Raw genomic sequence first — 527985 nt, 5'->3', positions numbered from 1 at the left:
TATGTGTAGTGTGTGTGTGTGTGTGTGCGCGCGCGCGCGTGTGTGCGCACATGCGTGCGTGCACAGATGTGTATTGGTGTGAATGTGGGATGGTGGTGTTAAAAGGGGATGAAGCCATCAGAAGACACCTAACTATAGGGTCTGGGGCCCTTATGGGGGAGGGGTATGGGACCTAACTTCCTGGAGTCCTGCCACTTAACAGTCCCAGTGCTTTGTGTTACTAGGAGCTGAACTGCCAGGGCCTACCAGTAGGGCCTGTGTCAGCCACCTTCAACAAATGGTGTCTGTAGCAAGGTTGGCTTTCTTTTGAATTTCTGACCTTGGGAAAGAAGTAGGCAAGTGGTAAATTTAGTGGGAACCCTGGGGACCAGCTCTAGCAGTCATCCAGGGCAACAGGGGTGTTGGGTTATGTGGAAAGAGAGTAACAGTCCTATTTACCAAGGAGAGGAGCCAGTGCCCTGCATGTCATTGAGGAAGAAGGTGTTGGAGGTGAAGCCCAGGCTGGTGTGAAGGTTTTGCAATGTGGCAGCTTCAGCTTGACGTGAAGAACTTCAGAGCTAGGTGAGTGAGGTTGGTGAGGATTCATGAAGAGTCATTAGACCAGTGGCCTTTGGCTTTTTTTTTCCCCAACCATCTGAAGTGTTTTTTTTTTTTTTGTAGAGTTGTTGGAAGTGGGGTAGTTGAGAGAGAAGAATTCTGGTGTGTGGACATCTGGGGGCTATAGATCTTTTAGCCTGACAGTGTCAGAGTTTAAGGATGCTCACATGAGGTATGCAGAGTGAGTTGGGCCTGGAAGTTAGAGATAGTGGGACATTAAAAATCCATGTTTGAGGGAGTGAGCCGAATGAAGTGGGAAATAGTAGGTCCTGGTACTGAAGGAACAGGAAAGATTTCTAAGTAGAACTCCGCTATTTGAACCTGGGAATGTAGTTAAGCTCTGTGGCATAATGACATGGCCGTGCAATGCAGGCTTCAGGGGCTCGATGAGGTTTTGTTGATCCCGCTCTTGATACTCTGTGGACCTGATGGATTTCAATCATTTTTTAAAAAATGGCTTTAACAAAGAATATTGTATTTTTACTTGAGAAATGTAGGGTGTAGAACAATATACACACGGTTTTTCATGTTTGGAAGGAACATGAAATATGTTTGCATAAAACCTAAAATGAGATGGGTGTTTCAGAATGAAGTGGTTTCCTTCTAAGATAGATTTGGGGGTGATTGCTGTTTGTCCATGTTAGCTTGTTGATGTTTTCTAAGATTTTTGTTATAAGCATTTTGGAATTTTGTAATGTTGAAAAAATTCTTTGAAGGAATGGCTCCCAGCTTTTGAACCTAGAGTAGCAGACGTGATCAAGAAGCAGAACTTCAAGACTGTAGGAATCCATGGACAAGCTGGTGTGAGTGTGGCTGCGAAGGATTAGGAAGTCTTGTAAGATGGAGTTGAGAGATCCCAAAGCTGTACTGGGTGTGGAAGGAAGCTTTGGGGGTTGGGGTGCATTCCTGGTTTAGGGAATGAAGGCTTGAATTGGGATATATCAGGAAGAACAAGTGGAAGCTATGGAGGAAAAAAGCTGCCAGAGAGGAGCAACCCTGTATGAGGCAGGTTAGGGTCAAGAGGGTGACAAGTGAGAGGTGGCAGTGGCCAGCTGGGTTAGGTGCTGTGTGGGCACATTCAGAATGGCAGCTGGGCTCCAGGGGTGTGTGGTGAAGCTGCAGGTGGAGAGTACTTGGTCAAGAAGCGTGGCCTCAGGGCACCTGGGTGGCTCAGTAGTTGAGCATCTGCCTTAGGCTCAGATCACGGTTTGCGGGTCCTGGGATCCAATCCCGCATTGGGCTCACTGCGGGGAGTCTGCTTCTCTGTCTCTGCCTCTCTCTCTCATGAATAAATAAATAAAACCTTAAGAAAAAAAGTGGCTGGTTGGGATGACAGATCAGCTGGGGGAGAAAGGAGATTGGGCAGCATCCTGAGTCTATTGTGCAAATGAAGCTTCTTCCCATCACTTACCTGGGGACCGTGGCTATTTTGGAGGTGACAGTGCATTCCTTTCCTGGGGGCTTCTCCCTTGTTTCTGGCTGGAACAGTCTGGAACATGACCTTCAGTGCCCCTGACTTCTGTGAGTTGGATACTGCTATTCGGAGTAGCTGTCACAGGTGGAGAAATGAATGAGGTGACTTCTTCAGGCTAGGAGATAAAATGGAAATCAGGCCATGCTGTGGTAGGAACACTTCAGGAGAGGAGAAGATAGAGTAAATTACTGAGGGATCAGGGAAAAGAAGCCCTCAGATGACTGGGAAAGGTGTAGACTGCTTTCTACGTTTGTCCAACAGCCACAGGCAAGTGCCAAGCTAATCCTGACCCTGTCACTCCACCTTTGGCACCTGCTCTCAGGACAGAGGGAGAATGGGAGGGTAACATACTTTTAACTCCTCAGTGGGATTTCCCAGAATCAAGTACAACAAGCAGAAAAAAATAAGAATTATGCAGAGTTGTGTTTGGGCCTTTTCCCTGGTTGTGTCTGGATTTTCTATCCTTTGAAGGCCAGGTATACTGTTAGATTTGGAGCCCTGTATCCGTGGGGAGGGAGAGAACACTTACAATAACTTTTCTTACCACAAGTTACTGTTACCACAAGTTATTGTTGCGCTTAAAACCTTCAAGTATACTGGTCTACTATTCAGTTACGACGTGGCTAATGCCCAGGGAAGAGAAAACTGGCAACACTTGGAAAACCGTCTCAATGGCTCAGCTTCCAAGATAGAAATCCCAGAGAAGCATTTGAGGGAGACCTGCTAGGACTCAGGGGAGACGGCTGAGCGGCCCGGAGAGCTGTGTGGGAGTTAGACTCAGCTGGGTGCCCGCAAGCCCGCAGCAGCTCCCACTCCTGTCCTCGGCTGCTCTGCTTCCCACAGCTGAGGGGCGGGCTGTGCCCTGTCAGCCCGAAGCACGCATGCAGGAGGGGCTCTGGGAATGCTTGAGTACACAGTGGCATTATTTTCAATGAGTGACAACCCCAAAACATTAGAACTCTACTTCAAGTGGCGGCATCTCCTTAGCCTAAGCCTCCACTTTGTGGACGAGGAGGGGGCCTAAGCACGTCCATGCAGGTGAAGCTCACAGAACAGGTGGATAGCAGGGCTGGGAGTCCCATCTCCAGCTGTCACGATGAACGTTAATCTTAGGAACTTTGTTCCACTAGAATATGGGGTTTCTGCCCGCCCCCCCCAAGAATGAGTTGCTAAGAATAGCGCACCATTTGGAGGGGCACCGGCTGGGTGATCATCCACCGCCTCCTGCCGCTAGCTGGGCCGCGGCCTTGGATGAGCTGCTGCCTGGAGGCTGCCACAGGAGGGCGGCATCGCTCTTCCTCTGCCTTGGGTCCCACTCCTTGAAGCCCTCAGCCCGGAAGTGGTCCCAGACTTTGGAGAATACAGCTGACCCTCTCCTCTCCTCCAGGAAAGCAAAAAGCAGAATAGTTTTGGCTCAGTAGAGGCCCCCAGCTGGAAAACAGGGGCTCTTTTATAAGTATGTGCTAGTAACCCCCTAGGTTCTTACCCCACCCCGGGGTGGTCTTACTAGTTCCAAGAGAATGTGGGGCCGGCCGGAATCACCCAGCCCGCTGCTCCTCGCGCTCAGCGGGGGCTCTGGCTCCGGGCTTACTGTGATTCGGTAGGCGGGGGTGGGACTCCTAACAGGCTCCCAGGTGATGCTCATCTTGCACCGCAGTCTCCAAAAGACTAAAACTCTAGGAGCCTCAGTTTCTTCACCTGTAAAATTGGGATCACGCCAGTCCTGTCCATCACAGAGAAGACAGACATGGAAGCCGTTCACAACAAACAAGACGGATAAAAGTACTGTGAACACCAGGCATGTAACTTGCTTTTTTAAAAAAGATTTTATTTATTTATTCATGAGAGACACAGAGAGAGAGAGAGGCAGGCTCCATGTGGGGAGCCCGACGTGGGATCGATCCAGGTCTCCAGGATCACGCCCTGGGCTGACCGCAGATGCTCAACTGCTGAGTCACCCAGGTGGCCCACAGGTTAGCTTTTGACTCAGTTGATTTGCATTCCTAACAGTTCCCAGGTGACGCTGCTGCTTTGTTCTGAGGCAGAGGAACTTGGGTGATGCATAAAGGGGAAATAAATGTAGCTGTTGATTGACATAATAAACGGCTGGGGGAGAAGCTGTGTGGGCAGGAGGGGGAATCAGGTATAGTTGCAGAGAGAAAAACGCAGCATTCCTTAAATAAATGCTAAGTCAGATTTGAAATTACTCTGAAACTACTCCAGATGGCAGGACTTGGTGTCTCTTTAACTATTACACCCGGTGGACACTGGCCATGGGGGTGATCTGGGCTAAATGATCTGCCCTGACTTTCTATCACTCACGTTCGGCACCTCCCTCCTCTGGGGGACTGGTCTTTGGCTCGTCTCCTTGGTGCACCCCAGGGCCTTGGCTCGTGGAGTGCATAGGCTGTGATTCCTTTCCTGGCACGTGTCTCTGTCCTGGCTGGGCTGACAGCTTCTCCAAGGTGGAGGAGCAGTTGCTGAGTTGAGTTCCCTTCTCTAGCTGGGTCTTCTGGCTCCAACGCCCAGCTTCAAGTAGGCACACCCCTGTCCACCCTCTTTTCAAACCGGAAGGGGGCCTGTGACTTGGAGGGTGTCCTCACAGTTTGTGGAAAAGGCTCCCAGGTGAGTCACGCAATTTCCATTCTCTCAGGCTCAGCTCTTTAACTTGCTCTGCACAGCTTTTAAGGACATTTAAAAAATAAGCCCTGAATTGGAATGAACTCATCAAGCAGCACTATCTGTTAATGAAATTGCTTCCTGTTAATTTGAGTTTACAAAATAAATGGCTCCTGACAATCTGGCATCAGACTATGATTGTGCCCATGTCTCAGGAATGGCCGGTAGTGGCCACTGGCGGGTTTTACCTGGGAGCCCTGGCAATCAGCTGAGGGGACTCGGTGCTCGCAGGACTTCGGGCAGGGGTGTGTGTGTGTCAGAACTTCATTTGTTGGCTTCTTTCCCCCATCGTGCTCTCTAGGCCTCTGTGGGACCTCTGTCCTGGCCTGGGCATGCAAACATCAGCAGAGCCCATGGCTGTCTCTATGTAGCTCTCAGTCTAGCAGGGCCTGCAAATAAGCAGATGATTCACAATGGACGCTGGGTTGGACTGAGTGGTGGTGCGGTCTCAGGGGGTGGGCCAGAAACTAAGAAGCAAAGGATGAGTGGGTGCTGCTTGCATAAGCAGTAAAGAGAGAGGGTCAGTTTGCACAAAGGTGTGCAAGGATTGACACACAGCTCAGGATGGAAGGCTCAGGGAATCCTCAGAGGTAAGGGCCAAGGGCCAGTGGGCAGTCACATAAAATGCTCCCCGACCCCCTTTGCAGCCTTCATTTTTTTTTTTTAAGATTTTATTTATTCATGAGAGACACACAGAGGCAGAGACACAGGCAGAGGGAGAAGCAGGCTCCATGCAGGGAGCCTGATACGGGACTCGATCCTAGGACTCCAGGATCACACCCTGAACCAGAGGCAGATGCTCAACCACTCAGCCACCGAGGTGCCTCCTTCATTTTGTTTTTGAAAGAGAGAAAGAAAGAAAAAGAAAGAGGAAAGAAGAAAGAAAAGAGAGAAAAGAGGAAAGAAAGAAAAGAAAAGAAAGAAAGAAAAGAAAAGAAAAGAGAGAAAAGAAAAGAACAGAACGTTAAGCAGGCTCTATGCCCTGGGTAGAGCCTGATGCAGGACTGGATCTCACAATCCTGAGATTCTGACCTGAGCTGAAATCAAAAGTTGGATGCTTAACCACCTGAGCCACACAGGTGCCCCTATTTTATTTATTTATTTTTTAAATTTATTTATTTATGATAGTCACAGAGAGAGAGAGGGGCAGAGACACAGGCAGAGGAAGAAGCAGGCTCCATGCACCGGGAGCCTGACGTGGGATTCGATCCCGGGTCTCCAGGATCGCGCCCTGGGCCAAAGGCAGGCGCCAAACCGCTGCGCCACCCGGGGATCCCCCTATTTTATTTTTTAAAGTAGGTTCCATGCTGGGGCTTGGAGGCTAGGGGCTTGAACTTAGGACCTTGAGATCAAGGCCTGAGTGGAGGTCCAGAGTCAGATGCTTAACTGACTGAGCCACCCAGGCACTCCTTGCACCCTTAATTTTACAGAGGGGTTTGGAGCCCTTTGAATTTGAATATGATAAACAGCATCGGAGATAGCGTTGTGGTGAGCAAGGTCACATTATAGGAAAGGCCACGGGGACCCCTGAGAGAATTTATAAACCATGCTGGACTCCAGCTTAGTGATACAGGAGGATGGAGGGATTCATCCTCACCTAGCCCCCTCTACTAGGTGTGTGTTTGTGGAGGTGGCTGGTCCTCAAATCTGCAGGGTCTTGGTTCACCTTTGCCGGGGCTTGCTGCTGCCTGAGTGTAGCACACTTGAACGGGTGCAACAAGGGCCAGGTAGTACAGTAGGTGGCTCACCCCTGGCCACCCCCCCCCCCCCCACACCTCTGTGAGAATTCAAGCCTGGGCTCAAGGCCTGTAGGGACGGCTGGCACCCCCCCTACAGGACACAGCAGATAAATAGGGGAGATAATTTCTGGGGTTCCGAACCTTGTGTCTTTTTTTAAATAATAAATTTATTTTTTATTGGTGTTCAATTTGCCAACATGCAGAATAACACCCAGTGTTCATCCCGTCAAGTGCCCCCCTCAGTTCCCGTCACCCAGTCACCCCCACCCCCCGCCCTCCTCCCCTTCCACCACCCCTAGTTCGTTTCCCAGAGTTAGGAGTCTTTCATGTTCTGTCTCCCTTTCTGATATTGCCCAACATTTCTTCTCCCTTCCCTTCTATTCCCTTTCACTATTATTTATATTCCCCAAATGAATGAGAACATACAATGTTTGTCCTTCTCCGATTGACTTATTTCACTCAGCATAATACCCTCCAGTTCCATCCACGTGGAAGCAAATGGTGGGTATTTGTCGTTTCTAATGGCTGAGTAATATTCCATTGTATACATAAACCACATCTTTATCCGTTCATCTTTCGATGGACACCTTGTGTCTTTCATAGAGGAAAGAAAAGGACTTTTGCTTTTCTCCCAAGGGGGTGTTGATAAACCCTGGTAAAATTTTAAGCTGAGACATGGCTGGGTCTGATTTTCGTTGTAGAGAGATCCTGCCGTTTGTGTGGAGGGGAGAGGAGGGCAGGCTGGTGGCAGAGAGGCTGGGGTGAAGCTGTGGTGACTGGGCTGGACTGCCTGTGGGTCCTGAGCAGAGGCCTGCAGCCAGGGGGAGACAGGAATCCTGGGAAGGGGGTGGGCTATGAGGGCGGGTGAGCAGAGATTATGTCCAGGTTTCTGTGGTTAAGTGGGGAGTCACCTGTGTTGAGTAGAATCAGAGGGAATCTGCTTTTAGGAAAAACTTGTATGAAGTATGGCAGGGCACCTGGCTGGCTCCATTGGTAAAGCATGAGAGTCTTGACCTCAGGGTTGTGAGTTTGAGTCCTATGTTTTATGTAGAGATTACTTTAAAAAAGTAAAATCTTAAAAAAAGAAAAAGGATTGGCACATATTCAGAGTGGGAACCCTGTAAGCCACAAGCAGAGCAATCCGCATGGGAAGTGTCTTTTCTCCACAGCCCGTATCTCCTCCAACCCGTGGCCCTTAGGATGGGGGGATTCGAGAGTAGTGGGATAGTATGGGGTCAGGGGGTGGTTTGCAGGAGCGACTTTTGTCAGGATGCAGGTGATTTGGCATGACCGTGGAGCTGCGTGGGGCTCAGTACTTGGAGACACGTTGGCCCATATTGTCCTTGTTCAGCCCTTGTTCAGCCTAATGTCTAGCATCCAGCTATAAAAGGGGTTTCGTGGAAATGTTGGTCCCCACTCACAATTGCAGGGACCAAGCTTATTGCTTAGCTTGCTGAGAAATGAGTGACCTCATCTTTTTCTCTTAAGGTGGTTGGAAAGAGGAAAGAGGAATATACCTGTTCTGGATTGCCCAGGAAGCAGTCGACAGTGGTGGTGCCAGAGATCGCACGGGTGCCGTTCTTAGGGCGAGCATGCATGGAAGGGCTTCTTCAGCCACCGGTTTGTGCCTCCTCTGCTTGGCCCTCTGTTTGCTGTTAGTGGCAGCTTTCTCCTCCTGGTGGAAATGCAGACGGATGTCCTGACTTCTCACACCGGGCTCTCAGGGAACAGGCAGGCAGTATTTTAACATGCTTTCGTGAAGACTCTGGTGATGCACCTTTTATGCTGTTTGGGGGCTTTTCCTTCTTAATTCACAGACCAATTTGGCGGTGATTAAATGTTCTTTTCTTTTCAGCCCTATTTGTGGTAAAAGAGCCCAGTTCCCAACTTCACCAAAAACATGGGACTACGTGAACTCTTGCTGGTGCCCTGCCTGGGCCTGGAAGAGGCTTAGATTAGGGTGGCTGGCCTCTGCCCTGGACACTGGATGGACCGAGGACAAAGCTGTGCCCCCTAAGAATGATGAGTGGCCCATTTCCAGCTGTGTTATTGTCAAACATGGCGTCCCAGGGCAGTGGGTGGATCTGGTTTCTGGAGCTGCTGTAAGGAAGTACCGCACAGCAGGGGACTGAAACCACTGAATTTATCACTGGACAGTTCTGGAGACCTGCCATCTGACGTCAAGGCATTGGTAGGGTTGGTTCCTTCTGAGGGCTGTGAGGGAGAGTGGCCCTCTCCTGGCTTCTGGGAGCCATAGGTATTAACTGAACTTGTGGATGGGTTGCTCCCTGTTTCTTCACATCACCTTCCCTTTGTGTGTGTCCGTCTCTGTGTCCAAATGTCCCCCGCCCCGCACCTTTTTAAAAGATTTTATTTATTTATTCATGAGAGACGGACAGAGACAGAGACACAGGCAGAGGGAGAAGCAGGTTCCTTGCAGGGAGTCTGATGTGGGACTCATCCCAGGGTCCTGGGACCATGACTGGAGCCAAAGGCAGACACTCAACCACTGAGCCACCCAGGTGTCCCCAAATTTCCCTGTTTTATAAGGACATCATTTATATTGGATTAGGGCCTATTCTAATGATCTCATTTTACCTTTGTGAACACTGTAAAGGCCCTTTTGGCCAATAAGGTCTCATTCTGAGGTATTGGGGGTTAGGACTTGAACATACCTTTTTTTTTTTTTTTTTAAAGATTTATTTATTTTATTTATTTTAGAGAGAGGGATAGTGTGTGCACGAGTGGGAGGGGCAGAGAGAATCTCAAGCAGACTCTGTACTGATCATGGAGCCCAATGAAGGGCTCGATCTCACAACCCTGAGATCAGGACCTGAGCCGAAACCAAGAGTTGGACTCTCAACCGACTGCACCATGCAGGTGCCCCTGCACATACCTTTCTTGAGGGTATCACTACTCAACCAATAAGAGGCCTCTTTTTATTGTGGGTTTCTCAGGGACTTCCAGGGCACACCTGCTCGGAGATGGGGCAGGGCTGGCTGAAGTTTTCTGAGGTTTTGTGAGCAGGCCCAGGTTTGTTGAGAAGGGCTTCTGGGTTTAAACAAAGAGGGTGAAGTATTTGGTTGTTGAGAAGTCTGAGCGGAGGAGTTCCACCTTCCCAGACTTCGTTTTGTGCATCTCTCCTACCTCTGTACCTCCCACTGCCACTAATAGCACACATAGGTCCATGAAGGAACAAAGACAGCAGGCAGTTGTGTGAGGAGGCCTGTGAGCAGAGCTGGTTGCACGGCTGGCTTCCTGGCACCTGTGCTGTGGGTGGCCCAGCAAGATGCCAGAGAACCAGCCTTAACCCAAAAATGACACCCAAATGTGCAATAGCCCAATCTTTCTCCTTGGCCAGTGTTCAGTGTGCCAAGAGTCAGGCTGATTTGGGTTCTGGAAGTCTGGGAGGAGCCCAATCTGCTAGTCTGGGTTTGAGTCAACAAAAGTATAAGCTCCAGAGGGCAGGAGCTGGCGACCCTTTTCACCTGTTCTCCAGGACAGAGGTGGTAAGTGGTGAGCCCTGGGTGGTGTGTCCTCTGCTACTTGGTACCAGTTCTCTTCTGCATGTTTTTCTTGGAGCTGCAGAGTTATTACTAGGACGCCAACTCCAAATGGAGCCTTGGCTTCACAAACATGGGACAAAATGGCAACAACTGATTTTCTAGTGTGGATCTCCCTGCATCGAACATTTATGAGTGGCAATAAAAGGAAGGTTGGAATTGTATCTGTGATTCCCAACCACAAGCCATAATTTTACGCATGCAAACATCTGTTTTAAGATCCTAACAGAGAGTGTCGGGTAATTGGCTCCCTTTTGTCCTGGTCCCATCAGTTAGGCCCCATCAACTTTATTATAAATTCTCAGGGATTTATTAGTGAACAACATTTGGGGAGGCTGACACTGCCATGCTGCAGCCAGGGGGCTTGAAGTTTCTGAGCTTTGGCCTGGCAGTGCTGCCTGGGCAGCCACAGTGTTGAGAGTCCCAGGATGCTCTGCAAGGAGGCCCTGGGGACAGGAGGTAGAGGAAACCTGCTGGGAGCTACAGCTCCCTGAGAAGTAGGCACTGGGGGCTTCCTGCTGCCTCATGGACCCTGGGCTCTGGTGTTCCGGAGATGGGGTGCAGAGATGTTGGTGCAGCCAGAGGCTGAGGGAGAATGTGGAAGGCTTTGGAGCTGGATGGGCCTGGCTCATTCCTGGCTACACCAGCATGAACTGTGAGTGACTATGAGCAAGGCCCTGAAGTTTTCTGTGCCTCAGGTTCTTCATCTGTTCTGTGGAGATGATAATAATTAATCCTATCTGCTGGGGTGAGTAGGAGGATTAACCAGAATTCATGTGAGGGCCTGGCACCATCCTGCACCCTCAGAGAGGTCCCACAGTTGTCTGTTACTACCAGGGGTGGGCAGGGAGAGAGCAGGACCAAACCTCTGGGGACCAGCTGGCTGACGACAGGGGACTCGAGGGCTGTGGCAGTGTTGTGAAGAGAGAGCTGCTTTGGCCATGGTTCCGCATGGCTTTCTTCCCTGTGGCAGGTGGTGTGGTCCTGTACAGGAGAGGGGGAGTTGCTGATGGCACCCTGCCCTCGGGGCTGGCTGGCAGGGTGGGCAGTGTCCCTCTACTGCACAGCTCACCACATAGCTGTCATGTTGCACCCCAGTCCTTGCCACTACATGCCCTGCCTCAATGGCTGTAGGAGCAAAGACGCTGAGCAAGACCTACTGTGGCTTCTGGTTTGGTGAAGAGGACCCATGAGGTCTTTGATGTCCTTTTTTTTCATGGGTGAGGCTTCAGCTGAGCTTCCTCTCTGTTTCTGTGGTGGGGCATTCTCAGGACACAGGGATAATGGGGACCCAGTGGGTCTGCAGCCTGTGCTCCAGGTTTTGATGAGGTCTGGGGAAGAGGAACTCCCTGGTTTGGGGCCTCTCTGTTGGGTCCATTGGCCTTGCTCGACACAGCTCATCTGGCTGACTTACCTGGAAGAGCTGAAATTAGAGCGGTTCCTTTAGGGAGCACCTCCCCCCAAGTTAGCTGCTTTTAGTATGGTCCAGAGATAGGCTCTGCTTTCCTCACCTTCACTGAAAATTCCAATCTGGTCTTCCTGTGGGGTTGGTGAGGAATCCCTGACTCCCGTCTGCCCCAGAGCATACCAGCTTCCAGCAACAAACACATGACTGGTCATGCAGCTCAGCCAACCCTGAGTCCAAAGGCCAGTTCCTCTGTGACCCAGCCCTTGGAGCCTGTAATTCGCTTCTCTGAACTCAGCTTCCCAATTTGTGAAATCAGGGTAACTAAAGAATCTCCCTTTGAAGTTGAAACAGGGTGGTGTGTGTTGAGGGCTTAGCACTGCGCCTGGCACCCAGCAAGCCCTCAGTACATGTTAGCTATTCTTATGCATCAGGTTAAGCAAGGCATGTTGGCATTCAGTGTGAGATAGACCCAGCCCAGCTTTCTACTGTAAAAAGATCCTTTTGGTGAAGTATAAATAATACAGTCTGTGCAGTCAGATGGGGATGGGTTAAAATCCTGACTCTATCACCTGTGTGACTTTGGAAGTGTTACTTACCCTCTCTGGGGCTCCTCTCTTGTCCACAGAATAGGCATAAGAACCATGGCCTACCTGCTAGGATTATTGTGCAGATTGAGTGTAAATGTCTGGCTCAGTGAATGGAAATTTTATGGTTATTAATATAATCATGCACACCCCAGGGAACAAGTTTTTTTCTGAGTCCTGCTCTTCTACCCTTACATCCTCCGGGTCCAGTGCCACAGTGTACGTGGCAGGGCAAGTGAGGAGAAAAATCCTGGCAGTGAGGATAAGCTGAGGCCAAAACTTTGCCACTTATTTCTCGGTGATAAACCTATATCTATCTTTCTCATCCTAACTCTAAATTTCGCTCTTAGGGAATAGAACTGTGATAGGTCTGGAAAGGAAAGCACTTTTTTTTTTTTTTTTTTTTTTTTTTGTGCCTGAAGTGGGACATGGGTTGCTGGAGAGGCCAGTCTGGTAGGGACCTTGGGCCATATTGTCAACTGGATTCAGAGGTGTCCTCCCTGGAGGCTGAGTCTCTGACTTCACATCCCTTACCCTGGGGCAGGTTCGTTGCCCATGACCCTCCAGATGTGTGGCACCCTCTGGGGAATGCATGAAAACTTTGTTTCCCATCAGCAGTAAGGTTTTCTCTTATGCCATCTCCCCAAAGGCCCTTCAGTGTGCCAAGACCCTGCTTGTGGATGTGATAATGGAGATTCAGTGTCTGAGGTCCCACGCCTGCCCACCTTTCAGCAGAATCAATCTGAGTATCTCCTTTCCTTGGCTCAGGGCTTCCTCAGGGTTTTTTGTGTACTTTGAATCAAACACTTGCGCTCTCTCTTTTTCTTTTTTTACATTCCAGTCTGTACTTGTCTTATTCAATGGTGTCCTAAGCCCTTAGACTCTAAACTCCACGAGGGCAGGGATCCTGTCTCACCTGATCATGCCTGTATTCCAGTGTTGGTGACACATCCAGGTTGTCATGGGTGGTCAGTAAATGTTTGTTGAATAAACCAGTGGTACCAAGACCATCACAGTGGATAGCAAAGCTGTGCCTTCAGGTGAGAGAGAGCCGTTCCAGGGCCTGAACTTTGTTCACATTGACATTCCTAGGTAAAAATTATTCAAGTTTTTTTAAGATAATTTTTTTAATATTTCTTATATTCCATGTATGAGTGAAACTCAAAGTAAATGGTGGGTATTCATCTATTTGGATGGCTGAGTAATATTCCACTGCGTATGTGTGTGTGTGTGTGTGTGTGTATGTATATAACCTGAGCCAAGGGCAGATGAGCCACCCACGTACCTCTATTTAAGTTATTTTAACTTACCCATTCTGTTTCCATTTTTTGCCTTCCCTCAGTGAAGTAGTTGATAAAGTAAAATAAAAGGGCATCTTTCCTTGCCAGCTCAAGCTTAGCATCAGCTGTGTTGTAGCAGCTGTGTTAGGCACCAGTGGTGGAAATAGAATGAAGGCAGTGGGCAGAAGCCAGGTTTGTCCACGAGCAGTCTTCTGGTCACCCTGCTTTGCTCTTGACCCTCTGGTGCTCAGGTCCTGCAGGGGAGGGGGGCTCTTGGGCAGGAGGGAGAGGACTTTGGGGGGTGGTCTCATGTGCAGATTCCCTCTGGGAAGTGCCCTCAGGGTGTGTACAGTCCATGTGGGGGAATGTTGGCAGATGTTGGCACCTGCTCCCTGAGTAGAAGGTGAGACAATTTGCTGAGCCTACCCGGCAGCCTCATCTCAGATGGTTGACGTACCCTCTGAGAACATCAGTCTTGTGTGTAAAATGGATATAGGAATTCTGTGTCTTTTCAGAACTGAGTGCCTCCAACTGTACTTTTAAGCTTGCAATGGTACCCCAGGTCCTGTGATACCACAGTTCAGGAAAAGTCTGGGGGAGTGAGCTGGAGTCTCCCTCCTGGAAGCACCTCTGCCCCTCATCAGGGGCACCCCCAAAGCTCCCACACAGATTTGGGAACAGAGAACCATCTCTCTTCATCTGGGAAAGGACACTCTATAGTCATTGACCCCTTGTGAGCATTCCCTCTTTGTAACATCCCTGACCTCCCTTCTCTGGGCAGGAGGGGTGTCTGGATGCACAGGTGAAAGGCCTGCTTGGCCAGAGCTGTTCTGTTTGGGGTCAGCCCAAACTCCCAAACAGATGAACTCCATCTCCCAACATTTACTCCACTTCCCCAGGAGATAGGCTTGCTCCTCTGGGGGCTTGATCCTCTTTGTCCCTGGCCCTGCTGGGGTGTGTTTTTCAGAGAGTGCAACCATGAAAATGGCCTTTAGTAGCACATCCTCCACCCTATAGCATTTATGTGGCACCTGCTATGGACCAGATTGTGTTTCTACCCTCCTGAGCTCAAGCCCAGTGGCAGTGTTGGCACTGGCTCTGGGTGGGGTTGTGTGAAGCTCAGGCTTTTACCCTTGCCCATCCCCTGCTCGCTTAGAACCAAGTACCTGTGAGACTCAGATGCTGCTAACCCATGTCCAAGTCTCCCCATTACTAATGGGGCCACAGCCTCATTTGTCTGATTGATGTCCAGTATTCTCCTGGTTTATATCTTTGCTCAGCAGTTTAATAATGATCTATAAACCTGTCTCCCTGGACTTAGATTTGGAAGGTCTGAGTCTCTGGGGACCATTTTTGATTTACAAATTCCACACATTTCCTGGGGGAGTTGAACTCTGCCCTGGCTGGCATGTAGTCACATGTGTTCCTTTGGCTCTTGGCTCATCAGGAGCTGATGCCCAGCATGATTTCTCCAAATATTTTATGGCTGCTCTGCATGTCCTTGAACAGGTTGAGTCCGGGACCGTGGTGCTGTCTGGGATCCTGCTCTTTGCTTTTTGCTCCAGGTCCATCTTTGGGGCCGTGGTGTGGCCTTGGGCCTGGCTGATGCTGACTAGGCCCTCCTTCTGCTTCTGAAAGTGCCCTCTCATCTCTCCCTGAAGCTGCCTTCTTGAGTACATCTGGTTTGTGTGTGTGGCCTTGAGCTCAATCAGAAGTGAAGGCACCAGTTCCTTTTTCATGTTTTCTTCAGCTGGAGGCCACACAGTCTGACTGCTGAGGTCTCACAGCACAGCAAAATTGGTAGGAGATCAAACTCCTTGACTTTGATTCATAGCTTTGCCCTCAGGTTAAATACCTGGGAACAGGACTTCGTCTCTGGGTCAAGGTCATCCTACTTGGCCTTTTTCCTCTCAGGGCAAGTACTCTCCTGGGAGGTACCTCCGTGTCTGAGCAGATGGACACCTGGGGGGCCCATCCTACCATGTTGTTAAGCTTTGCTGGAGATGTGCTCAGCATGGCACATCTCCCTGTATATATTATTTTTCTTGGGGCTTATTAAGGATGATGTTTCTCTCTCAAGGATGTTGAGGATGGGTCGCTTGGGTGGCTCAGTTGGTTATTTGGCTCAGGTCATGATCCTGGAGTCCAGGGATCAAGTCCCACATCAGGCTCCCTGCTCAGTGGGGAGTCTGCTTCTCCTTCTGCCCCCAACCTGCAACACTTGTGTGCACTCGTTCTCAAATAAATGAATATAATCTTTTTTAAAAAAAAGATGTTGAGCATATTGCAGAATGGGAGCTGTTTGTGGGGTGGGGGCAGACAGGGGCATATGGAATTGCACATGGGTGAGAAGGTAGCTTGAGTTGCAATGACCCTACATTTCTGAGAGAGGAGCCTGTTGCTTCTTTTTTTTTTTTATAATAAATTTATTTTTTATTGGTGTTCAATTTACCAACATACAGAATAACACCCAATGCTCATCCTGTCAAGTGCCCCCCTCAGTGCCCGTCACCCATTCACCCCCACCCCCTGCCCTCCTGAGCCTGTTGCTTCTTGTTCTGTGGTATCACTGGTGCCCCTCAGGGCCTCAAGGGGCTACCTGGGAAAACACTGCACTGTCTCTTTCCAAGTATGTAGATAAGTGGCCCTGAGCTATCATATTGTCTCACTCAAGGGAGCAGTTAATGAAGGGCTGGTGTCAAGAGTCAGTTTGCAGTTGGGGGTCAATGGTCAGTACGGCCACAGGGGGCTGACATTTAGGCTGTCATGTGAAGAGTATATGCTTCCTTTGAGAAAAAATGCTGGGCCCATGGCATTGGAACCCTGATCTTGTCCTTACTCATTGTTCATTTATACAAAATGACTCCCTGGAGATATGCTGATGAGCAGAATAGACTCTGTGGCTCCTGCCCTCAGGAACTTAGGTTCCACCAGGGCTAGACATTTAATAACCACACCTGTGAAAGCATTGTTCTAAACTGTGATGAGTGCTGTGAGGAAAATGTGCGCAGTAGGGAAGTCTGTCCCCCCTGGGGAGGCATGCTTGAGCTGAGACCTGAAGGAAAACCATCAAGACAGTGATGCAAGCATGGAGGACACAGACCCTGCAATAGGAGGTATCTAGGAGAGTTCAAGGGACCAAATGAAGGCTGGTGACTGGAGAGCAGAGAGCAGGGGCCCATAGTGGGAGATAGAAGGAGGGGTGGGCAGGCTGCAGTCAGACCACACACAGCCTTCATGGGGGAGGAAATGTGGCCTTTATCATTGGAGCAATAGGTAGTGTTGAAGATTGGCTTTTTTTTTTTTTTAAATCAAAGCTTTATATATGTATCCGAGAGAGAGCACATGTGCACAGGGGTAGGGGTGGAGGGAAAGAATGTCAAGCAGACTCCCTGCTGAGCAGAGAGCCCCACTCGGGGCTCCATCCCATGACCCTTGAGATCAGGGCCTGAGCCGATTCCAAGAGTTGGATGCTTAACCAACTGAGCCACCCAGGTGCCCCTGTGTAGAAGGTTTTAAGCAGACGAACTTACTTGGCTCCTGATTGAGAATGGAGTGCCCAGGAGCCAGAATGGAAGGACATAAGCCAACTGGGAGAGGACTGTGGGTGTCTTAGCTAGAGAGATGGGTGGAGGTGGATGTGCAGAGAAGTGCGCTTAATTGAGAGACATTTAGGAAGTGGAATTGCTGGATTCAGTGAGGAGGCTGGGCATGTGCTACTAGGAATAGGGAGGTGTGGTGGCATCCGGGGGTCTGGCTTGCCCAGTGGGATGGTAGGATGGATATGGGTGGCTCTGCCTTATGTAGGGAACATCAGGTTTACTGGGATGGTTGAATTGTAAATGTCTGACTTAGTGATGTTGCTGAAATGCCTGAGAGGTACTTGTCATGGTGGAGGTTGGTTATTTTAGTCTGGCTCTCAGAGTAGAGAGTGGGCAGGACACAGATACTTGAGGGTCACTTGGTAATAGAATCCACAGGGGTGAGGGAGGTGGCCCAAGAGGAGTGTCTAAGTGAGGAGAGATCCACCGGCTAAGTGGGGTGCCTAGTGTTCCGCCTTCTTCCTGTCTGTCCATCCCAGACCGTGCAAGGTTGCTCACCTTGGGGTTATGGAATCTAGACATGTAGCTACTGGCCTCTAGACATGTAGGGGTTTTCTGGGCACCAGGAGATAGATCTTTCAATATGGCCAGTGGTCTTACCTCCCTCCCTCAGCAATTGTGGTCATCATAGTGTAGACACTCTACACTCTACAGCATAGTGTAGAGAGCCCATCTGTACCTCGGGGCTTGCTCCCTACTCCTTCTAGGAGCCTTCTAGCATAAACACTCCCGGAGTCTGAAGGCCAAAGATGATGCCCGGCAGGATCTGGGGTCCTCTGTGCTGCCATGCTGACTCATCTGGGCTTTTCGGGTGAGGGCCATCCAGGCCATCCCACCAGCAAGGAGAGTTGGTGGCTTTCTTGGGGGAAGAGGGAGGATGAAGCAGTTTGCTCATGCAGTGTGACCGTGGTAACTCCCATTCATCATTTTAGGTGGGCTATGGCTCCTCTGGCAATGATGCCCCATGTTTTTGCTTATGGGGAAAATCGTTAGTGTTTAGAAGAATAAATTTCTTGGCTGGCCTAAAGATACCCTTTTTCCTTTTCTTTATTCATTGTTATGAATTGCAATCAAAGACAGTTTAATGGTGAAATTGCTATAAAACGGTGGAGAAAACATTTCTTTGGGTATTAGTTTTGTTTTAGTAAATTACAAAGTAGTGATTTAACTCTCTACCTTCAAGATTATTTCTGCCTCTCAGGGGGGTCATATAATCAGCAAGATCTACCACGGCTTTCATTTTCTAGAGAACACAGATAAATAATCTCCCATTATGCTCTTGAGCAAACTAAATCACCTGTGACTTTTGATATCTCCCGTCCAGAGCCAAGGCGATGTCACTTTGAGGGTGTGGATGGGGAGGGGGAGATGCTATGTCTGCAGCATTGTAGCAAAGGGGGTGGAGAGTTGGAGACAGAAGCTGGGACCCCAGAGCGTCACTCCAGGAGGGGCTTCCCAGGGGTCCTGCTGCACTGGGCCTGGGTGTTCCATAGGCATTTGGGGGTCCAGAGAAGCAGAAGGGGGCTGAGATTCCATGGGGGCCTGCCAGCACAGTGGGGACATGGGCTCTCAGTGTACCATATGCATTACACTTACTTCTTCAATAAACGTTTTCTGAGTCCCTTGCTTATCAGGCGGTGTTGCGGTTACTGGTTCCATATTTCCTCTTTGGGGAGCCTGGAGTGTGGAGGGGCACTGGACCATGAGTACCAATGAGAGTATTGTTCAAGGGCACCTGGGGGGCTCAGTCAGTTAAGCGTCTACCTTCAGCTCAGGTCATGATCCCAGGGTCCTGGGATCGAGGCACGGGTTGGCTCTCTGCTCAGCTGGGAGACTGCTGCTCCCTGTCCCTCTGCCTGCTGCTCCCCCTGCTTGTGCTCTGTCCTTCTCTGTCAAATAAATAAAATATTTTAAAAAAGAGAGTATTGTTCATAGGATAAAATGCACGTGAAGCAGTCATCCTGCCTGAGGGTGTCAGAGACGGCTTCCTTGGGCCGAGGCTTGGCTGAGCTTTGAAGGGACCTTGTAAGTAAGGACTTTGTCCAGCATAGAAGGGAAGAGAAGGAAGGACACAGTGGGTAGAAGGGGCAGCGGAGGCAGAGGCCAGAGGTGTGAAGTCCTGCAGCTTGTTGAAGGTAGCTTACGGTGTGGGCTTTCCAGGGGTGCTCTTTCTGGGAGACAGGCTGGGAAGAAGGTGGGACCAGACAGTGGGGCTCTTCTTCGTGGGCCTGGTTTGGAGGTGGACTGGCTCCAGGACCTGAGAGATAACCTTTCAAGACCATCTCCTTAGCCTCGTCTCTATGTCAAGAGGGGCTGCCTGTGAGTAAGGGGGGCAGGGAGGGGACAACAGAGTGGGCAGGGGCACTTGGGGGAGCCAGGCTGTTGCATCACTTTTACTGATGCCTTCGGTGACTTTGGAAAATCACTCAGCCTCTTCCAACCAGTTTCTTCATGTCTAGAATGAGACAGTGTTCCCTTCCCATAGATGGCAGGGCTGTTTTGGTGAAGTCACGGGAGCCCACGTATGCAGCAACTAGGAAGTCTGTGTCCTGTAGATCAGTATCTCTGTGTTTTCCTAGCCTTATCTGTTGGTTCTGGGGAAGAAAGAAGAGTCCATTCTGACCTGTGATAAAGCTGGTGAAGAGGGAGGTTGGTTGCACAGCATCCTGGAGCCCGGTCTCTGAGAGGAGCTTACGTAGTCCTGAACATGCTGGAAGACAGAGAAAACCCCATGTCACAATAACCCGTTCTGCATATAGTTGGGAAGAATTACTTTGAGGGGCTTTTAAGAAGTGGGGACAGCCTTCCAAGGGGCACAGTTAAGTAACCACCAAGAGTACCTAGCCTTTTTGGGGAGGAGGCCAGTCTGGCAACTGCAGGTCCTGGACGCTGTGCAGGTTTAGGGCCAGACCTTACTTGTTTGGGACAGAACAGGGGGTATGAGTATTGGGCAGAGCCTTTGTTATCCTGTCCTTCCTGTCCCAGTTGTCAGTGGGTTCTCTTAAGGCCTTAAAGTGGTAGTGGTAGGATCTAGAAGCTCTTCAGTATGGTAGATGCTTGCATCTGTGGCTATTGCACACTTGAAAAGGCTAGTCTGAATTGAGAAGTCCTGTAAATATAAAATACGTAGTTGATTTTGAAGACTTTATACAAGTATAAAGTATCTTAGTAATAATTTTTATACATGTTAACACATTAACATGAGTACATGTTAAAATAACAACATTTTAGATATATTTGGGTTAAGTAAAATATGCTAAAATTAATTTCACCCTTTTTTAAAAAGAAGATTTTATTCATTTTTAAGTAATCTCTACACCCAACATGGAGTTCGAACTTACAACCCCAAGATCAAGAGTCACATATTCCATTGACTGAACCAGTCTGGTGCCCCTAATTTCACCTTAAAAAAATTTTTTTTAAAAGTGGCCACTAGAAAATTATAAGTATATGACTTGTGCTATATTTCTATTGGACAGTGCTGGTCTAGAGGCTGAGAGAAGGAAGCCATGTAGATGAGGAGCACTTTGCAACTTTGAAGAGTCCTCCCTCCTGCCTGATCTGGGCACTTAAGAGGCACTGCTCTGGGAGGCAGACACTCATGTCTCAGCAGCTGTGCATGGGATGTCACTCCCCTCTTCTGCCTTCTGGGCCTGTTAGGAGACAGTTCCTGCAGGTTGTGTAGGGCTGGCCAGGTGGTGCTGCTTGAGGATTCCAGACAGCAACACATTTAGTCCCTAGAGGAGCTTACTGTATGGGCTTTGTTCAAAAAGGCCCCTCTTCATGGGAGCCCACCAGGCCAAGAGGTCTTTTTGGATGGGGAATAGCTTCTACTCATATCTGTAGCCACAGAACTTGGCCATAGATCCTGCATGTAGCAGGCTGGTTGGATGGTTAGATAGATGGGTGAATAGATATGTGGCAGGAAGGCTTCTTGAGGACATAAGTAAATGAAGAGATTGAAAGCATGGCTGCTGGAGGAACAGATGATTTGATGGAGCTCAGAGAGATGGGTAAATGAATATTTGGGTAGAAAAAAATGGGTGATTGAGAGGGTGGATGAGAACAGTAGATGGTGAATCTCTGGACATTCGTGCAGGAGGCTACCTGGGTGGTTGGATGGATGCATAGATACCAGAGTGGGTAAAAGGGAAATGGGCGATGAGGTGGAGGGAAAATTAGTTGGTGGGTTGATGGAGGGTCAAGAAAGGATGATTGAAGGGGGCTCCTCCCACTACAAGCACTGGCCAAGGCCTATTGAGGACATTACCTCCTAGGGTCAGCACGTATCATGTTTCTCTTCCTTCATTCCCGTGCTTTGCCCAGACATGTTGAGCTTTTCCAGGCTTTCATCATCTTTCCCAGGGAGCTGTCATTGCTCTGGCTATGCTAATCAAGTCTTTCCCTCATTAGAACTGTCAGCTCCCTTGCAGGCCACCTTGGTCATTTTTAGGGGGCAGGTTAGGACATGTGTGTGTGGGGAATTTGTTAGGACAAGTCAATTGTCTTTCTATACAAACCTTGTAGGACTTTGCTAATAATGAAGGAACCAAGAGTGTGAGTGAGGGAGGGAAGAGAATGTGTCTTAAAGGATCTGAGTCAGTGGGAGAAGGGAGATAGGATAGAAAGAGATTTCTTGGAGTGCCTGGGTGGCTCAGTCAGTTAAGCAGCTGCCTTCAGCTCAGGTCATGATCCTGGGGTCCTGGAATTGAGCCCCTTATCAGGCTCCCTGCTCAGTGAGGAACCTGCTTCTCCTTATCCCTCTGCTACTCTTCCTGCTTGTACTCTCTTGCTTTCTCTGTGTCAAATAAATAAATACAATCTCAAAAAAAAATTTCTTCTTAGGACATGATACCTGACCCATATGGGCATGTGATAAGTGCCCTCATACCTGTAGACGTCGACCTGCCAGAGGGGGCTTTCTTGAGATGCCTGTTCTCCTTACTCAACCATCCTTGGACGTGGCATGGAAAGCCTGTCTCCTTTGGGGAAGATGAATCTCAGAAGAAAAGTTGGCATCAGACTTTTAGATTTGCATCTTCTCTCAGCAGAAGGCAGGGTTGGATCCTGGGTGGGAAGCTTTTTGTCTTTCTAGTAACAGGAGCCCAGAGGGGATGAAGGGAAGATGGAGTCCTCCATCCTGGTCATGCTGTGTTACTGCCCAGGACATTGGGGTGGGAGAAACATGGCAGGTCTGACCATTTGGAGGTTCTGGATTTTCTGTGTCAGCAAAGGCTTTCATCATGGTGATCAGCAGTCACCTCCTACCACTAAATTCAGTGACATGTCAAGCTGGATTCCTGGAGAGGGTTCATTGCAAATGGCACAGAAGGATGACTCGAGCATTTCTGCCCTTTGGAGCCCACCTGCTCTCTGGGCAGCTGTCAGAAGTACAGTCACCAGCAGTGCTTTCCAGAGAAAACGCAAAAATCTTTCCTCTGATTTTTAACGTTACAATATATCCCATCCTCCAAACTCTGAGTGGTGCATGGATTTTTTTTTCTCCCTGTGAAATGAGAAAAAAACCTGGACCTTCTTTCATTAAGGCAACCTCAGTACAATTAAACATCCGAAAGAAATGCATGAGGCTCCAAAAGCCTTGATGAGGGTAATGAACAGCTTTGCAGAAGGTTTGCTTAATGGGACCATCAACCAGAAGTTACACAGCAAACTTCTTAAGTGTTCTCTTGAACTCATTTGTGTCCTTGTGAGGACATAGCCACTGCTAAAATATATGCTTTCTTTTCAAAATGCCCAGTCTCTGGACTTTTCTTCCCCTACTGCTCCTTCTTGCTTTGGCCAAGACTTTGAAAACATCTCTCAGGTCCAAAATTTTTGTTTTCCTTCCAGTAAGGACAAGTCCATTCTTAGTAGATGGCTTTATATTTTCTTGGTCATTCTCCTTTTTCCCTGGTCCCCCACCTCAACCAGTCTAATGAGGGGAGCTAGGAACTTAGTCCCTCCAGGCTCCTTGGGTCAGGCTTGCTTGGGGTGACTTGAGCTTGGCTGTGCAGGCTGAGGGGCAAGCTGTAGCCTCTGGGAAGGTGAAGGTAGATAGAAGTCGAGGATGCTGAGGCTGAGATGTCCTCAGATTGCCCATGCTATCCTGAGGTTTCATCTTGAGAAATGGGCTGGTTAAATCATCCTTGGTTCTGAGGAACAGAAACCCTCTCAATCTAGTTATTGGAAATAAATTATTATAAGGACATAGGTGTTTCTTTCAGAATCCAAGGACAGGAAGGAAGCGGGGATGCAGAAATAGGCTGAGAGGAGAACCTAGAAATCCCCCTGCTACCTCTTCTTGTCTCCCTCTCTTTCTCCTCCCTGTCTCCTTTCTCTCTCTGTCTTTCACTGTCTAGCCCTTTTACTCCTCTCTGTTTCCCCCTTTTGTCTTCCTCCCCCATTTTCCCCCATTGCCCCATCCCATTTTTCTTCCCTGACCCTCCCCCCACACTTTCCCAGCACCCCCCCTTCCTGTGCAGGCTAACGTTTCCTTTGTCTCTGGACATAAGGTAGAAGACGACCCCCCTGACCGCTTGAGCTTGTACTTGGCATGCCCTTCCAGTCACATGAAGAAATTAACATTCTGAGTCCAATACCTGGGGAAATTCTCATTGAGCCAGCTTGGGGCAGACAGTCTCCCCAGGTCCAATCAACTGTGATCGAGGAGGGGGGTCAGTCATGAGGCACAAGCATGGCTGTCTGCATCCACACTTGTGCTGTGGGAAGACAGATTCTCAGGGAGGTTGGGATGACTCTTAGGCCCCTGAGGTTTTTGCCATAGGACATGCGCATTGGACAAGTAAAAGGAATCTTTTACCCAAGTAGGAGAAATGATTATGGCACTCGCATTGCTGTTTACACGGCTCTGATCAACTATGCATGATTTTGTCCTATTTCATTGTCATCTTAGTTTTCTATGTATTACTAACATTTTATGGACTTTCAAGGGTTTCATTACAAATTACTTAATTTTCTCACTGTGGAACATTTAACTTGTTTGAAAATTGTTTTTCACCATTACAAATAGTACAGCAATAGTCATCTTTATGTATAAGGTTCTTTCTGGGTTTTGGAAATTTTTTGGGAATAGATTGCTAGAGGTGGAATTACAGGTTCAGGTCCTTGCTTGTAAATGAGAGACTATGCTGTTGATATTTAAGCAGAAAGGAATCTTTACACAAGGTATTAAATAGCTCTGGGGGTTGGGATGGTGATGCAGAGAAGTAGGCTTTGATATGACAGCCAGGAACAATGCTCCATCCTATTGTGAAACTTTCTAGTGAAACATTACTGCCATTTCCTAATGCTTTGTTCTAATGCGTCCAATTTCTGAACTCCAGAAGCTCTCCCACAGATGGTCTAGAAGTAACAGCTGCCATCAGTACCACACTAGTGAACAACTGAGCATCTTGCACATGGCTATCCATTTCCTTCTTTTTGGATCCAAGTCCAAATGAATGGTTCACATTTGTAGAACCTGGGATTCATATTCTCAGTCTAGTAGTAAGGAAGTCTGATAAGTGGGCTTTTGGATTCCTGCATAAGTAAGATTGATTTGAAACTACTGAAATATCATAGGACTATAAAAAAGATGTCAATCAGCCATGAATAATGGGTGCTCGCTGTGTATTCACAACAGGCAGTGACTCAGTGATATTATCAAGAGCCCAGCTGTTTTCTTTTTTTCAGTGACAGCATCTCCCCTCATGGCCCAAAGTGGCTGCCACGTCTCTAAGCATCACATCATTGTTTGATGGAATCCCAAAGAGGAAGGAAAAGGGTAGAAGTAAAAAAGGTTTTTCCTTAAGAACTCTCTCTTTTCCCAAGGATTGAAGTCTCCAGCACTTTCCTTTACATGGTCTACATCAAATGCCTCGTCCTACATCAATCAGTGGGAAAAGGTGACAGGACTACTGTGGTTGCCTCAAAACTGGCAACGTGAAGACATTGGTCCACAAAGTTTAGGTTCTCTTAGTAGGAAAGAAACAAAAATAGCTTTTCATTAAGCAACAGTATCTGCTGTAGGAGGTCTTAACTTTTGTTTGTTTTTCTATGAATAGTTTAAGATTTCTGGTACAGATTGCCAAATTGTTTCCAAAAGGGTTTTACCAACTTAAATTCTTATGAGCAGCATAGGAGTATGTTTGTTTCACTACACATTTGCCACCTCATGAGTTCTTGCATATTTATTAAAAACTGTGATTGGAAACTCTCTTCTTACTAGTTTTGATAGGTTTTTAGATTAAATTATCTTGACTTTTATAGGAATGCAGTCTTATCACGAATGATTGAATGAAAATAACAGTATAGTCTCATTTTTAATAGCTATGTTTTTAAATGCTGTTCCTTATTATATTGATTGGACCCTTCTGAACAGTCTTAGATTTCAGTGGTGATAATGAGCATCCCTGTCTTATTCCTGATTTTAATGTCAAAACTCAAGTGTCATGCTGGTAAGTATGATGTGAGTTGTTCATCTGAGATTTATTCCTTAAATTATGATATTGGTTCTAAGACACACCAACTTAATGATAGCTTGGTGGGAGAGGGGAGGAATTATTTAATAATAACTTTGTACATTGACTGAAAGACATTATTTCAACAATGTGAAAGAAACATGTTTCGTAATAACCAAGGAGAGCATGTATTTGTTTTCTTATTGACAGTGTCACGTAACGAAATACACAATCATTTGATAGAACCAGTATCTTTATGGAAGAAAAGTTCTTTACACAGTATATTACTTTATTATGTTCAGCAAGTATCATTCTATTCCCAAGTTTTAGGAATTTCAAGAGAAGAGGTTGAATTTAATAAGAGTCTAAGCATAAGGCTACTGCTAAAAAATTGGTGTCCTGATCCAAGAGATGATAGGACTGATTTGCTAACATGTAATCATTTTTTGCAATTCTGGGATAGACCCTACTTTATTGTTATATATTATCCTTTTAATATTCTGTTGAATTCTCTTGCCTGGCATTTTATTTAGGATTATTATATCTCTTGTCATAGGTGAGGATGATCCATAGTTTTTTATTGTTGTTTTTGTTGTCTATTTACTATTTCCGTCAGATCTTGGTATTAGAATTATAATAATTTCTTTTTTTTTTAATTTAAAGATTTTATTTATTTATTCATGAGAGACACATGGCAGGGGGGTGGGGCGCAGAGACACAGGCAGAGGGAGAAGCAGGTTGCATGCAGGGACCCTGATGTGGGACTCGATCCCAGGACCCCAGGATTATGCCCTGGGCTGAAGGCAGGCACCAAACCACTGAGCCACCCAGGGATCCCTGAATTATAATAGTTTCTTAAATTACATTGCTGTACAACTTTTTTTCATGTTGCTGAACAGTTCACGTGATGAGGATTAGCAGTGTCTGGAAAGTTAAATTCAACATGTGTAACTTGGAGCCTTTTGTGGAAGTAAATATTTGGTAAACTTTTTCTTGATTGTTGGTCTTAAAAAATTCTTATGGGATTCATTTTGATAATTTATATATTCCCTAGAAAATCTTCCATGTCGTTGAGATCTTCAAATTTATTAGCAAAAAATACCAGCTAACTTAAATTTATAATTCTTCCCTGTATCTGCCTTATCATTTAAATTTTACCTGTTTTTGTTTATTTGCCAGAAATTTGACCATTTGGATCTGATTTTCCCCAAAGAACAACCTTCGATGTATTTATTAATGTTCTCCTTGTATCATGTTTGGGTTATTTTGATTCCTCTCTGTTTTTCTTTTACTTTTTTTTTAAAATAATAAATATATTTTTAATTGGTGTTCAATTTGCCAACATACAGAATAACACCCAGGGCTCATCCCATCAAGTGCTCCCCTCAGTGCCTGTCACCCATTCACCCCCACCCCCCGCCCTCCTCCCCTTCCACCACCCCTAGTTCATTTCCCAGAGTTACGAGTCTTCATGTTCTGTCTCCCTTTCTGATATTTCCTACCCATTTCTTCTCCCTTCCCTTCTATTCCCTTTAACTATTATTTATATTCCCCAAATGAATGCGACCATATAATGTTTGTCCTTCTCCGATTGACTTATTTCACTCAGCATAATACCCTCCAGTTCCATCCACGTCGAAGCAAATGGTGGGTATTTGTCATTTCTAATGGCTGAGTAATATTCCATTGTATACATAGACCACATCTTCTTTATCCATTCATCTTTCGAGGGACACCGAGGCTCCTTCCACAGTTTGGCTATTGTGGACATTGCTGCTAGAAACATCGGGGTGCAGGTGTCCTGGTGTTTCATTGCATCTGTATCTTTGGGGTAAATCCCCAACAGTGCAATTGCTGGGTCGTAGGGCAGGTCTATTTTTAGCTCTTTGAGGAACCTCCACACAGTTTTCCAGAGTGGCTGCACCAGTTCACATTCCCACCAACAGTGTAAGAGGGTTCCCTTTTCTCCACATCCTCTCCAACATTTGTTGTTTCCTGCCTTGTTAATTTTCCCCATTCTCACTGGTGTGAGGTGGTATCTCATTGTGGTTTTGATTTGTATTTCCCTGATGGCAAGTGATGCAGAGCATTTTCTCATGTGCGTGTTGGCCATGTCTATGTCTTCCTCTGTGAGATTTCTGTTCACGTCTTTTGCCCATTTCATGATTGGATTGTTTGTTTCTTTGGTGTTGAGTTTATTTATTTTTTATAATAAATTTATTTTTTATTGGTGTTCAATTTGCCAACATACAGAATAACACCCAGTGCTCATCCCGTCAAGTGCCCCCTTCAGTGCCCATCACCCATTCACCCCCACCCTGGTGTTGAGTTTAATAAGTTCTTCATAGATCTTGGAAACTAGCCCTTTATCTGATATGTCATTTGCAAATATCCTCTCCCATTCTGTAGGTTGTCTTTTAGTTTTGTTGACGGTATCCTTTGCTGTGCAGAAGCTTCTTGTCTTGATGAAGTCCCAATAGTTCATTTTTACTTTTGTTTCTTTTGCCTTACGTGGATGTATCTTGCAAGAACTTACTGTGTCCAAGATCAAAAAGGGTGTTGCCTGTGTTCTCCTCTAGGATTTTGATGGAATCTTGTCTCACATTTAGATCTTTCATCCATTTTGAGTTTATCTTTGTGTCTGGTGTAAGAGAGTGGTTTAGTTTCATTCTTCTGCATGTGGATGTCCAATTTTCCCAGCACCATTTATTGAAGAAACTGTCTTTCTTCCAGTGGATAGTCTTTCCTCCTTTATCGAATATTAGTTGACCATAAAGTTCAGGGTCCACTTCTGGATTCTCTATTCTGTTCCACTGATCTATGTGTCTGTTTTTGTGCCAGTACCACACTGTTTTGATGACCACAACTTTGTAGTACAACCTGAAATCTGGCATTGTGATGCCCCCAGCTATGGTTTTCTTTTTAAAAATTCTCCTCTCTGTTTTTCTTGAAACAATCCTTGAGTTCAATCCAAGGCACTGTTACCTACTTTTAACGCAGGTGCTGCAAGTTTAGTATCCATTTTGATTTGTGACTGTTGTGTTCCTGAGTTTTGGAGTTTTTGGATTGCTCCCTGAGTAAATGATGTAAGGTAGGGATCTCTGTTCTTTTTCTTTCTGATGTATCCCAAGCATCTAGAGCACTTCCTGGGACATAGTAGGGGTGTAATATGTACGTGTTAGCCAAATGAAATGAGTCTGGTGGGGAAGTTGGCGGAAGCCTCCTCTCCTGGGGAGACTTCATAGAGGACAGGGAGCAAGAGGGGACAGGTCACAAGCCTGACTGTTGCCATGACCTTTCGCTACTGCTTCTCTTCCACCCACAACCAGCTCCCCACACAATACAAAGGAAGTTCTTTCTTGGAATGTGTGATAACCAGTTTTAGGGGCCATCCCCTTTGGAACTCTGTCCCCTTTGCCCTCGACCGTGACCTCAGGCAGTGAAGTCTCTTGTGGTCACAGCTAGAGATGCTGGCAGAACAGTGAGGTTTGGGAGAGAACCCTGTCTCTTGGAAGGGGAAGAAGGTGAATACTAGGCAGGAAACGAATCACCTAGACAGAGGGGCAAGGGCTAAGGCAGTATGACATAGTTATTTTGATGAAAAAGACCTGCAGTAAGGTTTCATTTCTGGCCCTGCAGAGCTCTGAGCTTCAGCTCAGAACACCTGACCTGTGGCTGCTGAGGAGAGGAATAGTTGTGCTGGCCTGAGCCTTAGGAATGAGGGAGACCGCCCCTCCCCACCCCTGGCTGGTTGTGCAGGTACTATGTAGGTGGACACCTGCTTCCATCTCCATCTTGAGTTGCCAGATAAAGTGCAAGATTCCCCTTGAAATTAGGATTTCAGATAGATAATGAATACTATTTTTTGTATAAGTTGCCTCCATACATTCGGGGCCTCTTGATTTACCCAGATCTGAGGGAGGAGGCTTCTAGAACCTGGGAGGGACAGCTCATTGGAAAAGCTATAAGGCTCACCTTCCCTTGATCACAAACACACCCTAAGATACTCTCTGCAAAACGTAAAGTCTTTGGACATGAAACAGGAAGGCCCCTCATTTCCCACCTAGTCCTGCTGCATAAATGCAAGCAGGAACTAAGGAAGCTCTCTGGACTTCCTTCTGCTGGGCTGTGTGGCCTTTTGGACAACACACATTCAGGCTCTGCTGGACACAGAGATGAGTGAGGTGAGCTCTTGCCTTCCAGCAGGTCCCAGTCAGTCAAAAGAAGTAGGACATGGGCTCAGGAAGTAGGAGTTGGGTCAGGCTGGTGGCTTAAACTGAATGTTAAGGGCTTGGTCAGGAGGATGGACTGGAGGGAGGAGGTGGGCACAGGGCCATCCGGGATATCACAGAAGCTGAGGCTGAGCAGCCTGATGACCACAGAAGCCAGTAAGATCAGGAGGACAGGCCTCCCTACCCCCCAGGCACTTTCTCAGTGCCCTTTGCTTCCAGGGACTCTGAGAAAGCTCAAGGAAGAAACCCAAGTGTATGGGCTACACAGTAAGCTTTGGGCAGGAAGTGTCACAGAGGAGATAACCTCTAGGTATTGTCACCAAGTTTGTGTTACCCTTAAACTAGCCTCATTTATTTCTGCCAGAAGGTTAAAAACTATACAAATAATTTTAATGGACATAATTATGTTCTCATCACAAAATAATGTGGCACAGTTCCATAATTACTCAAAAGTGATCATTGTGTGAACAGCTATTAATTAGTGAATAGCTTTGGAAAAAATTTCAATAGATTTGGGATGCATTGTTAATAACCCATTATGATATGTCTGGGGGTCAAATCACCATGTCGTGTCAAAGCATAGATTTATAGCTCCGTTTTTAATCATTTCAGAATAATTAAGAATGTGCTGTGCATCTGACTGGACAGATTTGAGGCACGAAAACCATATATCTGCATTAGGAAGGGAACGGGTCATTTCTGGCCAAGATGGAGATCAAAGCTCTTTTGACATCCATTTGGCAAGAGCATGCACATTTTAGAGCTTTTCAGAAAGTATTAGTGATTTTAGATAAATAGCATTCAGCTTTTCTTTCTCTTTCCCCATGTCCTTCTCTCAGGCAAGAGAAGAAAATCACAATTTGTCAGGAACTTCTGACCTTGACTTGGACTTTCGGGAATCCAACCATATGCTGCTGTTTAGAACAGTGGTGTTTCTACATGACTCTTTGCCTTTCCCCAGCATGGGTCAGAGTGAAGCAGCTCTGCCCTTAGCTCTGAGAGAGACCTTCTCCATTTTTGGTGTGTGTGTGTATGGTGCTGGAACCCCAAATAGCTCAGCAGCCTTCCTGTAACAGGGAATACTAGAGCATGTTTAGCCCAGACAATCCTGTTGGGGAGCTGGGAGTGCCTGTGTGTCCTAGATGCTTTGCTGACTGCTTACATACAGTATGTCAGCCTTCCAGTGGAGCGGGTGCTATCACCCCTGTCTTACTGGTTTAAGCTCAAAGAGGAGAGGTGACCCTGCAAGATGGTTTATCCTGAGAAGGAAGCCAATGGCTGGCAAGAATTTGTAGGTCCAGTATGCTGTCTGGTGTTTGGCTCTCTTTGAGGACTTACCTATGAAGAGGTCATCTGGCTAAGGGTTCTCGTTGTCCTGTGGAGGGGTGCTTACTGCCACATGATCTGTCCTGTTCAGCATGAGTGGTGAGTATGTATGCTCACTGTTGAAACCAAAAATGTGTAGAAAAGAGGATAGCTCCCCTGTGCCCCTTCTCATCCTACTTATCAGAGAAAGTCACTCTTAGTGAGCAGTTGGGTGTGTATCATTCCAAATACCTCCCTATGAATGTATAAATACAGAATTTCTTAGTGTAAGTAGGATTGTATGTACTGCCCTGTGATATGCTTCTTACTTAATAGTAAATTGTGGATGTGCTGTCACATATGCATGTGCACCTACTTTATCTTGTTGATCTACCACCTATCAGCTCTCCAGTTATCTCCTATCTGTTACTTATTTTTATTTATCTGTCTAGTTGTTTCTATCTTCAAAATAGATCTAACCACCTTTTTTAAGGTAGGGGGAAGGGCAGAGGGGAAAGGAGAGAATCTCAAGCAGGCTTCATACCCAGCGTGGAGCAGGATGTGGGTGGGGCCTGATCCCAGGACCCTGAGATCATTACCTGAGCCAAAATCAAGAGTTGGACATTAACCTGAACCACCCAGGCACCCAGATCTGACTGCTTTAGACCAATTCTTACATCTCTGTCCATCTCTTACTTGGATTATTGTCATAGTTTACCTAGAATCTCTATGTTCACCCTTGGCTGGCCCTGTAGTGTATTCCTAACCCAGCAGCTGGAGTGTGACCTTCAAAATGCAAGTTAGGTCATTGCCCTTATCCATATAAAACCCTTCCCTTCAGAGTAAAAGCCACAACCCTCATTTGGCCTTGGAAGCTCTCCATGGTCCACCTTGTCCCACCAGCCTATTCCATTTGCTTGACTTCATGTCCTACCACTCTCACCCTTGTTGGCTTTGCTGCTGCTCTGCTGGCCTTCTCACTCTTCTTTGGATTCACCAACATGCTACTGCCTCAAGACTTTGAATTTAGTGTTTGTATTGCTTAGAACCCTCTTCCATGTGGCTCCCTCTTTTCCTTCCTTCCAAATTTGTTCCTAAATGTAGCCAAGGCCTCCTCTGACCACTCTTTGATTGACTGGTGTAATTTTTTAAGATGATTTTTAAAAACCATGTACTCATATGCTCCAAGTCAAAGCAGCATCATGCTGACAAATGAAATAATAGAAGCTTTCAAACTTATATGAGGACAAAGACAAATCTGTTTAATCTAATGATCTCTTCAGTTGGTCTCTTTGTTTATGTACCTGCAATGCATGGATGGATTAGGCAGAAATAGAAGGGATGAAGGAATGGAGGTCCTGGAACCCTCAGAGAATGTTGTAAGGCAGCAGTCTAACAAGCAATCTGGGAAGAGGAGGAGGTGGTCAGAGGGTGATGTTTGACTTAATGATGTTGAGAGGGCTAGTGGTAGATGACAGGGTTCTGGGTGTGACTCTGGGTGGCTAAGAGGGCATGAAGGGATGAGGATACTGGAATGAGGTAGTTTAGGACACGGAGGCCAGCATGCAGCATGTGTCCTCCATGTGGACATTGGTATTTAGGAGCTGGGAAGGAGTGAGGGTGGTGGGGAAGATGGGGTGCCATGAGCCTAACTGTTAGGTGAATGAGTTGCTCATCACTGGGGGGAAGTTTTGATGTGACAGCATAGAGGAAGGGAGCTTCACCTCTCATCCCCGAGGATATAGGGAGGGAGTATCTCCATGGAAAGCTAGGTTTCCGATGAGGTGGGGAGGTTTTTGAGTAGAGGCTGATGATCTTGGAAAGCCCGGTGGAAAGCTTGGGCGTTAGGGGAGCTCTCTTTTAGAGAGCTACAAATATTAAAATTCCTAATGGAAGATTTCAGACATCCGCAATAGCGTAGTGTATTTCTAGCATTTTATACCCATTTCTGTTCACAGTTGCCAATTTAAGTATAATTAGCATGTGACAGAAGGCCAAAGAAATCGCTGCTTTCTTTCTATATACTTAATGATTGTGTCATTGTCTCAGCTGGTTCGTTATGTCCCAACTCTGAATGAAGAACACCTTTGGCTCTGTTGATACCTCCCTCTTTCTGTAAGTTTAGACCCAAGTCCATGAGCCCTGCTGGCTAGTTTCTAGCTGCATTAGCCCAGAATTTCATCCTCTGAACAGCAGAGCCTTGGCACAGACACCTGCACTGTTACAGAGGCAGCTGAGGCAGGGTTAGGGGCCACCTTCCATGGTTCCTTGGCTGTGGACATCAACGAGGCTGCCAGAGAGGGCTGTTGGCACTTGCGAGGTTGCCCCTGAAGCCCCATCTTTACTCCTGGCTCTGGGGAGCCCTCCTTACTCTAGGACTACATGAGAGAGAGAGCCTATAAAAATATCCAGCAGGTTTCTTGGTGCACAGTAGGTTGTTTTTCTGTTAGTTGCAAGGCATTCTGGTTGCCACCAGTGGGGTGTCCATGCAGCTCATTTAGCCCCCGTGTTTGGCTAGCTGGCTGAGGGCCCATCCATCAGGCCACTGCTGTCATGGAGGAAGATGCTGAGACGCAGCCATGAATCACAGTGTGAGAGCTGCTCATAATTGCCTTATATGTGTTTTCAGTTCTCAAATTTAAAACCATTTACTGCTGGGAACAGATGTTAAATTCAGGACGCTTGTCAACTGTTGGCGCTATACACAAAAAAGATGCTTAAAATTAGAAGCCTGATTGAATTTTAAGTACAGTGATCACAGTGGTTGGAACTAAAATAATTGCCACAGTAAACATCTTATTGTGGGTGATGGGAGTAAGCTGAACTTGAATGTGAAAGCCTCTGATGCAGATTATTATGGGGATTCTACAGTGATTGTTGAATTAATTAATATTTAATTGTGATAGAAACTCTCTGGCAGTACTTGAGGAACATTTATTCAGCCATAACTTAGGCAGCCTCAGGATGAACCAAGTGGCATTGATAATCATGGTGAGAATGGTAACTGTCATGTATCTGGTATCTACTATATGCCAGATATTGGACTTGAACCTTTCTCACTCTGATTCGTGTCTACATCGTTGGGCAAGGAAGGACTGGCAGTTTAGGTGACCCCTGCATTGGCTGATTAAAAAAATTACAGTAAAATCATGCAATATAAAATTTGCCAATTAAACCATTTTTATGTACTTGACTCGGTGACATTATATATATCCATAATGTTGTGCAACTGTTGCTATTCACCATTTGTAGCACTTTTTCATCCCACACAGAAACTCCACACCTATTACATAGTCACTCTCCATGCCTCCCCCCTTCTGCCCCTGGTATCCTCTATTCTAATTTATATCTCCCCGCATTTGTCTTGGCCACATTTGCTAAGGCTGATGTCACCTCTCTCTGACTCCCAACCCCAAAAGGAAGTCTTCCATTCTCATTGTAGGGACTCCTTATAGGAGAAACAGCAGGACAGGCTGGGCAGTGACCCCTTTGCCCCCCGCCCCCCCCACCGAGCATCACAAGGAGGGTGTGCTCAAAGGATACTGGGTGTTGGCCGCTGAGCTGTGGGAGACCTGCGACCCTTGCAAAGGCCCCATGCCAGCTCCCTGCTCTGCTCCTTGTCCTGTCCGGGCCTGTAATCCTTTCAGTCTCTGCTTAGAAATTCCTCCAGGAAGCTTTTCCTGATTCTGCCATGACTCACATCCTTTGTTGGGTCTGGTGACCTGTCGTCCTAGAAGATTCTGCACATCTTGTATCACGGTGCTGATGATGCTGGGCTGTGTCTACTTGCCCCTCTGCCCCAGCAGCTGCTGAGCTGTATGAGGGCGGGCCAGGGTCACTCAGCTGCAGCCCCAGTATTAGCCCTGGGCCTAGATACTTGGTGACTTTGTGTGGGATGAGTCCCCAACAGAACTTCCATCCTTGGAGAGAATCACAGTGCTCGGGGCCCCTTCTCTACCTGCTTGTACTGGCATCTGTCATGTGTTTCTCTGGTTCCTGTGCTCGCAGGGCTGCCCCTGCACTCAGACTATTGGGGGTGGGCATGCATGGAGGGCATGTGGAGATGGGATCTTAGGGCAGCCAGAAGCCTGGCCCAGACTCCACGGACAGTATCCCCCTCTTGAGGAACACACCCTGACCCATCGAGGGGGAGGTGTGTTGGTGGAAATGGGTGTCTGCTGGACTTCAAGTGAGTTCAGGTCAGGACTCAGTTTCCCTGTTGTGTTCTGGGGTTTGTTCCTCCACAGGAATGCCTGGCAGCCCTTGAGGGCTGTGTGTTTCACAGGCCTGCTTATTTTCTCTTGCCACTGTAGTGGGCTGTCAGCAAAGTAGATTTTTAATTTTCCAAAACCCATAAGTGTTGTTTCAGTTGGAGATGGAACAGAGATAACCTATTTCTGTCTCGTTGGGTACTTTGTGTCAAGATACTATCATTGGATAAATGCTGTGGTTTAGGCTTGGTTCCTGTGTGAGGATCTCTCTGCATGGCACAGAGAGAGTCCTGGTTATCCTGGGGAAGTCTCTGGGCATGTTGTGGAATCAGAGATCATATCTTAGGCATGCGGGCCTTGATGGGAAAGATGTGTGGCCAATTCTCTCCATTGGTGTTGCCAGACCAGTGACATGTAGCTTAGGAGGGTCACGGCCCTCATATCTATTTTCATTTGGTGTATCCTCTCTCTCATAGATGCACATCTTACAGGTTTGTGTATGAAATTTTTTAATTGCTAGAAGATATTTAGTGATTAAGACAGATTAAAATCTGGATTCCTTCTCATATTAGTTCTGTGACCTTAGACATGTCACTTTACTTTTTTGGGCCTCGGTTTTCTCATCTATGAAATGGGGTGACAGCCTCCTAGGGTGAGGGTGAGAATGAATGAGATAAAGCAAGTGCTCACCACTGGACCTGGCACATCACCATTGTTAAATACAGGGGTGGTACAGAGTTAGTTTAGTTACTATATAGAATCCCTAACTGATGCTGAATTTGGATTGTAGTGTGTCACATGCTATCACACACTTAGTTTCTACTGTCTCTCTTCTTCCAAAGTAGAGTCATCAGTGCTTCTGATTCTGAGAATAATCCCTTGCTTCTGTTTGGGGGCATCCCTGCCCAATGTGTGTGACACCATGGCCACAAAAGAGAGATATTGGGTGTGGTTAAGGGTTCTCTCGGTGGTTGGGGCAGCTGAGGGAGGAAGGACCATCTTGTGGCAAGTCTGGGTGACCCTGTATTATCGGCTGTGCACTCTTCAGCAGGGGAGGACCACTTCTGGTGTGTATGCATGGTGTGTGTGTGTGTGTATGTATGACCAAGGAAGGATCTCTGTGCTTGGTAGGGACCTGGGATTGGCCCAGCTGTCTAATGTTGACTAAAGCTGCTGCTATGACAGATGTTCTTTTGTTTAGAGATTCATTTCAGGGTATTTAGTGCAAAAACTTGAAGTAAACTGTTACTGCTCTAAGATTCATACTCTCCATTAAAAGCTCTTATTAGCAATCCGATTTAATGGGCAGATAACCCACAGTCCTGGAGATAGTCATCTGCTACCTATTGAACACACTCCATCAGGTAATGCTGTGAGAAATGGCTGGATGGCAGCCCTGCATGGTCTGAACTTGCTCTCTGAGCTTCAAGGATCCATTGCAAGCTGTTTGCTCAAGTGTTTACCAGGACCCCCATGCTCCTCCTGTCTCAGTCCTCCTGGCCTGATGGTACCTGGGCCAGATCCTGGTGAGGAGAGGTAGAGGATGATAGCCAGGCCTGCCAGTTAGGCTTGGCTATTTCCTTGTGGTGTGGCCACTTCTCCCTTTTCCTAGCCTCAAAGCCATGCTGCTCCCTGGAAGTGCCTATGTTGTCACAAGCTCTCTCACTGACCCTCTGGATGCAGAGCAGCTGTGGCTTCTTCAAAAGGAGAACAGGTGATCTCCACAGTTCTGAATTGCTCATGGTGGAAGTGCTTTAAGTTCCAGAAGTTCCCTCTTCTAAACACCCCGGATTAGATCCTGGGAGAAAGCTGCCTCACAGGTGTAGCTCCTGTGGGCTTAGGCAACGGTTAGTGGAGCTGAGATGCCGTGTTCTTCTCACCTCCCTTCTGTCCTCTGTTCTGGGGCCTCATTTTCTCACTGGTGGTGTGTCCTTAGAATGTTCTAGAGAAGTCTGAAGGATGGCTGGCCAATGCAGCTGGAATGCCCATCATTTTCACAAATACATTGGCTCCTCAGTATGATGGTAACTGGTTTTCGGGTAAGCCACAGGATTCTTTTTCCTTTTATCTTTTTCATTGTACATCTGAAATAGTGTCTCCCCTCAAAAGGCTTGATGGCTAGTTTTCTTAGAACAATTGAGAAAAAGAAAGATAATTAAAATGAGCCAAGGTAGAAAAAGTCTTGAAGGGTGAGATCCCCATTTAGTTTATCCAGCTCTGTAAAAGTATATTTATTTTGACTAATATTCCCATATTTCATCTCATTATTCTATATGTATTCATATGTCAAGTCAACATGGTGTGACTTGCTTAGTAAAGTGGAACTGAAGGTCAAGACATTCAATTGCCCAGTGGCCACAGGGACACTTTCTGTGTAACACCTGACTGCTTAACAAATGGTATTCTGGTTCTGAACCCCATCAGGACCCGCTGCGGTCTTCACAGTGACTCACAACAGAAGCATGGCTGCTCATCTGTAAAAGCCATGCCTGCCTTTGCTGGTTCCCTCAGGCATTCCCTGAGACCTGAGGAGGTGGTAGCAGATGTATGCATTTGGCTTTCTGTTCCCCTGTGCCAGAATCTTCTGGCTGGTGTGAGGAGCCAAGTCTGAGTCCCTAGTATGAGAATGGGGGTGTAGCCTGGCAGGGTGTAGGCTCCTTGTGGGTCATGTTGCCAAAACTCAGAGCATTATTGGCTTGGTAAGACTTGTACCCAGTCACTGGCTTTGCCTCTTTGCCTTAGCCCGAGGCTGTAGAGATGTTCAGCCTCTTGTGGTGTTTGAAAGAGCATCATGAAGGTCCTTGGTTGTCTAGAGACGTGAGTCCCACCAACTTGCATTCATGTTGAACTTCTTAGAGCTCTGCTCCCCACCCCTTTTTCTGCTGTAGTTTTTTGTTGTTAAGTCAACACCCTTTATCTGTAAAGCTTTGATTACCACACTGGAGGGCATTGATGGCTCCGGTCCTCCCTCTATCATAAGGTCTGGGACCTGAGGCCAGAAAGGCAGAGGCTCCAAAGCAATATGGAGCCTGGGAGCTTTGTTTGATGTCTTTCCCATTATCCTGTCTCAGAATGAGGCTGACATACTGGGCTTGTAAAGCAGGATTGGCCACCAGGGTAAAGGCATTTCGCGGGGCCCTGCACGGTGATCCACATGACTTGGGCCCTGTGATTGAGTTAATTCTGGATTTACAAGAGCTGAAGAGAAAAATGATAGAAATTTTCCTTTGAAAAATGGCTCTGAAAGCTTCTCTTGAGTTTCTGGATTCTCAGTGAAGTCTTTTTAGATTTGCTCTGGACTTAGTTAATTTTAGACACACACACACACACACACACACACACAGCCTCAAGTCTGGGAAAACCATCAGTCCAAGGCAAACCAGAATGGCTATTCACCCTACTTTGGGGTGACTGGAGAGAGCTGGTCCTCGCTCTCTCAGAGGCTGTGTCTGACCTTAGGTTAGCAGCTGTATGGGGACAGCAAGTCTCTGCATCTTGTCCCCATCCTGGGTTCACTGTGCCACCACCTTCCCCAGACTCCCTTAAGAAAATAACCATGCTGGCTTGGCTCTCCTTCTCTTCTGTGTCCCCTGTGTCCTTTCTTGCTCTGTACTGGTCTCTGTTGGCCTCTTTCCAGCTTCTCTGGTTCAAAAAAATTATCACAATCGCATCTATTTGCAGGCAGTAACACAGGGTCAATTTTCATTCTCTTGGTGTTTTCCAGTGGTATCTGGGGCCTCAGGTGTCACATTTGTGTGCAAAGGGGCCAACCTTTAGGCAGGAGATTGGCTCAGCTGGGAAGGCCCTGTATTCCTCAGAGTCCTTGTCCTGCTTTGGTAAGCAGAGAGGCACCACCAGTCCTGGGCTCATGAGCCCTGACACAAGCTGGAGCATCCAGAGCAGGGTTGCATATAGGGATTGATCTTCAACCCAAGCAGCAAGTGTGTGTGTGTGTGTGTGTGTGTGTGTGTGTGTGTGTGTTTGGGTGGGGGTGCCAGAACCCTTTCTCATGCTGGTTGTGTGGTGACCCCTGCCCTGAGTCCCCTCCAGCTTACACTTCTCCTGTGACTTACCCCTCTCCATGCTGAGCGTGTCCTGGCTGCTCAGTCTAAGCCTCCAATCTGGGGCCTATGTGCTGGTACCTGGGTGCTACCAGGAGTAAATGAAGGTGTCCATATGGGTGATTATTTGAGGACAAGGGAGTAGGAACTTTTTTTTTTTTTTAAGATAGTAAAACTTGAATGAGTAGAAAGATGGTCTCATAGCTCCAGAGCTAAAAACAAGGGGAGCATAAGTGATCAGGACATATTCCTTTGGGGCTCCTGTTGGAGGTAGGAAATGTGGATCTGATCATCACATCCCACCAATGTGTCACCTGCAGGCCAGCCAGGTCAGGCTCCCAAGCTCCAGAACCAGGACGCTGCTCCAGCCTGGAGCTAAACAAGGGAGCATGGAGATTCAGTGAATACCTGTTATGTCCAGAAAAATCAATTTGTGTCACAATCAGAGTGTGGAATTGGAGTAAAGTAAGTGCCCAAGGAGCTGATGAGAGTCTTCAAAGGGAACTGGGCTTTCAGGCATGGAGTTTTAAAAAAATGAGCAAAGGAGCCCAAGAAATCGGATGTCTCTGGCACTCCTTAAATGTTGCTTCCTGAATGGGTCCCTTGACCTGGCCTGAAGGCTTATCCTTGTGGTCAGGTTCCTGGCACCAGGCACCAGCTCAGTCAGCTCAGTCAGGGAAGAAGTCTGCTTCTCCATGTGAGCACTGAGCTATTCTGTTGGCTGCCTTCAGTTGGGGCAGAACTATTTTGGAGGGCTCTCTTGGCCTTTTTGCCCTTCTCAGGAAGGATTGGTACAAAGCAGTGATTGTCTTGCCTGAGGCCGGAGCCGTGAGAGTGGGCTGGGAGGCATGACAAGGAGAAGCAGGTGGGAATCCTGTGAGTTGGGTAGGAACTCATGGCCTGGGTGATTTCAGCAAAGACCACAGGAAACAGGCAAGACACTGCTAGTGTCAGTTCATCTTCAATATCTCACTAAGTTTATGTATTTGTGTTCTTGAATGGGTTCTTTTTTTTCTCTCGTTCTTTCCTTTTTTTTTTTCCTAGAGAGAATGTAGAGGGGCAGAAGAGAGAGAGAGAGAATCCGGAGCAGGCTCCACACCCAGTGCAGAGCCTGATGCAGGGCTCGATCTCACGACTCTGAGATTATGACCTGAGCCTAAGTCAAGAGTCAGACACTTAACGGACTGAGCCACCCAGGCACTCCAGGTTATTTTTCTTTTAATGTAGGGAGCTGGAGGGAAGAAAAAATAGGCTATAATCTTCCAATTTGGAAAAATCCTGGCAGTATCATTAACAAAAGCAAATGAAACATTTTTAAGGTTAGAAAACACAAGCTACAGAAAGGGGTGAAAAAAAAAACCCTGAACTTTCTTCCCCTATACTCTTGTTGTAGGTAACTGTTTGAGTTTCTCACGGATTCCCTTTCAGAAAAATTAGACATATCATTGTTTTTTTTTTAATTTATTTTTTATTGGAGTTCAATTTGCCAACATATAGCATAACACCCAGTGCTCATCCCATCAAGTACCCCCCTCAGTGCCCTTCACCCAGTCACCCCCACCCCCCACCCACCTCCCTTTCCACCACCCCTTGTTCGTTTCCCAGAGTTAGGAGTCTCTCATGTTCTGTCTCCCTCTCTGATATTTCCCACTCATTTTTTTTCTCCTTTCCCCTTTATTCCCTTTCACTATTTTTTATATTCCCCAAATGAATGAGACCATATAATGTTTGTCCTTCTCTGATTGACTTATTTCACTCAGTATAATACCCTCCAGTTCCATCCACGTCGAAGCAAATGGTGGGTATTTTAGACATATCATTGTATGTATGATTTCATAGTCTTTTCTTTTTAAACCCACAAAGAGGATTACATTTTTCTACATTTTGCTTTTTTTCCTCTTCAGATAATACTTTATCCTGGAGATTGTCTCTTGTCAGTATATATGGATCTCTTCCATCCTTGTTCACAGCTGTATAGTGGTTCTGGTCTGAATATACTACAATTTTCTCTAATTAATCTCCTTGATGGTCACTTTGGTTTGTTCTGTTTTTTTTTTTTCTTCTTTGCTCTTATTAACAATGCTGTAATGATTTTATGTATGTTTCTTGGGGAGCATTGGCGAATAAGTTCAGAGAGCACATCCTAGTGGTGTACCTAATAGGTCAAAGGGAATATAATTTTTATTTTGGTAGATATGATGTTGCTGAAACCAGCGCAGGCAAGGAAGTAGGCATGGAAATTGGCTTGTTGTAAGGTTTTTATTTTCTGTAAACTATTTATATCTATTGTTCTTTCTCTTCTTGCATTTTTCTCATTGGTTTTTGTGAGTCTTTTTAGTCTTTTGATGGATATGTTGCTGTGTGTACTTTCCAACTTTCTTTTTGGGGGGCATAGGTAAATTTTGATGCTTATGTAGTCAAAATGTTCACTTATTTTCTATTATAACATTTGGATTTTGTGTCATACTTTGAAAAATGTAGGGTCAGAATTCTAACTCAGCCTCTGACCAGCTCCATGACCGACAAACCTTTCTGTGCAGAGCTGTTTGTGAAAGAATTAGAGGAGAGCATGTGTCTAAGGTGTAGCGATTTAATACCTGGCATGGCTTAATGCTAGACCCCTACAGTGGCCTGTTAAAGTGTGCTTTCATGCTTCACTTTTCCTTAAGAGATTGAACAATCTCTTAAAGAAGGATTTTTGCTTCATTTGTAACTCCCTTGGTCTGGAAGGGTGTGAGGTTGCCCTTTTGATGGATGAGGCTGAGAACCAATGATCCAAATCAAGCTACTAGGTTGGAGAGGCTGAGAGACAGCAGGGCATTAGGGGTCTGGGATGGGAGGATGCAGCAAATGAGTACGTTACACTGTCACCGTTGGGATCTGGGGTCACTGCCTGTATCTGGTCCTGGGCATCCACTTGACCCTGGATCTACAGCAGCCTTGGTAGAGACCTGTGGTTATACTTAGGACCACAGTCTGGAATCGGTTTCTGTGGAATGAGTGATAAAGTGGCCTCTCTCCCTTCTCATGGGCATTAGAGACAGTGAGATTTACTGTGGGTCCAGGACCTGGGGAAAATGAAGCTTTTTCTTAACCCCTCTGTATATGTGTGTGTGTGTGGGTGTGTACGTGGACCTGTGGGTGCAGCAAGTCATCAGGTGCTCTTGAGCTCCTTTCTTAGCCTCCATATAGCCTTCTGTACCTCCATATTTCTCTCTGTGGAGGGTTACTGGGCTTTCCTTGGCTCACATCCACTTGGAGCTGTCAATAGGCCTAGGGGCACTCGTGTACTTCACTTTTCTGGGAGGGTGGCTTTGGGGCCAGACGGAGAACTGGAGGTGCTCTTGACACAGCTGTATTTGATCTTACTGGGGGCATAGCCTCGAAGATAACAGTTTTTCCCTTGGCAGAGGATAGCAGTGGACTTGCTTTCATGGCTAATCATTTAGGCCCACTCTTGAAGTGTTAGGACCACAGAAACCAAATACCTAGTTTTGGCTGACACCTGTCAGACAGGGGAGGGCAAATGTGTTTCTGGAGCTATTTTCCTGGGTTCTTTTTTTATACAAAATAAAATTTACAAAATCCTGATTCTCTTACTGTATTCTGCATTAAAGGGACAATTTATACTTGGCTCCTCAGAATAATTGAGTAGTTGTTAAAAACTTTTGTATTGGAAAAAAAAAACTTTTGTATTGGGGCACCTGGGTGGCTCAGTCCGTTAAACGTCTGCCTTCAGCTCAGGTCATGATCCCAAAGTCCTAGGAATGAGCCCTGCATCAGGTTCCCTGCTCAGTGGGAAGCCTGCCTCTCCTTCTCCCTCTGCCCCTCCCCTCTCCCTCCCACGCTCACTCTCTCTCCTCTTACTCTCTCCCTCAAATAAATAAAGTCTTAGAAAAACAAAGTTTTTTTTTTGAAAAACAAAAATTTTTTAAAAAAGATTTTATTTGTTTACTCGTGAGACACCCCCCCGCCCCCCCTCCCCCCCCCCCCCCCCACACACACACAGGCAGAGACATAGGCAGAGGGAGAAGCAGGCTCCTTGCAGGGAGCCCAATGTAGGTGGGACTCAATCCCAGGACCAGGATCACACCCTGAGCCAAAGGCAGGTGCTCAACCGCTGAGCCACTCAGGCATCCCAAAACAAGACTTTTGTATTACTTTACAAATTATAAGTGCTCCAATAAGATGTATATAAATATAGTCTCATTTTTGAAAAGGAAAACCATAGTGTATAAGGCTGTAGCCTCCTCTGACCAGCCCAATCTTGGTTCTGTTCCCATCTTCCTAGAAGTTGCTACAGTTCTCAGTCTAGTATATATCTAGTGTAGATCTGGTATAGATTTCCATGGGAAATCTGTACTATTTATTTGTGTTTATGTGTGTAGTATTGTGTGTCTATGTGTATTTATAAAAACACAAGAAATAGGGATCCCTGGGTGGCTCAGCGGTTTTGTGCCTGCCTTTGGCCCAGGGCATGATCCTGGAGTCCAGGGATCAAGTCCCACATCAGGCTTCATCGGCATGGAGTCTGCTTCTCCCTCTGCCTCTGTCTCTGACTCTCTCTCTCCATGTGTGTCTGTCATGAATAAATAAATAAAATCTTAAAAAAACCCACAAGAAATAATATACCATGTGTCATTCTAGGACTTACTTTACAAATATTCACTTAACAAAATGTCTCCGTGATCTAGCCATATCCACACTGACAGGTCCACCTCATTCTAGAGAGAGAGAGAGAGAGAGAGAGAGAGAGAGAGAGAGAATCTATTTTTAAAAATATTTTATTTATTTATTCATGAGAGACAGCCCGATGTGGGACTCGATCCTGGAATTCCAGGATCATGACCTGAGCCAAAGGCAGATGCCCAGCCACTCAGCCACCCAGGTGCCCCAGAGAGAGAATCTCTTAAGCAGACTCTGCACTGACCACAGAGCCCTACTTGGGGCTCAATCTCACAACTCTGAGGTCATGACCTGAGCCAAAATTGAGAGTCAAATGCCCAACCGACTGAGTCATCTAGGTGCCCCTGGGTCCACCTATTTTATTTTAATTAATTAATTTATTTATTTATAAATTAATTTAATATTAATTAATATATTAATTAATATATTTTTGGTCCACCTCATTTTAAAAACTGCTTCGTGTTTGTGGTAGGCAGAACAATGTGTGTCCCTCTGCAGGTTGTCCATACCCTAATCCCCACACCCATTTTTTTTTTCTCTCAAAGTACTTTATTGTACAATGTCATCTGTTTGGGGGAGGGGTGCCAAAGGACTAACGGGTACACAGCAAAGTAGATAAATATGCCAAACTTTTTCTTTTTTCTTTTTAACTCAGGCCTTTATCAACAAGAAAGCATACATTAATTATATACAAGTAGTTTTCTATAGTAGAGTAGGTCATCATGTTGTTGTTAGCAGCAGCAGAGGAGGGAAGAGGGATGCAGACACTCCTGACAGATATAAAGATAGGGTGTGTACGTTCCCTTACATGGCAAAGAGACTTTGCAGATGTGGTTAAGGGTAGGGACCTTGCCATGGGGAGATGATTTTGGATCAGCAGGGTGGGCCCCGTTGAATCACTAGTCCCTAGCAGTGGAGGAGAGAGGCATGACAGGTAAGAGAGACCTTATGTGTAAAGGGCCTCCTGCTGCTGGCTTTGAAGATGGAGGAAGGGGCGGGGGGCATGAACCAAGGGAGGCAGTGACCTCTACAAACTGGACATAGCCCTCAGTTTTGAACCAGCGAGGAAAGGAACCTCTGTGAAGCAGTGCAGGTGATGGAATTCTGTGGGTACCCTGAATGAACAGATGGTGGGTTCTCCCCTGGAGCCTCTAGAAGGGAACACAGCCTGCAGACACTTGGGTTCAGTCTGCTGAAATCTGGACTGGATTTCTGACTTGTGGAAAATACTGTAAAAGAATATATCTGTGTTGTTAAGTCCCTAAGTTTGTAGTAATTTGATAAGGCACTGTGAAAGGATTTTAATCTCGAACCAGTGAATAGAAATGGAGTATTTCACGCAGGCGCCCTCAGAATAGGACTTAAGAACCAAGGGACTGTTGCCTGTAAATGCTTGACTGAAGAACATCTGATGACAATCCCTCCCCATCCTCAAGCCAAAGAACCTACTGCTTGGGCTCTGGCTGCACATCCCCCTCTTTTGCATTCTTCTCCATAAACACAACCTGCCCCAGACACCCAGGGCTGCCCCGTTGCTTGCTACAGCCTGCATTTCCCAAATTGTAATTCCTCTGCTGTTCTCGAATAAACTCAATTTCTGGTAATTCAAGCCTGCCTCGGCTTACCTCTTTATTTAGGTTGCCAGCAGCAATAGAAGACAAATACAGTGCTGTTGCCTGGTGTGATCACAGTATTTCGCCATCCCCCTGTTGAAGATGGATGTTTAAGTTCCCAGGTTCCTCTCTTACCCATAGTCCAGCCAAGGATTCTTTGTATCCACTTATTTGTATCCTTGGGAAAGTGTTGTTCTGAGACAGGGTTTTCTGAAAGTATTTTTGGTAATCCCCAGTAAGAAATACATTTTATGTAGTGACCCAGTCAGTGGACACATTCAATAAAACTTAAATGAAAAATTTAAGAAATTATACCTGTCCCTACTACCTGTGTTGCATTCTGGTGTTTTCTAAGCTACTCTACTTAATTTTGTTCAAAACCAGTGCCCGTTGGGGCACCTGCGTGGCTCAGTTGGTTAAGCATCTCCCTTCGACTCAGGTTGTGATCTCAGGGTCTTGGGATCAAACCCCACATGGGGCAGGGGAGTCTGCTTCTCCCTCTGCCTCTTCCCTCCTGCTCATGCTCTGTCTCTGTCTGTCTCTCTCAAATAAATAAAATCTTTTAAAAAGATCAGTGCTGGTTGTTAGCCACGGTCATTGTCAGTTTGCAAGTAGATCTCAACCTATGGTTTGACAAACGCTGATCCAGAAGCTACCTGGCTGGGTTGTCGTGTAGTAAGCCTGAATGAACTTGTGCCCTGACTACTTTGCCCAGCAGGAACCCCCCAAAATGGCTAGTTCATTTCTGATGACATAGTCTCTAGTTCTGCAATCAGAAAATCTAGAAATAAGCTATTTTAATTTAAATTAAAATAATAATTTTATGATTTATAATATATAATTTTTATATAATTTTTATGTTATGGTTTGGTATTTCTAAAATTAGTTATTTTAAAGCTTTTTATTTTGAAATATGGATTCACAGGTAGATGTGAAGATACTCCAGAGAGGTCCTGTGTACCACTCCCCTGGCCTCCCTCAAGGTTACATCATACATAATTAGAGTACAGTGTTAAAATCAGGAAATTGACATTGATACATCGTGTCCACATAGTTCCTCATTTTATCACTTGTATAGATTTGTGGCAATATGGCTGCATTTGGGATACAGAACTTTTCTATTACTGAAAAATTTCCCTCTTGCTACTCCTTTGTAGTCAAACCCATCCCCATTTTCCTCAACCATCCCTAACTTTGGTAATTACTAATCTGTTTTTCATCTATAATTTTGTGAATGTTATATAAATACAATCTCATAGTAAGTGACGTTTTGAGACTGGCTTTTTTTCAGGTTGCATAATGCCCTGGAGATGGATCTAAGTTGTATGTATGGATAGTTGCTTTATTTTCATTGATGAATAGCATTCCATGCTATGGAAGTATCATAGCTTAGCCATTTACCTATTAAGGGAGGTTTTGGTTGATTCCAATTTTTGGTTTGTATAACGTGCTATTGAGCAATCATGCATAAGCGTTGTTTGGCTGTAAGTTTTTATTTATCTAGGATTTCTGGGTCAAATGTGTTGAGTCATAGGATATTTCTAATACATATATACTCATGATTATTGAAGTGTAGTTGACACATAATGTTCCATTGGTTATAGGGGTACAACATAGTGATTTGACAATTCTTTGATTCTTACCACAAATGTACTTCATATATTTATAGTTTTTTAAAAGATTTTATTTATTTGAGAAAGATAGAGACACACATACGCACACACAGAGCAAACAGAGGGAGAGGGAGAAGCAGACTTCCCATTGAGTGGAGAGCCTGATGTGGGACTCAATCCCAGGACCCTGAGTTCAGGACCTGTAGTGAAGGCAGATGTTTAACAGACTGAGCCATCCAAGTGCCCCTATGTATAGTTTTTAAAAATAAACTGCCAAATTGCTTTGGAGTGTCTGTACCATTTCATGCTCCCCACTGGCACTATATGAGAGCTAGAATTTCTCTACCTCCTGGTCAGCTTTTGGCAATGTTACTATTTATGTTACTGTTCTAGCAGGTGTAGCGAGCTCATTGTGATCTTGATATGTGTCTCCCTCGGGACTAATGTTGTTGAACATTTTTTCATGTGCTTATTTGCCATCTGTATATCCTTTCTGATGCAATGTCTTTTCATATCTATTTTTTTTTTTAATTTTGAGAGTTGCATATTAGTCTGTGGGGAGGTGTGGTAAGGAGGCACAATAGTTTTTGGTGCTTTTTGGTTCTAAATTGAAGCTAAAAGTTGAAATTTCTGATCTTAGAATTGTGGAGGCTGAGAAAATTAAGGCCATTCCACTTTAAGTTCAGCGTTATCACAAGTACAGCCATCCCAGGCCCCTGTGAATAAGAGCTGAACTTTACCTTACTTCAGTTACAGGAAGAAAACAGCTTACAGCTTAACGTCCTAGAAAGCCCCATATTAGAATAAAAACAGAGCCCAAGCCAAGGGCAGGAAGCCCCTATTAGAATAAGAACAGAACTCAATGCCCTTGAAGGTCCCATATCAAAATGTAAACAGAACTTGAGGAATTGCTCCACCCCTTCTGGAGGTCCCCTAGACCAGTCCTTAAAACTAAGCTGAAACACACCTCGGAGTCCAAGTCCCTGCTCTGCTGTGTCGGGTATACTTGGACCCAAGCTCGAGCTTGTAAATAAACCCTCGTGTGTTTGCATTGGTGTCAGCTCCTTGGTGGTTTCTCGGATTCGCAATCTTGGGCACAACACCTAAGATCATGACCTGAGCTGGAGGCAGATGCTTTACTCACTGAGCCACCAGGTGCCCCGTCATCTTTTTTTTTTTTTTTTTTTTAAAGGCAAATTACAAGTCTCAAGTTCTTTACCATTCTATTTTTTAACGTATCATCCCAAAACTTAGTAGTTTGCAGCAACCTGTTTATCCATGAGTCTATAGATGGCCTGGTAATTTGTGGGACTAGAACTAACCTGATGATCACCTGGCAGGATGGCTGCATAGCCTAGCATGGAACAACTTTGTTCTCCATTTATTCTTCCATGAGTATATTCTGGGCATGCTCTCAGTGTGGGAGATCAAGGAAGGATATGGGAACACTTAAGCCCTTTTAGAAGACTCTGCTTGTGTCCAGTTTGCTAGTGTCTCATTGGCTATGCCAAGTCCAGGGTCATTGTGAGAGGGCACCATTACAAGGCACAGATACTGGGTGATGTGAAGCACTGGGGCCGTTAATGCCACCATCAATCTCCCATAGTGCACACTTTGGCCATCATTAATCACACTCCTTCTCTGTACAAAAATAGTCTCTCCCCTGTTCCAGTGATGTAGGAGCGAGTTAGGGGCAGACAAGGGTAGGCAGGGAAAGATGAGCGAAACGCCCCGAGTCAGGCTCCTACCCATCTCAAGAAAACAGAGATAAGACAATAAAAACAAAAAATTTAAACCTGCTCCCTAGCTCCAAAATGTTAGAGAGGATCCCCTTTAATGGCTACTAAGTAATCACAGAAATCCCAGATGTAAAGAAATGTTAAGGGCGGGAGATATTAACCCCAGAGAAGGGAACCCCTTGTTTGGGCTCCTGATACTTATAGAAACATCTTATTTGTTATTATGATAGTTGCAAGTCCACCATGTTTGTTGTAAATATCCACCCTGATAGTGATTAGAAATTTACCAAGTTCCCTGGTCAGTTTTCTATAAAGGACAGGCCCTAAAACCTCTCAGTGGCAACCCTGTTGGGACCCCTCTCGCCTTTGAGAGCCTCCCCTGTATCTCTGCTTAATAAACCTCTATTGCTTTGCTCACTCTCGTCCATGAGATTCATTCTTTGACTCCATGAGATAAGAATCAAGCTCTCCTGTATCACCAGGATCCCTAAGAGATTTTCCAATTGTATCATTATGCTTGGAGTCTAGCATCCCATAATGTGCATCACATCTGGCCCTGGCTCCCTGAATGCAGCATCTCTGCATCTGGAGACATCTGAACCAAGACAAATAAATGACTGCTCCCCCATCACCACCCCCGAATACAATGGTTAAACAGGAACAGGAAGGCAGTGGACACCCCCACTTAGAAGGGGAGGAATGGTATTGCGTCCTTGTCCGTAGCACTTCTGAAATCAAGTTGGAAGAATGTTGGTAGATTTCTCTCTTTTTTTAAAGCAAGCTTCATGTCCGGTGTGGGGCTTGAACTCAAGACCCTGAGATCAAGACCTGAGCTGAGATCAAGAGTTGGATGCTTAACTGACTCAGCCACCTAGGCTCCCCAACTAGGTTTCTCTGTTTTTGTCAGGACTTTACATCTAGGTGCCTGCTACCCAGAGGTGGTGAATGTCCCTTGATGGGCGCCTAATTCTGCTCCCCTGGAGCGGCTTCCTAGTGCGTTATCTTCCAAGGCCTTGGCACCACCCTCTGAGGTGTTCTTCCTTTTTCACGGCCCTCTGTGGCCATGCCTGAAAATGAAATACGCCCTAGGAGTCTTTTCTCAGCCTTTTACTTGTCCTCAGGCCATTTTAGATTTTGAAGAATTTCATTCCACCCTGGGAGTACTTAGGACAAAACAACGCCTTCAAAAACTTTGTGGATTTCCAAATGCATCTGATGCCATTTAATTCCATTTTCCAAAAGGCACACCTATAATTTTTTTACAGAATTTCATCTTTTTGAGGCTTACCTACTTGTCAGACAGTGTTCTTGAGACGCCTAGATTCTCTTTTGTCTAGCTGGGAGGGTCTACAGGCAACGCCTGAAGCATTCATTCAAGCTTTTGCTTATGTCATGTTTCCTACTGCCCTATTGGCCTAACCAGACCGCGTAGGCAGGCACTGCCAAAGGGCACGGGTCCAGGGAAATAGGAAGGCTTGAGGTATTGATGTAATCCTACCACAAAAGGTAACTTAAAAAAACTTGGTGTGATTTTGTGTGCATCTGTGTGTCTGTGTGCGTACATGCGTGAATACAAATGTCATACTGTATGACTGTATGATATGATCCTGCATCTTGATATTTTTATTCAATAATTTCTTTTTGTGATCTGTTCCTTTTGGCTGTCTTAAGAATTTCACTGTATGAATGTATAGCGTGAATTTTGTTGGGCCATTTTGGAATGAATAAACATTAAGGTTATTTCCAATTTTTTCCCACTATTACACTTCATACAGTCTCAGACCTTTTTTCTCATTTTAACGTCTCTGAACTCCATGATGTCTTACAATTATTTCACAGTGTCATTCTTTTATTGATATGCAAAATAATGATGCGACTTTTAATAATGATGTTGTTTTAGATATGGTGAAATGGGGTATAAACACTGGTAAATACCCTGCTTGATCTCCAAATCAGCTATAATGGCCTCTGCATTACCCATGGCTCTCTGTCCTTTTTAGTAATTGCTACATTGTTAGACTTTGTTAGGTTTTTACTAACCTGACAGGAGGGAAATGGTATCTTGCTGCAGTTTTAAATGCATTTCCCTGATTACTAGTTAGGTTATAAATCACTTCATATTTATTGGCCATTTACATTTCCTTTTTATGAATTGCTTATTTATATCTGTTGCCTGTTTTTCATAGTGTTATCTTTTTCTTCTTGATTTATAGGGGTTCTTTATACCTCATAGGTTCTAATCTTTCATTAGTGGGTTGCAAACATCTTCTTCCAGTCTGAAGTTTATCTTTTCATTTTTATTTTTAGAGTTCTTTATCACTAGATAATCTAAATGTTAATGGAGTTGACTTTGTAAAATCATTCTTCTTCTTTTCTTTTTTTTTTTTTTAATATAGTTTGGGCTTTGTGTGTCTTGCTTTAAAAAGTCCTTCAGTATTACTAGTGCTACTACTAATAGTAGCATATACTATTTCTTGAGCTGGGCATTGTTCTAATTGCTTTACATGGATTAATTCATTCAGTTATCCAGAACCCCATTGGATAGTTTTGACTAACCCCACTCTACAGCAAGGCAACTGGGGTCAAGTGGCCTGTGGTAGGGTGAATTATGCCCCCCTCTGTGGGACCCAGGAAATATAACAAAAATCCCCTACCCCTGGACAAGCAGAGCAGGACTGATTCCATTTTGTGCTGCACCTGCCTCGTGCCGACCTGCTTAGGGCACTGCCCCACCCTAGTCAAGCCCAGGGCACACCCTAATCAGAAATCGGCTCAGTGATAGGCCAGTTCAAATGGATACTTTAGGGTAAAATGTAATTCAATTGGCCACCTGCGTGTGGACCGACAGGACTGTGCAACTTGCTGCGTATCCCATTGACCACTGGTCCCTATAAAGCTGCTACGCCTCTTAGTCTCGGGGTCCAAGTCCCTGCTCCGCTGTGTCGGGTACACTTGGACCCAAGCTGGAGCTTGTAATAAACCCTCGTGTGTTTGCATCGGTGTCGGCTCCTTGGTGGTTTCTCGGATTCGCAATCTTGGGCACAACACCCTCCTCCCACAAGGGTTATCATATTCTAATCCCTGGAGAGTGACTATTACAAGAGGATGAATATGATTTTAAATGGCAAACAATGTGATAAAAGTAAAGATCTCGAGGTGGGGAGAGTATCCTGGATTACCTGGGTGTGCCCCAAAGTGAAGTCACAAAGTGTATGAGAAGGAGACAAGAGGGAGATAATTGTTCACATGAGAGAAGGCAGCAGGACCTCAGAGGCAGAGATGCAGCCACAAGACTAGGAATGCCACTAGCCATTGTAAGTTGTAACAGGCAGGGGACACATAACATATTTTCATTGTTACTGTCTATGTGGTTTTTCTTTCAGTCAATTACCTGTCTATCCATTTTTGTCTATTGGATTATCTTTTTCCTACGAGATCTTTATGTAGGCTGGATACTTTGTTAGATAAGTGACAGATGTACTTTCTAGTATGCAGCATTATGCTTCATGGTCTTTTGTTGTTTTTGTTCATACTCCTACTTGTAATTTTTATTTAGTCAAATGTAAATGTATCATTTTAAGTTTGTGTATATATCTGTGATTTAAGAAGACTTTCTCTAACTTCACATCTTTTCCAAAGCTTTTTTTTTTTTTTTACTGTTTAGGTCTTTGATCAATCTGAAATTTATTTTTTTGAGAACAGTGCATGGGGACATAAATTTACTTTTTCCCCACATGGAGAATCAATAGTCTCAGTACCATTATTAAGGTCTAATTTTGTACCTCATTGATTTGAAATGCCCCATAGACACATAGACCCATTTCTGGACTTTCAGTTACATTCTTCTGCTCTATTTGCCTGTACTTACTCTGATACAAACAGGGGTCATTCCTATAGCATATATGTTTATGCTGTGATCATTGGCAGGGAAAGTTCCTCCTGTGTTGTTTTTTAAATTTGTTTTTATGCTATTGGTATACTTAAATTATGAAAAGTTTGAAAATGTATATTTATTGAGACAATTTTTAATAGCAGTTGTTTTCCTAGCAAAATTGAGGGGAACGCACAGAGATTTCCCATGTACTGCCTGTCCCCACACATGCACAGCCTCCCCCACTCTCAGCATCCGCCACGAGAGTATGTATGACGTTTGTTACGGTCCATAGTTTAGACTTGGGTTCACTTTTGGTGGTGTCCGTTCCGTGGGTTTGGACAAATGTGTAGTGATAGACTCCCATTATTACGGTAGCATGCTGAGTACTTTCACCTAAAAATCCCCTGTGTTCCTCATATTCACCCCACTCTCCCCCCTTAGCCCTGGCAGCCCTTCGTCATTTTATTGTCTCCACAGTTTTGCCTTTTCCCGAAGTCACATAGCTTGGAATTAGACACTAGATAACCATTTCATATTGGCTTCTTCCATTTAGTGATATGCATTTAAGGTTCCTATTTTTTTTTTTTTTTTGCATGGCTTGATAGCTAATTTATTTTTACCACTAGACAGTATTCCATTGTCTGGATATACTGCAGTGTATTTATCTATATCCCTGCTGAGGGACATCTTGGTTGCTTCCAAGTTTTGGCAATTTTGAATGAAGCTGCTGTAAATATCTGTGGGCAGGTTTACATGTAGAAATAAGTTTTCAACCCTGAAGGGTAAATACCAATAAACATAATTGCTAAATCATACAGTAAGAGCATGTTTAATTTTGTAAGAAACCCCTGAACTTTCTTCCAAAGTGGCTGTCCCATTTTTGTGTTTACATTTTCATGTGTATTTCAGAATCACCTTACGTAATTCCTTGAAAAATCTTGATAATCAGGATTATGACTGCATTGAATTTATAGTTTGAGAGGACTGATAATTAGAATAAACCTTTGCATTCTCAAAAATGGTTTCTCTCTCCATTTAGATCATTTTTTATCCTTCAGTTAAGTCTTAGGGTTTTAGTGTTTCTTGCACATTTCTTACTACATATATCTCAAGATACATTATGGCACTGATACTTCTCCCTCTATGTATTATAATTGATTACTGCTAGTTTACAGGAGCTATTTATTTTTTGTCCCATATAAGTTTGACTTTGTTGTAGTTAAAATTTTTCTTTAATTGCTTCTGGATTTTGAGTCAATAAGGAAACATTTTCCTACTTTGTTTCATATGCTGAATAGTCACCCGTGTTTTTTAATTTAAAAATTTTTAATTTTTATTAATGCTTGTATAGTTTCAATTTTTACTTTTAGATCTTTGGAACTGGCTTGGAATTTATTCTAGGCTTTGGTGTAAGGAACTGATCCAGTTTTATTATCTTCTCTCTGACTTTCTAGTATGCTAACAGCATTTTTCCTGAAAGCCTATCTTTTCCCCATTGATTTGGGGGCACTGCCTTGATGTAAGCTAAATTTTCATGTTTCTGATCGTTCTCTTTTCTTTAGCCATGCACAGTACCACACTGCTGTGATCATAGAGGCTTTATGATGTATTTTCATATTTGGTAGGGCTGGTGTGTACGTGAGATTTATTTATTTTAGCATTTAGATTTATTTTAGGTCTTTTCCTTCTGCAGACACATACTTATCTTCATATTGTGGCAGATGGTTAACGCTCCTTTGTTTTCTTCTCCTTTCCCTCATGACTTTCCCTGTGTTGTTTCTATCTTTCTATGCCTTGGTGCCCTGCTCTGGAAGAGTTTCTGGTGCCTGATTCACTCTTTAAATGTGTCTGCTCACCGATTTAGCTCTTTTGTGGGGTCTTTTTAAAATATCAATGTGTTTTTATTAAGACTGGTGCTTTTTCATAATCTGTTTATTTAATGGATATGCTATTCTCATATTTTTCTAAGTATATCGAATCTTTTCATGGTAAAAAAAGAAAAATCTTGTGCTTATTTGCTCTATGGACTCTTTTTCCTTTGAATTAGCTCTCCTGTTGACTAAGTTGGTTTCTCTTTCCTGGTCTTGACGTTTGTCAGTCCATGACAATGTTCCTATCTTCAGCTGTGCATTCCTTAGTGTCTGTTTGCCATCTGTGCAGTGCTTGCATTGGAGTGAGCGAGACCAACATTCCTGCTTGTACTGAGGGAGATGTTGGTGGCTGATCTTACAGGCATGGTAAGCCCTGTTCCTTGTCCACTAGCCATCTCCTGGGGTACCACCCTCCATCTCTGGTCTGAGCATCTATACTCACTGCTCCTCACTGGAGGCAGACACCTTCATGCTGATGGTTGGCCTACTGAGTGTGATGTGGGAACCTGCAGGGTGGCATCTGTATTCTTGGTGCAGTGTCCCTAGTCATCACCAGTGACTTGGGCTGCCTCTGGCTCTGGCTCTCCACTAAGAGCATGAAATATCTGTTATCATTTTCCTTTTTTTTAAAAAAAGATTTTATTTATTCATATGAGAGATACAGAGAGAGAGGCAGAGACATAGGCAGAGGGAGAAACAGGCTGCCTCTGGGGAGCCTGATACAGGACTCGATTCCAGACCTCTGGGATCATGCCTGAGCCGGAGGCAGACGCTCAACCACTGAGCCACCCAAGTGCCCCTCATTTTCCTTTTTTGGACCTGAATTGTTTTTTATCCTGGCCAGTGGAATCCTGCTGCAGTTGATAGCTCTTTTGTTCATCTTTTCTTTGTCTTTCAGGCATTTCTTATATTTTGTGGTCAACTAGTTTCCTTTCTTGTTTTGAACAGTGTGTATATGTGAGTGTGTGTTGTGTGTGTGTGTGTGTGTGTGTGTGTGTGTAGTTAAAGATTTTGCTGATATTTCTATGAATTTGTTGCCAGAAGAGAAGATGGTAGCCTTGATTTAGTTTATCATCTAGAAACTAAAGCTGCATTGCTTTTTCTCATTGCTTGCCTCTATGGAATTTTGAAATGAATTCTTGTTAATTGAAAACAGAAGAGTAGAAAATTATACCCACCTTCCAGAGCTCTATTTGTGTTAAAGAGTAGGCTATTAGAATTTAAGGTATGTACTTATTTGTACTTGAAATGACAAAAAACGTAGCAGTGAATTAATTTTTTTAAAATGGGAAATAGAAAAAAAAATGGGAAATAGAGTAAAGCATAAAGGAGGGAATTCTCTCAAGATTCTCAACTTGTCCAAAGAAGACATAGACATGGCCAACAAGTACATGAGAAAATGCTCTGCATCACTTGCCATCAGGGAAATACAAATCAAACCACAATGAGATACCACCTCACACGAGTGAGAATGGCGAAAATTAACAAGACAGGAAACAACAAATGTTGGAGAGGATGCGGAGAGAGGGGAAGCCTCTTGCACTGTTGGTGGGAATGTGAACTGGTGCAGCCACTTGGGAAAACTGTGTGGAGGTTCCCCAAAGAATTAGAAATAGAACTGCCCTACGACCCAGCAATTGCACTACTGGGGATTTACCCTAAAGATACAGATGCAATGAAACGCTGGGACACCTGCACCCCAGTGTTCATAGCAGCAATGTCCACAATAGCCAAACTGCAGAACGAGCCTCGGTGCCCATCGAAAGATGAATGGATAAAGAAGATGTGGTCTATGTATACAATGGAATATTACTCAGCCATCAGAAGAGACAAATACTCCTAACTCAGGGAAAACAAACAAAGGGTTGCAGAAGGGGAGGTGGGTGGGGATGGGGTAACTGGGTGACGGGCAATGAGGAGGGCACTTGATGGGACGAACACTGGGTGTTATACTATATGTTGGCAAATTGAATTTAAATTAAAAAATGTAAAAAGAGTGATTCTCAAGTTGTTTGTAGTCTGAGTGTAGCTTTAAAAATGTGTTTGTTATATGGAAAATTATGGACTAATATACAGCAAACATTGATATACTCTACTACCCACTGCCCTGCTCTATCATGTCCATATCTTGCTCATTTTCTTTAGATTAAAAAAAAATAGAATAGTACATATGCAGTTAAGGTCTTCTACAGGCCCTTCCCTCACCCATTCTCTTCTCCCACCTCTGATGTAACCACTGGTAGGGATTTTTGGATTGTCTTTATCATGTACTGGTACTATCATTATGTAAGACTGTATCAGCAGACAGCATATGGTATCTTATTATTTTCCACATTTTGAAAAGTTTATATGAATGACGTCATACTGTGCATATTTTTATGTGATTTGCTTTTAATTTTTTATTTTTACTTTTATTTACTTATTTACTTCTAAGTAGGCTCCACACCCAGTGTGGAGCTTATTTGTAGGGCTTGAACACCCCTGACCGTGAGATCAAGACCTGAGCTGAGATCGAGAGTCAGCTTGACTGACTGAGGCACCCAGGAGACCCATGACTTGCTTTTTAAAGTCAACCTTATGGGGGCCCCCTGGGTGGCTCAGTGGTTGAGCTTCTGCCTTCAGCTCAGGTCGTGATCCTGGAGTCCCAGGATCGAGTCCCACATCAGGCTCCCTGCAAGGAGCCTGCTTCTCCCTCTGCCTGTGTCTCTGCCTCTCTCTCTCTCTGTGTCTCTCATGAATAAATAAATAAAATCTTAAAAAAATCAACTTTATGTTTTTAAGATTCATTGGCATTAGTACTCACAGCTCTGACTCATTCATGTTCTATTGCGTTCTGTGATCATAACACAATTTATATGTTCTTTTTCTGATGGTCATTTAAGTTGTTGCTAGTTTTTTTTTTTTTTATTAACCAACAGTGGTTCTGAGAACATTCTTTAAATGTTTCTTTGTGCATATGTATTGGCGTCTTTCTAGAGGGTAGAGACTTGGACATGTAACTGCTGGATTACAGGATATACACATCTTTAACTTAATTAGATTTTGCCAAATTGCTCTCCAAAGTGGTGGTGCCAATTTGCACTTCCTCTTGAAGTGTCTGAGAGGCCCTGCTTTCCCTGGAGCTCATCTACACTGGGTGTTATTGGACTAGTTAATTACTGCCACTTTGATGAGGGTGAAACTGTATTGCAGTGTAAACTTAAATAGCATTTCCTATTAACAAAATGGAGTAAACTTTCCTTTTTTTATCAGCCTCCAGGTTTCAATTCTGTGATTTGTGTGTTTGTATATTTGCCTAATTTTTACTGGATTGTCTTTTTATTACTAGTGATTTCTTTATGTAGTCTGAATACTAATACTTATATATATTTATTTATTTTGAAAGATTTATTTTATTTTATTTTATTTATTTATTTTTTAAGATTTATTTATTTTAGAGAGAAAGAACATGCATGAGTGAGGGGAGGGGCAGAGGGAGATCCAAAGAGAGGATCTCAAGCAGACTCTGCACTGAGCACCTTGCGCAATGAGGCTCGTGACCTGAGCTGAACTCAAAAGCAGGATGCTCAGCCGACTGAGCCACCCAGGTGCCCCTGGATACTAATACTTTATTATTATATGACTATAAACATCTTGCTTATATTATAGCTTGTCTTTTCAGTTTGCTTCTGGTACCTTTTGGAGTTACAGACATTTAAAAAATCTTTTTTTAAAAAATAGGTAGTATAATCACCTAAACTTGGTTATAGGTATGGTCATGGTTAACAATACTGTAAGAATAAATAAAATGATTGCCTCTACTTTTGTCCCCAACCATCCAGCCCTTCAGTGCTGTTATTCATTTCTTATACATGCTTCCTAATTTCTTTGTGCACACGAAAGCAAGTACAAATATAAATCCCCTTGCGTTATAAAATGTAGTCAGATTTATCTTTCCCCTGGTGGTCTGCGTTGTGTACTTGTTTAAGCAATCTTTGTCCTAAGAGTTTTGAAGATATTTTATGTTAGCTTCTAAAGGTTTTATAGTTTTGCTCTAACTTTATCTTGTTTTAACAGGGATAGTTAACTGTGTTAGGACCACTGACTGAATCGCAGATACTTTCTCCCTGATTGTTAGTAATGCTGCCTATTTTGCCAAGTATCTGGCTCCCATGTACATGTCAGTTTGTTTCTGGGCTTTAGACTCAGTTCCACTGGTGTATTTATTCATCCTCAAAGCATATGACTGTTGTAATTACTATAGCTTTGTAAGAAATCTTATTTTAAGATCAACCCTGCCATTCCTCACTTTCCAGATTGTGTTGACTATGCTTGGCCTCACTGGAGTTGGATTAGATTTGATTAGAATTGCATGAAATTTAGGGGCGTGTGGGTGGCTCAGTTGTTTAAGTGTCTGACTCTTAATTTCGGCTCAGGTCATGATCTGTCATTCTGGGATCAAGCCCCACATCTGGCTCTGTGCTCATCTAGGAGTCTGCCCATTCCTCTCCCTATGCTCCTCTCCCTGCTAACACTCTGTCTCTGTAACAAATAAATCTTAAAAAAAGTTACATGAAACTTAAAGATTAATTTTGGGGAAATTTTAATTTTTAGAATATTGGGCCTTCCTAGTCATGAACATAGCATATATCATTTATGTTTTTTTTTAAAGATTTTATTTATTTATTCATGAGAGAGAGAAAGGCAGAGACACAAGCAGAGGGAGAAGCAGGCTCCCCGAGGGGAGCCAGATGTAGGACTTGATTCTATGACTCCGGGATCATGACCTGAACTGAAGGCAGATGTTCAACCACAGAACCACCCAAGTGTCCCTTTTAATTGTTTATTATGAATAAAAATTTTTTTTCTATAAAACATGTGCCTTTTGGTTAGACTTTTTCTTTGGTACCTTGTATTTTTGGTGCTACTATAAATGATACCTTCTTGAAAAATTACATTGTCCAACTCTTTGTTGCTATTATAGAAGATCTCCAGTGATTTTTCTATATCGATTGGTAAAGCTGCCAAACTCTTACTGTGTTTTTAGAAACTTGTGGATTTTCTGCATATTGAACATCTGTAAATAACGATATTTTTGTTTTTCCTTTTCTATCTTATGCCTGTTACCCATTCATCCACCTTCCCCCTCGTAGCTATCAGTCAGTCAGACTACTGTACTTGCTAGAGCCTCCAGAAAAGTAGTGGAGACCTTGCACATCCTTGGTTTGTTGCTGACTCTAAAGGGAGGGAGTTTAACATTTCACTTTAAGTGTGATGTAGGTTTTATTTACGTCTATTAGTTAAGATAGTGTGAGCGGCTATAACAGATTTCAAATCTCAGCATCTGTAGCAAAAAGTCAGTTGATTCCTTGCTCTCTTCCATTTCAAATCTCATGATTCTGATGGGTGGCCACTTCTCTAAACCATCACACAAGGGGCCCAACATGCCCCCAACAAGGATACCTGAAAGCAGGAGGAATATGGAGGGTCTCACGGAGGAGGGTTTTATGGGTCAGGCTTAGAAGTGGTGCCCATCACTTAGGCTTGCTTTCCACCAGCCATGATGTAGTCATCTGGCCACACATAACTGCAGAGGCAGGATTCTGTATACCTACGTGCCGGGAAGGAAGAAGAACTGAGTTCTGTGACCAGCCAGGCATTTTTTTTTTCGTTTTGCCATGGTCAGCCCCTAAGAGTGCCTTGTAACTGTTTTAGCCTTTCTCACAGGCATATAACCTAGTACCCTCTCACCATTGCAGGTGACTTATTGCAGGTCACACCTGTTCGCCATATGAGATTGAATTCCAGCAGATCACCAGGTGATGTGCAGGCTCTCCTTGAGATCCTGATATCTGATGATTTATGGACCCAAAGGACAGGCCCCAAGCCTCTTTGTCCCTAGCAGATGACTGGCGGTGAAGCCCAATTAGAATTTCTATTCAGAAAAGAGGAGGGGAGAGCAGGTACCCAGCTGCAATGATTAAATATGGCCAGGTGTGGGATCCCTGGGTGGCGCAGCGGTTTGGCGCCTGCCTTTCACCCGGGGCACCATCCTGGAGACCCGGGATCGAATCCCATGTCGGGCTCCTGGTGCATGGAGCCTGCTTCTCCCTCTGCCTGTGTCTGTGCCTCTCTCTCTATCTCTGTGACTATCATAAATAAATAAAAATTAAAAAAAAAAATACGGCCAGGTGGGAGGTCCCTCTGCCCACTCAGTTTCAAGTGCTAGAGATAGCACTCAAAGGGCATTACTGGAGATCATTCCCAAACCCGATTTTTCCCAAGGGAGCCTCTTTCTGTTCCTAAATGGCTAGGAGTTTTTGTTTCTTTCTTCTTTTTTTTTAAAAATTATGAACGAGTGTTGAATTTTATCAAGTGCTTTCTTTTGTATCTACTGAGATGATCAGAGATTTTTCTTCCTTAATATGTTAATGTAGTAAACTATAGGAATAAAAATTTATCTATGCCTGTGTTGCTGGGATATGTTCTTTTTGGTCTTGAGGTGTTATCTTCTAAAGTCACTAGCAAATCAGCTGGTGTTTTATTTAGAATTTTTCTGTCTGTTGTTCATAAGTAAAATTGACCCATAATTTCCCTTTCTTTTACTGTTCTCATCTGGCATTTGTTTTAAGAGTTTACTAGAATCATAAAGTGAATGGAAGAGCTTTCCCTTCTCTGTTTTCTAAAACATTTTGTATAAGATAGAATTGCCTCTTTAAACTGTCTGGGCCTTTGGTTTTGGTTTTGTTTCCGTGAGCAGATTAACTATTGATTTGCTTTCTTTTATAGGTTTATTCAGGGTTTCCATTTCTTTTTCAGTTTGTTTTGGCAAACCATTTTTCTAGGGAATGGTCCACTGCATTTCAGTCTTCATATGATTTTCTTAAAGTTGTTCCTACTAATCTATTATGTTTAAGAAAAAAAAAAATCTCTGCTAGATCTATGGTAACTCGGTTTCTTTTACATTCCTTATATTGTTTATATTCTTTCCTGATCAGTGTTGCTATAAGGTTGCTATTTTATTGATCTTTGCAAGAAACTACCTTTTGGTTTTATTAATCATTTCTTTTCTGTTTAAAAATCCTTTTTTTTTTTTTTTTGCCTATTCTTCATGTTTACTGTTCTTTTTGTGATTTTTTTGAGTCAAATCCTCCATTCTGTGGTATTTATCCTTTTTTAAAAAATATTTATCCTTTTGCTCTCTCTCTCTCTCTCTCTCTCTTTTTTTGAGATAGAGTTGTTGGGGGGAGGGGCAAAGGGAGAAGAAGAGAGAATCTCAGATAGACTCCCAGTTGAGCATGAAGCCTGATGTGGGGTTTGATTCCAGAACCCTAAGATCATGACCTGAGCTGAAATTGAGTCAAATGTTTAACTGACTGAGCTACCACGTGCCCCTGGCCTTTTGTTCTTTTCTAATACAGACTTTTTTTTTTTGAACATATATATTTTCCTCTATCTGTTGCTATATGGGCATCATACAAGTTCTAATTATATGTCTTTACTATACCTCAAGTAAACTGTATAGATATAGTTCTAATAATTCTTTTGAAATATTTTCTAATTTCCGTTATGACTTCTTTGACATAAGAATTATTTGCAGATTTACTTGTAAGTCTCCAAATGTGTAGAGGTTCTTAGATTATATTTTTCTTGTTACTGATCTTTTTAAAATATTTTATTTATTTATTCATGAAAGGGTGGTGGTGGTGGGCAGAGATGCAGGCAGAGGGAGAAGCAGGGAGCCCGATGTGGGACTCGATCCTGGGTCTCCAGGACTATGCTGTGGGCCGAAGGCGGCACTAAACCGCTGAGCCACCCGGGCTGCCCTGATTTCTGTTTTTATTACATTGTGTTTTGTGATTTTGGGCCTGTGGTATTAAGAAATTTTTTTTGTGGCATTGTATGTAGTACATTGTATGTAGCTTAAAAAGACTGTATTCTTTTCTAATTGCTAGGTTCTGTACATACCTATGAATCATGCTTATTTATGGCGTGGTTCAAATCTTCTGTATCTTTGGCAATTTTTATTTGCTGAAGACAGTTACTGAGAGAGCTATATACTAAAATCTCCTGAAATGATGGTAAATTTGTCAGTTCCTCCTTATAAAAGTATCAAATTTGCTTTATGTGTTTTGAAGCTATGTTTTTAAAATTTGTTTTATTTGCCTGGTGAATGGCCACTTTTATCATGCAGTAATTCTCTTTATCCTTGCTGTTTGCTTAAAGTCTGTTGTCAGGAATTAATAGGACCAGAAGAGTTTTTTTTTTTTTTAAATTGTATTTGACTTATATTCCGTCCCATCATTTTACCTTTTTTAATGTATGTCTTTTTTATTGAAATAGAATTCACAGACCATAAGATCCATCCTTTTAGAGTGTACAGTTAAGTGGCTTGTAGTATATCTACACAGTTGTACAATGATCATCACTATGTATTTCCAGAACATTTTCACCTTCTCTAAAAGACACTCTACTCATTGGCTGTCATTCTCCATTTCCTTCTCCCTTAGCCCCTGGCAACCACACATCTACTTTCTATTTTTATGGATTTGCTCTTTCTGGGCATTTCCTATAAATGGAATCATACAGTATGTGGCCTTTTTGGGTCTGGCTTCTTTCACTTAGCATCATGTTTTCAAGGTTTATGCAGGTTGTAGCATGAATCTGTACTCTGTTCCTTTTTCTGATTGAATAACATTCTTTTGATGGATATACTATATAGTGTTTACCCCTTCCTCATCTGATGGACATTTGAATTTTCCGATCCATTATTTTTATCTTTTTGTATGCTTGTGTCTTAAAAATTTCTCTTACAAATGACATAATACAAAATTGTATTTCTAAAATGTAACCTAGCAATCACATTTAACTGGCAAGGTTCTTCCATTGTGATTACAGCCATTGGGATTTATTTTTAGCATCTTACTTTGTCATTTCTATTTGCCATATTCTTTCTTTGCTACTTGTGTCTCCTTTTTTGCTTTCTACTGGATTGATGTAAAGATCTATCTATCTATCTATCTAGAGGGGGGATGAGGGGGGCAGAGAGACAGAGAATGAGAATCTCAAGCAGGCTCTACAAGCAACATGAAGCCTGATGCAGGGCTTGAACCCATGACTCTGAGATCATGACCTGAACTAAAACTAAGAATTGGATGCTCAACCAACTGAGCCACCCAGGAGCCCTAATATTTATTTTTTTGCATGTGATATTAATTCCCTTTCACTCCATCTATTGCTTTAGAAATCTTACATTCAATTTCAAAGCAAAAAAAAAAAAAAAAAAAAAAAAAGAAAAAAAATCTCTTTCCTTCTTCTGAACAATACAAGGACTTTAGGATGCTTAACTTTGATGACTGCCCTCCTGTCTTATGTGTAATTGTTGTTGAGCATTTTAATTTCACTTTGCTTTCCTGTTTCTCACATTTATTATTTTTTAAAAACAAGACTTTTCATGAAAGATTGAATCTAGAAAGACCCTTGGGGAAAAATGAGTTGCTACAGAATTTGGCACTAAATGAAAATCTAAACTTGCTCCAAGTCTGGGCAAAATAGAGAAATTATGATGTTTTGGATTATTTTTTAAAAAATTTCTCACCTTGATAATTCTTAATGTCTAACTTATTTAGATACATATCCTTATTAGTTTCTCAAATTTCCTTCTTGGCATAATTTCAGGCTTCTGGAAGTACATACTTGAGTAGTTTTTCTGGTGATAATGCTAGGTTAACCTTCCTTTTCTTGCAGGGCTCTAAGACCTCAGTGTGTTATTTTCTGTACTTTCTTATTGCTGTTAGATCTGCCCTTGTGATTGCTGTGCTCTCACAGGTAGGCTGTCTTCTGTCTTGGACTGCTTTGAAGATCTTCTCCTTGGTGATCTGCTATCTTTTTACAAGTATGGAATTACTCTTTAAAAATTAAAAAAGGGGGGACCCCTGGGTGGCTTAGCGGTTTCGTGCCTGCCTTTGGCCCAGGGCATGATCCTGGAGTTTCGGGATGGAGTCCCACGTCGGGCTCCCAGCATGGAGCCTGCTTCTCCCTCTGCCTGTGTTTCCGCCTTTCTTTCTCTCTCCCTCTCTCTCTCTCTCTCTCTCTCATAAATAAATAAATAAATCTTAAAAAAAAAAAAAAGAATTTAAGTTATTTATTTGTTTAAATTCCAGTGTAGTTAACCAACAATGTTAATTAGCTTCAGGTGTACACTACAGAGATGGAGCAGTTGGGGGATGGGAGCCATAGATGAAGGGATTAAGCGTACACTCGACTCGATGAGCACTGAGTGTGGATTTACCTTTACTTTTCCAGCTCAGCCCTCGTTTCCTGAGGCTGTCCGCTCACGGATTTCCTCCCTCCTCAGCTAGGATTGCTGCCTATGGCCTTTGTCCAAGCTCCTGGGTCTTCACTTTAACTGCCTCTTAGATGTATACTGCTATTTTCATCTGGTCTACTTTATTTTTAATCCCTGTCTCATACTTTCCACCTCTTTATCCTTTTGTGTTGCGTTGGGAGCACTTGTGCTGCCCTTGATTTCGGTGCTGACATGCTGTGGAGCGTATTTATTGAACTTGCTGTTTCTCTATTTCTCATTTATAGAAGTTCCCCTTGGCTCTTTTTCATCTCGGCCCCTTTTTTTGGCAGCCTTTTTTTTTTTTTTTTCTTTTGCGATTTTTGATTCCTTCTTTTGATTTTAATCATTTTACACATGTTTTTATCTCAAACTATTTTGGTATCTGAAGCTTTTTTGGGGGGGGGGGTTATCCTGCTGTTTCTGAGGTCTGCTGAACCTTGCTCATGGTGGGTTTTTCCTCGTGCATGCTTTATTGTGAGCTCATATTAAACAGGTTTATCTTTGAGAATCCTGCATGGCCTGGATGGAAGGCATGTCCCTTGAGAGGGGTTTTGTATTTGCTTCTGCTAGGGCCTCCCTGGGGACCCTGGCCCAGCACCAATTGTTAGGCCTCTTTCTCACTTTGGAGATTCCTGAGCCACAAGGGTAGTATGAATTTGAACTCCAAATCCATGTTTAGTGGGGCCATGATTGTGAATCTTCACAGGAAGTTTATACTCCCATCCAGATATGGAGTCAGGTGTTTTTCCTTGTTTCTCTGAGCCAGTGAATGAACTTTTTCACCTTCTTTCTTTGAGGTGTCCCTTGGAATATCTCCTATTTATTCCAGAGTCTCAGTTTATAGTTCCTTGCCTTGCTTGGCTGCATGGTTTTCTTTCTGTTCCTACTTACAGAACTCCAGCTCCAGGTGGCTTGTAATGAATATATCTTCCGATTTATCTTTCTTTTTGGTAGCTTTCAATTCTTTCAGCCCTGCATTCATGAGTATTGATTATATTTTCTCCAGGATCATAGGTGGGACAACATTGTTTCTTTTTGGTAGTACGGTTCCCTATATTGGTGGGAACAGAAGTCTTTTTTTAAAAAATATTTTATTTATTTATTTGAGAGAGGGAAAGAGAGAGAATGAGCAGGAGGAGGGGCAGAGGGAGAGGCAGATGCCCTGCTGAGCTGAGAGCCGACATGGAGCTTTGATCGCAGCACACTGAGATCATGACCTGAGCAGTAGGCAGTTGCTTAACTGACTGAGCTACCCAGGTGCCCCGAACAGGAGTCTTTTAATAAGTATTTTATTTTAAGATTTATTTATTTATTTGAGATGGGGTGGAAGGGGAGGGCAAGAGGAAGGAGAGAGAATCTCAAGGAAAATGCCCTGCTGAGTACAGAGCCCCACGCAGTCTCGATCTCATGACCCTAAGATCCTGACCAGAGCCGAAATCAAGGGTTGGATGCTTATAATCGACTGAGCCACCCAGGTGCCCCTTAATAAATATTTTAATGTAAGACACAACATGATACAGAGAAGTGCATATAATAAATGCACAGTTTTAAAAGAGATTTTATTTATTCATGAGATACAAAGAGAGAGAGGAAGATACATATAGGCAAAGGGAGAAGCAGGCTCCCCGCAGGGAGCTGATGTGGGACTCAATCCCAGGATCAGGATCATGGCCTGAGCCAAAGGTAGACGCTCAACCACTGAGCCACCCAGGCATCCCAAATGCACAGTTTTTTTTTTTTAAATAATAAATTTATTTTTTATTGGTGTTCAATTTGCCAACATACAGAATAACACCCAGTGCTCATCCCGTCAAGTGCCCCCCTCAGTGTCCGTCACCCAGTCACCCCCACCCCCCGCCCACCTCCCCTTCCACCACCCCTAGTTCGTTTCCCAGAGTTAGGAGTCTTTATGTTCTGTCTCCCTTTCTGATATTTCCTACCCATGTGTTCTCCCTTCCCTTCTATTCCCTTTCACTATTATTTATATTCCCCAAATGAATGAGACCATATAGTGTTTGTCCTTCTCTGATTGACTTATTTCACTCAGCATAATACCCTCCAGTTCCACCCAAATCGAAGCAAATGGTGGGTATTTGTCATTTCTAATGGCTGAGTAATATTCCATCGTATACATAAACCACATCTTCTCTATCCATTCATCTTTCAATGGGCACCGAGGCTCCTTCCACAGTTTGGCTATTGTGGACATTGCTGCTATAAACATCGGGTGCAGGTATCCCAGCGTTTCATTGCATCTGTATCTTTGGGGTAAATCCCAGCAGTGCAATTGCTGGGTCGTAGGGCAGGTCTATTTTTAGCTCTTTGAGGAACCTCCACACAGTTTTCCAGAGTGGCTGCACCAGTTCACATTCCCACCAACAGTGTAAGAGGGTTCCCTTTTCTCCGCATCCTCTCCAACATTTGTTGTTTCCTGCCTTGTTAATTTTCCCCATTCTCACTGGTGTGAGGTGGTATCTCATTGTGGTTTTGATTTGTATTTCCCTGATGGCAAGTGATGCAGAGCATTTTCTCATGTGCGTGTTGGCCATGTCTGTGTCTTCCTCTGTGAGATTTCTCTTCATGTCTTTTGCCCATTTCATGATTGGATTGTTTGTTTCTTTGCTGTTGAGTTTCCTAAGTTCTTTATAGATCTTGGAAACTAGCCCTTTATCTGATATGTCATTTGCAAATATCTTCTCCCATTCTGTAGGTTGTGTTTTAGTTTTGTTGACTGTATCCTTTGCTGCCAAATGCACAGTTTTTAATTAAAAATAATGATCATCACCTGGTCAAGGAATAGAACATTGACTTTGTGCTTTTTCTCAGTAGCAGTCTCTTTTCTCATGATTCTGACTTTTGTGACAATCTTTTTTTATTTGCCTCTCTTCATAGTTTTTTTTTACTTATCTGTGCCTCTGATAAAGGACAATTTAGTTTAGCTTTGATGGCTCTACTTTTGTTCAACATTATGTTTTTAAGACTTAGAATACTGTGTGTAATTGTACTTCAGTTTCATTGCTGTATTCTGTTACCCGAATGTATCATGATGCTGAAAGACATTACAGTTGTTTCTGGTATTTGCTATTATAGCAAATGCTGCATGACTCGAGGAACATATGTCCTGATGCATGTAGGTGTGGGTTTTTATGGCGCATCTACCTAGAAGTAGAATTGCTGGGGCATAGGTAGGACATGTTTTCAACTTTTTAAGATAATGCCTGTTTTCCTTTTTTTTTTTTTTTTAATGCCTGTTTTCCAAAGTGCATGTACCACTATATACTCTACCAGCCATGGGCAAGCAGTCCTGTTGCTCTACTTGGTCACTATCCTTTGTTTTTATTAGCAGTTTTAATTTTTCCCTGTTAGATTGGAATGTATTGGCATCTGAAAAACATGTACATTACTTGATTTTATTTCATTGACTTGACAGCTGATGTGAATGAACATCTTTTTATGTGTTGGTTGGCTATCTGGGTCTGCTTTTTGTTCTTGTTGGAAATGCAAGAATATATATGTACTCTTATAACTTAAAAAAATTTTTTTTTATCTTGGAGGTGCCTAAGTGGCTCAGTCAGTTAAGTGTCTAACTCTTGATTTTGGCTTAGGGCATGTTCTCATGGTTGTGGGATTGGGCTCCATGCTGGGCATGAAGCCTGCTTGAGATTCTCTCTCTCCCTTTCCCCAGGGCCCCTGCTCCTAAGCTCGCTTTCTCTCCAAACAAAAACTAACACCCCCCCCCTTTTTTTAAAGATTTTTATTTATTTGAGAGAGAGAGAGTGCTTGCGCACAATTGGGGAGGCAGGTCAGAGGGAGAGGGAGAAGTAGACTCCCACTGAGTACAGAGCCCAACATGGGGCTCCATCTCAGGACCCCAGGATCGTGACCTGAGCCAAAGGCAGACACTTGACTGAGACACCCAGGCACCCCCCATAAAACCCTTTTTATCTTAATCACCCAGTGCTCATCATGACAAATGCACCCCTTGATCTGCATCACCTGTTTCACCCCCCCCCCCCCCCGCACTTGTATATATGTACCACATCTTCTTTATCCATCCATCAGTTGGTGGATGCTTGGGATTTTTGCATAATTTGGCTATTGTAGATAATGCTGCTGCAAACAATCAAGGTGCATGTATCCCTTTGAATTATTATTTTGTATTCTTTGTGTAAATACCTAGTAGTGTGATTGCCAGATCTAGGGTACTTCTAGTTTCTCCTCCTCCTCCTCCTCCTCCTCTTCCTTCTTCTTCTCCTTCTCCTTCTTCTCCTCTTTCTACTCCTTCTCCTCTACTTCCTCCTTCCTCCTTCTCCTCTACTTCTTCCTCTTCTGATATTTTAAAGAATCTCCACATGGTTTCCTAGAGTGGATGCACTAATTTGCTTTCCCAACAGTGCAAGGGTGTTCTTAGTTCTCTAAATCCTTAACAACACCCATTGTTTCTTGTGTTGTTGATTTTAGCCATTTAGCCATTGTGGTTTGGATTTGTATTTTCCTGATGAGGAGTGATGTTGAGCATCTTTTCATGTGTCTGTTGGCTCTGGATGTCTTCCTTGGAGAAATGTCTGTTCATGTCTTCTGCCCATTTTGATTAGATTATTCACTTTAGGGTGTTGAGTTTTATAGGTTCTGTATACGTTTTGGATATTCTTTATGAGATACATTATTTGCAAATATCTTTTCCCATTCCCATATGCTGCCTCTTAGTTTCATTAATTGTTTCCTTTGCTGTGCAGAAGCTTTTCATTTTGATCAAATTCCAATAGACTATTTTTTATTTTGTTTCCCTGGGCTCAGGAGACATATCTAGAAGGGAGTTGCTATGGCTGATGTCAAAGAGGTTATTGTTTATGTCCTCTGCTAGGATTTTTATGGTTTCAGGTCTCACTTTTGGTCTTTAATCCATTTTGAATTTATTTTTGTATATTGTGTCAGGAAGTGGTCCAGTTTCATTCTTCTGCATGTTGCTGTCCCATTTTTCTAACACCATTTTGTTGAAGAGACTTTTTCCCATTGGATATTCTTTCCTGCTTTGTGAAAGATTATTTGACCATATAATTGTGGGTTCATTTCTGGGCTTTCTGTTCTGTTCTGTTGATCATTGTGTCTGTTTTGCTTCCAGTAACATGCTGTTTTTGATCACTACAGCTTTGTAATACAAGTTGAAGTCCAGAACTGTGATGCCTCCAACCTTTTCTTTTTCAAGGTTGCTTTGGTTATTTGGGGTCTTTCGTGGTTCCATACAAATTTTAGGATTGCTTGTTCTAGATCTGTGAAAAGTGCTTTTGGTATTTTGATATGGATTACATTAAATGCGTAGATTGCTTTGGGTAGTACACACATTTTAATAATATTTGTTCTTCCAATTCATGAGCATGGGATGTCTTTCCACTTCTTTGCGTCCTCCAGTTTCCTTCATCATTGTTTTATAGTTTTTAGAGTACAGGTCATTCACCTCATTGTTTAGGTTTATTGCTAGGTAGCTTACTGTTTTTGGTGCACTTATAAATGGGATTGATTCCATTTCTCTTTCTGCTGCTTCATTATTGGTGTATAGAAATACAACAGATTTCTGTACATTGATTTTGTATCCTGTGACTGCACTGAATTCATTTATCAGTTCTAGCAGTTTCTGGGTGAAGTCTTACGGGTTTTCTGTATATAGTATTATGTCATCTGCAAATAATGACAGTTTTATTTCTTCCTTACCTAATTGGATACCTTTTATTTCTTTTTGTTGTCTGATGGCTGTGGCTAGGACTTCTAGTACTATGTGGAATAAAAGTGGTGAGAGTGGATATCCTTGTCTTGTTCCTGACCTAAAGGGAAAGGCTCTTAGTTTTTAGAGGATGATGTTGGCTGTGGGTTTGTAATATATGGCCTTTATTATGTTGAGGTATGTTCACTCTAAACCTACTTTGTTGAGAGTTTTTATCACAAATGGATTTGTCAGATGCATTTTCTGTGTCTCTTGAAATGGTCATATGTTTTTTTAAAAAAGATTTTATTTATTTATTCATGAGAGACTCATGAGAGGCAGAGACACAGGCAGAGGGAGAAGCAGGCTCCCTGTGGGGAGCCCAATGTGAAACTCGATGCCAGGACTCTGGGGATCACACCTTGGGCCAAAGACAGATGCTCAACCACTGTACCACCTAGGTGCTACCGGTCATATGATTCTTATTGATGTGATGTATCACAATTGATTTGTAGTGTGTTTGCACTTTTTTGAAGTGCTTTATTCAAGTTTCCTCTCTCAATTTTCTATTGGATCTGTAAGTCTTTTTATTATTGATTTTTGGGAGTTCTTTATATATTTTGAATATTAGTCATTTGTTATATGAGTAAAAAATGTCTATGATTTCATGTAAAGAGCATAACTTTTAAATTTTAATGTCACTTTTCAAGTGTATTCATGTTTTTTTGGTATCTTTTAAAAGGAATTCTTTCAAAAGATGTTCTTTATTTTCTTCTAAATGTTACTTTTAAAATGTACCTGGGAATGATTTTTTTTTTTGTATAGGGCAAGGTTTTTTCTTCTTAAGGATATCCAGTTGCCCTCATTCCATTTATTGAAAAAAGTTTATCTTTCCCTCACCAATCTGCAATCTGCAATGCTATCTCTGCTACCCCCTAAAATTTCCATATATTTATATATTTGTTTCTGATTCCTTCATTCAGTTCCACTGATCTTTGGCTAATGTTGCTCAATTTCACATTGTCTTAGTGACCATACTTTTATATTAAGTCTTGTTATTTGATAGGGAAAATCCCTCCAACCCTTTTTTTTCTTCAAGAGTTTCTTAGCTATTTGTGGCCTTTCAGACTTCTATATAAATTTTAGAATTAGCTTGTTACAATCACCTCTTGAAATTATGATTGAGATTTTAGTTATTTTGTAAATCAGTTGGGGAAATTTGATATCATTCTATTATTCAGTGTTTCAGTTTATTGACATGGTCTCTCCCCTTACTGTCTTTACTGTCTTTCATTTAGAGTTCTCTCCAGAGAAACCTTGTGTATTTTATTGATTTTATTCTTGGGTACTTTGAAAGATGCACTTGTAGAAGTATCTGGGTGACTCAGTCCTTTAAGCATGGAGTCTTGTTTTGGCTTAGGTCATGATCTTAGGGTTGTGAGATAGAGCCCTGCATCCAGCTCCATGCTGGGTGTGGAGCCTGCTTAAGATTCTCTCTCTCCCTCTCCCTCTGTCCCTCCCTGCACCTGCCTACCCCATGTACACTCTTTCTCTCTCTCTCTAAAAAAAAGAACAAAATAAAAAATGCAATTGTAAGTGGTATCTTTAAAAAAATAACTATTTTTACTGTTTGTGCTGGTATGTAGAAATATAATTGATCTTGTATAATTTTTTAATCCAGTAACATTATTAAACCCTCATAAATTTTAATAATGTGTCTTACATATTCATTTAAATTTTCTCCCTAAATGATGGTATAATCTTCTTTATTTCTTTCAGATCCTTATACCATCTATTTAATTTCTTATCCTATTAATCTGGCTAGGACCACAGTGTACAGTACTGAATTGAAGTGGCAATAGTGGGATCTTTGTCTTATTTATTATATGGAAGGATATCCAGGATATCTTGTTGTTTCTCTTCTTTTCTCTTTTCTTTTCTTCTTTTCTTTTTTCCTGCTGCAGGTTTATTTGTACAAGTAGCACAGGAGAACACTAGCCTCATGCAGACAGAAGACCAGGGGTCATACCAGTCCTCATATTGGCATATAGAAGCTTCTATACTGGAGGCTTTGTGGGGGCCTGGGAAACTCTGGGAGCTTGAGCTGCACCAGGGAAGAGGCTGGAGCTAGAATTTGAGCCTTGGCCTTGGCTTTAGCCTTTAGCCCGCAGAGTCTGAGACCCTTGGCAATGCAGGCATGAGCACATTTCCTGACCTTGGCGTAATAAATGTAGGCAAGTTGATTGAGTTTGAGTTTGTGGCTGCAAGCCTTTGAGATCTTGGGCTTGACCTCCTTGAGCTTGATGAGGCTCTTGACAGCCTCAGCACATGCACTCATGGCCTTGCTGTTGTTGGCCTGCATCTTACCAGGCTCCTCTTTTTATCATGGTTCTTGGAAAAATGTATGTTCCTCAGAAATGTGGGGTCTACTTCCTTAAGAGATTCATATCTTTGTGACTGGGGTTTCTTGATGGCATTTCTGGGCCATTTTCATGAGCGGTTGTGCATGGTGTTGTTTCTGGACTTGGCCACATCAGCACCGAAGTCCACAGATCCTGAAACGCTTAGGAAATGGAAAGAGTTGAAGAGGAACATTTTCAATGTCTTACCATGAAGAATGTGTTCTGTAGGTTATCATGTCATTTGAGAAAGTTTCTACTTTGCAAAAAGGAAACCATGAATGTGAATGAATTTAGAATTTTTTTTCAATGCTCTTACTGCATCCCTTAAAATGCTCATGTTTTTCCTCCTTTAATCTGATAGTGTAGTAAATCACATCAATCATTTTTCCTAATGTTGAATCAGCTTTGCATTTCTAGGATTAATCCAATGGGGTCATAATGCATTATTCTTTTTCGAAGATGCTGGATTCAGTTTGCTGATATTTTGTTTAGGATTTTGGTATCTATATTGTCAGTCAACAAGGCTAATGATTTTCCCTCTCTTGACTTGATCGTGTTGAGTTTTGATCTGAAAAGAGTTATCCTAGCACCACAAAATGAGTTGAGAATTATTTTGCTTTCTTTCTCTTCTTTGGATGTGTTTGTGTAAATTGGTGTTCAGTCTCCCCTAAACGTTTGTTGGCTTTCATTAGTGACACCTTCTGGGCCTCAAAGTTTTGAAATTTTTAAGATGTTGAGGTAATGGTAGTTTCCCTCAGAGCTGTGAGAAATCCTACTGAGAGGTCCTGTGTACTCTTCTTGCCCTAGCTTGCTCCAAAGGGGATCCAAAGCAAAAACCACAGTATAATATCACAACCAGGGGACTGACATTGATACGATCAAGACACAGTATTTCCATCACCACAAGGATTGCACGTTGTCCTTTTAAAGCTACTTCCAGTTTCCTCCCACCTTTGTATGCTTTTTAAATCGCTGATGACTGTTCATATGTTCTCCATTTTTGTAATTTTGCCATTTCAAGAAGGTTACACGAACAGAATCATATAGACAGTTGACAACCTCTCGGTATTGACTTTTGTGCTCAGCATAATTCTCTGGAGACTTATTTAGAATTGTTGCATGTGCCGGTAGTGTTTTCATCTATACTGCTGAGTAGAGTTTGCCAATATGGATATCCCACAGTTTGTTGAATTGTTAACCTGTTGAGGAATATCTGAGCTACTTCCAATTTTGGGCTGTTTTGAATAAAGCTGTTACGAATGTTTGTAAGTGGGTTTTTGTGTGAAGATAAGTCTTCATTTCTGTGGGAGAAATGCCCAGGAGTATAATTATTGGGTCAAATGGTAGCATATGCTGATTTTAAAAAGTGAAACTGCTCAGTTGTATCTGTACCATTTTACATCCCCCCCTGCAGTGTATGAGTGAGCCAGTTTTTCTGCATCCCCACTAACATTTGGTTGTCACTAGCTTTTACTTTAGCAGAGTAGGACTTAAGCAATCTCGTAATGTATTGTGGTGTTTCATCGTGGTTTCCATTTTGAATTCCCTTTTGGCTAACGATGCCCATATTTTCATGTGCTTGTCTACTATCTGTATATCGTCTGTGGTGAAATGTGTTAGATTTTAGAATTCATTTTCTCTGCATTTTCCAATTGCATTTGCTTACCAGTTTATTTACTATGGATTTTGAGTGTTCTTTGTGTATTCTAGATTCTAGTGTTTTGTTGGAGGGGTGGTTTGCACATGTTCTCTCCCTGTCTATAGCTTGTCTTTTCATTCTTCTAATAGTATGTTTCACACAGTAAAAGTTTGTTATTCTGAAGAGTTCTAGTTTATCATGTTTCCCTTCGTGGATCATGTTTTTGGCATCAAAAAGTCCTGAAGGTACCCCTGATTCTGATGAGTGTCTATGTTTTTTTTTTTAAAGTTTTATAGTTTTATATTCAATATTTACATCCATCATCTGTTTCTAATTAATTTTTCTGTAAGATGTGAGGTGTAAGCTGAGGTAGTTCTTCTCCTCCTCCTCCTTCCTTCTCCTGCCTTCTTCTTCATCTCTTTTCTCTCCTTTTTCTTCCTCTCTTCCTCCTCTTCCTTCTTCCTCCTCTCCTTCTCCTTTTTTCTCCTCTTCTTCTTCTTCCTCCTCCTCCTTTAGAAGTCCAATTATTATAGAATCATTTGTTGAAAAAGGCTGTCTTTCCTCTGTTGAATGACTTTTGAACCTTTGTAAAAATTCAGTGATGAGAACATTCCCAGTTACGTAGCCTCATTCTCATATCATCCAGGGTCCAGTCAGGAGGCTGAATCTGTACCATTTGAACAGCAGAAATTTATATAAAGAATCCTTAATTAATGTCAAGTGGTTAGCTAAAGAGATTTACGAGGATTTTTATGGAATCCCAAAATACCATGTGCAGAGAAGTTGCTCATACCCTCATGCAGAAGAATGGACAGTGAAAGAACTGGGGCTTAGGAAGTCACACCCCATCTCTCCACGAAGGGTAACATTCAAATCATTTCAAGGAGGGTACGGAGACTCTAGGGACACATGGCCTCCCAGTGTTGAAGATGCTTACTAGAGGCAGTGAGCCACCATTGGTTTGCTAGTTGGGGAGACAATTGCCTGAAAGGGTGTGTGGAGCTGTAGCAGAAGGGGCTGCTAAGATGTAGGAGTGTGGGCTGAGGGTGCCCATGATCCAGGTGAGGATATGGCCTGGGGCATACCTGCCAGTGCAGCTGGGCTTGTGTATGAGGGCTGCTGACATGAGTCCAGCATGTCTTTCCCACACCAGTCCTCTGCTTAAGGGAAAAGAAGTGTAAATGGATTCCAAAAGGACAGTGCCTTCTTGCCACTACTGACTCCTATTGTCCCTCAGAACTCTCTGTACATAAAGCATAACCCTGAGGCAACCAGCACAGAAGAAGTGTTTCTAGAGTTCGCTCAAGTTTCACAATGCAGAGGAAAGAACAGTGGCAAACAATAAACTGGTCACTGGTATACCAGTTTTAAGGAAAGGTGTATTAGGGCTCTTCAGAGAAACAGAACCAAGAAAATATATGTACAAATGTGGGTAGGTGTCTGTCTCTGCTTTGTCTATCTAAAGGAATGGGCTCACATGGTTGTGGAGGCTGGCGAGTTGAAAACCTGCCAGGTATGATGGCAGGCTGGAGACCCAGGAAGAGTCTGTGCTGCAGTTTGAGTCCAAAGGCAATTTGCTTGTAGACTTCTCTCTCCTTCTAAGGAGGTCCCTCTTTTCTTTTCTGTTAAAGCTTTTAACTGATTAGATGAGGCCCACCCATACTATGAAGGGTAATCTGTTTTACTCAGTATTTAAATGTTAATTTACTAACAACACAGAAACATCTAAGATAATGTTTGACAAATACCTGGGTACTCTGGCCTAGACAAGTTAACAGTAAAATTAACAATTACAGAAGGCACTTAGCCTTTCACCATTAAATATGCTGCGAGCTCTAAGTTTTTTATAGGTTCCCTTTTTCAGGCTGAGGATGCTCCTTTCTGTTACTTGATTGCTAAGAGTTTTTTGTTTTGTTTTGTTTTGTTTTGTTTTAATCATGGTCAGGTGTGGAATTTTATCAAGTTCTTTTTCTGCTTCTACTGATATATTCACATGCTTTTTCTGTTTTTACTCTGTTGATATGGTAAATTACATCGATTTTCAAATGTTAATCCAATCTTACATTTTAGGATAAATCCAACTTGATCATGATGGATGTATTATTCTATTAATATATTATTGGATTAGAATTGTTAAAATGTTGCTAAGGAGATTTGTTCTTGTTCTTGAGAGATAATTGTCTCTCTCTCTCTCTCTCTCTCTCTCTCTCTCTGTGTGTGTTTTCTTGTCTAGTTTGATACCTATATATAATGTTTGCATCATAGAATCAGTTAGGAAATGTTCTTCCCTATTTTTGGAATAATTTTTGTAGAATTGGTACCATTTCTTAAATATTTGGCAGAATGTACCAATTGAAACCATCTGGCCTAGAGTTGTCTTTGTGGAAGTTTTCCCTTTGGGAATTAATTTTCTTCACTAGATTTAGAGCTATACAGGTAGCCTATTTCTTCTTGGGTGAACTTTGGTTGCTTGTCCTTTTTGACTAGAGTGAGAGTTTGAAGACCTAAATGTAAATTTATATCAATATTTCCAATATGTATTTGAGTTAATAGGGTTTTTCATGAATTTTTTTGAAATAACACTTTTATCTTTCTTCTTTTGTGTTAACATCAACCCTGTGCAAGTTTTTTTTTTCTTTTACAAGATTTGTTTATTTATTTTAGAAAGAAAGAGAGAGCACAAGTGGGAGGGGCAGAGGAAGAAGAAAAAGAGAGAATCTGAAGCAGACTCTGTCCTGAGTGGAGCCTGATGTGGGCTAGATCTCACAACCCTGAGATTATTACCTGAGCTGAAACCAAGAGTCGGATGCCCAAATGACTCTGCCACCAGGGGCCCCCCTGTGAAAGATTTTAATGTTGTTCACTGATGTTATGCTTTCAGCTGCATGTGGATACATGAGGGACTGAACTTCCTGACTTGTGGTTGGATATGTCCCCATGACATAGTTCAGACCAGTGACTTGTAAGGAGAAATAATGTATTTTTCACTTCTACACTAGATTACTTAATGGATGATTCTGGCATCAATTCCCTTTTTCCCAGCACCAGCAATTGTGGCAATGTATTGGGATAGAGTTTTTATCAGCCTTGGTTCTTGAGAAACTATAGTGAACAGAGCATTCTGACAACCTCACCTTGGATGTATGGCATGTGGAAGAAATAAATTTTGCTGTTTGAGGCCACCGAGGGTGTGAAGTTGATTGTTATTGCAGCAAAATCTCCTTTCTTGATGGATACTGTTTCTTATTAGCTTTATCCTGATAAATACATATACATGAGTTAGTTTCAGGATAACAGTACAAATAATAGTAATAATAATATATCATTATTATAATAGATACAGTACATATACCATTCTAATAATATTATTAGTACTAAAACTGAGGCTTAATATATATATATATATATATATATATATTTTTTTTTTTTTTTTTGCACTTCTTTTAGCTCTTAGTATGACACTCCTCCTTCTAGGGATGAGCAGTACACTGTGCCCAAGTACCTTGAAATGATGATTTTCTTTTTGGGGTGTCTCCTGTTTTGTATATTGCTGAGACTTTTTTTTTTTTTTAAGATTTTATTTATTTATTCATGAGAGACACACACAGAGAGAGGCAGAGACACAGGCAGAGAGAGAAGCAGGCTCCACACAGGGAAGTCCATGTGGGACTCGATCCGGAACTCCAGGACCACGCCCTGGGCCGAAGGCAGGCACTAAACCTCTGAGCCATCCAGGGATCCTCCTATAGCTGAAACTTTTCTTTTTCTTTTTTTGCTGAGACATTTTTAAACTGCATTTGAGGCTTAAGGTTTTCTTTAAAGATTTATTTATTTTTTGTTTGAGGGAGAGAGAGAGAGAGTAAGGAGGAGGGGCATAGGGAGAGAGAGAGAATCTCAGACTTCCTAGCTGGGTGCAGAGCCTGCCTTGGGACTTGATCCCACAACCCTGAGATCATGACCTGAGCAGAAATCCAGAGTTGGATGCTTAACCAACTGAGCTGCCCAGGCACCCAAGCCTTACGATTTTTGAGTCACATGGGTGGTTTGAGTGTGGTCTGTGGATGTGATTACCAGCTCTCAGGGTCCCCCCCCCTCCCTGTGCTAAGGCAGTTTTCCTCCCAGCTCCCTGGGGCTGGTGCAGAGACCAGCCAGTAGACCTCTAGGTCACCCTTGGCCCAGGATGTAGCCCTCTGAAGCCCCAGCCCCTGTGGGAGGTGGGCTCCCGTCAGGCTCCCCGCTGGAGTCGGTGCCCACGTGCCCACCAGGCTGTGGAAGGAAAGCTGGAGTTGGGCCGGAGAGATGCGTGCTCTGGGGAAGCTGGTGGCCTCGCGGCCCTGCTCCTCGTGGGTTCTCTCTCTCTTCTCACCTCCTCATTATCCAAGAAGGTGTTCTCTTTAAACACATTTTCTCTCCTGCATTATTTTATTTTATTTTTTTTCTCTCCTGCACTTTTAATGCTAGATTTGTTGGGGGTCATCGGATCTGCCATGTGCTGGGGGAGGGAAGCTGACCCTGGTTTCTGAGGAGGGAGACCATGAGGCGTTTCTCTGCGACGCCATCACCCTCCCACCCTCACCGCCTCTGCGATCTTCCTCCTGAGGCGTGGGACGGAGTGGGCACCCTCGGCCCTGTGTCAGCGGCCACTCCTGGCAGACAGGTCTCCATCCCGGGGGTCCCTAGTCCCCCAGGGTGCGGGTCCTCCTGGGTCTTGCCGGCCCCACGGGGCGAGAGGGCCTGGGAGGCTGCCCCTGCTCGCACCTGTGCACCTCCCAAGTGGGTGTCAGTGTTCCCTGTTCCTCCTAATCCAGAACGGACGCACTCAGCTTGCTGTCAAGATTTTAGAAAATAAAAACAATAAACAAATGTATAGAAACCCTCCCAACAACCCAGGTCTGCTTATGATCCCAGAATTCAGTGGGGACCGCCTGGGCCCGGGGGCTGCTGCCCCTCCCTAGCATCCTTTGACAGAAATGTGAGTGTACAGCGTGAGTGTCCTGATCCTGAAACAGGGTCAGTGTGGCCACCCAGCAAGGTGTGAGCAAGCCGAGGCCCCTGGGGCCTTCCGAAACGTGCTCAGTGTGAGCACAGGGCGGCGGCTCCTTCCAGGGTCGCCGGGCCTTTCTGGGAGTCCGGCTCTCTCTCCTGTGCCCTCGGGATGCCCAGAGGCTCCCTGTTACCCGGCCGTCTGGAGGGGCGCGGTCTGCCCACTGCCCGCGGTGTGGGTCCTGTTGGTCGTCCCTCCGCATCCCTCCCTGGCCACTCGCTGCCGCCCAGCACCTCTTGTCCACTGACTGCGTTTCACGGGGGCGTGAGGCTCTGGCCTGAGGAGAGGGCCAGTGGCCGTGGGAGAAGGGCGAGCGGAGGAAGCAAGCTCATTTTCTTTGGGTAGACAAGGTGATAACTTTGTACACGTAAGGTGCTAACCATCTGGACTTAATAATACAATGTGCTATTTATTGCATAAAATAACATTTAATTTTTCCAACTTTGATAATACTTTGAGATGCAGGCATAGCCAGGCCTGGCTAAGAACTACAGCTCCAGGGCCATCTGCTCGCTACCCTCCAGTTTTCTCTCATGACCCACTGGCCCCTGCCTATTGGGGTATTTGGACCCAAACCTGTCCCGATCTTTCCTCTCAGCCCCCCTGGGGCCTGCCTGTGCCTTATTTCTCAGATCCCTATTTCCTGTGTGGATATTCCCCTTTCTCCAGAAGCCCATTCTCTATCCTTGTCTGGGTATGTCCCCGTCTCACTACGTGCAGTCCTGGCTTATTTGGGCACCTCATTTCACTTGTCTCCTGCCCCTGAACCCCCTGATAGGAGCTCCTCTCTGGTCCTCACAGTCGCAGGGCTCCTAGGACAGGATCTGGACCATGTCAACCTCTGCCTGCCTCCTTTAGGGGGATCTGTTTTCTCTTTCTTTCCTCTGATAGCTCTTGGTGACGCCCTGTGGACACCTTCCTCTTGAGCAGAGTAGGGTGATCCCAGCTTCAGGAATCTGGGTCCTGGATGCACATTCACTGTATGGCAGCTTCTCTCTTCGCTTCTTCCATGTAGCATGGGCAGCCTGAGCATCCAGGGCTGTGGCTGCAGATGTCTCCAGAGCGCAAAGGATGCTGTCTCTCCCATAGCCACATGGTGCCGGCCATGCTGCCCCTTCACCAAGCCTCCCGTCATGTGGTTGTCCTGCTTGTGCTGCCAGAATTCTTGCTGTTCTCTCCTGGGTCAGCCCTTTATTTTTGTTGTTTCTGTTGGCAGGCAGGCCCTCACGCTGCTATTGCTCACTTGGGCCTTCCCAGTGACTCCCACTTCACGTCATCCAGAAATGGATGGACTTCATGCCAAGTCCACTTGCTTGCATGTCCCATCATGGATTCTGTGTGTCAGCGGTTCTTCTTGGGTCCATTTGGTTCTTGCAGACCGTGGGCTCCACGTGGGCAGGCCATGGGTTCAGAGATGGTGTTTGGAAAATGGTGGTTGAACAAGAGAGTGGCCACATGGTGAAGGCCGTCCGGTGTGCTGGTTGTGGGCAGAGCCAAGGAGTTGGTCCTCCCCCGAGGCCTCCCGAGGGCTGCGCGGGGTGGGTGCACATGTGTACAGAGATATGTATCTCTGAGCAGGCCTTTCTCCCAGCCTGCTCCGGAGGGAGTGGCTGGATCACAGTATAGGATGGAAAGTTCTGCTACCTGTCTGTGGTGGGTCCTGTTGGGGGCTGCACCTTGGCCACCCCCCGCCCCCACCCCCGGCTGGCCTGGGGCTAGAAAGCAGAAAGGACATAACCAGAGTGTGCGTGGTGATGAGCCTGGTCTCTGTGGGCAGCGAGAAGCTGACGACCGCTGTCTGCTCTCTACCCAGAGTTTTGGGCTTTTAATCATGGGCATTTCCTCTTGCTTGAACCCCAAATCTTGAGGGCTATTCTGGGCAGTTGGCTTTCCTGAGGAGGCAGTTAAAGCAGAGCAAGGTCCCTCCCACATGTGGGCTGTACCCCTAGGCGGTGTGTGGGGTAGTGAGGCTGGAGCTGCGCCTCTGACTTGTGTCGTGTGGGTACTGCAGGTGGCAGGTTTCATGGTTAAGAGCACGTGTCTTGGCCATGTAGACTTGAATTTGAATCTGGCTCTATTGCTCTGAGCTTTCATTTCCTCCTCTGAATTGGAGATCACACCAACAGCTACCTTGTTTGGATAATGGTAAGGTTTATTTATTTTTATTTTTTAAAGATTTTATTTATTTATTTGTGAGAGACACACACACAGAGAGAGAGAGAGAGAGAGAGAGAGGCAGAGACACAGGCAGAGGGAGAAGCAGGCTCCGCGCAGGGAGCCTGATGCAGGACTCGATCCTGGGACTCCAGGATCACGCACTGGGCAAAAGGCAGACATTCAACCACTGAGCCACCCAGGAGTCCCCAGGTTTATTTTTTTTAATTTAATTTTTATTTTTTTTAAAGATTTTATTTATTTATGAGAGACACAGAGAGAGAGGCAGAGACATAGGCAGAGGGAGAAGCAGGCTCCATGCAGGGAGCCTGATGTGGGACTTGATCCCAGGACCCCAGGATCATGCCCTGAGTCAAAGGCAGACGCTCAACTGCTAAGACACCCAGGCGTCCCAACAGTAAGGTTTCAAACTTGTTCTTATTAAGTGTTCATTGCAGCACCTGGCACATAACAGAGCATTCCTCCAAGAAAGAGGAGGAGCCGCATCTTGTTTATGTCATTGTGATGATTAATTTTAGTGCCAACTTGGCTGAATCATGGTGCCTAGAGAGATATTTGGTTAAATGCTCTTCTGGGTGCTTCTGTGAAAGGAGTTTTTGTCAGTGAGATTACCACTTAAATCAGTAGACTTGGAATAAAGCAGATACCCACCATGGTGTGGGTGGGCCTCATCTAATCAGTGGAAAGGCTTAAGAAAAAAAGACTGACCTCCTTGGAAGAATTTAGCTAACAAATTGCCTTTGGACTCAAACTACAAACCTTTCCTGGGTCTCCAGCTATCAGCCTACCCTGTAGACTTTGGACTTGCTGTCGTCCATAATTGCATGAACTAATTCCTTAAAATCTCCCTCTTCTCCCCACTTAACGCACATGCACATGCACACACACACACAGGCACACACTCTATTGGTTCCATTTCTCTGGAGAATCTGCACTAATAGTCATGGTGCCATGGACATGAAGCTCACCAAGGTCAAGGATTGTGTCTGCTTCATGCAGCCCTCTATCCCCCACACCTTGCACGGTGCTCACACATAGTAGGTGTGCCACACTGGTAACCTGGTGATTACTGAGCACTTTATACGTTCTGCAACTTAGCTGGATGGTCTGCCCTGACAAGAATAAAGAGTCACTGGAGTTATGCATCGGTTAGAGCTGGTGCTAGTTAGAGCGTGGTGAATTGTAAGCATCGACCAGGATAGGGGAAGAGAAGTTTTGAACCAGATGTTGGTTGTACATGTTGGGAGCTGAAACTTCAACATGAGGGAAGGGAGTTCTGGGGTCAGATGCTTACCTTTGTCCACAGCTCTTTGGAGCAGGCAAGAGGAGAGGCCACTTCCCTTTGCCCTTCGAGAACCTGCAGGATGATGGAGAATGAGAAGAAGCACCTGCGTGCTTAATCCTTTCTCACTTAATCCTTTCTCACTTTACCAACTGCACACAGACTGGCAGGAACCGAAGTTCACTTTTCTCAAATTTTATTGTAAAATCCTCAGAAAAAGAGCATTTACAATGACAATACGATAATTTGTGAATTGTCTTCATATCAAGTGGTACTGCAATTACACGGTGTGTTCAATACTGTGCAATACATCAAAGTAAACATAAACTTATTTCAAATGCCACATACAGTTACTGTGTTGGTACAAATTTCTACTAAAGTTGATGTATTAAAAATAATTTATATATATTTTATAAAGAAAAATTCACATGTATAGTAATTACAGGAGGCCTTTTGAGAAATACTGGTGATTACAGAAAATATATTTTGGTGTCTACACAACAGCTCAAAATAATGTATCTGCCTTGAAATAAGAAATCTGAAAGAATTCTGAGGCAGGAGAGGAGAATCTTAACAGGATGAAGGATGTGCCTGTGACTTTGTATCTTGAGGGCCATTCTGCTATCCTAGAGCATGAAACAGTGTGTGTGATCACTCCAGCCACATGCCACGCCCACTGCCATCTGATATCACTTTATGTGGCCTTCAGAAAGTGTGACACGCAGTAGGGAGAACAGTGGGTGTGATGGGGCCAGGCCAGGCATGGGGGCTGGCCAGCGAAAGGAGCCAGCCTGGGTGTGCCGTGGGGTGTGGGATGGCAGCTTATGGACCTGTTATCCCGCACCTCTTTGAAGCAGCTAGAGTAGCAAGGGACCCGCAATTCTTAAGCCTGTTGCAGATGTCACCCTGGGGAGTGGACAAAGGTTTAGATTTAGGGAAATTTTCTCATGCAAGAGCACTCGGGCCCCATGGTCAGCCAAGACTAGTTGCCCTTCCTCAGAAACGAAGCTTCAGTCTTGAAGAGTGTATCCTTAAGAACTGCGATCCTGTCATGGTAACATGTGGTGAGGTCACCATGCTTGGGGTACGTGCGAGGCAATAGTTATTGCTTTGTGGAGTGCAGGCTAACCCTTCTAGAGCCCTCTAGGATATGGCTCACATTCTCTAGAGCCACAGAAGAAAGAGATATTTCCACATTAGTCAAGACGAGCTTGGAAAGAGGGGTGTGTGAATTGTGGGTTTGTCCAAGAACAATAATAAAAAGTACACGGTCAACACTCGCTGCTGGCTAATGAAGCCTTGCTGTCAGTTTTGGAGGCCAATCCCTTCTCTCCCCATATTTCCATAATTTCACACATTGTGTTTGCTTAAATCCCTATTGCTGCCCACAGCTCCAAAGAAGGCGTGAGTCCATGTTTGTTGGGCTCCTGGTGTCAACAGTGTGGCTGGTGCCTAAAGCCTGCAGACTCCCAGTAGATGCTCACATTCTCAAGTGACCTGGCAGGTAATCTGGTGTAGACAAAAGCAGGAAGTGGCTTACACTCCACCAGGGTTTTGGGGTCTTGTAGTCACATCTTGACGACAGGCACCGTGTATTTTCTCCTTTGAATCTTCTAAGCCTCTCCCTGTTTTATAATCTCTACAATTTGGGAGAGAAACCACAGCAGCTTGTGACTTTATTGAACAAAACTGCTCTGCCTACATGCTAGTCTGGGAGCAAACTGAAGCCAAGAGCTATGAGTGACTTCTTATTTGGACTTCAAAGCAAGGTAGTGGCATAGGTCAAGGCCACTGGGAGGGCTGGTGCGACAGCAGGTCAGTTGCCCCTCACATCGTAGGAGCTGTGGCACGGTTCATGCGCAGGAGGCCTGAGGCATAGGAGGGGAGCCAGAAATGCAGACAGTAAACTGGGAATGAGAGAGGTATCGCTCGGGCCCCCTAAGGAAGGAGGCTTGGTGTGTGTGGGGGGACAGGTGGCGGTCGTCACTATCTATATTCCTGTCCAACGGTTTCTGTTGACAGCAATCCACTTCCCTGATGATTGTGAGTTGGCTCTGGTCTTGGTCACCTCTCTTGGAAGGGCTGTGAACTAGGGCATGGGGGGTCATGATTCTGGGTAGAAAAGGGCCATGTCCCTGTGGGTTCTGACTGTACTTGGAGAAAGATGTGGGGTTCTGGGTGGGGGCACCAAAAGACTTCATGTCAGCATTATCATCAGCCTCTGTCACCGCTGGGCTCCCTGGGTGGGGGTGGCTTTCAGAGGAGCGGGGTGCAGGGAGGAGAAGGTGAGGTAGATCGGTATGTGTGAGGGAGGGGGTGGGAGTGGCATCAGTAATCTGGAGGCTTCCTTCCAGAGGGGAGGACCTGAGACAGAGTTGTGGGATGTGGTGATGAAGATGGTTCAGCGTCTGCAGTATTTGAAGGAGGCACACAGTGAGAAATGAGTGGATGACATCGTAAGCCCCTGGTAGAAAAATATATCCAGAATGGATCTGTTTCATGTCTCCAATCTGGATTCTCCTTTAGTTCACAGGTTATTGGTCAACAGAAGAGAAGTTGTGGCCGCACAAAGCCAACTTCTTCGGGCTGCTCTCCTAAAGGAAGTCTCAGCAGTTAGGTTGGCCAGGGCAGCAGGCTGGTCTCTGCTTTATTTGGGGTTGAGAGCTGTCCTCCGGGCCCTACCTGGAGCTGGGAGCCCTTGTCTGCACAGAGGAGCAGAAGGGAAGGAGATGGCTGGGGTGCAGTGGGGTGGAGATTGTAAGGGCTGAGTTTCTGTCTTTGCTCATGATGCCTCTAGATCCAAGTTCCTGGAGCTTGGTATTAGTGGTTGGCTCCAGCCAGATTTCACTGGGCTCTTCCAGCTACTTCAGGGGCTCAGGGAAGGTAGTAGGATCCTCTAGTGACTGGGAGACTTTGGGAAGAAGCCTAGGCCAGCCCCAGGTGGGGTTTCTGGGGGGAGGATAGTGGGATTTAAAAGGTGTTTGCTCCACACCCAAGCCTCCCATGCAGAAAGTCCATGCAGTTGCCTGGAAACTGACCAATCCTTCTTACCACCATCAATCTGTAGAGGGCTGGGTGGGCTTTTTACACCCAGAGGCTCCATGTGGGGTTCTGCTCATGTGGGCAGAAGGAGCATGCACACTTCTGTTTCCAGTCTTTAATGTCAGCAAAGGTGTCGATTATTTGAGTTGTTACAGGAAAAAAATATACTATGTTAAATTTTTCTGAAATTAATTTTACTTCAAAATTTAGCAATTTTGAAATAGTTCATTATGAAAGTGGCTTTCTTATGTAAGATGAATGCTTCTGTAGTGTGACATATTATTAGTCGTTAGCTGATCTGTGTTCAGCAAAAGGATTCTTGGTGGGATCGGCTGCAAGGCTCACCTACTGTGGTAGTTTCTTACACCTGTGACTTTCACAAAGTGTTCCAGGGAGCCTCTTCTGGGGCTGGAAGGGGCAGGGGGCAACCTGGCCAGCCCTTCGCCTGCCTCCCACCCCAGCAGTTTTGTTGGTTGCCCTGCAGAAAAAGCATGTACTCTCTTGCCTTTGTGACTTTACAGATTTCACAGTTTTCAAGTCTGCATTTCCCTGCTCCGATTCAGTAGCGTGCAGAACCCCGGCCGTGGCCCTGAGCCAGCATCTCTGGTAAACCACACAGTGAGTTAGCGAGAGGCAGAGACATTTTTCAGACACTTAGAAACGCAAGGAATGGGGCAAAGCAATGGCTGCCACAGAGTCACTCCCAGTGCAAAAGGCCAGTGAGGATTGGATGGGTCTTTGATTTTTCAAACCCTGTGACCCAGAGGGGCTAATGCTTTGGCCTGGCAGTTGTTAGGCTCTTCCTCAGGTAGGCTCGGAGACTTTTTTTTCTGCCAGGGGCTGCCAACATGTGGATTTTTCCAAAGGGAGAAGTTGATGAAAGTTGGAGAATTTCTGTGATATAAGTGGGAGTTTGGAAGTGAATGTGTCAAAAACACTGAGAGAGGAATAAAAAGAAAGGGTGAGTGGTGTTGCCCGTCCATCCCAGCTCTTGTGAGACTGAGTATGTGGCTTTTGAAGTCCATTCCCCTCACCTGTAGCTCCATATTTTACCTGTACCCAAATCTGAAGTATGCCATGTGCACATCTGGACAGGCTCTTGGGAGCTGGAGGGGTTGAGTGTTTGGTGAACCAAGACACATGGGACATGCCAGGAGACTAGATGATTTCAGGAAATCGGGGCAGGTGGTGGGGAGGCCGGGTGGGGCTGGGCAGTCAGGTGAGTCTGAAAGGGAGCTGTGCATATATAGAGCAAGGCAGGCTCTCCGTCTTCCATCTTCTCCTCCACGGGGCTGGTGATCGGCGGCACAGGAAAAGCATGGCCATTTTGCCAGGTGAAGGGAGCTACGCTGGCTGAGGTGTCTGGGAAGGGACCACCTCTTCCACCTTCAGGGGGCTTGAAATATGATCATTTAAGCCAGAAAGCACGCAAGTGTGTTTTGGCTGCTGCAGTGAGGAGGAAGGAAAGGGGGTTTTGGGACCCAGAGAAGCCTCTTTGTGGCTGACATTCTCTAACACGGGCTGTCTTCCCTGGGCTGGCTGGGTTATAGTTCCTTGGTGCCTCCCTGCTAGCCCGGCAGAGTCTGAGACACTGGGGATCATGCAGCACTGCCAGCCTGTATCCTTCTCCCTACCCACCCCCGGCATCCTTCTGAGTGTGGGTTTTGCAGTGTGTTACTAGGGATAGAAGGGCCCACATATAAGAGAATCCTGAACTGTACTATCTGTGCCATGTTGATGGAAGGACTGGAGTCCTAGAGCTGAGTGTGAGGGCCACAGGCAGAAAAGAAAAGGATTTTTAAAACAGCCTACAGAACCCACCTGGACCCTACAGGTGTCTTTGGGGTGTCTGTTGCACCTGGAGGTCACTGTTCTGTAGGCCACCCCCACTCTGCTTGGCAAGCCCGGTCTGCCCTGAAGCTGGAGTCCTGGGCCTGGCTAATCAAACCTCCCCCTTCAGTGATAAAAAGCAGGCACGCGGGGTGTGTCCTGGTCTCTTTGCATCCCAACCTGGAACAAAGTCTTTGCCAAGGTGGTAGCCAGATCTGCGCTTGGGGCGTCCATGGTGTGGAGGGTCCACTATTCTTGGATGATCGTTGTTCTTTCTGGCTGTGGGATGTTGGGGTGGTAACCCTTAGAGACTTGGCCTAAGGCAGGGAGGAATAGAGCTGGACAGCGGAGAGCATCTTTCTGCTTACTAGCATTTCAGATTATAAAAAATTATCTTTTAATCAAAATTTCCAAAATAAAGTAAGTGATTTCCCCATCCCCCAAGATGCAAGAAGTCTTGTCGGCTCTCCCGCAGGCTGACACCAAGTCACATGGAAAGAAAAGCACGAAGCAGCTGTGCAGAGAAGAGAGGGTTCAGGACGCGGGCAGATGTGGCTCTCATGCCTGGAGCCGCAGCCCTGCTCCCGGGAGCCTGTTTCTGGGCCGGCCTTCGGGCCGCTTGTCAGGGCGAAGTCTGGCCGGACCCGGCGGTGAGGGGCAATGAGTGCATGAAGGCAACCGACAGAAGTGTCAGCCCGGAAAGCCGGAGCTCTGGTTCCACGGCGTCCCCAGGTGACATGGTGTGGAGCTGGGCACAGACATGATTCCTTTACACAGCAGCATGTGTTCTCACCGTAGCTCAAGGCATAAATCATACTTCCCAATGAAAATCCCCAATCTGGTTAGCAGCGCATACCTTATACTAGGAAACTTGCAGGGAGACCAGTGTTGAACCACAAAGCGAATACAGGTTTTGCTTTTGTCTGTAAAAATGTACAGGGCGCCTGCTTGGGGCTGCGGAGTGAGGACTAGGAGCTCGGGGCCTGGGCTCTGCGCCGGGCGCCTTCATACCTCGCCCACCCACACGGCCGTGGTCCCCCGCCTTACACCCGACACCTCGCAGTGCAGGGTGCTTTGCCTCCCGTTGATGAGAAACAGTGACTCCTGGGCGGGCGTGAGGAGGTACTGCCCGAAGAGCCCGCTGTCCCTCACGATCCTGCGGGGCCCCCACCAAGGCTGGGCCGGGCCCACGGGCGGCTCCTGTAAGTTCTTCAGGGCGCCCATCTGCCCCGTGGACAGCTCCAGGAACAGCAGGTCTGGCTCCATGTCCGCACTGGCATAGACATAATACTGATTGCCCTGCGTGAAGGAGGGCTGGAAGGCCACGTCCGAGATGCCCTGGCTCAGTGGCAGGCTGTAGAGGGTCTGGATGTGGCCCTGCAGCGTGATCTCCTGCACATGCAGCTGGGGGCTGCTGGGGGCGGCACTGACCACGAAGCGCCCATCGGGGGACACATGGGGGGTGCCAGTCACATCGCCGTTGGGGCCCACCACGGAGTCTGTGACGCTGTCGAGCAGCAGCTGGGCCGTGGTGGCTGCGGGGCTGTCCTCCCGGCACTGGATGAAGAAGTAGCCGCCCAGGTGGCTGTGGGCCATGGCTCGTGGCACGCAGCCATGGCTCTGGAGGCTGATGGTCTTGAGGAGCACCAGTGTTTCCAGATCAACTTTGTGCACCGCGGGGTCCGACTTGTTGAAGATGAAGCCGAACCTGCCGAGGGAAGGTCTGAGGTCAGAGGTGGGCAGGGCATCTGTCATTCGCCTACAGGATTGCATTTTTTCCCTTCCCTGGACTGTAATCCTTCAGTGATCTAATAGCTTCTTAATTACATGTACCATCCTGCGGGGCATGGCTTCTTCCCTGATTCATCTATGATGTCAAACCAAAAGCAGTTGAATTACAAATGCTCCTGGATTTATGCTTTCATCTCCAGCAGTGGTAAAGAAGGAGCATGGAAGTGCCCTCCACAGCTTCTCCCTCTGGGGTGTCTTCAGATCCGCCTCCCTGAGGAGGTGCCAGCTGGGAAGCAGGGGCCCAAGCCTGGTGGGAAATGCCAGGAGCCCTGATTGCCTGCTGGGAGGATCAGCAGAGGCGAGGGCTCTGCGGCTGTTCCCTGGACTAAATACAGAGTCAGAATGTGAGCAGCCAGTGGGAGCCAATGAGGACACACTTCCCAGGGGGAGCCCTGTGGAGGGGCAGCCTCTCTTGGGGCCCTGTTTACTAGGCATGTGGGCCGAATCGCCTGCTGCAGGGCGGGCAGCAGACAGCTTTTACCTCTGCAGTCAGACGGCCACAGGCCACGGCGTCACTGCACTGCCCTGCCAGCTGCAGAGCCGGGCTTGCGCTGGAGCCTCTGAGACACGAAAAGAGGGCCGTTCCTTCTGAGGGTTGTCAGGAGGACTGGATCAAACAGGGAGCTGGAGGGGAAGGGCTCAGTAGGTGGTAGCTGCTCACATCTGGACTCGGTGAAAGTCTGCTTTGGAGGCGAGTTGTGAGCTGCAGGGAGACCTGACTCCAGGCAGGATCTGGCTTTGATTTGAGAGCCTCTGCCTAAATCCCTGGCTCAGGGGTGCCTTTCGGTGCTTATGGATACCTAACTGAGCCCCAGAGTGGGGGAAATGCCCTCTTTAAAGCATTCTTAAAGAGCCAGAGCACTGGGGGGCACCTGGGTTTGAGGTCTGCCTTTGGCTCAGGTCATGATCCTGGGGTCCTGGGATCGAGTCCCACATTGGGCTCCCTGCATGAAGCCTGCTTCTCCCTCTGCCTGTGTCTCTGCCTCTCTCATGGATAAGTAAATAAATTCTTAAAAAAAAAAAAAAAAGCCAGAGCATGGAAAGAGCAGGAGAGAGGAGCCCACTCTTAAAAGCAGTTTGAATGTAGAAGGCCACACATAGGCAATGTGGAGCCCATAAGTTTGCTAGACTCCTGGCTGAATTCATGTTCTTTGGGGGGTTCACCCTTTAGAGCCATCTTAGAAGGTCTTCCCAGGTGTTGTCTATAGGGAGGGGCTCATTAAAGGGCATTTTCATCCTTGGGCCCATAAATGGATGGGCCTAGTTTTAGAAGTCCAGTTTCAGTGTACAAAAATGAGGTACTACTTGTTGGAGAAAGGGGTTTGATGGCAGACAAAAGAAAGGCATAAATAGTGCCCCCAAGACCTTTGGCGTCTCAGTGATTTTATGAGGGCAGGCTTTGTCTTCAGCAGTGGTGACTTTACAGTAAGTGCTGGGGGTTCTCTAAAATGAATAAGCAGGGGGAGTGGCCAGGCTGGGAGGAGGTTTGCAGTTGAGACCATGGCTGCCTTTATTAGGCTGTTCTTCTGGATGGTGATAAACAAGACAGCTAGGAGGGCCCGTTTCCCCGCCTCTGCATGGCTGCTCTGGGGCCTCCTGGCCAGGGTCTTAGCTTCTCTGAGTCTCTGTTTCCTCATCTGTAAGAAGGGGTCAACACCACTTTTACTAGTCTGTGTGTGTGTGTGTGTGTGTGTGTGTGTCTAGTAGGTAGAGTGTGCTCCATTAAGCACAGTTGATTCCTTTCTTCTATGGTCCTCATGTTGAGAGTGAGACTTCCTGTCCTCAATGGGCCTCTGAAGGTGGTAGGAGCCTGGGTGCCTTCCTTAACTATGACCATCAAGGACTAGGGATGGTCCATTTCTCTGTCCCCTCACGAGGGAGCCCAAGGCCCCCTCAGGAGGAGTGGGAGAGACAGAGATGAAGGTCTCACAGTGGGCAGATGTAGCCACATGTAGGGCTGAGCTGAGTTATGGGGGAGCTTTGGGACACGGCAGGCCCATCTCACCTGATATGGTTGATGATGAGGTTTGTTGGAGGAATAAAGAAATCATCCACTCCTGCAAAAGGTGTGCGGATAAGGTGCTGGCCCTGGCCAGTGCTGGCTTCTGTGATCACCTACAACACAGAGCAGAAGTCCTCATGAGGGTCCACCCAAGTAGGGGCGGGAAATCTGGAAACATTTGCATGTGCTAGTAGGGACCCTTAGCAGACAGGCTGCTTGAGACAGATGGGGGTGGTGGTGGGCAGGAGCAGAGTGGGAGCTACTTGGGAAGATCATACTCAGGGACTCATCCTTCTGGGGAGAGGAAGTGTTGGGACAGATGTGAATGCCTGAATCATGCCTCCTGCTCAGGCAGGCCTGACCCTAACCATAAGGTACATTGTCAGCCCCCTGATAGCATAGCGGGGACCATGTTGGGGCTTTCCAGAGAGGTCTCCAGAACAGAAAGATCAATCTGCTCAGAGACCATCTCCCTTAAAACTCAGAATCCCATCCAGGTCACCCTGGGAAAAGAGGGAGAGAGCTTTTAAATCACGAAAAAGTTAAATGGTGGAGTGATTTGCTGGGTGGAGTGATTTACTGGTTCCGTATTTTCCTTTGGTGCCAGGTGCCTGGGCCCGTTTGTTGGGAATCTCTATCCTGTACTGCTCACAGAGGCGTTTCTCTGGGAAATGTGACTCCAGAATTTACTGGAGAAAGCAGGAATCCTGCAGAAATGCCATTCAAAGATGCTGCTCTTGCCATTTAGGTGCCTTGCAATTAGAATGCTAGGGATCGGGTCCAGTTGCAGAAAGGACCTGCTGTGAGAAATCAAGAACCAGGCACTGGCTTTTGTACAGATTGGGAGTGACAACATCGTTGCCTCTGTTTCCCTGAAGGTAACACTTGATCCCCTGTGGCGTTGGCAGGAGGTGGCTGCAGCCGCTCTCTGGTGTGTAGAGGCCCTGCTGGGTCTGTGTCGGGGAGGAGCATGCCGGCAATGCAGCACAGAGCCCAGCGCGGTCAGGATGCGAGGTTTGGAGGTCCTGCCAGGAGGCCTCCTGCAGTCGGGCTGAGCATCTGCCCCTCGGCTACCACTGCCTTGGGCATAGGCCAGAGATGCGGTCCCCTTGCCTCCTGCAGGTGCTCATCAGTCCCCAGTTCTAGGCCAGGGTCCTGAAAGGAGGGTGACCTGCAGCCAGATGAGGAGCTCGGCCAGCTGGTGGGCCATTCTGGCTGAAAGGCCACAGGTGAAGCCCAGACTCTGAGCAGAAGAGGGGGAGCTAGCGCCTCAACACAGAGCTGAGACACTTTTCCTTATCTTGACGTTGTGGCCGATGAGGGGTCTAGCCTGAGGCGGAGGACGGTGTCTCTTGGGGCTCTGTGACTCAGGAGGCCTGGAGTTCTGGAGGTTCTTACCTTTTAAGAATAGGACTGCCTTCGGGCTCTTACTTTTATGGGAAAACAAACAACACGTGGCCTGCCTCCTGAGGTAGGGTTGAGGCCTCTCCCAATTGTGGTTCCCTTGCGGGCTGCTAAAGCGGGCAGGATGCTGGATCGGAATGATGGTGACTGTGATTGTTAGCCTCGGGGCAGCTCCACAGTTGTAACATCGCTTTAGGTTATTTTTCTGTGGTTTTTTAAAACGGCCAAATGACACTTCCAATGGCAAGTGCATGGGGAAAAAACTCCTAAGTTGGGCATTAATACCAGCCTGAGGAAACAGGGGAAAATGTTAGAGAATTCCAAGAAGCCATACGATCCCTGTTTGAGATCAGGCCTGTCATTTCAGCTTCTAATAGAGATGGAAAATTATAGGCTGTCAGCGGTCAGTGTCATTCACGCTTCACCACGCTGACACCCTATATTCAGAGGTTACTTCATCAAAACGCAGCACTGCGGGCCATTGAACTGATGTGCGCCACCGCCTCATTTCTCTGACAAGTCTTGACTTCCTTCTTAGCCTGACATCCTGGGACTAGTGGGCAAATGAATGATATGGAGGATTGAAGAGGACGCCAAAGTTTCCAAAACTGGCTGCTGAGGGAAATAGCTTTATTTCTAGAAACACCTTCAAGTGGTCCCAGCAAAGTTTTGTTTAACCAGCTCCTGAGTGTTGGATATTGAGAAACATCCAAGTGTTGGAAACATCCAAGAAATATCCAGTGTTGGATATTATTTTTGGCTTTGCCCGTAGAAACAGTGCAGAAACACATGATGTAGCTAAATTTTTGTCCATGTCCATGATCATGGCCTTTGGGTGGGTTGTGAAAAGTCAGGTTGCTGGATGCAGACTCACTGCTTTGAGGCTTTTGGTTCTCATTTCCAAGTTGGGTACCACAGGGCCGTGCCACTTGACATTCCCAGGAGTGTTTGCAAGTAGCAGTTGCTTTAGCCCTCACCCACAGTGATGAAGGCAGGTTCTTCAATCTGTTCACTTGTCAAGGCCTGGTTTCTAGACTTTGCCCTTGTGATGGTGGACATCGTGGTGTAATTCCCGATAGTAACCAACATGCTTTTTGTGTTTGGCCATTTAGGCAAAATTTGCTCTTGGTTTTGGGGCAAGAGTATTCATTAAGAAATTTCCTTTTTACGCATGTTTTTGGATATTTTTTCTTAAGAATGTCTGCTGTATTTAATTAAATGCTTTCTCAGCATTTATTGAAAATATCAGTTTTTTTTTCCTGTTTTCATTTTTTTTGTGTTAAGACAATATTGCCTGATTTCCTCAAAGTGAGCCATCATTGTATCCCGAGACTTTGTTTCTTGTATTCAGGTGCATTGTTGGACTCTATTTTTAATACCATATTGACCATTGTGCTTCTGTATTCATCAGTGAGCTGAGTCTATAGCTTTATTTTTTTATACAAATTTTAGTCAGCTTTTATAATTAAAATGAGGGTGGCAATTTAAGACAAAGAAGCTGTACATTTCCCTTCATGGGGTCTCAGACAGTTCAAATAATATTAAAATTATAGTTTGAAGGTTTGATAAAATTCAGCTGTACACTTTTTTGTGGCAGCTCTTTAATCTTTTCAAAAACCTGTAATTATTGTTCTATGTCAGGCTTCTGTTTCCTTAGGTTGGCTTTACTCCCAAGGGTGGGGGTTCGAACTCAAAACCCTGAGATCAAGAGCCTCGTGTTTTATTAGGTCAGCTTTTTTTCCCTACAATTTGCAAGCAATCATTCACTTCTAGGTTTTAAAACTTTCTGCCTCAGAGTTGTGATGTATTATTTTCCAATTTTTTCTATCCTCCTTATTTGCAGTGACACTCTCTTCCTACCTCCTCATTATGTCTCCCTTTCTCAAGCTTGTGAAGGATTTCTGTTTATCTCCTTGTCCTGTTTTGTTTTTATTCATTTCCCAGTCTTGTTCCTTCTTACCACTCTCTTCTTATTCTCATTTCTTAACACAAGTACTTCTTCTGTGGGCTTTTAAGACACAGGTACTCTGGGTGCCCACCCTTCTCCATCTTTCTAGATGTCTAAGAGTCACTTTATCATTGCCTTTGAGACAGTTTGTAATTTCCCTTGTAATTTCCTTTTTGATCCATAGTTATAAAGGAGTGTTTTCTTACTAGGTCATTTTAATTATTTCTAATTATCAGATACTGCTGCCTATAACGTCTACTTTTACAGGATTTTTTTCCCTTGTGGTTAATGATACACTTGTGTGGATGTGTGAAAAAACAGTTTTGCAGATGCAACATTTATATTATAAGCAAGTGGTGTCATTACTCAACTTTCCCATGTTATTCTTTCATTTTATTTGTACAATTTAAGTGCATTTTAAGTCAAGTTTTCCTTTATTTTTAATCACTCTTGTTTGAGGCATTTCATTGTTAATGGTGCCTGATATCTCCTGGTGGCTGTTAAGCACACAGTATCTCTCTCTGCTTGCTGTTTCTAGTGCTTTCAACCATAAACACTACCTTGCCTGATAACGAGGGGCATTGTGAATACACACTTGTTCATCGGTCCTCACTATTCCTGCCCCTTTAAATTCAACCTTTTATTCTCTTTATTGCATGTGTGTTTCTCATAGACACGTTCTAGTTTGCTTCCTTCCTAACCCAGTCTGATTATCTCTGTTCAGAGGAATCAGTTTGTCATATTTGGAATAATGAGACAGTCTCTTCCCAGCTGCTACTTTCCAACAGCATTCTCTGAACCTTCCCTTATCCCAATAAGGTATTTCTAAGTAGTTTTACTCCCTCTCCTTTCCTCCACTCCCTATGCTTACTTTGACTGAAATAATTTATCTTCCACTGCAGACTGGTATCAGGATTTCTCATTGAGTGTGTCTCTCTTAATCCAGACATCCTTATTTAGCACTTATTACCATTTCCAGAGAGTCTGTCCTCATCCGTCTTACTTCTCTGGGTTCATTCTTTGCAACTGTCTCCTCCTTCTCTTTCTTCATTTCAGTGTCTCTGATCTGGTTCATCTGGTGTTTGTCTGGGATCTTTCCTCATTCTGTTCCTCAAAGAGGGCAGGAGAATGATGCACTCTCTGAATTTCTTGCACATAGGGTTTCTTTGGTCCTGCCGGGGCTGGGAATAGGACTCTTGGATTTCAGCCCTGTAGATTCCATGGTCTGCCAGCTGCTGTGGCAGGTGAGAAACCCAGTGCCAATCCAATGTTTTTTCCTTTATAGATAACCTAGGAAGCCATGCATTTTTCAGCTCATCTGCAGTAAATTAGGAAATTTTTGTCATATTTGGTTTCAGAAAAAAAATTTTTTTGGTGGCTCCTCCCCTTGAATTACTACTGGAGAGGCTTTCCTGGAGCTGCCAGAAGTACCAATAAAAGTTATTTCCCTGGGCTCATGCTCTGCTGTGAATGACCTTTATTCAGGCTCGTAGACTTTCTAATGGGGATTTTTCATCAGCTCACTGGGGCCCAGGCTGATGGCATCCATCAAATGACAATAGTCTCAGCTTATAGGAGGTAAAGCAGTGTCTACCCCCTGGCCCACCAGTGGAGAGGCAGGCAGGCAGGCGGCCAGTCCCCTGGTAGAAGCTTCCGTAGACCCAGATGCCCCTTCCCTCTTCCTAGTCTTGAGAACAGAGTGAACTTGGCTCCCTCTGTAGTCCTTCTCAGCTGGGGTTCTGAGATAATGAAGCTCTAATGTCTGGAGGCATCCAGTGTATGAAACAGATTAGCTTCTCTCCTGTGCATCTAGAATGGTTCTATGTAGATCTCTGGGAGAAATCAGGCATTCAAATCACTTTTTAAAGGGCTTAATCCTCTAGCATTAGAGGCTGTCTCATCATCCCTGATGAGAAAGGCAGAGGCAGGCACACTCAGCACAGGAGTGTTGACCTTCTCTGGGTGGTGGACAGGGGAATCCCACAGTGCTCCTGAGCCCAAACTGTTTCCAAGAGGCAGTGCAGTTCAGTGGCTGAATATTGGGCTGCAGAGCTTTGCTGCTGGATTGGACCATGGGCACATTACTGAATGTTTCTGTGCCCTAACGTACTGTAAGCACTCAGTAAAGGTGCTTCCATTTATGGACATGATTGTGTTACTTTTCCTTCCTTATAGGCCCACATCTAGCATATGCTTTGACACTGTTCCTAGCCTGCCAAGCCTGAGGTGAGGAAAGCCTTGGTTCAGGAGACATAGAGCCTGGGAGCCACATTCTGGTTGTCCTGACATCAGAATCTTATCCATCATCAGTATTATTGTCCTTAAAGGTAGGCCTGGCTGAAGATACTCTGGTAATGGTCTGTGAGGGGCTTTGGCTCAAGGCTGTTTCCTACTCCCTCCTCAAGCCATGATGGATACATTTTGGATAAATGTGATTAGCTACCTAGGGAAGCAAGAGACATGTATTAGGGGCAGCGTCCTTTGTTTCCATGGGGGTGATGTTGGTCTCCGTGTGTTCAACATACCTGGAGGCTCGGGTGGGACTTGTGTATGTCCCCCCAGCTCAGGACCCACACTTGGTCATGAGACTTGTCATAGGACAGCTTAGCTGGCAGAGGGTCCACACCTATGGACTTGAAAAAAAAAATACAAGTGGGTCATCATTATGAGAAGCTGACACAGTGCTTGTTTCTGGGCTTAATATACACGACCATCATGCCTCGGGGAGGGGAAAGCCAAACTAGCTGCTGTGGCACTGAGCCTGCTTGGGAACCCAGGGCATAAGCCTCCCTTCTGGGTTTGTCTTTAGGGTCATAAAACTCTTGTAAGTAATTTAATCCCTTTTAAAAAACTTCTTGCATGTTTTACTTAACGGGACCCTGTCCATCTTGGCAAAAGCCCAAACCCAGAGGCTTTACGCTTTCCACTCAAGAATCAGCTGCAGTAAAAAAAAAAAAAAAAAAGAAAAAAAAAAGAAAAGAATCAGCTGCAGTGTACTCTGGTCACTGCTCCTGGAAGCATCTGGGGCCTCTAGAGCCCTCAATGTCCTTCTCCAGGCTGAGATTCTGGTGAGGTGGCCCTTCCTCCTGTGCCAGCTGAGTCTGACTCTGAGATCATCTCTTATCACCCATCTCTTAGTTTTGCTTCTACCTGTACATCCTTCCACTGGCGTCTTTGGGACCCACACTTTAGAATCAGGCAGACATTCTTTTTTTTTTTTTTTTTTTACTGCTATAACTGAAACTCTGCTACCCTTGGAGAAGACAGCATCCCTGTGGCCCTCTCCAATGTGATTGTTTTCTACTTTATAACGTAGCTTTATTAAGTTCCAAAAGTCTCGTCCATTAGGTTCATAGCACTGGACTAGGACCCCTGCTCATCCTGTCATTCTCCAGCCACTCCCTTTGTTAACCGATGTCAGCCTTCTGGGGGGTAAAACCCATCTGTACCCACTGGTCAAAACCTCTCTGAAGAATTGTCTGTGGAGTCTATGAATCTACTTTCTTTAATATTCCCATTGAGTTTCTGTCTTCATTATTCCACTGACCTGCTCCAGACCTTTGTGTCAGATTCAGAGATCACTTTGTGATCCTCCTTTCAGACATTTCAGCAAGATTCTACATGGTTAACTGTTCCCTTCCAGAAATGTCTTATTCTCTGAGCCTCTCATACCCCAAGCTTCTCTTCTCATTCTGACTGGTGAATGCTGGCATGTCTCAGGTCTTCATCTTTGACCTTATTCTGTCTACATCCTTTCTCTGGCTGAGTTCATCTAATTCCATGGCCTCAGATAACCTGCTGTACTCTGATGACTTCAGAACTCATTCCCCTGTTCATGACCTCCACAAATACAAAACTGAACTCTTGATCTTGCCCCTCTCTGCTCACATATATTTCTTCTCCATTGATTACCATCTTTGAATTTCCCTTTCACTTTCTTGCTCTAATTAAAAGCCCCTGAAGCCTCTTCCTACATTCATAAACTCTGATGTTCACTGCCTTCAGCTACTCCTCCTTGTTTCCAGCATTTCCTAGCTTCCTGGTTGCTTCCCTTCATTTGCTAGAGGCTTCAGGATCTGGCATGTTCTTCTTGTACCCAGGACTTCTTAACCCCACCAGCAGTAATACCATCTTGACAATGTCTCTAGTTTCTTGGTCTCTCTCTTTTAAAGACCTTCTTGATTACACATTATCTTCTAGCTACCCCATTTGCCTGCCCTCTTCACAGTAAAATTTCCCTAGTGTTTAGACTGTAGCCACCTCTCTCCTTTCTGTTTACACTCCTCCTATCATAATTCATATTCTTATTCTGAAGTTGGTGTAAAGTTAGGAGACTGAAGAGCTAAACCGGTAATCTCAAATTCAGAACAGAGTTCTACTGTCTTAATATACTGAGGAGCGAAGAAATATATGGAGGGGGAAAGATACTGAAGAACATACCAGGCTCTCAGTTGAAAACCTAGGCTAACCTCTAGGTCTAGGAATGAATCAAAGCAGAGTAAGCCTTAAAAAACTTCATGTCGTGGGCGGGGGGTGGGGGTGACGGGCACTGAGGTGGGCACTTGACGGGATGAGCACTGGGTGTTATTTTATATGTTGACAAATTGAACACCAATAAAAAATAAATTTATATAAAAAAAAAAACTTCATGTCAGGGCATCTGGGTGGCTCAGTAGTTGAGCTTCTGCCTTTGGCTTAGGTCATAGTCCTGGGATTGAGTCCCATATCAGGCTCCCTACAGGGAGCCTGCTTCTCCCTCTGCCTCTCTGTGTCTCTCATTAATAAATAAATAAAACCTTCAATTTGGCCTTGATTCAACTTAGTACTTGGTTAAAGCGATTCATTGTCTACTCTCTCTGGCTAGCAGAGGAAAGGGTAAAGTCTTTTTGGTGGTTGAGATCTCTCTCAAGTCTATCTTTTTATATATGGAATGCTAAGCATTTAAAAAATTACTAGGCAGTACAAGATATAGACTATATAACTAAAAACTATTAAAAATACAAAAGAAACAGACCCACAAATGATTCATAAAAAGATAATTCTACTTATGTATATAAATTTGTAATTAAGTAAAAATAAATGCAATACCTCAGATTAAGAACTCAATAGGTTCTGTTAAATCCATATTAGGCATATCAGAAGACAGGACTAGTGAACTGAAAGACAAGTTGATAGAACATACTAACACTGAAGCACGAAGAAACAAAAAAGGATGGAACAAAAGAGTAAAAGAGACATGTAGCACACAATGAAAATGTCTTTTTTTTTTTTTTAACAGTTTCCAAAGAAGAGAGAATTCCAATCTGATGAAAGGTATCAAGCTACACATTCAAGAACCACTAAAACTTTCAAATCAGAATAAATACAAAGAACATCCCCCTGGGCACATCATCGTAAAATTGCTAAAGATCAAAGAATCTGGAAAGTAGTCAGAAGAAAAACGATACATGACCTTCCAAAGGGTGACTGACAGTTGACCCACTAACAAAACAATGGAAGACAATGGAACTGCATCTTATAACGCTGAGCGAGGATAATTGCCACAGTAGAATTCTATATCAGTGAAAACAGTCTTTAAAAGTAAAGGGCAAATAAAGTTCTCTTCAAACAAACAAAAACTGTGAGAATGTATTACTAGCAGATGTGCAGTAAAAGAACTATTAAAAAAAAGTCCTTAGTCACAGTGAAAATGATCCCAGACGGAACTGTGTACTTTAGGAAGGAATAAGGAGCAGTGAAAAAAGTAAATATGTGGGTGAATATAAATGACTATCAACTGTACAAAGTAATACTAAGCTCATGTGGGATTCAATTATAAACAGACTTAAAATTCATTCCTACAATCATGCAAAAGGCAGGAAAGGAGTTACTGTTGTACTGTTGTTTGATCACTACTGGGGAAGTGAAGTCATAAATTATATGGGACTGTATGGAGGGAAGGAGGCAGGTTATAATCTGAGGTAGTAATAGTAATAATAGAATAAAAATATTGGACTAATCCAAAAGACAGTCAAAAGGAGAAAAAAGAACAAACAGGTAGGTCAAATAAAAAACCCAGTAAGATGATAGATTTATCTATTATCTACATCCTTAATTGCATTAAATATAAATGGAGCAAATGATCTAAGTAAAAGATCAAGATTATTATACTAGATAAAGGCCAAAACCTAAACACATGTAACTTTATAAATGGACATAGAAAAGTTGAAAGTGAAAGGATGGCAAAAATACAGCACGCTAACACTAATCCAAAGAAATCTGATCTGTCTAGACTAGTATTAGACAAACAGACTTTCAGGCAAGAAGCACTGCCAGAGATAGAGATATTTTATTTTATTTATTTATTTATTTATTTATTTATTTATTTATTTATTTATTTATTTTTTTGATAGAGATATTTTATAAGAATGAAGAAACCTTTGCCCTAGGAATTCACTACATTTTTAAAGCAAAAATGGATAGAATTTAGATAAACCTCTAATTGCAGGGTGAGACTTCAGCACACCTCTCAGCAGCTAATAGTGGACAAAGTGAAAAATCACTTAGAAGATCTGAACAATGCAGTGAACAAACTTGACATAACTGACATATATACAGAATACTGTACCTAACATTGGGACACACCTTCTTTTAAAGTGCAAATGAACATTTTTATCCACATTGATCCTAAGTTGGGTCATAAAGCAAGCTTCAATGAGTTTCAAAGGGTTGAAATTATTCAGAGTATGTTCTCTGGCCAGAAAAATCAATAACAGAAAGTCTTCTGCCCAACTGGCCTGGAGAAGCCACAGTCCTGCTTATGTCCCAATTTCCCCTACAATGAGTGTGCACCAGGGCATCACTGGGAGGAAAAACCACAACCCTGACAACTGGTCTCACTTTCTATTTATATCCACCATCCTTCAGCAGGCCTTTACGTTCACTCAGCAGTCCTATCACCGTGCCCTGCTCAGTTCAGTCTCAAATGCACCCTTTACCTCTCTCCTCAAACCTCCAGGGTTGGGGATAATTTCCCCTCTTATTTCACTGGGAAAATACAAGCAACCACAGGAGATGTTCATCCGTCTACCACCAATTGTAACTGTCACCTCTTTGTAAGTGTACCTGAATATTTTCCATTTCCTTCTGTTTTATGAAAGAATGTGCTTTTATCTAAAGTTAGCAGGTCTACTTCTCTGCCCTGGATTCCAATGACTCCTGCTTACTTCAATGATGCAGAAAAAAGGGAACGTGTGGAAGGGTTTTTTTTTTTAATTTTTAATTTTTTCTTTTAGCATTACACACATACCTATATACATATTAATGTTGTAATGTCACCTATTCTAAAAAAGCTTCTTCAGTACGCTCTTCTACTCACTGCCTCATTTGACACCCTTTATTTATATTTAGAGCAAACTCCCTCAAATTGGTTGTCTGTATTCACCATCTCTATGACCTCAAGCTTGTATTCCATGATCATTTTATCTACTCCTGCCAAGGTGATCCATGTGATACTAAATCCAGTGACTGACAGTTGACCCACTAACTGGTTGATTCTTAGTCTTCATGACACACAAACGCTCTCAGCTATATCTGACATCACTGACCACAACGTCTTCCTTAAAACACTTGTTTTTTTGGTTCCTGGAATCCTCAACCCCCTTCCCCTCCCCAATTTTCTTTCTACCTTTCAGACTGCTCTTGCTTGGTCTTTTTGTTGGCTGCTTCTCTCCTTCCAGATCTTTGTGTGTTGGAGTGCTTTAGGGCTCCGACCCTGACCTCTTCTCCATCTGTACTACCTTCAGTGATTTCACCCACTTCTCTGGATCTAAGTTTGTATGGTGATGATACTCACACTGACATCTCTGACCTAGATGTCCTGTTGGACTCCAGATCTGTTTATCCAATTGCTTATCTGACAGCTCTACTTACATTTTTGTTTTCATTTAAAAAAACCCATTTATTTAGAAAGAGAGAAAGAGAAACAGTGAGAGTGCAAGCAGAGAGGAAGGGCAGAGGGAGAGCAGCAGACCTCCTGCTGTGCGTGGAGCCTGATGCAGGGCTTGATCCCACAACCTTGATCATGACGTGAGCTGAAATCAAGAGTTGGATACCCAACTAAGTCACACATGTGGCCCAGCTAACATTTATTTTTATTTTTTTTTTTCCAGCTAACATTTATAATAGCAGTTTACACTTGGCAGGTCTAAACCCAAATTCCTAATTTTTCTGTCTTCCTGATCCATGGCCTGCATGCCTCTGCCTTGCCTGAAGTCTCTATATAGTACACTGGTTTCCTATTGCTATGATAACCTATTACCACAAACTTAGTGGCTTAAAACAACACAGATTTAATTCTCCTACAGTTCTGGAGGCTGAAAGTCCAAAATTAATTCCACTGGGCTGAACAAGGGTGTCTGCTGGGCAGTGCTCTTTCCAGAGGTTCTAGGGGAGGTGTTTACTTGACTTTTTCCAGTCCCTATAACTGCATTTTTTGGCTTGTGGTCCCTTCCCCATCCTAAAAGCCAGTAGTACCCCAGTGTGCTTCAGTCCTTACACTGCCTCCTGCTCCTACACAGCTACATTTCTCCCTGCCTCCCTCTGATAAGGGTACTTCCATGTTCATCGAGGTAGGGTTCACCCAGGTAATCCCAAGTAACAGTCCATTTAGACAACCTTAATTTAATCATATCTGCAGAGTCCTATTTGTCCAAGAAGGTACATTCATTGGTTCTGGGCATAAGGCAGTGGATATCTTGGGGGCCATTATTCAATCCACCACTTACAGTAAATGGCATCACCATTCTACAGTTCCTCAAATGAAAAAGCCCCTAAACGACCTGATGTCCCTCTCTCAAAACTTACATTCAACCCAGCAGAGAATCTTTCCACATTTAAAACCTGTCAGGAATCTGATCAGTTCTCACCACCTCCACGGCTGTCTGCATTTCTTGCGTGAATTATTTCAGTAGCCATGACTCTGCTCTGCTTTGCCATCGGTTCTTAACAGAGCCTGACTCTTTAGTAATATAAGTCAGATTAGATCACTCCCTGGATGAAAAGCTTTCAGTGGCTTGGGCTGTGATTTACCTCTACCCTCACCATACCCCGCTCTCCCCACTTCTCACTGTACTCCAGCCCCCACAGCCAGCCCTCTGCTCCCACACTGGGAGGCCCACTGGGCACTTAGATCTCAGAATCTGTTTACTTCCAGAGCAAGAGCCAATTAAAAATAGCCACCTGGGTGGCTCAGAGGTTGGGCATCTGCCTTTGACTCAGAGTGTGACTCTGGGGTCCCGGGACGGAGTCCCACATGCCTATGTCTCTGCCTCTTTCTCTCTCTTATGAATAAATAAATAAAATCTTAACAAAACAAAACAGTCTTCCAGTTCCTCTCTCACATTTGACCTGTAAATAGCTCTTAGAATTTACGGTTCTCTAACACTCTGATTTATGGCCTTTCACTCTAGAATCTAAATTCTGGGGCTTCACTGCTCATTCATGGCTGTTTTCCAAGACCCCAGAACAGCGCTTGGCACATAGTAGCTGGACATGAATCTTCTTTGCTCTCCCGGTCTTCAATCTGACTGCCTCGCAGAGGAGCTGGGCAGGGTGCAGAAAGCCAAGAGGAATGTAACAAGCTGTGCCCCAGAACCAGAAGCCCCCCACTGCCCCCTCCCTTAGAGAGATGTACCTGTAGAACTTTCTGAGCTTGCACGTCAACCACGAGGACTCTGTTCAGTGCTGGTTGGGCCACATAGATGTACCGGTGTCGGATGTTCACTGCCGAGGCCCACTGGCATGGCTGGGTGGCATTTCCTTCCCCTTGGGGACAGATTTCTTCCTATAAAGGAGATAGGCTGCCATATATCTTCTTAATCCCTTGCTCCCCAATGCCATGCGTGAGTTCCCTCTCTCTTCACCCTCCCCTGTCCCTCTGTTCCTTCTCCAGAATCCACAAACCTGACACACGAGCCCTCCAACATCACCTGCTTTTAACATTCACCTTTCACCTGCTCTCACTCGTGAGGCTGTAACTCCCTCTGTGTGATTTTTTACCGGCAGCCACAGGCCTGCTTTCTTCCCCTTTGTGTGCACACTTGCCCCTCTCTGAATCCCCATCAGATAGAAAACTGTTAATGGACAGACTTCCCCAGGAGTGACCTACCCTCTGCTTCCTCACCGCAGGGTCGGCACCGTTCCCACCAAGCTCAATACTCAGTACTTCTCAGTTATGAAATTAAACCTGTGCCACTTCTTTATTTGAACTTGGGGCATCATCTGACACTGTGCTAGTCCTTGCTTCCTTCCCCCTGCCACCCTACCCCAGTGGCTGCTCCTTCTCTGTTGCTTGATCCTGCTCAGTTTGCTGATTTCTGTATGTTGGAAAACACAGGGGCCACCAGATGACTTTTCCTCTCCAAAATCCACTCCCGTTGCTGAGCTCATCCAAACCTATCACATCAAATACCATCTATGTGCTTCCCACTCCCAAATTTGTACCTTTAGTTAGAGCCTCTTCTCTGAACTACAGACTTATGCAGGCAACCACCTAGCTCTACTTGGCTGTTTGATGTACAACTCCAACTTTAGAGTCCAAAATCATCTCCCAATTTACCTCCTAATCTGGCTCATCCCATTAACAAAATGGCAGCTCTGCTGTTTTACTTCTTTAGACCCAAACCCTTGCAGCCCATCTCTGAGTCCTTTTTTTTTTACTCCTATGCTCAGCCCTCATCCACTGCATCAAAATCCATTTCAGCTTTACCTTCAAAAAACATTCAGAATTTGACTTTGCCTCATTGCTCCCTACCTCCAACACCTTGGCTCAAGCCATACTCTCTGTTGCCTGAGTAACTGGTTTGGAGCATCCAGGATGTACTCCCTGATTCCACCCTGGCCACCCCCACCCCCACCTGTTCTCAACACAGAATCCATAGGCATCACTTTAAGTCTGCCCATGTCCCTCTTCTCAACATGGTCCACTCCATTAACATTCCTTCTCACTCAGAATAGGATCCAAGTCTTCCCTGAAGCCTACAAGGTCCTGTCCACTCTGGCTTTTGCTATTCCTCTGACCTTCAGCTTTTCTTGCCCTTACCCACCATGCTCCATGTACATGGCATGCTTGCTTTTCCTTCCTCATGCCCCCCTCCTGCCCTAGGCCTGGGTGTTCATTGACCTAGCACCACCGACCTACCTCACTCCTGTATCTTGCTGCATTTGTCATTTGCCACCTGACTTTATGCACTGATTTGTCTACCTCCGTTTAGGCTCTCTTCTGTCACTAGATTGCTCTGTGACAGCAGGCTCTGTGTCCATCTCCTTCACCGTTAGCTCCTTAGCACCTAGTAAAGTGCCTGGCACAAAATGAGGGCCTCAAGTGTATTTGTTGAATGAATAAATGAGCGAAAAGGGGGACCTTCTTTTCCCTTACCTTCCATGATACACAGTCTCATGTTTTTCATCATGACATTGGCCCCCTCTGTCTCAGTCTCCTCGTGGTCCCTCTTAGTCTGCCTGTCCCTTAATTACTGCCCCCTGCCCCTGCCCCACAGGGTTCTGTTCAAGTGTTCAACTCAAACCACTCACTCACACCCTTGGTGGTCTTGTCTACTGCCCTGGCTTTAGCCAACACCCATATGTAGATGGCTCCCAGATCTGTGTCTTTAGTTCAGAACCACCTTCTCCAGTTCCTGCCTGGTTCTCCCACAGCCTCCTCAAACGCAGCTCCTGAGCTGCTCCTCTCCTCCATACCTGCTCCTTCTGCTGGCTCTTCATTAGCAGCTGGCCAGCCAAGACCAAGTATGACCATCACCCTTGCTGCTTCCTTCTCCCCTACGGTCTGCCACGAGTGAGTCACCAAGGACTATGGAGCCTCCTAAATCCCTGAGTTTATCTACTTTCCAGTTCTTTCCTAAATGACTGTAATCACTTTGGGGCAGAGCTTTTACCTTCTACCCTAGCCACTGCCCGGTATCACATTAAATCCTCACCAACTACCTCAATTCATATGTGAGAAAACAGAGGCTTGGAGGGATTAGGTCACTTGTCTAAAGCCACTCAGCCTACTGAGCAACAGAGGTGGGCTATGAACCCAGGGGTGCCCTGCTCAGAAGCCTGTGCCCTTATCTACTACACGTGAGGCTTCCCACTGCACAGAGTGGATGCCTCATCCAGCAGAGATGCCCGAGAGAAGACGTACCAACTTCCTTCTTGCTCAGTGCTTTAACAAGAGGCTTGCTTCACGATAACCCTCTTGGGAGGTGTTTGGGCATTTTCTAGAGAAGAACACTTGTTTGGGGTTGTTCTATAGCTAACCGTGGTCCTGTGCTGCCTGAAAGTTCTGCAGGGCCTGTCTTTACTGTGTCTTGTTCTAGCTTCTTAGGAAATGTGAGTCGTGGTTAGGATTTTAGAGATTACCCTCGAGCTACAGATTAGGTTATTGCAAATCTATGAGAAATTAATGCCCATGTGACAGGGAACAATTATTTAAACCTAACTGCTAGAAATTAACTAGAACCACTCTTTCTTGATGGTTTCATGGCTACTGAGTGGAAGAAAAATTCATCAGGGGTAACACATCTAAAAAAATAATTCATATCAAACAGCCCAGAAAACAGCTGTTCCAGAGCTACAAATGTGAAGAATGCAACAGCCTGAGACATGCCAAAAGCCAGCATGGCAATGCAACAAGGTGGCTGCGGGAACTCACTGGGGCCCTACCCACTTCCACCATGAGCTCCAGCTCCATGCTCACCTGTTCATGCACTGTATGTCCCCAAGCAGAGGGCACGTGGGGGCTTGTAGGGGACTCTTCTGGGTTAATGCCATTGTTCTACCATAAAGTAGCTAAGGTTTTTACCTTATGCAAGTGACCACCAACACAAGGCCAAGTGAGAAACCAATGGGAGGGACAGAGCCCTGGGGTGTGGGAGGAAGCATAGTCTGGAGGACACCTCTGGACAGCTGGGTCTTGGGGGCTACAGGGGTGTTCCTGGAACTGCTGCCAGCCATCACCTCTTCGGCCTTTTGTTCATGGTGCATTGCCACTGTGCAGTGGGCTTCATACTTTGTAGCACCTGTGACACTCAGGGCAATCTCATGCTTCATGCTCTCTCCCCTGGTTCCTTAGGAGTCACTGAGAACCTCTTCTACCGACTGGTTGAGAACCCCTTCCTTTTGTAAACTCGGTGATCCTTAGGTTCTGTGACACATGTTCTCCAGGCTTCCTTAAAGCTACTTCTTTTGCCTGCCAGAGAGCTGAGGACTCTCCAGCTCACCACTGCCTTTTCCTTCCTGCTCCCCATCTTCTGGATGTTTCTATGCTTGTGTCCCATGGGCATCTCAAACTCAGGGCATCATAGGGCACCCTCAACTCCTTGAGGAGGAGACAATCTGCTCTGCTTTTGGGATCCCCAGCCCCAGACAGAGAAGGAGCTGTATCCCCCTAACCTGCCTCTCCTCCTCTTCCTGAGTGAAGGGCACTGTGCCCCTCCTAGCAAGACCCTGGATTACGCTTGTGGTGCCCGTTGATGTCACCTGTGAATAACACTAAGATACACTCAACTATCCCCTTTGCCACTGCCCCTGGCTTGGCTAGGTCACTACCCTCTCTCACGTGGATGATCACAACATCCTGTGCACCTGCTTCTTTGCTGGGGCCCTGCACGTGTTCTGAAGCAGCCCCACCATGGCCGTGCTTCACTTGAAGGCCTCCAGATGTCCCTAGAATTCTTAAGATAGAACATTAATACTCCTTGGCTTTGACCCCAGTCTATGGTCACCCTAATCTCAGGCACACAGAGTATGTGCAAGTCCCCAGATGTGACGTGACATTTTCTGCTTCTAGTGGCACCTGCTTCTAGCGGCACCTGTTTGGCTGTCTATTCACACTGCTGTCTCCATCCTTTCTCAGTGAACTTGTAGAGCAGAGAAACCCATCTGTAAGCCCTGGGTCTCACCTAGGGCTCTGTGCACGGAAGTCTGAAACAAGGAAGGACACCTTCAACTCTTAGCTTCATGGGTACTTTCTCTGGAGCCTTGGAACACATGTCGAACAACACCACACATAGAAAACAGAATTTCAGAAATCGAGGGGCACACATGATGTGAGACTGACTTTGAGGATGTTGTCTGTGTCCTGGCACAGACACTTACATAGCTCATGAAGATCTTCTCAGTGGGTTTGAGGTGCCTCTGGATCTCACAGTCCACGGGGTGCAGGATGATGATGCCATCATCGGAGAAGACATAGAACATGTTTCCCACACTAAGGCCTGGGAGGAGCAAACATGGCCATGGTTATGCATCGCCCTCTTAGCAGCTAGCCCTCACCCTCCTATCCAGATGCACTGCAGGGTCATAGGACATGCTGGGCACACAAGAAACCTGCGGTTTGGGTGCATGCGGTCCAGGCCCAACGTATAAGTGCAGGTCAAGGTGATGTGGGATGAGCAGGTGGTGTGTGGGCAGCATGAGGACAAAGTGCCGGAGGGCTCTGCAATCCCAGGCTATCCTTCCAGACACGCACCTCTGCCCTAGGGCATCTAGGACTGGCCACCAACACAAGTTTTCAAATATATGACAGTCTTGGCTCTCACATACATTTGATCTTTCCTATTCTGAAGTCAGAGTCTCCCTTGGTTGACTGTTGTCAACTAGTCCAGTCAGATGGCCCAGATCATGCCATAAAAGCAAAGGCTCTTATTTATTTTTTAAAACATGTTTGTCTATAGCACCATTCCCTGGAACATGGCCTAAGAATGCTGTGGCTGGTACTGCTTTGTGCCAGTTAAATCCTGGCCCGTCGGTGCCAGCAAAGCCCTCCTTAAGGACAGCTGGCTGCCACCTCCGCCTCAGCAGTTGCTCTGTGGCAGCCCCACGTCAGACAACAGGGTGGTGGCCTGGTCATGCCCCCCTGCCTGCTCCCACCCCTGCTCAGGTGTGGGCCTCGGGGGAGAAATCTCAGACTAGCAGAGAAGTGGCCTTGGGATGAGCCAGTTCTGCCTCCTTATTATAAAGACATAAAAACCCCCGAGGTCCAAGGAAGGGAAGGGGCTTGGTTGAGGCCACCTGCATTTGTGCCAGAGCAGGGGTCCGGCCCCTGGGCTCTGTGGCATCACCGTACACCTCTCTATGAGAGGTAAACATGGCAAAAAAAAAAAAAAAATAGGCAAGGTGTGAGTTCTTCCTTTCTCTCTCCCTCTCTTTATTTCTTGGGAAGGTAGAACATGCAACAGATTTCCATAAATGCTAAGAAAATTAAATATATGAAGAACACGCTCCTTCCTAGCATGCTGAGAAGCCTGGTGCATGGACTTGACTATCTGGCTAAGTTTTTAGTGTTAGAAACCAATACAAGAGGAAATAGGAGCCAGCATTCCAGCTGCTTCCAGTGGCTCTGCAGGCAGTTTTCTGGGCCCTGGGCCCCCAGGAAGTACCAGTGCCTGTGGTTCCCAGTGTGGCCCAAGGTCCCTGATTCCCTGACACAGGGATCTGGGCAGGAGGGGCTCTGGGCAGGAGGGGCTTGGCCACTGGGAACAACTTGACCCCAGCCTCGCAGAAGCTAGTAGGGCCTGGGAGCGCCCTGCCCAGGTTCCAGTGGGGAGTCCTAGGCGGCTGAGTGTTAGCTGAAGCGGCCGCCTAGGCAGCTTCTGCCTCGGCTCCCGGGGCATCCTAGCTCCTGGCACTACGTGCTCTGTCCCTGTCTATCCTGTCCCAGCGGGGCCTGCCTGTCGATGCTCACCTGGCAAACGTCTTTTGCTCAGACCTATGGGCTGAAGAGCCTGTCAAACTGGAGACGCCAGGGACGGCCTCCTGGGACGTGGATAGCCGAAAGCTAGCAAGGTAAGCTTGAGAGCTCAGGGACTCGATGTGGGCTTGCCACCGTGGCCCCTGGTCAGGCTAGGCACAGTGCCTTCCTCACAGCCGGCCACGGATGTGGGCCTCAACAAACGAGTGGCTTCCCAGGGGAGCCAGCCTCAGGATCCAGCCCCCCGGAAGCCTCTGTCCGAGCATGGCTTCTCCGAAGGTGGCACGAAGGAGCTTTCCTTGCTGCGGTGAGCCCCCCTCACCTCATTTCTCTTGTAGAGACCGGACAATTCCCTGCGGCCAGCCAGCCTGTCTGTTTGGGCTCCTATTGTTTCCCTGCCCCCAGCTTTGGGTTCTAGCTGTGAAGGGTTCAAGTGGCCGGCTATCCGGGCAGCATGGATTTGTTTGCCACTATGCTGTCCCATGAGCGCAGCACCCGCCAGCACCGAGCCCAAAAGCCGCTGGGGGTGGGGGGTGGGGGTGGCGCGGTTCTCAGGTTGGCCTCAAGGTGGGGCCTCTATGGCTGTATCTCATACACCCCAGGGCCTCCTGCATTCTTTGCTGGTCTCCACTTTTGAAACTTGAGCCTCTTTGTCCTGAACTCCCTTTAGGAAATTATCACTTCTTAAAGATACAGAGGGAAAGCTGTGTACCTCAGGGGCCTAGGAGCTGGATCAGGGGAAAATTGTCCATGATGAGTGGCAGTTGCTACAACTTGTCTTTCCAAGGAATCCTAAAGCCTACTGGCATCAGTTCCTCATTTTTCAGGCTCTGCTTCTGTTTTGCTCTCAGACTTACTGGAAGCAGCAGTGCCCGACGTTCAGGAAATTGTTCTGTGTCTGTGTATGCATTCATATGCGAGACTCTAGGCAACGCCAGGGGGAACATTCATGAGGGAAAATAAGATAGGAAGTAAGCTGGCTTTTAAAGAGGGAGATTTTGTGCTTCACCCTGAAATCACATGGTGCATTCTGCTACTTCTCATACTTCTCCCTGACCCCCCCCCTGCATCCATGAAACTGCAGAACAGGTTACCTCAAGGGAATCTGAACTCTACTCTGGGCAAATGCACATGCACCCCACATAGTGACTTGGGCTCTGTAACCCAGTTCCCACCTGGGCCTGCTATTTTTTGAACCGCATGAAATTGTCAGTACTAGACCATTTTTGATGTAAAAAAATGGCAGCTTTTTAAAAGGCCCAACCTAATACCTAAAGATGGTTTGATACATACAAATTTTAAAAGTCTATTCATTTAAAAATATACCTGTAAATATACATTTACAGAAACCATGGCGGCTGTTTCCTTTGCCATTTCCTCAAAGTAATCACTAAACCCCAATACTAGTATCAGCTCCTAGAAAAATGTTGAAGGCCCAGTCCGACCAGGAACCCCTGCCAAGTAGTCTGCTTCAGTGACCATTTCAAACAGCTTTAGATGGCAACTTCCTACTTTTAAGTTCTAATGGACTAGTGCCCATTAAAGGCACTAGCAGGGTTTATATCTGCTTCTCACTGTGTGCCACTTGAGTTTGACATTGACCTGCTCCCTCCCATCTGATCTTGTAGGCGCACCCCACTTGTGGGGACCATTTGCTATCTGGAAAAGCTGATAGCGGCACAAGGAAATATGGCCCATGATGGAAGCATGAACACAGGTGATCACAAGCACAACACAGAAGGAGCAGGCTTGGTACCTTCCTCTCGCCACAGAATGTTTGCAACTACAGCATCAGAGAATCAGAAAAGCAGGAACATGATTGAGAGAAGGAAAAAAGAACAATGCAATGTCAGCATCTTTATCTTAGTGATTCCATTCATGGATGTACTACTACCTAATCCATCATGTGTGGAGTCCCCATCACCCTCTGCCCCAGCAATAGCACTCTGATAGGATTCTGAATGTGGACCAATGTTTCCAGGTCTCAGGACACTTTTGATTTCTAATCAATCTTTGAAATCAGGATCATAGAAATGAATGGGATCTTCCACTTCTGTGGTTGACAAGGAGTAAGCACCATCTCTCCCAGAGCTCTTGGTTCACTTCTAGAAGCCATATTGATTTTCAGCTAGGATTCCCCTAGGAAGACCATCTGAAACACTTTTGACGGTCTCCTTTGATGATGAAGACTCAGAGTGGAGTCTTTGAACAAGGGCAAGAGATCATATCTATCACCTGCGTCCACGGAATCACACCTGCAGAGCAGTGGCTACAAGGGAGGGCACACTTGGCACACTAGGTAGGCTATGATCCCTGGAGCAAAGGTTATGTGTGCACGTGTGCCCAGGCCACTTCCTGGGCCCCAGTGGGACGGCAGCATGTGATACAATTATTGAACTGGCATCTAGTCTATCATATAGTGAATGTACATCATTGGCTGCTGGGTGATAGTATGGAGGACTGTGGTCTGTGGGTGAGGCCAGAGATTCTAGTCATAGGGCGAGTAGGAGGCAGACCTGGGGCTAGGGTATGCAAGCTTCCTTGTGGTCTTGGGCGCTCTCTGCTGTCCAGTGAGTTTCCCTGTCTCTGTGTTGTCTAGGTTGCCAGGGAAGATCTGCTCACCTCTGGGCCCCCTCTGCCCCCAGCTGTGAGCACGGAAGAATATAGGAGTTTACCCTTGTCTTCAGGGGCTCATAGATGGTGGCTGCGGCCCCAGTCAGTTGGTCCTCTTGCACCCAACACCCCCCAACCAGTGCAAGAAGCTCAAAGGCAAGAGTGGACTCACGGGTTTTTCTAGCCGAGTCTTCGATGAAAAGTGAGGAGATATCCTCGTCCACGCCCACTTCGTTTTTGGCAATGCAGGTATATGCCCCTGTGTCTTCATACCGGACACTGCCGATGTGGAGCTCGCTTCCGTTGGCTGTGGGAAGGACAGTGCTCCAGATGGTCTGCTCTCAGTTGGGACCTCCCACCTCCCTCCCATCTCCCTTCTATTCAGAGTGGTGAGGTTAAAAACACAACCCTTCAGCAGCCAATGCTTTTGTTGGGCTGGAACAGCTGAACTAAACTGTTGACCTGGGACCTGATTGACAGCTTATCATCACTGCATTCAGAAAGCCCACAAGACCTGTGTGAGTCCAGATAGCAGGAGAATTTCGGGAAACATTTGTTCACTCCCAACACATCTGACTTAGAAACACTTCCGCTGCTGGGGGAAGTGTCAGCTTGAACTTGATGAGGATAGCAGAAAGGCACTGAGGGCCGTTCTTACCTAATAGGGAGAGCTGTTTTGACATCTGGGTGGAGACATCCATTCCATTTTTCAGCCAAGTGATTCTGGGCATAGGAATGCCCTCTGCGTGGCATCTCAGACTGGCTGCCACCCCGGGCTCCTGTGCCTGGGTCTCTGGATACACGCGGATGACTGGTGGCACTGCGGATGAAGTTGGTGCTGGTCAGAGAGGGCCCACACCTGGCCTCAAGCCTGTGTCTGGCCCTGAGACCTGCTCCAGAGGGTGGACCCGGAGGCAACTCTGCAGTTCTCTCTGTAAATAGCTTACAATCATCCTGTTCAGCAACTCAAGCCCTAAAAGAGAGGGCTATAAAATGGATTGTAAGCAATAAATGTGTCAGGCTGTGTGCCCTGTAATTCATGACTTTCGCCATTATTCTAAATATGATCAGAAAGACATCTAGATATTGAATGCTGTTTAGCTGCTACACATAAAGGGCAATAGCCGCTGCACATTTATTTCTGAATGAATAAAATTCAGATATATTATTTCTGTTATCGGAAAGCCATTGGACAGGGGCTTAATTTTTTGCAGGAAGTGCTTCACAAAGCACTTATGATCACTTTCTGGCAGTGCTACTAATTATATCACCACTCTGGGGAAGTCCATTGATTTTCCAGGGGATCATAGTTATTTCTCTACTTCTCACCCCCAGCACCATGGGTGAAAGGCAAGTGTGCCCTCCTTGGCTCAGCCATGAGCCCTGCCAGTCAAGGTCAGCACTGAGGATGTAACCTGGTCCATTCATGGGAAGAACACAGGTGGGTAAGGTATTGGCATCCACCACAGATGGTGAGATGGGGAGGAATGTGGGAGATGCCTGGAGGAAGTGAAGATTGCTGGAGTATCTTCCCTCTCATCCCTAGCTCTGGGCCCAGGAAGTAAAATAATTATCATTTTCAATGGGATTGAGGGCTCTTACCTATCTATATATTTTACTTTACATACTTCCAAAATGGCTTCCAATTAGCTTATGTAAAGACCCCTGGATATTAAACTCAACACACCTATTCTGGAAAGGTGGAAGATGGATTCTTCCTTAAATATGCCGCTACATTTTCCCAAAGGTATCTGGAAGCTCCTATTGTCTGATAAAAGAAAGTGTCCCAGTACTTTAGGACAGAGATTTTTCATGGGACCAGAGGTAGAACACGTTGATGCTTATGTAGAAGGAGGTAACACTGTTAATCCTGGAACATGAGCAAGATTTCTAGTGATCTAGCTTGGGAAGGCTGAGGACAAAGAAAAAACTTCATTCCCTTGTTGTGAGAAATGGACTGTGCAACTCCTCTCAAAACTCCTTAGGAAGCTGCTAATCCAATTAACTCAGTCTGAGTTTCAAATCTTTCCTCTGGTTCACCTATGGGGTAAAACTGGGGGGCTGAGGAGAAAGCCAAATGGACAATCAGCAAAGGGCATGAACCCACCTTCAGAATAGCTCAGAGCTATTTCTGTAATATTGAACTTAGAGGCATCCTAGGACAAAGCACACAGAGACCCAACAACAACACAACCTAAATCATTTCCTAGGTTTTCTTTGTTGGCAGTTTTGGGGAAAAGTTCCAGGGTACGACAGAAGAGTCTTGTAGATCAGGTCACTGGGATGGAGGAGGTAAATGGGCTCTAGCTAAGACATATCTAGAGGGCTGCTTAGAACATGGAAGTGGATCTCCTTTCTCAGACTCCCTTTTGTTCAAAAAGAAAAGAAATAATAACTTATCTAGACAACTTCCCTACACTGTGAATTTGGAAGAGGGAGGAATGGGGTTCAAGTTGAATAGATAGTAGAGTTTTGATCAGGAAGGTGTAATTCAAGAGCACAGAGCTAGAACTGGGGGACCTAGGAGCATTGGACCAGTGGGGAATTGGAGAAGGTGGTAGAGCGCCCAGAGTTCTACAGTGTGGGTGGCCATGACCTAGGAGTTAATAAACTTCTGCTATATCACCATTTATTTATACAAGCCTGCCTAGCACACATAAAGTAGATCCAAAGAATGTGAGATAAGGATCAATAGAGAAGCAGAAATGACTGAATCAGTCAAAAAAGACTAGAACTGATAAATAAATAAAAGACTTGGTTTGTTATATATATATTAATAAGATAGCCAAATCTTTGACAAGTTTGATCAATGAAAAAAATAGAGAAAGAACATAGGGAATTAAAAAAATATGAAAGTATTATATTTAATGATAGGTAATAAATCGGAAAATTCCAATGAAATAGATCACTTAAAAGGGAACATTAATGAAAAAACTCTCAACAAAGTCGATATAGAAGGAATGTACACCAACATAATAAAGGCCACAGATGACAAACCCATGATGAACATCATACTCAATGGTGAAAAGCTGAGACCTTTTTCTCTAAGATCAGGAATAAGACAAGGTTGCCAACTCTTGCAACTTTTATGCAACATAGTACTGGAAGTTCTAGCCATAGCAATTAGGCAAGAAAAAAGAAATAAAATGCAGCAAAATTGGAAAGGAAGAAGTAAACGGTTACTATTTGCAGATGACATGATACTATATGTAGAAAATCCTAAAGACTCCACCAAAAAACTACAAGAACTGATAAATGCCTGTAGTAAACTCAAAGGGTACAAAATCAGTAAACAGAAATTGGTTTCATTTCCATACACTACTAACAGGCAATCAGAAAGAGAAATTAAGAAATTAATCCATTTGTGATTGCATCAAAAAGAGTAAAATACCTAGGAATAACCTTAACCAAGGAGGTAAAGGACTTGAACTTTGAAAACTCTAAGGCTTTGATGAAAGAAAGTGAAGACGACACGAACATGCAAAAAATATTCTGTGCTCATGGACTGGAAGAATTAATATTGCTAAAATGTCCATTGTACTCAAAGCAATCCACAGATTCAATGCAATCTCCATCCAGAATTAGAACAAAGAATTCTAAAATTTGTATGGACCACAGAAAACCCAAATAGACCAAGCAATCTTGAGAAAGAAGAAAACTGAAAGTTTCACTCTCCCTGATTTCAAACTATACTATAACACTATAGTAATCAAAGTAGTCTGGTACTGGCATGAATGCATGTGCGCAAGTGTGCACACACACACACACACACATACACCCCAACCCAAAACCCAAAAAACAAACCCATACAGATCAATGTAACAGCCCACAAAAAAAACTCCACATATATATTGATCCACATATCCATGACAAAGAAGACAAGAACATACAATGGGTAAAAGACAGCCTCTTCAATAAACAGTGTTGGGAAGACTGGGCAGCTACATGCAAAAAACCTAAATCGCACCACTCTCTTATACCATATACAAAAATAAATTAAAAATGGATTAAAGACTTGAATGTAAGACCTAAAACCAAAAAACTCCTAGAGGAAAATAGCTGGTAAGCTCTCTGACATCAGTCTTGGCAATCTTTTTTTTGGACATGTCTCTTCAGGCAAGGGCTACAAAAGCTAAAATAAACAAATGAGACTACATCAAGCTAGAAAGCTTTTGCACGGCAAAGGAAATGATCAACAAATGAAATGGCAACCTACTGAATGGAAGAAGATATTTGCAAATCCTACATCTGCTAAGGAGTTAGTATCCAAAATATGTTTAAAGCACCTACCCAACTTAATATTAAAAATCCACAATTAACCTAATTAAAAAATAGACAGGGGACTTGAATAGACATTTTTACAAAGACGACATATAGATCCAACAAGGATATGAAAAGATGGTCACCATCGCTCATAATCAGGGAAATGCAAATCAAAACCACAATGAGATCTCACTTCACACCTGTCAGGTTGGCTAGTATCAAAAAGACAGTAACAAGTGTTGGTGAGAAAGTGGAAGAAAGAGAACCCTGAGCACTGCTGGTATGAATATAAATTGATGCAACCACCGTGAAGAACAGTGTAGAGGTTCATCAAAAAGTTGAAAGTTACCCTATGATCCAGCCATTTCACTTCTGGGTATTTATCTGAAGAAAACAAAAACACCAACCCAAAGAAATATATGCCTACTGATGTTCACTACAGCATTATTTACAATAGCCAAGACATGGAAGCAATATAAAGTGTCCATCCATAGAGGACTGGATAAAGGAGATATGTATCTATACAGTAGAATATTACCCAGCCATAAAAAGAATGAAATATCATTTGTGACATCATCGAAGGACCTAGGGAGTATTATGCTAAGTAAAATCAGACAGTGTGGAATCAAACACAGAAAGACACATGCCATATTATTTCATTCATACCTGGAATCTAAAAAGCAAAACAAATGAGCAAACACAACAAAGCAGAAACAGATTCACAGACACAGGAAAAACACTGCTGGTGAACAGAGGGTGGAGGGCTTGTGGAGGGGGCAAAACAGGTGAGGGGATGAAGAGGTACACACTTCCAGTTATAAAATAAGTCAAGGGTACGTAATATATAGTGTAGGGGATAGAATCAATAATACTGTGTAACAATTGTGTCTGGTGACAGATGGTGACTAGATTTATCATGGGCATCATTTCATAACGAATACTGAATTACTATGATGCACACCTGAAACTAATAGAATACCGTATGTTGAATATACTTCTAGTAAAAAAATGGAAACTTAAAAGTATTGAGAACTAATCAAGAAGAGAATATTTAAAACATTTTCAAGTGCTACTTTTCAGTTACACAAGATGAATGAGTCCTAGAGATCTTCTGCATAGCATAAGGTCTATAGTCGACAACATTGTATTGTACATTTAAGAATCGATTAAGAGGGTAGATCTCATGTGACCGCTTTTTACCACAAACAAAAAGATAAGAAAAACGAAAACGAAGGGACACAAGGAAACTTTTGGAGGTGATAGAGACAAGTATTACTTAGATTGTGGTGATGTATCATGGGCATGTCCCATGTATACATGTCCTAGTATACAAATGGTATACATTAAGTATGTGTCTTTTTTTGGTAAATCAATTACACCTCAAAAAAGGTGTTTTTAAAAAAGTGCTACTAACCCCAAGATACCCTGAGTCGTTTCATAGGAAGTTTCTTTTGTACATTTAAGGAATGGATACTTCCTAGAGAATATGACAGAGAAGATGCAGATTGTATCGTGAAGCCTCTATAACCTAGGAACCAAAACATGCCAAAGGGAGCACAAAAAAGATGACTATGGACCTAACTCATGTAGGACTTGATATACCAAAATCCCAGGTGACATATTGGCAAATCAAGGCTAGCATGATCAAATATAATATGTTTCAATGGCTAACTATCAGGAAATCTGTAATTAATCACCTCCCAGATCAAAGCAGTCAAAAAGGAAAAATCATTTGGTTCTCTTGCTAGACAGTGAAAGGGCTTTTGAGAAAAATTCAAAATCAATTCCTTAGAGGAAAAAACCTCAATAAAATAGGAACAGAATGATATTTGTTTCCTACAATGAAGAATATCTCTATAAAAAGAAGAAATAGCACCATTCTTTTCAGAATGATGAAACATTAAGTTGGAAAAAAAAAAAGCAAAAAGGAAAGAAGGCAATATCAGACTCTCAACATGAAGCAGTGTGATTGTCAATTGAAGGCAAGAAATGAGAAGTATTAAAAGGATAGAAAAATGATATTTTACCTGTATATGCTCCAGATAACGAACCCCAAAGTAGTAAGGTTTAGTAAGTGACTGCAGAAAGGGAGCCAGTACCATAGCATATAAGACTAATAGCTTACTTACTTACTGACAGCAATCAGACAGAAAACACATTGGGCCTAAATGAAAAAACCGTAAAACCTCACTGAAGGCATAATAAAGACTTGAATAATTGGAGAGACATGTTCTGGGAGCTGAAGCTTTACTATGGTTAAGAAACAAGCTACCCCAAACTAAGTCATGCATTTAATCTAATTGCAATTAAAATCAATTGGTGGGGTCTTGACAAGACAGTTCTAAAACTTACATGGAAAAAAATGTGCAAGAACAGCTGAGAAATTTTTGAAAAATGAGAGTGATGATGGGCTTTTTCCCCTAACAGATATTACAAGTATGACAGCAGCAAATGCTGCAAAGCAGGGGGAGGTGAGGTGAGCAACAGGGGAGGGCTGAAGGAACCCCTACCTCTGAGTCAGGCGCCATACTAATGGTCTGGATTGGTTTTACAAAGCTCTGTCAATTCATTCCATGCAGCTAACATTTATTAAATACCACCCAAGGGGCAGGTGTTCCAGACAGCAGGGAGTAAGAGCGTAGTAGTTCTTATCCACATGGAGCTTGCTGTCTGGGGGAAGGAGAGTCATCAGTGGATTCCAAGTGTGATGGGCATTACCAGAAGGGAGCTCTGGGTGCTTGCGGACAGGGGTGTGGGAAGATTTGCCAGAATAGAGCAGGATCCACTCTCCAACTCACAAAGGAAATCCCGAGCTTCCTTACACCTGCGCTGCTTGTCCCTTTACTGATGGTAGCTTTGTCTGCAGGACTGGGGACTGTGAACTGGCCTCTTCAGTGAGAGGGCCAGTGGTCAGCACCTCCTTGAAGACTGTCCTTTGTCTCAGCCCCGACCTTTGATAGAATCTGTGGACCTACCCAGGAAGTTTTCAAACCATAGTGTATATCTGCATCCCCTGGGAGGGGGTATGGTTGTTAAAACACTGGCCCCACGCCGTGGCTCTGATCCCGGAGGTCTGGGATGGGGCTGGAGGATCTACTTCTACCGATCAGGTTCTGAGAGAAACCTGGAGTCAAGTCTCACTTGGAAGCTCTGGAAGACCAATTCAGGGCTAACTCTGAGCTGAAATGCATGGCCCTATTCTAGAACAAAATGAAACTGAAAGTCAAGGGTATGGAATAAGTCATTCACTTAAAAATATAGGACTGTCTACTGGGTAAAGACACCTCCCCTGGCAGGAGTTGAAACACTGCTCACAGGTGCTCACAGGGAGGGGTACGCTCTGTTGGCCATGAGGTCTCCATGAGCCATGCTGGGGGCCGAGACCATTCCTCCTTGGATCTCCATCCCTCCATCTGCAGGACTACAGAGAGGGCCTCAGGCCTCTGCATGCTCCATCTGCCCAAGCCCTCTCTTTCCAGTCTTGCCCTAACTCCACAAATAGGGATACATCAGGACACTTTTCTTTGTGCTCTCTATTCAGGGTCATGTTCATCTTCACAAGTCGCCTGGGGCTCTGGGCCATCCCTCATCCCACAAACCTTCGGTGTATCTTCTGGAACTTATGTTCAGCCATGAGCAAAATGTCCTATATCCTCAAACCCTTGTATGAATGTTCCTTCACCTTCTCAAAATGGAAACCTGGCGACATTGCTTCTACTGCAGCCTCTTAAGGGGACGTGGCTCTGAGCCTCACCTCCTCCTGGAGTGGGCTGGGAGGTGGGGCATGTGTCCTCCTCAGTTCTCACCTTCCCTCCTCTGGTTCTGCATTGTCTGCCATGCCCAGCTGCATTCCAGATCCCATCCTTTCCCGCCTGTTCCAGGACATTGCCCTGGCACGTTCCTCCTACTCTGGTCCCTTTCCCCCTTCCTAATGAGCATTCTCATCAGTCCATAAAAAGCTTTTAACTTCCATCTTGGAAAAAGCCCCCAGACCTCTCCTTCCCCCAACTTCTCTCCCCAGTGCTGCCCTATTTTTGTCCTTGGAAGCCTCCTAAAGAGTTGCCCATATCTGGGGGCTCTAATTTCTCTCTCCATTGCCTCCTGAGCCATTTCCAGGCAGACATTTCCCCACCAAACTGTGGAAATGGCTCTTTTCCAGCCACCCCCACATGCCAAACTTGACCCAATGGCCAACTCTCTGTCCTCATCTCCCCCTGAGCTGTCTTCAGCATTGGGCACAGCTGACCACTGCTCCTTGGTCCAACCTGTCCCTTCATCTTCAAACTTAGAAACCCAACTGGCTGCATAACACCCAGCATTTACCATGTCTGCATGAGCTTCTGAGCTTCCTTCCTGAAACCTGCTCCTCCCCCCTCCTCTTATTTAAGAATATAGCCAGTGTCCTCTGTCCAGATGTTCAGACCAAGATCCTTTGGAGGGACTGGTGACTTTCCCATTAAGTTGACAAAACATCAACTTTTCAGTAAGGCCTTCATTTGCCATCCCCTCTAGCATTTCTACCTTTTATCTGACTTTCCTTATCCCTTTGTGTTTTAATTTTTCTCCTTAGTCCTTGTTACCTGTAGACTTGCTCCACGAGGACAGATTTGGGTCTGCTCACGGTTTCCAATGAGTGGCCTGCAAGGGGCCTGCAGAACTCAGTACCTATCTGGATTATGCAGACACTTGACAGATGAAGTGGCAGCAAAGGGGTGGGGAGAGCATTCTCAACTGGGGGCAAATTCATGGGCTGGAGTATTTGGGGAGGGATGGGAGCCAAGAGATGAGGTTAGCAGGTGGTGGGAACCCAGATCACAGGGACCAGCCTGTATGTATGCATCTATGAACGTGGTCTATGGGCTTTTGTGGCCAGGAAGCTGCTGCCACCCTTCTGTGAATCAGTGACTAGGTCGCTTATCCTATTTGTCCTGATAGGCTCGCATGGAGGAGACTACGGGGGCATAGCCAGGCCAACAGCAACTGAAGGGACCCTGCATGCAGTCCTAGGCCCCCTGGCCTTCCTGGCTCAATGCCCTGCACAAAGGGGGCCTGTGATGTGGAATGTAACTGCAAGGCACCAAGGAGCTCCACTGAGAGGCTCCTGACTTGATCACTTGCCAACTGGCAAATTGGCAAAAGGATTTATTTTTATTTTTATTTTTTTAAAGATTTCATTTATTTACTCCTAGAGACAGAGAGAGAGAGGCAGAGACACAGGCAGAGGGAGAAGCAGGCTCCATGCAGAGAGCCTGATGTGGGACTCGATCCAGGGTCTCCAGGATCACACCCTGGGCTGCAGGCGGCACTAAACCACTGCGCCACTGGGGCTACCCCAAGGATTTTTTTTTTTAAAGTATCATCCCATCAGTAGTGGGGTGGGAGCTCACTCACTGCCCTGAAACCCAACTGTCCTCTTTATGCATGATGACAAGTCTAAGAATCCTGCAGCTGGTGTGGCATAGGCCCCCGGCTCTGACTGAACACCTGCTTGCCTTGAGCAGAAGCTGTGACTCCTGCCAGAGCTAGAGCTCTGGATCCACCTTCCTGCTAGGACAGGCAAGCTCAAGAGACATAGGGGGTGTCAGAGACACACCAGGAGCCCTGGTCCCCACCGGAATGGGGCCCAGTCAAAGTCCTGCATTCCCACTGTGAGAGACCAAGGGGTGGAGCTGGAGACACAGCTTCCTGCTGGCAACGGTGATCCACCTGTTTTCCTTTGGCCTTACAGCTGTATTAACTCACACACTAAAAATCATTTGAAATTAATATATTCTGGGTAAACACATTCATTTTCTTTTAAATTTGCAAAACCCTCCAGTGAAAACATTTGAATATGTAACACAAAGGCCCGTTTTCTTTGGGAAACATGGATCATTTCCAAGGTGAAAGGCAGCATAAATATGTCCTAAGTAAGAGGTGCCTTCACAAAAATACCAAGCTAGAGTAATAAACAGATTTGGGGGAGGATTATTGTGTTTTGGGAAGGAATCGTTACTTGTCTGAACTGTGGGGAGTTCGAGGGTGTTTTTATTTTAATGGGTTCATCATTTATGTCTGAAATTCTCGCTCCTTCCTTTGAGGGCAATGCAGGAGGTTTGTGTGAAGTTATAAATCATGTCAGTGTTTGGGCCTCCTCTCTGGGAGGCCAGGTCTATGAGGAAGTTACACTAATAATTGGAGAGAAGTAGTTGTCTAGAAGGGCTCCCTTTAGCCGAGCAGGTCAAGGCAGAGTTGTGGACGGAGAAGCCCTCCCAAGATGGTGGCCTGGCCTGTATATGGGGTCTGGCCCCTGCACCAGGAAGTGGGGCAGCTCCAGAAAGAAGCATTTTATTCCTGGTTTGGCCAGTTTCTCTGGGTCTTGATTTTTTCCATCTGTATAATGAGTTGCATGCTCCCTGAGAGGCCACCAGCTCAGGCCATTTGTGTCCACCAACTATAGCTAAATGTGGCTTGAGACAACTGAACATCTATCCCATATGTGTCCTGCTCTGGACTGTGAACTCACCTGTATCAGGCATTCTCCAAGCATTTTAGATCAGCTCTCATCAGGCCTAGAAGGCAGGAGGTACTAGTGCTATTTCCATTTTACAGGTGAGTCTATTTGCCTTCCTTGTGTATCAAGGACAGATCAGTACAAGCCCTTGAACTCAGGTGTGTCTGGCTCTGAGTTCATGTCTTGACTCTGGGACAGAGCTGTTGCCAGCTCAGGTCTGCACCGGGCCTAGAGCAGAGAAGCCCCCACCCGGCTCCTGCTCCCTGGAGTGCTAGCTCTGGGTCTTGGGCTCCCAGGTCGCACATGAGCTCCCCAGGACATCTGTCATTTGCTTGGAGCCTTCCAAGAAGCAGGTAACTGGGCAGTGCCCTCTCTCTTCCCTTCTGCATTCCCAGCCCCTTCTCTCTGGTTGAGGAGAAGCTATCTGGGGGAACAGACACGGAACATTGCTCACGGTGTGCCCCATATGCTGCCTCAGCTTAGTAGGCCACAGGCCACCTGCCAGGCCAAGTGGGGACCAAACCAGACCTCCAATAGCACCGCTGAGCACCACACCATATCTCACCCTGGCAGCTCAGGGACCTTTTCCATAGTTTTCAATCATGCTTGGGATGAATGGCAAAAGGGAACAAACGCCCCAGGTAACTTTGGCTGCTGATTTCTCTCCCCCTTCTTCAGGAGACTCCTCGGCTAGGCAGCATTCCTTTTGTCCTGAGCACCAACAGTGCCCTCTCAGCCTTCCCAGCAGCTCTGCCTGAAAGCCTTGGCACCAAACTGCAGCCTGCAGAGCCCCCTGCACCTACCGCCACTGTGAGCTTCCACGGTACGCCGGCCCTCCTGGGACCTGGAGCACCACTGGGATTCTGCACTGGGATGGGCTGAGCCCCACCGGAGCTGGACATCTGAGCCACATGGTTTGCCAACTTCAGTTCCACTGAGGCAGGGGTCACTGCTGTGGCCTGGTCATCATGTGCTCATGATGCCAGCTGTTTCCAGCCAGGCTTGAGTGCAGCACTAGGGGCAGAGGGGAATGAGGCAGGGTGCCCGTCCCCTGCCCTCCCTAGGGTGTAGTCCGCTGCAGCCCAATGCTGAGCTGCTGAATGACCACATCTGTATCCGACACCCAGATTCTCCAATAGCAGTAACACCGTGCCCTGGTAAGGATGGGTATGGTAGGGCAGGGCAGGTGTCAGGAGTCTGAGCTCTGGAGTGAAAGTATGCTTGGCAACTGCAGGGCTGGGTCCTGGGATCCTGAGATCACTGCATCTCTCTGAGTGCTAGTTACCTCAATCTTGAAACAGGGATGGCACACAGGGGGTGTTCAGTAGAAGCTATCATAATGGTCTCTTTCATACCATTCTATTTTCAACAACTTCCCATCTTCCTACATAGGACATTTCCCTTCTCTCTCCCCAACACAGCAACCTAACTTCGAAAATACTTGGAAAGCCTTGCATCTTATTCCCAGGTCAGCAGGCAGTGGACATCTGTCCTTGGGAGGCAACTCCAGGCATACTTTAGTATGGTGCGCCCTTGAGCGGGCTGGTTAGTGGTCCCCCACGTCACCCCCAAGTGCCTGGGGGTCAGCCCAGCCCAGGAACCTTGTGGGCTACTGGAGCTAGGGCCACCCAAGTGACCTTGTCTGGCCGTCATGGGAGCTAAGCTCAAGGGGCCAAATTAATGACATAGGACACTATCACAAAGTACAGAGGTCCCAGCATGTTCCTTCTGACTGCTGATAGTGCTTCCACTGGAAGAGAAGCCTTCAATCAGCAGTTAGGAAATGGATCTCAAGTGGCCTCTTTTGGTTCCCAATGGGAGGTTTTGATATGTGTGGACTCCCTTGGGTCAAAAGCATCCTCGTTGGAGACTGGATAATGGCAGAGCTCCAGGGTGGGGATGAGAGGTGGCTGGGGATGGTGTGAACAGGACTCTCCAATGCCAGCTGCACAGCCTGCTTCATACCTGGTGGGAGAGGCCCAGCAATCCCTCATGGTGCTTCTGGGTCTGGGCCTTGCTCTTAGATTCAGAGCTGGGAGTGACAAACTGGATCATCCACATCATGACCTCAGTCTCAGAATTCTGGGCAGCATGGGGCAGAAGGGCACCCCGAGCACCATGGACTTGCCACTTAGTGTATGAAGGCACCTAGGACCAGAGTATCTTCCTGAGGCGAGTATAGAGTCTTACCTGTGACATACTCAGGTCCCTCCCCCTCCACAGGTGGCTCCCCTCCCCTGAGAGTCATTTGGAGGAAATAAAGGGGACAAGGCTCAAGCCATCTCCCTGTGGCACCTGCCCCCCACTCCCCGCACCCCACCCCACCCCCACACCCGCCATTTTTGTGAAGTGAGGGCAGGATGCAAAGGGCAGAATTAAAAATCTGCGAATATTGATTCATTTCCCTTCTCCAGGCTTGTCTGAGGACCTGAGGGGCCTGGGACAAACCACATAGAGCTGTTTCCCAGCTCTGTTTCCCAGTGTTGTACACCAACACTGTACCATGCTGGGCACCACTTGCCAGTTTCAGATGGAAAAGCCCTCTTCCCACCGCAAAGCACGCGCTCTGCCACTGCTGGAGGAGAGCCCTGCGCACTGCCTGCTGGCCACACTTCACACTGGCCCTAAACTGAGGTGGGGTTAACTCCCTCAGGAGCTGTCATAACTAGAAACTCCTGGGTTATTTCTGCGTCAATCCAGTGACATTATCACAGGCCTGCATTCAAGCCTGTGAGCACAGCTACAAAACCCCAATTAAATACGTCCCAGGTCAAGGGAAATACGAAGATATGGGTTAGCTGTGTATGGCTATAAAAATCCCTCAAACATCCTGTAGGGTAAATGTAGACTCCAGCTGAGCTCACCCAGGTGTCCTTAATGGCTTGTTACCCTGGTTCCAGAGTTAAGTGAAATTGAGCCTCATTATGTAATTATTCTTAACACCTTGCTCACTTTATCTCAGAGCAGAAGCCCTGAGCACCAGCTGGCACAGATGCTCTAGGGCTGACTTGAAGTTTCCACACTGACACAAGAACACCCTGCTTAGTGCTAGGCGTGAGGCCCAGCCAGGCTTGGCTGGGCGAGTCTAACTTCTCTCAGGTGTTGATCTGCTTTGCATTGTGATGGCTTATTTGTTCTGAGGGCTGGAGAGGCCAGGATGGGCCAGTCAGCAGTATGATGCAGAGGTCAAAGCACAATCCCAGGTCTAGGAAGACACCCACCAGTGGTATGACTCCAGAACAATGGCCTTACCTAGAGATTTCTCCATAACCTGAGTTGAAACAACATACTGACTAGGAAAGTGCATGTGATGTGTTAGCACAGGGATTGGCTAGAGTAAGTGCTTAGAAAACATGATTTTAATCGTTGGTGTTGTCATCAGGAGTTGTCATCAGGAGGGGTTTATTATTCCCAGCCTCTAGGAGTCCTGGCAACGCAGGGGTCCCTAAGAAGCAACGAAAACCTCCTGAGCCTGTTCAGGTTCTGTCTTAGCGGGCCAAGTGGAGGCTTGGTGAGCCTTTTGGGGAGGGAGATGGGAACCAGCCCCTGCTGGAGGAAGTCCTGCCTCCCTGGCCAAGTGATATGGGTGCATAGCACCCAGAAGAGCAGTGGTGTGTTTTAGACAGCGTTTGCTACTCACAGGGTCCAAGAGCACAGCTGCTGGCTGTCACTGTGGCATGGGCAGGGCACATTCTACAGGGTTCTGCTAGAGCCTCAGCTGCTGAGCATGACTAGCTCAAATGACTCACCCCCCCGCACCACTATCACTTCATCAGAGGTGGCTTCTGGGTGAAGCCAGAGAAACTAGTTGGCTGGTTTTGCCCTTTCTCCACTGCTCCCTTTACTTCTGAGATAGATGGGTTTTATTGGGCTCAGACACATTTTTCAGATAGAATATAGAAGTGGGAAGGGTTGCTGTGAGCAGCATTTTGGGAACGCTTTGAGGGGATGACATGCATGGAGCCATTTACTAACCATTCACCTGCAGGACGTGGGTCTGGAAGAGCTCATCATGGCCGGAGGCGTGGCAGGTGTAGTTGCCCATGTGGACGGTGGTCACCTTGGTGATGTAGAGGGAGTTGTCCTCTCCGAAGTCCTGCACAGGGTGAGGAAGACAACGAGGTTGGCCTCTCTACTAAGTAGGCTGGGAAGGAGAGCCAGTTGTCCCGCTTTTGCAGGAAAACAAACCCTGCAGCTGAGCCCCCTTGCTCAGCCAGAGCTGCCTGCAGGGCTGTGCCGGCCTGGGCAACAGGAACTTCATTGGTCTTCCTTATTGTCTGCCTGGAACTTGTATATCCACTTAAGGCCTCATTCACCTCTGTGGCCAGGCTGGAACACCTTCCCTGCTCGCTGCTCTCACTTTTTAAGATTGGAGCTCACCTCTTCCTCCTACTAATCCTGAGCCTGCTTGGCAGGTTTCCTGGGGGTTCTTGTCCACCTGCTGAGGAGCTCTGCAGGATGGCCTTGTGTAGGGCTGGCAAGCTTTTTTAATAAAGCTCAACACCCCCAAACCAAATAATCTAATTAAAAAATGGGCAGAAGACATGAACAGACATTTCTCCAAAGAAGACATACAGATGGCTAACAGACACATGAAAAGATGCTCATCATCACTTATCAAGGAAATGCAAATCAAAGCCATAATGAGATATCACCTCACACCTGTCAGAATGGCTAAAAATCAACAACACAAACAACAGGTGTTGGCAAGGATGTGGAGAAAAAGAAATCCTCGTGCACTGTTGGTAGGAATGTAGACTGGTATAGCTACTTTGGAAAACAGTATGGAGATTCCTCAAAAACTTAAAACTAGGAACTACCTGCAGACCCAGCAGTTGCACTACTAGGTATTTACCCAAAGAATATAAAACTATGAAATGAAAGTAATACACACACCCCTATGTTTATAGCAGCAATGTCCACAATAGCCAAATTATGGAAAAAGCCCAAGTATCTGTCAACAAATGAGTGGATAAAGAAGATGTGGTATACAGACACAATGAGATATTATTCAGCCATCAAAGAAGAATGAAATTTGCCATTTTCAACAGTAAGGATGGATCTAGAGTAGAAGGCTGAGTGAGGTACATCAGAACAGGACTGATACCATATGATCTCACTCATGTGGAATTTAAGAAACAAACCAAATTAGCAAAGGGGAAAATAAAGAGAAAAAAGCAAACCAAGAAACAGACTCTTAACTCCACAGAACAAATTGATGGTTACTAGAGGGGAGGAGCCTGGGGGGATGAATGAAACAGGTGATGGGGATCCAGTAACCATACTACAGGGTATCTACCCAAAGAACACAGGAACACTAATTCAAAGGGATACATGCACTCCTGTGTGTACTGCAGCATTATTTACTATAGCTAAGTTCTGGAAGCAGCCTAAGTGTCCACTGACTGATGAATGGCTAAAGATGTGGTACATATACAAGGGAATATTATTCAGCAATAAAAAAAAGAATGAAATCTTGCCATTTGGAACAACATGGATGGAACTAGAGTAGAATGCTAGGTGAAATAAGTCAGAGAAAGACAAATACCATATGATTTCACTCGTGGAATTTAAGAAACTAAACAAAAAAGTGAAGGAAAAAAATAAGAAAAGAGGCAAACCAAGAAACAGACTCTTAACTACAGAAGACAAACTGATGGTTACCAAGGAGAGGGGAGTGGGTGGATGGGAGAAATAGGTGTTGGGGATGAAGGAGCACACGGTGATGAGCACCAGGTGATGTATGGAAGTACCAACTCACAATACCGTACACCTCAAACTAATACAACACTGTGTTAACTGGAATTAAAACAAGAATTTTTTTCCCTAAAGGGACAGATAGCAAATATTTTTGGCCTCATGGGCCATAGGGTTTTTGCTATTTAACTCTGCCTTGAACCACATAGATAACCATAATAATACATAAATTAATGAGCATCCATAAGCTCCAATGAGATTTATTCATTTTTAAGATTTATTTATTAGAGAGAGCGAGCTCATGACCAAATGGGGTGGGGGGGGTGGGGAGAGAGAGAGGGGGAGAGGGAGGGGGGGAGGGGGAGAGAGAGAGAGAGAGAGAGAGAGAGAGAGAGAGAGAGAGAGAGAGTCCAAGTAGACTTGGGGCTGAGCCAGAGCCAAAGGAGAGACTGGATCTCACTACCCTGATCACGACCTGAGCCAACACCAAGGGTCAGACGCTTAACTCACTGAGCCGCTCAGGCGCTCCCAGTGAAATTTATTTAAAAGAATAAGTGGTGGGACAGATTGGGCCTGCGGGGGTAGATGGCCTACCACTGGGTCAAATCTACCTTCATCCCAAAATAATTCTAGGTGGCTTGCAGAGACCTGGATAACCCACGAAGGGAAACAGAACTCTGAGGAAAATGAAGGCAAACAAAATAGCCAGAGAAGGGAAATAGTTGAGGGGGGCGGATGCTGGGGGTCAGAGTGCCCTGATAAGCGCCCCCCGCCCGCCCCCCCCCCCCCCCCCCCCCCCCGCTAAGAAGCACTGCCCCAGGGCTTTTCCGATCAGGTGCATGTGCTCTTGCAGATCTGCACATGGCGTGGGCCCTGGCCAGGTGCCCCCTGCAGACATGCTGGAGAGTGGCATTACCCTGTGTTTCCGGGAGGCTCCTCATCAGATTTGGGGTTAGCTAGCTCCTTGACATCTTTGAGGGGTGGTGCCCAGAGCTGACAGGGACAGAGGAGGTCCTGGCTTCCTGGTGAGAAACAGGGTGGTGCACTGCCAGCCGCGCTGGCTGAGGGTGAGGGGAAGCCTGGCGTGGGACTCCGGAGACTCAGATTTTAGTTGAACTCTGTCACTGACCAAATGTCCCTTGTCCCTCTGGGCTCTGGTTCCTCCACCAGCAAGTGGCGGACAGTCCATGAACCTGCCTGCCTCATGGGGTGCTGAGGAGATCTGGCAAGAGAACACACGTGAATACTCTCCCCAGCGTGGGCAGCATGACATACGTAGGGGTATCACTTGTTATTATTAACAGGACATGCAAAACTCCTCTTGACCCCCTGGAGCCAACACCAAACCACCCCTCTTGCCATTCCCTGTGCCCTTCTCCACAGAAGCCATCTGGTGGCGGGAGGGAGGGAAGGCCACCAGTCACCATGGCACAAGAGCTGTGCCAGAGCTGCCATGGAGCAGCTCCCTGACCCTCTGCCTTGCTCACATCCTGAAGGGCCTCACTGCCACCATCTTGAGTCCTTTGAAGGTGCTTTTTGGCTAATTAGCCCGGTGAGGGAGTGCGGGCCAGAGAGAAGCTTGGGGAGGGCGTGGGGGTGGTGGTGGTGGTGTTGCAGGGCAAGGTGGAGCGCAGATGCACGCAGCCCGCTTTCATTATCAGGAAAAAGCCACACGACAGCACTCCCACCAGAGTAAAATATTGCAGAGGGCTGCCAGAGCCCAGCGACTTTTCTCTGAAGCATTGCTCTGTTTAAAAAAGCCCCATTCCTATCACTCTGTGGAAGCTTCAATAATAAAAATAAAACACCAGATAGCTGATTTGTCCTGTGTCATAACAGAGTCATAAAGGGTTCATACCTGAGTTGCTTATGAAAAGTTAATGGTTAGTCAATTCTGGGCTGACATATTTCTGGTCTAAGCTGTTTGTGTGTCAAAACCTAAGTGTGGCCGAAAATATATTTGGCTTGGGGGCTCCGTGGGGAGGTGGCAGGTCGAAAATAGGGCAGGGAAGTTGGGTGCGGTTCCCACTTCGGGGACCCCTCTATACCTCACCTGGGTTGTTCCAGGGCCGACTCCATCCCCAGGAGCAATCCTAGAACCGCTAGCGGGGGGTGCCCTGGCACATTCCCTCGCCTGCCTCCCCGGGCGTCGCGCCCACAGCCCATCCTCGCCCGGGGCCCCCAAAGCCCGGCGAGGGTTCTGGCGGCCCCTCGCTCTGGTTGCCTCCTTGCCAAGGTCATGTGGTCACGGGGCCCGCACATTGCTCAGGCTGAGAGGTGCGCCAAGGCCGAGGTCCGCACCGATCAAGGGTCAGAACACCAGCTCCCAGGCTTCGAGAGCTAGCCATGAGCTAGGAAGCTTCATATGTATCTGCCTTGGATAATCCTCAGGAAAGAAAACAAAACCCAAGCCAGAAAACGAAACAAAAGCCCAGTCCCCATGGGGTGAGGAAGCAGAGCTCTCCCTCACAACGTATTTAGGATCTGATCTTGTCTGATGACCTCACTGTGACCGGTGGGCCAAGGCCCCATCTTCTCATCTAGGGGACGGTGGGGACCCCCTCCCCTGCCCCTTCACTCTGTCCTCCACGCAGCGGTCAGACCCTACCCCTGCACCCCGAGTCACAGCCCTAGAGAGTCTGTAGGGATGACCTGCCATCCCCACTCCTTCCACTCTCCTGGCTCATTTCCCTCCAGCGCTTTGGCTCTTTGCTGTTGCTCACGAGCCAGGCATCCTGCGCCCTCCTCCCCAAAGGCTGTCGGTCTGGTTTGCACCCAGGCTCAAATGTCATCTGCCTGCCCTATCTGTAACCCCTACCTCTCACGTCTCATTTTGGGGCACTTACTGCCACTTCGCATACCATTTGTAACTGCCCCCCCCCCCCCCCACTAGGACAGGAGCTCCCCAGGGAAGGCAGGGATTGTGGTGCTGCACAGTGCTCACTGCCATGTCCCCAGTGCCTGGGAGGGCCTACCTCCTCATGGGCCGTCAGCAGATATTCTGTGAATGGATCAGATCACACAAGATCCGATCTGCAGGGACTGTGTTCTGGTTCTTTGGGTTTGACAACAGAGGCACCTGCCTCCTGCCTTCTCATCCACCTGAACATTGCCAGCGATATGGGGTCAAAATGAGGTGGTTGGCAGGGAGAGAACTGATCCCAAGAACAGTGCCCCTGTTTCCCAACCCCGTCTCTTTTTCATGCTTCATTCCGCAGGCTGGTGCATGCTGGGATTGGCCAAAGAGAAGGCTCCACTCTGATCAGCAGGCAGAGATGGAAAAGCCCTTGCATGTGATCTCAGACTCAGCTGATGACTTTTGGGGAGCCCCTAGCAAAGTCATTTAACCTTTCTGTCTACTTTTCCTCATTGCTGCTGGCGGCAGAAGCATAGCTCCTGGGTGATCACTCAGGTGCTGAGGGGTGTGCGTCCATTCTTCAAGGGCACGAGGGGATGCTGGATGCATTATGGGTCTCCTTTGAGCACCTAACTTGTTACCAGCCTATGGCTTAGGCTCTGGGGAGAAGCTGACTGTGGGAATAAATAAAACAATGTCTCTGGGCTAAAACAATAGGCATCATATAATTATAGAACAAAGTGCATATTGTTTTCTGGAACATGAATACTGGCTACTGAAATCAAATTTCCCTCATTGGATATGAGGAAATTACTTTAAAATTGATTTATAAGAAGCTACATAAGACTAAACCTGTAATCCTTCCTCTCCTGAATGTTCTTTGAGATGTGTCTGAATACTGCTATCAATGCTTGATTGCATCTCTGTAATTGTCTTTTTATGGATGGCTTTTTTGTTGTTGTTCTGATGCTTAGAAATATATTAGCAAAATCAAAGTTCCTTCCAGAAATAAACAGATGCCATATTAGACCATTCTTCGTACTGATGCACATCTGTCTTTGGGAAAGAGACAATTTTACTAAAAGGCATAGTTTTTGTCTTTTAAAAAGCTCTTTTGTAAGGATCTGCCCTTAATAAAGCAAGTAATTAAATGAGATTTAAGTATTAAACAATATTTAAGCAGGGGCAAGATGGGGGATGTTGTCATAGTGATACATGTGACTCAAGTCTTAAGTAATATTAAAATGAGCCATCAATGCTGAATATTTAGTGACTAAATGTTCAATGCAAGGACTCCAGGGTGATTGTAGAGTTTAGGTTAATGATACTGCCAATGGTACAAGTTAACACTCAGCTTAGAATCATTTATTCTGAGCTTTTCTGACTCAGCCCTTCTCAGGAGCAATGCTTCTCAGGAGCCCTCTGCCCTGCTCTGTTTGGCGAGGATGGAGTCTAGGAGAGGGTCTTTTCCCCATGCTGGTTTGATTCCAGCCCCTAGAATTCACTAACCCTAGCATCCCTCCTGCATAAATATTTTGACAGGAAAGCCCAAACACTGAACAATATGCAGCCCCTGGATGATGGCTGGCCTCAGAAATGTCTGCACCTCACATGTCTGACATCCAGACCAAGCAAGGACGAGCTGCATCCCGGGTGGGCACACACAAACATCCACGTGAACACATATAGTACACGTAAGCATGCATGGTATGCACTCACAGCACCCCTAGCTTATGGCTCTATAGCTTAACCCCACATTGGGGTTCTCGTGCTCTGGCCACTTCCTTTCAGACCCTTAAAGGACATACTTGCCACTCTGCATGTACCTGCTCACAGTCCTTGTAAGAAGTCCCTGCAACTTGAGGTAATCCCTAAGGAGCTGCTGAACATCTGGGGTTCATTGGAACAACCTAAAGTTGGTCATTTCTCTTGCTCATTCCCAGGCCCAGGCCAGGGAGTCACAGGTGTGAGAGAAGTCACCATGGGGAGGGCTCCTGGCTTCCCCAGGACTGCAGGGAGTCTGGGGTCACTGGCTGACTCAGGTTAATATGATCATTCTCCCTCATGACTGTGGGTGCCAAAGAGGAGGCACCTCCTCTCTCTTGTCCCCAGCGTGCAGTTAAGTTGGTATTGCTGAACGAATGGAAGTGTGTCAGCCGACGGTGCTGGCTCTTGGGGAGCCCTAAAGGGAAGGGTAGTGAAGAAGTAACGTTATCCAGAGTGAGGCCTGGCCTTCGTTTGCCTGGAGGCTTTGGCCACCAGACTGTCAAATATATGATTTATGATGGGGGCTCTGCACCATGCAGTACCAGTTGTGTCTCCTCAGGCACCAGGGGCTAGAGGTCATCCATGTGAGTAGTACATAATCAAGCTCTAGTGGGAGCTCTGGACACCAGGTTTGGGTGAGCGTCCCTGGCTGGCAGTACCTCATGTGTGTGGTTATATATTGGTGCGGGGAAAGGACAAAGACTGCACCATGACGCACCAGGAGAGGACAACGGAAGCTCTGTGTCTGGACCCCCCTGGGTTCTGCCCCATGGGGCTTCTTCCCTTGGCTGATCTTTTTTTGTTTGTTTATAAACCACAGAAATTTACTTCTCATAGTTCTGGAGGCTACAAGTCCAAGACCAAGGTGTTGGCAGATTTGGAGTCTGGTGAGAGCCTGCTTCCTGGTTCTCAGAAGGCTGTCTTTTTGCTATAGCTACATGTGCTGGAAGAGGCCAGGATTCTCCCTTTCTTAAAGGCACTAATCCCATTTATGAGGCTTCTACTGTCATGACCTAATCACCTCCCCAAAGTCCCACCACCAGATAGATACCCTTACAATGGGGACTAGGCATAAACATATGAATTTTGCTGGGATACAAATATTCAGTCTATGGTACCAACAGATGCTTCCACATAAGCAGTAATGTACAAAGAATAAAGGAGCTCACATTCTGGGTAAAACAGAGAAACAGATTTCAGGCTTACACCCAGCCTAACTCTAAAAATAGAATAAATATAGGACACAACATTTTTAAGCACAGTCTCTGATCTCTGAGAAAAGGAAAACATGAGATGATGGCCACACTCACTCCAGCTCTCTGTTAGAACTGCACACAGAACCAGCACCCAGGGAACTACAACAAGGGGAAAAGAGGTAAGAATACAGGGCCTTTGAGATAGCTGGAATTTGAGAGCTGGGGTAGCAGAGAGGATGGGGCTTTGTAGGAAAGCAGTACCAGGAATTTCCTAGGGACACCCTCGAATCACTGGCTGGACACTAACATCCCGATGCTCAGGCTGAGATTCAAGGCCTCCCAGAGGACACGTCCTGGAGTTTGTGAGCTGAGCAGAGGTTCTAGAGATTGCACACTGTTGAGAGTGTCCAGGAGGGAGAGACCTGGGTGAATATCCTAGGCATTCCCTTGACTGATTGTAACCTACACTTATCCCCTGTAATAAACCGTAAATGTGAGTTGAGTCCTTCTGGCAAATTATTTAACCTGAAGGTAGTTTTGAGTACTTTCCACTCTTGTAATTGATGCTAGAGTGAGAGAGGTCTTGTGTGGACTGCTGTTTCTAACTTTGTACCGGGTTCTACAGTTCAATCAGGGGGATTCTGACCTGGCTGTGTGGATGCTGAGCATTAGGCCTGGGGGCAAATGTGAATGTCCAGGTGCACACAGGTGCCTAGGTACTTGCCCCAGAGAGTTCATGTCAGAGTCACCACTCTGAGCCCTCAGCTTATCCACCCTCAGAGGCCAGAGGGCAGACACCTCTTGACTCCGGGACCCCAGGGTATCATGTGGATGAGTGGTAGCTTGCGGGGCCCTCTAGGGAGTTGTAGGCCTTGGGTCCTTAGCTCATCAGCCTGGAGTGCTCAGCTGGGGAAGGGAGGGACTCAGGTGACACAAGGCAATTCAGAGATCACCTGAAGCTCCAGACCACCTCTAACCTGCCACCTTCACCTGGGCAACATGCAACCCTCCCAGGCGGATGCTCGATCAGGAATCTCTACTCTGAGAAGGCCCTATCAGCTCCTCTGACCTGAACCACACTCAGAGCCCTGATAGCCAACTGGCATTCTTGCTGTCCTTGAAACACTCCAGGGAACATTTGATTAAATTTCCTTTCATGGCTCATTTCAGAGACCAAGAAGACCTGCAAACAGGAATTTTCTCCTCATACATGTTTGAAATTCTTATACAGGCATACTTCGTTTTGTCACCCTTTATAGATACTCTTTCTTTATTTCTTTTTTTTCTTTTAACCAATTAAAGGTTTGTGGCAATGTGTATAGAACAAGTCAGCGCCACTTTCCTGACAGTATTTGCTCATTTCATGTCTCTGTATCACCTTTGGTAATTCTTGCAATATTTCAAACTCTTCCACTCTTATATTTGTTATGGTGATCTGTGATCAGTGATTGCCACTCATCGAAAGCTCAGATGATGGTCTTTTTTTCCAACAAGAAAGTATTTTTTAATTAAGTAGTTACTTTTTTTAGACATATGTTATGGCATACTTAAGAGACCATACGGCATAAACATAACTTTTATATGTACCAAAAATTCATTTGGCTCCCTTTATCACAATATTTGCTTTATTGGATAGTCACATTTTTGCAGTGGTTGGAACCAAACCCACAATATCTCCAAGGTATGCCTGGATACTGTTGGATGGAGTATAAACTGGGACAGCTTGTTTTGGAGGGAGATTTGGTGATTTCAATCAAACTGAAATCCTGTTCACCCTTGGATGTAGTCATTCTACTTCTAAGAACTTATAGACCCATTTACACAAGTGTGCAAGCAGGTGTGTATGAGGCTGCTTATTGCACTACCAGTTGCAGTTAATAAAGCCTGCCAATGGGCTGAATGTGAGCTCCCTTGAGTGGGGCTGGGGAGGAGAGCTGAGACAGGGCAGGCACTTGGGACTCTGCACCTAGGGTCTAGAAGCTAGATCAGAACTTCCCTGAGGGACCCTATGCCTTTGACATGGGGCCCAATGTGATCACTGAGCACAAGTGAAGCTTTGAAGTCAGGACTATGAGAGAAGAGAGGTGACCCCAAAGAGACCACTGAGAAAGCAAAGGCCCAGTAGAGGCACCTGATGGGAGAGAGGCCTCAGTGAGTTCTACGGTCTGTAGGATCCCGGCTCTGGGCCTGTCTCTTGTGGAGCTCTGGCCAATATTCCTAGTGGCTTGAGCTCACCCAAAGATCAAAAGAGCCAGATGTTCATCTGCAACCAGGGTTTCTGATGTAAGCTGGAAAGAATTGGCCAAAGCCTTTGAGTGCCTCAAATATAGTGTTTTCCAAGATTTTAAAACAAAATGTACCCAAGCATTTAATGAGATTATTTTAATGCAGAACCTACAACCTGTCTATCGTGTTGCAAACAGCTCTCCATGCTAATCAAACGCCTCTCATCTTTTTACAATGGATTCATGACTGGTTCATATAAAGACAATAAAAATTAAATGAGTCATGAGCTCCTAAATCATTCTCTTTTGGTCTTTTTAATAAACTCACTTCCAAAGTAGAGCTGGCTGAGAGCATATGCTTCATTAGAGTTATTTGTTCCTGGTTTTATACCATTTAGGCATGGGAAAAAAAGTGAACCTTTTAACACATCCTTCAAACACTACCACAAATACTTTGTTCTAATGGGTTTTGTTTTTCTGCTTTTATCACTGTACTCCGCCTACTGACATCTGAAAGCCCCAAATAGCAAGATTTGGTGAAGGAAAAAACCCAACAGAAAAGAGTAGCTCTTTCAAGTCATCGGAGATATACTGGGTTTGTTATAGACTCCCGTTTTAAAAAGACGAATACAATGGAAAAATGTTTCCTCTCCCTGAGACTGTCCTGGCCAGGCAGTTCCCTGTGCCATGCTCAGAGCCTCCTGCCTTCTGTTTTTGCTGGGACAGAGGCCAGAGGGCTAATGAAACCCTGCAGCGTGGTCCCTGTGGGGCCACCCCCAGAGTGGACACGTCCCGTGGGGGCCTGGGCACCATAGCGGGGGAGGAAGGGAGAGTTGGCCCCACAGTGAAGCCTTGGCAAGGCTGGGTGCTGGGGGTCATGTCCCCAGAGCAAGATTGACTGCAGCCCCAGCAAGTTCTGAGGCTCTCAGAATTACTTTATCCCCTTTGCTTCATGGAGATGTGCCTCCACATCCCTTAGCTTCTGAGGTGGGGCAGTGGGCCGCGGGCCCCTGCAGGTGAGGTGGGGGGCCCCACGGCCAGGTCTGAAGGCCCCGGGCCCACGACGGCTTTAGTAAAGAAACCAGCTTGGCCAGGAAGTAAATTACAGGTCATTTTTCGTTAGCTCTGGGGAATGTGTCCTTGGATAGAAACTATTGATTCCTCATCAAACAAACAGAAGGAGGAGCCATAATCCAGGGCTCCCTTGCCTAGAGGCTGCTGCCCATCTCTGAGGGCTCTGTGCTCTTGGTCCCAGTGCTGGTCTATCCTGGGGGTGGGGAGGGGGAGGAATTGTTTTCCCAGATGCAGCCAAGGGCCCATCTGTCCGTCCGTCCATCATCAAGCCCTGGGCTGTAGTGAGGCTCAGGCCTCCTGCAAAGGGTAGGCTGAGGCACACCAGGTGCTTGCTGGCAGCCTTAAGAAGTGGAGGGCACTGCGCTGAGCCCGGAGCCCTACACAGCGTGGGGTGCTGCTCCCGGTTCAAAGCCACTAGCCACTAGGGAACCCAGCAGGCTCCTTTCGTTTTGGGGCCTGACAGTATTTGGAGTTCTCCTCGGTTACACATGTAGTCTTAAACTAGAAGAGCCTCATGACTCTTACAGGATAAACTTCCGACCATGTCACTCCCCAGTTAAAAATCTATGGTTCCCATCATTCACAGGGAGTGGCCAAGATCCTGTAGGTTAACATTCAAAACCTGTCAGGTTCTGGCCCCACCTTGCCCCTTTAGACCTCTCTCTTGCTTGTCCCTGTTGCTGGAGGCCAGAACTTCTCCTCCCTCTGGCCCCCAGAGCTGGCTCCCTCTTTCTAACCTAGAATATGCCATACTGTATTATAATTCTGTGCTTGTGGATGCATCAGCCCCCTTGGGGCTGGGGAGGGTGTCTTTGCTCTACACTCTGGTTCACGGCTTGCGAGTCACCAGCATTTGGTGAATCCAGAGGATGACTCCCCTGTATGCCATCTGGACAGCCATGAACACATCGGGTGGCTCGTGAGTGCTCCTGACGGTGACACTGCTCAGTGGGGAATCCGAGAGGCTCCTTCACACTTGGCTCCAGGCTAGGGAGGTACATTTACTTTCTGATCAAATATTATTCTGATGCTTGAGGCATCCTTGATGTTTGCAAGTCAGAAAAGTTTAATTACATGTGTCATTAGGATGGCATTCTGTAATAGCTCTGTGACTGAATTCATTAACAGAATTCTTAACAGATAAGACAAGACAAATTAATATTTTGTTGCCCATGAAAGCTCCTCATTAAGAGAGCAGTGAAAAAGTGATTAATATTTTGTTGCCAATCAAGATGTCTTGTACAAATGACAAAGAAAGGAGGCTCACACCTCTTGGCGCTCTCTCATTTGCCTGTCTTGGGTTTTGTGGATGCAGCCCTTCTGTGCCAGGTGCTAATTACGGTGGGGTTGGGGGGTTCCAGCTGTGGCTGCGGTGGGCAGGGGTGGGTGTGCACACACCAAGGAGCTCTAGAACTCACCCATCCCCGGTCTTCGTTCCTTCGGGGCCACCTCTCTGTCCCCTACTCCCCACTGGGGCTGTTCTCCCCTGACCTATTCTTTTTTTTTTTTTGTATTTTTTTTTTATTGGAGTTTGATTTGCCAACATATAGTATAACACCCAGTGCTCATCCTGTCAAGTGCCCCCCTCAGTGCCTGTCACATGGAAAACTGTGTGGAGGTTCCTCAAAGAGTTAAAAATAGAACTACCCTATGACCCAGCAATTGCACTGCTGGGGATTTACCCCAAAGATACAGATGCAGTGAAATAGCAGGACACCTGCACCCCGATGTTCATAGCAGCAATGTCCACAATAGCCAAACTGTGGAAGGAGCCTCAGTATCCATCGAAAGATGAATGGATAAAGAAGATGTGGTATATATATATAATGGAATATAAATATATAATGGAATATATGTATAATGGAATATATATATATATATATATATAGGAATATTACTCAGCCATTAGAAACGACATACCCACCATTTGCCCCTGACCCATTCTTGCTTCAAAGATGGCCCAAGAACCTGCATGCCTTGGGCCTACTTGTCTCCGGCCTGACTTCCCCCTAGGGCAGCTGTCATCACTGACTCCAGAGTGGGGCCACCACTTAGGAACACCTGCTGGGTGCTGTGCACAGGGCTAGGCGCCTCACACAACACATTCACCTGAAAATGCCTACAGAAGGAGGACATTATCACCCTCACTCCCACACAGGCTCATGGAAGTTCACCAGCTTTCCCAGGGCTGCTCTGGCCTTGCTGGAGGCAGCCGGTCAGTGTGTCCCAGGCCGAATGTGAACACCCCAGGGTTGTATCTCCCTGCCTGGGAAGCTTCCTGGGGCTGCTGCTCATTCCTTATTAGGGACTCAGGCTGCAGGGGCCTGGGGATGTCGTTCGGCAGTAGTAGCAATAATAATACTGATGATAGTAATATAAGTAATAGTAGTGATGCTAAGGAGAGTGATAATAGCGTGAGACACCGTGTGCTAAGACCATCACATGTGTCTTCTTATTCAGTCCTCACACTGACTTCATGAGGCAGGCACTATTATTCATCCCTATGTCACACAGGAGGACCCGGAGACTTCGAGAAGTCAAGTGCCCTTTCCAAGCTCACTCACCTAAGAAGCCGCAGAGCCGAGGCTTCAACCCAGGTCCCTTTGCCCTCAGAGCCTGTGCTGTGCACCAGTAGGCTGTTCGGTCTCCCTCCTCGCCCACGGCAGAGGGAGGCAGGCGTGCGTGCGCTCGTGTGTATGTTGGGCAGGTGAGCATCCTGGGAGGCTGGCTCACGGGGCTTGTCTCTGGGCAGCACAGGGCTCTGCCTGTTTGCAGGCTGCTGACTTGACCACGAGCAGCAAGTGTTTGCCGGGAGGTAATAAGAGGCCATTAATCTCTAGTTGCACCCACAATTAACCCAAATTGCTAACCTCACTGTGAAAAGTAGAAATGCAATTGAGTTGATGCTGGAGGCATGTTCGAGGGAGGGGAAAAACACTCAAAGTAATTTAATTAAGCGGTGGCAAGTGCATTAAGAGGAGCTCCGCCTCCGCCTTTATTTAAGTAGAGCACCAAGTAATGCACATGGATGTTCAGACAGACATGGGCAGACCTGCCCTAGTTTTGAATTAATCACCACTGGCCAAATACAGTTTAAAGCTGATGCCTGACCCCAAGAGCTTTTGCATGCACAAAACTGTGCATCCCAACACACACACATACACACACACACACACACACACACACACACACCAGTCTTTGCAAACAGGATATTACCTCTCCTTGCTAAGATCTCACAGGCCTGAGGCATCTCAGGCTCAGAAGACAAAGGATTCTGACCACCCAGCATCTGTCCATCAAGCACCCACTACGGTGGTACCGGTATTGATACTGGGAGATGGGTAGGATTCAGGCTGTACTCAGCACCGGAAGCTGCAAGGAAATCAATCTGCCCCATGTGACAAGGGTGAGAGAAGGGGACTCCTTGCCTGGCTGTGTCCAAGATAAAATCCCCACAGCAGCCCGCCCCTTGCCATCTGCTTCCCACGTGATCTCCTGGGTGCAGCAAAGGGCCTACTGAGTAGCACAGTCCCAACTTGGTTTCTATAGAATTTTATGCTGGGCTTTCTCCTTACAAAGCAGTCTAAGAGTTGGAAGGAATCTTCAGGGTTAGGGGGTTCAGCTGTCCTCGTCTGGCTAGTGGCATTGCTGACCACCATCCCGCTTGAGCTTGTATGCCTCTAGGAATGGGGGGCTCACTGCTTATTATGATCGCTCACTCCATTTCAGGGCTGCTGTGATGGCTATCATGGTGTTCCATCTCAGCCGTCCAAATTGATTTCTTTTTGGGGAACACCCTGGCCCTCTGTGCTTATTGAACGTATGGCTCCTGCTGCCCTAGCACCTTCCTCACCATCTTAGGGATGTTAGTGGGAACTGATCACGCATCCCACAGGTCTTCCTTCCCTGGGCCAAGCATCCATTCTGGGCCAGTTTTCCTGTCCTGACCTAAGGAGACCAGGACTGCCCCCTCTTCTGCCCTGAAACTTATATGCCTGTTACTCTGGCTAAGACCTGTTAGCTGTCCTGGCAGTGTCCTACATCAGTGACATCACTCTTTCTTCTCAATGAACTTCTGGGAAGCCACCTCACTCCCTGGACCAAACCTGGGCCAAATAAATTATTCCCTTTTTTCTTCAAGTCCACTGGAAGGAGGGTACTGCCAATATTGGTTTTCTAATAGGATAGGTGGTTTAAGAAGTTGCTCAAGGTCATGAGGTTGGTTTGGGGTGACACTAGGAGCCCAGCCTAGGCTGCATGGACCGTCACAGAACAGAAGGATCCCTGTTGGTCACGTTAGGCTGCATGTGCTCAGCTGTTCTCTCTTCCACTCACCTCATCACCGCATTTCCACATCTAGCCAACAAGGCCCCCACGGCAGGCCACTCTGGCCTGATCCCTTTCCTTCCACCTCCTCTTCTGGTGCCTGTCCTCCTGCTGACCCAGCCTGGAGGTTCATCCCAGCCCTCCAGGGAATCCCTGTTCCCTCCTCATGCCTGCCTGCATCCTACCCAGCTGTGGCATCTGGAATCTCCCCTGGCTCTTCCAGCCAGATGTCCTCCCCGCTTCAGTGCCTCCTGCCTGGCCATGTTTCCTGTGGGCTCGTGGTCCTTCCTCGCGGTGGGCTCCCTCATGCAGCCTGAGCCTCTCACCTCCCACTCCCATGCGCACTGCCAGGACTTCGCTGCTACAGCCTGAGCCTACATGGGGGCCTCCTGCCCTGTCCGCTGTGTCTTCCCAGCAAGTGCGCCCTTGCCCTCTTGCGGGTCTGGCTGGCAAGCTTGCAGCTAACATCCAGTCTGTTCTCTGTCCTCAGGGGGACGTGGATTTTCTGGTACCTCCAGCTATCAGACAACAGACTTGAAAGGCATCAAACTAGGGTGTGAAAATCAAACCCTCTGGCCCTGCCACTGCCACAGGCAGTTTGCAGGCTACTTCCCTGGGGCAGGTGTGCGTTCAGGGTCAGAGCTGAGCGACTTACACTGATGTCTTCCAAGGCCATGAAGTTGAGGGCAAGCCCATTGCGCTTCCAGACGATGGGCGGCCGCAGGTCTCCACGGATAGCGCAGGTCAGCACGATGCTCAGTCCCACGGTCACTGTGGCCACACTGACCCTCTCCTCGGGGGCGAGGCGGAGCTGAACCACCTCTGCAGGGGGAAAAGGAGAAAGTCATCAGGGGCACATCCAGTGGGTGGAGTGGGGCCAATGGCCACAGGGGTTTCCTGCAGGCCAGGGGCCTGGAGGCTTTGAGGCTCCCTGAAAACTGTGTGTTGAACTCACTTAGTGTGCCATCTAAATGTACAGATGGACACTCCTTCGTGTCTTATGAGAAACGTTCCAAGGGCTCTGTGAGTCAGAGAAATTAGAGGCTGTAGCTAGTGTAGGGAAACCATCTGGGCTATGGATTTAGCAGTTGAGCTGAGAATGTGGGCTGCCACACGGGGACTGGGGAGCCAGATGTGCGGCGGACGCCCTGCTCTGTGCTCTTGGGCCTCATGAAGTCTGAGCCTTGCTTGGTGCAGTCAAGGTCTGCTGGCTGAGCTGACAGGTCTCTCATCCATCTGGGGGTAATTTAAAGGTTGCACTGTCTGAAGTCTGGGGAATGAACTGGCTGACCTTTGAAGGTTTGTTTCTGTCTGAGGATTCTTTGAACTCGGATTTGGATTTCTGTTCAGCAACCATGCAGTGTAGCCTTTAATTTTTTTTGAAGCGTACTTCGGGCTGCACAAATTTTTAATCCTTGCCATTTTATACTTGCTAACCAGCATTAGGACTGATCATTCTTGAGGCAAATGGGAAGGATCCTAAATATTTGCTTGCAGCCACAGGCTTTTAGAAATTTTCAGGATTTATGAGAAAATTAATGAGACTCAAGTTGTTCATATACCAACATGGGATCAGGCTTGGAGGGAGAGTTACCAGCCTACTGACAGGATTGCCTCTTCCTTACTCTTCCCTCAGATCTACAACTCAGAGCGCTTGGGGCAGTAGCCCAGAGGTGGCATGAGCTGAGGGAGGCAGGCTGGCTGGCTCTGAGGGTCTGTGATTATCCGGGATGCCAACAAAAATGCTGGGAGCCCTACTCACTCTTACTACTCTTTTGGGACCTGGGGACCCTGCCAGGTGTGGAGCAAAGCACAGAGTTGGGAACCAACCTTTTTGAACTGCGTGGCCAGGGAGCATGTCTGTGCTCACACCTTCTTGCACATGAGGAGAAGGTTGGGGGTGGAGGGGGGTGGGGAGGGAGGGGCAGGAATGAAAACAGTGGCAGCTGTGATGTACTGCAAAGTAGGTGAAGTGAGAGCAGGTGCAGTCAGGTCAGATCCTGAGTAGCAAAGCCCCTTCCCCACCACAAACACTCCACGGCCTGGCCCTGGGCTCACAGAGATGAGCAAGATATACACTAGGTGCTTAATCAGTGCTTGTTGGATGGATGGATGAAAAATGGAGAAAATGGAAATAAGGAAGGAAAGGAGCCAACAGGCCGGTAGAGAGGGGACACTCAAGCACAGGAAAAATGTGACTCCCCGTGAAGGAGCCGCACGGGGAAAGATAAGCACCAAGTGATTGATGCAGACGCAGCCGGCATAATATTTTACAAACATTAAAGTGATGCATTTCAGGTTCCCTCTTAAATCACGTCCTGCTTGCTGCCCTCCCACCTCTGAGTCATGAGGCTTATTGGTTAGGGCAGGAGAGAGAAGGCACGCATCCTCCCTAGCAGGCCCTAGGCTCTGGAGAGTCAGGGGGCAGAGAGACGGAGGGAGGAGGACGTGCCACGCTGGTCTGCCTCCTTCTGTGCTGTGCTGACCCTGAGGATTCGGAACCCAGAATTGTCCCCGAGTGAAGAAGAGTATGCCTTCCTCATCAGATGACCCATGAGGCTCTGTGGAAATAGGCAGCAGACCCCCTCCTCTTCCCAGGGTGTTGTGGGGATGAGGGAACCCGTGAGAAGGGTGTGCCTGTTGGCACATAGGTGAGGGGAGCCAACGGGGATTCTAGACGGGAGTTAAGCACCCCTCCCCCTCCCCCCTGGGGTGAGCACAGGAAGCGCGGCACAGAGCCAAGAGCCGGGATTATCTGCCAGAGGCCCCTGGGCTCCTGAGTGGCGTGGACAAGTCCAACGGTTCCCCATGCACACGAGCTGGGCCGTGAGGTGCTGTGTACCTCTGAGCCCGAGGCCCTAAGGGAACGGCCCTGGAGCCTCCGGGGCTGCGTCGTGCCAGCAGGGGCTGCGGAGGCCAAGCTGTTAGGGGACATCAGATGCTGAGACAGCCCACACCAAGAGCAGGATCTGAGAGGCAGGTCCCGGGGCAACTGGGAGTCTTTGCAGGGGGCACCGATGGTGGCAAAGGACACCTGCTTGCTTCTGTTCCACACTCAGAAGCTAGTGTGTGGGGCAGCTGGGGATGCTGGTGGGAACCAGAGGCATAGGGCACTTTTCTTAGATAGAGCATTACTTAATACGGACTTGTTAGAACGACCTGCTCAGACTAAGCTTTGCAGCGGATGGAACGTTCAGGCACGTTGTCCTCCCAGCGCAGGTGGCAGGGGCTGGCGGAGAAGGCATGCGTGTTACAGAAGGAAATCACGTTTTCGCTGCGTGGTGGAGCTCTGGTCCAACTACACGGGAAAGGACAACGAAGCACTCAGCCAGCAGCCCCTGGAAGAGGCAGGATGTCCCTGGGCCAGAGCTCCTGTTCTCAAGGTGTGGCCCCCTACTACTGGATCGCATCTCAGGGGCAATGGATAGAAACGCAGATTCCTGCCCCTCTGCCCCAGGCTGAAAGACTCAGGTGATGGAGCATCTCAGGGGCTTCCATGGTATGCTGAGGCCTGACAACCACTGCCTGAAAGACGGGTGGGGGGGGGGGTCTGGGTAGATGGAAGAGGAGAGTGCTGGGGGTCCAGGGATGGGGACATGAGGTATTCTGGTTGGTTGGGATCTCATTTGCAATGTAAGACCTATGTGCAATGCAGGATCCTCCCTGTGGCCCCAAGGTCATGTACTTCAATAAGTTTAGCACAGGGCTAAAAGCAAACAGGTAAAAACCCGAGTGGGAGGGCTGCTGGGACAGCTGGCTCCAGCATCCTTCCTGAGTGCTTTCCGGATCATTCGTATGTCTGGAGATGTGCACTTTGCGTAGGAAAGGCTCATGCAAAATTAGAATGCGTGAATACTGACAGAACCATCATAATGCTGCTCCTGTCAGCTACACAAATATTAACCAAACAGCAAATATTTGGATCACTTAAAGTTTAATTAAATGAATGTTTTATTGGATTTAATTCATGTCAATATTCCCCGACTGGCTTAAAAATTCTGAAGAGATTCATTGCAACCAAAGCTCTCCTTCCGTCCTTCCTCCCAGTTATTTACTGTTCAACACACCTTCCCCAGGCAGGCCCCACTTCCCTGCTAAATGACCTCCCACAGTCATTTCCCAGAGTGAAAAATAGCTTCATGGCCTGGGGCTGGAGTGGGCAAGGGCAGATTCTGGACTGTGGCTCTGGACATCCACCTCCAGGCCTGGCTCTGCTGGTGACATGCCAAGTGGCCTTTGGCAAGTCCCTTCCTGCTACTTGGCCTCAGTTCAGACATCAATAAAATTAGGGATCAGGTTAGGTGGGCTCTGGGGACCCATGTTGCTTTGGGCCCTGGGACTCTGAGTGCATGGTTCTAAGTGTACATGCCTGCAGGCCCTGTTTCACCCTGCCAGGCACTGGCTGGATGCACCTTCCCTTGCCCCCCAGCACTACCTGCCTTTGCTCTTTGCCCGTGTACCCACAGTGGCACCAGTGACACCTCAAGTGGTAGCACCGACAGTTGCCAAGTCCCATAGGGGCTTCCCTGGGGATTCCCCCGGAATCCTTACTCTCCACCCCAGATGCCAACAGCCCCCTGTGTGCTCACCCCTACAGATCGCCCCTGTTCCTGTGAGCACGTGATATGTTACCGCCCTGCTCAAAAGCCACCTACAGCTCCCATGACCCACAGAATTTAAAACAGTCCCTGACTGACCGGCCCCTGTCCTCTTCTCTTCCCATGTTACTTAAACGTGGTGCCGGCCAGTCCCCTCCTATTCATCTATTCTGAGACCCTAGAGATGACCTCAGGGAGGGTCTCTGGGATCTTGAAGTTTTAACACAAGGGGACACTTAGGTATTTGTGGAAGATTGAAAGACACTGTCCTTTTGAGTTTGGTAGGACCTTTTCAGACTTAAGAAACAGAAACTCTCAGAAATGCCGGACCACTTTAAGAAGAAAAAAGCAGGGTGGTCTTAGTTTTCACAACTGGGAAATCCAAGGGGGCGGGGTGGAGGAGGCTGTAGAGACATCGGGGACCCTCAACCAGGCATGCTCTACTCGGCTGCAAGATGCCCAGTGGCGGTCCCACACTCACACTGTCCCTGTGCAGAGATCCCACAGAAGGGGACCAAATGCTTCCCAAGAGTGCAGGCAACAAGCACAGGAGAGAACTCTGATCGCCAGACATGCCTCCTGTGTTCTTCCATGAAGCCATCCCTGGGGCTGGGTGGAATGGAGTACCATGCTGTCACAGGATTGTCCCACACTCTAGGCCTGGGTGCTGTGGCCACCACGGGGCCAGGTGCCAGGTGGTTGGAAGTGGGGACAGACGCCCTGACAGAAAGAGTACGTTGGGCCGATTGACATCCTATGACGCTCCAGAGGCGCAGAGAGGGTCTTCTCTTCCCTCTGTCCCCTTCCCAGTCCCACCTGGAAGGTTTGCCACCGTGCACAGTGAAAAGGGGAAGGTAAGTGGAGCCATGCTGTGAAGACAGGGAGGGCCAGCAGAACTGAAGGCTGGCTCAGGTGGCTGCAGGCTGCCTCCCCTTCTAGGGGAACTTTTGGGGACAGGTTGGTAGCAGTGCTGTGGCCTAGCACAGAGGACTCCATGGTCCTCTGGAGCCTCATGGTGTGCTGGGCACGAGAGGAGGGCCAGGGGGCCTGCTGTCTGTGGGGATGGCCCTAGCATGGGAGCAGTGACCACACACTTACTACCCCTGCCAGGCACACGTGTAGGCAGGGGACTCTGATCCCTGCACTCTGTTCCGGGGGAGAGGGAATTGAAGTAGCCGCCCCACAGCTTTCCAGGGCAGCGGCCTGCAGAGGGACCACTGAGGGATCCATCTGGCTGCTGGCTGTGGTTCTGGTGGTCTGTGGCTCCGTGGGTTGCTCTTTGGGAGGCTTGTCAAGGTTTCCAGGGGACCACGCCACAAGATCTGCCCTGTGCCCAGAGTGTGTGGGGCAGTGAGAGGGGCTGGACTGCACGGCCCAGGGGACCCAGTGGGAGCTTGTCTGGTACAGCTGCGCAAAGGCGCCCACAAGAGGAGTGATGCCCCTGCTGTAAGAATTGACACTGGAAGGCCGCCTGGTATGGAATCAGAGGAGAGCAAGGAAGTTGGGGCTTCCTCACAGCTTGGGACATCTGTCTCCCCATGAGCCAGGCCTTCTGGTATCCATGGATTTCCCCTGGATTCCTACCCCTCACCCTGAGATGAAGAGGCACAGGTCACATTGAATCTACTGTCAAGGTCAGCATGGTTGGGTTAGCATGAAAGAGATCCCTCGGGGTACGACCTAGGCCGCATGTCCAGCAGCAGAAACCTAGGGCTGTGCGGGGCTCCCGTGCCTAGCACAGTGCCTGCACACAGTAGGTGGGCTTGAGGCCAAGTCTGGCTGACGCAGTCTCCTGGGAGACACCTGCCTCCCTTCCTAGGCCCTTCCAACCAGAGCAGTAAAACACATTGGTTTTCCAGACACCAGACCTCAGCCTCCTCACTGCATACACGCTCTCCCTGTTCCTGGGAGCCCACAGAGATGAGGAGGCCGCAGGGGATTAATGTGCCTACTAGAAGCAGGCTAACACCCTTCCCGAAAAGCAGGTGGCCATAGCATTTCAGGCTCTGGAGAATTGAGTTTTAGATCCTATTACAGCTTTTCCTTAATCTCAGGCACTATTTCTCACACTGACTTGAACTCGATGAGACACTCATAAAACCATCAGCACCCTCTCAAGCAGGATTCTGGTGCTTCACAGCAATAGAAATTAAATTTCTCGAATTATTGTCAAGTTTGCGTTAGTTTTCTTATGTTAGAAATGCACTAATGGAACACATTCCTACCTGGACATTTGCCATTTTTCAAATGATGCTCTTGGTGGAAAGATTCTGTCAAAAGCTCAATCAACCTGCCTGCATGTCAATAGGTTGCACTGAGCCTCCAAGAGCAGAACCCAGGCTCAGGAAGCTGAGGATTAGGACAATCCGGAGAGACACCAGGCTGGGTGCTTAGACACATCTCTGTAGCTGTAGTCTGTTCTCACACTGTTCTCCTTGTAAAGTGAGGTGCTTCTGGTAAGACCTGGGAGCACCCCCACCAGGAGGTGTGGCACCTGTTTGACAAACGCTACCCATCGGGTTTCATTCCTGAGACCAGGATCATGCTATGAAGTTAGCGATCAGGACAGAAACAAGGGTAGAAGGTGTGTGCCTCATGTCTCCGGACCACGTAGGGGATAGGTGACATCTCAACGTTTCCTGGACCCGATAACTGAACCTGGCCCTTACAGGGTGTGGCAGCTTTGGCATGACTTGGGGGAAGGTGCTGGGGGGATGCTCTGTGTCCCCTGTGTCCCCTTCCACCACAGCCTGCTCCTCAGGGCTCTTTGCACATATCTGCTGACACTTGGTGGCCGCGGGGCCGGGAACAGATTGTCCTAGGGCCCATTCATCCTGACATGTACATTCTGAGCACCGGAGCATGTCTAGCTTGCACAGGTGTCTCTGGACCAGCCAGCATTGCATGTGTCCAAAATGTTCTGTTTCTTTAGGAATCATCTGATTCAATTTTCCTGTCATTGTCATCTTCCCTCTTGCTTACTTCATTTTGGGGATGGCAATAAACTTGTTAATTACCTGCAGATCTGTGGCTAATTTACTTTTTCAATTGAGTCACAGTGCTTGGGGTTGCTGCAACCATTTCTTTTCTTTCCTTTTTTTTTTTTTTTTTTTTTTACAGTTATTAAGTGCTGCTCTTCAGTGTAAATAAACACCTTTGTAAGCTGCAGACAGAGATCATGTCTATATGATGTCTTTGGTACTCTCAGCACCTAATATAATTCCTGACACAAAGAGGGGACTTGATAAGTAGTTTTAAGCAAGTGAACTATTAGGGTAGTGCACATTCAACAATTATTTATTGAGCACCTACTATGTGCCAGGATACAGCGGGAATATGCTGGCAAGCAGAGCAGGTCCAGTCCCTGCTAACCTGGAGCTAGCAGGGGGGCCAAGTGTTAGATGTAGGGTGGGGAGAGGAGGCATCAGAGCCTGACCACTCTCTCTGGGTAGAGTCCTTCCTGTGGTCCAGTACTGGGCCTTGTGGATGTGGATGCAGGAGACAGAGCCATGCCTCACTCCCACACAGCCCCTGTGTGATGAGGTTTGCAGGAGGGGCCCCTGCAGGGGCTGGGCTAGCTGGGCATGCTCTGACTTCCAGGGCTCTGTTTTGCATCCTCTGGCCAATAAACCCTTCTAGCTTCGGGGAAACTACATCACCAGGTGACTGTTGTAGAGGAGCAGGAAGTCAGAGCTGAGCTCAGTGCCCAAGGGTTGTGACATCATTGCCTCGGGGTGCCCTTGCGTGCTGTGTGCCCTTGCCACACAGTAGAGGCTGAAGTTGGAAGCAGAAGGTCAGTCAGCACTGGGGTGGAAAGCCCAGGGTCTCCTGGTCAGCAGGGTGCGTGGCTGCTGGCTTTCCCTCCCTGGCTGGTCTCTGTGCCTAGCAGGGGGCCTTGGTCAGGCTGACCGGTCTATGTACCTCCCCTGCCCTGCCAAGTCTACCCCCGAAGATAACAAACACCTCTGCTCAAGGTATTTGCAAAGTAAAGTATTTTAACTGCCTGGGTAGCTTTAGGGAAAAGAAAAGAATGTATTACATTATATAATTATCTGCTAGTTACTCAGAATTTGCCCTGTGTTCCCAGATGCTGGTTCATTTTCCAATTCCCAAGCACTCATCAAGATGTTTTCCCAGCCTCTCTGGGAGCCAGGGTGTGGTCATATGGCTGGTTCTGACTAGATGGATGTGACCATGCCTGACCATGCAAACCCCACATCACTGCAATGGTTAATTTTATCACATGACTGGCCCAAGGGATGCCCAGATGGTTGGTCAAACCTTCTTCTGGGTATGTCCATGAGAACGTTTCTGGATGAAATTAACATTGGAATCAGTGGACAGACTAAGGCAGATTGCCATTCCCAATGTCCATGGGCCTCCTTCAATCAATGGAAGATCTGAGTAGAACAAAAAGCCTGAGTATTCTTAGTATTTTTAGTATTACTGTACTATTATTAGTATTACTATTTAGTATTCTGAGTATTTGTAGTATTTTGAGGTCCTTCTCCCTGACTGCCTTCCGGATGGGACACAGGTCTTTTCCTGCCTTTGGACTTGAACTGAAACATCATCTCCTCCTGGTCTCAAACCTGCTGGCTTTCAGACTGGAACTTATAACGTTGGCTCGCTTGGGTTTCCAGCTTGCCAACTGCAGACTCTGGGATCTTAGCCTCCACAATCATGTGAGCCAATTCCTTATATTATTCTCTCCAACCATCCATGCATCCATCCATCCATTCATCCATCCATACATCTGTCCATCCATCCAGGTATCCTATTGGTTCTGGTACTCTGGGAGCTCTGACTCATGCAGTCATCATGCATGCTCTCTTTCTTCTCTCCCCTTAAGAGACTGTGTGGTCGTGCATTTTTTGGGAGCAAAGAACACAGCCTCCTTGTTGCTGCCTGAGCCCACAAATTAGTCTTTGCTGCATCATGCTACTGAGACTTTGGGTCTTTACAGCATTTGGTGTTATCTCATAAACCCCCTTAGAAGACAAAGAAATTCAAGTTAATGTATTTCCACAGATGAAAGTATAATAAGCTGTGGAATGGACCTTTGAGAGGTCAAGTCATTCAGGTCAGGAACCCTTAGAATCCTCTGATAAGAGGAGATCTGACTTCTGTTCCAAGCCTCCAAACACCTCCTGTCCAGTGAGCTCACTCTGTTATCCCACAGCCATTTCTACTGTTTTCATCATTAGATAGTATCCAAACTCCCTGCTCAAGGGAGAGAGGGGTCTCAGGGTAGGCTGGGAGAGAATGTGTAAATAAGTGACCCAGGGTAATACACACTGTGCATGGGAAGAACAAGAGAGAGAAGAGCAGTGAGACCTAATAAGATGCAAGTTGGGGTGGTGGTGGAAGCCTCTGAGCAGGAGATATTTCAGGAGAAATCTGTAAAGGGAGAAGAAAACACTGAGGCCAAGAATAGGATAAAGGACATTCTAGTCAGAGAAATAGCTCATGCAAAGGCCCTGAGGTAGGACGAGGGCTCACAGCACTCTGGGAACTGAAGAAGGCCAGTGTGGGTCTGCAGCATGAGGAACAACGCAGATGTGTGTGGTACACATGTAGGCAGAGAGGTGCCAGCTACACAGCCAGGTGGAACAGGCCAAGGCACTGTTTTTTAATGGAAGACTTGATGATTTTAATTGAAGGCAATGGAAAGTAATTGGAGGATTTTAAGTCAAGGAGGGATGTGATCTGATTTACCTGCTAGAAGGATGGCTCCAGCTGTTGTGTGAATAATGGGCCTCTGCGGGAGAGGAGAGGATGCAGGGACCCCATTTAGGAGGCTGAGGTTGTCCTTCAGGGAGAGTTAGGGTGTGACTATGGGGGAGGAGAAGAGAAAGGGGTGGGGCTTGGAAACAGTTTGCATGAGGAGCCCCATGAAAGGGGATGTCAGGGGTGACACCCTCCTGTGCTCCTTGCTTGACCTCTTGCATAATACGGTGAAGTTCTGGGTGTAGGTGGGCTGGGAGCCTTGCTGTGCCATCTCTGTCTTGACTGATAACCCTCTAAACCTTCCTTGGGCATTCGATCTGAAAAGTAGATTATCATCTTATTCTTGGACTCTTCAGTGAACAAGTCTCAAGAGGATTTCTAAACTATAGCATTCCTGTTACCAAAAAACCTCAGCCCAGGAAGAGGGGCAGATGCAAGTCTCCATCATCCAGGCTGCTCTCCCAGGTCCCTGGGGGTTGGGGAGTGTCTAGCAAGGCAGCCCGAGAGCCGAGAGCCGGGAGCAGCCAGACACGGGGGCTTGTCCCTGATGCGTGCTTCACCCCCACCCCCTGCAGTGCAGGCCTTGGCCTCTCAGAGTGGGGGACCCAGCTTCTCACATACAATGGGGAGGAGCCCCTGGGCCTTGCAAGAGCATAAATAAGTATAGCTTGTTTTCTGTTTAATTATCCTGTCTCCTGAGAATGCTAAGTCATGCCTGCATTTTGTAAACAAGCATCAGCAAACCATTTTGCAGAGCAGCTTGCATCAGTGTATTTGTTTTGTTTCAATTCCAATTTCCTGAGCATGCCACAGCTCTGATGAACTCCTGAGGAGGGGTCCCCAAGCCTGGCAGAGGGCTTTGCTGCTCCCAGGGCTCACAGAGATCCTGGCAGCTTCTGTATTTAGAGGAAACATTGCTCCATAGCCTCTGTCCCTGACAGCAGGCCTCCTGAGGACCTTGCTTGGCCCACCACTTCCTGGTCCAGGGTGAGCTATATTCAGACTCTGTCCTCTCCCCCAGGGAGCCCCAAAGGGTTCTGGTTTTAGGGTCCACCTAAAAGGCACCATAGCTTTGGTCACTGAATATTAACATGACAGGGAGCTCCGCTGAATCCATCTGTTGAAAGGAGAGGAGGTCAGTGGGGGTTGTTGGCCCCTGGTGGCCTGGTTTGGGCCTTGACAGAGGCGGTCCAAGGCTGGATTTTGGAAGAGCCCTGTCCCTCAGAGGCTAGTGAAGCTATGGGCATAGACAGCAGGGAGAGAGGCTTCTGGGGACAGTGGTCAGCGGTGAGGCTGAAGGTGCATGGTCAGGAGCCAGGCTGGCAGGGCCTTGCAGTGATGCTGAGGAGTTGGGGTTTTACTGCGTGAAAAGCTCTTAGAAAATTTTAAGCAGGAGACCAAACTGGTCTGATTTATGCTTTTAAAGACAATCTGTGCATCGGCTGAGATATCTTCAACTGTGCTAACCCTGCCTGGAAACGGCTGACTAATAAGGAAAAGCTGTCATCTCCCTAAGAGAGAGGCCCTGGTGGGAGTTTCCCGGATAGGTCCCTCTCATGGTGCCAGGATGTCATGGAACCCTCAGGCTCTCTTCCTTCTGCCCTGCCACCCTCAGTGTGTGGCCATACTGCTGGACAGTTGTGGGCATCACAGACTGGCACTACATTGTATGGCTTGGGAAGGGCCTCCTCCTGGTGTGTGAGCTGTAAGGACAAGGAAGTGGTCCCCCCCTGCCCCCCCGCAGTGAGTTCTCTCAGGTTTCATCAGTTAGATTTGAGTCCTGCGCTCACCCCTAGAGCAACTACTGGCAAGTACCACTGTGAATGGCTTGAGGAGGCATAGCTGGGGGGAAGTAGGCCTGCTGGGGCTCAGCGGGGGGCAGGGCGGGTGCAGAGGTGGTGGAGGGAAAGGGCAGCAGAAGAAGCTGGGAGATGTGTTAGGAGCCTGTGTACTGGGGGTTGGTGGCTTGGGCCACAGCAGGGACTGCGAAGGTGCTGGGAGGCAGATGAATTTGGGACACCTGTTGGGGGACAGGGCCAACAGATCTGGCGATCAACTGGAGTACAGGGGCAGGGATTGGGAGAAATGGACAGATCAGGGATGAATACTGGGATTCCTGCCTGGGAAACTGGGCAGGTGCTGCTGGTTCCATTTGCTGATAGGCTGAGGAGGAAAAAGTAGGCATTCCAGGTAAGATCCAGGAATTCTTTTACGGCAGTTGGTGGAAGGGGAGGCGGGTGGCTAAATGAGTGTGGGGCTCAAAGACTGGTCCAGCCCAGGGATGCGATGTTGGAATCCATCCATGTCTAAATGATATTTAAAACCATGGGACTGGGCAGCCGGGGTGGCTCAGTGGTTTAGCACCGCTTTCAGCCCAGGGTGTGATCCTGGAGACCCAGGATCGAGTCCCACGTCAGGCTCCCTACATGGAGCCTGCTTCTCCCTCTGCCTGTGTCTCTGCCTCTCCCTCTCTCTCTCTGTGTCTCATAAATAAATAAATTAAATCTTTAAAAAAAAATTAAAACCATGGGACCAAGTGAGATGTCTGGGGACTGTGTGAAGAGAGGGAAGGGGCTGGAGAACTGAGGCCTGGACCTCCCCCCCCTCCCCCCCGCCACCACCGCCCCAAGGTTTAGAGGAGGGTTGGAGGAGGAGGATGGGCAGACGTCACTTGGAGTCTGAGCAGGAGCCTGTGAGAGAGGCTGTGGGTTCCCTGTGTCCAGGGCTGCCAGGGGCTCTGGTCAGACCAGGACTGAGGCTTGATCATGGGCTTTGCTAATGGGGAGGGGGCTGGAGCTCTGGGACCTGGACATTTGGAATCTCTAACGTTTCATTAGAGCACTGGGGAATGAAGCCATATCTGGGTTGGACTGAGAGACAACAGGACAGGAGGTGGACAGGTGTTCTTTGCAAGAGTTTTGTCATGAAGGGGAGCAGAGAAGTGGATGGTGAGAGGAAGGTCAGGGAAAGATTTTTTTTCAGGTGTTGTGTTTGCGAGCCCAGGGGAATGAACAAGTGGAGAGGGAGAACTGCATGATGCAGAAGAGAGAAGGGGCGCTTTGTGAATAAGAGCCTCCGAGTGGGGGAGAGCAGGGAGCCCCCAGGGAATAAATGGAGGCCTGGCTTCTGACCAGGCAGAGACTTTGTGCTTCAGAACAGAAGTTGGATACAGATGGAGATGAGGGGAAGTGCCCCTCGTGGCAGAGAGATGAGAGATGGTCCATTCGGCTCAGGTTAGCAGTTTTCAACCTAGGGTGATTTTGCAAACATCCCTCCCCACACCTCAGGACACTGGGTGATGTCTGGAGACAATTTTGGTTTAACGACTGAGAAAGGGGGAATTTTCCTGCTGGCATCTGGTGGTTACAAGCTGGGGATGCTACTCAACATCCTACAACACGTAGAACAGTCCCCATAACGAAGAATTACCCGGCCCCAAGTGCCAATAGTGGCACCACTGTGAGCTGTGCTATACATTAAGAACCATGATTAGCAGTAATGAGGGGACTTTCATGGCCCCAAATACTTATCCTTTACCTGTTGACAGTGCCTGTCCTCCCACTGCCCTTTCCTTGAAGGGCAGGGCCTACAGGCATATGAGGAGGCAGCCCTGTCTAGACTAACCCACATCTGGGGGGGTCACACCATGGCATTAGGGGAAGCCCTTCATCTTTCACCCTGGCCTGACAAGGACAAGCCTTACACAGGACCTCAGCCATCATGCTCTCCTGCCAACACCAGCCTTGTGGACTGCCCCCTGCTGCTCCTGATGGTGGTGGGGTCTTGATGCAGGCATGTGACTGGGGAGGGGGACACCTCAAGAGAATGGCTGTTACGATCATCATAGTTGTGATATAGAAACCAACTCATTTGCCTTTGCTGGAACGTTCTCTGTGTCAGACAAGATGCATGGCACCAAAATATCGGGATGTGAGAAATCTCTTTTCCTTGTATGGGATATTTATCTCTCTCTTTGTCTTGGGTAGGTTCTTTAAATTATCTTTCAGAGAGAACCCTATAATATATGCTTTGTCCAAGGACAGATCTTGGCAAGAAAAATGCCTCTCGTTTCCCCTCCAAAGACTCCTCCGCCATCTGTCAGTTTGGAGATCTCCACATCTGACCCACGGCAAATTGCTTCTCGCTGCACCCGACATGGGGCTTGCCTTGCCAGGCACACGCGGGGGCTGCAGGCTGGCTGAGTGAATGGTCCATTTTAGGGATGAATGAGCCAAAATCTCATCCACCTCTCCTCATCTTTACAATCACAGCCAAATTGCCCCTGTACCCCCTCGGAACCCCCGGGTTCCTCTCTATCTCCTTCGAGACTGCTTCTGGGTAGGACCTCATTATTGGTGGAAGCAGGAACCTCTTCCCTGGGAAAGTCTCACTGGCCACCCCTGTGCAGGCCTCCTTCTCCTCCACCCGCCTGGCATCATGCCCCACTGGCACCTCACTTCCAGCCTCCTCTCCTATGGCTCCCACCAAAATGAACTCCCTGCCATTCTCCTCATGCTTTCCTTTTTTTTTTTTTTGGAATTATTTATTTATTTATGATAGACATAGAGTGAGAGAGAGAGAGAGAGAGGCAGAGTGTGTCACAGGCAGAGGGAGAAGCAGGCTCCATGCCGGGAGCCCAATGTGGGACTCGATCCGGGGACTCCAGGATCGCGCCCTGGGCCAAAGGCAGGCGCTAAACCCCTGAGCCACCCAGGGATCCCCTGTGTCCTGCTTTCCCATGCTCACTGGCCATGCTGGTATCCCATCACGAGGGAGCTTGGGCTTACGCAAATGTGCCCCCTCGCATCTCAACTCAAGCCGTTGGAAATCAGTGTGAATCATTCTAGTCTTTAATGACGTCTCAGGCCTCTGAGGGTCAAGTGGCTGTGGCCACTGCCCTGGACCCAGACGAGGCATCAGTCTGAGAGCCTCAGAGGCAGGGCTGGCCCAGCACATACACCCTCAGAAATAGAGAAGTTCCAACAAGGAATCACAAGGATAGCGAAGAAACACAAGGTTTAAAATCTTACCTTCTAATACTTGATAAAAGCATCATTTGGTGGGTTGATAATGGAGAATGGGCCAACAGTCTACATGCAGAGCACCATTCCCCTACTCACCGGGGACTCGAGGCTGGCAGCAGATGCCTGGCAGGCAAGCTACCTGGCATTTCTGCAGGGCTGGCAATCCTGGATCACATTCCACTGGCAGAGCTATCCCCATGTAGAGGACAGGAAAACTGAGGCCCGGAGAGTTATGGTGGCCTGACCAGCACCCTGAAGTTCAGCACACTGCCTTTTACTTCCTGCCACCCCGTTTTCAATGCTCTGGGTTTGGAGAGAGGGCAGCAATTATAAATCCAAGAAAAAAAGACCTAGATCTCATCCTCAAGCAGCTAACAAGTTTGCGACAGGTAACTTCAGAGTTAAACATGCTACCTCTGCGCCCTCCTACAGAGCCCTCCAGCCAGGCTGGGGGAGGTGGGCAGGAACAGCCACCGGGACTGGGCGCTCACACTATTGTTCCTAGCAGTGGTGGGGAGCCCCTGATCTCCATCTCACGTGTGTTTTGATTGTGGCAGCCACGCTGAAGGCCTTTACGGTTACAAATGAGCAGTTTCACACAGGCTGGAGCCGCCGCGGGGGTCCGTGCCCCCAGCTGCATCAGGGGACACGTATAGCAGAAGTCAGCATGCCGACAAATGGCTCCCACATCAGGAGGCCTGCAAGCCCAGTGTGGAGACATGTTCAAGGCTCACCTGGGACACAGCCCAGGCCAGTAACCTGCAGCCAAAGCTGTGCAAGCCTAGGCACCGCTTCTTTTTTTGTGCATTGTAAAAACAGGCTCAGGTTCAAGTTCAAAGGCGGCAGAAGTCTTTGGGATAAAATAATCATCTGCGTTCTAGGGAGTTGAGGCTGTATCTCTTACGCCACACACACACACAAACCACACAGATACCCCAGGGCCAGCACTGCCCTGTCCCCACTTCTCCATCCCCAGAAGCCCCAGTTTTACTGCCCAGGGATCCTGCTTTATACTGACCTCCAGCTGCCTGGAGCGTCCTATGAGGCGGTCCTTCCTGCCCACTGTAACCTCATCTGCATCAAGATGACCCTGCACGACCTCACCTCCTCCCTGCCCTTTGACCTATCAGGAAGCAGAGTCTGAAAAATGTAGTTCGTGCAGAGGAGGTGACCAGATGTCCTGGTCCTGGCTGTTTCTGGTCATACCCCACCTGTTTGCATCAGAGCCCTCATCTGCAGAGGTCTTGGGAAGGCTAGAGGTGAGGATGTGACCCTGGTACCAGGAGGCCTCCACCTGCTCTCAGCTCTGCACACACCGCTCACCATGGCCTCCCTGTAGACATGGGGACAGCATGGCAGTCCTTGGGAAGCGCTGCGAGTCATCGGTGGCCACTGACTCCTTCTGTTTGACCTATGGTGCTTCAGGAGAGTGGAATTCCTATCTTGGAACCCAGCTAAGCCCACCTTGGCTACACCCATATGGTGTGGTTGGAAAGCAATCATGAATATGAAAATCTATGCACCTTTTCTTACAGTGGTTCACACTCGGCTGAGTGCCTGTGGGGAGCCAGGCCCTGTGCAGCCCCAGGAGCAGACTGACCCTTGGCTTTCCCAGCTGGGGCTAGCCCGAGTTCTGGTGGCTCTGGCACGATGATGACCATGGGATTGCCTCCCTACATGGCCTGGCCCATCCCTCACCTCACCTTCCCTGGCTTGTCCACCGTCCTGGGCCCAACCTCACCATCCCTTCTCATTCCTTCAGCTGGGGACTCTTGTCTCAACACCTGGTCACCTCTTCCTTCTCAAGCTTTTCAGCTCAGCCGCCCTTCTGCTCCCATAGCCACTCTGGGAGCCTGCTCCAGGCCCACGTTGAGGGCACCCACCCTGACGCCTGGTGAAAGTGGGGAGCCCCCCGGGAGCTGGTGCAGAGAACCACTTCCCCTGGCAGCCCCTTGCCCTACCACCCGCTGTGCCAGCCTGAGGCTTCCCTGGCTGCCTGTGTAGCCACGGCCTCCCTCTTGAGGCTCATGGCAGAAACATAGCATTATCAGCAAGCTCTGGGCCATGTTCTGTGGAGACCAGGTGAATGACCCCCCAGAAAGCAATGTCAGCTGACAAAGAGCACTCATCAGGGCATGGTGGGGGAGGGGTGAGGCTAGGCAGGTCAAAAGTGGTAGGAACCCTATCTGCCTGGTGTTCACCTGCTCCTCAGCACCCCTGAAAAGACCCCCAGCCGATCCCAATAAACACCAGGTGAGTCAGGAACTCACAAACTTGTCCACTGACGCAGGTGCAAGGGGCAGCCTAGATGTAGGGGGACAGGAGAGGCCAGGGGGCAATGCGCAGCTGGGAGCTTACAGTGCCTGGGCCCCGCATGATGGCAGTGCTGCTTTTCCAAGCCCCCTACCATAGGAAGGCACCTGTCCTCGGCTACCCACCTTGTCAGGTGGGTGGCGGATCCCTGTGGCTCCATGAGTTGAAGGGAAGGCCTCAGGCACAGCGCTTGAGCTCTGGTTTGCCCACCGTGGGAGCATGCTGCCCTCGCAGGGAGGTTGGGACACACACCGAAGCTGAGGCTCCCTTCCGCCTCACACACACCCCTGCCATGGGGGATAGTTTAATGACTTCAAACAACTCTCCCCAGAGGCTGCCTGCAGCCCTGCCTATCCTGGGCATGTGGGCCTCTGACCCCAGGCCCACGATGGGGCATCTGAACTGTGGTTAAGGGTGCAGCTACCCCACATCGTGTGCGCAACCAGCACTGGCCAGAACCTTCTAAGCACGTGTCAGGTGTGGGGGCTTCTGCGTGCCAGCATGGACTTCACAGATCCCAGCACATGTCGTCAGTGGGCTGCTGAATGTGGTTTCCACGGCACTGAATGGTGGGCACTGAAAATGAGTTTCATTTGTCCTGGCACTTTGATAGTGGGAGCTGCGGGTTGGATGGCTTTGTGCGATCCTGAAACCACACTGGCCTGAAGAGCTCCTGCACAGGAGAGGCCATCGCCAGTGAAATGTGCCCATTAAATGTATGGGGTTCACAAGGACGCCTGGCCCTCTCCTGGCTGAAAGGTAGCTGTGGCATAGGGGCCTGTTTGCCTTGGACATGGTCCCCTTAGCCCCCTGGCCTCAGCCCCCTCCCCTGGAGGTGCCCTCCACACTGGCTCCCCTTGGAGAGCAGGTGAGGAGCCAGGAATGGTGTCAGTGGAGCCTGGGAAATTTGGGTCAGGGCTTCAGAACTCAGGGTCAGGCAGGCAGCCACCTGCCCCTGCCTAGCCTCTCACTGACTAAAAAGTTGGGGGGTCCCTGGCAATGCAAAGCAAAGGACACCATCTATCTCTGCCTCCTGCTTGCCTGGAAATCAGGGACACAGGTGTCCTGGGAGCTAGGCATGTCCCCATCTGGGGCAGGCCGAGGACCCTCTTATGGTCAGCCTGCCGCAGTTGAAGCAGTGCGTGTGGGGGGTCACTGGCCCAGAGTAGTGGCTAGAGGAGGCCCATGTCCTTGTTCACCCACACAGGAACCCAGAAATTGGTGGGCACACCACTTCCCCCTGGGCCCTTGGGGTGCCAGAAGAGGGTGCCAGAAGTCACAAAGGTAAAGGGTCTGACTAGGCATGATGAGTTCCTGTCTCTGTGTTGCCCTAGCCCTGGAGTCTCTGTGACCCCATTCCAGGACCACTCTCCTGGGAGGAGGGATAGTAGGAACAGGAAAAAGGCTGGTGATTCTGGTTCAGCAGGTCCTGCTAGGGAGGGCTCGGAAAAGACAAGAGGCTGGGTTGGTGGAGGAGGACAGCTTCAGGGACCCTGGAGCCTAACAGGATTGTGGGGATGGGGTGAGGAGGTGGCCTTAGAGCAAGCATCTGTCAAAGAGCTCTGTGGCTCCAGCTGGCCAACAGGGCCTCAACCTAGCCCAGGCTAAGGAGGGCCACAGGCGGGGTAAGAGGGTGTCCGGGGGGCTGTGCTTAACCAGATGGTGGCACAGGACAGCCCTGCATCACAAAGCATTTTCACATCCATGGCCACATCACCCCCATGGGGAGGCAGGGTGGAAGGCATGTGCCCCTCTCACAAATGAGGCCAAATGGGGCGAGCTGCTACTGGGTAGAGGTCTTGGAGTGGGCTGTCTCCCTGATGCCTTAGCCAGGCAGTGTGAGGGAGCCACCAGGACCACAGCAAGGCCTTGGACACCTGCACTTGGGAAGCTCTCCTGCCAGCGGCTGTCTGAGTCCCCCACTGAAGGCCCACTTGACAGCTGAAATGTGCTTGGGAAAGTAGACCCTACTGTGGTTATCAGTCATTACCACTCAGGAGGCTGCCAGACTGTGTCTAGCTGGTGAGGAGGCGGTTTGCTTAGGGCTGAGGAGGGTCTCTAGAGAACAGAACAGAAGCCTCCAGGAAAACGTCACTGGACACAGGAGCACTTTTCCCAACCTCCAAATTTCACTGGCTTGGTTGGAGTGGGAAGGGCTGGGGCTCCTTTTGGCAAAGAAATTGCATCCAACACTCCTGAGGGAGCATCAAACACCCCACGCTTCTGCCAAAGCACACCTCAAGTGTCTTGAGCCAGGGATTCCCAAGCGGTGGAACCCCAAATGGGGTTCCAAATAGTGTCAGGGATGACCAGCATTTGCCTTCCTAGATTAGGTCCCGGGCTCTGGAAGCTTTGCCTGTATTTCTAAAAGCTATGCTTGCTGTCATAAACCACCGGATGAAGTGCCGACATTAATCAAATGATGCTCTAACCCTCCAGAAAGCCCTTGCCTCTTGTTTGTCTCAGGAGCTCTCCTGACTGTTGTAAAGGTCACGTTGTACTGTCCTAACTCACTGGCCAGCCCACCCGCTGTCCCCGCAGATGCCTGCTGCCATGCCCTGCCCTGCTCGCTCAGCGAACTGATGAGGAGACGCTGAGAGGCCAGGCACTCGCAGCAGGGAGCCAGGCTGGCTGGGATGAGCCAGGCCTTCTTTCCTACTAACCAAACCAGGGGAGATGTCGGTGAGACGGCGGGGGCGTATGTGTGTGTCCGTGTGCACATGTGTGCTGGCACTGTGCAGTCTCAGTACCAGCACTTGCAAAGAGCTGAGATATCCACCCAGGCATCCAGATGTCTTCCTCCAGGTGTGGTACCCATATCAAACCCTGGTCTGAGGGCTAGTACAGCTCTGTGAAAGATGTTGTCTGCTGTACAGTGAGAGGTAGGTGTGTGTATGTGTTGGTCTTGCTGTTACTATAAGGTTGACAACAGTCCTTCCGTTAGTCTGAAATTATTTCCATTGTAACTGATGTCTTTTACATCTCAATGATAGTAAAAGCTACTAGTCCTTACTTGGCCAAATAAAAAATGGCAGCCCTAGATCAGGTCTCTATATTATCTTTCAATGCAAAAAAATTAAAAACCCATTTTTTTTTTTTAGATTAAAAAAGTTGGTTTGTGAAATGTGGACCACACTTTTTGGTGTGAGATGAGACACCAGCGTTCCCCTCTCTCCTCTTGGTCAGGCCACTGTGCACCAAATTGCATTTGTCATGTTGAGAAGGAGTCCGGACCACACCCAGGCCCAGCGCAAAAGAACAGTATCACTGATGTGCTTTGTCTGCCAGCAATGTGGGGAGGAACTTGCTTTTACTAGCGCCAGCCCTCTAGGTAAAAGTGAACACGTTTGCATTAAAAAAATAAAAAAAGAAAAGCCAAAATCAGTTCAGTGGATTCAAATCACATCTTAGCCAATACGCAGCAGTTTCTGGAAAATCCAGTTGGTCATAACTCAAGTTTTAAAGCGGTCTTTACTTTGGGAACAGATGTCAGAGATGGTGGACTTGATAATCAGGCAATCAGAACAGAAGGACAAGTCAGGAAAAATCCACGCAATGGACCTTAGAAGGAGCACGGCTCACCAAAAATGGAGGCTGGATTCATTGCTCCTTGGGAGCTTCCTCTACTGTGGCCTGGGCTCCGACAGCATCAGGGTACAGTGCAGAAAACTGGGCTTTAAGCACCGAGCCAGTCAAAACCGTGCCTTCCCGCACATGTGGGGGGGTATGGAATCAGCCTGATGCCCTGGTCCAAGCCGTCCCATCCCAAGAGGCCAGGCCTCTGTCCTGCTGGACCTATCAATGCTGTTTGGCTGTGAGCCGACTGTAGAGTCTCTAGAGTTCTTCAAGGCACGGTGGTGTGTCCTCTCCCGTCTTGCTGGGTTGCAGGCTGCAGAGCAGGAGTGCAGCCTGGACTTTCATAAATAATGGTTTGGTGAACACCATGCTTGTAAAGCTGATGGAGAAAGGAGGCTTGCCTTTGATGCCATCTGTCATTCACTAGCGATTTCGGCATGGAATCCTCACCGCCCCCCCACCTGTCTTCTCTCCTCTCTCTCTCTCTCTCTCTCTCTCTCTCTCTCCTTCCCTCTCCAAGTCTTTAAATCAGGTCAACCTTCTTTGGCAGCCCCCAACTCAACAGAGCGTGTGTGCCTAACATGGCTCTTCTTGCGGGGTTCCACTTCATTATCTCAGTGATCCCACACGGACGTGGGGGAGGGAGAACATGGGCACTCGATGAGTGATTTAACAGGATGCTTTAATGATGTATTGAAAATGAACATTGACCCCAGGTAAGAGGTGCTAAACGGATACTTTTAAAGCACACCATCCATTTCGCTCTGATGGACTCTCCTCCTTAAATCACCGTGTTGTCATTTTTACGATGCAGATCCAGCTATTGAGGCCACAGGACTGTGAAATGTCATATAAAAAGCCAATAAGAAAAAAATAAAATTAAGTTGCGGGGAGCGTGCATTAGCATTTCAAAAATGTTCTGTTGCATTATGCTATTATTCTCTCTCTGTCAAGGGGCACCAGGATCCTGTCCTCCCCATAAAAAGACGATGCCACAGAATGTATTAGCGCCTCATTCCTGAAACCGCATGGCAGCTGAAGGGCAGAGTTACGATAATGGCGAAATACATTCTGGACTAAATTTGATAGGACACTGGGGCTGTTTGCCTCCTCTGATGACAAAGTCTTGATTGTTCCTCTCCTTGTTGGCCCAGGCCGGTGGCTTTCAGAGTTTTGACAAATTAATGTTTTCAGTACTTCTGCCCCGAAGAAAAGTAAGGCATGAGATCTTGTTGAAGTGAGGGTCCGATTCTTGTACTTAAGGTGACAGTGAGGGTGGGGTTGGCATTCCGTGAGGCACAGGCCAACACCACTCCAAGCTCCCCTGCTTGGCAGCCTATACAACACCCTAGATTACCCAATGCCCAGACCACTTGAATGGCTGGAGCCAGGACTGAGTAGGTGTGGTCAGCTGTGCCATCTGGAAAGTACGAGTTCCATAATGCATAATGGGCCTGGGTCTTCAGGTAGCCCCTGGACAAATTTATTGCCTTCCTTGGAGTTCAAATCCTTAGCGCTCTGAGGGGCGTTTTGAATTCTAACTTGGAGTCCAGTAAGTGCTGCTTCATGAACTGGGCTTTCAGGCCTGAGCTAGGCCAGATGGAGGGACAGTGGCTGCAGAGGGAGGAAGCGCTGCCAACACGGCCGTGAAGAGCCTCCTGGTCTCCCGGGTAATTATGGGAATGCCGTTCCTTTCTATGGCTCTGGATTTGCCAAATTGGGGAAGATGAATCTAGCGCCTCTAATAGTCGATTACACTAAACCACTGAAACAATTGCAGCACTTTATCTGGAACTTTTCAGAAAGCTGACTTGTTCTTTAGGAGCCATCGACTTAATGGAATTCCACTGTATTATTTTCCAACGTGATGTGCTACAAAACGGGTTTGGTCAGCACTTCGGTTTGGGGAATATATTTTCATTTGAGAAGAGGCTTCCGCTGGGCTTCTTGAAACACTGTATTAGGAAGCACCAGATTCTCAGCCCTGCTGAGGGAAAGGGCCTGGGGTAGACCACCATGGCGGGGTGTGGGCAAGCAGAGTGTTGTGTTTTATTTATTTATTTTTAATACATTCAGCATCAAGTCCAGCAAATGAGAGCCTGCTCTGAATTGAATTTTACCTTTAATGAGATGCCATGTCCCTTCTGTTCCCTGAAACTGAGACCTTGAGAGTCTGTATTAGAGAGCAAAAACAAAACTTTTCACTGTTTTCATGTCTCCTAATAATAGCCTGAGTCGTAACCTGAATTTTTATGCAACTGATTATGAGTGCGACTCGGGCATGAAAGATTTATATGATCAGAAAAGAAATTACCTGCGTGATCTCCGGGCAGGCAGGGGATGAGCCGAGGAGGTAAGTTAATCAGTGTTCTAGGTCACGCAGAAGGCGCCTGCATAGTGCTGGCTGGCCGGCCTGTCGTGTCACAGAGCGAGGGAGGGATGGTCACAGAGTGAGAGACACCCTTCTGGGACACTCCCAGAGCTGCCTGCACCCCCTCCATGCCAGGGAGCACCCAGCTTTGGCCACGAGGCCCCTGGAATCAGCACTTTCTCCTAACGTGACATTTCTATCCTCTGCTTCCTAAGACCAACGTGTCCCACCAACAATCCCTGGGAAACCACATCGAAGCCCCAGAGATGACTGGGTCAACAGGGGATGAGAGACACCTCCCAACAGGTGGGAGGGTCAGGAAGGTTGAGGCCTATGATCAGAATGGAGGCCGGAATTCTATCAACTTTTTACCCCTCAAGTTAAGTTTCATTTTAGTTATAAACAGAGACTGAAAATTAATTACGGGGCCGCACCTTGAAGCATACGACTGAAGGAACGAGTGTTTGCCAAGAAGCAATAGCTCTCGCAACCATCACACTCACTAAATCACCTGCGTCCTGTTTATCTGCGGAAGGAGCGGCTGGTCCCTGAAGCCGGGCGTCTTTGGGGCTGTAATGCGCATTTAGTTACCCGTTTGCCGAGGCCCACAACTGATTAATATACACAGGCTTGTTCATTTACTCAGCATTACGTTTAATCATTTAATTTTCGCAGGAGTTTTCAGATCTTTTAATCATCCTAATATTCGTCTTATTGCAACATATTACTAAGCTGTTAGTTCAATTCAATTAAAAAGTGTCATCCCAAAGTAATTTATTCCATGTGCGTCGTTAAGCGGATACCCCAGATATGTCTGCATTTTAGAGGAATAATAACTCTGCCGATTTATTAGTCTGCAAACGACCGCGCTGCGTTGGCAGGGAAAGCGATGCCGTGAGTGGTAAACGTCTATGGGCAGTGGCGTGGCCGCAGATCCCTGGCCGTTTCTCCAGATTTTGTACTAAGACTCAGAAGAGAATGTGAAAACTTGGGCCATCTGTCAGTACTCAGGTGGCCCCCCAAAACCCGGTTTGACTCTCTGATTCTGGTAATACTTGTAACGGCACGGCCTCAGAGTTTCCCTTTGGGGGCGTCTTGGCAAGAGTTTCTATCCCCACTGCCTCTCACTTCGGGCAGGCGCTAGGGGCCTCCACGGGCCCATGTTCTGGGAAGCACCTGCTGTGGCGCTGCTGGCAGAGAATCTAGTCCCCTCTCCCCTTATCAGAATTCTGGGCCTTTCTGAGTGACTTTCTAGTTACTTCCTCTGTTCTCTGGAGCAGTGCTTTCCAGTTGCAATGCAATGCAATGTAATGTAATGCAAGTCACATATCTGATTTAAATTTTCTGACAGTCACATAAGTAAAAAGAAACAGGTGACACTAATTCTAATGATATGCTTTAACTCAATATGTCCAAAATATTATTTCAACATGTAATCAACATAATAGTTAGTGAATGAAATATTTTACCTTCTTTTTCCATATAAGGCTTCCAAAGCTAGTATGCACATCTCACTCCACACGACTCTCATTTCAGGAACTCAGCAGCCACAGGCAGCTGATGACTACTGCCTCAGACAGGGCAGCTCCAGACCCCTGAGGCCTGGGCCCCATGCAGCCAGGCTGTGGCTTGCCTGTACCTGTGGCTCCCCTGAAGGGCTTGGGTTCCATCAGGGTCACCTGAGGGTCTGTCTGTGGAAGTTGGTAATGCTCCTGTGGGGTTCAGATATAGTCACAGGGGACAATGGCTACGGATGACCTATGAGGCTCATCTTACCCTGAGGCTGTAGGAACCCAGCAGGCTCGGGAAGGGGTGGCTGGTGGGAAGAAACAGCTAGAAAGATGCCCCTGACCACATGTCCTCATCTCTGGGCCTTTGTGAGGCCAAAGGGAAACCCAGGCTTGTGGTGGAAGAAGGAAAGCCGCTCCAGGGAGCGCTGACAGAAGGATCCACATCTGCTTTTTAGCTCCTCTGCCCAGCCAAACATGAGCCTGGGTGCATACAAGGGGTGCCCACTGCTGGGGGAGCCCCCCTCCATCCCTGCCTCCCCATCAGGAGGCCAGCCCTGAGGGCTGATTGCCAAGCTCAGGGAGCAAGTTTTGTCCTCAGCCTGCTGTGTGTCCCACAGGGCAAGATTTACTTTCCTTGGGGAACAAAGTCCTCCATGATGATGACACTTAGGATATTAATGCCTGCACTTTGAGGCCTAAGTGTTCCTTTTTCTTTGGCAGACTCCTCACGGTCAGGGCAGTGAACAGGCGCTGATAGAGTGTTGTTTGCAGAGACGGGCTCTGGACAGGCAGGATGTTACTTGAGTCTGGTGACAGCGGCCAAGTGCCACTTCCACATGTTAGAACTTTGAGCAGTTAATTCCCCGGGTCTGTTCCCTATATGAGTTTGCTGAGGAGCCTTGAGAAGTCAGGGACAAATAGAGAGACCGTGCAAACTTTTAATGCCCTTTCCTGTTCTTGCAGAATGCTGTGATTATTAATATCTCATTCTCAGAAAAGGGCTATGTGTGCTGTTTTTTAGGAGAACAGCAATAAAAAAGGGAAATTAAATTAGCAACTCGGTGTGAGCTTCTAATCCATTAAAGTGTCTACAACTCCATAACCTGTTAACTTAAACTCTGGCCACCTACGTAAGTGGTTTCAAGACAATAGCAGTATGCCACCTGGCCCCATTCTGTACCAGTTACAATAAAAGTGATTGAATGTCAGTGAAGCCTGGGGCTCTGCTTCTGAGCGAGAGGGCTCTGCATGGGGTTGATGTGCTCAGCCTACCCGTGTGACCAAAGAGCCACCCCCACCCCTGCCGTCAACACACCTGTGTCCTCACCCCAGTGTGCATACGGGGTGCATACTCTAAGAGTTAGCCAAAGGCACACACACACCCTATCTCTAATCCCTACTAAATAATGTGAAGAGAAAACTGGCTTCAGAGGAAAACATCACAAAGCAGCTAAACCTAGTACCAAGGACTGGGGACCAGGAATAGCAGCTCACGCACGGTTCCCAAGGGCCAGCAGCATGCCCTGCTCTATGCTGAAGAGGACCCGCTACATAATTTGTGGGGCCCAGTGCAAAATGAAGAGACAGACCCTTGTTCACAAAAGCACTGAGGATTCCAAGATGGTGACAGCAGAGCATTTAACCAATGATGCCCTGCTGAGCACAGAGGCCGCCTAGGTGGCCTGCCCCATGCAGCTAGCCCTGGCCGTGTCCTGTCTGGGTATCGACTGGCTTACTCCTCCTAACAGACACTATTGCTGTCTCCACCCTATGGATGAGCAGACAGGGGCTCAAAGAGGTTTGGAGACTACCGGGTGGTCTGAATGGAGGGCTGACTCCTCCGCCTGCAGGCGTCAGAGCTGCAGAGGATACCTGAGAAGGGCAGCAGGCTTCCCCAGAATCATGCTGTGAACGCTGATGGGGTTTCAGGGAAACAATATCATTTGTCCCATTAAATTAATGTTGTTAATTTGAAGTTTATTGGTTTTGCAGTTTGTTTTTATTTCATTTATAAATTTGCTTTGGCTTTATGGCTGTAAAAGAGCCCTATGCGTAAGGAACATGTACCTAGTTTTATGTTTGTATGTATTTAACTAACATTATACTAAATGTAATTTAAGCCATCAGAGAGAAACCACATTTCCCCTTTACGTGGGGTCTGCACATTATGCAAGGAGGGAAATACATCTCCTGGCCCCCAAGATGGGAGGCACAGAAGGTACCCAGCCCAGCAAAGGAGACCAGCCCCTTTGCTACTGCCAACAAGGGCCATCCTGGCTGGATGCTGGACCTCAAGGGACAGAGAGGGGAGGGAAGGGGGTACAGAGGACGGGATGGCAGGTGGCTTCCACACACAGGTAGCCATCTAAAGGCTGGCAGTTGAAGGTCCCTGAAGCTCTGTGTGGGCCTGGCTCCCCTCCTGGCTGCTGCTCCACATCGCTTTGCCTTGACCTGGAGAAGTCTCAGCCTTATGATACAGGCTTCAGGACAGTAGCTCTGGCCCCAAGTCAGGGAGAGGCTGGTAGGTTCACCAAGGGGCTCAAGGTCATTGTGGGGGAGGGGGAATGGAAACAGTTATGATGCCTCCAAGCTGCCTTTTTACCAACCCTGAACAAGTGCCTTGAGCTAAAGCCACCCTCCCAATGTCTAAGTCCCTACTGTTACTACAGGGGCATATTTCAAACTCACATTTTCTTGTTACTCTATGTGTGCTCTCAATGAGCAACTGCATACCAGGATGTATTTCCAAAAGCGAGGCGCGTCAATGACTTACACGAGAATGTTCACAGAGGCCTTGTTCATAATTGCCCCAAACTGGAAACAACCCAGGTATGTCAACCATGGCATCTTCTTACAGCAGAATATTATACACCAATAAAAGGGTGCAAATCTCTGCTAGAGATGACATTACAATAGAGGAGTCTTACAAACATAGTTCTGAGGATGTAGACAGACACAAGAGGGTCCCACTATATGCTTCCATTGATATATGAAGATCAAGAACCAGAAAAATGACTCTATGGTATTAGAAAGGCAGGATAATAGTTACACTTGAAGGGGAGAAGGTTTCTGGGTGCTGTAATGTTCCATTTGTTCCTTGGAATAATAGTTAACAGAGGTGTCCACGGCTACTTCATTGAACTTATACACTTATGATTTGTGCACAGTCTATGTATAGTATGTCAATTACAATTAAAAAATCTGACAGAAACATTATATGAAACAGTAAATAAAATATATAATGAGAAAAATACACATTGTTATTGTCAGCTGTCCCCTAACTTCTCATGGGAAAGTCCCGAGAGGAACCTCCATGGAGGTCAGGGTCCTTTTCCAGGCCTGACTTGTCCCTTGGGGTGAACCCCGATGCTCTGGGTAAAGCAACCCATGAACACAGCTGACTCCCTTGAAGGTTCTAGGGTCCCCGGGTTCCCTGCGCCACCATGATCTGAGTGAAGTCTTGTTCTCAACTGTTTCCAGGGATTTGTGCCAAGGACACTTGGTGCTAATGCAAAGCAGAAGATGAGTAGCAAGCCTGGGGAAGGCAGGGCACCCTTTGTGAAGATGAGGATGTGACAAGAGATGTCATCGACCCCTTGCCCATCCCTGTGACCGAAGCTGTGCACCCCTCTGAGCTTGGTCCCTTGGCCTGAGAGCATGTGGTGCTCCACAACTCTTTCCAGGGACCTTAAAAGATTTGCTCCTTAGCAAAGGGCATCTCCAGAATATTGGTGGACACCTGGTCACACAACCTGTCCACAGTGCCGCTGGGCTGATGCCATTAGTGCAGTGATGTTCAGAAGCACTGAGAGGTCTCCATCTCCCACAGGAGGGCCAGGTGCCCACACCCTGTCCAAAGGTCTGTCTGCCCTAGAGCTCCTGGGTCTGACATGTCATGTGTGTTTGCAGAAAAAGGGATCTTGTAAGGCCCTGTGTAATTCTTGCGCTGGGCCCTGCCCACCCTGGCTCACCAGGACTTTTGCTCTGCTTTGGCTGCAGTCTTGGCTCTTGTTCCTAACCCCACCTTCCTGCCAGCCACATGGGCAGTCTTTCTGTTTTCAGATATTTGAGGAGAACTCTGCCTCTGCTGGAACTTTCTTCCCCACCTTCCATCCAGGCTGGCACAAGCTCATGCTCCCTGCTTTGTCACAACTCAGACGTGTTTTAATAATGACTTGCCTCCAATAGAATCTAAGGAAACCAGGACCTATGCTCTTACAGGCCCCAGGAGGCCATCCAGCAGAGGAGGCATCAGGACATAGGAAATATGAGGAAATTCTTTGTAAAAGACTGGGCCCCAGGTGCTGGGCTCAGAGGGCATGCTACAGGGGGACAGCCCTCCCTGGAGGGGCGGTTCTGATAGGTCTGGAGGTCACTCTCACCTTGAAAATTCCAGCCATTCCCTGATAGTGGGGCAAGGGCATTGCTATGCTTCAGACCTAGAATGTGAGGGAGGGAAGTGACCTTGAACACCACCTGGCCCCTGCTCTTCTTACAGATGAGTAAAGCAAGGGAGCCTCAGGTGTACAAAGCACCAACAGTCTTGCTGAGCTTGAGACTCAGGTCTCTGGGCTCTCAGACCAGAGTGGAGGTACTGGCCACTGTTTCTTGAAGATTCAGCTGCACAGGGTCCAGCCCCCATGCACTGTGGGGCCCAACCCTTCACCAGCCCTGGCTAACCTGCTCATACTGCATGGTGTAATTCAAGTGCTGCTATGTGCTGGGGGTCCATACAGAAAAATGCTAACTTGTATAGAAAAGTTCTTTAGAGCTATGTGTTCTCTGGACTTCTAGTATCCCAGACAGTAGCCAACACTTGGGTTCTAGGAGCCTGGTGAGGAGGTGCAGGTCGAACATGGGTAGGTGGCCGTGTCATACATCTTCTAGGAAGTACATATATCCCCTCAAATGGACCCAAGGGAATGTGAGAACATGGTGACAGAGTGGGAGCTACAGAGCATAGGAGCATAGGAGCAGTCAGTGGTGGGGCTGCCTCATGACTAGCAAGCATCTGTGAGGGCCAAGGTGGCACACAGCAGGCATCCACCACCAACTCTCTGCCAGGACCATCCTACTTGGGGCCAGAGTGGGATTAATAGTGTCCTCCCCAAATTCATGTCCACTGGAACCTCAGAAGATGACCTTATTTGAAAATTGGATCTCTGGAAATGTACTTTCTTAATGGTCTTGAGATGACATCATCTTGGATTTAGGGTACACTCTAAATCCAATGATTGCTGTCCTTACAAGAAGAGGAGACAGAGAAACTAGGAAAAAGGCTGTGTGACGATGAAGACACAGATGAGTTCTACTACTATGAGCCAAGGAGCACCAGAAGCTGGAAGAGGCAGGGGAGGGACCTCTCTCAGAGCCTTTACAGGGATCATGGCCCTGCCAACACCCGAATTCTGACTTTAGGCCTTTAGACTATTAAAGAACAAATTTGCATTGTCTCGAGCCACCTTGCAGGAGTCTGTTACAGTAATTCCATGAGACTTGTATAAGGCTTTTGTTGAGTTCAGAGGGCAAATCCAGCTGAGACCCATTCTAGGCCTATATGTAGTCACTAGGTCTGATCTCTGGCCAATCATTTCCTTGCCCTGGCCTCTAGCGGCCACATTACTTACAATGGCACAGTTGGAAAGTGGCAGGTGGGCACGGGGGAGAAGGCAGAAGAAGGAGACCTTGAACTCTCAAGCCACTGGCTCAGTCCAGTCCACTCAGCACAGGTGCAGTTAGCTCACAGGCCTCTGTGTTGGAGCTCAAGCATGAATATTCATGAGCTATGTTCCTGAGAGCACCCCAAACTCTCAGCCATGGCCCACACCTCTCAGAAGGTGGACTGGGCTAGGTGATGCAAACAAGGCATGAAAGTCATCTCCCATCTGCTCTGAAAACTCCAGAAATGTGGCTGCACCGAGACCCCCGCCCCAAAGGAGAGCTCTAAGATAGTCCCCACCATGTGGGAGGCTCCCCAGGGCAGGGACCTTGGCTGCCTGGTCTCATAGGGCCTGGCATCCTATGCTCCCCAATCAGGGCACCTGAGTAAGCAGCTGGGCCTGATGTAGAGTAAAATCTAACCCCCCTTGCTTCCGCACTGACAGCCTCCCACAGCATCACCTTCCAGCCCAGGGCCTGTCTGAGTTTCTGGGAGCACAGTAAGCTCCTTCAATCCTGCGTCTTTGCAGGTGCCCTGTCCTCTGCCAGGACTCACAGCTGGCTGCTTCTCCTCCTTTAGATCTCCTTCCTTACATTATCCCTCACAGGGTGCCCCTTCCCCAAAGCTGCCCTATCTAGAGTGGATCTCTAGTTTTTCTGTTTTTCTCCTCAAAGACTGTAAGTTCCTTGAGGTCAGGAATCACATGCGGTCTTGCTCACCACTGGATTCCAGCAGCCTGCCCTGTGCCTGGCACATGCAGCATGCTGGGTAAACGCTTGGTGGATGAGCAGTGAGGCCTGCACGCTGGTTCCCTGGGGCTAGGACACCTTGGGGATGCTCTGATGCAGGGAGGGGTGGTCATCACTTCAATCCTGCCTCTGCCACCAGGCACCATCCCCACTCCCCGCCCCATCTAGAGCCTCAAGCTGGCTAGTACTCCCATTTGCCTGGTGTAGGTGAACTGTGTTAATGGCCCTGAGAGCCACTAAAGACCACGAGTTTAGTGGCCCTAAAAGACCCCTATTGCCTGTTGGCTAGAATCCTCTTTACAGGAAAACACTCCCAAATAGGTTGGATTTAGGAGGCCAATATTAGTAGTAATAAAAGCTAATATCCCTGAACATCCTGTCTTGCACTAGGTTGAACCCTTCACACATACTTCCTTGAGTCTCCAGAACGACCCTACCAAGCATATGCTCTTATGACTCCCCAGGCTCCAAGCGGTGAGGGAGACCAGCTCTGCAGGACTCCCAATCTGAGCACCCCAAAAGCTGCTGCAGCCCTGGTCCAGCACCCTCCTGAAGTCTGAGCTGAATGACTGGAACAAGAGAATAAAGTTGGAGCAACATGGTGGCCCTGGATTCCGAGGGGTTTTCTTTTCTCATGAGAGACTCAGGCAGCGCAGAGATGCTGGCAGGGCATTGGCTCTGTGTACTCAATGCCACCTTGAGCAGGGGACAATTGAGTTGAGTCTTAAAGGAGTCTGAGCAGAGGATGGGTGAGTGTGGTGCCAGGGGAGGGTTTCCAAGCTGAGGAAACAGCATGTGCAAAGGTCCAGTGCTTTGCTGTGAGTGTAGACGAGCAGTGTCAGGAGCACCAAGCCATGTGCTGAGGGCAAGGTGGACAGTCCTTACATTTTGGGGGCCTATGAGGGGTTGTCTGGTGTCTCCTTGTGTATCCCGGGGCAGAGAACCTGTAGCCATTGGGAGGGAAGCTGCCATTTCTGATTTCTTGCCAGCTCACAGTAGCATGGTCAAGTTCCAATTAACATTCATGGAATAAATGAGATATGTAATTGGAAAACTCACAGTGCATTTTAACCCCATTAGCAGCAGGATTGTATTCTGCTCCTATGACTCCTCTTGTGAGAGAAGACTGGAGGCCCAGTAGTGATTCTGTGGGGGCTCAAGGAGGGCCTTCTCTTCCAGGTGACAACTCTTCATCCCGCCTCAGGGCTACAGCTGCCCTGGGGTCACCCAAGCAGACACCTGGGCTACCGGGTGCGTGGGTGCAGCCTGCTGATTCTCCCTGGACTGCGGATGAGCCCTGAACCCTCACTGGGGCTCAGCCTACTGGACCGGGCATCTGTCACACTCACTCATGTCCTCTGGGTCCCTGGATCCTGCTCTGGAACGGCCTGCACCAACCTAGTTACCGCACGGAACAAACAAGCCCCTTTGCCAGGAAGATAACTCTCTAAACAAACACCACAGTCTTGTAAGGCTTATTGGATCTGACATTTGCCTCTTCTCAGAGAGACAGCAGTTGATATTCACCAAGTTCTGAGAAGTAATTTGGGAGCAGAGGAGCATGGAACACCTGTCAGCGCAAGGTCGGAGCCCTGGGTAGGCAAGGAGCGCCCCACCAAAGCAAAGGTGTGTTTGCACCTGCTGCATGCCTCTGAGGACTGCTCACCATCGACAGATTTGGGAGGGGGGATTCCAAACCATGTGCCCCCTAAAGGTATGTTCCAGAAGTGCCTCCTCGGGGCTTTTGGGTCCTGAGCCCAGCTTGTGGGGTCATGTGTGTGTATGAGGGAGTCCTTCATGGCTCTAACAGGGCCATGCTTTGCCTTGAGGATCCAGCTCTGGGGTTGGCCCTGGGCTGTCCCAGTGGTGGACAGTGACTTGGGCTCTGTCTTGGAAAGCTATGTGCCCTGGGAAAGGAGAGATGGAACAGCCACATCACTGCAGCACAACTCGTGAGAATCCGACTGCAAACCCCAGACCCAGGTGGGTGGACTGCCCCCAACTTCCCTCCTTCCTTCCTGCTCAGTGCAAATCAGGGCAGATGTCTGGCACTTTTCTCTCCATATAGACCCTGGGGAGCAGGTTACCAGGCAAGTAAGTTTCTAGGTGCTGCTTGGGAGGGAAATGAGAGCAGGCCTCAGAGGTGTGTGGCCAAAGGATGCAGATGGAGCTGGTGGACACTCTCGGAGATGCTTGTGGGGACTGCGGACAGTGGGGTGTTGGCTCACAGCCCTGCAGGAGCAGTCTGTGGGGGTCGGATTGGCATGGCAGCAGCTGAGGCCACTAGGGCTGGCCAGCGTCCTGCCCTGATCCACTCACGCCCTGGGGCAGACCATTTGCACATGCTGAACTTCAAGCAGTCATAAGGAGCAAAGCTCCCAAGTCCATGCCCCCAGGTCAGACCGACTAATCAACGTGTTGTTTCCTCTAATGAGAACAGACTCAAGTAATTAAAAACACTATTCCTTGACTGTTGGGAGTGTGGCATTCTTTTTGATTCTAAGAAGTGTCCCTTGGGGTGGAAGCTGGGGGAAGGGTGTGGGCAGTGGTCGCTGTGAGCCGAGCAGACTTGGCTTTGGTGTCTCCAGCTGCGGTCCCCGCAGATTGGCACAGCTGCCCGCTGGTTCAGTCCCCCCCCCCCCCCCCCCCCCGCCGCCACTCCGCTGACCTGTGTAGACACAGCACCACACGCAGTTCTGCCCAGGGCGTACAGCTCTATAACTGCTCTGAGTCCTAACTCTGCTTTGGGCAGAAGATGTTCCTCTTAGGTCCTTGGCCAATGCTCTTGGAGAGGACTCCAGCATCTGACACCTGGATAAGCCCTCCACCTGCCAATCTCCTTCCTACTGCCTGCTTTGGCATGGTTAATCAACCAACACTTAAAATCTGAGAGGCTGTCTAGTGTCAGATGCTAGGGAGGTAGCTAAATCAGGCACAAGGCACAGTCCCTGTGCCCCTCTTGAACAAATTAGCTTTTTTTTGGTGGGTGCCAGAGGGGATGCAAATCAGCCCATGAGAAAAGACAGGCTGGGTAGAGTCAGGGCACCATGAGCAGGGCTGGCAGGGTCATGAGACTCCAGAAGAAGGTGGGGGTGTTCAGACTCAGTGAGACGGGAAATAGAGAGCCATGGAAGGCTCTGGAGTAGGTGAGAGCAAGGTGAGAGGTGATGCTTTGGGAGCCCTGCCAGGCTGCCCTGAGAGCGGTCAGGGCGTGGCAATGAGTCAGCAGCAGCACCTTGTTGCTGCCCCTACCATGCCAGCCAGTCACGGCTGCTGCTAGCGCCGAGGATTCCCTCTGACCTGGGCAGGAGAGACCTGCCCACTGCCCTGGCTGTGAAGCCTTATCCTTAGAATGACCATGGAGTGGGATCTGAACTCTCCCACTTTCCCCTCAGTGGTTCCAAAGGAATCACTTCCCCGTGTCCCCCAGGGTCCAAGGATGCATGTGCTGTCACCCTAGGGAGCTGCCCTGACCCTCCAACTCACCCGGTCTCCCTCCTCCAGACATGGCCGGTTGGATGGAGCTCAGCACTGCTGGACACAGCTTGGCGCTGGGATGCTCCAGGTGCAGCAGAAGCAGGAGCTGACATCAAGTGTTCCACAGAGCCTGGGCTGGGCCCATGAGCAGACTCTGTCAAGACGGGCCTTATGGGTTCTTAGCGCTTTCAAGGTTGACCACAAGTCCCATGCACAGGGTTGAGGGACTGCATCAGTGGTCCCATCACCCTGGGTACCAAGAACTCGGCTCTGTACCGAGCCCTCTCCTGAGGGCCAGAGCCCAGCAGAGCACACTGTGGCCCGCCTCCATGGAGCCTGCAGCCTGGGTGTGTGTGACAGGGTCATTAGTGAGGCCTACGGCTGCGCATCCCAGGGTGTGAGGTCAAGCAGTCCTTTAGAGCCTGGGTTCTAATCCCAGCTCTACCATGTACTGACTGTGCGACCTTGGGCAAATTCCTTTGCCCCTCTGGCCCTTGGCTTACTCTTCTCTGATATAGGAAGCACAGCAGGATCTGCTGCAGACTCTGAGAGGACCTACTATGTGAACATCAGTGAGCATTGTGCCAGGCTCACGATGCACACCTATTAGCTTGTGCGACTATCAGAGGGGGACAGCAGACCTGAGAACTCTGGGAGACATTCCCAGGTCTCCAAATTAATGTATAAAGACACTTGTACTGAGGTCTGGTTTTTTTCCAAAGGGATCTATGAAGCACATTCTAGACATACATCTACCCACTACACGTTAATCACCTCCTTAGTCTTGATAGAAAACTTCTTTCTCATCCATAGGCTATGATCCAAAAGGCTTTTAAATCTGTTTTCTATTTAAAAAACATCAACTCAGGCAGCCGGTCCCGCAGGCTCTGCGTGCTCGGGGGCTCTGCGTGGGGCCCCACGGGCAGGGCGGGCCAGCCGCCCTAAAAAGAAAAAACAAAACAAAACAAAACAACAAAAAAAACCCCATCAACTCAGAGAAGCCACCATGTGAGGAGAGAACAGCATAGCTTGGTGTGTTATGGAAGCAGGAGGTGGAGCTGGGGGCGGGAGGGCACGACATTGAACTGGCCCACAGTGACTGGGAGGACCCTCCCCGAACTGGGCCTTCCTGGCTGCTTTGGAGAAACAATTTTGGTTCTGTTTTTTTGCTCAAACTGTCTGCGCGCGTCTGGAAGTTATAAGACACACTAATCACCTCGATGCTGCCCTCAGACCACATTCCTCCTCTGGGCTTCAGTGGAGCATTTTTTAATCCGATAAAAGGAAAACCTAATTCAAGAAGTATTGATTTTAAATTTTTTTCCATCTCTTTCACTTAAAAACAACCCCTCTACTCTGGGCGGCCCCTGCTTTGCCGGGTTGTGTGGACTAGCAATCACATCTTCACAGATACGACAAGGCCAAGCACCAGGGCTGCTCAGCTATGAGTCCTCAGCTTCAGGGGTCTCGAGGCTTTACAGAGCGACTATTACACCAGGGAGGGAGGGAGCGCTGCTGCCGCCGCCGCTGGCCTAGGTGACTTCCAGCCCCAAGCACCTTCGTGAATCAGCACTGGTTTGGGAGCACTGCCCGGCTCCAGCCTGTGATGAGGGCAGCTGTGTGGCTCATTTCCTTTCCCTCCACAAGGCACGGGGTAGGGGGGCACCCCACTCATCTCTCACCCCGATCCTCTTCTGTCCAGAGGGTTGTCCCTGGCCTGGTATTCGAGACCTGTATGCTCTGGCTGACCTCACCACCACGGCTCCCACGGCCCCCGTGGCCTGTGCCCTTCGCTCCAGGTACAGCAGCAAACGCGTGCTGCGTGCTCCAGCCTCCGTGTCTTCGCTCACACTATTCAGCCTGCCATTTACGTCAATTGCACATATCTTCTGGAGCCATCCAAATGCCAAACACCACCCCCTCCAAGGAGCCTTCCCTGACTGCCACATCACAAGCACTGGGGTCTCTCCCTGCCCTACTCCCACTGGGAAGCAGAGTGGCATAGTGGAAAAGCCATGTATTTTGGAGTTGGACTTGTTTGGTTTTAATGCCGCCTCTGCTACTGCCTGACCACACTCGCCTCATCTGTAAAATGGGATTAAGAAAAGTACCTGTCTGAGGAATGAATAACGTAAAACATACGAAGTATTTAGTACAGTGCCTGGCACAGAATAATGGCTCAGTAAAGAATAGTTATTGCCCTTTTCAAAAATCACTGACTCATTTTTAGTATTCTAGCTCCATCTCTTATTGGCTTGGTAGCCCTGAGAACAAGTAGCTTAACCTCTCTGAGGCTGGAGCCTTGCAGAGTCTGTGGACCCTAAATGAGAGTCTTAGGGACAAGCACAGCCAGGTGAGGTGCTGCACGCTGCTCCCAGGGCCTGTCTGGATCTGCCCAGGTCCTGCTCTGGCTCACTCCCTATCAAGCTGTCCATGGCCAACATTGCTGCATGTCTGCAAATTGTCACCTTCAATATTCACAAGATCAAATGCAGAACCCGCCCAGCTATGAGTGGCTTGAAACCTGGCTCAGGGTCCTACCACAAGAAATTCAAAACAAAGTACCAGGCTTTTGACTAGCCCATACCTCGTGCCCTATGGCCCCGGGTGCTAGGACCAAACCATCTTGGAGGGCCATTACTACTCAAGAGCTGAGGTGCACCCAAGGTCTGGGGGTGTCTGTGGGAAGGACTGTGGCTGGGCTCTGCTGACTGACCCACACTCCAGCCGTGTTAGGACAGCTGGACAGCACTGAATGGGACTCAGAGGCGCTTTGGCTCTTTGGGTCTCATTGTCAACTTGCTAATTGTTCCCAGTTCATAGGAACAATTCCCTGCCCTCCCTCCAAAGACAAATGGGAGGGTCCTGCAGGGGCTGCTCTCCATACCTGAGAGGTGATGCTTTGCCCTCCCCTTCTGGGCTCTGGGAAGCATATTGAGGCCTGCAGGAGGTCCTTGGCTCCAGGGAGCTCCAGGTACTGCCTCTTTTTAAGGGAGCCCCTAACAGGAGCAGGAGCAGCTCAGTGGCGTTGGCCTCCCTGCTACTCTGCCAATGTTTCGGTGGTCCCAGAAATGCCAGTGCCACTAGGCAGTGGGACACCCAGGTACCTCCCTGTCCGTGGGGTGAGCACAGCTTCTATGACTCCGAGGGCTGGGATGACAGTAGGGACCTCGGAGGCTGCATCAGCCCAAGGGGAAAGCAGGACAGAGCTAGGGGTGCACGTATCAGCCTGGCCTTGGAGGCCCACCTCTGCTGTCCAATTTCAGTCCTGCATCACGCAGGTCGAGGACATGGGAAGCACTTAATTAACATCCAGTATCCACGCCTCAACCTAATGCCTCCGTGAACTCTTCTCTCACCTCAAGGTAGAGCCCTTTCCTTCTCTATTCGCATCTATCTCATCCCCATTTATCAAGCCCAGCTTAAGCCCCCCTCTTCCAGAAAGTCGGCTAAGACTCTCTACCAGAGGAAAACCCTTCTAAGACTGTGTTTTAGACTCCAGGACTTGAGCAAGACATGACAGGGTGTTGGGGCAGATGTCCTACAGTTGGGGATACCGATCTCCTGTCATTCCCCACTCCTGGGCCACCCAAAAGCCTGTCCTGGCACAACATAGTCTATTGTTCCATCTCCGGAGCCTCCCGAAGCCCAGCACCAGCCCTTGGCTGCTGAGGCAATGTGACTGCTCTGTGTCGCAGTAAGGGGTGGACGACTTATTCCACCTGGCCCAGCCAGGCACGGGCCTGTTTCTAGACTCTTTGGCCGTCAGTTCACTTGATGCAAAACAGAAACGGAACCATGGTTTCAGAAACAAAAAGAATTTCATCTCAATTGCATTTGTATTCAAGTGGGCAAAATAGGTTTCAGTGCTTTCCTGAGTGTGCCAGGAGTGGGGCCTGCATACCTGGGGGTGCTGATGGCACGTCGCCCTGAGAGTGGCCAGGATGAAAAACGAGGCTGCAGAGCAAACCCTCGCCGTCGGTCTGTTGGCAGTGGCACAGGCACGGCGCTGGGAGGGAAACATTGTCTGGGCCGCTGTGCCCCTTGCAAAGGCAGCTCAGTGATTAATTATCACACCCTGGGCCCGGGATTGTGAGGAGGAGGGCGAATGAATACGATAGAATTTTATCTCTGCATGCGCCGGGTGGGAAGCAGGTGAAACTCTCTGCTGCTCTAAATGAACTCAATGTTTAGAGCTGCATCAATCACAGGGCACACGGAACACCCACACCTGCCACTTAACCCCTCCCGCACCAGCATCAGGTCACCGAGCTGGAGGGCAGAGCTCCTGGGAACGCATCAGGAAGCCAGTTGGCTTCCTCCAGGTGGAAATAGAAAAAATCCTTGATCCCGAGAATCTCCCATCATCCAATATGATGCTTCCTGGTGGGGCAGCAGCCCCCAGAGAGGACGGCGCTCAAGGAGTTGTCTTTTTGGCAGAGTCTGCACATGGATGTCTGAAACCCCTGAATTTTAGCTGCAAAGACTATGGCTGGGCTTCGGTCACATTGGCTCACTGGGGCAAACCAGTGGCCTGTAGCTTCTGAAAGTCCTCCCCAGAGCACTCAGAACCAAGCCCATCCTCTGCTCAGTGACCATCAGAACACCCAGAGATGGGCAGGCCGTGAGAGGTGCCCATGATACCTGCCTTTCTTTCACCTTCTTGTTTGCATCTGGCAAATGCACCCACGGTGACTTCTTTTCCTTCACTATAGCTCTATGGGACCCCACTGAAATGCTAAGATCCTGGGCTGGTGGGGGGCCACATACAGCAGCCCCCCGGCAGCAGCCAGGCCCAGCAAATCCGCAATGGTGGCCTTCCCACTCCAGGGCCATGGGCCCCTGCCCTGCAATCCCTCCAGCAGGCCTTCAGTCCCCTCCTCGCCCCCAAGCCTTCTCCCGCTGACTGAAGCTGACCACCCTTCCCGTGGCACTTAGCAATCAGGTTTCAGAGGAAGTGGGTTTAAGGGAGGGAAGGTGGGCTCTGCAAGGGTGGGGTCGAGGGGTGGAGAGTTTGGGCACACTTGGTGTGTGGTGGCCATGAGGGCACCAGGGCGATTGCAACACTGTCTGGAGGCCTGCCTGGGGTGAGACCCTGCTGAGAGCCGTGTGAACAGGAGGGCAGCGCAGCTAAACATCTCAGGTGGGCCCTGTGCCTCTTCTTGTCAAGTGTGGCTGCTGCACAGCCACACTCATTTGTCTAATTGCTTTTATGCCACAGTGTCAGCACTCCATGGTTGGGACAGACACCGTATGTGCTTCATGGCCTAACAGACCTGCTGCCTGGCCCCCTGAAGAGCTGGAAGACGCTGGAGGAGGAGAGGTGCTCAGCAGGGAGAGGAGGAAGAGGAGGCTCAAGAAGTGAATGTGTCCGGGAGAGGTCAAATCTGCAGAAGACTGAAGCCCATCCATTGGCTATGGCAGCTGTAGGTCATGGCGACCTTTGCTGACCTCCGTTTGCTTGTTGGTACACACTTGAGGGGAGCAGAAAGGCTGCAGAGGGGGAGCCAGGAGGGAGGCTACAGTGTGGACGAGAAGGCCCCTTTAAGGTGCTTGGCTGCCTTAAAGCACCAGGAGGAGAGAGGGCCCGCAGGTAGGAGGGTGCATGGGGAAACCAGCCAGTCCTTCCACCTCAGACCCAACCTTTGAAAACTTCTCTGCGCAGATCTGAGTCCACTTGCCTACCTGGGCTATAGCTGCCCAGCCAGCTGCACGCAGCCTTGCCAGGCCTTTTGAGTCTCCTCCGCCCAGGCCTGTGGAGAAGGGAGGAGAGACACAGCCCCGGGGCCGAACGTCATAGGTTGTGTTGTCCTGGCTCTTGCCTGGGTCAGCTTGCCACTTCTTTTTTAAAATTTTATTTATTCACAAGAGACAGAGAGAGAGAGAGAGAGAGAGAGAGAGAGAGGCAGAGACACAGGCAGAGGGAGAAGCAGGCTCCATGCAGGGAGCCCGACGTGGTACTCGATCCTGGGTCTCTAGGATTAGGCCCTGGGCTGAAGGCGGCACTAAACCACTGAGCTACCCGGGCTGCCCATCATCTTTTTATTTTTTAAGATTTTATTTTATTCATGAGAGAGGCAAAGACATAGGCAGAAGGAGAAGCAAGCTCCCCACAGGGAGCCTGATGTGGGACTCGATCCCGGGTCTCCAGGATCAGGCCCTGGGCCAAAGGCAGTGCTAAACTGCTGGGCCACCTGGGCTGCCCTGCCGCTTCTTTCCCCACTGCTCACCCCTTTCTCATACCAGGGCCCAGAAAACAGGTCTACTGAGTTGAGGCTCTGTCATGTGGGCTTTTCTGATCTGTGGCTCCCACCCCTTCCTTCCGGGGCTGCACTGGCCCCTGGGTTCTCTGTAGGACCTGAGAGCTCAGCCTGCCGGGCCTGACCTCAGCTCTCCCCGTGTCTAGGTGCCCCCTCTGAAGACTGCACCTGCCTGCACCACGGCGGACATGGGCTCAGGGGTCTCAGGCCCCAGGAGGGGTTGAGCAGCCCAATGGGGGCCTAGAACATACCATCACGATTCATCACCATGGTGCCCTAGCCAGGCCTGGGGCCCAGCCTGTGAATCCAAAAAGAAAAAAAAAAAGAAAAAGAAAAAATCGAGTGTGAAGTTAAGTAGCAAACTCATCATTGAAACTCTCACGTTTGCTGAGATGAGATGATTCCCATTAACAAAACACCTTCATTTTCAGAGAATCCATGTTCGCAGCTTGCTCTGTAGAGCCTGCCCCCACAAGTTATGATTTATATTTTATTACAAGGTGAAAAGAGACAAAAAAAAATCCTCACAAGGGAAAAAAATAAAAAGCCCGCAGACTCTCTACAGCAACTCCCAGGGCATTTGATTTAAAGGGACATTGTCATCTTTAATGTTTTCATCCAGAGGAATTAGAGAGCGCCACCACGATAATTTAGAAGCTCCTGATTTAAGGGGCAGCCGCCGTGGTCTGGCTTCACTGTATTTGCCTTTTTATGGTTCCAGAGAGTATTTTCTGAGAGATAATAATGTTGGGTGATATTTCTCCTTTGTCATGTGGAGGCCCAAGAAGAAAATTAAAATAGGTCCTTTTGTCCCTCCTCTCGGCTGCCAGGCTGTGGATCGAGGAGGACTGTCACTGGCCACCTGCAGCCCCTTCATCTTCCCAAGGCCAGGACCTGCCTTCTGGTGCCCCCAGGGCAGCGGCGGAGAAGCCGTGGCCATGAAGGCCCCCAGTGAAACCCTTTTGTGGCTGCACCTCTGCCGCAGCCAGTGGTCACGGGAGCCTCTCAGCAGTGTCCCTTTGGGGGTCCCTGTCCTGCCTCCTTGTAGATCTCTTTTGCCTCCAGAGTTCCCCCATCCGTGGTCTTCCTTGTGGGCACCTCCAGCTCAGTCCTTCTCCTGCTGGCTTTGATCACAGCCTTCCCTGTTTCCTAATTCTCTGGACTTGTGTGACGAGCCCAAACCCCGTGGCCTGGACGTGGGGGCCGATGGCAGGAACTGCGATGTGTTCATGGAATCTGGTTCCTTTCCCTGCTGCTGCCATGGCCACGTGACATCCTCTAGGCGGCCCCTCGGTCAGGGGTGGGCATGTGACCGAGTCCTTGCCCGTAGAGTAAGCCAGAAGGAATGCACACAGATCCTTGCTGGGCTCCCTACCCACCCCCCACCTCCGCCCCACCATGGCTCTCCCCCAATTCCCACATGATTTGTACTCTACTCTCTCTGTCCCTCTATACTGGCCAGGTCCAGGGCAGCCAGGAAAGGAATTTGACGCCCTATGAGATGATGGACCACAAAACTGAAGATGCCTGGGTCCCTGTGTCACCGTACGGCTGCAGACTGAACCCCAGTGTCACACGTTCCATGGAGCGGAGTAAATCTGTATGGTGTCACGGCTCTGAGATTTGGGGCTGGTTTGGGACTGCATCTTGCCCCCTTGATGAATACAGGTCTCTGCTACTCTGTGCTAGCCTCCCTCCAGCGTCACCTTCCGCTTCTCCCTCACTTGACTGTGACACAGGGGAGAAACTGGCCATCCTAGGTGGGGGGGGTGTTGCCGGGGGTGTTGCCATCTGTGATGGGATGTCTTTCCCTCCTCCCATATCTCCCTGGGACAGCCCAGCCATTCTTCCCGGAAGACTTCTGGCATCTTTGTGATGAGAGCTGTTACACCCTTCTGTTTCCATGGCGTTCTTCTGGCAAACATCTTACAGCCTTTTGGCCTTGTCTTTGCCCATGTATTCCTTTCTCACTGGAGACTGAACCCCCTGGGGGCAGAGGCCACATCTTACTCAGATCCACCTTGCTGATGTTGCACATAATGGTATGGTGCACTTAACAGATTACAGTGTAGTGTGGACATAGCTTCTGTATATTCTGGGAAACCAAAAATTTCCTGTGATTGGCTTCATTGTGATAATCGCTTTCCTGCAGTAGTCTAGAACCAAGCCCCCAGTGTCTCCGAGGTATGTCTGCTGTCCAGTGAGCTCTTCTTTGTCCTCACCGAAACTGACCTCTCAGCTGCATTTGGCACAACCCACCACTTCCTGACTCACTCTTCTCTTGGCTTCCAGGACATCACACCTGTCTGGTTTCCCTCCCACCTCTCTGGCATCTTCTTCATACTCTTTTGCTGGCTCCCCTCGTCTCACCTCTCCCCACTGGAGACTCTTCAGGCCTCATCTTGGATATTTTTCTCTGCCTACCCTCACCCACTCAGTGACCTCATCCAACCTCATGGCCTTGACCACCACCAACAGGTTGAGGACTTCCACCTTTTCATCTCCAGCCTGAACCTCTCACCTGAGCTCAGTCTTGTGTGGCCAGTTCCCTATTCAATGCTGCCATTTGGCTGTCTGGTGGGCACCCCAACCTCTGTGTGCTCCCACATTAACAGCTGCTCTTCCCCACCTAACCCTACTTCACCCCCAGTTAATGGCAATCCCAGGCTTCCAGTCCTCATGCCAAAACCCCCTCTTTTCTCGTAACACATCCAGCCTGTCAGCAAATCTTTTTGGCACAGTCCTTCCATATGCACCTATAAACTGACCACTTTTCACCACTGTCCTGCCCATTGCCTGCGTGCTAACCATGTATGTCTTCTCTGGACTGTTGCAACAGCCTCCTTAACTTGGCTGCTTGCTTCTACCCTTGCCCTGTAAGTCTTTCCTCAGAATAGCAGCCAGAGTGATTCTTTTAAAATATTAAGTCAGATCACGTCATTCCTTAACTTGAAACCATCCCCCAAAGACTTTCTGTTTCACCCAATGTAAAAGACAACTCCTTATGCTGCTTCTAGGGTCCCCCGGGATCTCTGAGCTCACCACCTCCTTCCTGAGCCACCTTAGCCGCCATGCCTTTTTTAAAGATTTTATTTTTTCTTTTCTTTTTTAAAGATTTTATTTATTTATTTATTCATGAGACACACAGAGGCAGAGACACAGGCAGAGGGAGAGGCAGGCTCCCTGTGGGGACCCCAGTGCGGGCTCCATCCCAGGACCCTGGGATCACGACCTGAGCCAAAGGCAGATGCTCAACCACTGAGCCACCCAGGCGTCCCCACCATGCCTGTTCTTACCTGAGGGCCCAGGATGTGTCTTCCCGAGGTGACCTCATGGCTAGTGCACCTGCCTCCCACTACATCTGATGCAGCAGGCCCCTCTGAGGGGCCCTCCCTGAACTCCTGTATGCCCCTCACTTGCCCCTCATCTTCCTCTAGCTGTTATTCTCAAAATACTTCTCATGTTCTGTGTTCCTGTTGTGGCTTATCTGCGTCTCTTCCCTGGAATGAGAGTTTCAGAGAATGAGGATTTTTGACTATTTTGAAACTTGCTGAATCTACATGGCTTGGAACAGTGTCTGCCAGGGACTATTTGTTGTGTGAATGTGCTCTGCTTCCAGGGCTAAGCACTTTTCATCTGCAGACCCTCCTTGGGGGCTGGCGGTGGTGGGGATATCATGCAAAGCTAGGCTGTACATTCTACAGTGGCACCCCTGAGGCCACATGGTGGTGGGGAATGAGCCTGCCTGTCTGGACCATGGCAGACTGCCCTCTGCCCGAATCTGTAATTGCCTCCTTTGATGGAAAAATATTTTGGAAAAAAAAAGGCTCTATACAGGAGACAAGAGTACAAGTTTTCATGCCAAATAGCATCACCAAAAAAACTGTTTTGCACGAATGTGTCCTGTTCCACATGCCAGATCTCAAAAGCACTTTGCAAAACGTATTAATTGATTTTTTAAACATCTCTGCCAGACAGAGGAGGAATCAGTCCCCTGAGCAAAGAGAGAAAACTCAGTTTTTGTGATTAAATCGGGCACAAAGATGGAGCAGGGGAGCCTCAGGGTTCCAGGAGTGGCGTTGGGTGCTCAGATCTGTCCTCAACTTAAAGCTTAGACTCAGTTGCATGTGACTTTGTCAGAGATGTGCTGGTTGTGGGGAGGGGCTGTGGCCAGAGTGCCTGGTTTTGAATCCCCAGCCTACTGGCTCCCCATTGGGTGATTTAATCCTTTTGTGCCTCAGCTTTCCCAGGTCTAAAAGGGGGTTGAATGGTATTCTTTTCATTAGGAACACTGTAACTAGATACTGATAATTGGGTCAACACTCAATAAACGTTATTAGGAATAGCAGTGTCACAGCAGAGCCACTGACCACAGCCTCTTGCTGCCTGCCCGGTATGTGTGACTCCTGTGTGCCTGACTTGCTGCAGCTCCTTTGTCCACTCAGATCCACAGAAGCTCTGGGACTGGACACATGGAGCCTCAGAAAGTATTTGCCAAATTACTCCCGATTGCACTGGGACTAGGGCTCCTGGAGCCCCACAGCAGTCCTTCACAGACTCTAGAAGCAAGAGTGCTTCTCATGGGCTGGTCTTTGTGGGCTAGGAGGCTGGGGAGTGGGGGTGGGGTGGGGGGGCCCAGCAGTGTCCCCCTTTTCTGGATACACTCCCCCTCTCTAACCACTAAGACCAACATTTGCCTCATTTGAGGTGCCACCAGGTCCTGCTGGAATATGTACTGGGGTCAAGTGTCAAGAGTGACATGAGTGGCCATATAGCTTAGCTGGAGCTCTAAAGTCCAATTCTCAGGTCCAGATCCTGGCCTGTAGGTCTGCAGCTTAGAGATGCAGGCAAGTTACTCAGGTGCTTGGTGCCTTTGAGCCTTTTTTGCAGAAAGGGACTAATGATCGTTCGTCCCTCATAGACGGTTGTAAGGATTAATGAACTCACTTAGAGCAGTACTACGGCACACGGTGAGCACTTAGTAAGCATTGGCTATTAATGCTGTTATTACCCAAGATTAATTATATGGCTTTGGAAGCAAGCTCTACCACACATCATGGGCCCTGTAAGGCTCTGCTTCTGAGCCCTGGTGCCTCTGCAGCACGTGGTGGGTATCCTGCCCACACGTCATGGGAGGGCCTCCCTGTTGTGAGGCCTGAGCTGTTTCCTCAGTAAGCAGCTTAGAGACAAGGTAACAGGGCCAGGCCTGCCATGGTCACCGCTGTCCTCCCAGGGCCCGGCCCAGAAGATGCCTGGAGTGGGCACCGGGCAGGAATGAATACGTGAGAGCAAACATTTATCTGTTGCTTCAATCTGAGGTATTTCCTTAAACTTATACTTCCTGAGAGCTTCCTAACCTGTTGCTTTTGTGACTTCAAACACCATGGTTGCCACATCTGAAAGCTTCCTCCAGTAAACTAAGACCTGGTGCTGACACATCTGATAGCTGCTGGGGTGTCTTGGCTTGCTTTGGAATGTTGCTGGCCTCTATAGAGACTGCAGGGGCAGCTGCCTCCTGGCCACCCACCCTGGGCATGCCCATGCCTCTGAGCATCCCTGAGTGTTAGGGGCAGGGCCTGGCGTCCAGGAGGCCATCCCTATATATTTGGTGGGCCTGACGCCTGGCTGAGGCCCTGTGGCTATGCTATTGTAAGGACCACACTGTCCTCCTGTGATGAAGGCCACCTCCTGCCCCCTGGGTGACCTGGTAGACGGTCCGTTTACAGACATTACAGCGTCTCTGTTCTTCAAAGGGCTGGGCTTGGTGCAGCCAGTTTAATCCAACACAGGCCTTTCCAAGTTGAGCCACCCAGCCTCTGGGCTTGTGAATATTTCATGTGCCCAGCTGCCTAGCCACGGCTGCCCACAGAGGGGCTGGGGCCCGCCTTCTGGAGGCCAGGGATCATGGGCTGGATCTGGGTCTGTGCCCTCACCCCAAAGCCAAGATCAATGCCCTCTCCTTACTTCAAAGGGAAATGGGCACATGCGTGTGGAGGCTTAGGCAGGGCTCACATTGTTAGATGACCAACCCCCCCCCCCCCATCCCATATCCATTTAACCCTGGGTCCCTTCACCTCTCCAAAACCACCACTGCCCACAGCCATTCATCAGCAGCACATCCAGCTGCTGTGAGTTCTGCTTCCCCTTCTCAAGGGCTGCTTTTGAACTCCAACCAGGAGGTGCCTGGCAGATGGGGAGGCAGGGAGGCTGGGAGGCTACTGGGAGTCTGGGCATGAGTAATTCAAAGTGGACAGTCAGTCTGTGAATGATGGAGAGCTGACTCTGGGGGCCTGGGAGTCCTGCTCAGCCCACACCTTCATTGTGAACTCAGAACATGCAGGAAGCACACTGACATGGCCTTCCAACGAGGTGCCGCTGATCACCACCTCTCCATCCAGCAGAAGCTGCTGCCACCCTGAAGGCCACAGCTCCAGCACCTGGACAGTCTCCCCTTGTGGTTCCCTCCTGGCTGGGAACATGGTGTATGCACATCCTTGACTGGCAGCCAGGGGAGGAAGGGGCTCTTCCTCCCCCTGGTGGGGCTGGGAGGTTAAGGCCCCAGGAAACGTGAACAGAACTCTGAACCGTGTAGGGCAGTCTCAGAACGTCTATAGGGCAGACCTGTGCAGTTAGGTTAGGGCATACTGGGTGCCTCCAAGGCTCCTTTCAGGTGGGAACCCTGCGGCTCTCTTTCCCAGCCGCTACTTCCCTTACAGCCAACCTCCTTGCTGTGGAACATTCCTATTTCTTTCATCGGAGCTCCATCAGGAAGTGCTGGCACCAATGCTCACCGTCCTGTGGGACATTGATTCTGTACACACCCCACACCTGCAAGTCCTCCAGGGTCCCTGGACAGCCTCAGGCACCGTCACAACATGGCAGGAGGCTTGATCCAGCCCACATCTCGCATGCACCACATTCCCTCCAGGCGGGGTCGTGGCCCAGGAGACATGACGACCACTGTCTGCAGAGTCTAAGTGACACTGGTCCACTGGGTCAGCAACTCCAGGTATTAGGGGTCAGCTTGTGAACTTGGTCTTGTTTGACCTCTGGTTCATTTGGGTCCAGCTCTCAACTCACTGCCATTTGTCATGTCTGAGCTGGCTGCAGGTGGCCTCCACAGGCTGTTCCATCCCCCACCGTGCCCTGTGCCCTGTGCGCTGAGTGACAGCGACCCCCCCCCCCCCCCCCAGTGGCCCGATATGGCTGGTGCATGGAGGGTGCCTCCTGCCAGGGCTCCCTGGCTGTCAGCTGTTAGTGGTGGCACGTCAGCGAGGTTCCCCGATTGAGGGGTGCTCTGAGCACTCATGAAGGCGCCCCGTGACTCCTGCTTCCTACCTGTCCTCTCCCTGACTTTGAGCCTGCTGTCAGGCGCCGGCACACCTCTCGGCGCTGCTGCATGGAGGTGGACTTCGGAAGTTGGGACCAATGCAGGGGCTAGATGGGGCTGAATAGAGGAGTCTCTGCAAGTGCATTTATTTGTGACAGCTGGCAAGGGATGGGTGTTTGATGGGGTTTGTGTTGAAGAGGAAAGAAAACATCTCTCCATGGGGGACTTGATCACTCGGGAAGCAGGTGGATGCCCGTTCTATGTGATGGGGGGCTCCTTGGGGTTTCCGTCTCTCGGTAGAGCTGGAGCTTGCTGGTCCTGAGGCACTGTCTTTATGGTTGTCTGAAAGGGATGTAGGGAACTGTCTGAGACACCTGCAGCACATGAACTCGGACGTGGGGAACCAGACAGAGAATGCAGGTGCTGGGCTGGGCCCTTGGCAGCTGCACAAGGGGAAGGCCATCAGACAGGGTTCAGCCTCACTGATTCCACACCAGGCCCTACCCTCGGTCACAGACCACAGCAGTCTCTCTGGAACCGGGTCTCTCTAGGGGAAGAAATGGAGGGTCCTGGTTAGAGCAGGACATGTAGCCAGGGCCCTAGAGTCAACAGGACTCAGTTTCCCTGGGCCTCAGTTTCCTTACCTGCAGGACTTGGGGGGTGAGGAAGGAGACCTGGCAGGTGCCTGGTACAGCATCTGGCATGTGGCCAGCACTCAGGTCAGGAGTGGCTCTGCCTGCAGGGCTTGAGAGCTTTGGGAAGACAGGGGAGCCCAGAGTGGCTACTCGAAAGAGCCACCCACCAGCCTATACATCCCCCTCTGCCACCTGTGGAGAGGACAGAGTCCTCTGGGCCCAATTTCCACTCCCACCTGGATGTGATTTGCAATCCCGACAAGTGTACAAACAGTTGCTATGCCTGAAGCACCTGTCTGAAGATGGCCCGTGCCATCTGGAGGGGAATGGTTCTCCAAGGGCTCAGCTTACGGGCTGCCTGGGGTGGCTCCCACACCAGGCTCCTTCCCACGTTCCCTGGGCAGGTCACGAACACGCATGCAGCGGGACAAGGAATGGGATGGTGCTGGGGGTGCTGGCATCCAGGCCGAGGCCCGACATGGGAAACCACTGCCAAGGAGCCCCATGTTTTAGAGAGTGACGGTGGGCCACTGTGTAGGGGCGACCCCTGCTGGAGGTCCTCAGCTCAGCCTCCCCCTCAGCCCCCGGGTTCGTTGGAAAGTCTTTCACAGAGAGAGCAAAACTGATTTTCCTTCACGTGCCTCTGCTGAGTCCAGCCCTTGTTCAACAAACTAGTTTGGCCTGTTTGCTTGTCCCACTATCAACCTGGCGCCCTCGGGTCTGAGAACGGCAGGAGCTGTCCCAGGCAGAGGCCAACGTCTGAGGCCCCCAGCGATCTACCAAATCCTGGGGGAGCTGACATGGAACTCAGGGCTTGGAGCAGATGGTTGTCAGGAGGCTTGCCTCCTACCCAGAATCGGAACCTATGCTCCTCGTCAGTGGGCAGCACCTCCCGCCTTCCCAAATCACTGCAGCGAGTGCTTAGATCTCAGTCCTCCTGTTGGCCTTGGGCCTCCTTAACAGAGTCCAGCCTGGGAGCACTGGGGGGCAGGCTTGTCAGATGCCAGTGTCATAAGGGGATCTAAGGGTGGCTTTTAACTCTCGGGGGGGAAAGCTAGCTCTTGGGCAGAAACAAGTTCCACCAGGAGAGCGTGAGTGGAATGGAGCACGGGGTGGGGGTGTCCAGGCTGAGGGGGTGACTGCAGATTATGTGGCACCTTCCTGCCAACCTAGCGATCCAGCAAACCCAATACCTCTGTGGAGCTAACCGAGGGTGGGTAATAAGATGACCTCCACCACTGAAGGGAATCCACGGCTTGCTGTTCTTCATTCTCAACTGTCACAACCGCTCTACCTTTTCTCTTTGTTACCAGTAAAAAACATCCATCACGGCCCTTAATAAGCACCTACTATACACCAGGCTGAACATCTACCTTACGGAAAGCTCCAAGCTTCTCCCTCTCTGCCCCCTGCCCACTGGAACAAAATGCCCCAGGCAACAACCTTGCCCCTCAGAGGCAGCCTCCTTTGTGTCTCTTCCCTCTTTTCTGCCTCCTGGGTTTGTGGCTGCCCTGACCCGTCTGCTGCAATCTTCACGAAGCCACTCTTGGTGCTCTGACCTCTGCCCATATTTCAACTGTCTACCATCTTCCCTGCCCTCAGCCTGGGGGGGGGAGAGCCTGACGGGGGCTGGGCCCTGGGCCAGGGCAAGGCGCCCTCAGTCTTTGGGGCTGGAGGGTTGCCGAGGCACAGTCACGATAAGGCAAGGACCAGTGAGCCACCTCGGAACACTGAGGGCCCCCCAGTGCTAGTGAGGTAACACCTGCCACCCAGGCCACCCCCACACTGAGACTCCAGTGGGACTGACAGGCCCGGAAGGCAGCGGGCCTGTCAAGTTCAGCCTTGCCCTCTGGGCTCTTGCCTGGAGCCGGGGGAAGTGGCCTCGGCCTCAAGGGGTCCTTTTGAGATCTGGGCTCTGGGCTGCTCTGCCATTCACATCCCAAGGTTCCTCAGCACTCAGTGCCAGGGAGCAAGCTTGGAAATCCGTAATGTGACCTTCAGTGCTTAATTGCACGTTGAAGTCCTTTGAAGTCCTCACAAAAGCTTTGCAGAAACATTGAGATTTACGAGGACAATATGGTGCTATCCTGGTAAGAAGCTGACATTTAAATTGTTCTCATTTTATATCTTTGTAATGAAATTCTTTGTTTCCTCTGCAGCCATTTCTGAGTATTTGCTAACATTCAGAGAGCTCTCCATACCATGCAACATCTCAAGTTTCTCTGGAGCGCTTGATGTCAGGCTGGGCTGTGTGACAGGAGATCAGAGCCTGACCTGCAGACCTGCTGGGAATTCTTACCAGGGGAAAACCCAGGAACAAGGTATACAGCTATCGTGCCCCTGCCTCTCCCTCCAGGCAGAGGGTTTAAAAAAAAAAAAATCACCAAAGCATCATATTTTAATGAGTTTTCTTTGCAATTTGTGTATAATAGATTTTCAATAACAACCTGTAATTAGTTCATTTTCTACTATTCAATTGCTCTGCACTGAGGCCATTGACAGCTTCCAGCTGGGATCTTTAAAAATGGAAAGTGCTTGAAGACTCAGCTCTAGACAATGCTGGAAACTGCAGGCTGATAATGCAGCTGTAAGGAGCAAACCAGTGAGGATGGAGATGGGCAAGAGGCAGGAACTGGCGCCAGTACACAGCAGTGCTGGCTCAGAACCGACCCTTCTAGAGTGTGATGAGGGGCGGGATGGCCCCACCCCAGAGCCCTGGTGTATGCACGGGGGTCCCTGTTTGGCAGCCCAGCTCCCCAGTGATGCTCACCGAACATCACCCCCACTCCAGGGGCCGCCAATGGCTTTTCTGGCACAGCTGGGGCAGAGAGGTGTGAGCACGCCCTCAACTGCGTTTGTGCCCTCAGCAGAGGAGAGCAGCCTGGAAGGACAGAGCTCGGGCACTGGGGAGGCTCCACACACAGCAGCCTTGCTTGCTTTCCTGTCCATCATCAGTGGAGACTGGAAGCCTCTAGTGGTGAGAGCAGCTCCTGAGGCTAAGTGCAGCCCTCCAGTTGGACACCCAGGGCCCAGCCCGGGGACTTGCCTGGGCCTGTACATCTGCAGACCCCTGGAAGGCTGGTTGAGGGCTGGGAGAGGCCGGCGCGGATCCAAGCGAGGTGGGCTTGCTCCTGCCCCAGCCTCTCCCTCCCAGTGCCACCCCGGCAGCCATCGGCCCCGACAGCCTCCTCTGGCACCCCCGGCCCAGTGCCCCTTCAGGGCTACACGCGTTACCCACCTGTCTGGCCACCTCTCTCTTCGTCCTCTGCCTGGTTATCTCCAACGTGGCAGTCGGGCCTCAGCTCCCATGTCCCTTCCTAACCTCTCACTGGAAAGCAGGTCCTCCCAGCAAGCCCTGCACCCAGTTATTCTCTGCCCCAGTTCCCACTTTGTTTCCGTGGTTGTCTGTCTGCCATCGTGGTTGTCTGTAAGCTCCTGGTGGGCAGGGCCTGCCGGCTGGGCTCACAACTCTGGCCCCTGCCAGAGAGCTGCTCTGGGCCTCTTTCCTGATCTTCTTCCTTCCTACCACTCTCAGCCTCTGGTTCTGAACCTGTCCTCATGCGTGGTCTTGCTTCCCTGGCCTGGTGCCTCTGAACTGTACTGGTCAGCTGGCCTGCTCTGCTCTGGCACTAACCCAATGGGGGAGCGGGGCTCTCTGTGCTCAGTGGTTTTGGTCAAGAGGCCTGCCCTCCTACCCTGCCAGGGCCCAGCTTTGGAGGGGGTCCTTGAGGAGCCAGGCTATCAAGTTTTCCAGAGGGCATCCTGTGTCCTCCTCTGTGGGTGTCGCCTTTGCCATTGTGATGTGGCCTCAGGTGGGAGGGAGGGGGCCCTGGGAGCCCAGTAGGGATTGTGCTGGGTGGGTGTGTTTCAGGTTCTGGAAGCTCCACTCAGAGGAAGTACAACCTCATATTCAATGCTAAGGAATTTTCCTAAGGTGCACAGATTTGCACAGAGATGGCAAAGCCAGCCTCCTGGTGGGATGGCAGGAGCCCGAGGGCCTGTGCCTGGTCCTTTCACAGCCAGGGGTGGGGCGGGGCTGGGGCTAGGCTGTGGGCCACTGCGGAGCTGAGCTGCGGCACAGAGCAGGAGCCCTTATCTCCACACACAGTTGTCAGAGGTAGAGGCAATTAAGCAGCGGGCAGGTGGCCTAACAGCCTAACAGAACACTTATCCTGAGGAGGGCTGAATGGCCAATTAGTGGCCCTGGGAGCAGGATGTGAGCTTTATGCAGCAAGGAGCTTTTATCTTCATTAAGGAAGCATTAGGCCAATGTGGGCATCGGGGCTTACCTCGAACCCTAGTCACTCACCCAGGTGATCAGGGTTGTCTGGGCTGCTAAGGAAGCCACCAGGGTACCCTTGCTGGTCTCCTCCAACTTGGCTGGTGCTCCCCCACCAGGGGTCCTGCCTGTGGGACTCCAACAAGGTGCTTCCTCTGCTCCCCCTGGAGATGGGCAAAGACCCTCTGGGACCTCTGGGGGACAGTCACACTGTGTTTGGACCTCTCTGCTTGCCACATGTATTTCTCCTCATACTTCATCCCCTCACTGAATGCACATGTGCCAAGGGTCTCCTGGGTGCCAGACCCCACTCTAGGCATGAGCACATGGTAAGCAAACAGCCTTTGGGATCGTGGAGCGTCTGCACTAATTAGGGGCAGGATAACAATGACAGGGCACAGGGTGCTGGGCTGAGATCTGGGGGCTGTGGGAACACATGCAAAAATCTTCATGTCTGTCACTGACCTCCCCTGTTCATGATCACTTAGCACTTACCATATGCAAGGTATCACTCTAATTGTCTTACGTTATTATCTCATTTAATCCTGAGTATGCTTCTATTGTGGTTTTTATGCCACTTTACAGATGAGGAATTTGAAGTTCAGCTTTAGTGCTGGTAAAGAACTATCCAAGGTCACATAGCTAGTAAGTGGCAGAATGAGGATCTGGACCAGGTTTGATACTTAACCATCAGGTCACAGCCTTGTTATCGTGTAGAGGTGAACCTGAGGATGTGACCACGCAGAAGAAGATGTGTGGGGCTCTGTGGAAGGAAGAGAAATCAAGGATGACTTCCTAGAGGGGGAGACCACTGAGCTGGGACTTGAAATTTAGGGAAACCCATTGTAGGGACAGCGAGATTCTCCTTACTAGAGAATGCTGATGAGTTGCCAAGTGTGTTTAAATGCATGAGAAGTCTCTGGAATTAGGCATTTGGGGTTGAGCATGGTTCTGCTACCTGCTGGCTGTGTGACTGTGGGTTAGCTACTTAAATGTTCTGAATTCCTATCTATTCATCTGTAAAATTGGGTCATAATACTTAGTGCTGATGCATGATTAATGTTAGGTGTTGTTTTATAGGACTCGATATCAAGAGTCCACTATCAACTTAAGTCCTAGTAATAAGCAGAATGATTCAGATGGTACCCTGACTTCAGCTTCAGGTGCACATAGCGAGCTCATATGGAATCCTCTTTGGAAGCCCTCTCTCTGCGCCTGAGGTGAAGAGAAAGCACCATCCCCTCTGCCCTTGGAGTGGCGGGGAGACTCCCAGTACTGCCTGTGTCCTAATTTTCAATTCCTCCTTTGGCTGCTCCAATTTAACTGTTTTATACCCCGAGTAAATGAGGGACCAAAGACAGTGAATCAGATTTTTGAACACGTGATTTGCAAGTCTTCTGTGAGGAAACCAGTTTCTCCCTTGGGGGTTAAGGGTGTCATGATAGCTGGGGCGTCTGGATGGCTCATTTGGTAAAGTATCTGCCTTCAGCTCAGGTCATGGTCCCAGGGTCTTGGGATCGATCCCCTTGTTGGGCTCCCTGCTCAGCAGGAGTCTGCTTCTTTCTCTGCCGTTGCCCCCTCCCCCCGCTCATGCTCTCTTATGCTCTCTCTCTCTCTCTCTCTCCCCCAAATAAATAAACAAAATCTTAAAAAAAAAAAAAAAAAGGTGTCATGACAGCAATGGTCTGGGCCTCCACCAGCACTGGGACCGGAGCACAGGGATCAGTTGCTCTCCAAACTCAAGAATGGAAGCCATAAAGTTTTTGATAGACTCCATGCTCTATACATTTTGCTACTCACAAGAACTCAGGAACCAAACGGAAGAGGATAAAGCAGCATCCTCGCCATCTGAACTGAGTCTGAACTCATCTTATACAGATAAGGAGCCGGATAGGCTGGATGCTGTTTAGGTTTAGTGCTGTCTCAGCTCGGGGGTGAGGGGTGTGGGGCAAAGGCGGGTGAGGGGTGCTTGGGGGCCGCCTGAGATAGTGGGTCCGGCATGGTGTCTGGCCTGTGGCGGGCATTCCTCATTCCAGAGGATAAAGACATGGAAGGTTAGGTGCGCCTTCCTTCCATTTTGCAGCAGTGATGGCAGAAACACAGCTATAAATTTGCCAGGTGACTGTTCCATCTGTTTCACAGAGTTGCCCTGGATACAGACATATTGCTGTAATCAGATGAAATCACCGTTTCCTGCCTGTGTGCCTGGAGCCGAGGGAGGGTGTCCTGCTCCCACACAGGCGGCTCCCCACGGCTCTCTGGCCGCAGGTTCTCCTCCTGGACATGACGCATCTGTGGTCTCAGAACATGAACGCGTGAAGCCCTTCATCCCACACTGCTCGCTGCACAAACCCTTCCTTCCCGTCCAACACATCGCTCTCACAGGATTAATTAAAAGGACAAGTATCTTTCTAAAAAGCAGAAGAAACTTCTAATGAATTTAAAGTGAGAGAAAAATCCTCTTTCAGGAAACATGTTTTCCCCATGATCCCAACCCAAACATTCAGAAAAGTGCAAAAACATGCATTATTGAAAAGCTTTTTAAACGAGCAACTTTTAGATTAATTTATTGTGATGAATGGACAGGGCCGGTGCACATCTTGCTGGCCAAGGACCCTGGAGCCTGGGCCTCTGCCTCCCAGCAAGGAGCAGTGGTTCTGCTGCCCCTGTGTGTGCAGGTGGAGAGGAGGGTGGAGGACATGTACTCAGAGGGCCCTGTGTCCTTAGTTCTGAGATCCGGAATGCCAAAAGCCACTTGGAGAGAAAGTTTAGGTGATAGATGGAAGCCCTCCTCCTATGTCACTCCTGTCACTATACAGAGATGCAGGTGATGGGGAGACTTAGCTCCATGTCACAGTTGGACAGAAGTGACTCCCATGGCTGAGGGACCTGTCCTCTGCACCCCTGCCTGGAGAGGGGTCATCTGTTCTGCAGAGACAGGAGGAGGATGCAGCCCCACCACAAACCAACTCAGCTGAGTACAACAGCCACCAACCCGGGGTTTCCGGCAATGCCCTCAGCCAGCTGCAGACAATGGCAAACACTGGTCCAGCCTGAGCTAAGCCAGCTGCATGAGAAGACATGATTTAGGAGACCCTCTTCCCCTAATACCAAAAACTTAATACAACCCACTTCTCAGGGAAAAGTCCTCCAAACCCATCCTTCCATAGAGTGGCCAAGTCTTACCAGGAGTCACCCCAAAGACCCTGTCCTGCTTGGTACCCAAGGACATCAGCAAAAAAAAACAAAAAACAAAAAACAAAAAAAAACCAATTTCAAAGTCTCAGCCTTTGCCAGCCCATCAGCTCTGGTGTTTTAAAATTAAATCCAAAATGTTCTGCCGAAATGTTTGAGATATTACTTTCTGAGTTTTAGTGAGGTTTCCTTAATGTCCATTGATTTCTGGGTAATAAGTTGTACCTATATGTCTCATTTCAATTACCTATTTAACATTCACTGAACCATAAATCCATTCCCAGAGCTATGGGAATTCAGCATAGAGTTCCTATGACTTTGAAAAACCATTGATGCCACATGCTCTGAGTGGCCACATGTCAGGCCTTTATGGCTGGGTTAACTCATTTTGTGGCTTCCTTAATGGCTGTCAGTTTACATTTTATTGCATATCTATTTTTTTGGGTTGGGTTGTGATGAATGGTTTGGCTGCCTGGTTCAAAACAAGTCCAAGGCGACGGCAGAATTCAATTTGCTTTAAAAAATGATGATTATAAAGCTTTTCAAATAATAATCCAGGAAGGAAGGAACAGATACCACCTCACTCTGCATGGCCAGAGGCGAAGCAATGACTTCCCTCCTCTCCCACGGGTAGCTCACGTTTATAATGATCTTCATTAGGGAGGCCAGAGAGTCCTCTTTCGTCATGGGCAACTAGGACACTCCATTTCCTCGAGGATAAAGCCAGCAGTTTGCTGTTTGGCCTGGATTGATCCCCAGGAACAGAACTCATGGAGCAGAGGCTTCTGTGGTGCCCGGTACCAGGATTGAGCTAAGCAGTACCATGTTCTGCTTAGCGATGTCATCATGAGACATCTAAATAGTGATGCCTGGTGCAGCCTGCAAGTCCTCGAAGTCCAGCCTTGGCCCCTAGCTCCTAAAATGTGCTGACCTTTCCTTTCCTAGCATCTTTTGCAAAGAGGCCTGGAGCCAGAAAGCATCGCTGGGAATATCTTAGAGCTGTCCTCAGGACACTGGTTGCTGCTTTCCTGACGTGGAGAGCTGCTTTCCCTGTCATCTGCCCTGACATCTCCTCTTTTCTTGTTCACGTTCTATGGGATTAGAGTCCTCAGGGGGTCTCCATTTGGGAAAGTGGAGAGAATACTGCAGGAGGCAGTGGTGAGGACAGAAGGGAGGGTCTTGTCCAGGGATGTACAGATCAATGCCTAATGACTGGCTCTCCAGAGGAAAAAACATCCCTGCCCCTTGCAGCATTGGTGTGGTATACATTTCTGCAGTGGAAATATTCCTACCATGGCTGGTTTAAAGCTATCAGTTGTTTAACTATAAAATTCCTGAAAATCTAATAATTGGTTCTCGTGAGCTAGGTCTAGGGAACTGATACTGCCACACATTCTAAAACTTTGAGATTTATTTCAAGGCATAAATTATCCATAATGCAAATACCTCCCACAGCAGGTGAAGCCTACCAGTCATTTACACCTTATTATGAAATACTATACGTCGATACAAGTGTCAGGAGCAGGCAGGGAGGAGGAAGATGGGGAGCCTAGCTAGTCACAGGATATCAAGCAGAGCCCTGTAACTGGGGTTAGACTTTGAGCCTTGGCAACAGGGACGCTGTGAACCAGAAAGGCACCTGCCACCACCATCCCATGTCAAGCTCATGGACACTTCCCACAGGGAAGAGTCACATTCCTTTCTCTCCTCCTGTCATATGAGGACCTCTGCCTCCTACCACAAGAGCCCTTCCTGCCAATGAGTCAGGAGGCCTCCTTCCCAGGCCTGGTGAATGTTTGCAATAATAGCACCAAAGGGATGTCAATGCGGGGCAGGAATACTTTTCCAAAAAGCAGAACTCCTGGTAGAGGTTGGGGTTGGGGGAGAGGATGCCGCGATCTGTGGTTCAGAATCCTCACCACACCCTGTGGCTTTCATATTTACTCCCTACATTCCAGGGCCTGCTGTGGGGAGCAGTGAGCTTGCGGGTCCCGTCCAATGATGCCCCATGCAGGAACACCAATCACCTGCTTTAAGCCGAGGCCGAGTGTTATTTGACATAACAGGGCTTCCTCTCTTTGGGCCCAAGAGTGTCCCCCCTCTTGTCTCACGTTTGGGCCTGGCAGTGCCATCCCCTCTGCTCACTCCTGAACTATGTGAGCTCTCTGCTGAAGCTCCCTACTCCTGCCTGGCCAAGCCTCCAGAACCCTCCTGCAGGATTTGTCCCCAGTGTGGCCAGGCTGCAGTCCGGAGAAAACCCTAAGAGCCACTCCTTCCAGGCGCAGTCATAGACTCTCCCAGACACAGTTCACTATCCTGGGCTCCTCTAACCATACCAAGGAGAGCCTTTCTCCAAAAGGAACAGAGCAAATGCTCCCTCTTCCCACCCATGCTCCTTTTGCCCTTTTCTTAAAGCTCAGGCTTGTTGCAAAACAAATGCAAACTGCTTTCATGTATAAAAGAAACAACTCAGGGGTGACTGCAGAGCCCTGCCGCCCAGAGGCTGATTGCACATGGACCCTGCCCTGGGGCTGACTTACGGAAGGCTGTGTAGAGCTCGTGGAGGGCCAGGGAGCCGTCATTGTTGTAGTCATCAAATCGGAGGAGGTCGCTGGGCGAGCACCCCAGGAAGTCCTCCTCCAGGTCCTGCTCCTTCAGCACGTGCTGTGGGTGAGGAAAGGGATAAAGTCAGAGCAGGGAGTGAGCGCAGGGCTGTGGGTCTGGCTGGGAGATGGCTCAGGTCAAGAGTGGCTGCAGTTGCCGCCTGAGAGGGGGGTGAGGGCTCCTGTGATAGCTCCACGGGCCATGGGGAGCACCCCACACTCTGCTTTTTTCTTGCCTGTCTCTCTCTCATTCTAGAGATAAGGCTCATAGAGGGTAAGGAGTTTCCCAAGGTCACCCAGTGGTGGGGGTAGAGTCGGGGCGAGTGTTCAGGCGTTTTCCTCTCCATCTGGGTGGACAGACCCCCAGACAGTCTCAGGCCTGATACTTGGAGATCCTGGTCTACCCTTTTCTGCCACAGATGGGAAAACAGAGAAGAGAGGGGCTTGATCAGATCAACTCAGCAAAGAAAGAGCGGCTGAGTTCCCAGAGCATGGGAATCAAGGGCTCACGGCTCCCAGTTGTGTAGGGCGGCGAGGTCACTGGTGCATCAGTGATGCCTGGCTGCCTTCCCTTGAGCCTCCCCAAAACCATCCCTCCCAGATCTCAGGACAGCACCTCGGAGCCACAGCACCCTTCCCCCCAGAAAGGGGGCAGCTGTCATCCTATGACTTGGCCTGAGTCCCTGGCCTCTGGCTGCCCTTGGGATTCCGGCATGGTGCTGTGCATGTGTCCTTAGGAACTTTCTCTGCATGTGGCCTCCCCAGCACCATGGGCCACAGGCCAAAAGGTGATCCAGTGTGGAAATTCCAGGCACCCTGTCTCAGCTGGAGCCAGAGGCCGGGGTGTCTGGAACTCAAGCTGTGCAAGGAAAGCACTCAGGATGAAATCTCAGAAGAAAGGAAATGATTTCATTTTATTTTGGGGGGGGGCGGGGCAGGGGAGGCCGGAGACATTTTCTCTTTATTTAACAGTCTCAGCTTGGCCTGCTATATTAAAGGCAATTTAATGTGATAACGTTAAAAAAAAATGACCCTTCACCCAGCAAGTAAGTGTTCAATAAAAAGGAGATGAACCATAGCGCCGGAAATCAATCTTCCAAAGATGGAAATTTCCCCTTGTCTATTTCTGCATTGGATATTGATTGACTTTTCAGAGGACCGACAAGTTTTTCCCTGACGCCTTTGATTCAGTGTCAAGGAAAGACCCACTTTAGCTGGGCTCCGCTTGGCAGTTTTATGAAATGGACTTTAAATACATTAAATTTCAAAGAGGAAATCATAGCTCAATTACCACGCTTGTTAACGGCTTCAGGTGCCCCGGGGCACTTCCCCGCCAGGTTAGAGCGACATGCCCAGGAAGGTTCTGTTTACTTGTCAGCCACCTGGGAGCCACGCAGGGTTGGGGGTGGCGGGAGCCCATAGGTGCTTCTATCTGAGACAAGCCAAAGCTGCCTGTTCCTGCATAGCCTCTAGCATGGGGAACTGCTAGATGGTTCTTCTTTCAGGTAACTGTAACCGATGGAACCTGGGCTTTTTCCCTGAGTGGCTGGGGTCCTCTGTGGGTGGCTGGGTCTGTTCCTTGGGGTCGTAGCCACAGCTAGGAGCCGAGAACCCCTGCAGCTGGGGGCACGATAGCTGAGAGGGCTGGGGTGGTGTGAGCCTGGGAGGCTGTGGGCAGCAGGCAGGCTCGGGATGGACTGGCATGTGTTGCCCAGTGTGGATGAGCAGGGCAGGATCTGCAAGTGCCTTAGGATCTGCAGTTCTCAGCTCACACTGCTAAGCGGGCTCCGGGCTGGCTGTAGTAGAGGGCCTTGTGTGGCAAAGCCTCCAGGTGACTGCTCTGTACTCAGGTTTTGTGGGTACTTTCTGGCCTCACAGACCTTGAGAGGACAGGGTGGAGGCTTCTGGTGGGAGCCATGCTGCCCCAGGGAGACTCCTATGCTGTGAGGAGAACAGGTGCACACGCATCAGCCCACCTGTGTCTGGCCTGAGCACTGTCAGGTGCTTGGCAGTGAACACAATGCAGGAGAGGTGTCTCATTTCTCAGAGCTTGGGTTTCCTCATCTAAAAATATCTGTGAAGTGGAGATAATGGTAGTACTTCCTACGGCAGAGGATGGCTGTAAGGTTTGAAGGGGAAATAATAACAGAGATAATGATGGTGGCATTGACTCTGAGGCTATGCCACGTGCTGGGCACCATGTGGAACACCCCACATGCCTTGGCTCCTTAAGCCGGCCCACTGACCCTGTGAGGGTCACAGACAAGAAGTGGAGGCACAGTGAGGGGAGGTTGGCTCCCAGCACCCACTAGCTAGTAAATACCGGAGTGGGGGCTTGAGCTCAGGAAGCTTGGCCAGAAAGCCCTTGTGGCCTACCTGGCCTGTCTGCCATCAGCGTCCTACAGGCCCTCCCTGCAGCTGGCAGGGGCTGGTGCCCCAGGATTCCTCCTTCTTCACTTTCTGCTGTAGAAGATAACTGCTCCAGCACCCCACCCCCCACCCCCCAGGGCTGGAGTCAGGGACACGTGTGCCGTGCTTGGGGAGGAAGGCAAACCACAGGGTCCGGTCCAAGTCTGATCAAATGGAAGCACACAGCTTGGGAGTAGACACAGGGTTTCCTGCAAGCAGGCAGGCTGGGCGTTGGTTTGTTGATATCTAGACCCCAAAGAATGGCAAGATCTCTGGGGAGAAGACTTGGGGTTGCCCAGGTGATGGCCCCCGAGGTGCTCAGGGGAAGCCAGATCTATTGGCTTTCAACGTTCCTGCTAAGGAAAGTAGACGACTCAAGGAAGAGAAGATTAAATTCCTAACGAGAACATCAGAGACTTGCCCCTCTGAAGTGCGTCTCTTGCCAGCTAGCTGAGAGTGCTTCAAAGCTTGTTTGTAAATATTGGCTGAAGGTGGCTGGTGGGAAAAAGACGTTGACGTCCGTTTGTTTCTAAGATATTCCCAGAGGCTGTGAACACAAGCTCTGTGACTCCCCGGGGAAGGGCTGCTCTTGCAGGAGAGAGGCCCCCTTAGTGTCCCATTAACGAGACAGTTACAAATGATTCTGCTCACAGGGATCTCCCTGGTTCTCTCCATCTATAACGCCCAATGGAAAACCGGGCTCCTTCACGATTCAGTTTTCAGCGAATGCTGCACCCACCTGAGCCAGTTCTGAGCTGCTGAGTTGGCCGTCCCCATCTGCATCCAAGTCTGTAAACAGAGATTCCACCAGGAGGCGCTTCTGGGAGGCAGGGTCTTGTCTGCTGTCCCCATCTGGGAGTGGCCGCTGACGGGTCTGGAGGGCCAGAAGGACATTCTTCAGGCGGGCATAGTCAGCCACGGTGCATGGGTCATCTGGAAGAGACCATGAGGTTACTGCAGCAAGGCTCCTCCGTTGCTGTGGAGAGAATGTTACCCAACCCTCTCACAGAGAGTTCTTGGGCATTTACTGTGGGTCATGGGGGGAGCACGTGGGGTAGATGGGGCTGGTCTGTCCGTCTGCCTGCCAATCCATCCTCTCGATGTTTACTAAGCACTGAATACAGCTTCACAGGATACACATGCTGGAAGGAGCCACTTTGCTTATCCCACAAATATTTATTGAGCACCTACTACATGCCAGACATAAGAGCAGTTGCAGTGGGGAAGCTGGCCCAGGGGAATTCACAGTGGCAGCCCACAGCAGCTTTAGGAAAGCCGGCCCCAATTCCATTCTGTAATAGCTCGTCTTTGCCTTAATCCCACCTTAAAGGCTGCTTTTGAATACTTGGCCTCATAGATTAGGGAATTTGAGTTAACAGGACTAATAAGCCCTGCTTGAGTTAATTAAGTACATTCCCAGAGCTGGATTACTTCAAAACAAACATGTGTACACAAGTCTATGACCAAGAAACAAAAAGAAGCTTTAAGAAATTAAAACCGAAGCACACAGCCTGTGACTCCTTGGTCTTTTATCTCAGGCGCGCTTGCCCAACAGCATCAGAACCACTCAGCGTTTTGGCAAATGAGGCCCGTGATGCACAGTGACATGATGTAGTTTATCTCGCTGGTGACGGGCCAACTGGGGTGAACGCCACACAGGGCTCGGCTCAGAGCTGAGGCTGCGGGGCTATTGGCAGAGCAGGGTAGTCCCTCCAGGCCTGCTTTCCTACCTCCTAAGGGACAGAGGGAGCGTTTTGGCACTGGGCTTTGCTATGTCCGGGGCATGGGCGTGGGCTGGTCCATCCCATTGGAGGCCACTGTGCAGTGGTAGCTCTGCTGGGAAGGGACTGTCGGGTCCAGGGCTCTTCCCTTTAAGTCCAAGTCCAGTGTAGGGCACTAGGTAATAGCTCAGGGTTGGGGAGTCAAGATAAAGCAGTGCTGGAGAGCACTGGCTCTAGAGTCCACTGAGTTTGAGTCCTGGCTTTGCTGATACCCGAATGGGTACCTTGGATGTGGTGCCTCGGTGATTTCATCTGTGAGGTGGGGACGACAGTGTCCTCCCCCTGGGGCTCTTGGGAGAGTTAAATGAAACACCCACATAAAGGGCTCAGTGCTGCCTTGGCACTGAGTCAGGGCCTGTAAAATGATAGCTACTCTCCCCCTCCTTGTTACTGAAGCCACATTTGCTGAGGAGCAACATACAAGGAAGGTATTTGGTGTGGAAAGGCTGATGGGGCATCTGTCTGTCTGTCTCCCTCCCTTCCTCCCTTCCTTGACAAGCCTGGACAACCCAACCACTTTTTCGTGTGCTTGTTTGTGTTTCTAGATTTTCTTCTAATTTGGGGTCAATTGATTCTCGTCACAAACAGATGCCTGTTACCATTTTCTGCTGCATGTTTATTTAGAAAAAAATCAATTGTTGTGTTCAATATAATCAAATTTATTTGCTCCCTGGGAGTCTCCATGCTCTGACAAGAATGGCTCTCCCATCCCCCTAATGTGGCTGGTATCCCTCTTTGGTCTGGTAGGATGTCCATTCCTGAGAGCTCTTAGGGTCCCCAGTTGACGATTTGGATCCTCAAGCCCATAGAGGCTCACAGTGTGAACAGCAGTGGCCCTGTCCCACTACAAACTCACTCCTGCCCTGGGGGAGGTGTGATGGCCTGTGGGCCTTTTCTTCTTCCCGGTCTGGATAAAAGTCTGTTTGGGGCAAGGGAATTAGTTTTGTCCCAACCATACCCCCCACCCCCAGCCCCCAGCCCCCAGCAGGCTGAAACGTAGGCCTGGCAAATGGACCAGAAGTCAGGACCCGGTACACGAGCAGTGTGGATGGTGGAGGGAGGTTCCTGTGTAGAGCATGTGCAGGGACCAGGCACAGCCGGGCCCCTGGAGGGCTGCACGAGGCTAAGGAGGATGGGCCAATGCACCTCATTCCTCCTGGTCCCTCCCACCTTCCTCACAGACAGCAGTGGGGGTCAGATCTGCTGGGAGCTTCCTACTGCCCTGGGCAGGGCCCCCACACCGGCAGGCCAGTGAGGCCCAGGGGGTGGGTCCCACCATCTGGGTCCCATCAAGTGCAGCCACCGTTCCAGGCTCTGCTCCTGCTACATCTCGAGAGTTCCCTGTGAGTTCAGGCTTCTCCACCTCAGCACTGCCCAACGCACGCCTCCTGCTCAGGAAGGTATGCATGTGTCTATGAATCAACCTGGAGACAAGGTGTCAGGAAGGGTCCGTTCCCTGGACCCCCAGTCTTGCCCCCTGCTAGGGTCCTCCCTGGCCATGCAGCTCCCACCCTCTGCCACCATTCACTTCCAGGGTCTGTGCCAGATGCTCGTGGCATGCTGGGACCCAACGGAGCTTCCAGTCCTGGGCATCAGAGGTGTCCACGGAGGGGGAGCTCGGGAGGCTGGGGTGAAGGTAGCCTCCCTTGGGGAGCGCTGTCCAGTGTGGGCCCTGAGGGACGAAGGACAGGCAGGGTAGATGACACCAGGCATCAGGGAGGATACAGGGAGAAGCAGGCAGCACGGCGTCTGGAGAAAGCTGATGTGGAGGCCGAGTGAGTTGAGGAGGAAGGGAATCCTAAATTCTTCTTTGTCCTAGAAGCAGTTGCACTTTACATGAATCTCAGCCTCAAATAATGAAACCATTGGCTCAATGTTTCTGAGCCCCTCTCGTGTCCCTGTGGCTTTGGGGAATCACAAACACCAGGTGCCATATCTGCACCCACAGAGCTGGCCATTTTAGATGAGTCCCAACCCTCTTGCTGAGACACCCTTTGATGCTTCATTTCCAGCAAGGATGGTCCTCGGGCAATCCCCACCCTGGGCAGGCCTTGGTTTCCAGGATGCTGAGCCGCCTAGCAAGGCCCATAAAAGTTCCACTTGTATTTTTTTCCTTCCCGCCCCCTGATGTCATCATGGGAGCAGACGACTGTGGCTCACTGAGAGGAGCCGTGGGCGTTTGTGGATCTGCTAGACCTGGCCTTCAGCTAAAAGCTCTTCATGCTGCTGCCAGTTTTAAACAGTTGTCTTATTAGGAAAGAAATATGTGTCCATCAAAGAATGCTTGGAAAGTACAGATGAATATAAAGAAAGAAAAGACATCATTCAAATCCCTCTCCCAGTGGTGGGAAGGAAGTTAAGCAGGACGCTCCGTGCAGGAGATTCTAAGCCCAGGAGCCAAATGAGCTGAGCCCCTGGCTGGCCCTGGTTCACCTCACAGGGTTTTCCCTTACTCAGCTTGGATAAGAGAGGGTCAGTATCCCAAGGGTTGGGTTCTTATCTTTAGCTAGGTCATCCCTGACCCTCACCCAGCAAGCCCACACAGGGGACATGAAGAGGTGGGGGTGTGGAGGGACAGGCTGGCCACTAGATCATGCTCCTGCTTGTGGTTGTGGCCCCCCTCCACCATCTGGAGTGCCCTTCACCCAAATCACCAAGCTTCATTATCCCGGCCCCTGCTGAGACATCACTGCATCTAGGATCCCTGCCCCTATCTGGGGGCGGGTCTGGGGCCCAGGGGACAAGGGGGATCACTTGTCTCTGAAGCAGAGCAAGGCCCAGTCTTTAACTTTGGCCTCTGGACCCTCGGCCCTTTGGAGGGAAGGTCTCTGAAAGGGGTACAGCAGAAGCCTGGGGACCACAGTCCTCCTCCCTGGGTCCCTGTGGGTGCTGACCATGATGACAGTGAGAATGGCAATGGCCAGCCCTTCCTGGGAGCCCTGCACCAGGGCCGATTCCTGCTGCCTGTGCAGGTCAGTCTGGAGTAGAGTTGCATTTCCCCACTAACTGATTCACGGCTGCTGGGACTTCCAGAGAGAATTCTGGAGAGTCGGATGCTTGCAGGTGATGCTGAGGTCTGTGCCCAAGCCAGCTCAGCAGGGGCTGTTGAGCTGGGATATGGAGGGGGTCTGTTGTATGCACGAGTGGGATGGATGCAATCCACCCCGAAGACATTTCTCTCCACGTGCTAGGAAAGTCATTTAAAGGTTTCCTCTGAGTCTAGGTGGTTTCCATGTAAAGAGAGAGATTTGTGTCATAAGAGTTCCCTGGCTGGGCCAGAGCCTATGGTCAGGCTTGGAGAGTTCCAGGGAGGTCCCCTGCAGGCCCACAAGCTCACTGAGCTCTGACCACAGCCGATGCACACCTGTCTTGGGGCCTTCTCACAGGCTTTCTCCTCACCTCTTCTGTCTGCTTTCTTCAGGGCCCCAGCCCAGCCTTCTCTGCCAGGAAGCCTTGCTCCTCCTGCTTGCACACATAGACCTGCCTCCTTGTGTCTGGTTTCCTACTCTGCCCAGTGTGGATTGTTTTTTGTGAGGCCTGTGCTCTTAAGTTGGGCTCTGGGCTTATACAGAGCAGCCCATGATGCAAGGATCTAGGCTGAGTAGTATGTTTAGATGTGAATTCAAGAAATGTGCAGAAGGGAAGTGAGACTGGAGAGGGGGGCAGCCAATGAACCATCATGGGTTGCCACTCTGGGCAGCTGGAGCTCAGTCCCACGGAACCTTCTAGGGACTATGTCCAGCAGGCCTCAGAGCTGCTCCACTCAGATGAGAGGGTGCAAAGCACTCTTCCACCAACTTCTGTCCCTTGTTGGCCGAGGGTTGCTCCTGGGGCACTAATGACCGCTTCATCCAGCACTTCTGGACTCCCCACATGAAGCCCTGGAATACTCCTGAGGACTACAAGGGCCCTGAGGATGGAGATGCAGGTACCCAAGGTGGGAGGCTGTTGGCCAGTGTCATGGGCAGCTGTCCCCCAAAGCTACATACAATCTTGGGGGTTGATTGAGGGAATCTGGATGGGATGTTAGCATCTCGTATATCTCCTCCATGGAGGATACTGCAAGTTCCGGGCAGGTGGGACTGGAGTGGACAGCTGCTCATGCCCGCTCAGGTATGAAAGGTTTACCGAATGAGTTCATTAGGGAATATGGTTGAGAACCGAGTCTTGTGGCTCAGGGCAGACTGTCTCCTACAGAAGCCATGGTGAGGGGACCCCCTGTAACAACCTTCCTGGTGATTTCACCATAGGTTGTTACTGTCTGCTTGATACTAACGCCATTAATGACGGTCACCACAAGGCTGGACGGAGCACTGGACAGGGAGCCAGGAGACCATCTGGTACTGCCCTGACTGGCTCTGAGACCCTAGGAAGGGGGTTCATTCCCCTGCCCTTCGTGCCTCCACTTCCTCCCTCAGAATGGGGGCCACAGTAATCCCTTACCACCGTCCAGGGTCATGACTCAGAAGACAATGTAAAAGGCTTTGGCAAAGTCCAAGTGGTCGGCCAGGCCTGAGGGCTTCTTGGGATGAAGTAGGCTTGATGACCCAAGCAAGCTGGAGCATGGCTCATCTGTCACTGTCCCCTGCACCAATGCCCAGCACCTGGCACAGGTGGCTGCTGACTTGCTATTTGTGGATAAACAGAAGATTTCCTCCCTCCTCTTCCACTACCTGCAGACACTCCTCCCTCTGGGAGGGAGGCTTACGTCCCAGTCAGCCCGACAGAGACGAGCATCCCAACAGGCCCTTGGAAGAGCCCGCCACTTTCCCACCAGCCTGGGTGCCCTCTCTATGCAGCAGCCACCTGGGCAGCCCAAAGCCCTGGCCCAGGGCTGCCTGCCAGCCCATGTGTGGGGGGCTCCTCTTGCTCCCGGGCCGGGGCTGCTTTGGCAGATAAAATATTGATCAGCCTGCTGAGAAGCCCAGAGTGTGATCCTATTTTCATGTCAGAACTTGGTAATGAACTACATTTATCAAGCCCATTCTCCATGAGAAAGGTCAGCCACAGATCTAGCTAAGTTGTTATGACACCTCATTAATCTAGTTCCCTCAATAATTGTCCCTCTGTGAAGATTCTAATGTTCTCCCATTCCAGCCACACTCCCTCCATGCCGAGGGAGATTATTATAGCAGGAGCACGGGCACATCCGCATTTAATTTTTTGAGCAAAGAGAGATAGGAAGCAGGTAGCAGCCTCTGGAATTAAATGTCCATCAAAGAAACACTTTCTAGTGCACAACAAAGGGAAGCAAGGGAGGCATTGTGAATATTCCATTAGCCACACATGCCCCTGCCCGACAGGGCCTCACAGGGACTGTCTTCACTCTGAGGCAGGTGAAGCCTCCAGTCCCAGGTGTGGATGGGGCTGGAGGGCCCCCAAGAATCAAGGGGAGCCAGTCTGTACCATGCAGGCAGGTGGGGGAGGCACCATCCAGACAGCAGGACGCTCGGATTCTAGCTGAGAGGGAGAGATGGGTCATGTGGTTAAGGCCCCTGACGGAGGTCCAGGTTCTGTAACTGCTGAGCAGACAGGTCAGTATTGCCCACTCTCAAGCACCCTGGGGGGAGGGGGGTCCTCCCACTGTTACCTAAGCAACAGCTATGGGCTACTCCCCTACCTTCCTGAAGCAGGCCCACAGACTTTACTTCCAGGTGCTTCCTTCCTGAAAGGTCCTTTCTCATAATCTGACTTTTCTTCCAGGGTGGGCACCTGCCGGCAGGTGAGGGTGTGGGCTGGAGACACCTGACACTGGGGAGGGAGGGCGGGTGAGGAAGATGGAAGGGGCCATCCCTGGCTGCCCCTCTGCCTCCCTCACCCCCAGCTATTCCTTCCCCGAGTCCTTTGGCCTCTTTGCCCATCATGCCACTCCATGTAAAGAGGTCCCCGTGTGCTGCCCCCATGCTCTATCACTATACTTTGTCCAGCCTCCCTCTCTGCTCCTATTCACTCATTGCTGACTGTCAGACTGCCCTGTGAGAGTGGAAGCCCCCCAAGGCCAGGGTCTTGCCTTGTTGCAGTGCACACCTTGCACCTGGCCCTAGCACCTACACGGTGACTGTCTGTTGCCTGCACGACTGTAGAGTCCTTGGTGGAGATGGACAGCCGGTGGGTTCAGAAATGGCTGTAGCCCTGCCCAGAGGAGAGGACCATCTCAGCCGCCCTGCACCACAGTGACCGAGGTCTGGAACTCTGGAGGGCGCTGGAGCCTGGGTCATCTATCATGCCAGCTCCCATGGGAGGGCTGTGTGTGTGATGTGGGGTGGTGGGACAGCTCCGGCATGTGGTACATGAAGCCACGCTCACTGGAGTCTGAGCTGCCTTGCACTTGCCAGGGGGCATGGACTCTATCTCATCCACTGGGGCACCCCAAAGCCTTCAGTGGTGGCCCCATAGAATGAAGTCTGGCCTGACCAGCCTGGGGGTGGTGGTGGCATGGTGGTGAGCCACAGAGGGACTGTTGCCTCCCTGGACACTAGGTTACATAGAAGTGGCTCCTCTGAGTCCCCTCTTGGGGGTACACACGACTCCCTAGAAGCTGCCTCTGGAGAGGAGGCTAATGTACATTTCTGCCTTCCTGTTCTGCATTGCTGGTCATGGAAGGGCTGGCCAGCCCTGTGAAGAGGCCAGGTGGCTGGATGGACCTAGACTTGGAAGAGCAGTCCCGGCAAGGTGGGCTGTGGGTGAATCTGGCCACAGCACAGCTTTGGGAAAGATCCAATTCCATACTAGGGTTCTGATCAGTGAGCATAAAGCTGACACCAGGGATTCTCTGTGCTTTATGAACAGGTGGCTTGGGGGGGGTCATGGGGGTGGGGGGAACCCAAGGCCACTGTGAAGACCCCAACCCCTGATGGCTGGCCCTCACTGGGGCAGCCCTGCCCTTTAGGAGTTCCCTACAAAGCACAAATTTACTGGACAGGGGATGTCAGGCCAGATTACCAGACGTGAGGGAAATGCTCTGCCACTACCAGGAGAAATCCTTTGGGGGACGGGTGTGGGCTAAGGGACAGGGAGATGGGAAGGAAGAAGTGCTGAGGAGAGGGCTGGTGAATTGTGTTCAGAGTCACCAGCATGGGGGCTGTGGCATCTCCCTTCCCAAACCACACCGAGGACATTCCTTCAGAAACTGCATGGTTGTCAGCCATGCCCTCGAGCCACACCCACTGGATGCCAGTCCTTCTTGGACCTGACAGGTGGCCGGGCCCCTAGGCTTGGATCCTGAGACTCTAGCCTGGGAACCCCCAGAGGGGCCCAAGGGACAGACTGGACGTGCCCACAACGTTGGCTGCTGTTAGATCTGCTTCTGGGCAGACACAGTCCCCACCCCCACCCCCACCCCCACATCAGAAGCCCTAGCTCCCGCACTGTCCGTAGCCTGCCTGGTAGGCAATGCCACTGCTGCCCAACAAAGCTGTGATCCCTCCCACCAAGGCAAAAACTTGACTTAATCGTCTGGCACCAACATCACAGCTAAACGTGGTTGTGTTACATGGGCCTCAGTTGCAATGTGTCATTCTGAGGTCTATTTTGAAACCACTAAGCTGTGCAAAGAGCAAGAAGCATTTTACTCCCGGATCTAATTTATGAGCCGCCATAACTTTACTGGAGTTTAGCTTAAGAGGAACAGATGTTTAACTTGATGTAAATTCATGAACATTAACAATCTTTCTGCTGCCATTTCTGAGAAAATTCAATTAACAATAAATGCCAAAACCAATGGGTTTATCTTTGGGACAGTCTTTTGCCAACATGATGTAGTTTTGCTTATGGTGTTGACCAAGCCTCAAAATTCTGAAAATTCTATGAGATAGTGAAGCACACATGGTACCGTCTCCTCGCAATCCTCAACAAGAACAGGTGTACTCTAAGTCATGCCACCTGGTGACCTCCTGCTGGCTGTCGCCTGGGGCCCATAACTGCTGTGCAGACAGGTCACTATTGCCCACACTCAAGCACCCTGGGGGGGTCCTTCCACTATTACCTAAGCAACAGCTATGGGCTACTCCCCTATCTTCCTGAAGCAGGCCCACAGACTTTACTCTCAGGTGCTTCCTTCCTGAAAGGTCCTTTCTCATAATCTGACTTTCTGCCAAAGCCTACCTCTAAGGAGCTGCTTTTGTCTGCTCCAAGCCCCACATTCTCATCTTGTCCTTGTTCCCTGACTGTCCCCTCCTTAGATCATGTTCCAAAGCCTCTGTGTCTGCTGGGTGAAGATCTTCACTCTCTTAGAGAACTAGTCCACGGTGCCCCGTGGCAGGCATGGTCACTGGCTCCATGGGCACTGGTGGGCTGCTGTCTGCCCATGGTTCGGAGGTGCTCTGCTGGCCTCCTGACTCTTCCATCCTTCCAAGCTCCACCTTGGTCCCCTCCTCACCCACTAGTCCTACTGCTAGAATTGGTAACGGGCTCACCACACTCATTAGGAACACTTCATCCTTACAGGTCCCAAAGGCTGGCCAACTGTCCTCTGTCCGTGTCCTCTGTTCTTTTCCCTGGGTGCCCTATTAGTGATCTCAGCTGGCTCTGAATATTCTGGGTTGAGGGCACAGGGCCCACTTTGGGCAAACAGAATAAGACTAAGACTCCACATGGCCTTTCACCCTGCCAGGGTCCAACCTACATGCTGCATGGACCACATGGTTCTGACCTGCTGTGGCCCCCCTGCACAGCAAGCCTGCTCCAGCGCAGGGGGTTGTAACCACCTCTGTGTGCACCTGAATTGGTGGATGAAGCCTCCTCTAATTTTTGCCCCAGTATCGGGTAATTTAAATTAACAAAACCACCCAGACCTTTGTTAGATAAATGGTACATTTGCTCATGAATGCCTGGTTCAATTGACGTTGCTATACAATCTGCCGTTTGACATTTACAATCCTCTCTTCTACTCCTATTAGAGGAAGCAAAATTGGTTGGATTCCTGGGAGAGGGATCCACAGACACTTTTTATGGTCGACTGGCGCATCTATCAGGTGGCCCCGGAGTGAAAGAGTAATGTTTGAAAACTTGAATAAATGCTGAAGCCCTTCTGGCATGAAGAGCCTGAGTTTTCACTCTTGTGTAAGCAGGAAACCCACACGCAGCCAGGATCCTTAGCAAGTCCCCGATTCCTTCTGGAAGGAGGGCACCAATGCCCCAGAGCCCCCAGCTCTCCCACGGCCCCATCCAGAGCTGGGCGCCTACGTACTGCAGTCCCACCCCTCACACGCAGCGAGAGGAGAGGCAGCAGGTCCGGATAGGGGGACCGCCACCAGGCACGAAGCTGCAGTGGATGAGGGGGGAGAGTGTTGGGCACCACCCCTGCTCTTGATAATTGCATTCCTGAGACTCTGTCCCCCCAACCACCTGACCAAGGGGAAGGGTCGTGCTATTGAGAGGGCAAAAATGTCACTTCTCAGGAGTCAGTGATGTCCAGGAATGTCACTGCCTTGAGCCTTTGAGTAGTTATGGAGCTGAGGGGGACCTCAGCAGGGCCTGCGGCTGTCTCTGGCTCAGTGACCGGCCAGGACTAGGGCCGCAAACAACAGAGCAAGCACTTTGCTCTCATGTGGACTCACGTCACATGCAGGGCAGCTTCGTGTGAGAGCTCAGGAGGGGCAGTGCTGTTCCCAGGTGTACTGGAATCCTCTAGGGAGGATCTTCAATTCTCATGATGATCACGAGGCTTGGTGGCACTTAATGAGTGGGGCGAGGGACCCCAGGGATCCTAGAGTCTATAGCCCAGTCTTGTGCAACAAACTTCTGCTGGTCTGGCACCTCGTACAAGTTTTTGAATGTCTCAGTGGATAGTCACTGAAGTGAGGGCTCCTGCTACTATTCTATGAGCCCAGATTCTAACATGATGTTATAGACAAAGTATTTTGCTCTCTGAGTTTGGCAAGGATTTTCCAAGAAGGTACCTATGCTGTACACTATAAATTTTGTTTACAACTTTATCAAGAATTGTTCACCATTTTGGAGAATCACACCTCCAAAAGCAATGTCACTTCAGTGCTCAAACTGTCAACATAACATGCCCATCACAGGCGCTGTCTGCAGCTGTTGTGTTCATAGGATCCACATAATATGTGCTAACATCTGACCACTATGAATCAGTATATGCAGCTGGTGTCCAAACATTTACATACTGAAAGGCATATTTCATTCCTACTACTTTTCCTTCCATCTATCTATCTATCTATCTATCTATCTATCTATCTATCTATCTATCTCTTCTTTCTTTCTTTCTTTCTTTCTTTCTTTCTTTCTTTCTTTCTTTCTTTCTTTTTTAAATAGAGATTGAAACAGAGCAAGTGTGAGCAGGGTGGGAGGAGCAGAGGGAGAAGGAGATAGAGAGAGAGAATCTTAAGTAGAATCCACATGGACCAGACACAGGGTTCCAGACACAGGGCTCCACGACCCTGAGATCACAACCCTGAGATCACGACCTGAGCCAAAATCAAGAGTCTGATACTTAACTGACTGAGCCACCCAGGTGGCTCCCTAATACTTTTCTCATATTTCTCATTTATATCCCATTTGAATAAGACACATAATCATTTTAAGATGATATAGGGGCTCTACAAAATATCTGCTATGAAAAGGTGGCTATGGGTCTGACAGGGTTAAAGAAAACTGATTTATATGAACGACTAGAATCTGTGGTCTTCTTTTTAACCCAGTTTTTTTTTTTAAATTTCATGATGAAATACCCATAATGTAAAATGTACTATCTAAGCCATTTTTAAGCATACTATTCAGTGGCCTTAAATAAATTCATAATTTTGTGTGACCATCAACATCATCCTCCATAACTCTTTCCATCTTGTAAAATTGAAACTCTGAAACCCTTGAAACAATAGCCCCCATAATTCCCTCCTTCCCCCAGCTGCTGGCAACCACCATTCTACTTTCTGGCTCTATGATTTTGGCTTCTCTAAGTTATTTCATGCCAGCAGAATCATGCAGTATTTGTCTCTTAGTGAGTGGCTTATTTCACTTAGCATGATATCTTCAAGGTTCATTCATGTTGTAGCCTATCAGAATTCCCTTGTTCTGTAAGCCTGAATAATACCCACTGTGTGCAGAGACCACATTTTGCTTATCCATCCATCAGTCAGTAGACACTGAGTTGCTACCAGGTTTTAGTTACAGTGAGTAACACTGCTATAAACACGCATGTACAAATATCTCTTCAAGATCCTGCTTTCAATTCTTTTGCAAACATATCTAGAAGTAGAATTGCTGGGTCATATGGTATCTCTATTTTTAATTCTTTTCAAGGATTTTATTTATTTGTTTAAGATAGAGAAAACGAGAGAGAACATGAGTGGGGAGAGGGGCAGAGAGAGAGGGAGAAGGAGACTCCCCACTGAGCAGGGAGCCTGACGCAGGGCTCGATCCCAGAACTCTGGGATCATGACCTGAGCAGAAGGCAGATACTTAACTGACTGAGCCACCCAGGTGCCCCTATTTTTAATTATTTTAAAGATTTATTTATTTGAGAGAGAATCTCAAGTAGACTCCCTGCTGAGCGCAGAGCCCCTTTCAGGGGTCTATCTTACTACCCATGAGATCATGACCTGATGACCAAACTCATGAGTTAGATGCTTAACTGAATGAGCCATCCAGGCGCTCCTTTTTTTTTATTTTTATTTTTTGAGGAACCACCATACCATTTGCAAAATTGGCTGTGCCACTTTACATTTCCACCAACACAAAGGCTCAAAATTTTGCACATCCTTGTCAAGATTTTTCTTTCTTTCTTTCTTTCTTTCTTCTTTCTTTTCTTTTTTTTTTTTTTTTTTTGATAAGGGCCATCCTAGTGGGGGTAAGGTGGTGGTCTTACTTTTTTTTTTTTACATTATTTAGTCCTGAGATTTTTAAGATAATTGGAAGAGTGTGAGGGTGCACCTGGGAGTGTTTGTACCTGTGTTCAACCCCAGCCTATGAAGGCTGAGCACGGGAGGCAGAGAGCACAGAGCCACACCCTTGGCCATGGGGCCCACCTGCTCCTAGGGAGGCAGCTTGGTGCATGCCCCCCCCAAGGAAAGAGGCCTCACAGAGGCACCAGAGGGGCAAGAGCCAGGACCATCCTCCCCGCCTATCCTTTCAGCAGAACTGGGCTCTTCCCTGTCCCTGTTTTTCCAGGACACCCCCGGGAAGGGCATGAGTGCTCTGGGCCAGCAGGCGAGGAGTCTGGGGCAAGGGAGGATTCTGAACACCTGCCTCGTAGGCCTGGCACGGCCTGTGGTGTTTCTCACCCCGGTGTTGTCTCAGAGGTGTTTGCTCAGACACAGCAATCTTTAGCTTCTGAGCTGAGCCCAAGAGCCCCTTGGTTATGGAGGCAACAAGCACGGATATTCCCCTTCTGCGTGAGGGGTGTGCGGACTACAAATCAATGCCACTGGGCGGCGGTCTCCACGAAAGAACTGCTTGCATGTTAACATGCTCCCCATTTCCAGCTGGAGGAGCTTTGCTGGGCTCATGGGGACATTTACTTTGGAAGGAAAGGCATTCCAGGAAAACTGCCTGAGAAGGCTCTCCAAAAGCGGCGTCTGCTCTGAGCTGGGGATTTGGGCCTGTACGTGGGCTGGGCAGGAAACGGCATTGCAGAGAATTACCTGAGCAGAGATTTGGAGAGCTGACATACCTCAGGGAAGTTTCTGAGGTTTGGAGATTCATCTGAACCCCTTCGACTTGTATGATGGACAGTAAATCCCCGGTCAATGCAACACGAAACAAGACTCTGCAAGGACTCTGAGGGAAACCACACTCTTTGGGGGAGAGTTTTGGATAATTTCCTGTGCTTGAGCTGCTGGGAGGAGAAGGAGAAGGCTCTTCCTTGTGTGTCTGCAGCGCCCTTCTGGGGATCACCCTTTTGGGGATCAGCCACACTGGGAACCTCACAATTTGGCAGCCCCCCTGGAGGCAGTGGGCAGCTCTGTGAAAGCTGGTGCCAGGTGGGCCCGCCTGAGAGGGGGCCCTGCTTCTGGGTCCGGAGCCCTGAGCCTGGAGGGCTGGGCAGTGGGACGGTTGGGGGACCATCCGAAGGCTCCTCCTCCTGCAGCAAGGTGACTTGTTCTAGACCCACTCGGCCTCTGCTGCCATCTGGCCCACTCCCCTTGGGCTGCTGTGGACGGGTGCTCATCGGATGCACATGCTGGCAAATCGCTTTGCCCTCTGGGTCCTCCTTATTCTTCAATTGTCAGGTCCCAAGAATGGCCTTGGCATTGCCTCCTGCAGTATGAAAATGGATTCCAGAGCTTTAAGAGGGTTGGGGACCCACAGGACAGGGGGGTGCCGGCAACACTCCAGGGCTCCATCCAGGAGAACATGTGCCGCTTGGAGCATCCCTGGGGGTGGACAGGTAGGGCCAGTGGTCTGCAGCTGGAGGCTCTCGGCCCTGAGACTTGAGTCGGGCTGTCACCTGCCTGGCATTTTGCGCCCACACTCTTTGGGGGCCTTTCTTGCTCCTGTTCCAGCTCCCTTCTCTTCAAAGTCTAGCCTTCCACTCTTGCAAAGAGAGCCCACGAGCTGTAATCACGGAGAGAACAGGCTGTTCTATAACATGAGGAGGGAGGGAGAAACTGTGCCCAGCAGCCTTGGCTCAGAGACTCAGGGTTTGGTCTGAGCCTCTCACCTAGCGCTTGGTAAAACAGGGGATCCACAGAGATGAGGATTTTCAGGGCCCCCAGCTGGAAGGAGTGACTGGCAACCCCTTCTCAGGGCCAGTGTTCCTTCAGGGGCACCAGAGCCACATTCAGTGAGGGCATTTCCGTGTGACCCGTAGCTGACCTGGGTCAGATGGAGGGCAGTGTCTGAGAGTGAGAGGAAAATAAAATCTAGAAAGATCCCCATTGCAGGATGCTCATCAGGGCTCTGAGACACAGAGCCACCAGAGTACAGCTGCCTTGGTGGGGAAGACAGAGTGGCTGGATGCTGGCCTGAGCCCAGAGGACCAACAGAGCTCCATCTTCTACTCCACTAATAATCTTTACTGCTCCCATTCAAAAATCTCTTCACCTTTCAGTGTAGAGTCTAGAAATGGTCCACATTCCAAGCTGACATGGCAACCATGCTCTTCAGTTCCCAGGGAGTTGTTTGGTCTTCCAAGCCCTGAGCTCAGCCCATACCTGCCACAGTGACTGGGTCATTTTCTTCCATATTCACATGGAGCTTTTCTTAACCCTCTGGCCTCCCGTCTCTTCCGTGGTGTCCTCCCCTCTTCCTGGGGCCTCCTCTATGTAGTACTGTTGGCTTTAGCCACCTCTCTGATTTGTCCCATCATTTCCTCTTCCAAAAGGCAATCTGAGTAGCAGTTATGTTTGCATGGGGACTTGAATAGAGTAGAATGTGTGGCACACTTCTGGGTGCTGGTAAGATTCTCTTTCTTGTTTTGGGAGCTGGTCATAAAGAACGTTCTCTCTGAAAATTCACTGAGCTATACACTTGTGATGTATCCGTTTTCTCTGTGTTATACGTGAATAATATGCTTATTTATTTAGAGTGTGAGTGAGCAGAGGCAAAGGGAGAGGGAGAGAGAGAATCTTAAGCAGGCTCTTCTCTCAGAAGGGAGCCCCATGTGGGGCTCAGTCCCACAACCAGGAGATTATGACCTGAGCTGAAATCAAGAGTCAGATGCTTAACCAACTGAGACACCCAGGGGTTCCAATGACATGCTTATGTAAAAGAGGCAACCTGGCATTTTTCAACATCTGAAAAATACCAGTTGCTTTGGGTAGGTGCTTTGTCCTTGGCCAGGCCCAGGCCTAGGTACATGGAGGAGGGAGTGGCATGGCAGGGAGTGGTTCATAGGAGATGGTCACTGATGTGGAGAAGCAGTAGCTTCTCTGGTCCCTCTGGTCAACAAATCATCCTGGACTGGGCATCCTTTTGGCTGGGCACCAAGTTGTCCATTTTCCCTGGAGGTATTGCTTCTTGGCTCTGGGTCTCTGGGGAGGAGGATGGGTGTAGGGTGGGTTCTGCTGAGCAGCCTTAGGAGAAGGAATGGAAGAGGCAGAGGGTCAGGAGATCCTTACTGCCCTGTGGCATCCTACCAAACTCAGCTCCAGAGAGGTATCTCATGCATGCTCACCCCAGCACCCTTATAGGCTCTGTGGGCAAGGCTCTGAAATGCCCTCCCATGGAACACTGCACAATGATGCAGACTTGGCTGGCATTTGGTGGCTTTTGGCAAAGAGGTATTGGTGTGGAGGTGACTGTCCAAGTGGTCCATTCTTGGTGACAATCTGCCATGGGCCCTGGCACCAGAGGGGGCCTCATTGGAGCCCCAGGGATCATAACTCATTAGTAAGACCCTAAGAGCCTCTCACAGACCATGTCCTGGCCTATTCTGTCCCAGTCTGCTCCTCCTGGGCTCCCAAGATTGTGAGGACTGAAATGAGGGTTTGGGTCCAGTTGGAAGTCAACCTCCACAGCCTGGCTGTTTGGCTTACATGATCCAGAAATGGGCATCAAAGGTCACCTGTTCAGAGGGCAGCAGGATGGACCCTTCTGCTACCACACCTCATAGTCCAGTGATGTCTGGCCAGCCAGGACGGATGGCAGGGTTGGGCCTGCAGACCTTGCAGCCAGTCCCCTCCATCTGAAGTCTCTCCTGGGCAGCATCCTCACTGGCCCTTGCAGGCACAGCTCATTTCTCCATTCCTAGGAAGCCATTCCCCTTGCTGTGGTACTCAGGGTCCAGATCCCACACTTGATTTTCTTTTTTTTTTTTTAATTTTTTAAAAATTTATTTATGATAGTCACAGAGAGAGAGAGAGAGAGAGAGAGAGAGAGAGAGAGAGAGAGGCAGAGACATAGGCAGAGGGAGAAGCAGGCTCCATGCACCGAGAGCCCAATGTGGGATTCGATCCCGGGTCTCCAGGATCGCGCCCTGGGCCAAAGGCAGGCGCTAAACCACTGCGCCACCCAGGGATTACCCACACTTGATTTTCAACACTGACTGCCCTATGGCACTAACTTGCTTTCTAATATGTAGCACACACCCACTAAACAGATAGGGCCTGATGGGCCATGGTAGAGACCTCAGGGACAGGGAATGTGGGTACCCTTCCTGCAGTTACTGTACCTGCCACCCCCATGCCTTTACCCATGCTTGCTGACTGGGAATGGACTAATTGATCCTAAGCAACATGACTTTTGGATAATTTACACTGAAGGAGCAGAAGGTACTTCACTCCACAGCAGGAGATAATTTATAACCAGTCTGAACACCTGGCTTGGCAGAGGCAGGTGACTTTGGAGCTCACCTCTGCTCTGTGAACTTATGAGCACATGAATTACTGCCAGGCTTACCGTAACTGTAGATCTCAGGATGAACACAGGCCAAAGAGGCACGAGGCAAAGAACTCTGAACCCTAGCTACTTGCTGGCATCCCCCATCATCTGGAGGCTCCAGGAAGTACATCTCCATCCTCCCCAGCAAGCTGGGCTGTCCAGCTAGGGGAGGAGATGGAGTGGGGGTAGTGGGGAGCAAGCACAGCCAGCTTCAAACACTCCTAAGGCCCTGTCCCCATTCACTTGGCAGACATATGCTGACACTATGTTGTACTTGGGGTGTCAGTGCACCAAGCCCTGGGCCAGGCATTGGGGCAGAGAGGGGACTAGGCACGGGCCCTACTCTCCAGGAGGCCAGGCCTAGGACATGGAAAAGTGAGTACTTTGGTGGGCCCCATCCTTTCTTCTTGCAGCTGGGGGCAGGCTTGCACTCAGCGACATGGGTGAGGGGGTGGTGGCTACAGGCCCATGCTGCTCAGTTCAGGGACATGTCCTTCCCAGTAGGGCCCAGATCCCTCAGCCTTACCTTACTTGAGTGTGAGGTGGGAATGGGCACACTGGATCCTACCTCTGGACTAGCTGTGCACACTTTTCAGGCAGGCCTTTGAGGGAAATCAAGCCTGCATTCCTAGGTGGGGGCTTCTGTCCCCATGAACCATATGACAGGGCCAAAGCTACATTTCCCACCTAAGAAGTGGGCTGTAAAGATTCCTCTGCAACTAATTTGTGCACACATTTTGCCTGTTTTTAAAAGGAGAGGGAGTAAGGGGTGCCCAGGTGGCTCAGTTAAGTATCTACCTTCAGCTGAGGTTATGATCCTGGAGTCCCAGGATTGAGTCCCACGTTGGGCTCTCTGCTCAGCAGGGAGTTTGCTTCTCCCTCTGCCTCTGCCTCTCACCCTGTTTGTACGCATTCTGTCTCTCAAATAAATAAATAAAATCTTAAAAAAAAAAAAAAGGGAGAGAGAGGCGATAAAACTGGCAGCAGGCAGCTTAGCTTGTTGCATTGGGATGCGTTCACACTGAATCAAAGCCCATGGTGAATTCAAGGAGTGGGTCCAGATCCACTTATCAGGATCAAATCCCCCTGAGCAAATGGCTATGATTATAGCTTTTAAATGGCCTAGAAGAACTAATGGATCACAGAAAATAGTGCGGGACTAGAAGGAACCATACAATGGGGGAGTCTGCTGGCTTGGAAGTGGGGCTGCCGCAGGGGAACACCAGCCGTGATTCCATTTAAAATGCCACTCCTTTGGGATCCCTGGGTGGCTCAGCAGTTTGGCGCCTGCCTTTGGCCCAGGGCATGATCCTGGAGTCCCGGGATCGAGTCCCACATTGGGCTTTCTGCAGGGAGCCTGCTTCTCCCTCCACCTGTGGCTCTGCCTCTCTCTCTCTCTCTCTCTCTCTCTGTGTGTCTCTCATGAATAAATAAATAAAATCTTTAAAAACAATAAAATAAAATGCCACTCCTGTCTTAGGAGACCCTTCTCCTAGCTCACGTCTCTAAGTTTCAGACTGCATGTGACACCGTTGGGACTGTACATATCTCACAGCTTTAACTATGCACCAGGAGTGGAAGGGTCACTGTCCTGTTCATTGGGATGCAAACCCGAGAGCTGGAGAAGTGTCTTTTTCAAGATGGGCTGGCTCAGTGGAGTTGATTTAACTTCTAAGCAGGGGATACCACTTGAAAAGATGGAGATTTCTTGCCTACAAGTCTCTCAGACTTGCGTGGTCCTAGAGAGTGTGTGGGTGGTTAGTATGTGTGTGGAGGGTATCTGGCAGGGGAGTTGGGAGGGTGTCTGTGTATCACAGGTTGTGTGTGAGTGTGATGCTGAACCCCTGGGTGTGTCTGCCTCCTGGGTCACCTGAGGCCTCTGGCTCTGCCTGCCTGGGGCATGGTGTGATGAGCGCTGGGTGAACCATGCTTCTGCAGGGGCCTGATGTACCCTTTCTGCCTCTGTTGCCCCAGCCCACCCCACTCTGTGCACTCTGAAAATTGCTAGCTGCCCAGGGATGGGGCAACCTGTAGCTCTGTCCATGAGTGGCTCCTAGGTGGGTGCTCCCATTGCACGGTTCCTGGAGGCTCAGGTGGGTGCAGTGTGCCAGCCTAGTGAAACCAGTGCCCTCCTCGGGAGCAGCTCCAGTGGGTGGGACACGAGCATGGCCCCCAGGGTGGCCTCTTTGCGATGCTCCATCTTCCTGCTCTGGCGTCCACAGGCACTGTCACATCTCATCACTGAAGAGGGTACCTGGCTGTTCCCCTGCCAGTGCCTTTCTGGCTTCCCAGAGGCTCAGCTTCTTTGGTTTAGGGGGAGACATAAGCTGGACACAGTTTCTGGCTGTTCCCCGGTAGGCTGTTCCCACAATCACAGGCTGGAGCAAGGGAAGACTTTAGAGAGGTCCATGCACTGCTCCGACCAGACCCTCTGCTAAGCTCCATGCTTCCTACCCCGCTGCTGGCCTGACCTGTCCCCACATCAGCCCCCTGGGCTCAGTGTGACCCACTGAACCTGCTAGTGAGCCTGCTTCTTCTTTTACATCCCAACGCAGCCAGTGGCCCTCCAGCAAAGCCCCCAGCTGTCCAAACCACACATCAGGCATCATCCCTGAAGTCCAGCCCATTTATGGCCAGTCATGGCTCAGGCCATTTCTGCCTGTTGAGTGTTTCCTGACAGGGCCAGTTGCCCTCACTCCTACTGCCTCAGCTCTAGTTCAAGAAACCATTAACATTACTTGGATGACCACTACCCTGGGTAGCCCTCAGGCTCTAATCTTGTCCCAACAAATCTCCCTCTACTTGGCAGCTGCAGGGATCTCTGGGGGCTCCCGACTGCCCTCACAGCAAAGCCAAGTTGCTCCTTTTGGCCTGTAGCTGCCAGGCCTCACCTGGCCTCTCCCAGCTGACAAACCTGAGCCTCCGTCAGCATCTCGTACTGGCCTGGCATCACCTCGGGGCCCTGGCATCATGGTCCTCTCTCGTCCCTCTTGGCAAAATCCTAATCATCTCTGCATCTAGGCTGGCACACGGCTTGCTTACATGTCACTCCCTAATGCTGCTGGCTGGTTCACAGGCTACTGTGTCCTCGGAGGGCACCGGGCACCCCCTGCACAGTGTTTATTGTCTCGCTGCTTCTACTTGTCCGTTCTGCCCTTCCTGTCAGGGCCTGAGAGCCAGTGATACCCTGGTAAGTGATTAGCATACAGCAAGTGCATGACAAATACACGAAGGAATGACCAAGTGGATGGACATGGAACTTTCATCCAAAATTGCTTCTACGGGGACATACACATGTTTCCTTCTGACCTGAGTCCAGGAAGCCATAGAACAACCCCTGGGTTAACTGAACATAGATACTCTATGCTCACAGGACTTCCTTCTGCTTCTGCCTGGAACCTTCTGCAGCCTATCCCAACTCCTTTGCATAAGTGGGGGCAGGAGAAGAGAATTGGCACAATAAACAAGGCCCTAGCATGAGGTGCTCAGAACTTGTCTGCCTGCGCCCTGCTTTTTCATCTGTGCAATGGGGCCGCTAACCTCTGTCCTTGGGGCTGTTCTAGGAGCCAGGGGCCCAGGATGGCACCTCCCCTGGCAGACAGGAGCAGCACCCTGGGTGGCAGCAAAATACTCTTTGCACTTTCATGGGTAAGATTCCCAAGACCTCTGGAGTGTGGGGCGAGTGTGGGTTTCCACGGAAGGTTCTGGGAATCCAACCTCTTTCCAGAGAAAACACCTCCCGGGCAACATCCTTCTCCCTTCTGGCACTGTGGAGGGGACCCATGAAATGGCTGTAATGGAAATATAAACTGTCCTACTTCAAAGCACTTTGATGTTTTATAATGACCATTATAAACCTGTTCTCTGCGTACCACATAAATACTTCAGCCCCATACCACATTTCCCGGTATCTCTAAAGACACCAGGAGAAAAGCAAGGGAGCCATAAAAGAAACATAAAAATACAGTTGCAGAGGAGCCTAAAACACATTTCTTTGAAGCTTAATTGATGGGAAAAGCTTCTGGCCCCAGAGAACTTAAAGGCTCATCATGCAGATATTTGATTAAGTGTCCCTGTATCACGGACCACACTAAACTGGAAATCATTACACCGTAATTGCAAATGCATTAATAAAATGATGATGTGGGTTTGCTCAGGACATAAAGAATGAAATAATTCACTCAGATAACTCAACGAAAATGTAGGATGTGCCCCTGAGAGGGCTGGAAGCAAGGGCTGTTTGAGTCTCAGTCTCACTGGCCCCGTGGAGAGGGGGCCCGGCCTCTAGTGAGGGAAGCTCTTGGGTCGATGGAAGCCCAGTCAGGCTTCAGAACCACCGTGAGGGTCCAGGTATGAGACCCCTGAGAGTCCCCAGGAGCTCCTTTCCAGGGGGACCTCCAACCACTGATGTTCCTGCCTGCAGGCAGGGAGGGTGGCCCAGGGTTCTCACAATGGCCATTCTCTCTCCTGAACAAACAACTATAGGAGAAAAAACCACATGTATGAGTTCAGCCACATTTGTGTTAATTACCCATAGTCCAAGACAAAGCCAAGAGGACTGTCCTTAAGCATGAGCTAGCTTCCTATGTGACACTAGCCAGGCTCAGCCCCCGGCTCTCAGACCTCAGAGCACAGCCAAAGGAAGCTTGCCAGCCTCCACCACTACTTCACCTGCAAGTGTTCCCAGGACTCCCTGCCAGGCCTGTGTGTGAGGGTCTGTGTGTGCGTGTGTGTGTGGGGGGGGGGAGGGGGTAAGACAAGTGTCATGGAGGCTTCACGAGAAACCTCCTTCCTCTCTCCCCTGTTCTTATCTGCAGGTGGAGCACAGCCACCTCCTAATGCCTTTGCCCATTTATGATCCTGTTACCTCTCTGCGCCATTACCCCATGCCCTGCTCTCTGCTCGTCTGTAACCCATCTGTCCTTGCAGCCCTACTGTGAAGCATTCTTCCTCCAGCAAACCCTAGCTACAAACCTGGATGTACCACTGTCATGCCGTGTGTCCTCAGGTAAGTTGCTTAACCTTTCTGAACGCCACCCACGATGCAAGTGCAGTAAGAGCACCTGTCCTAATTGACAAAGCAGAGGCCTTGGGTGCGCTTCAGGCTGCCCCGCCCCAGCCACAAGAGCGCAGGCCTAGTAGAGGCCCCAGCACTGTCTCTCAGGCACCTGTGGCTTCCTGTGTGACACCTCCCGAGCTGCCTGCACAGCGCTGTCCCCGAGGCGGCCCACGGGATCCCAGGGCTTGACAGGGAGCTGGGACCAGAGAGCGGGCGACAGGAAGGACGGCTGGTAGGGACGGCGCAAGGGGAGGCAGGTCTAGGGGAGTCTGAGGCAGCATCGCGCTCGGAGCTCAGGGAACAGCAGGTTTGGAGCCGGGAGGGAAGGTGGCCCGGGCCCTCCTGTGGCCCCGGAGGCTGGCAGGAGCGGGCGTGCGGGGCGGCCGTGAGGGGCAGGGGGCTCAGGGAGGAGGCCGGCGTGAAGACAGCTCGGAACCGGGCACCACAGGCGGCAGGAAAGGCGCGGCGCTCACCGGCCACGATCACCGCACACACCCGGGGGCCCTTGGGTTGGCTCCCGCCGCGGCTCTGCGGGGGCTGTGTCCGTGCTCCTGGGAGCACCCCCGGGGGGCCCTGCCGGCACCACAGGGCCTCTGCGCTTCCAGGCAGGACGTGTGTGGGGACGTGCACAGGTGCATGCACGCACGCCAGCGCCGAGGGGGCAGCCAGGGCGACGGCGGGAGGCTCCCGCGGCCTGCACGGCCTCCACGTACCCTCTCCTGCCTGCCTTGGTGGCTTCTGTCCGTGTGTCTGACGGCAGCCCCGTCCTGGGCGGCAAGTGGCCCGGGGGAGCTCAGCGTCCGAGACAACAGAGTGAAAGTAGTGAAAGGGAATAGAAGGGAAGGGAGGAGGAATGGGTGGGAAATATCAGGAAGGGAGACAGAACATGAGACTCCTAACTCCGGGAAACCAACTAGGGGTGGTGGAAGGGGAGGAGGGCTGGGGGTGGGGGTGACTGGGTGACGGGCACTGAGGGGGACACTTGACAGGATGAGCACTGGGTGTTATTCTGTATGTTGGCAAATTGAACACCAATAAAAAATAAATTTATTATTATAAAAAAAAAAAGAAAGTGTTCTTTCTCGTGAGGCTGGCTCATCTTTCTGTGGAGACTGCCGGTGCTGGGGTGTCCTCCCCTTGGGGAGACGGGGAGGAGAGATGGGGCCCACATCATGTGGCCGAGGCTCCTCCCTTAGCTGCACTGTGGCTCATTTAGCTGTAAAATTAGAAAGAGCCCAAGGTGCTGGGCAAACTTCTTTTAAATTCAAATAACTAAGTCGTAGTGCTCGAAGTTCTTCCTTCATGAGGATCATGAGAAAATATGGAAAAAGGAAAAAATACTCATCAGTAATTCTCAGACTTTGAACAGCAAGGCCACCTCTGTGCCTTTTTGGTCATTTGCCTTGAAGCCGCATGTTTTTGTGTGATGGCCATCACAGGATACCTGGCACCCCGAATTCTGACTTCTTAACCATTTCCCAGAAGACTTTCATTTGCAGGTGCTCACAGAGCTGCTTATTCTCCAAGAGGAGCTGTTCCCACGTCCCCGGAAAGGCCCAGGGCCTGTCATCACCCTAGCAACTTTGGGGGTGTGGGGTGGAGTCTTTCCTTTCTTCTGAGGAGAATTATGCCAGGGAGCATCCTGCCAGCCCATCAAGGTGAAAGATGCTTCTGTCGTGCATTTTGTGCATTATGACAAAGGCTTAGGCCACAAGTCCTGGAAAAATCGGTTTTATTTCAATTAGCCAGAAGTACAGCGGGGCAGAGATTTTCCTAGCAACTGCAAAACATAGAGAAAGCTTATGGATCTGTTCTCTGAATCCTCTGTGAGGACAGAGAGAGGGTCGAGGCTGGCTCTGATGTGAGACATCTCCTCTGTGCCAACAGAGGGCTGGATGCTCAGCACAGATGTGGAGGCCGCCCGAAGCTGGCCAGCATCCGGGCTCCCTGGGAGGTTGGCCCGGGAACATGTGAGCAACCCTGGGGCTTCCTACAGAACGTGGAATACAGGGAACTTTTCCATGCCTTGTCATCCTTCTGAATCATGGGGTTTGAGAATCTCAGATCTTCTAAAAACACATGTGTCAAAAATACATATTTTGGTCAAACTGCTTAGCATGTTCGAAGGACCACTCTGACCCTAAAGTTGAAATATAAAGTTTTTATAACTAGGGGCGGCAGTTTGGTGATATTTGTTTTACTGTGTTCAAGGCAGCAAGAGACATTTTTATTAAGGCTACAGTTTCCATTTACTGGGCCTCCACTCACTCTGCAAGACCTAATTCTGTATTGTTATTCTGAGAGCAATACCACTTGAATTCAGGCGCTAGATTGTGAATTTCCTCCAGCAACTTCTATTTAGTCAAGGCCAGAATCTCAGTGGGTGGTAATAAATATCAAAGTACAAGATGGTTGCGGGGAGCAAAGTAAAAACACCCAAATCAAATATGATTATTGATCAACACTGAACTGCCTTAATCATCTCTATGCTAATTCCAGATATATATACATACATATTGGCATTTTTATTACATAAATACATTGACATTTTCAGCCGAGAAAATATATCGAGCACGTCAAAATTATCATTTTTGGAGAGCAGCAAATAAATAAAAATACAGTGAAAGGCAAAGAACAGAAAATGCAGTGAATTCTTAGAAGCATGAGATAGTGTGTGAAAATTAGCTGGATAGAAATTTTTCAGATGTGTTATGTGGCATGACTTCTCAAAAAGTCTTGGAAGCAATCTATGCATATCATAAAAGCAAAATGCCCCAACTTTGGATCAATTAGTCAGTCTTTCTTGCGGCCTTCCTGAGGTAGACATCCCATCCTGGATCTCTCCCTGTTACTTCTAACTTAAATGACTCACAGTACTGATTTTTACCTTGTTACCTTCTGTAACTCTATGTATTACTATATTACTTATAGGTAATAAGCTTAAGTTTCTACTCACTGACCCTCAAAATGCAAATGAATACAGAGCATTCCCAACACTCTAATGACACAACCATCCTCCACAGGAAGACGCAGGGAAGCGCGCCTCAGAGAGGGCAGCCCAGCCCAGGAGACCCACCTGCGCTGCCTAAAGGGGATTCTTCTAAGCTTCAGAGTCAGAGTTCTCTTCCCCTTCCTCCGATCACTCAACATCACGGCATGTTTTAGTTTGCTGAATATTTGCCCATGCCCTTCTTGTTTGGCAATTTGATCCTCCCAGAATTTTTAACTGCCTTAAAAAATGTATTAAGGGACGCCTGGGTGGCTCCAGTGGTTGAGCATCTGCCTTTGGCTCAGATCATGATCTGGGGATCCTGGGATCGAGTCCTGCATTGGGCTTCCCGCAGGAAGCCTGCTTCTCCCTCTATGTCTCTGCCTCTGTGTGTCTCTCATGAATAAATAAATCAAACCTTTAAAAAATGTATTGATTTCTTTTTTTATCATATCACTAAGCCTTAGAGCTACTTAATCTTAATTGTGTAAAATCCACTTTCTTGCTGAGGACCATGTTCTTGGAACCTTGTGCCTTCCTCTTCTCACGTGATGATGGGTCTCCCAGGGATCTTGGATGGCTGGCCCACCTGTCCTGCTGGGACTTCCCTTCATGACATACGTGGATTAGTTCTGTGGTTTCCTGGACTAGCTCTTCTTTTTAGATTACTTTTCTGTTTCACTGCCTCATGCTCCCTCCACTTCTTTTCAGTCAGAAAGAAGATAATTTTCAAGGCCCGTTATGTCTTAAAATGTCTTCATTTGGTATAGGGTTTTGGGGAAAAACTATTTTCCCTCAGGGATTGGAAAGCAATTATTTTGCTGTCTTTCAGGGTTGACAATGCCTATATGATAAGAACAGTTCCTGAGTCTTTGTTATTGACATATCTTTCTTCTCTGGAAGCTTTTAGAATCTTCTCTTGATCCTTGATGTTCTGAAATTTCAAGGGGATATGCAGCTATGTATCTTCTTTCATGGCTCTGCTCATATCTCAGGGGGTCTTCCCATCTGAGGGTCTGTCTATGTTAGTTCGGCTCTCAGAACTTTCCTTCTGTTTCTCCTTGGCTGATGTCCCCCTCTCAAGTCTCTCTGGGACAAGTCTGGCTGAGACGGCAGATATTGGCACTCTTGGCTCGGCAGTCTATGGGTCTCAGTTTGTCTTTCTCTGTTCCCTTTTAAATCTTTTAAAATCTTATTATGTGATACTTTCTTTGACTTTTTCTTTGGCTCTTTCTACTGAACTTTAGATCTTAGCAACTGTATTTTTAATCTCTGAAAATTATTTCTTGCTCTCTTCTTTTTTTCACAGCAGCCCTTTCTCATTTTATGGAAACACTATCTTCTCAAGTCTAAGGATTTGCTAGAGCAATGTATCTTTGCCTTTGTTTTGTAACCCCCAGAGTGAGTTCTTTCATTCACCTTGGCTCCTCTCTTGGTTTTCCCCAAATGTCTCACAATCCCGGTCTGCCTGTTCCATCTGCATGTGATGAGGCTGGGGAAATCGGCTGGCACCGGATTCCTGTGGTTGTGCAGGTCTGTTTCCCTGGGAGGGCTGGCTGTGAACTCTGTGCATGAAGCCAGGACACACCTAGGATGCTCAGGTAGGGAGTGGGTGGGCACAGGCTACCCTACACAACCCTCCTTGACTCTTAGTTCCTTGAGGCCAGGTCAGCACGATGCACTTTCCTCTTTGAACCCGTCAACAAGATGATGATTAACAAAACAAAAGCGACACAACCCTTATTGTTCATTGAGGGCCCACTCTGAGCCAGATATTTTCCAGCTGCTTTATTTCCATTTATCTTACTTAATTCCCCAAACAGCTCTATTTTCCATTTTATTGTTATTTTTTAAAGCTTTTATTTCTTTATTTGAGAGAGAGTAAGTGAGAGAGAGGGAGCATGAGTCGGGAGAGAGCTGAGAGAGACAGAGAAGCAGGCTCTCCACTGAAGAGGCAGCCTGATGTGGGGCTTGATCTTAGGCCCCTGAGATCATGACCTGAGCTGAAGGCAGACGCTTAACCCACTGAGCCACCCAGGTACCCCCCTATTACCATCCATTTTAGAGATGAGGAAACAGACTCAATTTAGGACACCTGCCCAAGTTCATATACATGGGACGTGGCAGAGATAGAGGAACTCCATTCTTGGCAACCCCAGAGCCTTCTTCGTTACTTCTAGCATTGCCTGCATACTTGTTTGAGGCCATACAGGCCAAACATTATATAACTCTCAGGAAGCTACAGTCACACGAACTGGCCCTCACATTGTCACTTCCAAGCTGTACATTTTCTAAATGCATAGTATAGAAAATGATATGCAACGACATTGCCAGGTCTGATCTTGAGCACAAACAACCCCCTTCTTGGATATGAAGTGCTGTGGCAAGCCTCCCTATAACTTGGCCAGGGAGGTGGGTGTTTTGATTAACCCAATATTCTTGTGGTTAGTAAAGAGCCTCCAAGGGAGACCTTACTAGAAAGAACTGACACTCTGTCCATGGGTCACTCATAAACAGGACCCTAGGCTTCAGGGTCAGGACTTAGCTACCCCATAGGTATGTCTGCTTCTCCAAACACAGAAGACAAAAATACACCCTCCTTGGCAAACACAGCTGGTCTTGCTCTGATGACCCAGTCCAGGGCCGTCATTGACAACACCGCAGTGGCAGATATCATGGCCCAGAGAGGCTGCACACATGTGGGCTGGCCAGCCAGCCTCCCACAGCACCAAGCCTGATTCTGCCCTTTGGTCGAAGGCCCTGGAGCTCCTGGAGAAAACCAGCCGTTAGAGGCTGAAACACACTGGAGCAGTCAGCCCCTGCCCCTACCCCTACCAGGGACAAACTCCATAGACCCCCATCTCTGTTGTCAACCTTCCAAGCCATGGTCCCAGGAACTTTCTGACCAGTAACAAGCAGCACCCCTGTAGGCCAACGAATTAATGCAGAAAACAAAAGAGAGCCTAGTGGGATTTCTCACAGGTGCTGAGCTACCAAAAATAATCCCCCTGGTCATGATGTAGCACCCTTTCTCCCTCCGACACTGTGGATACCCTAAAATCAGTTCATGCATGGATTTACTGTGAATCACAGCAGTCTTGGAGGTGAGTAGAGTGTGGGGCATTACCCCCATCTTCTAGATAAGCAAACTGAGGTTTTGAAGTAATTGTATTAGTCAAATATTTCCAAGGGGCCTAAACGAGTAGCTTAGGACACCGGTTTTCTTTACGAATTCAGTCTTTAAATTCAAATTTCATTTTGATCAAGAAAGTTGCCCTAGGCACCATCAGAAGTATAAAGGCTATTTGATAAAAAAAAAAAAAAGCCTTGTTGCAGAAAAGATCTGTGATGCCTTCAGCTCCCTCAAAATATGCTGTGACTTGAGTTGAGCCTTGTCTAAAAACAGGGTATGTCGAGGCAGGCAGACGAGGGCAGAAGCACAGACTAGGGTTCGGCCGCAAAACTCCCTCTGCTTTTAAAACTTGGCGAGTGGGGAGCCACCCTCCCACCCTCGCCCCCAGGTCTGAGGAAATCCTCCGAGGGTTTCCCCAGGAGAAGGCAGGCAAGAGCGGGCCCTGATGCTTGGCAGCGGCAGGAGACGAGTGGCAAGCTCTGGGTGTGGCGTGTGTGCCCACCCATTGGACCCCTCCCCATGCCCACCTGTCGTCCTGCTCCCTCGTCCACTGTATTTTAGGAATGCAGGGGATGTGAAATCTCCAATTCCAAGGAGATGGAAGATGGAATGTGTTAGCCGCAGCCAGAGACAGCAGTGAATTCTACAAATAGCTTTCTAGAAGCCTTCGTTCAAGTTCACAAATCAGGCCCCACACAACCCCGATTCTACATGCTTGCAGATGGAGGTGGCCGTCTTCTCATTTTAGGCAAAACCATTTGTCTTGGGCCTGATCTCTTGAGGTGTGGGAGCCCCGGATCCAACCTGGGTTTCCCAAATAGCCTCGAATTGCGGGACAGACAGACCCTTCTGCATGCAGGTCCCTTTTGAGAGGACTGCAAATATCCGGCTGGAAGGCCAGAGCCATGGGTCCCCAGAGCCGGCAAGGACCAAGAGGCAGCCGTGTTAACTATGACTGTAGGGACAAGGACGCTGAGGCCCAGGCTCATCCAAGGCTGTCAGCCAGGGGAGTAGGAGAGTATTTCAAAATGACAGCCAGTGGTTTTTCATTTTCAGCAAATTATTTTTTCTCCTAAGTTCTTCCGCCATTAAAACTAGACATGAGGCTGAGTATTAGGGCCTCAGGGGAGAGTACAGTGCACAGAACAGAAAGGTGTAAAATTCTTGGCTTTTAAAACTCACAGCAGAGACAATTTTCTAGAAACGAAGGCTTTCAATTTGCAGAAGACAGGCTTTTTGAAAAATAATTTATTTCTAAAGCTCTAACATCTTGGGTTTTAATAGAAAGATATAAAGCTGGGGTGTCCATAAACTTCAGGGCATTGGCAGTGGAGTTGGGGACAAAAGATGGGATTTCAGAGCTTGTCCCCCTCTCCTCCCACCTGCAGGAGGAGATCACATCGCTTGGCTAGGAAGGGAAGAGAGAGGGACGGAGGAGAACAGTGAAGGAACCACTGGCACCCTCTTCCAGAAGGGGTCCAAAGACTTCTTTCATCCGAGGAGGTGATCAAAGCCCCATAAAAGCTGGTGGGGACCCCGGAAGAGAGGAGACCTGTAAGAGGGGGGCTGGAAGCTGCTAGCTCAAAGGTGCCCTGAGTCTAAGTGTGAGAGCCTGAGGGCAGAGACGGCTGCGCAGTCTCCCTGACAGTGAGTCTGGGGGGGAGCACAGCCTTGGCTGTGCGTCCTCCACCTGGCTTCCTAGGACTTCGGAGTCCCAGAGATCAGAACTCACCCACGGTCTGCTGCCTCCACTTCCTGGGGCAGGGACTGTGGACCCGTTACTTGTTTGTGCATCAGAGTCTCCCTCTGAAAAATGGGGCTAATCACAGAGCTCTACTCACCGGGCAGTCCTGAGGGTTAAGTGGGATGACTCATGGGGAGTCTTTAGCATGGAGCCTGCCACAGAGACACCGTCTGAATGATGAGGCTCTTATCATCGCTAATGATGAGATGCTGGCTCTGAAATCAACTCACTTAAGTGAGCAGAACCAGGGTCCTCCTACAGACAGGCTAACTGAAACATGTGAGGCATCACCATCTCTTCCATCTTGTCCAGTAAGTTCAGGACAGGAGGGCTTGTGGGGTTTATAATGGTAGTCTGTGAAATCCTACAATCATTCTCTCAAGTCCACAGGCCAAAAATAAATAAATAAAATAGGTCCTGTGACAACTTCAATTGGTTTTGTAGAGGGAAGGCTGGAGTGTGGGCCTCTGCCTCCGTGTGACACTGACACCCCCAGAGAGGAGCCGTGGGTGGTCCTGAAGGGAAAAGAAACACACTGCTCTTCTCATCACTACAAAATCCAGAGCAATGCAGCTCCCCCTCTTGGTTATCTGAGTGTGCATGCATGCACGTGTGTGTGTGTGTGTGTGTGTGTGTGTGTGTGTGTGTGTGTGTATGTGTGCCCAGCGGGTCTCCTTCTTCTTACACCCCTGCTTTCTGAGGAGCTTCAAACAGTGCAAAACCCACTGACCTATAGGGACACAACCCCATGGCACCAAAGAAGCTAAGGGCACAGCCAGCACAACTCAGGTCTTTGCCAACTCTCAGTTGTCATGGGGTAAAGGACCCACAGGGTGGACTCCATCTTTATTTGCTCTTGGAGAGGGTGTCATGCAGCTACCAAGAGTGACGGTTATTGGAAGCTTTGAGGTGGAACCCTCAATGGTGGTGGTGGGGCATCTCCCATCGCATCCTGCCTTGTGAGGACTCGCTGTTGCAGGAAGGTTCCACACTCAGCACACAGGCAGGTGTTCCCTCCAGCCCAGGCTCTCAGGCCTGAGCACCAACCTTCGTCTGCTTCCCCCCACCACCCCATCTCCTTCTTCTCAAGGTTTCTCTCAAGGTTTGGGTTCCAGTTTTGTTCCTGTAGTTAAAACCTCTTCAGCATCTGAAAGATTAAATTTGCTGGGAGTAACAAGTGGCCCCCAAAGGGTGACTTAAATGAGTGATAAGTTTTTGCTATCTTTTCATGTTAAAGAATCCAGAAAGAGGAAATTCAGAGCTGGCCTGGGGTCTCTACCAACTTGTCATAGACCTGGGGTCATCATCCCTGTTCTCCTTTCTGTCATCCCCTGGGTCTAAGATGGAGTTATAGTGCTGCCCAAAATACCCTCCCTCCTTCCGGGCAGCTCTAGGGAGGAGGGGAAGACAGAGAGCATGGCCCCTCTTCTGTAAGGCGGCTTTGCTGCAATCTCACGCAGCACTTCTGCTTCATCTGATTGACAGGAACTTACCTGAGAGGGCAGCTTAGGAATCCTGAAGTCTGGGAGATGCAATCTTTTGTCTGAATGGCAATGTGCCCAGGTAACTTTGAGCTTTTGTGACTTAAGGTGGCTGAGAGATGGATGTCTGAAAGCAACTACCAGCACCTGCCCTATGTCAGTCTTTTTTTGTGTATAGTTGTCACCGCTGTGGTTTTTTTCCCTATAATTTCCATTTAACACACTCTCTCTTTTTAAAAGAATATTTAGTTCTTTTAGGATTATTTTTATTTTTTCTTCTATCTTTACATTTTAACATACTTTAAAAAGTTATATTTTAAGCAAGGTTACCTAAGCTCATAACTTAAAGGGTCTTACAGTTAAGACTTTTAATTAAAACAAAAACAAAAACAAAAACAAAAACAAGCTTTTGCTCTCTTACTCTCATTTCTGTTGCTTGGAGACAATCTCTTCCACTGTTTCTATTTGATTATTTCTGAATTTACCTAAAAAGCATTCTACTTCCTGTTTTTGTTTGTTTGTTTGTTTGTTTGTTTGTTTGTTTTGTGTGTGTGTGTGTTAGGCATTACTGATGAAGTTCCCAATGTAGAAAAGGAGAATTCAGCTCTCCCTCACACAATTCTTTCCCCCTCCCCATTGCAAACATGCACCACCCACCTCCACCCCCTCTACCACTCCTCCAGCCTGGCCTAGTAGAAATAGAATGTATTCGGGTTAGTTCCATGTCTGGGGTTTATGCTTCTGGGCTTTATAAATGCTATTCACAGCCAAGCCATGGAGTGCAGAGTGCTTGCACGCTGGTCTGTGAGAGGAACCATCAGGAACTTTCTGCAACGTTTTTCCCCCCACTCTAGAGATAATTATGGGTGACAAACAACCCTTCTGCAGAGGAAAAATCCAAGTTCTGTGGGTGGGCTGGAGTCAGACTGTTCCTCAGTCTGAAGGGATGCACAGCAGGTCCCTTCCACATCCCAAAGGGGGCGAGCTTCTATCTCTACCCTCTCTGGGGTCTGGTGGGAATGTGTTGGGGGCATCATTCCTTAAATGGCAATAGGTTGCAATGAAAACAAGAGATACTTTGAGGGACCAGGGCTTAGTGAGGAGTGGGGTGGGGGCAACCGAAGCCAAAAAGTGATGCGCCATCTCTTTCTGGAAGGTTTTCCTTAAAAATTCGCCACCTGACAGTTAACGGCGGAGGCTGTGGTGACTGGTACACACAAACCTCACATATGCAAATGCCTGAAAACACACACACACATACACACACACACACACGTCCTTCCATGCAGAAGCATGTGTGCTGTCTGGACTTTGCCACAGGCCACAGGGCCACAGGGCCACCTATTTTACCCTGTATTCTCAGAGTTCACTTCTTCTGAGCAGTAGCAGGAACTCAAACATGCTGGGCAGGGCGGGGGTGGGGGGGTGGGGGGGTGGGGGGGTGGGGAGGGTCCGTCCTTTTGGGCCGTCCCCCTGCTGAGGATCAGAGCTGCTGACCAACAGGGACAGAAGGCTGAGGAGTGGACTTGGGAGAACAGGGACTCCAGGCTATCCTGCACTGTGGGCAGGCGCAGAACCTGAGTCTGGTCTAGGCTCCCCTCCTGCTCTGTGCCCTCGTGCCGCTCACTCATCCTTCCCGAGCCAGGCTTAACTTGTCCACCTGTAAAATGACCCCAATTATGTAGGATCATCCTGAGGAATGAGAAAAATGATAAGGTGTGTGTGTGTGTGTGTGTGTGTGTGTGTGTGTATGTGCACACAAGGGGAACATGGCAAGTACCCTGGCCTGGGTGGGCCGCCGTTACCAGACTAGAAAGAACAAAGGAGACAGAACAACACACCCATAAACTAGCCTCACTTGGCCCTGGAAGAAAGGGAAGCAAAATCCCTGTTGCTGAAATAGAAACATGATCAATTGTTGCTGACAAGGGCTCCCATGAATGTTTTCAGGGTAGGCTGGATTCTGTAGGATAGATCTTGAGTTTCCCACCTGAGCCCTCCTGGATGAGTACGCATCAAATTTCTGAAATGGAGAGGACATATGGAGAACCTTGGTAACCCAGGCAGAGATCTCTCTGCTGTCTGCCTCCAGCAGCCCTGTGGTCACCTGGCAACTGGCCCTGTTGGTTACCCCTGGGGGTAGATTCGCTTTGCCTTCCCAGGGAGACCACACCAGCTCCCTGTGCACAGAGACTCAACTCATCCCTCCTGTGGTCAGAGATGGAGCCCAGGAGAGTGGGCCAGCAAAGGGCTGGGCAATGGGCAGTGATAGAGGCGACTTCCTAAAGATACTGGTATAACCTAAGTGGGCATGGCACTAGCCCTCTAGCTGGTGCCTTTGTGATACTCTGATAATCCAAAGGCCAGGGCTGTGCCTGAGCAGATCTCATGTCCCTGAAGCCCCAGGAGCACTGTTTTCACACCCAATGGTGAACAGACTGACGGCAGCCAAGTGACGGCAGTAATGCGCATGCCTGTGCAGGTGTGGGAAATATCACTGCCCATGCTGGCATGGGCCTCTTGCCTGCCCTGTGCCTGCTGGCACCTGTCAAGCTGATGTGGGCCCTGTCTGCCGCTAATTGAATTTAGGAAGCCCTACTGCCAGCAGCAGTCTCTGGTCCTGAGCAGCTGGTGGTGAGGAGTCTGCATGTGGAACGACTGCAAAGATGGGACATGTGGTCACAGATGGCAGCAGCGTCCGCTGGATGTATATCCAGAACAGTGGAGGGAGCTGTGCTCTAGATGCCTGGGCATTCTAGTTAACACATACACCCAGATGACTCACCAAGTTTTGAAGAGAGAAAACGAATAAGCAATACCAGGCACGGAACTACATTGAATATAAACTAAATTGGCCTTAGGAGGCACGTCAAGCTCTCACAGACACTTAGAACCAGCAGTGGCAGTACCAAATTTTGTTGTAAAGAAGGTCACAAGGAAAGCCTCTAGCTATTCAGGGCTTCTTGGCCAAGAAAGGGTTCCCAATTCTTTATTTTACACTCAACATTTCCTTTTTTGTGCTGGCCTTTGGATTGCTGAGACCATGAAACTAACAGTGATGGCTGTGCCCTGGTCGGTGGGAAGGAGCACTGGCACTCTCTGATATGCTGTAAGGGTGGATGTCCAGGCCTCTTTGGCCACCCCAGGATGGGGGGCAATTTATCTCTCAAGAGGTAAGAACTTCAAGGCCTCTCACAGATGCATGTGGGCTTGCATCTCAAGGGGCCGTCAAGGGTCACGAAGGGCAGTTAGAACACATTATCCAAATCCTCTCTGCAGCCCAGAGCTGAGGCAGCCCTGCTATAAGCAGTCTTCACGACTAAAAGATAGTCTTGCAAAAAGGGATGTGGGGGAGAATTATTTACCTTGGAAAATAATTCTTACTGACCACAGATTTGATCACAAACACATCGTGTCTACCGTGTGCCAGGCCCCGGGGACATGGTTGGGTCATCACCAGTCATAGCCCCCCAGGGTACTATGGGAACACCCACATGGGGCTCTGAACTTGGATATGAGATGGGATACCATCCAAGAGGAGGAACCTTGAGGGTGGACCTACGATCAGGAGGAAGAAGCATGTTGTGGAGAGTCTCGGTGACCGAGGCCAGGCTCCTGACCTAAGGTCCAGCCATTTCCTGGGGAGAGGCCAGGCCAGAGAGGACAGGTTGGAGGCCCTCAGCCATTTCCAGAGAGTTCCCAACCATCTCCAGGTGGCAACAGGTGCCAGAGAGGCCAATGGGGGAATGTGTTGATGGGTAAATGGGCAGCAGAAGACCAGAAAGCTCTTTGTGAGCAGCACCTGTAGGGCCGCCCTGGCTCTGCCCTCCACGCTGCCTTGCACAGACCTTTGGGCTAATGCAGTCTTTTGGACTTTTATGAGGATTCTGGACAGGCAAATGCAGGCATGTCACAAAGCCCTTTCTACAAGTCCATTCTCAAGTGCACTCGCTCACAGCTGCGTGAACAAAGGGGCACTCAGTCTCCTTTTCAGATTCGGGTCAGTTTCACAGTCCAGGGTGAAGTTGGAGCTGCATTAGCCCTGGAGTTTCGGGAGCCCAGTGGGCCTGGGATGCACTGGGAACAGGCAGGGACCCACAAGCTGCTGGCCAGATCAGAATCAGCAGGGAGTTGTGGAGGAAAGAGAGTGCACCCGAGATGGGCATTCTGAGCCTCAGGCCAGGGCCAACCAGAGCAAGAGCAAATGTGATGGTTTTGGCAGTTTCTCAGTTTCTTCCAGTTTCTACTCCAAGAATGCCCTGCTTGCTTGTCTCCTCCAGACTGGGCACCCCTGGGGCTGAGCCCGTCCGCTCTCCCCTCTCCTGGCTGGATCCCCGGTGCCTGCTCCCAAGATATGCCAACTAGTAATTAGACAAACAACCAACTGGCGCAGTAAGTAAAAAAGGCACGTGGACCTGGGTGGGAGCCAGGAAACGGATGTCTAGCTGTGTTTGGCCTTTTGCTATTTTATAAAATGCAGTTTAGAAGGTGCTGATTTCAGCTAAGGCTTCAAGGTCTGACATCATCCCTTGTTAAGCAAAAAAGAATTCTTTCCTTGGACTTCACCTTCACAAGTGACCAAAGAGCTTCTCCCCTCACCCCCCCACCAACCCCCTGCAACTCCAGTGCCCTCACACTGCCTGCGACTGAGGCTTCCCAGACTCAACTGCCATCCTGGGGCTCCCTGACAGGCTCATTTTTGAAGACTGGCCTCCTCCAGCCTCACTTGCTAGCACCCTGCTTCCTGGGGATATGGGAGAGCAGGTGTCCTGGGCGCTGAGACACCCACACAGGGGTCCCCCAAGGGGAAGTGTGCTGGGACCGTACCTTGCCCCTGGGCTTTACTGAAGATGTGCCTACCTCCACTGTCCAGCCCACTCCCTGCTGCCAGCGGCGTGCAGGCAGAGACAGCACACTCGGGGCGCGTTCATGCTTGGGGTGACTGGTCAGCCCTGACTCGGCCTGGAGCCCCCTCCATGCTGGCCAGTCAGGCCTCGTGGCAGCTGCACTTGGTCTGGTGTGCAGCTGACCCGACCTCCCTCCTGCCTGCCCAGCCTGCAGCACCTCCCACAGGACACAACCTTGCCCTGCTGCCCGTGGCCATGTCCTTCTCCCTTGTGGCCACTTGGCTGCCTGCAGGAGTTTCCCGCAGCAGCCCAGACAGACTGCCACATGCTAAAGTGACTTCAAACAACACAAATTTACTACCTTGCAGATCTGGAGGTCAGGAGTCCAAAATACATCTCTCCGGGCTAAGATGAAGGTGCTGGCACTGGCTCTTTCTCTTCCATTCCTAAGGACCCCTGTGAGGACACTGGGGATCACCTGGAGAGTCTCTCCATCTCAAAGGCCCTAATCACAATGGCCAAGTTCCCTTTGGTGTGGAAGGTGAGAGAGTCACAGGTTTTGGGGAGGGATCTTCTTCTGCCTATCGCACTGCCCAATTTGACCTATCAGCACCAACATTAACCAGCAAAGGCTGATCACAAGAATCATCTTGTTCGTGTCATTTCCCCAAAGGATCAAATAGCAGGGGCTGGACCCTGACAGCAGAGGAGTCCGCATAACGGAGGAGCCGTGTGCCAAGGGCCCTGTCACCCCCCACCTCTGAGGCAGTGCCTACACCCCAGGGGCCCACTCTGGTAACAGCCTGCCCAGCTGGGGTTTCGTCCCTGCCCAGACCTTGGCCTGACCTGGCTGGCCTTCTCTGAGGACAAGCCCTCAGCAGGATGTTGGATTTGCAAATGCTCTCAGATGAGGGATTTTTTTTTTTTCTGTTTCAGATGAGAGACTTTTCCTGGCACTATTCTTTTTAATGGGATGTTATGAAATAATATGCCCCTTGAAGACAAGATGGAATGCAAAGGAAAGCACCAAAAATACCTAGATATGGGTATTCCAATACCTAGAGCGCTTCCAATACCTAAAGTGAGCATCCAGCTAGGTTCTTTTGCGGGGGGCACCATCCCAGATATGCTGTTCTTTGACCTTTTTGCTCTTAGCCTACTGTCAACATTTTCTTGTGTCACCAGATGCTCTTCTGTCTAGAACACGATCTGTAACAACGCGGCGGGACTGTCCTTTCTTCTACCATACAATGCTTAGCCCGTGGCTCTGTTAGTTTTTTTCCCCGGTATAAGCAGTGCTGCCACCTGAGCCTTTTAACAACACTATGATGGCTTGCATCAGACTCCTGGCTGCGGACAAGCGGAGTCAGAAGGTGGATGGTAAACTCCAAGAAGACAAGGATGTGTCTCTCTGTTTCATGGTGTGTCCATGGTCTGAAATACCGTGGCTGTCTGACGGCCCACAGACCAGGGCACTGACAAATAAATGTGACAACTCTTAAAAAATATTGAGCTAAGTGAAAGAAGCTAGACAGGCGAGAAGACATAGTATGTGATTATGCTTAGAAGGAGTTTGAGAATAGGCACAACTGATCTATGAAATCAGATTAGTGATTGCACGGGGTGGGGGGGACAGACTCAAAAGGACCCTGTGGCGGGGATGGGGGAGCTGGTGGGGTGGTAGTGGTGGTGGCAACCTTCTGTCCTGACTGGTGTAGTATTAATAGGTGTGACACGTGTGAAAATACCCTGAATTTAGTTGCTTATTAACAGTATTCTTTTTTTTTTTTTAAGATTTTATTTATTTATTCATGAGAGACAGAGAGAGAGAGAGAGGCAGAGACAGAGGCAGAGGGAGAAGCAGGCTCCATGCAGGGAGCCTGATGCGGGACTCGATCCCGGGACTCCAGGATCACGACCTGAGCCAAAGGCAGATGCTTTAACTGCTGAGCCACCCAAGCATCCCTAACAGTATTGATTCTTAAAGATTTCAAGTGCATTTCAGTTAACCACCCCCTGCTCTGTCCCCTCTTTGGCCTTTTCCAGGTCTTTGGCTTGATTAAAACACTTCTCCGGGATCCCTTCCTTCTCTGCTCCCCTGCTGACTGTGCCTCAGTATCCCTCCTAGGAGCACCCCTGAAGAACTAAAGAGAGTAGGACAGGTGTATAGGGACTCTCCCTGAGCCAGGAGGGCTGCTGGGTCTTAGATCTGAAACTGCCTCGGACACACAGAGAGCCAGGCGTCCAGAGCTCCAGCTGGAGCCCCGTGCTTTCTGAATCCCGGGAGGCCGGTTCCAAGATCAGATTTCTTGCGGTGCTTACAGGAAACCACCCAACCTTCCAGTGGATGGAGGCACGGGGCGGGGGGCTTCTCTCTTCTACCTTGTCCAAGGGCTTATGGGGCCTCACACGCTCTCCCTTCCTCTTTATCCCTCATCACTTACCCACATCATACTTTTCAAGCAAAATGGTCTCTTAACTCCCTTTCAAAATATGAAGGAGAACCTTTGGGTGATTTCCCTACTAGGAGCACCTAGCTGTTCCCTGACCTTTTAAAACTGGTTTTATGGCGAGAAAGAAAGAACCCATTGTTTTATTCAAAGCTGGCTCCAAGACTTGACCTTAACGCATGGAAATGGGTTTTGGTCCAGTGATCGTTTTGCAGAATCTAAATCTGAAAATATTGTCACTTCTGATTTCAAGTTAAAAAGCATAAACATTACAATTAGCGTCTCGTCTCTTAGAGTTTGTTTTGCAGGCAATAAAAACTTTTTTTTTTTTTTTTGCAATAAAAACGGATCATTCCTCATGAAAAGCTTTCATTCTTTGTGAACAATCTTTGAGTTCACTAAGTGTGATAGGTTGGAAAAAGAAACTAGACAAGGCAATAAAATCCCAATAGGAAAGTCCCCGTTGATGTGATTACAGCTTGAGGGAAATAAGAGATGACACATTTAAAAGTAAACTTCTCTTTACATCATCCAATTATGCTCAGTAAAAATAAAAAGAAGCTCAAAGAAGAGGACATGTTTTCCAAATCTGCTCTAATTTCAGGCAGTTAAGAGCAGCAATGCATTTACCCTTCAAACATAATAAATAAAGTTCCTGAGTAATTGAAAAGGCTCTTCATCTCTTCTGAGATGGCATGTCCCATTGTCTGTCATGCTTCCCAATTATCACCATGAGTAATACTCCCTCACCAGGAAATTTAATTGCCATCTTACCTTGTGTAGCATTTTTTTTTTCCTAAAGCAAAATTTGGGGAATTAAATCTTTGAGAATAAAACTGTTCAATCACAATAACACAATTGTGTATTAACTTTTTTCTCTCCTTGGAGTTTATAAACCTCAAAATTCTGCTCCGAGCAAGAAACCAATTTTAGAAATGAGTTAAATGACTCAGAGAAAGAAGAACATCAGATTGACTTTTTCTGCGTCCTTCCATCCGAGACGGAGTCTGAAACAAAACTCCTGACCTCTTCTTGCTCTAATAAATTTTCCAAGGAGGGGTTGAGATTCCAACTGTGCGGTGCTGGCTTCCTTCCAGAGCTTTCTAATAACTAGATGAAAACCATTATGTCTAGATGAAAACCATGCTGGGAATGGGAGCCCCTTACCTCCAACCCTTTATCTGTCACCTGAGATTTTACGGTTGATTACAGTAATTCTTGCTATTTATTTACGACCCTAATGGAGAAGCTTCCTCTTTCTGTCATCCGCTGTTCCTTTCTACAACAGCAGCAGGCTCTCCCAGTGAGTCCTTTGCTCCTGCTTGAGCTCAGAACTTTCCCTCTCCTCCAGCTTCTCTCTTCTCTCCCCATGAGGTTTGCTTCACTGTTTCTCTGCCCAGCAGCCTCCATGGTGCCCCAGAGCATTAGACCCAGTGGCCTTGGCCAAAACTCAGAGGGCCCTCTTGCGGGGTTCCCTGCTCTTGCTTCTAAATGTCCTCCTTCACCACAAAAACGTCCCTGAAATTTCTGAGCCTTGGAACGTGCACCCAGATAGCTATGAGAAGGCCAAGGGGGCTCTCGAATGCCTCCTGGTACAGCCAATTTCTCCCTCGAAGACAGTGGTTCCAGGTTGGGCAGAACTGTCTCCTCGTGGTTGTCCTGGAAATTACTGGAGTATTTTGGGCTTTCACAATGATTGGGGGTGTGGTGGGCACGGTGAAGGTTGCCGTGGGGACTGAACAGGCACAAGGGCAAGGATCAGAGGTTCTAGATGTTTTGCACTGCAGGGGACAGTTTGTTTTTTTTTTTTTTTTTACAACAATGAACTGTCATACATCCCCAATTTGGGGGAATGTCTCATTAGAATTCACGTAGGTAAAAATTCATTATTTGAGCCTGGACCTAACTATACACAAATGCAAAGTATCTCATGTGTGCTTTTCCACATATTGGGGATTTTCCTGGGTACCAGTACTATGAAAACCAAGGGAAGAGTATACATTGCTTTGTTCAGAACTTTATCAAAAGCTGTTCACCGTGGGGTGCCTGGGTGGCTCAGTCAGTTAAAGCATCTGAACCTTGGTTTCAGCTCAGATGTCGATCTCAGGGCCGTGAGCTCAGTGCCATTCTGGGCATGGAGCCTACTTAAAAAAGAAAATAAGATAAAAAAAAATGCTGTTCCCATGGTCTCATTGCCAATGGCAACACATTGTTTGTGGTACGAGTTGCCAGTTCAGTACACCTGTATCAGGTGCATTTGTTAGGGTTGCTTTCAAGCCAACATCTGGCTACCTCATTATGAATTCTGTTGTGGTCTCACATGAGCACCCACATATTGAAACACACAGTATTTTACTACCAATTACTTTCTTTGTATTTCTCATTTATATTTCAATTAGGGCATCCTACTTTGAAATTATATGTGTAAGTGGATGATATCTATAATTTCCATTTCAGGGCAATAAAGGGGGTATTACAAATCATTTACTGTAAAAAGTGGGCACTGGATCTGAAAGAGTGGAGAACAGAGCACTGGGAAGCCTCTGTTCACTTGCTTGTGTATTTGTTCACTGGTCCTCACTTGCCCAGTACACACTCGCTGCCTGAGTGCCTTGTAGGTGGGGATGAGGGGCTCACTACGCATTCAGGGTTGCTCTGATGGGCCCAGGGGCTGTGGGGCCTTTGGGTCGGATATGTGCTTGTGTGTGATAGAAGGACAGTCCTCCCCCACTGAAACTGAGACATGCTGCCCCTCAAGTGGGGGGGGGGGGAGGATGGGGTGGGGGCAGGGGGCTCTGCACAGGAGGTGGTCCTGGGGCTGGCAGCCTGCTCTGGGACCTCCTTTGCATGCTCTCCTGCCTGGATACTTCCAGCAGCCTCCTGTCTCTCTCTTTCTAGTTAGTTTATATTATAAAAGCCTTATGTCATACTTCTAACATCACTACCTTCTATTTTACCTTGACTCCTCTTTTAGTACTTACTTTTGATACAGGGTGGGGAGTGTTCTGGGAAGCCCTGACCTCCAGCGGTAGTTCTGCCTTTCCTTTGGGGCACATAAGGCAGTGGGAGTGATCCACTACAGTCCCCCTCCAACCTTGCTTGCTTCCCCCCCAGTAACTCTGGAAACCCCCTCTAGAGATGCTTTCCTGCTTCCACCTGCCCCTAACCGTGTACCCCCCAGAGAAGTCTCCCCTAGCCCTCACCCAGCCACAGGGATGTGCCCAGGCCTCTATTCTTATGACCAGCCATGACTGAAGTCTTTATCTTAGCTGCCTTTTTGTTTTGCCTCCCTTGTGCTTCCTTTTAAAGCAACAGCATTAGCATCCATGTAAGAGGGTGGTTCCTGGACATCCAGCCAGTGTGCTTGGTGTCACGGCCAGGATGTCGGCTATCGGGCCGTGGACCACAGAGGGTATCTTCCACTCACTAGCTCGACCTGTCTGCACTTTCACACACCAAGGCAGCCTAAAACGAGGGCCGTCCACACCCTGCCCTACTCCTCCTTCTTCCATCAGCATTGACAGCTGTGTGCAGGCTTCTCGCCACTGAGACCACCCCACATGGGGCTAACCCCAGTTTCCTCAGGCTGGGGTTAATCCATAGACAGTGGGATGGAGGGCATTAAATTAATACTCACCACGTGGCAATAACTCAGCTGTCTTCCTGCTGATTTTCGCCCACCTCTGGGCCTTAAGGGTGCTGTTAGGAACAGACCTTGAAATGACCTCTTTTGCCTGAGCAGGGCAACCTGGTGAAGGCCACACACACCGCGTCCCAGCATCAGCAGGCAGAGTGACAGCTTAGGGATAGAGAGCCACTTGTGCCCATGGCAGGGAGGACTCCATCACTGCCCCGTGGGGACCCAGTCAAAGTACATCCTGAGCTGGACTCTGAGAGTTGCTGTGGACCTCCAAAGCTGAGTTCTCTTGGACGGGGGAAGGGGCATGCTGGTCACCAGTGACGTCCACTGTCACAAGACCTGCGACCCCAGGGGAGCACCAAGTGTGCTTCCATCAGGCAGGGACCCAGTGGGAAGGAAAGAATCGGGCACTGGGGGGGTCTCCAGCTCCTGCTGAGCCCTGATCTAAGCGAGACTCCACTGCCCCCCAGCAGGAGCCATCCCTCCTGATGCCCATTAGCCAACGGCGTTTGGGAAATTGTACAGTTTCAAGACAGGCGCTTAAATGAGTCCTGAGGGAGATGGTACCTTCTTTTTTTTTTTTTTTAGCCACTTAATTGAATCTGTGGCAGTAAATCTTTTAGTCTTCTTTTAGCATTTACAATTTCAATTTACTCCATGGATTTTTGTGCTCAACTCCCAGTGAAAATGAGCATTTGTGCCAAAAAGCTTTTAATCAACCGTTCTCAAAATGTCAGTCCCCCTTATCTCCAAAGCCCAATGAAATCTTCGTGCCTATGGTTTTAAAAATATATTCTGTGTATCCCATTTCTCCTTTTAGTTTCTAGCATCCTTTATCATGGTCTAATCAGAGTCATGTTTGATGTTCATCCTTCTCTTAATCTACTCAGATTTCTTCTTACGGTGAACTTTCTGCTTTGGTCTGGTTTCGCTGGTCTATTAAGATTCTCTGCGGCCACTGCCTCTGGGATGAAGATACGCTTCTGTGGAAAGCCCTCGCAAAGCCCTCTATTTTAGCACACGGAAGGTTAATTGCCCGGTCTTTAATTAAGTCAGTCATTTTTCTTTCGCATTGTTTGTGGAACTCCATAATGAATGAAGCCATAAACCTGTCCTCTTTTTATGAGGGGTCTGAGTTTTGAGCGTGCTTGCTTACTCTTTTTCCAAAGACTGGTCATGGCAAAAGCCAATTTCAAAAAGACTCCTTAATGGAAAGAAATAACTTGAGGGAATTTAATGGCGAGTATTTTATTTAGCGCGTTTTAGGAAAGATGCTTTTTAATACTTTTGTGACAAAGCCGAAGAGGACTTCGGCTAAACCACCGGCCTGGTGGGACCGCCAAGGCAGGATGTCCCTTCCTGAGGGTGAGACACACAGGTGGTATCAGGCTGCCCCGGGCCTTCCCCCTCATCTCCGGGCACTGCTGTCATGCGAGCGGCCACCAGGGGGCAGCATGCCCCCCACCTACTGATTTGCTAATCACACCCCTGCTGCCCTGACCCCCTGCACAGGGCAGTGATGTTCTCCCATCGATTTCTCCCTGGCCCTCTGATTTCCGATGAGCCTAATCAGCTGGGCAGTCTTCAGCTCTTGCTCCTTGATTTGTCAGGAGGATGAGTTATCTGAGCGGATGCTCTCTGTGATTTGTAGGTTGGAGGCCTCGGCTGTACTGCTGTGACCTTTTCAATATTCTGTTATTAGATGGGCTGGCCATTTCGACTTCCTCCTGAACAAAGTGTCTTCTACATGTGCTGAAGAGGGAGAATGGCCAGTTAATCAGAACACCCAACGCTGAAAAGGTCGAACCAGGGCTGTGGGTATTAACATTCACCATCTGTATTAGCATCTTGCAGCCCGCAAAACTCGTAACCTGCAGGGTCCAGTGGGACCAGGTATGTGGATGACACTCAGCCCTCAGATCCTCTCATATCCTACAACAAAAGGACTGCTCCTCCAGTTCTTACTCCAACTTTATGGGCAACTCAGACTCCCTACCATGTTCTACGGGGCCCCATCCATCTGGGCTCCTGGGGCCTTTCCTGACCTTCACCTCTTGCCCCTATTTGCTTCACTTCTAATGCTCTAGTCACAGTAGCCTTTCCGTCCTTGAGTATGCCAAGCTCCTTCCGGTCTCAGAACCTTTGCACATGCTGAGTCTTGGCTTGGATCTCTTTTTTCCCCAGATTTTTGCTAGACTGCCTCCTTCTCAACATTCAGTTCTCAACCCAATGTTATCTCCTTACAGAGGACTTCCCAGGATACCGTAGTCATGAAACTCCTCATTGAAAGTTAAGAGTCTTTATCATCTACCATGTTTGTTCATGTGTCTATTCTCTGTCTTGCTGTACTCAAATACAGGCAACTCAAGGGCAAGGATACTGTATCATGGTCACCACTGTACCCCTAGTGCTTGGCACAATCACAAGTACACAGCAGGTCTTTAATAAATGCTCATTGACTGTTATGGACTGAATGTCCGTGTCTTCCCCAAATCCATATGTTGAAGTCCTAACCCCATGTGATATAATTTGGAGGTGAGGTCTTTGGGTGACAATTAGGTCATGAAGGTAAAGCCCTCATGAATGGGACTGGTGTCCTTACCTTATAAGAAGAGACACAAAAACTTGCTCTGTTTTTCATCACCTGAGGATATAATGAGATGGCCATCTGTAAACCAGGTGCCCTCTCGAGTCATAGGATCTGCTGTAACTTTGACCTTGGACTTACAGCCTCTAGAACCATGAGAAATACATGTTGTTGAAGCTACCTAGTCTCTGGAAATTTGTTACAGTTGCCTGCACTAAAACAGAATGAAAGTAACAGTGCACGTTATTAAAAAATAATCCCATAATTCAGACTCCTCACTGGTCACGAAAAAGTTTTTTTCTGCCTGCTTTCCCAAGCCTCCTTCCTCACCCCTTCTTGGGAAGTCCCACAGCACATGCTCTTGTGACGCAGAGGTCAGGCGGATTCCAGCACCAGAATTTTGACTCATGGCAACTATTCATTCAAAGGAACAAATGATTAATCTAAAATAGAAGTTTCTAATACATGCACAGGGCAGCAGTGGCATCTATACCAATGAAACCATTTTCAAGATCCCAGATTTGAACTTAGGCCTACTTCAAGTACACACTCTAGCTTGAAATCTCCTTTTTGCCACAAAAAAATCTTACAAGTTGGCTTTACTTAGTTTTTTTGGTGCAGGGTCTTTTAATGCTGGTCAATGATACACTTAAACTTGGACTTAAAATGAAATGTTCAAGCCAAATGGTATGAGGATGAGAGGGAACCACTCTGGAAATTCAGCACCCTCCCCTGTAGGCCTGTCCTGAGGGTGACTGTCTCTTTGGGCAGACTCCAGTGGAGCACAGGCATCCGTCTTTCTTGGAAAAGCTCAGCTCATGACTGGAGAGTGATGAGCAGACCTGACTGCACCCCTGTGTAAGGCAGCATGAGAAGAGCAGATGCCAAGATGCCCAGGATCATGGTGACTGTAGACTCAGTCCAGCCCGCCACGCAAGGTCCAAGGGCCCGAGCTACATATCTATATCCCCAGAAGGGGCAGCAAGACTTTTTTTAATACTACCTAAAAATGTGTGAGGTTGGAAGTGTTGTCTCTGAAACAAGGTGAAAGCTCTTGGCCCAGGATGTCTCCCTTCAGCCCTATGGTAAACAGAGAAATGGCCACACTGCATGTTTTATTCTTACAAGTTTTTTAAAGGAATCGAACCAAAGCATCGCAGAGAGGCCTGTGTTATTTTGATTCCACTGCAATCAGGTGTGGGTTTGCAGGAGTGCCACAGGGAGCGCCGGCCTGGCCTACGGCGTCTCCCTGGAGTGCTGCCCAAGTAGATTCCCCTGTGCAGTGGGCAGAAGCTTAGGAAGAGCCAAGGCTTAGCTGTCCTATCCTGCCGAGCTCCTCTCACCGTGGGGCAAAATATGTTACCAAGTGCAAGGAATCAGGGCTCCCTGCCACTGCAGGGGTTTTCTTCATGGGCCACACCAGGGGTTTAGAACCTAAGATCAGGCATAGCAGAAGAGGAGATTAAAGCTAATGGTTTTGAAGGACCTGCCAGCCCTGATCCGAGAGAACAAATCAGACATAATTCGACAGGTGACCTGGGAGGTACCCGAACAGAAACCGCACTCAAACTTCACTCAGTACCTTGTGTTTGGCTGGCTGGCTGGACTTGGCTCTCCATGCTGTGCTGTAGATAAACTTGGACTCACAGGTGGGATGGAGACCCCAGACCTGAGACCCTGATGGAACCAAGAAACCATCTTGTCAGAACCCCTCATCGAGCAGATGGAAACTACAGTGAAGGATTAACTTTGCCTGAGAAGAGTCTGGCCTAAGCTACCCCGCTTCTGGGAGGTGATCTCTGAGCCCTGAGAATGTCCTGCCTGCTAAGTGTCTTTGTGGACTTGAGGGCTTTGGGCCACATCAGATAGTCCACGTTAGCAATGCAACTTATGGTGTGGCTGGAGAGCGGAGGGGGCGTGTGAGCTACGCACCTATCAGGGCAGCCCCTGATAGGTTGGAGATGGGGGTTAGCCATGTGGGCAGTCAGCCATGCCTATGTCACTGAGCCCCAATAAGATCTTTAGATACCGAGACTCAGGTGAGCTTCCCTGGTGGCAATATTCCATGTGTGTCATCACACATCACGGCTAGGAGGGAAGCAAGCATAGTATGTGTGACTCCCTGTGAGGGGACAGTTGGAAGCTCTGCAGCTGGAACTCTCCTGGATCTTGTCCTATGTTCCTCTTCCCTCTGCTGACTTCAATCTGTATTTTTTTTTTAGATTTTATTTATTTTGAGAGAGAAAGTGCACATATGAGACAGTGAGAGAGAGCATGAGCAGAGAGGAGGGAGAAGCAGACTCCCCGCTGATCAGGGAGCCCTATGTGGGGCTTGATCCCAGGACCCTGGGATTATGACCTGGGCCGAAGGCAGACGACTCATAGACTGAGCCACCCAGGAGCCCAAATCTGTACGTTCTTGCTGTCATAAACTATAACCATGAGTGTAATGGCTTTTCTGAGTCCTGGGAGCCATGGCAGCAAATTATCAAACATAGGTGTAGTCTTGGGGGCTCCTAAACTTGCAGCTGGTATCAGAAATTAGGGAAGTCTTGAGGATTATCTAGGTCTATAGAAATTGAGACCTAGAGAGCAGAAGGGAGAACCAGGAGAGAACCAAGGCCTCCTGATGCCCAGGTCAGTTCCCTGGCACCAGGAGGGGGATGGCATGCAGATACCTGGGCCAGGGAGCTAATACACACCAGGACAGACCCACTGGCCAGAGTCCCTATAATCTGGCCCTATAGTCAGCTATGCCTTGGCCCTGCCATCAGATGTATCTGGACCCTGTAAGCCAATGTCCCCTAGATCCATTCCCTATGCCCCAACTGTGGTCACATCGTTAGGGCTTGTCACCTGGCCCATTCTAATTATTTTATTTCACTGAGTGAAGATCAACTGGCAGGCCAGTGTTGTTCCTGATGCCAATTGGCTTTTTCCATAAGAGGGGATTTTCTGGCAGACAGTGCTCCAGCAATTGTGTTTTTCTCATAGTAGGAAAAGCAATCTTGAACCAGATATAGGTCGTCATGCCAATAGATGGAGAAGCTATGGACACTGGCTCCCAGGCTGACTTGGGCTCCACACAGGGATCTGGCAAGCATACTTGCATGTGGCCTGCTGAATACCACCAGCCTCCAAGCTACCCAAGACTGCCCTTTCCTTGTTAATGTTAATCTTGTTATATTTTCCCAAGCTCAGTCCTTACCTGGCATTTGAGAATTGGCTCAAGAGAATCATGCCTCTTAATAAAATAAGAGGCCAAATATGTAAGTTGTTGCATATGGCAGCAGTGTCTTGCTCATGTGCTGCAAGCACCATCCCTCCATCAGCCATCTCCCTGGGGCTCGTGGCTCCTGGGGCTCCTCAGCAGAACCTGGCCAAGACCTACACTGAGACATCAAATGCTGCTCACAACAGGGTCCTGCAATGTCCTGGTGAGAGTGGTTGGACAAAACATGCCAATCCCTCATTGCACAGAAGGAGAAAATGATGCCACGTGCCAAGAGTAGGGTGGGTGTAAGTTTGTTCTAAATCATGACCCTGTGAGGTTAGAACACCAAAGCCCAGTATCCAGCCCAGCTCAGCAATTCCCACCATCTTGGAACCTGCTTTCTTATTCTCTACAAACACCTCAGCTTAGGTTGGGGTCCCACTCTGATAGGTGGGTGCCTCCTACCTGGGGAGATTTTGGAGACTCCAACTGGCACACTGGGCCTGAAATGGCACCACCAAGTGGTACTCATGCCATGAAGTTCCTGGGTAGGCTCTCAGTCACTGAGTCACTTTGTATCAAAAGCAGGGCTTTGTGAACACATCAGATACGCGCTCCCCCCCACTCACCTTCCACCCCTAGAGAGTCTTAGAGCTGAGGGCAGAGCTGTGGTGGCAAGGACAGAGGACACTAAGTTTTGAGAGGTATGAGGGTGTCACCTCTATCTCCAGGGGAGGGTGAGGCCCTGCTGGTCAGTCTCTTGTTAAGGCGGGTCCCGTCTCTTTGCCTTTCCAACCCAAGACCATCCCGCTGGATTCCAAGCCCACCTCTCTAGGAAGTTTCCCTGGACCTCCTAGTGCTCACTCTTCCATATCCTTTGACTCTCACTGTGTGTATGGTCAGCACCCTATAGCCCTCTCTTGGTAAGCATCCTCTTGAATCATGCCCTAATTATTTTCTGTCTGCCCCAGTGAGGCTCTGAGCTTTTCGTGCAAAGGAGGAAACTAGTTACTGCCAAAAGTTCTCAGCTTGAGGCCTAGGGAATTACAAGATAACTTGGCCAGTGCAGCTGCGGTTGGCAGGCTGGGCAATAGGTAGTGAGACAGGGCTGAGGCTGACTATCCCAGCCCTGCTGCTTGCCAGGGACAGCCCCGTCACTTGGCATCAGACTCCAAGGCCAGTCTCACTGGACTGAATCATCCGGAGGATTTAACGGCCAGAGTTTTCATTTTTTGGAACAATAGCCATGGGCCTCACTGAAAGCCTGCTGAAGGATGCCCAAAAGCAAAGAGGGCCTGTCCTAGCCCCAGAGAGATACAGGAGATGTCTGCGTCCAGGGTGAGCTGGGGCTGTCAAGGCTCTGTCTGGGTAGGGTGTGTGAGGACAGGCTGGGGAGGGAGCCTCAGGGGACTTGGAAGCCTGGCCTGTAGGCAGCATCAGGGTTTGGGCCATGTAGTTTCAACAGCTCCAGCTGGGGGGAAATGTGAAATAAGGCAGTGCTGTGGGAGGCATAAGAGACTGGAGGGGGTCATGTGCTGAGGCAAGTGGCTAGTGAGGGGCTCCAAGCTCGCTTTGGCCCTCAGAGATGGCAGTGATGGCTCTTGGGATGGGCAGAGGGAAGACAGCCAGAGGTCAAAGGAAGACCCATCCAAGGCTTAAGTAACAGAGAGAGACAAGTGAGGGATGCCCGAGGAGAGGCTAAGCCAACCCAGTGGTAAGAGGCTGCTCTCTCAGCTGATATGACTGGGTGCACACTGGGACTGCAGCACGGAAGATGCTCCCCTGGTCCAGTACCACACTGGGCTCTCAGGATACCTGGATAGCCTTGGACAAGTTTCCCAGGCTGGGCCTTTGAAGGACTGGGGCACAGTGGCTTGAACATCCTAAGGTACTCAGAGGAGCACCATTCCCCAAACCATCAATACAGGCCAGACCTGAGGGTCTTTGTGAGAGGAACTCACTAGGCCTGAACCTCTGCATCTGCTGACCAGGTAAAGCCCTGCCCACATTTCAGGGCTCCCCAGAAGGTGGCCATGCTTCCTGTCTGCCCTCACAGCAGGTGGTACTCCTGGCATTGAACATGTCTGCTCTGAGGAACCACCCCCCTTGTACTTCACATATAATTTAAAGCCAGGGCTGGTTAGTGCCCCAAAAGCCCCCATGAAAAAAAAACATAAATAAAAACAAAATAAAACAAAAAAACCCCCAGCACAGTTGAACAGGTCCTCAGGACTAGGGAGAACATGGGACTCCTGGTGGCAGGTGGGGCCTGTCTGGGAGGTGAGAAGCTGCCCAGGCATCCCGATGGCAGGACTGCCATAGTCTGCACAACCCAAGAAGTTCCTGGGGGGGGGGGGGGGAAGCCTCCCATCCATTTGAGGAGCTGCAGAATAATATAGAAGGTGGCAGATGATTCCTGCCCATGAATGTCAGGGGAAGACAAGGGAATGTCATCTTCCTGTTTGTTCTCAGACCCCTTTGAAGTGTGATGGGAAAAGATGTCCACACATGACACCAGGTTTTGTTTGCTATGGGAGCACAACTTAAATAGACTGATCGGGGCTTGAGAAACACTGAGGTCCAGCTGTGCCAGTTGGAGCAGATGCCTGGTGGCCACCCCTGGCAACAGTGGCAGCCATCCTTCCTGGTGCAAAAATCCTCCCCCTCTCCCCTGACAGATGTAGCCTTACAGCCTCCACTCAGGCCTTGCCAGGGACAGGAGGCCCATTCCTGTCATGTGGAGAGCCCCAGTGGTTGGAAGGCTCCCCACTTTACGGTGGAAACTGCCTCCAGGGAGGAGGAGATGAGATTCACACCACTGACAAGCATTCCTCGCCACCCTGCCACAGGCCCAAGGCCTGCCTGCTGGGGGCCTAATATCCCGCATCAATCACACTTCCAGGCCAAGGCCCTTCATGCTTAGAGATAGTTTCCTCATGTCTCCTCCCAGGGAGACAGCACTTCACGGTGAGGTTCTGGGGACTCCTGGGCAAATCTACACTGTTGTTTTTTACTGTCCCATAGGATAAAGTTTCCAGACTGTATGCAACACTAGCTCTCCTTCCTGGAGACCACCTACTTGGCCGAATCTCCCTGGACACAACTCAGCCTGGCCTAGCGGCTGCTCAGTGCACAATACCCTCTGCCTCGAGGTCCCTATGGGGAATGGGTCACCACCCCCATAGGCCAGGCCTGCTGGCCACCATCCACCAGGCCTTCCAATGACCTCTCCTGGAGCCACAGGAACCCAAGCCTCCAGGCTTCCAAGCAGGGACTTTGAAAGGTGGGGAAAAAGCCAACAAAGGCAGTTATCAAAATTCCACATAACTTTGGAGCTGTTCCAAGTAACACTTACAGCGGGAATAACACCAGCCGGGAGGAAAGTCAGGCGTTAGAATGTTAACATCACTTACGCTAATGGACGAGGCACTCTCCCCAGACCTCTGGAGGGTTCCAGGAATCTGCATTTCAAATGTGATGAGCTACAGTAGAAAAGGGGACTTCCAGTGGGGAGAAATGGAAATTCAGGACACTGACAAGCAGGGCACTGTCTCTAATTGTGTCCAGAGGGAGGGTGGCTCCTGGTTTCACATTCTCCCACAGCCTCCCCCACAACATGGAAACAGGGCAGCTGGCCTTCCAGGAAGGGGTGCAAGTTGTAGGAATTGCTGCTGGGGCTCTGAGGCCAGTGACTTCCTTGTTGCATTCACAAAGTCACGCAGGGAGCTAGCTACCTGTGCCTTAAATTCTGGGCCCTGGGACATTACGGGGATTGGGAGGGGTTGTGCCAGTGGCTAATCCTCCTTGAAACATGTCTTGAGTGATGATGTGATGTCTATGACTTAACAGGGCCATGCAGGAGGGTTCTGGAATGAGCTGTTCGTAGACTAAGAGCCCCACTGTGTGTGCACACGAGAGGGAATCAGTGTGAATAAGCAGCAGTACCAAAATGAGAAGGGGGTGAGCTGGAATATTCTGCTTCTATGGCCAAGCCAGTTTACACAGAAACAGCCCACTGCACTGGCTCCTCTGCTGTGTCTCCACAGAGAAGCTGAGACATCTTAGTGGTCAGAGGGTGATGCAAAGACAAATCCCATGGGGTCTTAATGACTTCGCTCAGGTTGGAACAGTCCTGACATAGAGCAGCCACGAGTCTGGGAGGCTGGCCCCAAGTTGAGCAACCATGAGGGATGGACTGCATGACTCCCACCGTCTCTGCGTGGGAAGCCCCACGTCACAGCCTGTGCCATACCATTCAGGATGGGGACGGTGCCCCTCGGTCCCCTGGTGTGGAGCACCAACGCAGGTGGCCAGCACCTGAGTAGTAGATGGTCCCTGAAACATTAGCATGAACTTTCATCTGGCTCTGCCTGCCATGGGATCCACTTCTCCATGTTGGCATCAATAAAGCTGTTCACAGAGTTTCAGAGTCATCCCCCACCCTTTGGGCAACTCGAGAAGTCTCTTCCGTGAAGCTCTATCTGCCTCCTGCAGTAAGCATACCAGCAGCACGGCATCTGCCAGACTCGGAATGGAGGCCTTTGGGCAAGGGAACACTGAGCCTACCCCTGGGTGGTAACTTAGGTACTTCCTAGGCTCTGGGAAGATGCTCTCATCCTCTCCTCCCCCAATGGCAGCAAGCTCAGGCAGCAAGCTCAGGCTACTGGCGTGGGCACAAAGAAATTTACATCATAATTAAAGGCAGTTGTGCAAATTTCTCCTATTCAGTCATTCTGGAGACCATTATTCACACTACATTCTCTTTGGAGGAGGGCCCATGTAAGTGGTAGAGCTGAAGAGAGGAGGGCAGGGTCTGAACAAGGAGCCTGAGTCTTGGGCACATGGATACTTTACCAGGGACAAACTCTGAATCAGCATTCCTCCTCCGTACAAGCAGGGTGTGCAGAAGGAATGGCCTTTCAATATTTTCCCTTCTGGATGGGAATAGTGGCAGCACCACCATCCAGGTTAAATAGGATCCCCGTTTCAACAACTCAGACCTATGGCAGGGCTGGGTAGTGTGGGGCCGGATAGTTTAGCTTCGGAAGAAACTTGGAGGCCATGAAAATCACAAGTCAACCATCAGAAATGAGTAGGGTCCCTTTCATGAGGGAGCTGGCACATAACCTAACCAAGCACAAGATTTTAAAGATGTTTATATGAAAGAGAATGACAGGGTTGTTTTGATTTCTGCACCTCTGCCTTTCCTGAAGGAGTTCTCTCCTGACTTGGCGTGCAGTGACCTCCTGCATAACTACGCTCTGTCCCACTGGGGCCACAAGCCTTCTTTTCCCAAGAAAGTGATGGTTTGGCTTATTTAGTGAAGAGATCAGTTTACCAAGTACTGTTCTGGGGGTGTGTGGATATATACACATAAATGAAGAAATAGCCCTAAAGTTATATACCAAAACATTTGATCCTCTCTTATAGTAAATATATTTTATTTTTCTCTTTTGTGTTTTTCTTTATTTCTTAAATTTCCTGCAAATAATGAATACCTTTGTAATGAGAAAAACAACAGTAAAAAGAAAACAACAGTGGTTCTTAACAAAAAAACAAAAAACCCAATCAAGGTTTCCTGCCTTGATTGCAACAGCAAAGCCTCATTTTATTTCCCCATTGTCAGAAAAATAGCTGGAAAGTTGATGGAGGCATGAAAGGAAACAAACTGGTTAGTAAAAATGGATGGGGGAACTTCAAAGTAGGTGTGCCTCTGTGTCAAAAATGTACCTTCTTCTATTCCTGCCCTTGTTGGGTATAGTGGATGCCTCAGAAACAGCTACCTAAAACATCTGGATTTCTGTCATGTCTGGATCAGTAATAGACTCTAAGGTTAATTTCTTTCTCTCATTGACAAAATTTAAAGTGAGATCAATCCTGGTGAGAAAGAAGTGGAGAGAGTAGCAACTGTTACAAGTTTCTGAGAGATCATGGCCTGGGGAGCAGATATACCATTTGTATCAATTGATATTCAGATCTAAACAAGTGGAGATAGATACTATGTTGACACATTAAAATATATAGTTGTGTAAAGATACTAGTTCACCCCAAACTGACCCAAAGATCCAAGGTAATGCAAATCAAATTTCCAAGAGAGTGTGTGCATACATGCTTGTGTGCATGTGCCCAAGTGTGCACACAATTGAGAAGCTGATTCCACAATTTATAGATACATGCAAAGAGCCAAGGACAGCTAGAGTGCTCTCGAAGAGGAAGAACAAGGGCTTTCCCTATGAGATATCAAAACTTACTAAAGCTCTAGTAGTGGGGTACTGGTATAGGAGTAGCTCGATTGAACATAAGAAAGCATGCCACAATAGGGCCCTGAAAATATGAGCATTTGCTATAGGGCAGAGATGTTATTGTAGATCCCTGGGGGAATAGATAAACCTTTTAATAAATGATGTAGGCACAAATTGGGATCCATATAAAAAAAGGCTTGTGCTTTATACCATTCACCAACTATTACTTCTAGGTAGATTAAAAAAATAAGCAAACTAATTCCACTTCTGTAACGATGGCGTAAGAAGTTCTATAGACATTCTTCTCGGGGAAACAACCACAAGTGGTAAAATGACTAAAAAACCTACACACCAACCATTTTAAGTGCCTGGAAATTGTCCTAAACGCATACAACACATGAACTTTTTTTTTTCCAAGAATATCTACTAAATTCAGTAAGAACCCTGAGAATTTTACTTGAGCCACAACTTGCTTACTGTCCCCTACCCACTCTCGTTGGGAGTGGGCCAGGAGACAGAGCCCCTGGGTTCCTATCTCCCAGTGAAGGCCTATAACATCTCCCTGTGAGAGTAGGACCTGAACATTTCTCATGAAACCAGAAAGGGCTAAATTACAAGCAAGGGCAGCTAAAGAATGTGAGGGTCTCTGCTTATATTCAGCCTTGGCTCATAGCATGGAAGCCCTACTACTGGCAATGCCGGTGAAAGATACTGGGATCTCAAATGCCCTCCCCACAGCTCACTCCCAGGACAGAGATTTCAGTCCAGGAGAGGCAAGCTGAGAAGATCAGAGGCTGCCATCCTTACCTAGTATTCTGGCTCATAAACCAGGGGTGTCACTCTGAGACAACCGGGTCACTATCTCTGCCCCAAGCTCTGGAGCAGTTCAGAGATTTTGTGCAGGGGAGAAGCAGCCTTTATAAATGGAGAGGAACTGACTTTATTTGGAACAGAATACAGAAGTTCAAGCCTAAGGGTGTTCTCGTAACAATGGAGATTTTGGTGATAAATGATTAAGAGGAGGCTCATGGCTCTAGGAAGACAATGAGCTAGACTGCAGGTCATCTAGTTTACAGGGAAGAAAATAAACAAAGCAACAATGAATACAGCCTCAGAGAAATACGGAATACCAGCAAGCCCATCAATGTATGTATGATGGGAGTACCCAGAAACAGGAGACAGAGGAGGGACATAAACAAGATTCAAAGGACTAATGAAAACTTCCTAAATTGGATGAAAAACATCAATCTACACATCCAAGAAACCGAACAAGCTTCAAAAAAGATAAACACAAAGAGATCCACACTCAGATGCATCATAGAAAAATGCTGAAAGACAAAGAGAAAAACCTAAAAGCACCAAGAAAAAAATAACTCATCAGTCACAGCAGAACCCTCAATATGATTAACAGCTGACTTCTCACCAGAAGCAACAGAGGCCAGAATGCAAGGGGGTGACATATTCAAAGTGCTAGAAGAAAAAGGAAACTGTCAACAAAGAAGGCTAAAGCCAACAAAACTATTTTTCAAAAATGAAGGGAAAATAAGGATATTCCCAGACAAACAAAAACTGAGATAACTTGTTGCTAGCATACTCACATTATAAAAAGTACTAAAGGAAGCTCTTTAGGGTGAAAGCAAGTGACCATAGAAGGTAATTTGAATCTACACACACACACACAAAAAACAAAGAGCACTGGTGAAAGTAATCATGTAATTATACAACACAGGGCAAATGTATATTTCTTCTCCTTTCTTGTTTTAGCTGATTTAAAAATCAGCTGTATGAAACAGTATGTATATAATTATATTGTTGGGCCAACAAAATATAGAAATATAATACATTTGACAAAAACAACACGGGAAGTGGGTGGGTAAGTGGCTGCAAAACTGTACTGGAATAAGAAAAGGATGCCAAATGGTAACTTGAATCCACAGAAACAATGAAGAGAACCAGAAATGATAAATAAAAACATGTATATAACAAATTCTATAAATATATACTTTTTCTCCTTTTCTTTTCTCTCAGTTTGTTAATTTTTACTTATTTATTTTTAAGGATCTTATATATTTGAGAGAGTGAGAGCACAAGCAGGGGAAGGGCAGAGGGAGAGGGAGAAGCAGATTCCCCAGTGAGCAGGGAACCTGACACCAGGCTGGATCCTAGGACCCTGGGATCATGACCTGAGCTGAAGGTAAACACCTACCTAACTGGAGCCACTCTGGTACCCCTCATTGTTTGTATGTTTGTTTGTCTTAGAGAGAGAGATTGAGAGAGAGAGAGAGAGAGCGTGAGTGAGGGAGAGCAAGCACAAGCAGGAAGAGGAGGAGCAGAAGGAGAGGGAGAGAGAGAATCTTAAGGAGGCTCCATGCCCAGTGCAGAGCCTGATATGGGGCTCCATCTCATGACTCTGAGATTATGACCTGAGCCAAAATCAAGAGTCAGATGCTTAACCCACTAAGCAACCCAGGCACCCCCTCTCAGTTTATTTAAAGTAATAATTATGACAACATATTATTGGGTTTGTAACATAGATGTAATATGTACAACAATAATAGTGGAAAATTCAGAAGAGGAAACAGAGGTATATAGGAATAATGTTTCTATTTCTTACTGGAATTTAGTATGAGTCTGAAGTAGATTCAGATATATTAAGATGTATACAGTTAGCCCTACAGCAACCACTAAGAAAATAACTACAGAAAAATAGTAATATTTCATTAAAGAACTTAAAATATTACACTAGAATATTCATTTAATGCAAAAGAAAGCAATAAAAGAGGAATTGAGGAAAAAAACCTAAAACATAAAAAACAAAGTAAAATGTCAGATGTAAATTTAACTATATCAATGATAATATTAGGTGTAATGGATTAAGCAATCCAATCAAAAGGCAGAGATTGTAAAGTAAACATGCTGCCTAATGGAGACATACCTTAGAATTAAACACACAAAGAAGTTGAAAGAAAAAGAATGACAAAAGAAAGTATAAAAAAGCCAAAGTGGCTACACTAATTTCAGACAAAATAAACTTCAGTTCAAAATAAAACAGGGGCTCATGGGTGGCTCAGTGTGTTATGCATCTGCCTTCAGCTCACATCTGCCTTCAGGGTCCTGGGGTTGAGCCCCACATCGGGCTCCCTACTCAGTGGGGAGTTGGCTTCTCCCTCTGCCCCTTTATCCCCACTTGTGCTCTCTCACTGTTTCTCTCTCAAATAAATAAACAAAATCTTTAAAAAATAAAATAAAAACCTTTGAAACTAAAGGATGTTACTAGAGGTAAAGAGGAAAATTTTATAATGATAAAAGTATCAGTTCATCTGGAAAATTTCACAGTTATAAACATATGCACCTAACAAGAGAGCCTCAAAATACAAGAAGCAAAAACTGACAGAATTGAAGGGACAATTCAATAGTAATAGTTGGCAACTACAATACTCACTTTTAATAATGGAAAGAACCATGAGGCAAAAGACACACAATGAAACAGAACACTTTGACAAGACTGTAAACCAATTAGACCCAGTAGAACTCTATAAAAAATTCCATCCCAAAACAATGGAACACATATTTTTCTCAAGTGTATGTGGATATTACACTAGACCATAAAAAAGGCTTAATAAATGTAAAAGGACTGAAATAATATATGTTCTTCTACTTCAATAGAATGAAATTAGAAATCAATATAAAAAATAAAATTTGGGAAATTCACAGATACATAAAAATTAAATAAAACACTCCTAAAGAATCAACAGGTCACAGAAGAAATCATGAGGGAAATTAGAAAATACTTTGAGATGAATGAAAATGAAGATGCAACATAACAAAACTTGTGGGATGCAGCTAATGGAGTGCTTACAGGAGAATGACTTTACAGCTGTAAAAGCTGACATTACTAGAGAAACAAATCTCAAATTAATAACCTAACCTTCTACCACAACACACTGGAAAAAGAAGAGTAAACTAAACACAAAGCAAGAAGTAGTAGGAAATAGTCAAGTTGAGAGGAGTAGAAATTAGTGGAAAGAAGAATAGAAAAATACAGAAAATCAACAAAATCAAAGTTATTCCCTAAAAAGGTCAACAGAACTGACCAAATGTTTAGCTAGATTGGTGAGGACAATACAGAAGGCTCAAATTACTAAAAACAGGAAAAAAAAGTTGGGACACTCATACCAACTCTGCAGAATACAAAGGATAATAAGGTATGAACCCTTGTATGCCAGCAGATTAGGAAACTTTGATGTATTGGATGAATTTGTAGAAAACTACAAACTACTGAAAGTGATTTAAGAAGAAACAGAAAATCTACACAAGATATTTAATTATTTTTTTAACAGATTCCCATGAAGCAATGCCCAGGACCACGTGGATTCATACTGATGAAGTCTACGAACAATTAAGAATTAATACTAGTTCTTTGTAAGCTCATCCACACCACAGAAGAGAAAAAAACACTTTCCAACTCATTCTGTAGGACCAGTATCACTCTGACACCCAAACTAGACATCATAAGAAAATAAAATTGCTAACCAATATGTCTTATAATTATACATACAAAAAGACTTCCACAAAGTATTATTAATAGATTGAATCCAGCAACATATAAGGATTATATACCATGACATATGTACCAAAGAATTTAACAGTGGTTTAACTTATGAAAACCAAGGAATGTAATATACAATATCAGTAGAAGAAAAAACAAAATCACATGATCATCTCAGGAGTTGTAGAAAAAGTATTTGATAAAATTTAACACTCCTTTTTGATAAAAATACAAAACAAAGTAGAAATAGAAAGGAACTTCTCAATCTGATAGAGGACATCTATGGGAAACTCAACAGCTAACATAATACTTAATGGTGGAAGACTGAATGCTTTCCCCTAAGATCAGGAACAAGACAAGGATGTCTGCTTTTACCATTATTCTGGAGGTTTGGACAGGGCAGTTACGTAAGAAAATGAAATATAAGGCATCCAGATTAGAAAGAAACAAGTAAAATTCTCTCTATTGACACTGATATTACCTTTATATAGTTAATCCTAAATTATCCAATACAAAAACCTATATTAGAACTAATAAATGAGTTTAGCAAGGTTGCAGGGTACAAGTTCAATATACAAAAATTAATTGTATTTCTATTGGCAATAAGCATCCTCAAAATGAAATGTGAAACATTTCCATTTACAATGGATTCAAAATAAATAAAATATTTAGGGATGAGTTCAACCAAAGAAGTATAAAAGTTACACTCTCAAAACTACAAAAAAAGTGATAAAATAAATCAAAGATGGCTAAAATAAATGGAAGGTCATGCCGTGGTCATGGATTGGAAGACTTAATACTGTTAAGATGGTAATACTTCCCAAAGCGATCTATATATTCATGTAATACCTATCAGAATCTTACTTGGCTTCTTTACAGAAATTAACAAGCTGATCCAAAAAATTCATATGGAAATGTAAAGGACACAGAATAGCCAAAACAGTGCTGCAGAAGCACAAAATTGGATGACTCATATTTCCTAAATTAAAAAACGTACTACAGTGCTATAGTAATGAAGAAAGTGTGGTACCAGCACATGGACAGACATATAGATTAAAGGAATAGAATTGAAAGTCTAGCAATAAACCTTTACAAGTATGGCTAATTCATTTCCAACAGGTGTGCCAAAACAATTCAAAATGGAAGAGCATGGGCAGCCCCGGTGGCTCAGGAGTTTAGCACCGCCTTCAGCCCAGGACATGATCCTGGAGACCCGGGATCAAGTCCCATGCCAGGCTCCCTGCATGGGGCCTGCTTCTCCCTCTGCCTGTGTCTCTGCCTCTCTCTCTCTGTCTGTCATGAATAAATAAATAAAACCTTAAAAAAACAAAACAAAACAAAACAAAATGGAAGAGCAGTGCTTAAAATACATGGTGCTGGGACAACTGGATACACACATGTAAAGGGTATGACACTGGACCCCTATATCACAACATATGCAAAAGTTAACTCATGGTGATTTAAGTAGATGTAAGATCTAAATGTAAATGCTAAAACTGTAAGACTCTTAGAAAAAAAATAGGACCAATATTTGTGACCTTGGGTTAGGCAAAGCCATTTTATTATTTTTTAATTTTTAAATTTTATTTAATTTTATTTTTTTTAGGCAAAGCCATTTGAAATCTGACACCAAACACGAGTGACAAGCGAACAAACAGGTATATTGCACTTCACAAATATATTCTACCAAAGTTAAAACTTTGGTGCTTCAAGGGATAACATAAAGTAAAAAGAGAACCCACAGAATGGGAGAAAATATTTGCAAAGCGTATATAAGAGACTTGTATTCAGAATATATAATGAGCTCTTAGAACGCAATAAGAAAAAGACAAGTTGTCCAATTAAAAAATGGATAAAGGTGGCAAAGAGTTCTCCAAAGAAGACATATAAATGACCAATAATCATATGAAGAGATGCTCACTCTATATCATTATCCACCAAGGAAATGCAAATCAAAACCACACGAGGTATCATTTCACAGCTGCTTGGATAACTAATTAAAAAGACTGATAATAACAACTGCTGGCAAAGATAGGGAGAAAATGTAACCCTCACAGGTTGCTGCTGGGAATGTAAAAAGATCCAGACACTTTGGAAAACAGTCTGGCACTCCCTCCAAAGGTTGAACACAGAGTTAACATATGACTCAGCAGTACTACTCCTACATAAATACACAAAAGACATAATATATATCCACTCAAAAACTTGTACATAAATGTTTATAGGAGCATATTCATAACAGCCCAAAGTGGAAAGGATCCAAAAGTCCATCAACTGATGAATGGATAAAACTTAAGAATAAGGTACTGATATATGCTACAACATGGATGAATCTTGAAATCGTCATGCCAAGTGAAAGAAGCTAAGCACAAAAGAATGCATATTATCTGAAATGTCTAGAATCAGCAAATCTATGGGAAAAGAAAGCAGATTAGTGTTTGCTAGGACTATAGGCCATTAATGAAGAGGGAGTTGTCTGTTAATGGGAGCAAGGGTGCTGTTTAGAGGTAACAAAGAGGTTTTAAAATTTTTTAGGGTGATGGTGGCACAACTCTTTGGATGTACTAAAAACTTTGAATTGTACACTTTAAATGGATGAGTTGGATGGTATGTGAGTTATATACCAATAAAGCTATTATAACATTAAAAAAAAAGGTGAAAAGCAACACTATAAAGTAGATGATGCAGAATGATGTAGGGCTTTGGGCACCAGAATGGATTTTTTTTTAAAGGCACAAAATCCTCTAACCATCAGAGAAAAAAATTTTTTTAAATTGAGATATAACTGACACAGACTATTGTGTAAGTTTAAGGTGTACAACATGTCGATTTGATATTCATATATTGCAACATGAAGGAAAAATCTGATAAATCCAAGTATACTAAAATTAAGAACTTCCACCCTTGAAAAGAAACCAAGATAGAGTGAAAAGTAGTGTTGCCATTGGAAGAATGTTTGTTATAAATATAATCAGCAAAGAATAAGTATCCAGAATATATAAAGAACTCTTACAAATCAATACAAGAAAAAGACAAACAACTGAATAGAAAAATGTGCAAAAGACCTGGGCAGGTACTTTGGAAAAAAAAAATCAAAATGACCAATAAACCAATGAAACAATGCTTAGTCTCAGCAAGCAGGACAATATCAATTAAAACCACAGTAAGTTACTGCATCATACCCAAAAGACTAGCAGAAATGAAAAATGTTTTGCTGTTGCAAGTGTTAGTAATGTGAACTGCAGGCGCTCTACTACGCTGCTGTTTTCTGGGTAAACTGGCTGACAATTTGGGAAAACAGTATGATGGTATGGATTGAGGTTAAAGTAGCACACTGCCCAGGGACATACCCTAGAGAAACTATTGCACATGCTCAGAAGACATACAGGAGAATGATTCCAGCAGCATCACTTGGAATAGCCCCAAACGGGAACTGATGCTGGCTGTCCACGGTAGAGTGGATACATTATGGTATATTCACATAAGGGCATTTTCAGCGGCACAAACCAACAAGCTTCAGCTATATTTTGTATGGATGAATCCTACAGATATGAAGGCAGCAAATCAAAGAACACCTGCAGCGTGATTCTGTTTGTTCAAAGTTCAAAACTAGAAAAAAAGCCAACCATATCTCAACTCGTACTTCGGTGAGACAACTAGCAAGAAAAGCCAGAACAGGATGGTGGTGGGAGTCAGAGAAGACAGGGGTCACCTCCAGGGCAGGGAGGAGGGCGTGTGGGGGCAGGGCAGGGCAGGAGGGAGGGAGTGTTTCTAAAGTGCAGCTTGATTCCTAAAACATGGCTCTTATCTGAATGGTTCTTCTTCTAATTGCTCATGTACATCTTATATCCCCTTCTGTGGGTACATCATGTTTTATAACAAAAAAAAAGAAAAAAAAAGATTTTGTTTCTAGTAGGTGGCTTCCCTTCCTTGTGGGTCCACAGTGCACATGGGCACATCTCTGTGCAGGGGTTGCTGGGACTCACAGAGTCTGATCTTGGAGGAAGAGGTGAACATGTGAATGGCATGGACTGAGAACACGTCCGTGACACCTGGCACCTCCTGCCATAGGGGTGGTCCGCCATGTGAGCAGCAGAGGCAAGCCCCACTTGCTAGTGTCTGCTCAGCCCCTTCTTGGCCTGGTAGTCATCAACTGCCTTCGGTTCTGCTGACCCAAGTGATCACCATGCTTGCTTTCATCCAGTCCCTTCCCTGCACTCTTCTAAGCAAGTGTTTAGTATATTCTTTTTTTTCTTTAAAAATTTTATTTAAATTCAATTTAGCTAACAGAGTGTATTATTAGTTTCAGATGTAGAGTTCAGTGATTCGTCAGTTGCATAGAATACCCAGTGCCCATTCCATCACCTGCCCTCCTTAATGCCCATCACCCAACAACCCCATCCTGTACCCACCTCCCCTCCAGTGACCTTCAGTTTGTTTCCTAGAGTGAAGAGTCTCTTATGGTTTGTCTCTCTCTCCGTTTTCATCTTATTTTATTTTTTTCCTTCCTTTATTCATCTGTTTCGTTTCTTAAATTCTGTATCCTGTATACTGTATCCTGTATTCTGTACCCTGGCAGGCCCGGGGTACAGCGGTGAGCAAGGCAGGTTTGGTCCCTACCGTTCATTGCAGGGATGATGATTACTTCCCAATCAACCGATGACTTCTGCGCAGTGATGTAGAGGACAACCAGACATCTGTACACTCACTCTTATGAAGCCAGGCCCATACCCAGGCCCATACCCAGCCCCAGCGCAGAAAACCCTGGAAACCAGTGTGAAGTCTTTTGTCTATACAATATTAATTTTGTGGATATTCTTAAACACTTGGAGGCTTCAGGATGTAAAATCTGGTCATTAGGAAGCAATTCGTATGTGACTGATGTAATTGCTTTTGTTAGGCTTGAAAATTTCAAATTGCTCCGATGGAAACTTTCAAAGACCAGTTTCTTTTTGTGGCGTCAACATTCCTGTCTGCATAAGCAGGATCCCCGGTGGGCAAAAAGTTCAGTGTAGATACAACACCCCCAGAGGTGCTGAAACCGTATGTAAGGAGACTGTTTTCTCCTGAAGCACACAGAGAAATGAGTTTTAGCCTTAAACTCAGTGGCTCTTGGGTTCCGTTTTGGGGACTTCCAGCCCCACAGAAATCTTTCTTAATACCAGAGAGGGGCCATGATGGAGAATGTGCTCTAATGGAAGCGAACGTGTCTCTCTGCAGAGGGGGCCTTACGTGTGACTTCAAGGGAAGTGTGAGTGCGAACCCCAGAGAGTAGCGCGGCAGGGGTGTCCTCACCCACCAGAGCCCCTTCCCTGCCAGCGATGGTGCTGGAAACGAGGGGTCTAGGGGCTGAAGCGGGTCTGTGTGAGCCGCCGAGTGGAGGGGCTGTGGCCCGAGGCTGAACAGAGCGTGAGGGAGGAGTCCGCCCTCACTGGGGTGCTCAGTTTGTCACCGCTGCACAACCCGGGCCCCCTCCTCACGCCCTGGGAGGAGCTCCCACCTACCCGCCCACGCCCACGGGACTGTTCTTCTCATCACCCCCTCACCACCCCCCCTTTAAAGTGGAGGTGAGAACACTGAGAGATAACGCCTTAGTTTGTGAGTCAGTCACTTAATTCCTGCTCCAGACTTGTGACTGATGTGGGGGACAGGGATTTCTCCAAGGCAGACAAGCTTGCGAGCTGGGAGGGTGCGCAGGGTTCGCACAACCTTGAGAAGTCAGAGGGGAGGGCTCCCTCCCCTGGCTCACTCTTCCACCACACGGGCAGGGCGACGTCCAGGGCAGCACGGATATGGATACTCGCTACCACAACCGGAGTCTAACGTCAGAGGGACCGGTGAGGCTGTTAAAAAGTCAAAACCAGTGGCATGTGCCACGCAGCAAATAGTTCCGGGTCACCAGGAGACAGGTTACTTGTCAGCCTCTGTTTCAGATATGTGTGGGCACCCAGGAGGCAGGCCTTCTGGGCTCAGTGCAGAGGGAAGGGCGATGGGTGACCGGGAGATGGGGGTGTGCAGTTGGATGCAGTCAGCTCCCCACCCCACCCCCACCCAGGCTGCTGCTTCAGAGATCAGGCCATGCTGACACATGGCTCCTTGGTCCCTTCAGAAAAGAACCTTACTGTTGGCATGACCGCCTCCTCCCACAGGAGTGAGCCCGCCCATCCTGCCTTGGCCCTACCCTGGGCTTCCCACGACCTGACCCCCAGGGCCAGCTGCTCTTGTGGAGCATGTCCTGCACCCTCTCCTGGTCAGCCCGTGGCTCCAGACCCCAGCGGGGCTCAGCAGATCTGCAGGGGTGGGGGAGAGCCGCCCCCTCCTGGGCCCTGGACGAGGCCTGCCCAGCATAGCCCCTCCTGCCCCACTTCTCCTGGGGCCTTAGATTCCAGCCTCGTCTTCTGGCTCTGAGGTACTCTGTGGGGGGAACCTCCACCTACAGAGTCCCTGTGGTGGGGTGAGGGGAGAGGGGAGCCTGTCTGAAGGACACGTTCTTTCTGGGGTCAGACAGGTACTTGCCCAAGGCAAACCTCGGTCCCTTTAAAAGACAAGCCGGTGCTGACTTCCCGGGAATGAGTTTTTCTGCAATTAACTTAAGTCATGTACCTGCCATCCATCTGACCAGCGCCCGGGGGCCCTGGGAGAAGACCAGGCGTCACCTCCCTTGGCGGGGACACCTCAAACATTTGCTCTGTTAATTGGCCACTGCCTTATTAGGAGGCGCGTCTCCTGCTGGACCTTTGTTACCGATTTCCAGGAGGCAGCACACGTCTCCTGGTCTCTCTCCCCTTCGCTCCAGGCAACCAAGGCTGCTGATCAAATACTCTGATTCCCGTCTCTCTGAACGGCTGCAAGTGTTCGGTTCCCAGACAAAGGTATCCTAGGAACAGAGCCACCTTAGGATCTGATCAGCAGCCTCTGTGCCTCGCCGCCGTCTCCCTCCACGTGTGCATCTTTCTTGTGTCCTGAGAAACCTGCTGCCTTGGTTCTCCTTTGATCTTTCTTCCCTCCAGGTTGCATCTTACATCATTTGAGGGTTTCAGTATAATTTCAGGCAGTTACTGTATTTAAACTATCAGGCTGTGGAAGAAAACAACTTTACTGGGCAAACAGCCATTGGCAGAAAGCCCCTTCTCTGGCTGCTGGGGGAGGCAAGTGGGGATGTCTGGGGTTGAGTTACCCCTACACCCTTCTGTGGAACTCCTGGGGGCTCGGTGGGGGGTGGAGTGGGGTGATTTGCAGCTCAGGGGAGGCAGGTGCAATGACATCAAGAGCCACCCCCCCCTACACCCCAGCGCAGGGAGGGACATAGACCAGGCCCCTGGCGTGAAGCATGCACACCTCTGACCTGACATCTGAGCACTTTCCTTCTGGGTTAGCATCCTGCCCTCTAGATGGGACAGCAGTGGTTGGGCCCTGACAAAGTGCCAGCACATCCACAGGACTGCTCAGGGCTCAGTCCAGATGGATACCGGGCTCCTGTAGATCATAGGCCCTCACATAGGCCTACCCTGTGATGGGCTGTACCACTGGTTAGATGAGGTCTGGCCAAGGACCGCGCAAGGCATTTAGGACAATCCTGGGGTGAGTAGCGTCCACTTGGCTGGGCCACAGTGCCCGTTGATGTGATCAAACATTATTCGGGGTGTTCATGTGATTGGTGGACTCTGAGTGAAGCAGATTGCTTTCTGGGGTGGGCCTCATTCAGTCAGTTGAAGGCCTGAATAGAACAAACAGACCAGCCCTCCCTCAACTAAGACAAATTTTCCAGGAGATGGCCTTCAGACTCCAACAGGAACACTGGCCCCTTCTGAGTCTAGCCTGCTGGCCTGGCTTGCAGATTTAGGACTTCCCAGCCTCCATTATCATGTAAGCTGATTCCTTATAATAAATCTCTTTACACACATACACCCACACCCTCCTGGCTGCATTTCTCTGCATTTTCTCTGATTAATACAGTAGGGATAAGAGGCACAGCTGACTCTGCCAAACCAAAAAGGTTTGGAAGCCTCTTCAGGCAGGACTGGCTGAAGCCTAGAGGCACAGGCTCTTTAGGCACATGAAACTCCTCTCCCCAAGATGGCCCACGGGGCCTCACACCCCCACATCCACAACCGAGGGCAAACCCTAATTTTCCTACCACCCCAAGGTTCCCACTCTTGTGCTTCCACCTCAGTGGTAAAGGCACCCATACTCATCCAGGACAGGAGCCCGGACATCCTTCTGCTCCAACCTCTTTCTCCCTCCCCTCCCTTCTGGTCAGTCCCTTTTCCTTTCATATTGGACTTTTCCCAAAGAGTTCTCAAGGTTGCCCACTCCCCTAATGCAGCCTTCTGCATGCCTCTGTTGCACGTGTGGAATCCCCCCTCCCTGGGCTCTGTGCCTCCAGGGTCACTCTACTGCCTGCTGTTCCTACTGTGCTGACAATGTGTGATCTTTCTAACCACCACTCAGACTGTTTCAAACCCTAGAGTCCTGCCCATATGGGAGAACCCTGGGCTTCTTAACCTGACCTTTGAGGTCCAGCTGTGGTTTGGCCAAGAGTTCTTTCTCAGCTCTTGTGGCTTTTTCCTGTCTCACGTTTCATACTGAGGGAAGAAGCATTGGTTGACTATGGCTCCCCATTCTGGATTCACACCCTAACCCTTGGCCTAGAAGACCCCTTCCCTTCCTTTTGGCCTAACCACTTCTATGCATTATTTAATACTCAGCCAGGATGGTACTTCCTCCAGGAGGCCTCCTATGTTCTTTCCATAACAAACTCATCACCCCAGTTTACATGTTTCTCCATTATGAACTCCCCAAGGGCAGGGACCACATCACACTCTTCTTGAGTCCCAGCTCCTTAACCAAGCTTGGCACACAGTAGGTGCTCAGGATTATTTCTCCAATCAACGAAAGACTTGGTTGTTAAAATTTGCCAAGTCATGAACAGCCAAATATATAAATCCCAGGCTTTTCCAACAAAACCTGAAATATAACCTTGACCCACAAAATGTTGAGGACAGGATCACGACTCTACTTGTCCTAGGAATATGAACAAACAAGTAGAGTGAAGTTCAAGGCACATTTTGGTGTTGTTCACAGGTTCCTGCATGATGTTGCCTAGGAGGCCCTTTCTCCGATCACACCAATCTGAGCCCCTTCTCCAGAGCTGCCAGCTTGGGCTGTCTCGTTGGCTTCTGGACCCTCAGAACCCAATCTGGTGAGTGGGTCACCCCTAAGCCCATCTGTTCACAGGCTCCTCTCAGGTGAGCCACCTATAGTTTCCAGCCAACCCTGACCAAGGACAGACTGGGTGTTGCTCACTGCAAGGTCTCTTGCATTTTTTTAAAAAGATATTTATTTATTTATTCATGAGAGATGCACAGAGAGAGGCAAAGACACAGACAGAGGGAGAAAGAAGCAGGCTCCCTGTGGGGAGCCTGATGCAGGACTCAATCCCAGGACCCCAGGATCACAACCTGAGCCAAAGGCAGATGCTCAACCACTGAGCCACCCAGATGCCCCACATTTTTGATTTATAAAAATCATTACATAAACAGTAGGCATGGCATAGTGGAAGGAGTAAAGACCACAAAAGAACAAAGGTTTTGAAGAAAACATCACTATTTGTTTGTTGAGGCAAGAGTGGCCAACAGCCACTTGTCAGCAAGGTGACAAGCAGCTGCATGTGCCAAAAAATTGCCTTTGAAACAGAAATACGAACATGGACACAATCTGTCAGGTTGGTGAACAACGATCACAGAGTACTTTCAAAATTATTCCAAGGCTTGGCTTTTATTAATTATAAAAATCGTCATACGTTTAAGAGATATAGCAAGAGCAAGAGGAGAAAAGAGCGCATTTTAGATAAGACAGGCATGAGTTTGAGTGACAGCTCTCCCCTGCTTGGTCTTGGGCAAGTCATCAAATCTCTCTGACTTGGGGTCCGCCTCCGCCATGTCAGGACAATAACAGTCCTGATCCTGAGTGGTTTCAGAAAGCGTCTACAGTACCTAGCACTGGGCCTGGCATGTAGTGTGGGCTCTTCATGAGTCGTTAACCTGCCCTCCATTCCCATCCCATCTCTGGTCTCTGAAAAAGCATGAGATGTATAAAATCACAACAAACGCTGCAAATGTTGAATTATAATCGGAGCCAACTGAGTCCTCACGGGACTGTACCCAAGGGAAGCCTGGAGGTGCCTCTGCTTGGGGCTATTTCTTCCCCAGCCTTCCAGAGGGGCAAGTTCAAGAGTGCATCTGTTTCCTGCTGTTTCTCTGAATCAGTGTGTGCGCTCCTGCTGGCATTCCTCACGGGGGAGAATCCATGTCTCCCAGCAGTGGGCTTTGGCTGCCTTTTCGAGAGAGATCCCTCTCTTCATTAGGTCTTCCTGATACCCACCACAGTTTGCCCTGAGATCCACAGGACTTTTTAAAATGGAATGTTTATTCCTTTAAAATTGTTAAGAGTGTTTATGGAGACAAGCCTGGCATGTAAATTAGGCCTTCAAGCTGCTATAATATGGCAGGGAGCCGGAGCAGGGGCCCCGGGTGAGGAGGAGGAGAGGCTGAGGTGTAGAGACAGGCCCAGGAAGAGTGGCAGTCTCCCTTCATGTGCTAAGGAAGCCGCCTGTCCCCGCCTGTCCCCTGGCAGGGAGCAGGCCCTCTGTCTGCAACGTGCCCACAGTGGGGGTCATGTCACACGTGAACATGGTGCTGGTCACTGGGGTTTAAAGACTGGACGTGTGTGAATGGGATGCACTTCATTAAAATGACTGGCTGTGACAATCATGTCCATGGAAAAGTGACATTCCACCCACTTCCTTTCAGGGGAAGACCTTTTCTGGCATGTGTCATTGAGAGGTTGCACGTGGCCAGTCTGAGGCGGGGAGGCAGGAAGGTGCGGGGGTGGTGAGGCTGCATTAAGTACTTCCACCTGCAACTGCCTTCCTCCGCACCGTGTAGTTCAAGTCCTGTGCCTTCTGGCAGGTTCACGTGGACCCCTCGGTCCCCAGGAGAGGCCCTTCTGCCTGCTGGGAAGCCAGGTCCCAGTTCTCACTGAGCAACTCAGTAACTGGGCAGGCTGTTTGGCCTCTCTGCCCGTAGGTAAAATGCCAACTGGGTGAATTATAGGAGTTACTGGCCATAAAGCATCTGGTATAGGCTAGGAACCTGACAGAAGCTCCATGAATGGTGGCCATCATCATGGTGACCCCAACCCAATGGTTACTCTGTTTCTACCATGCATGGCTACATCCATGTTGGCTCTGGCTGTCTTAAGGGTCTAATCTCTACCTCCATCTCCCAAGAGGCCACACCTTTTGATTTCTTGGCAACATGCCTCAGCTCTCACTCTTTGCATGTGAGTCAACCACATACTTGCATTAGAACATTAGAATCAACAGTCTGGGCCACATCACTAGTGCACTGACATGTGCCATTGGGAGTGGCATTGGTGCTCCAGGAGAACAGCCTATAATATGCTAGAGTATTCTTCTACTTTAGTTACTGCCCAGGCAAGCTTCCTGGAAGAGGGAGCACACTCAAGCCACCATGATGAAGGCACAGGGAGTCCCAACCTTATAGACCACCCGTCAAGGACTGATCCCACCTATGGCCTCTGAGCTTCTCAGCAAGAGCAGGAGCCTCCCACTGTGGCTGGGAACAACCCAAGACACTTGCCTGGGGGCCAGCACTGGCTTCATTCTGGGAAGAAGGATGAGGTTAATGGAAAATTGCCTACTTGAACTGATGCACACTTTCTAACACACCAAGTCAGGAAATTATGCAGGATCTGTCGAAATCCCCACAAGGGAGTCAAAGAAATGAGCTGCATTTAACTTCTTCATTTACTCTTGGCCATTTGGTTAACGATGTTTAAAAATGGTCATTTAGACAACTTTTTGGGGAAGGAGTCCCTTGCTCACCTCTAGGCTATGAGTACCATGACCTTCCTCTTTCCCAAATTTGATCTGCCCCTAGATTGCTGGGGGTTCTTCTTTCAGTACTTTTTTTTTTCCAGCCACGAATACATGGGGGGTAGGTTATCCAAGCCCCTGCCCATCAGAGAATCCTTTCTGTTGTTTCCACACAGGGATCATCATTTGAGGAGTGTAGAATTATCACTTCAAAACTCTACAGATGTTCTTCATTGCTTTTTGGCTTCTTAATGTTGCAGAAAAGCCTAAGACCAGTGGGTTTTCTTTTTTCCTTTATAGAAGACCAGGTTTTTCTCTCTGCCCAATCACTTCAAATATATTTGAAAAATTTTTTGAAATCCTGAAATTTTAGCAGTTACATTTGGACTTATTTTAAGAATCTTTCAGCTCACGGCAATTTAAAAAACAATCTTTCTTCACTTACTGTGTCCCTTTGATTTGCTCTGGGGTCTTTAAGATGACCGATGACCAAGAGCTAGACTTTTATCCCTGTCCTATATACCTATCATCTTCTCTCACATTATTATTATTATTCTTTACCTTTTCATTTCCTTTTTCTGTATATTCTGGGAGAGGTTTTCAAGTTTGTTCTCCCTGTGAGGGGAATGGTTGTTTGATTTCTGCATTGTTAATCTTGTCCTTCCTTGCTTGAGACGCAGAAGGCACTTCTGCTACAGTAGTCCAGGTCCCATCTAGTCTTGCCTTACCTCCTCTAGCTTCCATTTCATTTTTGGCTGTGGTTTACTCAATTCATGATCCCATTTTTCATCTCATTTCAGGGTTCATGTTTTCTTGATTCAAGAGCAGAACACAGTAGCTATCTACTGGGCTTCTGCTTTTTTGTAATCATATTCCCCTCTCTCTGCATCCCGAGTGAGCTATTCCTCTCCTGTGTGACAGAAGCCAACTTCTCTTTAGTTCTAGTTTAGGCAGGTCTGTCTGCTTCACCTCCATTCATTTTTGCCTCAGCCCTGGCAAGACTGTTCAGATCGTTTGTGGTCACTGCCACAAACTACCACCACTTGTGTGTGTGTGTGTGTGTGTGTGTGTGTGTGTGTGTAGGGGGGGTTATAGCTTCCCTGTAACCAGCACTTGTGGTTAAACAGTTGAGAGACTCCCTTCAAAGTCTAGACTTTTGGGTGGAAAGTAGAACTAACAAACTCACTCTGTACATAACTGAGACGACATGTTGCTGATCTTTCCTGCTACTGTGCCCACTGCTACCTGCTGTCCCTGGATGGTGCCTTCCTTTTTTTTTTTTTAAAGAAGATTTTATTTATTTATTTGACAGAGAGCTAGAGAGAGCCAGAGAGCACAACTAGGGGATTGGCAGATGGAGAGGGAGAAGCAGACTCATGCTGAGCAGGGATCCCAATGCACAACTCAATCCCAGGACCCTGGGATCATGACCTGAGCCAAAGGCAGACACTCAACCGACTGAGCCACCCGAGTGCCCCCAGATGGCCCCTTCCAGACCTTCTCTTCACTCTGGGGTATTCCTTCTACAGCTTTGCACAGACCTCTTCCTCAAGCCCCTTTTCCTGACCACCACTCCCCATCAGGAAAGATCAGGCTACCGGACACATCACACCCTCCATCATGCACCTCTCATCTAGGGTTCCTGAAACCACTGGATAGGGTTGGATGGGGAGAATTTAAAAATCTCAGCTATGTCATGGGCCTACATAGCGCTAGGGAAAAATGAAGCTCTCTGCAAAACCCCACAAAAAAGACCTTGGGTTTGTTTTATTTCAATGTAAATATAAATTAATTGGTGAGCCACACAATATGTTGAGTGGGAAGAGGGAGGAGGGAGGAAGAGAGACAATGAGGTGTGGGTGGAAACATCAGACAGCTCAAATCAGCAGAATCAGTGGGGCAAGGCCTGACCTCACAGAGGCACCTGCAGGACCTCTGGGGACCAGGCCTGCAGGTCACACCCTTACAATAAAAACTGGTAGGGATGGACTAAAAGACAAGCAAGAGAAGAGGAAACAAAAGTTCCCTAAGGAAGGCAAGCCAATAGATGTGCCCGCCAGGTCCCTGGATGTGTTCCTCCTTCAGCTACAAAGAGAAATGCACCACTCAGACCCCTTGCTTATAGTAAGTGGGCAGAGTTCATTGTGTCTGGTGATTTTAATTTCCTGGCAGGAAAGCAATTTCACTAGTTTCATTTAGAGGAGCTTCTCCAAAGTAGTTTCACCCCAATTACTTTCATTAATGAGCGATCAAAATGCATCGAGGCAGAAGTGAACACAAGAAGAAAGGCAGAGGACAGGACTTGCCAGGACAAGGTCCCCAAACTCTGAGGTCACTGTGAAGCTGCCTCTCCCCTCATCAGCATCCTTCATGAGTGTTCTAGCCACAGCACCCAGTGAAGGGCGGGCTTCCCCAGGCCCCAGGATGCTGCAGGGGGCTGGGTGGCAGGCTTCCGAAGCTCTGTCCCTTAGCTCTCCTGGTCGAGGACTCAACGTCCCAGGCTAAGTGTTGGATTGTTCAGTGTGGGCGCTTGGTGAGCCTGCTCTGGGATGTTCACCCGTGCTGACGCTCCCTACTGATGAAGAACAGCAGTCACCCACCTCTCCCTGGGCCGCTGTGTGCATCTGCCACCCAACTCCCTTGATTTATTTCAGTTAACATGATGTAATGGTAAGTGCTCCTCCTTCTCTTTGGAGGAAAAAAAAAAAGGCCTATATCAGGCCAATGCTTCCCTGTTCAAAAGAGCAAACAGAGAGGGTGAACTTAAGGCAGGGAGGGTAGAGAGCCCAGGAGAGGCGGAGCCCCAGGCCTCTGCACCGTCCTCCCTGCCACTGGCCCCAGGAACTTCCATCATCAGACGAGAGAGGAACCTGAAAAGGATTCCATGTGTATTGAAGAGCTTGGAAAGCCATTCCCTCAGCCTGTTAGGAAGCAGAAGACACTTGCAGGCGGGGGCCCAGAGTCAACATATTTGAGTTGTGGCTGGGCTGACAGCTGCTGAGTTTGTCACACAGATAATTAGATAAACTGCTTGAGCACAGAGACTCAATATGCAGTGTCATTTAGCGGCTGCTGCACGCGGCCTTGATCTTAATTGAAGGCGCAATAGGGGAGAACCTTAAGGAAGTCCCAAATCAACTTCTTCTCGCTCTAGTAATTAAACATTTGACTTCTGATCATCAGCCAAAGCCTCCCAAGCATTGGCCATGAGCTCCATGGCATGGTTCTAAGCAGCCAGAGCCAATGGCACCCCTTCTTTCCATGCAGGGCCCCCCTCAAACAGCCTGTGTAGAGAGGCTTAGCCAACAGGAGGCTCCATGTCACCCCCTCCTCTGCCTCCTTCTGTCCCTTCTTTCCTTGTGTTCCTGAAACACCTTGATGACCAACACAGAGGATCCAACATGTCTTGGATCCACCCCCTCCTTTGCTGGGACCCTTTAGTGCAGATGGCAGAGGACCTCTACCTAGAGCTTCCCATTTACTCGGGGACCTCTAAGGGATTGCATGTCCTATTTAACACATAATCATAAATTTGTGCATTCATCCAAAAAATGAATGGAGCATTTCTAACTGCTAGGGCTAGAAAGATAAATCATATTTCCTCGCTCATAAGTATACCTGGTATCGCAGGAAGATCAGCAAGCTGACAAGAATTTATAAAAGAAGGAGGCCACTACTTGTAGAAGAAATTCTGATGGCACCTTGGTTGGCCTGGGGCTCATAGGAAATCCCCTGGCCCTGCAGGTTTAACTCAGGGAGAGAAGGACACTGGAAATGTTTGGCAGCCCCTGAACAGGTCATCTTTTCTGGCCATAGCACACCCCACACAGCTTCCTACAGTGAGGGTGATGGGTTTGTGCCCTCAAGGCCATCCATTGGTGGGCATGGCAGGTTAATTAGAAAGGCAACATAGAACAGTGGTTAACAGCTCAGGCTTCCAGTGGCCATCAAGGCCCCTCAGACCTCTCTTGCCTTCCTCATTCTGCTTCAGCTGCCCTGGCCGCCTTCTTGATCCCCAAACTTGCTGGGTGAGCTCTCACCTCAGGGTCTTTGCACCTGCTACTCCTTCCTCCCAGATATTCAAACAGCTCACTCCCCAACCTCCCAACCTCTTTCAGGTAATGGCTCAAATGCCTCTTCTCCTACTAGAAACTCTCGCTAACCCCTCTGCCTGCTGTATTCTCCTCCATGGCGCTCGCCATCGCCTACAACACTTTGTGTCTTATTTATAACAAGAGACCGCACATGCCTTCAGGGCTGGAATCATGTCCATTTTGTGTACTGCTGTATCCCCAGTGCCTGGAAGAGACTTGACTCACAGCAAGTGTATGTTTGCTGAATGAATGGATGGAAACGTTAGGCCAGGGGAGTGCCAGGGTCAGAGTAACCTCTCAAAAAGTTTGCTCTTCAGGCCATAGAGAAGGTGGGTTTGAAGAAGTATCTGGCCAGGAGCTGGGAGAACAGTGAGGGGGTCACAGACGTCATGCAGGTGAATGGTGATGATGGGATGGAGGCATATGAGAAGAGGGGGCCAGGTTAAGAAATTATAAGGAAGTGAGCTTGGTGTGGAGGAGGCCGGGGTGAAGGTACAGCTGGGCCTTATTTGCACATGAGGCATGGCAGGGATGGTGAGGGGGATGCAAAGGAAGGAGAGGAGGGCTGAGGGGGGCCTGGAGAGAACGTGTAGAAAGCTAGTGGGGAAGGAGGAGCCTGGGGCCAATCACAGGAGCAAGAGTGGGGGCTGCTCGAAGACTGCAGGCTGTGGGGCGGATACAGTAAGAGCAGGCCTGTAAAGTGCCACCTGGATGTAGCATCTGCGATATGTTGATCTTCACAGGGATGGGAGCCAGCGGGGACCCCAGAGGCCAGAGTGTGGAGGAGCCAGGCCAGTGGAGGCACCCAGCACGGGGTGGTGCTGTGGGTCAGTGGGAGAGCAGGGGAGGCCTCTAGTGGGGTACGGGGCCAGGAGGAGACACCCACATAAAAAGGGGGTGCTAGGACAGGGCAGGAAACCATGTGTGGGCCTCAGAGGCTGCAGCTTGTTTACATAAGCGAAATCAAGGCGGTGTGAGGCTTGCTCAGCTCAGTAACTTATTAGCAATTTTTAATTACTGGAATGTAATTAATTCTTCTAAAGTACGGCCGTTCTGTGAAGCACACCACACAGGCTGCAAGGATAACATTCTTGCACGTTTGTGAGGTGCACACACCAAGACGTTTTCTTGCATAAAACCTAGGGGCGATACCAGAAGAACGCACCCGTTTGTTTGAAGCCATGTTTCTTGATGATGGAAGCAGATTCTAGGAAGGGGATGAGTGAGCTCCAAGGACTGCTGCCCTGGGGGGCTGCTGGGGGACCTGCAGGTCAGTTATCCCCAGTGGCTTGCACTGGTGAGGGCAGAGTCTATGCGGAAGACTCTGAAATAGGGGACAGTCCATGAATATCCCCGCTGGCCCTTGAGGTCTTGGGGGTGTCTCTGGCTAGCATGGCCCCCACATGCTAGCCCAGAGAGGGGGAGTGCTTGGGACTGGAGGTGGATCTTTCTTTTGGCTGTCAATTCCATGAGGTCAGGCCTAGGCTCCTGCTCATATGGGTGTCCTCAGGTCCAGCACAGCCTTGGCACCCAGGGACATTCAATGACTCCTGTGAGGCTGGGCGGCTTGGTAGAGAATGGCCATGCCCTCCTCTGGGGAGTTTACAGCAAAGGGTAGGAAGGGCAGGGAGTGAACTGTTCTGCACGGCTGGAGGAGCAGCAGTGGCCTCTGGACAGAATGTGTGTGAGGCCAGGAGTAGAAGGGCAGTCTGAAGATACTGGAAACAGGAAAGGGGTTTTGGAGAGGAAGTGGAGGCCAGTGGCAAAAAGCCAGGCCTGGTGGAAGGGCCTTCAGCTTGGTCTTATGGGCTCTGTCCTTGGGCTGTTCCAGCAGCCTCTGAGCTATCCCGAGTTCCAATTCCTTCCTCACTGGGGACAGAGTAGTCCAGTGTTGGGATGTCTAGAGGCCCCATCACTTTGGGAGCCAGCTCTCCCAAAGCAGCTCCCAACTGGCCTTCTGGTGAACCTGGAGGGCAGGCTCCAGCCAAGTGGCAGCCAGGCCTTTCTCACCCACCAAGGCTCCTGAGCCCACTACCTCTGCACCAGGAGGTCTCCAAGGTTTCCCTTTTCAGGAGAAAGCAGCTGCATCTGTTGTGAACATGCCTTGCTGGGACAGTGTCCCAGAGCTGTGGGTGCTTCTCAAGGGCAGGCTGCAGGGGCAGAGCCCGTGTAACCTGGACTAGGTACCAGCCCTCTCTGGGCCCCATGGGAAAGTTAGACTGGCTCATTGGACACACAGTCAGCTTGGTTGCAAACTGCCCAGCCTGGCATGCAGGCCTCTCCCCGTGCCTGCATGTACCCAGGGCAGGCCCACACTCCCCAGGATCTGGATGTTAGGCTCTTGTTCCTTTCTGAGTTTGCAGGAACCCCCTGCCTGCCTCCTTAAGGACCTGCACTCACCCTGAGAGATGCACCTCACTGTCTTCTCCCTGGACGCGCATGCCCCTTTTCATCTTCAAGCAGATGAATCCCTCCCTAAGGCTCGACTGGCAGCTCCTAAGAGCCCTTCATGAATTCTAGAAACTTCCTCTAGATCCAGAATCAGGGGCTATTAGATCTCCTTTTGCATCTCTACTAACTTGCGTGGTAAACTTAAATGACTTGTTACATCTCTTTCTAAAACAGCAAGGCAGGTGGAGAAGGTGAATTTAGTTTGATCATTTGGAGATCAAATTCTAGCCATATATTAAATAAATATGGGGAACCAGAGATCTTGTCTATCCTCGTTCACATCTCGAGTTCTTAGCTCATACAGAGTGTTGCCCACGGGCAGGAATCTTAAAGTCTCTTGTATCTGCCTTTCAGTTGTGTCCTGATGTTTGCAACGGCATTGTGCTCTTCCTGAGTGCTGCTGACGCTGCTTAGCAAGAGAGCTCGCTACGTGCCAGCCACTGCTCACTTCATACCCACAGCACGCAGGCTGTGAGGCAGGCACTGCTCTCACTCACGTTTTACAGATGGGGTAAGAGAGGCACAGAGAGCTTACGTGTCCTTTCCAAGGAGGTGTGATATGCCCCATGACTCACCTCAAGCTGTACCTTTGGGCCTGTGCCACACTGCACCCCTCAACCTGGGCCTCCCTGTGACATCAGCTCCTGCTTGAGATGCTCACTTAGGCCTCAGCACCTGCCTGGCTATAGAGTCCTGTTTTACCAGACTGAAAAGAAAGGCAGGGCCCCTAGCTGGGAATGTGTGTAGCTCTCTCTGGCAGGGCAGGAAAGACTTGCAGAAGTATGGAGATGCCCTGGAAGTGGGAGACCTAATTTAAGTTCCTAAAGCAATAACATTCAAAGTAACAACAACAACAACAACAACAACAACAACAACAACAACACAAGTCTCTGGAGCAGCAGGACCTATCTCTGTTCTGCCTTGCAGCAAAAGGCTGGGTTTTTATTACCCGGTGGAGTAACACTTAAAAAAGGGATTTGTTAGTGAGCCCATAGTATGTTTCTTTTTTGGGGGTTAAAAATGGAAATTATTTCCTCTGATTTCATGAGCCTGCAAACTCTCCTCTGAAGCACCAAAGTGCTCCTAAAAACACATGCAGGATGAGGAATCTCAGAACTATAGCCCTAACAGCCTTCTTTCTTCCATCATTTCATGGTTTGTTTGGAAAACTGCCCAACTATGACACTGTATCATCTGGGATAATACAATCCTGGTGTAGTGAGTGATGGCTGGAAGCAAGCTTGTCTTCTCAAACAGTACAGGAGATACGGTGTGAATTCAAAACCGAGACAGAAAAACAATCTTAAAAGTGCCAAACTCGTACACAGATAGGAATACCATGTCGTGAGGTAACTTTTAAAACACTAAGTCTATAAGAAGTTAAAGTTACAGAGAATTCCACCCACTATCTCAGTCTTCTCTGGTGGTATTTGGTGCTGAGAACAAATGTGACTTTAATTTGGCCACGAGCAGAAAGAGATACGACATCCTACTTCCCTCTGTCCCCCTGATTTTTGGCAAGAGACACCCTGCTTGGGATGTCAGGGGAGCTGGTACCAAAAGCTGCAAATACGAGCTGAAGCAATGCTTTTGAGTTCAGTTTTGCTTTTTTCACATGCTAATAATCCCTAAATGATGTTATATTTCACTCTGCATTCACGAGGAATTCCATTGCCATAGCAACCGCAATGTGATACCAGAAGTTTTCTTGAAACTGGGGATTGGAATATTGCCTCTCCTCCCTTGCAGAGCAAGAGGACTGTGGTCCTCACACAGTGCTCAGGGGAGCCTGCCTCCCAACCCCGCCAAGGGCACAGGCACAGAGGGGGTGATCTGAACTGTGGCCTCTTGAATCTAACACCGTGTCCCCCCGCTTCTCTCCACACTCTGGCCCCACAAAGGAGTGCCCTAATAGTGACTTCTGGGGCAAAGATGAAACCCAAGAATGAAGTCAGAACTTCTCTTTGTAAAGTCTGGTAGGAAAAGAGAATGGAACATGGATGAATTTGGAATTACTTTTTGCAAGAAAAAAGAAGGTATTTTTCAGTTTCCTCTATCAATAACTTCCTGAAACTAGGGACAAAAAAGACAAATTGTCATCAGTGGAGCTGTGGATGGCATTAAATACTCTACTGTTATCTTGGGGTAGGGTTGTAGGATATTGCCCTTCACCCCCACCTTTCTTCTAAGACCTCCCTCTCCAGTCCTCCGTTACTGCTTGCTCCTGCTCTGGTGAAGGTGGGGAAGTGCTCACCCAAAGCCCCCTCCCTAGGGCTCACCTACCCTCCATTGCTGCCAAGCCCCTGTGGTCAGTGGACAGGGCTTCACTGTTTGCTGGGCACTTCCTGTGGCATTGCCGGAACAGAGCTGGGCTGGCCTTCCTGTGGCCTGTGGCTGGAGCTGATCTGAGCAGGAGGCAGTGAAGGCTCCTCCTTGCCATCCAGACCCACGGAGCTAGGTATGCAGAAAGGGGAGCCCTGGTTCCAGGTGGGCGTCTCAAGAACAGTGTTAGGACCTGACCCTCAGGACCTTCCTCCCTGACTCCACCAACCAGCAAGCCAGGTGGGCCCCACACCCGTTGGCTGGGCCCTTGGTTCTGCCTCTGCATTCCCTGGGGGCATGACCTGTGCCTCCCTGTGCTCTAGGTCCAAGGCCACACTGGATTAAAAGATGACAGGTGTCATGAATACACAACACTTGTGATGTGCCCGGCATGTGCTGAGGAGTTTCTGTGTAGCCTCTCATTTACTTTCCTCCACAGAGCAGGTGATACTGCCAAGAGCCCCATTTCACAGCAAAGGAAGTGGTCCAGAGAAGTGGAGTGATGTGCCCCAAGTCACACAGCCAGGTCGTCACAGTGCCAGGCTGCAGCCCAAGTTCCCACCAGGAGCCTATAGGGACTGCCAGCGCAGGGTGGGCATTTGCAAAATCTGTACAAAGCCTCAATGGATCAGAAGGATTTGGTGGATATGTTCAATCGGCATGAAGCAGAACGGAACCCCAACCTGCTCGCACCGGCGGCCCCCCGGCCTCCCCAGCTCCCTCCACATCATCCCTCACTGAGGCGGTTTTCATGGTGGTTGTTTTTCCCTTGCATGAAATGAGAAATGCTGTTTGAATAACCGATGGTGAGGGAGGCTGGGCACACTCTGAGGCAGAAAGAAAAACCTTTAGAAAAATATAATTTGGGGGATATTGGAAACCAGAGAACGGAACATCAGTCTATAAAATTCAACACGGCCAATAAAGCTGGAGCAACTGGTCAAGTGTTTTAGCACTCATGAGGGTGGGGGGATCAGCAGGCAGGGGGCTGGGCAGGGCTTTTAGACCAGGGGCTTTTTTCCTGGCCTCATTTCCACAATGTGCCTCTTGATTTCTGAAGCACGTCGTTGTGAACATCATAGAATGGCCACAAACGTGTCCAAGACTATTCCCATCACCGGAAAAATTCGACCTACTAGAGTCTTGCCTGCTCCTGGACTCATCCCTCTTGTACCCTCACTTCCACAGCCTGTACATGAGGGTGGAGCCCTCCACTCTGGAAGCCCAGGTCCAAGTGCCTCTGATGCTCCTTTCCATCACTGCTGCAGGTACTTGGTGGGTTCCATCCCAACCCTTCACTTCCCCTCCTTGTCCTACCCCAAAGATCTGCCTTGATTTTGCCCTCCAAGGGGCCCCCATCTAAAGGCAGGGGGGTCTCTGAAGGTGGATACACACAAGTCATTGAAATGCTGCTGTTACCATTTGGCTAAGGCTCCAAGCCTTCCTCTTCCTCTACTGCCTTTACACATTCAACCTGTAGACTCAGCTCCCAGACCGTTTCTCAAAAGGGCATTAGAAGATCCATCCTCAAACCCAAAAGCATTGAGGCAAGGAGGCATCCTCCTACCTTTAAGGAAACAGTCCTTGCTGTGGACAATGAGGATCTTCTTCTCCAGCAGGCAAGCTGCACGGTGGAGCTCGCAGTGGTTCTCATAAAATCTCCCATCAGAGCCACACACGGGCATGTAGCTGGGCCTGCATGCCTCCAGGCACCGGCATTCGGGCTCCCCGGTCTCTCTGCTGAGCATGCACCTGCTTCCACGGCTGCAGAACTTCTTCCCACAGGAGGCTGGCAGCCCATCATGGCCAGAAAGTCCTGCCAAACACACAAACACAGAGGGTAAGCTATAAGCATTCAGTGGTAGGGGTCAAAGGCTTCCTTTGTGGTTCCATTTGCTGACACAGCCAAGGCCTTGGGGGCTTAGGGTACCCAAAAGAGTCTCTGTCCTAATGACAGGAGGTGGCCAGGAGTGCCAAAAGCAGCACCCTGCTGTACAGGGTTCAGGTTTTATGGCTCGCTCACACCAAATATCTCAGGCACAACCCCTGTCCATCCTGGGAGGGAAGCATAAACAGGGGACCACATGGAGGTAGTAAAGTGCCAAAGGACCCTGCTGAATGAGAGGAGGATGGCTTGCCAAAGGTAGAGGCTTGAGCCATGGCTCCCATAACCGCACTGGAGGGACAGACCTGATGGGAGGAGGAGTTTTGTACAGGGGTGGGGTGGGGAGGGTAAGGATACCAAGTATGATTCCAGGAGACAGAGAACACCAAGCTGAGGAAGTTTGTTCAGATACGTTTGGCCATAGGGAGCCATTGCAGAGTCTAGGGAGTCAGTGTGGGGTATGAAAGGAGAAAGTGGTACTCTAAGTGCTCAGGATGGGGGCAACTACAGCAGGGAGGCTTGAGCTTGACCTTTTTCTCTGGGGATAATGTGGTTCTCCAGGATACACACCACCCACGGTGGGACTGTGGGACCAGTAGCCTTTCTCTATCTACTGCCCAGCCCTTTCTAGCACAAAGCAGGAAGCTACAGCCATGGTGGGAAGGCTGAGACCCTGGGAATGGCTGCTGCCACGTTGCTGGGTACCCCCGCACCCAACACATGTGCACAATTGTGTGAAGCAGTGGTGCCCAGAGCTCACACACCTTAGCAGGCCGGGTATGCGAGAGAACGTCTTATTGCTAGAAGGGCCCACATACACAAAAGGCCAAACAAGCACCCCAAAACAACATTCCACTCTACCAGAGGAGTCCAGAAAACGAGATAACCATGCAGCATTAATGGCAGCAAACACAAGTTGAGAATAAGAAAGGGTTATCAAAATACAAATTAATTAAAACATGAATTCGGGTTTTATGGCCACAAGAGTCTTTGCTTTCGAGTTTTAATTTTATCTTCTTCAAAATACTCAGCGAGATGGAATGACCTGGGTGGTCAACACTGAACCTTCAGCCCCAGGTCTGATCTCAATGGGATTAAAATGTCTGAGGGGGAAAAAACAACCTTCTTTTTCTTGTTTTTGGTTAAGCCTGCTTTTCATCATTCTAGATTTGAAAGGAAAAAAATCAGTTATCGATAGATTAACTGCTTGATTCAATAATTCATTTAAATTCTTCCAGCCTTGGCAAGCTAAGAAATATTGACTTTTTCTTGAATCATAATAAACTAGAAGGTCAAAATATGTCTGAGCAGTGTAAAAGTGCAGATCCTAAGCAGGCATGTGAATCTCCTTTATCCACTTGGCTGATGCTCACATGTCACAGCGGAGGTTTGGCGGCATTCATCAGCTCCAGCGCACATCTTCCTGTCAAGGTTGACAGGCGGAGGGGAGCCGAGGGCTCTTGGCAGTGGGAGGCCGTGGGCTGGAGCCCCTCCACCCATGGTGTTGATAGCTGCTGTGCCACAGAGTGTGTTTGATTAGCATGACTCTCCTGGGTAGCTGCAAATGGGTTACCCTGGAAAGTGCTGGCGGCTACTGGAAGAAACTAATACAGCTCTAAAAATACCAGCCTTTGTTTCTTTCCCAAGACGGCCAGAACACAAAGCATTGCCGTTGTATCACTGTTTTAATAAACTTCTTGTATGATGGCAAGGGCGCCCACTCATCGCTGCAGTTTGAAGAAGCAGAGCCAAAGTTTCTGAGTCTCTGGCCTCTCAGTTCCTGTTTCAGGGTATATGCCCTGGCTACGCTGCCCAGACTGTGCTCATTTTCCAGCTAACTCAGCTCCAAGTGCTCACTGGCAGCTCAAGTCTGAGCACCCCTCCTCTGAATTCCCTTCCTGAGAATGTCTGCCCCACTGTCTGGATGAGAGAGGCCCTAGAGTTTGGGCCTCACATAGCCCTGGACACTCAGGCTTTAGGAAACACAGTCATTTTAAAAGCTGACCTCTTCAACTCTGATTTGGTGCCACTGCTCAAACATCAGTTAAGAGGCTGAGACAGGGAAGGTAGTGGGAGCCCCGTGTCCCCATAGGGGGACATTTTGAGGGGTACATCTCCTCTTGCTTCCTCTGGGCGTGGGGGCAGGAGGGAAGCTGGAAGGATAGAGACACAAAAGGGAGACAAAGATCCATGGAGGTGGGCCTTGTGAGGTAAAGGAGACTGGAATCTGGAGTGGGAGAGTGGACTCCAGTGGACCAGCCTGGGCAGTTCAAGCAAAGCCAGCTCGCAGCTTTGCGAGCAGAGTGGAGGGTGGGGGCATAACCCTCTCCATCTAACCCCTTCTCCCCTCAAATAACAGCAAGTCCCCATTTCAGTGAGTGCCTCTGAAGACCACCACTGGACAACCGTGCCTCCAATACCCGTGTCTGAGTAACTCACAGACGTTATGGAGGCCCCCTCATATACAGGCTGTGCTCTGAGCAGTCAGTGCTAAGAAAACACTCGGGCCAATCTGTGCTCACAGAAGTTGTCAAGAACACTCAGGTTTTCTCTGACATAGAAATGGGCTGTTGGCAAATATTTGATTCCTAATTACTTGCAATTAAGACAAAAGTAGCCGAACAGCCGTGCATCTGCTTTTCTCAGCCTGTGGCCAGCAGGGCAGGGATGAGCTGAGAGCACTCTGCACAGGAGTGAGCCAGAACCCCATCCCCAGGCACAGAGACACGGACCAAGCAGTGGGTTCCTTGCTAAACAGGGCCCTTGTCACCACTTCCTCCTTGTTATTAAAACAGAATGAATTCCCCAGTCCTAGCAGGACGATGATAAAACAGTAATGGGAAAGGTAACCAAGTGAGACCGTCAGCAACTGCCTACAGTATTTATGAAGATGACCATGATGCATGAAAAAGATATAATATGCTTAATTTATAGTCATAAAGAAAGTCATTTACCCAGGTTAGAAACCGATCATCTTACCAAATAAGTGCCTTTTCGACACTAATTAAATTTACTGAACACAGTCAGAAATGGGAATTGTTACATGAAAGTTACAGCACCAGAGAAAAAGTCCATTTGTACCAGTTGGTGCAAGAGATCCCCTCCGTGACTCAGATTGGGATTCTTGATTTGAACTCACAGACCTGGGCTGCCATCACCTTCTAGTGAAGGTGAAGTGGCGCAGCTTAGCGACAGTGGGAGCTAAGCCCGTGGCATCGCACTGAGGGATCAGATGGAGGAGGTGGTCCTTCATTCATTCCTCTGTTGCAGGGGGCCTGTTTTTCTCATCTCATTTTGTTTCCAAACTGACTCAAGTCTCCATAACTGGTTCCCTGGTACAAAGTACATCAGTGAACACTTCCCTCTTGGGGATGGTGCCGAGCGGCATGTGAGGGGAAACACGCTAGTTTTCTACTTTGGGATGCTAACTGCTGCAGGCAGGTTTGCCCAGTACAGTGCTTCTGAGAACCTGTCCCTGGCTTGACGACCAAGGAGAGTCCGCTTCTCATTATGTTATCTCTAGAGGGCCCTAGTTCTCGTCCAGCAAAGGCTAGGGCTAAAATCCTTACTACCTTATCCCACCTCGCCATAAAGCCACACTGAGGTGAAGCTTGGCTCTAAGGCAACCGCCCACTCTGCAGGGCCCCAAGCAGGCCAAGAAGAGTGGGACATGGCCAGAGAAGGCGTGGAGAGCACCAAAACCCAGCCTCCCTGCACTGACAGCCTCACTGCTGCCTGCTGTGAGCCCCAGCCTGGTACAGCAGTGGTCTCTGGTGTTGGCACACAGAAGGTCCCTTATAGGAACTAAGTGCCCACCCGTCAGCAGATACAGCCCTTTACAGATGGATTCAATGTTTTATTTTCTAAGCAAAAATACCCACCCACTGGGGAACTACAGCACATAGCCCGGGTTATGGTCAGGTTTTTAAGGACCTGACTTGCCTTTGGGAGCCTGTGGTACATACAGAGGTGTGCAGATATGTGGGGTGTGCCATCCAGGAGCTGTAGTTCATGGTCCCTGGACTCCTCACCCCCACCCTCTCTGTAAAACATGTTCTCCTGGACATAGGCAAGGTGGTCGGGAGATAGTGTTGCATGAACTTTGACTCCCTTATTACAGAGACTGTGCAAACACCTCATATGGAGCTGCAGAACTTGAGTCTGTGCAAGAGCCAGCAGAGACCCAACTCCCCAGCCAGTGCAGTTCCTGGGCCCCACACAGGTGGTAACAGTGGGGGTGCTTCAGGAGCCCGTGCACCAGCTCTCCATCCATCTGTACAGCCAATGAACAGTCCTGGAGCACCTCCCAGGTGCCTATTCAAGGGGCTGGGGACACAAGGCAGACTAGGATACTGTCCTCAGGGCAGAACACTGCAGTGCAGGGAGACAAACAAGACAGTGAACGGGCAAACAAAAAACAAATATGGGTTGTAGTAAATGCTAGCAAGGAGACACAGGTTGCCACAAGGGGCCAATGCTATTGGACTCAGAGACGCCTTGTTGAGGAGGTGAGATTTGTCCTGAGACCTGAAAGACATGGGGCAGAGCCATGGGGCAGGGGAGGGGCAGCAGCCTGGGGGCTTGAGCTCAGTTTGCAGAGCATGGGGCTGACACAGGAAGAAGTTTGGCTCACAAAGCCCTGCTCTGAGACAAAGCTTGCCAGGCAGACCTAGTCTGTAGGCAGCCGGGACTGTAGATGCAAAATTGCCACTTTGCCCAACTTTTCCCTTGGGAAAGTGACGTGACTCTGGTTCTCTGGAAGTCTTTGTCAGCTTCTGAGTACTAAGTACTGAAAGGAGGTCTAATAGCCCTGATGTTCAGCACCCTGGCTCCTTTCCTTGCTGAACGGGGCTCATCCTCAAATACTCCCATAGGCCAAAAGGCTCTTGGCAACTTCCCGGGCTGCTGATGGGGAAGAGAGCAGCCTTCCTGGTCATTCACCACGAGCCACCTTGATGGGAACCGATATACCTTCTGGGTGTCCTGGGCGCTGGGGCTGGGCCAGGTCTACCTCTGCCCTGGAAAGTCTCATTCACACTCAATGGGAAGAGAATCTATGGTTACCCTTAGGGAGATGAATATTTTAGTAACCAGTCAGAGAAGGTAATGTAAAAGTAACTACTATTTATTCAGGGGTGCCATGCCTAACACTTTGAACATGGGAACTCATCTAATTCTCTAATCCTCACAACAGGCCTCACACTGAATGGGCATGTATACATGCCCATTCTACAGATTAGGAAATATGAGTCAAGATGTGGCTTGCCTGTGCTCAGATAACAAGTAGGTTGTAGGTAGCAGAGCCTAGATTTCAGTCTCACCCAAATCCTTCAGACCTGGGACAATCTGCTCAGCTGGGAATATGTTCCTGCCTCAAGGAACTCATGCCAGGAGAGTCCACACATCCACAGTTTGAGCTTCTCCAATATCAGGATATCTCCAATCAGCATGCCTGCCATACAGGATCTCTGCTGCTCACACACCAAAAGCATGCAGCTCAGAGGCCCATTTAGCTCTTACTCTATGGAGTGGAGGTCTACAGTGCTATACAAGGAAGCCCTGTTGGGTCTCTGAGCATCACAGACCCAAACCCACTCCTTATCATGCATGGCACTCTGGCCAGTGGCCCCTTCTCTCTAATGGGATGCCTCTCAGTTTTAGTGCCTTCCTCCCCCCACTTCTCTGGTTTTTACCCCAAGAAATTGTTTAGGTGACTGCTGGGCAGATGTGATTTCCTCTCAGTGACCCCAGAGCAGACCCTAAGCTGAAGCAATTGCATGCTTCTTAAAAGAAAGATTTTGATGAGCTCTGAAAGATGTGCAAAATTTTCTAGGTCTCCACACTTAACAGAAATATCTGGTTACCCATTGCTGGAAGCTAATGTAACTTGTTATACATGTTGCTCACAGATTGTAAACTGAGGTCCAGTAAGCTGGCTTTAAATACAAACCATTTGAAAAGAGCCCAAACATCCATCGACAAATGAATGGATAAAGTAGACGTGATAGATGTAGATACAGGTATATAGTGGAATATTATTTAGCCATCAAGAAGAATGAAATCTTGCCATTTGCAAGGATGTGGATGGAACTAGAGGGTATTATGCTAAGTGAAATAAGTCAGCTAGAGAAAGACAAACACCATATGATCTCACTCATATGTGGAATTTAGGAAACAAAATAGAAGAGCATAGGGGAAGGGAGGGAAAAGTAAATAAGATAAAAACAGAGAGAGGCAAACCATAAGAGACTCTTAACTCTGGGAAACAAAGAGGGTTGCTGGAGGAGAGGTTGGTGGGGGGATGTGATATAACTAGGCGACGGGCATTAAGGAGGGCTTGTGGATGTAATGAGCACTGGGTGTTATTTGATGAATCACTGAATTCTACCTGTGAAACTAATAATACATTATACGTCAATTAAATTGAATTTAAATAAAAAGTTTAATTAAAAACTGAAAACAAACAATTTCATCAAAGTCAGAAATGCCTGGGATGAGGGAAGGGAAGGAAGACTTTCAACCTCCAGCAGGCTCTCAGTTCTGGCCAAGGGGTCTGCATCTAACAGACTGTCAGTTGTTGCATACTCTCCCATGTGTCTGGCAGGGCTTCTGGAGGTGCCCATTTCCAGCCACAGATGAACACAATGCTAAAGTGTACTTTCCAAAAACTTAAAAGCATGCCTCTCATGAGAATATAAAGTGAGCCTGAGGTGAAGATTTATTTAATGTGTTAATGAGGGACCTGCATTAATGCGGGAGTGAGAAGCTGGTTCAGGGGTGCCCAGGCATTGCAGACAGAAGGTGGACTGAGCAGGTCAGGTGAGGCACACAGCTGGTGAACGACATACAAAGGCAAGAAGACACAACCTTGGGGCTATTTTTCCCACCAGGAGGAAACGGTTTGTATCTTTACTGGAAAGAAATCTACAAGTTAGTGGATAACTGCAGAGTAAGGGCCTTCAGATAGCAGCACATGGTGAGATACACAGTGATGCATCCTCTGGCCCAGATCATAAATGACCCTGAGCAGGCCTGTTAAACACTCCACCAGTATGACTGGGGAGGATGTGTCACCTGCCCTTTGCCTTATTCACAAGTTTTGGGTATGGTCCCCAATATCACCGAGTGCCTACAGTGACAGATGTCATTTGAAAAGGCTGCCATGGAGCTTCACCTTTCCCCCTACGTTGGACATCTGTCTTTAGAACTTCCAACCTCGCTGAGAGACCCCAGAAGAGAGGACACAAAGCCCCTGGCCACCGAGCTGAGCTTTGCTGTGCTGGAGCACAGCAAGAGCGAGCTGGGGTAAGTGTGCATCACCAGACAAAGGGGCCAATCAAACATCAGCCCTGACCCAACACTGCAGTCTGACCCTTGTTAGTTATGTGACCCCTGCCAGGTCCCCTACCCTCTTCTCCCTCTAATTTTAAAACGAAGGTAACAACGGTTGGTTGCTTACAGGATTGTTTTGAGGACTAAGTGACATAATTTGTAGAGGTTGGCGCATAGTAGGTGCTCAATTCAGTAAGTAATGGGTTCGACAGAACTGAGAGCCATGAAGCCATGTGCCTTTACTGACACAAGTGGACACAAGAGTGGGCTGGTGACCATCTTCAGGTGGCCCACCTTCACGAGGAAGTGAGCATCTTTTCCCCAAATAAATACCTTGTACTGACTGGGTTTAAAAGGCAGACTCAAAATAGAAAGCTTCAAAATATCTCAAGGGTATGCTTCCTTTTGGAATTTTCCTTGTACTTGGGGTTTGCTCGGCCCACGTAAACTTTGCCCAGCCTCTGAAATCCCACATTCCCAGGGCTCAGAACTGATCTGTAGCTCAAATTCTGCAGGTTCCAGCTGCACACCCCAGGGCCTCTGACCTGCAAGGTGAGGCTGGAGCCCAGTTTCAAAGATAGCACAAGGCCTGGGCCCTTCTGCCTGTGGAGGGGTCAGACCCACTTACCATGATCAAATCCTGGTGTCTCTCTTCCTTCCAGGAGCCCTTTGTGCTATCATGCCACCTCACTCTCTATTTTGTCTGATAACAGTAGACGGGCCTCACTCACCATTTCGAGAGCATTCTCCCTGAGGCTTCCCATAGGCATATTCCATCTAAGACGGGCTCCCAGGCTATTGGCCAGCACTCAGCACTTCTCACAGCACAAGAATAGCAGGTCACAAAGGAACAACAGGTACTGGGGGCAGGGCGCTAAGCAGTGGAATTCAAGGTCACTTACTCTTTGGAGCTGGAGATGGAGATGGGGTGTCTCTCGGGTTTCAGGGTGAGGGCCAGGTTCTATTTCCTATGTTCAGAGTATAGCACTGGGCTTGACACAGAGCAGCTGCAGGAAATGCCAGGGGGAATGACTGTATCAAGATACTGCTGACACCCAAAATCATTGGCTAGACATCTGAGTCATCAGAAATCAGTGTTTTTTAAAGAAGCAGACATGGTGACACTTTGAGTGGACAATGTGGAAAGTACAGGGTGAGAGTCTGAGACCTGGCTTCTATCACAGCAAGTCTCCTTCCTGAGTGAGCCTCAGTTTCCTTCACAGGAGCATGAGGGGCTTCTATAGAGATCTGGTGAGATGTGAAAAACAACCTCACACCTGTGAATTTAGATCTATAAAAACCCAAGTTCTGACTTGCATGTCTTTGCTATACTAAAACTACAAGGATCTCTTCCTTTTTGCCTCTGTTTGCCCTATCAAGCTATCTCAACTGGCTTTTGAAGGGTTATTTCAGAGACCTTCTAAAAAAGAGAAGCTGCATGAAAATGTGAAATACAATAGGATTCTTGCCCTTGGGAGAGTTTCTTTTGCAAAATGGTTTTGTTTTAGAGCACTTCCTCCAAATATATTCCCATCCCTAAGTTCCCGTTCTTTGCCTAAAGCCTCTTCAGCTTGCATCTGTCTTATTCTCTGTCACCAGACCCTCATTTTTTCCTCCTGGTACCAAGCCCTCCTGTCACTTTCTCTGGCTCCTCGGGGCTCCCTGCATCTTCCAGCTGAGGGGGCCAGATGTTGCCGCTCTTGATGGGTCTCCACTCTCTCGCTGATACCTCATTACGTGGGTTCTTTCCTGCTTCTCCACCAACTAATGATTCAAGGCCATGACACCACGGGCTGCTTTCAATTATTTCACAGATTATTGTGGAGACACTCAGCGTGAGGCACCGTGGTGCTTCCCAACATTTATACTCCAGACTTATGAGCACGGAGGGTTTGCCACATTCTCCTAGGGCCCTTTACTGGCTGTATAAGAGCTGCCCCCAGGTCAATACTTTACCTTGCAGATCACTTCTCACAGAGGTGTCTCACAAATAGAGAGAATAACATGCTCACCTCCTTGATTATTCTGCTATTTATTTTTTAAATGGAACTCAATTAAAATATCTAATATTAGCACAGAAGAATTTAGTATTATCTAATTGGAGGGGTGTCAATTTCTCTTTTCAAAGATCTATCCTTTTCTCTCAATGGGATTAGCAGCCATAATATAAAAACAAAGCTTAGTAACAGGATCAAATAGATAATGTCTTTTCTTCTCTTGTCAGCTCCCACCAGCTGGCTTGCCTGAGCCAACCAGCTGCTAGGGCTTCTGACAGGTGAGCACAAAGACTCACGGGAGGCTGGCTTTCTGGGCTGCCTGGTCTACCACTGAGACCAGAGAATAGGAGGCTTCCTCCAGCTCCCTGCGGGAGTCCTACTACCTGTCTCCTCCTACAAGAAGACACCGAGGCTCAGCCACTCCCATATCAGGCACCCATATTTATGGGACCACTATTGCCTTAAGGTCTTTCAGTGTGTGATTTTGAGCTCCAATCAGCAGGCAGTGGGAAATAACCATTTATGGGAGGGGGCTCAGCCTCCAGAGAGGGGAAGAATGATCAGAACCAGAATAGCCAGAGGAAGAGGATGACAATTCAACAGAGACAACTTGGTATTGGAACTCTGGGAGAACTGAGTACAGTGCAAAGAGGGGTTTTCAAGAGAATTATGACTTTGGAGCCAAAAAGAAAATCAGAGGAATTTAAGGACAGAATGGTCACTATTGAGACTCAAATTACTGGTTTCCATAATCAAGTACAGGACCTATCTTAAAGTTCAGAGAAAAAATAGAAATAACTGATTGGGTGGCTCAGTCAATTAAGCATGAGACTCTAGATATTTGGCTCTGGTCATGATCTCAGGGTTGTGAGATGGAGCCATGTGTCAGGCTCTGTGCTGGGTATGGAGACTGCTTGGGATTCTCTCTCTCAAAGGAGAAATAAAAAGTCATTCCAAATATGTAGTCATTCCAAATAAAAACTCTATGGAAAAAGGAATAGAGGAAAATTTAAATATGGTGCCTTAAATGGTCAACCACTGTTTCAGCTAAAATCAGGAGCCAGACAGGAACACCTGTCATCACCATTTTTATTCAAAAAGGGAGTATAATAAGCCAAGAAAATGAAATAATCAGTAGGAATTTGGAAAAGGCAACTGACAACTACATCTTTTTGCTGACCATGTATCTGTATACTTAGGAAACAAAGACTCCAGGGACTATATTAAAATCACAAGAGAATTATGATGAGGTGGTTGAACCAGATGATAAATATGCCAAAATTAATCATTCTTCTCTTCATTAGCAATAAATAATTAGAAATGGAAACAGGAAAAGGAGTTCACTCATAATAATGGTAAAAACCATAAAATATTTATGAATAAATTTAACAAGAAAGCCATAGGACCAATACAAAATGGCCATAAAATCTTATTGAAGGTCATAAAATAAGATTTGAACAAATGCAAAGGCATTTCTTATTCTTGGGTGGAAAGACATTACCATAAATTTACAGATTTAATGCAATCCTTTTGGAATTGGATGAAATGATCTTAAGAAGTTCATTTGGAAGAGTAAGTGCCCCCAAATAACCAAGAAAAAAAAAAGAAGAGTGAAGGGATTTGTGCCTTAACCTCTACTATCAGAACATCAAACCACAAGGCTGCCACTGCTGTGATCACACCAATGATACTGACCGAGGAAGAGACAAATCAAGGACTGCAGATGAGGCAGTAAAATAGGAGAAGGGATCCAGAAATACATCCCAATATATATTATATATATATATTCAATGTGTGACTGGAGTGACCACTGCACTGGGAAAATGAGAGGCATCTGACAAATGATGCTGGGGTAACCATGTCTCCACTTGGAATAAAATTACATTGGAACCCTGTTTCATACCACATAAAAGTCAAATTCAAATATAAATGGTTAAATTATTCTTATTAATCTGAGCTATGAGAGAAAACGTACGCACTTTGTGGACAGCGTGAGGACTGTGATACGATGAACAATTACATACTCATGGACCCATTTCAAGAAAAAGAATGGTGTTCTCAGTTTCGAATTTCTCCACATCCCCCTCATCTCTACTCAGAGGTAAACATTAGCCTCAATTTTGTGTTTATTATTGCTTTGCTTTTGCTTGTCATTCGATTTCTATGCAATATGCTGCTTGTTCTACATGTTTCTGAATTTTATATAAATGAATCAATCATACTGTATTGATTTATCTGAGACTTCATTCTTCTGCTCTGACACTCAGTGGCTTCATGCACATCATATGCCTGCATTCATTCATTTTCCCTTAGGATGTCCACTGTATACACATCTCATTACTCGAGATACTCTAATTAGGTTGTTTACTGCCTTTTTCTATGTTCTTCTTTTACTCTGTTTCCTTATTTCACCTTTCATTTTTTTCCATCTACTCAAATAAAAATTAAATACCCTCCATATAAAGAACCTTAGAACACATAAACACAAAACATTCCTTTTATGACCTGAATACATGACAAGAGTCATGTATTCTTTATTTCTCTTCCGTTTTAGGCCTCACATTTTCTTAGTTATGTGTGTCTAAAATATCCATGGTATCCCCATTTTAAAGAACTATTCACACTGTGTAATTAATTTTATGTTTACTGATTTTTCGTCTCAATTCAATAAACATTTTATTCCCCTGCTCTTGGGCTTCCACTGTTCTCAAGATGTCAGCTGACAGTCTTTTTATTCCCATGTAGGTAATTTTAGGATTTCTTCGTTCTTCTGCAGCTTCCCTGCGATGTAAGCATGCACGTTTCTTTGCATTGGTTCTGCTTGTAATTCATCGGGTTTCCTATGAGTGAGAATTCTTGTCTTTCATCATTTTGTGAAAACTCACAGTCATCTTCCTTTAAATATTATCTCTGCTCCATTGCTTCTCTCCTTTTTCTTCTCCTCGGGTATTCTGATTAGACCTGTGTTGCAAGTTCTCCTTCTGTCTCAACCTTTCCTACCTCATTCGCATTTCCCATGTGTCATTTTTCTGTGCTGCACTGTGTGTAATTCTTCCAAATTCATCTTCCGGCTGCTGAATTTCCTCTTTGGCTTTTCTAATCTACTCTTATACTCTCCCATGGAGTGCTTAACTTTGAATTTTTATTTCTAGAGGTTTTATTTAGTTGTGCACAGAGGTGATTGGTCATTTGTATAACCTCTTGATTTTTAATCCCATTTTCAATCTTTTAAAAATATTCGACAGACACATTTTATATGTGTGTCTTTTTGCTCTTTCTGCTGATTCCTACATGGTGCCTTAACCCATGGGGTCTTAAGATTTTTTTTTTTTTTTAATGAGCTCACATTTTCTGTAGGTTTCTCTGAAAGATCTTGAGGCATGGTTCGAAGATGGGCTTATCTTGATTGTGCCAGTTACCCAAGGATTCCATCATTAGAGGTTAAATTAAATATATGCTTGAGATTTTTCAGGTGCTTTGCATCTGCACTATAATTCCTTCTGCAGATCAGCACGTGACTATGCATTATCAGGTATTCTCTCCCACTCTGTCGCCTTGCTACTCTCAACTCGTGCCAAGATTTGTTGCACACTGTCTTTTGCAGTTGCTTGGACAGGTTTCTTTCTCATTTGTCTTTCTACTGCTGATGTAATTCTTAGGTGTCCCTCACGTGTATGTGGAGTGGAGAAAATCCTCCAGATAGGTCTCCCTTGGAAGGCCCCTGGGATTTGTCCCTGGCATCCTGAATTATACAAGGTGTACAAATGAAAGCTAAAGTTGACCCACCTGGGCAAAGCCCTCCAGGGAAAGCCAGCTGCAGGGCTGTTTCAGCTCTCTGGGTTCCTGATTTCACTTGTCTTTTCAGCCTCTAAGTATGTTTTTACCAGCCCATCAGTGCTTTGAAGGATTTAACAAATATTTATCTGCCATATTGCCAGAGGCAAAAGTCAGATAATGATTTTTTTTAGAAGAGAATGCAACAATTAAAAAACAGTTGGAGATAAATACAAAGATGTTATATTCAATGCACCACCACTCTGCAACTTCGGGGCGTGGGTGAGAAGAGTTTCTGCGGCAGAAGAAACTTAGGAAAGGCTGGGGTCACTGACAGGGGGCCTATTTTAATTTTTTCTGAGTTCACCTGCAGGTTTAAAGCAAATTTAAACTCTCCCATCAGCAGGAACTTAAACAATAAGGAGAAGTCTAGTACTGGGGTGCCGTGGAGATAAAGAGGAAACAGGTATCATGAATAACTTGTACCCTATCTTCTACAATGAAACCTGGAGTAGGAGACTCTCAGTAGCACAGTTTTTGGCAATAGACAGATGTGGCTGCTTACAAATACAATGTCATTCACTGACCCCTTTTGGACCACTTCTGATAAAAGAAACGGAAAAGACCGAGCTGAATTTGAACTACCTTCTGAGTAAGCAATGCCTTGCTTGAAGAAGGCACAGCCAGTGTGGGTCTCCGGCCTATGATGCCACCTGACCTCTACAAGCCAGTTTTTGACTAGTCCCGTCCTCCTGAGGCAGTAGCATTGCAAAGTAGGGCTTGACGCTCATGGACGTCTGTCTACCTGAAGCCAGGGCAGGAATCATTCTGTAATAAGGACTGGCTCGATGTTAGTTATGGTGACAGAATCACACAGAACTAAAAATCAAAATACCCTTCGAAACAAGTCATGTTAAACAAGACAAAATTATTTTTCATTCTTGACAAAAAGCACACTTATCATCTCAACTCTAAACATGCCAGAATGACTTCTCACTTTTTATTCCATGGAAAGTAAATTCTAATGATAGCTTAGTGACAAAAATTCATAGTTCACAGGGGCGCCTGGGTGGTTCAGTGGTTGAGCGTCTGCCTTTGGCTCAGCTCGTGATCCTGGGGTCCTGGGATCGAGTCCTGCATTGGGCTCCCAGGATGGAGCCTGCTTCTCCCTCTGCCTATGTCTCTGCTTCTCCCTCTGTGTCTGTCAGTCTGTCATGAATAAATAAATAGAATCCTAAAAAAAAAAAAATCATCATTCACAGAAAGGCACCACAATACAGTGGTGACCAAGTTGGGGTCAGGCCCTCAAAAGGAAGGGTACCAAAGGGATGTGGCCTCCTTGACTCTGGTAGGTATTGCAGCTGGGTGGTGGAAAGGTGGGACTAGGGTCCACAAAGGAAGGTGACTGAGGGAGAAGCAGCCCGGTGGGGGTGAGAAGGTTAGCTTATGTATAGGGAGATCTAGTAACAAATAAATACACTGAGGATATTGGGAGCTGGGTTTCTCACTGAAGAAGAGAGCTGCAAAAATTGAAAGAGGGGAAGCTAGAATGAATCCTATAGATGTACTGGCAGTGTAGGTACTGATGTGCCAAATCATGGTTTTCAGCATGTATATGTACATACATACATTTCCTATGTCTCTTCTTTGAGAGTTTCTGGGAGCAGCAAAATTCCAGGAATAAGGAGAGCACATTTGACTTTCATTTCTAAATGTGATTCACCGCTCAAGGGAAACAAGGCTCTTTTGTTTGTGGCAGGGAAAGAATAAGAAGAGGCCTAAATATCTTTTTGTGCCAAAAAGTAAGGAAGCCCTTAAAAAAATCATGGGGCATATCAAAGGACACAGAAGCCAGTTCAAAGAAGCTCTCACTGGCCAAATCTATAACACTCTGAGCCTGAAAATAAATAATGATAGTAACAGAGAATATCCTATTGAATAAAGAGAAATTCACAAACCTACACTGATTTTTGAAAAGAGCAAACAGGGAAGAGAAAATTATTTCTTTTAGAATTTCAACTAATAAATGTAGAAGAAATAATGATTTTAGAAAATTTTCATTCAGGCAAAAAAAAAATCAATAACTTCTAAAATTAGTGGGTGAAAGGGGAGTAACAGGATATTTGCAGTTTAAGATATCTCATTACAAAACATTCACTATTTTCAAAGGAAAACAGAGAAACTCTACAGTGGAGAAAGCTGGGAGATATTACCTCATTCGAGTGATCAAGGTTAATATTAGCAGTGATGTCGGGACAAGTTGCCATCAATTCCTACTTGATGGGATAGAGAGGAAGAATTCAGCACATCTTCTTGCCTCAAATTCATAACCTCAATGTACTCACAAGGAAGCATCGGACAAAACCAAATTGAGAGACATTATTAAAATGACTGGTCTATAATCTTTAAAAATGTTAAAGATATGAAGAGCAAGAAGGACAGAAGAATTGTTCTGAATTGAAGCAAGCAGGCTGAGGATGGATAAGCGTCGTGTAATTTGGTTTGAATTCTCTTAAAAAAAAAACCCACTATGATTAGGATAGTTGGCAAAATGCAAATGGACTTTTTGGGTGAAAAATATATGAGAATTCTTTGTACTATTCCTGTAATTTTCCAGTGATATGGGAAATATTGGGGAAAAATAGGACATCTAAAATTTCATACACAGAATTCTACCTCTGTCAAGGATATAGAAGTTCGCAGAAGATTGTTGCTCCTGTTATAACAACCAGGAAACACCAGATGAAATAAAATTCATACTTTTTTTTTTAAAGTCATGGGGTAGAAAAAAGGAATATCTATTTAAGCTAAACTCAAGAAGAACATGTCTTTAATAAAACTGAAATACATAATACCTGAAATAAAGGATTTACCAAATAGACTTTAATTAAGGATAAGCTGACTGGACACAGCAGGAAATGGGATGAATAAATTAAGACATGGTAATAATAGAAAAAGCCTAGACTGAAACATAGAGACAAAAATATTGAACAGATGATTAGAGAACTGTGGGATAGGACCCACATTGGTATAACTGGAGTTTTACAAGGAGAGGAGAGAAAGAATGAGGTGGAAGGAATACTTGAAAAGATACTGGTTAAAAACCTACCAAACTTACAGACATCAATCCAATATCCAAGAAGGTAGGTGAATTCCAAGTAAAATAAATACAAAGGAAACCACAAAGGCAAATCATCATCAAATTACTAAAAACCAAATGTAACAAGAAAACATAACAAGTAGCCAGAGGAAAAAAGATACATCACCTTCAAGAAAACAACAGTAACAGTGATGCTTTACTTCTCATCAGAAGTGATGGAAGCCAAAAGACAATGAACAAAGCTTCCAGTTCAAGAAAGAAGAAAGAATACCAAAAAGAAGTAGAGGGAAGAAAAGTAATGATAAGACAAAAATCATCACAAGAGAAAACATTTCCATCAGTACTGTATGAGGATTCTGGTTCCCCCATGTCCTTGTCAACACTTGCTATGATCAGTGTTAAGTTTTAGCCATTTGAAGAGATGTGTAATAGTATATCCTTGTGTTTTAAACCTACATTTCCCAATGACTAATGATGGTAATCATCTTTTAATATATTTGTTTGCCATCCTTCAGTATTTATTTACCCAAGAGGAATGAAAGCCTATGTACACAAAAGGGCATAAATATAAAACATTCAGATGAGCTTTATTCTTAATAGGCTCCAAATGGAAACAAACTTTATGTGCATCAAGAGGAATGATTATGTACACTGTGATATACTCAACCAATGAAAATATTACTCAGCCATAAAAAGTACCTGATTTACTAATGATGTGGACAAAACTCTGAAATGCAATAGGAGTGGAAGAAGCCAGAACCAAAAGATCCCTTCTGTATAGTTCCACTTACATGAAGTTCTGACCACTAATCTATCCATAGTGGTCAGAACTAGAACAGTGATGGACTCTGTGTGTGGAAGGGTCGGCTGGAAAGGGACCTGAGGTCACTTTCTAGAATGATAGAAAAGTTTCACGTCTTGATTTGAATGACAGTGTATACATTTGTCAAAAATCATTCACAAAGATCTAGGGATTTTACTGTATGTAAATTATGCTTTAATTTAAAAAAAAATCCATATTCCGGTTGTACTTTTTTTTCCCCCAGGACAACACTTGAGATTAAATGATCACAAATGGAAATGTAAAAAATCTTTATATTCCATCTGATTCTCACCTAGTAATCCAGGGCTTGCCTCCCATACAGGTTAGATAGAGGGGCTCTGGTCCATTCTAGGCACCAAGAGGCTGGTGGGACCCCACAGAAAGGGCTCCTCTGCAAGTTCCTTGGTAGACTTGTATGATTGCAAATCAGTGTTGCCACACCAGCAGGAGCAGGATCAACAGGAACCAGGCAGTGACCCAGAGCTGCTCACACTGCAGAGGTACTGTTTGGATGCACACCACCAGGCATCTCAGGGCGGGTCACGGTGGGGTCTGTCCTTGCCCCAGGCTGACAGCAACATGGGACCAACAGTGGGGGGCCTCTCACTCATCTCAAGGAAGCCTGGTGTAGAGGGTGCAAACCTGAGGGGGAAGCCCGTCTGCAGTGGGGTGGGTCAGTGGGCCCATGTGGAGGGGAGGCTGGGGTGCCATGGTTTCATTCTGCAGTGGGTCCTACGAATTCTGTAGCCAGTCCTGCAATTTTCCTGCCACCTCTCTGTTTCCTGTGGCAGGACCCAGGCCTATGGTGCATGAACAGTGTCTCATCTTCCTGTTTGCAGAGCTCTTCATCTGCTGTAGGAGATGGTCATGACTTCAACTCCTAGGGACCCTGGCAAGATGGCCCCAGAGGTGGAGCCATTTCTGACACCTTAGCACTCTCTTCAGAAAAGATTCCTAAATGCTATTCTTGGGGGGATCACAAGTGAGGCTATCTGGTCATCTTGAATGACAGCTCACAGGACACAGGGCTGGGTAGAAGGAGCAGCAAAGTGGATGTTATTCTTTCTTCTTTTATTTTTTTAAAGTATTTTTAATTTATTTATTCATGAGAGTCCAGAGAGAGAGGCAGAGACATAGTCAAGGGAGGGGCTCCCTGCGGGGAGCCGGATGCAGGACTCGATCCCAAGACCCCAGGATCATGACCTGAGCCAAAGGCTTAACCACTGAGACATCCAGGTATGCAGCATTATTCTTTCTCATTCATTCATTTCATTCATTCATTCCAATTTCTCCTGAGCACTACTGCACACTAAGCCCTCTGGCACGTACCAGAGATAGCAGTAACCAAAACACAGAAAATCCCTGCCTGAATGGAGCTTCAATTTGAGTGGAGGAGACACACAGGAAGTGATGCTGCTGTGAAGAAAAAGAGAAGAGAGAAAGTGGATGAGGAGTGAAGGGTGAGGGGCTCTTTGGATAAGGTGGTCAGGGAGGCCTCTTGGAAGAGGGAGCCTTTCAGCAGAGACTTGTAAGGGAATGCGCCAGAGAGGTTCTGAGGACAGAAGTCCCTGAAGCGGGATGGATTTGGTGATTTCAAGGAAGAGCAGGAAGAGGCGCTGAAGCAGCAGCAAGGGAGCAAGGTGGGACAGAGCCTACAGGGCCTGTGGGGAGCTCAGACTGTGCACTGACAGGTTGCTGGAGGGTTCTGAGCAGGATGGTGATATAGCTTGATTTCTGTTTCCAAGATGCATTGTGGCTGCAGGTGGAGGATTGACAGGGATGGTGGCACAGGAGGTGTCAGGGGACTGGCTCAGAGGGAGAGCGGGCTTGTCCAAGCAAGAGACGCCAGGGGCCTGGGGTTGATATGCCATCTCAGGCACAGCTGCAGATATGGGGGTGGTGCAGTGAGCGGAAGACGGGCGTCAAGATCGGCGGCGTGGACATCTGTCTGAATAACCAGGTGAACACTGCTTACTGGTCCCAGAGATGGGAAAATGGGGCTGAGGGATTGAGTTGGGGCACACAATCAAGAATGTGTTCCAAGGGGATCCCTGGGTGGCTCAGCGGTTTAGCGCCTGCCTTTGGCCTAGGGCATGATCCTGGAGTCCCGGGATCGAGTCCCACCTCGGGCTCCCAGCATGGAGCCTGCTTCTCCCTCCTCCTGTGTCTCTGCCTCTCTCTCTATCATAAATAAATAAATAAATCTTAAAAAAAAAAAAAAAAGAATGCGTTCCAAGTACACAGGATGGAGACGTCTCTTCAATGCCTCAGGGGAGAAAATCAAGGGGCTGCCTGTCGGCTTTGTGGGCCTGCAGTTTGAGAAAGAGGTGTGGACTGGGGGTCAGGGATTTGAGGTTCCCACATCACGGGACTGGATGACATTACCAAGGGTGTGAGGGAGATAAAGGAGTCAAGAGTGTCATCCTAAAAAAAAAAAAAAAAAAGTGATTCTCAATCCTCAAGTGTGGAAATTTGTGAAATTTAACAATTCCACTTCCGCGTTAGACAATCTGTGTTTAATTTGGAAACGATGTATTCAATTAGGTCATTCAGCCTAACTTTAAAAGAAACTCTTGCCAAACTTTTTTTTTTCCTAATGTGCTTCAAGTTGTTACGACACAGAAAGTGCACCTGAGCTTGCAGGGCTGGAGGTTCCTGTGCTAGTGAATGAGGCCTTGGGGCTCTGGCCCTGGAAGCAGGAGGTGGGGGAACGAGGAGCAGGTGGAAGATGCACTGGATCCCCACAGCCTCCCTTGGGGTTTGAAGTGTCCTCTGCACAGTGGCTGCTCAGGGAAAAACGGAGAAGGAAAGAAAGGTCGTCCCTCCCTCCGGCATCCGCCGCCCAGCAGGTTGGAGCTGGTACACTGGCTTTGCTCTTGGACTGAATGAATGCACGGGCAGCTTGGTGCCCGGCCAGTGCTGCCACTGCCTGTGAGCCTACTCCACCCTGCTCACCTCGATGCAGGTGGCGGCCCGCACCTGCATTCCTTTCCATGGGCAGAAACTCCAGTGCTAACCTCATCCAGGCTGTACCTCCTGTTTGCACTGTGGGAGCTGGAGCATGGAGATCTTCCCTCCTGGGGGCAGGCCCCCTACTTGGCTACCCCAGATAACTCCATACGTGTGCTCCCTGCAGAGGTGAGGCCCCGGTATCTGTCCTGGGACCTTGGAGGCAGGGGTGCTGCCCGATTCTGCTACCACACGAGGAATGGAGCCCCGGCCACACCCCAATAAGAGTCTCCAAATGGACGTTGGCTGGAAAGGGTGGTGAAGGTGGGGAGAATGGTGGTGGAAGGGAGAGAGTAGAATTTGGGCTGGCGGTAGTGACAGTGTGACCTCAAGTTGGCTGCAGTGACTGAGCAGCGACAGGTGATGGCAGACGTGCAACATGGCACATGGTGGTGAGGGAGGGTTGGTAGTGTGACCTAAAGGGTTAGAGACACAGCCCACCCATGAGGCTACCCTGGTGGGTGGTGAGGAGATCATGTGTGCCCTGCAGAGAGCAGGAAGACAGACATGGCTGAGTGTAAACCTCTCATAAGAGCACACTGATTATGCACCTAAAGGCTGGGGTTGCACAGGCTGACACGCGAGCCCCACCGTGCACACAGCCCAGGGGCTGAAGCCAATGGTGGTGGTGAAGAGCAGCATGCTGGTTCTGCTGCTAACCAACATGCCCGCCAGAGGTCCCTCTGGACCAAGGACCGTGGCTGCCTTGTGGGGCCAGGAGGGCTCGCCATGGAGAAAGGGCATCTGTCTGACAGCATCAGCAGGAGCGCCTGTCCCCAATTTCAGGGGCTGCTCAGACCTGAGTCAGGCAGCAGCTCTGGGGCAGGTGGCGCCCCTGAACTTCGCAGATCACAAAGTCACTGCCGAGGGATTCCACTACATGCATTCTAGTGGAGACCCTGGGGCAGTGGGGAGGGTATGTCAGGAAATCTTCTGGAATATCATGTCAGGATGATGCAAACACTCTCCTGGCGTTGGGTGACAGTTCAGGACGTTTGCTGAGGACTGAAGGGATACACAGCCTGACATGACAGTTTGCAAATGGGGAGAGAGACACAGCATTTTTAATCCTACACATCAGAGACAAGGAAATGGCATTTTTTGATGAATTTTCCCAGCAGTCACTGGTCCTTGGTCCAGAGGGACCTCTGGCGGGCACATTGGTTAGCAGCAGAGCCAACACACTGCTCTTCACTACCGCCCTTGGCTTCAGCCCCTGGGCTGTGTGCACGGTGGGGCTCGCGTGTCAGCCTGTGCAACCCCAGCCTTTAGGTGCATAACCAGTGTGCTCTTATGAGAGGTTTATGAGCAGCATGTCTGTCTTCTTGCTCTCTGCAGGGCACACATGATCTCCATCAGGTTTTGCTATCTAGAACATCCAGGGGCACCTGGGGTCCCTACAACTCCCCTTGGCTTACAGGCCCACTCTGTCTCCCTGTTGGTGATGCTGACATACTAACGATTAGGTGACAGTGTCCTCTGAAGGGCACCCCTGCTCTTAGCAGGCCAGAGGAAGGCTGGTCTACAAAAGGAAACTGGCAGTGACCATGACCATCGATCAGGGTGGCACAGTTTACTATGGAGTGCTCCTATAACTGCCCTTACAAAAGGGAAAGAACACTTTGGAGTCCAACAATCTTGAGTTCTACAACTGGAAAATTGGAGAATAAACTTTGCCCTGAGGCCAATGGGGGTGAAGACATGCACAGGAATGAACACAAAGCACCTAGCAGTCTCTGCTCCTGTGGGTCCAGGAAAAACTAGCATTTAGCCCTGTCCTCCCTTTTTGGTAAAAAGATGATTCAATTAATAGGAAATCTATAAAAACAAAACAAAAGATCTTTTATATAGCAAAGTTTCTACCTATATGAAACTGAATTTTAGATTGTGGATTAATGTACCTCAAGAGAATATTGATATAAAAGACCTCTGGGGTCACCTGGGTGGCTCGACAGTTGAGTGTCTGCCTTTGGCTCAGGGCATGATCCCGGGATCCTGGGATTAGGTCCCACATCAGGCTCCCTGCAGGGAACCTGCTTCTCCCTCTGCCTCTCTATTTAGTCTCTTATGACTAAATAAATAAAATCTTAAAAAAATAAAGGACCTCTACACTCTCATTTATTATCTGCTATGTGCCAGACACTGTCAGTGCTTGATGAAGAGTCTTCATGGGTGATGTTTTTATCAAAAAAAAAAAAAAAAAAAAAAAAAAGCTCTTTACTACTTTTTAGTTTGTGCATCTTTTTAGTATGAAGATCTCATTAAAGTCACCAAAAAAGCCACGGTTTGTCCCCAAAGCTATAATTCTTAAGCTATTCAGATGGCCTGTCCCCACATAGTCTCATACTTAAGCAGGAGGCCTGGACCTTCACTCCAGCACACTCAAGATAAGGCCTTCCCAGGTGGCAATGCCATCCCACTGCCAGGCCTGAGGTTTAATGACTGTCTACAGCAGGACTTCTGCTGAGATATTAAGAAAGACATAGGAGGGAACACAGTTTGGAATGTGAGTTCAGACCATTCAGCAGAAACGCTGGGAAGATAATCAGCAGACTCCTATAAGGAAAAATTGAAAGCCTAACGGACCTCCCCAGACCCTTGGGACATCTAAGTCTCTTCTGCTGGAGATTAATTTCTTGGAATAGTGTTTCTGGATTTCTCTCTGAAAAAGTACTAATCTGAACTTTACATTGAAGCATTAATTAATGAACGCACTCACTGAATAATTTTGTGATCCTACTATCGAGGTCCTGAGGATACAGCAGAGGGCAAGACAGACACAGACTCTGCCCTCAAAATGCAGGGTCCACTTCATGGCTGCTGGATGTAGCCACGCAGTCTGTGTGCTGTATATGTCCAGTGGGGAATGGAATCCAGTCCATGCTCTGCTTGCCCAGTGATGTACACGAACAGGGGGCTGAATTCGCCTGGATGGAGGGACATCGTTTTCCTCCTACAGAGATGCCATCTACTTGCCAAGAGCCCACAAGGCTATGTTTACCCACTGAGGGTGATTTTAGTCTAATTTATACCAAGACTGTGGAGCTGGCAATGGTCCTGGAGAAATGGACGGGAACACATGGTCACAAGGCAGTGACTATCTCCCCAGCACGTCCACAGCCTGCTGGTGTGGTGGCGATCTTTCCCTGGCCCGTGGCCACGGCCTGGTGGAGGGCAGAGCAGACACAGAGGAAGGAGGAAGGAAAGACTGTGACTGAAGTCGGGATAAGAGGAAGGGAACCAGGAATAATTCAGCTGGGCTCCAAGACCCCCCTTCCAGTTCTGAGGGCCCCCCTGGGTATGACCCTGACCTCGCTGGCCTTGGCGCCCTGCTCTTCTGCAAAAGGGAGATAGAACCGGACTGGTGTTGATGTCGCCTGTAGCTCTCATCTGCCCTCACTGGTCCAACATTCTTGAGAGGGTTTCCTGATGTCAAAAAAAGCCATCTTTCCCAGCTAGGAATTCTTAAAACCCTGACTGTGTCAGCAGAATAGTGTGGTGTCCTTTACACCTGACCAAAGGGGGGTGTCTCCCCCAGGAAGGGAGGGAGCAAAGAGTAGCTGGGGGCCTGAGGATGAGAGAGGGAGGTCCTGCTTCCCACCCCACAGGAACATGGACTCATGTCTCCCTGCTAAGGGGTCTGTCCCAGCGCCAGGGCTCTGGGCTCCTCTGGGACCCGCGTTCCCTAATCATGGCACGTCCCAAAGGTGGTCTCCTGCCAGCCATCATCGGGCCTGCAGTGCTGATTACTCAGAACACAGCTCCTATGGTCAATTAGCAGCAGAGACACTGGGCTGCACCATGGGTCATGGGGCGATCAGTCCTGGCTTCATGCTCCTGGCGGAGCCAGGCAGTGGGAGGCTAGGGAGCAGAGGTAAAGGTGGCAGCAGCCTTGGCCGCAGGGGTGCTGGGGAAGGGGTGAGCCCCACCCTGCTGCTCCCCAATCCCCCCGTGGATGGTTCCCTGCCACTCCGTGCTTTAACAACTCATCAGAAGAACCTCTGAGTCCCTTTTGTAGTTTAACAAACTCGGCTGGCACCTCAGGGCAAGGCCTCAAAGCCAGGCTAAGATGTCTCCTTCCAAAATTTTTGGGAAAATATAAGCTGAGATTTCAGTTCTAAAACAACTTCTTGGTCTCAGAGTGTCCAGTCATGTTCCAGCTCATGGCATCTCCTCCAGAAGATCCCAGCAGGGTCACCACCTGGGGAGTCAGCCAGCCCAGGGTTGCAACTCTACTTTTGCTTTTGCCAGCTATGTGGCCTTAGACCAGTCGCATGACCTCTCGGGCCCTCAGCCTACAGCTACAGATAACAACCAGTCCCTTGTCCAAGGGTGAGAGAAGGCTCACATGCAGTACAGTGTGGGGCCTCTGTTCTCAGTCAAGGGTCCCTGTATTACCATTTTCTGCAGCTATACTCTATTCTCAAGGAATAGACACAGAAGCATGAGAGATAGAGACCCTTCTGGCAGGGGCTTGTCTTTCCACTGCCTTCTCTAGGCCTTTCTAGGTCCTGGGAGACACTGGACTCCTCTTGGTGGGAGTGTGCTGGAAAAAGGGATACACATAGAGAGGAGCTCTTCTTATCAGGACTTCCAGCCACGAATGTACAGCACAGGGGGGTGAGAGGGGAGTTGGAAACAGAACAGCAGATTCCCGGACTCTACAACCAGTCATTCTGACATAGCAGTTCTTTGGTAGGCCTGGGAATGTGCTTTTTTCACCAGTCCCCTGGCTGAGCTTCGGTCACAAAGCTGGGCCACATGTTGGGAAGCCCCCAGGGCTGTAGCTCCTGCAGCCAGGACAGGTGTGGCTCTGAGTTCTGACAGCTCGAGGCATCTCCTCCCACCTGGGGGGCAGCCCTGCTGCTGCAGGGGGTCATGTGTCCTTCTCAGAGGCTTCATCTGGCCACCTGGCTCCAGAGAAGCATGCAGGCCTAGGTCTCCTTGGAGAGGTGCACAGGACAATAGCTTCGGGTGGTGGATCCTTCTGGAAAAGCTATGTAGGCATGAAGGGTGAGGGATAGAGCTGGGGAGGGGGCTATTTCAAGGACTCTCCTGAAGTCTCTAATGGGGGAAGAATCACCCTCTACTCCAGATGTCAGCTTCCGTTGGCTGTGAGGTTGCAAGTAATGTGTGAATAATAATACCTGAGGTGTGCTAAATTGGGAATAAGTTACTTTTAAGATAATGAATTTTGAGCGGATTTAAATTTATCCCTGTAATAACCTCATTCTCACACATCTGCACCCTGATAGACTGTGGTATACATACAATGGGTCTCAGCCAACACGTGCGCCACTGGGCAGGTCTTCTGCACACCACTGGTGTGTCCTGTCTGGGTATGCTACACAGCCGATGTGTGCTGTCCAATGTGTTGAGGCAGAAGGACCTGCTGCACCATCTGGTCTGTGATCTGTGGCTCTCGGGCTTGTCCCAGGGTCCCTGAGCTGGGACTTCACGGACTGCATCCCACTGGACCATAGATGGGGCCTGCCTGGGGCTGTGCCGGATAGGCCGCTGGGCGGCACTGTGTCCAGAGACAACAGAAACGGGAATGACAGAAGATGGGGGTGGGGCAGGCTGTCCCGGTCCCGTGACCACCGTGAGGCCAAGGCATCCTGGTGCGGGAGTGGAGTGAACGGAGGACGCTGAGCCAATGGCAGGCTTGGCAGCCCTGTGCAGACGGGGGTGACCACCCAGGGTGTGCCACAGGCAGGGGCTCAGAGCCACCGCCACATGAGCCCTGTCCAGGACTCTCCACTCGGGCTGCCTTTTGTCCTTGGCCATTTACCTGAACGTGACTCTTAAAAAGGTGTTTTTTTTTTTTTTTTTTTTCTTCCCTTAATTCCTCTATCCCCCAGTCCCCGGGGTATGTCTGGCAGGTGGCACGAGCACCGTACAACGGGCTGCCGCTGCCCCTGGCTCTGTTGCTGTGTGAAAGGTGAATGCCAGCATTCCAGACAGCCTCCTTAGGTCACAGCCATGGTTTCCAGAAACAAGTGAGCACCTTCTTGCCCCCACAAACCTCCCCAAGGATACCACACATGGGGTTAAAAGTAAACACGAATGATGCCACAGAACATAAGCTTGTGAAAATGCCTTCTCTGGAGTGGCCTGACCTGGGCCCTAGGTGTGGGGTGACTGATTTGCCCCTGGTGGCCCATATCAGTGGAGATCCATACCCAACGAGCCCTAATGTGGAGAGTTGCCCCCCTTAATCCTCAATGTGGACACTGGCGATGAAGGCAGCAGTGGGGTGATGACACTGAAGGCAGACATGGGCTGAGCTCTTGGAGTGAAGCCCAGAGAAGGCACGTCAGGGATGGTTTTTGATCAGGGTCTGCCCTGCCTTGCCCTGCTCATAGTGAGGCCTGTCCTCTGAGTGTGTATCTCTAGACTCCCAAGCTCAAAGACATTTTAGGCCATTGGGGTTCACTGCATTAAGGATTTTTGTACTCCCTGGTCTCCAGCAGGAGGGAGGACAGAGCATGATAAGCTCAGGAATACATCCCCTGTGAGGTACCCGCCTTTGGCCTGAGGTCAGGGTCCCTCGGTGGTTTTCTAGAACCCACTGCACACCCCACACCACAGTGTAATTCGATTAAAGCCTCTTCTTTCCTATTTCAGATTAACTAGGTCTGTACCATAGTTCACATATTCTTGTTTTTCAGATCTCTGGTTATTGATTGATGGCAAATCATTTGTTATAGATGCAAACGGCATATCACCAGCATTTGAGACGTGAGCTGTACATAAATGCCCATGATTAGTAACTGACAAAGACTGCGAGGCCACAAGATACACAGAGCAGTCAGGAAATGCAAGGTAAAGTTTCCCCTTGTTCAGGTAATTTTCAAACTCTAGATGTAAAGCTGTCTGGGTGTGGAAAGTAAGTTGGAAGTGAGATTTTTCACACTAGGGGCAAACTTTACAAGAGAAGAAACAATCACAGAAAACCCAATTTAGTTAATTGTCTTTATCTCACCTGCTGTTTGTAGGTCCGTGGAGCCAGCCATTCTTTGCCGAAGCCTAGACTTTTGCTCCAGCCACGGTGGCCCGTGGGGTGGGTCTTGCTGCTTCTGCATCCACTCTGCTATCTCCCAGGGGTTGGGCATAATGGGAAAGTGGAGTTAGCAAAGGTTTCAGGGAGTGGCCCTAGGACAGTGATGTTTGTTGCCATGGAAATGAATATAAAGTCTCCAGCTCATCACTGCCATCTCAGCAGGACATGGGAGAGGAATGGACAGGTCAGAACCCTCACATGTTTGGTTATAGATGCATTCATGGGCCAGCAAGAGAACTGTTCAGGCATGCCTTACCTCACCGCGTGTGTGGCTTTGCCAAACTCATCATATCAGAATCTTATGTTACGGAAGAAAAGAGTAAAAATGTGGCTTTCCAAAATAATATGCAGGTTGGCTTACTCCTCCCTCCCTCCCTCTCTCCCTCCATCTCCCTCCATCCCTCCCTCCTTCCCTTCCTTCCTTCCATAAATTGCTGATATGCATTTCAATGTGAGTCTACTTAGTGGAGTTAGAGGTAACACAATCATTTTTATTTTTCGCTATTTATTGAAGGCCATACCCATAATCAGATATGCCTGGTTGGCCTCGCCTAACTTTGACTTGACACAGCTAGAGAGAATGACCAGCAATGTCTTCAGAAAGGGCTCCATGGACAAGCTCAGAGCAAAGGGCATTTGATAAAGACATAGATTCTGACATAGATTCCGCAAAGTGGCGGAACAATAAAATATTCTATAAAACTCTTGGGTGGACAATAGTTAAATGCAATCAGGATGAATTGTTGATGGGAAGAAAAGATGGCAAGACAAAGGGAGAAAGTTCTAAGTCAGGATGGCAAACATTGGGCACTCATGTCCCCACTCCCAGAGCAGACAGTGGGAATCACCTTACTCCTTCCCACTGAGTCCAGGTTGGGCTTCTCATTGCCTCTTATGTCACCCCAGGCAGACACTCCATATCAGAGTTACCATCTGTGATGGATTCAAGATGGTGACAAATTCTCTGATGCCTCTGAGAGGCACAGTCTAATCTGCCTCCCCTTAGTCTGCTCTGGCCTTAGTGATCTGCTTGACCAGCAGAATGTGACAGACCTAACTGGGACTTCTGAGGCTAAGAAGCCTTGCATGTCCCACAAGGGCCTCTTGGAATGCTGGCTTTTGGAGCCATAGGCACCATGTAAGAGGTCTGACTGTCCTGCAGTACAAGTGGTATGGGAATGCTCTAAGATGACATGGGGAAGGCAATGGGGTCCAACAGACTCCATCAAGGTGGTAGACAAATGAATGACACTGGCTAGGACCCTCTATAGCTCAGCTGGTAGTTGAACACCACCGAGTGACCCCAATCAATGCCCACAATTCTGCTTTAGGTGTAAAGAAAAAAAAAAAAATCACCCAGCTGAATGAAGTCCAAATTCCTTACATAAATGTGCAAAAGCTGCTATCTGGGGTAATGAGTTATACCACTGTAAATACCCTCAACACCAATGTGAACTCACTGACCACTCTGGGTATAGACAAAAAGTGTGTCCAGGGCCCAGCAGGAGTGCCTGGGGGGCTTTTACAATAATTTAACAGTAATACTAGTATTAACCAATGGATTACTATGTGTAAGACACTTCAAAACATTTTACAGGGAATAATTCATTTACATGTAACATCTCCCCAAGCACCCGAGGATACCAAACTCCCAAGAAGGGGGCCAAACCCTGATGGACCAACCTCAGGTGAGTAATAAATAACAAATCAACCCAACATAGGGTCTGACAGTTACCTAATAACATCTTTTCTTCCATCTGTGCCTCACTGTATCAGGTATAAGCTGGGAAAGGTTGGGTTTTTATTATTATTATTATTATATTATTTTATCATTTTATATTATTATATTATTTTATTATTATTATATTATATTATTATATTATTATTATATTATTATTATATTATTATTATATTATTATATTATTTATTATATTATTTATTATTTATATTATTTATATTATTTTATTATTACTTTTAGTGGGTGAGGAAACTGAAGCTTACCAAGGTTGTGATTTGTGTACATTCCTAATGGTTAGTAATGGAGATGAGAGGTGAACCCAGAGCTTACAGCTCCCCGGCCCCTGGCTTTTCTGTACCTCACTGCCTCTCTGTATGTTAGCTACTAGAAACAGGTCCTCCTTCCCATGACATTTCTGCCTCTCCCACAGTATCAACTCAACAGCAGGAGCATCAGACAACATCTTTACAGAGGGAACAAACTAACTTTCAAATGGACAGGTGCTGCACACATGATTTGTAGCACCTAATCTCTCAAGTTCTCTTCTGCAAAACTCACCTCATGCAGGTGCTGTGAGGACTAGGAGTTGATGAGGCTGTGACATCTGGGCCACATGAGGCACACAGTGACTGCTAAGTGGGGGCTCATGTTATCATCCAGTTATTAACTCACTTGACAATTGCTGAGCATCTACTATGTGCATGTGCTGTTTTAGGCACCAGAGATTCAGCAGTGACAAAAGTCAGCAACATTTGCCTCTTCCAGATCTTACACTCCAGAATTAAGGGGAAGTCTCTGTGAGATGGGGTGCTGTGGGGTTGCCTAGGCCCACTCACTAGCTAAGTGATCGATTTTCACAGAGCAGCTTTGGTTCACACTCACTGCAAATTTATTCTGCAGCCACGTGACAAATCAGTGTGCTCTGGGGACCTTTACAATACAGTCAAAACCACACACACTAACTCTGGCAACTCTGTGATATGCTCTTGTGCTGTGGGGTGAGGTCATGGCCCAGTTCTGGTAAGCACTCCTAAGGACTGGCTTACAAAGAGAGCAGAATGCTTCTTAGGGCCTATCTCATTAAAAGGCACCTGGCCTCACTCAACTCTCTATCTTTGGCTTTTTGGGCTGTCAATGGGGGGGGGGGGGGGGGAGAAATTCCTGGAGTTCAGAGGCAAAGAAATGACCTGAGCTGCTCCCTTTCAGTGAGCTAGAAGTCAGAGCTGAAATCTTGCATGTTTAAGAGTGGAGCTCGTTGGAATTCGCCAAAACCTGGACGAGTCCCCCAGAGGGCTACAAAGGCCTAATAGTGCTATTTGTTGCTGAAGCAGGGGACACTGCAAATCCATTCCACCTGCCCCTGCACATTAATGTCATTTCTGGTCCAGGAGGGTTAGAGAGAGAAGGGATTAACCACTCTCCGGCAATGGGGCACCTGCGCGAGGGCAGGACACTTCTCCAAGCCTGCAGATTTTTCTGAGTGTCTTATTTTTTGAAGATTGTTGGCCAAGCAGCCTGCAAGGACTTCTCTGGTTTTGATGAAACACGTTTGGTTTCATTTTCTAGTTCATGCATTCAGTTAGCATTTATTGCCTATGAAGGCAGGGTTCTGAGTGAATGCAGCAGGCTGTGATGGAGTTTATATTCTAGTGGGAGAAGTTTACACAACACACAAAGAAATAGACACATAAGGAAAAAATCAGATTGTAATGAGCACTAGGCAGAGAATTAAAATACACTGATGAGATCAGGAGGTCTCTTGGAGGAGGTGACATTTAAGCTGAGACCCAACAGGAAGGAATCGCTATAGAAAGAGTGGGTGGTGGGGGAAGCATCCCAGGCAGAAGGAGAGCTGGCACCAAGCCAAGGTGGGGCAGGTGAGGAGGGCCCAGAGAGGCCAGAACACAGTGGGAGGGGAGCGTGATTTGGGATGAGGTGAGACAGGCAGGTTGTGATCTTGAGGGGCCTGAGGGCTCTAGCAAGGGAAAGAGCTTTGCATCTTATACAAGGTGCGATGGGAAAGCCCTGGAGGATTTTAAGTAGGGGCAATGTAATCTGATTTAGAATGGAAACAGGTATCTCTGCCTGTTGCACAGAGACTGGCCTTGTAACAACAGAGGCAAAAGAGGAGGGAGGGAGGCCAATGAAAGTCTCTCTCTCTCTCTCTCTCTCTCTCTAAGATTTTATTCTATTCATGAGAGACACAGAGAGAGGCAGAGACATAGGCAGAGGGAGAAGCAGGCTCCCTGCAGGGAGCCCCATCCTAGACTCGATCCCAGGATTCTGGGATCACGACCTGAGCCGAAGGCAGTTGCTCAAACACTGAGTCAACCAGGTGCCCTGAGGCTTTTGTGTTTATCAAGTTCAGGGATGGTGGCGGCTCTGACTAGGATTCAGCAGTGGGGAAGGGAAAAGTGGACAAGACTTAGGGTATGCTCTTGATGTGGAGGTGATAAGACTCGGCTGATGGATTACATGTGGAGGTGTGAGGCGATGGTTATAAAGTAGGAATGTTTTTCAGGAGAATAACTCAATATTTTGGTATATTTTACCCTCGTCTTTTCCAGTTATATAAGCATACATATGTATTTTTATAAAATCGGAATCTGGATGTAGCTTTACATCATGCTTTTAAACTTAACATTCTTTTTGTGAATATTTCTATGAGTCATAATTTTTAATGACTACATAATATCTAATCATACAGGGCATACCATAATTTCTTTAACCAATCACTGGTTGACATTTGGGCTGCTTCCAATAATTCTGCTACCACAAACAAGGCTCTAGTAAACATCCCTGCACATAAATCTTTAGGCGATCTGATTTTTTTTTCCCTTGTGGAATTACTGAATCAAATGGAATTACTGAATCAGAGGCATTTTTAGAAAAAGACTTGATAAATAGGTACTGCTGAACGAGCAGGAGAGGTGGTGAAACCATTTTATATTCCTATTAGCTTGTATTTGATAGTTTCCATTTCACTTTATTTTGCTCAAACTGAATTCTACCCTTAAAAATAACCAATTTAAGAACCAAAAAATATATGATGTTGTTTCATTTGCCTTATTTTGATTATTAGTGAAATAAACATCTTCCTAATATTTAGTGATCAGGCATATTTGGTGGATGGAAGTGAATATGAGTTTGTATGTGTATGCACTCTCATGCTTTTCACCAATTTTTCTATTTGGATGGCAATTTTTTGTTATTGATTACTAAGAGCTCTTTATATAATGAGGTCATTCCTAACTCTATTTTCCCTCCTCCCCATTTTTTAATTTGCTTTATGATATTCAGAAGACTGAAGATTTTATGTCATCAGCTTTATCAACCATTTCCCTAATTGTGTCTTCCTTTTCTCCTCGGCTTAGGAGAGTCTCCTTCAATTGCATAAAAGCATATGAATATCTGTGTATATTTATTTAAGGTCTCTTATAATCTTATTTACTTTAGAAGCTACTGTTTCCTAAGTGACTTCTGCAGAATATAAAACATCAGTCTTATGAAATATTCTGCGATCCAGTAATTCTGGGAACAGTATGTACTTGACATTATCTACTAGACAATAGCAACAAAGACTTTCCAGTGTCTGCAGTGAAGAAATCTGCTTACCTTGGCTTACTGTACTGTTTCCCAAACTTAACGATATAGAATACTTTTCCTGTTCTGGTTATCAATGTCCAATAAGAGTGTTTGGGACAAGAACTTGAGAAGAGCCATTTTATCCAGCCTGAGTCAAGGAGCAATCCCACTTTTCCTACACAAACACTTAATGATGTGTCTCAGCACCAACTTCTCACAGTTCTGTTAGCATTCTGTATCCTGAGCTTTATTCCTGGCCTTTCTGTTTACTTCCCTTGGTGTGTTCAATCCTCACACTATAACTGCACTCTCAGTTTTCCTTCTGTTTTTCACTATAACAACTGATGCTATTTGCTACATAAAGCTCTGTGACCACGGCATCTTCTTTATGGGTCTTATCACAAGACAATCTCCTTCTTTTCCTCATTTAACGTGTGTACCTTGAATTCTACTTTGCCTCCAAAATGGCTACCTTTGCTATCTTTATTGTGTTATCTCATAGATCTTGGCTCACTCTTTTTCCTTTAACCTCCTCATGCCATTTGATTTCAAGCATCTGTCTTTTCCTTATCTCATCCACCAGAAACGTACTAAGTACTTCCTGTGTGCCAAGCATTAGGCACAGAGGAACACAACAGCAGTCACAGAATAAGCATGGTTCCCATGCTTCTAGAAATGACTACAGTGTGAAAGACAGATTGTAGTTGATAATTTCTGAAGTGTACATAAAATGAGAATGGTGATATATGCTCTATGGTATAGGGCATTGTGAGTCACTAAGGGCTACAAAAGTGTATAATGGAGGGACTTCATTTAGTTTGGGGCAGTGCTCAGGAAAGGCTTTCCTGAGGAAGAGATGTTTAAGCTCAGCTCTAAAGAATATGTTTGTTAACCAGGTTGTACTGGGAGGCAATGGGAGCATCCTAGACAGAAAATGACCCTGTGGCAGGAAGGAACTTATTACCAGCAAGCAGAGCTAGGAGCAGAGAACTAAGAGAACACAGTGTGAGTTGAGGTTGGAAACATTCAATGGGGCCAGACCATGCAGCACTTTTTATGTCCTTCTGAGGATTTGGACCTTTATCCTAGAAGCATGAAAAATCAATAAAGGGTTTTAAGCAGAGGGCTAATGAGTGATGTGTCACAGATTTGTGAGTACAAGAACAAGACCATGCACATCTCTTCTCAACTGTGATGAGTGACATCACTGAACTGATCACTCAAAATCACTCAAGGTTGTAGTAGGTACACCATGAAAATTGGCAAATGCCAATTTATTAGGACTTTTTCCCCTGGAGAGCCAGTTGTTAAATATTTACTTGTATAATTACCAATTGCATTTTGAAAAGAAATCATTCTGGTATCTGGGTAGAAAAGAGATTCCAGGAGAGCAAGAAGGGCTACAAGGAGATTGGCTAGGATGTGATTAGAAGAGTCTGGCTGAGAAATAACTCTACCTTGAATGAGAGTGGGTGTAGTGAAGATGGAAAGACGTCGATGGGTCTGAGGCACATATAGGACATACAACCACAAAGACTCGGTGATAGATTGGACTGAGTAACTACAGAGAAACAGGTGATGAAGACGGCTCCCAGATCTCTGGCTCACGTAAATGGATGGGTGGCGGGATCATTTACTGAGATACAAGTATTGGCTGAGGAATGTTTTGTTTTGTTTTGTTTTGTTTTTTGCAGGGGGGTTGGTGATGGGGAAAGACCATGAGGTTAGGAGGACACTAGGAGTCTGAGTTGCCTGTGAAACACTCAAGTGCAAGGACCAAGTAGGGAGTTGGACACTATGGGCCTGGATATCAGAGTGGAGGTCTTAGGAGGAGCTATAAATGGGAGTAGCAGCACTTGGGTGGTGCTTGAAGCTGTGGGCCTGAATAAGGTGACTTGAGAATACAGAGTCAGAAGAGGAGACTGTCTAAGGTGAGATGTCTAAGATTAGCGCTCAAAGGCAGAACATTTACTAGTCAATATTCAACGCAAACAGCATATAGGTGATGATTGTTTTTAAGTTCCTTTGGGGGTCTTTGCCTTTTTATTGGAAAGTTGTTCCTTTAACTTTCAAGTTTTTTTCATTATTTTTATTATTAATGTTTCCTTGTTTTGTCCTTTTCCTTTTATTTTTTCCATCTTCAGCTGTATGGGCCAAGTTTTCCACTTTCTCTCTCTCTTTTTCTATTACTAATACAATTTAATATATTACTCTGATTATATACACTTAATTTTATAATTAACTCATTTGAATCTCATGGCCAATTCTTTTATGACACAATTTGTCTTTTTTTTTTTTTAAGATTTTATTTATTTGACAGACAGAGAGAGAGAAAGCACAAGCAAGAGGAGCAGCAGAGGGAGAGGGAGAAGCAGGCTTTCCATTGAGCAGGGAGCCCAATGCAGGGCTTGATCCCAGGACCATCAGGACCTGAGCTGAAGGCAGATGCTTAACTGATTGAGCCAACCAGGCACTCTGACAATGTCTCTAAGTTATTTGTTTTGACTCATTTGTCATTGGGGTGGTGAATGACTTGAAGTACAGTTTTTTTTTTAAAGTAGGCTCCATGCCCCACACGGAGCCCAATGTGGAGCTTGAACTCATGACCCTGAGATTAAGACCTGAGCTGAGGGGCAGCCCGGGTGGCTCAGCAGTTTAGCGCCTGCCTTCAGCCCAGGGTGTGATCCTGGAGACCCAGGATCAAGTCCCACGTCAGGCTCCCTGCATGGGGCCTGCTTCTTCCTCTGCCTGTGTCTGTGCCTCTCTCTCTCTGTGTGTCTCTCATGAATAAAAAAATAAAAATCTTTAAAAAAAAAAAAAAGACCTGAGCTGAGATCAAGAGTTGGATGCTTAACTGACTGAGCCACACAGGTGCCCTGAAGTACATATTTTAAGATAATAAAAAGGAAGATGTCCCATATATTTGAATGCTCGTATGTCTGAGAATGTCTTTGTCTTGCTTTCACACATGAACACCATCTAGGCAGGGCACAACAAAGTTGGATCATAATCTTTGGTCCTCAAAATTCTCTAACTGCTGCTCGAATATCTTCTAGCATTCAATAATTATAGACAAGAGGCCATGAATTGACTTTTCTTCTAGGATGCTAGAATTTTGATGTACCTATTTCAAAACCACTTTCAGGATGTTTGTGGATTGGTCAGTACCAATCAGAAGAATACATTAGTGGAAAAATATATGATAGGGTTTGTAAACAGAAAAGAATCTGTGGCATCCCTGAAGACAGAGACATGTGTACAGGTCATTAAAATGTGAAGCAGATATGGGGTTGGGGGAAAGAGACTGCAGAATCTTTGCATTCATATGACCACAAAGGTGGGATGAGTGAGGAACCCAGACAGAGTCTAAGGAAAGGTTTCAGCAGAGGCTGGTCTGCAAATCCATCATCCTGATTGTCCTGAGAATGGGACAATCAACCTCATGATGAGGAAAAACCACAGCTGATTAAATTTTACATTAGATGAGGAGGTTGAACACAAGTGGTCTAGTGAGCTCTGCCTTTGGGGAAGTATTCGAGGTGCAGGCAAAGAATATAGTTTTGTGAGAAACAACACTAAATATAAAAGGGTCAGGATAAGCTCATGCTCGAAGGCTATGGGAACCCTGCATACCTGCGTACCTTTCTGAGTCCTCCTGCCCACTCTGGAGGTCAGTGGAGGTAGCAGATCATGCACCTGGGAGGTCACATTGTCTCTCTTCTACCACCTGGCAGCACTGCCTAGAAGGAAAGTGAGAGAGGGGCATGGTGGAGAGCACTCCCTGGTGGCCTGTGATGACATCTGGTGGCCTGTGATGACAGGGATACCAAGACAGACCCCTCTTCTCATCCTCTGCTATAATGTCGGGAGGTTTGGATGTGGGGTGGGGATAGAACAAGAAGGGCTAGAAAGTGCTGTCTTTTTTCTTTTTCTAGAATGTTGTGAGCCCTTTCAACCTATTACCTATTGAAAAAGACATTCTTTGAAACCATTTGACCATTAGAAGCCATTAGAAGCCATTTGACACAACTAGGCCCAGATCTGTCACTATTTGTTTGCTCTTGGGGCCATGACTTTCTACCTTCAATCAGCACAAACATTATTTCAGGCTATAGGTGGAAATGAAGATTGATACCACATGCTACAATTTTCATCTTCTTGTTGTCAGGTGGGAGGTTGACCGTCCTTTCCACCGCTACAAACAGCTTAGGACACGAGTTGTTGGGAAGGTTAGAGTAGGAAAACACCTGCTTCAGGAATCCTTATGGGCTGTGTCATCTGGGGAAGGTCCCTGTCCTCTCAGGGCTATCCTCTTTGTCTCTGACACAAGGACTTAGGAGGAGAGCTGATCCAAGCCCTGGCGCTGATACCTGTGATGGCAAAGATGGTGTGAATGTCCAAGGATGGTCTGTGCCAGACGGCGTGACAGGCCTGGACATGTGCATCTCAGAGCAGCCGCACCATGTGGAGGGCTCTACTGAAGGTGGCCCACCTCCACCCACCCCCGAGCCTGGCTCCACCAGTGATAGAGAGTCTTTCACTGGAAATTCAGCCCTTCAGTCGCAAAGATTGTCCCCATCAGGGTGCAGATGTTTGGCAAGAGTGTGATGTTGATCCATCTGTTCCAAGTAGAGGTGACTTCTTGGTCACTCTAAGGACCAGTTCCTGGAGAGCAGAGCTCTGGTGGCGGGGAAGAAGCAGGGGTGATGAGGAGGGAAAGGTAGGGCAATCTTGGTGCACCAGCCCTGGCCTTGGAAGAATGGTGCATTCAGGTGGGCATGGGAAGCTGCCCTGGACATGTAGGGGCCCACCCAGTCACCGAGTAACTCCTGGACTTTGACGAGGGAGAAGGGCTCCAGGAGTGAGGTGGAGAGCACAGACACAAGCTCTGTCCATTCTAGTAGTGGCAGGCTGCTCTCGGATGCCTATAAGAAGTCTCACCAGCCCAGGGTAGGGAGAGTTTTGGGCTTCAAGGCACCTGCTTGTGGGAAGGATCGTAGTCTGCCTGTAGCTGTTCTGCAGGCCTGGGTGCAGCCCTAATCAGCCAATCTCCACCTGCCTGGCTGACAAAGCTGCTTGGGGGGAGGTCAGTAACTTCATCTGGGAAGCTGTCGGCATTGCCCTCAGCTGACTGCCTGCAGAGGAGTGGGGTCCAGGCCATGCCCAGGGGTCTAATGGTTCTGTAAGTAGCAAGGTCACCTCCTTGGAGGCACAGCATCAGGGCAGTGGCCTGGGTCATACCCCTGGCAGACACAACCTGCGTGAGGCCAGGGAGAGCTTGGAGAAGAGAGAAAAGGACAGTGGGGACAGGACTACAGAGGGCCCAGCAGCACAGACTTGTCCCGCCAGCCTCAGAACCACAGCCAGCCCTCACTTCTCATGCCCTGCACCTCTGCTGGTCCCAACTTGGCACCTGGGACAGGAGGCACACATCCTTGTGGCCCTGCACGTGTGTATGGGTGAACACTCCCTTTTGGCCTGATAGGGAAGAAAAAGGAAGAGAATGGTCTCAGAGTCAGGGCCTGTGCAGCACAGAGCCTGGCTATGGGTAACCAGCACCTGTACCAGAGTGAGTCCCAGGAGCTGTCGTCGAATCAAGGACGTGAGTGCAAGTTGTTTAATGGGAAGTGATCCCAGGGAGCACTGGTAGGGGAGGGGAAAACAAGGAAGCCACAAAGGCTGGCACAGAGGACATTAGTGAGCAGGTCATCGCCATAGATGGGGCTCAGACAGCAGGTGGGCACCATGGAGGGATGGATGTAGAGTATGCCTCTGGGTGCCATCTGAGGGCTGCAGCGCTGCCTCTTACGCATCAGCTCGGGTTCACTGATGGCTACAGGCTGCTCCTGGGGACATTAGTTCTCAAGCACTTCTGGTCTGCCCTGTGACAACACCAAGCATGCCCCAGAATCTGGGGAAAGCCCCAGGGAGAGGCAGAGAGCCACAATAGGTGCCTTCAGTGTATAGGGACCGGTGAGAGCCAGGCGTCAAGGGCAGGGTGCTGGTGCTGTCTGCTGTAGTGGCCCAAGACCACTCCGGGAAGATACACAATTTCAGAGAGGGAGGGTCACAAGGGGATAATCCATCCCCATAGAGGGCAGGGCAAAGGACAGATTGCTGAGGGGGGGGGGCTGGGGCAAGCATCTGTGACAGAAAGGACTACTAGACCCTGGAAAAGGTCCAGGGAAGTTGAGTCACTTGTACCAAGACACAAAGATGACTGATGGCAAAGTTAGGACCAGAGGACCCAGAGCTGCAGACTCTGAGTGCATGATGTGGTCTCATACCCAGCCACAGGCAGGCTCTAGGGTGGCCAGGCTGGCGGATACTGACCCACACACAGACAGCACGGTCAGTAAAGGTCTGTATGTACCAGGCGAGATCAGCTTCTCTCTTGCATGGATTTCCGTCCAGGCTGGCAGGTCCCGGGACTGAGGAATGCTTAAGGATGGGGTGTCATGTCTCTGAATGGGGGTAGGCAGCCTGCCTGTCAACTGCCAGCATCAGACCCCTGATGGTGAGAATCTGGGTTCATAGGGACAGGGATATGCTTCATATTTGTCATATGGAACCCAGAGGAGTCCTATTACCTAGATTTAAAATTCCAACAAGTGCTCCAGCCATGCACAGCAGAGGCAGGGCCATGCAGTATCCTCCATGAAGACGAGGGAGGCATCTACATGCCACAGAATCATTTGAAGATCTGAAGTGTCAATAACCTCCCAACAGCTAATTGGCTAAGGACAGCTATATATGTCTGTGCCAGAGGGGAACAAGATTCTAGCTCTCTCTCTCTCTGGTTACAGGAAGAGGCAACAAGACTGCAAATGATAACCGATGTACCCCTTTCAACTCCCCATCCTTTCTCTAGGTTTTTAATTGTACAGTTGTGATCTCTTGCCATTAAGTCATTAGAATGAAAGATGCTAACTAAGTCCATGTAAGTATGGAGTCAGGTCCATGTTTATCGATCATCCTCTTCTGCAGCTGTTCTTGAGAGATACGATGCTGATGTTTTTAATCTACTCCTATATATCAAGATTAAGGGGGGAAAATCCTCATCTGTTTTTGACCAGAGTCAATAAAAGCATGTTCAGCAAAACCAATACAATACAGCATGGGTGTCATTCTTCGATTTTTTTTTTTTAAAACTCCCATGCAATAGTGCATCACCTTGAAATCTGGTGTGAATAAGATAACAAACCAGCACCTGTGCTTTGACCCTCACAACCACAAGGCCTCAAAACTCACACTGACCCTCTCCTGAGTCAGAGAGACTCAGGCTTTCAGAGTCCCCAGGACAAAAACCACTGACCAATTAAGTCTTATTACACCACTGATCCAAAGACTGTTGTCTGTCTTTTTATTATGATTTTTGTATCTTCTTTAAATCACTATCAGGTACCCATTATATATTACTCAATGTGAACAAAGCACATTAGGTCAAATCTGATGATTTTTCAGAATATTTTTCAGGATGTTATTTATCAGAAAAATATTACCTCTAAACGTATCTCCGGAAATATCACTCTTGTTCCATATGGACCACCTTTATTTCCACCTATCCCCAACCTCCTCTGTAGAAGGTCTCCAGCACAACACCTCGTGTTCGTAAGGTAAGTGTGATTTTCTAATTAGAAATCAAACATGGGTGGTGGAGTCTAAATGTGGAATTTAAATTCACGTAAAGTCCAAAAATATCCAACCGTTCCTATCTGAGATTTTTCCAGGTGCAAGAAAGTGATAAGAGGAGTTTGATTCTTCTAACAGGCTTTAAAGAAGAAATGGCAACATTTAAGGATTCCCATCTGGGAAAGGAGAGGAAAAGCCCAAATGTTCTAAACATTTACCTTTGAAGAGAATTCTCTCATTTTCTGGTGTTGGGGCAACTCTTTTATGGTTTGGGGAGGCCGCCAGCTCCCTCTGCTACTGTATCTACTCCTTAAAACTGCATGGGTGGCTGACCCGTCAGACCCATCCTGTTGGTGAGGAGGAGAGTGAAGCATTTCCAGGACACAACTGCTTTTCTGATAGTGCTCTCCTACCCAGTTGTGTCTACACCTGGGGTGGGGTGGTGATGTGCTGGGTCTTCACAGTTAAGGAATCCAACCCTCTAAGGCCAGCTCCTCCATAAATTCAACTTGATGTTCTGAAGGGGCCCCTAGAACTGGCAGGTAATTTCTGCCTATAGGGACTCTCCAGACTCATAGGAGGCCCAACCTAGACTCTTCCCCTTCCACCACATTCCACCCAGAATGCACTGCCTATAGCACCCCCCGCCCCGACTCTGTACCAGCTTCCCTCTGCCCCTGGCTTTTGCACATCCTATCCTCTCTGCTTAGACTACATTCCTCCCTGTGCCTCCTACTCCTCTGCCTTGGGCCCTCACTGGCTTTCAGTTTAGATATCATGTCATCTGAGACATTTCCACTAAGTCTTTATTCTGATGTATGTGCCTACAGCATCCCTTCTCTCCCAGCCCTTGGGCTGGACTGTGGCTATTAGACCAGAGCATGTGGAGGGGAACCATGACTGTGTTGATGATCTCCTCATTGTGTGAGTCAAATTACTCAACAACAGAAAGGAAGCAAGAAAGGGAAAGTGAAAACAGAGACAGGCAGGTAACTTCTTGTGCACAGCCTCTACTATGGTCTGAATGTGTCCCCCCCCAACCCCCCAATTTACATGTGGGAACTTAAGCCCCAAGGTGATGGGGTTAGGTGGTAAAGCCTTTGGGAGGTAGTTAGGATTAGTGCCCCTATAAAAGAGGCCCGGGAGATCTCCCTAGCCCCTTCAGCATGTGAGGACATGGTGAGAGGCTGGTACTTTGCAACCTGGAAAAAGCTGTCACTAGACCCCAGCCATGCTGGCACCCTGACCTCAGGCTTCCAGCCTCCAGAGCCTTTAGAAATCACTGCCTGTTGTCTGTAAGCCACCTAGCCTGTGCTATTTTGTTATAGCAGCCCAAACTCATAGAGACAGCCTTCATGGGAGGGTCTACCCACCAGACTACCTAGGGTGATTAGAAGTACTGAGCAAAGCTGGGGTAACTGCTTCCCAGGGTCTGCCACCTTCTCCTGGGCCTATCACCAATGAAGGCCAGCCCAGGAGCACTTTGCCTGGTCCTACCTGCAGCCACATTGCAGCCAGGTATTCCTCTTTGTGACCATACTAGTCCCCTGTTCCCACTCATGCTCAGCATCAAGTCATGCTCTGCTCACTCTGGGCAAGAAAGGTCTATGCTACATCCTTATATTTTCTCTCTCTTGCTGGACTATTGTCTGCCCCCTGCTGCTGCCCTGTGTAGGCCCTGGCCAGCCATCAGCCAGCTGGGGCTCCTGGGCCCTGGCTTCCCTTCTATAGCCTATGAACTCAGGGATGAAGGAACTTCTGCAGGGCATGGGGTGGGCTGTCTCCACAGGAGGTCTCAAGCAGCCCCTCCCCTAACTTCACTGAGCCCATAGCATCTTCCTCCTCAGTCACTGTTTCTGGGCCCGAGGGAGGAGGGCATGATGCCTGACCGCCTTTGTCTCTGTCCAACCTCCAACGTTTGCCACTGTGGCTACTGACCTCAGTGCATAGCTGCACAGGATGAGAGGCAGCCCAAAAGTGAGCAAACAAAAAAGTCTCAGGCCCAACTCTGACCCCTCCTCAAACAGGCTGGACTGAAGGCTCAGCAATATGGGCCTGGTTCTGATCCCATTTAGTACCCACATCCCAGTGAAAGAGCAAGCCTGCTTTCTTCTGGCATGGGGAATACCATCTACCCTTAAAGAGCTGAGAAGGGGAGGAGCAACTGCCAGTAGCAAGGCCTGCTGGGTGTGGTTCATCCTAGGGGGACCAATGCGTATATGCCATGCATGTGCCATCAGATCACACCCTCGAGCAGCACAGGCCATGGAGGGCAGCTCCAACCCTGTCCCTGTTACCTGCAGTCGGTGGGTTGTCCCCCCACCCCCTGGCTCTACCTGTCCTGACATCTGACATGGTCTTAGCCAGGCCCTTCTGTCCAGGGACTCCTGGGGCCAAAATGTATCACCCAGAGGGAGGCCAGTCACCTCTCTAGGGAAATCTCTTAGACACCAGCTGGGGCAGCCTGGTCCCTCAAATACAGACCAGAATGTGCTTCAGCTAGGGCTTTCTTCCCCCCAGAGCCTATGGGCCCTCCCAATCCCTGAGGCTTGCGTGTTCACCTGCCAGAGCTGTGGCAGTATTAAAACAGAAGGAAACTGGGGGGATTACTTAACTGAGTTTTGAATTTATGCTTGAGTTTTGAAGGAGGAAAAAAAGACAACCCTCTTTAAACAACTTCCATGAAAGGTTATAAAACACAGATAATTTACATGTGGGAGCAGATGGCAAGCTGGGTGCTGTTCTAGGCAAACCATGTGTCCCCTGGCAGTTCTCTTTAATGGATACTACAAGTTTATATGTGGTTTATAAACTCAAGGGCCAGCAATTTTCCCCCGAGTGATTGATTGTAGGGCATAAAAATGCTAACAGTCATGACCTTCATTTCTCCTGAGGAGACTCTCCTCCTCCCCACTCCTATTCTGGGGGCACCCAGAGCCACCGAGCCCCAGCAGGGGGCCCCAGGCCCTCATCCACAGGCTACCTGCTGTAGACTCCACAGCCCTCTCTTGTCCAGACCCAGCCGGCATTCATCTGTCTCAGCCCCAGATCTACAACCTCCTCCTCCCAAGTTTGCTCTGTTCTTTTGAAGAACTCCTATTCCCACCCTGCCTCGCCATATCAGGAGAGTGATGCTGAAACCCCACATGGGGCCTCCTCTCTCCCAGGGCCTTCTGCAGGTGGGAGTCCTGGGCCCGGTCCTCTCCTGGACAGCCTTCCCTCCCATGGCCCACCCCATTCAGTGTCCTCACTATGGGTCCCTCCCTCTAGCTGAGTCCAGGTTCCAGGTCTGGCCCTGGTCCTCACTAGCCATGTGGCTCAGCCCATCCTATCTCTTCCTTGGCTCTCAGCCACCAAGAGCTAAGACCACCAGTGACTTGGTTGTGGAGCAGCAGAGGTGGGTCAGGAGGCATGAGATGGAGAGCTCAGGTCTAGAGCCTTGGGATCAGTGAGACCATGTAGCTCACCGAGGGGTGAGAGAAAAGAGGGTTCCTATTACAAAAGCTCCATTTCCTTTTTCAGGAACCAACTGAGACTGTTCATTTGGGTTCCTCTGTCTGTGCTGGGGAGTCCTGGCATGCCGGGTGCGTGCCAGTGGAGCAGGGCTGTGGCAGAGGTAGCAGGGAGGGCAGTGATGGCCAATGTATAAGAAAGAGGACTTGTGTGCTGGGCATGTGACAAGCCTTATCTATGATGCCAGTGTCATTACCAACCCATGTTGCCGTTAGGGAAACCAAAGTGCAGAATGAGGAAAGGACTTGCCCAGGGCTGTATGGGGCCATCTGGTACCCACGACTGCCTCTCAGCCATTGTGCTATTTTGCCTTTTCTCAAGGTGCACCCTCACTTGATAAATCAAAGTGGTACTTAATGCACGTCCCAGAAATTTCCAAACTTTATGCTCGAGAGAAGCACCCTGACTGGCACAGAGGTAAGGCCAATATGCTCAGCAAGACCCCGGGTCAGATTCCTGGAGCTCAAATTCAACCCCGCTCATGGATACACATAAGGAATAACAATGTGCACAAGACTACGATTTTTAAAATACCATTTTAGGGGATCCCTGGTGGCTCAGTGGTTTGGCGCCTGCCTTTGGCCCAGGGTGCGATCCTGGAGTCCTGGGATCGAGTCCCGCATCGGGCTCCCAGCATGGAGCCTGCTTTTCCCTCTCCCTGTGTCTCTGCCTCTCTCTCTCTCTCGGTGTCTATCATAAATAAATAAATCTTTAAAATAAAATAAAATACCATTGTAGTGTGAGCTACATAATCCCGCCATTCTGGTGGAAACTTCCTAATTTTTCAACAGAACTTTTCTTTTTTCTTTCTTAGAACAGATGGCAAGATTTTTTTATCTCAAATAGTTTCAATGAGGAAATTGTTATTTCCACCCCTCGTTGGCATGTGCAAGTAAACTGCATGTCATGCATTAGCATGAAAGTAGTGGTGTGTCGTCTGTACTCACTCTTGAGATGCCTGGTAGACACTTGCACTCTGTGAGCATCTCCCTGCTACCTTGGGCTGCAATGTGCAGTGGCTTCTGGGGAATGTACCAGCTGTGGTCCACGCTTTCTCTCTGCACCCTCTGCCTTCTGCAGGCCCAGCAATCTTCCTTAGTGACCCGGGAGGGCACCTGGCCAGCACCGGCCCAGTCTGGTGTGGCTGGTAGCTCCACAGCCCGGAGCATAGGTGTAGAGATGGCTGTGGGCAGTTGGCCCCCTCGGGTGTCACTGCTGTCCCCACAGGACTTAGGCTCAGCACTGCAGTGCTCATTTCACGCACGGCCTCACAATACACATGTTACATGTCAGGCCCTCCTGGACGCTGGCCTCACACAAGAAAAGGGCCCCTCCTTCATCAAACCTCCCCTGGCTCATGTTAATCCCCTCCCATGACAGCGTTGGGAGCCATGAACACCCCTGCTTCTGAGGCAGAAGCTGAGGCAGACTGCGGACAGCTCCCAAGGTTAGCTGCTCTTCAGGGTTTCCTCACTGGGCAGCCTGGCCTCCTATGGTATTTGCTAAACACTAACCTGGTGACTCAGGATCCCGGGGGTGGGGGCTCTGGAGGCCATGTCTCTAGAGCAAACTCCCCAGCTGTGTGATACAGCTTGCCATCCACTCAAGGTGGCAAGGTAGGGATTTAAATCAGGTCCCCATAGACAGAGCTCTTCTTAAGCCACAGCTGCCAACAACATTTCAAGCAATCGGTGTGGACTGATTCACGCCCAGATGTTTAATAACCGATCAACTAATTTAAACTGGGGAGGTAATTCTGACAATGGTTTAATAGGGTTTCCCTTCCAGATAACATTTAAATTTTAGTGGTGGCCTCTGGGCATAGAGACAAATACTAGAAAGGGGCAGGGACAGCCCCAAACACCCTGGCCCTCTGATCGCCTTGGCCCGTGGGCCCTGCAGTAGGTATACATGTGGCATCACCTCTCCTAAGCCCATGGCAGTCCTGCAGGGCGAGGCAGTTGTGCTTTTGCTCTATGCTGCTCCAGTGCTTCACCCGGACCAGCCCTGCCAGATGGACCATTTGTGCTTAGATGATCCCTACCACCCTGTGCAGAGCAGGGGGCCTGAGGCTCCGTTCGGGGCATCCCAACAGCTGGCAGCGTCCTGTGGAACCAGGCACCACGTGGAAGCCTTGAGTTGGAGGAAGGTAGAAAATCCAAGTGAACATGCTGCCAAATAGTCTAGGACACGTGGGCTTCTTTACAGTCGTGAGTTGTGGGTTGTGTCTTGGAGAGACAGGTGTTTGGGCTCGTTTAGGGTAATGGGGTCAGAAAACAGGAGCCTGGAGATTGTGACCCAGTAAAGTAACCAGGAGTGTTCTCTGCATGGGGAAAAGTGGGCAACAGTTTGGAAAGAACGAGGTCCAGAGAGACCCTTCTACAAACACCCACCCCAGAAGGGGGTCTGGGCTGAGTGGTGACCCTCCCCTCACTTCAGGATCCACATAAATAGTCCCCACATTGCTTTCTGAGATGGTTGATATACCCCACGGTTACACCTTTTTTTATTCCCTCCTTCCAATGTCACTGTGTGATTCACTTTGCCTGCAGGTCTTGTAAGTATTGGCAAACACAGGAAAGTCAAGGAAAAGGAAATGGAGGGTAAATTGGATTTCATCGCCCGTGAAAAGGATCCATAGCGATCGACCCCCAGGCCCTCTGCTCCTGGGGTCCCAATACACCTTTACCAGGGACACATTGTGGTTAGTTGTCCAGCTTCAGTTCCCATCCAGGCTCCCAGGTGGGTTTATCATGTGAAAGTTTTTCTCTGTTTGGCAGCTGCTATGCAAGCGGCTTTGGAATACCCACCTACCAGTGTGCTTTGAAAGAAGAGTTCTTTCTACTGAGAGCCTTGCTCAATTTCTTCACCAATCACAAAGACCAGCCTTTCCTCTATTTCTACACCCAGGGAAAAAAATCCGGGATGCAAACCCACAACCACTGAGCCAGTTTCTATCAGGGGACACTCTCACAAGTGGGCCAGCTATAGGATCCATCATCTTTCTGACACACAATCTGGATCTCCCCAAGAGGCAGCCACAGAGGAGGTCACCAGAGGGTGAATCTACAGAGCCCAAGAGATGGGGCTGTAATCGCTGGGGGCTCCACCAGGGCTGTGCCTTCAAGGTAAGTCTGGGCTCCAGCTGTGCCACCTCCTCCTAACCACATGCACACACCTAAGCAGGGGTTCCTCAGCACGCTCCCAGCCCTAGGGCCTCAGGGAGCCCTGAGAACCATCACCAGTCTTGTCCATCTTTCATAATTCAGGAGAATCAGGGTTAAAAAAAGTACATGAGCAATCGACATAATTTATATGCTGCAAGTGGACAAGCTGGCAGCCTCTCGCATCATAAAGTTTAAATAAGGGTGGTTTAACACCAGATGTAAGTGCAGCTGTCCTAAGCGGAACGCCATTAACTCCATTAAGACGGGAGATGGTGCTTTCCCCAGTTCAGCATCCCCAGGAAAACATCACACCTGTCATCTCTGTGCCGCAAGCAACTGACTTGATGCAGGAGCCTACCAGTGCCTTTTCAGATCAGATCCATCAAGGGATGAAGGAGGGGAGAGGGGGCCGCAGGCCAACCAAGAGAGGGGCCCACCATGCCCACACTGAGTGCTTGCTGGACAAAATCTTGACTCCAGGTACTCCCAGGTGGCTGGGTTCTTTGTGGCCCAGGAAGGGGGTGGGAGGAGTGGAGGGAAAGATAGGAGAACAGGAGAGGAAGGGAGAGAGATAGGAGGGAAAGGGAGGGACAGGGAGAAGAGAGAGGATAGAGGGAGGAGGAAGAAAGTGAGGAAGGTGACCTCGAATGGGAAGAGAGAATGACTAGAGGACTTGGACTGTCCCTGGAGGGCAGGTGTACTGATCCTGGCAGATAGGGAATGTGATTCGGTCGACTTGCACTGGCTAATGGCTAGTGCTTCCATTCTAATCAAGAAATAGTTTGGGGGCTACTGTATACAAAGGGAGAGCTGAGCATGTCAACAGCAGTGCAGGGCCACCAGGGCTGAAACACAGTCACAAACACACCTGGTGGAGGGGGCTGCCAGCCAGCATCTGCTGAGCACGCTGCTGGGCACAGGGCAGTCTCGTGTTCCTGGCAACAAACAGACCCAGGGAGGGAAGAGGTTTCTCCAACGCTCCTGGGGTAATTCAGAAGGACGGTGAACTGTCAGTCAGGAAGAATAATTTTGTGTTTTTCTGGCACTGCAATTACCGTAACTCTTCCCTGAGCAAAGAGAACATTGGGAGCACCGTCAGCTACAAACACCAACATGGCCAGAGCCAAAGAGACAAGAACCCATCTGTCCTGCTGTCTGCCTGCCGCATAATTGTCCCCCTGTCAGGAGGCATTGCAGATGCACACGCAGATGCACACATAAGAGACACGAACCTTCTCCCTCCAGGAGCCCACACATGGCTGGGGAGTCAAGCCAGCCGAGTGCCAGGGGCTGCCACGGGCTGCATGCCCAGGCTGCGGGAGAGCAGAGGATAGCGCCTCACTGACCTTGTGGAGGTGTGGGGGATGACCATGGAAGTCGAAGGAGGCTCTAGTTCCAGGAGCCAGACCGCCTTCCTATCTGGCCTCTTGGGAGCTGTGGCCTGCACCCAGGTGACAGTAGCCCCATGGCAGCCCATGAGTATCCAAACACTGGGGCCACAAGACATGACCAGGAGCCATAGGAGCTGCATGCCACCAGCTTTGCACACCCAGGCTGCCAGGAGCCGGAGATGGTGGTGGTCCACAGGACGGTGGCTGGGCCCCAAGCCTCCTGGACACGTAACTGCAGGTACGCTGCCAAGCACCACTCTTGCTTGTCCGAATGCCTGGGAAGAAGCTTGCCTAAGAAGATGCAGGCTGCTCTTGTGGTCTAATCCTTTGCTCCTGTCTCTCAAGTACCAAACCAAAGAATTGAATTTTTAAAAGACAACAAAGGTCTTTGCGTGGCATTGAGCAACGGGAGGAAAGCAACACAGGAACACGTAGCAGGATCCACAGCTGGGGAAGTTTTCCTGAGCTAACAGATTTCTGTGCAGGCAACGTCTATAGACATTTTTTATTTGAGTGGAAATCCCTCCTGAGACACTAAACAATAATGGCTAACACACCCAGTGCTTTAGTACTGCCAAGCACTGTTCTAAGGGTCTTGTGTGTATTTATTCATTTAATCTTCACAATTACCTTATATGGTCCTTGTATGAGGTGTACTTTATACACAAGGGAATGAGGCTCAGAGAGGTTAAGCAATTAGCCCAGGGTCACTCAGGCTGAAAGCAGCAGAGCCAGGATTTGAACCCAGGCAGTCTGAGCCCAGAGTCCATCTACTTAACTGTGAGTATGTCATGAACGGTAGTCTAGTGATGGTGGCAGGGCCTGGCACAGGGACTGAAGTACGTATGTGCTCAAAAATGAATGCATGAATGAATGAACAAATGAAGTAACCAGGATCCAAGCACAGGCCTCACCTCATTATGCTACACTGCATCCTCCACGCTACTCTCCTTCTACATCCGGTGACAGTGCAGCCTGTGAGAAGGCTGAAGAAGACATCTGATTCTTTTTCTCTCTTATAGGGGCCTCATCCATGGGAGGGAGGAACTGGAGTGGGGTGAGACCAGCAGTGGACATTCACCTAAGACCTGTTCATGCAACCCTCTCCTGGAGTCTGTGGTCTTCCATCGTCACCATCATCACCACCCCCTTTGCCTCCATATGACAATATTGTGCGTGTGCACTGCACTATGGCTTTCCAAGTGTTTGTGCAGAGACCAGATGGACTCCTGAAGGTACTCCCACGTGGTGGCTCCGATCCTTGGGAGCAGCACCCTGCTGCCCCTGGCATAGAAGCCTCACAGAGGAGACTATACTCCTTTGCCTCTTGGCTGTCTCAAGACAAGGTTCCCCTGGGCCTGGGCCCAACAGTGGGGGAGAGACCCCTGGCTGAGGTCAGCCCCGGGGCTGGCCCTGACTCTTGCCCAGTCCAGGCTGCCAAGTTGAGGCGGGAGTAGGAGAGAAGCAACAAACTACCTTCTCAGAGTCCATGGCTGGGACTCCAACATGCCCCCCAGCAGCACCCCCCAGGGGGGCCACCACATGCAGCATGCTGTTAATGCTCAGCAGGGACATGAAGCTATCTCCTGGCCCAGGGTGAGGATCTGCACGGTGGCCTCCAGCTGCAGAGGAGGCTGTTTGCAGTTCTGAGAGCCACTGCAACATTTCTGTCTGAAGTGGAAATGCCTAAGCTGGGTCAGGGGGAGGCATACCAGCAACACAGTGGCTGTCAGCAGAGAAGCACGAACGGTTCTCAGTAATAGAAATATCACATTTCTTCCTCAATCAGTGAGTTTTAATTTATTTATCTAGCCAAGCCATGATGGATATAGTCTGCCCAAATATATTACATGGGGATAATGCAATCTCTTATCCAGAAAACCACCATATTATAGATACTATCAAGCTACTTTCTCAAAAGTGTTTGGTACCCTAGCAACCAAAAAAGAAAAAAATTTAAAAAACAACAACGAAGACATAAAAATTACACTGCATCTGCAATACTTTGTTGAAATTAGTTTTGCAATAAAGCATATATTGTAAAAACAAAGGTTTAATGATATATCAGTTTGGCAAAAATCTGATTACAAAGCAAAAACACATACATCTAAGCAAACTTGCAGAGCTTTTAAAAATGAAACTTGGCAAGGCAGTCCTAGGCAGGCTCTATCTGAAAGGGTGCAGGATTTTTTTTTTCCCTTTCTCCTTAATGGTAAGTCTGCACCAAGGAAGCCCTTCCTCCACACCCAGCTCAGCAACACCAGCCTCAGTCCTGAATCTCAATGCGCAGCCGCAAGCGCCGGAGTTCACAAGCTCACACAGATGGCAGACGCTTGCCCGGACATATAAACCATTTGTCAAGCAAACAAAATCTCTCTGCCCCCAAAGCTGGTATGTGTGTCTCTTGCTGTGGAATGACACGTGGCCTGGGAACACGGGGAGGTGCCAGCAAGACAGCTGCTATGTCCCGCAAGGGCAGCTCTGCCCTGCAATCGGTGGTTAGGAAGCCACACGGTGGCTGCCACTCACGGGCCGGGGCGTGAAGGTTCTGCTCCGTGAGGAGGCCCTGGGCAGCCAGCAAGAGCCTGCAAGTGGCCGAGACCCCGAGACGTGTGGGGTCCCAAATCACTGTCCCATCACCGGGTGCTCATGGCGTTTTGTTCTGTAATATTCTCTGTTGCTCAGCTCTTCTGCAGGCTGGAGTGCCCTGAGGTCAAGTCCGTGTGTTATCTGACTCGGAGTCCCGGCCCTGGCACGGTGCCTGGCTCGTATCAGCCCTCCCTCTACATGAGCTGGTGAGTTGTGCGAGCGGCAGACTCCAGACCCAGGGAGGAAGGCAGAGAGATGATCAAGAGACAAGCCCTGCCTTGAGCAGCTTCCGGAGTGGTGCCCGGGGAATCTTCAGCCACCCCCAGGTCTGGCCTCCCTTCTTATTAATCCCTTTACCTTCCCAGGCTCCTCACCTTGGTCCTCCCTCATTTTCCCACTAAAGGAAAAAAGTAAACTCATCATATTAAAATGCCAGGCATACTATCTTGAGAGGTTTCTTTTTTCATTTCCCAAGAAAATATTAGGCAGGAAATGCTTAACCCAGAAAAAACGGGAGAAGGTCAGACTTGGTGAGCTGTGGTTGAAGGTGATATACCACAGCACCCACTGCTAACTCAGCAGAAGATGGGAGATCTGTTTTTAAGACATGTATGTACATTTACCTTACTGATTATATTTCTTAACCTATATTCATTGCCTTTCCAAATAAATCTGGCCTTTTAGAAACGGTCAGGCATGCAGACTTCACTGGCAGAGGCTGAGGGCAGAGGGTCTTTGAAGGAGGCCTGCAAGAAGAAAAAGTCTATGTGGGGCAACAGAGGAAAATCTCTGGGGAGGCTTTATGTTGGGGAGAAACCAGACATCAGGAGGCTTCCCTAAGCAGATGATACTCAAGGTTTTGGGAAAGCAGTGAAAAGGTAAAGGCAGAATGAGGTGATGAGGGACACCTGGGTGGCTCAGTTGGCTAACCGTCTACTTTGGGCTCAAGTCAAGACCTCAGGGGGGGATCCCTGGGTGGCTCAGAGGTTTGGCGCCTGCCTTTGGCCCAGGGCATGATCCTGCAGTCCCGGGATCGAGTCCCACGTCGGGCTCCCGGCATGGAGCCTGTTTCTCCCTCCTCCTGTGTCTCTGCCTCTCTATGTCTATCATAAATAAATAAATCTTTCCGGCATGGAGCCTGTTTCTCCCTCCTCCTGTGTCTCTGCCTCTCTATGTCTATCATAAATAAATAAATCTTTAAAAAAAAAAAGACCTCAGGGTCCTGGGATCAAGCCTTGCATCAGGCTCCCTGCTTTTCCCTCTCTCTCTCCCTTTGCCCCTCCCCCTGCTTGTGAGCATACTCTCTCCATCAAATAAATAAATAAATACAATCTTTTAAAAAAAATAACATGGTAATGAGGAATGAGAAACAAGACTTCTGACCCAGTGCCCATGGAGCACAGGGGCTGATGACAAGGGCTCTGGTAGGGAGGTCCCCTTCAGCAAGAAGCTGAGCCAAGCCCCACTCCCTGGGCAGGAAGGGAGAGCTCTGAGACCTGGCTACCCTCCAAAGGCCATGTGTGTGCTCCCCTGAACCTGCAGGGAGGCCCTCAGAGGGCCTCACAGACCCCCAGCACTTCCCCAAAGGACCCCAGCCCTCCTGGCATCCTGCCATCACCAAGTTCCATAGGTGCTGTTTGGGGCAGGAGGGGGTGTTCCTCTGGGGACAGTGATAGTAGTGGCTTGGGCATTTCCTAGAAAGAGCCTCAGACACGTGGATCAGGCTTTTGGAGACAATTTCCTGAATCCATTATGACCCCTGAGGGCTTCAGAGGAGCTCCTTAAGGACTCTGTAACTCTGATTTTTGTGTCACATCTTTAGCACATCGTACACATGTACACACGCATGCACACATGTGCCTATACCCCAGGCAGACCAAACCTCCTGCTTGGTCAGTGGAAATGAAGCCCACAGGCTGTGAGTAAAGTCCAGCCTACACACGTGGACAAGCAGCTGATCCCTCTGCACCTGCCCCAGACCCAGATGTAGGCCTTCCCTGCTTAGGCTGATGACACTTGACGGGCACTAACGCTTTGGGTTAGGACCCAAGAGTAGGAAGCTCTCCTTTTTGGTTTCCCTGGTAAGGCTTGTCAGTGCTCAAGGAACATCATCCAAAGTTTTGTTTTATTTTATTTTTTTAGATTTTATTTATTTATTCATGAGAGACACACACAGGGAGAGAGAGACAGAGAGGCAGAGACACAGGCAGAGGGAGAAGCAGGCTCCATGCAGGGAGCCTGACGCGGGACTCAGGATCAGGTCCTGGGCTGAAAGTGGTGCTAAACTGCTGAGCCAACCCGGCTGCCCCAAAGTTTTGTTTTAAAAAGTAAACGAAGACTCTGCAGCACAATGACCAGCCATGGAAGCCTGACCTGCCTCCCTGTAGTAGCTCTGGCCAGCATGGAAACAAGGGCCCACTGTGTCCAACCAGAGACACGAGAGGTTATCAACTGAGGTGCCTCTGCAGCACACACATGCCGGCCTGCTCACACAGGAGGGAGGAGGTGACCACGCTCTTGCCACCTCTGGCTCCAGGCTGCTCTCATGACTTCCTGCTCTTGCCCTTCAGATCTCTGCACATTGCAGACCTCGCTGACAAGCCTCATGAAATATGACCGGGGAGATTCCATTCTGCAGACCCTTAGCAGGGCTCCAGCTAAATGCGCTGGGTGGAATTTACAACCTCCAATTTTCTGTAACATTGTTCCCAGGGTGGGGAGTTAGCCGTGGAACAAAAGGGGGGGGGGGTCAGAAAAAAGAAAAGAAAAAGAGAAAAAGAAAGCTAAGAGAAGGAAATATAATTTCAAAGTCATTCATGATTTATCTGTTCCCTCCCGTGGCTGCAGGGGATTCTAACTCTCCATACCCAAGCCTCGCCTGGGCTGCAAAGGGCTCAATGGCTTTCTCCAGGGCAACCTTAACCCTTCCTTTGCTGGATGCTTCCAGCCCTTCCAGCTGGCTACCCCGGCCTGGCATTTGGCGGATCTCAGCAACTGGGCAGGACGTGGCGGGATCCCGGGGCATGCAGGCGGGTACACCTGGCTCACAGAGAGACCCGCCTCTCTCTCCGCACAAATGAGACTCTCTGGAGCCAAACGGAACAGAAAAATGTTTGAAATCTGTGTCCTTTCCACTTCTGCTGGTCTCTCCTTTATCCAGTGCCTTCCCTTTGAATTGCTGTAAAGCCCTGAAGGGAGACGCTCGAGCACTGAGAAGGAGCCTCGGTTAGAGCCCAGGCAGCAGGGCCAATCAAGCGCGCCACAGCCGCCCGCGCGTTTGCACCCACAGGCTCCATCTACAAAGGACTCATCAACATCCCAAGTCTGCATTTGCCCCCATATGGTTCCTAAAAGCCCTTCCTCCCACATTTTCCCCTTTAATCGGCTTAGGCCATTTAATCAAGGATCTTTAACTTCTAGAAGAAAAGGGGACGCAGCGACCTTGGAAGGAGTGGATGAGGCCATTAATCAACGGTCTCCTCGTGCCCACGAGAAGAGGCCCATCCGTACAGCGGAGCATCAGATTCCAATTAGTGCAGGAGACAGAATGAAGGGGTTAATGCCAACATCGCTGGGCAAAGAAACACCGGGAAAATTCATTCCCACAGTCCAGCCTTCGACAAGCACCCATCTATCTATACGTTCAGCCAAGCTTTCCTTTCCCATTCTGCATGGTGAACAGTCATTGTTTAAAAATGTCACGATAATCATCAGCTTCTGCGGCAAAGATATGAAAAATGTATTGCAAGATCAAAAGGATGATATTGTCTTCTAGCAGATTACACATTCCACCCACAGAAAGGGCTAATCTGATGTCCTCAGAGAGGAAATAGGTAAACATTTTCAACATTATCACCATCTGTGTTTCATTTCTTTGGGCCTGCTCAAGAAAATAGTTATTTATGTATAAATAAAAAAGAATGATTTTTGTCCTTAAGAGAATAGTAATGGAAGCCTTAAAATACCTGCCTTGGGTTTTTACAATGCCAGTTGGTGCCCCTGGGGATGAAGCATGCATGCCACCACCTGACCTTGTCAGGTAGAGAGAGCCACACTCCCACTTTCGTTCTGTCTCCACTCCAGCTTGGAGTGAGTCTGGGAACTGGCCAAGTCCCACCCAATGTGTTTCATGAGGGGAGAAGGGCTCTCCTTGATGGGAGCTCCAAGGAGGCACCCTGGGGTTGGGATCCCAGCCCTTCCATGTTGGCATGACATCTACCCCTGAGTCTGTGTCCCAGCTGTAAAATGGGGATGACCAGGCCTCAGAAGTGTGCCTCCGAGTTGATGGGCAACTGTTGGTATGTGAGCATCCTCACAAGCAAGAGGGGCTGGCATGACTGTTGTTATCAATAGGGGTATTATTAAACATAAGGAGGAGGTTGCTCACGGAGACATCCAATGCTCTGAAATCTGCAACTTTTTAGATGATTTCAGCAAGTTGTCCCTGAATGTCCTGCCATGTGCTTAGGTCTTGGCCAGCCTCCCAGAAAGGGCATGAAACATGTGAATGGAGCACCAGACCAGCAGAGGCTGGAGGACAGGTTCTCACACTGCCAGGTTCTAAAAAGGGCAGGAGAAACACAGGGGAAATGAGGCATCCCAGCTCCTGTTGCCTTCAAAGATAGGCTAGTGTTGGTAGATAGTTCGATCTCGGCCTTTCTCAGAAGAGATGCATCATCTCGTCCTTTCTCGATGGGCCCCCAACCCCCTCCAAGGGGGTGGGGCATGGGGCTGAACCCTCCAGGGACCTATCAGCCAGCAGACTTCCAGAAACTGAGGGGATTTAACTATTTTCTCCTGTTTCCTCCTCCTGAGAGGCACAAAGGCACATATGTTTATTCTGAAGCTGAAAACAAAGAGCAAGGCAAACCCACAAACTGTTCTGGAGGCTTTCCCAGAGCCCTGGATCTGGGGAAGGGGTGGGGAGGGAGGCCACCTGCCTGCTAACTGCCCCACCAAGAGCCTGCAGGTGGAATTAGTACCAGAGCAAGAAAGTCACTCCATACTTGGGGCAACCAAATGTGATTAGGATTAGGCCTTACAATTCTAGATTTTAAAGAAACCTTTGTTGAGATTTCAAGTCTAAATTCTAAATTTTGTTATTTTAAAAACATTTTCCTGCTCTCAGAAATCTAATCAACAGATATTATCAAACATCTGCTTGAGGGGACTGTAGAGAATTAGTGACAAAACAGTTCTTGTCCTCAAGTAGCATGTAGTCTGAGGCAGGGGGCCACATGGGAGAGGAGACAGGTGTGGGCTCCTGGTGCAGGAGGCTGCCTCAAGGAGGGAGGGCATGGGGAGGTTGTAGGTAGGCCATGCTCTGATGAAGATCAGCTTAGGCTTGGCCTCATGAAATCCTTTTTTTTTTTTTTTTTTTTTTAACTTCTTGTTTTAGCCTCGATGTCTCTAGGTTACACACACTTGACTGGGGAAGGATATTTCTGGATGACCACATCTCCTTTCCTTTGTCGGGGACTCATGTGACACTTTCCTGCTGCTTGTCACAGACACAGGGGCCCCTATGCCCAGTGCTCTTTGCAAAAAGGGCAGCAACAAAGCAGGGGCAGGTGGCACCATCTACTGGGGAGATGGTCTGCTCTGGGTCAGACCTGGAGGCAACACCCTCCTCCTCCTTGAGGAGACCAGCCTTCTCCAGTCTCAGGTCCTGGTCTTCTGTAGTCCCCACTCATGTGCTTGTCACAAGAACACATATTTCTCTTTCCATTCTGCCTGTGAGCTCCTGGGCTCTATTCCTAGGGAAGCCTAATAGTAGTGCTAGGCTCCCATCTCCATTTCAAAATGAAAGAAACAGACATACTCATAGTGAAGCTAGCAAAAACAGACATCCACTGGGGCCCAAGACAACCCAAAGGACCCTGAATGTATCTGGTTGTTTCTTTCATTTTTTTAAAGATTTTATTTATTTATTCATGAGAGACAGAGAAACAGCTAGAGACACAGGCAGAAGGAGAAGCGGGCTCTGCCTGGGGAGCCCAATATGGGACTCCCAGGACCCTGGGATCACCACCTGAGTCAAAGGCAGACATTCAACCACTGAGCCACCCAAGTGTCCGTATCTGGTCGTTTCCTTGGAAACGTCCCACAGGTGTTATTCACTGGGTCAGGACAGGCCCAGGGTTCTAGTCAGGGGGCTGGCTGTGGGACCTTAGGCCACACACTGCACCTGTCTGAATCTAAGTTTCTTCATCTGACAAATACAGGTTTGAACCCAACTTACAGGCCCAAACCCCTCATGATCCTGCATGCTATGAAGTTAGCTTCTCACCTTCCTTCAGGTTATACTAACCAAGGAAAAAAAAAAAACCCAATTTCCTCTTCAATCTTACTGTTTTACATATAACCCCGAGTTTCCTAATATCACACATGTTGAGTAATTTTAACTGCACTGAGGGTTAAAAAAGGTTTTGGAGACTTGTCTAGAAATCAACCCACATTCCAGGGAATATGCTTGTGGGGGGGAAAAAAAGGCATTTTAGTTTCCAAAGGTCCAAACAACGGGGTGACGAACAGACGTCAGATTGCCAGGAACAAAATCCTCTTGTGAATTGCGGACTGCTTGCACAAATCACTTACTCAAATTCCATCTGTCGACACTACTCTGCTATTAAAATTTCCAATCTAAAGGGAAAATGCCATAACTAGTGTGGGTTTCAATCCCATGTCTCAATATTGGGACCTGCCATCCATCCTCCCCTGTCATAACAGACTGATTACCTCCAGAAGTGGTGCTTTAGGAACAACGAGGTGATTCTCATATTCTCAGCAGTTTGGTCTCTTGCAAGAAACTTAATTCAATTCCTGAGTATTGGGGCATTTACAAATTTCCTGTTCCCTATCTAACTCCACAGTGCTGCAGATCTGTCCTGGAAACACCTTGGGAAAAATGCAGATTTGACTTTTTCCCTCCAAACCAAAAACATTGCAAATTTCTGGAAAGATTTTTCTGCAGCTACCAGCTGTGGAGGCTGCTGGTGTCTGAGCAGACAAGTCTGGGAGTTCACGGATTTCACACCAGGGCCTTTGGAGGAGTGTCAGGTGCTCAACCCAATTTGCTAGTAAGCTATTCATATCTAGGTATTTTATACCATTTATATAACTTGTTATGCCATTTGATCAGCCTGAGTAATGAATCTCAGAAATTTTCTTTGAGATCTCCACTGCCCCCTGCAACACATTTAAAAAGATCAAATGACCTAGGATGTTCAACTAAGAAAACAATCACACATTCCCATAACCATACTTCAGAAGCCTCCAGCTCTGAGCCACCATGAGATAAGCTCGAGGCCTGTGAGGGCTTGGATGAAGAGCCCGCCAAGTGCATAAGTCCCATCTGCCAGCCACAGTGTAAGAAGTAAACGAGGATGTTGAGCAACAAGTAGGCCATCGACTTTGGCGAACCATCTGGCCCCATCCTGAGTCACTCACAGACGTGATTCAACAAGGGTGCCGCGGGCTTGGAGAAACATGGCCAGCCACATCATCAGTAGGGGCAGAGAGCCGGTGACATCTGCTTCTATGACATCCCCTCCTGCCTCTAAGGCTCTGATGGCAGATGGAACCTCAAAGGATGAGCTGGCCAGGTAAGGGGCTCACCGGGTGCTCACCCATAGGCCTGGCACACACAACCCTTGGGGGGTAAGGCCTGGAACCTTGGCATTCCCTTCTCTCTGGAAGCTCCTTAAGAAATCCTGCTGAGGGGCACCTGGGTGGCTCAGTGGTTGAGCATCTGCCTTTGGCTCAGGTTGTGATCCTGGGGTCCCAGGATTGAGTCCTACATCGGGCTCCCCACAGGGAACCTGCTTCTCCCTCTGCCTGTGTCTCTGCCTCTCTCTGTGTGTCTCTCATGAATAAATAAATTAAATATTTATTTTATTAATTTGTTATATATTTTATTATTAATAAAATATTTATTTTATAAGGTGGTGAACATTTGATGGCAGGTAAGGTCCCTTTTAACAAAAAAAGAAGGAAATCCTGCCGAGCTCTGCACCCCACTAAGGCCAGGACTTTCTCTCACTCACTCACTCCAAGATATAGAACACACCATCCTTATCTTCTAAACTATGGACACTCCATGCTGTGGCTCAGAATTCCATTCACCTCCATGGACCCTGTAACTTTCCCTTCCCCTAAAAGATGAAAGATGCTCCCAAAATCCATTCCCAGCCAGTGATTGGTTTGGAAAGGGGTGCATATCCAACCCTGGTTAATGAGTGTGAGGGGCAGTCTTCTGGGCATTGAAGAATGCTGAAGAAGAGAGTGGTGGATGTGCATTCCCTGGATGTTGTTTTGTCCACATGTGACTCTGGCAGACGGCCAGGGAGAGGGCAAAGCCAGCCCTCACAGCCAGTCTTCATGCAGAGCGGGAAAATATCTTTCCCTGCTGTTTGAACCAGTCTGAGCGGGGCCTTTTGTAACCTGGGAGCTTGGGATGGGAGATATGCTCCCGTGACCCTTTGTTCCCTGGGAGCTCACAAGTAAATAGGGTCTGGTCTTGACATGTTTCCAAAGCCTGGCTGAGGAATACTACATGAGGTCCTTTCTAGGCCTTGGGAATTAAACCATATTTCCTGTGCATGGGGCACCTGTGAGAAATCACAACAACCAGCAGCCATACCAGCATCTGTAGCCACAATGTGCTAGGCCTTCTGGGTCACTCTTCAGCACGCAAACATCTGGTGACAAAGATGTGACCCAATTTTAGTCAAGTTCCTTTGAGCTCTCTTCTCTCCCAGGCTTTGTCTTTGGGTTACTGAGCCCAGGCACAGCAAAGAATCCTACTAGGCCAGTCTATCCAGAATCCCCCCACTCCTGATATTCTATCAAGCTTCTCTTCCTCACCTTTGACATTTAATCAAGCTTCTCTTTCTCTGTACCCTGGATACCTAACTGAGTCCCCCTTAGTAATCTGCTGTTCTTCCCCTCACTCTTCCTACTGGCTATAAATCAGCCTCTATTTGTCCCTCTGGATCTGGGGTTGAGCTCAATCTCCCTCCCCTATTGCAGTAGTCTTAAATAAAATCTTCCTTGTCATTTTTAACAAGTGTTAGAATAATTATTCCTTAATACTGGTCATTCACTCCTCCTCAGCATTCATGCTTCATTTTTCTTAATTATGGTTCAGGCTGCAAAGTAGGGGGAAAGGTCTGTTCCCCAAAGCACCCTCTCCTCCCTCCTCTTGTCCTGGCTCCTCAACCTCCTGGTACAAAGTCTTTACATCAATAGGGGATAGAACTTTCTACCACAAGGAGGGTTAAGGTTTGTCTCATCTCAAGGTTTTTGACTTTAAAGATTTTTTTAAAAATTTATGATAGACATAGAGAAAAAAAGAGAGAGAGAGAGGGAGAGAGAGAGGCAGAGACACAGGCAGAGGGAGAAGCAGGCCCCATGCCAGGAGCCCGACACAGGACTCGATCTGGGGACCCCAGGATCATGCCCTGGGACAAAGGCAGGTACCAAACCGCTGAGCCACCCAGGGATCCCCAAGGTTTTTGACTTTAGATACACTGAGATGTAAGGGTGGATACCCTCTCCTGACAGGAGATGATGAGAGAGGGAACAGATAGAAGGGATGCCACACATGACTGAGTTCATCAGTCAAGGTGGTGAACATTTGATGGCAGGTAAGAGGCTAGAAAGGACCAGAAAAGGTAGGTGAGTGTTGGTAGGCAAGGGCTAACTTCTTTACCTGCATCATCCACTTGCTACAGGGCAACCCCAAGCCTTCATGTGCCCCACATTTTACCAGGTCTGCATCGGTTCATTGCTCTGAAATCAGGTCCCATCTCCTGCCAACAGGATGGTCACTGTCCTTGCAGCATGTGTTCACGGACACATCACAGCTAGATGCTCTCCCTAGAAGCCCTGCTCTACACACAGGTAGCACACCTGCATTGGGGATGCAAAGGCACCATCCCTCGACCTCCACATAAATAAAGTACAGCACAGAACCTGCCTCTGCTATGAGCACAAATCTCTCAGACCAGGTATGATGGTAGAGACCCCAGAAGAGTCCAAGTCATTGACTTAAAGGCAGCTACATTTCTCCAGTGGCAAAGCTATTCTTCTTTGCTGATTCTACATGCAGGTTTTCCTGGTTAAATAATGAGAAAGATAGTCTCAACCCCACCACCAAATGCCCTGAACAAAACCATAAGCCAGGCTTAAAAAGTTCAAGTTGTTCAAAGGAGGTTACTCTCTCTTTTACAGAAGAAAAATGTGTATCAGTTTTACAACAAAGCATCACCAGAGGGGTCAGCTTGCAGGGGTGAGTGCATTTGGTTGCCGTGTCTATAGCAACAAGGACGCTCCTTGCCCTTCCCTGGCCAGCAGCCCCCGGCCTCCCCACAGTGGAATATCAGCCATGCATGGATCAGCCATGAAAGAAGAGAAACTTCTGTGCAGGAAGGCAGGGGATGGTGATTTTGTGGCCAGGAGCCAGGGAAAAGGTTAATCTGACTGCAAAGTGTGATGGGGAAATTTTTAAAGGTTATGTGAAAGAGGAGGCCATTTTCTTACATATTTTTATGCCTTTTCTAGAAAATATAGCTGAGTGAACTAGTAATTTACATTGCATCTTTCTATGACCTGCCTTAATTTGGATAGTCTGGGTACTAAACCATGCTTCTAGTCCCCTCCACTAGGAGAAATGATCATTTGCCCACAGGGCATGCTGGCCTCTCACTGCTGGTCCCTGGATAGTGTTGCCATGTTGACCTCCCCTGGCTTCTGCCCATGTAGCGCTGGTTCCCTCCTTGGCCTGGCATTACCTCCAGCAGAAGCATCCATACCCCTTCCTGCTCTTCAAAGTCTAGCTCAAGTTCTGATTGCTTCTTAAAGCCCCTCTTACCAGGCTTAACCCACAGACGTCTCCTGAGCTTCTTTCTGAGGCCATACGACTATGCCACACAAACATGGAAGCCTGCCTCCCTTCCTCCCTCCCTCCTTCTCTCTGTTGCTTTGATTTACTCACTATTACTTCCTGTGTATTGCATCTGCCCCAAATAGAGAGTGAGCATTGAGGGGAGGCCTCCTGCCACATGTCCTGTGCAGCCCCCGGCAGCGTACTGGGCCCACAGTGGTGGATTGAGGAAAGGCAAATTAGCCAGGGCAGAGAACCTGCATTCTGAGGGGCATGTGACACAGAACCAGTCTCTCTCTGCTCGAGGAAGGGGGCAGTGAGTCTCAGTCATCTGCCCAGCTCATGGAGGGGAGCACCGAGGGTGGCCCAGCAGTGTTGGTGACAGGAGCCCCCTGATACTCAAGAGGCATGTCATTTCCAGCCAGCCTCAGCATGGGTCCTGAGAAACAGGCCGGACAAGGTGATAGCAGCTGTGTGAACCTGAATTAACGGACGCTGTCTGTGGAAGGTGGAAAGAAAAGAGCCTTCATGGTGAGTCTGACAAAGTGGCATGCAGAGAAACATGACTAACACAAATCTAACCAGGATACTCTAGTTCCAAGTAATTAATATTGATGGTTGAAAACACAAGGTAATGTGGAGAATATGGGGAGCAGAGTGTGTCTCTGCAGAGGCAGGAGAAGGATATCACATAGAAGGGGCTGAGGCCACTCACTCTGCTGGATGGGTTTCCAAGAGGCCTGGGCTGGGGCTCTGATAGGAAGCAGGATGTATGGGGTTTCTGTCCTTTGAAATTCTTCCCCAACTAACTCTGCAAGTACTCAGAGGAGGAGTCTAAACCTTCCCTTGCCTAAGGCTCTCCAGGGATGCTGGTTTAAAATACCCATCCTGAGATGATCCCAGAGATTCTGATTCAGCAGGACTGGGCTGGGACCCCAGATGCTGATTTTCAAGGAATGCTCATGCAGGTGGTCTGTGCTCCAGATCTGAGAGCCATGTGAGCCCTGAGAAAGAAACAGAACTCCTGGCTACACCTCCTATTATTTTTTTCAACACATCAAGAAGGAAAAGTTTAAATAGATGGATGTCTCTGTGTTTTAGAATCTTCCTATGGGGACAAAGAAGGCGGTGGCTAGCTTTTCAAGAGACTAGACTTCCATCCCTACACCAACCAGGTTCCAGCACCTCAGGGAGAGGCTGAGTTGGGGTTTGCAGCTATTCTGCCTAGCAGGGGAGCAGGAGAAAGACTGATCTGTGGACCTCTCTCCGGTCTGAGTTGAAGGAACTAGGATGAGGCCTCTGTCATCAAACTGCTCACCCACTCTCTGAACTAGTTGCTCACCATGTTCTGCTTCCCACATAGGAACGGGTGGTGCAGGGTGGAGAAGAGCCCTAACTGAATCACTCAATCTGTCTCTCTCTCCCAGGGGTAGTTTCTGACTTGGGGCAGAGTTCCAGCGGAAGGATCACTCCGTGTAAGAGCATTTACCAGTCTTCAGGGCTCCTCATTATTCACCCGTCATCCATCCACCCATCTATCCAACAGGTACTGAATTCTCTGAGTGGCAGTTTCTCTGCCACATGCTAGGAGCATACAATGAACGAGGCAAGGCCCTTCCTCTCTCAGCGCTCACAGTCAGGTGAGTGCAACAGAGAGAAATGAATACAACGCAGCGTGAAATTGAGAGAAAGTTCTAGGCCTAGGATTCGCAAAGGAGGAGGTATTCAGTTCCTTCCACCGGGACAGGGAAGGCTTCGCCAGGCAAGGAGGGCTGGCCTGAAGGCTAAGGAATGGGCAGCAGCCTAGGGTCAGAATGAGTGTGTGTGTGTGTGTGTGTGTGCGCGCGTGCGCGCCTGTTTGTGCACCAGACTCCACTGGGACAAAGGCACAGCAGCATGAGACAGAGTAAAAGCTCGAGGAAACTAGGTTTCCCAAGGCCTGCATGCAGGCGAGCTGAGCTGGGTCTGCAGGTGGAGCCTGGCTCTCTGGCTCCCTGGTGCTGAGAGTTGTCTGGTGGTTTATAGGAGGCCACAAAGCTGCTTAAAGTAGCAGATTAGGATTGAATTTGTGTTACTTGTGTTTCAGGCAGCCCCTCATGCTGGCTGTGAGGAGGGCAGTGGGGAGGGAGACAGGGAGTTCAGTTGGCGACTACTCTACTGACCCTGGCTAAGTACAGTGCTGGAGGGGAGGAGCAGGACACAGAATCCACAGACCCAGCAGGGAGGGAAGCAAGGGCAGGAGTCCAGGGTGGCTCTTGGGCTTTAGGACAACCCTGAGTACACTCAAAAATGGCCAGAAGGAGAGTCTTGCCTGACTCCAGTCCTCATGAGGCATGTTGCTCAGCTCATAGCATGCCCATCTCCCGAGTGCCCCCTCCCTTATGCATCCCTTATGCCTACTTTCTGGACATTTGTTCAGACCCTGCTGGCTGTGAACTAAACTAAATGCTCCTGAAACATTTCTTGTACATTGCAGGCATCTTCTGCTTTGAAACACTCGGGTGGTTTAATTTGTTTTCTGAAATAACAAAAGCAATTAGACTAATTGCCTTCAGAATGGGGCACTCATAGGGAACAGCCTCTGCATCGCACAGGAGGTGCCTAACAGACTTCTTTCAGGTTCATCATTAATGGGGCAATCTGCCCATCCTGTCACAAGCAGGTGTCTCGGCAAGAGAAAGGTGTGCCGGGTGCCAAGCACCTCACTTCGCAGCCCCTTAGCGGCTCCTCCAGCCGGGAAGACAGAAATAAGAGATAGTTACCTCCCACTATTGGGTGAGCCAGGAGCAAAGGCCCACCTACCGGGTGCACCACCTCTAGCAGATTTGCCTCAGTGCCAAGGGGGTGTTTCCACCTAAGGTGTCACTCATGGATTGCAAATGACTCCATCCTGTTGAGCTGGACTGGACCCCAGGGCCCAGAGGGCCAGGACAGCCGGGCATGACCCTCTAGACTTAGCCGATGGCCGCTGGTGTTTGGGAAGCGATTCCATGTCAGGTGATAAGCAGTACATGGTGTAAGAGTCAGATAAGCAGATGAACCAGGGATGGATGAGGGTGAACATGGCTCCATCATCTCGTTTCTCATGGAGGCACCCCTGTGGCTTCACAGACAGGCTGGCTAAATTGCCTGCTAAGCTGAGGGCCATTGAGCTGGGGATCCTGCCCACCCCAGCTCCAGCCACACGTGCACCTGTAGAGCAATGCCCCTCTCAGGCACTCAGTAAGTTAGGCTTGAGAGAAAGTCCTCAAGCCCCACGTCCCCGACCCACCCCTGAGATCCTGTATGTACCAACACTGACCACATGCCCCTCATCTGCTCATGAGCGGCCACATCCACCAAAGGGCCATCAGTGTGCAGGCTGGTTCTGGTCAAGCTCACCTCATGGATCTTACAACTTAGTTGGAAAAATACAGTCTTCCAGCCAGGGCTCATGTACAGGGCAGGATGACCTATGAGCTCCAACAAGGCGCACAAGGAAAGGGCTAAGGGTGTATAGAGGGCAAGAGCACCCCAACAGTACAGAGATCCCTGTGGGAGGTCCCCTGAAGGAGAGAGCAGTCTGTGTCCTAAAAGAGGAGTGGGCATTGAAAGGCAAGTCTGGCAGAGAGGGCATCTCAAGCTGAGAAAATGTGGAGACCTGGTACAGAAGATGTGAGGGTGGCTGGTGGTGTCACTAGGTCAGAGGGCAGGGGCAGAGGACAGCAGAGGGTGTGAGCTGGAAAATGAGCTTGGGATCAGATTGCAAGAAGGCTGAAGGGCAGGCTGGGGAGCTAGGTTCTCCTCCGTGTGCTGGGACAGATAATATCTCTAGTTTTCAAAACTGTCAGCTGCACCTGCCAGAGATGCAATGGAGGCAGGAAACCTGCCAGAAAGATCCACCCGAGGAGAAGAAAACAGCCCAGGAGCCCATGACCCAAATGCAGGGTTGAGACCCACCTATGCTGAGCATCTTCTGCTTGGTTCTCTCATCCCCCATCAAGCGTTTGTTGAGCACAGCTGCCCAGGCACCATGCAGGGGATATGTACATACCTGAGAAGAAATCCAACATGATTCCTGCCCTCTGGGTACTGGAAGTCCAGTACACCACCCTCCCACCAAAAAAAGAACTGGCAAGCAAATCCATCATTATAAAAACCATTTGCATGTAAACATGTAGTGGGAGAAGGGCCTTGATGAAAATGAGTAGGCATGAGGAAAGCAAAGAATGGCCTGGGGGTAACCAAGTGAGAGGGAGTAGACTGGGAGCAGGGCACGAGGGTGGGTCACTGCAGGAGGAAGCCAGGGCAGTTAGCGCCCAGAGGCAGAGAAGAGTGTGGACATGGAGAGGCTCAGGAGGTAGGTAGGAAGGGGCTGGCTCACGCAGAAGGGCCTGGCAGGGATTTGGGTTTTGCTGCCAAGGCCATGGGGGAGTTGAGAGAGCATGAGTTGTTAGGTGCACCTCTCTGCCATGGGAAGATATGTTATGGGGGACTGGCTGCAGGGGATTCATCTGTCAGGTGGGAGGGGGGCAGTGCAACTAGGCTGGTGGCAGTGAGGGTGGGGAGGTGGACAGATGTGAGACACAAATAGTGCAGGCCAAGCCAAGTGGACTCAATGATGGGGGTGGCAAGGGAGAGATGACAGACAGATGATTCAGTTTTCCACTTTTAAGATGGTGGGTGGATATCAGTGCTCTTCCCAAAAGTGGGGATAACTGAGGCAGATGCAGATCCTTCTGGGGGCTAGCAGAGGGGATAGAACAGCTTTGCTCTGGGCATGTTAAGCTTGAAATGCCAAGCGCTGAGACCCAGAAAACTGTACTTTCCAAACAGGTAAGAAATGAAAGAGGATGGTGCAAAATGACAGTGAAGGTGTGCACATTTATTTCCTTCTCCTCCTGAGTCTCAAGGAAAATGACCTTAAAAGACTAAATCACAGAAATGAAAAAAAAAAAGGGAGAGGTACCCTCAGTGAGCAAGGGATTTAAAGACATTTCTGGAAGGATGTTCAACGGTGGGCAGAGCAAAGGGGGGACAGGGCACCTCAGCCCACAGCCTAGAACGTGTGCATGAAAAAGGCGGTAGCTGAAGGACACCTCCCCAGAGACATGGCTGAGATGGGGACAGTAAAACTGAAAACTGGGGTATGGAAAACGGTCTCACATGGAAAACACCCAGTGGGTCCTTCTCTCAAGAAATGGGATAAATTGCACAAGGAAAACCCTGGTGGTTAATGTGGGTGTGGATGCCTTCCTTACCCCAGCATATAGGGGCTACCCTGCATGGTGTCTGGCTCACTGGCTGCTCATCTGAAAGTGGAAGCTGCCAGCTGGCAAGCCCTGTTGCCGTATGCACGCCTCCCGTAAACAGTTGTACCATCCTTCATTCTCACCTTCGGATGGTCAACCAACAATCACCAGACCCACAAAATAAAACAGAACAAGACTACAAATGGGAAATGGATAAACAAACACTGTCAATTCAAGAAAACCACATACAACTATAATCCCTATGACAAAAGGACAGTAAAAGCAAAAATTAAATAGAAAACCAAAAATCACTCACTAGCATCCTCAGTTTCAACCAAGATGTTACTTCTCGAAACTGGGGAATGAGAAAGCTGCTTGGAAATTAAAAGCATGGTTCTTGGAATAAAATGTCTGATGCTCAGGGTGGATGACAAAGCCAAGGGATTTCCCAGAATAAAATATAGAAACAGAAACTTTGTGAGAAAAGGTGAGACAGAGGATAATGATCCAGGAAGTTACATATTCCCATTAAGACCTCTAGAAAGACAGGAAAGAAAAAGTGCAAAGAGAATTGTTAAAGAAATAGCCAGAAAGATCATATTTTCTTTTATTTGAGTTGGAAATGTATCTTTAGATCGAATGAAGAGCCCAGAGAAGATGCCACAAAGCCAGACATGTCGTGGCAAAATGTCATAATCCCAAGGATATGATTATTTTGCTCATCATGGATTCTTTAATAATTTTTTATTTTGTAAAATATTGCATTAAAATATCATTCATCTTGATTACTGAGTTTTGGGGTTGGCAGGCAAAGGCCTGCATGCCTCTGCCTAATCCCAGCCCTGTCACAGAGACATGGGAGCTACAGTATGAGTAAAACAAAGTCCCTGTCCTCATGGATCTCAAAGGAGATAAAGAGGTCATCCTAACAGCTCCCAGATGGGTTAAAATGGGTCACCTACAGGAACAAAAATCACTCTAACATTGGCCTTTTATCGGAGACACTGCTTACTTGGCGATGATGCTTTTAATGATATGTGATTTTCCTTTCCTGCATACACAAAAGACATTTGCCAGTGCCTAGCATCTGGATGGGGCCATCTGACCCGCTCTCACCAAGAAGGCATGAGTAGAACCATCTATCACCTTTAGGCTGGGCCAGTTAAGAGCTGATGGGCCTTCTCCATACTCTCTCTCTCTCTCTCATCTTACCCAACAGTGACCTTGGACGCCACCATGCAGGAGTCTACAGAGGCCCTTCAAGTATTGTACAGACCAGAGAACCTCCACATCCAAGAATTGCAGAGGAATGCACGGGCTGCCATGTGAGTGCATCATAAACTCTATCATGCCATGATATTCAGTTACCCCACCCTGACTAATAAAGAAAAAATCTCCCCGTGGGTTTTCTAGATCCAGCAAATCTATCAAGTATGAAGACAGAGCAAAAGCCTTTTCAGACATGTGAGGAACAGAAAGTCAGACTCCTGTATATGCTTTCTTAGGAAATCAGCTAGGGTGCACTCCAGCTAGAAGAAAGTGCAAGCCAAGGATGTTCAAGTCAGGATGTCCTGGAAAGAGTGGGACAACCTAAAAAAAACATTCTAGATTGGGGCATGAAAGAGAGGCTCCAGAAAGGACAACTCTGGGCAAAAAAGCAAACCAAGCTGACGATGAGAGATGACACAAATGCGCACAAGGATATGTGAGAGGTTAGTGATGGGAGGGTCAAAAGGCAGACTCTACCTGGCTCTGATGCTGGAACAAAGTTTTTGCTGAGGGACATGAGAGCTCAATGTGCTGGATGCGCGAAATAAAAAATGAAACACTACCATAGGGTGTGACTCTCCAGGGTCACACGAATATAGATGTCACGTGCTTGTCTTCAACTGTTAGAAGCAGTTTCTGGACAAATGAGGGGAGGCCCTCCAGATGCTGGCCTGGTTGGGACAGATCTCGGCCAGGGGGTCCAACCCCAGCCTCTACGATGGACCCACCAGAACTGGCGCAGGCACGTGGTGTCACCTCGGTCCCTTGGGCTGTGGCAAGGAGCAGAGGAATGTGGCGGGGTGGCTCCTGTCCCCATGCCCCTCTTGGTGCTCACCTGGCCTGCATTCACCACTAACAGCAAGCCAGGTGGAGCTTCTGCCTGCGCCCCATTTTCTCAGAAAAGGCTCTTCTGACTTTGCAGTGTTTATCACCCAGGTCCAGTTCTGACAGGCTCTCCCCTGCCCTCTCCTTGGGACGTGTTTCCTCCAATAAGAGGCAGCTGTCAATTTTGTGTCTTTAGAAGAAAGCCTGGCCTGTCCACTGGGTTCTCATCGAGGGCTCTGTTCCTATTGTTTTCAGGTGCTATTGGGGAGGCTCTAAAATCAATGGTGTGCTTGGGAGAGGGGACGCATCAAGGCAGGGCAGCCTCGCAGTGGTGTGCCAGGTGAGCAGCCTCTCCCCCTGGTCTGCAGAGCGCTCGAGGTGTGGTGCGCGGCAAGGCCTGCCAGTCAAGACAGGACAAAGCAGCTCTCGGCTGGGGGCCACATGCCTGTCCACAGTCCCTGGTGCATCAGAGATGAGAGCTGACCAGTCACGCTGGAAGAAAGGCTGTCCTTGGCAGCCTGAGGTGATGGCTGCCCAAGAGGCAAAGGGGGCAAGAGGTCACCCAAGCCAGTCCTCTGCTGCCAGGCCAGTGCCACTACCCGCATGGGCTTCAGTAGGGACATCTTTCACATTTAGGGACTTAGGGAAGAGTAATAACCAAGTGAGAATTTCCAGAGAAATCTTGCCTGGGGGTGGACACAATGCACCCTATGAGAAAGAGAACAGGTTCTCGGCTTATCCTGACCTCGGTTCTTTCTGCTACACTTTCTTCTTGGTCTAGGTTCCCAAAGGCTGAGGAGGAGCTAGCGTCCTCTTCAGTGCTAAAACTGAGACACCAGGGGTGCAGCATCCAGAGTGGCACTTTGTACACAGGCAGTGCCTAATAATTAGGGTGGGGGACGCACAAACATCCACGATGTCCCTGTGCCCTTGCTTTTGGTCTTTGCACCATGCCCGCTCACCATGGGGAACAGCTCCATGCATACCACCTGGGGAGAAAGGGCACAGAGGACAGGGATCCAGTAGGTGCTGAGAAGTGGCAGGTGCTCAGGGCCCAGCCAGAGGACGAGGCACATCTGTCAGCAGGCTCAGACTCTCTGGGGGCAGGCCCTTGCTGCTCCAGCTCACAGGAGGGAGTGTGCCTAGCTTCACCCCTGTCTGGGAAGCACCCAGGCCACCAGGAGATGCCAGCACTGGCTTATCTGAGTTACTAATGCTATTCTGCAGCTTCCGTCAAGGGCATTCTGTGCCGAGGGATGTGCAAGCCTTCACAGCTCTCATAACTAATAGGCAGGCAGTGCAACAGTAAGCAGGTGTTTGCGAAGAAGGGCTTTCATTTTCTGCTTTTCTGGCATTAATAAGGAAAGCACGCCTAATGGCCAAGAGTGGTTGATGCAGTGAGAGAAAACTGAATGCCAGGGTCAGTGGAAAGGGCTGGCACACCAATGATGACTCTTAAATTATCTTTCCTCTGTCTTAGTGGCTTCCTGTAAGGGCAATAAACAAACAGCAATTTCTTTGTAGTTCTGATGGGTAATTGTCTCATTGAATGAGTCCCATAATTTTAATTGCTGGCACTCCCTTACTCCCACCACCTATGGTAGGAAATCAGCCTCACAGGGGCTCCTGGGAACCAAGTTCTCAGTTGTCCCAGGGTCCTGAATCACCCTCACGTTCAGTTCCTAGAACCCATCCTTGATGGGGAGAGACCAGGAGGGATGCTTGCATGTCTCCAGGAGGCTGTGACCCTTCTGTCCAGCCCAGGCTGCTCCCGGGACCTGGCCTCGGCAGACCCTGCTGTTGTGGAGGGATGAGAACATTCTAAGTTAAAAACTAAGGAAACAGGGCTCTGGGCTTCACTTCCTGAGAAGTATGCTCAGCCTAGACGACAAGTGCAAGGATTTTCCCAGTTATCAGCCAACAGGTGGGAGAGAACAGCACACAACAAAATGTCATTTATAATTTAAAATTCATTATTGAAAAAGGCTCTGCAGTAATAGTCCGACTTCAGTCATTTGAAACATGCCTTCACGTGCGGTACCCGCACCTGGTCTGGGGAGGTCGTGTGGCTTTTCTAGGGCTACTTTCCTTGTCTCCCTCACTGGACCTTGCCCCTTCCCCAGCCAAAACCCTCATGTCAGAAAACTATTTTCTCTCTCATGAAGTTTTATGCCGGGGATATATGACCAGAATACATGAAGGTCTTTTAAATTTATTTTCAATAGCCCTGCTCCTCTCTTCTCTATGAAATATTTAGCATTTAACTCGTTATTTCTGCTGCTGGCAAAGTCTCAGGTGCAGGTGGCTTTGTAGGGATTGCGGAATGTCACACCAAGGTAATTGTTTCTCTTTATTTCCTCTAGATAAAGAATAAGTAATAGGCAAGTCTGAATTATCAGGCGGTGCTTCCATCACGGGCTCCAGCGATAACATAAAGCTGGAGATTGAATTTGGAGTGGTCTGCATAATCAGCTCTCCCCACCTCACTTCAAAAATTTGCCTGAGAATGAATCCGCATTTGCCAGCCCATCTGCTCTCCCGCTCCTCGCTCCTCGGCTCCTCCTCGCTCTAGAGCCCATGTGACAGTTCCTGCTTTCGAGGAACTCTGAGTGGCAGATATGCTTTTCCGTAGCCACCCTGCAAGAAGAGTCCAGGCCAGCAGGTGGGAAGCGCCCCCCAGGGCCCAGGCAGCAGGAGGATGCAGCAGGGGGCAAGCGGAAGCCAAGTTCAGTGATGAAGAAGGAGGCTGGAAGAAGAGGATGTGAGTTGAAGCAGAGGTGGTGCATGAAGTCAGCAAGAAGGTGAGAAAGGATGGGCTCTTGGGAGAAAGCAAAGGGCACAGCATCCAGGCCAGCGTCTGCGTGAGGGTCTGAACCAAATGCGATCCGTCTCCAAAACCCTTGGAAGCTTGGCTACTTAGTTTCAGGTAAATTGTGCGAAGCTCTCTTACAAAAAGATAAAGGAAGCAGCTAGCCACTGATTGGTAACATCGAGGGCACCGTGCTGTGGCCCCTAAATTCCTTATCCGGCAAAGACTTATCATGGTTCAGTGTCAACACAAAGCAGATGTTGGGTTTTAAATGAACATTGGTCTAAGCATTTGGGTTAGCAAGACATTGTTACTATTATCTTATACCAATTCTTTTATACCTCAGAAAAATTTGAGACTGGGAAGAAAGTTTTTTTTCTTCCCCTCCAAGCATTTTAAGCAGACAAGGCATAAATATTCATGAGTGATAGGAAAGCTAGCTAGAGAGTTGTGGTGGAGAAAACGATTCTGTGAAAATTTTATAGCCCAGCCTCTGTGGTAAATTCTCACTCAGAAAAAAAGTGTATTGGATGTCAATTTTGCCCTCCTCACCAATGGATGTCCCATGGATGTTTCCTCCACGTTCTCCTGAGCCCTCTTTCCCCACCTCATCAAATTCCTCTGCTCAGGAGCCAGGGGTTGTCCTTTCTGTGGAGAGTGGATCTCATTGATCCTATGTCGGTGGGACATCCACTAAGCAACCTTGAAATTTACATAAAAATATTATAATTATCATCAGGAAACTGATTTGTAAGTTCCTTCTCAGGTCACAGTGTGAATCCCAGGAAATGGTTGGATGGGGTCAGGGCCCAAGCTAAGCCTGAGTCAGGCACATTGGCTGGTATCATGGGATCCTTCAGGCTAGATGGGGATCCAACAGATGCTCCTGAAGGTTACATGGATGACCCTGACCTCTTTGGCAAAAGGTTTTAATACCTGGGGCTGTGCCTGGCACACAGTACGTGTTTAGTAAATCATTTCATTATTGAAGACTTGTATGTGTTCTGCTATCACCATTCTGCTCAAAGAACCAACAGACTATTACTAATATGGACATGTACGTGTTTACCCACTGTGTGTAACCTCTGGCTTAACATACCAGTCCAAGTGACAGGTAATTGTCACTGAGAAAAAATAAATCTAAGAAGAAAGGAAGAAAGGAAGGGAGGGAGGGAAGGAAGGAAAGTGTTAAATGCATTCCTCAAATCTGTAAGTAGCTTAGTTGGTCTATAAGAATATTACTCTGACTTGTCAGGGGAGGGAGTAAAATTTCCCATAATAATCAACAAACAGTTCTAATATCTTCCCCTTATTTTTTCTGCTATTCTAACAACTTCCACCCCTTGCATGTGTTTCCAACAGATTGCCACTGTGTTGGGCATTTACTTTATACTGGTTCCTCTGTTCCATGATTCTCATAGTCTCCTCAAAGCCTCTGAGCAAACCCGTGGACTTTGTAAGGGCTTGTAATGTCACCTCCTTTGCTGATGAGGAAAACAGAATGTACAGCACACATGGCTAGCCCAAGGCCACAGAACTGCTGGGCACCAGATCTGGGAATCAAACTGTTATGTATGATTCCCAAACCTTTGCTCTCAGCCAATTCTTGGTATTTCCCTCTTCAGGAAGATGTGGGGCAATAGACCTGACCCTTTAAGGTCTTCTCTGCTTCTCTTTTCTGAGAGAACAACCTGTAGAAATTTTAATTGGCTTGGGCAACAACTTTTCTGAAAGCATTTTCTTCAAACTTTATCTTTAAAACTATACAAAATCCTTTTTTCCCCCTTTTATTCCTGAGTAGTGCCAGTTTTCCAGAGAATTCAGACAGATATTTGCCCAGATAATTGATAACTCTGTTTACAAGTACAGAAGGATACCTCTCATTGGGGACATTTCATATTACTTTATGCTTCAATGACTGGAAAGTCCCCACTGTCTGGCTGTGTCACTTCCATAGTGATGGCATCTGAGGCAGAAGCCAATCTATTAATGCCAGTGGCACAGTTTTCTCTTTCTGACTCTCACTTTGGCACATATTATTGTAGGAGCGAGTTTCATTAGGAAGCAAATTATGGTCTTCCATGGAAGGTCCCTCTTGAACCAAAAACTACTCTTGATGTTCCTCCAAGATTTTCCTAATGAAAGATATGTGGGAGTGAACTGCACAATGTCTTTCCCTTAATAAAATTTATGCTGTAAGAAGGCCCACGTTGTGGCCCCAATTGGATTTAGACTCACGAAGCTACCTTCGTCCTCACGATTTATGATGTGACTATACACACAAACATTCTAAAAATATCTCGACTGCTCATCTGAAAATCTAACTTTACTGGTGAGCTACAAGTCGTCTGCTTCGGGTCTGCTTCTAAAACTGACTCGGGTTGAAACCACAGGAAGGAGCATCTGTAAGTGTGGTAACAGGCAGGGGATAAATAATGCATTTTCGGGAGAGAGACTTATTTTGCTGCAGTTTTAGAATGCATTCCTGATATTACAAGCTTGCAAATTTAATCTTAATTTCTTCTGTGATGTTCTCTTTAAGATTCTCCATTGATCCCCTGAGTCAAGAAAATGTGCCGTTGATCATCTGGCCGATCAACAGTGGCTGAGTTCAACCAAGATGTCTCATCTGTTCCCTTCCATCAGATCAGGACAAGATTTTAATATTTCATGAAGAGCAAAACTGTAGCTTTCTACATGGCCAGATAACTGGGGTAATTTGCTCTCACACACTAATGCAATTTCAGCCGGAGTTTCCAGAGCTGCCCCCAACTGCAGAATGGAAAGAAGGCTGCCTCATCAGGTGGCGGTATGATGGGGTGTTGGAAAACCTGATGGTGGAGGGTGGATTGTGCATGGACCCTGCCAGGTGGGAAGGAGCCACGCCTCACGCACAAGGCAGCCCACAGGTGTGTCCCCAAAGAATTACAGATAAAAATAACGTCTTCTTTCTCAAATCTTTGAACATTTTCCATGTAAAGTGAAATTATTTGCATATTCTTTACATAAAATAGACATTTCAAGTTCTGGGGGAAAAATCTAGAGGAGTTTAAAATAGAAATGCTGAAAACATACTGAATGCCTTGTTACATGCTCTCATGTTACGTTATTCCATTCACAGTGCTCACCACCAGCTAACACTCTTGCAAGTTTGTTGACTTGCTCTCTCTCTCATTAGATTGGGAGTCCCAGGAAAGTAGGGGTCCCTGTGTTTTGCTGATGGCAGGGCTCCCGCGACTTAGCCCAGTGCCAGGCACACAGGAGGAGTTATATAAGTCCTTGGATCAATGAAAGAACTGGCAGTTACTCCCCAGAATCTAGCCCAATTCCAGTGATGACGTAACTGTGACAAGGGTGCAAGAATCTTCTGAAACCCGTTTCTTGTTCCAAATGAGGAAGGTGATACAACAGGTAAAAAGTAGAAATGTCAACCCATTTACATGACATGCACCAAGAGGTGATCTATAGAGACGGAGAGTGAATTTGTGCTCACCTTGAGCTGGGGTGGGAAACGCCTGTAAATGGGCATGAGGGCCCTCTAGGAGGTAATGGAAACCTTCTAAAATTAGATGAAGTGATAGTTGCACATTTCTGTGAACACACTAAAAACTATATTTACTAATAAACTAAAAAAATGCATTATGCAGTATGTAAATTATTTCTCAATGAAGTTGTTTAGAAATAAATTGCATACAAAACTCAAAAAAAAATTTTTTAAAGATTTTATTTATTGAGGATCCCTGGGTGGCTCAGCAGTTTAGCACCTGCCTTTGGCCCAGGGCGTGATCCTGGAGTCCTGGGATCGAGTCCCATATCGGGCTCCGGCACGGAGCCTGCTTCTCCCTCTGCCTGTGTCTCTGCCTCTCTCTCTGTGTGTCTCTCATGAATAAATAAATAAAATCTTTTCTTAAGATTTTATTTCTTTATTTATTCATGATAGACAGAGGTGGGGGGGGCAGAGACACAGGCAGAGGGAGAAGCAGGCTCGAGCCTGATGTGGGACTCGATCCTGGGTCTCCAGGATCAGGCGCTGGGCTGAAGGTGGTGCTAAACCGCTGAGCCACCTGGGCTGCCCCAAAACTTCTTTTTAAAAAAGAGGTGATTTGTTCTAACTCTCTGAAGAAAGCCTATGGTATTTTGATAGGATTGCATTAAATGTGTAAATTGCCCTGGGTAGCATTGACATTTTCACAATATTAATTCTTTCAATCCATGAGCATGGAATATTTTTCCATCTCTTTGTGCCTTCCTCAATTTCTTTCAGAAGTGTTCTGTAGTTTTTAGGGTATAGATCCTTTACCTCTTTGGTTAGGTTTATTCCTAGGTATCTTATGCTTTTGGGTGCAATTGTAAATGGGATTGAACAAATCATCTTAAGATTTGTATGGTATCAGAAAAGACCCCGAATAGCCAGGGGAATTTTAAAAAAGAAAACCAGAACTGGGGGCATCACAATGCCAGATTTCAGGTTGTACTACAAAGCTGTGATCATCAAGACAGTGTGGTACTGGCACAAAAACAGACACATAGATCAATGGAACAGATTAGAGAATCCAGAAATGGTCCCTCAACTCTATGGTCAACTAATATTCGACAAAGCAGGAAAGACTATCCACTGGAAAAAGGACAGTCTCATCAATAAATGGTGCTGGGAAAATTGGACATCCACATGCAGAAGAATGAAACTAGACCATTCTCTTACACCAGACACATAGATAAACTCAAAATGGATGAAAGGTCTAAACGTAAGACAAGATTCTATCAAAATCCTAGAGGAGAACACAGGCAACACCCTTTTTGAACTTGGCTACAGCAACTTCTTGCAAGATACATTGATGAAGGCAAGAGAAACAAAAGCAAAAATGAATTTTTGGGACTTCAAGATAAGAAGCTTCTGCACAGCAAAAGAAACAGTCAACAAAACTAAAAGACAACCTACAGAATGGGAGAAGATATTTGCAAATGACCTATCAGATAAAGGGCTAGTATCCTAGATCTATAAAGAACTTACTAAACTCAACAGCCAAGAAACAAACAATCCATCATGAAATGGGCAAAAGACATGAACAGAAATTTCACAGAGGAAGACATAGACGTGGCCAACACACACATGAGAAAATGCTCTGCATCACTTGCCATCAGGGAAATACAAATCAAAACCACAATGAGATACCACTTCACACCAGTGAGAATGGGGAAAATTAACAAGACAGGAAACCACAAATGTTGGAGAGGATGTGGAGAAAGGGAACCCTCTTACACTGTTGGTGGGAATGTGAACTGGTGCAGCCACTCTGGAAAACTGTGGAGGTTCCTCAAAGAGTTAAAAATAGACCTGCCCTACGACCCAGCAATTGCACTGCTGGGGATTTACCACAAAGATACAGATGAAGTGAAACGCCAGGACACCTGCACCCCGATGTTCATAGCAGCAATGTCCACAATAGCCAAAGTGTGTAAGGAGCCTTGGTGTCCATCAAAAGATGAATGGATAGAGAAGATGTGGTCTATGTATACAATGGAATATTACTCAGCCATTAGAAACGACAAATACCCATCATTTGCTTCGATGTGGATGGAACTGGAGGGTATTATGCTGAGTGAAGTCAATCGGAGAAGGACAAACATTATATGGTCTCATTCATTTGGGGAATATAAAGAATAGTGAAAGGGATTATAGGGGAAAGGAGAGAAAATGAATGGGAAATATCAGTGAGGGTGACAGAACATGAGAGACTCCTAACTCTGGGAAACGAACAAGGGGTGGTGGAAGGGGAGGTGGGTGGGGGGTTGGGGTGAGTGGGTGATGGGCCCTGAGAGGGGCACTTAACAGGATGAGCACTGGGTGTTATGCTATATGTTGGCAAATTGAACTTCAATAAAAAAATAAAAATAAAAATAAATTAATTAATTAAAAAAAAAAGGGTAACCCTATCCCATCCGTCTCCAGGAGGATCAAAGGAGACAGTGTTTGTAAAAGCATTTAACACAAAAAGCAAGAGCAAAAGCTGCCACGGATCTCACGGACCGCTGACACTGTATCATAGCCATGTTCCCACACCAGGCACAGAGCACACAGAATGGGAGGTGCACATATGCTAGAGTCACCTGCCTGGGGTCACATCTAAGCTCTTCCACCTACTGACCCATGACCTTAGGCAAATGACTTTTGCCCTGTGAGCCTCAGTTTATTCAACTACAAAATGGAGATTCCAATATCAGCCTCATTGTCCTCAGATCCAAGCCTGGTGCACAGGAAGCCCAGTATAAATATTTCCATTACTACTATTTGAATTTCTCATTAAATCCAAAAAGCTAACATGCCATCAAAGTGCTCGCATGCTCATCTTCCTGAACCAGGCGTGAAAAGCATTGCTATGGTGGTTGCTGGAACAGCATGGAGCTTTCAAAGGCACCAAGGTTTTGCTTTGGGAAGTACCCTCTTATTTGACCTGAACCACCCACGCGTGGCTTCAGTCAAGGTTAAGCACTTGTGTACCTGTGGCTGCAGCTCCTGGAGGGCAGGTGACAGAGCCCTGAGTGTGTGAGTACTGGAGGCAGATCCTCCTCTGTCCCCGTGTTTTCCCTAGGGATGCCTCTCTGCAATCCTCTTAGAATAGCATACCTAATGCTTCAATCTCTGCTTGCAGATGATCTTCCACATGACCCTGAAGAAATGCTTCACCAGATGATGACTCTGGACTTCTAAATGAGATTTCTATCCCCTGAAGTCTGTGCCCACCTATCAGCAACAGTTCCAAGAAGAGAGCCACTCCCAGCTGGGTGGCAGGCCACGCACACTGCCTCTGAGGCCTGTGTATGCACATGTGTTGGAGGAGGGGTGACGGGCCAGTCCGTGACATGGACACACACCTGGCAACTCCAGACACCTCTGGAGTCCAGGCTAGAGGAGAAGGTGACTGGTAGTCAATTAAGCCTAATAAGCTAGCCCACCAGGGGCTGGGGACCTCGCTGTTCGCAGAGGACATGCTGAGAGCAGGCACACATCTGATGTTTCCAAGAGCTGTAGGCATGTGGTCCAAGTCTTTTGGCCTTGAGATGCTTAGCCCCTGTTTGGGTGTTGGGCTGTGGGTTTTCTTTCTCATCCTCATCATTCATGAGCTATCAATCATTACCGTGGAAGGAACCCATCACAGGTTAGTAGCCGTGCAGCTCCAAAGAACGTTTTATTTTTTCCATTCACTGAACAAATGTTTACTGAGTACCCACTATGAGCCAGGCTCCATGCCACCATCCGGGCTCACCACGGTGACGTAGTCCCTGCCAGGAGGGAGTGACAGGACTGACCCACAGTCCAGAGGAGGAATTCTGCTCCCAGAGGCAGCAGCCTGATGCAGGGCTAATGCAGGGGCTGTAAGGCATAGAAGAGAGCAGCCCCGCAGCAACAAACCCTGAGAACAGACGAGAAGAGAACTGGGTCTCAGCTCTTGGAGATGCTGTGTCCTGAGAAGACGGGGGAGGGAAGAAAGGAGGAGGTAGAGGGCAGGCAGCTGACTCCAGGTGGAAAAGAAACACATCTGAGACAGATGAGCAGGACTATAGTCAGGCAATGTCTGCTTGCAGACACAGGCCCAGTTTCACTGAAAGCTAATCCTAACTGATGCAAAAGGGAAGCAAGTGCCATGCACATATGACACTGTTTGTTTGAGAAAGAACAGGAATGCCAGACGGCAATGCCAAGAGACACAAAGTCAAATCCAGGCTTCTGGCTGACACTGCTCTGGCCTCAGCGCTGCAGAGCATTACCGCCAAGGGTGGGGGCTACCCAGGGGTCAGTCTGAGGTCAGCCCAGCTTGTAGACCCTCAAGAAGCCAAAGAAATGCCTGTTTCCAGAGAAAGCTGTAAGGCTATCAAGCCTTAGGCTGATCCCAAGCCTTGCCCACCAGCACCCATCACTTCCTGTCTGAGAACAAGGGGGCTACCCAGAGCAAGGCCTCACAGCTCACCCTCCATCCAAGTGTGAACACACACCCTATAGGCTCCAGCTATCATGAGAGCAAGCAGGTGCAAGAGGGCTTTCCCACCGCAGCTCAGGGCTTGCAGGACAGGGAGGTGAGCAAAAGATGTTGGGGTGGATGAGGGGTGGGGGGAAGGCCTCCCTTGAAGGGTAAAGGTTTGGGGGGACCCCTCAACCAGTACAAGGGTCAGCTGCAATGTGATAAGAGGAGGGAGGCTCAGAGCAAGCCCACAGGGGGCTCTGTGTCTCCTAGGAATGATGACCCTCTGCCCCAAGTGGATAATTCACAGGGGCCACACGGGGGCGCTGGCCAGAGCCCTACAGGCACTCTGGGAAGGAAACCACCTGCAGACAGAGCACAAGCACCCCGCAAAAGGGGTGTGCCGCTCACATACACACGCCCCCACCCATGTGCACACTGCGGTGAGCCCCTCCAGGCCCAGCACCCACCCCAGAAGGACTGAGATATTGCTGCCTGGGGCTACCTTTTAAGGCCATTCAAATCCCCTAGGAATGATCCAGCCACCACTGTTCTTCCACTACACACGAGTCCCTGACCCCAGCCTCAGACTGGCTTCATTATTTAGCCTGGAGCTCAAGGTCAGGTCAGCTGCCAGCCTTTTGCTTTTGGGTGCCACTGTTTCACAGAGCTCCTCACTAGCAGATTTTGTGGGTTCAGCAAGGCACACGCGTGGGGCATGGTTGTGGACGGCACCAGTAGGTCTAGGGCAGGTGGGAGCCTCTGGGCAGGGCAGAGCCGTCTGCCCCTGCTATCGGTCCTGCTACTCTGGGCCCCTCCCCAGGCCAGTCTCCTAGGCAGGTGTACGGGAGGTGCTGGCTGCAGCTTCCACCACCTTTGGCCCCCCATCTTCACCCCCCACAGTCTGGCAGGGCACCAAGCAGGAATGCCCACTCCCGGCTTACTTCTGTGCTCCAACTCTATCATTCATCCCTCTCCCAGCCCTGGCTCCAGCCCCACAGCTCCCTCTCAGTGCCCCCAAACTGGGCTATGCCATCTCCTGCCCCCCCCTCCAGCCACCTCCAGATGGGCCTCTGCTTCTCTGTCCTTCGCGTGTAGTGCTACCTCTGCCGCAAAGCAAACGGGGCAGCTGCTTCATCCCCTGGGCAGAGACCCTCAAAGCAAATGGAAGGCAACAGCGGAGGTACTCCCAGAACTATCCCAGGGCCCCCACTTTGCAGAACACTGAAGTGTAGAGAAGAAGAACCATTTTGAGGAGGATGTTTCATTCAAAGCCCTCTTGCAGAGAACTTTGAGGACAGCACTAAAAGAAACACTACTTACACAAATAGGATGTAATTTTTTTTTTTTTAAGAAATAGGAAGACTTAAAATCCCTGTTTTCATCCTAGCTAAGAAGGAAGAGAAGACACTCACTAGATAATAGGCAAGAAAAACTCTATTCCCCTACGTTTATAAGAACCATTATGTATCCAAAAAAACATATTCCTGTGTAAGGCTTAAAAGAGCTCCCCTGAAAGTTCTCATCCTGCTTTTGCCTGACCAGGGAGACAATCTCCCCTCCTTCCTAGGTCTCCATTGGTTCACCGGCACTTGGCGGTGGTACTTTCTACAGACTGCTCAGCAACACTGACTTCTCTATCTCTTTAAAAAGATTTTATTTATTCATGAAAGACACACACACAGAAAGCCAGAGACAGATAGAGGGAGAAGCAGGCTCCTCGCAGGGAGCCTGATATGGGACTTGATCCCAGGACCCCGGGATCATGCCCTGAGCTGAAGGCAGATGCTCAACCACTGAGCGACCCAGGTGCCCCAAACAACACTGCCTACTGTCTCTCTCTCTCTTTTTTAAAGATTTATTTATTTATTTATTTATTCATTCATTCATTCATTCATTCATTCATTCATAGAGATACACAGAGAGAGAGAGAGAGAGAGAGAGGCAAAGACACAGGCAGAGAGAGAAGCAGGCTCCGTGCAGGAAGCCTGACATGGGACTCGATCCCGGGTCTCCAGGATCACGCCCTGGGTTGCAGGCGGTGCTAAACCACTGTGCCACCGGGGCTGCCCCTGCCTACTGTCTCTTAAGTGACAACATCATGGAGGGATAAGACCTGGTGTCAGCATTCAGGACCCCTCAGATCTGGCCTCATATCTGCAGCTGATGTCAGCATGACAGTCTTAGTTGTCCCCTCCTGTAAAATGGGGATGGCTTCCTTCTTACCTTGTGTGATCATTGTCATAAGGATAAATTGAGATCATGAATGTGGCAGCTTAGAGCTATTGAAATGTAAGCACCTTGTGTTTATTTATTAAGTAACACTTCTTAGGACTGTTGCTGGAGAGACGTGATGCCATTCAGGCTAATCCTCATTTTGGGCATGATTGGAAGGGTAACCTCACCCAAAGAAATTTCCTGGCTCTTCTCTTGTTTTTATCTCTTTGTCAAAAATTTCAATACATTTATATTACCCTTGACAACAGCTACAAATTTTGGTTTAAAAATGAAATGTGACTGTCCTAGGTAGTGGCATTTCTCTACCCAGAAAACAAAGTATTTATGAGACATTGCAGAGCACTGAGAGTTTCTCCTGATGGCTGCAGGGAGGGCCCTACAGCAGCACCATCTCAGCCCCCACAACTGGAGGAACACTGATTCTGGAACCATGTGCTCTGGAGGAGGTAAGGAGCAGAGTTCACGTTCACAGCCAGCTCTAGGAACAGATGCTAAGAAATATCTGCCTGGAGATGTGCAGAAAGAGCAGGAGGGAGCCCTTGATGGGCAGGTAATGGGGCAGCTTCTCATGTAGAAAAACCTCTCCCATTGAAGCTAATTGGGAGGATGGCCAGCCCGTGCTAGCAAGTGCTAAATTGGGAACACTGAGAGTGAAATCTAATTTAATTTTAGTTTTGCAGCAACTCAAACTAGAAAGTATGGCCAGGACTTGGGGCTCTGCAGTGGTCCTTTGAACCCGCTTTAGAAGAGGTAAATGATTTAAATCAGCACATATCAGGCAAATACGCAAAGGGAAGGAGCCAGGGAGCTGCATAAAGCTGTTGTCCTGACTGGCTTGGCCAGCAAGGCCACATGCAGGCTCTACTGCACACCTGCTGACAATGCTCAGGAAACACCCCATCCCTGGAAAACTCAGCTAGTTCCCAGTTGTCAGATACCATGAGTGAGGGAGGCTGAACTGCTGAGGTCCACTGTACATGGGCACAAGGTGTCCAAGGAAGTACATCCTTATTAACCCAACCAATTAGTTGTCACAAAGGGCTTCTTACAGAAGACAAACTTTCCTTTATGGGGCAACTGATTATTTTCTCTAGTTCTGAACTAATCTTCCTGTCTTCCTGTTGGTAAATGGACATATTGCCAAGGCGGGCAGGGACTACTTGCCACTGGAGAAACAGCAATCACAGCAGGATGAGAACACACTCAAAACCACATGACCTTTACCGTACCACTAGTAAAACACAGGCCTGCAGGTTAGGGACAGATTGAGCAAGGGATGTATGCATGTGTGTGAGAGGGAGGCTAAGAGACATAGCAAGACACAGAAAGGAAGGGAGGGAGGGATCCTGAGGGAGAGAACAAAATCAGGAGAGACAGACCATGAGGTTACAACAAAGGAGGAGAGAATAGAGAAGGGTATGGGGAGAGGACAAGAGGGAGCAAGAAAGACCTCACCAAAACCTAGAGAGAGATACAGGGAGATGGAACACATGAGAAAAGGCAGGAAAGACAGGGTGGGGGATACATGGACGGGGAGCGGCCAAGCCCTCTAGGACACACGCTTCCAGCCAGTACTCCCTCCCCTGCTCAGGCCTCCAGTTTCTTTAAAACTAGCTCAGTTGTCAACAATGTCTGAAAATGCTTTTGAGGAGAGAAGTTGGAGAAAATGTGTTTCCCTATGAAGACTCCATCACCCAACACAAGGTACTCCCACTGGCTTGTACTAAGAAAGCAAGGACAACCCAGGTGACCCTCTAGGGCTAACTGGTGTGGAGTCCAGAGTGGCTCCAGCTCTGGGCCTGCAGGGTGGGTAAGGCCCAAAGCCAGGGATGACCATGGATGGGCCCCTGAGCCTGGGAGCTGGCTGGCCGTGGGCGCATGCAGGCGGGGAAGGAGCTTTGGACCACACTCTGGGGCACGACCGTCCCCAGTTGAAGCTGTACAAAAGTTCTCCAAGTAATATTTTCTCTATTTGACTGATGCGGAAGTGGAGGCCCAGGCAGGGTAACTTGCTGGACGTGCAGCAAGGAGGAAGTTCTGGGTCTGGGACTCCTCTACCACACCTGCCTCTCAGGGACAGAACTGTGGCTTTGGCAAGAATTTCAATACATTTATAGGAGCTGGTGTCCGTGTGGCTGACCCTGAACCCAATACACCTGTGAACCATAGAACTGGCGGAGGCTGCACAGAGCAGACAGGCACTAAGCATGTCCCGTGTGCTCAAGGGGATGCTCCACTGCAGGCATTTTGTCACGTGAGCACAGGAAGCCCTGACACCGAGCTCTTGGTCTCATGGTGCCAGACATGCCTTTGTATCTTCACGCACTTGGTGCTTAGCACACGTCACTCCCCGGGCCACCACCTCGGGACAATCACACATGGCGGGCAGGTGTCCACGACTTGTGCTGCTGCCTGTTTGGTATTCTCGTCCCTATGCCATCTCTGCTGTCACCATTTGTCCTCGCAGATGATGGAGCACAAGCCTCTCTGAGGTTATGCGTCACTCACGGGGGCCCTAGATACATGATGGCAGGGTCCCTGTCTCGGGGAACTATTCTGCTGTTGCTCTATCTCTATAACCTTGGGTATGTGACTGCATCTGAGTCTATGGTTTTTGCTATTCAATGTAAAAGTCCTGCCTTATCAGGTGGTTGCCAGCATGTCCTGAGCTGGGAATATCAATATTTTAGCACTAAGCCTGGTATATGACAAGTCCTCCCTTGGTAAAGGTGAGTCAGCCTCAAGGGAGGAGGCTGCTTCCACCTCTGCAGGTGCCCCCAACATGTGGCAGGATCCTCCCTCACCACTGCCACGGTGCTCACCAGCGCCAGTGCCCCGCTCAGCTGAGCCCTCCACAGAGCTACACAAAGGGCCAGCACCTCAGACTGTCTTTGAGCCCCAGAAACTGCCAGGATACCTGGGTCTGCCTCCAACACTATTGCTGTGGGCTTCAGATTGTCCATCATTAGGACTCAGTGCAGAGTGTGAGGTTCAAAAGCCATGGTCTAGTACAGCACTATCATTTTACAGATGGGAAATCTGATGTTCTAAGAGGGAAGGGGTCAAGACTCAAACAAGGAGAGTTAAGGAGTTCAAATTCAGGTCTCTTTCCACATAACTATAAAAAACTGGAAGCTAGAGGATCTATGAATATATATTTATATATACATACATACATACACACACATATACACTCATGTATATAATTTTTTGCACTAGTTTTTTATAATTTTGATTTTGTTGATATAATTATCTTGTGTTATTCAGGATTTTTAAAAAGGCCATGAGAAATGAGACGATCACTGTGGGAGGCTGTCTTTTAAGGAAGAAAGCTATAGGTACTCATGATGGAGGATTGCCCTTCATGCGTAGGGTGGAGATGATGTGTTTGTTTTCCTCTGGGTAAGAAATGTTATTAAAAATGTAAATTTGGAAGAAAAACTCCCAAACCATTGCCAATTTCATTCTTAAGGAAAATGAAAACATTAAAGCAAAAACCTCCTTGGGGGTTGGGGCTGGGGACTAGACTGTGAATGAACTTGGTATACTTCAGAGGCCCATATGCCCCAAGATGTTCCCCACCTCCTAGCCAGGCACTGCACTTCTCCCACTGCCTCTGGACCTCTAACCCTGCTCCTCTAGTGTGTCTGGTCTGCATTCTGGAGACAACCCATCTGCGATTCTCCAGAGCCCGGGGAACACCAAAGCGCCTGCTGTAGGACCTGCCCCAAGGCCATCTCACCAAACAAGCCCTCCCTGGGCAGTGTGGGGACCCTGGGAGGAGCCTACAGTAGGTGTTTCATAAACACAACTGGTGTGACTGGAAGCCTGAGCTCCCCTTCCTTTGAATCCTGTCCTGACACTGGGTGCTATTAATCAGGCCCAGCCAGCGTCCAGCACTCTCAAGAGAAATATTAAACTTTAGACTTCTAAAATAGGGTGGGGGGAGTCCCCTTTGTAGCTAGCCTCTGGGGAACATCCATCCATCTTAGTTTGCTGTAGAAACCTGGTTCCTATACAGAAATTCTTTTTTTTTTTTTTTTTTTTGAGAAAGCTTGTGTCCATGTGGGCATGTGAGGGGGAGGGGAAGAGCAGAAGGAGAGGGAGAGAATCTTAAGACTCCTTGCAGAGCACAGAGCCCAATGCAGGGCTGTATCTCACAACCCTGAGATCATGATCTGAGCCAAAATTAAGAGTAGGACACTTCACCGACTGAGCCACCCAGGGGTCCCTATGCATAAATCCTGATTGCAGTGAGTGCTGGCAAGGGCCAAGTATGTGTGGAGTGAGGGAGAACTTAACATGATCATGAAATAATCATATACATATGGCTGTTTGTGCAAAAGGCTTCCACTGCAATGACCTCAGATAGCATGGAGGGAGGGTCTCTACTCTCCAAGTGAGGAACTCTTGAGTGTTCTTGAGGGCTCCATCATCCCTGTGGCCCTCTGAAAAGCATTGGGATGAGACTCCTGAGAGATCCTCAGAAGAAAAACACAAGCTTTGGAACCAAAGCTGATTCTGGAGAGAAAACTTTCCCTTTAGAGCACACATTGTGTCTGGGCAGTGGGTATATAATATGTCACCCCCAGAATAACCCCGAGATCCTCAGCTCCATGTGGTCCAAAGGAGCTCCCTGAGCCTGCCTGCACGGCCCCGAGGCCTTTCCTGGTGGTTGACAAAAGACAAGCAACCATTCATCACTGACATCTGGATGGATGCTCATGCCCATAAGCCAGGTCAAAGGCTTACCTCTGCTCTAAAGCACCAGTCTAGCCTGAATGCTGCAACCAATGACATCATCTCCTACAGCTCATCCCTTCTGCCAGGAAATGCCCTTTCCCATGCTAACCTTGACTGCCAGGAGCCATCACTTCATTCCGTGTTCTCAGTGCAAGACATCCTCCTCCTCCTTGTCAAATTTGTTTTTTCTCTGTTTAAGCTGCCCGAGTTTATGCATATTTCCTAGGTCACCTCCCATTCTTTTTGCCTCATTCATGTCTTTTTTAGTTTTTGTTTTTTGGCTTAAAAAAATGATATGATGCCTTCAAAAAATGAAGGACTGTCCTACAATGGAAGTGTTTTACACTGGTCTCAAGAGTACCAATAGTGTTGTGGTGAAATAGTAAGTTTAGTCCTCTTAGGTTATTCTGACTTTTAAAAGTATTCAAAATAAGTCTTTGGCATGGGAGTCTTTGGCATGGGAGTATTATTATCATCACTCTTGTTAGAGCTTCATTTATTTTATAAGTTCTTTTTTCTTTCAGGAGGCCAGATTTTGGTTTATGAATCATGACTACTGTTTCTTTGTTTTCTATCCACTTCTGCTCTCATCTTTATTCTTTCTAAAGTTTTTAAGTTGAACTCTTGCCCTCCTTCAATATTCAACTTCTCTCATTTTATAAAGCAACACTAGAGGCTATAAATTTCCCTCCAAGTACCACCTTAGCATCACCCTGATATCCCAGATATACAAAAGATGAATTATTATTCAGTTCTAAACATTTGGTAACTTTCATTACTGCCTCTTCTCCCAAATTACTGAGAAGGGTATCCTTAAGTTTCTAAATGTATCGATTTCTAGTGGGCTTCTTGCTAAGGATTTATAATTTTACTGCGTATCTTTGAAGACTATGGTTCATCAATTACATAATACTGGCTAAAGCTTTTTTGTGGCCTGGAATGGAGTTCATGTTTTAAATTGGATATGTGAAGGATGTATACTAGGTACACAGTCTTACATACTGTGATTGTATTAAGCTTATTAGTTATAATTTCCAAATATATATATATTTTATTGAATTTGATTGTTTAGGTTATTTTATAAAGTACATGTTAAAGGTCCCACCATGATGGTGCATTTGTCAGTTTTCTCCTGTAAGTCTCTAGGCTTTGTGTGTATTTAGCATCTATGTTAAGTGTAGATAGGCTCATAAGTATCATATCTTCTGAGTGAATTATTTCTTTTGTTAGTGGGCAATGTGTCTGTCACTTAAAATATACATTTGACCTTTGAAACGCATGGATGTACTTATATATACATTTTTTTACAATATAGTACTATATATATTTTTTCTCTTCCTTATGATTTTCTTAATTTTTTCATCTAGCTTTCTTTATTATAAGAATATGGTATATAATAAATATAATATAAAAGATATTTATAAAAGAGCCCAGATGTCCATCGACAGATGAATGTATAAAGAAGATGTGATATATATACACAATGGAATATTACCCAGCTATCAATAAGAATGAAATATTGCCATTTGAAATGATGTGGATGGAATTAGAGGGTATAATACTGAGGGAAATAAGTCAGTCAGAGAAAGACAAATACTATACGATTTTACCCATATGTAGAATTTAAGAAACAAAATAGAGGAACACAGGGGAAGGGAAGGAAAATTTAAATAAGATGAAAAGAGAGAGAAGCAAGCCTTAAGAGATGCTGAACTCTAGGAAACAAACTGAGGGTTGCTGGAGAGGAGATGGATGGAGGAAAGCTGTAACTGGGTGATGGGCACTAAGGAGGGCACTTGATGGAATGAGCACGGAGTATTATATGCAATTGATGAATCACTAAATTCTCCCCCTAAAACTAATAATACAGCATATGTTAACTAAATTGAATTTAAATAAAGAATAAAAAAGAGGGATCCCTGGGTGGCGCAGCGGTTTGGCGCCTGCCTTTGGCCCAGGGCGCGATCCTGGAGACCCGGGATCGAATCCCACATCAGGCTCCCGGTGCATGGAGCCTGCTTCTCCCTCTGCCTGTGTCTCTGCCTCTCTCTCTCTCTCTGTATGACTATCATAAATAAAGAAAAAAAAAACAAAAAAAACAAAAAAACATAGTCTTAAAAAAAAAAAAGAAGAAAAAAGATATTTGTTAATTGACTATGTTACTGGTAAGGTTTCTGGTCAATAGTTAGGCTATAAGTAGTTAGATTTGGGGGGAATCAAAAGTTACACATGAATTTTTGACTGTGCAGGGTGGTTGGTGCCCCTAAATCCCGAGTCATTCAAGGGTCAACTGTATTTTGATATTAATGCTACTAACAAAGCATTTTTTCCCTTAGTATGTGTTACTATACCTTTCCCCATTGATTTCATTTCCAATTTTGTGCCATTATATTTAGATATGTCTCTAGATTTAAAAAATTTAATCTGAGAATTGTAGTTAAGTCCAACTCATTGATAATTATTACTGATATATTCAGACTTATTTTTGCTATCTTATTTTGTGTATTTATGTGTTATTACTATTTATTACTATATTATGCTTTTACTTGGCTTCATTTTGTCTACTTTCTGCCTTCCATTGAATTGGTTGAGTGTTATCTATCCAACTGCCCTCTTCTGCTCTTCTGTTTAAGAAGTGATATCCTATTTCTATTCTTTTACAGGTTATCCTATAATTTTTATTGTGTGTTTTTACTTAAATTCTGAAGTTTATTAAGACCTGTTATCTTCTAAAATAATACAAAAATCATGAAATGCTTTAGCCCTGGTCATCATTACCACCTCATACCTCATATTTGAACACCCCCAAATTATGTACCTTATTACTGCTATTTTTCTACAAAAAATATTTTTCTATTACTGCTAATTTTTGTCTAAGTCAATGCTTACTTCTACTTACCCTTAAGTTTGCCTATTGGCCTTTCTTGTCTTTGCAGTCCAGTTCATCTTTTTTCCTCTTTATTTGCTTTTTACTTTGGTATTCTGCATTTTACTGTGACATATATATTCACCTGTTTGGAATTTGGTGTGCTTCCTCAGTCTAGGAATTTATATCTTCTTTTAATTCTTAAAAATTCTTAGTCTTTATCTCATCCAATGTTTCCTCCCCTTGTCTTAATATTGTCTCTCAGTATCCGTTTTATATTTTCCATTTTTGTGTCTCAGTTCTTATCTGGATAATTTCCTCCAGAGCTATCTTCCAGTTCAATAATTCTCTTTTCAGTTATGTCTAACATGCTTCTTAACCCACTCATTATCAACTTTAATATTTTCAATTTCCAGAAACTCTTTTCTAAATTTACCTATGTTTTCTCTACAATTCTTTATTTATAAGTCTCCTCTTTTTACCATTCTAATCATTTCAAACACGAATTTTTATTTATTTATTTATTTATTTTTCAAACATGAATTTTTAAGTAGTCACTTTTACATTGTTTTATTATCTAAAGATTCTGGGGAAGCTGGCCCTCCAGTCTGTTAACTCTTCCTCATGGCAAACTACCATTATGATCTGCAATTTTATATTTTATTTAATTTTTTAAAGATTATATTTATTTATTTGAGAGAGCAAGAGAGAACACAAGTGGGGGTAGGGGCAGAGGGAGAGAATATCTAAACAGACTCCCGCTGAGCATGGAGCCTGAAGTGGGGCTCAATCTCATGACCCATGAGAATCCATGGTTTTGGAACTAAGCTAAAACCAAGAGCTGGATGCTTAACCAAGTGAGCAACCCAGGCAACTCCTGCAATTTTATATTTTAGGCTCAAGTTTTCTTTTCTCCATGGGCCACCCATAAATTTGGGTGTGGAGATATTCCTTTAAAATGGATTTGCGGGGATCCCTGGGTGGTGCAGCGGTTTAGCGCCTGCCTTTGGCCCAGGGCGCGATCCTGGAGACCCGGGATCGAATCCCACATCAGGCTCCTGGTGCATGGAGCCTGCTTCTCCCTCTGCCTGTGTCTCTGCCTCTCTCTCTCTCTCTCTGTGACTATCATAAATAAAAAAAAAAATGGATTTGTATGTGTTCTTCTGGGATCCCTCGTGGTTTTACTGATTTGGGACCTATCTTCCAGTTAATTCCTAGGTTTACAATTTCAGCTCGATGTAAGCAATATAAATTCAGACCCCCACACTGATATGAGGAGCAAACTCCTCACAGGCTATTTGCCACTTTCTTGGCCCAATAGGTAAAATTTTCTTAGTCATTGGCAGTCTCTCAGATTTCAGCCTTATGTAGGGGCTTTTTGTTTTGTGTAGGCCCAGATCACACATGCCATCCTGGCATGGATGTTAAACCCTCTGCTCCCAACCCTGATGGCTTATAGCTGGATCTGATACTTTCCCCTGAAACCACAGGGTGTCACGACACTGGCTTTCACTTACTACTCACTGCCTTTGAGAGTTTTTTGTTCATTTGGCATCAGAGAATTTCCCTCGCCTTCAGGGTTAGCCATCTATTTAAAAGACAATTTTTTCACAGTAATATTTTATCTAGCATTTATATGTTTGGAGTAGGAACAGTGGAGGGAGGGGTTTGGTGTCAACTCAAATCATCCATCCATCAGAAATTGAATCATTCAGCCCCTTGATCCAGTATTTTTTTTCTTTCTTTAAAATTTAAATTCAATTAGCCAACATATAGTAAATCATTAGTTCCAGATGTAGAGTTCAACAATTCATCAGTTGCAGATAACACCCAGAGCTCATCACATCACGTGCCCTCCTCAGTACCCATCACCCAACCACCCCATCCCCCACATCCACCTCCCCTCCAGCAACCCTCGGTTTGTTTCCTATAGTTATGAATGTCTCCTGGTTTGTGTCCCTCTCTGACTTCTTTCCATTCTGTTTTCCCTTCCCCTATGATCCTCTGTGCTGTTTCTTGTGTTCCACGCATGAGCGAAACCATATGAAAATTGTCTGTCTCTGACTGACTTATTACTTCACTCAGCATAATACCCTCCAGTTCCATCCACATCGACACTTGGCTGGAGCTTTATTTTCTTCTGAGATAAGAACTAGCCCCCAGCCAAGTGTTGCTTCCAACTATACAAAGTTACAAGAAAGAAAACTCCAACAATGAAGCACAGAGCTCTAGCATGTGTAATAACAGCAGACTGCTATGCTCTGGGCAGGGTTCTAAGCCTGTCAGCCACACTACAACATTTTATCTCCCCAAAAGCCTTTCTGAGATAGGTGTTATTGGCCATTTTATGGTTAAGAAACTGAGGAACAGAGGGGTGAAACAACCACAGCTATGTGTTTAACATCTAAGCAAGAGAGAAAAAAGGAAGATATTTCCACTTCCCTAGAGTTCAGATGACAGAGGATTTCACATATGATGGAATTGAAACTTTAACCTGCCACTCAAGCCTTCCTGTCAGGTTATCCTGCCTAAGAGGATACTGGTGATGATATGTGTTTTTTTGCAACATCACGTCCTACAAATGTGTAATTAAACTTCCTTGAAAGCTCTTGGAGTCCAGCATTGTACAGGAGTGAGCTCACAGAATGACTGGCGCTGTTACCAATGCCCCAGCAGACATCAGCACACATGGAATCTCACACTCAAAAGATATTTACAGACTTCTCCGGATACCCTAACAACACAGGATACACAGAGAGGTAGTGGTTTTTGAAGATATAATGTTCGACAACTGTGTCCTTAGACCTGATGGGATTCCTAAGCATAGATTTTGATCAACCGAGTCTGAATTCCGTGGGGCTCTGCAGTATCTGAAAACTGTGAAATCCTGATGTCCTTTGAAGAGCACCGCCTGGCTTATGTACACATTTATTTCCATTACGACATGTAAAAGGAGGTGGCCTGCCACCCATGCCTGGAGGAAACAGGCTGGCACACCTTTTGCGGGAACACATTGTCCCAAGCAGAGGGGCATGGGTCTCGCATGTCGGGGTGTCTTACACAGATGCTTTCATCAACCTGGAGGGTGAACTATGTTTTTTCTCTCCTCTCTCAGTCCTGGAGGTGTGGGTTATGTTTAGTAAATATTTTGACTGGTGAGGCTGTAAGCAACTGTGTCCATTCTGAGGCAGAAAACCAAACATCGCTGTGTTGAACAAACAAGGCGGATGGGATGATTCCTGCCTCGGCCCAGAGCATCCTGATGGGGATCCGTCTAGGGAACAAGCAGCCAGAATCATTTATGAGAGAGATCTGCACAGGTGCTAGGCTGCTTACAAACTAGCTGGGACCAAGGGATTGCAACTGAGGGGAGAGAGAGGAGGCACACTAATGAGCAAGGCAGAGGCTTGAGCAGGTCCAGGGAGCCCCCCCACCCACCCGGGAAAGGGCGCTGCTGGGTGCAGGCAGAGGGGGGTCATTCTCAGCACCCAGAAACTCTGCTGTGACCTCTGCCCTGATGGCAGGGGCACAAGCAAGGATCTCCGGGTGGCGGTCCCACCTAAAGGCTCCGTTGCCAGCAGTGAGGGAAGGACATGACTAAAGAGCAGGCCAGGCAAGCCAGTGCTGTCATCACACCCTAACGCTGGCACGTGTGAATCTCTCTCAGGGGATGAGCCAGTAATCCAGATAAAGGAACTGAAGACCTTTACACGGCAAAACGTGTTTTGGTCTAAGCGTGATCATTCTAGATAGAGCGCCTTCTCTGGGGTATCATCCGTTTCCAGTGCTCGAAGAGAAAGAGAGCTGAACAGCCTCTGGGCTTCATGGAGAAGACAGTGCACAGCGATGGTCAGCCCCAGTTCTGCTGCTGGGATCACCCCAGGGCCTAATGAGGCATTATTGGGAAGTTGGAGCCAACTCTGTCAACAAGTAACCTTCTGTCTACTTCTGCAGTTTGCTCTTGGGTTACCATCTGTCTCCTGTACTATGGCCAGAATTTGCCTCTGGCAGCTCCCTTCTTCAATCTAATTGTTCATGGGCTATGAAGCCAGCTCATCAAGGAGATTAGAATGATGTTTAAGGCAGGAGTCACTAGGATCTGAGTGGTTTTTCTTCTCGAGTCATTGTGAGCATCTGCACAGGATGGCCTCAGGAAGGGCAGCCCAGGGGCCTTCTCGGTTGCTCTGGGTTCCATGATGTCCAGGGGCAGGGGCAGATGTGCTATGAAGTAGCTCTGCTGCTGGGAGCAGAAGGACCAGTGCCACCCAGAGCATCTAACTTAGGATGCTGCCCTCCTGAATACCCATGTCGATCTGTGCCATCACACAAGTTCCTATCATACAACATATGCCCTGAAATCCAAAACTGCCTATACTTAATTTAATTAAATGGAATGCATATAATTGCGTGAAACAAACTGGGTGGGTGTAGTACACTTTCTATAAGTGTGCAAAGATTTAAATACACAAAGCAATCATGTGGGTAAAATGCAGATTGCTTTCTAGGATGTTAACCTAGAAAGAGAAAAAGCACCGCCCATTCCTATTGTCTGATGCCTGGCTCCATCTCTCATGCTAAGCCTCTTCAGAGCCCTGGTCTACGGAGGTCTAAGGTCTAAGACAAAAAGCCTCAGATGATTTAGCTTCTTTTCCAGACAGACCTGGCCACATGGTCCTCCCAATCAAGGCAATCTTAGTGAGCCCTGACACCTGTGTCATAGGCGAAGATCTACATTTGCTGAGTGAGATGCTGTATTAACCCAGGATGCAGGAATGAGCCTTCCTACCTTCTCTCACATGGTATCTCTGGCCACAGTATCTACATAGATGCCCCATGATGGAAGTGACGGTGAGGCCTCTAGAAAAAATGCACACTTAAGATTGAGGAACAAGAGGAATCCTATCCCACGTCTGCTGGCCTCTGACTTTCAGATTAGCATTGTTCTAGAGGAGGAGAGGGTTCCAAGGAAACTAAAACCACTTTCAACTGGGTCCCATGATGCCAGACTCTTGCCCTCCCAGCCAGCACATGGCACTGTTCCACTTGTTCCTGCTCAGAACCCAGCCTTGTTCCTATCCACTGCCTGTGGGACCAGCCAAGACAACCCCCACCCCAGCCACTCTGCCCCAAAGGACCTCTCCGTGTCAGCTGGCCTGACTCCTCCTCACTGCCTCTCACATACCCTCTGCCTGCCCACCTGCTGGTCCTGGAGGGCTCTAACCTAACTTTCTTCTCTCACCTGTCTCTAAGGGCCCAGCTCCCACCACCTCCTCCAGGGAGCCTTCGCCAACCACCTCAGCCATGTGTCTCCTGCAGCCCATGGATAGGTACATCTCCTTTGGGGCTACATTCCCCATTCTGTATTGGTTTCCAAGAGCCTCCCTGAAGCCAGGAGCTGTATTTTCTCCTACTCCTATCCCCAGCATCTCACACAGGACAGACAGGCCCAGGAGGTACTCACTAAAAGGCAGGTGAATCAGCATGGATGAAGGAGGCAGGAAAAGAAGGAAAATGGTCATTTATGGAATTTGAAAAATGCTCTGGAAAGTTGTTAAAGGCCTTACAAGACATGACATGTTGCTTTTAAAAGCGCAACTTTGATGTACAGACTCTAATAATTTCAGCTCTTATCAATCTCTGAGGCAATTCTAAGTAAGACCATGAATATTGAGTCTTGGGGACAGAAAACATTCTCAAACATGACTTCACTGAAACAGAGACAACAGAAGGTGGGATAAACCCCAGTGGTTGACTGGAAGCTCTAAGGACAGGAGATGGGGGAGGGGGGGAGACAGTTGCCCTGGGGAGGGGAAAGTGCCTGAGGGTTTATCCAGCAGCCCTGCCACTCTAACTGAACGTGCATTTTTGAGCTACATGCTGAAGAATATTACGAGAAAGCTGCAGCCTCTGCTCCCCAACCACCCCTTGGTGCCATCAATGTGTAGATTGGGTGCCATGCCTGGAAACAGATCCAACAGGTCACAGACAAGCCCAGTGCACAGACCACTTAGCATGGGCTCAGCAGAAGTACCTTCTGGATAAATTCTTTCATGCAAACCTCCTTCCTCTAAACTTTCTCTAAATCCTGGCTTTCTTGGGAACATCTACTTAAAAACAAAATAAATTGTATAACTGTGTTCTCTTCTGCCTTCCATTTAAAGAACAAGGAAAAAAAAATCAGGGCCAGAATAGGCAGACCCTGGATACTCCCGGGAGCTGCAAGTCCGTGTGTCTCATTCTGAATCATATTCTGGGCTTATCAGAGATGCCAGGTGCCAACGCGCTGCAGACCCCAGGCTGTGATGCCAGGGCCGAGGCTCTGGGCTCCAGCTCCCTGCCTGCCTGCATTCCTGGACACCTGACACCACAGATTTGAGGTCTGACAGAGATGCAGCCTGCCTTGTCCTTGGATCGAGAGGACTATGTGCCCCAGGACTGGATATCAGGGGGAAGAGGCCAAGGAATATGCCTCAGGACTCCCTGGGCTCAGGATGAGGTTTCTCACCCTGCCTCTCAGGCAAACAATACCATCAGCACCCACAGCTACCATTTGTTGAGTGTACTATCAGGCAGTGATCGAAAGACTTTACACTTATTATTCTCATTCCTATAACCCCTCTGCGAGGTTAGTTTTGTTATATCCACCTGACAGGGAGGAAACTTAAGGAGAGTGACCACTTCAAGGTCATACAGCTACTTAAGGAGAATAAGGATTGGAACTCACTTCCACCAGAGTCCCAGGTTCTAAGCCTTGCTCTCTCTAGGGACAGCTCCTTGTTAGTAGAGCAGGGAGGTCTTGGGTAATTCTATAATGGGCAGATTACATCAACCTGGGATCAGTGCAGTGATTTTGAGCACTGAGCTCAGGGGGAGACACATCCATCTTTTCTGCCAACACTTGTCTTCCTTGTTTAGAGGAAATGGCTATGATCACCACACATGGATGTCTAACAGGGAATGTAGGAACTCCTCAAAGCCCCAATGCCCAGCATGTTCTTAGCATCAACAAATCACACTCATACAAATACACACACACACACACACACACACACTCATACTGCTTGCATCCACAGGTAATTTTCCAAATATATTACTAGTGTGGCCTATACAGTGACCAGTCAGAACGGATTCCAGCCATCACTGACCTGTCCAGCTAAATGGCTGCAAAATGGCCAAGTGTCAGCCTTAACATGGCCAGGCCATGTTTTACAAACTCCACACAGCAGGTCTGCTAAGCAGCTCTCACATCCTTGTCCAGCCTGGTCCTACAATGACTGGTTTAAAGCTAAGACAATAGCTCCAAGATTAACCAGAAGCCATGCTTTTGCCAAAATCTCTGGAGTCACTTGAACAAAGGCTTCTCATGGTTACACGTGTCACTGGATCCTCAAAGGGCCTGGGAGGCATGGGTAGGACTCCTTGTTAACACAGGTGGAAGGAAGACTCATTTTGTTGTGGATCCAAGCAAAAAGTTAGATTTCCTCAATCAGGGCTATGGGGTTGGAGTTTCTAATAACGGCCTGTACACACTGCAATTGCCAACTGCTTCCCTCAAATCCAAACTTAGGAATGAAACAACCTCCCAGGGTTTCAGCTTGGCTTAAAATTTGCTTTTCACAACAGTGGCAACTTATATTTGCTTCAGTGAAGCACACTCTTACATGATTTTAAATTCCTTCTGTGACTAAGCATGGGCTCAATGGATTAATCCTGTGTTGGGGCTCTGGGGCCTCTGAAACTTGCCCAGGCCATGCCATACCACACCTCTCCCCCATCCCTTTGAAGTCCTTGAGGAGGCAATGATCTCCACCCATCCCCGCCTCCCATGACACACATTATGGGATTCTAGACAGGCAGGACCTACATTCTGCCTTCTTCCATCTTGTTTGACATTCATTTATTCAATCAACCAATCTGTATTTAGTGCCTACTCCATACAAACCTTATCTTTACAACTAGACCAGAGGGGCTGCAAACCAGGCTGCAAATTTCCTTTTTATCACTTCTCACGAGCCAGCAAAAGGCTGCAGATGTAGAGGGTACATCATAAACACTTAGAGCATTGAATCAATCTTTATTCTGCTATAGGAATAGGAAAGGAGTCCCAAAGAGCCCATCATGGACCCCATTTTAAATGGAAGAGTCTTATATCCCAAGGCTCTGGCTCTCCATCCTTCTCTTCCCTGCCACCTCTACGCTTCCACTTCCGCAAACTGATGCAACCATTCCAATGTCTGTGCAAGAGAACCTGAGCCCTTACTTTGCAGAGAAAGACACAACGTCCAAGGCAGTTGGCTGGCTTGTCCCCATTTTGTACACCAACGGGCCTCAGAGGAGACACTGTAGTTCACACTTACTGAGCCTTGGTCTTCGGCTCATCATAGTCCATGAACAAAGTGTTCAGGAGACCAGGTTGTGGATCCAATTCCTTTCTTGGAAGAAGCCCTTCCTCCTTCTATCTTCACAAAATGACCCACAAGGGGTCATCCTAAAAGATCCAGGTGGGAGCATATGTGCCTGCTACTCTGCCTCAGCAGCAAGAAGTCTCAGCCTCCCGACTCCAGGGGTGCCGTGTCATCTTGGGCACAAAATCATGAAGGTGTTCATCTTGCAGGCTTGTGCTCTGAGACTGTTTCACAAAATAGCCACGTTAAAAAAAATCATACTGATTAACATGTTAACCTTTGAAGATACAAAAGCTGATAAAATAACCAAACCCATTTCCAAAAAGGATTTCCTAATGACTAATTTTCCTCTCTAACCTTTCTGGATTGAGCCCATGATCATATGATAAGTTGGCATAATTAAATTCTCCAGAGGAAATTGCCCAGAAGAGAACACACTGGACACGCAGTGGGAAGTCGCTCAGCTTTCAACATCCCCGTAAAACGCAGATACCGACAAGACTCCGGGTTTGCTTCACAAAAACGTGTGCTTTAACTTCTGAATTTGCTCGACAGCTAGAGGAGGGGGAGATAAAAGGGAGCCCCGAAGTGCTGGGTAATTTTGGCCATCTCTCCCAGTGGGAAATGTGCTCCTGGGGAAGATGAAAAGAGAGTGCAGACCACAAATGAAGATGAGTCCGGCTGGGCAGAGGCACCTCCGAGCTAGCTGCAGAGGGGGGTGCTGCGGGCGGCTGGAAAAGGAAGGGGTCTTGCAACCAGAATCACATGAGGGGAAAATGGGGAGCAATTCGTGACATGCCTCACAGTCTTAAAAAAAAATAAAAAACAAGAGCAAATTTCCTTTGCTGATGACTGGAGCACAAAATTGGCCAGGTTTGATTCTTTCTTATTACTCCATCTCGTACCAGGCAGCTTCATCAGCTCGGGCAGGAAGGTTCTACGGAGCCTGCCCCTTGGGAAAGAGAGCAGTACCGGTCCAAGAGACAGTCCCGTGGGACAGGCAGATGACATGTTCAAGGTTGGAGTGGGGAGGAACAGGTGTGAACTGATGCCATCCAGGGAGGGGCCCCAGACGGCAAGGGATCTCTTAGGTAAGTCTGCCCATTAGCCGGTTCCTTAAAGGGCATCTTTAGAGAGCATGGAAGGTAGATTGCCAAAGTGCTCCCTACCTCCCCAACAGTCTGTGCCCCAGTCTCTGGAACCTGTCAATATGATGAGATTCCATTTCTGAGACTGTGTTATGTTACATAGCACTGCTGTGGGCTGAGTTGGGTCCCTCAAAGAGATAATGTTGAAGTGTAACTCCTGGTGTTTGTGAATGTGACTTTATGTAGAAACGGGGTCTTCGTGGAGGCAAACAAGTTAAGATGAGGTCATCACAGTGGATTCTAACTCAACCTGACTGGTAACCTTGTAAGACATGAGGAATTTGGACATAGACACAGAGGAAAACAGACACAGAGGAAGACTGTCAAGTGTACACAGAACCAAGGATGGGATTGACAGAGCCAAAGACTGACTAGGGCTGCCAGAAACAGGAAAAGACAAGGAAAAATCCTCCTTGAGAGGCTTCAGAAGGAGAACAGCCCTGCTGACACCTTGATTTTGGAATTCTAGCATCTAGAACAGTGAGACAATGTATTTCCAATATGTTAAGCCACCCAATTTCTGGTACTTTGTTATGGCAGCCCTGGGAAACGAAGATAGGGATGGTTATAACCTTAAGGTAGGGATATTATCTGAGTGGAACTAATCCAATACAGGAACCTAAAGGTTCCTGTGGCTGGTGGCAGAGAAATCAGAGATTCAAATCATCAAACGCACTCAATGTTCTGTTGCTGACCTGAAGATGGCAGTGGGGGGTGAGGGGGGGAGGTGGTAGGGAGTGCCACGTGAGAAGCAATAAATGCAGAAATCAAGAATCTCTCTCCCACTTCCCCAAGGCACTGAATTCTGCCAACAACCTGAAGGAGCTTGGAAATGGACCTATTTTTTTTTTTCCCTAGAGCCTTCAAAGACAAGAGCTCAGACCGGCTAACACCTTGACTTTGGCCCTCTGAGACCCTCAAAAGGGAATCCAGCTAAGCTCGTGTGGATTCCTAACCTAAGCATCTTGAGATAATAAATGTGTATTGTTCCAAATCACTAAGTTGCTAATAGAAAATACAGACGGAGTAAGTTCAGGCTTTCAACATGTCACGTGCTTACTCTTTTTAGCAGAAGGGCCAGTAATTTAGAACAAACTCAGCGACTTTCAAGAGAGATATGAAAGTGATCACAGATAACTCTCCTTCTCAGATTCCAATGGGAAAAATCCACACCACAGCAGAAGAAACAAAGATGGGGGTTGGTTATAAGCAGCGGAGTGCTGGTACATGGTTAACAACCAGCTCTCCTGGAAAGGGTGTGGGGGAGGCCCTGATGTGCAGCGCTTGCCGATTTCCATGGTCTGAGTGTTTCTACAGTGGCCTGGTTTAAACAACTGGCTCACAAAATTCCCAAAAATTTGACAAAAGCTCTCATGAGACAGTACAAGCTGACTTCGGCACTCTATCAGAATTCACAAAACAGAACCGAGAGGAGTTATCCTGAAGGAATGCAGATATGCTTGGCCTGTAGGAGACTAGGGGGCTGGCCCTAATGCATCCATCTGGCCACAGAAGAGCCCAAAGGCTCGGGCCTGCAGGCCCTGTCCTAGGCCTTCTTCTCTTCACCCCATACTCATGCCACAGACAATTTCAGCCACTCAGGGCTGCTTTGGCTGTCCACATGCTGATGACTCCCTGATCTGTATCTTCAGCCTCAGACCCTCTGCTGTATTCCAGTCCCACCTGGCAAACAGCCTGCATCCTGCCTTCCCTCCCACAGGCACAACCAATATGGTGTGGCTAGACCACAGTCCAGTAGCTAGTCCTGGTCCTCTCCCAGGGTTCTGCATCTCAGTGTCCAGGGCCTCTTCTCAGCAGCAAAAGGCAGAAACCCAGGAAGTGTCTTTGATGCCTTGTTTTTTCTTGCCTGTCATATCCAACAAGTTATCATAGGTGATCAACATGCTCCTCAAACACAGGAAAGAACAGATAGAGGCCACCCACTTATTCCATTCCCATGACCATGCCATTCTAGATCACAGGCAGGGCCTTCTACGTGATTGTAGTGATTCAACTTCTTCTAACTCAAGTTCTCATAACTACTCCAGTGTCCTCATGCTTTAAAATAGAAAAGTCCTTCCTAACAAGTCACACCCCTGAGTAAAACCAACACTCTGAGGATAAAGCCAGCATGCTTAAACTGGGGCTCTGAGTGGTAGGGTCCCTGCCTGTCTCTCCTGTGTCATCCTGTGCCACCCACTCTGCACCCTCTGAGCCACATTGGCTGCTCTCAGCTCCCCTGAAGCACCCATCCTCCCTGCACTCTTCCCCAGGCCTTTGCTTGGACAACAACTATTGCTCTGCTGTCAGCAATTAGCCATCATGCTGCTTCCCCCAGGAAAGCCTTCCTGATACCCAGACTAGGTCATATGTCCATAGTCCCCTGTTCTCCTTCATAGATCTTATTATAGTTGTAATCAAATGATTATTTGTGCAATTATTTGTTTAATGCTTTCTCTTTACCCTTAAATGAACCCTCTCTGAGGGCAAGGTCCCTGTAGATGCAGCCAGTGCTATATCCTCATGATATTCCATTGGTTTCTTCGGGCAGAGATGCAGAACGCATTTTTTAAAATAAGAATAAATGAAAAATATAGCGTTGAGTGAAAAAAATCATGTTATAGAAGAGAACGTACAGGAAGATTTTGAGGAAACAACATAAATGCTTTAAGAGAGAAGAGGCTGGGTATAAATCAGAATGATAACAAAGACTGTCTCTGGGTGGTGGGATTACAAGTAATTTTTGCCTTCCTCTCTACATATATTCAGGTGTTTTAACAAAGGACATATTTTGTTTTTATAATCATAAAAACCTATGAAGCATACCATCTTTAAGTATAAGTACACAGCAGAAGGCAAGTCTTGCCTAAAGTTAAAGATCAGAGGAGGGTCTGGCCCCTGGCCCTGATGGTCAGCAAGGAAGGGAGGCAGTGAAGGCCCTACAGCCCACCTTCAGCCAACAGCAGCTTCTCAAAGGCCAATCTCTGCCCCAGAAGGCACCTGCCCCCATAATGACCTGAGACAAGATATTCCTCCTGGGGTCAGATTGGCACAGAAGATGAACAGTAAGAGAAGAAACGCCCATCTCTACAGCTTCATCTTAATCAGAGCCCATGGGGGATTCCTGGCCATTAAGCAGTTTTATTTCCATTGGGATGAAGATATTTTAGAATGAATTTTTAAAAGGGAGGATGCTTTCCCTATAGCTGCCGTGTTTTTTTTTTTTTATGAGTGGATGAAAAACTGCAACTCTAACATCTATGTGATAAATTAAGGTTCCCACCAGAAGATGAAGCAATGGAGGGTTGTTTATAACGTTAATACTCCCGAGGCCTGAAATCACAGCATCAGGGCTGCATATCAACGTCTGGCAAAAACAAATCAGTTGCAAGATAAAATCCAATAAACTACATCTCTTCTCGATCCCCATCAAAAATACCCATCCCACTTGCTTGGAAATACATTCTTCAAGGAGGTTTATTTAAGGCAAGATAACTGCAGGATTCCAAAAAGTGGGCAAAGGGCTGCTGGCCAATCCCAACAAGGTGGGGCTTCCCCCTGAAGCTGGGGTAGGCGGAGGCCTTTAACTTCAAGAAATGTCCACTGAATGAAAAATATCAAAGCTGTCGCCCAAACCTACCTCTTAGACAAAATACTGATAATGTTTTTGAAAAATAAAAGTTGTGGCAATTCATTTGACTGTCCAGGGATTTGTGACAAGGCAAAAATATGCTCATAACTAGTTACAATGTTTCATCCAGGCATAGCCCCAACTCTGGCTAAGGTAAGAGTCTTTGGGAGCCAAAGGTAAGAGATATACTCAGCAAGTTGCTGACCTTGAGCCAAGGTAAAAGCAAAGGCACAGAGGGTGACAGGGAGCCAGTATTAGCTTCCTACCCAGGGGCAGAGAGGAGGTGATCCCATTGGCGTGTCATCCTGAGAAGTCACAAGGTCACAATAGCTCAACCACAAGGAAGGAAGAGAAGGGGCAGGTAAGAGCTGATGAGTGGGGGTGGGAGGGCAGAAAGAGGACTGAAAATTTAACTGGGTCGGTGGTAGGGATGGAGGACAAGAATGAAAATTCTGGTTCCTGATTCACCACTTACCTTTGATAGTTCGTATCAGTTGTCATCACTCAGTCTGCTTCCTCACCTGTGCTGAGCTGTCACCTGCCCCACCTGGTTGTGAGAGCAGACTGTGACAGAAATATCAATGGAGTTGAGCATGGAATTGGGGCACAGAGGTGAAAATTGAGTGAAAGCATCTCTGTTTCCAGGGCCCAGAACAGCGACTGGCACATGTGTGGTCATTCAACAAACATCTGTTGGATAAATGTTTGCTGGGGGATTGGCTGGCTGAATAAATAAGCAGCAATTATTTCTGCAAGGTTCCTCTGATATCAGACTGGGCCTTAAAAAAGCAGGTGATATGAAAACTTGTTTTGTATTGTTTGGACAAAAATGAACAATGCAGCGTGCTGCACCAGCTCTTTATAGTTTTCCCACCCAGACTGCCAATGGCTTTGGCTCATGAGGTCATTCCTTCGGGTCGACCAGAAGGCTGCTTTGGAATTAGCTCAGAGGCTGCCTTCATCAGCTCAATGATCTAAGGTCCTCTTTTGAAAGTATCTACAACACAGGAGAACAAAAAATCTGGCAACGGTTTTCAAAATGCAGGCATTTTCCTGCCATCCTGTTACAGTCCCATTGTGGTACATGAGCCTCCTTCAAACCATGGCAGGGCTGCCCCCTGCAGGGGCTGGGGAAGCCCTCCTCTGATGGCAATGCCCATGGCCACAGGGCTGCATACCCCTGAAATGTCATTTCCCCTGAGCTTCTGGACTCTTCTGGGACAAAGCCCTCTCCACTTTTGCACACACAGCAAAGACTTGGCCAACCTTCTCATTGTCTCATTTCAACGTTCTGTTCAGATTTGTGCTTTTCCTTATGTCCTCTTCTCTGGTTCTTTATCAAAGAGGAGGCTTTGCCAGCCCAGTGCTTGCCTCCTCCTCACTCATTACAGCCAGCACCCTAAGTACCCTTCCAGAGAAGTTAGTCCCTCAGCAGGCACCAATTTATCCCAAGAAAACCTTTTAAGAGGCTGGTACCACCGAGGGCTCACTCTCGCTATTCAAACGGTTATTGCTCTCAGCCTAGGAACATGGCTGTTGGAGCTTTCACTTGTGTTCTTCTGGAAATGATTCATTTCATAACAACAGAGTCCTTCAGCGAAGGGCTGCAATAGCATCTGGGTTGCTAAACACTCTGAGTGTTTCATTATGGATAATGGGCCTAATACGATAACATATGTAAGCAACCAGGAAAAAGAAAAGACACAAAGACAGCTGTGAAGCTGCACAGTCAGTGTGCCAGCCCCATTTCTCTCACCACCCTGTGTAGCACTCACTGTCTGAGGGCTGTGACCTTGAAGCACCTGCTCTGACCCTGGGCGTAGACCAGCGAGACTGTGCACACGCTGAAGACCTATGTGGCTTGGGAGACAGATGTCTGGCTTAAGTCCCAGATATGATGGTTCATACATGGAAAGCGGGCAAAAGATCTGGTCCACTCACTCATAATTAATAATGGTAGCTAATTTTGAATGCCTAAAAAATGCCAGGCACTGCATCAAAATATTTATATGTATCATCTTCTTTAATCTTGCTAATAACTATGAGGCAGGCAGCAGGATTATCCCCATTTCACACCTGGGGTAGTGAGGTTCAGTGTGGTTAACAGACTTGTTTGAGGTCAGAGAGTTACTGAGTGGCTTGGCCAGACTATAGACGACGGTGCATGGATATTCCCAGGCTGGGCTACAAGCTCATGTTGCCCAGGTGGTACCTTCCTGCCAGCTGCCTATGATTAATTTATGACTCCAGAGTTTATTAGTTGTATCTACCCAGCACTGTCCCCACCCATCCCTAGAACAGGCCACATAGGCTTTCGGCAAGATCAATTTACCCAGCAAAAGAAAAACCACAGACTCAGCTTCCTACCCAGATTTTATCTCTTGTTCTGAGAGAACTGGGAAAACAAAAGAAAACAAAAATAGTGTGTATGTTACTGAGGCACCATTTTCATGCAGCCCTGGGGAAACCTTTCTGGAAGGTGGGAAGCTCTGTGCTCTGTCTTCCTGCCTCTGCTGGTGACTCTTAGAATGGATCCAAGAGCAGGGTCCAAACCAAAGCTGCATCCCACTATCTGAGGGTTCTGACACACATCTCCTCTGGCCCCAGAATCCATCTGTGAAATGGAAACATGAAAGCCAGCTACCCACGCAAGAAGGTTTCTGTATAGCTCTTGGGTGGTGCCCTTCGTAGGAGCCATTCTTACAATACCTCTATAGCAACTGATATTTCTATTGCTCAGTCATGCCTTAGCTTCAGTTCTAGGAGGTTTTGTAACTTAGTTACTAGGCCTGAGATATAACCCTTGAGTTCCATCCAGGTCAGAGAATGTACCTTCAAGGACATCTCAAGCCCTACCAAGGCAGCTGTGGGCCTCTGGACACCCATGGGCTGGGATTGTCTGCAGCATGGGTGGTCTACCAAAGGGCCTACATGCCTGGCATCGGACATGATCAGAAGCTTGAGATGCCCAGCCTCAGTCACTGGTATTTTTCTTTCTAATCAAATCCTTAAGGACAAGAATGTAGACTATTGCATTTATGCCACAGCCCCCTCCCCCTCCTAGGGGCTGGCTCAATTGCACCAATCCTGTCACTCATTGCTCTTACTACACCCGCGGCATCTTCTAAGGAAAACTGTCTCAACCACAGACCCAGCATAAAGGGTAGTTCTAGGCAACCATGCTTTGTGTGCCATGACCTTCCAGGACCACAGCTAATTGGATCTGGGGGCACACATGACCCAACAGTAGCAAGCCTCAAGACCCGTCAGTGATGTGTTCGAAGAACTGAACTGAGCCTGTTGGATTCTCTGTTTTATGAATGTATAACTGAAAAAAACAATCCCAAGTGCATGGTTCAGCTTGCCCCAGATGTGAGACTTAAAGGAAGCATCAGAGCAGGTCTTGAGGGAGCCTAGGAAGCAGGAGGGCCAGAGGAGACCTGAGTTGTGAGGAGACAAAAGGTGAGAGGACCAGAAAAGACACAGGGTAGAGGAAGACGTGGCTGGCTGGCCATGGCAGTGGCTGGTGTGGAGAAGAGGCCGCAGCAGGAGAGGTGAAGTGGGGTCCACGAGTGAGGAGGAGTGGCCGCACAGGTCCCAGGAGCCAGGCGCCCCCACTGCAGCTCCAGGGTATGGGGCGCTACCAAGCTGGTAGACTTCAGCATTCTGCAAGATCCTTGCCTCCCACCTTCCCCCCATGTAACCTCAGAGCAATATTGTTCTTCAAGCTTAACTAAGAAGACTCTGATCTTGGAGTCAAAATTCCCATAAGACCAGCTGGGAGGGCCTGCATCGGGCAGGGGTGATGCTCCCTCCTCCAAAGCCCCAAGCCCACCAAAGATCTGTGTTCCCTGGCTGCCACAGACTCCTTGCCTATGTCCTGCTCACCTCTGTGTCTGCCACACACAATCCAGCATAGAGCTGACACTCGGCTCTGACCACGCAGACCTCCCCCAGCTCACAGGTCTCCATCCCAGGCCCTTCCTAAGTACTGCTGACCGGCAACTGATACTGGGAGCAAGTGATTCCAAATGAACAAAGACCTGTGGTCTTCCTAAGAGGACTCATATCTCAAATAGATGGGAGATCTGTGTTTGAAATCAGCTACCATTCAACATATATTTTCAATTTATTTTTTAACAGGGAGATAGGACACAAAATAATAGGGGTACTTTTTCCAAGAATCTTACACATCAGACTTTTATGGTACATATCATTCAATTACATATTTTTACATATCCTGAACAGTACTTTAGGCAGTATGCATGTGATTTTTAATCCCTTTTTACTCTGTATCATAAATTATGTATCATGTGCTATAAAAAGATAAATATATACATTCACATATATGTATGTATTTAGATACCCTTACACTTAGAAAGAAGAGCAATGAGTTTTGCATATGAGGCCACAGCAACCTTAGCTGCCGACAGAGAGGTGGGAACTGGATGAAACAGGTGATGCCTCAACACTGGATAATATTTTCCCTTCAGAGAGCTGTACCTTTGCTAGTCCTACTGTGTAATGGGCATTTTACTGTGGTAATGCCTACTCCTACACTTTAAGTGCACACACCCGTGTATAAATACACACATAAATATATATACACACACACATATATATCATATATATTCTCAACAGGAAAAACTGTTTCTTTCTGTAAAGAAATATAATTTATTCATTAAAATATGACACAGAAGTTCCTGCATCCTTCAGCTGGAGAGAATGCTTACTGGGAACAGAAGCAGTGACACTCTGGACTCACCCATACATGGTGGGTGGGAGCCGAGACTCCAGCAGCAGAACTCTCTGTGAGGACAGTTAATCCTGGACCCATCCACACCCTCAGCCTGTCAGAGGGGCAGCTAGCCGGGCTAGAACACACATGTGGTAAAAACTGCACGATCTGAATTCTTCCTATAACCTGCTGGTGGGATGGGATTCTGATGTACCTGTCTCCAGCCACCTAACTAGACAGCCAACAAGGCTAAGGGCATCTATACACTCTGTCTATTGGCAAAGAATAAGTGGGAATAGATTGCTTCGCTTTCCGGGATGAGTGAAGGACTTAAACCCAACAGGAGCCCTGGGGTAAAGGAGTGTGTAGAGTTGTGGAGGCAGAATCTGAGCCTCAAGAGGCCATCGTCCTTCAGAGTCACATTTGAAAATGACCTATTTTAGGATTTGGAAGAAAATGGCTGCTTGTCCATACAATTAAAGAAGTCATGGTTTTGAGAGAAAGCAGAAATCCGTAAAGAGGAACAGATTAAAAAAAAAGACAAGAGAACAAATCAAGAACACAATAGAAGAGGATGAAGGGACTACGTGATGATATCAAAAATGAGGTGGCTTAGCAAAAGGGAGATTATAAGAAGCAGAAAATGAATCTGCATGATTCACATCCACATAGGAGCCAGTAAAGAGAAGAACTGAAATGGCACACAACTCAATCAGTGAAATGGAAGACAACCTGAGAAGCTTTCCCAGAGTGCAGAGAAGAAAGTACAGAGGTGCAGGGCAGGCAATGGACACCTCACACACTCAGTAATTTCAGATGGCAAAACAGAATGAATGACTCAAACGTAGCTGAGGAAAATTTTCCTTAAGACCAAAGCAGAGATTAGAAGTATTCATCATGTTCTGGAAGAAAAAACTAAGAAATGTACGCCTATACAAAGCAAACAGCTGAATAACAAAGAGTACAAGTGGTTCCAGCATTGCAGCAAGAAAACAAAAGAAAAATAACAAAGATTTTCTGTAAGGAAACAAAATCAGGCCTCCCTCAGACTTTTATTCTAGAACACAAAATACCAGAAGATGATGGAGCAAGGTCTATAGTCATAAGGGAAAATAATTTAAGAAATATAGCCAGGAAAGTTGTGTTTCATGTATAAAACTGTTATATTCTTGGAGATGTAACATTTCAGGCAATATGACACTCACATAGCCTTCATTCAAAAGCACCACTTGGGAATGTAATATTAATACAATCAATCTAAGAGAAGATTTCTTGAAACTATAAAAGAATCCTCAACAAGACATGCACCTAAATAAATAAGAGATAAAGCTAAATAAATGCTATTATGTTGGTTGATGAACTGAAAAACTGTCAACTTTATTTTTTTAAGGTAAGACTCAAAAATTTTTAAAAATTGATTTGGCTCCAAATCCCTAATAATAATAGAAACTAAAAAGTGGTAAAGAACTGGAGAGAGAAACTGGAAACAGAAAGGTGGTAAAAATTCATTAAAATGAGTTATTACTCAAATTCAAAAGACAGTGTTTCAATGAACTTGAGAATGAGAGGAAGACTGATTTAAAATGCTTCAAAAAATTTAAAGGTAACCTGTTGGGGGATTTAGCAACAGGGAACATACTGTTGTGGAGGAAAGGGAGCCCTGTGCACTGTTGGTGGGAATGTAAAGGGGGACAGCTACTGTGGAAGACAATATGGATGGGCCTCAGAAAATTAAAAACAGAACTACTATATGATCCAGCAATTTCACTTCTGGGTATATCTACAAAGAAATTGAAATTAGGATCTCATTAGAGCTATCATATTCATTGCAGGATGGGAGATAGATAGATAGATAGATATGATCTTAAAAAGCTGAACTCAGAGAAACAGAGAGTAGAGTGGTAGTTACCAGGGATCTGGGGTGGGGGGAAATGCGGAGATATTGATCAAAGGGTACAAACTTCCAAATATAAGGTTAACGAGTTCTGGAGATCATTAATGTACAACATAACGATTCCAGTTAATAGTACTGTATCATGTAACTGAAAGTTGCTAAGAGAGTAGATCTTAAATGGCCTCACCACACCAGAGAAATGGTAACAGTGGTGTTAGCTAATATTATACTGGTAATTATTTTAAAATATGGAAATATATCAAATCGACACTTAAACTATAAAGTAGGAATACAGCGCTTGCTCTATGTAATAAATACTATCTCAAAAAAAAAACTAGTATTATTTTAAGCTAGCATTCACTCAGTAAGGGGCGTTACTTTTACTTTAAGAATCAAGACAAAGATACTCACATACTAAATGTCTTTGTTTTATGCAAGTCTAGTCATTGCAATTAGATACGAAAACCAAATGGTAGTCAAAATACATTAGAGAGAGAAAGGCCTCTTTTCTGGGGAAAAAAATCCACAACTTACCTAAATACTATTAGAATTTATTAAGAATTCAATAAGGCAACTGATTACAACATAAATCAAAAGAAGAGCAGATAAAATGGCAAAAGAAAAAAAATCCGGCTTACAATTATAATAAAAAATACAACATGTCTATTAAATGTATAAAACATGTATGAAAAAAGTCACAAATAACCTTATTACAAATCACCTATAACCTTAATCCAATTCCAATAAGTCTCTAACAGAGTTGCTTTTCAAAATATAACTAATATTATTCAAATTCATGTAGAAACAATTTCTAGAAAAATATTTGGGAAAGGCCTATGAGATGTTGACTTTTCCAACATGAAAACGTGTGGTAGAAATAGGGAAGCAGTGCCCCGCAGGAGGAGGGACAGATCAAAACAACGGAATAAGAAATCCAGGTAGAAACACTTGTAAATGTTAAAGGTGCTGTTTTAAAGCAAAGAAAAAAAGGATATGTCATTCAATGTAGGCTGTTGGGACAAGTAGTTAACCACATGAGAGTTAATTAAATTAGATCTCTGCCTCACAGCAAACATTACATAAAAACTGACTAAAACGTAAAAACTGATACCATGACAGTACGAGAAGAAAGTATAGATAAATATTTATATCGTTCTAAGCCTACAAGCAAATGTAGATATTATAAAGGAAAAAAGTGTTGAATTTGACTATGCATCAAAAAAACCCTTCTCTGTGTTAAGCTTATCACATAATTAAAAGGCAAATCACAAACTGGGGAAACATTTGCAAAATCCATGCCGAAAAGTGAACGCCTTTAATATATTAAAATATTATTTTATATGTCAGTAAGAAAAAGAAGAGCTATACCAACAGGAAAAAAAAGGCAAAGGAACCGTCAAGCCACCAAGAAATCAATACAAGCACCCAATAAAAGACTAACACCTGTCCATTATCACCGATAATCAAAGAATGGCACATTAAAACAAGGAAATAGCACTTTCATAATAACAAATTGGCAAAGATTAAAAGGATTATTAATATCCAGCAAAGGACTACTGAGGGAAAAATGGCATGATCTTTAAATTCTGGAGGAGATGAAAGTTAAAATAACCTTTCAAAATGGCAACTTGACACTATGTTTCTCAAGGTCTGAAACCCTGGATACGTTCTGATCCAAATCCTGACAATTTCACTACTGGAGCTTGATGCCAAGAGAGCCATCAGGAATACAGAGGTGGGAAAAATTAAAAATAAATAAATAAATAAAAATTTAAAGGGATCCCTGGGTGGCGCAGCGGTTTGGCGCCTGCCTTTGGCCCAGGGCGCGATCCTGGAGACCCAGGATTGAATCCCACGTCGGGCTCCCGGTGCATGGAGCCTGCTTCTCCCTCTGCCTGTGTCTCTGCCTCTCTCTCTCTCTCTGTGACTATCATAAATAAATAAAAAATTTAAAAAAAATAAAAAGAAATAAAAAAGGAATACAGAGGTGGGGCTGTAAGTACAAAGATACGAAACGCTTATTACCCTTACCCATGCACAGGGGATAAACTTGGACGGGACATCATGCAAACAGTAATGGTGTTCAGTGTCCGCACGGCAGTCGAACGAAATCTTTTGTGTGCTTTGTGATATTTTCTAAATTGACTAAAATACAGATACCTCAGTTTGGAAACCGAAAACAAATGAAAAAGCTCTCTCAAAACGGAATTACAAAGGCAATTATTACTCCCTGATCACTACAGCGCAAAACAAAACTAACAATAATCCTTGTATGTGGCCAGGCCTCTTGAGGCTTTCATCATCCAGCCAGAGAAGAAACACAATTATTACCCTCACGACTTTATAGAGAAAAGTCCTGAGATCCAGAGGGAAGAAAAAACTTTTGAAAAACCAAGCTCTGGGTTCCAGGGATCACTTGTCATATGGGGACCAGGGTCCTCTGAGCAAGGATGGGTGTCCCTGTCAACCTCTGCCCCCGGCATTGTTCTATCACTTGTCCTGTTTAAACTTCCTTATGGCACTTTCTCAGGGCTGCCATTTGTTCTGACTGTCAGGAAAGCCACCGAAACTCTCCCCTGAGCCAGCATGTGCCCCCCACTCCCTGGACACACGATACAGCTGTCCGTACAGTTGACTGCCGCCCCGATGTGCAGCCCCCGAGCCAGGGCCTAGGCCCTGTCTGCCCTACCCCAGCACCCAGCGCCCTGCACCCGCAAGGTGCTCAGCTGGCCTCAGGGAGCGTGTGCTGAGTAGCACCCTCACCGAGGGGCATGCCTCTTGCAGTCTGCTCTCCCCAAAGCAGTAAGGCAACACGGACCCCGGAGGCCTGCTGGCCATCTGGAGACAGTGGCGTGGCCGTGTGCCTTTTGGAGGACGGCAGCTGCAGCAATAACAGGTGCCTGCACCCCTCTGGCGTTCTGCATGCAATAACTCGCCACACTTTCCCCACCAGGTATTACCCCTCCTTCCCCAGCACGTTGCCTTTCATAGGGAATTGTGTTGTTTAGCAAGAATCATTTCTGCTCTAACAGGCCCAGTCAGGAACAATGATTCAAAATAAGTCATGTTTAAGATCTTCTAATCAGAGGGAGAGGGCACAAGGCCTTCGACCCCACGAGTCACAGGCATTCATTCTGGCTCTAATTACTACGCTTGGGCAGGAGCTGTGGGTGTTCGCCCCAGCAAGGAGAGCTACAGAAGACTGCAAGGAAATTGTGTATTGAAAAAAATGACATGAAATTACTTGTGGTAAACAAGCAGCTAAATTAGACTGTGGGCACCACTGTGTTAAAAAAAAATAATAATAACATAAAACAGATGCGCATGAAAAGAACCTGAAAGGAAATCAGCCAAAGTGGCAACACGGAAGAGGTTTCTATACTTCTTAATTTTTCTTCTCTTACTCTCCTCCTTTCTCTTTTCCCTCTTCCCTCTCCTTCCCTATCCCCTTCCTTCCTTCTTTCTCTTCTTGCAAAGTGGCTGAATTGCTTATGTACACAGAAATACAGGGTTTGAGGGGGAAGAGAGCAGAAAGGCAGGTGGGCTGAGAACACCTCAGAGTGTCACCAGATACCAAAGCAAAGAATCCTGAGCAGCAGTGATGGACGTGTGCTGATCCCTCTGCAATCCTGCACAGCTCTGTATGGCCTCCAGGAAGTGATTCCAGTCATCCAGGACACACTGAACATGGATTAATACACTACAGGGTACTGGGCGCAGGGAGTGCTCCGGGAAACCTCAGGGCTGCCCCTCGAGAGGCTTACTATTGGGGCAGAGGTGGGGAGGGCTGATGCCAAGGCACCAGGTGACAAGCAGAGCTTCCACAGGGCACAAATGGCTCTCAAGAGGAGCACAGTACTCCAAGAGGAGAAAACAGCCAATTCCATACTCAGCAAAAGAGTCCTGAGGACCTACTGTGTGTCCAGCATGATGCAAAATGCTGGAACTCAGGAGCTGCTTAGTCCCTGCTGTTAGAAAGTTTAACAGAAAGTGTAACACTGAGCTCAAGCACTGGCAGGAAGGAGGGGAAGGTGGAAAGTATTCACTGAAGGGAGTTTTAAAAACAGAGTTGCTTTTCAAAATTAAACCCCTGGGACTACACCGAAACAAAAAGCCTGTGCACAGCAAAGGAAACTTCAAAAAATGAAAAGGCAACGTCATGAATGGGAGAAGATACTTGCATGATACATCTAAAAAGGGGTCAACGTCCAAAATACATAAAGAACTCATACAACTCAACGCCAAAAAACAATCTGATTAAAAGATAGGCAGAGGACTTGAATAGACGTTTTTTCAGAGGACATTCAGATGGTCAGAAGGCACGTGAAAAGATGCTCTACATCACTCATCATCAGAGAAATGCAAATCAAAACCACAATGAGATAATACCTCACACCGATTCGGATGGCTAATATCAAAAAGACAAGAAATAATGAGGGTTGATGAGGAGGTGAAAAAAAGGGAACCCTTGGGCAGCCCCGGTGGCCCAGCGGTTTAGCGCCGCTTTCCGCCTGGGGTGTGATCCTGGAGACCCAGGATCGAGTCCCATGTCGGGCTCCCTGCATGGAGCCTGCTTCTCCCTCTGCCTGTGTCTCTGCCTCTCTCTCTCTCTCTCTCTCTCTGTGTGTGTGTGTGTGTGTCTGTCATGAATGAATAAATAAAATCTTTTAAAAAAAAAGGGAACCCTTGTGGACTGTTGGTGGGAATGTAAATACGTGCAGCCACTATGGAAAACAGTCTGGAGGTTCCTCAAAAAATTAAAAATAGAGATACCATATGATCCAGTAATTCTACTGCTGTGTGTTTACCCAAAGAAAACAAAAACACTAATTTGAAAAGATACATGTGCCATGTGTGTATTGCAGCATTATTTATGATAGCCAAGATATGGTAGCAACCCAAGTACCCATCCATAAATGAATGGATAAAAATTTTATGTATATACAATATATAAATATATATAACATATATAAAAATATATATTATAAATATATATTAATATGTATACATGAACAGATAAAGAAAATTTATATATATATTACATGTATAACACATATATAGAATGGAATATTACTCAGCCATTAAAAAGAATAACATCTTGCCATTTGCAACAACTTGGATGTATACAGAAAGTATTTTGCTAAATGAAATAAGTCAAAGGAAGACAAATGCTGTCTGATTCCACTTATATGTGGAATATTAAACAAAACAAAACAAAAAAACCCAAACCAACTCTTGAATACAAAGAACAAACTGGTGGTTCCCAGAGAGAAGAGGGGTCGAAGGAGGGATGAAACAGATGAGGGGAATTGAGGTACAAACCTCCAGTTAAGAAATAAATAAGTCATGGTGTTGAAAAGTCCAGCAGAAGGAATAGAGTAACATTTTAATAACATGGTATGGTGACAGATGGTGATTACCCTTATCGTGGTGAGCAATGAATAATGCATGAAACTGTCAAATCGGTATGTTGTACACCCGGAACTAATCTAACACTACATAAACTATACGGCAGGGTTGCTCTTACGAAGAGTTGTATGTGTGTTTATATTACATATCTCTCTATATCTTTATTATATATAATAACACACAACCATGCACCATTTTGGAAAATGAAGAGCTACGCAATGGAGGGCGAGACACAGACACAGACGAGTTCTGACGGGATGAAAGGGTGAAGGTGTTCTCTGCCGCATCTGAAGAGCTGATGGGGACGTAAGAAGACTGTTCTGTAGTACTGGGAAACACTGCGCTGCTGCTTCCTGAAGGAGTGTGGTGCAGGGAAAGAAAGGGGTTCAACATCCCATGCTACATCTTACTGTGACCAAGTGGATCATTTAAGGTTTCTGGAGTCTGTTTTTCCTTCTGAGGATGGTCTCACGGGAACTAACTGCTCTCCCCCTTTTTTCCCCCATCAAGCATCCCGAACCTGTTTTAGAGTAACCATTGGGTGGCGCTGATCTCATTCCCAGCACCAGAGCAGAATCCAGGTCTCCACTTGAATTTAGGCGTGTAATCTTTCCTTCTCTCTACAACAGGTTTTCAAGGACAGGCCCAAGACCCAAGGGGGTGTCCAATGAGAGGCGCCCTCAGCTGGGGAGAGACCATCTCATGCTTCCCTCCCGAATTCTGAATGCAAGCACATCTGGATCCAGTTGTCACTGGCCTTTTCAGTTACGTGCCTTTTTCTTCTTGCTTAAGACAAGTTTGGTTGCATTTCTGTTCCTTGCAATTGGAAATCCTCATTAATGAGGAACTGCAAGCTCCATGGGGTGAGGATCTCTGCACTCTTTGCCACCTTCTCCTCAGCACCCGTAAGAGTGCCTAGCATCTAGCTAGCTCTCGGGAAAGCCTGTGGAAACCCTGGATGGATGATACAAGTGGAGACAATAGCATCTCCTTTATAAATCTGCTCTTTTTAACAGAAAAGTGATTCTTGGTAAACATTATTTTCTTTTCCATTTTGTTGCCATTATCCTATAAACTCTTTCTAAATTAACTCCCTAAGAGGGACCCTAGTAACTCTTTATGGCTTTAATTCTTAGTGGGACTTTTTATTAAGTTCCCTCTCATGGAGAGGCAGAGTAGGTAACTGCCTGTTGCATCCACTGTTAGGTTTTAAGTAAGAAAACCACTAGACGTTTGGCCACAAAGAGGTCACAGATCATCTGGTTTTACCTCCTACTGCCAGGCAGACAGATTTATAAACTGCAGGGTTGTCCCAAGAACACAGTGATGCGATTGAGGAAAGGTGCCAAGAGGCACAGCTAGACAATGTAAAGCTCCCTTTGTGACAAACATGGGAAAACTTCAGGAGATTCTGCACAAAGTGAGATAGGGAGATAGGTGCAGGTGCCCAGAGCACCCCACAAGGCTGCACAGCTGTGGGGGAAATCAGTAATGAGCATCGACAGAGGTCCGGGTCTACTTGGACAGGAACCATCTGAGACGAAGAGCTGTCAGGGCAGGACCATAGCTTGTGCAATTCTCCTGCTCATCGAATTCGGCATTTAATCATGCTAAAAATCTAGATGATTACTTCCTTGCCTCCTACACCTTTCTATTTCTGGACTTGAGCCCATGACTCCTATTAAATTTTCTAGGAAAATGTTAAACAGCTGGTCAGCATTCTTCCTTTAACCACCTTGGACGACAGCGAATCACCTATTTGCCATCATCTCCTGGGCATTGGAATTTAAAAAATAAAAACACAGCTCTTATCTCTCTCCCTCATAGCATCATTTTCTGTCCCTTGATTCACCCTCATCGTTCATTTCTGGACCCTCTCCAGCTTTTCCCATTCTGCCTAAATGTTGGAGGCCAAAGCATGACATAATGCTGATGCAGACATCTCTCTGATGTGACTTGCAGCCTAAACAATTTCCAGCAGCATCTTTCCCATTTCATATTTCAGTGGCTGCCACTCTTAAAATTAAGGGAATCGAGTGACCAACTGACACATTCTTAGCATGTGTTTGCTCCACATGTGGCCCCTCACAGCCCAAGGGTTTCAATGGGTGGCTTCCAGAATTAATTCATTCTGTCCCTAATCATTAACAGAGTGTGAAATTCAATTATTTGATCACTTGAAACTTCAACCTCCTTGAGGGCAGGGACCACATATTTCAATGTTTTGTTCTGAGGCACTTACTGGGAAGTAATCAGCTGGGTATAGGAATTGGAAAAGAATTTTCCATGGAAGGTGCTATGGACTTTGTGATCCCCTCCCCCCTCAGTTCATATGTTGAAGTCCTAAGCTTCAGTGTGACTGTATTTAGAGACAGGACCTTTAAAGCAAGTAAGGCCAGGTGAGGGAGGAGACAACACAGTCACTCACTTGTTCTTTAGAGAGAGTGCATACGTCTCCAGGCCAGAGAGACATGGGTTTGAATCTCACCCACTATGTTTACTACAAGCGTGAAGATGAACCCAACCTACAAGAATCTTGGTTTCTCATCTATTAAGGGAGGATAAGAGAACCATCACTTGGGGTTGGTGGGATGATTTAATTTGTTGGCCTGACAAGTAATAGGTACTCAGTAAATGGCAGTCATTGAATTGTCATTCAATCATTCATTCATTTCATAGTATTCCAGGCACCTCAAATACAGTGGTAACCAATTGACAGGACATTTTTTTCTTGGAGCTTACAATCTAGTTCACTGGACAGACAGGAAGCTATAAATAAGATCATCTGGGGTAACAAGTGCTATGAAGGAGCTCGACACTATGATGGCAGTAGAGAAAAGAGGAGCCTTCATGAGGTAAGAAAGCCAGGAATGGCCTTTCCAGGGAGTTAACACCTGAGGGGAAAATCCTCAAGGGTGAGAAGACAGTAGCTATGAAAAACCTGAGGGGAGACTTTCTAGCAGAGGGAGCAGCACATGCAAATGCCCAGGGTGGAATCAAGTTTGTTCTACTTAAAGGGTGGAAGAAAGGTGTGTCACTGTGTCTGAAGCAAAGGGAGCAAAGGGAGAGGCAGACAGAGTGAGATCATCCAGGGTTTTGTAGGCTCTGGAAAGAAATTGGATTTTCTCCTCAGCATAATGGGAGGCCATCGGAGGGCTTATGAAGATAAATCATTACCATTACTCTGGGGCTTCCAAAGTCAGGCAAGACAAAGGGGAAAGACTTTATGATGACTGAAAGGTAAAAAGCCAGAGTCACAGCCTCTGGCAGTGCAAGACCAAAGGGTCAGAGTGAAGTCAACCCTAAGGAGTTTATGAGGAACACACACCATTTGTCGCCTTTTCTCCTAGATGGCTGTAGCTCGGGAAATGGAGGCAGAGAGCCACCTGGCACAGATGAGCCTGCTGCAGACAGTGCTCCATACAACTTGAGCTTTGTCCAACCCACACCACTTTAGACCAGCACTGCCACAATAGCCAGCGCACAGAAGACCCTCCAGAAATGCTCACCAAGTGGGTTATGTGATACTGCGGGGATTTAAATACACAGCTGCTGAGCCCAGGTAGGTCACATCCAACACAAGCCTTCTAGGGCCTCCTACCCGCACTGCCCACCTCACGCAAGAAGCCACCCACTCAGACGTGCTGGTGAACAGGAGATTTCAGGACTGAAAGTGACCTCACTGTACTCAGTAAAGCCCTGCAGAGCCACCTAATCTTTCTATTTTGTCTGCAAATGCTTTAAAGAATCCTTCACCAGGGCCATCTCACACTAACCTCATGGATCAAACAGACCTATGCAATTTCAGCTTTTTAACCCTGCTGTGTGGAGTCTTCTCACAAGACTGGAGTTCTAACCCTTCTGCTGTCCTGGCAAAACAGGTACCCAGGGTCAGTAGGTAAATACACTCAATGTCTGGAGGACTTCCGTTAATTATGTATCTCTTAGATTAAAAATGCAAATTCTCCTTGGCCGCCATTTAGATCGCCATGTGAACAAGCTTATCTCACAGATTCCAACCCCAGACCGAGCTGGCCAAGTGGGATGTTTGACAATGGCTGGGCTCCCAGGATCTGGATTTCATCTCCCCATGCTGCCCATGTCCATGTCTGGTCAGCCTGCCCTGGCTTCCCCTTCATGGAAATGCAGAACCCCCACACAAAGACGGCTCCTTTATTTCACAACATGAAGGCAAAAATGCTTAGGGAAGATTTAGAACTGGCTAAATTAGGAGCATCCAAAACTTCCTGCCCACGAATGTCCCCCAGCGTTTCATCCACAGCTTTCTCATTTAATCGTGGATGGGGGAAATTTTATTCATCTTAAGCAATCTCCTCACGGTCTTTGATCTCCTGAGACTGGCAAACGGTCATCAGTAATGATACCGGCCTTGGCAATGATGCTATCCTCACTAACAGGCTACGTCTCAGCTGAATAATTGCCAGCTAAAGAGCACCTCGTCCTAATTAACCTCTTCAGGGAATGAAAATAAAAGCACAAGAATTTCAGAGTTCACAGGACCTGTGCACAACCCCTTGTCATCCAGATAAGGAAATTGTGTCTGAGGATGATTAGGGCCCAGAGTCCCACTGCCAATTAGCAGAGTGCCAGGACTAGAATCTGGATCTCTAGGCTGACAACTAGAGCACTGGATTACTCCACCAGCCAGTAAGAGTTGTCGATAATGCCTTATCTCTTTAAACATGTCCAGTGATGAGGACTGGGTGATCTATGAAGTTACTGAAATCAGTAAATTGTGCACTTGAAACTAATAAAATACTGAATGTTAGCTAACTGGACTTAGAATACTTTTAAACAATGTTAGTCAAAGATCTATTAGTTGAGTATGTATTACGTGCTTTTTACCATGCCCAGCATTAGGGACCTAGAGAAGACATAAGGGCTTATTCCTTCTTTCAGTAACTATCTACTGAGCACCTATGTGCTACACATGGGGAGGGCACAAGTTAAAAGCTTGCTTTTACAGGCAGATGGCTTTGGTCTCTCACAGTGTGATTTACTAACTAAAATGAGATACTGATAATAACCACACAGTTATTAAGTATATTTATTTGAGAAGAGCTTGGCCCAATCTTTGGCCCATTAGTAAGTGGTCAATACATCCTAGCTGGGCAGTGTAGGTGGCTCAGTGGTTTCAGCCTAGGGCATGATTCTGGAGACCCAGGATCAAGTCCCGCATCGGGCTCCCTGCATGGAGCCTGCTTCTCCCTCTGCCCATGTCTCTGCCTCTGTGTGTGTGTGTGTGTGTGTGTGTGTGTGTGTGTCTTGAATAAATAAGTAAAATCTTGAAAAAAAAATACATCCTAGCTATTTTTATTTTCCCTAAATAGCTGGAGGGATAAGGCACCTGTGAAACTAAAGGGGTAGCCTCATCACCAAGCATGGGCCAGTGAGGGGTGGTTGTGGGGTGGAGGAAGAGAGAGAGATGAAGAGACAGGAGACTCAAGCCTGATCTTCGAGGAAACAGACAATTTCTTTAGCACCAAGAGAGGAAGCCTAAAGGCATAGCCAGAACAAAGCAAGTATGCTAGAGCAGAGTGGGGCTTGTCGTAGGAGGGGCAGATGAGGATAGGCCAAGGATGACCTCACAATGTGGGCATAAAAGCAAGCAAGATTCCCAGCAACCTCCATGTGGCAGCCATTTATTTAGGTCTCCAGGTGAATTAGCTCCTCCCACAAACTCCAACCTTATACCAGCTGGTCAAGTGTGTGAAAACATGGACAAGTAGGGCATGGTGCTGGGTTCCTAGCAGCTGGGGCCAGAGGGGCTTCTGTGGGGATCTGGGGATGTGGACAGCAAGCCAAGGAGGGATGAATGTGAAGCGCAGTGGAAGGAGCACAATATGGCAGCCAACCATGTGGTAGAGGTACGACCAAGGGGAGCTTATGAATGTGCTGGTGTTCTGGGCTCAAGGGGGTGGAGTTGCCAGTTGACTCTCTTTATCTTCAAAGGTCTCTGAGGCAGTGTTTCCCAGTCCTCCTCCTTCCCACCCCACGGAGGGACAGGTGGCAGCAGGCCGCTATGGGTAAGTCCATGAAACCACAGCTGGCATGGACAGACATGAATCCTGAGCATGCCCTCTGTCCAGAGAATCTCATCAAGCCCATGCAGCCCTCTCCAAAAGACTGCTAATGTGCTGCTTCTCTGTCACTGTGTGCTCCCACTGGCTCTTGTTTTGTTTCTATACTGCTGGAAAATGAGAGGTTTCAGTGGAAGATAAAAAATTATCCTTTATTTTGATTCTGTGTTTGAATACCTTCCACTTCTCTGTAAATTGAAGGGTGTATTTTTGTGCTCCATCTAATGCTTGGCTAACAGAACCAGAGAATCAAAAATTAGTCAAGGTTCCAGGAAGGCTGATGTAGCTTGATGCCTCATAGAGACACAGCACTCTTATCAAGACTGTGTGATTCCTCATGAAAAGCAGGGGTCACCCAAAAACCAGTTGGGCAAGCCAGGACCCATTTTCCCCTCTTTCCTCTCAAGTTGTAATCCCCATCTCCTCCAACCATGTGTGCATGGGGGTGGGGGTGTACATGTATGTGAGTGTGTATTGACTGCAATCCTGACCAACATTATAAACATTCTAGACACATACTGCAGTAAAACAACCAGGAATCATCTCTGAAAATGTAGGCCAGAACTGATCCTGTAAGAGCTGTAAACTGAATAGCTGAGGGAACTCAGAGTAGCAAGAATGATTCACATTTTTATTTCCCCCATATTTTTTCTCATTTGGAAACATCCAAGTGCAAAGTTAACACAAGCATAAACAGATTGAGTGGATGGTGGAGTGAAGGCCAGCAGGTGTCAGAGCCCTGACAGGTGCATACAGCTCTGGGCCCGGGCAAGAGGCTCCTAGTGAGGCCTGACGCAGGGTCCAGCCACTTTCCCCACTCAGTATCTGCCCCCCACCCCAAGGAGCACTGGGTCCTGGCCTGCAGGTCTGTTAAAACACCGATCCCATTAAGTTAGCTCCCCCAGATCAGACAGTCTACACTGGGAGTACCGTGACTCCTGGTCATCAGGTTCAGTCCAAGTACCACAACACAACCTTGGTAAAACCTCAGGGGTATGGTTAACTGTGTCCATCTTGGCCAGAAAGAACTGTGCTCCTACAACACTGGCTGCTGGTGAAATACTACATGTTTTTATGCTGTTTCAGTAATAATTTTCTAGGATCTACCATTGTGACCCCACAAAATGTCACCTCGAAGAAAAGGTGGATTTCCCACAGGGTTATGAGCTGCCCATGAGGCTTTACCGTGGCCTGCAAAGCTCTGCACTCCCCACCAACCAGCTTGGCCTCTTGGCTTCTCTTCATGGACCTGAAATTGGCCACACTGAATTTCAGTTCCTCAATCTTATTCCTTTGTGGCTTTGCTCCAGGGATTCCCACTGTACCCAACACCCTTCCTCCACCTGGTTCTGCTCCCTGCCAGGCCAATCCCTTCTTGTTGTTCAGGAGATGTCCCATCCTTGGGAAAGATGTCTTGACTGCCTCGTCTGAACTGGATACCCTGTTCATATTCTAAGTCACATCTGATCTTTGTCATGGAATCACTGTGTCCCCAGCACCCAAGGGCAGGGCCTGGCATACATGTCTCTGTGAATATTTGGTGGCTGATTTTGTGGGTCAATGCAGAGGTGTTGCTGAGATGCTGGCTAAACTACTCCCACCTTGCTTTCAGACAAGCCAAGGCCGCCATGCCCCAGGCAACAGTTCCCTTTCTCCCCTTGGTGCCTTTCAGCTTAGGTGACATGACACCCAACAACTGGTGTGAGTCAGCCCAGGAGGGAACATCACCTTTCACTTTAAAAATGACCCAACTGAGTAGTCTAGCAAAATCTGTGCTCTTTGGACAAAGAGTAGGATGGCACCTCCTAGTCATCCTTACCATTAGATGTGGTGAGAAGTCCTCTCAGTCAGAATGTGCCCAGCAGAGAGAGTGCCACCTTCAGGTGTGACTGGTGAGAAACTCCCAGAGGTGTGCCTCCATGCCACTTCTGGGACTGGCCAGGACACAGACACCTAGGGCAATCTGTTAGCTGTTGTCAGCCCAGGCACCTGAATAACCACATGGAAGACAACTGCTTTGTCAATCTCAACACTTGCTCAGATCGGTTCCTGGAGCATGACGTCAACTTTTATTGTCTTAAGGCACTGAAATCTTGAGGCCTATTTGTTACTGTAACCCAGCATACCCTAATAAATACCCTGAGGCTCAGAAAAGATAAAGACCTTGTCCAGAATATGAAGAACCAATGCCAGAACCAGAATCCAGGTTTGTCTGTTTTGAATTCACTACCCTGAGATCAAGACCTGGGCTGAAATCAAGAGTGGGACATTTAGCCAAACGAGCCACCCCGGCACCCCAAGAATCCATGTTTTAATTATGAATCTCCACACAAGTCTATGCTGAACTAGCATTCATCACACAGTATTTCATTCAGCTGTCTCCTCCTTGTTTTCTCCAATAGACACCAGCTACTAGGGACCTACTGCCACACCCAGTCCATAGCAGGCTGTCGGTATTTTATTTAGCACACACTTACAGAATGCTCACTGTGTGCTCTGCTCCCTTCTAAGATTTTTATGAACCTTTATTTATTTCTCTCACCTCCAGGAGATACATATTATCTTTATCTTCATTGTACAGGTGAGGAAATTGAGACACTATTGCCTGCCTAGCACCCAATCAAGTAATGGGTAACCCTGAAACCCAATCAGAGCTGAACCCATTCTTGAACCCCCAGAAGCTCAGCAAGTGGTAAAGTTCTGCTTCGCTAGAGATCTACTTCTTCAGAGGTGCTGGTTCAGATCTCTGTTGAATGGTTTTTTGTATAACACTATTCATCTATAATAATATTCATTTTCTATAGAAAAGGTAAAGAAAGCAGTAAAATGTATTTTTTTGTGCAGCAGTTCCCCAAACATGGATCCAAACCACTGTGAGGAGACACTGGCTTTGTGTCACCGTCTCTCTAAGGCAGCAACTCCAACCTCTGGAGTGTGACACCCAATGTGCTGGTTTGGATTTTGTGGTACTTTCTCCTACCCCTCCTCCAAACCCAGCTAAAACTGCTGTGTTCTGCATATTTGTTTTTTGTTTGAAGCAAATGGTTTGAGAATTCTGTGCTAGCCCTTGAGACAATGGGAGGCACCCTGGGGTGCTGTAAAACCAAGGGTTAGAATCACTGATCTCATGAAGAAAAAAGGTTCAGGAAAAACTACCGTATCAGCATCTTCTAAAACCGTAGCACGATCCAGTGAGCACTGCAGCCCAAGTGCAGTCACTGCTCACATTGAATTTCAAGGTTAGAGCGGGTTAAAAACACCTTGCAGGACTTCCAGCTCACCCCTCTGCACCCTGCCCTTCGCCAGCTGTTCCAGGACAGTGCATACAGCAGCTCTTGAGGCCACCTGTCATGTGACATGTATTTATATACTAGCACTAGTGCACTTTCAAGAGAAAGGTAGGTAAATAAGCACAAATAAAGTAAAAACATCACCCCTGCCTTCTAGGAGATAGTCTAGGCAAGAAGATGCACGCATGGGAAGATCCAACAGCATGCAGAAATAGAATCCCATCTCCTCCTCTTAGAACTCACTGTGTATCTAGTCTATTAGGTGGCCTACAGTTAGGGATTCTGCTGCAACCACAGTGACGCCCCTAAACACCCAAATACACAAGACATCTTAGCAGACAAAGGCCTAGGAATGCCTTGCTAATGGCTGGACCCAGGCCCACACCCCATTGTGGAGATCTGGCAAGATGAGCTGGGCCAAAGATGCAGACTGAAGCAGGTCTAAGTGGGGACGGTGCACATCAAATATGAACACCCACACATTCTGGTCTGGAATCACCATACTTCCTTGGGCTGCAAACAGCAAGGACACAGAAGCAGGGCTTACCCTGGTCCCCAGTGCATGGGCTGGGACTATAGCGAGTAGTGCCCAGACCTGGGATACGGGCCTGGAGACAGCGCTGGACCCTGGGTGTTGCTAATGCCAAAAAGGATGGTCTGCCCTCATCCTGACCAACCCCCTCTGAGGGTCTCTCCGGCCACCACTGATGGGACTTTGTCTTCATACTGTTGCTTTTAACATTTCTCTGTCAAAATCTTAACCTTCTGGTTGACACATTCCCACATGCAAATTGTTATAAGGCACTGCTTTTGGAGAAAGAGTGGCCCCTTGGCCTCTGGTATCACCAAAAGAGAGGCATGAAAGGGGAAAGGTGTCGGGTGGGTGGCTGGGGCCTGGACCTCGGTGGTCACCTGGCCAGGGAAGGACCCACATCGTGAGTTTCAGATTTGTTCCTCCTGGTCACTCATGAGGCTTCAAGCGTCCTGCTTGTGCAGCTAGAGATCAGCTGGGAAGAAGTGGGGCTTAGCCGGGCATGGTGTGGATCTCCCTGCACAAACCAAAACCCAGCCCCTCCAAGACCACCTAATTCCCAAAAAGGACGTTGTTCCAATCTGGGGTATGTGCAGTGACGAAATGAGCAACAAATCGTCTTAAAGAAATGCCCCATTATCCTTGGTTTTATTTTATTTTTTTATAATAAATTTATTTTTTATTGGTGTTCAATTTGCCAACTTACAGAATAACACCCAGTGCTCATCCCGTCAAGTGCCCCCCTCAGTGCCCGTCACCCATTCACCCCCACCCCACGCCCTCCTCCCCTTCCACCACCCCTAGTTCGTTTCCCAGAGTTAGGAGTCTTTATGTTCTGTCTCCCTTTCTGATATATCCTTGGTTTTAGTTCCCGGTCAACTGCATCTGGAAGCAGATGATCCTCCTCAGGACTTGTGACCAGAAGGTCAGTAGTGGCTGGATGCTCTATCATGTGCCTGCGTCAGTCCCCTCACTCCATCTCATCATGTAGGCATAGTGTCATCTCACATCATCACAAGAAGGGCAAGTGTGGCACAATAAGATATTTTGAGGGGGAGAAACCACATCCACACAACCCTGATTATCGTCTATTGTTACAATTGTTCTATTTTACTATTGGTGATTATGTTGGTCTCTTACTGTGCCTAATTTATACGTTAAGCTTTATCACAGGTATATATGTATGTAGGAAAAAACACAGTATACACAGGGATTCGGGATGTCTGCGGTTTCAGGTACCTCCTGAGGGTCTTGGAACATATCCCCCGTGGATAAGGGGAGGGACTACTGTATTTGCTGTGATTTTGAGCTATGACCTGAAACAAATCAGTGTGAAATGAGAAAATAGAAAGGGAAAGATGATCCTTTTCAAATTGCTAGTCAAATTTTAGTTTATAAAACCACAGGTTAGTGATCAGAATGGCAATCCTCACACTCCTTGGTCACAGTCATATTTGCAAACGAATGATATTAAGAAGCATTCCAGAGAGCTCCTTCCTGGCAGCCATCACTCCTATAGAGAACACTTCAAGAACGTGCATCCTTTCCTCACAGGAAGAAAAACCAAGGACACACCGAGCAAAGAGCTCAACAGGGAGTGGCTCTTTGGTAGATAGAATACTGCTCCCAAAGATGTCCACCCCTAATTCTTAGGACCTATGTACATGTTCCCTCTTACAGTAAAAGGGACTTCGGAGATGTGATCAAGTGAAGGGTCTTGGGAACAATTATCCGGGTGGGGCCAATGTAATCACCAGGATCCTGATGAGGAGAAGGCAAGAGGGTCAGAGTCAGGAGGCTGTTAGCCTCAGAAAGTGAGAAAATGCAATGAAACAGATTGTCCCCTTCAGCTTCTAGAAGGAAGCCCTGTCTTTCACTTGTTTGAGGCCACATAGACCAACCATTGTAACTTCCAGGAATCTGCAATCACTACAAACCACGCCACACATTATCACCCCCATGCTTTCTTTGTGTTTTATAATTTCATAGTGAGAGAATCATATGCAATATAATCTCCAGGTCTGATCTTAAAGAGAAACAGCCTCCTTTTTTGGATGTGCAGTCACACACAAGCCTTCATTAGAACATGGCCAAGGAGGTAGGTGTTCTAGTTAACCCAATGTTCTGGTTAATAAAGAGCTCCCAAGGAAGACCTTACTAGAAAGAAAATGAGACCCCCACCTCCACCTCATGAGCCACTCATGAACAGGACTCTGGGCTTCAGAAGCAGGGCTCCTGGCCTTCCCCATTTGTACTTCTGAATCTCTCAGCACAAGAGGGCAAAACTACACCCTGCATGGCAAGCAAGAGCGGTCTTGCTCTGATGACCCAGTCCAGGGCCATCATTGACAACACTGCAGTGGCAGATATTGTGGCCCAGAGAGGCTGCGCACAGGTGGGCTGGCCAGCCAGCCTCCCACTGCACCAAGCCTGATTCTGCCCTTTGGTCGAAGGCCCTGGAGCTCCTGGAGAAAACCAGCCGTTAGAGGCCAAAACACACTGGAGCAGTCAGCCCCTGCCCCTACCCCTACCAGGGACAAACTCCATAGACCCCATCTCTGTTGTCAACCTTCCAGGCCATGGTCCCAAGGACTTGCTGCTCAGCAGGCACCTGTGACAGACTGAGGAGTTAGTGCAGGAAACAAGAGAGCTTAGAAGGCTTCATCATGGAATTGAAGCCACCAAGAACAACGTGGTCACCACGGGGCTCAACACTCGCACTTTAGCCCAACAAAAATGATTTTGCACTTCTGACTCACGGAGCTGGACCAAGAAAAGTCTATTGTTCTAAGCCACCCAGTCAGTGGCAATGTGTTAGAGGACCAAGAGATGGTGAACACAAACACAAGTACCTCCACTCTGCTCTGGGCGGGACAGACATCCTGCAGAACCTGCTGAGGAGCCGCTGCCCTGCATCATCACCGTCACCCACATCAGTCTCTCCCTGAGCGCACCCCCCCCACCCCAGAGCAGACTGCCTGGAGTCCTCAGGGAGGAAGAGGAGCTGGCATAGTCAGCCCTCAGGAGTCTCTCATTGGCCCCATCAGCCTCCCCCACCCCTGGCTTCGCTGACGGAGCTGCGGACCGTCATCCATGTTTCTTCAATGAAGCCACAGGCCAGAGCAAGTCACCTTGCAAGACAAACTGGCTGTTTTTTAAAAACCCCAAACAAAAAAAATTAAAACCTCCTATGAAAGGGAATCTATACATTAAAATTAACTTATCATCCTGAACTCCCGGATGCAAATTATTTTTCTATCACCTGAGCAAAGGTCAGTCAGTAAGCCGCCTGCCACATCCTCCAGCCAAGGCCCACTCCACCTCCTGAAATTTAGTCTTGAGGCAAGTGCAGGCAGGCAGGCAGGACCAGGATAAGTTGCAAGGAAAATTTATTGTTGATCTTGCCTAACACGCTTAACTGCAGTGAGTTCCTTATATGCTGATGCCATGCTCTCCCTGGCGCACGGCTTTCACTCCTCGTGATGGAGTTCTGCACAACTCCCACCTTCCACGTATTCCTACTATTCTTGGGGAACCATTACACCCAGACGCATAAGGTCCAGTCTTGGAAGAATAATGCGGTCGAAGGAACACAGCCCCAAGGTTAAAAATAATTTTAACAAATAACACAATTTCTTTACTTTCTTTTTTCTAAAACAGTTACTGAGACACAAATTCGTAATTTATGGTAACATTTGCGCTCCCGCCTCCTGCCCCTCTCACCTGCAGCTGTCTCAGGCATCTCTCCCCACCATAGTCTTAACCTCTTCACTGCCAGCTGCTCTGGCTGCCCTTGAAGGCCACCTCCTCTTCAACCCTCAGATACTCAGTACAACCCAACCCTTCATGACCAAGGAAGGAGAGCAAAGAGGGGAGAAATTAGGTCAGAAATTACAGGACTTTTTTTGGTTGAATGAATGAAGAGGGAGTGAATACTCTTGTATTAATAAGCGTTGTAATAGTTCATCTGACACTACATTGTTATTTACACATAGACTGTACTCCTCCAAGGCAGGGATGTGCCTTGCTCATCTTTCTTTCCCATGACCACACAGAGGGCTTCACACATACGATAGAGGCGGGCTAAATATACACTGAATGATGAAGGAGAAAGTGAATGAATGAAAGACCTAAGCACATGGCTTGGTATGTTTTCCCTCACCAGTCTCTGGGTGGCAGGTGACTTTACCCCCTGACACATGGAGTCTATCTTTGTCCTGGAAAGATATTAGAAAATACAACTAGTCATAAAGAAAAATTAACCAAGTTGACTATTCAGAAATAAGCCTCTTGGGGTTTTTTTGTTCTATATACTCCTACATTTATCTCACTTATTTTTTTTCAAATTATAATCCAACAGCACATATCCTTATTATGACTTGTTATTTTCATCCTTAAGAGCATATTGTGGGGGCTTCTGGGTGGCTCAGTGAGTTAAGCATCTGCCTTTGGCTCAGGTCATGATTCCAGGGTCCTGGAATAGAGCCCTGTATTGGGCCACCTACTCAGCAATTACTTATAAATTTACTTATAAATGCAATTATACTTACAAGTTCTTCTGTTGCTAGACCTTTATAGTTTTAAAGTATTACAAATAAAGCTTCTAGGACTTTCTTGTTCACATCTCCCAGCACAAAGGTGCAAGAAACTCTCTAAAAGTATTTACCTGGGAGTGAAACATCTGGCTCCAGGGGTATGAGCACTATCAGCTATACTTAGTAAGACGAAACTGCTTTTCAAAAGAGTCCTAACACCTGTATTCTCACCAGCGGGGTATTAGAACCTCTATTTTTCTCCAAGATGACCATCATTCTTCCTGGTCCTTTGTTTTCTATGTACATTTAAGAAGTAGTTTGTTAAATTCCATACACATATACACATTTACCTGATAGAGAGTTAATACAACTCATTTTGGGGGAGAATAAACTTCTTTGTAATATTGAGCTTTCTTATCTGTCAATTTAGGTCCTTAATAAATTGTCATAACTTCTTCCTATGAAAGTCTTACATATTTTAATTATGTTGATTCTTAGAAACTCTCAATTTTTGATTCCAGTGATTTTGGTATCTTTAAATTTACAATTTCTCTTTGTTGCTATTATGTACAAATCCAATTGGATTTTGCATATTAATTTTGTGTTTAATCACCTAATTAAAATGTATTAGCTAAACCCAATAATTTATTCACAAAGTCTTTTGGCTTCTCTATAAAACCATATCATTTGTAAATAACCAGAGTTTTGTTTCTTCCTTTCCAATTCTTATACTTTTTTTTTTTTTTTTACCTTACTGCACTTGCTAGGACCTCCAGTGCAATGTTCAATAGAAGAGACATGGCAGGTACCCTTATCTTACTCATCATCTCAAAGGGAATGCTTTCAATACATACATACGCTTCTTGGGGAACTATTTAGAGCAAATGAAAAGCACTACATGCCTTTAACACTAAAGCATCTATTTCCTAAAATCAAAATATCCTTCTATAGCACACCTGTAAAAGTCAACATTGCTACAATACTATTATTTATTCCACAGTCCATATTCAAACCTTGTCTATTGTCCCAATAGTGTTCTTTATAGCTATTTTTCTTTCCTAGTACAAGATCCAACCTAGGATCACAGATGGCATCTAGTTGTTGTTTCTTTAGTTTCCTTTTATCTGAAACAGTTCTTCAGCCTTTCTGTTTCTTGATCTTTCTATTTTTGAAGAGTACAACCAAGTTATTGTGTAGAATATTTGACTGATGTTTCCTCATGATAAGATTCAAGTTATAAATTTTTCACAGGGATACCACAGAGTTGACATTTTGTCCCTCTCAGTATGCCCTATCAAGAGGCATATGATGTTGGCTTGTCCCAGTATTGGTGAATAACTTTAATCTTTTGGTTAAGGGGGTACCGAGAGAGGGTCTCCAAAGTAAAGTCAGTAATTTCCCTTTGTAGTTAAAAACTCATTGCTGAAGAAGTATCTTCAAAATATGTTAATATTTTGTTACTCACCAAATCTTGACTACTAGTTGTCAGTATCCACTGATGACTATTTTAATATCATTATTTGTTCTCTATTTCTTATCTGGCATTGAACCATAGCGAAGAGCTTTCCTTTATCCCCATTTTTTTTCATTCACTCATTTATATAAGATTGGACTCACAGATCCCTATTTTATTCAGCGTGTTCTAATCCTGTTCCAATTATCTTTTGCTGCTCAACCAATCATTCAAAAATCTAGTGGCTTGAGGCAACAACACATATTTTGTTATCTCTCACAGTTTCTGTGGGCTAAGAACCTGGAAGGATTGACTCAAGGACCCTTATGTGGTTGCAGTCAGACACAGAGGGACTTGTCGGAGTGGGAGCCAGCCAGCTAAGGGCTTGCTGAGCCTCTCTGGCTGTTCATGCAGTCTCAGAGACTCTCCACGTGGTCTTCCCACTTTGGCTCTTTTGGGTTCCCTCACAGGATGGTGACTTCGGGGCAGTCAGAATGTTTACACAGCACTTCAAGGTTTCAGTGTGAGCAATACAGCCAGCAAGGTAGAAGATTTGTCACTTTTCATGACAAAACCTTTAGAGGCTGTGTACCATCAATCTGTTATGGTCACTGTCCCTTTTATTCCAAACTTGCATAATTCTTTTAAAAAAAAACAACAAACAAGAACGCTTGTGGTTTTTTAATGTACCCATTTATAACATACAATATGATGGTTAATTTCATGTGTATCAACCTGGTTGGGCTACAGTGACCAGGTATTTGGTCACATATTCTTCTAGATGCTTCTGTCAAGGTTTATTTTGGATGATATTAACATATAAATTGGTGGACTTTGAGAAAAACAGATTCTCTTATAAATGTGGATGGGCCTTGTCCAATCAGTTGAAGGTCAGACTAGAACAAAAACTGATCTCCCCTGAGCAAGAACGAATTCTGTGAGCAAACCCAAACTTTAATTCCTTCCTGTGTCTCCAGCCAGTCAGCCTGCCTACCTACTCAAATTTTGGACTTACCAGACTCCCTAATCACATGATTCAATTCTTTAAAATAGATCTCCTTCAGTATAAACCTACTCTGTTGGCTCTGCTTATGCAGAGAAGCCTGAGTAATACATACACTTTCAGACAAAAGCCAAACCCACAATCTTCTTCAAGATAAACTCTGCTGGGTCTCGGGCCCCCTGAGAGGCTGTTATGAGCAATCCTCTTAAGATACTATAAGCCGTATTGCTCAACAGAAAGGCACACATCTAAGATCTTTAGAAGACTTTTTTTTTCCCCTCCTGGTAGGGAAGGTCTATGATACTTTCAATTTTTCTCAAGTTTTAAAAAAGAATCCTACAGGCGCCTCCATGGATTTGATCTTTGCCCTGAAATCTTTTCTTAATGTGACCAGTTTTTGCCATTTTGAGAGGTTACCAATGAGTAACAGTTTTATTTTCAAAGGTGGTGAGTCCCGGCTCCTTTATATTTAACAGCTTGCTCTGTTGCTGTCTCTCTCTTCTCATGTTGCATCACAGGCAAGCAGCAGCCAGGGGGTCCTTTCAATATTCTGTCTGACGGTCTGTGGAGTTGGATCACTGAGTTCATTTGGCCTATTTCCCATTATTTTAGTGTGACAGGTCATAACATTACCAAACTCTACATTACACCCAATCAAGGGTCCTCTTTCACCTCACTCTTAGTACTGTTTTCCTTCCCTGTCTTCAAGCTCTCACTGGGAGCTTCCCCAAGGTTCCTGAGGTTTCTCCTAACACTCACAGAGACCCTTTAAGCTTCACCAGCAGTCTCTTCATGGCTCTTTCTGCTCCCTCCCACCTCCCCAAACCGATGTTACAGGCTTTGATTTGTAGTCATGGTGCCAGTGCATATCCAGGTCCCAAAGTCTATTACTGTGATTATCTATTGCTATGCAACAAATCACAATAAAACGTAGTGACTTAGAACAGCCAGCATTTGGTTACTGTTCTGTATGTCTGTAGGTCAGAAATTTGGGAAGGGAGCAGCTAGGTGGTTTTAATCCAGTGGCTCTAAGGTAGCTATAATCAGATGGTGGCTGAAGCTGCAACAGTGGGGAACTGAGGCAGATGGGGGTGTGTGCGGCATCATTGTGTGTTCACAGGGTCCCTCCACATCGGCTAATTTGGGCTTCCTCATGGTACAGTGACCTCAGAACAGTGACCTCAGAACAGTTAGACAGTTTGTGTGGTAGCTCAGGGCTCCAGCATGAGTGCTCCACCCAGCAAGGTAGAAGCTACATTATATTTATGATCTTGGCATCGGAAGTCACATGCCATCACTTGCAGACCCATCAGCCTGCCCAGCTTCAGGGAGAGGTAACATCAACTATACTTCTCAACAAGAGTGACCAAGGCACATTGTAAGAATATGTACAATGGTCAGTACCCCTGTGGCTGTCTTTGGAAAACACAATCTGCCATAAATCCATTATTATCTTCTCTCTTTCCTTTTCTAAACTCAAAATGTCTGGATGTGGCCCCTTGGAGCCCTTTCAAGCTGGCTCCAACATCCTTTTGACAAGTCGCCATGATTGTCTGAGCACTGCCTCACTTTCTGGAACAAAATAATGTTCCAGATTTACTGTGTACTCTTTTGGCTCCAGCAATGGAATTAGCCATTTCACCAAGAAGTCTTGGTTCCTTTTAGTGGAGAATCTGGGTGCTAAAAGTTTTCACCGCTGTTGGAGAGTCATACATCTGGCCCATCTCAACAGACAACGCTAGGGAATGTTACATGCACACATGCACACTTTGAGTTGGTTACTAATGCTTCCAACTCCAGTCCAACAACAAATGGTACATCCCAGATCTTCTTTGTTCCATATTTGTGACCCCCTTTCCTAAGGGAGTTATCATCATATTCAATATTAGACTCACGAGTCTGCAATTGTGTTTTTTTAATTATGCTTTATTCAGTTCAATAGTTTCCCTCTATGCTAGACCTCCTTTTCTCAAAATTTTCTGAAATGATGAGTATTAGATTTTTTAAATGCTTTCCCTACATCTAGCGATATGATCCTATGACTTTTCTACTTAAAATCATTGCTGTCGTGAAAGACATCAGGTCATTTCTGGTGGCAATCAAACTTCTAATTTTGGGATAAGCCCAAATTACTGTTGTTCATTCTCTTTTAATTAACACACAACTAAATTCAGTTTGCCAGTTCTTTCCTTAGGACTTGCACAACTATTTTTAACATCTATCTTTCTTTCATTCCTTCCATGGCAAAATTTGGGTGTCAAGTGTACTGTAGCCTCAGACATATATATCCCTTCTCTACATCCTGGAATAGTTACTACTTGAATGTTAGGTAATATCCTATGGATATCTGGATCTGGTATCATCATTGTGGGAATATTTCTAGTTAAAAATATGATCCTGGGGCAGTGGATGGCTCATTCGGTTAAGCATCTGCCTTCGGCTCAGGTCATAATCTCAGGGTCCTGGGATCAAGTCCCGAGTCAGGATCCCTTGCTCAAGGGGAGCCTGCTTCTCCCTCTCCCTCTGCCTGCCACTCCCTCTGCTTGTGCTCTTTCTCCTTCTCTGTCAAATAATAAATAAAATCTTTAAAAATAAATAAATAAATAAATATTTCATTCCATTTCGTTAATGATTATAAGGCTAATTGGGTTTTTAATTTCTACTTAAGTTCTGGCAAGTTGTATTTTACCTTTTTTGGCGGGGGGCGGAATTGGACTGTTAGAGATTCCAAATTTATTGGTAAAAGAGATTCTGGTTTTGTTTTAATGTCTGCAGCTCCAGTGATTACATCTTTTTATTTCTCATATTATGCATTTATTCTGTCTCCCAGCTACCCTCCCTCCAGCTTTATTCTTACAGAGTTTTGTCAGTTTTATTAGTCCTTTCCAAGAATGAGCATCATTCATCCTTTCTGCTGTGCTGCTTGTTTCAATATCACCCATTTCTTTTTAATGCTGTTATTATTTACTTTCTTCTGCTTTGTTTTGGTTTTACTCCACTATTCTTTACCTACCTTTGTGAGTTGTATGTTTAATTCATTAACTGTGGGCCCTTTCTTCCATTTTAATGGAAATACTTAAGATGATGGATTTCCCTCTAATTTCCACTCTAGCTGCCTCCCACAAATTGCAATATGGACTGTTTCTTATTGTTCAGTTAGATTCCCCCATTTTTTCCTCTTCTACTCATGTATTATTTAGACAAGTAGTTAATCTTCAAAGATATGAGAATATTTCTGGCCCCCTTTATAAAGCTTGTTATGTAACTGCATGGAGGGCAGTAAACTTTGTAAGAACTGCCATATGTCTTAGCACGTCTTCTTAAACTTCCTTTATGCACTCGAGGTACATGGGTGTTCCCCCAATGCTGCGCGCATCCCAACTTCTGTTTCCATTCCTTCTGGGTCTTACCAGTGACATCTCATTTGCTCTTAAATCCATCCAGTGATTCTGACAATTCTGATTACAATTTTCATTTCTAGGAAATTATACTTGGTTATTGTCCAAATCATCGATGTCACTTGTTAGAGTCTTACTCTTTTGTTCATATTTTCAGCTCCCTTTTTTAGACCCTTTCAGCTCCCAATATACTTTTTTTTTTCCATCTATTAAGACCAATATCTGAAGTTCTACTCCTACTGGTTTTCACTTTGGTGTCTTTTTAATTTTATAATGTGTTTTTTATTTTTGAGTGTGAACTCATGTTCTGTGGAATACAACCTGGTCAAAATTATTTAAGACCTATGTTGAAGATGGATTCTTCTGGATGAGATCTGTATTGGCTTTACTATGTGTCTGAAAGTATGCTACCAACCAGGACCACTTTACACTGAATTCTTGGGGCACCTGGGTGGCTCAGTCAGTTAAGTGTCTGACTTTGGCTCAGGTCATAATCTTAGGGTCCTGGGATTGAGTCACACATCAATAAAATCTTTTAGGGCAGTCCGGGTGGCTCAGGGGTTTAGTGCCGCCTTCAGACCAGGGCCTGATCCTGGAGACCAGGGATCGAGTCCCACGTCAGGCTCCCTGCATAGGGCCTGCTTCTCCCTCTGCCTGTGTGTCTCTGCCTCTCTCTCTCTGTCTCTCATAAATAAATAAATAAATAAATAAATAAATAAATAAATAAATAAATCTAAAAAAGTAAAAAATAAAATAAAATCTTTTTAAAAAATAAACTTGAATTCTTGGTTTGAGGTTTTCTCAGACCAGCTTGCTTATGAATTCAGCTAAAAACCCAAATCATGATTCTAGTTCTCAAAGGAAATATTCTGACCCTCTACCCAGCACCAAGGTTCAGGGAGGCAATTTTCTTCACTCCTCCCTGAGGGAAGACAGGGCACATTTATTTCTAACTCCACCCTTACACTAGAAAAGTAGCTTCGGGATCTCAGTGTAAGTGGAGGGGCTTTCCTAACAAAATGACATGTCCTAGGGTTGGTTCCTATTCCCCATATCTCTTGAGGTCCTAAGAATCAAAAGCCAAGGTCCAAGTCACATTGGGCAAGTATGTTCAAAAGCAAAAGCCAGCTTTAGAGTCCTGATTTGGGGTTTTCACGGAGTTTTCAGACTCTTAGGAAAGCTTCACTTTCCTGCCTTCTCACTGAGGTCATTCAAAGATTATTTCAATGTTTTGTCCATCATTTTAAATTGTTTTAAGTGAGAGAGTCAGCTAAGGTAACCAGTCTCTCACACAGCCAAAAACCCATACAAATTGTTCTCAAGTTTTCACCTTATTATTGTCAACTCTTCCTAAAGTAGTAGGTACATCTAATTACGTAGTTTTGATGAAAAAAAAAAAAACTTGGTTCACTAAATCCAAGGCTTTCTAACCCAATTCATTTCAGCAAGCATTCACTGAACATCTCCTACTTCTCCATACTACAGACCCACTGAGAACTCACAACTGCAGCCAACTCCAGCCCCAACAGGGCTGAATCATAGCTAACAGTAATGGCTAACACTGGCTCTGCTTGGAAGGTTGGCCAGTGCTATGCCAATTTTTTTTTTTTTTTTGTATTTAATCTATGTAACTGCCATATTGGATGGCATTATTACTACCATATTGTAGGTAACAAAACCAAGGCACAGAACTTCAGGAATGTGCCCAGACTAACACAACTGGTTAAGTTAGATCATACTCACAAGGTCTGGATATCTCAATTTGCAAAACCACAGAGATTTTAGAGAACACAAGAATAGGTGGTGTGAGATTCTAGAGGAAGGCAAGAAGGATAAAGTCCCTAGGTAATGGTGGCTGGAAACGTTATAGAACAGTCAACTTAGGAGTTGAATGGACTGTGGGTTTCTTTGCATGACACAGTGATGATTTTCTTGTTCTTTTCTACAGTTCCCCATGTTCTGTGGTCAGTGCATGCTTATGATGCCTGACCCTCACTGGCAGGGTACGTCTCATCTCCCACAAGGAGGGAGCTCACTATCCCCACGCAGACCCTATTGGTCCTGCCGTCTCACTGTTATACTAATGATGTTTTTCTACTAAGTCTTCTGGGTGTCTGGTGTCAGACGGCCTCTCATGGCACAGCAGCCAACAAATTGGGCATCACTGCTCCTGAACACAAGGGGCAAGCCACAAGGAGCTGCTTGTAGTATCCGCTCCACGAGAGGCGAGCTATGTTTGCCACCTCTCGCCTCTGCTGATGACATGTGGGTGAAAGCACGTGTGGGAGGGATGCTAAATCACAAGATAGTTTTTATAAAATGACTAATAAAGAAATAATGAGAACCCAGTAACTACCAATTACGGAGGCAAGAGAAATAATAAAAATAATAAAGCAGAAAAAGTACAAAGCAAACAATTAAGACTATTTTATTAAAATAATACTTGCTATTCAGCAAGCATTAATTCTCCCTACACAAGGGTAGTAACTGTTTATCATCTGAATTTCGCACATTAAGAACATGACACAGAGAGAGTTAATATGCTCCTGCAGGTTCTAGGACACTTTGGAGCCTAGATTAAAAGTTAGCCATGCTCCACAGTTAGGCTGAGATGTCATTTCTCATTAAATTCTAAACCAGCTCAGAAAACACACCATGTTTATTAGTTTCCTAATACTATGGCTGATTCTGGAGGGGCTAAGAAAATCCTTGGAATAAATATGCTGATTAAAAAGATACTTTAAAAATGTTTTTTTGTTTGTTTGTTTGTTTGTTTAGCTCAGTGGACCAAAATATATAAATCAAAACCATTCTGGTCTAGTGAGTACTGTAAATGTATATTTAAATGTAACAAATATCAGTGAGAAATATCTTTGGAAAGTAATTACTTTATAATATATGTGGAATGTCTTTTAGATACTTAAAGCAACTAATCCATTTTAAAGACATAACTTACATAAAGAGGCACAAATATTAATTACGAAGCTGGAAACTCACTTGCAAACTTGTAGCCTAAAGTGAATGTGTGCAGATCAAAGCATAAATATCAGAAAAGCAGATATTTTAATGGAACACTTAACTGCCTAAACCATTGGCCTTTGTCTACACCAGAGTTCTCAAGGAGGGCTGACTATGAAGGATTACTTCAGCTTTTACACTAAATCCCTCTCTGTCTTTGACCCCCTGCCCACCTGCTGACATCTGACTCTACGGTGCTGTGATTAATAATAAATCTGAGCATAAAACAGGCTGAAAACTCAAACACCTACAAAGGCCACTAGGTAATTTAATGTGTAAGGTTCTTCTGGTATTTCACCTTTTTCCTATTTATTTTTCAAAACTGCATCTGACAGCCTCAGCATCAAGGAGGCACTAGGGAATAGTGTGGACTATGGCAAATAGGAGAACACATGCACTCTCTAAGGACATAGCTAATCACTCCAGCCCACTGTTGCCATGAAGTCATGTAGGCCCAGAGTGAATGAAGCATTTCACTTTCCAGAGTTATCCCTCTATTTAGATCTGTATGTACCAGGTCCTTGATTTTAAATGTTGGCAAATTATTCAACTTAAAATGGAAAAATGAAAAAAAAAAAAAACACCTATGAATGTCAACATTATGTAAGTGAAACGAAACAGGACCATGAACTGAATCTGGCCCCTGGACCACCAGCTTGAGACTTGTCAAACAATAGAAATACAGAACAGACACTGGGCACAGGGGTCTTAGGAGAAGCCCTACAAAGAGATAGACAGGCTCTGAGTTCCCCAGGTAGGGTATAAAGTGGCTTGGTGGAAGCTCTGTGGCTTGTTTGGGATCCAAAATGACTCTGAGGGGGCTCATGAGGAATAGTAGTTTGAATCAGTAACAGTGGGTTTAGGCATAAAACAGTAAGTGGGTGTGGAAGAGGCAGGTGTGGACAAAAGTGCTCCCCAGCCCCTTGAACATGGGAGTGGAGCCCCAGAGCCACCAGCATACACAGGGTACAGGGTGAGGCAGCCTATGGGCAGAGTCTCCTGCTCTGGCCATTCTCTGGACACCAACCACAGTGGCCATGTGGTCTTTGCCATTGTGTCTCCTAGCTCACCAAATGGGCCCCCCCTCTGAACTCCATGGGAGTGTGGGACAGGGAGAGCCTCACAGTGCCTGTAGCTCACAGTCTAATCAAGAATTGGAACCAGCACTGTAACCTCTGTTCCAAGGAGCACCCATAGCTTCCCAGTATCTGGCCTCTGACTTACCCTCTCCATCAATCCTTCCCACTGCTCCCATTCCCATCACAAACGGGCCACAGGGACACCTGCTCTTCCCAAGCTTTTAAGAGCAGACCATTTAGAAAAGACCTCAGAGCTCTGCCTTAGAGCTGAGAGTCCTGGGGATGGGATTGGGGGAGGGGTGTGCCTAAGGAGGCCACACCAGTGACATACAGAAGACACTGAATATTTCATTACAGTGAGGGCCACTACAAGGACTGCCCACTAGCCGAAGCACCCAACCAGCCAGATCGATGATCCTTCAAAAGCACATGTTTCTTCTTCTGTAAAACAGATCATACTACCTGGTCACACTGGACAATGGAGAGGGTTGGAACAAGTCAACTCAGCAAAGCTGATGGTGTGGCTTTCATGACAGCATTTGTCAGCATGTGCCCCCTCCCACTTGGTCCCTTCCCTTCAACAAGAAAACAATATATGGAGAAGTATTTTAAACAAATGTCAAGGTAAACAAAAATTAACTAGAAAATTCAGCCAGAAGATCCATAGGTAGGGGATGCCTGGGCGGCTCAGAGGTTGAGCGTCTGCCTTCAGCTCAAGGTGTGATCCCAGGGTCCTGGGATTGAGTCCTGCATCAGGCTCCCTGCATGGAGCCTGCTTCTCCCTCTGCCTGTGTCTCTGCCTCTCTGTGTCTCTCATGAATAAATAAATAAAATCTTAAGAAAAAAGTATCCGTAACTAGGAAATGATGGCTGAGCATCTAGGCATGCTACTCACTGTGCCTCCCTCCAGAGAAGGGAAAACATGGCCCCAGGAATAGGATGAAAAGGAAGATACTGCAGAAATCCAACCGTGCAGAGCTTAGACGTTTATGGACCCTGGCTCAGTCCTCCTGTCTCACCTCTGCCACCCACTAGCTACGGTGCTTCAGACCACTCATTCCACTGTTCAAGCCTGTGCCTCCACCTGTGAAAATGAACAATCCTGCAGGGACCTTCCAGATCTGCAGTTAGAGCACAAGGATGATTCCATGAATGGCCACACCAAGAAGCAAGCCAGACATCTCAAGAAGGGCATGACCTCCACCAGGCACAGTATTCAGGCAGGTTGCTTGGTGGCAGGGCTGCAGCCATGAAGGCTGGCTGGAGGCCTGGCCCTGGAAACCAGAGAATGAGATTCAGGGGTGAAGTGGTGCCCAGGCCAGAGTGCCAGGCACATCCAGAGGGCTCTCAGATCATGTCACTGGGGCTCAGCCAGTGGCAGCGTGGCTCTCATCGCATTCCGACTGTCTCTGATCCATGACACTGGCATCCTAATGGATCTGCCTGTCAGCTATGGATAAGCATTGAGCTAATAGACGTCAAACAGCATTTGCATTTCTGAGATGGCTTCATCTGCTCCCTCTCCCGGGACTCTCCAAACTGGTTTTTGAAATTTGGACAGACGGGTCTGCTCTTGGACAGCTCCTCTTCCAGAATTTCACAGGAAAGAGACAATTATTTAATTATTTCCTAAACAAACAGACAGCACTGAGCTTGTTAAACCACGAGCACAATCACAACCACAACCAGAAGCTGCTTCTCAGCCTTCTCCATCTTGGGAAGGCATGTAAATCCCTGAGAGACACATGCCCCTTGTAGTTTCAATAGCTTTCATTCATTCATTCATTTAGAGCCCACTTCACAATGAATATCTTGTTCATCAGCAGTGCTGCAGAAGGCCATGAGAGATCTGGATGTGGGAGGGCGTCGAGGAGGTTAGCATCTAAAACAGGCGCCAGAATCAACCCATGCTGCTACCTTTCACCAGAGCTCCGTCTAAGTGATGACGGCAGGGTCAGGATGCAGTTCTTAGTTTGGATTTGAATTCCTGGGACATCTATAGCTAACAGAAAATGCTGCAGAACTGTCTGTCTGGGGAACATCTGCATTTGGGGGTTACTCCAATACAGTACCCGACACAAGGTAATGACTGTATTTTCTGGCTTTCTCTGGCTCTATTTTAAACTGTCATCATTTTAAACCATGAAATATGTCAAGTGATAATTAAACCTCACCACAGACAGGTACTGTGAAAATGATTAACTTTTACCATTTCCCCCACATACATTTTGAATATTCTGAATCCCCACGGTACGAGATCATTACATTGACAGATGAGAAAAGTTGTCTTTATAATAATTTATTTTTAAAAGAACCAAAACAGGACTAAAAACTCCATACTTTTCCACTGGGTTTTCATTAGAAAACTCCTGCTATAAACTCACATTGAGAGAGGCAGCCTGGTGAGAGGATCTCAGACGAATGATCATCATCATCTCCAGCCCTGCCCCATGGGCTGCGGGACCTGGGACACACCCCCGGCCTCCTCTGAGGATCAATTTCCTCATCTGTCAGACACCGATGCTAATATCCTCCTCTACCTAACGTAGAGGTTTTTATGAATGAGGAAATAAGATGACAAAGAGCAAAAAGCAGCCTAATACTACCCAAATAGAAGATGCTATTATTCTAAATTCTGTATATGGAGAAAGTGATTTGCTAGCACAGCTTTACACAACTGCGGCCTTAAAAAAAAAAAAAAAAAAACTCATTTTATTTTCACCTGAAGTTTCTAAGTGTGAGATTAGATCTGACCCTATCAGATAAACATCCACAGGACTCCCATTTTGTGCTCAAATAGTGACTCACACAAATGATAAAAATTCAAATGCAGCAGCCAAGCAGCTGGATGGGAATGCTGCTTCCAGCAAAAAAAAAAAAAAAAAAGAGAGAGAGAGCAAATAACTGTTAAAATTAGTAAAACAAACAGATTGAAATGTATTTTTACTCTGACAACTCATTTTCCAGACCTGCGATTATTTTTTTTCTTTAAGGCACATTTCTTCTGAACGTAGAGGCCCCTGTTTCTCCCTGACAGCAGCGGACACACACAGGGTCCAGCGACCTGGACCCTGGAGGCACTTCAACTGCAGAGCGATAATTCCACATACGTGAATATGAGCATTTCAATCATAGCTAGACAAACAATGCTGAATTTCCACGGAGAATGTGCTCTCCTGACAGACCTCAGTGAAGCCCATTTAAATTCTTTGATCATTTTCCTATTGTGTTCAAGAGTCCCCCATCTTTCTCCATTTATAAAATGCAACTGCAATGCCTATGTCAGGGGGTGCTCATGAGAATTAAGTAAAACACTCGAAGTAAAAATACGTCTGTTAAGAACTCTTCCAATCCAGGGAATTCCTATGAAGGCAGTGAAGTAAGACTTTGACCCTAAATTAAAGTATGGGCAATTGAGAAGCTGCCCTAGTAAAAGATGGCTTCTGAACAGGAGCTCTGGTTCCGTGTGAAGCCCAGGTCCTTCATCTGGGTCCCCCGTCCCGCCACAAACAGCCAGCACAGTGAGTGCCCCTTCTCCCCATCCCCACCTCCTTCCCACGGAAGAAGGACGGGATTTTTAATGAAAAATAAAAAATAAAGCTTCTGAGAAGCCTCACAGAAGCAAACAATGAAGTCACTTTCAGGGAAGAATCTGAACCTGTGCTTTTGATCCTTATGCCCTCTGGCTAAAAGGCTCAAGAAAGTAGGGTATGTTGGGGGCTCTGAAAGACTAGTTACACTCCCACAGTCTGGGCCAGTGGAGGCTCCATGCACCCCAGCAGGTTACTGCATCTAGCACTGTGGGAGGGGGTGAAGGAGCAAGACACCTCATGGCTGGAGACAGCTGAAATTAAAAAACAAACAAACAATGCAAATGGGTCCTGCTGTCAGGAATCTGGGGTCCTATGCTCACTCCCTCACAAGCTCCTGGTCAGCAGGGTCCGGACCTGGGAGGACTTTGGTTTCCTTCTCCACAAGTTAAGAGGGAAGCCTTCCCCAGAAATGCTGGGGGAATGCTGACTAAGCTCATCTTAACTGTGAGACACTCCAAATCCCTTGGGAGTAGATAACAGACTAGACGATCAGATGTGGAATAACTGAGTAAATGCTAATATGCAGAGTAGACTTTTTTTTTTACCTTCCCGCATCCAGGTACCTTAACTGGGCAGAGCCCCAGTTGTCCTTTGGGCCTCCACCTACCTCTCACTCTCTTGTGCCATCTTGACTGCAGGGGCTTGGCCTGTGACCGGTGCAGAACCCAGAAACATGCAGCAGTCCACCATGATCATCACGGATTCAGGTTCGGGCACATGATCTTAGCTCTTCTGCAGGAAACACTAGATCAGAAGCTCTCTTTCTTCCACAGGATATGGAGTCCTAAATGGGGAGGCTGGCACTTACCATGTAGAGGAGTCAACCATAAGGGGGTGAATTGAGAAACCAGGTTCTTGTGCCCTATACCAAGGATGCCTGAAGCTAACACCCTCACCCCTCTACCCCATTCCCAACTGTCCAGTTGCATAAGCCAATAAGGTCCTCTATTTGTTTGAGCTTGTTGGGTTGAGTTTTGCTATTTGAAACAACATGTCCCCTTTGGTAGGGTATGCCATTAAGAATCAAAAGGAAACCCTTTGTCAATGTAACCATCCTCTGGAGAAAAGACCCTGAGACTTCACCTCAACCAAAACATTCAGTGAGTTGTTCTCTGGGGCCCCCATATTGGTCTACACCAAGCAAATACTTTCATACATGGTCGTTGGCCCATCTGTGAGATGCCTGGCCAGGAGCAGGCACACCCAGGTGGCCTTTCTGTCAAAAGAACTCTTGTATATCTCCTCAACTGACACATTCACTTATGCACATGCTATGTAAGGCAAGAACCACACCCTGTCATCACTGCACACCAAGTAAACTCCAATCAACCCAAGAAAACTTCCATTAGCACCCAATGAACCTTAAAGAAACCCTAAGAATGGAATTACTTTCCACAGGAAGTTATTTCTCCTTAGGAAGTAATAATCATCAAATGAGTTTCCCAGATGTTGCTTCAGAAGCACTGCATGGATGACAGGGTAGCTGAGAGGCTGAGAACTCCCCACTGGCCTCCAGAGAACAAGATACGTGGGTGATGGCCTGCCTACATGCCCAGAGGAAGAGCACCAGAGGCCATCTGACCATGGTGACTGTACCTGGGTCTCCATGGCTGCAGGTTACTGTCAACATCCCATGGAGCCAGAGGCCCATCAGAACCTGCTCGTTTTGGGGGCACATGTTCTCTGACTTCTTGGAGAGCACAATGCAAGCTCATAAACTTCCCTCCTGCAACAGTCAACATTTTGTAAAATGCAAACCCCAAAGCATTTCTTGGATTCTAGCAGCAGCCCTGGCCAAGAAGAAATGTGAGTGAAAGAGTGTGTAGAGACCCATGGGATGGGCCACCATGCATGGGACCTCCTGACCCTGCCTGCCTGATGAGCAAGTGCCCTCTCTGAACACTGTGGCTCACTGACCCAGCACAAGCACCAGAGGGCACAGCATGCAGCCCTCAGCATAGCCATAGGAGGCCACCAGGCCGATGGCGGGGCAGCACAGAGCCCCCAGAAGTGAGTGGGACCAGAAAAGAGAGCCCTGGTAGGCCTCATTCATTTTGATGGGATGTCTCACCTTGCAGATTATTTCTAGCTTTGGCTCTGTTCCCACTGAAGTGGAGAGATTAGACATTTGTTAAGAGACAACACAATCTGAAAATAGGAAGGCAGGTCTGTTTTGTTTTGTTTTGTTTTTTTGGAAGAGGGTTTTAAAAAGATGAATTAATTCTCACGACAAGAAGAGAATTAGAACATAATGGCCAGTTGGACTCTGTACCTCATTTTCTAATAAAGAAAGACAGCTGAACGGCAATGAGACAAAAGAGGCAGAAACAAATGCCTTTCAAGTCACAGATAATTAACCCCAGAGGCTTGCCGATGGCACAAGAATATTGCTAGGGCAAATGGCTCAGCAAGTCCAGAAAAGAGCTTCCATGTTTATACAGAGAAGACAACTTCAAGGTTTCCTGAAAAGCAGGGCCATTCCTTCTGGCTGATGGCCAGGCACCAGGTGAAGATGGCAAATGTCGACCCTCACCATGGGCTCTCAGAGAAAGGGGCAGGCCTGCAGGGCAGAGACAGGCCATGGCAAGTCTACAGGGAGTGCGGTCTCCCCATCTCTGGGCCACGGCGGGCAGGCTCAAGGCACAGCTGTCTCATGAAGGGTTCACCTCACCGTCCCTATATGGTGGCCATCATTTACTCTATTCAGGTGTTAGGACTCCTTAGACAACAGAGCTCTTCCCCTACAAGTTCCAGATAGGAACCCATGCAGAGTGTGTGGTGACAGCCCCAAAGAGACTTTGTGACAGGCACAGCTCCCTGCACAGGGGTCAGCCACCCTGCCCAGACCTCCCAAGGCCCTATGGTTCGCCACCAGTACCACGGAGCCTAGCTCACCTGCACCAGCAGCTTGTCAGTACCTGTTAGCTGAGGTCCTCAGAAAGAGCATAGCAGCTCTCTGACCATGCTTGTGAGGAACGCAAGCCTTCCTAGGGCTCCAGGGAGAATAAGCGCAACAGGTCGGATGGATGGGGTAGGGGCAGTCCCAGAGCCATGGGACCTAGGCCAAATAACCCAGCAGCTCCTTTACCTGTGATTTTGCCTTATGACAAGTGGAGATATAACATCAAGGCAGGTTGGCCCTGGGATGTACCAGGCAACTAAGGCTTCAGTGCTTGCTGTGTGTAAGGGGAGGAGAGGCCACAGAGAAGAGCCTTGTTCCCTGCTCTCCCAGGACTCACTCTACAGAGCACCATGAGAGCTTCCCCTAGAGCACAGGCCATAAATGCCCACAATGCGTCCTGCAGTGCTGAGGCCCTGGGCAAAGAGTCACCCATGTGCAGTTCTAACAGCAGCATGAGCAGCTGCCATCATCAGCCCAGAGCCATAGCCAGCAAGGTCCTGCTTCTTCCAAATCACAGGGGAGGGCTGAAATGGCCCAGGGGCTAGGAGGGAACAGCCGCTAACCCAGAGTCTGGCAGACGTCTGATCAAGGCAGATCGTGTGCAGGGACCAGAATGAGAACTCAGGCTCATTCAGGCTGTCTTAGCCACTATAATCTTTCCAGGCCCAGGCTTTCAGAATGACCTCAGGTAAGCTCAGGGAACAGAAGCCTGGGGAGACCCACAGCCTGAGACTCCTCTGGCTAATGTTGGGCGTGATCCCTGGCAAATGCCCTTGTGTTCACTCCCTCCAGTTTATTCCAATGCAGTAATTGAAGGGTGGGTAACTGTCATGCTCAAGTATAATTCTGACCCCGCTGCCCAGGGAAACTTGAATCTGGGGAGAGAAATTTTGCATGTGTTGTCCTTAAGTTCTTAAAGACATCACCAAGAAGAGAGTTGTTTGGTTCTTTTGATTGTGAAATCGAAGAATTTGAGCAAAAAGTTCAAGACTCTGACAGAAGAGAGGATGGAAAATGGACTAATTTCCAGATAATTCTTCATGGTCAATAGGCCACATGATGCAAAGTAACAGTCAGCTTAGAAACAGAGGGATGGACTTGGTGACCTGAGACATTCCTCACTCTATGTCTAAGGCCAGATCTACACATGCAAGATAGGAAGAGACATCATAGAGACTACCAACCTCACCATGCCCTGATGCCCCTGCTCACGCTGTGCCAAGGGCTCTCCATACCCAACCTCTCCCCACCACATCTCCACGAGCCCATGAGGCGCAATGGTTGCATGCTGCTCAGCATCCTTTCTTTGAGGCCCAAATCTGTACCTATTCCCTGGCATTTGAGCAAATGTGATTTTTACAGACACCAAAGAGAGCCCATGTAATCTCACCCGGCCAATCACAGTATCCCAACCCCTCCCTGCCACAGGTGATTGGTTTGTGGCTTGAGTCGTGACACAAAGCCCGACCAATCAGCGTCCTTGAGGGGAGCTTTCCAGTGTCATTCTGAGGGTAAGAGTTGTACCTCAGGGTTGGTGAGCAGTCAGGACTGAATTGGGATGCTTGTAGCGGTCCTGCTAGGCTGCATGGAAGAGGCCAGCAAGCCAAGGGAGGGAAAGAGAGGGAGAAGCCTTTTATTAGCTGACCTTTTATCCAGGTCCTCCTTTGGATTCTGAAGTCTCATGAGACTTTCAGGCTTTAGCCAGGGGCGAACTGGCTCACTGACTGTAATCCAGACTTGGGACTAATGGTCTGGACTATTACAATGCCTTTGTTTTCAATAAGACTCTGTAACACACCTAAAGCCCAAAAGTGAGCAAGGAGAGAGGTGGGACTCTACTTCCTGCCAATTGGTCATGATCAAAACTGGGTATCAAATCATTGTACTCAACCAGAACACACCAGCCAGCTATGTCATCCACTCCTCATTCACTCAAGCCGGGGCAAGTAGGTAAAATATAGTTTTCCAGTGACTGCAAAATGGCAGCAGTACCCAGAAGAGTCCATTTCTGTGGGGCCAGAAGTAGAAAGAGAGAGATGTCTCCCTCTTACCTTTTTTGAGGCCCAGGGGCTGTAAAAGAGAACTAGCAAGCTCCACCGTACGTGACGGAGGGCAGAATGGTGAAGGAAACTGCATCTCTTTGCCCAGATTGCAGCCTTGATTCAAAAAAGACCTACTACTCCAGGCACTGTCAAATTTGGATGGCTCCCTTCTAAACTCCCTGCCTCTGCAGCCATTAAAGAAGTTACCTCAAAAGAAACTAGGAGTTTATTAATCTGTTTTATGGAAGAGAGTCAGCCAGTTCACATTATACCAAGACAGATTATGGAGGCAACTAAGAGATCCAGAAAACATCTGCTAAACAACATCAGAATTAATGGTAAACAGAATGCAATTCTTGATAGCTGAAGTTCACCCAGATGCAGAGGACTATAAAGGGGCTATTAGAGGCAGCTCCAATTAGGGACTAATTCCAAGGGTTTTCAGAAAGGGAGGCTCTAGTCACACGGTGGGGACTGGCAGGTGATGTTTATTTAGGAGATATCCATTGCTAAGGAGTCACAGCCACCCAGGCTGTGTGACTATCCCTCCCCTCTCTCTTTTTCTGGGAAGACAGCAGCAGCCCTACTCTCAGGTCTCCCTCACAGTCCTGTTGGAAGCCAGGCCAGGCTGCTCTAGACAAGAAGGTATGAGTGAGCCATCCCTGGGAGGGTGGATAATGCAATATGACATTGGTTCCCACCCCAAAACTCACAGCCTCTAATCATAACACAATCGCAGACATCTGGAATAGTTTCTAGCTCACCCCATGTTCCTGAGAGATGGCTGACAAGGGCTGAATTATCCCGGCCACTTGCTCAGCTCACTCAAGTGTCCTCTCCTGGCTGTAATTCAATGTGATGGACTCAGTTAGAGAAAAGTACTGGTTTGAGCAGATGAGTTCTGGCAGTTACAATCAGCACCAGCCCTCGGAGTGGACAGGGGAGTGTCTTGGAGAGGTGAGGTTGGCCCCTTTGGCTGAAGCCTTAAAAGTTGAAATTAAATTGTAGGTATCTACAGGGAAGTGTAAAAACACATGCAACGGGAAGCAGATGAAGATGCAGCCACCTCTCCTTCCCTATGCAGCTAGCACAGGTGGGTCCCAGGGCACAAGGACAATACAGGACTTGCCTCATCAGCTGGGATAGGCATGTGCCCTTCCAAGAAGACAGCCTACCAGTCCCGCAGTCCTGCCACACTTACTGATACTATATATTTCCCTCCAGGTTCTCCTGAGAGCGCTGCTCCATATCTAACTTGGAATCAAAGAAGCCCTGGACAGTTTTCTTCCAAGAGTCCTTCTCAGCTCTCTGGCCTTGGCAGTGGGCATGAATGTACAGAAAACTGTACAGGAGAGAGGATCAGCACAAGAAAGAAACACTGGTTCAGCAGGAGTCCTTGTTCCCACAAATTAGCATGGAAAGGAAGGAAGGAGTCTCATGTGTGAGATCCTCTCTGCTCTCCTCTTATCATGGGTTGCTGAGGGTCACAGGAGGGAAAGAATGTAAATGCTCTCTGAAAACTCAAGAACTGAGGGGTCATCATCATTATTACTAGGTCACCATTCTGTCCATGCAAAGCCCTTGGAAGTTACTGGTGCCGATTCCTAGGCTCATCCTGGGCATTGAGGAAGCCTTCCCTCTGCCTGAACTCTCTAGGGCAGGATTTGCAAAGGACATTGCATGGAACACCAGCCCTGAGATGATCAAATACAACAAAAGTAAGACACCATGAGAAACTAAGTTTGGGAAATGCTCCCTTTTGAGAGTCATATTTAGCATCTTATAAGTCTAAGAGGTTCTGCAGTAAAAAAAATCTCAACAACTAGCTCAATATTGAGTCCAGCATTCAAGGGTATTATTTTCCTAGGGCTGCCACAACAAAGTTCTACAAACTGGGTGGTTTACAACAAGAGAAATTTATTTTCTCATAGTTCTTAAGGCCAGAGGTCAGAAATCTAGGGGTTGGCAGAGCCATGCTCCCTCTGAAGGCTTTAGAGAATTCTTCCTTGCTTCTTTCTAGCTTCTGGTGGTTGCCAGGCATCCTGGCATTCCCTGGTTCATAGACTCATCACTCCCATCTCTACTCCATCATTACATGGTGCTCTCCCATGTTTTCTTCTTCTGATATTACTTATTGGATTAAGTCCCCTCCTAAAAACCTGGATAATCTCATCTTAACTTGATTGTACATCTGCCAAGACACTATTTCCAAATAAGGTCACATCCACAGGTTCTGAGTTAGGATGTCAACATATCTTTTGAGGGGGACACATGAAGCTTATCTGAAGATGGAGCACTTTGATCAATTAGGAATATCCAATGGATATCCACAGAACACTCCATAAAAAGTGCCTTCTAGAGTCAAGGCATTCAGTGTTTCACTTGTATATCACTGGAACAGAATCAGAGTGAAAAGATCAAGCTACACAATTTAGCAGTGTGTAACTTGCACTTAATTCAGAAAACAATTGTTGAGCAACTAGAATCTTGGACTAAGGCCATGAAGAATCTGGAATGAATAAGGTGAGGCTCTCTGTTCTTAGGAAATGACCTGATAGGATCCCTTAACTTCAAGAAAAGGCAGGGTAAGCTAAACAATTTAAGAAAAAGTTGGAAGGTATGAGGGAGAGGTGGCATTCAACAAAGATGAGGGACTAAGAGCACTTGGGGTGCACATATAGTATGATTAAAGCTAGAGGCCAGAGAATGGGACACAGTCTAGGAATCATGACAAGGCTGGAAATCAGGCAGGGAGAAGGTCTAAGACAAAGAGTACATTCAAGTTTCACTCAAGATCCTCAACACCCCCAGGACTTATCCTCGACTCCATTCACACTGCTCATCTTCTTCCCTCTCACTTCTTACTTCACAGACTTAGTCAACAGTTTCCAAAGATCATGTAGCATGGACTTGAGGTTGGTCACCCATTTGTACCGCTGAACCTGGGATGGAGAAGGAACTCCTCAGTCAGATGTAGGATTAAAACAAAAAAATAGGAAGACATCTTGGATCGTGTGACCCAGAGTCTACCTTCCCCAGACCTCTCCAACATGCCCCTGGCCTGCTGTATTGGGCAGAACAATTCAGTGTCACTTACTTGCTCCTCTTTCATTTCCAATTATGAAACAACCTTAAGTGTTTATTATGAGACAATAATGTCTTATTTTTGTCTGTAGGAATAATAATTTATTGAAATATTCAGAGCATTTCTATAATTTTTCTACTTCTATACTCTTCTGGAAAAGACTAACAATCCCACCATTCAAGCAAGTGAATTCTCATGCCTGAAAATACTTGGAAACAACCTGTAAGGTCCCTCCACAACCCCCCCTCCCCCCCAGCCGCCGCCAGGTTATAAGCATTGGCATCAAGGCCTAAGCTATTTCAGGAACTCTCAAACACTCAACTTTGACAGAAACAATCAAGAAAGACATCAGTTCACAATGGGGGGAAAAAGTTTATGTGATGTCAGGACGAATTTGTCAGTACAATCAAACTATATGCTCCCAGTCAGCCAGTTGTGAGAGCTGCTACTGCCAAAGAGAAGGTTATGGATGAGGAGAGCACAACTCAACCACCCCTCTGCTCATCCTTCAACAATGTCAATCTTCCTGTGGATTTGGAGCCTGGGGTTCAATCAAGCCCTTCAATACCTCTGAGCAAAAATATACATGGTTCTCTCATGTCCTAGCCTTACTATTTAGAGACATTTTTAACACAAGGCAGGTGACATTCCAGAGCAGTTAGGTTTATGTGTGATTCTATAGCACAAATTAATTCCTAACATCCATACTCTGGGCTACTGACATGAATTAAATAACATTCAGAACCAAGTTTCATGCTGACTTCTCTGCTTAAGGCTAGTTCTTTCCAAAATTTACATGGTCATCAATAAGAAACATGTCCTTTTGGATCCACCCATGTCCATGCAATTTCATTTGTTTTTGATACTGACACAACGCAGTCCACCCTACAGATGCAGTTCAGAGGACACTGAGCCCAAAACCAGAGCCAATGGCAAATGGGAATGGAAGTCACAAAGTTCATCCTAGAGCCACATTACCCAGATCCTTTGAATCCAGGGTTCCAGCCCCATGGGTAGCAGCAAACAACCAGTTAGGTTAGTTCACCAATACAGATTATAAAAGGTTTAGGTCTCCAAGCTCTAGAAACATACTGATAACATGGCCATTCTAGGTCTTTCATTATGGTGCTTAAGATAAGAACTAATTAGGAGCCAGCCAAGGATACATTACATTTAGGAGTCAGAATGCAATTTGCTCACACCTTTTAGATTGCCACTCTTTTGGAGACAGTGCTATGGAGAAGTTTGTCGTTAAGGCTAAAACCAAAGGCCAGACCCTAGAGCAAGAATTCAGTTTGATTTCTGACTTCCTCCTCCTATCCCTGCAATAAAGAGATGACTGGCAAAGATCACACAAACCGTAGAAAAGACATCTTATTAGACAGTAAGTATTGCTGAAAGTGAGTAAGGGCAACTTCAATTTTCACTAAAATATTTCAGAAATTACCACCCATACATACTTACCTCAGAGACTGGAAAACAAATGTGCCAGGAGAACTGGCAAGGAAAATGAACATAATGGAATTGTTTCAAAGGGGAAATTAATTGGTTACTTCTCTTTCAGCTTAGCTAAAGCTGTAAAAATCTAATCACAAATATTTTTCACAGTGGGATATTCTCCCAGTTACTGAAATACTTCAAATCATAAACCATTTTTTATTGTTGATATTGTTTTTGCCAGGTGAAACCAAATAATTACTTCAAACTCCACTCAAAAATGAAGCTTCTCTCAAGACTGCAAACATGATTGTGAATAAGACAGTTCCCCAGATCCCACTTCTGATATTTAGAAGTCAAAGACATAGTTCTCTCAAGAAATTCTGGCTTTCAGTTCTTACAGTCCTTAGAGGCCAGTGCCAGACAGCACCCAGAAAAGGCCACATGAAATTTCAAAGAACAGGCTGACCACAGTATGAAGTTCATCCTAGCTTCAACAAACTACTTCCAAAATGTCAACACTGAGAATGAAATGGGTATGAATGAATTTTCCCTACCTTCTCTTCTTGTGACTTCAAAGCTTCTGGACTCCTGCAAGAAAAGAAAGACTTGTGTTTTTGAAGAATAATTCATATGTATAGATACTTGCAAATATCTCACCTCTGCTAGCCATTAATTCACAAAAAGATGAACAAGTTCATAAGAACATGGCATTCAGCAACATTGGGTCTACTAAACTCTCAACATACACACTTGTAAAAGGAAACAACTTGTTGCTTTGGGGCCTTAATCAAAAAATATATTAATTATTCAAATTATTTTTTAAGAGAGGGAGGGGGGCGGGCTAGAGGGAGAGGGAGAAAGAGAATCTTCAGCAGGTTCCGTGCCTAGTGGGGAGTCAGTCTTGGGATTCCATCTCACAAGCCTGAGATCATGACCTGAGCTGAAATCAAGTTGGATGCTCAACCAAATGAGATACCAAGGTGCCCCAATCATTCAGTTTTTAATGAACAGAGACAACTCTCATGGTCTTTCTTATGTGGAATCTGGACTGGTACCAAGCATCAAGGAAGACCCTGTCCCAGACTGATACTACATCTTCCAACTAGACTGTAGGTCCTATAGGGCCTGGGGTAAACAGAAGCAGACAGAAGCCAGAATTATCTGACCTGAAGTAGGCTGTGATTTGTGGTTTCATAATGAATACCATCATTGCTCCTGAGTGGGTCAGTGGCATGATCTAGTTGACTGTGCTCAACTTAGTAGTTTCCAAAGGGTAGGATCTTACAGACAATTTGGACAGGCAGTCCATACCACTGGACTCAATTAAGTCCATGCCTTGGGTATTTTTTTTTATTCAATTTCATCTTCCCACTATGCGTACAGCAGTAAGCAAAGTGTTTGAGAGGAGGTTACATAAGCCAAACAGAATTCCTGCACTGAAAACATTCATAGCTGGAAAAAAAAGAGAGAGAGAGAGAAAACATTCATAGTTGAACAGGAGGCTACAGAACAAACACAAATTACTGAGAAGTAAAGGGGTGGTTTTACCTTGAAAAATACCAGTATATTCATGTTCAGGCAGATACATAAAGAAAAGGGTTTTTTAAAAGAACCTTTGAAATAGCATTGCAGAATGGGCAGGCTTTCAGACAGAGGTAAGGGAGGGAGGGTACAGCAGGAAGAGAGAAAGGCTTAAGAAAAGGCAAGGTAATGGGAGAGTACAGGGTATGCTCAGGAAGCAGAAAAGGTCCGGTGAGAAGTAATACGGGGGAAAGCCTGGAAACATATACTGTGGTTTCACAATGAATAAAAAGTACCTACAAGTCATCATAAATAACTGGTTTAGGGTAAAAAGCCTAATATTGAAAGTAAGTTGAAAATCCATGCTAGTAACCAAAGAAGAGAAAATAAAATATCTAACTTGGGCCAACTTCTTGCCATTATGACCAAGACGACCATTTAGCACCAGCACTTTTTTTAGCAAATGGCATTTTTTTTCACACCTTAGCATTCTTGTCTAGCATCCTTTGGGGTCAAAAAGCAGAGGCAATAGGAGGGATGAAATGGAGGAGGCACTTGAACATTTATCTCCCACCCCCCAACCCCCACAACTTATATTCTATGACTGCCATCTCTGTAATGAGTCAAAGGCCTAAGTGGAAACCAATGGAACCAGTGGCCCAACAACACAGCACAGTTAACCAAATTAGCTTCTAGAATGATGGTTCTTGAGGAGGTACTCACTAGGTCAGGGTTCAGAAGAGGGACCATGGAGAGTGGTGTTAGAAGAGGTACATAAGCTGTAAGGCACATCATGCAAAAAGCTAACCCAGCCCTTCCCACACTGCTCCTCAGCTCTCTGTGCAGGGCCTAGCACCACACCCCTGGAAATAACAAGTATTTTCAGAAGAGGGGAAACTCATGAGCACCTTGTATATATCAAGAAGAAGACTTTACGGATGTTTTATTGCAATTGTACAAAACATAAATCCAGGGAAAGCTGACATCTGCATAATGTTGTATCTTCTTATCTAACAACATGGTATTTTTAATCATTTGCTCAAGTAGACTTTTATTTCTTTCAAGAGTATTTTATAATTTTCCTGTGTGTCTCCTGAATATTTCTGTTTTGTATATATTTTGTTATCATAAATAGAATTTCTGGGATCCCTGGGTGGAGCAGCGGTTTGGCGCCTGCCTTTGGCCCAGGGCGCGATCCTGGAGAACCGGGATCAAATCCCACGTCGGGCTCCCGGTGCATGGAGCCTGCTTCTCCCTCTGCCTGTGTCTCTGCCTCTCTCTCTCTCTCTCACTCTCTCTCTGTGTGTGTGTGTGTGACTATCATAAATAAATAAAAATTAAAACAAATATAAATAAATAAATAAATAAATAAATAAATAAATAAATAAATAGAATTTCTCTTTCACTTTATCTTGTAATTGCTTTTTGTGTGTATGATTACAATTGATTTTTATACATGGATTTTTAACCAGCCACTTGACTAAACTTCCTATTGTTTGTAATAGTTATTCCATGGAATCCTCTGGGGTTTCCTTTTATATATTTATGTAATCTTTAAATAGCTATGACTTTTCTCTCTTTTCAATTCTTAGGTCTCTCGTCTTTCTCTTGTCTTATTGCTTTAGCTAATTCTTCAATCTAATATTAAGTGTTGTGGAAACTTGGCACATCCACGGGAATTCTGGTCTTATTTTTGACTTCAGGAAGAAAACCTTTAGTGTTTTAGTGTTTAGTGTTTTCCTATTAAGGGAAACAAAATGCTGGCTTTTGGCCCAAGGTAGGTTAATCATATTAATGAAATCCATGCACATTTTACTGAGTCTTTGAAATAAATGGATGTTCTAGCTTGTCCTTTTACTTGTTTATTTATTGACTATTTCCCTCCACTGGAATGTGAGTTGGGATGGCGCCAGGATCTTTTTCATTCTTGTATCCTCAGTGCTATCTGACAGAGATATTACTATATCAGTAATACAATAGAGCAGACATTCAATGCATATTTGTTGACTAAAAAATAAAATATGTGTTGAATTTTATCAAAAACTGTTTTTGAATTTGGGGAGATTATCATGATTTTTCTCCTTAGCTCTAGTAGAATTCATGGTATTCACCTATCTCTGTACTTCTGGAATAAGCATTTCTTAATAATGATACACTTTTTAAAAAATATTGATGGATTCTGTTTGTTATAATTTTAAATATGTTTTTGCATTAATACTAATAAATAAGATTGCTTTATTATTTTTAGGTGCAATTTTTTTCTCAGATTTAGGAATTAAAATGATACCAGCTTCCTATAATCAATTCAGAAGTTTCCCTTTTATTATGCTATGAAATAGTTTAAATAAGTGGAATTAACTGATCTTTAAAGGTCTCTTCAACTTCATTTCTCACATATTGATTAAAAGGTGAGGAAATAAAAGGTCAAAAAGGTTAAGCTTGTCCAAGTTCTCACTTAGAGGTCAGTGGCCAGCTGGGATTTAAATTTCAAAGCTTATGCACATAACAAAGCTCATGCACATCTCCACTTAATTCATAGAGGTAGTGTGAAATTAGATGAGAGATACTTCTACTTCAGGCTATGAAAGAAGAACAAGCATTAGACCAATCCTGCTAAAAGCAACTATAAAAGTTGGATTTTAAATAAGTTTTTGAAGGTGTGTCAGAGAAACAAATGCAGCCAGAACTTAAAGAACCAATATTCAGAGAACAGAAAGGTCCACTGAGGTGCTAATCTTCCCCTTGGGGCATTGGTCCTTTTGTATAGAAGCCAAAAAAAAAAAAAAAAGAGCTGAAAGAAATTTCACTGAGTTGGGAAGATACCAGAGTCAGGGCTACCAAAGCAGCTAGAACTTAAGGGTATGAAATCTTAGAAAAGGGAACCAGAAATAAGTGAGCCCAATAATCTGTACTCAGCTGCCTCTTGAATTATATGATTATATCTGAGCTGCACATATAAAGTGCAAGAGGATGAGAAATAAGAAAAAAAAAATCAGCCTCAAATGAGCTGAAAAACTAAGCATAGATTTTGGTACTTATCATGGTGTTAGGGGAATAAAAATTAGGCTTTCCAAGAAAAAGTGGCCCTGGTAAATGCATCTGACTTTTAATTGGTATCATATACTCTCTAAGAATTTCTATTCTTAGCAGATCAAGATGATTTGCCAGTATTCTATGTCTAACAAAGAAAAACTAAATCCTCTCTGGAAGACAAAATTATTCACAGATTTATAAGCTTTCGAACATAATGTCCAACACTCAACCCACAATTACTAGGTATGGCAGAAAATGAGATCAAATGACTAAAATTCAATAAAAAAATACAGGACAGTGAGACCCACACTTTAATCAGATTTTAGAATTATCAAACACAAGTTCTAGAATAATGATGACTCATTTGTTCAGGAAAATAAAAGTTGCTGAGTTTCAACATAAAATTGCAATCCATTAAAAAGGAATCAAGTGAAATTTCTAGAACTTAAACAACAAAGAATTCAACAGATGGATTTGAAAGAAGATTAAACACAAAGTGAAGAATAGTAATATGGGAACTAGATCAGCAGAAAAACAGACTGAAGATCTGAAAGGAGAAAATAAAAAGTGAAAAATAAAGAGTATAAGAGACATTAGAGGACACAGGGAAAACATCCAACAAGCATGTAATTTAAGTTTCAAAGTGAAAGGAGAGAGAAAATAAGGCAAAATAAGTATTTGAAGAGATGTCGATTGAGGATTTCTCTGAAATTAATGAAAAACATTAAGCAAAAGATTTAGCAATCTCAAAAAAAAAGATTTAGCAATCTCTACAAACCACAAGAAAGACAATACACAAAGAAAACTAATGCTAGGTAGTCATAGAGAAATAGTCTAATATTCAATGACAAAAAGAAAATCTCAAAACTAGGCACTGGGTGGGTGGTGGGGATGGAGAGGACTTATCATCCACAAAGGAGCAACAATAAGACCACAGATGACTTTGCGGAAGAAAATAATCAAACTGATAACAGAAATGAAAATAATGGAATGATACCTTCACAATTCCGAAAACTAGAATTCTATCTCTGGGGAAAATATGGGTATACACAGGGCAAAATAAAAATATACCTAGATAAACAAAAACTGAAAAAAATATACTGCCAGCAGATCACCACTAAGAGCAACATAAGGGAACACTTTGGACAAAAAGAAATTTTTTTCAAATGAATGCATACTTATGCAAGAAGGAATAAAGAGCATTGGTATGGGTTAAAAATGGATAAATCTATTTTTGACTGCTTAGCACAACAATAATGCTCTTTAAGGTAATATATTTTGTAGAAAATGCATGACAATATGATCACAAAAGGTTAGGAAGTCAAACATAACTGAAATATCAGAATGGCTTTTTACTGTTCAAAAAGTGGTAAAATTAGTGCTATGAGACCAAAGGAGTTGGATAACAAAAAAATTTAATCCAAAGGAAGACAAGAAAGGGTAGGAAAAAACAGAATAAAGAATATAGATAATAACGTGTTAGATTTAATTCCATTTAAATAAAAGCAGACTAACAATTCAACTAAAATACAAAGATTGATATAATACATAAACTAAAACCTAACAATATGCTGCTTACAAGAAACATACCATAAATAAAAGGATACAAAAATGCTGAATGTAAAAGGATAGAAAGGATAAACATTATTAATTCCAACCAGGAGAAAGCTGGTGTTGATAAGAGACTCCAAAAGCAAGAATTATTATTAGTGACAAAAAGGGATGGTTCATAATAATAGACAATTTAACAGGAATATATAGCAATTCTAAACTTGTAGAAGACCAATAGCATAGCTTAAACATCAAAAAGTCAAAACTAAAAGTAGAAATGGAAATATCTACAGAAATGGTCCAAGAATTGAGGAAACATCTGTCACTAAGTGACAGACTAAGTAGAAGAAATAAATCAGCAAGGATCTACAAAATTTGAACCTTGCCATTAACAAACTTGACCTACATCTATCTCTGAAATAAAGAGAGGAAAGAAGGAAGGAAAAAAAGAAAGGAAAGGAAGAAAGAAAGAAAATGTACACAGAATTTGAAATGGAGCAGGAAACCACACATACCCAGTTTTCTGGGTTGGTGACAAAGACATACATCAAACACTCACCAACAACTGCACATTCACCTCAACTGTCTGTTCAACATTTATAAAAACTGATCATATGCTGAGCCATCAAGAAGTACCAGCAAGTTTCAAATTACTAAAATCAAAGAGTACAGAGTTTTGTGACTATAGTGAAATTAAATTGGAAGTCAATAATAGGAGGAGATGGAGAAAAATCTCCAAATATCTGACCCATTGATTTAGAAGTATATCACATAATTTCCAAAAGAAAGTCACAAAAGAAGTAAGGTATTTTGGAATGAGGGACAGTTGAATTATTGCATCTAAAAAACCGTGGGATGTGGATAAAGCAGGACTTCTAGGGAAATATAACCTGAAAAGCATATGTTAGAAAACAATAAAGGCTAGAAATCGATGACCTAAGCCAACTGTCTCTGAAAGCTAGGAGAAGGACAATTTAAGCCCACAAAAAGTAGTAGGAAACAAATATGATAGGAGCAGAAATCAATGAAATAGGGGAAAACATATATCATAAAAATTTAAAGCCAAAAGTTGGTTCTTTGAAAAGATGAATAAACTTGATGGATCCCTAAGAAGCCTAAGGAAGGACAGAAGGAAGGCAGGCAGGCAGATGAGAAAGGAGGGAGGGAAGGAGGGAGGAGAACAGGAAGCAAAGGAGGACACAGAATTTGAAAATGAGCAGCTAATCACACATACTCAGTTTCTGGGAGGATGACAAAGGTGTCAATGCAATACGATGGGGAAAAGGATGGCTTTTTCAACAGAGGGTGCTAAATCAATTGGATACCCATATGGAAAAAAAAAAATGAATCTCAACCTCCTGTCTTGCAACATACATAAAAGTCACTTCCAGGTGAACTGTAGATATAAATGTGAAATGTAAAATAATTATGTCCCCAGAAGATACCTTAAGAGAGTATCTTCATGACTTCTAAAGCAAGTGAATATTTCCTAAATGGGATATATGAAAGGTAGCACCATAAAGGAAAAGAACGATAGGCTGGACTTTATTAAATGAAGACTTCTATTCATTAGAAGATGGGATTAAGACAGTGAAAAGTCAAGCCACCAGGGGAATGTGTTTACAATACATAGACCTGACAAAGCATTCGTGCAGAATATAGAAAATACTTGTGCAAATAAACAAAACAAATACAAGTCATATACTTGAAAAATGAGCAAAGCACTTGTAAAAGAACTTCACAAGTTAAGACCACAGTATGAAACTGCTATATACCACAGGAAAAAATTTTTAAAAACAGTAACATCAAATGTTTACAAGGATAGGGAGCAACTATAATTCTGTACTCTTGAGGAACCAGCCCCAGCAAGACTCTCCTCACTGGTCTGAGTGTTTACCAAACTCCCTGCTGTGGGCACTCTTTGTTATCTCAGGGGTTCCTTTTTTGCCTTTTTAATCCTTTAATACCTGTTTAACCAATTCCTTCTATTAATTTTTTTTAAAGCAGTGTGAGTTATTTATTCCCTGACTCAGTGGTTCCTTTCCTGGGTGACTCCCCAACAGAAGTTGGTCTGCATGAGCATCAGTGTACACGACTCAGCATGGCACCTAACAGACAAGAACAGGGACTCAGCCAGATGCCCCCCAACAGAAGCACGTATAGATAAATGTTGGCACATCCATACAATGGAAAACTTCACAGCTATGACAAGCAACAGAGGCAGTAACTTAAATCAGCCTCACAGATGGGACTTTAACTTTCACGTGGAGTGAAAGAAAGCAGAAACAGAACAGTAGAGTTTGTAGGATTTTATTTTTATAATGTGCAGAAACAAAGAAAAACCATCTCAGGTGAGACGTTGGTGGTCACCTCTGAGAGGACAATGACTAAGGAGACACCAAAGTGGTTTCTGGGGTTCTGGGAATGTTCTTGGTTATGACACTGATGGAGGTCACATGGGTGTGTCCACCCTGTAAAGATCCATTGAGCTCTACACAGAAGATGTGTACTCTTTCCTGTCTGATATGCTTCCATTAAAATTAAAAGATGAAACAGAACAAAGTACCCAACTGTACAACTCAGAAGTCTGGTTTTTTTTTAAGATTTTATTTATTTATTCATTAGACACACAGAGAGAGATAGAGAGAGAGAGAGGGGCAGAGACACAGGCAGAAGAAGTAAGCTTCCTGTGGGGAGCTGGATGTGGGACTCAATCCTAGGACCCCAGGATCACGCCCTGAGCCAAAGGCAGATGCTCAACCAATGAGCCACCCAGGCATTCCAGGAGTCGGTTTAATGGACTAAATCACACTCCCTAATATAAGATGAGGAAGTTTCTACTGAAGGGAAGGCCGAAGTGTGCTCACCATAATGAGTGTTAAGTGGCCAAGTCAGGTCGACACCTACGTCTCATGAATCCTAGCACCACACTCTGCTGCCTTAGAGCAAATGCTCTGTCAGTACTCGGGAGCTCTATGATAGGGATTGAAAGGTGAGACTCTGAAGTTGGAGGCTGTAGGTTGGATCTTGGCTTATTCTGGCCAGCCATGCCCCTGCCACCTTCAGTCAATGCCTTCATCTGCCTAAGCCTCAGTGTGTTCACCTATAATAAAAGTAGGTGTGGTACTTTCTCCTCATAAGAGCCGTGCTGGTCACCAGGGGAAATAATAAGGAGCCGGACCATGCTTAGCATGGTAAGTGACACACAGGTGTCCTCACATGGTGACCATCATCACTGCTATGACCACTAATGGAGGTAACCAAGGAGAGATAGGACAGGGTCATTTGGGGAAGGCAAATTAGCTCAATGGCTCCATCAATTATTGAAGCTAAACAACAACCTGCTCTCTAGTACTTGAGAAAGCAACCCCCCAAAAGCTATAGCAGAATGGTGCAGAACAAAATTCACTGGCATAAATGACACCACAGCCCTGGATACATTGCCTAAGGAAGAGATTATTTGCTGCCGAACCTTCAAACCAGATGGTTATAAATGAGAGTTAGCGCATGGGCATTACTTAATGACTACATTTCTTTAACTAAAAATCTAATTTTATTATGGTATAAATCACACTTTCTTGAAGTAGGGAATTAATTTTAGATTTTTCATTCACTGTTCATAACCTTTCCATGAATTTGACAGCCAAATCATTTTAAATGTCATTTAACCAATACAATACAACAGCTTTATTCCTCATTGTACCCTTCCTGAATCCATTATCCTCCACTATAATGGAGAAGAACTTAAGTAAAAAATTACCATTCCATAAAGCTGTATTTTACTGTGCAGTTCAACTGCATAATCTTTATTTTTGAATCAATATAATATGAGTGCTGAGTAATACTTTTCATAATCCAAAAATCTATTACAGATTCTCAGCTACCAAAAAGTAGTCTGAGAGCAGCTCAAAGAATATAAAATGAGGATCCTCAGATTCCATCCCTGGATACTTGTCGCATTCATCTGAGGCCATGTTCAGGAGCCTGAAGCTGTGTGTCAGGCTCAGGAAAAGGATGGTGGAGCCCAGCCACAGACCAAAGGTATGCCTCCTCATTCACGTGTCCTGCCATCTTCAGGTAGAGGGAAAGCCCCAGTCTGTCACTGAGAACATGAATGGGATTTGGTGGCTTCTGGGAAAATGTTGGCTCTGCGGGTTAGGAAGATGGGCATCAAAAGCATCCACTACCAGGAAGAGAATGACACAAAAGCACCAAGTGGAGTGGAGCTCAGCAGGGTCAGGTCTTCACACATGAAACAGATGTGAATCTGGTGCAGATGTGGCATAGCCCGCTGAGGTGGCCAGCTGCTGGCCCTCTGCCCACGCCACTGTCCTGACACGGATTCCAGGACACATAGTGTCTTGGTCTGGCATCAGAGGAGCGGGAGAGGCCCCCTGCTTCAGAGAGCCTCAGGCCCAAATGCCTGAAGAAGCTACACAAGGAAGTCCACGAGTTCGATTTATAAACCATTTGGTACAGTTGAGATCAAAGCTTTGCTAACATTGAGCACTAATCATTGCTGAAATTCTGACATCTACATTCTAAGTTTTTCTTATCTGGGATGCTCTTAAAACTAATGCTTCTTTAACAACCTTTCTTACAGTTTTTCATTTATTCATTTGAATTTTAAAAACTTTAACCACTTTCATTTTTGCTAGCAAGACACCATTCTGCAATTAAAGTCTTCACTTGGACTGACAAAATACAGCTAAATAAAGTGATGCCTTATGTAGCATGTATTCCATTACCGGCTCCCATTTACTGAGCACAAATCAACCGTTTTGTACACTTTATCTCACTTATATGGTTCAGTAAAAGGCGGGAGGAAAACTGCTGCATTGTTAGATTTCTCAGCACATCATGCCTGGGTCTTCAAAGCCAGATGACAAGAGGATTAGGGGATTAACCCTAAACTCAAGGGCTAGTGTGAAAGCCAAGCTGAATTATCCAGCAAACAACAGGATTTTGGAGGGTGGGGGGTATAATCTGAACATCTGCTGCCTCCCACCATAAGTGTGGAACCTGTGGCAAGCTCTCTAGGAAAGGTCCAACCAAGGAGGTGCGGGCTCTTGAGAAATACCCCCTAGTCGAGGGGTCAGAGCTCATCTTTGAACCTTGCATAGAACAGAATCACATGCCCAGGAGCCCTAGAGGATAGAAAATGTGTGTCCTCTCTAGTAAACTGCCTTAATGCCTTCAAGGTGCATTAAAGGGGGCAGAGGAGCAGCCAACAGCTGTAAGCCTCAATAATGCTCAGGGAACTAAGGAAGTTGGGCACAGGGCATGGGCCCTTCCACCTTCAGCCAGCCCTGCCCACATGCTGCCTTATCAGGTGAGGCCTCACTTGCCCTTCTCAGGAGACTGGGAAAGGAAAGGGTGGCTGGCCCTGGGCATGACCACACAGGCAAAGGAAGTGACCTTCTCCAACATTCTGGGGCTGAACCATGGAGATACATTTAGCAAGCTCCTTCTGTGTCCTATCCAACAAAAAATTGGCCAGTGTAAGGAAACTGGTATTTACATAGGAACAGAAGGTTTATAAAGACAGAAGGCAGAGACGATGTATGAGTGATTTTGAAAAAAAAAAAAAATGGTAAAGAAATCTCTGTACAATTAAGGCACAAGGCACTGGTTAAAAAATTTAAAAAGCATAATTATGAACCTGCAAATACTTCCCTTGTGGCCCACTTAGGAGGAATATCAGTTTTATTATGCCCACAAGGGACGGTGAAACAAGACCCTCACAGCCTCCAGGGGATCTGAGGGACTCCCTGATTTTACTAGTAACTGCTCCACCAGCTCCAGCCTTGAAGGAATCACCCAGATACTCCCACTTCAGTTGACCCATCTGTAAAATGGGAGACCAGACAAGCCAGTCAGGATCAATTAGGGGACATCTCAGAACCAGGGGTTGAGTCTGACAGGCAGCTCCACTCGGTGCTTTCCGATGGGGAGCACAGAGTGACCCATACAGGAGAAAGCTGTGATACTCTGAAGAGAAAAGGTATTAATAGTGGTTACAAGACACCAGAGAGAAAATAAAGTATGAGGATACTTCCCGTGCCTTCAGAATTTAAGATAATTTGGACGACAGTTTTCTTGGTTTTATTACTAAGGCATGAATAGAATATTATATGAGGATTTAGGGATTTTAAATTTGAAGTATTATTTAAAGCTATATGTTAAAGGTTATTCATGTACAATTAAAAAAAGAGAAGCTGGCTCTGAATTTAAGGCTGTCTTCTGTGGTGAATCTACCAAAGCGACAACACAAGTAAACACGAAATCACATCTGAAGGATTAAATGTCAATGACTCATCGATCAGTCCACCTTGTTCAACATCATCACCAGCACACAGACTGAGACCAAGGAAGAAAGAGGGGGCACTTGCCAGTTTTCTCTGACAACTCAACAAATTAAAAACTAATTGACTTTTTTATTTAGAAAGTAATCCAGTAATCCAGGCAGTAATTTCTGCCTCAGAAAAAGCAATCACGGTGTGTAAGACCATCCTGGCAGTTAGCAGCATGGGGCTCTAACTCCCCACCTGAGGGTACGATTCATTAACAGCTGATGTCATCTCCAAGGAACACCAGCCAGCTTGACAAAGCCCAGCCTGTTATGTACAGAGCTAGTTAACCACAACAAGTGATAGTCAGACTAGATTGCCATTAAGAGAGTGACATCTGTCTCCCCCACTGCCCATGCTCATTCATCTCTTACCCCCACACAGAGCCTGGCATATCATAGATCCTAAAACAAACTTATTGTAAGAATGGAATCAGATTATTTCAAGATCTCCTGGTGAGAATAGGGGGCAAGTGAGGTTCTCCACGAGGGTCATGGAACACATTGGTTGTCATGGAAGCCTGGCTTTCTAGACTTTTCCTTTTTCAAGTAAGTTTCCACAGAAACAGGAACACCCTAGGACGCCTTCCTCATTCTGAGAGGCTTCATGTCCACTAGTTGTCCTACCAAATAAGCCTCTCCCCTGTGCTGGCTCAGTTCCAGCAGACCACATGCTGTAGGAAAATCAAGAGCACTTTGTGGGTGTTTGGGAAGACAGATGGGAGTGAAGACAGATGGCCTCTGGGAGTAAAGGGGACAGAAGTTCACATTTTAATTATTCATTATACCCTCCAGGTACCAGCCAATAGATGATGTAACTTAATATCAACCTGTTTAAGATGATATTCAAATCTGCCACTTTTTTTTTTCCGTGCCAGCTGTAAGACCAAGATGAGATTTAGAATAACCTCTACCTAAACAAACCAACCAGAAAAAGGAGCCAGAAAAAGAACAACCACAAAACCCCAAACCAGTGGAAGGAAGAAAAAAATAAAGATCAAAGCAGAAATAAGAGAGAAATTTAAAAAACAAAAGAACAGATCAATAAAACCAGAAGCTACTTCTTTGAAAAGATCAACAAAATCCATAAACCTTTACCCAGATTCATCAAAAAGAGAGAAAGGACTCAAATAAAATCAGAAATGAAAGAGAAGAAAAAACAACAGCAAAGAAATACAAACAATTATGAGAGAATAATATGAAAAATTATATATCAACAAATTGGACAACCTGGAAGAAATGGATAAATTCCTAGAAACATATAACCTGTCAAAACTGAAGCAAGAAGAAATACACAATCTGAACTGACTGGTTACCAGCAATGAAATTGAATTAGTAATGAAAAAAAAAAAATCCCAACAAACGAAAGTCCAGGACCAGCTGGTTTCACAGGTGAATTCTACCAAACATTTAATGAAGAGTTAATACTTATTCTTCTCAAACTATTCCAAAAAATAGAAGAGAAAGGAAAATATCCAAATTCATTCTATGAGGCCACCATTAGAAACAAGACCAGACAGACCCCACAAAAAGAACAGAACTAGAGGCCAGTATCTCCAATCAATATAGATGGAAAAATTCTCAACAAATTAGCAAACTGAAATCAGCAATACATTTTTAAAAATCATTCACCACAATCATGTGGGATTTATTCCTGGGATGTAAGGGTGATTCAGTATTCACAAATCAATCAACATGGTACATCACATCAATAAGAGAAAGGATAAAAATCATAGGATCATTTCAACAGATGTAGAAAAAGCATTTGACAAACTATGATATCCATCATGATAAAAACCCTCAACAAAGTAGGTTAAGAGGGAACATAACTCAGCATAAGAAAGGCTGAGTTATAAATAAATATATGATAATATATGACAAACCCACATCATACAAGCCAACATCATACTCAATGGTGAAAAGCTGAGAGTTTTTTCATTTCTTAAAAATGAAAGAACTGTACATTTCTTAAAAAAACATTAAGATCAGTAATGAGACAAGGATGTCCACTCTCACCATTTTTATTCAGCCCAGTACTCAAGTCCTAGTCACAGCAATCAGACAAGAAAAAGAAATAAAAGGAATCCAAACTGGTAAGGAAGAAGTAAAACTTTCAGTATTTGCAGAAGACATGATACTATATATAGAAAACCCTAAAGACCCCACCAAGATACTATTCGAACTAATAAATGAATTCAGTAAGGCCACAGGACACAAAATCAATGTACAGAAATCTGCTGCATTGCTATACATTAGTAATGAAGAATCGGAGTGAAATGAAGAATCCCCTATATAACTGCACCAAAGATAATAAAATATCTGGGAATAAACTTAACCAAGGAGGTGAAAGACCTGCACTCTGAAAACTATTAAAAACAAACAAACAGGGGATCCCTGGGTGGCTCAGTGGTTTAGCCCCTGCCTTCTTCCCAGGGCATTGTCCTGGGGTCCTGGGATCAAGTCCCACATCGGGCTCCCTGCATGGAACCTTCTTCTTCCTCTGCCTGTGTCTCTGCCTCTCTCTCTGTGTGTCTCTCATAAATAAATAAAATCTTTAAAAACAAACAAACAAATAACCTATGTCTAGAAAATAAAAAGATAAAAAAGGCTACCCTAGCCCCACCCCAGCACTGTCCTTGTGTCCCTGTTTCATTCATCTTTCTTAACAAGGAGCATGGGGGTAGGGGTGTCACAGATATGATCTGACATAAAGGTGCAAAAAGTTCCAAAGCCACAGTAGGGCTGGGGGTGAGTGACCTGGGGTAGGAGGTGGGGGGACAAGTGGGCAATGGGGCCTACAGCCCAGCTTGGGTGGCGCCTGATGGGAATCGGGTTGAACAGCCCTAAAGTGGCAGATGTGTAAGGGTGGGCAAAGGTCTCACCTTTGAAAGGACAGCAAAGCCTCCTCCATCTCAGAATCTCTCCTTCTGCCCAGAAACAGGTCCCACTCCTCCCACCCTCCTGCCTGGCCAGGGGCCCCCTCCAGCCTCCTGGGCATCACCTTCCACTTTCTCTTCACCTCTCCTTCCTCATTCCCAGCCTCTGAGGGAGGCCTTATCCTGCTATTCCCACCACCGTGAGTCCCCCCAAAACACTCAGCTCCTCACCCAGGGCTCTTGGCAATGTTTCTGTTGGTCTCCTGACATTTATTCACTCCTTCATTCCTTCATGTGTTCATTCATTCAATAAATATAAATAAATAACTGTCCTGAGGATATAGCAGTGCCCGGAGAGCCACAGTCTCCAGTCTCTGTCCCCATGAAACTGATTAATGTGCAGAGACAGACAACAAGCAAGTGAAATTTACAGAACACGTCAGGGTAAGAAGCACCAGCGTCACAAACGACATAGGCCAGGGGCAGGGGCACAGAATGAAGAAGGTGAAAGGGCTTGCAACTTTAGATGGGCAGTCAGAGAGGCCCCCATAGGGGGCTGTGACTACAGTCGAAACCAGTCCCTTCAGAGCAGGACTGTTCCATCCTCCCTTCTGACCAAGAAGCCAGTCCCACTCTGCATCACCTCCCGCCTCCACAGCTGAGGTAGCAGCAGGGAGAAGTGGAAGCATTTGTCCCAGAAATGGCAGTGAGCATCACAAAGACAGCTTGCATGTGCTGACCTGGCTCCGTCAACCCTCGGAACCCCCAGGAGGAACCTCTCTGATGCCTCCTCACTCCCACGAGCTTCCACCACCATGCTCTCCACTCAGTACTTGCTGATTTTTGATTGCTGTCTGAATAAATAATTGGCTGGGGCTCCCAGGGGTATCTGCTTTTGTACAGGGAGATAAATCTCCAAACACACTTTGATTAGAAGGCACTTTCATTGTACCACTATAAAACTTGTATTAAAAATGGAACTTAGAGTAGTTTAAATTAAGTGAGTTATATATAATTAAAAAGCCTTTAAGGCACAATAAGGCTCTTTTTCAATTTTCTTTTATAACAGAGTCAAAAAGAAAGAAAGGTGCCCATGGTCAGCATAGCTGGATTGCTGTTCGCCTGGTAACTAGCCTGTCTGAGAGTTCCAGGTAGAAACAACAGTGTTTTTCCCACATCCTTCCCCTGCTCCTTAGTTGGGCAGCTCCATGAGCTTTAGTTTGCTCAGCTGTAAGATGAGATTCAGGGCAGTTCCCACGAGACGCTGGTGAGAACAGAACAGGGGTGATCCAACGACACTGAACATCAATCCTCGGCTGGAGAAATGCCTGACCTATATCTACCAGGTCAGGAGCCAGGCCAGCCTGTGACACTTATACCTCCCAGAAGAGGCTCAGGCTTAGGGCAAAGGCACGTGAAAGATCTGTCTCCACAAGCCTGAATCCTCTCTCTCCCTGAAGAACAGATGCCCGGAAGGACAGTGAGGGGAGAAGTAGTTGTTCTGTCTGCATTTCTTCCACAGGCAAGCCCAGGGGCTCCCAAATAGGGATAGGTACACAATCCAGAACTCAGGCTATATCCCAGACCAATTAAATTGACAGACTCTGGGGCCGGGACCCAGCCATCAGGATTTTTTGAAAACTATACAGATGATTCCAATATGAGGACATGTATGGGAACTACTGGGCAAACTAAATCCCTTACAAACTCTCTCCCCCACGTTAGGCTCACACTTCCCATGTCACTGCTACTTATGGTGACACTTAGCAGTGTCTGGTGGACCAGCATGGCTTACCCAGGTGCTCACAGAGCTCTCCCCCGGGGAGATGGTGACACTTGCACACGAGCTGGACACAGTGGTGCCAGTTTCCCTTTCTCAGCAAGATTTCCAGCAAAGCCAGAGAGATGGCTCAGGCAGGTTGCATTCTGTCTCCACAGGGAGTGATGCCACCTCACCATACAGGTCTCAGCAGCACCTGGGTATGGGGCAGGGGGAGGGCAGCTCAGCACCCATAATGGAAAGGCCTCGCCAAAGAGGGGAGAACGGCTTGGCTGGTCTAGAGCGCACAAGCTGGTTTTGCACAAGGGGTATAGGGCTATCAGGTGCTAGCCTCTGCTAGCTTCAGTTTATTTTGCTTCAAGAGGAGACTCAGCACAGTGGCTAGGAAGATGGTGGTAAGAAGTGAGAGAGGAGGGGAGCCAAGAGCACTCAGATCAGGTGGCTGCTGTAGCTCTCAGGGTCCACCCACAGACAGCATCTTGGGAATGTCAGGTATCACTGTGCCCTGGCACTGAATATGGTGCCCAGAATGCTCGGCAATGTCTTAGAGCCTCTGGAGTGGGGGAGGGGCTGGGAGTTCGCCGACGCAGGTTGGCAATGAGGACAATGGACAGGATGGTAGGAAGGCTCCAGTGGTTGGTAGTGTCAACTGTAAATCATCAGCTCCCATCACCAGCCACCTCACACCTCTTCTTACACCCCGCTCCCTAGGCTGTCCTGCCTGCCTTTCTCTCAGCCTCCTGGCTGCCCAGCGGCTCCAACACAATTAAATCCCAGGATTCCTTCCCCTTAACATCCTTCATATAACATGCATTGCCTACAGAGCTGACCCTCCCTCGTCATTCACAGGTAGCCCTGACCACTTGCCAGCTATGGCCATCCCATGGAGCAGGGGCTGTCACCTCCTGGGGTATATATGTCCATCTAGATAAGGTAGACATACCTGTGAAGAATCATCACCCACTACCACAGCGTGACCAAGCTTCATGCCTTAGGTGCCTGGGACTACCCTACCACTCCCACCTCTGAGAATGATAGGCCCTCCTTCCATGACAGCCCCTCCACAGCAGGTATAGGGCTTGCCTCTGGCTGAACCCAGTGCTGATCCCTGTTGCTCTCTCCCAGCATTGGTGGAAGACTGGGCAACACCAACATTTTCCCACTGGGCAACCTTTATCTAACAGTCACCACTTTGGTCACCACAGTGGGGAATCTTGCCTCCTCGCTTAGGTTCCAGAGCCCAGCTTTTGGAAGGGAGACTGCTTTCATCAACCCTTAGCAACTTCCCAAGGTCAATTCTTAGAAGCAGAAACAGAGACCACCACACATCACCACGCTTATGTCTCCACCCAGAGCCCAGACACCCACTGCCCCATATGCATGAGGACAGTAATGGGCCAGGTCAGGCCCTATCACACATGAGGGCAGATCCCCAGGGATACACACTATGTGTGCACATATGACTACAAAGGGCAATGGCTACAAAGTCCCACCAGACCCCCTTGTAGAACTGGAAGGTAATAGTCAAAGATATGTTCATTCTGCAAGCGTCAACGGCTTTCCTGTGGGCCCTTTCCCACAGTAGTAGGTAAGAAAAAGGTGTACGTGTTGGGGAGACAGGGGTGAGCAGAGAGGCAGGACATGCTCTGCTACTCCCCACAGGGTACATCAAGAAACTGCCCACAGCCCAGTCCCCGGAGGCTACCTCAAGCTCTGCTGTCCTCTGGGAGGTGGGGATGCATTATCTGATGTGATAGGGCCTGCTTCGGCTTTCAAAGCTCAGTGTCATCAAAAGTCCTTTTCTTAGCCTCAAAAATATGTGTAAAGGGGGGCGATAACAGCCCAGAGCTGTGGTTAAGAGTGTAAGTGGGACAGTCAGAATGCCAGGTGCAAGTCCCAGCGCCACCATGTAATATTGGAGAGACTTCAAATAGCTCACCTACCATCCTGAAGCTTCAGTTTCCAGATCTTTAAAATAAGTTAATAGTACCTCACAGAATCTCTTTAAGAAGTCAATGAAGTAATCCACTTAAAGCTTTGACAAAATGGTAGCCATTTATTAATGTTATAATCATTAAAAGCTATGGAATTCAGAGAATTGTATATCAGGAGTCAGAATTCCTACCAAGAATCTCCTTATTCCTGTAAGAAGGGGTTGAGAAGGGTCATTCAGACTCCCAGAGGCCACCTTTCCCTGTCATCCCCATCCGTGACTTATCTCTGGTTCCCTAATACTCCATAATTCTTGGTTACGCAGAAACAGACATCATTGGAAAAAAAAAAAAAAAAAAGGTTCCTAATGCAACAAACTTTGCACCTGGCTGGGAGCAAAGCCTAGCCCCACAACTGGGAGATCATTTATCGGATCTTGTCTTCCATGATGACTGGCCTAATTATTCTACAACAGCTCAATTGTGATGTTGTTCACTGGATTCCATAGGGCAGCAGATTCTCTTAGAAGAGACATCTGGAAAAGCTAGGACTCTCCCCGCATAGAGCCCTTTCTTCCCAAAAACAATTCCAAATAAACCTCAAAGCAACTGTACTAAGCAGTTCCCTGTAGCCACAAGTGATGTGACTCTGGAGTCACAGGGCCACATCCGAGCCACAAAGCCTACTCTCATTCAGTCAACTTGGTGACAGGGTGTGGATACAGACCCTGGGTGTTAGAAGCACAGGCCCCAGGAGGGAGAGGAGGGTCAGGTGGTGCCTGGTGAGATGTGAGTCAACCCTTGGAGGAGGTCAAGCATTCTTGATAGCATGTCTGCTGGGATAAACCAGGGGTGCTGAGCTTCGGAGCTGCCTCGTGCACACAGGCCAGGTTGGTGTGGTGGGTGGGGAGGGAGGGCACCAATGAGTCAGAAGAAAAAATGGGGAAGAAAGCACAAGAGCAAAGAATTAAGACCATGTGGTCCTCTTACCTCCCTTCCAGCTATCAAGATTGGAAAGCTCAACCTCATAAATTGCCTACACTTCTAAAAATCTCAGCTCCTGTTGCTCAGAGTGCTGAGAGGATGGAGGCGGGCTCCTCAGCTTCACCACCTCTCTCCCCACTTTAACCTGCCTTCTCCTTCCTTTACTAGAGCCTCCCAGGCCAGTGCCCGCACCCTTGTTCAGAACCTCCAAATGTCACCCTACAGGTAGGGACTTGTCCCCTGGCTTCGCCAAGTGGAGCCAATTAGGTTCTCAGAGACTAGACCTGGGCTAAGTGGTCCAGGGCGCTGAAGCTGTAGGTTTGAGTGGTAGCAGGGCCAGGACTATAGGGCTAAGGTTCCAGGGTGAGGGCTGTAGGAAGGGATCTATAGATCCATGGGAAGGCCAGCCCCCAGAGAAAACAGGTAAGGAAGAGAAAAACAGAAGTGGGAGAAGCTGTGGCTGGCGGTAGCAAGATGACAGGCAGCCTGCAGCAGGCTTCAGGACTTTTCTGGGGCCCCAGGATAACCCTTACTTAGATATATGCACAATGGAAGGTGATTCTGCTCCTGGCCATCCAAGAGCCCCTGATCAATCACTCGGAGAAGATGCCTGGATATCTGCCCTCGCATCTCTTCTCTCTCCCTTTCCACCCAGATAGGGTCCTATTCTAATCCCCATCTATACTCGAGGATTCCTCCTCCTAACATACTTAAGTACTCTACCCACACACATCTCCACAGTCCTCTCCAAAGCCCTCTGGCTCCATGAGGTCCTTCCCAACCCCATCTCCTCCCAGTGCCTCTCCACTTTAAACTCTCATGTCACCCACAGTTTGGCCCACACTGCTAACTGAACATGATTTGTTCTGTATTCATTGCTCAGCATACTGTGAGTATACAGGTGAGTTCTTCAAGTACTCTCTCTGATTATTCTTTCCCCTTTCTCATAAGCCCACAGTGAGACATCGGCCCACACATATAGGAATTTCCTGTAGAATGTAGCTCATGACCATCTTTTCTTGTAACATAAGAACAGTCACTTTGAATGAGATTAAGTTTAAATTTTATTATATTCATCTAGAATGTAAAATGAGTCACAGATAATTTTGTGCTAGTCAGCATGGCCACAGAAGTGTTGCCATTACCAAAAATTACCAAACCAATTGGTGCAACAAGGATGGAGAGGTCAACGTGGGGCTCTAATGCAAGAGTGAAGTCTTCCAGTGTAACTGTTCAGGCTCTGGGTGGTAATGCCACACCCTGCACTGCCAGGAGCTCAATGACGCCACCTCATCTTCCAGGTGGGATCTAGGAAGCCCTGAGCCAACAAGAAGGACATGGTCACATCAGGCAGGACCACCTTAGGAATGAAAGGGTACAGAGCAGCCCTGTTCTGGTGAACACGTTCTGGATGCTTGTAGGGCTGGGGGTGCTCTGGTTGGAATTCTGAGCCTGGACACCACGGGGCTACTGCAGTCAATGCCATGTCCAATCTACAGGGAGGACACTCTGACCCTCCAGCCCACCCTCTGAGGGCTCAGGAGCATCAAGTCATGGGCCAGGACCAACCTGTGACACTTGACCTGCCATCAGTCACATCCCCTCAAGTGAAGGGTGTGTGGACAAGAACAAGCATCCTGCTCTGGCTGGATTCAGGGATGAAGGAATGGGATCAGGGAAGGCAGGAGCTATGTTCCCCTTTATTACTTAATCTACCTATTTTCCTTTAGGCTACAGTTGAAAAATTAACTTAATCACTATACACAGGTAATATAAGATCAACAAGTGACAGAAGTATTTAATTCCTGCTGCTGACACGGATTCTGTTCAGCAATAGTCAACTGCTCCATCCCCATCCCAATTCTAGGCCCACCCCACGCCTGGATAGTCCCAACAGACACAGATCCCATTTCTCCTCAAACACCTGACCATAGCTGGCTGCTCAGTGGATATCTGATTCCTAGATTTAAGACCACCAAATGCCCTGGGTGACCCAGATGGTCCAGGACACAGAGACCCATAATGAGTAGCCACACAGCGTCCTGAGAAGGTCAGGTGGGAAGTTCTGTTATGGGGCACAAAGACATATTCCTAAACTATACTGCCAGAGGGTGAACACCCAAGCATGAGGCAGAGAATCCCGTCTTCACAGCCAAATGCTGGAGGGAAAACAACAGCATATGTAACAACCAAACAGAAGGGAATGGAGGAGGAGGAACAGTGGGGCATATTCTAGAAGCACTCCAATTAGAACATCTGCCTGGCAGGCCTCTCCCATTTGACATCTCCCAGTGTGCCCACATCAAAGCCTATTTCACTGCACTGGACACACAAAATGTGGCATCAGCAGAACCATGGAGGCCTGAGATCTTTACTAAAGAGGAAGTATCTAAGCATGTTTTAAATGCAAGGCTAGAAATAAATAGGAAAGAGCTGTTTTCTTTATTTAGAGAGCAAGATATGAATGAGAAAACAGCTTCAACAAGTTTTTATTTCAACTGTCCTAAGACTAGTGTCAAGAAAAGCCATCTAGAGTTTTACACCTATTTCATGACATCTCCGAAGAGAATTTTGTTCCCACTGCCCTCAATCCTTTTCTCTCTTTGTAGGGACATTTGGCAGCTACCCTCCCTGGAGCCCCGGGCTATTTCTGCTGACCCTCAAAATTCTAAGCACAAACAGAATATCTTGCATTTGTTGGAGTTCATATTTCACTCTCTGGGTTCCCATTTGGGGCAAAGTTCTGATGTGCCTGCCACATTGATGCTGGCTTCTTGGCAGAAGGGACAGCCAGGCAGGCGTCAACAACCACTGTAGGGAGGGGACAGCCATGAGTCAGGCATTTCATGCCCTCCCACACTCAGAGCCCATAGAACTCTCTTAAGCCTCTGCTAATTCAATGAGGATGTTGGAAATTGTGACAAGATTCTAATCTAAGTGGAAACTGAAGACAATCAGGTCTTTCCTGGGGCTGCTTTTGTAAGGAGTCCTAGAAAGTCAAGTCACCTGGTCCAAATCCCTACATGATGCCAAACTGATTAACACACCAGTAACTCATTTACTCCCTTAAAATATCTGAACATGCTACTGAGTCCCAGGCTGCCGTGGGATTCCCCCTCAGGGATTCTAGGGGGTGCAGGCCCAAGGGGACCTGCCATTCCACCAGAAAGAGGACCCGCGAGTGTCTGAACACTGAGTGGCAGTTACGGCGGCTGAGACCAACATGCCAGGCCATGGCGAGGAAGAGGTGTACAGTCTTCCTGATGGATACTTAGTGGGACACAAAACCACAGCTATGACTGCCAAGTTCTGTGCCAGGTAGTACATGTACCACCTTAGTCATGGCAACTCTGAAACCAGCTCTATTATCACCTGCATTTTACTTACTGCTAACCTGAAGGTCAGAGAGAGTAAGTGACTTTCCTCAGCTACCTAGCTGAGAAAAAGCAGATTGGAACCACTGGGCCCTCTGACTTGAGGGGCCCCTGAGGCAAAGTTAGGACTAGAGATACTTTAGGAGCAGAGCACACAGGCAGCAATTCAAGCAAGTGATTCAGCCTCACCAGGAAAAACCAACTATTGGGTTTTAAAACAATAACTATCCTGGAGGAGAAAGGGGAAAGGTTGAACATACAAAGTTTGGTGGAACAGAACAAGGCAGGGAGGACAGCAGCCATTTTTCCTGAGACCCCAGAGGGCTACCTGCAGCAGGAACTGCCCCACTGCCAGCCAAGCCACCAAGATTGCAGAGCAGGACTTAGCCTGAGCAAGGAGAGAGGTATTATCAGAAACGCAAGCTGTGCTTCAAAGGCTCAGGCCCTTGTCAGGTTGGCAGATCTCACTTCTGTTGCTGGGCCAGGCTGCCAATACCCTCATGGATGAGTAGGTGGCCAGCATAAGTGGTTTCTTAAGCCACTACGTACTCCATGAGTGGCTCACTGGTGATCAGTGGTGTTCTCTGGAAAGGACTTCTGTGAGAAACAGGGGGATCTGCTTCCCTTCTCAACTCTGAAAACACACACTGAGTGCAGATCCAGAATAACTAAAAACTCAAACTTTACAGGTTTTGTTTGTTTGTTTTTAGCTAATACCTCCAGAAAGATTTCACCTTGAACTCAACACCCTCTTAGAACAGTCAGGAGAGGGGAAAATCAAGGACTCAGTCTCCAGATGAACCATCAAGCAATTACACAGATACCTTCTTACCTTCTTAGATTTTCTGACAGGGCACCTGCGTGGCTCAGCAGTTGAGTGTCTGCCTTCAACTCAGGTTGTGATCCCAGGGTCCTGGGATCGAGTCTCGCATCAGGTTCCCCACAGGGAGCCTTCTTTTCCCTCTGCCTATGTCTCTGCCTCTCTCTCTGTGTTACTCACGAATAAATAATAAAATCTTAAAAAAAAAAAAAAAAGAACTTCTTACAGATGGAGGGAAGCCATTGGTCTCTAAGGTGATTGATTCCCTTTTGGCCAACACAAGCCTCCCATCAGCACCAGCTTATCCTCATCCCTCTTCTATGTGTAGTTGAGGTGAAACACATCCTTTGATTCAGGGAATATCTGAATCCCACAGGCCACTCATCCTCCATTCTCTAATCCATCTCTAGTATGAATAAAATAATACTGCCTTTTATTAGAAGGAAGATACCATCAACCAAATAACAGTGCTGTGCCATTTTTCATGAGCCAAGTCCATTAAAGAGATGCCAAAAGAACTTTAAAAACCAGGAACAAGAGACCCTGTACCCTACTTTTCCTTTACGACTCAGACACACCTGTCACTTGAACATAGAGTAGTACCTGGATGTGATACTGAACACCTAGATGCAGGTGGGCCCTCTCCCCCCCTCCATGCAGAGGGCACAAGGGCCTCTTTCTGGGATGAGTACCCATCTTCCATATCTTGGAGCTATGTCTTTCCAGCCATGAAATTCACACAGATACCACAGAGAGCAACACTGGACCTCCATCTGGGAACCTAGTATCTCGGCGTGGCTTGGGCTCCAGCTCCAGCTCACCAGGAAGTTCCAGGCCACACAAGCATATGCTTCTATGGACCTCAATTTGCAATAATCTTTAGATAAACCTCTACATGATCTGCAACTGCACTGTGACAGGTCTTCAGACACAACACACCTACACAGGCAAATGCAGAAGGTGCCAGTGGAAGGCTCCTATGGGATTCATTGTCCTTGCTTCTGTGAGTATGGCCTTTCATTCCTTTTATCAATAAAAAAAGTATAAATAAAAGCATAAATAAGGAGGTAAAGGGAATTCTAGGTAGTAGCTTTAGCTTTAAAAATAGAATTTCATTTTTCTGCTCTGTGAGATCAGGAAGTCTTGGGGCCACTTCTCTAGGTGCAATTCCCAGCATTCAGCAGATATTCACACAATGAAGAAGAGAGTCCATCCAAGCTCCCTTCCAGCTCAGTATTCCAGGACTGTCTCCTCTTGGTGACACCTGCAGAGCACCAGAGTCTTTGCCATCAGTATACACTGCAGCAAAGCTTTCTTTGAAGTCAGATGTGTACAGAGGGATGGGAGAGCTGTGGTGTCTAAAAAGACCCCAAGTGGGCACCCTCTGGTCAAGTGACTGAGAATTCTTTACTGCTATCTATCCCTTCGCAGGGGGAACACACAAGGTGACTTTTGACACACAGGGATGGGTCAAATCTTCAGATTTAACACGTGCTATATAGCCGTACAAGAATAAAGAAGTAACACTTAAAATGTTCATCATATGGCTTAAAAGGGCCCAGTCAGTAGTCCTAGAATTAAGATGTGTGGACAACCCGAAAGGGATCTGAGCTGGCATCCTGGCTACCCTCTCACTTTCCACATGAGCAAACTGAGGCTGGAGAGGACAAGGAATGCAAATCCACAGAGCTAATCTGTGCCAGGCTGGACCTGGAACGCAGAGCCAAAAGAAGATTCTGTGTGCTCTCACCCAGAAATTAGCAGCCTTGGGCAGACCGCACTTCTGAGTTAGAAGGTGTCCACAGTGCTTACGGAACTCTGCTTGGTTCTCCCCAAAGGGTCATCTTTCAAGTCTTGGAAGTGGATAAGAGGACTAATAGGCTTTACTTTGGACTGCAGAGAGGTGGCCATCCCATAAAACAAGTGGATCACTAGCATTTGGGAGAAAGCAGATGTCATCCCCAGCTTGAGTGCCAGAGCTGTGCACTTCTACTCACTTAGTGACCCAACAAACGTACTTCAGAGCCCTCTGCCTCTACCTTCCCCTTCCATCCCCACTGCCTGACCTCACTGTAACACAGATCTTCCCCTTGGGGGCTGCTTCCTCCAAAACATGACAGTATGATGCCATCCTTGGGAGAAAAGGATGAAGACCCAAATAAACCACTAGCTGCCCCTCTCCTCCATGCCCCCACCAGAATTCTATTCCCCTCTCTACCCTGCAGGGGTCCATTCACAGCTGGATTCTGCATCACAACTCCCTACTAAGCCCAGAAGTGTTGTCAGGGAAGCAGACTGTAAAATTAAACTAAAGTGAAGTTAATTTTATTTTCTGAATTTTATGATACTCCTTGCAACATTCCAGCACAGCATGAGGCTGCCAGTCTCCAGGGTCAGCCAGGGGCTCCATCTAGACCAAGTATTAAATGGGAATACCCAGGTTTTCCTTTTTAAAAAAAACCTCTTAGTATTAGGACTGGGATCCCAGGAGGAATGAGAGACTGGGTTTCTCTTGGTCCAGATCTCCTGACTCAAGGGAAGACCTAAGGCCAAAAAAGCAAATACACGTCGCCACCCGTCAAGGGAGAGAGAAAGACAGTATGGACAGATGGCTTCCTGGCCAGAGAGGCAGGCTTCCTCTCCTCCCAACACCATCAGACCTGGGTCTCACTGCAGTCTTCTCAGGTGCTACTTGCTTAGAGTACAGGGCCCATGTCATCCTATCCCCTTCATTGCTGGGACCAGTGCCCTCCATCTCTCCAGCGCTACAGACAAGACAAAGCCCAGGGGACTCGTAGCAAAAACCACAGTGGTAGAAGCAGAAGGACAATGGCCCTGGCTTGGCGGGACCAAAGAGTAGATTTCATTCACATGGGGCAAGTTAGAGTCTGCCTGACAACATCATGGCAGCTACTTCTCTTGAAATGGTAAACAAGAGAGATAACCCACAAGTCATAGAGAATAAATCAAGCAGATGATTGGGGCCTGGCGGGTTTGATGCTGCCAACTCCCCGAAAAATGGAAATCAGAGCCCCATTTACAACGCATGGCCTGATGTCCTGATTACAAGGGTGGAAAGTTTCCTACAGAAGTATAGATTATTTAGCAGCAGAGGCATAAAAAAAGTAGATGAGTAAATGCTAAATTAAGAGGAAGAAGAATAATGGTGTTCTGTGAACTCATAAATGTTCATTTTCCTGGGTCATAGAACTTTTCAGAGCCAATTAAAACTCTATTAACTATGATGTCAAAATATGAAAGGGGCATGCAGTGTACCAACTAGTACAGGGTAGGAGGCTTGCCTCGAGCAGCACAAAGACAAAGACAGTGACTTCCCCTGTCCGAGAATAAAAATAAAAACCCTCAAACACCACACCAACTTGGCAAGTGCATCCCCAGAAAAGCCTAGCTGGGCCCTGGGGACAGAACTGGGCAGGACACCAGCATGGGGGACAGTAAGGGGTGGGAGTATGGGAGTGTGGGCTGACCCTCAGGATTTAAATCACTGGCACACAAGCCAGTGAGGAGCCCTGCACACAGAGGGAAGTTTACCTGTGCACTTGTTCACTTCAGAATAGGTGACAAAGACTCTCAAACCCAGGCTACTTCACTTTGCCGTTCCCCTCACCTCACCCACATGCCTGCCCCATCTAGTGTGCAGCTATTTCCCAGCAGGTCTGCAGCCTGTACATGCCTCTTCTTTTGCTGCTGACAGTCAGCCTCATCATACAGACAAAAGCTAAAAAAAAAAAAAAAGCTGGGGTTCATCACCAAATGCAATCTCCTTCTTGGATGTGTGCAGGCTGGGAGGTGGCCAGTGGTATTCTTCTAGGGCTTTTCTGCCCAGTGTCCCCTGAGACCAGGAGGGTCAGCATGACCTAGAGCTGATGAGAAATGCAGAATCTCAGGACCCCACCCTAGATCTATGCATCAGCATTTTAACAGGACCTCCTGACTCTTTGCAAGCCCACTGAAGTTCAAGAGAGGCTGGTACAGGGCAGAGCCCACACTAACTCTGAAGGTGGGAAATGGCTCGTCCAACTCCTCCCGGAACATGGAGTACTTGTCACCATCTTTCACCTAAAATGTTATGGATTTACTCACGTACCTCCAGATGGGAGGTTGTGTTCTCCCAACCTAAGCTGAGAAACTAAATATCCACATCCTCTGACAGAGAATTATCACTAGAGAGTCATGCCTGAATATTCCAGAACCTGAGTGTCCAGGAATGGGAGCTCCATAGAAAACATCCACAAGTGGGAATCCCTGGGTGGCTCGGTGGCTAAGCACCTGCCTTCAGCCCAGGGCATGATCCTGGAGACCCGGGATCAAGTCCCACATCAGGCTCCCTGCATGGAGCCTGCTTCTCCCTCTGCCTGTGTCTCTGCCTGTGTGTGTGTGTGTGTGTGTGTGTGTGTGTGTGTGTGTGTGTGTGTCTCATGAATAAATAAATAAAATCTTAAAAAAAAAAGAAAAAAAGGAAACATCCATAAGAGATGCATACAGGTCTGCAGATGAGGTTCAAAAAATGCCAGCCTAGGCCCCATCTGTTCACAGGGAGAAGGAAGGTGGTTTCCCCACACCCACAGACTCAGAGGCGAGAGTAAGGAGAAGTGAATGGTAGAGGCCTCAAAGCCCACCAGATCAGCTACTCTTTCCCAGTCAGCCATCAGAAGAGTGGGGCATGGGTTGGGGTTGGGGAGGAGAGATACTAGAAAGAATGCGGTCTTAAATTCAATCAACACTTAAATTCAATGTAAGAACAATGACACTGACTAAAGCAAAGAAGTATTTTTTAAAAAATTAGTGCCCAGTCTCCGCGGCCCCCATCTTCCTCAACACCTGACCAATGAAGAAGGGAGCCAGGGCACTCCGGCTCTCTGCATTAGAGCTCATACTCGGCCAGAGACAGGAGCGCCCCTGAGTGCAGTCAGAGGCATCAGGACCAACACTTGCAGGAAGGACCAAGGGCCATTCTGTGCTTTCTTAGGCCTCCTTCTGGGATTAGGGAGGTGGGCGACCACCCTGATTATTGATACCCTAGATACATGTATCCCTCGAAGGCTTGCCTGTGAGAGTGCATCGAAAACATAGGGTATCTGACCTCAAAGCCTTTCCCTGGTCTGTAAGCACTGAGGCATATGAAGCTAACAATTTTAAAAGGAGCCTCCATATTTATGGTTATTTAGTGCAGGACTAGAAACTGTGGGTCAGAGCAATGTAAAGAAGTTACAGCAGAACACATAAGGGGTGCATATGGCGGTGTAATGGCCACCAGCCAACCCTAGAGCCCCGCAAATGGTGGGAACACAGACAGCATCCAGGGCCCAAAGGTGGGGGGTGGACCCTCCCACAAATGTCCACCCCTTGGGAGGGGGTGGATTCTTGAGGCTGCCCCCCTCTCACTTTCCTGATCTCCCCAAATATAAAATTCTACCACTACTGATTTTAGTACCAAATTGGTCTTGGCCAGAGTGCAGGGGAAAAGGGGCAATTTTAATTATTTTAGAATTTCAGTGAGCTGCAGCTCTCAGAATTCAGAATTTCATTAGTATTCTAGGCCACATTCTGCCACTCAGGTCTTATTAGAGAGGCACTCCACCCAGCTACGTTTCTTTTTCATCTACATTTGTAAAATGATAAACTCCTTGAAGCTATTTCAAGTGCAGTCTTTGTACATAAAACAATAATTTAACAAAATTTACATTTGCCATCATTGCTTTAAAAATGCGTGAACACACACATGCACTGGTCATTTAATCCTTATTTACCCTTAGGACAACTCGAGTAATTGGTGTAATAACTTTAAAGGGAAGTCAAATCTTATTAATGCTTTCCAAGTACTTTAAAAATCTCAAGTCAATGAATGTTGTGTAAAGTAGCTGGAAGAAAACACAGAAACAGTTCACCATCTAGGTCCTGAAAATACATATATTTTTAATTTATTTACGAAGTCTCTACAAACTCAGTTGATTATGATTCTTCCAGAAAGTAAGACTGAGGAAATGGCTAGAGGAGTGTGGTATAGTTTGGACCATCAGTTATGGATATATGAACAGCTACAATTCAAAGAAGAAACTGCCCAGATCCTTTAACATATAAGGACTACCCTGGACATCAGTGAGCCTCAAGCCTGGCCTGCCTGCAGGCTGCTCACAGGTCAGCTGGGGGCACCATTCATGTCCTTACTGGACAGGAAGGGCTGCACAGGGAGGGCTGTCATTCATTGAAATGACTGTCTGGTCTCATCTCAATTTTGAAAGCACTAGGGGGACTTCACAACTAGTACTAAGTGTTGAGTACCCACTGCTCAGAAAAACAATGAGTCTCTACTTTGCTCTGAAAATTATTAGACATTGTAAGGAAGAGAAATGTAAATAAGACAGGCTTCATCCAATCAGAGAGAAAGACAAACCATGAGAAACTCCTAACTCTGGGAAATGAACAAAGGGTTGCAGAACAGGAGGTGGGCGGGGGGTTGGGGTCACTGGGGGATGAGCACTGAGGAAGGCACTTGATGGGAAGAGCACTGGGTGTTATACTACATGTTGGCAAATCGAACTTCGATAAAAATAAATGAAAAAAAAAAAGATAGGCTTAATCTGTATGCTCAAATAAAAATATAGGTGTTAAAAACAAGGACTGGTTCAGAACTAGACATCGAAGGTGACCAAAGTATGCTCAAAGAAGGTCCCAGAGAACCGGTAAGAACAAGAGCTAGGCCATAGAGGAGAGGAATCAGCCATGTGGAGAGAAGGGACAGTATCCCAGACATGAGGATGGTAGCAAGGAAGGGCACAGAGAGGCCATGCATAAAGAGGGGTCAAAACGAGCAAACAAATCAGGTACATATACATGTTCTCCTCTACTGGAACATTTGTTGAGGCTGTCCGATACCCTAGGCCCACTCATACTGTAATCATCTCCTTTCCACATTGATAAAAGCAGACTCCACGAGAGAAATTATTATAGTTTGCAAAAACGCAAGCCACAGCCACAAGTGCTGGATGGATAGGGCAGATATTTTCCCGTTCCTGCATTTGGGAGTCTGTAGAGGCATCGCTTCCTTTTCCCAAAGCAGCACAAGGCTTGGAACTGGGAGACATTTTCATCTCCTGGGCTCTGTCCTAATGGGAGGAGAAAAATCACATCCCCAAAACCAACCATCAAGAAGCCTTACTTCCTCAGAATGAGCTGTAACTGTTTTTTCAGAGTGTTTGGATGTTAACAGCGAAGATAAAGATGCCCTCGGTTGATATTAACTTACCTTCACTTTTACCTCCAGCTAAAATCCCATCTTAATTGGTTTGACTCATTTAATTGAAATAAGCAATTTAAAACAGTGGGCCAATGAGCCCCAATAGTAAGAAGACTAAATAAGCTTATCTGTGTGTTTGCCTGTTTGCTTTGCTATTAAATATTCAACAATATATTTGTAGGGTTTAAGCGATCCTTTTCCCTCTGTGTGGATATGAGCACAATGATTAAGCCATCCCACATGGGAAATGCTGTGCTGGCTAGCAAGTCAGCCTCCAGGCTCTTTCCAAAGAGCATTAAGTTGCGTCCTTCATGGACTGCGATGGGAAAGAGAGTGATGCTCTTCAATCATCTGCTTACCACAAAAGAAGCCACATGAACTTCAGCAGCCAACATGTGCATCTGACTACTTCTGAAGCTCCCCTGAGATTAAGGTTTGTAGGTCTGGGATTGCATCATGATTAAGTAATAATGAGGAAAAAATCATGACTTCTGATCAAATAATGCATTAATCCTACCTTCCCCACGCTGTGTGTCATTATTCACTCTCTGGCAATGTTGACTTCTGGAGATAATTTTTCTTCTCTCATATACAGGGCAGGAAACGAGAACAGAGACAAGAGGCAGGCATGCATCAGGGAGGACAATGCAAGCTGAAAGGATCTGAGGAGCTCTTAGATAGGAATGTGCATGCCCCACGTCATCAAGGAAATCCCAGGCAGCTTTAATGGAAGGATGCAGTTGTTGCTTAGGGCTTGGCGCGCGCGCGCGCACACACACACACACACACACACACACACACACAGCATTTTCTTCAGAAAAACTGCTCCCCTCATAAGCCCCATATTCCTCGGGCCTACCACCTGAGCAGGGCTAGGGTGCAGCTTATGAATCCTCCCCAGTACTTAAGACCAAGTTCACTAAGCAATTAGCAGTGTATCGAGACTCTCCAGGGAGGCGTTCGAGAATAAGTTTTTCAAGCACTTTAGAAGCATTTATATATACCTAACATGCCATTAATCATTCTTATCTGTTCATTAAGACAGTCTCCCTTAGGACCCCTACTTGCCAATTCTTCCTCAGCCTGGTTCTTTTTATCTGTATACGTGAAAAGGAGTCTCTCTCGCTCTTTTAAAACACATTCTATAATTAAAAGACTTCATTAATTCACATGGGTGTGCTCCACCATTGAGTCTGCATTTTCAGAGTTTTATTAAATATACAAAAAGGCCATTCTCTTGAGGGTTGTTGTCGAAGACAAACCATACAACTGAAGCTTGGTTTTGGAATACATTTTCAGCATTGCAGAGATTTTAGACTATTATTTACAGCATGATATAAATCTCCTGTCCAGATCAACACATGTTGTTTCCTTCTGCCTCTTACCAAAAAGGGGGCACATTTTTAATTCACACTACAATCTTACTGATATAAAGGTAGAGAAGAAATCAGATATGTTGACACTGAAAAGCAGCACGTTTTAAGGGTCATATCAGGTGTTATGTGACAATACCTCTGCTTGTGCATCACTCACACCCACGTTCAGGCCTCTGCTGGGTCCTGGGTCCATCCATCCCAGCGCAGCTGGCAGGGAGGCCCCAAGCAGTGCAAGACGCAGCCATAAGTGTCCTGGTTTCATTTTGTTGAGTCTGTTGAGAAAATGACAAATGTTCAGAATTAAGTATTGCAAAATATAAGCACATCACAGGGTGGGTAGGTGGGACTTGTACTCCAGAATTAGATAGACCAGAGGTTAAACCCTACCACCAATACTTCTGTTCCTCCAGAGAGAAGTTTCAATTACTTCCGAGCCTTAGTTTATTCACCTCTAAAATGGAGTTGATGATATGTACTCCATAGGCTTGCTGTGAGGGTTGAAGAAGTGTCAGACATGTAGTAACAGCTCTACAAATGCTAGCTGTTATGTGAAAACCCACCCAACATGCCAGCCACCACTATATCTACAAGAACAAATGAGGGTGAAGAAGCTGTGTCACTTCTGTTCAGTTACCGCATAACCATGCTTCAGTCACTTCAGAGACATTTGGGGCTGGGCACACAATTAGTGTTCAATAAACACTGGTGAGGAATAATGTTAAATGTATGGTACCCTGTTTGTGGGTGGTGCCTCAGTTTACAAGACAGTGAGCTTCAAAATTCCATGATAAGGCTCATTAGTTTCCTTTCAAAACTATTCCTTCGTGTAGAGGAATTCAAGCACCCAATGGATAATGGAATTTCAATAACCTTTAAGGTGGTTCCTCAGACTCACATGATAAGATATCACACGACAAGTCCTAGAAGACAAGAAACGGGCAATTTAAAGTAATCAAAGAATTACATGGATGAAAAAATGAAGGATAGCTACAACAGATAATCAACTCCCTATCATGTGCTGGGCATGATGTTAATGGGCCAAGGACAGAGGTTAGGACGTGTGTGCCATAAGCTCTACCTTTTTCTTTTTTTTTTTTCTTTTTTTTTTTTAAGGTTTCCACTGTAAACATTCCAATCTTGATTTCAGTAGCTCTGTCTAAGCAATGCAGCCAGGAAGCTAGAACTCATCGTGCAGTATTTACAACTCGTACTCAAGGAAACCGGAGGGGTTATTGATTTCTGTGAGCACTACACAATTTAGTGCTTAATTGCATGTGGTGCACACGGCATCATGATTATGGCCGGGGAGATGAAAACACAGAGCTCCTTAGGAGGCCAGCACCCCATGCAATCTGGCCTTGAACTGGGGTCGAGCAGGTGACCCAGTCAGCAATGATAAGCTACTGAGGGACATTAGAGTCTGAAGGAGGAATCCACTCCTATCCAGCCCCATGGCAACAGCTCTGGAGGATGCCTTGTTTGAACAAGAAGGGTTGGAGGTATCCCACAATTGCTAGTGCTGATGCCAGGGCTACCAAACAAATTCACTCCTATCAACTCCAAGTTTCCTTTGGCTGCCTTTCCAGATATGCTTTATGTCCCTCACTTGAGACCGAAATGCCCACAGGAAGGAGAAGTCAGGCTAAAAATTATGGCATCTAACACTGGCCTATGAAAAGGCAATGTTATAAGTTATGACTGTCTTTTTAAGAAAATGTGTCTCTTGTCTTACAAACGATCCACAGGCTTCCATTCCTCTATCTGTTTCTTCGTCTTTGACATCTGTTGGCAAAGCTGGAGCAACTGGGGCAGGAGAAGTCTGAGTGGGCAGTAAATATAATGTGAAGGTCAAACTCTCATCACCACTGGCACCTGCTCTGCACTCTGAAGAGGGCTGAGACAGAACCAGAGCAACCCCAGCAGACCTCAGGCCCACGCCCCATATCCGGGGCTCTAGCTTCAGGGTGTAAGTCCTTCAAAGGAATTGAGGAGTATGCAGGGGAAAAAAAATCACATTCAGGACTAAAAGAAAATAAAAAGGCCTTTCCCAACTGCTACCAGTTCTTCTGAAAATAAATCGGGCAACTCCCTACTCTCCATAAATTATTGTTTTCTGAATGCAGCCATGTGCCTGAAACCACAGAGAGCAGTTACTAGATTTTTGGAAAATATATATACCAATCCTGAGGGGTGCCTGGGTGGCTCAGTGGATTAAGTAGTCGACTCCTGGTTTCAGCTCAGGTCATGACATCAAGGTTATGAGATTGAGCCCCCTTGTTGGGCTCTGCACTCAGCCTGGAGTCTGCCAGAGACTCTCCCTCTCCTTCTCCCTCAGTCCCTCCCACTCATGTACATGTGCTCTCTCTCTAAAATAAATCTTTTAAAAACAATACCAATACTCAAACCAGAACTAGAAAGACACTACTTCCTACTTTATTTTTGGTAATTCTTCCCTACTTATCCACTATCAAACAGCACTCATGGGGCAAGCACATGTACAAAAGGTCTTCTTTTCTCCCTTTTCATGCTTTTGAGCCTGAATAAACCAAAAGCAACAAAATAACCAAAATGTATTCTACTTAACATATAAATGTCAATTTCTGGAGTTATGAAATATTCAAGGCACAAAACCTACTATTTAGTTTTCAATTTGCCTAGTAATCCAAGACCAATTATGTTTGATGTTTTATTATTAATGGACAGCATCAAAATAAAATCCATTCATTTCAATTGTGGCAAACTCAAAACTATTTTAGAGGGTGCACCTAGACCTGTGCTATTAACCCAGTTATTTTGAGTTGTGCTTCAAGAAATCTGGGCTTCAGCCCTACAGCACCTGGACTTGTCTCCGGTTTGTGTTGAGGTTCCCCTGAAGATTTAAAGATGAAGAAACAGAACAGCCAGTCTAATTACTGTAACATTTCCAGACAGCTTCTTTGTAACATTTTGCTCAGCTTGGCCACCACCAAATCAGACTTCATTTGCACGGTGGACACATGTTTGATGTCATTTTATACTCACTATGATTGACAATTCATTTTATCTACAGGAGCAACAGCCTAAAAATTTACAACTCAGTTTTATGATGGTTTGGTTCATAAAAAAAAGAATTAATATTGCGTCTAAATCAATTTTGATGATCTATCTAATAACCAAACAGAGGCCATCTATTTGGTTAGTACTTACATGGCAATTATTATGTGTCAGGCACTATTCTAAACACCTTACAGGTATTAATTCATAATCCTCACTTCTACTCTATGAGGAGGGCATTCATTATGCCCTTGTCAGAAGACACAGCAGACAGGTCACAGAGAGGGTAAGTACCCTGCCAAAGCCACGTGGCAAATAAATGGCAGAGCTGGGACTCCAAGCCACATAGTGGAACTTGGCATGAAATCTATGCTCTTCACATCCACCCTCTGTGCGTCTCAATACATAGCAATATTTTGTTTCAATCAAAAGTTGTTTTGGGGTGCCTGGGTGGCTCAGTGGTTGAACATCTGCCTTGGGCTCAGGGTGTGATCCTGTGTCTGGGGAACGAGTCTCCCATCAGACTCCCTGTGAGGAGCCTGCTTCTCCCTCTATGTCTCTGCCCCTGTGTCTCATGAATAAATAATTTTTAAAAAGTCTTTTTAAAAAGTGGTTGTTTTTAGTAAGGTAGGGAAAACCTAGGTAGAGCAAGATAGGAAATTCTGAGTCTGTGGCAGCTGCCAAGAGCTATACTCCTCTAGAGGAACAGGAAAAGAATGAGGAAAGAACCAAGCTGATCCTCTCTGCATCCCTCCCCGGAATGGGGCCACTTGGCACACGGTCCTCAGCTCCCATTAGCTGCTGTCTTTATTGGACAAGAAGAAATGTAGTTGAAAAGAAAGAAATCATGAGGCAATGCACAGAATGCTGGGGAGCAAGAATGTCTGTCAACTGATAGGGGAGTGCCAGCATGTTGAAGACAGTCACTTTGAGGGAAGTAGATCTGTTGACTCATTACTCCTCACCTTCAAATAGCCCTATCGATCTTCAGACAGAAGAAAATACCAGAATTTCCTCATTAGAGAAATGGGCAGGTACCATCTATAATATCACAAACTCTCTTTTTCAACCTTGAGTTCCTTTTTGAGATCAATTTAGGTTTATAAGCTTCATTCAATCCATGTTAGAGTCCTAAGACCGGCTATAAATCTATCTGAGATTGTTCTCATAAAAGAGCTGGGACTGCCTTTTCTTTCAAACAACTCATAAAGTACAATCACTTGATATTTAAGACCTGGTTCCTCTGAGGTTTTCCACCCAAGCCTCACTTTCCCCCATGCTCAAGGGAATCATGTGCTAGTGTAGCTGCTGCACAGACAGGACACCAGAAGCCTGGAAGATCAGAGAATTCACCCAATGTGTCATCCAAGTCAGGATCCAGATCTAGACTGAAACCAGGCATCTGGTTTTGCTTCTTACATAGTCACGAACACATATACAATGTTTGCATTCTGTTTAGGTAAGACTGCTTTTGCTTTTCTTAGTGCTGGATAGGCCCTACTAGATCACCTACCTGCTTTGCGTATAAAGCACAGGATTTTCTGGGCTTTTAATTATAAGGCAATATCTATGCAATTACTTGCATTTAAAATTATAGAGGTACCATACAAACCTGTATAATGTAACATTTGGGAAACTGACTCACTTTTCCAAGAAAGTTGAAAAATATGACATAAGAAGGCAAACAGTTAAGGAGAAACAGGTATGAATAAGTCCATTCCAAATCTGCCCTGCCACAGAAGACACACCAGCATGCAAGTGGTCTTTATTGAACAGAGTCAGAGGCCAGAGAGAAACACTGACACTAAACTGGCAGTGGTTCTAATACAAACTTCTCTTTTCTCCTCTGAGAGCCAGCCTTGTTTGGGAAGAATGGGAATTCAGACCCTCAGAGCTTTCAGAGACATTATTATTCATCAGTACTCTTGCAGCAACTCTCCCAGAACATTGGGAATATTACCAAAGTAGACATTCTAGATTAGCTACATGGAAATCATTTCTCTTTGTAACCGCCAAGACCAGAAATTATGAAGATGCTTTGGTAGAGCCAAGCAATACCACCCCAACCTTAAAGAGAACAAACAGTAAAGTGTGTGGCCCTGAATTTCCAACCTTTCCAACTAAGTGTATGCGTTAGTCAATTAACTTCAGGTACATAACATTTTGCACAGATGTCAATCAACAAATGGAAACCACCTGGAAACCACCTGGAGACCACCAGACTCCTGTAGCCTCCGGTATGTCTACCCAATGTTAAAAGGAGAGAAAAAAAAAAAAAGCCATATTGACCCTAACCTAACACCATGAGACTATACATTAATTTCTTCTCAAATGCTCAGGACCCTAGTTTTGACATCCAAGTGTTTTAAGAAAAAAGCAAGGGTTTCAAACTTTCTAAGATAGCCCCTAAAATACCAACCCAGGGAAATCAGGCATGGAAATCTATCAGGCTAACCCTGCAGCAAGTCATAATGAAGTTACACCGCATTTCGCATTAATTATCTGCTCTTTATCCTTGGTTAATTGTTCCAACATTTGATAAATTGGATGCCTAAATTAGTCTTGTGCAATGTATCAATCTACGACACTCCTATATACCATGAAGTTTAACCCACACACCTGTGAGTTCCAGAAACCCTCAGTTTCAACATTTGGACTATACTAAAGTACCACGTTCTCTCAACGGGAGTTCTATTTTACTTGAAGTTCCATGCCTTGTGTTAGGCATTAAGAGAAAGAAAATGTAAGGACATATGTGCTCTTGAAATAACTTCCTAATTTCATCAAGCTAGTAAGCACACAATAGACCACACATAAGCAACACAAGAAGGTTGAATTTTCAGAAAAATACCAAGAAAGGTAAAGTAGGAATTAAAAATATAAGAAATTCTGACTAGTCAATGACCTGTTTCTGGACTATATAGTATTAAGTCAAACAGAAGATCACAACATGAAGATCACTTAAAAAATTAAAAAAAAAAAAAAAGTCCTGCAACTCTGAAAAGAAAAGGAGAATCCTGAGCTACTGATGATGGTCAAGGGAGAAAAATCCAACCTACCCCTCATGCACCCGCTTCCAGGACAGAGCAGAAGGGATAAAAATTCTCCCAAGGCCCATGGGAATAAGTTCCTGCCTCAGAAATAAAAATAGATTTCCTGAAATTAATGAAAAATTAAGGTGGTCAATAATGTCTAAGGCAGGAAAAGCCACTGGAACAACTTTAATACAGTCCGGTATACATAAGGTAGGCTATCATCTCGCCTGCCCTTTGGCTCAGTCTCAAGTCTTGGGGGAGGGGGTGTCTGTTCTCCTAGGATAGAAAGAAAACTAACATTCAGCTAAGTGTGTCTGAACAGAAGTGGTGTAGTAACGCTGCAGTGTTTTACAAAACCAAGGAGGGAAGCAGGCACGGGCTCTGTGGGGCATGGGTTCAAGGCTTCGCTCTGAGCTACTGCCTTAGGATTGCTGGGGCTCTGGTGTCCTAAAAGCGCCATCCTTCACTCCCCTGACCAAATACCCCCCCCCCCCCCCTTGAGCCCTCCACCTGCCCACCACCCAGATGAGCCTGTCCTACGAGCCAGCAGGAGCACGCACAGGAGCCCATCCGCTCCCGGACTGCCAGGACACTGTTAAAAGTCGGGCCTGACTTTCCCCTAAGCCCGGTGATGGAAAAATAACTTTAGTCCTTCGAGAAACGTCTGCATTTCTCCGCGATGCCTGACAGATCGCAACACAGGCCCATGCCCGGTGCACGTCTGCTTAAGAGTGTGGCGGTGCCACCTCCCAATGGAATCCCGTTGACGTGGGCCCGGAGAGCTGGGCCAACGTCTGTACCTCGGGGGCCCATCTAGCACGGCTCCCGGTGCACCGGCAGGCGACACATTCAGGAAGGGGACCCGACCGATGCGAGCGACGGCGCCGTCTTCCACTCGGGGGAAGCGACACCTAGAGGAGAGCGGCGGAGAGAGCGACCGGAGCGCGACTCCTCCCTGTCGGCGACGGTCCTGCCGGAGCGAGGGCGGCGGGAGCGCGCCAGCGGCCCGGCCCGGGTGCGAGGCGCAGCCCGGCGGGGTCCGGCCCCCGGGGTCGCCGCCCGCGGCGGGTGTCTGCCCTCGCCAGAGGGGCGGGGGCGCGAGCGCTCAGGTGGCGGGCCGCGGGCTGCTCGCGGGGGCGCCGCTCCGTCCGCTCCGGAGGGCCCGAAGGCTCGCGCCGCGCTCGGCCTGCGCCGCCGGGGCCCAAACTTGAAATAGGTCCCCTCTGCGCCAGCACAGACCACCCACGGCGGCGCGGACCACCCACGGCACACGCTGTCGTAGGACCAAGCTCCCTGCCCGAGCGTCCCCAAACCGCTCCCTGGTGGCTCCGCAGCGGGAACCCCAGGTCGCTCCCTCCGAAGGACCCGGGCCGCGGGACCCTCCTCAGCCTCCGCCGAGCCCCCACGGGCGGACGCGGCGGACCTCGGGGAGCGACGGCCAGGGGGGCGCAGCGGGCCCTTCCGGCTGCGGCGGGGACACGCAAGTTTGCCCGCAGAGCCGGAGCGGGGAGGCAGCGAGGACGCCCGCTCCGCGCCCCAGCCCGGCCAAGGGCGCGGAGCGAGCCGCGGGGCTGCCGCTCGCCCGGGTCGCCGAGGCCGCTGGGGGGCCCGAGCGGGGGGCGGCGCCTGCGGGGTCCCGGAGCCGGCACGGGCTGCGGGCTGGGCGGGAGCGGGAACGCTGCGCGCGCCGGCCGGCTCGCCCCGGCCCCGGCTGCGACCCGGGGCCACCCCCCCCCGCGCCCCAGCCCGCCCCCCGAGTCCTGGCCGGGGCCGGGGAGCCCGGGCGAGCCCGAGCCCCGCGGTCCCGAGCCCGCCGCCCGCCAGGCGGGCAAACTTGGCTCTCCCAGCGGGCGCCCGCGCGGGTCCTGCGGGGAGGGGAGGGGAGGGCAGGGGCCGCGGGCGCCCGGACCCCAGCGGCGGCGGCGGCGGCGGCGGCGGCTCGGCACCCTCCCCGCGCCCGCGTACCTGTGTGGCCGGGGCCGCGGCAAGCCCAGGTAGCCCGACGCGAGCGCCCGTGGCGGCGGCGGCGGCGGCGGCGGCGGCGGCGGTGGCGGCGACCCGGCCGCGCGTCCTTCGGTCGGTCTCCGCGGCTGTCGGCGGGTCCCGGGCGCGCCGGAGGCTGCCTCGGCTGCAGCTCCGCGAGCCGCCGCTGCCGTACCGCCGCCGCCGCGGCTGCCCTATTTCTGCCGCCGGGACCCGAGCCCGTGACGTCACCCTGCCGGCCCCGCCTGCCCAATCGCCGCCACCTGTGCGCGCCGCCCGCCCGCCCGCCCGCCCGCCGCTCAGCCCCGCGCGGGGCCCGCGGCAGGTGCGCGGAGCAGCCGGGCGCGCTCGCGGGGCGCGAGGACTCCGGGCGCCCCAGGGCGAGCTCCGGGCCCGCGGGGGAAGGCGCCGCGCCTCCGCAGCCGGCTCTCCGAGGCTCCGAGGCTCCGCGGGCCGCCGCCCCCTCCCCTCCCCTCCCCTCCCCTCCCCTCCCATCCTCGGGCTCCGGCCCGGGCCGAGTCTCCCCGCCGGGTGCTCTCGAGGTGATCGGCGGCCCTCGCTGTGGAGCCCGGCGGGCCCGGACACCTCACCCGCGCCCGTGGCCCTGGACGCCGAGCCAAGGGACACTCCCCCTCGCTGAGAGCCGACAACCTGCCAGAAAGCAAAGTTGTTCTCTCTCGGCTGGCTCTGCCCGCTACCAGCTGGAGAATCTTACAAAATCCTGTGCATGCAAGGGCAGCCCCAGGTGACACTGGCTCAGCCCGGCCAAGCTGCGACGAGAGGGTCCCCTAGCCTCCCTTCGAACGAGACTTTTTCACTGCCCTGACTTCATCCCCAAGCCTGGAGCTCCCAAACCTTTCTGGATCCCTATTCAACATCCAGAACTCCTGGAGACTCCCACCCTGGCTGTCGGTATGGGTGCCCAAATAAATTGTAAACACCTCTGTAACAGCTAGCAAACACACACACACACACACACACGCACACACACACACACACACCATCTGTCTGTTGCCCACGTCTGACTTCAGACTTAGGAGTGAGACCCTACCTAAGCCAGGCTGGTGGTAACTAACGGGCAGGAGCCTTTCTGGGGAGCTGCTCCCTGCTCTGTGTGGGCACCAGGTAACTTGCTGGCGTGGTGAACAGTGTCTTGTCCATGCCCCTGTGGTCTCTTCTCATCTGGAAAAGGGGACAGAGGGGGCTTTTCTGAGAATAAGTTTAGTTAAATATCAAGAGAAGAGGAAGAATAAAATGCTGGCATGGAGGAAAAGGTGTTACATTTGCTCTTTCCTTCAACTGATATTTACTGGGTGCCTCCTATATACCAGGCACTGTGCTAGGTGCTGGGAAGACAGCAGTGGATGGACCAGAATAGGCCCTGCCCTCACATAGAATTCTATCTGGGATCCAGCTCTCCCCCTACCACTGCCGAGGGTATACCCCAGGCCAGTCATATCAGTTTCTCCATCTGCAAAACGAGGAGTGCATGAGACCCTGGGTGACTTCCAGGTCTCCGGCACTGTGACTTTCCACCTGGAAACTGTGATGTGGGCTCAGAAGGACAAAAGCCATTCCATCCTCAGTGCCCTAGGGCCTTGGCAGGAATGATGCTCTCTCATATTTGACCATAAATCTTTGCCAAGGCCATCCGTGACTGAACCCCCAAGGCTGGCTTGAGGCCAGGTTCTCTGCAGCTGGACTGGGGAAAAGATGGCACTTTTCCATCCTGGGGAAAAAGAGAAGAAGGACTGGACATAAAAGGAAGCAGGGGAATTGGAAATGTGCTATGCGTCCCTCTGAAATTTAATTCTAAGTCCGTGGACAAGATGGAGCCCCACAGCTCAGAGACTGGGTTTAGCTCCCCTCCCACACATTGAGGTGTTTGGAAAAGCAGATTTCTGTTCTCAGCTCTGAGCACAAAGTCCCTGAGTCAGCCTAGTGGCCCTATTACATAATCAAGGCGGGCCTTGGGGTTTATATTTTTAATAACTCTGGGTCATATGTAAGCCAAGGTCTGTAGATTGATCAAGATCCGAAATAGCTCTGTTTAGTGTGGTGAACAGGGACTGGACTTCCACAGACTTCCTTTGCTTCCCAAAGAAGGGGGGAATGTAGCTGCTACAAACCAGATGTACAGAATATCCCTTGGAGATAATACTAACACCTGAAGTGAGCTATTGTGACTACTGTGCATAAAATAAGCGTGGAATTAAAGTCACCTTGGAATAAAAAAGGTGAAGTGTGAATGACGAAATAAAAACAAGCCTTCAGGGAAGCTGCATCAGATGCCGGTAGACCTTGACACCGCTCTGAATTGCTCTGTGCTTTGACCTCTCAGGGCAAATCTTGGCTTAATACTACTCCACCAACATGGAAAATAGGCTAGATTCCACACAATGAATTTGCTTGAAACCCTATTTCAGAATTTGCAAGCATACTGATGATTCTCAGTAACAAACTGGGATGCTTGGCCACAAAAAGGGGACTAAGTTTCAAATTCACATAATTCAGTAAGTTTGGAAGGGGGAGGTTAAAGGAAACATAGTTCAGATGACTGCCTCCAACCTCCAGCGTAGGTGATCGGTGAGCAATTTCACGAGAGACTCAGAGACACTTTTAAGGGAGTAAGTGCTGTACTTTATTTTTGCAAGATCGGGATGTTTAAAATTTTCCTATAGATATTTACCAGTTTTAAAACTTTTTTTCTATTTCCATTATTATCCAAAACACAACAATATGATCAAAAACTACAGCCAAACAATGGGTCTCCTACATGTCATTTCAGCATGGAGCGGCAAGTACTTCAGGCCACGGCAGAGACCACAGAGCCACGGGATCGGGAAGAGGCAGGAGTACCTTCTGCAGGTTCAACAACAAGTTTCCATCACCAGCTGTGGGTCAGGTCTCCCTGGGCTGGTCAGACAGTGCCCAGAAACACCTGTTAGAAGCCATACTGAAAGGTCATGTGAGAAGGTGGGAAAAGGCAGGAAGGGATCTTCCTGGTCTAGCATAATTGAACATTCTGCTACCCGTTCAAAGAATGTTTTATAAAAATTTTAAACCAAACCATGCAGCCGACTAAAGAAGCAGTCTGGATCTTTGGAGAGCCCCAGACAGAAAGGCACACAGACTGGGTCCCTCTCCTGCCTCTGCCCCACTTTGGGCGAGACTATCCAGACCTAGTTTCTTCACGTCTCCAGGGGGAGGTGGAGGTGTAGACAGGGTGGGAGGCATTCATACTCAATCAGCTTCTGAGGTCATTTTCAATTCTAGAAGCCCATGCCTTTGTTTTGCTAGGATTTATGGAAGTGAGGGCCACTCTGATGTAAACAGAGCTATGATGTTAAGGGTTTCTTCAAGATTTCTTAAATCACAGTTCACTTAGTCATCTAGAAATTAAGAGAATGCAGGCAATAAATTCAAAACCCTAGACCTAAAATCACACTCGGAAATAATTGTCTAACTTTGATTTAGGGTGAAAAGTAGCCAGCATGGAGATTAAGTAAGGTATTCCTTCAAGAGGTAAGTGTGATTTGGGAAAATTTTCAAGGCCAAAAAGAAGTGCTAAGGAATGGGGATTTTAATTAAGAAGCTAGGAGAAATGAAAATCCACAGTGAAGGGGAGGGAACTGTGAATGGGTAAAGGTGGAGGGCGTGGAAAATAAACCCCTTCCCTGTGGTAGCAATCCTGAGACAGCAGTCCCATCCGGCTCCCAAGGCCTAGGCTGATGGTACGATGGGTGATGGGCATGCGGAAGGCTGCCAAATAGGAGGAAATGAAGCTCAGCCACTCACGGAATTCCACATGCACAGGGAGAATGTGGGCTGACAAGGACAACCTCCAAGCCACAAAGTACTACCTGCTAGAGGGGACAGGGGAGAGAGATGAAGCAGGAGGATGGGAGGAAGAGAAGGGCAAAGAGAAGGCCAACCTTTACCCAACCTTATTTATTTAAACTCACAAATTTTTGCCATGCCACTGTTTTCCAGCTCATCAATATAGAGTGGTAAATAACATGCCCATCTTATATATACATAAAAAAAGATCATTCAAAAAGATGAATGCTTACCTTACAGACACTCCATTCCTGTGAATATATGCTCCATTTGAATGCATAGGAAGTACTGTGGCAGGTCATCTTAAGTCTTGTAAAGAGCACCAAGCCAGACGAGGATCTGTGAGGTGGTACTGGACTTAGCTCGTATGCCACCCCAAATCTGAGTCACCACACTGATGTCTCTGCCCCCACCCCTACTCCCTCCACTCTGTCCCTCCCCTCAACCCTATTTATCCTGCCTACTGGCCCCTCTGAGCTGTTCCTGCAGCCTTAGAGACAGATCCCTCTGCTGTTACTGCCACTACCCAATCCAAGAAGCCCCCTGCACGTGGCACAAACTGACACAGAGACTCTGGGCTCCATCCATGCCTCTGCACTGATCAGACTAGACCTCTGGGGGCTCGGCTTCCCCAGAAGATGGGGAGCAGAGGCATGAAGAAATGATGGGACAAGATATGACAAGACCTGGTGGGGTGAACATGCAGGCACAAGGCATGACAGGTGAAGACCTGAATTGATGAGAGTGAGGCCAATGTGGCTCAGCAGAGGGACCAGGCAGACATTTGTTGAAGAAGGCAAGAAGTGGCTGGGGCCAGATCACTTAGGCCCTGTAAGCTCAGATAAACAAGGATTTCAGATCTAATTTGATGTGTAATGGAAGCCAGTGGAAGGTTTCGAGCAAGAGAATGACATGATCTCCTAGACATTTTGAACGTCCCTCCAGGTGCTGTATGGAGAACAGATTAAGCGGACGGCAGAGTGTCTGGTGGAGTGAAAGCAGTTAGCAGCTGTTCAGCTGTTGCGAGGTAAAGGCGTGTTTAGCTCACACTCATTGCTGGCACCACACCAGCACTTTACGTTTATTGATTGCTAACTATGCATTGGGCGCTGGGCCTAACCCCTTTGTATGGATTGTATCACTTAATTTGCTTAGCACCATAAGGTCCCCATTTAATAAGTTAAGCTCAAAAAAGTCACACAATTTATCTAAGGCAGTTTGTCTCACAAAAGGCAGAGCTAGGATTTGACTCAGAGCCTGCACCCAGAATCACTATGCAATTCTACATCACTTACACAGAGTGAGTGTATGCATGTGGCAACTAATACGTATCTCAAAATACATGTCGTACGAATAGGTGCCCAGAGAACCTTTTGCTCTGAATCTTTTGGTGTTTTGGCTTAATTGTCCTCATCCTGATCCTTTGTCATATCAAAACCCAACACGTATTCTCTCTCTCTGCCGATAGAATGTTAATTCTGTTCAGTGTGCTCTGAGCCAACCATGGGGCTCCTGTTCTCTTTGCCAGGAACTGGCCAAGGGGAGAGCAGGGAGCCCCGTCTGGCCAAGGACAGGTGACGGAAAGTCAGCTGAGGGCAGATAAAGAGATGCACAGGGGAGGCGGGCAAAGGTGCCTGTGTGGCTCAGTGGGTCAAGTGTCCAGCTCTTGGCTTCAGCTCATATCATGATTTCATGAGTAGTGGGATTGATCCCCCTGTCCGGCTCTGCACTCATCGGGGAGTGTGTTTAAAGATTCTCTACCTCTGCCCCTCCCCTCATCCATGCAAGCATGTGTTTTCTCTCTTTCTCTCTCTCTAAAATAAATGAATCTTTAAATTTTTTTTTAAAATATCCACAGGAAGAGATGATGTCTCTTTCCCCTCTTGATACTATCATTAACTACAAGGGTCCCCTGAGCCCACAGTTGACGTCCTGTGACCTGAAGAGCAACCAAGTTGACCCAAGAAAGATGGCACAACAGGAAAAGAAGCTAAGACCTTACTGATGTCACTGAGCTGCTGAAATAACCAACTCTGAAGGTGCCCTATCTCGGGTTCTTATTTTCCTCATTACTTAAATCAGCTGGGTTTGGATTTTTTGTTACTTGAAGTAGAAAACATAGCAAATGAGAAAGAAGCCCAAATGTAAATAAAAACCTGATCCATTATTTGACTGCCTTTAGACATACAACATGAAAGATTAATACTGTCATCATCCCACTTTATTTGTCTAAGGACCCCAGGCTAGTCAAAGGTTGAAGTCCCTGGACTCTTATCCAGTGCTCACATGGAGAGGATTTTCATTTATGGAGAACATTTAATTAAGCAGGACCCTCCATTTCCTAATTGCCCTAGATAAAAGGCAGCAGACACATAAGAAGGGACACATACAGGATACTTTAAATCTGACAAATGCGAACACACACATCTGTCACCGCTGCCTAGCCGTATGTGACTCACAAACACTTTTCACTATGACTATCCTCAAAAAATGTTTAACTGGCTTTGCCATTTCTGTGCAGTCTGTGATGAGTCCGTGATTTGAAATCTTAAACAAGAGTATCATATTGAATATTGTATTCTAAAGTCTGTTTTAATGGAATCAATAATCACAATACACAGTCATTTAAAAAATTCTTCTTTATATCATTTAACAAGGAATGCACAATATATAGTTTTTATTAAATTATATAAAAGGAAATATAATTTTCAGATAAATGTGCTAAAAAAATGATATGTCCTATCTGGTTTGGAGACTGAATGTATCCTAAAAAGTACTTTTGGATTTTACTCCATAATATAGCATCAAGTATAGGAAAAACTGGTTTCCAAGAACGGATGTCTGAAACTCTGGAATTTTATGCTTAAAAAAGCTACGGTTTTATTTTTATAATTTCCATGTTTTGTTTATAAATGACAGGAGGGGAAAGATTTCAGGCCGCTATTTGCAAGCACTCTGCAAATAGCACATTGTGGGTGTGGATAGAGCCTTTATTCTCAATAAATGAAAAGCCAAATTGGACATAATTGTCACTCTATTTTCTCTCCTTAACGCTGTTTTTGAAGTACCAAAGACATCTTGATGTTCCGTAGAAGGGTTTTTATCAGATGAATGTGATTTACAGATTGGTGAAGGTAATTTTGCAGTAAGATTGTAGTGTTCCCTTTTTTTGCTCTTAATTATCTTGTATTTCATTATCAGGTTCCTTATGTTTCTCGTCTTTAAACACAATCTATTATGAGCATAAATCAAACATATGTCTAAGAAGAAAAACAATTTAAAATATAACAGTCTCAACCATTTCTGCAGTATTGTGCAGCCAAGAAATAAGCCGAGCGATCGAGCCATGAGTGTCCTCATTTGAACTCCACCTTAACCACTGTGTGTGCCCCCTTGTTACACACCGACAGGCCTGCTGTCTTTTCTTACAAATGTGAAAGGAAAATTTTTTAATTAAACCTTTCATTCTGAAATCATTAGAGATTTCGCATACAGTTGTAAGATATACCAGGGCACTCGAGTGTACCACTTACCCAGTGTCCTCTGGTGATAGCATCTTGTAAAACTATAGTGTCATAGCACAGCCAGAATATTGACATTGATGTAGTCAAGGTACAGAACCTCTCACTCACCACCAGGATCCTTCCCGTGGCCCTCTTACAGCCACACCTCTCTTCCTTCCCTCTGCCCCTCCCTACTCATCCCGAATGCCTGGTGATGGCGAACCTGTTCTTATTTCTGCAATGTTGTCATTTTGACAGTGCTCTGTAAAGGGGATCATACACTATGTAGTCTTTGGGGGTGGGCTTTTTCCACTCAGCATAATTACCTCAAGACTGATTCAAGTTGTTTCCCTGGTCAATGGTTTGTTCCTTGGTGTTACTGAGTAGTATTCCGTGGTATGCAAGAAACACATTGGTTAAACCACCTGGCTTGTTTCCATTTTGGGCTCTTCCAAATAAAGTTGCTATCAACATTCCTGTACAGGTTTTTTACAAACATAAATTGTCATTTCTCTAGGATAAATACCCATGAGTGCAATCGCTGGTTTGTACGATGGTCTCATGTTTAGTTTTCAAAGAAAGAGCCAAACCATTTTTCTGGATGTCTGTACCATCTGACATTTCCACCAGTGAGGCACGAGCGATTCTATTTCTCAGCATTCTTGCCTGCATTTGCTGGGGTCACTATTTTTTATTGTAGTTGTTCTGATACATGTGTAGTGATAGCTTATTGTAATTTTATTTTTTTCTTATTTTTTAAAGATTTTAGTTATACATTCATGAGAGACACAGAGAGAGAGAGGCAGAGACATAGGCAGAGGGAGAAGCAGGTTCCCTGTGGGGAACCCAATGCAGGACTTGATTCCAGGACCCTGGGATCACGACCTGAGCCAAAGGCAGACATTCAGCCACTGAGCCAACCAGGTGTCCTACTCACTGTGATTTTAATTTGCATTTCCCTAACAGCTAATCACAATGAACACCTTTCCACGTGTTTATTTGTGATCTGTATAGTCTCTTTGGTACAATACCTATTCTTGTCTTCTGGCCATTTCCTATTTGGATTGCTTGGGGTTTCTTTCTTGTATGTTTGGTTTTTTCTGTTGTTGAGTTTTGAGAATTCTTTATACATTCTAGATACCAGTCCTTCCTGGGTTTGTTGTGGTTTGCAAATATTTTCCTTCAGTCCATGGCTTCTTTTTTCATCCTCTTAATAGGGTCCCTTCTAGGACAAAAGTTTTAAATTTTGATATAGTCAAATTTGTCCATTTTTCCTTCCATAGATCTTACTTTTGATGCCAAATCTAAATACAAGATCCCAAAGACTTTTTTGAAATAAAAGCTTAAGAGTTTTACATTTTACATTTAAGTCTGTCACCCCTTTTGAGTGAAATTTGTACAGGGTTTGAGACTTAAGGTTCACTTGTTTTCCCTGAGAATGTCTAATTGCCCCACATTATTTTTTTGAAAAGGCTATCTTTTCTCCATTGAATTGCTTTGCACCTTTGTCAAAAATCAGGAATTGCCAACGTCCTAAAAATTCGAAATGGTCTAAAAAAGAAGAGCAAGATTGAAGACTCACACTTCCTGATCTTAAAACTTGCCACAAAACTACCTTAAGCAAAACAGTGTGATATTGACATAAGGACAGATATACAAACCAATGGAAGAGAATTGAAATTCCAGAAATATACTTCAATGGCCAATTGACTTGCAAAAAGGGGCCATGACTATTCAATGCAGAAAGAATGATCTCTTGAACAAGAAGCACTGGATCAACTGCATATCCTCATGTAAAATAATTAATTTGGACCCCTACCTCACATCATTTATAAAAATTAACTCAAAACTGATCAACAACCTTAATGTAAGAATTAAAACTATAAACTCTTAGAAGAAACACAGGGACCTTGGCTTTGGCAATGGATTCTTAGATCTGACACCAAAAGCATGAGAATTAACAAAAAATAAATAAACTGGATTTTATCAAAATTTAACATTTTTATACATTTAATGGAAGAGCATTATCAAGAAAATGGAAAGACAACTTAGAGAATGGGAGACAATATTTGGAAATCATATCTGATAAGGGATTAATATCATGAATATATAAATAACTCTTACAACTCAACAGCAAAAAGACAAATAACCCAATTTAAAAAATAGACAAAGGACTTGAATAGATGTTTCACTAGAGAAGATATTACAAATAGCCTGAAAGTACATGAAAACTTACTCAATATTCTTAGTTATTAGGAAAATGCAAATCACAACCACAGTGAAATACCACTTCATACCCAATAGGATGGCTTTATATTTATATTTTTATAAAATATTTTTTAAAAAGGAGAATAACAAGTTATGGCAAGGACTTGGCTAATTGGAAACCTTGTACACTGCCAATGGGAATGTAAAAAGGTTTAGTTGCTGTGGAAAACAGCGTAGTCAGTCATTCTTCAAAAAGCTAAACACTGAATGACCATATGACCCAGCAATTCCAATCCTACTTACATGCTCCAAAACACTGAAAACAAGCTCTCAAAGATTTGTACGTGAATGTTCATAGCAACACTACTCATAACAGCCAAAATTAGAAACAACACAAATGTCCATCAATGGATGGATGGATAAACAAATTGTGGTAAACAGACAGAGTGAAGTATTATTCAACCATAGAAAGGAATGAAGTACTGATACATGTTACAACATGGATAAACCTCAAAAGTAAAATGTTAAGTGAGGGAAGCCAGACACAAAAGGTCACATATTGTATTTTCCACTCATATGAAATATTAAGAATAGGAAAATCATAGAAAGCAAATTGGTGTTTGGAGGGAGGAACAAGGAGAAAGTATTAATGGCTATGGGGTTTTACTTTGGAATGATGAAAGTGTTTTTGGAATTAGATAGAAGTATTATTTCCACAACATTGTAAATATACTAAATGCTATTGATTTGTTCCTTTTAAAATGGTTAATTTTGTGTTATATGAATTTCAACTCATAAAAATACAATAAAATATTCAGTGAAGCATATTTTCTGAGTCTATTCTGTGTTCCCTATTCTGCTCCATTGATTTATGTGCCTATTCCTCTACCAATATTTTATAATCTTGATTACAATAGATACAAAAGTCTTGAAATTGGATATATGTATTGGGTAATTGCATCATGATCTTGCATATATTTACAAAAAACACCTACTTCAATTTTGGTAGGAATTTTGTTAAGCTTGTCTTTAAATTTGGAGAGAATTAACATCTTTACTATGTTGAGTATGCCTCTCCATTTATTTAGATCTGTTTTTATTTCTTTCAGCTTTGATTTCTTTAATCAGCATTTTATAATCTTCTATTTCTCTCTTTTTTAGTAACTGTAAATGGTATTTTATTTTTAATTTTGGTGTTCGTGTGTTAATTTTAGGAATATAGAAATACCATTGATTCTGGTACATTATCTGATATCCTATAATTTTTCTGAACAAACTTATTATTTCTAAGTTTGTGTAAATAATCATGCCATCTTCAAATAGGGGCCATTTTATTTATTTATGTTTGTCTTTTATTTCCTTTTCTTATCTCATTGTATGCGCTAAAACTTCTGACACTATGTTGAATAAGAGTAGTGAGAAGAGACATCCTGCCTTGTTCCTGATCTTAGGGAGTAAGTGTTCATTTTTTGATAAGGTTAGCAGTAGATATTTTGTAGATGTTCTTTATGAATTTGAAGTTCTTCTGTATTCGTATTTTTAAAGATTTTTTTATTATGAATGGATTGAATTTTGTCAAATGCTTTTTCTGAATTGATTCATTCATGTGATTTTTCTTCTTTAGCCATTAATTGGTAGATTACATTGATTTTTTTTTAATACTGAACTAGTTTCACATCTCTGCAATAAACCCCACTTGGTCATAGTATATAATCCCTTTATATCTTGCTGAATTTTCTGTTAGTACTTTGTTAAGATTTTTGTGTCTATATTCATGAGGAAAATGGATCTTTCATTTTCTTTTTTGTAGTGTTTTTGTCTGGTTTTGGTATCAAGGTAACATCGCAAAATGAATTAAGATATGTTCCCTTCTCTTCTATTTTCTAGAAGAGAAGATGTTCTATTTTCTAGAACGCCACAGAATTGGTGTTAAGTTTCTCGGTAGAATTTTCCAGCAAAACCATCTGGGCCTGAACATTTCCTGTGGGGCAAGTTTTTTATTATTAATTCAGTTTCCTTAATAGTTTAGAACTATTCCAATTATCAGTTTGATTTTGGGTGAGTTGTGGAAGTGTGTGTTTTTTGAAAAATTGGTCCATTTCCTCTAAGTTGTAAAATTTAGGCATGTAGAGTTGTTTATACTATTACTTTATTCCCCATTTGATGTCTGCAGGATCTGCAGTGATATCGCTTACTTTATTTCTGATGTTGGCAATTAGTGTTTTCTCCCTCTTATTCTTTCTCAGGCTTGATAGAGGCTCACTTATTTTATTGATTGATCTTTTCAAAACGCATCTCTTTGTTTCACTGATTCTTCTCTATCGGTTTCTTGGTTTCTCTTGCTACCTTTATATTTTTTTTTACTTCTGCTTGCTTTATGTTTATTTAGCTCCCCACTTTTTTTTGAGTTCTCAAAGTATAAACTTTGATTATTTATTTCAGACCTTTTTCCCTTTTCTAGTGTATGCACTTAGTACTATAAAATTTCCTTCTCATCATTGCATTGTGTCCCACAAATTTTGATATGCTATGTTTTTATTCTCATTCAGTTTAATGTATTATTTTTACTTCTCTGAGAGTTCCTCTTTGACCCATGGCTATTCAGGAATCTGTTGTTTTGTTTCCAAGTGTTGAAATTTTTCCCATTACCTTTCTGTTATGGAGTTCTAGTATGATTCCATGGTGATTGGAGAACACACCCTGTATTCTTTAAATTCTTTTAAATTTGTTAGGGTTTATTTTTGGGGCAAGATATGGTCTACCTTGGTATATGTTTTGTGCCACACCTGGAAAGAATGCCAATTCTGTTGTTGTTGGGTAGAGGGTCCTATAAACGTTCATTAGATTCTCTTGGTTGATGTTGCTATTGAGTTTTTTTCTAACCTTGGTGATTTTCTATCTAGTTGTTTCATCACTTGTTGAGAGAGGGGTGTTGAAGTCTCCAACTATAATTAAGAAATTGTCTGTTTTCCTTTTCTGTTCTCTCCATTTCTCTTTCACATATTTTATACCTCTGTTGCTTGATGCACACCTATTTAGGGTTGCTATGTGTTCTTCAAACCAAACCTCTTATTATATGATGATTCCATCTTTAGGATTTTCTATGCTCTGAAATCTATATTATCTGCTGTTAAAATAGCCAGTCCGGCTTTCTTTTCACTAGTGTTTGCATCCTTTTACACTTAACCTCCCCATATCATCATATTTTAAGTGAATTCCTTAACGATGGCATATAGTAGATCATTTTTTTAATTCACTCTGAGAATCTCTGTTTTGTAATTGGTATAGTTAGACCATTGAAATTTAACTGATATGTTAATGCTTAAGCCTGTCATTTTCTTTTTTGTTGCCTGTGTGTTTTCTGTTTCTCTTTTTTTCCTGCCTTCTTGTGAAGAAGATGTTTTAGAGTTCCATTTTGATTTATCTGTAGTGTTTTTGAGCATATCTCTCTATATAGATTTTTAGTGCCTGAAGTATTACAACATTTATACATAACTTATGTAGTTACTGGTTTAGCAATTTTACCAGTTCAAGTGTGGGAACTTTACCTTCCTTTATATCCCTATACATTTCAGACATTTATAATTGTCTTAAATCTTTTTTCTACAGACACTTAGAATTACATCAGACGGTATAACAATTCTGCTTCAAACATGAAACACAATTTAGAAAATTCAAGAAGGAAAATCTGTTGTATTTACCCATGTTTTTTCTCACATATTCTTTCTTCTTGATGTCTAAGATTACTTTTTATTATTTCTTTTCCTTCTAGAAAACTTTCTTTAGATTTCTTAATAGTAGCTCCTCTGGAGGCAAATTTTCTTATTTTTTATTTTCCTGAGAATGCTTTGATTATTCCTTCATTCCTGAAGGATATTTTCTCTGGATATAGGATTCTGGGTTGACAGGTTTCTTTGATTGGTTAAAAAATGTTGTGCCATTTCCCTCTGGCCTCTATAATCTCTGATAGGAAATCCTCTGTCATTCAAATTGTGTTTGGACATACAAAGTGTTTCTCTTGCTGCTTTCAAGATTTTCTGTTTGTCTTTAGTTTTCAGAAGTTTGACTACAACATGTCTTGGTGTGGATTTATTTGGATTTATCCTCTTTGTAGCTGCTAACCTTCTTGAATTTATAAATTAAGTCTTTTACTCTGTTTCCCACCATTATTTCTGTGAGAACTTTTTTAGCTTGCCCTCTTTCTCCTCTCCTTCTAGAATTCTGATAATACAAATGTTAGAGCTTTTTTTCATAGTCCCACAGGTTATGAGACTGAGACTCTAATTTCAATCTATTTTCTCTATATTGTTCAAATTGGGGGTTTTGTTGTTGTCTCTTCAAGTTCATCATGATTTCTTCTGTCCCCTCCATTAAATTCTGAGCCCATTCATGATGAATACCCACCATATGCTTCAACGTGGATAGAACTGGAGGGTATTATGCTGAGTGAAGGAAGTCAATCAGACAAGGACAAACATTATATGGTTTCGTTCATGCAGAGAATATAAAAACTAGTGAAAGGAATTAAAGGAGAAAGGAGAGAAAATGAGTGGGAAATATCAGAGAGGGTGACAGAACATGAAAGACTCCTAACTATGGGAAACGAACAAGGGGTAGTGGAAGGGGAAGTGGGCAGGGGATGGGGTGACTGGGTGATGGGCACTGAGGGGGGCACTTGATGGGATGAGCACTGGTGTTATGCTATATGTTGGCAAATCGAACTCCAATAAAAAATATACAAAAAAAAAAAAACAATATGTACTGCATTTTAGAGATTACAAAAAATAATAATAAAAAAATAAACTCTGAGCCCATTCATTAAATTTTTTATATCAGTTGCTATATTTCTCAGTTTTGAAATCTTCATCTTCATTTGGTTCTTTTTTATATTTTCTATTTAGACTTTCTATTTTTCCTTTTGTATGCTCAAGTATGCTCATAAATGCTCTTCGAAACATTATTACGACAGTTGCCTTAAAACCTTGTCAGATAATTCTAATATGCCTGTCATATCATTATAGGCATCTATGATTTTCTTTCATTTGCTTGAGATTTTCCTGGTTCTTTGTATGATGAATGATTTTGGAATGGAACCTGTACATTTTGGATACTATGTTTTGAGACTCTGGATCTTATTTGTCTGTTTTTCACCTTTACTGAGGTATAATTGACAAATGGAATACTAGGTTTTTAAAAGTACAATGTGATTATTTGACATATGTATACTTTGTGAAATGACTACACAGTCAGGTTAATCAATACTCCTCAATCTTATTGAAACCTGTTTTAACTGGCTTCTTCTGATACTGCTCCAATAAAGAAGGTGGAGGGATGTCATTTTATTACTGCCAAGTGAGTATAGAAGTCTAGGTTCCCTACTCAGCTTCTACTGACACCTAAGGGGAGGACTCCCTATTACTGCTGAGGAGAGGTATCAATTCCACTTCTCTCCTAGGCTTCCACTGAAACATCCCAGAAGGATAGGATTGCCACATTCCTGCCCATCACATGACTACTATTGACATCATGGGGTGAGAAGAGGTGGAGACAAAGTGACCTTGTTACCAAGGGAGAGGCAGTGATGGTAAGTCCTGAATCCACTAAACCTCCTCTGACACCACCTCAGCATAAAGAACATGGGTTCTTTTTTCCTTCCAGGTGAAGCAGAAATCCAGGCTCCCTACCCAGCCTTCTCTGATGCCATTCTTGTAGGGGGACTGGGACACCTTGTCAAAATTTGGATTTACCTCCTTGAACTTATTGGTATGAACAGAAGTGGAACTAGTGTTTATTTCTATGCTACTTGCCTGCAGTATAATGGTTACAGTCTAAAAGTTTTCTCAGTAGGTTGCCCCTTTCCTAGTTCTATGCTACAGAAAGCAAGCTTTTGTTGGGGCTTTCTAGTCTGTACTTGTTGGCAGTTCCAGGTTGCTGGCCTCTTTAGATTCAAGTCTGGAACATATGAGGCAAAAAGAAAACCCAGAGAACTCACTGCTGTGATGTTCCTTGAGTCCTGAAGTCCTATGGATCTGCCTTTTCTTCACTTTTCAGTCTTCTTATGTTTGTCTCATATATAATGTCCGGGGTTACTAGGTTGTACTTAGTGGGAAGAATATGGAAAAATATGTCTTCTCTATGTTCCCAGAAGTGGCAATCCAGTCATTGATTTCTTTAAGTGTCCATATGGATCCTCTGGAATACCACCAGTTGAGAGGTACTGATACATGATATCGGCTAAGATGTGTGATATGTCAGACATGTTACTAAGAAAATAACTAGAGTGGTGTTCTCGTGTCCTGTTCCTCTTCCATTTTTGGTCTGACTTTCTGCAGAGAGGACCTTCATATTCCACAGAAAGCAGCCTGAAAATGGATTTTCCCTAGGCAATATTGATTACGGAGCATTGACTTATTCACTCAGAGCTTGACTTTATATATACATATACATGATTTACATATAATTCTCTCTCTCTCTCTCTCTATATATATATATATATATGTATATATATTTATATATATATGTATATATATGTGTGTGTATATATACATACACACATATGTATGTATGTATATATGGTTGTATATACAATTTACAGTTTTAAAAACAAACTACAGACAATAGGATCTCCTTGGTAGAGGATAAAGGAATAAATAGTTCCTCTACTTGGCATATTATTACCTCTTGACTATTTTATTCCTTAAAAAAAAAAAACACACAGGAAGGAGACCATGGACATCTTACTGCCATCCCATCTGTTCTTTACATCGAAGTTGGAGTGGAAAGCAGCCCCCTGCTATTTCACATATGAAGGTAGTTAGGAAGCAAGGATGCATTGGTTTTAGGAGGTTTTAATGATGAGTCAAATGTGTGAGGTATTCTGAGGATCATAATTCCTCAAGGGGGTTAATGAATTAAAACTCAACAGGACTCCCATGGTCAGGGAGGACAAGGTGACCTGCAGACAGTACTGCAGACATGTTTGTATGCTTGATAATGGCGGTTTTGAAGTAAAGTAATCTAACTGCTTCCACAATCTGGAAAGACATGTCCCTGTTGTTCATATACAAAACGTGTGTGAACCTTAAATTTTTCCTGACTCCTCCTTCTGAGTTTGCAAAACTAGCGTGAATATCACCACTTCTTTCCCCAACAAAATCCAAGTGGGTCCAATTTAAGTCATGTGGTGAGGGAAGAAGCCCTACTGTGGGCATGAATGACCCTGCAAGAGGGAAGGAGGCAGTAAACTCCTGAAGACAGTGTCATGTCTTAGTGCCAGGACCCACATTAGCACCTGGTTCATGACAGTCCCTCAATAAATAAGTGTCAAATCAATGAATATACAACTGGAGAGGCTGTTGGGACAAATGGCCATTTCATGGAAGATATTTACTGAGTCCTGGTGATATGCAAGACAAGATTTGGATTCAAAGACTCAGAGGTCCCAGAACAGAAACCCAAGCTGAAGGAGCTTACAGGGTAAATCATCAGGGGAACACTCAGCACCCTGAGCACTCTATGAGTGGCACAAACAGTAAGGGCTGTGGGAGTTCAAAAGATATGCCTTGGCCCTAAGCGGTCAGAAAGGCCAGGCAGTAGGCTCCTCAGGGACATAGACAGAATCTACATTTCTAAACTCCCGGGGTCTAGGGCAGGGTCTGGCTCACAACAACCACTCAGTAAAGGCTTACTGAATAGCTGAAGAATGAAACAACCTGGCTCTCCTACCTATAAGCTATGCAACCTGACACAAGGCATCTAACTACTCTGTGTCTCAGTTTCCTTTCCAAAGAACAAGAATGATAATAGAACCTACCATTTAGGGTTGCTCCAAGAATTAAATGAATTCGCATATGTAAAGTATTCACATACTTTAGTGAATTTAGTGCAGAGCAAGCGCTATAGAAATATTGGCTGCTACTACATTTTTATCACTATGCAAAAATGAATGGACAGTCTTGAATAGGATCATAGAAAGGACTGTGATAGATGGACTATGGGGAGATTGAAACCAGCACCAGCAAATGCGCCAAAACCAGGGACATTACTGCTATTTATTAAACACCAGTTGAATTAATTCCCTTAATAGCTGCATGGGGAAAATTCTGTGATCATCCCCAAAACAAGGTTGAGAGAGGTGAAGCAACTTGCTCATAGTTGCACAGCTAGTAACCAGAACAGCTGGGACCTACACTGTTCAGCTGGAATGGAAAGGTGAGCAAAAGGACAGCAAAAAGCAAAGCCAGACGATGGATAGTGGCTGGATTGTAGCAGAAGAGTTTGGAATTCATGCTGTGGAGGTGCAGCACCAACAGGATGAAAGCCGGCTCGTGGAAGGTGGCCCCATTAATGATGTGATAGGACAGCCTGGATTCGATGCCTTACCTCCTCCAGCTACAAGCTCATTTCTCTGTCCCATGCTGGCACATCCGCACCCCGGGAGCTCACCTCAAACAGACTTTTCGTCCTCACCAGTCCTCTGAAACTGCTCTCGTAAGGTCACACACAACCTCCAAGTGGCTACATCCAGGGAAAACTCCCAGGTCTCATCTTGCTTTTTCATTCAACAATGTTCTTTCACTGAGCAGCTTCTAGGTGCCGGGTCCTACTTCAGGGGCTGGAGATCAAGCATAGAACAAAACAGAATAAGGTCCCTATGCATGTGAACTTACAGTCTAGTGATCAGTCCAACATGACCCATGTTAGCAATGTTGCCTTCACTCTTTCTGGGACATCACTCTCTCTGGGCTTTTTTCTCCCCACCACCCTGGTCATTCTTGCTCAGTCTGCTAGGTCGGTTCCCACTTATGTCTCCTTCCTCTAAATGGTGGGGAGCTCTAGTTCCTAGTCCTGGGATCTCTTTTCTTCACTCACTACATTGGAAAGTGCTTCCAACTCTATAGCCTCATCCCCTTTGTAAGATGAAAGCTCAGACTTGTGTCTCTAGCCCAAATTCTATCCTGAGCCGTAGTATCCAATCATGCTAAGCATCTTCTCTCAAAGAGTTAATGGGTATCTTGGGCTTAAGGGGCTCAATCTTCAATTCCTGACCTGGCTGTATCCCCAAAGCTGCACGTGTAATCTTCTTCAGATCAGGTGGCGAAAGGAAGCTCCATCTTTCTAGTTGCTCAGTCCAAAACCTTAAAGCCAGCCTCAGCTCTTTTATTCCCTCACATCTCAATCCAAAATACCAGCCAATCTCCTCAGCTCCTCCGGTCTGACAGATCCCAAATCAGACAGCTTATCACTGCCTTTGCAGTAACCCCTCCACTGTTGCCAGCCACTGTCTACTCAGCTGTGTCACTGAGCTCCTGCTCCACCCACCCACCCAGAACTATTCTCAGAACAGAAGTCAGAGCAGTCCTTGTCAACATCAGTTGGACCATGTTATTCTTATTCCTGACTCCTCCACCCTTAAGGACTTCTAATTTCACTCCAAGGAAAACCCCAACTCCTCACAAGAGCCCAAATGACCCTACACAACGAGGCCCTGCATTGCTCTGACTTGTATCCTCCTCTCTCCCCCTTGTTCACTCTGCTGTAGCCACATTGACCTCCTTGCAATTCCTGAATGATTCAGGCACACTGCTGCCTGAGGATACTCTTGGCTCAGAAACACCCCGGGCTTACTCCCTTCTCTGTAAGGTTCTGCTTCCCCACAAGGCCTTTCCTGACCAGCCTTCTTAAAACTTCCTCTCCTCCCCACCCTACCATGATCTGTCCTCTTTCCCTACTTTATTCTTCTCTCATGATACTTATTTTCTTTCAACAACTCTATATTTTGCTTTTTGTTTATCTCTCCCCACTGAAATAAGCTCCCTGAGGGCTGGACTTTAATCTATTTAGTCCTGCCTGATGTCAATCCTGACATCAGTATGGCAATAGGTCCACAAGTATTTATTGATTAGATGATTTAATACATGAATGGGGACAGTGAGATTCAGAGAGGGGAGGGTCTGTGGATAGCCCATTAGGTTCTGTCTAATCCCAAGTTAACAGAAAAGATGCAGGAATCTCATATAGACTAATCATGGAGAGCACTGGGATTATAAACAGTGTCAGCCCTTTCCCTGAGAGAGACCCTCATCCTGTCCTAAGAGCTTGCCTCACTTCCAAAACAAACCCAGAGCTCTAAGGCAAGTTGGAGGGTTCCAGGCAGAGCTCTGCAGGAGGAAAGAGAGGGCCCACTGGGGGCAAGGAAGGGCAGTGCATGGGAAGAGTCCACAAGGAGCCTCCAGCCAGGCCTTCCTTAAGGGGAATGTCTTCTTCTTCTACATTACCTCTCATAGCCCAGCTTCAGGAGGTCCCACAACAAGGAGAACAAGCAAACTTTTATCTACTATCTCTGTGCTATCTGCCCAGGGCTAAGTCTGAGTGGGAGACAAATGGCCATCCCCAGCCACAGTGATCTTTCCCACAGATGTACCAGGGACAGAGACATTTCCTAGCCCCATTCTCCTTGCCCAGATTCACTGTGAACCAGGAAAAAGAGCAGAACTGACTTTTTAGAACAGAAAGAAAGCACCTGCACCCCAATGTTTATAGCAGCAATGTCCATAGTAGCCAAACTGTGGAAGGAGCCTTGGTGACCATCGAAAGATGAATGGATAAAGAAGATGCGGTCTATGTATACAATGGAATATTCCTCAGCCATTAGAAACGACGAATACCCACCATTTGCTTCGACGTGGATGGAGGTGGAGGGTATTATGCTGAGTGAAGTAAGTCAATTGGAGAAGGACAAACATTATATGGTCTCATCCATTTGGGAATATAAAAACTAGTGAAAGGGATTAAAGGGGAAAAGAGAGAAAATGAGTGGGAAATATCAGAGAGGGTGTCAGAACATGAGAGACTCCTAAGTCTGGGAAATGAACAAGAGGTATTGGAAGGGGAGGTGGGCAGGGGGTTGGGGTGACTGGGTGATGGGCACTAAGGGGGGCACTTCATGGGGTGAGCACTGGGTGTTATGCTATATGTTGGCAAATCAAACTCCAATAAAAAATACACACACACAAAAAAACAAAGAAGATATACAAGTAACCAATAAACATATGAAAAGATTAAAAAAAAAGATTCTGCACTGGTTCAGATTAACATTAAAATGCAGACCCCATTCACATCCACCACAGATATGTTAAGCAAACACAAAAGTGACAACAGGCACAGTACAATGACAGAGGAGCCTATGGTTTACACCATGACAAGGTGTGCCTTGCCCACATGCCATTCATTAAGGCTTTTCACTCTGATGATGCATGAAATTATCCACCCTGACGGTGCGGCGCCTACTTTATGCCAACTAGCAACATGGCATCCTCTCATTATCCCCTTGGTCACAAATCCACCTGGAGGGGTGTGATTAATGAGAATCTCATAAAACCTAGGAGAATGGGCCATCCCTGGTGCCCTCTAAGAGTGAAATGGCCATTCACAGCCACATAAATCACCGTGTGTCGATCCCCACTTCTTCACTGTCACACCTTGGTGAGCCATCCCCGGCCTCTAAGATGTGACAAAGTTTCCAGGACAGCAGAATCTGCTGCTCTCAGGGACACCTTGTATCTAAATCCAAAGCAAGGTCAGCTCTGATGATCCCAGAACCCTCCAGGCTCTGGGACCTCTTAACAGGGCACAGAAAGGAGCAGGGTGTTTACATCAAGGGAAATGCTAAACGTGGAGCAATGGCCTGATTCATTTTACAGCTGTAGTCTTTTCTGATTTGTTCATAATTTTCTACACTACTGCTTCCAATTTGATACTGTCTGGGCCGAGGATGACAATGAGAATGGGATAACAGATGATGAGCTCAAAATACTGAGCACAATATAGTCACCTTGCATGTATGTACAATCAATATGTCACTTGCAGGAAGGAGCCATTGGCCGCTGGGCAAAGCTGGGAATGTAAAATGTCACAGAATTCAAGATGCATTTCTTATGTACTTAGGAGCTGTCACCATAGCTGCCTTGCTGCTCTGGAAGGGAAACGGGCTTAATGTTTCATCATCAGTTACCTTAGATAAATGAATTAGACATCCACAAAGAGTCTGGAAGGACTTCCAAGTGACCCCTTTTGCTTGGCTTGGCAAAGGTGCTATGTACTGGGGTACAGGTTACTCTACACAACTCCAAGGGCACAATTTCCCTAGACTACAGTGTGATGGGATCATTACTGTGCAACCATATGCAGCAATCCTGTGGTTATTTGAGCAACTTGGAGTCTATATTCCTAAGGGCTTATGGGAGCATCACAAAAATGGATGACAAAGAACCAGCCACACAGTGCCTGTGTTGATTGCCCGGAAAATCCATGTATAGACCTCTGAATTGCTAGTACAGTTAACTGTCTGTAACCAGGCTCAGTAGGGCAAGGGGCCATTCCATTTATTCAAGATATTCTGGTTATAATAATTAATTTTCAATTATATTATGATAATATCTCATTTCTACCATACAGACATATGTATGTGTTAACCATTTTATTATTTGAATATTTTTAAAACTCTCTAAACTTGGCAACTCCTTTAAAACATGATATTATCTTTGCTGAGAGCCACTTCAGCAAGCTTTTAGGAAGACAATGCTATAAAATATATCAAGTATAAGGTTTTTTGGTTTTATAGGTTTATTTTCAAAGGGCAAAACAGACAATTTAAATACAAATCTAAACAGAATTATTCTGTCAAAGGCAACAATAATGTCAAAATGTGTTCGCACTTCCAGACACTTACCACCATCTTTTGACTCTTGTCTCAGGGAAAAAATGGGGTCTGATATTTTATTCATATACATCCTTCTTCTCTGTAATGTAATCTACAATTTCTTGTGGACACATTAACTTTTCCACATCTGGATCAGGGATTTCAAACCCAAATTCGTCCTCCAGGGCCATGATAATATCCACTTGGTCCAAACTGTCTAAGCCCAGGTCTTTCATTAAGTAGGAACTTACTGAAAGCTTCTCTGGGTCAACCTTGTCATATAGTTTCAAGATGCAAAGAACACAGTCCTTGATTCCCTCTAACATCAAAGGGGTGCATCACCATGCTGGTGGCATGACTGTATAACCAGAAACTGTGTAAGCGTGGAGGTGGGCTGGGGAGCCCCAGACCTCCAACTGGCCCCAGTGGGGCACAGGGTGATGTGGAGGGACCAGGCATGGCCAGCATGGGGACCCAGGGCAGCAGTTCAAAGAGGCAGTGGACAGACACAGGCAGAAAGGACATGAGCTGCCATGGTTACGCTGGCCCAGGATGCTCTCAAAATATAAGGTCTTAAATATCCTGTGACCAGGGCTTCTAATCCTGAGAATTAATCCTATAAAAATAAGTCAAGGTATATAAATACATTGCATGTTTGCATATGTGTGTGTGTGCATGTGTGTGTGTGTGTGTGTGTGCGTGTGTGCACAGATATACAAAGATGTTTATTGTAGCATGGCTTTTAATTTTTTTACAGCAAATGAAATTATTTGAATGTATGCTGATAAGGGATATGCTCGATGAATTATAGTATATGCATAAAATGCAATGCCACAAAGCATTCAAAATCATCCACTATAGCTGTTTCTATTTGTAGATGTGTTTTTTTTCTGCATTCCCAACAGCTTCCCATCTTTCTAATGTTTGGAGAATTAGCTGTCATATGATGCCCTCTCCCCAGACCAGAGTAGAAGCCAGAAGTCCCACTTCCCAGCCACCAGGATCCAGGTATGTAACCTATTCCTCCAATGAGCCACATCATACAACACTTCAAGAAGGAAGTGAGGAAGAGGTTCAGAGAGAGTAGCATTTTGCCGGCGATGAGCACAGTCCGGCTGGCCTGCTTTAGGACCTTGCAAGGCTGAGCTTCTGACACAGAAGAGGTATCAGTGCCAGTGGCAGGAGTGATTTCAGTAAGGCTGAGTTCCCAGCAAAGCCAGCTGCAGCACCTTGGGCTTCCTGGGCATATACCCTCATCAGGGCAATTGTGCAGTGTGGGTTTGCCTGTAGTTCCTCAGAGCAGAGCTCCAAACCCAGTTCTCTGGCCCCCAACATGTCTGTGAGCTGCCTGACCTGCTTGTAGTAAGCTCCTTTCTTCTTAAGGAGCAGACTTAGGTTGCACTGCCTAGAAAAGAAATCTAGGATAGAGGTATCCTTGACTTTATAACTTCAACTTGGGAATAGCCTACACTTCTTTTTTTTTTTTTTTTCCAAATTTTATTCATTTATTTGAGCAAGAGTGCATAGCAGAGTGCAGGGGCAGGCAGACAGAGAGGGTAAAGCAGACTTCACTCTGAACAGGGAGCGCAACACAGAGCTCGATCCCAGGACCCTGAGATCGGGGCCTAAGCTAAAGGCAGATGCCCAACCCACTGAGCCACCAGGCACCCCAAGGAAACAGCGCATACTTCTGAATACCACACATGGAGACCCTGAAGCTGCGACTCAAGTGCCAAATTTTGAACTTCAGAACTCAACAGAAGGAGGCACATTTGAAGTCTGCAGGGTGGCAGCGACTGCCAGCCCCCGACCCAGGTTAAAGAGCTGGTTTGCACAATTATTCCTGAATGTTTTATTGCATCATGCCCTTGTTGCCTTATAAAAGTGAATAAGAAGAAGAGAAATTAAATTAAAATGTTGATATTTACAACAAGACGACATGGTTTTAGAGGCTTCATAAAATTGAAAGAAATCGCTGGGGCATCACAAGGAGAAAGTCTTTAGCCCTGATTTGTTGCTCATCGGACTCAGGCTTACAGACTTCGTAGTCAACTGCAAAGTAGAACAGATTGTGAGAACACGAACAGGACGACAGAATAATTGAGATCTCTGCGATTGCAATCACCTGAGAAAATGAATGTCGATTATTCACTTTTGCATATTTCACTTCTGAACATCATTTCAGAAACAGATTCTGTATAAAAGCAGGAGACTGCCCATAAATTCTAAGGTAAAATAAGTAGGATACAGGAAAGTAGGTGTAGGTTTGACCCCAGCATTAAAGCATGCATGTATGCATGTATGTGATGGAGACATTTAAAAACCTGGACATATCCCCTTCAAGCACTGAAAAGTTAACTCTGGGGGTTGAGGCGGTAAAGGAATCTAATTGGCTAGCCTTGAACTGTTTGAAACCTTGCGATGAGAATGAGAAGTTTTACTTACTCTTATAACCACCAAAACCTTAAAAGTATTTCTACCATAAAGAAAAAGTATGCTGGTTCTTCAGAGCTTTCCAAGACCTGGGGCCATTGTTTCTTGATCAAGAGACCTCTGTTCTATCCTGAATGTTCCTTCAGGCCTTGTGCCTGCCAGGTCACCCCTCTGTGCCTGGTATCTTGAATCCCCAAATTAGGGGCTTGGCACACACCATCATGGCAGCCCTCTGGAGTTCTTCACAATGAAAAAGAGGGCTCAACCTGCAATCCAGGGCAGAGCGGGTTGCTCACTAGAAGGCACGCCTCTGAGAGAGTGGTCAGTAGACACAAGAACCAAACCCTTCTTAAGAGAAACTGCTCAATGATGTAGTACAGCATGAACAAGACTAATTGATTGTCCTGTCTAATAAAGTGAGATCCTGCCCCAGAGGCAGCATAGGCCACAGAGCTCACAAGGATCACAGAGAAAACAGAGCGAAGCCAGCATTACCTCATGCTGTAAGGGAAGGAGGGGGGCCTTCACAGCAATTCACAAAGACCCAAAACAGCATGCAGAGAAGACCCCAGAACCCAACAAAGCTTTTCTTACTCTAGTGCTTCATGGGGAGACAACATATCCTTTCTAACATTTCCAAAGCTTATTTTAGTCTTCCAGCAAATTTTTTAAAAATTCCTTAAATTCAACTTGCCAAACTAAAATGATGGTGGGAGAAGGATAAAGGTGACATACTTTGTAAAATGCATCATTCCCAGGGCCACAGGGATGTGCTCTGCTAGGAGGAGTGTGCATTCAGCTTGGATGCCAGGCGGTACAGGGGAGACACATAATCTGTGTTTTCAGCTGGATAGCTCTCTGGTCACTTAAATTCAAGCTTGCTGAGAATGATCATTCTAGTTCTCATCCTCTCCTTTAGTCCGATAGGCAAGTAAAGTTATACTTTTCTTTTTCTTTATAATCCTGTATTGAACCCATGAAACCCACAGTGGAATTAAAATTCCTACTGAAGTCCACCCTCCCCCGAGCCCACTCACTGGTTCCATCTGTGTGGGCTTCAGTCCCTACTGTCCACAAGCCTCTCCCTCTGCTGTTGCCCCATCTTTGCATTCTCCAGAGACTTTGCAGACATGGCTCAGTGGCTAGCCTCTTCCTGGTCCCAACACCCAGAGTGACAACAACAGTAATGCCACTATTAGAACCACTGAGGCAGACCCCCTGCCTACATGAGATGGCAATGGCACAGGAAGGAGGAAAAGAGAGGTTGACCCTACATTTCTTACTTACTCCTCACTTATACTGGACCAGGTGACAGCCCCTCCTGCCTCCTGCCTCTCTGATCTCTGGAACAGACTTGTTGCTAGTAATCCACCTGGTTAGTTATTTTCCACTTGCCTCTCCCCCAAACCCATGCCCTGTCTTCTTCCTGGCTTTGTGCTCCAGGAGGCTGACCTCTATGGACCATGGGCAACGCCTATCAAGTCCCTTTTCCCCTGGCTCTGGTTGGGTTCTGCCCATGGGAAGCGCCAGTAGATCAGAAGGTGGAGGAGAGACAGGTTGGGTATTTTTCTACTTACTCCCTGCTTTTCCATCATCTCTCTGTGACTATAGCTCCTGCCAGGTAGCTCTGCTCCATAGCTTACCTCTCATGGGGCTCTCTCAACATTATGTTCTCTCTCTGTCCCTTGGGCCCTAAGGGTGGTAATAAGTTACCATTGGGGAGCTCATCATGCTGGTTTGTCCCCTTTGCCCTTCTAACACTACAATTTAAGTAGTCTTCTTATTAAAATCTCTTTACTTGATCCATCTGGCTGAAAACTGTTTCCTTTCAAGATTCTGACATATCTGTCCCTCTTTTGCTTTATAGAGTCTACTTTTTCCTCCTCAGTGGGTGATACAGAGCATCTCTGAACAAAGAGAAGGCCTAAGACACACCCATGGTGCTAGAATGTTGAGTGAAGCACACCCCTCAGGTGTGAAGGCAAACACTAATGCAGCACGGCAAGCACCTACTTGGAAAGGATGCCTAAGGGCAAATATTCCTAGTCACGGGTGACAGTCAATGAGGCAAGCTGGCTAGATTCTCTGATCACAGAAGCCCTCTCTGTGATGATTTATTCATTCATTCAACATTTTTTTGGAGTGCCTACTAGGTACCAGGCACTTCACCAAGTACAGTGAGCTGACTTGTGGCCCCCGAAAATATATGTCCACATCGAATCCCTAGAACCTGTGAATATGATCTTAAAAGGCAAGAGATGTGACTAACAATTTTGAGAGGAGAGGTTGATCCTGAATGACCTAGGTGCGTCCTAAATCCAATGATAAGTGTCCTTAAAACAGTGAGGGACAGGAAAATTTGATAGGACAAAGAGGAAAAAGCAATGTAACCATGGGGGCAGAGTCTGGAGTGACTCAGCCACAAGCCAAGGAGGGCCTGGAGCCATCAGAAGCTGGATGAAGTGAGGAAGGATCCTCCTCTAGAGCGTTAGAAGGGAGTCTGGCCCTGCTGACACCTTAATTTTGTACTTCTGACCTTTAGAGCTGTGTGAGTACAAACTCCTGCTATTTTAAGCTACCTAGTTTGGGTATTTTGTCACAGCACCCTAGGACACTCATACATTAGGTTCTGAAGATACAGCAGTAATCAAGACTTAGGTGGTCCCTACCCTCCTAGGGTGTATGGCCTAGGAAAAAACAGATCATGAAAAAGTGAAAAAAGATAAATCGTTACAAGCTGTGGGGAGTTCAGTGATCTACTTAGAGAAAAATGTAGAGTACTTTATTTGGATTGGAGGTCAGGGTAAGCATCTTTGAGTGGTGACCTTTCAGCTTAGACTTGAAGGATGAGAAACAGTCAACCAAAAGAAGCTCTCAAGGAAGAACAGCCAGGCAGAGGAGATAAACAAAAGGTCCAGAAGTGTCATTGCAATGAGGTCACAGAGGTAAGGAGGGCCAGGACACACAGGACACACAGACTTACGGGCCATGGTAAGGTCTTGGGCTTTTATCCTGTGGCAAAAAGGCATCTGACAGTTGAGGCTGGAATGCTGTGAGATACTTTAAGGATTTATGTTAATCCCTCCTGTAATTGGTGAGAAATAGTTGGAGCAGGGATCTCAGGAGACAATTAGAAGATGACTGCAGTCTTCTAGGCAAGCAATGAAGATGGACTGTAGTGACCCCTCAGAGATGGAGAGAAGAAGATGGATTGAAGATACATTTTGGAGATAGAAGTGATCAGAATTGATGGATATGGGGCATGAGAGAAAGACATGAGTTAAGAATGATGCTGAGATAGTATGTTTGAGTAACCAAGTGGATGTGGTACCATCTACTGAGATGAGAAGATGGGCATGGTGAGGAAGACAGTGGGACAGAGAACCCAGAAATGTCCTCTCATGCCCTTTGCCATGTCAGTAAAGTCTTTCAAGATACGGAAAACTATTCCAATTTCAGTTGTTTGAGGGACCCAAGTAAAAATATTCTGGCTCCTGCAAAGGTGGTACTAGAACCAATGGGCACCTAGATCTAATCACCCCAACACTATACACCATGACACAACAATGCACAAGGAAGACCCACAGAGGCAGGGAGTGGCATCTTCTAAAGGAGACATTTGTTCTATATCTCATGTGGCATCAAGAGTCTCCTATAATTGGAGGCTTCCACTGAGTGGGATCTAATTTGATAACATCTATCCCCCACCCAGTTGGCTCTACCATCTGTTTACCATGGGCCTAACTCTGTTGGAGGCACCATGAGAAGCTATGGGGGAGGCAATGTTTGAGAGAGATGTTTCAAATACCTGAACAACCCACTAATTACTACCAAAAACTCTACCACAATGACTTGCTTTAGGTCAATGTCACTTCGGTATATTGAGCTCTGTAGGTTGACTACCACTCCCAACACCCCTCACTTGCCCCGTACCCCTCAGAAGTATTATATGAAAGTGACCCTAGAAAAGAATAGAATGTCCACAGGTCTAGGGGCACCTGGGTGGTTCACTTAAGCTTTTGACTCTTGGTTTCAGCTCAGGTCATGATCTCCAGGTCATGGGATCAAGCCCTGCATCAGGTTCTGTGCTGAGTATGAGCCTGCTTGGGATTTTCTCTCTCCCTCTCCCTCTGTCTCTTCCCACAACATGTTCTCTCTCTCTCTCTCTCTCTCTTTCTCTCTCTCTCTGTCTAAAATAAAATAAATAGAGATGCCTGGGTGGCTCAGTGGTTGAGTGTCTGCCTTTGGCTCAGGTTGTGATCCCAGGGTCATTGGATCAAGTCCTGCATCAGGCTCCCCACAGGGAACCTGCTTCTCCCTCTGCCTATGTCTCTGCCTCTCTCTGTGTGTCTCTCATGAATGAATAAATAAAATCTTTAAAAATAAATACATAAATCTTTAAAAAAAAATGAATGACCACAAGTCTAAACCTTTGTCAACTACTCACCTACCTTCCAGGGAGCAGAAGGAAAGAAACCTGTGGTGACAGAACACACACAATGCCTGCAAGACAACTGAAGTCTTGTACTGAAATCCTGGGTGGCAATCTTTCTAGGGGAGAGGCATCTGAAGAATCACCTCCTGAATCCATGGTCATTTCTTTATTCCTCTGTAGGTTACAGCACACAGCTAAGAATTGAGAAGAAGGCAAACATACATGCATAGCCTTGTGCCAGTGGCCAAAGTTTTATGCATATTTCTCATCAGAAATCCAAAAATCCATTTCCCTGAGCCTCATTCTGCCCTCTGCGGTATTTATATAATCTCCTATTTTAAGGCCATGCCCAATTCTAACACCCTTAATGATCTAATTTTCCAACTCACAAGAAATCAGCTGCAGTAACTATGAAGGGATGAGGGGTAATTCTAGAACCAGGTACATGCCAACGAGTGGCAGCTAAAAGCAAGAGAATAAAGGAGATGATAAATAGAAGTTAAAGAGCAGAAATAAGAATTGGAAAAGTCTGGGCCAAGTATTGCCAGGACAAACATTCCCATTCCGTTCAGTAGCCCTAGGGAGTCACTATGTGGTTTAATAAATTGGTGGTCCCAATTTCTGGGCAAAAAGTTGTCAGGATCAACCTTTTCTAAGGTGAACTATTCCTTTCTGGGCTAATACCCTCCCCCTCAAGAAAGATGGGCCACATATCAACTCAATAAAGGAGGCATTGATTAACCACCTATGGTGTACCCAGCATAATTTCAAGCCTGGAAGAAGCTAAAGATAGCCACCTCCTGAGTCACAGGATGCTCATTATCCTTGTTTCTTCTGGCCTCAAAGGGTCTGCTGGACACTAACACTGCAGGCCAGAGAAAAGGACTCAGCACTTACTTTTAAAAATTAGAAACAAGGGCACCTGGGTGGCTCAGTGGTTGAGCATCTGTCTTTGGCTCAGAGCGTGACCCTGGAGTCCCGAGATCGAGTCCCACATCAGGCTCCCTGCATGGAGCCTGCCTCTCCCCCTGCCTGTGTCTCTGCCTCTCTGTGTCTCTCATGAATGAATAAATACAATTTTTTTAAAAATAAAAAATTTTAAAAATAAAATAGAATAAAAATTAGAAACAAAAATTCCCACTCCTGATTAACATTGATATCCAAACAACGTTTCAATAGATGTATTAATTAAACATAAATGTGACAAAGACATGACTGATTAGAAGTTATCATGGTGGGATCCCTGGGTGGTACAGCGGTTTGGCGCCTGCCTTTGGCCCAGGGCACGATCCTGGAGACCCAGGATCGAATCCCACGTCGGGCTCCCAGTGCATGGAGCCTGCTTCTGTCTCTGCCTCTCTCTCTCTCTGTGTGACTATCATAAATAAATAAAAATTTTAAAAAAAAGAAGTTATCATGGCAACAACGGGCACCTTGCCCACATTCCATCTTTTAGGTGTTTCATTTTGATTATAAAATTATCCACAGTCCATGCCAGGTGTGGGTTCATATACCCAGAAATTACCCTACATATACGTGCTCACTCCCTGTGAGTGTCAAGTAGCTGCCTTAGGCGTTAGACAAAACAAGACACACGCCCACACGTGAATGTTCATACCCCAGAGCACGCGAGTATGGAGTCAAGGTGTGGGTTGTTAGTGCAAAAGGCCCTTAGCAATGATGTAGCTCAGCCTCCTCCTTCTGTGGGTGGGAAACTAACACGAGGGGGAGTGGCAGGAAGTCTGAAATCCCCTCCAGCTCAAGCATGTCCTTACCCCCGACTTGCACCTTACAGCGACCACACAGTGTTTTGTCCCTGTGGCCCTGTCTCCTGAGCAGACAAACCTTCTCAGGGGAAGCTCATCCCACAAGGCACCCCGGCCAAATCAGAGCCCTCCAAAGAACTCCAAAATCTTTGAATTCCAAGGTGGCACCTGAGTTTGAACATGAGTTCTGGAGATCTCTTTCTCAGGAAAGGGCCCCTCCCCACTCCAACCCGGGCCCCTGCCTAGAATCTATTCTCTCCTGCTGAGGATTAGCCGCTCTGCTTCTTGGACAGGAAATGAGTTCTTCCCTGTTTATTGTAGTCAAATCCTAAAATGAAGCCGATAGAGCAGTAAGGGCTGAATATGCAGAGATGTCTCTTTATTAATTCATGAGACACTTTGCAATCCCCCACTGTCCATGCTGAGATAGATGGATGGAAACCAAAAAAAAAAAAAAAAAAGAAGCACAAGTTAAATGATGCCTTTGATAACTTCTGCTTAACTGGCCCGTCAGAGACCAAGAAGATGAAACATTGGGGATTTATTCCCACGTGACTCAACACACCCTCGCGTGTGCGCACACACACACACACACACACACACTCACACACTCACACACATGCACACATGCAGCCAACAAGAGACCTCCCTAGACTGCCTTCCAAATGCGCCCCCTACACACTGCAGTGTGAAATTAGGGAAAGGTCAGCACCAAAGTCTTATTATTCTTTGTTGACTTCCTTCATTCCTTCACTCACATGTTTATTTGACCTCTCCTCGTCAGCTTCTGTACTTGTCTTGCTCTAGGCAGGAAGAAGATTCCAGGGGGGCTCAGTTTACTCATTTCCAGGCAAATAGTCACTTCCTAAGAGCTCCCACTGCGCCACTCCACCCTGGGCCTTACCCCCCTTGTCCCCTAGCTCCAGGCTCACTTTCCTGGGGGGAAAAACATGCTTCGTAATAGTCATCACAGCCACATTGACCAAGGCATGTCATATAGGGAGTCCTTTACATCACTTATGTAATCCTTGCCACAGCCCTCTGGAGCATAATTCATTTGCTCGTTTTACATACTAGAATTCTGAAGCTCAAAGAAGTTATACAAACTGCTGGAAGACACCAGGCTACAAAATCGAGATTCAAAGCCAAGGTGACCGGACTTCAGCACCCATGTCTTTAACCACCCCCTCGAACCCTGGGGATGTCCTCATACCCCGGCATCCTATCCAGTCACTGACTTTACCCATCCCCGACTGCTCTGGATTACAAATGGTCAGAGCTTGCTTTCCCAGGGGTTTGCCGAGGATCATTTCGTTGGTGCCTCTGGGCGAAGTCTTCTTGCTATCTTTTCTTTTAGACCTCTGCTGAGGGTGCTGGCCTAACATGGCCCTCAGTCCTCCCTGAGCGGCGCGCAAAGCCCTGGGGATTCCAAGCCAAGGAGAGAAAAAAGGGGGGGAAATATCATATGCCCTTGAGGCAGAGTTCCTGGTGCAAGTGCAAAGGAATCCACAGAGGAACAGGGGTTCAGGCCCTTTCCAATGGGAAGACAGGTCTCAGGGCTGCCCTGGCCTCATCTAGATCTTCCAAGGGCTGTCTGGTATTCTCTCCAGAAGGGGAAGCCCAGAAGGCTGCTCTCTTTACACATGGTGATCATATCCCCTTGCCTTGCTTGCATCAGCCTCTTCCATGTGGTAACATATCCATGAACTTGTGCCTCCACACCTCACCTCAGTCCTAAGCTGCAGAGCAGTCTTTCTAACTGGCCACCAACATCTGTCCCCACCAGGTGACCCAGAGACTTTACAAACCCAACATGATTCAAACTAGATTCACCATTGCTTCCCCACATCCACTTCCTCCTGTGTTTCCTATGGATCTACATCCAGTCTGGAAGCAGGCTCCAGACCTCAGAAACTCCCTCCTTCCTCCCTCACCCATCAGGCCTGCCCCTTCCTCCCCACAACAGCTCCCTGTGTTCAGGATTTCAGCACTGCTTGTCTCTTCACTTCTCATCTGCCTGAGACTAAGCCAGAGCCTCCAACAGGCCTCCTGTGCCCAGCCTCTAGCTCCCCAGGTCCATCCACACATACAACCAGAGTCAAGTACAACACTCGAAGGAGCTGCTGCCCAGATCTAAGCCTGAGATGCCTGCCCCTCTCCCAACACATGATGCTTTCAACAGCAATTTTTAAACCATGCCATCTTGTTGTCTGGCAAGAGGTACACAGTGGGGGACTCTTCGAGGGCCTTTTAAGAATGGTGTTGATTAAGAGTCATTTACCGAACAAATGTGCCTTGAGTACTACTACTGTGAGCCAGGCCACTTTCTAGAAGCTAGGCATACAGTGGTCAACTACACAATGAGTCCTTATGCTTGTGGACCAAGGGCCCTTTTGAGAGAGCAATAAGCAAAGAATGAACAAAGGGAATGGAATATAGTACCAGATCGTGATATGTTGCTAGGAGGATTAAAAGCATGAATCAATGTGTTACACTTAGAACACAGCTCGGCATGTAGTAAGCACTTAATTAACGTTATCTTGTAACCTCCCAACACTCCAACTGAAATAGCTCTAGGCCTCATTCCTCCAATTACTTCTCATTCTACAGATGTGAAAATAGAGCACTAGAGCCTAAGTTCACAAAATGATTGAGCAGTGGGTCCAGACTTCAAGCACTGGCAATTTGACCCCAGGATCCACCCTCCTAACCGCTGTGCTATGCCACTGCTCCAGGAGACCCGTTGGAGTTGGTGCTGTGTTGGTTTGGGTTCTCCTGGAAGCAGAACTGAGACAAAGATTCATAGACAGGCAGTTTAAGAGATGATTCTGGGAATCCCTGGTAGGAATGTGGGAAAATGAAACTGAGAAAAGAAGGCAGCCTTGGATGGGTGTATCATCAAGCCAGTGAGCCCTTGGTGTAGATGGAACCTCATCTTACTGGGCCCTTTGGGATCCAGGATAAAAATAGTGCCTCTAAACTCTTTCTCATCCTTCAGCCCTCAAAGGGCTAATGGAGCTGGGGATTTATACACCAACTCTCCTCTCATTGGTGGAGGGCTACTTTCAAGGGCATTAATTCTCTGCTACTTCTGAGTTGTATTTGCACAAGCAGAGGACATTGTCCTAAGAGAAACCACCTGGACAAGGAGATGTAGCTGCTGGCAGGCTGCACACCCAGAAATGTGGAGTCCCAAGGGGGATGTGGTCAAAGCACCTATGGTAGCTGCTAGAGCATTCAAAGTGGAGGGGACACCAATGAGAAGGCTACCAGGTGAGAGCAGCCTGTGGGCTCAAGCAACAAAGGAGACATTGCTGGGATTCATCCAGGCACTGTGGTGAGAAGAGCAGCCGGATGGGGTGCTAAGGCTAGACCAGGTAGGGACACGTGGATCATGATAAGGAGGTGGCATTTTAACCTAAATATGATGGGGATGCCATGGAGGTTTTATCTCAGGAGTATGACTTTATTGTCTTTAAAACATCATTATGGTCACTGGGTGGAAAATAGACTCAAGGGGACAAGAACAGAAGAAGGAAGGCCAATTAGGAGGCCATAAGAGTACTTTAGGTGACAGATAAGTTGGCTTAGACTAGGGTGGCATTTTATCTTATTTTATTTTAAAGATTTATTTATTTATTTATTTATGATACACATAGAGAGAGAGAGAGATTGGCAGAGACACAGGAGGAGGGAGAAGCAGGCTCCATGCTGGGAGCCTGATGTGGGACTCGATCCCGGGACTCCAGGATCATGCCCTGGGCCCAAGGCAGGCACTAAACCACTGAGCCACCCAGGGATCCCCGGCATTTTATTTTCATGTGTGTGTTCCATTCTGTTTTTTTAATTTTAATTCCAATATAGTTAACACAGTGTTATATTAGCTTCAGGTGTACAATATAGTGATTCACCCATTCCATACATCACCTGGGGCTCATCATGACAAGGCACTCCTTGATCCCCACCACCTATTTCACCCATCCTACCACCCCGCCCCTTCCAGTAATTTTCAGTTTGTTCTCTGGAGTTGAGAGTCTTAGTTTTTCTCTCTCTCTCTTTCTCCCCCCTTTGCTCATTGGTTTTGTTTCTTAAATTCCACATATGTGTGAAATCATATGGTATTTTCCTTCTCTTATTTCACTTAGCATTATACTCACAGGGTGGCATTTTAAGTGGATTTGGATTCAGGCTAGTGTTTGAAAGTACAGTTGATAAGGACTCACAATGGAATAGTCATGGGGTACGAATGAAAGAGAAGAGTCATTTATTGACATGGAAAGATTAGGGGAGACAAAAGTTCAGAGCAGTGGGTGGGAAATCCAGAAGTCAGTCTTGGACATTTAATAGTTGAGATGCCTATTACTGGCCTGCTGGATCTATGAGTCTAGAGCTCGATGGAGAATTTGGTTGAGTTTGCTGGGCTATGACCACACCACCTTCCCTTGCCTGTCCAGTGCTCCAAGCCTTCAGGAGAGCCTGTCCAGAATGCCTTGGGCAGTGTCAGGTGTGTATGGGTGTGGAGGGTTGGCCCAGCCTGGAGGAGGGGACAGTGGATGCAGGAGCATGGTAGGGAGCTGGAATGTAACAAGATGGTAACTCTGAGCCTGAGTGGCCTGGACAGAAGTTAGCTCCCATTGATATTGGGGTAGACCCAGGTCAGCAGCTTCAATGGGATAGACAGGAGATTTTTTCCTTTTTTCTTTTGGTCCTCAGTGCACAAAGTTGAATGAGTCATAGTATTCAATTTAATTACATACAACCTTTAGTGATCCATGCAGGACTCAACTTTGTTTTTATTTTTCTCCCCTGTCTCCTATTTCCATAGCTATACTTCCCTGTGCATAGGAACTGTCTCTATCATACTTATTAATGCCATGAGACATGTGTGTGTCCAACAAAAATAGGTCACACTGTTCTGTACATTTGCTTTGATAATTCAATGCTACATTAAGATCTATTTGCATTACTATATATAAATCTAGTGGGGTTTTTTTTTACCAATTACTGTGAAGTAAGTTTCATAAACACACACACACACACACACACACGCGCGCGCGCACACACACATACACACACACACAAATGCATAGACTGCATTATCTTTTCTATTCTCCTAAAGAGACACACTTGGGCTGCCTCAAACTCCTTCATAAACTATGCTGTAAGAATTAGCACTTAAAAAAATAAGTTGTTAGTAAATAGCCTTTAAGATGGGAAATTGTCCTTTTATTCAGATTTTCTCAGAGTATTTTTTAAATGAAGAAATGTTGAACATTATCAAATGCTTCACGTGCATCTACTGAAGTCATTATGAGATTTTTCTCCTTTATTCCATTAATATATTAAATCACATTGATAGATTTTCTAAAGCTTAAACTTTCTTGAATTCCTTGGATAAACTCAATTTAAACTGCATGTGTTTTCAAAAATAAACCATTACTCTAATTAGCTAATATATTTAGGATTTTCACACGGATGTTTATAGTGAAATTGGCCTATAATTTTCTTTTCCTGAATTGCTTTCCTTCTGTTTTGGAATCAAGATCACAGTGATTTGATGAAATTATGTGAACAGTTTTCTCTCTATTCCTGTTTTTTTTTTTTTTTTGGTAGCAACTTTATAAGATTGGGATTATCTCTTCCTTGAAAGATTGAACACAGCTGTACAACTATCTGGAGCTGGGACTTTTTTTGAAAGGATGATGACAAACTCTATTCAGTTTCTTTTTTTTTTCTATTCAGTTTCTTTAAGAGTTACAGTTCTAAGATCTTGGGCCACTTTTAGCATTTTTGCATTTTTCTGCAATGTTATGTAGTTCATCAGAACATCCAATTTAGTGGCACATAGCTATACATACATTCTTTCACTTATATTTTGGTTTTCATATTTTCTTCTTCCTCTCCCTCTTCTTGCCAGAGGCTTATCTATTTCATTAGTCTTTCTAAAGAACAATTTCAGTTTTGTTCATTTCCTATTTATTTTTATTCTCTAGATTTATTTATTTCTGCCTATATTCTTATTTATGTCCTTCCTTCTTGTTTATTTGGGTTTACCTTGTTTTTCTCTGGAATGTTCTGAGTCAAAAGCTTAACTCTCTTGTTTTCATTCTTACTGAACTTCTGCAATATTTAAAGGTACAGATACATTTCTGAGTAAATTTGAATATGATTCACAAAATTTGACTTGTGGTATTTTCATTGTCATTCACCTCTCTAAGTATTTAAAAGCTCTTTGATTACTTGCATAGCCCAATGATATTTGGTAATATTTTTCAAATGTATAGACACATAGGATTTTTCAAATTAATGGCATCATGGTCAGCAACATTATGTTGTGTATATCATGTTGATTCCTTTACATTTACTAAAGCTTCTTTTGTAGCCTAGCACATAAACTGTGTTCCATGTGTGTATGAAAATATTTTGTTTTTTGGAGATAGATTGGGACAGACTGCATTACTATAATCTTCTATCTTTGCCTATTTTTACATACTTCAACTGCTAGTGTTGGAGAGGATGTATTAAAATCTTCAACTATGCTTTTTGACTTATTATTTCTCATCCTACATCTGTCAGCTGTTACTTTCTGTATTTTGACTTCATATTGTATGGGACTTACATGTTCATGTTCACTATATATCTTGATATATTATTTGTTTTACCAATATATAACATCTTTATTTTCCACTTCTAACCTTTGATATCTTCAATTATTATTTCTTTTTCATCTTTATCAGGGCTTATTTTTGGTAAATCTTTTTCTATCTAATCTTTCTGTATATTTTTGTTTTTAGTATGTTTTTGAAGGTAATAATACACTGCTTGATTTTATCTTTTTAATTCAATTAGAGTGTCTTTATACTTTGGTTAATAAGTTTTAATTCTTTATATTTATTATAATTCCTCTTACATTAATATTTATTTATGCCTTTTTTTATGCTTCCAAATTTCCATACCTGCTTTCTCCCCCCTAACTTTGGTATATTCTGCTGGGTGGATGTAATTTTCTTCGGCTGGTTTGGAAGTTATACATTCTGTTTTTATTGTCTTAATAGTTGTTCCTAAGTGATTAAGAATAGTAGCTTTTACCCCTGTCAATTTCTTAAGCTATCAATATGTATTTTTGCCCTCCAGAGAAAGAATTTCAGAGAAATAGATAGACAAAACCAAACCAAAGACACAGAGAAAAGGAAGGATACAAGGAAGGAAATAAATGAGAGAGTAAGAGGTCAGCAAGGAATAGAAAGAAAGAGAGAGAGAGAGAAACAGAAAAATAATCCACAAAAAGAGTGAGGGTCTGAGGGAATAAAGCTGAGAGTCCTACCTACCCAGTAAGCTCAAATTCAGAGAGCAAGAAAAACTCTAGGTTTCATTTGCTCCTTGCAAATGAAAAGTCTCCAGAGCATTTCTTTTTCCCTTGGTTGCGAAAGCATTACAGATTATTTCATGATTATTTAGTAAGCAGTCACCGTGTTCAAGGCCCTCTTTCAGTCTTGAGGACAAAGCTATGAACAAACAGACCATCTCCTTGCACTCCTAGAGTTCAAGGTCAAGATAAATAGTTTAAAAAGCAATGACAAGGCAAACCATAAGAGACTCTTCACACCAGGAAACAAACCAAGGGTTGCTGGAGTCCCCTCCAGCAACTGGGTCTGGGGATAGGATGATTGGGTGATGGGCATTAAGGAGGGCACTTGATGAAATGAGTACTGAGTATTATATGCAACTGATGAATCATTAAATTCTGCCACTGAAACTAATAATACGCTATGTTAACTAAATTGAACTTAAATAAAAATTAATCCATTAATTAATTAATTAAAAAATAAAGAGCAATAATGAGAGTGGGGGAAGTATGGGGCACCTCAGGAATACCCAATAAGGGAAATCCTCCCATCTGAAGTGTTATCTAAGCTGAGGTTGGAAGAATATAGCTTCTTTGCCAGTGGGTGCTAAGAGCAGAGGCTGGTCATACCTACTGCCATGCTGCTGGCCACTGGTCTGTGTCCTGCATGTCAAGATGTGGTCAAGGCCACAGCGCTTGCACTTGGCATAGAGCCAGGCACCTATAAACAGCCCATTTTCTCTGGGCATAAGCCCAGACTTCGCACTCGAACAACACCTTGGTTGTTACACGCTTAGCACAGATACTCAACACGGGCTCAAAAAAGTAGTTGCCTCACATTAGTGTGAGTATAACTGATATAGTACTAGTGCTGGCATTGGTGTTAGTCTTACTTTTTACAGACCAACTTGAGAGTACTCATGAGAGCATCCTTGTTTTTTCTGGTGAGAAAACATGGGAAGTGGTTTCTAACAGATGTATAATACCTCATTTATGCTATTACCAGTCATTTCTTAGGATGTATTTATTTATTTTAAATATTTTATTTATTTATTCATGAGACACAGAGAGAGGCAGAGACATAGGCAGAGAGAGAAGCAGGCTCCCTGCAGGGAGCTCAATGCGGGACTTGATCCCAGGGCCCCAGGATCATGAACTGAGCTGAAGGCAGACGCTTAACCACTGACTCACCCAGGTGCCCTGTCTTAGAATGGAGTTAAACAAAATACAAAGCTCTGGTCCACAAAGACAACTTTGCAGTTAAGTAAGTGGATCATAACAGATTATTCATGGACTCCTGTGTTATCCTGAAGTTTGTATCATTTGCTTCATTTAAAAAGCCAAGTATCTATGACCCAGCAATTGCACTACTGGGGATTTACCCCAAAGATACAGATGCAGTGAAACGGCAGGACACCTGCACCCCAATGTTTATAGCAGCAATGTCCACAAGAGCCAAACTGTGGAAGGAGCCTCGGTGTCCATCGAAAGATGAATGGATAAAGAAGATGTGGTTTATGTATACAATGGGATATTACTCAGCCATTAGAAACGACAAATACCCACCATTTGCTTCGACGTGGATGGAACTGGAGGGTATTATGCTGAGTGAAGTAAGTCAATTGGAGGACAAACATTATATGTTCTCATTCATTTGGGGAATATAAAGAATAGTGAAAGGAATTATAGGGGAAAGGATTGAAATGAGTGGGAAATATCAGAGAGGGTGTCAGAACATGAGACACTCCTAACTCTGGGAAAGGAACAAGGGGTGGTGGAAGGGAAGGTGGGCGGGGGGTGGGGGTGACTGGGTGATGGGCACTGAGGGGGGCACTTGATGGGATGAGCACTGGTGTTATGCTATATGTTGGCAAATCGAACTCCAATAAAATACACACACACACACACACACACACACACACACAAAGCCAAGGTATCTGGTCACATTCTTATTAACTTGTCCTTGTATAATCTTCCTTCCTTCCTTCCTTCCTTCCTTCCTTCCTTCCTTCCTTCCACAGATATTTATTGGATGCCTAGCAGAGAGGCATTTCATAAAGTAGGCATTCAATAAATATTTGTTGAATTTAAAAAACAATTATGTCAACAGAATCCAACCATATACATATACTTGATTTTTATCTGTAAAATGTCTTGAGTCTTATGGTGCTTCACCTATGAAACACATTAGTTGATCTATAGCCAAGGAATACATACTTTTTGAGGATTGCTTTAGAAAACTCACATTCTATTAAACTTCCCAGATTTCTCAAAAGGTGAGGGAAAAAACCCAAATTCCTTGCAGAGTGCAAAGCTGTAAATAGGTAAGCTCACTAGATAATCATTTACATTCCTAAAACATGAGCATTTCTCTTTTCCATCTAATCCTCAATTTTTACATACTTTTTCATTTATAGTGGAAATGCTCAGCAGTGATATTATTATTTGTCAAATCACTGTGGGTATTTTCATTCTGTGGCTAATCACTTCTGAGTTGAACAAAGTCAGGTTAGAATCTGAATTTGTGTAACTTTTCTCCAGATCAGACAATTACAGAATACAGACGCCCTTTGAAGGCATGTACCACGGAGGGAGTAGGAAATATGACAGCCCATTGTCCCTGCTAAAATGCTTCCCTGAAAAAAACCTATAGGGTGACAGGTTTAATTACTCCTGATTTCTATGCTTGCCTTCTCAAAATACTGAAATCTTCAGGCTATGAACAATGTCAGTGTTTTAAAGCACAGAGACAGAAGAGAGGTGAAAGTTCGGGTTATGCCAATCATGGTCCCAGAGCCCCCGGGATCTCACAAGCCAGGCCAGGAGAGCTTCACGGGGTCACCCAGCTCACGCCCCAGGTACTAGCCATGGGGGCATGAGTCACTCTCCTACCCTTAATTCAATGGCTTATCTACTTAACTATAGGCATTGAGGAGGCCTTGTTGCATTGTTCAGAATACAAATATGAAACGAGACAATTCTTTATGATCATGAGTATCTGTAAGCAAAAGACACCCTTGGGCATTATGCTGAATGGAGGGGAAAAGCCAATCACAAAGGCTTACATACCATATGATTTCATTGATACCGCATTCTCAAAGTGACAAAACTATAGTGCTAGAGAACAGATCCGAGGTTGCCAGGGGTCAGAGCTGGGGGAAGGTTGTGATTACTGGGGGTAAGGTGAGAGAGTTTCTTTGCAGTGGCAGAAAGTTTTGTGCCTGGTTACGGTAAGTTTCTCAATCTACAAGTGTGATAAAACATCACGGAACTACACATGCATGCATACGTGGGTGCACACACGGGAATGCTGGTAAAGTCCCAGGAAGGTCCGTAATTGAGCTATATTGTGTCAACACCATTTTTCCAGTTTTGACATTGCACTAGGTAGCATAATTATCACCGGAGGCAGCTGCATGGAGGATGCATGTCTACTCTATGCACTAGTTTTGCAGACACTTGTGGGCCTTAAAGTATTTTTTAAAAAATGTTTAAGGTATCAATATCCTTCACCAATACCCTTACATGAGGCCAAGCTTCCTTACATAAGGACAGAAGTGTTAACACAGGTCTTGTCTATATTACTGACAGCAGGAGGAAAGTGGGTTTAACTGTCACCCACGTAGTGTTATAGGCACAGCCCCCCTTCCTGCCATGTTTGAACACTAGATGAGTTAGGTCAGAAAGAGGAGTTTTCAAGTAACTTCACTCCAGGAGAGAGAAGTTTGAGCAATGAGACTGTTAAAGCCAGAAGTGCCCCACCACCTGCTGTGGGCAAGAGCTGTGCTGAGTGAGCACAGCAGCCAGGGCAGATGTAAGCAGTGGGGCTCTCACTATGCCCCGTGACAACTGTCACAAGTGACACAAGCCAAGGAGGCCATCAAGGAGGGGAGGCATCTAGAAGCCAGGTTGTTTCTGAATAATGCTGGGAGCTCAGCCTGGAGTGGAGGTGTGTAGATCCATATGTCTGTGTGGGAAGGCGGGCCTGTTCACCGGGAGCAGGGTTGTTGTGAAACAGGTGCAACTTGCACTAAATTAATCCTGAGGGCAAGCATTATATCCGTAGGTAGAAGCCAGATGAATGCAATATAAAGAATTGTCCAAAACACCTGCTTTTGACAGGTAATAAGTTCTCAGACGCTGGAGATGCCTGAATATAGATCAAATGACCATCTCTCCAGAATGATGTAAGGGGGTTCCAATCAAGGACTCCTATCCTGCTCTGAGAAAATGATACAGACCAGGAGAACAGTGGTGGTAGGGGACTCTGGTATTTTCATTGGAGTACAGCCCCCTCCTTTTTTTTTTAAGATTTATTTATTTGAGGAAGAAAGAACAAAAAAAAAAAAAAAGGGCAGAGGGAGAGGGAGAATCTCAAGCAGACTCCCCATTGAGGGCGGAGTCCGTTGTGGCACTCACTCCCATGATCCTGAGACCATGACCTGAGCCGAAATCAAGAGTCAGACGCTCAATTGACTGAGCCACCCAGGTGCCCCAGCCCCATCCTTTTAATTTAACTCAATTTGCATGCATCTGCTTCCCTGAACCTATTAACCTTTCTGCAGTTCATCATGTCCCCAAATAAATCTCACCTCCCTAGCAGATCTTCAGGCCTCTTATTAAGAGACTCAGCCTCCACTGCTCCCTCAGCCCCCGAGGAGCCTGGCACGAGGTGGGTGCCAAAGAGAAGCTCTGGGAACATGCAAAGCCAAGTGAATGATGGCTGTGGCATACCCAAGGCAAGAAGCCAACCTTGGTGCCTGCTTGAAGTCCTCTTGCACTGTGAGTCCATATATTTTATGACCTCAGAGTGCTTCCTGGCATAGACTTCCCCCAATGGTGATCCATTTATCTTTTGCTGCTTTGTCAGTGTTTGGGTTTTCTGCTTAGTTCTCAATGAACTGGCTATCATAGTTATAGCTCCCTAGGAAATGCCATACAGTAACTCTGTCAGAGTTTTTATTTGCTTGGACAGACCATTTTATTTCAGCAAGGTGTTTTATTAGCTTAGAGAGTCATGAATCACTTAAAAGTAGATGAAAGATGATCCAATACACACAATTTTATATGAGATGTTGTTATTTCTACAGAAGATCTTGCCTCCTTGATTATGGATGGAGACCAATTCCATTTCAGGCAAATGACAAAAACCAAATCACATCAGCATACCCATGCACCCACCTGGCCAGAGCTAAGAGGCTGACTCCCAACACTCACCTGGTTACCACCACTCAGGGAATCTTGTCATCAATACACAGTGTTGCAACAGCCTCAAACAGACCCCGATGAGGCTCCTCAATCAGGCATGCGTCCTTTCAGACCCAAACCACACTACTAAGACTCCACAAAGTGTGATAGTGGCTTTGAGAAAGGAATTTTATTAGTTACGATAGACTCTGCTATGCTGCAGTATGCCTAAATCCTTAAATCTCAGTGGCTGAGCCCAACACTTTATTTCTCATTCTCATCAGGGTTTCGATGAGGTAGGTCAGGCCACATCTCACCATGACTCAGAAATCAACCCTATCCCCTTTCATCTTGTCACAGTGGGAAGAGGAGAGGGAATAAAGAATTCTTCCTTCTTCTCTTCTTTCTTCCTTCTTTCTTTCTTTCTTCCTTCCTTCCATCTTTCCTTTTTTATTAAGACTTTTCAGAACAGTTTTAGGTTCACAGCAAAATCGAAAGGATGATACAGAGATTTCCCATATACCCCCTGCCCTCCCATGCATAATTTCCCCCATTACCAACATCCCCTACCAGAGTGATATCTTTGTTACAACTGATGAACCCATATGGACACATCATAATCATCCCCACTCCGGAGCTAACATTGGGGCTTACTCTTGATACTGTATATCCTCTGGGTTTAGACAAATGCATCATTATGGTATCACACAGAGTATTCTTACTGCCCTAAAACTCCTTTGCTCTCCCCCTACTCATGTCTCTGTGCTCTCCCCCCTACCTCTAGCAGCCACTGATCCTTTTATTGTCTCCAGGGTTTTGCCTTTGCTGGAATGTCATATAGCTGGAATCATACAGTATGTAAATCTTTTCAGATTTCAGTAAGATTCATTTAAGGCTCTTCTATGTCTTTTCATAGCCTGATAGCTCATCTCATTTTAGTGCTGAATAATATTCTATTGCCTGGATGTACCACAGTCTATATATTCATTCACCTACAGAAGGATATCTTGGTTGCTTCCAAGTTTTGGCAATTATGGATAAAGCTTCTATAAATATCTTGTGCAGGTTTTTGTGAGGACATAAGTTTTCATCTCCTTTGGGTAACTACCAAGGAGTATGATTGCTGGATTACATGGTAAGAATATGTCCCGGTTTATAAGAAACTGTCAACCCATTCTATATGTCATATTTCTTGCCAATTAAAAAAAAAGATAATCACTAAAGGAAAAGCTTGTAAGATCCAACACAATCTCATCTGCAAGTGAACCAGCCAAGCTGCTCAGATATTATATTACACTATTATGAAACTCATGTTACAGCATCTTCAAATGTAAAGAATCATATCAGTGAGCAAAACACTTTCTTCCCAAATCCTGTTTTAATTAGAAAATTGATGGAAAATATGGAACTTCATTCTCATAACTACTTTTTAAAAATGTATTTGGGAGCCTTGAAAATACTGAATTATAAAAGAAATTGAACTCTGATATTTTTCCTCTATTTTACTGTTCTCTATTCCCTGAAAAGCCTCCAACATTGTATTTCTATAGCTCAGAATAGGATGTATTTTCCCCTTAAAATCTGTAGGTATTCTAATTATATGTAAATCAGTTCACAGAAATAAATATCCACGGTTAAGGGATATTGAAAATGTTAAAAGCTTCTTCTCAACGTTCACTGTTTAAAAAGAAAAAAAAATAGCCTATTTCCAGAACCCTGGTAGCTCTAAACACCATTTTCCCTTTTCATGACTGCACAGAAGACCCTTCCAGTGCAATGCTCTGTTCTCCTGGGCTGTTCTCCTCTCTGAAACACCTCAAGTGGGGATCACAGTTTGAATCTGATTTTGAAGCAATTCCATGCTAATCTCCCTTCCTTAACAGTGAAAACTTTTTCCCCTTTTATTCAGAATCAAAACACACCACTGAACAAAGAAACTGAACAGAATTTAAGAAAGTTGTTTCCACTCTGAAAAGCATTTCTTTCGTGCTGTCCTTTCCTTGCTGAAAACATGGCTACAGTTGTATGTTTAAAAAAAAAAAAAAAAAAACATTATTTCCCTGCTATCTGAATTCTGATCTGTTATAATCCCCTGGCCATAAAGAAGCTCTGATGATTCTCAAATTCCTATCTCTACTCCTGTGTTCTCAGCTCACAGAGCCAAATGCCTATTTGGCATCTGCACTTGGTTGTCTCCTAGGCATTGCAAACTGAGCATGTCCACAACCTAATTCCTGATGGGCTGCAGACCTGCTCTGCCCCAACTCCTCTGTCCCAACAAAGGGCAGCTCTGTGCTTCTGGTTTCTCAAGGCAAAGCTGTGGCCACTCCCTTGATTCTGCTCTTTCTCTTACATTCCACTTCTAACCTATCAGCTAAGCTCTGTTGGCCTCACCTTCATAATATGTCCAGAAATGTAACCTTCTGTTACCCCTTCCACCATTATTACCCTAGTCCAAGCTACCACCATCACCTGCCTAAAGTTTTCAACTTGATCTTAGTCAAAAAGGAGAAGAAGCGATACCTACCTAAATTTTTGTGATGGTCTTCTTCCAAGTCTGACCTTGTCCTCGTATAGTCTCATTTTAACACCACAGACTGAATGGTCCTATTAAAACAAAGAGGATCATGCCTCTTAAATGCTCTAAATCCCCTATGTCTTCCCATATCACCCAGCCTCAAAGCAAAGTCCTTAAAATGGCCCATAAAACTCTCTTCAACCTCATCCCCTACCATTCTCCCTCACTAGGCTCTAGCTAAATGAGTTTGCTCCTCAGGTACACCAGGCCTGTTTCCACCCCAGGACCTTTGCACTGGCTATCCCTCTGCTTGGAGTGCTCTTGCCCAGACATCTTCAAGGCTCTCTCAACTCACAAAGTCTCTGCTCCAACATCATCCTAACTACTTATAGGCCTAACATCCTCACTCCTAACCCTTGTCCTTTCTCTGCTGTGTCTTTCCCTATATTACTCATCATCATCTGACATACTTCACATTGAACTTGTTTCATATCTTTTTTTTCTACTAGAATATAAACCCAAAGGGAGGGCAGAGATCTTTATCTGTTTTGCTCACTGCTATGTCCACTCACTTGAAATGGTGCCAGTCACACAGTAGATATTTAATAAATATATGCTGAATGAATGAACAAAATTCTATTCAGTTGTGAATCATGATGCCCAGATTAATTAGTGACTCATTTCACAGTCCATGCCTGACATCTCTTCTTACTTTTATATTTGTGGTGAGTGAACCAATAACTGGCCAAGAGGTTCCTTGTGCCAGCACTACCCAAACTTGTCTTAACTCAATTGACCTAACATTAAGGAAGATTTTCAACATCTAAATGTATTTATGGGCTGTGTGCTACATACTGGAATTTACTCCTGAGCTGGGCTCACGTACCTGGGTCAGCCACTGCAGGCACCTTTATGGACTGGGGTGGGGGTCAGCACAAGCCTATCACACCAGGGACAGAGGTATTCCCTGGAAGGCCACTCATCCTGTAGGAACATGAGGCTATAAGAGTCAGTGGGTAACAGGGTGCCTGGGTGGCTCAGTCAGTTGAGCATCTGCCTTTGGCTCGGGTCATGATCTCAGTTCCTGGGATTGAGCCCCACATACCACCTGCTCAGTGGGAAGCCTGC

The 527985-nt window shown here is 46.8% G+C and overlaps 1 protein-coding gene and 1 pseudogene across 6 annotated transcripts; both read right to left on the bottom strand.

Annotated features, from left to right (window-relative positions):
- Positions 1-72672: 72672 nt before the first annotated feature.
- LOC112917025 (large ribosomal subunit protein eL29-like) lies at positions 72673-88768 on the bottom strand (annotated as a pseudogene).
- FSTL4 (follistatin like 4) lies at positions 83337-481127 on the bottom strand. Of its 6 annotated transcripts, XM_072728608.1 has the most exons (17): positions 474604-474636; positions 473742-473791; positions 473008-473143; positions 440573-440606; positions 287468-287716; positions 205877-206070; positions 202666-202789; positions 144074-144240; positions 128252-128372; positions 114179-114340; positions 113693-113827; positions 112664-112690; positions 109314-109432; positions 104848-104997; positions 97700-97807; positions 91826-91935; positions 83337-89737 (listed from the first exon to the last, which is right to left on the bottom strand). In XM_072728608.1, exons 3-17 carry the CDS (start codon positions 473131-473133, stop codon positions 89035-89037), a joined length of 2529 nt encoding a protein of 842 aa, XP_072584709.1. In that variant the 5' UTR covers positions 473134-473143; positions 473742-473791; positions 474604-474636; the 3' UTR covers positions 83337-89034. The 6 variants fall into 6 exon arrangements, with proteins under 6 accessions (XP_072584709.1, XP_072584715.1, XP_072584710.1 ...); XM_072728614.1 differs by lacking the exons at positions 473742-473791; positions 474604-474636 and adding an exon at positions 480905-481099; XM_072728609.1 differs by lacking the exons at positions 473742-473791; positions 474604-474636 and adding an exon at positions 473605-473675.
- Positions 481128-527985: the final 46858 nt, after the last annotated feature.

This window comes from Vulpes vulpes, chromosome 12 (genome assembly GCF_048418805.1).
Source record: "Vulpes vulpes isolate BD-2025 chromosome 12, VulVul3, whole genome shotgun sequence".
NCBI classification, from domain to species: Eukaryota; Metazoa; Chordata; class Mammalia; order Carnivora; family Canidae; genus Vulpes; species Vulpes vulpes.
Note: the sequence above shows the minus strand (reverse complement) of the source record. Positions and strands in the feature narration are given on the sequence as shown.

What these genes read in the sequence shown, in the direction of transcription:
- FSTL4 (XM_072728614.1), bottom strand. Translation starts at nt 473,133, where the DNA reads ATGAAACCAGGACACTTATGGCTGCGTCTTGCACTGCTTGGGGCCTCC. An exon ending in AGAAGATCTTCATGAGCTAT is followed by an intron (nt 104,998 to 109,313) that starts GTAAGTGTCTGT and finishes TCTCCTTTATAG; the next exon opens with GAAGAAATCTGTCCCCAAGG. An exon ending in AGTCCCACCCGAGCCTCCAG is followed by an intron (nt 91,936 to 97,699) that starts GTATGTTGAACA and finishes TCTGTGTTGTAG; the next exon opens with GTGATCACAGAAGCCAGCAC.